This window comes from Dromiciops gliroides, chromosome 2, assembly GCF_019393635.1.
Source record: "Dromiciops gliroides isolate mDroGli1 chromosome 2, mDroGli1.pri, whole genome shotgun sequence".
NCBI lineage: Eukaryota > Metazoa > Chordata > Mammalia > Microbiotheria > Microbiotheriidae > Dromiciops > Dromiciops gliroides.
Window position 1 is genome coordinate 176,907,548 of NC_057862.1, and position 576,716 is coordinate 177,484,263.

The following is a 576,716-nucleotide window of genomic DNA, read 5'->3' on the forward strand; positions in this document are numbered from 1 at the left end:
ACATTCATAGACCATAATATATTCAGCCAATTGATGAGTATGCCCTTTGTTTGAGCTCTTTGCTATAATACTACTGGTCCAAAGTAAAAATAGTTACAACTAACATTTATATAGCACTTTAAGGTTTGCAAAGCACCACAACCTTGGGAAGTAGGTGCTGTTATTATCCTCATTTTACAGGTGAGGAAACTGAGGCAGATAGAGCTTAAGTGACTTGCCCAGGGTCATACAGCTAGTGAGTGTCTGAGACTGGATTTGAATGCAGGTCTTCTTTACTTTAGGTCCAGTGCTCTATCTACCATACCACTTTGCCATTTGTTCTTTTGTTTTTGATGTAGGAGATTAATCTGGAGGTTTAGAACTTGTGAATTTTGAAAGGTCTAGAGAATGAATCTCTGAGATTCTGAGGGTTTTGAAATCTAAGAGTCTGTATATAAGGCAAGGTTTACCTGCCAGCCAGCCTAGCATCAGTGCCCTGGGGCACAAGGAATGACCTATTAGAGTGACAAAGAAACCAGCCCATTGGCAACTGAGACAAGGATTGATCCTGCATTGATGTCCAATTTAGACTTAAAAATGGTGGTACTAATTCTATATAAAAACTGTTCTGTCTCGTGGGCAGCTAGGTGGCGCAGTAGATAAAGCACCGGCCCTAGATTCAGGAGGACCTGAGTTCAAATTTGACCTCAGACACTTGACGCTTTCTAGCTGTATGACCCTGGGCAAGTCACTTAATCCCCCACAGCCCTGCAAAAAAACAAGCAAACAAACAAAAAAACCCACCAAAAAACCTGTACTGTCTCAACTTACTTTCCCCAGAGACCAAGATAGTATAGGAGAGGGTAAATCTTTGGGATGCTGGGGAGAGAAATCTTGAAGTAAATGTCCCTTTGTAAAAACTATTTGAAAAACAAATTTAAAAACAACAACTATTCGATGTTAAGTAGTTAAATAGAATTGGGATGCTAGTTACTTTCAGGCAACAGTAGGGGGAATATAATTGGTGGGGCCCTTAAGTGATAGTATGAAATAAGACCCTCCCCCTCCCCCAAATCTTCAAGGTACTCCTAGAACCCTGAGGGGGAGATGTAGCAAGCTTCCCTCTGGGAGGGGAAGAACAGAGCAGACTTCTTACATAGTGATCCACTCCCTTCTCAGTTGATAGGGAATTTCCCCCGGGAGTCTCTACAGCACTGTGATAACAAGGCCCCAGTCATTTCACACCCTGTTTGGCTCTTGCTCTAACTCTGGAACTGAAACTTTTTTTGGTGATTAGATGTGACTAGAACTTTACTTTTGATAAAGTTTATCAAACTTGGCTAGAGGAAGAACATGGCTTGGCAACCTTGTGTCAAAACTCATACTGTAGGGGGCAGCTAGGTGGCGCAGTGGATAAAGCACCGGCCCTGGATTCAGGAGTACCTGAGTTCAAATCCGGCCTCAGACACTTGATACTTACTAGCTGTGTGACCCTGGGCAAGTCACTTAACCCCCATTGCCCCGCAAAAAAAGAAAAAAAAAACCTCATAGTGTACTATTATAGCCATAGGCTAAGTAGAGGAGCAGGATTAGCTGAATGACTGGGGGAATTTATAGAATATGAGCCAAGTTTAGCCTAAATATCTTATGATGCCATCTGTAGAAATGAAGAGAAAGAAGAGAGTCTCACCTTTCTAAGAGCTAATCTCATCTCTCTACTACCACTGCATGAGTGAAATAGGAAAAAATTAAAATAGCTCAGTTTGTCCAGAGAAGCATATACCGAGAAGCATAGCAATCAGTGGGAACAGGAAACTATTAGATGTTAAGTAGTTAAACAGAAATGGGATGCTAGTTACTTTCAGGCAACATTTTTTGGGGATATTTTGCAGGGATTTATGGTATAAAAGATAAGAATCTTTTTTGGAATAAAGGGTGAGAAGAAAAAGCTATGTGAACATTTTAACAAATTCCTAGTTTCTGAAGTAACTGACCTCCCTATTTGAATTGTATTGATTGTGTTTATCTTTACTGTTCTGATCTGAAGCTTATGACTTTAAAAAAATATGATAGCCAGTGGCCTCATTAAGAACTGATAGTACCTCAAAACAGTATTGATTAAGCCTGGCTAAGTACTGATCCCTATTAGGCAGTGACCAGTTGCATTAGTAGTAGTAGACATAATAAAGGAGAAAAGTTACTCCAGTTGAAGGCAATAGTTCATTAGCTGAATTTGTGAATTCCTTGATTTTGTCATTTGGTTGAAGAAATTTCTGTTAAACTCTAACTATGTTGGGTTGGGGGAGCAGTTAGGAGGCACAGTGGAGAAAACACCAGCCCTGGATTCAGGAGGACCTGAGTTCAAATTCGGCCTCAGACACTTGACACTTACTAGCTGTGTCACCCTGGACGAGTCACTTAACCCTCATTGCCCTGCAGAAACAAACAAAAACTATAACTATGTACCTGACTATATCTTGACCTCACTGTAAAGCCAAGAAGCTAGACGACTTCTTAGCTGACACTTGAAAATAATTTTGCCTTTCCAGGTACCCTAATCCTAAATATGACAACTCCTATTACCTTCATAATCCTAATTCTTGATGGATATATTGTGATACCTTATATTATCTCATTTGATTTTTGCAACAGTCCTAAAGGTAGGTTCTATTATTATCCCCACTTTACAGATGAAGAAACTTGCCTTCATCCCCTTTAGTTGAAAGTATGCTGACTTTCTGGACCTTTAAACCATGTAGGACCCACCTAGAATATTACCATAGATGTACAATTTTGACAATTTTTTGAAGTGTTTGTGTTTTCAAGTAGAACTAAAAGTGTTATTAAAGCCAGCAAATACTAAGCATCTATCTATGATAGGCTCAGCACTTTCCTAGGCACAATAGGGTTATGAAAGAAATGTAAGACAAAGTCTGAACCCCAAGGAGTTTACAGCTTAGTTGAGGAAATAAAACAAATATACTTAGTTAACAACTAAGCACTAAGTTGCATGGTGCTGAATGTAAGTCTAAATAATTCAAAAAAGAGAGCAACTGGTGTGGACTAGAATGGAATTAAAGAATTTTTATAGAATATCAGAGGTAGAAGAGACCTCCTTCTAATGCGTCTTATGTCTACCTCTGGGCATCCTGACATTAGTAAGTAAATTCACATGGCCTAAATGTATTTCTCATTTAAAAAACATTTTGATGCCTTTTTTGTTACCTCACAGTTATTTCGTGCCTTAGCTCCCTGAGACAAAGAAAACCAATCAAGCCAAAATGTGATAAAGACACTCTGTTTGACAATGCATATAATATTCTGTTCTAGGAGTCCTCTACCTCTCTCCAATGAGGTAGGAGTTATCCTTTATTATATCTTCTCTAGGGTTACCATTGGGGTTTTTTCCATTACTCAGAATTTAATTTCCTTTTCTTAGTGATTTCATCATCATTGTATCATTAGTGTATATATTATTCTCTTAGTTCTACTTATTTTATTCTGAATTAGCTCATAAAGATTATCTTTGAATTTTTCATGTCATTTCTTATCACACAATAATTTTCTATTACATTAATATGCCATAGTGTCTCAGTCATTTCCCAAAGGTCACCCACATTGTTTCCAGTTCTTTGCTACCACAGAGGGCTATTATGAATATTTTGGTATAGAAGGGATCTTTGTTTCTGTATTTTACTTCCTTATATTATATACCAAGTAGTGAGATTGGTGGGTCAAAGGATACAGACAGCTGAGTCACTTTTCTCATTTCATTCCAAACAAATCCAGAATGGTTGGACTACTTCATAGTTCTGCTAACAGTGAATGCATCAGTGTACCTATCTTTCCACAGGCCCTCCAAAATTGGCTTTCCCCATCTTTGCCAGCTTTGATGGTGAAAGGCAATGCCTGTGCTATTTTACTGGGAATTTCTTGCAATAGTAATGAGTTAGAGCATATTTTCATGTGGTCATTTATAGTTTGTGATTCTCCTTTTGAAACCTATCCTTTGACCTCATCTATTGTGGAATGGCTCTTGGTGTCATATGTTTATATCTAATCCCATTTAATATGGCTCTGGGTTGGATCTGAGATATAGCTTTATTACTACTGCCTCCTACCATACTGGTGCATATTATGATGGCCTCTGGAGTAGCATGGTACTCAACCCTGCACTAACAGAGAAACCCTGGAATTCTCCCCATTCATCATAATAGGGGTGAAGAGACCCATCTGCCTTACATATCTGTTGCTTTGTACCACTTTCCATAACCTCATTTAATCTTTCTGCCTACATTCATACAGTTTATTTTGTGATAATAACTAACATTTACATAGGACTCTCAGATTTTCGCAGTGCTTTATAGACACTATTTCATTTTACTCTCCCAACAACCCTGTGAGGCAGACAGTATCTCCATTTTATAGAAGAGGAAGCTCAGGCTCTTAGAGCATGTGAAATTCTTGTGATCATACAGCTTAAGTGTCAGAGGTGAAATTCAAAACTAAGTCTAGTGTTCTGACCACTACCACGTACTATATTCATAGGTTCGCCTGATTCAGTATACGCCTGTACTGTTCCCACTACTTGGCTTCCTTAAATGCTAGCAGAAGTACTGGTACAATGAGCCTCCAACCTCCAGTTGATTCATCTGTCTTCTGCAGTCCCAGGATAACAGAAAAAGCCTAGGGATGTCTCTTGCCTTCTGTCTAAGGCACCATCTGTGCCTTGGTTGGCCTCCACACTTTGCAATGCTCCATTTCCCCTATTTTCCTGAAAGGACCTTGGAGATTATCTAGTTCATCCCTTATTTTACATATGATGAAACTGAGCCCCAAAACAGGGAATTGGTCAATTAGAAAAGGTTTCTTTGAAGAGATGAGATCTGAACTGGGTTTTGAACAATGAGTGAGATTTTTTAGGTAGGAAGAAAAAGGAGCATATTGTTGCCATTGTTGTTATTCATCATCAGTTTTGAAGAGTACCAATGACATCACGGGTGATGTCTTTTGACTTGTGTGTGAACTGGATTTAAGTGAGGCAGAGTTGCACAAAGTCATCAGCCTCATTCTTTCTTCCAGAGTCATTGAAGTCACTGTAGGTCAAACATCAAGACCAATTGGCTCTGGCCTGGGACACAAGGGATGACCTTGGCATCTTCAATGTGTGACCAAACTCTAAGTACTCCATGTCATCTGTTTCAGCCACCTTCATGACTGTTGGAACAAATTGTTCTCATCTGCCCATTCTTCCAGGGAAAGTCTTCACATGCTCGAGGTAGACATCTTCCTACTCTCCCATGGGTTTGAGGCCCATCAGTTACTCTCAACCTGGTTTATCCCATCTGTGTCTGCCAAAACAGTTTTATTTGGGTGTGGCCATTTGGCATGCAATGAATGAAGAGTTTCCAGGAGAGGGAAGAGAGTGAGAAAAGATATGGTAGCATGAAGACACAAAGATTCAAAAGACAATGAACAGTCCAATTTGGTCGGAATGGAGAGTTAAGAGCATAATGTAGTCAAAAGATTCCTAAATTTGGATTTAGAGGACCTCTGCTGTTTACTTCTTGTATGACCTTGTCACTGCCTTATCCTGAAACCTCAGTTTCCTCATCTGTAAAATGAGGTGGTTGAACTAGAATAATTTTTAGCTCTACAGAACCAGGAGAACATTGCACATAGTAACAGCAAAATTATGTGACGATCAATTGTGATAGACTTGGCTCTTCTCAGCAGTGCAATGATCCAAGACAATTCCAAAGAACTCATGATGGAAAATATTTTCCACATCTAGAAAAAAGAACTGTGGATTCTAAATGCAGATTGAACCATACTGTTTCCACTTTTTTGTTTTTTTGTTTTTGAGGTATTTCCCTGGTGCTCTGATTCTTCTTTCACAACATGACTAATGCAGAAATGTGTTTAATGTGATTGTACATATATAACCTATATCAGATTGCTTTCTGTCTTGGGGAGGAGGGAGGGAAGGGAGGGAGAGAGAAAAATTTGGAACTAAAAATCTTATGAAAACAAATGTTGGGGGGGGTGCAGCTAGGTAGTACAGTGGATAAAGCACTAGCCCTGGATTCAGGAGGACCTGAGTTCAAATCCAGCCTCAGACACTTGACACTTACTAGCTTTGTGACCTTGAGCAAGTCACTTAACCCTCGTTGCCCTGCCCAAAACCAAACCAACAAACAAATGTTGAAAATATCTTTACATGTAACAGGAAAATAATAAAATACTTTTATGATTAAAAAAGTTTTTTTAGCTCTAAATATACTCTGACACTTACTACCCATGGTATCTTGGGAAAGTCACTTAAGCCCTTGGTCTGAGTTATCTCATCTGTAAAATGAGAAGGGTAGACCAAATGATTTCCAAAGTCCTCTAAGGACTTTGAGAAAAAATAAGGCTGGGTGAAGGTTATAGAGAGCATTGAATCATAGGCTAATAAATCTGGACTTCATCCTATTAGTTTTGACAGGGGCATGACTATACATACATACACACACACACACACACACACACATTTTAGGAAGATTAATCTTGTTGAGGGAATATAGAATGGATTGAAGGAGGGAAAGCCTGAAGGCAGGAAGGCAAGTTAGGAGATTTTATGATGTTGGACAATTTATTGGAATTCTGAACTGTAAAATGAAAGGAGTTAGGAGATTTTTTAGATGTTCAGTGATAAGGGAATGGAATGGAAATAAAATGACATTATTTTAAAAAATGACATTATTTCAAAGGTTCTTCACCTTTTTTGCGTCATGGACCCCTTTGGCAGCCCGATGAAGCCTATAGACCCCTTCTCAGAATAATGTTTATTGCTTACATTCATAAATTGAAGGAAATGCTAAATTTCAATTGGAGGTTAGTGAAAGTAAAGATGTAATTTTGTTTCATCATCCAAATTCATGAATCCTTGAAATCTATTTATGGACCCCAGATTATTAACCTTTAGATTAAATAAACTTTTCAAAGGAAGAATGACTCAGATTTGGTTGAAACACTATAGGTATTGTTCATCTTGGCTGATAATCTAGTCCCAGCTCTTTCTAGTATAGATACGTTTTGGACCACTATTTTAGGTAATCCCCAGGAGCATTGAACTAAGGTTTTGTGCTCAGGGACAGGTTTGTAAATTGTGCCTCTCGAGAAATCCACATTGATTAGGTCCTAGAGGTACCTTTGCTGAATCACAATAGTCTGCTTGCCTAGACTGCCTTGATCTCAGAGATGATACTGCCATTTCCTACAATCCAATCCAAGTCCGGAGCTGCTTTGTGGCCTGCCCTTCACTGTTCTCTTAGGCCAGAATGTGTCTAGGTCTAAGACCCAGAAAGCCTGAGCAGGGGAAGTCTCAATATAGAAGCCTCCTGAAGCACTGGAAGCCCCAGAATTCTGAGATCTCACAGCACAAAGAAAATAGTAGCAGCTCTAGCCAGTTGCTCCATCGGGTTCATTATCCCAGGTTGTGACATTTCCTTTCTCAGTTAGGGTAATGTGAGTATTTTGCTGCCTCAAACTTGGATTTTCTAGAGAAGAATGTAAGAAATAGGTAGAGGGCTTTCAATTCTGTGCCTAATAGTGCACTTACTAACCTGGGCAACGAGAGAGTTTTACAACAGGATATAAAGTCTCAGATAAAATGAATTTGTTTGTAAATTACATTGGGATTATGATGGAACACTCTGTTGGGGGACAAGAATAACCACAGTAAAGGCAAAGGAAGGTTTCCAAGGCTTTAATGGGAAAGATGGTTAATACATATTTTTGTAAATGGGGGATGCTTTTGATATTCAGTAGAACTGAATCAGGAAGAATTTGAGATTCTGAAGGATTTGGAATTCATGGATTCAAGGAGTAGGGTTTCTTTATTATATTTTAGGAATATGCATGGTGCTATGGTTTATCAGTCCCTGAAAGACTCTGCAATATGAGTGGGATATTATGGTTGGAGGAGGAGTAAGAGGGAAGTAGAATGATGTTGTTGTTGAGTCATTTCAGTCATGTCCAACTCTTCATGATGCCATTAGGGGTTTTCTTGGCAAAGATACTGGAGTGGTTTGCCATTTCCTTCTCCAGTTCATTTTACAGATGAGGAAACTAAGGCAAACAGGGTTAAATGATTTGCCCAGAGTCACATAGTTAATAAGTGTCTAAGGCCAGATTTGAACTGAGGAAGAAGAGTCTTCCTGACTCCAGGTAGAGCACTCTGTCCACTGTGCCACCTAGGTGCCCCAAGTAGGGTGATAACTTCAATCAGTCAATCAACAAGCGATTTTAAAGCACTCACTATGTTGCTATTATGAACTTGGATAATTCAGTCAGTAGTGCTTCAGACTTTTAATCAAAGAGTCTAGGTTTCAGGTCCCTCTCTCTTTAAGGGCTCTCTTTAGAAGTTACCATGTCCTAATGTGAATCAAGAGCTGAGCTCAGAGCAAAGAAAGCCTGTGTTCAAGTCCTCAGACACATATTGGCTGAATGACCTCAGGCAAGTAAGTCACTCAACCACTCAACTCTAGGTAACCCTCTTTAGACTTAAGTTGCTCAGAAAGTGTCTGCATTAGTAGAGGGAATTTCCTCCTTCAGAAATCCCCTATTGCAGTGAAATCATAGGTCCAGTTCTCTTCTCTATCCCTATGTGCTGGGCACCACGAAGTGAACTTGGTGGCTGTTCAATAACTTCTTTTTTTTCCTCTTTTGAACTGTAGGGTCATAGGTTTTAGGATCAGATGAAATCTTAGAAATCATCTAGCCCAGTGGTCCTCAAACTTTTTAGTCTCAAGACCCCTAACACTCTTGAAAATTATTAAGGATTCCAAAGAACTTTTGTTTATATGGATTATTTTTATCTATATTTAGCATATTAGATATTAAAATGGATACATTTAAAAATGTATATTGATTCATTATGTAATAGCAATAATCCATGACTAACATAAATGGCATATTTTTATAAAAAACAATATTTTCAAAACAAAAACAATTAGTGAGAAGAGTTGCATTGTTTTACAGATTTTTGTGAATCTCTTTAATATTTGGTCTAATAGAAGACAGATTCTCATCATTGCTTTTGCATTCAGTCTGGTGTCTTATATTGTTTTGGTTGAAGTATACGAAGAAAACCCAGCCTCACACAGACAGGTAGTTGGAAAGGAGGAGTATTTTAATAGGCAAACAACATCTTAGATTATTATGCAAACAGTTTTTATCCTGGGGACACCCAGGGATCTTTGGACCACACTTTGAAAATTGCTGATCTAGCCCAACTTTTTCATTTTAAAGTTCAGAATTCCAATAAATTGTCCAAAGTAAAAAAATGTAGTAAGCAGCAGAATCACAATTGGTAGCTAAGTCTTCAGACTCTGAGTGCAATGCCTTGTAGCTGAGGGCAAATGACAAGGACAGAGTTCCATGATCCTGTGATCCTGGGATTTTATGACAGGTGAGTGGGAAAAAGAGACTAGAAAATTGAGTATTCCCAATAGCTTGGAACTTTGGCTTACTACTTTCTATCTCCATGGCATAGTATAGAGATGAGTAGGCAACAGGAGTGGTCTAATTGGAAGAAGACTTGCAAACTGTTCTTGGACTGTCTATCATTTCTGGGCATCTGGACTTATAATCAACCTTCTCTTGACCTTTCCCCCCAAACCCCCAGCTCCCTTCCCCCTCTCCCCATTAGCTAAGGGTCAGGAAAGCCCAACAGACCTTGGTAAAACTCACTGAACTGAAACTCACACACAAGTCCTCCTTCATTCAAAGTCTTTGAGCAAAGACTTGGATGACTGTTGAGTGTTTTTGTAAAGGAGATTCTTGTAGGTATGTGTTGGACAAGGGACCTTTGAGGTCCCTTCTAATTCAGAGATTCAATGATTGTGATTTTATATGACAAACAGCAGACTCGAAGTATGTATCAAATAGTAAAGGCCCTTCTAATGTGTAGACAGTAGTGCACACATATTTTTAAGGGGCGAATTCACAATAAGAGCCAAACAATGAAGTTCCATAGAATGAACCCAAGAATTGAGCTGGGAAGAGACAGTTTGTATTTGTAAACCATCACCTCTATAAAGATGTAGAGCACTCTTTTGGAGGAGATGTGGTTTAAAATGATTTCTGTAAAAGATTAGTCATGATGGCAAATTTCTATAGAATTTCTGCAGAACCAAACTTGAGAAGTAGAACTACTAGGAAGTAACCAGAGGTAAAGAGGTTGGGAAGGTGATCCATGGATACAATTGGTCATTAGCCCCTTGGGTCACACTGTTTACACTTTTCCAGAGGTGGGAATATAAAGATCCCATCAGAGTTTATATCATTTATCAACATATTTAAAACCTTGAATCTTTTTGTTTTGTTTCTAGCTTGTATAATTCCAGAGTGGTGAATTCCCTTAATTTACTATCATAAAATAGCAATTCTTTTTTTTTTAATCCTACAACTCTTTCTTTCAAGCAATAAAAAGTGCTCTCAAATTCTAACATTTCAGGATTTGTTAACTAAATTCATCTTTACTCTGTTGATGTGATTAATCATTATAGACTGATTTCATTCTATCTCAGTCTTTTTCTTTCTTTCTTTCTCTCTCTCTCTCTTTCTTTCTTTCTTTCTTTTTGGTGAGGCAATTGGGGTTAAGTGACTTGCCTAGGGTCACACAGTAAGTGTCAAGTGTCTGAGGCCGGATTTGAACTCAAGACCTCCTGAATCCAGGGCCAGTGCTCTACCCACTGCACCACCTAGCTGCCCCAGTCTTTTTCTTTTAAACCCTGTACTAAATAGCCCCAAGAAAAGGTGCCCAAATCTCACTAGTCAGTTTCCTATTTACTAAACCCAAGTTGACTCTTCTCATGTTCCTGGCACCATTACTTTCCCCTTTGACTCTCCTATAGTATTCTCCCCCTACAATGTCCTCTGTGGTAGGTACAGTGGTAAGAAGACAAAAGTTACGTGGCTACAGTGGTGGGAGATCTCAAGGTAGAATATCTACATAAATGTAATTATAGGTACAACCATAGTATTCACAAGTTAATGGAAAAATTATACTCTTAACAGCCCTTCCTGTTTTCCCAAGTACACTCTTACTTTTAGACTCAGTCCAAACTAGAACTCTTCTTGATACAAAGGAAACCAAATTCTTTTTCTATTAGTTCTCAGTCAATTCCTTGTTTCTTGGTCAAACCTGTTGTCAAATCCCAACCTGTTTTGTTTTTCTCTTCTCATAGACCACCCCGGTCTAAACTTTCTTATCATGTAGCTTAGGGCAACTTTTTAAGAAAGGTGCCTTTGTGGGGCAGCTAGGTGGTACAGTGGATAAAGCATTGACCCTGGATTCAGGAGGACCTGAGTTCAAATCTGGCCTGAGACACTTCATACTAGCTGTGTGATCCTGGGCAAGTCACTTAACCTTCATTGCCCCACCCAAAAAAAAAGGTGCCTTTACTTTCCTTTAATCCTTTCTCATCTTCCTATTCTCCCTTCCTCTAAAATCTGCCTGGTGACACACCAAGATCATACCTCTAGCTTAGACCCTAAAAATTCTAGCATTATTTCTTAACTTGCTGGTATGTCCTTGAGTTGTGATATCCAGAATATTAACCTCTTCCCAAAAGTTTCCTTTCCTTCCCTAGTTACCTAGTGACCAGTTGTTAACTTCATCCATTCAGATCTATCCCAAAGAATGCTTTCCTATTTTCCTCAGGGGAAGAGATCCAGGATGACCTTGCCCATGAAGAATCAGACCACCACAGTGACTGAGTTTATTCTGCTTGGTTTTCCCATCAGCAGAGAGTTGGAGCTACTGTTCTTTGTGCTTCTTCTGCCCACATACCTGCTGACACTTCTGGGAAACATCCTTATCATCTGTATTGTTGTGTCCCACTCACGCCTCTATACACCCATGTACTTCTTCCTCTGCAATCTCTCCATCTTGGACATCCTCTTCACCTCTGTCATTTCCCCAAGGGTTCTGGCTAATTTGGCCATTGGGGGTAAGACCATCTCCTTTGCTGGATGTATTACCCAGTGCTATTTCTACTTCTTCCTGGGGACAGTGGAGTTTCTTCTACTGACCTCCATGTCCTATGACAGGTACGCTGCCATCTGTAACCCACTGAGGTATAGCACCATCATGAGTCCTTCTGTGTGCATTGGGCTGGTTCTTTTCTCATGGGTGGGTGGTTTCTTGTCTGTTCTTTTCCCCACCATACTCATCTCCAGATTACCTTTCTGTGGCTCTAATATCATAAACCACTTTTTCTGTGACAGTGGACCTCTATTGGCCCTGGCCTGTGCAGACACAACATCCATTGAGCTGATGGATTTTCTGCTGTCATCCACTGTCATCCTCATCTCTTTAATTCTCATTGGCTACTCCTATACGTACATCATCATGACTATCTTACGCATCCCATCAGCCAGTGGGAGGAAGAAGGCCTTTAACACCTGTGCTTCTCACTTGACCGTTGTTGGGATTGCTGGTGGGATCACAGTCTTTATCTATGTGACTCCCTCTCAGAAAGAAACTTTGGAAATCAACAAAATACCCTCGGTATTGAGCAGTGTGGTAGCACCTTTCCTCAACCCCTTCATCTATACCCTGCGCAATGACACTGTACATGGGATACTTAGGGAAGTTTGGGTTGGTGTCAGAGCTTCATTAGCCAAGAGGAGGTCACTCCTCCCCACCCACATGCTGTTCCACAAAGGTCACTGATGAGAAAGCTGGGGCCCCTTTCCTTCTACCTTAATAAAGACCATTTTCTAATCCCATGAAAATGAATGTGAGGCACCTAGAGATCCAGGATTGGGAGACACTCTGCTTTTGGCAAGAACAGGTGGTAAGAATGGCCCCTGTGGAGGTACTTGGAGGATCGTGCCATCATTGTCTCACTGTGAACTACTCCTCTCTCAGAGGCTATGCTTAAACTGGACATGCTGCTTCTTCTTTTTTTTTTTAGTGAGGCAATTGGGGTTAAGTGACTTGCCCAGGGTCACACAGCTAGTAAGTGTTAAGTGTCTGAGGCCGGATTTGAACTCAGGTACTCCTAACTCCAGGGCCGGTGCTCTATCCACTGCGCCACCTAGCTGCCCCTGGACATGCTTCTTATTGAACAAAATTAATTTGTTTTTAACATTTAAAAGGTTTTTTGTTTTTTTGTTTTTTACGATGCCAATCATAGCACTTATGGATCTAGAACTGGAAGGGACTGCAGAAGCTGTCCAATCCAACCCCTTTCCCTGTTTGTTTGGTTTTTTTTGGCAGGACAATGAGGGTTAAGTGACTTGCACAGGGTCACACAGCTAATAAGTGTCAAGTGTCTAAGGCAGGATTTGAACTCAGGTCCTTCTGAATCCAGGGCCCATGCTTTATCCACTATGCCACCTAGCTGCCCCTTCAGATCCTCTTCTGTTGTTTTTTCAGGGGAAAAGATTCTGGACCTCCAGGTCCAAAGAGTTTTGTTCACTGCAAATGTACCCTGGGAGCTTCCCACAAATCCTTAATAACTAACTCTCCCTTAGATGTTTCCAGGCCCACATGTACTGTTAAATTCCCACATTTCCCAGGGAGATATGGTTGGAACAATTTGCTTGCCTGGCAGAACTCCCAGTCTTGGCCAAGCTCAATCCTACTGCTTCTTGGCTCTGATTGTTTAGCTTTGACTCCACTATTCTGCCTCTTTGTCTCTCTGTTTGTCTGTCTCTCTCTCTCTCTCTCCCCTCCCTCCATCTTTGTGTCTGTCTCTGTTTGTCTGTCTCTGTGTCTTTGTCCCCCTTTCCCCTACACTATACAGTCCAAAAGGCACTCTTCTTGGAAAAATCACAGAATCTCAGAGAAAACAAAAGTAAAATAAAAGTTCAACATTCAGCTGTTTCACTTTCACTGTTAAGATCATCCCATTGACCCTAAGTAAGGTCCTATCTGTTCTTTAATCTTCCTTTTATCTCCAACGTAGGTTTGTTTGTTTGTTTTTGCCTTTAGCATTCATCACCAGCATAATTTCATTTTGGGATTTAGGGTTCCTGACATTCCTACAGGACTATGCTACTTACTCTTCCATATTCTATCCTGGGTTTTGTGGTGTTTTTTTCTTTCTTTTTTTTTTTCTTCTGTACATGTCCTATCAAACATCCACATTGCCTAGATGCTGTTGGAAGCAATTTTCCCCTTTTACTCAGTTGTTATGAAAATTTTATTGCTGAACTCCAACTGGTGTTCAAGGAGTTATGGGTTCTAATGAAAGGCTATAAATAGTCTTATGAGTTCTATACAGGTTCTATATGAGATCTTTATAATAATTGACCCTGGATGCAGATTGGTATGAAGCTACCCTGCTGAACCCATTCTAGGAAGGCCCCATGGATCTCATCCGGAATGTCCTTATTGATAAATATCTATCTCTCATCTTGCCTCTTCTAATCTCCTAGAGCCTCTGATTCAAAGGATTACTGAATTCTGTAAAAAAAAAATGATTTTTATTGATGTCTTCTGTTTTCACTTCACCCTTGTTTCCCCAAGTATTCTTCTATTGTGACCCAGGAGACTAGTGAAATAGGAGATGCTTGGGTTAATCCCTGTAAGATCAACTATGGCTATGGAGAAGACCTAGCATAGCTGAATTTTGCCCGAGGTGGATTGATTTGGGACGTAGCTATGGGCTGTTTGGGTAAGGAGAATATAAAAATTGTTAAGATTTGTGGCAGAGGTTCTAATATCCCAGGGAACTTCTTTGCTGACTGCTTTTAATTTCTTGCCATGGGCTTTTACTTTCCTGGACTGTTTTTTTTTACTGTCTTGTGGATTGCCTTTTACCTGGGGGTTGTTGGATGTTTTTATTAAAGGGATTGGTTTTTTTCTGAAACCTTAGAATCTGAGTGATTTATTGAACCAGATGTGAAACCATGCCAAGAATATCCCCCTATTCATTCCCAGAAAGTACTGTTTTATAACAATTTTTTTTTCTAAAAGAGGAAGAAGATCAGCAAAACCATTCAACAACAACAACAAACTCTAATATGCAATCTTCCACTATTGTGGACCCCCGACTTCTGCAAAAGGGGAAAGAAAAAGTGTCATCTTATGTCTATTCTTTAGGGCCAAGCTTGATCTTTATAATTTTGAAACTTTCACTTTTGATTATCTTATGGTTACTGTTCTTTCTATTTCTATTGTTATAATCATTTGTATATTGTTTTCCTGGCTCTGCTTAATATACCTTTTATCAGGGGGCAGCTAGGTGGCACAGTGGATAAAGCACCAGCCCTGGATTCAGGAGCACCTGAGTTCAAATCTGACCTCAGACACTTGACACTTACCAGCTGTGTGACCCTGGGCAAGTCACTTAACCCTCATTGCCCTGCAAAAAATAAACAAAAAAAAACAAATAAAGAATATGCCTTGTATCAGTTCACATGTCTTTCCATGCTTCTCTGTCTACATCAAGTTTTGATTTTATAACACAGCAACATTTATTATATTCACATGCCATAATTTTTTAGCCATTCCCTATTCAATGAGAATCTATTTTGTTTAAAGTTCTTTGCAACCACAAAAAGTGCTACTATAAATTTTTTTTGGTGAATATAGAGGCTTTCTTTTGTCATTGATTTCCTTGGGGGTACATACAAGGGTGTTCTGGTAAATGTTTAACAATCAGCTTTCCAAAAAAAAGAAAAAAAAACCCCAAACAATCAGCTTGGGGGGGGGGATTATGCAGGACACTTTAAAATTTAATTTGCATTATTAAGTTTTTCTCCATCAATTTCTTAAGTCTAGACTATCAATAAAACAATAAATCAAACCTTGATTTGTAGCATCTGCCAATTTCCAAGGAGTAATTGCTTACATTGAATATTTAACAATTTCATCTTACAAGCTGCTGTGAGCTAGCTCTAGAACAACCCTGCTATATGCTTAGCATATGTGTGTATGTGAATATAAAATCTCTTTCCCTTTAATATACATAATATATAATAGAATACATATAAGATACACACACATATGTATACAAATGTTTTTTCCCTTTAAAATAGCTATTCCAGGGGCAGCTAGGTGGTGCAGTGGATAGAGCACTGGTCCTGGAGTCAGGAGGACCTGAGTTCAAATCTGGCCTCAGACACTTGATACTTACTAGCTGTGTGACCCTGGGCAAGTCACTTAACCCCAATTGCCTCACAAAAAAGATGAAATTAAAATAGCTATTCCACATATATGGAATATATATTCCATATAGCTATTTTATATACACATTCCATATATGTATATGTATTGTGTGTATAGAATAGCTATTTTAAAGGGAAAGATGTTTTACGAATAAAATATATTTTATTCATTTTGTTTTCATAATCCCAAATGGTTGTACTGATTCAGTTTCTTTTTTCTTTTCTTTTCTTTTTGTTTTTAGCAACAAACTTTTATTTTATTTTTTCCAGTTACATGTAAGGGTAGTTTTCAACATTCATTTTCATAAGATTTAGAGTCCCAAATTTTTCTCCCTCTCTCCCTCCCTTTCTTCCCCCCTCCACAAGATCACAACCAGGTTATATATGTACAATCCACAAGTGTTCTTTTTATCAGTTCTTTCTATGGGGGTGCATAGTAAGCTTCCTCATTAGTTCCTTGGGATTGTCTTGGATCATTGCATTGCTGAGAGTAGTTAAGTCATTCACAATTGCTCATTGAACAATACTGCTGTCACTATGCACAATGTCCTCCCAGCTCTGCTCATTTCACTATACATCAATGTTCATTAGTCTTTCCAGGTTTTTCTGACATCATCCTGTTTGTCATTTCCTGTAGCACAAGACCATTCCACTACAATCATATAGCACAGCTTTTTCCATCATTCCTCAACTGATGGACATTCCCTTGATTCTTAATTCTTAGCCTCCACCAAGAGTTGCTATAAATATTTTTTGTACAATTTCCCCCCTTTTCTCTTTTTCATGATTACTATTGTTAACTGTTTCCCTTTCATCCTATTCCATTCCCCATGATATTTATTCTATTATCCCTCTTCTTCCATCCTATCACTCTTCAAAAGGGATTTGCTTCTGTCTGTCCCCTCCCCCACTCTGCCCTTCCTTCTTTTGCCCCTCTCTCTTTATCCCCTTCCCCTCCCATTTTCCTGCAGGGTTAGAGAGATTACTCCACCCAATTGAGTGTGTATATTATTCCCTCCTTGAGCCAATTTTAATGAGATTGAGGTCTTTGAGCCAATTCTGATGAGTGTTAGGCTCATTTACTGCCCAGATTAAATAGATTACTCCACCCAGTTGGATCTGTGTGTTAGTCCCTCCTTGAGGCAGCTCTGATGAGTTTAAGGTCTTTGAGCCTTTTCTGATGAGTGTAAAATCCATTTACTGCCCTGCTCCTCTCCCATCTCTTCCCCTACTCCATAAGCCTTTTCCTGTTACTTTTATGTAGGATTTCACCTCTGCCCTTCCCCCTCCCCCAGTGCATTCCCTTCACCCCTCAATTTAACCCTAAAGATGTTATCACCTAGCTAGGTGACATAGTGGACAAAGCATTACCCCTGGACCCAGGGGGATCCCAGCCAAAACCCGGCCTCAGACAGAAAACAGTTGCCCACTGTATGACCCCAGGTATGTCCCCCAGCTCCAATTTTTTATGGTTCTCTAGGGTCTTGTATTTGAAAGTCAGATTTGCCATTCAGTTCAGGTCTTTTCATCACAAGTATCTGAAAGTCTTCTTTTTCATTAAAGTCCCATTTTTTCTGCTGAAAGATTATGCTGAGTTTTGCTGGGTAGGTGATTGATTCTTGGTTGTAATCCCATTTCCTTTGCCCTCTGGAATATCATATTCCTTGCCTTCTGGTCCTTTAATGTAGAAGCTGCTAGATCTTGTGCTATCCTGACTGGGGTTCCACAGTACTTGAATTCTTTCTTTTTGGCAGCTTGCAATATTTTCTCCTTGAACTGAGAGCTCTGGAATTTGGCTATAATATTCCTAGGAGTTTTCCTTTTGGGATCTCTTTCTGGAGATGATCAGTGGATTCTTTCAATTTCTATTTTAGCTTCTTCTTCTAGAATTTCAGGGCAATTTTCCCTGAGAATATCTTGGAAGATGATGTCTAAGCTCTTTCCTTCATCATGGTTTTCAGGTAGACCAATAATTTTTCAAATTATCTTTCCTGGACCTATTTTCCAGGTCAGTAGTTTTTCCCAGAAGATATTTAACATTGCCCTCTATTTTTTTTATTCATTTGGATTTGCTTTATTGTGTCTTGGTTTCTCATAAAGTCACTGGCTTTCATTGGTTATAAATTCATTCCGTACCCATAGTTGTGAATGGTATATAATCTGCTTCTCTTTAAATTTTTTTTTTTGGTATGAAGCTTAATATTCAGGTCATGTAGTCATTTTGAATTTATTTTGTAATGTGGATGGTTGAATTCCTGACTGGGGGCCATTACTAGGGAGGTGAGGCTTCCTGTCCCACTTCATAGACCCTATTGTCATTGTAGGTCAGAGCAGCCTGACCCTGGTTCTCTTTAAATGAGAGCATGAACTCCAATCCAACCTCTGTGTTGTGACCAAGTGGAATACTCTGTGGGTGTCTTCCCTGTTAAATACCCAACTACCTTCTGGGTGAGGGAAGTTTGTTGGTCCTCTTAGAAGGAGTGGCCAACAGGGTAACCACCCTATCCTAAATCCTATCCAGATTTCCATATCTACATCTGCCTTTCATGTTCCACCTTCCAGACCAGTACATCCTCTGAGACCTTGACATTGTTTTATAATCCTCGAATCCTCAAAAGCCCTCCTCTGTCAAGTCTTTCCTGATTTCCACAACCATAAATGGGCTTTCCTTCACATTAGCTTGGATTTCTTAGGATTATACTGTGTCAAGATAATGGAATGTGATAGATGAGATTTAGCAGATACTCAGGGGCCCACCTGGAGACTGGTTTAAACTGATTGAATTGGATAAGGTGACTGACTGCTGACTGGATTACTGGTTTACTTCCATGGATGGTACTTAAGGGTACTTAAGAAAGTAATTGTTCTCAGAAGCTAAAAAATGGCACTAGCCAATCAGCTTGAAGAACCTCCCATTTCTGGGAGAGGAACAGGAAGGAGGAAGTAGATGCTGGGGAGAGAGCTCTCTTTGGCTGTGAGACATCAGTGTGGTGGCAGAGAACTTGAGAAGTGGGAGATTAGGAAGGTTAGGATTGCCAGGTTGTAGGAAATCGGTTCTCAATCTTTCTCTTTCTTTTACTATCTTTCAATAAACCCTTTAAAAACCTAAACTCGTTTATCAGTGATTTTAGTTAGTTTCCCCCAAAACTGGGGGGACAGATTAGAACCCACATTTAGAATTTTAAATTACACAATGCAATCATATATCTCGAACTGAAAGGAACAACTCCATGTACAGCATTATATTTTTCCAATAGAATAGGAGCTCCTTGAGGCCAGGGGTTAATTTTTCCCCCTTTGCATCCCTAGTATAGAGTAGGCATTCAGGCTTCTAACAAAAAGCATTTCCTAAGCACCCACTATATGCTCATCATTCTTTTAGGCACTGAGGTTATAAAGACAAAAAAGCAGAAGGTCTTACATTTCTTTTTTTCCTTTTTTTTAAAAATAAAAGTATTTTATTATTTTCCAGTTACATGTAAGGATAGTTTTCAACATTTGTTTTCATAGGATTTTTAGTTCCAAATTTTTCTCCCACCTTCCCTTCCCTCCCTCCTCCCCAAGACAAAAAGCAATCTGATATAGATTATATATATAGTGAAAGAAGAATCAGAGCACAAGGGAAAAACTTCAAAAAAAGAAGAAGAAAAAGAATGGCTCAAAAGTAGAAACAGTATGGTTCAATCTTCATTCATAATCCACAGTTCTTTTTTCTGGATGTTGAGAACATTTTCTATCATGAGTTCTTTGAAATTGTTTTGGATCTTTGCACTGCTGAGAAGAAGAGCCAAGTCTATCACCATTGTTCATCACATGATGTTGCTGTTACTATGTACAATGTTCTCCTGGTTCTGCTTCTCTCAGTCAGCATCAGTTCATGTAAAGAGCTTACATTTCTAATAAATGTTTATTAATTTGAATATAATGGTAGATTCAATCAGTTTGGGACACAATAGATCAAGAGCTTATTCATCAAATGTTTACTATTCATCCTTCTGTGGGTTGAAGGGTCATCATAATGTGTTTAACCCCTTTTGAGGTCTATGTATTTCCACCTTCATCCTACAATTTGGTAGAGTGAATTTATTTTTTCTGGCATTAAGGTAAAAGACCTTTTGGGAGAGCATCAAAACTAATTCTCTTTTGGTATTTAATCTATTTACATCTCCTCACTAATTACATCTCTTCATAAAGAAGAAGACTGCAAATTATCATTATTGTAATGTTTGTAGGACCCTTGAACCAGTTACCATTTACATTTGGTACATGTTTCCATTGATCCCCAACCTTTTTATATCATGTCTGATGAGGCTACAATTTACATAAAACTGGACCTCCAGTTAGTCCATCTCCAATAATTTGAATGAAAAACCACATTCTAAACCTGGTTTGAATACTATTAGAGTGCCAAGATGCTACCTCTATGAACCCATGGTCTTCTAGAAAGTTATGAACTATACATTTTGGTATCTAGTAGACCAATAGGATGGCATTTTCATATGTTTCTGGGACCTATAGCATCACACCAGTAACATTTAGATAGTCCTGCCATGCATGCATCAATACCAGTTAACCCTAGGTTGAAAAAAAGTGAATATGATTGTAAGCAGGTCATTTTGGGGTCATACTCTCTCCATGAAGGGAATTTGGATGGAATCCCTAAAAGTAGACAAAATTCTGAATTAGCAAGGGCCTAACACCTCCCAATTGTTTGTGGGGATTTGCATAATATTGTTGTACAGTGTAAGTGAAAGATTTCACTTGGAGTCAGAAAATATGATTTCAAATCCAGGATTTGAAACCTGCAAGTTCTATAACCTTGGATGAAATAGCCTCTGTGAACCTCAGTTTTCTCCATCTGTAAAATTATGATTACAATTCTTGTACCCTTGGGATTGATTTGAAGAAAATGCTTTATAAAGTCCAAAGTGCTATTGAACTATGAATTACTAATATTATCATACCCTCCCTTGCTCCAGGGAAATCTAGTTTGGCAAAATGGATAGAAGTCCAGCCTTGCAGTCAAAAAGACCTGAGTTCTGACACATTCTAGTTGTGTGACCATGGACAAGTCTCAACCTCTCAGTGACCCAGACTGCTTTCTATGATTAAGTTATAAATAAATTACCCATGTGCATGAGTGAACGAAGTTCTCTATAGCACTTAGATCAAGGATCCTGACCCAAAAAACCTCCCTCAAAACTCTTTGCACCCTATTTCTTCAGCTTGACTTTCCTCCTACCCCAATTTCTTGAGAAAAAAAAATTAGACCTCCCATTGCCTGTTTCAGGCTCACCAGACTTTTACCTTTTTGAAGCACTTATTATCAGTTCCAACCCTAAGGCACCCCAGTTCACACCAGTGATTCACAATGGAGAAAGATGCTCTGGGGTACCAAAGGTGGAGGGGCATGAGATGAGTAATCTCTCATTGTGGTTGGAATTCTATGCAGCCATATCTCTATACATTCTTTTCTCCCTTTTATTCACCCAGAATGGAAGGATTGGCATTTCCTAAATCATAGGCAAGGGGTGAGTGACTGAATACCCAACCCAGCTTTGCTCTTGTGGCATCAGAAGTATTACAATTGGTACTACTTGAGGAACTCTTCTCCCTCAACCTCCTCAAGCCCTGCCTCTCAGCAAGCTGATTTGATTGACCTGTCAACCACCTCCAGTAATTTCTTTCTTTTTAGAAATTGTTCCATGAACAAGAGGACTAAGGACTTAGCAAAGGTAAAAAAAAAAAGTTTATTTAGTTAGTGTCTTAGGGGAGGAATCTGTTATGTTGACATCTCTCTTCCTTCAATCCACAGTTTACTATTAAGATTCATACTTTCTGGCTCCATGGGTCCCACAAAAAGCAAGGCTGAGCTTGGAGATCACTTTATTGGCAGGTAGCCATAGCCCAACCTAGGGAAAATAACAGAACAGGCTGGACATTTCTGTACTAATCTGAGGGGAGGAGAAGGAAGGGAAGGGGTGAAAATGGGAACAAATGGGTTAGAAGCACCTCAAAAAACTCCCAATTCTGATAACTCAGTGAATCCCAAATAATAATGTTTTCTCAGTGTCCCGCACAAGACTCCAGCAATGTCCCATTGCCAATGAGATATCTCAGTACCTTCTGAAATACCAATTAGGATTCCTTTGGATTAATAAGTTCCTTCTTTCAAACAATTTTGGAAGATCTTAGAACTCTGATCAGAATACTAACCATGATTTCAAAGGATCAATTATTCATTGATACCCACAAGACATGTATATTTTGGACATGACCATTGTCAAAATTTGTTTTGTTTGGCTAGGCATATTTGTTACAAGGATTTTTTTCTTTTTAAAATAAAGATATGGGGCATGGGAGAGAAAATAATTATTCATTATTTTAAGAAATTAAAAAAGTATCCTCTCAAAGTACAGAAAACTCTGGGAAAGTTGGTCCTATTGGAGGTGGTGGGGATGGGGAGATAGTCATACCTTTGTAAATTATTTAACTTTACTGAGGGATTTGGAATAGTTATGGGGAAGAAGAAGCAGTAATTTGAGAACATGGACCATTTGGAAGAGGCAATAATGAAGGAAATAGTGCTATAGGGTACTTGGCACCTAGGCGTGGAGTTAGGGAGGTGAGGATATCAAGAAGTAGGGGAGAAAAACAGGGATGTGGAAGAGTGCCAAAAACAAATATTGCCCACTTCAAAACTTTTTTCTAGAGTTAGTCCTGTCCTCTTTGCAAAGGCCAAATGGTATGAAGATTTTCTTTTTGGAAAATAGGACCCCAGAGAGAGGGAAATCCTAATGTCCTAACTTGGAGAACCTGACGTGACGGGATGAGGAGAAGTCCTGATCATATGTTTCTAGTCCTGGGTCATGAGCCTCCTACTCATGGAGGGATCCAATTCACTTTATCTCTGATTTGCTTCTTCATCCTGTTTGGAAGCTCACCAGCCACAAAAGGTAACATTCAACATTGAATTAGGCAGGAGACTTGGAAGGGCTTCTCTTCCATGTTTTATCTGTTGAAATCTTTCCCATCCTTTTTATATTTTATTGAAGTCTTTTAAAAATATCACAATTGCTTTCTATTCTGCAACTCCCTCCCCTCCCCTTGCCCCCAACAACCTTGGAACATCTTTTGTGACAAAGAAAAATATTCAGACAAAACTGCATGATAAAGTGACCACTTCTGTCAATATATAACATATTCCAGTCCTCCCCCTCTCTACGGAGGAAATGAAAATAAGTATGTTTCATTATCTGTTCTCTAGCACCAAGATGGGTTATTGTAATTATAACTCATCATTGTAATTCATCTTAATTTCATTATTTTAGTGGTGTTTATATTTATATATTTATATTCATTATGTATATTATTTTTGTTCTGCTTTCTTTGCTCCACATTAGTTCATACAAGTCCTCTCATGTTTCTATGAATTTCTCTTATTTGACATTTCTTTTTTTAAAATAATAAACATTTTTATTTATAGTTTTGAGTTACACTTTTTATCCCTCCTTCCCTTCCTCCCCACCCACCTCCCTGAGGCAGTAAGCAATTAGATATGGGTTATACATGTGCAATTATGTAAAACATTACCATATTAGTATTTGACATTTCTTATAGTGTAAGATTATTCATATGTGCATTGTGAATATAAATGCATATGTACACATACACACATACGGTGTTTCCTGACCTGGGAGTTTCCTGTACCAATGTAATCACAGTTCCCTTCCCAACTTGTATATCACAGTTTGTTCAGCAATTCTCCAATCTATGGTCACCTATTCTGTTTCCACTTATTTTGCTGCCACACAAAGTCCTGCTGCCAATATTTTATATATGTAGGATGTTTCTATCTTTGACATCTTTGGAGTGCATGTCAGGTAATGGACGTGCTGGGTTAAAGGGTATGTACAATTTCTTGTGCAACTACATCTTGTGTTTCAGAACACGAATTGTTTCATCAGCACTAAACTAGTGTGCCTATCTTCCCATAGCTCCTTTGGCATCGACTATTTATCTTTAATCAGTTTGATAGATGTGACATGAAACCTCAGAGTTCTTTTAATTTCATTTCTCATATTACTAGCAAATTGGAGACTTTTCTATGATTGTTTATAACTTACATTTCTTTTTTTGAAAAATATTTGTTCATATCCTTTGACCCCTTATCTGTTGTTACATGACTCTTGATCATATCTCTTTGGCTGAGTTCCATATGTAGCTTTATTATTAAGTTTCTATCACATATTGAATACAAAGATTTTTCCCAACCCATATTCCTAATTCATATTCTGACTGAATTGAGTTTGTGCAAAACCTTATAAATTTCATGTAATAAAAATTGTTTGATTTATAATTTATGGGGGGCAGCTAGGTGGTACAGTGGATAAAGCACTGGCCCTGGATTCAGGAGGACCTGAGTTCAAATCTGGCCTCAGACACTTAACAGTTACTAGCTGTGTGACCCTGGGCAAGTCACTTAACCCCAATTGCCTCACCAAAAAACAAAACAAAACATAAAATTAAAAAATAATTAAAAAAAGAAACAATTAAGATATTGCAGAGCCACAGTTACGATGATACAAGATTTAACAGCTTCCATGTTAAATAAGTGGAAGGTTTAGCATATACAATTCTAGAAGACAAAGGAGCTAGGATTACAAATAAGAATAATCTACCCAGCAAAACTGAGTATAATAACTTGGGGGAAAATGGATATTTAATGAAATAGAGGACTTTCAAGCATTCTTGATGAAAAGACCAGAGCTGAATAGAAAAACTGACATTCAAACACAAGACTCAAGAGAAGCATAAAAAGGTAAATAAGAGAGTAATATATATTGAGTATAGAAACGAGTCAAATTTATAAAAATAAGAGCCATTTTCCAATTGACAAATGGTCAAAGGACATAAAACAGGCATTTTTCAGAAGGAGAAATCAAAGTTATCTATAGTCCTATGAAAAAATGTTCTCAATAACTATTGATTAGAGAAAGGCAAATGAAAACAACTCTGAGGTACCACCTTGTATCTATCAGAAATGACAAATGCTTGAGGGGATGAAGGAAAAATAGGTACATTAATGAATTGTTGGTGGAATAGTGAACTTGTCCAACCATTCTAGAGAACAATTTGGAACTATGCACAAAGGACTATAAAACTGTGTACACTCTTTGATCTAACAGCACCACTACTAATTCTGTGTTCCAAAAAGATCAAAAGAAAAGGAAAATTAACTATATGTACAAAAAGTACATATAGCAGATATTTTGGTGGTTACAACAAATTGGAAATTGAGGGGATGGTCATCCATTGGGGAATTACTGAACAAATGGTGGCATATAATTGTGATGTACTACTATTGTGCTAATAGAAATGATAAAGGGGGGGGGGGTTCAGAAAAACATGGCAAAACCTATATGAACTGATGTAAAGTGAGAAGAACTGAGTAATCAATCATTGTGTACAGTAATAGCAATGTTGCAATGATGGTCAACTGTGAAAGACTTGGCTGCTCTAATCAATACAATGATACAAGCCAATTTCAAAGAACTCATGATGAAAAATTTTATTCACCTCCAGAGAGAGAACTGATGAACTCTGAGTGCAAATTTCAATATATTTTTCTCACTTTATTTTTCTCACTTTTTAAAAACAATGACTAATATGGAAATGTTTTGCATGATTTCATATGTATAATTGATATTGCCTTCTCAGTGGACATGACAGAGTATTGGAGGAAGGGAGAGAGGGAGAGAATTTGGAACTCAACATTTAAAAATAAATGAATATTAAAAATTAATTTAAAATATTTTCAAAAGAAATAGCAACCAAGTATAAAAAAATGCACAAAAATAAAAAATTCTCACATAAAACCATAAACTCTATTAGTTACAATTTATGAAAATATGTATTTTAACTTAAACAAAATTATAAAGATCCCTTTTACTTCTGTGCATTAAATTTTTTGTTGCTGTTATTATATTTTTTCTTCTCATATTATTTGCTGGAATTTAGCTAGAAATAACCCTTGGACAAGTTGCTAGTCTATAATTTTCTTTTATGTTTAGTGTTCTTTGGATTATTGAGTAGGTGGTAAAAATGACTACTTTTTGTAATTGCATAAAAATATTGGGATGTAAGTTCTGTAGAATCACCAAAAGCATTTTAGGGACAATGTCAATAGCAGATAAAACAATTGGAATATTATGTGTTTCAGTCTTTTCCCGCATGGTTTTAATTTCTTCCACTAGGTCTCTATATTTTAAGGTTTTTGTTCCATGCAACTTGTAGGTTTTAAGTTTTCAGCATGACAGTCTCTATTGACAATGTAGTTTTTAATATTACTTGTTGCATGGCTCTTTGAGAAGAATAGGGGAGAAGAGATACTGGGAGAAACTATGGCAATGTGAAAAAACCAAAAGACATCAATAAAAACCTTACTTAAAAATAACGTGAAAAAAAATAATGTGACTTACTATGTTTATGGTTTTACTTGTGTTTAACTATCCTTACACTCCTGGTATGAATTCAACTTGGTCATATTGCATAATTTTAAAATATACTCTCATTCTCTTTGTTTATATTATATTCAAATTTTACAACAATAATCATTAGTGATATTGGTCCACAATTTTCTTTGTTGGCTTTATCTATCCTTAGCTTAAGTATAAAGACTACATTTGTTCTATAGAGGACATGTCATAAGGTTCTTTTTTTTCCTCTAATTTTATAAACAGTTCATGTTCAATAGATGCTAGTTCTTTAATTGTTTTGGTAGGATTGACTTGGAAATTTAGCTAGAGATGGTTTTTTTCTTCTTTGGGTATTTGTCTGTACATTACTAATTTCTCTTTCTGAGACTATGATGTTTAGAATCTTTACTTCCTACTCTTTTGTTCTGGATATTTTATGTTTCTGTAAACATTTATCCATTTTTACTAAAAAATTTTAGTATACTTGGTATATAATTGGGTATTATTTTTTATCATTTTCTTTATTTCTTCACTATTCATTTTGAATTCCCCTTTCTTATTTTTTATTTTGGTATTTTGATTTCCTCTCTTTTCAAAATAAAATTATTCATTGATTTTTTAAAACTTTAGTTTTATCAACTCAATATCATCTTTTTATTTCTGATTTTTTTGAAATTTATACTATTATGCTTATTTGTGCTTGTTAAATTGATTTTTAAAGATTTTTAGTTTCACTCTCAGTTACTGATATTTTTTCTCTTTTTTGGTGTAAATGTTTAACAACACAAATGTTCTTATCTCTTTTTTTTTTTGGTAAGGCAATTGGGGTTAAGTGACTTGCCCAGGGTCACACAGCTCGTAAGTTGTCAAGTGGCTGAGGTCAGATTTGAACTCAGGTCCTCCTGACTCTAGGGCTGGTTCCCTATCCACTGCACCACCTTGCTGCCCCACAAATGTTCTTATAATGATTGCTTTAACTACTCATAAACTTTGGTATGTTGTTTCATTGTTATCATTTTCTTTAATATAATTATTATTTCTTCTGTGATTTGTTCTTTGACTCATTATTTAGTTGATCAATCACAAGCATTTATTAAGTATCTGCTATGTGCCAGTTACTGAAATATCATTTACTTGCTTTTTTTTTGCTCTTAATAATATTTTTTTTTTTACAGTATACTTTCTGATCTCATGATTGACATTTCTTTTATGGATATTGTTGAAATGTAATACATTTACTCCAACTCTTTAACTGTTTATGAACCTTTATATTTTAAGCATGTTTCTTATAAGTAACAAAATTTGGGGTTTTGTTTTCTAATGCATTCTCCCACCCTCCTGACATAGGGGTTGAAACATATCAAAGAATTAAAGGGCTAAGTTTAAACTGGCCAACTAGATATCAAGAGGGACACACCTAAGAAATTAGGGGAGGGGGCAGCTAGGTGGTGCAGTGGATAAAGCACTAGCCCTGGATTCAGTAGTACCTGAGTTCAAATCTGACCTCAGACACATATGACATTTACTAGCTGTGTGACCTTGGGCAAGTCACTTAACCCTCATTACCCCACCAAAAAAAAAATAAGAAATTAGGGGAGATTGAATTCTATAGCAGTAAAGTCGGTCATGGTTAATACCTGAGATAGGAGACAGGGATAACTCCTGAGGTCAGGATTATCATTCCAAAAGAAAACTCCCCCTGATTCTCAGGAATCTTTCCCCACCCCACCCCCAAAGGGAACTTTCCATTGTCAGGTGGTCACCCCAAATATCTCTATAAAAACTTGGCCTCCAGAAGAAAGATGTCTCCCCTGAAGGGGAAGTCTTTGACTTCCCTCTTGGTTGGTCACTTTCTTTAAGCATCCAAATAAAAGACTGTTTTATTCTAATTGGACTGTGTGTGAGAGTTGTACTTTTTTTTTTAATTCTTTTTTTGCAGGGCAATGGGGATTAAGTGACTTGCCCAGGGTCACACAGCTAGTAAGTATCAAGTGTCTGAGGCCAGATTTGAACTCAGGTCTTCCTGAATCCAAGGCTGGTGCTTTATCCACTGTACCACCTAGCTGCCCCCGAGAGTTGTAATTCTTTAAAGAGGAATACCTAAGGACCCCTACCACCTATTTCCCTGTGACACTCTTCAGTTTTTTGGGTGAGTTCATAACTGTGAGTTATGATCATTGTTTTTTTCCTTCCATCAAATCAATATATTTTAAAATATTCTCTTTTCATTTGTTCCTTTTCTAGAAGAAAAAAGGAATAATCTGATTCTCCTTCCCATCTTCCCTTAGACCATTATCACAGGTTCTTAATCTTTTTATTTATTTTTTCCTTTCATAAGCAGTTTCCTGTAGTTGTAAGATAGTTTTTCCTGAAGTTATTCCCATTTCTCAGCTCCACCCTCTTTCTCAAACCCTCAGTCTCCTTATCTCAGCTTAGTTTCCTGATTACTCCATAGCATTCCTATTATCATAGTATTTTAGTTTTTAAACCTTCTCTTTGACTCATGTATATATTTTGTAATGTTCATGAGAGCCCAACTCTCTCCACCCAACCCCACTGTTTGAAAAATCTCCCCAGCTATATAATCTTCCCAGCTATACCTATGAAAGGTAAGTAGAATTAGAGAATGCTAGACTTGGAATCAGGAAGACTGGAGTTCAAATCCTGCCTCACACACTTATTGTATGTTCCTGAGAAAGCCATTTAACCTCTCTTTTAGTTTTTTCATATGTAAAATAAGATATTAATAGTATCTGCCTTACTGGGTAGTTGTGAAGATCAGATTATATAGCATATGTAAAGAACTTTGAAAACCTTAAAATACTAAGTGCTATTATTACAGAAAATAGGAAGCCTCTCCCTTATCTTCCCTTCTTCTTTTAGGGATTTCTTTCTTTTTTGTTGTTGTTTTTGAACATTCAAGCTCTTAGCATGCCTCTTTTGTTCTTTCACTGATCTTTAGAGATGGTGGGATTTTCTCTTTGTTTCAGGAAATAAATAAGAGCTCATCACTTAGCTTTTTCAAAATTTTTCAAATTTGTTTACCTTTCTTAAATTTCTTATGTCCAAACATTTCCTTTCAAATGCATTACCCACTTCTGCTTTTCTCAGAAGGAATACTTAGAAGTATAGTTATCCCTTCCACATTGAGACTTTTTCCATCTGAGTTTTGATATATAGGGATCAACACAAGAAATTAAATGGGAATTTTGGAGGAGTTTTCTGGAAGCCACAGATGACACAGAGACAATGACCAAATACTTAACCCAAATTTTACAGTAAGGTACTCTAAACACCTCATAAGAGAAAAAGAAAAAAAAATTCAGACTTCTCTGGTAAGAAGGGAGGGCCAAAAATTTTTATGTGCTTTTTTTAGATAACAGGGGGCACCATGGCCCTAGACCCTGTAATGTGGAAGGGATAACTGTAATAGAGACTGTTAAAAGTCCATTTCCCCACTATATGATTATACTCAAACTTTCAGGATAAATTATTGAATTCAAGCCCTTTTCCTTTTCCTTTTGGTTGTGGGGAAATAGGGTAGGGGGTTTAGGATAGGGGATTGGGGTTGGAGTGAGGGGCCTTAGGAATTCCTCTTCAAAGAATTACACCCTCTTGCACACAAATCCAATAGGATAAGATAATAGTTTATTTAGGGTCTGGGGAAGGGAAACCAAGAGAGAAATCCTTGGACTTCTCATGGGGAGAAGGCATGGCACAGAGCACGGCTCTGAGATACCAATCTCCTCCAGCAGGAGACAGGCAGATACATTTAAAGAGGTCTGATGGTGGTCTGATGAGGTGATTGAATGTGGTGACTAAGGGAATTGGGTGAGGGGTGGCTGTGGATCTCTCAAGCCATCTTTCTCTCCTCTTCCCACCACAAAGGCAGCAGCCACACCTAATCTTATCTCCCCAGGGGTGGGGGAGACTGGAATGAAGGGTGATGGTCCTGGAGCTAGCTCAGTCCTGATTATCTCTTTAGGTATGTCTGTCCTTTTGTTTAGTTTCTCTAGGACAAGGTTCTTTGATGTACCCCCGGAGAACTTCTGGGGTGCTAGGGTCTATAACATTTTGAAACATGATATAGTAGACACATGAATAACAAGATAGAACACTAGACATGTTCTCTGACCCTCATGACCTCTCAAAACTCTTCAAAACAATTTACAAGGGGCAGAGTCAAGATGGTGGAGGAAAGGCAGTAACCTCTTGGAGCTCCTCACACAATCTCTCCAAAAACCTCCAAATAATGGCATAAGACAATTCCTGGAGCAACAGAACCCACAAAAGGTGGGTGATGTGAGATCATTTTCCAGCCAAAGACAACTTAGAAGGTCAGCAGGAAAGGTTTATTGTACCAGGGTGAGAGCGAAACATAGCCCCACAGCCAGGTGTGCAGATCCAGCCCCAGGTTAGCCATGTCAGAGAAAGAGACCCCTGAAGCCTCTGAATCAGCTGCAGTGGCAGCTTCTTCTGGAACTAACCTCATAGTCTGGTGAGAGAGCTAAGTGGTTGGCTGGGAGGGGGAGAAATTACAGGGGTGTCTGCTGGCACTGAGGTAGAACTCAGTTGTTTTGCCTGTGCTGGGAACAAGGAAGTAGTCTTGAGTGGCAGGCCCAGGATGGGGAGGGGCACAGGCTTACCTGGAGCATAGTGAAACAGAATTGTCTTTCTGGTTAAAGAGCAAGCTGGCCTGGGGCTATTTACAGAACAGAGCACAGGCCAGGCAAGTGCAGAATGTGCCTCTCCTTAAATTGTACCACTTGGGACCCCCCTGAAGCTTGAGACAGTGTGTCATGGAAGCAGTGCCTCACTTTAAGAAGGAGTTAAAAGTCAAGGTAGAGGCTAGCAAAATGAACAGATAGAAAAAGATGTGGATCATAGAAAGTTTCTTTGGTGACAAGGAAGATCAAAATACACCCTCATAAGAAGATAAAGTCAAATCTCCTACATCCAAAGCTTCCAAGAAAAATATGAATTTGTCTCAGGCCATAGAAGTGCTAAAAAGGACTTTGAAGATAAAGTAAGAGAGGTAGAGGGAAAAGTAAGAGAGTTAGAGGAAAAAATGGAAAGAGAAATGAGAGTGGTGCAGGAAAGTCATGAAAAAAAAAACAAAACAATAGCTTGAAAAGCCAAATGGAAAAACTCTATGAAGAAAATAATTGCTTAAGAACTAGGACTGAACAAATGGAAGCTAAGACTTTGTGAGAAATCAAGACACAATAAAGCAAATCCAAATGAATGAAAAAATAGAGGGCAATGTGAAATATCTCCTTGGAAAAAGAGCTGACCTGGAAAATAAATCCAGGAGAGATGATTTGAAAATGATTGGACTACCTGAAAACCAGGATAAAAAAAAGAGCTTAGAAATCATCTTCCAAGAGATCGTCAGAGAAAATTGCCCTGATATTCTAGAAGCAGAAAGTAAAATAAAAATTGAAAGAATCCACCAATCACCTCCTGAAAGAGATCCCAAAATGAAAAATTCCTGGAATATAATAGCCAAATTCCAGAGTTCCCAGGTCAAGGAGAAAATATTGCAAGCAGCTCGAAAGAAAGAATTCAAGTACTGTGGAGCCACAAGATCTGACAGCTTCTACATTAAAGGATCAGAGGGCATGGGATATGATATTCCAGAGGGCAAAGGAATTGGGATTGCAACCAAAAATCACCTACCCAGCAAAAGTGTGTATAATCTTTCAGGGGAAAAAATGGGACTTCAATGAAAAAGAGGACTTTTAGGCATTCATGAAGAAAAGCCTGAATTGAATAGAAAATGTGACTTCCAAATACAAGACCCTAGAGAAACATAAAAAGGTAAACAGGAAAAAGAAATCATGAGGGAGGTTAAAAGGTTAAACTGTTACATTCCTACATGGGAAGATGATACTTCTAACCCATAAGAACTTTCTCAGTATTAGGGCAGCTGATGGGAATAGATTTAGACAGAGAGCACAGGTGGGAATTGATTATGAAGGGATGATATCTGTAAAGCATTTTTTGTTTATCTTTTTGTTTTGTTTTTGTGGGGCAGTCAGGGTGGGGTGGCATGGTCAGGGTTGAGCAGCTAGTGAGTGTCTTGTGTCTGAGGCCAGATTTGGGCTTGGGTCCTCCTTGGTCCAGGGCAGATGCTTTGTCCACCATGTCACCTAATTGCCCCATGATGCCATCTTTAACATAAAATTAAGGGGTGAGAGGATGGCACTGGGAGAAAGGGAGAGTGGAATAGAGTAAAATATCTCACATAAAAGAAACAAGAAAAAACTTATGGAGTAGAGGGGAAGATAGGGGAGGAGCAGGGCAGTGAAATGAGCCTTATTCTCATCAGAATTGGCTCAAAGAGGGAATAACATGTATACTCAAGAGGGTATAGTAATATTGCTTGCCCTGCAGGGAAGTGGGAGAGGAAGGAGATAAGTGGGGAGGGGTGAAGGAAGGGAGGGCAGATTGGGGTAGGGGCAGTCAGAAGCAAAATACTTTTGAGGAGGGAAAGGGTAAAAGAAAATAGAATAAATATCATGGGGAGTGAATAGGGTGAAGGGGGAAAACAGCAATAGTAACTGGCAAAAAATTTGAAGCAGAGGCAAGAGCAATGTAAGATGAGGAGGGTGGTAGTGGTGGTAGTACTTACTTTGTTGGGCTATTGTGAAGAAAATTATTTGTCAGGTATAAGGTACTATATAAATATTGGTTATTGTTGTTGCAATAATCAACCTCATGGGTGTTTTGCAAGGAAATATCCCTTTAAAGTATTATATAAATATGGTTTACTATTAAAAAAAAGATGAGCAGGATGCTATCAGAAAAACCTGGAAAGACTTACATGAGCTGATGTAAAGTGAAATGTACTGTATACAAAATAACAGTAATATTGTAAGAAGATCTGCTGTAAATGACTTATTTTGCGCAATGCAATGATCCAAGACAACTCTGAAGGACTTATGAAAAATGCAATCCATCTACAGAGAAAGAACTGATGGTACCTGAATACAGATGGAAGTATATTTTGTTGTTAATGTTATTCCTTTTTCTAAAGCTTTTTTTTTTGCCTGCTATGTTTTGCATGACTGCACATGTATAACTTATATTGAATTGCTTGAGTTCTTAAGGGGGGGATAGGGAGGAAGGAAGAGAATTTGGAAGGCATAGTTTTAAAAATCGATGTTACAATTTGTTTTTATATGTAAGGTGGGGAAAATTCTAACTAACTAACTAACTAACTAAACAAATAGTCAAAAAAAATTTTTTACCAGAGATAAAGCAACTTCAGTTGTCTCCATGGTGTATGTACCAGCACAAAAAAAGAAGGTTAAAAACTCCTTAAACTAATGCCTAATTTGTGCTCACCCCCTCCCCCAACACCTACCAAGTTCCTGGTAGCTGCCCAACCAGGTTTGCAACAAAACAAAACCCTAAACTTTGACCTCACTCCCCATTCTCTAGCATCATAGAGATCCATTCTCTAAACTGTAGAAATTTTCTAAGCCCAGGATATTCATCAAGACAAGAGTGTTCTGTGTTGCAACAAAGCTCTCCAGAAGAAGAGAGGAATAGAGGGAACAAGACAGGGTGTATATTTGGGTTTGTAATAAAACTCAACTTTTCCCCTTGACTTTTCCTTAGCTGTTAGTCCTCCCAGAGCCTTGGAAATGCATACTCCAAGTGATACAAAATCTATCCAGGCCACAGCTGTACCAAGTATTCTGTATTGTATACAGGTCCAGAGAACTAGCTGATGAATAGAGGGAACAGGAAAGAACACTGTGGATATGGGGCCATATGGTGCTCCACTAAACCTGAGGGAAAGAGCTCAGCATCCAACTGGGGCTAGGTCTATCACACTAAAAGTTACTTAGGAGCAGAGATGTACATAGGCTGGTGAACTGTGAATTACCCAGCATGAGAGGAAGCTGAAATGTTTTGAGATCTAGGCCCTCAGGGAAATAGCTAACAGAGGAGGATTTAAATGACCAAATATCTCAGAAAGAAGAGAACTCAAAGACCTTAAGCACAAACAAATAAAACAAAAGGCCTAAATGTTATCATCAGGAGGAAATATGGTTTCCAAGGCTAGTAAACTGGTTCAAGCATTTATGATATTCATGAATACTTAAATTCATATTCATAAATACTGTAAAATAAAAATGATGATTCAACACGATAAGAAAAAGGACTCTGTGGACTTTGAGAAAATGAAACCACAACCTGCTGTTTCTTAGTGGTCTAGAAGAAAAATGAGAATTGTGAGAACAGATTTCATAGCAGAAATAATTGCAAAATAGAACAACTTGAATCTGAGGAGACAAGTTTTACCAAAGAAACAAAAGAGAGGACAATTGATTAGGAATGCAAATAAATAAAGGACAATCTTGGAGAAGAGAAGCAAAAATCAATAACATTAAAAGAGATGTAATATTGCAATCCTTTTTTCCTTTCATAAATCTAATGCAAAATACTATGCATTTATGACTATAGTTTCACGGTATATAGTCCATCTCTTTCTAGCCAATTGCAATATTTATTCTTTAACCTAGGAGCTCTAGATTTGGCAATTGCATTTCTGGATTGTTATATCTATAGTTTCTGGTGGGCAATTGTAGATTTTATCAGGCTCTACAATGTCCTTTGAATTAAAAAATTCTGGGCAATTTTATTTTAAGATCTCTTAAAATATGATAGAAATGTGAAATCTAAAAGAAGGGATGGCAGAGCAGGGGAGGGGACAGTCAGAAGTAAAACACTTTTGAGGAGGAAGAGGGTAAAAGAAGATAGAAAATAAAATATCATGGGAATAGGATGGAGGGAAATAGTTATGATGATTGACTATAATGGCAAAATGTATGGTACCTACTTTGCTGGCCTATTGTGAAGAAAATTCTTTGTCAAGTTTAAGATACTATATAAAAGTTATGATGAACAGGATGCTATCAGAAAAGCCTGGAAAGACCTACATGCACTGAAGCAGAGTGAAATGTACTGTATACAAAATAAGAGCAATAGTGTAAGATGATTTGCTGGGAAGCATGTGGTTATTTTCAGCAAGGCAATGATCCAATATAACCCTGAAGGACTTATAAAAATTACAATCCGTCTACAGAGAAAGAACTGATGGTATTTGAAAACAGATTGAAACACATTTTTTTTCTTTGACAATTCCTTAATCTGAAGTCTTGTTTTTTAACTGTTTTCTCTTACAGCCTAGCTAATGTGGGGATGTTTTCCATGACTACTCAAGTATAACTCATGATGAATTGCTTGAGTTCTTAGGGGTCGGGGGTGGGAAGGGAGGGAGGAAGAGAAGTGGGAACACTAAATTTTAAAAAATTTATGTCAAAATTTGTTTTTACATATATTTTGGAAAATAAAATTCTGAACAGAAAAAAATAACATGATTGTAACATATAACCTATATCAAATTGTTTACTGGCTTCAGGAGTGGGGAGGTAAGGGAGGGTGGGAGAAAAATTTGGAACTCAATATCTTTACATGTAATTGAGAAAAATTAAAATTAAATTAAAAAAAGAAATGTGATATTTAGAGTTTCTGGTAGGACTTTTAGATTTTATCAGTCTGCACTATTCTCTTTGGATTAAAACTTCTGGGCAATTTTATTTTAAGATCTCTTCAAATATGATATTAAAATTTTTATTTTAAAAAATTTCCTCATGCTCTTCTGGCAATCATGTAATACTTGGTCTTCTGTACCATGTTTTCAAGGTTTTGGTTTTTGGTTTTTAGTTTTTAAAGTTGTTTTTGATAATAGCTACCTCACGTTTTTATCCAATTTGTCTTTTGACTTTAATATTTATTTCATTGAATTTTTTAGTTCTGTTTCCTCCATTTTCTTCAGTGTCCATTGCTTTGCTAACATTTTCCAGCTTTTTTTATAGTTTGTTTCAAGAAAGTGCTGTCCTAGACTTGAGACAAATTGCCATGGAGTCTGCAGTACAGGATCTACAGTAGAGGTCAAGGGCTGTTAGACAGTGGTGCTGATAAATGAAGGTTTGCTATTAATTTTTTTTTCATGGAAATTGTCTTGCAGGATTTTTCCTTTCTTCTCTTGATTGTTGTCCCTTTAATTCATTTGGTGCACTTTTTACTGGAAGTGGAGGTGGAGAGGGCTTTATCTAATTTGAATTATTATTTGGCCATCTTTCCATTGAATTGGACTGAATTCCTGGAAATGCTGTTTTAGAGACATCTGGTTAGATGGATTTTTTTTTCTTCTTCTTAATTTTAGAACTCCTGAACCAGACCCATATAGAGGATTCACCTCTGGAGTGTCAGCAGAACTCATATCATCTGTCTGAACCATCTTATCAGCAACAGTTCTGGGCCATGATGCTTGGCATATGGAACTTTATAAAGCAAATTAAACACTGTCTCTGCCCTCTGGTGCCTGATACTCTAAGACCTATGCAACTGAAGCAAAGCAATGTAATAAAGGACATAGAGGCTCAGGGAGTTTTTGTGAGCTTGCCATTCTATACTGGTGTGGAGGAAGAAGTGGGCATGGTTTCTTTGACAGGATTCATGGAATTCACACACACACAAACAAACAAACAAACAAAAATACAGCACTAGATAAAAGTTGGAAGACCTGAGTTCTGGACTGAACTTTGGTGCTAACTATTATATAGGAACTTGGACAAATGACATCACTCCTACGGACCTCCTTTCCCATTTCTGTAAAACAAAAGCAGGATTTAACCATTTCTATAATCCCCCATTACTCTAAAAAATCTTATTCTGTGGTTTCTGTTGTCCTTTCTCTTCACCATGTTAACTTGGGGCCTGTCTCCTTTCCTCAGAAAAGGAGAGGCCTGGCAGAAAAAGACATAGGCCAGATTGTCTCCCCAAAGCAAGACCATCCATTTCTCAGTCTATACATTCCCATCATGCCAAGCTAATAAGTAGAGTATAGGGACCAGGGCAATGTTACTGCTTTTTTCCTCAAAAAGGGATCAAGTATATGGTACTGATCAGCACTGGAGGATGGAGAGAAGGAGGCTTACTAGGTGTGTTTTTGATGATGAAGGCAACAAGATAAATGATTCTGAGGGAGGAATATTGATAACTGAACCCTCACTTTTTCTATCATGGACTAGTACAGAAGAATGAGCTGAGGAATACCTGTATAGAGGTGTCTAAAAGGCTTATAAAATGAGATGTTACCACTTTATCTAGCTGAAGATGATGGTATTGCCCTTTGTAAACAGGACAGTACTGCCCTGTTGCTATTTCTGCTGGATTTCCTCCAGAAAAAGATGTGAAAGTCTGAAGCTTTATCTGAAAAGCTAATATATCTGGTTGACCTTGGAAGGGAAGGGAAGGAAATGAAAGAAAGAAGGAATGGAAGAAATAATAGTGGAAAAAAGGCTTTTTTAAAGGATAAGATTATAGGGGGCAGCTAGATGGCACAGTGGATAGAGCACCGGCCCTGGAGTCAGGAGTATCTGAGTTCAAATCCAGCCTCAGAAACTTAACACTTACTAGCTGTGTGACTCTGGGCAAGTCACTTAACCCCAATTGCCTCACTTAAAATTTAAAAAAAAAAGGATAAAATTATATACATAGAGAGTGATATTAAGGCACACATCTGTAAATGAATAAATGGGTTCTAAACAAACTAGATTAGACATTTAGGGGCACAGGACACCAAATGGATTCTTGTCTTTATCACAAGCAAAATACCTACATGCCTAAATGAGAATTGGTGTGGTTGTGTTCATTGTCCCTATAACTCCTAAAAATCAATTTCTCAGTCTTATTTATTCTTAAGTACAATAATGCCTCTTTCATCCAGTATAATCAGGACTGAGACATTTCCCATAGGTCAATATTCTTAGCTGAAACTTAACCTCCTCTATTTCTTATATTTGTACCAGTTTGAGAAAGAACATTCTAAAATGTGTTACACAGTCTCTAGCACACTTCCACAGAATGTGTTAAATATAATTCAATTATCTTATGCATGACTGAGAGTCATAAATATATTATAGCCTTATAAGTAGTGTAATATGCTCAGGAACTATTGAGATTCCTTGTAGGGCTCTTTTCCCCTACATTAAATGGTCCTAGACTATGATGCTTTTTTAGTTCCTGGGTCTTTTGTGATCTCTCTTGAGATGATGCTGAGTGCTGCCACTTTTTTTGCTGCTGACATAGCAAGTTTGCCCCAACAGTCATCTTTTTGATTTAATAGCCAATTCTATTCTGTTGAGAGCTGGGAAATCAGTTTTTAAATTTTACCAGAATTCTTTGCAAAATAAGAGTCAATGGGAACAGTTGTGTAAATAAATTATAAGAACTTCTGGCATGAACTTTTTCTATTCAGCAGAAACCTTTTTTATTCTTCTTCTTTTTTTTGACATTGACATTATTTGACATTGCCAAATGAATGATATCCTCTAAATAAGGTGTTACTGTACTTAGATATTGGTTTGTTTCCTCATTTGGTTGATTGCGGCTCATGTTCACAAGTGCAAACAATCTTCACATTGGCATCACAAATTACCCTACTTCAAATTATGTTGACATTTCACCTGAAGATGAAAGGTTCTTAACTGGGATTCCAGGGGGTAAAATTCATTCTTTTCTTACAAGATACTGACACAGAACAAAATTATAACACTTTTGAAGTTTGTTTTTCTTTCATTTCTCCTCTCCCTCCTCCCCATTCTTGTTATCTCATCTACTTCCAGTGATTGTCAGAGGTAGACAAAGTGTTAGATAATTATAATTTACCATTACCAGAACTATTTATAGATATTAAAGGATCTTTTTGGACCAAAAAGGCTTAAAGAACCAAAAAATTAAAATTTAATGGTGGAACCTTGACCAATCAATGGGGGGAGAGATCTTTTTCTTTTCTGGGTGGAAAGTCATGGGGGTTCTCTGGTGTTGTTTCATTTAGATGGGAATAGGGGAACAGTGCATGCAAAAGTGAGGCTCTTTTCTAGTTTAGTGCTAAGGTCCCTCAGTCTGGGGCTCAGACAGTTCTCAGCTCTTGGATTGTGTTCTAGTCACAGCCAAATGAGATGCTCCAGTCCTTTTCTTCCTTCATCTCTGGTTCCAGCCTCCCCATGTGGCCAGGGAAGGCTGAGTGTATTTAAGGAATCAGACCCTGACAGCTAAGAATGCCTTATATTCACGTAGTGGTCAAAGTTCCTCAGTGCCCAGGAAGCCCTGGGCTTTATCAGCTACTCTGGAAGCAGCTCAGATTCCATCAGTATCAAAGACACCAGAGTATTCCTTATCTGGTGGTACCTGTGGTTCTCTTCCTTCTCACCCCCATCTCCAGCTTCCCATAGTTTGGAGTATGGGAGTGTAGGCACCATAGCTCCTATGGTGGGCTGACTCTGCCAGACCCTGCTCTCATTCCTGGATGGTGGTGTGTCAGGAGGCAAAGTCTCCGTGCTTGAATCCATATTCTCCTGAGAGGTCAGAGAATCGGTTTTTTTCTGGAAGAGAACATAAAGAACCAATTACTGAGGGCAATTGGCTACAGAGGAAAAGGACTGCTTTAGCACAATGGTATCAAACTCAAGGAGAAACATGGGTCACTAATCTATACATAAGGCGCTCTGCAGAGCACATATTCACTAAGTTGTAAAATGTAATATAATCTGGGGCAGCTAGGTGGCACAGTGGATAGAGCACCAGCCCTGGAGTCAGGAGTACCTGAGTTCAAATCTGGCCTCAGACACTTAAAACTTACTAGCTGTGTGACCCTGGGCAAGTCACTTAATCTCAATTGCCTCACTAAAAATAAATAAATGAATGAATGAATGAATGAATAAATAAATAAAAATGTAATATAATCTGTTTGTATTTTTATTCAATATTTTTCGAACTGTTTAAATCTAGTTCAGTAAGACAAGGAAGAATACCCCAGGTCACATCAGAAGCAGGCATAGGTTAGAAGCTATACAAAAATGAATGAGATGTTAGGAGATGCCAAAACCCATTGTTTCCTACTTATTCCTCCATCTGGAAAAAAAAAGGATCAAATGGGATGTATATATTTATCTATTTGTGTTAGTGAGAAATCAAGTCTGCACATTCTGGGCAGGGCTTGTGTTTTATGTGGCCCAATTTGAGGGATTAGAAAAAGTGTTCTCCCTCATCTTTGAGACTGAAATCCTACTGAGTTTTTTTTTTTAATTATGGCAATTTGAACCCTATCAGTGCCCTAGAAAAACTCACATCTATTACATCATGTCATTACCACAGCGACCTGTTGAGGTAGGTGTAGTAGGAATGTTAATACCCTCACTTTGCAAATGGGAAAGTTGAAGGTCTAGAGGTTAATTGACTTTAAGGTGATGTAAGGAGAGCTGGTATTTGAAGCCAGGTCCTCTGGCTCTAAACTCAGTTTTTGTTCTACTACAGCAGGCTATTTCTTGCTTTAGCTTATTTAGTTTTTTGGATTTGAAAAATTTTAAATGAACACTTTTTATTTTCTTGGTGGTGTTTTGTTTTATTTTCCAATTACATGTAAAGATTGTTTTCAAGATTCATTTTTCTAAGATTTTGAGTTCCAAATTTTTCTCCCTCTCTCCCTTCTCTCCCCACTCCCCAAGACAGCAAGCAATCAGATATAATCTGATATAAAGATAGATTATATCTTTATATACAAACATGCATACACACACACACACACACACACTCACACTCTAAATGAACACTCTTAAGTGACTTTGAGAATCAACATAGTGTAGTGGATGGAAAGCCTGACCTGAAGTCAGGAAGATCTAGATTCAAGTCTCCCATAATACAAAGCAGGCTGTGGGATTATGGAAAAATCACAACCTCCTGGTTAAATTGCCCCAGCAACTTTAAGAATCTAAGTTATAGATAAGGAGTTATTTAATCAAAGATTAGGATGTAACCCTCACCTCAAAAAAAAAAAGTATTGTTAAGAGATGTATTTTGTTGTAGGTCTAGAACCTTTGGATCACCATAGTGAGATTTATTTTCTGGGAACTCCAATCCTCCGAGGGGAGGGGAGGGTTTCTAATGCAAGAGAAGAGGGAAAAGGAAAAGGTATATAGTAAAGTGATGCTTCACAAATTTACCCAGGGCTGCTCCTGATTCTGTATATGTCTGTAGTGAGAATGACTTATAGGCCGTGGTGGTGTGCCATATGTGATCAATGTCTCCCCTTTTGATGATGTTGTTAGGTGATGGAGCTGGGGTGAGTGTTGGCAGGTGCATCCTAAGGCAGTAAAACATAGCCCCTTCCCCAATGCCCCCCTCAACACTTACAGCCTCATTTCTCCTTTGGAAGTAATAGTGGAATCTCTTTCTCCTTTTTGTCTTTTCCAATACTGGGACTTGTCCCTTGGCCTTTTGCTTTGACTTTTGGTTTCTGGAGTAGAAATTTCCCATCCTGTGCCCTGGTAACACCTTGTGATCCCCCCTGGTTTAAGGTGGCCAAGATATCTCAGGAAAGAGTAGCTGGAATGGAGTCAGAATAAGGAACTATTTGTGACCTCATTTGTATCCGTGGATACAGGAGGTAGTTAAGCCTCCTGGCTGGGCCTGATAGGGAGGTGGATTAGTGCTTTGGAGAAGCAAGAGATGTATAGTATAAGAAAAGTGGGAAATTTTTGAGATGCTCCTTTTCAGTGATGCCTTCTTGAAATGAAAGATAAGAGCTAAAAGATACTGGTCACCCTTTCCAGCCTGAAACTAAACCTATTCCTTATCTCAATTATACATTTACACCATGCCTAAAATCCAACTGCTGTTGTAAATACCTTTCCTCCATCTTTCGTGTTTAATCTGTCATTCACATGCATCCATATGATAGAATTGGAAGATCTTAGAGCTGGAGGAAGAGGACTTCTGGACTGAACCTACTGTAGCAAAACCTAAAAATTGAACTAGGCTGAATAATGATCTGGAAATCCAATGAGCAAGTACAGTAAGTCACTTTTACTATCCTAAAAGTATACAGAAAGTCAGCCAGAAGTCCATGGGCAATAGGAAAAGGTGGGGTTCTGGGAAAGGCAGTGCCAAGACAGGCAAACCTGCAACCTCAGCTCAGCCAGAAACACACGTAGCCAAAAGGAATTTCTGTATTTGGAGGAAACAAATGTGGAAGGCTCTGGTAGAGAGCCCCAGGGTGGTCAGGAGTCTATAACTGGGACCTTGAAAACCATGAGGAGCATCAGAGAGCGGTGTGGTGGTAAATGTTTCACCACCAACTCTCTGGTTCCCGTGACATGCTTTTAAGATTAATTTACATTATGAACATTTTCTCTGTCACTTTTAAGTTCAGACAAAACAACAAATCAAGCTCTGATTTGTAGTTTCTGATTTCTTGGGAAGAAATGCTCACACTGAATATTTAGCAGTCAGCTCTTTGGGAACCCCTATGAGCTCCCCCTATGGGAGTCCCTGATAGAGACCAGTGTTTGGCAGTGTTCAGACCAGGCCATGCCAGGCCTCTACCACCCTGTCCTGAGACCAATAGAGAGGGCCTTGAAGACCCAGCTGAACTTCAAAGATCCAGGACAGGTGAGGCTAAGCCTACATAAGGGAAGGGAAACTAGATGATTTATGTCAACAACAAGCAGAGCCAACCACTCCACCTAAAAGAAGAGCCAATCCCTGGTACAAAGCCCTAGTTCAGGAACTAAAGCTAGAGGGATATGTAAACCAGAGATATACCAACCACTATAAAAACTTATCATCATGGGGCAGCTAGGTGGCGCAGCTGTGTGACCCTGGGCAAGTCACTTAACCCTCATTGCCCCGCAAAACAAAACAAAACAACAAAACAACAAAAAACTTTATTGTCAATCCAGAGATGTCCCAACACAATCCAGTAGAGGACTAAACATTATAAAGAGATATTCAAAGATACTTGCCTATCACTTCTGTTCTAGGATCTTCTGGAGCAAAGCAAAATGACATGCTACATAATAATCCTTTGCACATTTGAAAGTAGTCCCCTTATAAGTTTTTGTTTTTTACATTGCTCTTTTTTGTTTGTTTTTTGTTTTTTAAATAAAAGTATTTTATTATTTTCCAGTTACCTGTAGAAATAGTTTTCAATATTTGTTTATATAAGATTTCCAATTTCCAATTTTTCTCCCTCCCTCCCCTCCCTCCCCCCCCTCCCCTAGATAGCAGGCAATCTGATATAGGTTATATATACATAATAACATTAAACATATTTCTGCATTAGTCATGTTATATGAGAAGGATCAGAGCACAAAGGAAAAATCTGAAATCATAAAACCAACAGCATCAAAAACGAAAGAAATAATATGGTCCAATGAGCATCCATATTCCACAGTTCCCTTTTTTTCTCCCCTGGATTTTGGAGAGCCTTTTCCATCATGAGTCTTTTACATTGCTCTTAAAACAATTTCTAAAACCTTCACAATTCTATTCTCATCATTCCTGATAGACTTAAGGTTTTGTTAAAATGAAAATGGAATGGAGGCTAATTAATACAGGAAATCTAATTAGCTTATCAGAGAAGCCAGAATATAAGAATGGCCCAAGAGAATGGAACATAGTAGATAAACATTTAAGTGTCTACTATGTGCTAAGTGCTGGGGATACAAAAAGAGACAAAAGACAATCTTTGGCCTTGAGGAGCTCACAATTTAATAGGGGAGACAAGAAGCAAACAAATGTATACACAAATATAGGAAATAATTTCTACAAGGAAGATACAAGACAGATAAGTTTCTTAAAATATAGGACCCAGAACTTAAGAGAATATTCCAGAAGAACTTTGTCTGACCAGCATAGAGTATATTAAGACTGTTCCTTAACTTGATCTTCCCATTTGGAGCTACCAAAAAAAAGTGCTTCAGTGACAGTTGAAGCTCTTTTTTTTTTTTTTTTGGCAGCTCTGTCGCTTGGTTGATTAATATTGAGCTTGCATCCATCTAATCTTAACCCCTGGGTCTTTTTATTTTGCACAAGAAAAAGTAAGATCTCTACCATTCTAGACTTATGAATTTGATCTTTTGAAACCATGTGCAAGAATTTACACTTGTTTCCATTAAATTTAATCTTTCTAGTTTCTCCTTATGGCAAATCCTCATTTTGTAGCTACGCTGATTAATTTGTTTAATTTTTTTTTCAGGGAAGAAAAAACCCCTTCCCCTCCTTCACATCATCTCTATCCACACTAGAAAAAAAGAAAAAAGAAAAAAACCACAACCCTTTAGCATGTGTATAGTCAAACAGAATCAACTTTTACACTATACAGTACATCCCATTTTGTAATCTGAGTCCATCAATTCTCTATTTCAGGAGATAAGTATTCGATTTTACGGATGTTCCTTTGGCATTTTTGTTGGTCTTTGTGTTGATCAGTGTTTTTTTTAGGTCTTACAAAGTTCTTTGTAGTTTTTGTTTAGTTGATTTTCTGTCATGTATGCTTTTGTGACCCCATTTTAGGGTTCTCTTGGCAAAGATACTGGAGTAGTTTGCCATTTCCTTCTCCAGATCATTTTACAGATAAGGAAACTGAGGCAAATAAGGTTAAGTGACTTGCCCAACAACAACAATCCTGGGAAGGAGGTGCTATCATTATCCCTATTTTACATTGAAAACAGTGGGGGCAAACAAAGGTTTAAGTGACTTGCCCAGGGTCACATAGCTAATAAGTATCTGAGGCCAGATTCGAACTCAGGAAGATGAGTCTTCCCGACTCCAAGCCTGGTGCTCTATCCACTGCACCACTTAACTGTCCTCTTTGTCTTTACGATGTTGTTATTATCATATAAGTTGTCCCCCTAGTTCTGCTCACTTTGTATCAATTCATATGTCTTCCCAGCTTTCTTTTCTTTCTTCAATGATCAAGAATTTTTTTTCTCCTCATCTCATCCCTAAGTAAAAAATTACAAAACTCTTATAACAAGTATACTCAAGCAAAAAAAAAAAAATCCTACATTGGCCATGGTAAGAAATGTATATTTCATTCTGCATTCTAGTTTATTACATCTGTGTCATGAGATGGGCAACATTCTCAGTCCTCTGGAATAATGGTTGATCATTGCATTGATCAAAGTTAAGTCTTTAAGGATTTTTTTTGTGGGACAATGAGGGTTAAGTGATTTGCCCAGGGTCACACAGCTATTAATAAGTATCAAGTGTCTGAGATGGAATTTGAACTCAGGTCCTCCTGAATCCAGGGCTGGTGCTTTATCCATTGTGCCACCTGCCCCCAGAGTGTTTGTTTTGATAAAATATTGATGTTATAAATTATTCTTCTGGTTTTGCTCACTTCACTTTGCATCAGTTCATATGAATCTTCCCAAGTTTCTCTGAACCTCTCTTCATTTCTTATATCACAACCATATTCCATTATTCATATACCAGACATTTTCTGATATGTACCACCTTAGTTTCCATTTATTTGCCACTACAAAGAGAATTGCTATAAGAGTTATATTGGCTTTGTTTGTTCAAACCTTTTTATATAATCAAAATTATTAATTTTTTTCTTGTGATCCTCTATCCTTTGGTCATGAATTATCACCATATCCAGGGATCAGAAAGATTATTTCTTCTTTTTTCTTCTAATTTGTTTATGATGTGACCTTTTTATTGAGGTCAGATACCCATATGGAACTTACCTTGGTATATAGTGTGAAGTGTGGGTCTAAACCACATTTCTTCCAGATTGCTATTCAGTCTTCATGGTAGGTTTTCACAAATAGTGAGTCCTTCCCTAAGTAGTTCATGTCTTTGGTCTTAGCAAACACTAGACTATGAACTTTTTGTCTGCTCTTTTATTTTGTGTACTTTTTTCTGTTCCCCTGATAGACCTCTTCATATGTTAATACCAAATTATCTTGATGATTACTACTTTGTGGTATTGTTTGTGATCTAATACTACTAGGTTCCTTTCCTTCTCTCTCTCTCTCTTTTTTTTTTTCATTATCTCCCCTAAGATTCTTGACTTTTCTTACAGATAAATTTCTGGCTACTTTTTTTCTGGTTCTATAAAGTCACCCTTTGAAGCAGTAATGGAAGGAACACTGGGCCCAGAATCAGGAAGTTCTGAGTTCATATTTGGCCTTAGACACTTATTAGCTGTGTGACCCTGGGCAAGTCACTTAAACCTTTGTCCCAGTTTTTTCAATGTAAAATGGGGATAATAATATTATCTCAGGATTGTTGTGAAGATCAAATAAGATTTCTGTAAAAAGTGCTTAGCCTAGGGGGCAGCTAGGTGGCGCAGTGGATAGAGCACGGCCCTGGAGTCAGGAGTACCTGAGTTCAAATCCGGCTTCAGACACTTAACATGTACTAGCTGTGTGACCCTGGGCAAGTCACTTAACCCCAATTGCCTCACTTAAAAAAAAAAGTGCTTAGCCTAGTGCCTGGCACATAACAGGTAAACATCAATGTTTATTCCTTTCCCTGCCTTTGCTGAATATATAAATTAATTTAGGTAGGGTTGTAATTTTGATTTTATTGCTTTGGCCTGCCTGTGAGTATTACTTCAATTATTTTGGTCTGTCTTTATTTCCATAAACAGTATCTTGTAGTTGTATTCATATAGTTCCTATAAGTTTTTTGGGAGGTAGATTCCTAAGTATATTAAACCTTCTGCAGTTATTTAAAATAGAAATTCTTTTTCTTCCTGCTGGGCTTTATTGGCAATATACAGAAGTATTGATGATTTATGTGGATTCATTTTATATTCTGCAACTTTTCTGAAGCTATTGTTTAAATTAATTTTTAGTTGACTCTCTAGAGTTAAGTACCTTATCATATCATCTGAAAAAAGGGATTTAGTTTTTTCCTTCACTTAAACTTTCTCCTTTAATTTCTTTTTCTTGTCTGGTTATAGGGAGTACTTCTAGGACTATGTTGAATGTAAATAATAACAATGAACATCTTTGCTTAATCCCTGATCTTATTAGAAAGGACTCTTAGTTTATCCCCATTATATATATTGGTGACTCTTGGAATTAGATATATACTATTTACCACATCAAGGAAAGGTCCTTTTATTCCTATTTTCTGGTGTGTGTGTGTGTGTGTGTGTGTGTGTGTGGTTTTTAAATAGAAATAGGTTTTTTATTTTGTCAAAAAGTTTTTCTGTGTTTAGTCACAGTTGTCCTTAGGTTCTAGGTCTCTCACCTTCTGGAAATCAAAACCAGAGAGACTATGATGAAGCCCTGCTCCTTATCTCAGAATCTAATCCCTGATATTCTGTCCTCTAGGGATCAATACTAGAGATCCTTTTCCTTGGTCTGGGGCTAATCCTGAAGCTCCCCCCTACCCCCCACCCCAGCCCCTTTCTAGGGAAGAGGATCAGAGTGGCAGCAAATGCCTTTGTGGTCAAAGGGTGAGTCACATGAGAGTCAGGGAATGAACTGCGTATTAGCAGGGAAGCTGGACTGCATTGCTTCTTCCAGCTTCATCATCTTGGCAAGTCTCTCCCACATCTGTTTCTTTGGCTATGTCCTTTTGTTTCTCACCTGAACTATTTGTGATTATATTTCACTTTTTGGAGCCCCCTGCACCTCTTGAGTTTCTTCTTTTTTGCAGTGCCTGGTCAGGGGACTGTGGTTATTTTTTTCCCTGAATCATTTTAAATGTGCTTCCCTCAAGTCTAGCATATATATCTGACTACCCCAGATTCCTTTCCTTCAGTTTTAGAAACTCTCTGATGCCTTAGTTGTTGTGTCAACACCACCATCATTTGTTTCTTGTGGGACAAAAGTGAATCCAAAGTAACAATGCCTTTTGCTGCTTCCTCAAATTTATAAGAAATGAAATAGTCAGAAAGGTAAGCTTTTAATAGATGCTACATTATTAGCAGATTGAGACTTTTGCAGATGTCTGGAAAATTGAAAGGTCTCTCATAATTATGTATTACCTTGGGGGCAGCTAGGTGGTGCAGTGGATAAAGTACCGGCCCTGGATTCAGGAGGACCTGAGTTCAAATCCAGTCTCAGACACTTGACACTTAACTAGCTGTGTGACCCTGGGCAAGTCACTTAACCCTCATTGCCCCGCAAAAAAAAATTATATATTACCTCTTTGATGATCTTATAATCAATATTCTGAAAACATCATTTATAGCCTTCATCTTATTTGATATTCTGTGGTACATTTCCACAATTTCATTACTTCAGATCTTTCTTTTTCCGCCAAGATTCAATGCTCAGGTGATTATAATCACAACAAAGAGTGTTTATATAGTGCTTTATGGCTTGCAAAGCACTTTGCAGATGTTATCCGATTCTTACAAAACACCCTGGGAGAGAGGGCATTATTATTACTATTTCACAGGTGAGAAAACTGAGGCACAGAAGATTAAGTGACTTGCTTAGGGTCATGCAGCTAGTGAGACTGGATTTTAAATCAGATCTTCCTGACTCCAAATTTTGTTCTATGCAGACGTATACACCTATACAGATGTATAATTTCTTGACAGAATGCTTAATCCTCAATTCCTTCCATTATAATTTGTTTCCTTTAAGCTTCTTTCTTTGACATTTGCAATCATAACTCTTCCCACCAAGTCTTAGTGATACATATGAGATCATATTGGCATCTTTATTTTAGAATTCCAAGCTCACTTTAATACCCATGCTGTATAGATTGATATAGAGACATCTGAGATCATATGCATTTTTTCTGATCCTTTTCTGAAAATTACTGGGTTTAAGTTAAACTTGTCATCCTCCAAATTATTATACAGTTTCGTATCTTTTATCTGGGGCAGCTAGGTGATACAGTTGATAGTGGGCTGAGCCTAGAGCCAGGAAGACTCATTTTTTTGGGTTCAAATCTGGCCTCAGACACTTACTAGCTGTGGGACCCTGGGCCCTCATTTGTCTGTTTCCTTATCTGTAAAATAAGCTGGAGAAGGAAATGGCAAATCACTCCTATATCTTTATCCAAAAAATCCCCCCAAACAACCCAAAAGCAAAACCCAAATGGATCACAAAGGGTTGGACATGACTTAAAAACATCTTTTATCTGGGCATTTTTAATCCTTCCCCAAAATGTTTTTGACCAAGTTAGTGAAACAGCTGCCAAACATTCTTCTCCATGTCAATAGATTTATTACATTCCTTGCCAAGAGTCTATTATTCAAGACAATATAAGGACTGTTCTATTTTTCTTTGTTTTTCCAGAAGCCATCATAGAGCTTAGTAGACACTTAATAAATGCTTATTGTTTTTGTCAATAATATAATAAACCATAGTCCAGGAAAGCCAAACCCTCCTTTTTTGGATACTAACTCTTTAACGAGCTTTTTACTTCCCCTCTCTTTTCTATCCCAAAGTCATGATCTTTAAGTAGAAAATGAGACATCTTTGTCTTAAAATCCTTTGTTTTCCTACTTAGGACTTAGAAGGCAGTAGATCTAATGAGTTTTGGTCAGCTCTCTTGTCATGTGTCCATTCTACTCTGCAGGAAGAGAGCACACCAATAGATTAACCAAGTTGGGTTAACCCTCAACAGGGAGTCACCAACCATTAGTATGTCTCTCTTCCTCTTACTGTAAATAACAGGAAACCATCACCTTTGCTAGCATCTTTAATTTCTTTTACTGTTCTGTGGCACCTAGGATGCAAAGCCTTTAGAAATCTAGACCACCTTCAATGAACTTAAGACTCATAGTTCCAGTGCTACAGAAAACTCTCCTTGTCCTTTGTGTCACCTTCTTCCTCTAATAGTGAGTTTAATTACCCTTGGGCTCCTTAGAATATTTCTTTCTGGTTTCCTTCTTGGATTATTTCTTCTTCTTTTTTTAAATCTTTTTTTCCCCTTGGTGAGGCAACTGGGGTTAAGTGACCTGCCCAGGGTCACACAGCTAGTGTCAAGTGTCCAAGGCCAGATCTGAACTCAGGTCCTCCTGACTCCAGGGCCGGTGCTCTATCCACTGCACCACCTAGCTGCCCCCTCTTCTTTTTTTATGGACCCCTTTATCCTCTCTATTAAGTTGAAGTATAGGAAGGTATTCTTCAAACCCTTTGCCTTTTCCTCTAGCTTGGAACAGAGCTTGCAATTATAGCACACAATTGGTGACCACCTCAGGCAGGAAGAAAAAATAATAGATACCCCTCCAAGTCACTGGAAACCTTTAAAGATGTCAAGTTCAACTACTATACTCTGTGACTAGCCCTGGGAATGCCTTCAAATTATTTGTCTTGATCATTAATCTTTCAACATGTCATTTGTTCTTATTGTTCCATTGTTTCAGTTGTGTTTGACTCTTAGTGATCCTATTTGGGATTTTCTTGGCAAAGATACAGGAGTGGTTTGCTATTTCCTTCTCCAGCTCATTTTACAGATGAAGAAACCAAGGCAAACAGGGTTAAGTGACTTGCCCAGGGTCCCACAGCTAGTGAGAATCTGGGGCTGGATTTGAACTCAGGAAGATAAATCTTCCTAACTCTAAGTCAGGCACTCTATCCACTGCACCACTTAACTGCCTCTGTGAGGACTTTGGGTTATATTTAATGTCATCTCCATTTCTACCTTGAGCAGGCTTTTATCCAGACAGGTGAACTATGGTGAAGAATGAACATATGGGTATTAGTATAAATTAGGTGACCTTCCTGGGAGCTGTCCCCACGTAACACCAGTGACAAGTAACTCCCATATGAAGGCAGGGGGAAGAGCCATACTGACATGTAACTCTGGAGACAGCAATATGGAGATGCCATTTCTCCACATGAGCTCCTCTAGCATAGCCTCGGAGGTTACCCTGAATCCTAGGCAGTGGAAGCAACTTCCCTCTTCTCTGTAGAATTATATTGGTGGTCAGTTGTCAACATCATTCTGGTTCCACTGAATGGACTTTGGGGGTGTAGATTTCTCTTTCCAAGACTACAGAACTGGGCATGTGAAGTGAGAGTTGGCAGAGAACAGAGTTCCAGTTCCTAGGCTGGGCCTACTTACAAGCACAGGACAATCACTTAATAAACTCTTAAAGATGGGGTTAATTTGAACTCACTGGCACAGCTCACTTCCTCTTTCTTTGTGCTCTGTAAAATAAGGGCACAGGATCCCTTTTCCAGCTCTTTGATTCCATTATTTTACCTGGCTGTTCTGTGTTTGATGAGGCAGCTAGATGGCTCAGTGGATAGAGCGCTGGGCCTGGAGTCAGGAAGACCTGAGTTCAAATCTGACTTCAGACACTTAGTAGCTGTGTGACCTGGATAAGTTACTCAACCTGTTTGCCTTAATCCACTGGAGAAGGTAATGGTAAACCACCCCAGTATCTTTGCCAAGAAAGCCTCATGGACAGTATTGGGTTGCTATGGTCCATCGGGTAATGAAAAGTCAGATATGACCAAACAACAATCTGTGATTGATATCCCCAGAGCCCTGGACAAAATACTAATTATCAATAATTTAAGCATTTTCCTCATTTCTTTATTAATATAGAAAAAGGTCCCAAGGTGTATGGGCTAGTACAAAGCACCGGGTACAAATACTGTTGAAATATCTGGTTTAAAAAATAAAATGAGTAAAGAGGGGTAGATGGAAGATGCTCTGCATTAAGTGGCTAGTCTCAATGAAACTTTCTGGTATCCCAAGGTAGAACCTATAGCAATGCCCCATTGAGACATGGGAAGTTGATAGACCAGTAGCAGGACTAAACTGGCAACAATGACAAAGGGCTGAGATTGAGGGTCACACAATGAGAGCAATCTCTCCACTGAAGATATGTTGGCATGAGGTTCCCCAATAGGACCAGGGGCTTTGGGTTGGGGCTGATAGCTGGTAACAAGATTTTGTTAATACTAGAGGAGTCCAACAACGGGAGAGGGGTTGAAGTCAATGCCCTCATCTCCCTACCAGGGATGACTCTTAATCCATGAGGGGCTTCAATGCCCAAGGCACAGGAGGAGACTCTTAAAGCCTCCTAGTAAATGGTCAGGATGGGGCAGCATAACTCTGGGCTTAGTCTGTGGTTTAATGCCAGCCCAAGTTGAGGTGGAACCAGGAAGGAGACTGCTGCCCATCAAAGGTGGGAATGGAACATTGAGACATGAATGGGCAGACAGTTCTGGAGTTAATAACCTGGATATGTCTCTATATATGGCAGCTAGGCTAGCTTCATTCTCCAAGAATACAAAATTTGGAGATTCAGCGTCACATAGAGGAGACATTGGAAGTCCCAGGAGACCCAGGACCTAGTCCCTGCTCTGCCACTGACTAACCTTATGCCCTCAAATAAGTCACTTATTTAAGGAACCCAAAGGAATAAGGATTTCAGGACTCAAGATAGGTTCAAAGTAATGAAAGTAGGTCTGTGCTACAGGGATCTGGCCCAGAGAAAAAAGGTAGGAAAATATAAGAAAAGGAGATGTTTCCACAAAGGGCCTATTCCCAGCAATAGTCATGGGAAATCCCCAATCTTCCCAATTTGGGAAAGGCCTGATAGTTCTATTTGCTCTGTTGTAGATGAAAAGAGGTAACCCCTACCCTTTGGCACATTATGTACAGGGAGAGTAGAATACATGAAAAGATCTCTAGGTTTATGCAACATTTAAAACCAACTCATTGTTAACACTTTGGCATGAGAGAATGGGATGGGATCTAGGATCCTTTATGGAAAACCCTAGGGTAGGGAGCTCCAGGCCACTACTGCCTCTCATCTCCAGGATGTGGACAGGTGGGGCTGTTCCATCCCCATTGTCCTGCCCCACCCCTATGAAGAATATGTGACTCTGCCCAGGTGACATATTAGTTGGTGAGGGTAAGGAGAGAGGAAAGCAGAGAGGGAGATGAGCCTCTGTGCTCTTTTTTCCTTCCTGAGAATGGCAGCTCAGTCGACTGACTCACAGATCTCTTCTACCACGGAATTGAAGACGTGTGGTTGGTCTGCATAGACGTGGTGTGAAGCATCCTCAATAGCCTAGAGGAGGAAGGAGAAATAATCAGGAGTGGGATGGGGGAAATCTTCTCAGAGATTACAAAGTTCTACTACATTTAAATTCTTTCTCCTTTCAATCTCCTCCTCCAATTATATTGCTCACAAGAATTTAGAGAGCTCCCACGGGGGCTACTAGGACCCAAGTCACTATATATTTCCCCAAGTTCCATTCACCAAGCCCACCTTTAGCCGGGCCCTTTAACCACAGAGGGAGCAACCTAGAGCCCACAGGGAGATTTCACCCCATTCAAAGATACTAACTTAGGTTAATGGGAAAGGTAAACAAGAGAAAAGAAAAGGTAGAATTTCAGTGACCAGTCACTATTACCTTCTCTACCACTGTCATAACCTTTGGTAAAAACTACAGTATGAAACAGTGGGGAAGTATTTAAATACCTTCTGCATGTAGTACACATATGGTACTAGTTGGGAATTACTCAGGTGCTGTTTTGGCCACATCTAGCAATAGCTTAGGCCTCTGGGTCCATCTCATTGAGCACTTGTTTCCTGGCTTCTTTGAAGTCTCATGTAAAATCTCAACTTCTACAAGAAACCCTTCTTAATCCTCCTTAATACCAGTGCATTCCCTCTGTTGATTATCTCTCACTTTATCATGCATATATCTTGTTTGTACATAATTGTTTCGTTATGTCTCCTTGAAGAGTAGGGACTATCTTTTGACTTTATGTTCTCAGCACTTAGCATTCTACAAATGCTTGTTGACTAACTAAACGTTTAACTCCAGTTAAAGGAGTTCATAGGCCACCCCCACTTATTCTACTTTCCCTCACTAGTTAAGTCATCAGACTTTTTTCCCTCTTCTACTTCACATATTTTCATCCACCTAGAGTCATATCAACGCTCTGATTTTCAGCCTACAATACTTTTTCCTCTCTATTGTCATTCCCCATGCTGCCCTAACTTACCACATCTCGGACATAGGAGCCCGGCCTCCTAAGTTTTACTTTCTCTCCAGTACTGGTATCTATCCAGGTGTTGGCTCCATAGATCATGGTGATAGGCACATCTTTCCGAACTAGGTGGATTCGCTCCAGCATGGGGCGCCGGGCCCAGCCAAAGGACTCCATCATAGCCTTGAATGCTGTCTCACCACTGGCAATAGAAAGATAGGCTTGAAACAAATTAGAGACCCAGATCTTCATCTGCCAACCAAAAAATTATGGATTAATGGTTTCTTTAGACATTAGAGACCAAGAAATGGAGAAGCTTACCTGGAACATCTTTGTATCCCTTATGATACCTGGCATAGTTCCTTACCCATAATGAGCACTCAAATGTAATTAAATTATTGAGATTCCTTGTTAAAAGAGATTAGTTTGGACACAATGATGAACTTCCTGACAGTAAAATATTTGGAGATTACTGAGAGAGGTGAAACCTTAAGATTTTTTTTTTTTAAAAGAGCCACTTATTCAACTTGAGTAGTCATTGATACTAAGTAAGAAGTGTCAAATTTATTTTACCACCTGAATGTCTCCTCAAAAGAGCTAACGGAAAACCATATCGTGTAGCTATTTGCAAGGTTGGGAAGGTGCCAATTTGGACTAGGTTAAATAAATCTGGTTTAAAGTAGGGAAAATGGATTGGATTTCTGGAGAGAAGAACTGAGCTTGGATTTCTGGAAGCTGATTTGAGTTTTCATCACCAAGACAGAATCCTAGGACTTCAAAGTTTCAAGAGAGCTTAGTGGTTATCCTGTTGTTAACAGCCCTCCACACTCCAGCTTTGATCCTCTCTAATCTTGATAGGGTTCTAGCCCTAGTGTCCTTATGGGGCTTGCTGTACCTTTGATGGGGGAGAAGCAAGAGCTCTATGAACATTCTATCTGATACTCTGAGGAATTAGTTATTCCATCAAGTTACTTAGTATCTTTGTTGCAGAAGCAAGATCTCTATGAATATTCTATCTGATACTCTGAGGGATTAGTTATTCCATGGAGTTACTTACTATCTTTGTTGCAGAAGCAAGATCTCTATGAACATTCTATCTGATACTCTGAGGAATTAGTTATTTCATGGAGTTACTTACTATCTTTGTTGCAGAAGCAAGAGCTCTATGAACATTCTATCTGATACTTCGAGGAATTAGTTATTTCATGGAATTACTTACTATCTTTGTTGTAGAAGCAAGATCTCTATGAACATTCTATCAGATACTCTGAGGAATTAGCTATTCTATGGAGTTACTTATAATCTTGTCTTAATCATATGTTCCCCTGGAAACAGGGAAAGTATTTGTAGGCTCAAAGAGGGATGTGGTATAACAGAACAATGAAAATTTGGGAGACAGAAAAGGACTTTATGGTGCATAGACTAGTCTTTCATGAGTGTTTCCCCATCTAAAACACCACCACCCTTTCTTTCCTCCACTGTGTATAAAGCTACATGGGGCTTGGGAGGGTAGCTAGCTGCACAGGGCAGGGCATGGTCAGGCAAAATGCTGATAGGACTGGGGCCTGATGAGTGAGGTCAGAAGCAGGACTGTGGGGAAAGTTGGTAGTATGAAGTCTTGGTTTTGTTTTTGTTTTTTCTGTTGAGTAGCTTGTTGCCCTTCCATTGCCTGGGCTATTCCATTCAGCTGAGTTCATGTGATGTGTGTAATAAGAGCAGACTAGATGCCTTCCAAGGTCCCTTTTAAATCTTCAGATCCCAAGGTTTACTTCAAGCCCCTCATTTCATAGACGAGCTGAGAATTTTGAAGCAGCAAAGACTACAAGTCATTTAGAGGAAAAAACCATACCTAGAAATGCATTTGCTCAGATATCAGGATTCTCAAGCAGTGTTCACCAAATTTTCCACAAGGTTAGTTAAGTTCCCTATTCATCCCAGTTTCAGCACAAGGCACTGATTGCATGTTCTAAGAATAAGTAAGTCAAACATACTACCAAATTCTGGCCTGCTGAGATGTCTGCCTGCATTGAGAAAAGGGCCAAATCTTTTTCCTGGACAGGCAGGTAACCTAGTATAGCTATTTTAAAAAATGTGTCCCAGAATAAATAATTTCTCTATGACTTTATGACATCCTTTCCTCTCAGCCCATTACTTGGGAATCTTTTAAAGAATGCTGCCATTGATCTTCATGATACCTTTTCTTTAGTAGAGAGGGAAAGGAATAAGGAATTTTTTATAGCTGAGGAAACCAAGATAGGGAGGCAGATACCACTTCCCAGGTCATAGGGCAGAGCTGGGGCTTGGGACTTCTAGCTTAACACTCTTTGCAGTTTCTACACTGGCCCAATCCCATCCATTGTTCCCAAGGGTTAACTCACCTGGGATTCTGGGCATTACAGTGGTAGATATACTCTGAAATTGTGTCATCATCAAAGAAATCAGCAAATTTTCGCTTAAAATCAGGACGAAATCGCTGTACTAGGCCAGGCCCTAGGAGGGAGGAGAAGGGGCAAAGAATCTGCTTAGTATCAGACAAAGAAATTGATTATAGATACCACAAACAATGGGCTCAGTTTATTATCAGAGCCAGTGTGGTGTAATGGAAAGGACAGTGTGGTCTGGAGTTAAAAGGTTTGAATTCAAATCCAGCTCTGATATTACTAGCTGCATGATCCTGAACAAGATACTTAACCTTATGGTGCCTCAGCCTCCTCATTTGTAAAAATAAGGATAATACTTACATACCTACCTCATAAGATAGTGAAGAAAAGTAATTTGCAAACTTTAAGGATGTGGCCATTCTAAAGAATGTCTTCGGGAGCAGCTAGGTGGCACAGTAGATAAAGCACCGGCCCTGGATTCAGGGGGACCTGAGTTCAAATCTGGCCTCAGACACTTGACACTAGCTGTGTGACCCTGGTCAAGTCACTTAACCCCTACTGCCCCACCAAAAAAAAAAAGTCTTCAATAATATCACCATGACCACTACTATAGCTCACATTCTGAGCAGCTAGGTGGAGCACTGTATAGAGCACTGGCCCTGGATTCAGGAGGACCTGAGTTCAAATCCAGACTCAGACACATGACACTTATTAGCTGTGTGACCCTGGGCAAGTCACTTAACTCTCATTGCCCCGCCAGCCCCACAAATAGCTCACATTCCAATGAGGTAAATCTGACCTCAGACACATTCTAGTTGTGTGACCCTATGCAAGTCAATTAACTTCTGCTTACCTCAGTATCCTCAACTGTAAAATGGGGATATTTGTACCTACCTCCCACAGTTGCTCTGAGTATCAAATGACATAATATTTGTAAAGCTCTTAGTACAATGTCTGACACATATAAATATGTTTTCCTCCCTCCTTCTTCCTTTTTATTTACAGATGAGGAAACTGAGGCACTTAGCACAGTACCCAGCACATAGTAGATGCTTAATAAACACTTGTTGAGTTGACTAGAGACAGAAAAATCAGGCTGTTTGCCTAAGGATAGATAATGCTACCAAGTGGCAAAGCGGGACTCAAACCCGAGTCCTCTGATTTCAGACCAAATACTTTTTCAGTTGCTCCTGTGTTTACATTGCAGAAGGGTTTAAGATTTGCAAAGTGCCTTCCATACATTATCTTATTTGAGCCTCACAACAATCCTGTGAGGTAGGTACAAAATATTATCCCCATTTTACATATGGGAAAAATTAAGCCTAGAGAGAGTTTAAGAGACTTGCCCAGATTCATGAAGGTAGTGAGTGTCTAAGGTAGCACTGACACCTCTGTCTTCCTGGCTCTGAGCCTCATCCTCCTGCCTCTTTCTCCCGTCTCGTCCTCCTGCCTCCTCCCCCACCCTTCCCCCTCTTCCCACACTGTAGCTTCTCAGTGCTCTTCCTCTAAGTTGTTCATTTTTGGCACTCAACCATAAACTTGCAGGAGATTTACACAGAAAATGTCTTTTAATTGGAACAGTGATAGTTGCCTGCCAAAGTACATGGTGTTGCCTTGATATCACTAGAGCAGCCATAGTGTATTCGGCAAAAATGCAAGGTTCCCAGGATATCATTCTTTTCCAGAGTTTTAAATCTCGACACATTCCATGCTTGAAAAATAAAGTGTTTCTCAATATTATATATTACTCTTTTCTCCTGACATAAAATCAAAGGCTGTTCAAGGACCCTTTGCCTCTTGTCTTCTAAATCAGTCAAACCACCATCTTTGCTAGAGTGTCCCTCACACTTATTTGTACCCCTAGCTGAACAGAGAAAGGCTGTCAGAGGTATGGAGGCTGGGAAAAGAAGGAAAGGAGCTTGCTTTTGTGGGAATTGTATGAACCATGCTGACTCCATCTTTTGACTCAATTCTGGAAGTTTCCAGAATTTTCAGTTTCCGTCCTATTCAATTATGGATCTAGTCTAATTTGTCTTTTAATTGTGGGAATTTTGAGAAAACTTTATTGCACTATTTGAACCTAGACCACCGCTACCTGCTCCTTAAAGACCCTTAACCAAGGACGTAGGTTTTGCTGATCAGAAACCCAGTCAGATTCAAATATTGATGCAAGGAGTTTTCTCACAATTATACATCTCAAGGAACTGGCCTTAATTTGATTGAATTCAGACACTAGGTAGGAGTGGGATACCTCTTTTTCTGAGGGAATTGTACCTGTTTGCTCTCCCCTCCCAACTCAGAAAGTTCCTAATCCTTCTTCCAATTAGAAATCAGATTATCTAATCTTATATCTTGGTTTGTATCCTGTTGTTTTCTTTGAATTAATTTGTTATTTGATCATTCCACTGTCGTACTCTGTATTCAGGGTCTTTGGACTGACTGGGGAGTTCATTGACCCATTTATCATGCCTGTTTTGCTAATAAATTGTATAGTTCGGATTGTTTCCTCAGTTATTATTAATTACCCACCACACTTCAGGGATGCCGAGGACCATCAGAATGACTTGAGTTTCTAGCTGCCCATTCTTTTCCCTGTCTTTTGCCATTCTTGGCTCCTTCAGATGCTTGAGTTCTTCTTTGAACTATCTTTTAATGGGATCCAGAACTACTTTGCTCCTTCTATTGGTAGCTTGGTCCAGTGGATAGAGAGCTGGCCTCTGAACCAGGAAGATCTAGGTTCAAGTCCTGCCTATGTGACCCTGAGCAAAATGATTACTCTTTCAGTACAATGGGCCACTGGCGTCAAACTCAAATAGAAACAGGGACTGCTAATCCATACATAAGGATCCCTACAGGCTGCATTTTGACTTAGTTTTTAAAAATGGAATAATATCTATTTTATTGTATTCTTTTTCTTTTGTTAAATATTTCCCAATTACATTTTTTCTTTTTTTTTTTCCTGATTACATTTTAATCTGATTCAAACTACAGTTGGGACAGACGGAACCTGTGGGCTGCATTTGAGGGGCATGCTCTAGGCAACTCTTAGGGAAGACACTAAATTGCTGAGAGCTGCATGTGTGAAGGGAATTTCCTCATCTGGGCTTTCCCTACATCAGTGAAATAATAGATCTAACTAGTCTCCAGCTCTAGAGAAATCTGGGAGACTTAGCTTGTCTGTTTATTCATTAACATGGAGGATAATTCACTTCTTATTTCTTCAAAGTCCAAAGATACCCAGGAGTGGAGAAGAGGGTAATGTGCTAAGAGTGCAGAAAACACTACATCTAGACTCAAATGATGGAGGCTCAAGTCCTGACTCTGTTGTGACTCCCTGTGTGACCCGGGGCAAGTCATTTAATGTCCCTGGGCCTCGGTTTCCTCATTTGTGAGGGTCGGACTAGATGGCCTTTGAGGTCACTTCCTGCAGGATGTCTATGATCCTATTAGAAATCCAGACTTTCTCCTTGAGTATACAACTGATTCTGCTTTCTCTGTTCCTTGTAGATTAAGGCCATAGGACTCTGAGACCTCAAATAAGAGATAGGAGATTCAGCTCAACACTGAAAGATTATGATGCTATGGAATCTCCAGGTTTATTCCTCTGCTTTTCAATAATAAACTAAGTGTGGTGGCATGGGGATTCCGGAATGGGATGAGATACATTTAGAAAGAAGGTGATCTCTTCTTTTGTAAGTTACTTAGGGCTAGCTAGGTGGTGCAGTGGATAAAGCACAGGCCCTGGATTCAGGAGGACCTGAGTTCAAATCCAACCTCAGATACTTGACACTTACTAGCTAGTGTGACCCTGGGCAAGTCACTTAACCCTCATTGCCCCACCAAAAAAAAAAGTACAGGATAAATGTAAGTTACTCACCCCAGGGTCCAGCCACCCTTAAGACAGCTAAAGGATTGGAACGCCCCAGGACAGAGACAACAGCTTTGACCCAGGTTGGGGGTGTTCGGATTTCACTGGGGTCAGTTGGTCGAAGGGGGAAACCCCACGGGTCCACCAAGATGAGATGTCTGACTCTACATGAAGAAAGGGAAAAGAACAGCTCAGAGGTATGACAATTCTTAAGTCTTCTCAGAAAGAAGAAAGAACTGATGGATTAAGATAATGACCATGACTGGGAAGCTCATATTAATTGTACAGTTCAGACAAACTAGACTACTTGCTGTCCCTCAGACACTGTATCCCATCTCCAGTCTCTGCCTTTGTACAGGCTGAGCCTTACTTTAAGAACTGACTCCCTTAACCTCTACCTCTCAGTTCCTCCCTTCCTCTAAAGCTCAGCTCAAATCCCACCTCCTACATAAGGCTTTGCCTCATCCCTCCCCCCAAAACAAACAAAACCAAAACAGCTTTATGTTTACTTTGTACACATGTTATACTTACTTCTATATCTCCCCCTATAGAATGTAGGGACTTTTTTTGTCTTTGTATCCCTGACGTCTGGTACATAATAGGCATTTAATAAATTTTTACTGATTTGTTGATTAGTGGAGTGTGCTTTCTGTTGAGGCAAAAGACAGAGTCCTCTCTTACCTTTCAGGATACTTGATAGAGTAAGATGTGGCGAGGAATCCTCCTAAGCTGTGCCCCAGTAGAATCATGTTGGGGATCCCCATGGTCTCCCGCCAGGTCTCTATAGAGGCCACAAACTCATCCTCAGCACCTTGGGCATCACGGGGAAATATTGGCCTTGAGCTTCTCCCAAAGCCCAGCAGGTCGAAGGTGTGCACTGTACGCCGGGTACTCAGTGAATCCATGTTTAAGATCCAGAGACCCACGCCACCCCCAAAGCCATGCACCATCACCAGGGGCGTGCGGTCCTCCAACTCTGGGCTCACTGTGACAGTCCAGATCTTGTTATGATTTGGGAGGGACACATAGCGGGCCAAGAACTTGTTCTGGAGACCTAAGGAGAGGAAGAGTCCATGGAAAATGAATAGTCTTTCCACTGATGATGCTACAGCATTGGCTACTTTCACCATAGACTCTTAACCATGTTCAATACTGAACTTTTGACATTGGTGCCTTCCTGGTATTCCTTTCTATAGGGATACCCTGTGTCCCTACACAGAAGAATTCAACAGCTTTTTATACTCAATATAAACTGAAACTTTCCCCTCATTCCAAACCCTATTTCTTTGTTTGCCCTAGTAACCAGAAAGTATAAGAGAAGAGACTCTTTATTTCAATTCCTTCTTGGAATTGACTGCTTGGTTTCCTTTGGGCTGGCTCTCTGGCCAGTGCTAATCCACATGGTTGGCTTAAAATATAGTCTAAGACATGGTATCTATCTGAAATATAATTTCTCATATTCCTCTTTTTTTATTGTAAGGTACTTGATTAGAAAATTTCAATTGCTACTGCTTTACACATAAAATGCCATGTTCCCTTATTGTGAATACAGGAAAACAGCTTTTTCGTGCTGCTTTGCTTAAATACAAATCACAGTTCTGTAATTATTCTTTTCTTTTGACAATCATTTAAAAATGTGTATTTTCTGATTATTATCACGAATTGTTAATGCTATAAAACAAAGGATAAATATCTGATATTCTATTATATAATTCCCATGACTAAAAAAAAAAAGAATATAGTCTAAGAGAGCTCAGGGTAAGTTTTCCACTGGTTGTGAGGTACAATTTTTACTTTAGTCCCCTTGTTTGCTTGCATCCTGGTGGTTGAGATTCCTGGCTACCCTAAAAACTGGGGGGGGGGGTTGCTTACTAATTCAGGAACACAGATTAACAATGAAGAAATAGCTATTTGTCATGTGTTTACTTTGAAGAAGGTATATCTGGAAGGAGGACTTGGTTTTCCTACCTTAAGAGTTGTTAAACAGAGGATAGGAGTTGGAGAGGTAGGGTTAGTGAGTGGGAACAGCCTGACCTTTAGGTTGAGGCCAGGGGTTTACAACAACATTACATTGTGATCTTGAAGTTAGGCCCTGTCTTTTGCCTCTTTATGTATCCCCATAGTAGCACATAGTAGGTGGTTAATAAATGCTTATTGACTGACTGACTGGCTTGCTTAGGGTAATAAGGACATGGAAGTCATCCTTGGGAGGTGACATCTAGCAAATGAGGAGTTGTGATTTAGAGACACAGGAAAGAGCTCAAATTGTAGAATCTGCGGTATGTGACTACATGTTGCTAACGGGGTTAAACTTTCTCCATGTGCCATTGGCCTTGGAAGCAAGTCCCCAGCAGACCAAAACAGCTGTGCTAACCAGATAAGTGCTGGTGCAGGATACAGTAGAATATAAAAAAGTGCGATGATAAATAGTCACATGTATATCTGGAAGATGAACTCTGGCCCTGATATTTAAAAAAAAAATCATCAAAGATATTTATGATCAGAACAGGGAGGGGGGGGTCAATCACATGGTAGAAGTGAGTCAGTCATGTAGTGAGAGAAGGGGAAGGGTTGGTATCCATCTAATGTTAAAGGAACCAGAAGAAAGCCTCCAGTGTATTAGGTAGATACTTGATGACAAGTTTATGGAGAGATGCACATAAAATGAGAAGACACAGAGGGCTGCCCCTTGAGGCTTTTTTTTTTTTTCATGAGCCCATATATTTATTGAAGGGTCAAAGTAAAGGGAGAAGGGAAAGGAAGAACTATTATCCAAAAGGATCTAGCCTTTCCTCAGTTCCCCTCCCTATCCTCTTGGCTTGCCCAGTGAAACTAGACCATGGGCCTGCCACATGTTCTGGTTAGGGAAAGCCCTGAGATAGGACAAGCCCATCTCATCTACTTACATTGTAGGATCCTGGCTTCCACATTCTTCAGCTGAGACATCGAAGTTGGACACCAAGTAGGTAGCCAGCTACTCAGCCAGCCTTGAGGCCTGGGATCAGGGAAAGACACAGATGCATGGTGACCATATTAGAAAGGGGAACACAGATCCACTCAGCATTGCTGACAGTCACACAATATTTATCAGGCAACAAAAGTTCTCTCCCTGCCTGCCCTCCCCACTCCTTTGTGCCAAATCCTCACAACCAGCACTCTTTTTGATGTAACTGTTAAAAACTGTTCTTCTTCTTGGGTTAGTGGCTATTTACAATAACACACACTACTAATATTACCTATTTACATGCAGAGAATGTCATTCACCTATATTCAAAGAGATCAAGAACCAACCAGACTTTTTTTTCTTTGTGATACTTGAGGATGACCTTCACTAAGCAGGCTAAATGACCATGAGGTCTGCCAGCTTTTCCAGAGTAACAGGCCTGGCTTTCTCCCTTTCTGCTCCTAAAAATATGACCCCCCCCCCCACCCAGAGGTTACCAGCAGATGTCCAGTTTCCTTCGGGGGGGGGTAGTTCAACCCTGAACAAAGCAGTGGGGGAGGGAGAGGAGCAGAGGGGAGGAATCTGGAGAACTGAACCCAATTTTTGGCCCTGACACACTGGGCACAGGCAAGTTACCCTCTGTGCCTCAGTTTCCAAATTATAAAACTGAGGAGAATAAGCCTCTATTTCTCATGGGTGCAATGGTGGTAAGTGAAATAATCAACTTTCTTTCCCCTTAATGTACAGGAGGGCAATTCTTTCTCCCTCCTGTGCTTTCTTATACTTTCTAGAACTCTGGCCTAGAGAGAAGAATTCCAGGTAGGTAAGAGGAGACCTCCTTTTTCTCAATGTAAGCCACTGGCAGGGATCTTCCCTATAGTGGGGCTACCCTAATCAGTATCTGCCAAGAAGGGAACACCTTTCACAGAATCTGAGCACCAGGAAGGATTGCCAAAGGCCATTTGATCTAACCTTCATAGACTCAGGATAGGAGCACTCAGATAATCCTCTGATGCTTGATGTGATGTGGAGATGACCCTGTGTTGTCTGTGGTTTAAGAAACAGCCTGGCAAAATCTGGCAAGATTCATCAGTAGAAGCCATCAGATGAAGATCTTTCTTTTTCACAACTCATTAACCAAGACATTATGGAGTGGCTGTAATCTGTAATAGTGGAGCCACACACCCAACACCTAAAATCATAATTCTTTTTTTTTTCTTTTTTTTCCAGTGAGGCAATTGGGGTTAAATGACAGCTAGTAAGTGTTAAGTGTCTGAGGCCGGATTTGAACTCCAGTCCTCCTGAATCCAGGGCTGGTGCTCTATCCACTGCACCACCTAGCTGCCCCCAAAATCATAATTCCTATCAAGCTATCAAGTATGGGAGAAAAAGCACTGACCAATAGCCAGGAGCTCCGCATCCTTGTCCTAGCACTTCTCCTAATTTGTTGTGTGCTGTTGGACATACTATTTCACCTCTATAGGCCTGGTTTTCTTATTTATGAATGACAGTATTGGAATAGATGATCTTGAAGGTACTTTCCAACATTCTATGATTCTAGGAGAAGGAAGATTATTTGAACTGAGAGAAGACCTGATGGTGAGGTAGAGGGAGGGACATCATACTGGTTGTATGACCCTACACAATACACTCAACCACTGAGTGCTCTGGGTCACAGAGGAGGTGCCTACCTGCATTTGGAGAGGTTTTCTTAACCTGAGAGTTCCCTGTATCAATAAAACCATAGTTCTATTCTCTATCCCCTATCCCCTGGTTTCCAGAGTACAATTAGGTCCAACAGTGGGCTGTTGCAAAGAGGCAGATTTGGGCTCAACATGTGGAAGTCACTTCCAATCATCTGACTTCCCCAAAAGTGGAATAAGTTGTCTTGAAAGCTATCATTTGGGGGTCTTCAAGTGGAATTTAGATGACCCCTTGTCAGGGACTTACAGAGGAGATTTCTGTCCAGATATGAGTCAAATCTGAGGTCCTCTGAAGTCCCTATCCACCCCTGAGATTTAGGTGCCTTGAGGACACCCCAAAGAGGGCTGTCCTCTACTTTGGTATGGCTGACATGTGGCATATCTGGTAGTTACAAAATGCTGGAGTGTTCTCTTGATCTTCTCAACAACCTTGTGAAGGCCATAATACAAATATGATCATCTCTATTTTACAGATGAAGAAACTCAAGCTCAGAGAGGTTAAATAATTTGCTTAAAGGCCCATTGTAAGTGAAGCCAGAACTAAAACCAGTACTGGGTTCAGAACTTCTGACCCTTCCAGTTCTATGCTTTTTTGGCTACTTGAGACCCACCTGGGACTAGAACATAGGTTCTTTTAATTGCACCCTTGACATCTCTTCTATGCAATCCTAATCTGTTAACCAAAGAGCAAATGTCTCTAAAACCCTTTGGGCCTGTGCTCCTCGTCTACAGAACTGAGTTCACAATCTGGCCTCAACATACTTTTCCAGCCTTGTCCCCTTCCTCTGTTACCCTGCATGTGGCCAGTCCATGCTCCAGCAAAATTGGACTAGTAGTTGTGCTGAGTTTCTTCTGTTATTCCTGGAGTTCTCCCTAACCTTCCCTCTCCTATGTCCTTCACTCATCCTTCATAGATGATCTTAGAATCATAGATCTAGGGCTGGAAGGGATGTCATTTTACAGAGGAGGAAACAAAGGGTCAGGGAGGTTAGGGACTTGCTCAGGGTTATGTGGATAACAAGCATGTGAAGTAGGATTTGTAGCTAGGACTTGTAAGCCTCCTGTGTAAACGCCCCTATCCACAGTGATTTTTTCCTCCTATGAACTCATTGTCTGTACCACTTACTGGTTATGATGTATCATTTTATGGATGCCATGTCTCCTAAACTGCCAACTCTGTCTTTTTTTGTTACTTCAGACTGGCCCATGATTAGAAGACAGGTTGTCTTTGAATCGCACCCTGGAAATCCTTGAGGCCAGGGACTGTATCTTATACTCTTTGATTCCTAATGCCTTGAACACAATAGTCAGCATTCAATAAATACTTTTAAAATCTAAAACTATTTAGTGGGGCAGCTAGATGACACAGTGGATACTGGCCCTGGAGTCAGGAGGACCTGAGTTCAAATCTGGCCTCAGACACTTGACACTTACTAGCTGTGTGACCCCTGGGCACATCACTTAACCCTCACTGCCCCGCAAAAAAACCCCACAAACAAACAAAAAACCACAAACCCCCCCACAAAAAACCCCCAACAACAACAAAAAAACCCCAACTAAAACTGTTTAAAAAGTCGCTAAAAATTATTGATCAAAATATTTTCTAGAAAGGGGAACATTTTATTAAATGGTTATGATGTGCCAGGAACTGTATGCTAAGCATTTTACAAATATTATCTCATTTGATCCTCACAACAACTCTGAAAGGTAAGTGCTACTATCCACATTTTACAGTAGAAGAAATTGAGACAGACAAGAGGTTAAATCACTTGCCCACTAACACACAGCTAGTAAGTGTGCAGGTCAGATTTGAACCCAGTTCTTCCTGACTCCAGGCCCAGTGCTCTATCCCTCTAGTTGCCTCTACTTCTAACTATCAGATCATTTAACAAAAACAAAAAACCCAAAAAACAAAGAAAAAAAGCAACAGGTGACCTCATGAGGTAGCTCTAGTGACAAGGATACCCTTGTCATTAGAAGTGGCCAAGATAACTGTTAGTGAATGGATTGGGAGGCAAGATAATGTTATGTATAGCTCTTAAGGTACACTGCTTAACCAATCTGGTTTACATGTGTAAAATTAGGGGGTTGGACGAGATAATTTTCTAAATACCATTGTTACTAGTTGACATTTGTATAAGGCTTTACAGAGCATTTCACAATGTCTCATTTGAGAAATTATCACAACAACCCTGTGCAGTAAGGAGTACAATTATTATTGCCCCCATTTTACAGGTATGGAAAGTGAGGCTCAGGGCTAAGTCACTTGTTCAGCTCATAATAAGTGGTTGAGCTGGGCCTCAAACTCAGGGCTTCTGTCTTCAGCCCAGGAGTACTATAAGTGGAGAGGCTTTCAGCTTAGAAAGTAATGCTCTTTGAGATTTCTCAGAGCTAAAGGAAGGCAATTCTTTTCCTCTCTCTCTTTTTTTAAGGCCACTTTACTTTAGGAGATGCCAGTTCAGAAGATCTGAAAAGGAGGCAACAATACCCGTCCAGCACCAGAAAGAGGCTAGGCTCTGTACCCGTGTAAGGTAGGCACAGCTGGGTGCTGAGTCATTCTTCAAAGAGCAGTTGCTACTTCATCTTAGGAAAGAAGGCTCAGGCAACAACAAAGGGACCCCAAATTTGATTGCAGATGAAGTGAAACCACTGGAACTCTAAACCCAAGATGCTATACATACATATTTTGAGGATAATTATTACCTGTTTATATGAGGTAATCAGGATCTTGCTTGGGAAAAAACTAAATGGTTTTCTATACCCTGCTTCTGACTTCCTCCAGCACAGAAAAATACTCCATTCCTTCCAAAGCTTTTTTAAAACCTCTTCAAGTGAAATATATTTTTTTTCTCCCCAGCATCCTTTGCTACAGGATTCCGGAGGTATGTTGGAGATCATTCCTGGGGCAAGTGAAAACAAGCTTCCCAGTTCTTCCTCCCAACTCCAGCCCAACCAGGATCTAACATATAGAAATCTTCTAGAAAAATACAGGCATTATTGCTGACTCCGAGAGTTTCCCAAACCCCTTAGCGCAGGAAACAACAACAGGATGGGAAGCAGGAAGAGTAAGAAATACAGGCTAATGTCAGATACGTAACTTGCAGCAAAGCTTCTCTGTCCTTACTACCCCTGTATCCCTTCCTTCTCTTAGGAGAAGAAGCCTCATCCCTCCCCCTGGAGGAAAACTGAAAAAAAAAAAAGAAGGTAGGGAATGTCTAAAACCAGGCCTCTGCATCAGAGGGGCCTAAATTTATGAGCACAGAAAGAAAGAGAAAGAGAGACAGGGAAATTAACTCACTGCTGCTCCAGATCGTCAGCCATAGTAAACAAGCCAGGCTGGGTAGAAGGGAGCCAGCCTGTCCCTCCTCCTGACGGCAGCACCAGCTGACCTCGGAAAGCATTGGCTAACAAAGTGGGGCGTGGCCAGAGGATCTTAGGAGAAAGATGGGGTAAGCAGAAAGGTGGGTGGGGCAAATGGGATTATGAATGGAATGGGAGGGGTTCAGGTGAGAGTAGGGAAGTGGTTAAGTAGAGGGCAGGGTTAAGTAGGTATGTGCTTGGTTTCTGAAACAGGTGCCAGACTCTTGGGGCAAATGCCTTAAAAAGATCCTGCACTATGCTCATTTTGAGTGGCCCTGGGACTGAGACTTTGGAAAGCTTTTGGGTGGGAGAGGTGAATGGTTAAAGTGATATGCTAAAGAAGGCCTAAGCTATTTATGTTGGTAGAGTCATCTGCACCCTACTCTCAATTGTACTAGCCCAGAGAAGTTGAGCCTTCTGCTACTCAGGACCTTTAGGCTAATCTTCTGTAGGTTCCTCGACCTGGATGCATTTAGCCTGTACAAATATTCAGTTCAGTTCAAACTAAATGACACCAAATTATTGTTTAGGGCACTAGCCTATGAAGCTGAAAAACGACGGGATTTTACAGTCTGATAGAAGTGTAGGAATAGCTCATGAACACAAATACAGTATAAGGGCAAAGAAGGTTCAATCAAAAAATTTTTTTTTGTTGTTTTTTTTTTAATTTTGTGGGGCAATGGGGGTTAAGTGACTTGCCCAAGGTCACACAGCTAGTAAGTGTCAAGTGTCTGAGGCCGGATTTGAACTCAGATACTCCTGAATCCAGGGCCGGTGCTTTATCCACTACGCCATCTAGCTGCCCCTAAAAATGTTTTAAAAAAACTGGAAAAGGGGAGAGAGCTCACTTTCAGCTGGGGAGTTCGGGAATGGCTTGTCTCCTTAAGTGAACAGAAAGCTTTCAAAAGGTTAGAGATGCGGAAGGGCTATGTTCTAAGTAAGGAGTCCAGACAGTACAGGATGTTGTTGTTGTTCAGTCATTTTCAGCCCTATCCAACTCTTTGTAACTCCATTTGGGGTTTTCTTGGCAAAGATCCTGGAGTAGTTTGCCATTTTCTTCTCTAGTTCATTTTTTTTAACAGATGAGGAAACTGAGGTAAACAGGGTTAAATGACTTGTCCAGGGTCACCCAGAAAGTAAGATTTTGAGGCCAGATTTGAACTCAGGAAGGTGTCTTCCTGGCCTAGGCCAGGCACTCTATCCACACTTATCCACTTAACTATTGAGCTTACAAGTTTGGGATTATTACAATGCTGGTGCTATTATCAGAAATAGTAAAGTTGGGAGGGAACAAAGGTTGTTTTAGACATAATGAGTTTGAGGTTCTGGCTGGACATTCAAGGATAGATATTTAGCAGGTAGTTGGATGTGAGTGCTAGAGCGCAAGGAAAAGGATTTGGGAGTTATTTGTGTAGGAGTAATAAATGAAGCTTTGGGTATGAGGTTGGCAAAGGAAAGAAAACAGCAAAAAGAGGTTTGAGGATAGAGCCTTTGGTGATCCCATGATACTTAGGCAGCAAGAGATGGAATATGAATCAAAGGAGAGCAAGGAGGAACAGTGAGAAGTAGAGTACAGAGAGAGCAGTGTCATGGATGTTGAGGGAGGAGAGACTATGAAGAAGGAAGGGGCTGATCAACAGGGGAGTCCCATCCTATAGAAGCACCCATGTGGAAACACTAACCAGAAGTCACTGGCACTGGGAAATAAGACACTATTTGGAGGGCTTTTAGGAGTTCCCAGGTTGTCAGGTTGCAGGGAGTTAGAAGGGATTTATGCTTGAGAAAGGAAACATGTAGAGATTAGGTGTCTTGGAGACTTGTGTGTGGTCCAGAGCTGGAAGGATCCTTGGATAGTAACCACTTCTGTCTTATCTAGGGGAACTAGCCCAAACCCTTGGGAGACATAGATCTTTGTGAGGCAGGGTTGAAAGAAGGCTTGGAATTGGTCTCAGGGTAGGTAGGGCAGGAGAACTTTCTACATGTTTGTGCTTGATCAGTTTTATGGCAGGTTACACCATGCAATAGGACTGGCATTTCCCCATGTGACTTCTTTCCTCCTACTAACAACTTGGGGAGGTTTTACTTGAAAGAAAACAAAGCTGGGGGCAGCTAAGTGGCGCAGTGGATAGAGCACCGGCCCTGGATCCAGGAGGACCTGAGTTCGGATCCGGCCTCAGACACTTTACACACTTACTAGCTGTGTGACCCTGGGCAAGTCACTTAACCCTTATTGCCCTGCAAAAATAAAAAGGAAAACAAAGCTGTCCTCAGGGTCTAATTGGCCTCAGTCTTTCAGATGTAGCTTCCTGATCACCTAGGGTTATAAAACATCTAGGGCCTCTCAGATTTGATGAGTTCCTAAGACCACATAAATTGCCATACCCTGATGACCTACTGACCAGATGCATTTCCAGATGAAAATAGGGGCAGGAGGAAGGGGCACAGGGATGCATCCAGAAAAGCTAAGTTTGGCTGGTATCCTTGTCAAATAATTTTGCTGTTAGGGAAAAGTACCTACTTTGTGAAATGTTCAATGGCTTTCCAGTGCCTCATTTTGTCCCAACATTGAGCCCGAACTATGAAGGTGCTAGTGTTAGAGCTGTGCTTCCAATACACCATATAAAAAAACCAACTCCCCGCCCCCCCCCCACTTCTGTAGGACTCCCTAAGACCAAGCTGACTAGAACTCTTAGGGCATTTTTGAGAGCTTGGGATACTGTAGAACTGTAATGAACATTCTGAAATCATGCCAAAGTAGAAACGACTCCTAGAGTCTGTCGAGAGAGTGAAAGACCAAGGGTTTTTTCTCTTTTCCTGATTTTTTTTTAGTCATGTTTCATGACCCCATTTGGGGTTTTCTTGGCAATGAAAATGGAGTGGTGTGCCATTTCCTTCTCCAGCTCATTATACAGATTTGATAATTTCCATCCAACACTGTTTGGAGGTTCTCAATGTTATGATCATAAAACCTTTCAAAGTCCACTTCTTTTGCCACACAACTCAACATTAATTTGCGTTTTAATTAAAGGGACAGGCCAGTTCTATAGTTGCTGGAGAGAAAGCAGCACAGGATAGTGGAAAGCACTGGACTGGAAGGCCATGGTTCACTGCCATGCTCACCAAACTCAGGGGCTCTGTACTACAGGTAACTTGACTATTCAGTGAAATATGAAAAAGCTTTGACATAAATGACACCCTACCTCCCATGCCAAGCATGCTGTTAAAAATGTCCATTTAAACTGTTGTTTGTATGAATAGCTTAAGAAGTTGCCCGTTGGAGTAATGAATGCTGTAGCACTTATAGACATGGTGCTATCTGCAGATAGGCAGCAGGCCCTCTTCTTGCTGTAGTGCTTAACGGTTCATAAAAACTTAGTAATTCAGTGTGTTGTTGTGGCCGTAAGACTCTGGAATTCATGCATTCAACAAGTCAATCTGATTTGTTTTTCTTTCATGTTTCTGGTTTTCTCTTGTATCCCTCCCATGGAGAAGCAAATAATGGTGGGTGAAAGAAATGAAAAGTAGATAAAACAAGAGGAAGACACATCAGCAAGGGGCCTGGATGAATAGTACCAATAGTAATATTACTATTTTGAGTAATCTGCCTCTATATCAGAAAAATGTCCTCTTGGAATATGCATAAAGCTTAATTTGGTGCTGAACCTATCCTTTTACTTCCTGATGGATGAGGCAGGGAGGTGGAGGAGGGTTCAAATTACCAAGGAAACTGACTGTACCACGCATAGATTTTCAAATTCTCTTAACAGCTCATAAACAAAAGTCTCAGAATAGTTATGTGTTTCCATATTTTATTGGAAGCTAGATGAGTATAATGACTACAGTCAAACGGATATTAGAAGCCACATCATCAACAAAAAATGTTCTACATGCTGAAAATGCAAAGGATATGTTTACATGGTCCTTGCCCTGAAAGGGCTGAATAAGAGAGATTACTTATTAACCTACATGTAAGTCCATTTGGGTCAGATGACTTTCATCTTCAAGCTAGAGCCCTTCCCTCAGAGATAGAAAGAAGTCACATATACAGTGATGTAGGCACAGCTAGATGATTCAGTAGATAGAGTGCTGAGCCTGGAGTCAGGAAGACCTGAGTTCAAATCAGACCTCCGACACTTATTAGCTGTGTGACCCTGGGCTAGTCACTTAACTTCTGTTTGCCTTGATTCACCTGAGAAGGAAATGGCAAAGCACTCCAGTATCTTTGCCAAGGAAACTCCACGGACAGTATAGTCCATGGGGTCATGAAGAGTTGGACACAACTGAACAACAACAATGTAGTACAGTCAGTTTACCCTGGCTGTTTAAGCTCCCTTCTATCTTTGGCTGGCACTAATGTGGTTGTGGAATGACTAAAATCAGTCAGAAGATGAGCATCAGGGAGCAGCTAGGTAGCGTAGTGGATAAAGCACTGGCCCTGGATTCAGGAGGACCTGAGTTCAAATCTAGCCTCAGACACTTGACACTTACTAGCTGTGTGACCCTGGGCAAGTCACTTAACCCTCATTGACCCACCAAAAAACCCAAACCAAACCAAACCAAAAAAACCCACCAAAAAACAAAAAAAGAAGATGAGCATCTATGGCCTGCAGATGAAAGGTGAATGGGACTGAGATTGTTTAGGCCCCAAACCCTTTTAAGGTTGCTATCATTTCCAGCATTTGACCAGAGAAGCCATTGGGTGCTGCTTTGAAAGTTTTGATGTTTTAACTTTAGAACTTGTCTGGTTATGAAATACCATACAATTAAAAACAGGTCAGGGATACCAGAAATGGGGGCTATGAGGAGATTAGGAAAAGCTAGATCCTGGCAACAACAAAAAAAATTCAACTTGGATTATAGAATTTAGAGCTGGAAGGGACCTTAGGGATCATTTAATTCGACCCCCTTATTTTATTAATATGGAAACTGAAGTCCAGAGAGGTTAAATGGTTTATCCAAAGGCATACTGTAGAAAGCAGAACCGTAATTGGAACCCAGGTCCTCGGACTACAAATACAGGGTGTCCCAAAAGGATTAGGCAATTTTACACTTTAATAACTTCAGAAGTATAAATGCTACAAACTAACAAATAACACTTAAAATTTTAAAATACGGATATGTTTCTTATTAAAATTCAACATAGCCACCATCTTGTGCTATAAATACTTCATTTGCAATTTCAGTCACAGTCTCTTCGCTTGCTCTGGGCCTCCCAGACCTAGGCTTGTCATGAATTGAGCCAGTTTCCTTGAATTTTTTCATCCAGTTGTTAATCAAATTTCTGTGGGGAGCCTCTTTCTTATAATGGGAAGCAAATTTCCTTCTTACAGCTGTTGCTGACTTGAGTTCAGCTAACCAGAGAACGCAGTTGACTTTTTCTTCAATGTTTGCCATTTTCAATCAGAGGGACTGAAACAAAAAATTAAAATTAAAAACTTATTCAATGAGCAGAACCAGGAGAACATTGTACACAGTATCAACAACATTGTGTGTTGATCAACTGAGATAGACTTGACTCTTCTCAGCAATACAATGGTCCAAGATAGTTCCAAAGGACTCATGATGGAAAATGCTCTCCAAATCCAGAAAAAAAGAACTGTGGATCTAGATGTAGATTGAACAATACTCTTTCTGCTTTTTTTGTTTTTCCCTTTTGCTCTGATTCTTCTTTCACAGCATGACTAATGCAGAAATATGTTTAATGTGATTGTACATGTATAACCTACATTGGGTTGCTTGCTGTCTTGGGAAGGGGGGGGAATGGGAGGGAGAAAAATTTGAAACTAGAAATCTTAGAAAAACAAATGCTGAAAACTATCTCTACATGTAACTAGAAAATAATAAAATACTTTTATGATAAAAAACTTATTCAAACTCACAAAACTAAATATAAAAGAAATTTAAATTTGGATGCAGTGCAATGACTGATTAGAAACCAGTGTTCAAACCCTTCTCTGTGACTTTGTATAACTACAGACTATTAAAGTTAACCTCTCTGAACCTCAGTTTCCTTTTCTTTTAAATGGGTATGATAATTTTAGTATTTAGAGGCAGCTAAGTGTCACCAGACCAGGAGTCAGGAACACCTGAGTTCAAATCCACACCAGTTTACCAGCAGTGTGACCCAGGCCAAGTCACTTAATTTCTTCCTCAGTTTCCTCATCTGTAAAATGAGGAATAATAAGCACCTAATTGCCAGGGTTGTTGTGAGGATAAAATGAGGTATTTGCAAAGTGATTTGCAAACCTTAAAGAGCTATAAAAATGCTACCTATTATTATGGATAATATCAATTTCCATATTGATACAAATAGCAATAATATCCATTATCGTTATACTGATATTATCAACAATGTTCATACTGACATGGCTAATAGCAACAATATCCATTATACTAATAACATTAACCCAGTGTTATCCATATTAATGATAAATAATATTTCCATATTATTTATATTTTTACCTCAGGACTATGAGGAGCAAAAATATGTAAATCATTTAGTAAATTTTAAAGGGCTATGCAACTGTCAACTCATATAACCCTGTAAACATCCAGTTGTGAAAATATAAATTCATATATTCATTGAACGTTAGGGCTGGCAGGGGTCCTTAGATATCATCTAAGAACTCACTCTCTCCCACCACCCTGCATTTTACAGAGGTGGCAGCTGGTGCCCAGAGGGAAGTGACTTACCCAAGACCACACACCAAGCTACTGGTCAAGCAGAAGCTTGGATGGATACTTCGATTTAAATTTGATATTAATTTAAAGGCTATTCAACGGAAATACTGTCCTCCCTCCCGCTCCTCCCTCGCCTTTTTCTTTGCTTCCTCTCTCCTTTCCCTTCTCAGCAGTCTTCCCCTCCTCCTCCTCTCTTCTCCCCCCTCCCCTCTCTTTTCCTCCTCCCCAACCCCCTCCTCTAGAGAAGACTGACTGAGGCTACGCCGGCGCTTGCGCAGTGAGGGGATAAGGCTGTCGAACTACGGTCACTTCAGCTCCGCGCGAATGTGTCAGTAACAACTAGGAACCCGACTGAGAACCGGCCCTACAAGACGCGGGATCGCAACCATTTCTCTGATTACCCCTCTGGTGCGTGCTGGGGAAGTTGGGAGGAACGAAGAGACCCGGAACTCTTAGGCTGCAGCCCAGTCCGTTTTTTTCTCGTCCCCGCTTCCTGTTATTCTCTCGCCGGAGCAACTGCTTGCGTCACCTCCCGGACTTCCAGAGATAGGACAGTAGGGACACGTCTCCCTAAGCGGGTGGCGTTCCTTTGCGCATCTCGTTCCGCCCGGAGGCGGTGGGCGGGGGACTCTACTGCGCCTGCGCCGAGCGGGAGTCACGTTTCGGAGCGGGCGGGGAGCTCTGCTGGGCTGCTGCGCAAACTCGCGGACTCGGAGTGTCGGCGTGGCGGTGTCGGTGGTCGGTAGTGCGCATGCGTGGGCACGGCACCGCTCGAATGGTGGTGGGGTCCGGGCGCGGAGCGGGCGGTGCGGGCCGCGGGCAGGACGGCGGAGCCATGCCGGCCTCGGTGGCGTCGGTGATCTCGCGCTTCCTGGAGGAGTACATGAGCACCACGCCGCAGCGCCTGAAGCTCCTGGACGCCTACCTGCTCTACATCCTGCTGACCGGGGCGCTGCAGTTCGGTTACTGCCTCCTCGTGGGGACCTTCCCCTTCAACTCCTTCCTTTCCGGCTTCATCTCCTGTGTGGGAAGCTTCATCCTGGCCGGTAAAGATGACCCCCAGCGACGGCCTGTGGCCTTTGCGGGGCTCTCGTAACATACACACTCCCATGCCCCTTCCAGGGACACCGGGCACTACCCCTTTCTACAGCTGAGGCAGGTCACGCCTCTCTGGGCCTCACTTTCCCCTTCTGTAAAATCAAGGGTCTGGACTAGGTGTGTTTACTGTAGCTTCCCCCTTCTTGGGTTGCTGGGTAAACTGAGGCACAGAGAGTGAGTGAGCCTTTGGCCGTGGAACTGGACTCTGACTCTTCCTTGAAAGTCCAGTGTCCTTCCTGCCAGACCCTAATGGTAATTAATTCTCACTCCATTCGTGACCCGCTCCCTATTCAGTCTAGTAAAGCCTTTCTCATCCTGCTTATTCGGGGCACCCCACTTAAGACCACTGACTTGGTGAAATTCTTATTCCTACAGATAGTTTCTCTTTCTCTGCAAGACTCAGAATTCATTCATTCTCCAATAAGTGGTTTTCTAAATTTTCTCCGACTCAGAATTGAACCTGCCTTAGGGCTGAACTTGGAGTCTGGAAGACTTGAATTCAAATTCAGCTTCAAGATGTTAGCTCTGTGATCCTGGGCTAGTCATATTCAGTCTACATTTATTAACCTCCTACTATGTGCTAGGAACTTTGCTAAACACTGAAGATTAAAAAAGAAAATAGCCCGTGCCCTCAAAGAATTTACAGTCTAATGGGGGAGACTACTTGCAAACAAATATATACAAAGCAAACTCGATACAGGATAAATAGGAAATAATTAACTTAATTGGAATTAAGAGGGATTGGGGAAGACCTGTAAAAGGTGGAATTTTTAGCTAGGTCTTGAAGGAAGCCAGGGAGGACTCAACTGTTTCCTCAACTGTAAAATGGGAATTAATAATGGAACCTACTTCTAAGGGGTGCTGTGAAGATCAAATGCATTATTAATTGTAAAAATGCTTGACACATAGTGTTTATTAAATGCTTGTTTCCTTCCTCCCCTAACACTGCCCCCACCCCACCTGTAGAGTTCCAAATTGAACAATACCTTCGATCTGTGAATACTTGTATCTTAACTTTTAAACCTAGTACCAGTTCTCTTTTTAGGTCTTTGAACTTCAGAATCCTGTACTTGACTTTCATAGACTCATCCTGGGGCATCCTCTTACACCTCTTAAACCATTTTTAATGGCAACCATTTGTCTCTGTATATTTCTTCTACTTTTAAAGCAGAAACTAATTTCTGCTTTTTTTGTGTAACCCACACAAGCCCAGACAGAACTTGTATGTAGTAGATAGTCAATATTTATTTCTTTCCAGACATGTTTATTTCCCACATGTACTCATAGCTAGCTGATAGTTCCAGTGATTGGGATGGCCCATAAAGGGACATCCCAGTGACTCATTAGCTAACACTGTACCGGCAAATCCAGAATTCATTAAAATTGGATTCTGGTTGAGTGATTTGAACATGGAACACTAAATCTTAGAGGCAGAAGGGACTTTATTGGTAATCTAGGGCAGTCCCATTATTCTGTGGCTGAGGAAAAAGGCCCCAAAAGAATTTATGTTATAATCAGTAATAATTTTAATATGTAATAATAATAATATAACTATTACTCATAAATATATAATGATATACTGATGGTGTAACTATTGCTTGAGGGCAGGAACTGTTTTTAAAGTTTCTTTCAGTCCCCAGTCTAAGCATTGCTTCTTACATACACATATTTAAGCACCTAGTAGGTTCCTAATAAATGCTTATTAATTGATAATATTATACTCTCTGGGACATGGGACATTTAAACATAAAAGCCAGCAACACCTATTCTAGGACCTAGAATCTTTTTATTTGGTGGGTCCATGAGGGTTAAGTGACTTGCCCAGGGTCACACAGCTAGTAAATGCAAGTGTCTGAGGCCAGATTTGAACTCAGGTACTCCTGAATCCAGGGCTGGTGCTTTTATCAACTGAGCCACCTAGCTGCTTGGACCCAGAATCTTTAACTTCATTATTATGTGTACTTCTTCCCAGGGATGCAGGTTGCAATTCATCCATAATTTGGGAGATCTTCGAGAACTTCTGTGGCTGCCTAGTTTATTACCATATGGTCACCCTGGTAATGAATGTTTTATATTTTAGCCAGACTGGCCCTTGGACCAGACACAGGTTTGAGTTTTTTAGAAACATCCAGAATAGAACTTTGCTGTCATAACTGTACATTCCAGCTTCACTTCCATGCCACAATGAAGCATTGGAAAAAGACTTTATACATTTTATTGTACTGGACCTGTAACTTCTTTCTTATAGAGGACTCCAGTGCAAAAACATGCCACCAATGCAATGTATATAATCTTAGTTACCAGGTGCACTGAGAAGTTGTCAGTGAGTCTGCAAGCATTCATTAAGCACTTACTTTCGGCCAGCCTTTGTGTTAAGGGCTTGAGGATACAAAGAAAGGAGCTCACACTCTAGTGGGGGAGACAACATGTAAACAGTTACGTACATGTGTAAGGGGCTAAAATTCTAGCTAGTCTGTCTAAAATATCTAATGAGTGGTTGCCAATAAATTATAAGCTTTAGCAAGTTTAGACTTTTAAGCATTTATTAAGGAGAATAAGAATTTGGTGAAGAGAGAGAAAGAGGCCTAGATTCAGCTATCTCAGGGAGCCCGAATTTCTGCTCCACTCTCCGTGAGAGTCCTGATGAAAGAGAGCGAACCACCCCTCCTTCATCCCACAAGCCTCCTGTGAAATTCGGAACGTCCCATCCACAAGCACCCACCGCTACAAGCTAATTGGCTGGTAGCTTTGATAGACAGTACCCACGAGCAAATGTCACTTCCTGATGCCAAGGAAAAGCCACATGGCTTGCCCTCAGACACCTCATCATGGCGGCACTTTCCTATGTTAACTCTCCAGCAGGTGGTGTCACTCCAGTCATTAGACATGACTAGATATATGTGTATATAACGTGTATATACATAGCATGTACATATATACATATATGTGTGCACATATGTCTATATTGTGTTTTTTTTAAGAATTGCTATAGATACCAGTTTTGGGTAAGCATACATTTATCAGTGTTATACCAGTAAAGGATTGACCATGTGTCTCCCTAGCTTCTCATGGTCTCAGGTCACATGGTAGAGAAAGCAGAGAAAGAGCTTCAGCATGGTAGTTAGCACTAGCAGGAGAAAAGCCACCAAAGACCTATGTTGTCTCCCAGAGGGACAGAATGTGGTGGTCTCAAGGAAACCCAAGAGAGCTTTCAAGAGAGACAGAGACTATGGGGTCTCAGAGAACCAAGAGAAATCTCAGAAGATGCCCCAGAAGCCTTTGCAAGATTTCCAAGAGTTTTTATCCTCTTTTGATAGAGGGAGGTCATACATTGATCAAAGCTAATTGGGTCATTATGTATCAAATCTAATTGGTTAGCATCATTCAACTCCATTGGTTGGCTTGACTTGAAGGTAGTCTACCTTAAAATGAACTCTAGAGAGTGAAAAGAATGTGAAAGACCTTCCTGAAGTTGCTTAAGGCAAAGTCTGTTATCTAGGTGTGGTTTATTCCCATAAGTCCTTCTGATCTAGACAAAAGAATCTATCTCCATTCCCTTTGTTCCATTGGGTTTGTCCCAGCTGAGGAGAACTGGACTTTATGGAGTAGGGGGGAGAAAGGACTGATATCTGGGTCCCCAAGAAATCCATGATTAATAATTACTTTCTCACAATATACATGTTTTTTATATATATATGTATATGTATGTATAATATGTAATAACTTGGAGGTAAAACAAGGGAGGTACTAGCAATAAGTGGTACTGGAAAGACTTTTTGCAGAATATGAAATTTTAGCTGTGACTTAAGAGGATCAAGGAGGTGAGGAGGAAAATCTTTTTTTTTACTCTCCCAAATTATGAAGGGCTAGTTTTTCTCCCCACCCAATTCATTGTTTTTAACTTTTAAAATTTTGAGTTCCAAATTCCACTGAGGACAAGCAAAATGATATCTGTTATACATAGGAAATTTTGCAAAACATTTCTATATTAGCCATATCACACACAAAAAAGCAAAAAATGAGAAAATGATGCTTGTTTTCCCTCGGTTCATCAGTTCTCTCTCTAAGAGAGGGATAGTATTTTTTTTCATCATGAGTCCTTTAGCATTGTCTTGGATCATTTTATTTATCAGAGAAGCCAAGTCTTTTACAGTTGATCATGATTGCAACATTCTTGTTACTGTGCACAGTGATCTTTCTATTTACTTTGCATCATTTCATATGTTGTTCACTTATGTCTAACTCTTCATGACCCATTTGGGGTTTTCTTGGCAAACATACTGGACTGTTACTATCTCATAGATGAGAAAACGGAGGCAAACAATTAAGTGGCTTGTGCAAGGTCACATAGCTAGTTGGTGTCTGAGGGTAGATTTCACCTCATAAAGATGAATCTTCTTGACTTCAAGCCCAGCACTCTATTTTGCCATATAGCTGCCCCATTAGTTCATATAGGTCTTGCCATGTATTTTTCCGAAACCACCCCCTCATCATTTTTTATAGCACAATAATACTCCATTACAAGCATATGCCATAACTTGTTCAGCCATTCCACAATTGATGAGCATCTCCTCAGTTCCCATTTTTTTGATCTCTTTGGGATACTAACCTAGTAGCTGGGTCAAAGGGCATGCACAGTTTTATAGCCCTTTGGGCATAGTTCCAAATTGTTCTCCAGAATATTTGGACTAGTTCACAACTTTACAGTTTATTAATGTACATATTTTCCCTCCAGCATCTGTCATTTTTTGTTTTGTTTTTGTGGGGCCATGGGGATTAAGTGACTTGCCCAGGGTCACACAGCTAGTAAGTGTCAAGTGTCTGATGCTGGATTTGAACTCAGGTGCTCCTGACTCCAGGGCTGGTGCTTTATCCACTGCACCCCCTAGTTGCCCCCTCATCTGTCATTTCTGATAGGTATGAAGTGGTACCTCAGTTATTTTCACCTGCCTTTCTCTAATTAATAGTGATTTAGAGCATTTTTTCATATGACTATAAATAGATTTGATTTCCTCTGAAAACTCTGTTTATGTCCTTTGACCATTCATCAATGGGGGAAAGGCTCCTATTTTTATGAATTTGACTCAGTTCCTTATATATTTGAGAAACGAGGCCTTCAACAGAGAAACTTTATGTAAAGATTTTTTATATTTGTGATATATTTTAGCAATATATTATTTCCCTGATTACCTCTTTAAATTAGATCTATTTTTGCTTTTACTTGTCTGAGATCATGATTCCTACTCTTGCCTTTTTTACTTCCAGTGATGCATAATAGTTTCTGCTCTAGCCTTTTATTTTAACTTTTGTGTGTTTCTTATAAACAACTATTATTAGATTGTGGTTTCTAATCCATTCTGCTATTCATTTCCATTTTATGGGTGAGTTCACCCCATTCACATTCACAGTTAAGATTACTGTGTATTTCTCTCCATCCTGTTTTCTTCTATTTATCTTTTTTTATTCTCTCTCCTCAAAAGTGTTTTGCTTCTGACCACTACTACCTCCTTTAATCTGTCTTCCCCCCTTTTTTCATTCATTCCCCTTTCCCTCTTTCATAGCTCATATCTCTTATCCCCTTCCACTCCTATTTCTCTCTTGGGTAAGAGATTTCTATACCCAATTGAGTGTGTATATATAGTCTTCCCTATTTGAACCAGTTTTGATGAGTAAAGAGTTTAACTTCATTGAATCTTTATGATTACTCCTTTTTAAAAAAAAAAATCTAATTTTATTATTTTTCTAATTGACAGGCTTTTTTTTCTCTCCTTCAAAGAGTATGTACAGTTTAATGATGGGGCGGGGGGGACAGAATAATTCAGAACCACTCCTTATTGAATAATTATAAAAAGCTCCAGGAATAAAAACATCTATCATTTGGTAGGTAACCCTCTGGTGATGAGCCACTGTGACCTTAACTAGATTGGTTACCAAAGAGGAGCTGTGTTGACCATTAATAAGGAAGTGGCTATTTCTTAGGTGAGAACCCAAAAAGTTTTACTTGTAAGTACTCATAATTTTATACTTCTGCTTATAAGTAAGCCATTTTATAGGAAACGTGGGGTTTTTTTTTGTCATCATTTGGTAAGCATTTACTGTGTACTGCACTATGTATTTAGAGCTGGTATTATATAGAAGGTAGTAATGGACTGAAGTCAGGAAGCCTCAGGCTTATTACCAGCTCTGACACTAAGAAACCATGTGCCCTTCACAAAGCACTTAACCATTTCTCAAATATATGATGATATTGTAGTCAACAGACCTTACATTGGATATATCAAAATTATAATCTGTGTAAACTCTACTAACACCATTACCTTATTGTGTTCACTGTTCTCAAAGGCTATGCTATAAAAAGATTTCAAGTTCTTCCTGAACCCACCAAGTGGGAAATGCTGTGAGTTTTGTGTTTCTCTTGTCAGAGGACCAGTACTAGGGTAGTTGCTTAACCTCTCTGTGCCTCAGTTTCCTCATGTGTAAAATGAAGGGATTAGATTTGCTGGCCTCAGGTCCCTTCTAGTTCTAAATCTATGATCCTATAATCTCAAAGATGATAACAGCAAACTTGTCACCAACCTACTTTATTTCTCTATCCACATATGGTACAAGGGGAAAAGCAACTAGGTTTGGTCAGTGGTCTTTAGTTGTCAAAATTTCTGAATTTACTTTTCATTTCCTGGAGCATCCGAGAAAAGTACCATGAAACATTTAAGATTACTCTTTCATGTTTACCTTTTTATGCTTCTCGTAAGTCTTGTGTTTGAATGTCATATTTTCTATTCAGCTCTGGGCTTTTCATCAGGAATGTTGGAAAATTCTCAGTTTTATTAAATGTCTTACTTTTTATCCTGAAAGATTATCCTCAGTTTTGCTGACTAGGTTATTCTTGGTTGCAATCCTAGGTCCTTTGCCTTCTGGATTTTCATATTCTAAACCCTGCTCCTTTAATGTAGAAGCTGCTAAATCTTGTGTGATCCTGACGATGGCTCCATGATATTTGAATTTTTTTCTTTCTGACTGCTTATAGTATTTTCTTCTTGACCTGAGAGCTCCGGGATTTGCCTACAGTATTCCTGAGAGTTTTCATTTTGGGATCTCTTTCAGGTGAATTCTTTTGATTTCTGTTTTACTCTCTGGATCTAAGATAATCAGGGCAGTTTTCTTTTATAATTTGTTGAAATATGATGTCTAGGCTCTTTTTTGGATCTTGGTTTTATGATAGTTCAATAATTCTTAAATTATTTCTCCTTGATTTGTCTTCCAGGTCAGTTTGTTTTCCAGTGAAATAATTAACATTTTTTTCTTTTTTTTCCCCCATTCTTTAGATTTTGTTTTATTGTTTTTCATGTCTGGTAGAGTCATTAGCTTTCACTTGGCCAATTCTAATTTTTAAGGAACTTTTTTTTCAGTGACCTTTTATACTTCTTTTTCCATTTGGCCAATTCTGCTTTTTAAGGAGTTCTTTTTTCTTCAGTGAATTTTTGTGCCTCTTTTACCAAGCTGTTAATTCTCTTTTCACCATTTCCTTGCATCACTATCATTTCTTTTCCCACTTTTTCTTCTATTTTTCTTATCTGTTTCTTAACTCTCAGGAATTCTCATTGGTCTTGTGTCCAAGTACCTCTTCCCTCCCTCCCCTCTCCCCACTTTGTCTGTAGTTGTTTTCACACTGTTGTCTTCTGCGTTTATGTCACACTTTGGGGTGAGGAGGCATTGTCCTAAACTTTGGGCTTTTTTTGTGCTGCTGTTTTCACGGGTAGTTCTGGGGGTCTGCAAGTTTTTGGTGCTTCCAAGGTGGTGTGATATGAGGAGAAATGTTGTCAGTGTTCTCTTCTCTGCTCCCCATCAGCCATAAGGGCTAGCCATCCTCTCTGTTTTGGAACTGTGACCCAGAACTATGGCAGCAGTAGAGTTGCCAGTCAGTTCCAGCTGCAAAAGGTCCCCTGTAATCTTTTCTTTCTGACCAGTTGTCTGACAAAATGGGAGCCCCCCTCCCCTCCATCTTTGGGCTGAGAGCCCTTAAAGGTGCTACTGCTACCGAGCAGCAGTTTCCAAGGCCTGTCAGTGCTGCTAGTGCTGTGGACCAGCCTCCACCCTAGGGTCATAGGCCTCTCATGCCAACCTCCTCAGTTGTCTTTGTATGGAAAAATTTCTCACTCTGACTTTTTGTTGGCTCTACTGTTCCAAAATTTGATTTGAGGAGTTATTTCAAAGTTGTTTGGAGGGGGCTTCTTAAAGAGTTCATTTGGGTTGCTGCCTGTATTCTGCCATCTTGGCTTCACCCCTGAGGGAGAGCATTCTTAGCAACAGTGATAGCCAGTGAAAGTGCAGAATTGGGAGGAAGAGAATCTCTTGAGAAAAGCAAGGTCACTGTCACTGTACATGAAGAGGGAGTAAAATGTAAGAAGCTTGGAAAAGTAGGAAGGACTTTTAAAAGCCAAATGGTATTTTATCATTGATTGGGAAGGTAATAGGGAAACATAAGAGTTTACTGAATAGTATAGGAAGCACACTTTGGTAGGAGAGGGTTAGATGAACTGGAGTGGGGAAACCAACCACAAGTCTCTTGTAGTAATTGCAGGTATGAGGTGACGAAGGCCTGCATGGGGGTGGTAGCAACATCAGAAGATAGAAAGGGGTTTTTAAATTACTTTTGCGGGATGTCACCACCAGTATGGATGTATGGCCAGACTTGAGCCAGGTTTTCCTGACTGAGGCCAGCTTTCTATGCCCTTGTGTCATGCTGTCACATTTATATGACTCAATTAGAGTCATTGTTCCATTCTCTAGCAGCTCTTCAAATTTCAGAGTTCCTACCATCAACTGAAGACCTTGTTTCATACTTCACTGAAAAAACTGAAGCCATTTACCTAGAGCCCCCTCTTCTCTCTTCATTTCTTATATCACTCAAGCATCTTCCTCTGTTCAGTTCTCACCTTAAGAGGTGTCCTTTTTGTTTGCCAGGACAAGCCTCTGTAAACCACTTCCATCTTCTGCAGCAGAGTCTTCTCCCCCTCTTTTCCCCACACCCCCTTCCATTTTCTCTCTAGTTTTCCCCCCAGCTGACTTAAAGTTTGTCCAAGTCTCTCCCATCTTCAGAAAAGCTTTTACTAGACCCTATAGATAATACTCAGTAAACATTTGTTAAGCATCTATATTGTACCAGGCTCTGCTGAGGGCTAAGGAAATAAGAAAATGAAAGATAATCTTGGCCCTCCAGCAATTTGCAATCTATCTAATGGGGAAAATTGCACAAAAGGAAGCTGAGTAGAGGAGACCACCATTCGGTGTCAGGGATTGAAACTTAGGTGATCAGCTAGAAGGAAATGGAGACCTATTATACTCTCAAGCTATTATCCTTTATCTCTTCCCTTTCTCAGCCAAACTCCTTGAATGTTCTTTACACTTGTTGCCTTTATTTCCTTTCCTCTCTTTTAAACCCTCTGCAGTCTGGCTTCTGATCTCATCATTCAACCCATACTGCCCTCTTCAAAGTTACTGCTGAACTCTTAAGTGCCGAATATAATGACCTTTTTTTCCCAAATCTTGATCCTCCTTGTTTTCTCTACAGCAGTGGAAACTGACAGTCACCTTCTCCTAAATAGTCTCTCCTCTCTTGGCTCTCATGACTGTTTCCTTCTGTCTTAATTTCTCTGTCCTGGCTCCCCCCAAGACGACTCAAATTTTGCCTTGTACTAGAAGCCTTTCTCAGCAACAATCCCTTCCCCCCCCCTCCCCCAAGCCAACACTGTCTCTTAGCACATGCTTTCTGATTAGATAAGAGCCGGTTCTTAAGTCTTCAGAGGCTAAAAAAAAGGATGGCAGCCAGGATTTTTTTTTCCTTGGGAGTTCCATATCTGTTGCCAGTGAAGAAGAAACTTAGTGAAAGTGAACTGGGAGTGAGCTTAATATATAAATCAGAGGTGTCAAGCCTGTAGTTCTACTAGGGGCACATGAGAACCAGATTAAAATGTTATTGAGAAATATTTGAATATTTAAATAAATATACGATAAGACAAATAATATTACGTTTTAAAACCAAGTCAGTATGCGGCTGGAGAGATCCTTATAGATGGCTGGATTAGTGACCTCTCTTTTGGAGATTGAAAGGGGATGAGGGTAATGAAGCTGGAAGCCAGACTTGCTACAGAAGGCTTCACTTGAATGAGGTCCCATTTGTTTTGCCTTTTACTTTAAAAAAAAATTGATTAATTTATTAATCTTATGTTTTTATATTAATTATATTTCCTAATATAGCCTCCACCCTAATTCTTTCCTTGAGAGGCATCCTTTGTAACAAAGAAGAAAAACAGTTTTGCAAAATTAACCAACGTAGCAAAAAAGCCTAACATTTATTTGCAGTATTTCATTTCCCATATTCTCCACTTCTAAAGAATCAGGAGGAGGTACCTTATCTCTTCTTTAAGCTCATTTTTGGTCATTATACTATTGAAGCATTCATGATTGTCATCATTGTATATAGTTTTTGTGGTTCTGTTTACTTTGCTTAGTTCATATCAGTTTGCCCATGCTTCTCTTCTTATTGTTTCTTAAAGCAGGGTAACATTCCATTATATTCTTGTGCTACTACTTGTTTAGCCATTCCCCAATTAATGGGCCCATACTTTGTTTACAGTTCTTTTCTAAGACAAAAAACACTGCTATAAATATTTTGGTGTATGGTGGCTTTTTTTATATTGACCTCCTTGAGATACATGCTTATTAAATGGAATCTTGAGTCAGAGGATACTGACATTTTAGTTACTTCTTCTTTAAATAATAGTAAAGTTCCGTTTAATTAAGCCCTGGTGTCTTCAGTTTTCTTGCCACCATAGTCATGTTGTTTTTTATACATAGTACTCCATGCCGGATCGTATGGGGCCTCAGGTGGCTGGAGCAACGATATGCAGGTCTGATACAGTGGGTAGTTTGTCATTTTCAACAAATCATAAAATTTAGAGCTAGAATGAACCTTAGAGACCATCTTGTCCAGTATTCTCATTTTATAGGTGAAGAAACTGCGGCCATTAGTAAGTGATTTGACTCAAATTCCTGAACCTATATCCTTAGTATTTCACACTGTAAGGTTTATAAGTGCTTTCCTCAAAACAGCAAGTAGTACTATTTGACAGAGAGGAAAGTGAACCTCAGAGAGGTTATGTGACTTTCCTAAGATCAGAGTCAGGACTTGAACCTAGGTCTGTTATTTTCTAGTTACATGTAGAGATAGTTTTCAACATTTGTTTTTATAAGATTTCTAGTTTCAAATTTTTCTCTTTCCCCCTTCCCCAAGACAGCAAGCAATCTGATATGGGCTATACATGTACAACCACATTAAACATATTTCTGCATTAGTCATACTGTGAAAGAAGAATCAGAGCAAAAGGGAAAAACCTCAAAAAAGAAAAAAAAAAGTAGAAACAGTATGGTTCAATCTGCATCTAGATTGCATAGGTTTATTGTTTTTTCTGAATTTGGAGAGCATTTTCCATCATGAGTCCTTTAAAACTATCTTGGACCATTGTATTGCTAAGAAGAGTCAAGTCTATCACAGTTGATCAACACACAATGTTGTTGATACTGTGTACAATATTTTCCTGGTTCTGCTCATCTCACTCAGCATTAGTTCATGTATGTCCTTCCAGGTTTCTTTGAAATCCTCCTGCTCATCGTTTCTTACAGCACAATAGTATTCCATTACATTAAAATACTACAACTTGTTCAGCCATTCCTCAGTTGATGGGCATCTCCTCAATTTCCAATTCCTTGCCACCACAAAAAGAGCAATTATAATTATTTTTGTACATGTGGGTCCTTTTCCCTTTTTTATGATCTCTTTGGGAAAAAGACCTAATAGTGGTATTGCTGGGTCAAAGGGTATGCACAGCTTTATAGCCCTTTGGGTATTGTTCCAGATTGCTCTCCAGAATGGTTGGATCAGTTCACAGCTCCACCAACAATGCATTAGTGTTTCAATTTTTCCACAGCTTCTCCAAAATTTATTATTTTCCTTTTTTGTCATATTAGCCTATCTGATAGGTGTCAGGTGATACCTCAGAGTTATTTTAATTTGCATTTCTCTAATCAATAGTGATTTAGAACATTTTAAGACTGGCACTTTTTGACTTTATCACACTTGTATTTTTTTTTTTAAATCTGTTAAGTATAAGGAGATTAGTGTCTCTGGAGCCTCATACTTCCCTTTCTCCAATTCTCTGTCCCACCAACACTTTTTTTAAAAAAATCATCTAAAATAATGCCCGTTTTTTGAAGGTGCCATGGAAGAAATAAAAATGGAAATGACAGCTTCCTTATAAACAATACAAATATAAAAATAAAATGGATAATAAAAAACAGTAGATGATAAATATTAAGTAGAGGGTACAGGTGGAATTCGGAAGTGAGAAATCACTGGATCTGTAGTCAGGGTAAGTAACTTATACAGAGGAGGTAAGATTTGAGCTGGCTCTTGAAGGATGTTTTTCGTTTTTTCATTTTTGTTTTTTTGTCAGGCAATGAGGGTTAAGTCACTTGTCCAGGGTCACACAGCTAGTGTCAAGTGTCTGAGACTGGATTTGAATTCAGGTCCTCCTGAATCCAGGGCCAGTGCTTTATCCATTGCACTAGGTAGCTTACCCCTTACCGGATGTGTAGCACATTTATTCTAAGCATTAGGGACTCCGAGATGAAAAATGGCCTACTTTGTCCTCAGTAAGTTTATAGTCATTTAAGAATGTATATAGGCAGCTAGGTGGCGCAGTGGATAGAGTGCTGAGCCTGGAGTCAGGAAGACATATCTTCTGAGTTCAAATCTGGTTCTAGACACTTTAGCTGTGTGATTCTGGGCAAGTCACTGAACCCTGTTTGCCTCTGTTTCCTCATTTGTAAAATGAACTAGAGAAGGAAATGGCAAACCACCCAGTATCCTTGTCAAGAAAACCCCAAGATGGGGTCATGAACATTTGGATACCTGAAAAAGAGCAACACAAGGAGGAGTATATATTGTGTGGGGAGGGCTACAGAATACAGGAGGCAGCATGGTATGGTTGAATGGAAGTCAATGGACTTCCTCGATGCTAATTCACCATATGACCTCAGATAAGTCACTTAACCTCAGCCTCAGTTTCCTCATGTGTAAAATGGAGTTTGAATTAGATGGCCTCTGAAGAGTTCTTAGCTTTAGATCTAAGATTTTATGTGTATAAGTATTGTGATGTGAAGTAGAATGGGGCAGAAGAGAAACAGGCAAAGTCCTATGGAAAATTGGAGGAAGAGGAGGGGATAGATCTCTTTATCAGGGTGGAGATGAGTTCAAAAGAATTCAAGAAGGAATTCATTGAAGAATTGAAATTTGAATTGGTCCTTGAGGAAATGGAGGGACTTAGAAATGGAGGAGAGTAGTCATTTTCACCTAGGAGATATAGGAGCAAAAGCATAGAGATGGTGGAAGATAGAGCAAGAATAAGGAGTGAAGAAAAATCTGATTTTGTTAAACTGTAAAAAATATGATGAGGAGTAAGTATTGTGAGGTAAGATTGGACAAGTGGAATGAGACCTGGTTATGTAGCAGGCCTTGAAAAGATTGGGAATTTATATATTATTTAATAGGCAATTGAGAACTAGTGAAGATTTTTAGTAGTGAAATGACATGATTATAGCAGTGTATTAGAAAGATTATTTGGGCAATAGTATGGAGAATATATTAGAAATGCATCTAAAATTAGAAAGAAAGCCAGTAATTTGAAAAAAATCTTTAGTAAATTTCTCTAAAAAAGATCTCATCAGAAGGAACAAATTCATAAGAACAAAAGTTATTTGCCAGTAAATAAAGGGTCAAAGGAAGAAATTCAGGCTATAAACAACCATATGAAAAAATGCTGCAAATCACTAATAGAGAAATGCAAACTAAACATCTTTGAGGTTCCACCTCGTACCCTAAGTAGATTGGCAAAATTGACCACAAAAAGAGGAAAATGATAGTTGTTGGAAGGACTTCAGGAAATTAGATATACTGTTTTCACTGTTAGTGTAGCTGTGAATTTGTCCTGGAAAGCAATCTGGGCCAGATCCAAAAAATCATTACCTTTTGACCCAATGATACCACTCTAGGCTCTACAACACAGAGATCTAAGAAAGAAGAAAAGGACTCATGTACAAAAATATTTATTGCAGCTCTTTTTGTAGTGGCAAAGAACTAGAAACTAAGGGAATGCTTATCACTGGGGAATGACTGAACAAATTATGGTATGAGTGCAATGAAATACTATACCATAAGAAATGATGAAATGGGGCAGCTAGGTGATACAGTGGATAAAGCACTGGCCCTGGATTCAGGAGGGCCTGAGTTCAAATATGACCTCAGACACTTGACACTAGCTGTGTGACCCTGGGCACGTCACTTAACCCTCATTGCCCCACCAAAAAAAAAATGAGATGAAGAAAAAAATAATAAGATGATGAAATGCATGTTTCTGAGAAAACCTGGGAAGACTTGTATAACTTGGTGCAGAGTGAAGTGAGCAGAACTAGAATGATTTATTTAATAATAACATAAAGACAACTCTGAAAGACTTAGGAATTCTGATCAGTGTAATAACTAACCATTAATTCAGAGCACCAGTGATGAAATATGCTTTTTTGTTTTTGATACAAAGATAATGGGCCTCAGATACAGAATAAGACATGTTTTTGGATATGGCCAGTATGGAAATTTGTTTTATTTCACTATGTATATAGTACAAGGGCTTTTTTTCTTGTCTCTAATTAGAGGTAGAGTAGGGGAGAGAAGAAAAGGGGTAGGATAGGATAGTCAAAAAAAGAAAAAAAGGGTTATTGAGGCATTTTTAAAAAATGCATGGAAAAAAATTGTAAAGCCAGAAAGACTCACAGATAAGTCCAGCTTTGAAAATTAAATCTTGTATTTTTTTAATAATTAAAAGGGCAGAATACAATAGAGATCCAGTTTCATGTAGAAATGTCTTCTGTTAAGCTATATATATATGGAAATGCCCGTCTTATTTGGTGTTATTTGGAGAAAAAATCAGAACAATTGAAAAATGTTTTAAAAAGAGAAAAGACGTTTTGAAAAGGAAAGAATCAAGAAAACTTAGGGCAGGAAGACCAATTAGATTATTACAGTAGTCTAGGAGGAAATGAGGTAGGGAAGAAGCAAGGATTGCTTGACTTTGACTTTGGTGACTAGGAGAATTGATGGTTTCATGAATATAAGAATATTGAAGGACAGGTTAAGGCATGGGGAAGATGTCTATTTTAGACATGTGTTTGAAAGGATTGGAATTCTTTGGAGAAACTAGGGAGGGATGATAAAGATTGGGGAATTAGTTGTATAAGGTGAAACCTCAAGGGTGGAGGAAATCTCTAAGTGAGATAGAGCAGAGTCAAAAGGACCTAAATTAGAAAGGGTGGGAGCCTTTAAGGAGAAGTAGAAGAATGAGGAGACCGGATTCAGGTTTGAAGGGAGGTGGGCATTCTTGGTTGAGAATCCAGGTAGAAACACAGAAAATACGTTTGGAGAAAGTACATCCATTTGGCTGGAATGGAGGCTTTGAAGATTTAGGATTGGAGAGGGAAATTGGAGCTGTGATGTTGAAGGTCTTTATTCCAGGGTCTAGGCAGTTTGGGCTTGATTTTATAATTGATGGGAAGTCACTGGATGTTTTTAAGTGTAGTGAAGATGTGGTAGCGATATGTTGAATGTAAGGGAATGTATAATTTTCTGTGTTCCCATTATCACCAAGTATTCTTGTTCTTTATTAACTGATTAGCATGGATATTTTGGAAATTAGTCTGCAACTTTTCTTCTGGGTAAGAGTGTGTTTGGGTCTATTGACAAAAATGTTACTTTAGAATGGATAAATACTTGCTGCTGGGTTTATTTGAACCCCCAATATGTCAGAGGCAGAGTATTTTCATAGAATGATTCCTTTGGAATGTGGTTTATTCACTTCTTTCTTTCGATCAACAGATTATCAGTGTCCAGTGTTGTTCTTGGAGCTTAAGTTTGAAGAGACCTCAGAGGTAGTTTATTCTCATGCTTCCAGACAGAACGGCAGCTAAACCATTTGGAGCAAATGAGTATTTTTCCAATTCTTCGATATCTTTAGAGGAGAGCATCCATTTCTTTTCCACAGCAACCTAGTTTAGCACTCGATAGAGTTTATAGTTTAAACATTCTTCCTTATCCAGAATTCTACTTTTCAGTTGAGTTTTATTATATAGTATCATAAATCTAGGGCTAAAGGGGATCTCTGAAGTCATCTAATGCATTCCCCTCATTTTTTATATGAAAGAAGTTAGGTCCAGAGGTTCCTTTTAGTGTGGTCTTGAAGACAGATGCAGACATTTATTATCATTTTTTTAATAAGAAGTCTGTCTTATAATAACAAGGCAGTCTGAAGCCATTTTTTATAGCTTTGGTCTTTTCTCTAGAGTAGTGGCCTTCAAATAAGGACCATGAAATAATACAAGGGGGGCATTGGAGGGTGGGAAGATAGGTTATGTTTTGCCTTACTCCCAGTCGACTTGTCTTTAACATAATGCCATCCCCTCTAATTACTTCCTCTCCCACCAGTGTCCAGAGCAGCTGAAACCTATTCCAACTCAGATACCCGAAGGAGCTGTGGCAAGCACATTTCATTTGTGGGTTCTGTTTTCTTGTACAGAGATCTGTGAGATTTAAAATTGGCTATATGAGCATTAAACTCCCCCTCTAACTTTTCCCTTATATATCTCCCAGACTACTAAGAAAAAGAAGTCTCTGAGCTTTAATCAGTGAGGGATTAGTTTTTATTGTTAGTGAATTAATTAGACAACAAAAGGTGATACTGATTAGGGAAATAGGAAAGTAGAAATACAAATGGATAATCTTAGATCTAAGCTTAGTCTATATTCCTTTATAAAACTCTCTGAATCCCCAAACTGCCTGCCAGGCCGAGAACCAGCACCGAACACCAAGCATGCGCCACCACGGCTAAGCTGAAACGCCAGAGAGAGAGAGACCAACTTCCGTTCCACCCTCAGTTTTTAAATTGCTGTCCCGGAAGTTGGTGCCCTCGGACATGGTGTGCTTGGACAGCTCTCCAGGCAGCAGCAGGTGCACGGCCATTCCTCACGGTCTCCTCCCCAAAAGGGCGGTCCTTCAAAAGCTGCTTCAGTAGCATGCACTCAACTCTCAAATGATTCAGCTAAAACTTCCATTTTTTACCACAGATCAGAGTAACTGTAGGATCAAATATTATTTCATCCATTTTTAATTTCTATTTTTTTGCTTAAGTGTTATAATGTAGTTAATTAGTGAAGTGTGGTATAAGTATAAATATTCATAAATATTTAAATATACTTAAATATTGGTACATGGTTCAAACAAGTTTGGATACCCACTGTACTTGACCAAGTAGTCTCATTCTTTTCTCTTTTTTTTCTAACTTTTGAGTATGAGAACCATTAGGCAACACTGTTTGAATCTGAAACGCTGGATGGATTGTTGAATTGTGAACTTTGTAGAGGTTCTTGTAGAATGAAGGTACAGTATGTCTTCTGGTGATATTGATGAGATTGGTGATGCCCAGCAGTGATTTTTATTGCTAAAGTGAGATTGATTAATTAATTAATTAAGTTGTGTGGTCAGATTGTGGGTATCAGACTCTTGTCGTTTTTTTCTTTTATAAAACCTTGTAGTCCCCTGACTTTTGGGTTACATGTTAGTAGGTTGCTGTTTTCTAGTTGTCAGTGAGAGTCCTTTTGGCCTTAGGCAAACTTTCTTTTTTAAGTCATTTTCCTCATTAGGATATTTTGGGGAAACATACCTTCATGATGTGGTGAAAATGCCACTTAAAGGAAGATGAAGCAATGACCTTACTGAAGATGCATAGAGTATATGCATTCTTGAATTGACATGATTTTGAAAGCAGTGAGAGATTGATTTTTAAGTATATTCAGGGGAAGACAAAAGAATGAAAAAAGTCACAGGCACTATAAATACTAGAAAAGGGCAGACAGGACAAAAAAAAGGTCAAGTCCTGACTGATATATTCTTACATTCTCGTTTCTTAAATCCTTATGAAAATACTCTATATATGTATCTAAGGGATCCTTGATCAAATTGAAAGGGAACAGACAGTCTTTTATAAACAGTATTCTACTGTTGCATCTTCACAGTCAGTTAATTGCCTGAAAGGTACAGAGAATACAAAGTCTTACTGTGATTATTGCTTGAAAAAACATTTTAGTCAGCAAAGTGTAGCCTTTAAGGCTTGCCCTCCATTCAGTTGTCTCCCACACATATAAGAGAATATATGAATTCCCCATATATATAACTGCAGAGTTAATGCTGGGTAGGCAAGCCAGTCTATATGAAGTAGCAGGACACCCTGGAGGAGAGATAAGAGGTGGCATTGTGCCTGGCAGGTCTGAGTACCACCAGCACCTCAACCACTGCCTTTCATCAGTCTTCATTGGAGACAACCCAGGACCCTGAGACCTTGGGACCTTGTTCACAAGAGCCTTGGGAACAGCAGTGCTTCCTAAACTACTGACAGTACTCTAGCTCAGTTTCTGTATCCATTAATGAAGGAAGCAGGTGCTGTAGAGAAAGGACCCACCCTTTTCACCCCCACCAACACTCAGCTGCTGACCAGTTACCAGGTAGAGCAGGTGAGCCCAAGAGCCCTCGGAGTTTGAGCAGCCTCTGGACCACTGGTCCTTTTTCCTTCCTATCCCAGCTCCCAGAGCTGTCATCCTGGAAGTCTTCTGCAGGCATTGAAGTCACAGCTACTACAGACCCAGAAAGAGAGTTCTTGAGATTAAAGTGCTTGTACTGTCAGGTCCAGCATCAGAAACAGATATGGTTTTGTTGGTGGAAGTTATATTAAAGGAGATCTATTGTCGTCTACTTTGCTGCTGTATCCTAAGAAGCATGAAACCTTTCCATCTGATTTGTAATCTCAACTTTCTAGATGTTTTGTCTTTTCTATTCATATCCCTTAGCACCTAGGACAGTGCTTTGCACATAGTAAGTGCCTTTTGATTTATCCAACACTCCTCTGTTTATTAAATATCAAATAAGTCATAAATTATAGAGGTGTATATACACTCAGTAGAGTTATTTACCACTGTCATGTGGTAAAAATGGAGGATGACCTGCACAAAATCCAAATAGAAGAGAGATTCTCTTTAGGGAGTGAAGTCCCCCAGCAGCTTCTATTTGTAGATGGCATTTTGATGATTATTACAGGTTCATCTCAGTAAGATTCATAGCCACTCAAATGATGGGGGTAGCAATTCCCACGGGGAATATCAAATGGTTGAAAAAGACTTATTTATTGCTGGGATTGTGATATATAATTAGCATTTTTAATTAGTCTTAGTACAGTCTATGTATATTTGACAAGCATTGCTGATGAGCATTAAATTAAGCTGGGTGCAGAATTGAAGAAGAGAGTTGGCTGGATTACATTTGAGAAATTGTACAACACTTTTCAGTGATCCCAGGTTATTTCCTGACACAAAAACTCATTTCATTCATGTTTATTTTCCCAGCCACTCTATATGACTGTAAATCATGAAGTATTATTATTTCCAAAGAAACAAAATTGTGAGTGACCAAAGGGCAATGGAGATAGTTGTGGTTGATTTCTGTTATCAGTGATCTCTGTTGTACAAGAAATGTAATAAGATATCATTCAGACAGTAATAAAAGAGGGGGTGGTTGAGTCACGTAGCAGTGACATGGACAGCTGAATGTTGTCCTGACACTCTTGTACTATTAGAAGGACCAGAGGAAGGTCTCTAGTGTGTTGAGTAGGCTCTTCCTAGAGATTATGTGTTGTCTGCATGAAATGAGAGGGCATGGATGTATTGCTGGCTAGGCCAGGGCTTCTTAACCTTTCTCCACTTGTGACCCCTTTTCACCTGAGGAGTTTTTGTGTGACCTCGGGTATATAGGTATATAAAATAGGTGTACGTAACCTTTTACTGTTGCCAGGTGTTTCACCACCTCTACATTCAGGGACACGACTCTCTATGGGGTCTCAGCCCACAGCTTAAGAAGCGAGGGTCTAGACTGTGAGAGAAGAATACCTTCTTCATGGAGTTTACGGTTCCATCGGAGTCTCTTATCCTGACTGATGCCTTTCATAGTTGCTGAGGCTTTTGATGCTTTGCTGATGTCAGAAGAGTCAGTGTAGAATGTGGCAGTCCAGGGCCCCCACTTCATTGAGGAAGGAAAACAGTTCCTTTTTCCTTGAGGATCAAGATAAATTGCTGTATGTGGAGGTCATCATCGTAGATGAATTTTCAGCTTAGTTCAACCAACAGATATTGAAAGATGATTAAGCTCTTAATGTTCATGTTTGTTCTCTTCAGAGGCTCATGACGGCAGAAGCTTCTGCGGCTTTTTGGCTCTAGCCTTTCTTACTGCAGATTGCATCTGCTCCGTCTTTTTCTTTTGATTTAACCCTTTGCTGGAAACTGTGACACTGTGGCTTTTGTGACACTTAGCTCTACTGTTTATTTCCCCTATTTATTCTCCTCCTATTCATCGGATAGGTTGGGGGTGTGTGTGTTTCCCTAGTTCATCATTCTCCTGTCAAAAACCTTCTGTGTTTGTTCCCTATACTTTGTCTTGGTATATAATCTCTTTTATTCCCATGATTTTAATTCTATGCAAATGACTCCCAAACCTATGAACAGCACTAGTTTCTCCCTTTAGCTTCCTGCACATCTGCAAGTGCATCCTGGACATATCTCCACTGAGATGTCCCTTGAAGACTTCAAACTCAGCATATCAATAAGCAGGTATTAAGGGCCTACTATGTGCCAGATGCTGGAATATAAGTACAAAAAATGAATTCTGCCCAGAACTGAACATATTACCTCCTTCCCTCACGAAGACTCTGCTCCTTCTCCCAGCTTCCTAATTTTTACTGTTGCTAGCACTGTCCTTCCAGGTACCTAGGCTTAAAAGTCATCCTTGACTCCTCCTTCAACTCACCACATTCAACCAATTACTTGTTCCTGGCAGTGATACTTCTTTGATATCTCTTGCCACTTAGACTCACTTATACCCTAACTCAAATTGTTCTCGCCTTTTGTCCAAACTATGTATTATAATTGCCTTACAACTGGTCTTAATTGCTTTCATTGTCTCCTTTTTTCAACCCAGCCAGCAGGCATTTTTATTTAATTATTTATTGTGAATATTTTTTTCCCAATTACATGTAAAGATAGTTTTCAGCCTTCAAATTTCATAAGATTTTTGAGTTCCAAAATTTTTGCTTGCCCTCCCTCCCCTCCCCAGGACGGCAAGTGATCTGATACAGGTTATATATGTGCAATCATGAGTAAGCATTTATTAAGTGCCTACTACATGGCAGGCACAGTTATAAGCACCAAGAAAGGGGAAAGACAGTCCCTACTTCTAAGGAGCTCACAGTTTACTGGGGGAGACAACAAATACCCTGTTACTGATACCTTATGAACAATGATCATTCCTCAGTGCTTTCAAGATTGTACAGTTTCAATATGTACTTGAAATCTGGTCCCATTACTTTTCTCAACTTAAATATATAAATTCTGTTTTTGCACCAGTCATTTCTGAATATAACTCTTCCTCCTCTTCTTCCTCACCCCCAACACCCTTCCTTGCAACAAAGAAAAAGTTTAGCAAAGGCTGCCAATACAGTAGTTGCTTCTGACGGTATATGTAATATTCTTCCCTATTGGACCCTACCCTTCTGCTGAGAGGAGGGAAGAATATTCCATAATCTGTGCTCTGGGATCAAAGTTGGTCGTTGTAGTTACTGAGTTTAACTTCTATTTAGTGTTTTTTTATTTATATTTTGTATATTGTAATTAAATTACTGTAATCATTGTGTATATTGAACTCCTGATTCTGCTTACTTCGTTCTACATTCATACAGATCTTCCCATGTTTCTCTGAATTCCTTTTATATTTTGTCTTTTTAAAAAATTATTGATATTTTTTTGTTTTTATATTGCCTCTGTTTTCAAGTATGTCCTCCCTCCCCTTTTCAGAGAGCCATCCTTTGTAACAAAGAATAAAAACTGATATTCATCACTTCTTACTGCACAATAATACTCTATTACATTCATATGCCACAGTATATTCATATTTGTAAAGTGCCATTTCAACTTCTCTGTATAGCACATCAGGGACTGAAGTGTTAGGATCCAAATGTAGTGTGGTTCCCATTGTCCTTGACAATGAAAATAGATGGTTATAGAAATGCTGATGAATTCATTTTCCATTTTCCATTTGTTTGTTGTCTTCGTGCCAGTTTCTTCCATGAATGTTCTTTTGATGATTTGTTTGGGTCTCATGCCAGTCTTTTTGTAGATTTGTTTTCACTTTCACTTTTATCCTGCTATTTTTATGAGGCAGTGTGGTTATTTTTTGCCATCATCCTCAGTAGTGAAAACACTACAAATACACATTTATATTTTAAGCTGCAGTTGCCTTTGCTTGTCATCTCTCTCTGCAAGTAGTTCAAGTGTTGGCTTCTTAAGGTGGTTTGTGTTCTCATTTACCTCCTGCTGATGGTAATTGATTAACTAACATTGGTTAAACTTTGCAGGAAATAGTTGCAATTAAGGACAAAGCCTTGCCTTTTTCAGTTTTGGAAATAATTCTTACTTTAATCTCCTTCTGAGATCATTACTTCTTGCCTTTGCATTGTGTTCTCACTGCTTGACACAGTGCTTTGTACCTAGCAGGCACTTAATACTTGCTGATTGTTTCAATCGTAATTACCTTCCAATTAGTTTCCCTGTCTCCATTCTCTCTCCATCTCATCCATTTTTTACATGGTTGATTTTATGCACAGGTGTGATCTTTGCTGTTTAAAAATCTTAAGTGATTTCCCATTGCCTATTGAATAAGATGTATACATCTGGCATATATATTCCTTTACAAAGTAGCTGTAGCTTACCTTTCCAGCCTCATACTATGGTTTGTGTACTGTGTTGCAGCTAGACAACTATACAGTAATGCTTTATCTTTCTTGACCCTTATTTCTCTGTTTCTGTGTCTCCACAAATGCCTCAGATATTCTTCCCTTTTCCCCATTCAGCTCGACCTGTCGGAATCCTTTGAGGCTTAGCTTTTACCTTAACACGAAGATAATCTGATCCCATTTTCTTATTATTTCCTCACCTCCAGTTAAGTGTCTCTGTTAAACTGTAGGTTTTTTAAAAGATAGTTTTTTCCTTCACTGTCATTTCCTTCCCAGTCCACTTAGAAGTCCTCCTTGTAACCTTCCTCACACACAAAATTCCACCCTCAGTCACAAGCTATCCCCTAAGAATGGAATGCTCTGCCTCCTTACCTTTATTCCTTATAGAATCTCTACTTTCCTCCTAAGCCTAGATTAAGTATTGCCTCCTATGTGAGGTCTTTTTCTGATCCTCCTAACTTAAGTGCCTCTCCTAAGAAATTACCTTACCTTTCTTTATTTGTTTATATTTATAGATGTGCCTCCTTGAGGACAGAGGAACTGTTTCCATTTTGATTTTGTATCCCCAGTTCTTGGCACAAAGCAGCCACTTAACATTTGGTTGCTTGGCTTTTATGAGAGGGACTTGGGATGCTAGATGGACATAGACTCAGCTTCATGAACACTGATATTTTTAGGGTTATAGATTTAGAGCTAGTCGGGGCTTTAGGAATTGTCCAGTTTAGTCTCCTCATTTTACTAAATTAAACTAAACTAAACCCAGAGAGGCTGTGACTTGCTTAAAGTCATATAATTAGCAGAACTGGGATTTGAATCCAGGTTCTCACTATGACTTTTTGTGCTGTCATCTTAGAGAGCTGGAAAATACCTTTGAGATTTAGTTCAAACTCCTGATTTCTATACATGAAGAAACTGAAGCCCAGAGAGGTCGAGTAACTTAGCCAACATCACAGAAATAGTATAATGAAAGAGACAGAACTAGAATTCAGATCTCATGATTTCTAGACAAATGTTTACCAACTGTACTATACCTCTAAAAATTTTTTTAAATTAAAGTTTTAGTTAAAATTTTAATTAAATTAATTTTTTTCAGGGAATAAAAGTTTTATTTTTTCTCTCACCTCTTTCCCCAACCCATTTAAAACAAAACTGAACCAAATTTGTACAGTCAATTCTTTCATTGGTTATGTCCAAAAATGTATGTCTCAGCCTGCACCCTAAGTCTATACCTCCATGCCAAGAGGTTGAGTAACTAGCTTCATCATTGGTCTTCTGAAATTGTTGTTGATCATTTAATGAAATGATCAGAGTTCATAAGTCTTTCTAATTTTTTTTCTTACATTGTTGTTGTTCTTGTATAAATTATTCTCCTGGGTCTGCTCACTTCACTCTGCATCAGTTCATCCAGGTTTGTTTGAAACCATCCATTTCATCATGTTTTATGTTGTAATAATACTCCATTGCATTTACATTCTGTATTTTGTTTGGCCATTCTCCAGCTGATGACTACTCTCTTAGTTTCCAGTTTGTTGTACTAAGAAAAGCTGCTATAAATATTTTTGTACATAAAGGTGCTTTTTCCTCTTTCTTTGGTCTCTTTAGGGTATAGGCCTAGTCGTGGTATCCCTGGGTTTGCGCAGTTTAACGACTGGGCAAGATTCTATATTTTTGAGAACGGTTGGATCATTTTATGGCTACACAAACCATTCATTAATGTGCTTGTTTAGTTCTAAGCCCTTCCAACATCGATCATTTTCTTTTTGTCTCTTTGACAGTCTGATGGCTATGAGGTAGAGCCTGAAGAGTTGTTTAATTTGTGTTTCTCTGATATTAGTGATTTGGATCATTTTTCATGTGGTTGCTGATAGCTTGGATTTCTTTCTGTGAAAATGCCTATATGTGTTGACCATTTATCAACTGGCAGATGGCTATTATTCTTAAGTATTTGATTCAGTTCCTTATGTACTTGGAAATAATACCTTTGTCAAAAACTTGCTTCAGCTTTTTTCTTTAGTTTACTGTTTCTCATTCAATTTTAGCTGCATTGGTTTTGTTTTATATAGATTATTTTTCTTATTTTCTTTGTCCTATCTCTGTTTTTGGAGATTTAAATTAGAAAATATCAGAATTCTACATTACTTTTCTTATGCACCCCTAACTCTATTTGGTCCAATTGTTTTTGTGTATTTTGACAGTAATGTCTTTATTTTGTTTCCTTTACAGTCTGTCTGAGGATACAGATCAACCCACAGAACAAGGGAGATTTCCAGGGCATCTCTCCAGAACGAGCTTTTGCTGACTTCCTCTTTGCTAGCACCATCCTGCATCTTGTGGTCATGAATTTTGTTGGTTGAATCCTTCCCATTCACTGAAACAAGGAGAAATAAAGAACTATGTAAGTAAGCATTTTTAGGGTTTTTCAAGTCTTGATAACTAGTTGATAAAGTATTTATCTGCAGAAATTTTCAGTGGCTTCTAAAATTCCTTGTTGGACCCCTCCTTTTTTGATATACTTGTGAAGCCTTAGGAAGTTTACTTTACCTTCACTGTAGTATGATCATATTGGACAAGATTAAATCCAAGTTCACTTCTAGCTATGAATTCTAGGATCCTACTGGTAGCCTCCATCCTTTTCCATGCTTTTTATACTATTAAGGTAATAGGAAATTATTTGCCTATAACATGTACATTTTCTATGCAAATATAATGTGAACATTTCCTTTAAATTTGGTGCCCTAGGTTCTTGACATATGACCATGTGGTATAATACTTATGAGTGATTTAGAATTTGGGTGGCAGGTGGATTTGACTAACTTGGCATCATAGAGAAACACAGCATTTTAAAGCCATAAGAGACTTAGAGATCACTAGTCTAACCCCCTTCATTTTACAGCTAGGAAACAATTCATCTCAATGGACCAGATAATTTTCCATACCTACTTACTGGCAGAAAGAGGACCTTATTCATAGTGGAAACTTAATGAATTAAACATAAAAATGACATTATGCCCAATGGGGCAAATGGGGGCCTAGGAAAATATTTCGCAAAATTATCTTAGAAAGTTAGTTCAATTTTTTCAGTATGTAGACACGGATCTTTTCTGAATACTCTCACAATGCTATAACAGAAAAGAATAACAGCATAATCTTAATTTTATTTACAAATTATTATTGTTATTTTTATTTTTCAGAAAAATAATAGTCTCTTTGTCAAGTACATAGTTGTCTTAGTTAAAAATATTATATATTTATTATATGATTTAGAATACAGGATGTCCCAAAAATCTTAGTGCAGTTTGGAGCTTTAATAGTTTTAATTTTAATAGCTTTAAATGGTACTAAACCTTTTAGGACACTGTAAAGCCTGATATTTTAGCCAACCTTCATTTAACTGAAGGAAAAAAGAATAGTTCTGAGATAAATTGGTGAGTTGACAATCTGAAAATGAACTGTGGGTATGTGATTGTTAAGTAAGATTTTGAGATGAACAAAGCCTTTTTCTTTCTTTCTTTTTTTTTTTTCTGGGCAATTGGGGTTAAGTGACTTGCCCAGGGTCACACAGCTAGTAAGTGTTAAGTGTTTGGGGCCGGATTTGAGCTCAGGTCCTCCTGTATCCAGGGCCAGTGCTCTATCCACTGCGCCACCTAGCTGACCCTCAAAGCCTTTTTCTAAGTCTAGAAGTTTTTGAGTTAGACTTCTGGGAATGCTTATATACTTTGAGAAAAATGGAGTTTTAAAGATAAATACATTCTTTAGGTAGGCAAATTAACAACTGTTTCCTTTGGAATTGTTTATTATACTTGAAGCAACTGGAGAATGAAGGAAACGGAAGATGTATAATTTTAATATGTGAATGATTGACTCTTGCTTTTCAAATTTTGTCTTAAAAACAAACTTTCTTAATACATGCTTCAATAGATTTTCTTTTTTTGTTTTCTGATTTTGCCTGAAGAGTAAAATTGGTTTACTACTATAAGTTGAAAATTAAATGTTCTGCTTTATGTAATGTGAAGGTTAGACTCTTATAAGATTGATGCTTAGAAATCATATAAATGATTTAGTTTTAAATGGCATTTCTTTCAATTTAATGTGGTGATTTTAATGCAAAATTTCTGATCTGTGAGGATTTTCCAGATTTTCCACAAGGCTTTGTAGCTTTCTAAGTCTACGGTAAATCAGTCTGCCAACTTATTGAGCACCTACTGTGTGCAAGCATAGGTAATATTGTCTTAATATGCATATCATTAACCATACTGTGGTTTATACTTTGACTTGATAGTGGCTTTACTTTGATTTATCATATGGATAAACTTCTATTAATAAAAATAGGGTATTGTCTTACTAAAAAACTTGATGCATGGTACATAGTAAGTGCTTAATAAATACTTCTTAATTTATTTGTCCATCTAATTTTGGGGAGAGCTTTTTTTCCCCCTTTTCATCTCCCTAGTGACCTAAGGGCTGTTTGAGACTTACTATTCTCCATCATAGTTCTGTACTCTTTATCTAGTATTGTTCTCCCCCCACCCCCAATCTATGTAAATTTATGTTATTCACTTATTATGTGTAACCCACAGTTGTGGGCTCTGGGCAGCATACAAGACCCTAGAGTACTATTAATTGTGGAAGACTCTTTAAAGACATTTAAAAGGGACAGAATAATATTGATATCTTTACACTAGCAAACAATCCAGACAGTTCTTAGGAGCCCTGATATAAGCTCTGCTGGACAGCACATGTTATTTGGAAATATCTGACCAGAATCAGATCCTCTTTTTTGTAGCTGTCATGGTGTTTGATCCAGACAAGGGCAGAGAAAGTATGGAAAAAATATTCTCAAAGCCCAAGGAAATACAAACTCATGGGAAATTATTTCTTAGGATGGTATGTATTGGAGGTGGCATCTGCTACAGGGAACTTAATATGTCAAAATTGGGACAACAGGAGACACAAAGGCAGGCTCAGCAGGAACTTCACACTGCCGACCAAACCAGCAACTTGGGGACACCTATTTTGTTTGAAATTGTGATACAGCAGAGGCCATCTGCTCTAGATTGGTCTATAAAATCATTCCATAGGTAGGTAAGATGTTTATCGAAAACCTTTCAGAAATTACCAAAGTGAATTTTTTTACACGGGCTTTCAATTTATTGCTCCACTTCCATTTCATTCACACTTTGACTTTTCTAATACCATAACTCAACTCTTTGTGTAAACACATCCAAAATATGATTTCCAAGTTCATGTAATTGATATCAAACTAGGAAGTAGAAGATAGAAAGCGGGGGCATTTTTCACAGATACAAATTAAATTCTGTTAATTGTGTGGGAGAAGGGTACTTAGACGCTTGTATATCTGTGACATTCTGACTTTGCCAGAATTTGTGATTACATATAAACCAGAATCTAATTTGAATGGGAAAAATCAAAAGGCAATTGTAACTGTGTAACAAAATAGTAATACTAAAAGCTTACATTTATATAGTGTTTTAAAAGTACTTTCTCTACATTATTTCATACAGCAATTAATCTCTAAGCACCTACCACTATATGTCAGGCACTTTCCTGGGTGTGAAAGATACAAATACAAAGAATGAATCAGTCCCTACCTTTAAGAAATTTACATTCTATTGAAGGGGACAGCATGTTGGCATATAAGTATAAAAAAATAAATTCAAGATGAGGAGGGAGCACACTTGCAGTTGATGAGTTCAGGAAAAACTTTCTTTTGTTTTGGTGGGGTTTTTTTGTTTGGGGTGGGGGCAATGAGGGTTAAGTGATTTGCCCAGGGTCACACAGCTAGTAAGTGTCAAGTATCTGAGGCCGGATTTGAACTCAGGTCCTCCTGAATCCAGGACCAGTCCTCTATCCACTGTGCCACCTAGCTGACCCTTCAGGAAAGACTTTGTATAGAAGTATTGAGCCATCTGTGGGGTGGGGAATCCCTTCTGTGAGAGGGATATGTGGAGAGAGCTTATTCTAGGCATAAGATAATGGCCAGTAATGGAGATGGGAGAAAGTTTTGTATGTGAGGAACAAAGATTTTATAATGGGAGTAGTATATAGTGAGCCTGGAAAGATAGTTTGGGGTCAAGTTGTGAAAGGCTTTAAAAACCAAGCAGATTATATTTTATCCTAGGTGTAATATGGAGCAACTGGAGTTTATTATGTAGGGGAATGAACTGGTCAGATATAGGCTGTGGATTCAAGGAAAATTGTTTTGGCAGTTATATGGAGGATGAATTGTAATGGAAAGAGACTTAGCAGGGAGACCAAACAGGAGGTCATTGCAATAGTCTGGGGCAAAAAGCTTGTACCAAAGCTTATTCTGTTTTGTAAAATCACTTTTCTAGTGTCTGTTTACTTTGAATTCTTTTGCCAGCTAGATAAATATCAATCTAATGGCTGCTGATTTTTGTATAATCCCATAAGATTGTGAGCTTTCTGAGGGCAAGGACCATATTTTGTTTTTCTTTCTATCTCAGCACTTAGCACAATGCCTGGCACATGGTAGCTACCTAATAAATGTTTGTTCTTTTCACTTGACTTACAGCAGGGAGGAACAATGTTTGGGTAATAGTATACAGAGATACAGAAAGAATCAGGGTTTAAACCCTGTGTGTACCAAGCTTTCTTTTGGCTGGAAGCTGGGCCAAATTGAGAGAAAGAATCTAATTGTTTTGCTTTATTAGCAATTTTTAAATGAGCTTCCCAAATGGTGTGTGTGTGGGGGGGAACCCTATACACACACACACACACACACACATGTAGGTAGGTAGGTTGGTAGGTTGGTTCTTCCCCCCATTTTGGGAAGTTCAGATAGATAGATAGATAGATGGATGGATGGATGGATGGATGGATGGATGGATGGATGGATGGATGGATGGATGGATGGATGGATGGATGGATGGATGGATGGATGGATGGATGGATGGAAGGAAGGATGGATGGAAGGAAGGAAGGAAGGAAGGAAGGAAGGAAGGAAGGAAGGAAGGAAGGAAGGAATCAAGGAATGAATCTGTCCAGACAATATTTAACATAAGAAAGATCTGAGGTTTTTGGTGGACTGTCATTTAGGCACAATAGCCAAAAAAGCCAGTGTTCTCTTAAACTACATTAAGAAAGGCAGTGTCCAAGACAAGAAACGGGGCAGTCCCAACCTTGGGGTGGACCATGCCTATGTGTAGTTTCAGCTGCCACCTTTTAGGACACCAACAAAAAGAAGAACACCCAGGAAAACCATCCAGGATGGTGCAGCCTCCCCTTCCTCCAACCCCGGGGTAGCACATAAGTTTCCCAAGGTCAAGGACTTCTTTTTGTCTTGGTATCCCCAGCACCAAGCACATAACAGGCACTTCATAGGTGTTTACTGAACTAAAATTAACTTTTGGACTTCGTCATATGAGGATCAGTTTAAGGAAGAAGAGAACAAGTAGGACATGACATATGTCTAAAAGTATTTGAAGGACTATTATGTGCAAGAAGAATTAGACTCATTTTTCTTAGCTAGGAGGGCAGAACCAGGGATAACAGAGGAAGTCTTTGCATGGGCAAATTTTGGCTGGATCTAAGAAAAAGTTAACCAGAAATGGATAGCTACACCTCAAAATTGTAAGTTCTACATCTCTAGAGGGTTGCAAGTGAATGATAGATTAACATTTGTTAGGAATGTCTTGAGAGGATTCTTTTTCAGGTACAGGTAGGACTAAATGGATTTAGAAATCCTTCTAACTCAGATTTCTAATTTTTCTAAATATCTGCATTCCCCTTTCCTTGCCTCCTTCCACTAACATATCATTGTTACATAAATTAAATAAGGCAATATAGCTAAGGCGTTTTCTAAACCTTAAATAACTAAAAATGTAATCTCCCATTGTTCTTTCAATTTTCCTTTAACTGAAAAAAAAATGCTTTTTGTTATCTACCTTGCAGAATCATTGAATTAGTATTAATATTTTAATCTACAAGAATAAATTCCATATAGATAGGGAATTCTTTTAATGAAGGGGTAAAATGTATAGCAACTGAATTCTACAATTAAATATTATTAAAATCCATTCTGGAAAAGAATCACTGTAGCTATGGTACCTAAACCCAGATATCTACTATAAGTACTGTATCTAAGTCACAGGACTGTCACTCAGTACCACCTCTACAGCTAGAAAACTCCTGCCACCCTCCCTCCACCACTTTCCCTCTGTCTTTGTATTGCTTAATTACTAGCTATTTGGGAGTCTACTATACCCAAACTCCTACTTCCAGTTATCATTCCCATCTTCCTCCTCAACGGTCTGCTATCTATATCTCACTCCAACTCTTCTGATCATTTCTGCTGTGCCCAGTGGAATGCTCTTTCCTTAATGGGGAAAAAAACCTATCTTACTTCCATTCTGGATTTTGTTGTTTTCTCCTAAGCCTTCCATCTATTTGCTCTGAGTCCTGGCTTTGCCCAGTTGACCCTGCATTCGTAGTCATTCTTTCTAGCCCCAAATGTATCTTTACTCAAACCCCATAACACATTGGCCTTGGAAAGGAAATCAGAATATTCCTTGCTTACCACTGCCACTTCCATGTTTTCCCTTTGCTGATAGCACTTAGTAGTCTCACTTCCTTTTCATTTCTAGTTCACTCTATTCCATTCTCCCCATATACAGATGGTGGTGGCTATTATCTACTCGTCCCCAAGTCATTCATTCAGCTTCACTGTGTTTCTCTCCTGACTCTCTCTTACCCTTATTTTAGGGCACTTCAATATCTTGATGCTCTTCAAACACCCTACTCTTCCAGTTCCTCAAATTCTTTAAATCCCATGACCCACTTCTCCACTCAATCACTGAAATCAGAATGATAACAACTTGGATTTCACCATTAGCCACAAGTGTTCCTTTTACTTAATCAAAAATGCTAATGTTCCTCTGACCATAACCTATCATTTCATCTCATCTTATGCCTCACCTCCTAAATCTATTCTTTGCTCTCTTGGTGACTTCCAACCTCTCCACATCACAGTAGTTTCTGTAGCCATTAGGTCTGCTTTGGCTTGTCTGTCTGTCTTCCCAGTGTGGAACTTTTACTTCTTCTTCTTTTTTTTTTTTTTGGTGTGAGGCAATTGGGGTTAAGTGACTTGCCCAGGGTCACACAGCTAGTAAGTATTAAGTGTCTGAGGCCGGATTTGAACTCAGGTCCTCCTGAATCCAGGACTGGTGCTCTATCCACTGTGCCACCTAGCTGCCCCCGGAATTTTTACTTCTAAACAATTCAACTCCATATTCCCAAATCTCTTACCCAGCTGTTCTACCACCCACTCATCCCCTGCCAAACCCTAGCCCTAATTATTCCCATATCTCCATCTCCTACTTCACATATTGTTGAATGAAGCTAGAAAAAGTCTCAACTTCAACAGGACTCTTCCTACAGTAAGGCAATCCTTTTATTTCCTTAATGGATTCCTTATTTCATTCTCCAGAGAAACTTCCAAACCTCCTCTTGTCTCCAGTCCCAGTGTTTTCCCCCCTGCCTCTATATAAGTGCTACAAAGGACTTGAAGTGGAAAAGGCCTTAGGGTTGTAGTCCTGAGGCTGTGACCTTAATGTAGGCATTTAACTTTGTTAGGCCTCAGTTTCCTCATCTCTTTAATAAGATCCTTTAGAATTCTCAGTCTATGTCCTTATGATCCTATGACTTAGTTCTGCTAGGAAGAGCCCACTCATATATTCCTATATATTTTCCCTTTTAAGTTGTGAGCACTTTAACAATAAAAATATACTAACAATCATCAATATCAGTTCGTCCGTAATTCACTCTTTACCTCCTTCTGATTTCTGTGATTGCACCTTCTCATATGTATAATTGCATATTTTTAAAAGATATTTTTAAATTTAGAGTGCTTAATTGCTGCCCAGGAGAAGGGCTGGCTGCAGAGAATGAGCTGAACCACCTACTGCTGTTGGCTTTTTTGAGTTCACCAATGAGAAAATAGCATGAGTAGGAATGGGCTGCTATTCTTTATACTCTTCTGCCATCTAGTGGCATGTTCATTTCTCATTGCTGTGAAGTGCAAGAACTTGAAGTGCGGGGCAAGAAACTAGGCATTTTGATCAACAAAACTTTGTTTCCTTCTAGTCAAGGGAGGGCAGCAGAGATGCAAGAGGCTTTGAATGAAAACAGTTGCCTTGTCCACATGTGGGCAGTGTAGAGTAAGGACCAAGAAAAGGGGTCATTTTTGAAATAACAGTTCAGCTTCATATTTCATTAAAAGTAGAATAATAGTGTGTCTGAGCCACAGAGCAGGTTTCTTAGCTTTTTTTTTTTGTATGTGTCATGGATCCTTTATAAGATTGTTTTTAAATAATAAAGCATATAGAATAAACATAGTATATATAAGCATAGTATATGTAAAGTATATAGAATAAATAGAAAAAAGTATATAGTATAGACGATTAAAAAAAAAAGAATCAAATTCCTGAACCCAGGGCCCATAGAGGCTTGGGGGGGGGGGGTTATGTGATTTGTCAAGTATCAAGTGTCAGGCTGGATTTGAAATTGGGTCCTCCTGACTCAAGGGCTGATACTCTATTCATTGCCACCTACCTGCCCTCAGAGTTTTTTTTTTTTTTTTAATTTAAATTTTTTCTCAATTACATGCAGTTATTTTTTGAGTTCCAATTTTTTCTCCTTCCCTCCCCCTTCCCAAGGCCAGCAAGCAATTTAATATAGGTGATACATTAACATCATGTTAAACCTATTTCCACATTAATCAGAACAAAAGGGAAAAAAAACTCAAGAAAAAATAAACAAGAACAATAACCAAAAAAGCAATAACAAAAATGGAAATAGTATGCTTCAGTCAGCATCCAGACTTCATAGTTTTTCTGAATGTGGAGAGCATTTTCCACCATAAGCCTTTTTGGCATTGTCTTGGATCACTGTATTGCTGAGAAGAGTTAAGTCTATCACAGTTGATTATCACAGTGTTGTTGATACTTTGTACAGTGTTCTCTTGGTTCTGCTCATTTCACTCAGCATCAATTCATGTAAGTCTCGGTTTTTCTGAAATCCATCTGCTTATCATTTCTTAGAGCACAATAGTATTCCATTACATTCATATATTACAGCTGGTTTAGCCATTCCCCAGTTGATGGGCATCTCCTCAATTTCCAATTCTTTGCCACTACAAAAAGAGCAACTATGAATATTTTTGTACATATGGGTCCTTTTCCCTTTTTTATGATCTCTTTGGGATATAGACCTAGTAGTGGTATTGCTGGGTCAAAGGGTAATGCACAGTTTTAAAGCCTTTTGGGCATGGTTCTGAATTGTTCTCCAAAATGGTTGGATCAGTTCACAGCTCTACCAACAGTGCATAATCTGTATTTTTTTGCGGGGCAATGAGGGTTAAGTGACTTGCCCAGGATCACACAGCTAGTAAGTGTCAAGTGTCTGAGGCCAGATTTGAACTCAGGTCCTCCTGAATCCAGGGCTGGTAGTTTTATCCACTGAGCCACCTATCTGCCCCTCTGCTTTCCTTCTAATCTCGTTTGCATTGATTTTGTTTGTGTAAAACCTTTTTAATTTAATGTAGTCAAAATGATCCACTCTGCATTTCATAATGTTTTCTATCTCATCTTTGGTCATAAATTCTTCCCTTTCTCATAGAGTCTTTAGAGAATTGGGTGGTGCTTCAGAGATCATCAGGTCCAGACTCTTGTAGTATAGCTCTTTCCTTTATTTCTATATTGAGATCCAAAAGTACCTTTTGTGTTCTGGACTTAATTGCCATCGATGATAACTTTTTACCACCAGTACCCATAATAATATTGATCAACAAGCATTAAGTGCCAAGTTTGTGCTAGGCACTGGTAATAGAATGTATTAGAATGAAATCACCCCTGCCTTCAGGGAGCTTAGATTCATGTTTAATCTATATAATATCAAGTAATACTCCCAATGTATAGAGTTGGCAAAACACTTTATATGTTATCTCATTTGAGATTCACAACAGTCCTGTGAAGTAGTAGGGACTATAGGTCTTATCACTATTTTTTTTAGATGAGGAGGAACTTGAGGCTTTGAGTGTAACGTGACTAGAGCATTTAGTCATATAACTAGTAAGGAACAATGGTGGGGTTTGAACCCAGTCCTTCTGTTTTAAAGTAGAATGACACTTAGGAGTATACCATAGTGTTCCTTTTCCCACATGGCTTCTACTTATTTAAGAGGTGAAGTTAATTCCTTACTTGTCTTTGTAACTAAATATTCTTGAGATAATTTAGAATAATTACTAGGAAAACATTTTCTCCTCTTTCCTACTGAAAATCCTATCCTTTGATTGTAGTTTAACATAAAACTTTTATGTTAGAGATTTGTACAAGAATTTGTCAAATATATATTTGTGTGTGTGTGTGTGTGTGTGTGTGTGTGTGTGTGTGTGTGTGTGTGTGTGTGTATGAACTTCAATGTCACTGCCTGTATGATCTTGACTTCCCTGGGCCTCAGTTTCCTTATCTTTGAAATGAAAGGGTTGAATTAGTGGCTGTGTGACCTTGAACTAGGGTCATATAATTTCTCTGGATCTCTATTTCTTCATCTGTAAAATGAGGGGGACTAGGCAGGTAATCTCCAAGTTAGCTTTAGCTATAAAAATCTTATTCTAATGTAAGTTTTACCATTGTGTTTGAGGTTTGGTTTCTCTACTGTGTTTGAAGGATGCATGCTTTTTCATACAGTCATTTAGTCTCATTCATACTTTTTACTTATATTCCTGTGTTCCAGTGATTTCCTCATTGGGATTGGACAAAAATAAGGGAGCATTTTTACAGCATAAGTAAATCAATCTAATATGTATGTAACATGTAATGCATCAACATAACAAATGATCATTGGTGATTCTTTGTGACAAATATCTGTTTCATATTAATTTTGAGCATTTTTTTTTCATCAAAGAGTAATGAAAAGCTATAATCATTCATTTTAGTCCTATGAGTTAGATGGCAAATGTTAAGCTTGTTACTCTTTTATAAATGGCAAAACTGAGGTCATAGAATCATATGATTTAGGACTGGAATGGACCTTAGATCTTGCTGCCCAACACTTTCATCTTAAATTTGAGTAAGCTAAGGCTCAGAGAGGTTAAATTACTTTTTCATATTGACCAGTTTTGCTTTTTTTTTTTTTTTTTTTGCAATTTATTTTTATTGATTGGATCCAGGTTGGATCCAGGATGAAAACCTCATTCTGACAGATTTCAAAGGAGTTTTTGGGTGAAAATTTCTTTGGTAATAACTGTCTCTCTAGAGTTCACTGTGGAAAAGAATAAAAGTTCCAAATAGAAATGAATTTGTGAAGCCTTGTATTATATTTGTGTAGAAAGTAATTCTTTATACATTGTCATAGATTGCTCTAAGCTTATTAAAATACTGATCCAATCACTGATTTTTTTTTCCTCTACAGGTAACTCTATTTTGTATTTCTCAGCATTAGAGGAGGGAAATTTTATCAGTCAGGTTCACAACTTGTCATTCATTCTTATTCTCTTGTGCTATTACACTGAGTTCATTTTTATTGGTTTAACTTTTCAGGAGTTGTCACCACCTCTGCTTTCATGGCATCACTTTGGAAAATGGTTTTTACCTCAAAAAAGGAAATGGGCAGGAGTTTTATTCATTTCTAAAAAAATTGTCATCAATGAGATTCTTTGTCCCCTGAGTCAGTTTTGCCTTTGTAGGCCGCATTGAAGCATGCCATTCAGCAAGGGACATTTCTCACCGCCTTCTATCACTGAATGTAGGATATTTTATAGAACTTCATTTTGAAGAATGACAAACTCACCATATGTTCTAAACTGTATTTTTATTCTGTTCCTCTAAATTTGTTGAGTATTTTCCCTTTGACTGAAATACCCTCATCAGTCTAGTCCTATTAATTAATTACCACTTACAAAGAAACAGGGAAATGGCCAGTGTTGGTGAATTTACATTCAATTTGGGTTCAGTTTGCATTGGACAGGATATAACTTGAATAAGTTATCATAAGTTAAATGGGCTAGTTGTTGAGATTATTGTGTATTTGTTAGGTTGTTGATAACTGGCACCAGATGGTGTAAAGGTTGTGTGGGCAGTTACCTTCATGCTACTCCCCTTCTGATTCTTCCTCCCTTTTGTCACAGGAATGTTCCACACTTGTGTATTTTAATAAAAACCATTTTTAGTGACTTGATTCAAAAGAAGCACAATCAAGAAAATGATGAAATCTTATCTCTGAGCTCTGACCCTTGTTAAGGCTAAAATTCTAGCTAGTCTGTCTAAAATATCTAATGAGTGGTTGCCAATAATTTATAAGCTTTAGCAAGAGTTAGGCTTTTAAGCATTTATTAAGGAGAATAAAAATTTGGTAAAGAGAAAGAGAAAGGCCTAGATTACTATCTATTAAAGGGAGAGTGCATTTCTAGCTCCCTTCTCCGCTGGAGTTCTCAGGAAAGAGAGCGAGTCAGAGCGCCCAGCTCTTCCTTCTTCCTCCCACTAGCAAACATCACTTCCTGACGCCAAAGAAAAGACGCATGTTCTTGCCCTCAAAGACCTTCCTTTCATGGCGGAACTTTTCTACAGTAAGTCTCCAGCAGGTGGCGTCATTCCAGTCCTTACACCCTATAGATCCCCTAACCCCATATGTAAGATCAGGTCATCTTTTCTCTTCTGTGACTTGTTTAGCTATTTACTCAGGACAGCAGAACCCTGAACTACATGTGAGATTCCAACAACCTATTAGCCTTCTGATCCCTTCTGGTCTCATCACTCCAGTAACAGTTAGCCTTTTTACTTCAGGCATATTCTCCTTTTTGCTTTTTTTTAATCCCCCTCAAACAAAACACCCTTATTAAACCCTCCCCCGACCCCTACACACACACACACACATGTCCTTTGTCCTTTCTGTATATTGACTCGTTTGTGAACTCCTCCCTTTGGTTTGAGTGCTTCACCTTACTTTGTTCACCAACCCCAAATCTAGAATGAAAGAAAAGATACTATGCTTTAGAATCTGAAAATTGTAGGGGTTGGAAGAAACTTCAGGAATTTTAAAATACTAACAGCTAGGTGGCACAGTGGATAGTGTATTGGACTTGGAGTCAGGAAGACCCGAGTTCAAATCCTGCCTCTGACAAATAGCTGTATGAACCTGATTAAGTCACCCATTCTCTCTTAGCTTCAGTTTAATCAGTAAAATGGGAATAATAGTAGCACCTAACTCACAGGGCTGTTGTAAGGATCGGATTAGATACATTTAAAGTAAATTACTTTGGACAGGGTTGCATAACTAGTTACTGGTAAGTTCAACATTGAAGCGTCTGTCTCTTGATTGGTAAACTGTGGCTTCCCCTACTGTAAGTGGGGTTTCCTTGCGTTTGGGATTCATATTTTTGGTACCTTCCTTTCCTGCAGACTGCTTCCATATACCGATGGAAACAGTTTGTACACCAGTGTTGAATTACATCTACCGCCCATAATTGAGATAATAGGGCTTGTCTTTTATCTTTTGGGATTTTGAGTTTAGAGCAGAGGATTTGGTAGATCATCTGTAGTCCCTAATAGACTTTTTAAAAATATTGGATGTCTATTTACCTACATTCTGTTACTGTTTTTCAGGTTTTCACTTCATGGTTTCCTCGGATAGAAATGACATCAGCTTGAGGACAAGCAGATTTTCATACTTCAGACTTAAAACTTGCTGCAGACATTTTATTTTGAAATTCGAGGTGGGAAACACAGGGAAGATTCTCTGCTGTCCTTTCTCTGAAATACTTTGTAATGAGCATTTAACACCATGACCTCTGCCATCCCCTTACTGTAATAACCTGTTTGCCTTCTAAATAAAGTACTTCTTGTTAGTCCTCCCTGGGCTTTGTGTTTTGACTTTATTTTGATTTGGTATTGGAATCCTTTGCTTTATATAATGCCTATAGCAAAGGCTTTTATAGGCTGACAATATGCAGTGAATATTGAGCCCGTTATAACTTCCTGGTTTTCATTAAATGAAATTGAAATTGGTAAAAGGTTGTACCAGCGTCCTTGGAAAACTGAAATCTTGTCGTCTTTGAGAAGACAGTCCCTTCTTAGAATTTGTACAGGTAGTCCCTGATTTTATGACAGAATGCATCCCAGGAAACCCTATCATAAAGCAGTCTGTCATAAATGGAACTGGCTAAATGGTAGTGTTCTTTACCCAAGGGAGTGGGTAAAAGTGGTAGGAAGTGAAATGCAGGTCTAAGTAGGCAGTGTTGAAAGAGTGTGGTGAAATGTAAATTGGAGAAAAGTATGAATTGTTTCTGTGGTGCTTTACACTTTCCAAAAGTACTTCCATATGCTAATCTGACTCTCATGATTCTGAGGTAAAAAGAGTGGTATCACATTTTGATAAATGAGGAAACTGGAGGCAGAGGGTTAAAATGACTTATCCACATTACTGAGAAGAGCCAGGACCAGAACCCAAGACTCTTGATTCTTATTTAGAGATATTACCCTTGCACCATGCAAGGGTTAAGTTAAGTTGTCAGAAAAAGCAAGACTATACTGAAGGCTCCCCTTCTAAAACTTGAATGTGTTGTGTTAGGGAGCCTATGTTGAGAATAAGATTGAGAGGCCCATGGGGTGGTTAAATAGTTTTCATATGTCTCTGGCTTGTTTATAAAGGCTAAATAGGATAAAAGTGGGTGCCTTAGAAATGGCTTTTAGTACTATTTATTTAGTACTATAGTATTCCTACTGAAACCTGAGATTAATGGGTTGAAAATTTAGGATTGACAGAAATGATATTAGGTGTGCGCGTTATTCCTAAATATGGGTATCCCTTAAGGGTTCCCTTAAGGAAGTTGTTCCCCTAAGGAACAACCTTAAGGTTGTTCTGGGCTCTTTTCTTCTCTCTTCCTTGGATTTAAGTATTTATGCAGATGACTCCCAATCTATGTATGCAGCTCTGATCTCCAAGATTTCAATACCAAAATTATCAACTGCCTTCTGTACGTAGGTTCATAGGATTTAAGGCTGAATGGGACATTTCAGGTCATCTTATTCATCTGTTTTACAGATGAGGAAACTGAGACCCAAGGAGGTAAACTCGGTGTCACACAGGTAGTTAATGGAGAGTTGGAATTAAATCTCAGTTTGATTCCAAATTCAGTGATCTTATTGTTACTACACCAAATTGCCACAGCTCTCCCCGAGTGTCCCTCCAGCATTATCAGAATCCATGTGCTCAAAACGGAACTTGTCTCCTCCCTAAATTCACCCCTTCTCTAAACTTCCCAATATCTATTGGGCACTACCATCCTAGTACCCTGTTAGTTATTGTTAATGTGGAATTGACCTACTCTGCAACATGTCTTGAATCTGTCTCCAGTCCCCTCGAAGCCCCTAATCTAGTTCAAACCATTATTCCCTCTCAGTGGGCTATTGCAATAGCCTCGTAATCCAGTCTGCCTTTTCACAGCTGCCGAGGCCCAGATGGACCTGACCATATTACTCCTTGCTCAGAAATTAATGGATCCTTATTTCCTCTGGGATAAAATGTGAACTCTTTAGCTTGCATTTAAAGCCCTCACACAATGTCTTCAACTCACCTTTCCAGACATTTCATATTCCTCCCTTTTGTTGCATTCTTTATTCTAGCTAAACTGATTGCCTCGATGTTTCTCAAACACATTTCATTTCTGTCCTTCATGCCTGAAATGCACTCTCCAACTCTACCTCTTTCTTATGACTGCTCCAGCTTCAAGGCTCAGCTCAGGTGCCACCTCTAACAAAGCCTTTCCTGATCTCCACACCTATTAGTGCTTTCTTACACCTCAGATTACCTTATATAAGGGCAGCTAGGTGGCGCAGTGGATAAAGCACTGGCCCTGGATTCAGGACTCCCTGAGTTCAAATCCAGCCTCAGACACTTGACACTTAACTAGCTGTGTGACCCTGGGCAAGTCACTTAACCCTCATTGCCCTGCAAAAACAAAAAAACAAAAACAGATTACCTTATCTACAATAGTTACTTTAATGTTATTACCATAGCATGTAAGCTCCTTGAAGGCAGGAACTATCTAGTTTCTTTGTATTCCTAGTGCCTAGTTTACTAACCATGTTACACAAGGTAAGTACTTAGATGTGTGTTGAATTGGCCTTTCATGTTTTTGCAGCAATCACTTTGGAACTGAACTGGGGGAAAACACCTTGTGGGGGATGTAAGGAGGAATGTCTTCTGAGATGCTTCAGCCCAAGGAGCAGACTGAAATAAAGTCATCTATAGATGATTGCTTTGTGAATTTACTTGGGTCTTTCTAATTAGATTAATTTCTGGAAGTAACAGCAGGTGTGTTGGGGGTGGTGTCTGATTTAGAAGGTTAACAGTGCTTTCAAAATGAAGCATGTCTTTTCCATTCCAATGGGTGGGAATTTCACCACACTTAGTTCTTTAGGTTGGGTGCACATCAACATAATACTAAAGTTCGCTTTTCTTCCTGGAGTATAGTGTCACCTTGTACTGATCTTCAAATTCAGATGCACTGGCAACCTCGTATGGTGGAAAGAGCACTGTATTTTGAGTCAGGACTGCCAAGCATAGTAGGTGCTTAAATGTTTGTAGAATTGGATTAGGTTCAAATCTTGGCTCTGCTACTACTTAGTACCTCTGTGGCATTGAAGAGTTCACTTCATCTCTCTTGGGCTTTAGGTTGCTTGTCTTTAAGTGAGAAACCAGACTAGATGCTTTCAGTTCCAAATCCTATGATCTTGGTTTTGCATTTTTATGGTGCTTTGTGCATGGGGACTCAAATATTGTATTGAATGTTGAAAGCATTGATTTTAAGAATTCTATATTGGCAGTGAGCTATGACCTTGCATTTGCTGTTTTCTTTGTTCTTTTCCAGCCCACTACCTCTATAGGGTGGGTTTATTTTTGTTTAGTGTGCTCTGTGTAGGGCCGGAAGTATTTACCACAACCCCTGTACACAACCTATTCCCTGCTATTCTCTGAAATGGCAGGAAGCCCAGCACAGAATAACTCCAGCCTACATGTTTCCTGTCCCCTATCACATGGAAACCATCTCTCTTGTTTTCCTCTTTTAACAGCTGACACCCATGGCCTCCTTGCTGATCAACCTCTTTTATTTCAAGCTTCAAAACATGTTTTTAAAATGAGTGAAAAAAACAAGGAGGTCACTAAAGCCTGTTTTCTTGCCTTCAGAAGCTTAGCAAACTTCCTCAGGCAGGTTATATCTTAGCCTAGTATCCTTCTTTCTAAAACCTAAAGTAATTTTACCCCAAGTGACCTTGTTGCTTCCCAGTCTGGATTTAATATTGCTTTAAAATGTGGGGATTGATGTCTTTGCGATTTTGTCCTGTGCGACTGCAGTCTCCTAAATGCTCAGTCACATTAAAAAAAAAAGTTCTTTCCTCATTAAGCATCAGAGGATGCTTTGGAATCCACCTGACAATTGGCTGATACTGTGAGGAGAGGGAAGAAGAAATCAGTTCCCAAATTCAAGAAATGACTAGTTCAGTTTCTCTAAACAGTATAGGTAGGTAAGAACTTGTACATACGGATCATATAGATGAAAAACAATGGAGGTATTTCTAAAATAACCAGTCATCTGATCTATTTGTGGAAATGGTTACTATATTAATAATAGCTACCATTTATATAGTGTATCATATATCTCGTTTTATTCTCGCAACAACCCTGCAAGGTAGGTAGTATTATTGTCCTCATTTTAGAGATGAAGAGGCAGACAGAAACTAAGTGCTTCACCTAAGGTCACACAGTAAGTGAAGCTAAATTCGAACTCAGGTCTTCCTGACTCCAAGACCAGTGCTCTATTCACTGTGACACCTAATTGTCTAAGAGAAATGACACTGTATACCCAACTGCACATCTAGTGCCACTGGGTTTTTTTTGTTTGTTTGGGTTTTTTTGGAGAGGCAGTTGGGGTTAAGTGACTTGCCCAGGGTCACATAGCTAGTTAAGTGTCAAGTGTCTGAGTCCGGATTTCAACTCAGGTCCTCCTGAACCCAGGGCCGGTGCTCTATCCACTGCACCACCTAGCTGCCCCTGCCACTCGTTTTTAATAAAAGGATCAGTGGAGCTATTGACAGGTCTTTTGCTTTGCTCCAGGAGAATGAGACTGACATCTGGCAGAATTGCTGAATGAGTGCTTTTCAGTTAAATAGACCAACCTTTGAACAATCTTTTGAGTCTTAAAACTATTAAAGATTTGGTAGTCTTTTGTTCAGTTCCTCTTCAGCCTTCATAGTACCTAGTTTTTGATGAGTAATAAGAGAAGGGGAACAGTTGGTGGTCCTATTTATTCTCTAATCCTTAGAACTACACTTGGAAGTGGAATATTTATTTGTAACAAGTACTGGTCCTATTACCATCATTAAAAAACCTTTATATGTGCCTATTAAAAATGTCACTGCTACTACTCTCATCCACTGATCAGGAATAGAATTCAGATGTGGAAATAGAGGCAGAGAGAAAGGAAAAGAACATCTGGCTAGGATTTGGGGGACAATCTAGTCCAGGATTTGCTATTAACTAGCTGGATTGACCTTGTGCTGCCTCCAACTCCACCCCAAAGTAGGACTACACTTAAAGCTACCTGGCTGGGGCTGCTGTACTCAGAAAAACAGGCCAGAAATATAGTCATGACTGACGTTAAATCACTGTGTGCCCTTGGGCAAATCACAAGAAGATCTTGGCTTCCATGGGTTCAAAGATCATTTTTACACAGATGATTCCAAAATCTCTATTTAACCATAATCTCTCCTGAACTCGTCAGTTATCAGTGATTTGGGTGTCTATTCTGGTTTTCCTGTAGTCTTCTCAAATTCAATTAAGTCCAAATTAAGCAAAAAATACCTCATCTTCCCTCTTTGTATTCCAACTCTCCAACCTGCCAGTCCTCCAAACTTCCCTATTTCTGTCAACAGCACCACCATCCTCCCAGTTAGAGGTTTATAACATTGGAATCATCCTTTGCTGTCTTCCCTCATAATCTACTCACCAAGGTCACCTCTACATTTTTACACCTTTCCTTTTTTTCTACTCAGCCACCACCTCTTGCCCCTGGACTTCTATAATAGCCTCCTTCTTGGTTTCCCTGCTTGGAGTCTCTACTCTCTCTATTCCATATTCCACACAGCTGCCAAAATAATTTCTCTAAGGCACAGATCTTGCCATGTCATTCTCCCATTCAAAAACTTCCAGTAGATTTTTTGGGGTTTTTTTTTTGGGGGGGGGGGTTTGGTTGGGTGTGGAGGCATCAAATACAAAGCCCAGGGCATAGCATCCAAGGCCCTCCACATTCTGGTTCCTGTGATGGAAAGAAAGAATGTGGAATTTAGTGTTAGGGTTTAGAGTTAGGATTCAAATCCTATCACTGACACTTAGATGTGTGACCTTTGGCACTTCACCCTATTGCTCATCTGTAAAATGAGATGGTTGGATTAGATGAGTTCTAAGGTCTTTTCTGTTTCATACTACTCTTCTTGAACTCTGTGTTCCAGCCAAACTCAACTATTAACTGTTCTCTGAACTTGAAAATCCATCTCTGTGTATCCCCACAAGTAGTTCTCCATTTTGCCTCACAATTCTTGTCTTTCTTCCAGTCTCCATTCAGGCACCTACCTCAGTGAAGTCTTTGCTGATTCCTGCCCTGCTTCTCCCAACACCTGGTGGTTAATGCTCCCATCCTCCATTTTCTTTGTATTATCCTCACTTGTGAATGTGGTATATCCTGCCCCGTTCGATCTTGCTCCCTGAAGGTAGCAACTCTTTTGTTTCTGTGTATTCAGTGCCTTGCACATAGGAATAGGGCCCAAATGTATGATTTCATTGGTATAAGGAATTCCGGATAAGGAAAACTCTCAGTACCAATGTAGAGTCAGCACCTTTTCTGCAATTTACAGTCTTTAAGAATAGCTGCTTAGAGCACTAAGTGAAAGTTAATATTCTAATATGTGAAGGCAGCACTTGATCTAGGCCTCCTGGCTTCCAGTCCAGTTCTATCTTATTTTCCTTCTGCTTTGTAGATAAGTAGGAGTTTAATAATATAATATTGTTATAATATATGACATGTTAATTAATATATGTTGGATTATCTTTCTCATCTCAGAAATAATTATAGTGAAATATAAAAAAGCACTTTGAAAAATGTGAAAATTTTATACAAATATGATTAGAAGCTCTTTGTATATATGGATTGCTTTATTCTTAGAATTTGTTTCCTGAGCACATAGAAACAGTGTTTATTAATTGACTAATGAAAGTTTTGCTTTTGTAATCTACTCTATTACTTCACTAACTTCACTGGAAGAAAGTTTCTTCCAAGGTTAAAACCTAATCCATCCTAGTGTGATTTCTTTCATTTAGGTATCCAACAACTAAGGGTCTACTATAATAGTTCCAAATTATTTAGGATATTAACTAAGATGTGCCTACCCTGAAGAAGCTTGGAGTATAAATAACTAGTTCCTATTTGTTCTGTCCTCAGAATGATGATTGTTTTTCACTGTTAATGTAGTAATCTTTCATGAATTTGATGTTCTCCTTTTAAATATTTGTATATTGTTCGCTTTGAATAATTTCATGCCTTTTCTTCCTTGGTCAACCTGATGTTATGGGGAAAGGTAAAATTCTCCTGGATCACCTTGTTCTTAGAGGGATTCGTGTAGGTCTTTGAAAACTAGAAGGGACTTCTTCACTGCATTTGGTTGCCTCTGGTAGAGGCAGCATTCCTCCACTTCCATAACAACATGTGATGATGTTGTCAATAACAAATTCCATCTTACTAGAGCAAAACTCCAAAGAACCCTTTATTTAAATGAGCTTTCTTGCCTTTGCCTTTGCCTATTGCAGCAAAAGTGCTATCCTGAATGGAAACCACTGGTCCCAAACAAGGCTATTAATTTGTTATCTGGTCTAATCCCATAAACACTTATGAAGCATTATCATGTGCAAGGCACTGTACTAAGTACTGGGAATACAAAGATAAAATGGAAAACAGTCCCTCCTCTTAAGGAGCTTAGATCGACTGTGGGAATGTATTTCATACTGTTAGGAGATTATCTCCTAGAGTGACCAAATATGAATTCTTGGTCTCTGTAAAGAATGTTGGGTACAGCTAGGTGGTACAGTGGATGGAGTATCTGCCCTGTAGTCAGGAAGACCTGAGTTCAAATATGACCTCAGACACTTATTAACTGTGTGAAGCTGAGCATATCACTTGATCCCAGTTGCCTTAAAAAAAAAAAAAAGGTAATGTTGATTGTACCTTTGTGCTCAGGATCTACCAAATCTATTCTTTAGGGAATTAAGAGGGTAGAATTCAGAGATCTTCCCTGAGAGGAAGAGGAAAGCAAAAAGTCCTTGTTATTCAAGATATATTGAGTTGTTATAAACACTTAGTATGGATACAAATATGCTAATGTGGGAGAATAGTTGCTCTCTCAAGTCTGAATTTGAGAAAGGTTGAATGTAAACAGAAATCAGGTGAACAATAAAAATAAGAGGAAGTTTGGAATATGAGGTATATGAGAGGTTAAAGGAATTGGGATTCATGTACCACACAGTATTCCTTTATGGACTTGGAGAGAAAGGGGAACATTTAACTTTCCTAATCTTTGAAAAACTATTATACAAAGGATGATGACCAGATGTTTTCCATCTTCACTGGAAGCAAAAAGAAATGGACTGGAACTGTAGAAAGAGGGGATTAGGTTAGTGTGAAAGAACTTTCAAATAGGGACTTTAAATTCTCAATGGTACATCAAAGGATACTGAGGTAAAAACAAAATTGAAGATTGACTGTCATTAATCTTTGATGCATTGGTTTATATTGGGAGTAGAGTGGATAGGAGGGGATGTAAGGCAGAGTTTAACCCCAGATGACCTGTTAATTGGAGGATTCCGTGGCTTTATAATTATTCTCAGAGGAAAGTTGGTGCCAAATGTCTGAAGCTTCCTCATCACTGATTCTACTCCAGGAGAACTTGTTATCCATAGCATAGGAAAGACTTCAGAAATAGAGAAAGTCTGGGTGGGAGGGAACTAGAAGAGAATTTTATGAGAAAAAGAGGATTCCTTGAAGCATTTATGGAGATATGATGGGATACACTGGAGGGGCACAGGGTGTGGTATAACACCAAAAATATTGGAACTTAAAATCAAACCAACTTAAGTTTAGAGCTAATGTGATGTATTTGAAAACATACCCTAAAACGTCATGAGTTTAGCTTAGGAAAATCTTTCTAAATTCTATCTCCCATATATACCGATGAAGAAATGGGCCTAGAGAAGTTTAAATGACTTACCCAAGATCATATGGGTGTGTGGCAGAATCAGGATTTTTGAAGAGTCCTCTGACTCTAAATATGCATTTTCCCCCCTATACTACATTTCTTTTGAAGGGAGTGTCCATGTCTGGGATCATGGATCTATTGGTATGTTGAAGCATTTCTTCACTTGAAGATTGAGGTATGTAGTTCACATATTACTATCTCTATTTTATGAGAAAACAGAAGGTAAGAAATGGGGAGTGTTTTGCTCAAGGTCACTTGGCTAATAAGTGATAGAGCCAGCAATTACAGGTCAAACTCCACTGTATTACAAAAGTACACATCCAAGCCATCCTTACACTGAAAATGATGGAGCCTCATCATAAGCAAATGACTCTTTAAAATTGTCATAGGAGGGGAAGGAATGAGAAACACCTTGAAAGAAGGTGCATCCATATTTTATCACTCAAATTCATAACTTTAGAATACTGATGTTATGGCCAAAGGAATTTTAAGCTCATAAAGGGAGAAGCCTGGGAAACTTCTATTATGGGTTTTTTGTTGTTGTTGTTTTTTAGTGAGGCAATTGGGGTTAAGTGACTTGGCCAGGGTCAAACAGCTAGTAAGTGTTAAGTGTCTGAGGCTGGATTTGAACTCAGGTACTCCTGAATCCAGGGCCGGTGCTCTATCCACTGCGCCACCTAGCTGCCCCTATTATGTTTTAATATGAAGCTTGACATAAGGAAAAGCTTGTTAACAATGAGAACTATCTAAAAGTGGTGTGAGATTCTTAGGAGATCCTTTCTGTAGTAGAGGTCTTCAAACAAAGTCTTGGTCACCACTTGTAGAGTAAGTTGTCCAGCAGTGGTGTCAAACTCAAATACAAACAGGACCACTAAACTGTACATAAGGATCCCTGCAGCTGTATATTGACTTAGAAAACCACACATAAAGATTAGATATAGTCTATTGTATTTTTGTTTTGTTAAATATTTCTCATTTGTATTTTACTCTAATTCTGGCCATAGGAGAATACTGTGGCGGTTCTATGTGGCAATATGTTTGACACCTTTTTCTTGTAGAGGTTACTATTCAGAGCAGCTGGGTGGCACAGTGGATAGAGTGTTTGGCCTGAAGTCAGGAAGTCTCATCTTCTTGAGTTCAAATCTGGCCTCAGACACATACTAACTGTGTGAACCTGGGCAAGTCACATAACCCTGTTTACTTGAGTTTTCTCATCTGTAAAATTACCTGGAGAAGAAAATGGCATACTACTCCAGCATCTTTGCCAAGGACACTCCAAAAGAGTTGGACATGACTGAAACGACTCAACATTATTATTCAGATGTACATTACCTTAAATGGCTTCTACAGTGCCAATTCTGATATTCTGGTTTTGGCAAATGTGATGGAGATGGGTATATCATGATGAAAGGAGTAAAATGGAAAGTAATATTTGCATGTCATTCCTCAGCTTAAAAACCATCATTAACATCTCCCACTCTCTCCTCCCTTCCCGAGGCTCTGAAAAAGAGGTGTGACCTTTCTCTTTGCCAAGGCCAACTCCTATATATGCAGTTGATTTCCTCCCTTCCTCTCTTCTCCAGCAGATTTCATCCTCAATCACCACTTCTACCCTTGAATCTATCTACTAGACCCATCCCTGCCTTAAAACAATACCCAAATCTCCTCCATCCTAAAAAACAAACCAAAAAACTTCAAATGACCCTACCATTCTCACAAACTATTATCTTATATTTCCTTTCCTTCTTAGATAAACTCATTGAAGAAGCTAACCACACTCATTTTTTCAACTTCCTCTTTCCTTTTGATCACTCTGAAATCCTTTGCAGTATAACTCCTAACCTCATCAAGCTTGCCAGATTTGAAGGGCTTTTCTCAGTTTTCATTCTTGCTGCATTTGACACTGTTGATCATTTTCCATTTCAATATATTTTCTCTCATCTCTGGGTTTTTATGACCACTCCTGGTTCATTTCCTACATGTCTGAATGCCTTTTCTCACTCATCAACCATATCACACCCCTTAACTATTCTCTGAGATTCTCCTCTTTCCCCCTTTGCCCCCATAGCCTCATCAGCATCCATGGGTTTAACTATCTATGACATTTACTATACAGAAGATACATATATGAAGACCATTTCAACCATGAATTTCAATTCTACTTTACTTATTCCCTAGTGAACATTCCAAATTGGATAGCCCAGACATCTCAAACTCAAGATGTTCAAAACTAAACTCACCTTTCCCCACAAACCTCCCTTCTTCCAAATGTCCCTACTTCTGTGGACAACAACCTTTCAGTCTCCCAGGTTCATAACTTTGGTATGTTTCTCAACTCCTCACTCTTTTTCTCCCCACAGCCAGTTAGTTGCCAGACCTTGGTATTTCTATCCCCATAATATCTGACATTCAGACCCTTCTCTCCACTCACACAGCTACAACCTCAGTTCAGGCTGTCATCACTTTAAAACTAGAATACTTCAAGTCTAATTCATCTCCCGGCCTCAAGTTTTTTACCTCTCCATCACACAGCTGCCAAAGTAATTTTCCTTAAAGGCAGATTTGACCCCTACTCAATCAACTCTAGTGGCTTTCTATTGCCTGCAGGATAAAATATAAACTGTTTAGCTTTTAAAGTCCTTCATAACTTGGTCCTGACCTTTTCTTTTCAGTCTCATTAGACATTATGTCCCCCTTCCTCCAAATTAGCCTCTCAGGACATTCCATGTCCAAGTACCAGGACTTTTCACTGGCTGTCCTGTATTCTTGAAATCCTCTTTCTGCCTCACAGAGATCATACCTCCTTTAAGTCAAAACTCAAGCACCACCTTTGTTTTTAAATCATAAAAGCATTTTATTATTTTCCATTTACATGCGGATATAGTTCTCAACATTTGTTTCCATAAAATTTCTAGTTTCAATTTCCCCCCTCCCTCCCTCCCCAAGACAGAAAGCAATCTGATATAGGATATATATTAAACATATTTCTGCATGAGTTATGCCATGAACGAAGAATCAGAACAAAAGGGAAAAACTCAAAAAACAAAAACAACAAAAGTAGAAACAGTATGGTTCAATCTACATCAGATTCCACAGTTCCTTTTTCTGGATGTGGAGAGCATTTTCTATCATGAGCCCTTTGGAATTATCTTGGATCATTGTATTGCTGAGAAGAGTTAAGACTATCACAGTTGATCATCAGACAATGTTGTTGATACTGTGTACAATGTTCTCCTTGTTCTGCTCATTTCACTCAGCATCAGTTCATGAAAGTTTTCCAGGTTTTTCTGAAACCTGCCTGCTCATCATTTCTTACAGCACAATAGTATTCCATTACATTCACATACCACAACTTGTTCAGCCATTCCACAACTGATGGGCATCCCCTCAATTTCCAATTCTTTGCCACCACAAAGAGCAGCTATATTTTGTACACGTGGGTCCTTTTCCCTTTTTTATGATCTCTTTGGGAAAAAGACCTAATAGTGGTATCACTGGGCCAAAGGGTATGCACAGTTTTATAGCCCTTTGGGCATAGTTCCAAATTGCTCTCCAGAATGGTTGGATCATTTCACAGCTCCACCAACAATGCATTAGTGTTTCAATTTTTCCACAGCTTCTCCAACATTTATTATTTCCTTTTTATGCCATCTTAGCCAATTGGATAGGTGTGAGGTGGCATCTCAGTTGTTAATTTGCATTTCTCTAATCAATAGTGATTTAGAGCATTTTTTTTTCATATGTAATAGATAGCTTTGATTTCTTTATCTTAAAACTTCCTGTTCATATTCTTTGACCATTTCTCAACTGGGGAATGACCTGCATTCTTATAAATCTGATTTAGTTCCCTATATATTTTAGAAATGAGACCTTTATCAGAATCACCATCTTTATCAAGTACCATCTTTTGTATGAAGTCTTTCTTGATCCCATAAATACCAGTACTGTCCCACTCAAACTACCTTGTATTTAACTGCTTGCTATAAATTTATATTCACTTCACATTTATTCTGTACTTATTTTTAAATCATAAAAGCATTTTATTATTTTCCTAACCCATTAGAATGTAAGATCCTTGTAAAGATTGTTTCGTTCTTTGTACAGTACTTGCAGCCCCAGTGCCTATCACAGTGTTTGGCATATAGGAGGCTCTTAATAAAATGCTTATTGATTCAGTGACTATTATCTAATGAAGTTAATATTTCTTTGTACATGGTAATATGTAGTGCTGCTTCCTTGTATAGCAATCACTGATATTTAATGGAGGTGCTAGAAACAGGCCTCATGTTTAGTTCAGGGCTGCAATCTAGGATGACACTTTGGGCAGATCCTAGTCCATCTCTGAGATAGGCCAACTCAGTGTGGTACATTAAGAACTGAGGAAACAATGGAGATTGGAGATTTAATCCAACATCTCTCCCCCTCTTCTTTCCATATATTAGGCTCTGTGTTGGGTATCAGGTATAGGAAGACAAAAACTAAAAAGTCCCTTCCCACTCTGAGTGCTTACATTATTTGGGCATGTGGTTTGGGGGCTTTCAGCCAATTTAACAACAAATTATATACAGCTTGGTGGCATCATATGGTTAAATCAGAGGACCTGGGTTTGAATCCTGACTCTGACACTACCCATGTGACCATGATCTTCTTGCCTTTGTGCTTTCCTCCAGGCCCAGAAATGTCCTGTCTCCTTCCTTTGTCCCTTAAAATTTCTAGTTTCCTTCAGAGCTCAATTTTAAATTTAGAAGGCCACCAAGTTATGAGTCCCTTTCTGTTGCCTGCCTCTTCAGACACTTCCCCACCATCTCCCAATTTCCCTTTGCAAGCTTTATTACACATTTATGCCCCTGCCCCTCAACCTCTTTTCCACCCCACTATCCAGCCCAAGTGGTCTTTCTTCTACTGGATGTTCAATTTCCCCCCTCTGCTTGGAGTGTTACTCCTTTCAGAATCCCTAGTTTCCTTTCAGGTTCAGCTCCAGCAGCACTTTGTACAGTAGAAGCAGCCTTTCCTGAATGTCCCAACTGCTAGTGTCCATACCCCATCCACCCGTAACCTAGTATATATTTTGTATATACCCAATACCTATATACTATCCCACTATACTGTAAACTCCTGGAGGGCAGGGACTATTTCACTTGTCTTTGCATAGTAGGTCATTAATAAATACTTGTTATTTAAATGCTTATTTTCCTCCTTCCCCTTCCCTAGCTATATAACCTTCTGCTCTTTGGCAAGTCATTTTACCTGTCTGCTCCCAGTTACTCCATCAGTAAAATGGAGATGATAATAATAGCATCTGCATCACAGGATTGTTGGGAGCAAATGAAGTGTGTGTGTGTATACACAAATACATACTTCATACATACACATACACATACTTCATATATATATACTTCATTTGCTCCCAACAATCCTGATGTAGATACTATTATTATCATCTCCATTTTACTCCATATATATGTGTATGTATATGTATATATACACACATACATATATAAACATTAATATATATGTAAAATGAACTGCTTTGCAAACCTTAAAGCACCATATATTATATATATTTATAAATATATTAAATATATTTATATATACATTATATCCTATACAGGGAGAACAAAGTATTAGTATATTTATACACACTAATACTATGCTATATACTAATATTATACTATAGTAATACTAATACTAAAACACACACACACACACATATATATAAACTAATACTATACTAATTAGTATACACACACTAATATTATAGTTTCCCTGTATAGGATGTAGCTTCCATAGGCACGGGGGCTGTCTTTGTATCCCCAGCACCTAAAGCAGAGCATGTACCTAGTAGCTACTTAATAAATCTTGTTGAATTCTAACTTGATCTTTCCTATACCTCTTCTGACAACGTTACCATCCTTCGCCAGGGCTTATCCACTGACAATTCCAGTCACTTTTCTGGTTGCTCTTCCTGCCTCTAATCTCTCCCTGCTCCAGTCCATCCTCCACCCAAACAGTCAATTTTTTTTCCTAAAGCCTAAGTGTCAGGAGCCCTTCCCGCCCCCCCCCCCCCATCCCTTCCTATTAAACTCCAGGGGCTCCCTATCCCGTCCAAGATCAAATATACAATTCTCTGTCTGGTATTCAAAACCCTTCACAACCTGGCTCTTTTCTACCTTTCTAGCATTCTCACATATGGATCCAGTGGCTAGCTTTGCCTTCTTCCTGCTCCTCCTACATTCCATTCCATCTCAGGGCTCCAGGCATTTTTACTGGCTCTCCCTCCTCCTCCTCTCTGCCTTTTGGCTTCCTTGGACAAGTCTCCCCTTCTCCAAGAAGCATTTTCTGATCCCTCTTAATTCTAATACCTTTTCTCGGAGATAATCAACCGAGTTATCCTGCCTTTATCTTGTTTATGCAGAGTTATTTGCATATTGTTTCCCCCATGAGACTGTGAACTCCTCCACACCAGGGACTACCTTTTGCCTCTTTGTATCCCCAGAATTTAGCACTGTGTTTGGCACATGGGCATTTAGGAAGTGACTATGTGAGTGCTTAGCACACAGTAGGTACTTAATAAATGCTTCTTGACTGACAAGACTGATCAAGTCACTCCACAGGGCTGCCTCCAGTTTCCTAGCGTATGAAACTGTCACTGGTTGAGATGACCTCCGGGGTCATGACCTCTGGTAGTTCATAGTCCTCACCCTCTCCTGAAGCCCGGTTTAATTAACCCCGAGCTGGCAGCGCCTCCTGCAGGCCACCCCTGCTCCGGCTTGGCGCGACCCTGGCGCCACCGGATCTCGGGTTCGCCCCGCCGTCCCTGAAGCTATGAAAAAACAGAACCCGCCGCGGTTGGGAATTTTCCGGTCTAGAGTCGCGTCCCAGAGCCGTCCTAAACCTTTCCCACACCAGCCTCGGCCTCTTGCTTCTGCCCCGCCGGCCATGGCGGCGGCAGGGGGCACTAACGGTGGAGTGCGGGCGCCCCCAGGCGGGGCCCAGCGGAAACTGCTCAGGGCCGAGGGCCTCGTGGGCGCCCCTCCCGGAACCCTCGAGGTAGAGTGGGTCGCACGGAGATGAAAGAGCCTGACTCGGGGCAGACGGGCCCCCCAATAGCTGCCCTCGCAGGGATAGCCGGGACCAGCCCTCCGGGTGGCCATGAGGCACCCCTTGGGATGGGGAGAAGAGTGGAAGGCGGTAGAGTGTGTGTGTGGGGGGGGGGCGGGGCTTCTAGGCGTCCTGTGGGCCGGACGCCTACCATGTTTCCCCTCGAGCCTCGGCCCCTTAGGTGCGGAGGCAGAGCTCGCGCTCAGGCAGGTTCCTGATCGTGACGTCACGGGCCCGGGCCAGCCTCTCCCGGCTTCTCCCTCCCCCGCCCCTCTCCAGGCGCCTCCGCGCTGGGGTGGGGTGGGTCTAGCGGCCGGGCCCCGGGGTGGGGGAGGGGGCCCTGGCGCCGCTCTCTCGCGGCCATGCACCTGCGGTCCGCGGTGTAACGGCCTAGAGCTCCTTTCCCAGACACGTGGCCTCGTGAGATGGTATCTTGCTCTTGGCCCTGTGGCGCGAGCTGCACCTAACGCCTCGGTATTTTTAACTCGGCTTTCCATAGGAAGTGGCTTCTGTGGGGGAGCTTCAAAGGATGCCCTACTTGTCCCGGCTCTACCGCAGTGACGTCACGGAAATGGGGCGAGGCCTCTCTCTGAGCCCCCCCAACGGGGGTGGGGTGTCGTGTCCTCTCCCCCACCCCCATCCTGCACCTGGGAGGAAGTGGTAGAGTTTTCCACTTCCTGCCCTACTTTGGGTTCCTGTGTCTGTGTCTGCCCCGTGTGTTAATTTAAACTCAAATAAGCTATGATGCGACGAGGAAACCCGAGTTTGTGGGGGGAGGGGGAGGTAGGGTTGAACTAGGAACCCCCTCCCTGTATTGACCCCGTGCTCAGGCGAGCGGTGTCCAAAGCTGTGCTGGGACCTTTCTTGTAACAGGCAATTCCTCCAACTGTTACCAGTCATTTATCAATAATGATGTTGGAAGTTCAGACGATGGCCCCAGGTTTCTCTAAGCACTTAGCAAGAGGTCGTGCTTCTCACACCTTCCTCATTAGGCAAGGTGGAGGAAGGGCTATAATCTCTGTAGAAAACTCAATCAATCTACCTGTGCCAGGCGCTGGGCTAAGACTTCTGACTCCCGGTCCAATGAATTTTTAAAATGAATGTTTCTCCTGTATCTATCTGGTGTAAGAATGCTGCCTTGGATTCAAGAAATTTGAGTTCAGATCTCTGCTTGGCAGTGTAATAGCTGATTTCAGCAAATCACTGAAGTTCTTATCTGTAGAACATTTCTACTCCCTGCCCCACAAGGTTATTGTTAATGCTTCAAATACCTTAAATAAATAGGAACTATAGTAGTGTTTATTTAGGTGACAGAAAATTTAAACTTGGAATGTATGTATGCCCATGATAGTATGGTGATTACCAATACATACTATACCCTTGACTCGTACTTAGATATTTTAATGTTTCCAAGCAGGACCAGGACTTTGACCTTTGGTAAAGGACCCAGTGCTGTTTGCATTTTGGGTACAAGTAGTGGTTCGAATCTTACAAATTAGAGCATTGCCTGTGGATACTGAGACACTTGTGCATAGTCTGGTTGAATTGGAAGCAGGATTTGAACCAGGTCTTCTTGATTCCAAGGCTGATTGATCATCTCTACTATGCAACACTGCCATGGATATGCCCTGCTTACCTTGGTTCAATTAAACAAACATTTATTAATGCTGTATTGCCACATATAAGTCTTAACACATAAGTTCCTGCTCTCAAGGAGCTTTCATTCAATTGAGGCATTACAACACATACAGTTTTCTGACTTTAATATTTTGATGGCTCTGTTACTTCATCAAAGTGAGTAACTCTACAGAAGGTTCACCCAATGAGATGGCTGGAAGTGATGTCTCCCTCTCTTGACATTATCTGATACAACATGTGGTCTATCTCTTTTTTCCTTCCAACTCATTAATTTTTTCAAGGATACAGCTCTAATGAGCTTACATATTGGGGAAGCAATATATACATATGTAAGCATATGTAGAATAAACATAGAATTAATACAATGTCACTAAATACTGCCTTTATGCTGTCTTTCCTATGTAATTTTCCACTGGTAGTTTATCATAATTACTCATGTCCACCATGTGCCTCTCTGTTGCCCTTTGGGTGACCTGAACCTTATTTTTTTCTAGAGACTGTGGTTTTACATGACTCTCTGCCATGTATCATGAGTAGAAGAATATTGATGTTTAAAAGATTTGTCTTTTTTTTCCAGGGAGAAGCTTAGGGTCATTAAAAATATTTCACAGTTTTCCAAAGGCAATCCAGCTCACTCTGCTTCTATTTGATTCTAGACCCAATTCATTATCCATCTACAGTGTCTGTCTAAGTTATATGTACTGATGGATCTGCTTTATGGTCCGTCTAACTGCATATGATAGAATGGGCAAAAATCATTCTTAATGTGCTTGGTTTTTACTGTGGAGTTGAATTCTTTTGAATGACTAGGGATTAGATCAAGAAGGAAACTAATAACTGGAGGTGGGGAGATAGTTTGAAAGGCTTCATGTAAAGAAGGTATCTGAACTGACTCTTGAAGGAAACTAGGATTGTAAAATGTAGAGAAGTGAGGAGGAAGTAAGTTCCAGGCATGGGAGGCAGCCTTTGCAAAGTCCTGGAGACCAGAGATGGAATGAGTTCCTAGAACTCAGTAGACCAGTTTGGCTGGAATGAAGAGTTGTGGAAAGAGGAGTAACATTGAAATGTCTTGAAAGCTAGATGGGAGGTCAGATTGTGAGAGGACTTTAAATGCCAGGTTGATTAGTTCACGTTTTTTCTCAGTGCAGAGATTCTTAACCTTTGTGTGTGTGTATGTGTGTGTGTGTGTGTGTGTGTGTGTGTGTGTATATATGTGATGAACTTCTTTGGCAGTCTGGTGAAGCCTATGGTTACCCTTTTCGAATCATGTTTTTAAATAACAGTAGGAAATGCCAAATATCAGTTAGTGGTTAGTGAAGATAAAAATGTAATTTTTTTCCATCCACGCTCACAGATCCCCTGAAATCTATTCATGAACCCCAAGTGAAGAACCTATGTTCTAGAGCAATATGGAGCCACTGACAATTTTTGAGTAGGTAAGTGACATGATCAGGTTTGCCTTAATTTGGCAGCTATGTGGAGGATGGAGCAGGGAAATACCAGAAGCAAGGGGACCAATTAGAAAGCTATTTAGTTTTATTGAGAGGTAGTGAGGAGCTTGAACTAGTGTTGTTGCTGTGTGAGTGGAGAGAGACAACTGGATTTAAGAAGTTGTCATGAAAGTTAGGCAAAATTTAGCAATTATTTGGATAAGGGTGTGAGGGAAGAAGAAGAGTTGATTTCCTACCCCCAGGCCAACTCTCAACACCTACTTTTGCCCTCCTTCTGACCATGTTGCTCTCCTACTCAGTAAACACCAGTGGCTCCCTCTTGGCTTTAGGATAACATGTCTACTCCTCTGTTTGGTTTTTAAAACCCCTCACAACCTGGCCTCAGCCTATATATCTAGCCTTACTATACATTGATTGCTCTTCTGTTTCTTCCATGTAGGACTTTATCTCCCATCTCCATACCTTTGTCCACTTGCTTGGACTGTATCCCCTCCTTATGGCTGCCTCATAGAATCTGTAACTTCCTGCAAGACACATCTCAAGCACCTTCTGCATGAAGTTTTTTTTTTTTTTTTGTCGGGGCAATGGGGGTTAAGTGACTTGCCCAGGGTCACACAGCCAGTAAGTGTCAAGTGTCTGAGGCCGGATTTGAACTCAGGAACTCCTGAATCCAGGGCCGGTTCTTTATCCACTGTGCCACCTAGCCGCCCCCCCTGCATGAAGTTTTTCATGCTCCCCACAACTTCTAGTGCTCTCTCTCCCTAACTACTTTGTATTTAATCACATTGTATTTATTTTATAGTTTGTATTGAACTACATTATATTTATTTTATATTTTGTATTTAAGGACATTGTATTACCTAATTCTATGTTTGTTCTTCATATACTTATATATGTATGTATTGCTTCCCCCAATATGTAAACTCCTTGAGGTCAGGGAATGTTTCATTTTTATATCCGTGTACCTAGAACAGTACCTGGCACATAGAATGTGCTTAATAAACAAATGCTTGTTGATTGAAAATCTATAATAGTTCACATATACATATTCACATTTACAAATGACTTTCTTTACAACAGCCCTATGAGGTAGATAGTACAAGTGTTATTATTCCCATTTTCCAAATGAAGAAACTGAAGTTCAGAGAGTTTGGTTAAATAATCTGGCCACATCCCATGGCTAAGTGAATGTCAGAATCAGATTCAAATCTATGTTTATCTACATTTCAAGTCCAGCATTTTCTCCACTTTCAAAGGTACCCTCTTTAATATCATGCTGCTTAAGGTGTTTGCTAACACAGGCTTTAATATTCAGGGCGTAATTGCATTTTTTTTTTTTTTTGCGGAGCAATGAGTGTTAAGTGACTTGCCCAGGGTCACACAGCTAGTAAGTGTGTCAAGTGTCTGAAGCCGGATTTGAACTCAGGTCCTCCTGAATCCAGGGCCGGTGCTTTATCCACTGCACCATCTAGTTGCCCCCCTGTAATTGCATTTTAATAAAGGACCAGGGGAAACTGAAAAGCCTTCAAGATTCACAAGAATACAATCGTAGTGTCAGTTGGTATATGGGGCAAGGGATTTTTTCCAGGATCTCTCAGATCATACCATGTTTGTCTTCACTTACTTATAAGGCTAATTATACCTCTTTAGTGAAAGTGACCTCACTGGATTATAGCTCTTTCTTTCTCAGACACTGTTGAACTCCTTTAAAAACTGGGTAGTAGCTTGAACAACGTGCAGGCAATGTGGAGATGACTTAAAACTGAACTGAGCCGAGTTTCAAACATCCTCAGAGTCTTCAGATTCGGATCTTGAGAGGTCATTTAGTCTGTCCCCCAACTTTTCCTTTTTTGGGTGGACTGTGCCTTAATCATTTTGCTAAAACAGAATATCCCAATCCATCAGTATTCTACCATTTCCCCATTAGGATATGCTCATTCAGTCTTCACTCTGTTTCAGCTTAAACCCATTTCCATTGAGAGTAAGACAGTGGCAATTTGGGGGAGCCATTTCTCTCCTCTGGCAATTGATCTGTTGCCTTCTTAGCCTTTTCTTCTCCAGATGAAATAATCCTAAATTCCTATGTCTAAGGCTCTCTGTTTGGAAGGATTTTGCTCCTGAGACCAAGTTCTGAACCCACAGCCTTTTCTCATGTCCTTATGATCTTCTTTTAGCAACTTAGCTCCTATCAGGCTTCGGATCTAGCTTTGGGAGAAGAAGCAATCTCCTGAGACTAGACAGCTGACAGAAGGTCCCCGCCTTCATTTTCCCACACCACTCGTTGATTGATTTCATTTGAGGGAGGATTTTCCTAACAAACCCTCTATATGTGGCAAGGTTTCTTCAAACACAGATTTCTTAAGAGGCAGTGCTGACCCATCTCTCAGGGATGCCCTTTAACTTGTCTTGATGAATCATATAGATATATTTAAGCTTAGATGCAGAGGGGCAAAAGAAGGAGATTATCCTCTGTGTGGATGTGGGGGTGGATTGAAGTAGGCCTTCCTTATTCTTTTTATACCATGTAAATCAGGGTCTTAGTACCTCTCAAAGTGCCTAGCACTTATGGGGAGCTAGAATGCAGTAAAATTTTTGGTCTTGTATTTGGTATTGGCACCCATAGGTTCTACACCGAAGACAGCCTGAATATCCCAGGCCTAGCCCTAACAGCTAAGGACAGCACTATCCATTAATTAGTAAACATTTATTAAGTGCCTACTATATGCCAGGCACTGTGCATTATACAAAGTGCTGGGCATACAAAATGAAGCGAAAAATAGTTTCTGCTCTCAAGGAGTTTACAGTGTAGGTTGTTTGTTTTTGGCTCCTTTCCATCTTCTTATTCAAATCCATTCTCCTAGTATTTCTTCCCATCATCACCAGGTACTTCTCATACAAGAGAGAAGAGCTGATGAAGGGAAGGGAAATATGGGGCCCTCTTCTTAATTGCCCCTACCTCCCATTACCCTGTCATTGTCTCACCCAGGACTAGTGAGTATCCCATGCTTTTTAGATCTGTTTCCCCAATCTCCATCTCATGAAACCTTCTGCAGTCCACATCTTACTCCTCTAGAATCCTGCTCACAGCACAAGCTATCATGCAGTGTGCTATAGTAGAAAGACTTGGAGTCAGAAGGATTGTGTTTGAATTATGGCTCTGCCACTTTTTAATTAAGTGATGCTGGGTGAATCACTTACCTTCATAAGGTCATAGATTTAAAGCTTGAAGGGACTTTAGATAGCACCTTGTTCAACCCCCTCATTATTCAGTCGAGGAGACTGTGGCTCAGTGGGATGATGGTATTGCCCAAGGTTATGCAAATAGTCAGTGGCACAGCCAGGATTTAAATTTGGAGTCATTGGGCTCCAAATCTAGTTCCCTTTCTACTATACCCTGTTGTTTTCAGTTTCTTAATTGATAAAATGGAGATAATATTTATAATACTACTTTACAGGCTTGTTCTGTCAAGTGACAATTTATATTTTAACCTGGGGTAGTTGAAAATGTAATTTCTTAACACAAAGGAATGAATCACTAATGGTTAAAATCTCAGGCAGGCTTGTGTGGCAGATATTTTTGGAGGTAGTCTGGCCTTCTTGGCTCCTTCCTAAATCACATGCCCATTTTGTATATGTTTGAGATCAGCCCAGTTGTGATGTAAGATATCCTTTCCAAGGCCTGTTCCTTTCAAAGGTGAACCTTGCTCAGTAGTTCCCATCAGCCACCTTTCTAATTTTGACTACCATGAGCCTCCCACGGTTAGATGCCTTAAGAAAGGGTGGCTCATGAATACTGGAGATGGGGGCTATAGCTTTTACATAAAAGGCAGCTGTTCAGAAAGGAATGGTTTGGACTCAGGAGAAAAGGCTGATGGCAGTTGAGAGATGGTGACTAAACTGTCTGTTTAGTGGAGGTCGTGGCCCATGGAGCTCCCATGGGGATGGACCTGTGGAGTTTTATCCCAAGGAGTGTGTGCTGAATGTCTCCAGAAGTTGCCATAGTAATTGAGTATGTGTGCTTCATGGGAGTGAACCCTCTTGTCCCCTCTCCTCTTTAATCTCTGTAGGATTATCACATAGAAAATAGAGATCTGAACTTCTGTATTTTCATGAAATATGAGATAAGAGGAAATAGGATTTAACTCTAAACTGGGTACACTTGGAAATTTCTGGCCAGTGTGATTTGGAGACTAGATTAAGTTTTGAAGAAGGAAGTGATAGAATCCTCTTTCCCTGGGAACCTGGATGTGAAAAGATTGATTTGGATTGGTTTAAATATAGAGAAGTAGGAGGATGGATAAAGTGACCTTTATGGTTTCTTCCAGATGAAGTTTTTCTGACCCCACGAAAAGATCATAAATTTGTAGGATTATGGATCTAGTATTGAAAGGGACTTCAGAAGTCACTTGTCCAACTCCCTTATTTTACAAGTGAGGAAATTGAAGCCCAGAAAGAGTAAGTGATTTGCTCAAAGTCACACCGGTAATAAGTGGCAGAGCTGGGATTTGAACTCAAGTTTTCTAACTGTAAGTTCAAAACTTTTGATTGTAGCACAGTGAGATGTTCCAAGGTAGGGTTGGGTTAGGGGCCCTTAACCTGGAGTCAGTGAACTCAAAAAACCTTTTTTTGGGGGGATAATCATATTTCACTAAAATTGCTTTCCTTTGTAATCCCATGTATTTTATTTATTTAAAAACCTTCTGAGAAAGGGCTAAAGACTTCACTAGACTGCCAAAGGGTTCCCTGGCACAAAAACAACTCCTGGGGTAGAGAGAAGACCTGCTTCAGGAACATCTTTTGGAAAGAATGAGTGTCTTAAGGCTCGAAAGCATTGGGATTGCTGCACCTATAGTCAGATTGATATCATCTTTCTTTCATCTCTTTCTGCTTTTCTCTGTGGAGAATGTAACTCCTCTGTTATGGTCCAAATCTTTGAGAAAATCCACTTTCTCCAAACCAATGGTGCCATTAGACTCTGAAGGGGTGATTTTACTTTCCCTTCCTGCATTCTCATTGGTGAGTTTACATTCAGTAGAACTTATGCTACTTGAGGGCAGGGAATATTTAATTTCTTAATATCTCAAATACCAAGCATAGTGCTCTGCACACAGTAGGTGCTTCTTAAATGTTTGTTATTTATGGGAGTGCAAAAGATTTGAGCCTCAGGTTTCTTCTGTGTATCACTGAGGGCGTGACTGACCTTGAGGCCATTCAAACCTTTGTCAAAAATCAAACAAGTAGGGGGCAGCTAGGTGGCACAATGGATAGAGCACTGGCCCTGGATTCAGGAGGACCTGAGTTCAAATCCGGCCTCAGCCACTTGATACTTACTAGTTGTGTGACCCTGGACAAGTCACTTAACCCTCATTGCCCCACCAAAAAAAAAAATCAAACAAGTATATGCTGAGGCTCACAATATATCCATCATAGTAGTAGATACCAGGAGCCTGAGAAGATATGTGTGGTAGAGGAGAATAGTGGTCTGACCTCAGTCTTGAAGCTGGGGCTCAATGGTAAAACATTTTTAGAGACCACCCAACAGATGGTATATCTGAAGGGAGAAAGGCAGGGAGATGGTGCCAGAGAGCAATGGTCTGGTATGAATGCCCTGTATTTAGTGGTTTTATTTAAAGGTGAAACTTACTATGATGCTCATGTCTGTCACCCTCTTACTTTGTCCACCATGATGTGTCTTTCTAGTCTTCCACTCTTGGAGGTTTTAGGATATGGTAGCCTAAGTTTTAGAGCACAGGGGAGCATAGCTCTTAACTGGGCTTTTAATGATACCCAGCATGACATTCTATGTATTCTATGTGGGTGCTTTCTAAACATTATTTCAAGATGAGGTAAAGTTGTAAAGCCACCATCTGTCCATTTGGCTCTATTTCAACACTCATATGGGAGAGATGCTTTCTTTTCTTCCTCCTTACCCTTTAGCTGGTGATCATCTCCATCCAGGTCAGTGTTACCAACTCAACCCAGAGACATAACAGCAGTCTTTGCTTTTCCAAAAGTACCTTTAATAAAGCCTGTCAGCATGGCTAGATGGCAAAATACAGTGCAGTTCAGATACATGATAAAGGTTGTCTTGCTCAATTATATAATCTCTTCTATTATAATAATAATAATGATAAAAGAATTGAATAGATTTTTAATGAACTCTTAAAAAATAAAAACTTCTTACAATTCATACTTATATGGGCGGGAGGAAGGGAAGGTTGAAGAAGGGAAAAAGGGTCAGAAGGCAATTTTCCCAAGGACTAAAAAGGTCTGGAGATACCAAGGCACCTTTAGGGACCTACAATGTCCTTCTCTCTTCTACTCTTATAGAAGTTTCTCAAGAGGCCTGAGGATGCAGGTATAGCATTTCTTCATGGTCAGAAGTGTCTCTGGTCATTCCTTTACCATCTCCATTAAATGACAGATGTTAAAAACATCAATGAAGGAACTGACAGGGCAGGGTTGGTATTCCAAATAAATGGTAGGATCAGGTCTATGGTATCTCCTATGGTCCTGGAGAGTAGAGGTATATACTCAGTCATCAGGGTCTTGGCAAATATTCCCATTTCATGCTAAAGATGATGAGCAGATGAGTAAAAACAGAGCTGGAAGTTTGGAGTTCATTTGTTTTCTTGTCAGACCTAGAATGAAGAGAATAGGGAAATCAGTCACAGGAATATTAAGGTCTTTGGCAGGTAGAACAACTGGAATTGTTTGGTGCTGTGATAGAAATGGTTTGGCCTGGAGTCCCCTTGGGGGCAAGGACAGTGTTATTCACACCATACCCATACCTAGGCACAGCACAAACAACTAACATTGATTAATAAGATAATATAATAATTTAATTAATAGGAATTGCAACCTTAGGCAAGATATTTAGCCTGTTTCCTCATCTCTAACATGAGGATTACTTGTTCTCTGTCCATCTTATTGGGACTTTGTAAGGCTCAAATAAAATAATGGAGATGAGAGTGAATTGAAAAAGTATAAAGGGTCATGGAAGTTTTGAGTGCTAATCTTATAAATATATGTACCTTGTAATCTGAGGTGGGAAAGTCTCATGGGTAAAATCACTTTAAGTGGGACCAAGTTTGTTGTTAGCACTTAGTAAAAATCCTAGAAAAACCCCTTCCCTCCAATCTCTGGTGCCATCTATACCAAAAGATACACTACTTACTTTAGTTTGACCACAGACGAAGTGTCATGAGCAGGTTAAATCCTACAGTCTTCAAGAAGATGACACGGAGACCAATCAGAGATAGGTTTATCAAGTTCAAATTTTTGTCTAAAAAACAAAATTGGCATAATGTTACCCATTTTGGCATAAGGTAGCCTATTTTGGGGGTCTGCACCCACACTCTGTTGAGGCCTCATTTCTCTCTAAGGAAGGCCTGAATCTACCAGGCAGTCAGCCCCGTGGTGAGGATTGGCCATGATAACTCTTGGCTTCTCTCTCCTTCTAATTGTGAACCCTACCTTTTGAATAGTCACTCATCTTCTAAACTAAACTATAGGTTGTTAGAGCTGGAAGGGACCTTATAGATCATCTATTTTTAGCCCAATTCTTATTTTACAGGTGAAGAAACTGAGGTCAAGTGATATTCATGAAATCATACAACTAGTAAGTGGAAGAGATGAAACAAACATTCAGTTTTCCAATCCAGGTTTTTTTTTTTTTCTATCATGTAGTGCCTGTCTTCCATTAACCTTCAGACCTGAAGCATTTGTAGATTTAGGAAAACCACTTTGGTTATTTAACTTATGGTAGTTAGGTTGCAAGATGGGTTGATTTAAAGAGCCAACATAACCTGAAGCCAATGCATGGTTCAGGTAGGCAATGAATGATTGAAGGACCTCTCAGTGGAAATAAGTACAGCTGCAAAAAACCAAAACAAAATAAAAACACTGCCCCTCCCTAACAAACAAACAAATAAACAAACAAAACCAAAACTAAGGAGATAATTAGGTCCTTGGTTACTGAAGGGTAATAAGTTTAGTAGTGACTCAGCTGTTCAGTGGTCTGTTATTGTTTAGATTATTCCAATCATATCATTCAAGGGTTTCTCACCTTTGCTAATAAGTAATACACTTTGGCTAACATACAAAAAAAGAGCCCTTAAGTGAATAACTGTTCTAGAAGAGAGAAGAATAAAGACTGGAAGAAGAGTGACCTTTGAAAAATTACTTAATCTCTCTAGTTCTCAGTTTAATTATCTGTAAAAGGAAGGTGTTGGGCTAGATCAGAGGTTCTTTTTGTTTTGTGTCATGGACCCCTTTGGCAGTATAGTGAAGCCTACAGATCCCTTCTCAGAATAATGTTTTTAAAAATCATAATGGAAGGAAATGCTAAATTTTGGTTAAGTGTTAGTGAAAATCAAGATGTATTTTTTTCTCCATGCAAGTTTATCAATCTTCTTTGCATAGGTCCCAGGTTAAGAATGTTTGGATTAGATGACTTCTAAGGTCCCTTCTACCTCTAAGTTTTATGTGATTAGAAAGAAAACAATAGACCACTCTGGGTATAAACTGTTGTACTTTTTCCGCTCACCCATACCTGAGATAGGTCTCTTGGTTCTAGCCCACTCCTGTCCTTCTTAGGGTTACTAGGTGTTTTTTTTTCTTCATCTCCTCCCCAAATTCTGTATTAAGGAAGTTCATAATTTCTGTTACATACCTGTTTCGAAGCTTTGGTTTACATCCTTGACGTTGCATGTGGAACCTGCAATTAGAAACAAACAGAATCACCTTCATGCATCCTCAAGTTGGGTGGTACCTCTGCCCATCCCAAATCATCTATAGAAAATATTTATGGAAAGAATATATATGTACATATGTCATATATATGAATATGCAAAATGTTATAAATATGGAAAATAAATATAGAAAATAGACATAGCACCTTTAGCTCTTGGGAGAAAGACACACATGATGGTCAAGAGCCAGTGTTCTCTATGATTTCTTATGGTTGGCTTATTTTATTTGTTGTTTTGTTTGTTTTTGTTTTTGGATTTTTGGTGGTTTGTTTTTGTTTTTTGCAGAGCAATGAGGGTTAAGTGACTTGCCCAGGGTCACACAGCTGGTGTCTGAGGCCGGATTTGAACTCAGGTCCTCCTGAATCTAGGGCTGGTGCTTTATCCACTGCGCCACCTAGCTACACAGTGGTTGGCTTATTTAATTTATTTTTATTTTTTATTTTATTATTATTATTATTATTTTGGTGAGGCAATTGGGGTTAAGTGACTTGCCCAGGGTCACATAGCTAGTGTCAAGTGTCTGAGGCTGGATTTGAACTCAGGTCCTCCTGAATCCAGAGCTGGTGCTCTATCTACTGTACCACCTAGCTGCCCCTTTTTTTCTTTTTCTTTCTTTCTTTTTTTTTTTTTTTTGGTGTTGGCTTATTTTAGATCAAGATTCCCTCCTACCACTGTACTTCATGTACTCCCCCTGCCCATGGCTCAAAAAGGATTGCCATTGGGCTGGTAGGAATGGAAAATTTACTGACAGCTTGACCTCTCAGTAATAAAGGTACAAGGTAAATGCCCTCTTTACTTGGATCTAAGGCAGAGATCTCCCATAGCAGAGATTATTGGAATGGGAATAGATTTTAGAAGCTGTTTCTCTATACTACAGCCATAGCAGAATCCTGTCAGGATAGAGAGACTCCTTTTCCTAGGGAAGGCTTTATACTGACCTGAAGGTTCAGTCAAATTGACGATGTTTTTCTGGAGGGCATGTGTGCAATTGAAGTCTGGTTTGGTACCCCAGACCACTGTTCCATAGTTCTTAGATTCCATTGTCATCATCTCTAGCACTGTTGGGTCGCTTTTATTTATAGTCGCATTTATGATGGAGTTATCAAAGTCGGTGAAGAGGCAGACTGAAGTGTCCTTTGACTTTGGGCTTTTTAGTTGGTACAAAGCTGGTTCAGGGTCCCTGACAACTGTGAACAGAAAAGACATGGAGTTTAAGAGATGCTACTTTCTCCCCACTTCGTGCACGTTCCTACCCCACATTAACTCTCCACACTGGGATGGAATTGGAATGCCAGAGTCTAAAAAAGGTGAATCTTCCCTGCTCAGAAGATAAATAATAAAGGTCCTGTGGTTAGTTAGACATTACACACTACCTCTCAAGGCTGAAGAAAGAAAGGTCCTATATACAGCAAAATATAGCAGCGCTTTTTGTGGTAACAAATAACTTCAAACAAAATAGAAGTCTATCAATTGGGATAATGTCTAAACAAATCATGGTATATAGTGACATATTCCTTCAATATGAATCAATCAACGAGCATGTATTAAGCGCCTGTTATGTTGCCAGGCAACAAGCCAGGTTCTGGAGAAAAACAATTTATATGATGAACATAGAGAAGCATGGGAAGACTCATATGAACTGCTGTGCAATAGGAAAGAAGCAAAACCAGGAAAAAGGCATCACACAATGAGGAGAACAATGTATGGAATAAAAATACACAGCTGAGTGCTGTACAGTTATAATGATAAAGCTTGACCTCAGGAAGAGATGGGGGCTGGGTTGTGGAACATTAAATATATTGTCAGATGTGTTGATTAGTTTCACTTATATAGATTATCATCCACTATATATTATTATGTAAAGATGCTTTCAAGGATAATGAGTTGGTATTGGAGTTGAAAAGGGGGACGGAAAGCATACTGGGTTGCTTTTGGGAAGTTGTGAACTTTGTTAATGACCCCAAACTCCCTGAAACAGTCCCATTTTTCATTACGAATATTTTACAGGGGTGTGTGTGTGTATGACTGTTAACCCTACAGTTAGAACTAAATGTGTGTATCACTCAGGCTTATCGTGGGTGTGAAGAGCCAACATACTGTAAACACAGAATTACAGAGAAGATCTGAAATAAAGGATGATATAAAGAACATGTTATGGTGAAAACTATGGACTGGCCATGTGCTAGGAGTGATGGATGATTGACGGATGTCCTATTTTCTCCAGAGGCATCTTTGTGATGTCACAAATGGGGTGAACTCATGAGTTATATATCAACACCAATTTGGAATGCCTGTCCTGTCACTAGGAGATTTCTATCACAGTAACTTATTATGGTATATGCCTCATGGTCTTATTATAACATTAAAAAACCTAAGTAATAAAAATAATTTTTCTTTACAATATACTTCTGTGAAATAAGATCTGGGCTCTCTCCACTTATTTCTAGAAATTCTTCAGCATTTCTTTAGATAGTTAGGGTTTTAAGAGATTCTTAACGTGTGTGCTTCACAACTTCCTATGTTTAGAAGAGGAAGTAGAAGTTTGTAGGGAAAAATTTACCCATCCAGGCCACCCAAAGAGTAGAACAGAATTAGGGTTAGATTCTCCTGTGCCCAAAGGCCTCCCACCAAGCCAGCAGCATTGCTTGCTTTTTTTCTACTCAGACCTTCTACCACATACACTAAGCCATTGTGGTCTTGGTTACATAAACATCCTGCAGGACTGAGACCTGCGGAAACCAGCCCTAGGCATAGATGAGGGAAGCTGAGTCAAATGAAAAACAAACTGGAGAATTGACCTTTATTCACAGGGCTGCCCCTACTTGGAGATAAAGTAGGTGGTGGAAAAATCTCCTCTTACAACTTAGACCATTCAGATATTGAAGAATATGTAGCCACATTCTATTACCTGCCCTGAGGATTATTGTGAGGAAAGTCTGTAAGCTTTAAGGCATTTTATATATATCCATGTGAGTTTTTATTACCATTACTCATTAAATCTGCTCTTTTCCAAGTAAACACCCCCACTTCCTGAAGTAACAGGGTTTGTTGAACTTGGAAAAGACGGTGTTAGGGGGAAACCCTCTATCTGCACTAATAAATTAAGAAGAGAATAGAAAAAAGGGGAAGATTTTGAGTTCATTAGAGAGGATTGGTAAGCATGTGAATGGATTATGAGGGGAGCCTATCTAACTACTTTCCCTTGTGGCTTTTAAATGTAGGCTGGATTCTCCTCTGTATAGCATGGTTATAGGATGTTAGTGCCCAGAGAATGGGGAATGGTCTGGATGGCTAGTCTTTCCTAAACTATGAGCAAAGGAACTTGCTCCAAACATCCTCAAGTCCTCCTGCAAATGAAGGAGACAGAGTGAGGCAGAACTCATTACAGGATTTACTTGTTGGCATCTTAATTTTCTTTAGGCCCTAGGTAGGCATGGGGTAATTTGGAAGACTTCTTTCAGCAGCTCCCTAAGCAGCCACTTAGTGTACTAAGCAATTCAGAAGCTTCTAGAGTTGTGTGGCAGCCAGCCCAGGCCCAAATCACATGGTTTAAGCCTCACCTTTTGCTCTCTGTGCTGGAGGCATGTGGGCTAATGGGCCAGCCCTTTATCTCTCTGTTCCTCCCCACATCTGCCCGCTGCTCATTTGGGCATGTGGTAAAATGAGGGCTTGGCTCAGGGCTGGGGAAATTTTAGGGTGTTCCGAGTTGTTGCTGCTCCAAAATGGTTAGTACAGTAAGTACTAACTCCTCAAACTAGTTCCCATTTTTCAGTTTACAGATTCCATTCCCCTCTTTACCTTGTTCCAGAACTCCAAATCAGTCCATCTATATGCAAGACAGTATACTAAGTGATGGTGATAGAAGGATGAGGAATGTTTATACATAATTGTTTGCATATTTTCTCTTCTGTTCTCCACCATTAGTTTATAAGCTCCTCGAGGGCAGGGGCTATAGTTGTCTTTCTTTGTATACCATTCCCCCCCCCCCCATGCCCAATGCTTAAAGTGCTTGGCACGTATTTGATGCTTAGTTAATGCTTGTCGACTTGACCTTCAAATATCTCACAACTTAAAATGGGCAATACAGAATATACTAAGCTAGATATACTATAAAGAAAGCAAGAAGAGATTCAGACTAAGGGCCCTAAGAAAACAGGGTGATGGAGAAAACACTTTCTTTTATTTATTTATTTTTGGTGAGGCAATTGGGGTTAAGTGACTTGCCCAGGGTCACACAGCTAGTACGTGTTAAGTGTCTGAGGCCAGATTTGAACTCAGGTCCTCTTGACTTCATAGCTGGTGCTCTATCCACTGGGCCACCTAGCTGCCCTGAGAAAACACTTTCAATTGGTTGAATGTGAAATCCAAACAGTTCTTTGCACTACTTAATTTTGCACAAGAGCTAAATAAACATTGTGAATACTGTAGATGTTGGCATGGCTATACATTTCTCAGCAGGGGGGTTTACCTAATCTAAGTCCCAATCTACTACCAACTACAAATGACCAAAAAGCCATAAAAGATCTTGGGCAAATAGCAGGTGTCTGAGTGTTCTATAGCTCACATAGTATTTATGGTATGTATAAATATATTTATGCAGGCCTAGGAACCCAGAAATCTGAGTTAACAACATTGGCCATGGGCCTAGACCAAGTTTGTATTCTTAGTAGAGATCTTATAGCTTACATAGGATCCTAGGATATGGAACTGTTTGGGGTTTAAATGATCAACTGGTCAAACTCCTCATTTTACAGGATTGAGAAATTGAAGCCAGGATTGGTGAAATAACTTGCTTAAAATAATACAAGCAATAAGTAAGTGGTGAAAATGGGATTTGAACTTGTCTTACAATTCCAAATCTAGAACTTTTCCTACTATATCATGCTATCTTGACTCACTCATTACAATTGTACTAATGGTCAGTAGATCCTTGGATGAGAAATGAAGATTAGCTTTCATTACAGTCATTACATTTACCACATAAAAGTTGGCTATTGGATCTCCCACCTACCACTTCCCATATCTCTATTGCAGAAACTCCCAGGTACCCACTCTATTAAATAATAGGCTAGCTTTCCAAAGAAAAGGAGATCAGTACCTGTAAATGGGCTCCACCCTAGGAGATCTCAGCTTCAGGCTGGCACTGTGTTTTTAACTCTGGCTCTGGCTGCTTCTCTTATTCCTGCCTGGAGAGTTTTGGCTTTGGACTCCCCTGTTCACATCAAGACATTGGTGCTCCTATTTTCTCCACCCTTGGGATTTCTAAGGAAGTCAGCTTCTCTGCCTAGCTTTCTAAGTCTACTATTATTTTGCTCTATTCAACATTATTTTCAATATTCTCTCTACATACTTTTTGTCCCCACCAAGAAAATCATACCATTCCCACCTCCATTTTCCATGCTTGTGCTATTTAGCCTAGAATGCTCTTCTTTCCACCACCCATCTGTCATGGCTCAGCTCAGATTCCACTGCTTCCAAGAAAGCTTCATCCTTAGCCTTCCTACTGGACTGACAAAATATTTTAACAATATATTGTAACCTTACTATTCTATGTGTATTAGTTTTGGCTCAGCTGAAAGTTCCTTGAGGGAGGGAACCATGTCTGATAATTTAAAAAAAGAATCCCCCATAGTACCTAGTATAAGGTTAGGCAAATAGTAGGTATTAAATAAATACCACTCTATTGAGGTCATTTTTGTATGCCTGAGAAAGAGTTATTTGTGGCAAATCTAGTCAGCAGTTAGCATTGCTACTAGTACTATTGGCCATTTCAAAGGTTACCCTCACAGCAGACACTTGAATTCCCTAGTCCCCTCCTTAAAACTTCCACCACTGAACACATGAATGGTCATTATACTTTAGAGCCAGGCTATCAGCATCTCATCTTTGAGAGCAGGAATTTTTTCCTTCTCTTTTTTCCCCTTCCCAGTGCTTAGTACAGTGTCTGGTATATTAGAGGTACTTAATAAATGCTTGCTGATTGATATTGACTTGTGGGTTTGGATATGCTGACAGCTTACCCAATTAGTACAGTGCATTTTGAATCGGGGCACTGGGATTCCAATCCTGACAACTATTTAATACATGCATGACCTTTGACAATTGACCAGTCAATAAGTATTAAGTGCCTATGTTTTGCCTTTCTTTGTATTTGCCATGCTAAGTAGAGTGCCTAGGATCAATTACATGCTAAATAAACTTGTTGACTGACTAGGTATCACTGTGCTAGCTGCTGGAGATACAAAAACCAAAACCAATTGATCCTTACCCTCAACCTCTCACGGCCATTTCCTAATCTAAAAAATGAGTGTACTGGACTACATAGCCTTTACAGGACATCTTTTGATCCCTTCTAGGTCTAAATCCCATAATTCCCTTGAGAAGAATAACTCACCAGATATGACAGTCAATTGGGAGCCTTTCCCAAATGTGAGCTTACTCCTCCAGTATTTACACCACCAGTGACAGCATTACAGAAAACCACTGGTCCCATATATTTCTTTCTTTCTTTTTTTTTGGTGAGGCAATTGGGGTTAAGTGACTTGCCCAGGGTCACATAGCTATTAAGTGTCAAGTGTCTGAGGCCAGATTTGAACTCAGGTCCTCCTGAATCCAGGGCCGGTGCTCTATCCACCGCACCACCTAGCTGCCCCCATATATTTCTTAACAGAGGTTAAGAAGTGGTAACTAGAGTGATTACTATTCCATTTTCAGTCTTTCCTCTCCTAGAGATGATAGCTGCTCTTCCTCTTCTCTGTCATACCACAGAAATACTTGTAAATCCATATTTTTTCTTTTTTTTAGTGAGGCAATTGGGGTTAAGTGACTTGCCCAGGGTCACACAGCTAGTAAGTGTTAAGTGTCTGAGGCCGGATTTGAACTCAGGTACTCCTGACTCCAGGGCTGGTGCTCTATCCACTGCGCCATCATAAATCTTTAATTTTGAAGGTATTTCTGGTACAAGGTAGAGCAATCCAAAATTTTCCCCCAAGGTATCCAGAGAGTGACTCTCCTTTATTTTTACCATTTATATTCCTAATATCCAGCCTGAGGATAGAGCTTCTCTACTCTCAAACACTGAATTCTACTCTAGGAAAATTTTGGGAAGAAACATACACTAAGATCTTGCAGTTGTTAGCCTCATATAATCTAGTACTATAGAAAAGAAGGAAACCCATCATCTCTGGCATAGAAGGATTGATTACCATTATTTTCCCTTGCCCCAGCCTACTCACTCACTTGGGCAGATGCTCAACCTGGTCCCCAATCCAAATACCAGAATGCCGCCACCTCCTGCTAAGTTCTCACAGTAGGGGAGGTCTTTGCAATAATCTTCACAATGATACTCACTGCTAATGGAGTTACTCTCAAGAACCACTTTCAAACACTTGGGATCCTTTATTGCCTGACTCTCTTCCTCTCTTAAGAAACATCTTCTCCTGAGAAGTTTAGTGTTAAGGAGATTGGGGATGGGGGGAAAGAGAAGAACAATAGTGGTATTATCATAGCAGTGACCAAGCCTTGAAAAGTTCATTCAGATTTAGTGTATCCTCTGTCCCTCCTCCCCAATGCTGGGATCAGAATCATCCTCATTAGAGTGTCTATAATCTAGGCTTTACTGCTTACTGTTGACCTTGGGCAGGTTACTAAAGTTTTTCAGAGATATACATTTCCCCACCTGTAAAAAGAGGGAGTTAAGCTGAAAATGACTCCTCCTCCTTCTTCTTTTTTTTTTTTTTGGCAAGGCAATGAGAGTTAAGTGACTTGCCCAGGGTCACACAGCTTGTAAGTGTCAAGTGTCTGAGGCCAGATTTGATTTGATTAGGTCCTTCTGAATCCAGGGCCAGTGCTTTATCCACTGTGCCACCTAGCTGCCCCCTGGCTTTGACTTCTAAGGTTCCTATGAACACTGTTGCAGTCAAATGATTATCACACTGAAAATAGGAATCATGTTAAACATGCTTATTAATGCCAGGGAATTTAGCTACTCTCTTGCAATGAGTGAATTTATATTTGCCCATTAACTCACCTCTTATCCCCAAAGTATTTAGATAATTTCTAGAATATTCATATTACCTGATGCTGATATCATTGACTTTATTCTAAATCACAGAACATCTGGGATCCTTTTTATATATCCATAAATCAAGGATATAATCTAGGGTCTGTGAACTTTTTAAAAAAATATTATGATTGCCATATTTCAATATAATTGGTTTCTTTTATAATATCATGTAGTTTAATTTATGTATTTAAAAACATTATTCTGAAACAGGATCTGTAAACTTCACCAGATTGCCAAAGGGGTCCATGACATATGAAAAGGTTAAGAATCCCTGACATAAATTGTCCTGTTTTCATTCCTATTTGCTTGGTTTACTACTGGTGCCTCTTAGTGAAGTCATTTAAATTGGGGAATCTCCTAAAACTGGAAAATGACTGGTTCTCATTTGTCATAAATCACTATCTGGTTTTCCTTTTAGTTCCTGCCTGGTCATTTGTATCATACTTACAGGACTGTATAGTCAGCCTGGTCCCTACTCCAAAGGTCAGTTTAGCATAGCCTTCAGGATGGGCACAGCAGGTAACAGTTTTACATGTACTCTTTTCATTTCCCTATTAGCCTAGATGGGTGTGGGAAAGGACATTCTCTGCTCCACTTTCTACCTCCAGCCTCTAGGATATCAATGGATCTCAAAAAATAATCTTCCCTTTGGCTATTGCAGCAGAGAGAATTTAGATATGATGCCAGGAAGGACTTTCAAGCTGCTAGAAACCTATAGGCCTATAAATTATTAGAGACAGAAATGACTTTTAGAGGTCATTGAATCTATTTCCCTGGAGAGGACTCTTCAAAATAAGAATAGGCATCCATCTGGAATTATATAAATCCTTGGAGGCAGGAGAATGGAGGATCAGGGTGGGATGTCTTGTGTAGTTTCTAGAATCCCTTACTGCATTTCATTTATCCATTCATATATTTATTAACCACTTGTTCAGTGTAATGCAGCATTCTACGGACCTCTCTTCACCTCACCAACTCAGAGAAATAACTAGAAAAAACATTGGACCAAGATTCAGGAGATCTGGGTTATTGTCCTTATTTAGTTACTAATTTAGTTACTGTGGCACTTTGGGCAAATTATTTAAACTCTCTAGGACTCAGTTTCCTCATCTATAAGACAAGAAAGTTTGATCAGATAACCTCTAAAGGTCTGTAATTCTAAGAAACATTAAAAAAATTATGCTTTGCGCATAGTTGAATATTTGTTGAACCAATATTTGTTGAATTGAATTGATCATCAGTGTTTCTTCCTAATCATCATGATTCTATTCAATCTATTCAATCAAATCACTGAACACTCAAGACTGCTGTGTGGCAAGTGCTCAGAGCACATCTTCAGTAATTGCTTGCAAGCAGATATTGATGCAGACAAAAATTGTTCAAAGCAGATACTGATGCAGACAATTACATGCAGCTCATGCAGAACCCAGACACTCAACTTTTCAGTCTACTTACTAGGAACAATGACCACTTTGCTGCCTTTCCCAAAAATAAGTTTGGAGTTTCCTTCAGTTTCCCACTATGGAATCATACATTGCAAAAACTATTGCTCTTAAGCTCTAACATTAAAAGGAGAAAAGGTCCATTGGTGAGATGTGAAAATATGCATGGTTTTTGAAATTCTACTAGTTAATATTCCATTTATCTTTTTGGTCTTTGGAGGAGGGATGGATGCTTACATTTGGAATTAGACCCCTTTTGGCTAAAGGGTTGTGATACCTTCTTTGCTGCCTTACTAGCATGGCCATTGGATTTCTGATGGTCAGGAATCTCCAAATTGTATCTACAATTGCTTACCTTTATTTGGTATTTTATTTTATTTTTTTGTTTTTGTTTTTGTTTTTTTAGTGAGGCAGTTGGGGTTAAGTGACTTGCCCAGGGTCACACAGCTAGTAAGTGTTAAGTGTCTGAGGCCGTATTTGAACTCAGGTACTCCTGACTCCAGGGCCGGTGCTCTATCCACTGTGCCACCTAGCTGCCCCCTTTATTTGGTATTTTAAAATTTACAAAGCACTTTCCTTTCCTCACAACAATCCTGTGATGTAGGTATTGCAAGTTATTATCCTTATTTTGTAGAAAAGGAAACTGAGGCTCAGAGAGATTAAATGACTAGCCCAGGATGATACAACTGCTAAAGGATGGAGTCAAGAATCAGATTTAGGTCTTAAGCACTCTTTTCATTACATGCCCTAAGATCCTGAAATGACATGATTGATGAGCACCACAAATCCAGAACAAGGAAAGGAAAGGGATGGTTTTTTGGACTATAAGAGTCTTACAATGAAAACAAGGTGACATGGAGAAGTGCAGAGGAAGACTACACTTTGAGAGATGGGATTCCAACCAGTTCTTTAGAATCTTAAAGGAAAAAGATTCTCTCACTGTTAGGGATTACTTTCAAAAGTTTAATGTAAGTTACTCTTGATGCAGTGAAAACTCCCATTTTGATCTTAATTTAGATGGCAGACATATGTAATGTCTTCTATATAGTTTAATGCTATGATTTCATTGCAATGAGTGTTCTTTCCACTGATACAGGTCTCAACCCTTCTATAACTATGGTATTCAACCACTGGCCAAGTTCTTGCAGATCATCACTCTGTGGCCAAAATGGTAATAAATCTCTTTGAGGGGCAGCTAGATGGCACAGTGGATAGAGCACTGGCCTTGGAGTCAGGAAGACCTGAGTTCAAATCCGGCCTCAGACACTAACCCCAATTGCCTCACCAAAAAAATAAAAAAATAAATCTCTTTGAACTTAGGCTAGTTTTGAGGCAACAGCTGTACAGCCCATCATTCAGGGACATACTCAATGTCTTTCCTCCTTGCTAAAGACCTACTAGAACTTGTGCTATGTTGGCACAGTCTTTGAGAACCCATTGTCACTTCTATACTGTAATATGACACCAGGGCAGGACTTTGGTGGAGGAATTGAGCATTACAAAATATTTCAAAAGGTGGTCCTCTGAGCTGTGAATTCACCATTATGGTTATAATATTTATAAAATGTTTAGCACAGCATATAGTAGGCACTTAATAAATGATTGTTTCCTTCCTTCCCTCTTCTGCTAATTCAGATCACAACTCCTCCACATCTTAGTCATTCATTTCATGAGTTGACATGGCCAAGCTTTCTCATGATAAGCCTTTCCAAATTTCCTTTTGAGAACTGTCTGGGTCATTTGAGAACCATTTGGATGATGCTATGGCCATCATCAGAGTAAGACTTCCATTGTAACATACGTTAGTGTAGGCCCCAATGGAAAATAACTCTCCAAGTGTTTTTGTTCAGTTTTAAAGTGCCTCCAGCCTTTTCTTCTTTAGGCTAAGAACTCATGCCACTTCTTTGTTCATATTTTCTCATAGTCCCATTTTCTAGTCTCTTTATTTAAAAAAATAAGATTTCTACATTTCTCGTTAGATATGGAATTCTAATCTAGATTTCGTGTTTTTGTGAATGTCTGAAAAAAACTCAGGAACCTTGAGGAGCTTACTTATCTCCTTTAATGACAACCAGATGGTGCCAAATAAATCTCAGATTCATAGCCCTATTTTGTCTCTGCAAAAAACCTTTTGTCTCAAATGGCCATAGATGACAAGTCATCAATATATTATCGCAATGCTGATTCCCTTCACCACAGTTTTCTCTTTCCTCTATTCTCCTCCCCTAACCATAATCACACATTACTGTTAGAAAACAGTCTTCTTAGGCATAGTGCAGTAAACAGAATCAGGAGAACAATTTGCATGATTGCTACCATTGTAAAGAGGAGAGCAACATTAAAAGATTTCAGAAACCTTGCCAACAAATTGACCTGTCATGACTTCAGGAAACTGATGGTGAAGCAGCCTTCTGCTCCTAATCATCAGAGATGTGTTGGACTGGAGTGTGGAATGAAGCACACATTTCCAGATGTGGCCAGTGTTGGTTTGGTTTATCTGACTGCTTATTCATTATAAGGGGGAGTTTCTGTTAGGGATGGGCTGAATCTGTGAGAAGTGACAGTGGCATAGAATAAGAAAAGGATATTGATAAAGCAGTAAACACAACAACAAAAGAACAGCATTTACTCTTTAAACTAGTGACTGAGTAGTCAGACCTCACCTATTCAAGTTTCATGATTAACTATAAAAAATGAGCAAATGAAGTAGAAACTTAGACTTAAGAATCTATGAGAACAAACTAGGATTCCCTAGATCTTTGACCAAAGTAGAAGATACTTACGTGGATGGATTTGGAGCCTGGTCCCACTCCCCCAAATGAGATTTCTAGCTCCAGTGTTTGCACTTTGGTTCAAAGCATTACAAAATTACCTGTACCTTATATCACAAGATGGCTTCCTAAGCCCATCTTCTAAGTTCACTATCACATCTCATATACAAACCTATTTCATGGTTGCTCTGTTCATAAAACTTTATTTTCTATGTCACTCTAATCATAACAACAAAGCCTCCTAAATCCCCTTTCCCTCATTACACCAATCTCTTCCTTAAATGACTAAAATGTAATTTTTATCCCAGATACAAAAGAGACTGTAGAAATGGTGCTATAGTCACCAGAGGCAAGGAGGCTCATTGCAGGGATAGAAAAAGGAAACCTAGATCCATTTTCCCTTGAGTCAAGGCATCTGTCTCTATAGGATTTTACAGGCATAGTCTAGGGAGATATCTACTTATAAAATGAAAAGGAAGAAAGCCGAAGGGTCTGGAGGCCACAGAGGTGTGGTGGCAAATGTTGAACTTCATTGCTTGAGGAAGTTTCTTTTTCAAAGGCTAAACCTTGGAAAATGGCCTCATTGCCTGGAGACATGCTCAGAAACCAGTAGACAAAACCCCTTCCCAATACACTCCCAATAAGTTCATTAGATCAGCTTCTCAGCATGAAAGACACAAGCAAACAGCCCCTACACTACACAAAAGTCCTTTATCGGTGGAAAGGAACTTGTCATAGATCTCAGAGGGCTCATTTCATAATCCTCTCTTTGTCTGGAGAGTTTCCTTTATCGTTTCTCTAAAATTCACATGGATAGATGAATCTAGTTTCTCCTCCACGTAGGAGAATGTAGCTTCTGTTAGATCTACATCCTAAAGGCAGTGTTTGCAATAAGCCACCTCACACCACAATATTTATTCTTTTATATTCTCTCTCCATCTTTCTGTCTCTGCCTACCTTTGCCTCTCTATCTCTTTGTCCTTCTCTCCATCCCCCCCCAATAACTTCATCCTCTAATTTCTTAATTCCCCCTTCCCTACTGCTTACAATCTGGATTGAATAAAGATGACCCACAGGGCTAGGCTTACCAACTCATCCAGATTTCAAGAGTGCCACCTAGAATTATCTCAGTTGCTCCCAACTTCATTGCAAAAGCATTTTTTCTTTCTGGGTTTTTGGGGAGCAGAGCTGGGTCGGTTGGACAGGGTACATTACTCCTCCATCCTCATTCTTCCGAGAGCAGAGGAATAAAAGGAAACACAACTCCTGAAAATATCTGGAATGTAAAATATTTAGATGGCATGCTGTCATAGAACTGAGAGACTGGGGGCCTTAGTACGCAGAGGAAACAATAATTTAGGAAAATTATCCAAGGGTCCTCAGAATGGGCTGAGAACCAATATTTGAAAGTCATAGTTTGCCAACTGAGAACGCTCAGTTTCCTGGCCCTTTGTTATCTCATTTTGATTTGTCAGATAAATAAGACAAATGGGGCTAGTGAAAACAACATTAGATTTGGAATTAGAGGACTTGGGTTTGAGCCCTGGCTCTGTTATTTACCACTGGCGTGATTTTGGGAAAGTTACTTCACCTCTTTGGGCCTCAGGGTCCTCTATAAAATGAGGATATTGGACTTGATCTGTAAGGCCCGTCTAAATCTGTTAATCCTGTGTGATTTGTCCACAGTCATTAGTGAGCGACTGGGCTGGACAGAATCCCAGGTCTTTGTTCTCTACACTACAGTGTTCTCAACATCTTGTCTGCTTCAATGGCTCTGTGAAGGTCACTACTTTCAGACTACTCCTTAGTTGCTTGGAACTCAAGAACGAAATACAGTTATTTCTTTTTCTATATTAGTGACTCTGCATCCTATTTGTAAGTCAGTGTTCAGAGAAGTCCAAGAGATTTTCTGATTTCCCAGCTTCATACTCAGATACATACAGGGTCTTAAATTGTAGTCAGTTTTTAAAGGATTACAAACCTCACATGAAAGATCAGAGATGCTGCAAAAAGATATGGGAGAGCAGGGATAGGAAAAAATAAGGGACAGGTGGCACAAAGTCTGGTATTGGTACAAGGCGTGGGGTAAATTAGAACAAGAGCTCCCATACTTACTTGGCAGCACTGTCACTTGGGTTCCCTTTCCAAAAACATTTGGGCTGTTTCCATAGCTCACACTCTGGGTTACTGTCTTACAAAAAGGCTAAGGTACCACCCACTATATGATAGGTTGGGATATGTTAAGCTGTATCAAGAGTTTTACCTCTTTGCCACACCCCAAAAGCAGGAAAAACTGATCCAGATGACAAAAGGACTGTTTTTAATGCTGGCTGCTATTTTTTCTTATTATGGTTTCTATCTGCCCATAAATGTAGTCTCTGAATATTTCCTGGAAGTCCAAAATTTTGTCAAAACACCATAGAGAAAATTCACTATGTCTTCCCAGAGATAACTTGTAAGACCATACTAACTTTCCTGGCTTCACTCCTGAGTATCTGTTATCCCTCCTATTAATTTAGAAAGTGATCTTCTCGAGTATAAGGACTGTCTCACTTTTTAAATTTTTGTGTCCAGGGCTTAGGATAGTGTCTGGTTTATAGATGCTTTTTTATTCATTCAGGGTGAGGCATATCTATATAAATATGGACAGAAATGCTGCCATTGATCTGTTTCATCTCTATCATTTTGGTGAAGAAGGCATCATTTTTTTCATTCAGACATTTCTTACTTTGCCAGGGCTGAGGCAGAGTGAGAATGTTTTCAGCATCTTAGACCAAGACATAAAATAAAAACACAAGTATAGCATGACTTGGAGACAATGTGTCCTTTCTATATCTGAATAAGATTCTTGGGTGACTCATTGGTGATTCATTCATGTACTTCTTGTTGTTTCATTTACTAAGGTGGTCCCCTACCCCCTATATTGGAAGGACATCTTAGGAGAGGATACTGGTCTTTCGGTTCTATTTAGGAAATTTAGTAAATCAAACTATTTTCATTCGGTGCCCAAGGAAGAATGGACAGGCAAGAGATAATGTACATAAAATACTTTGAAAAACTGTAAAAGTATTATGAGAATATACATCACTGTACAATATGCTATAAGGCATATATATATACATATTATATATATACATACATACATATATGTATGTATATATATATATATATATATATATATATTGCCTCTTCCATGTGGACATGACCCTTTACAAAATGATAACCTGAAACTTTGTCCAGTGACTGAATTTTTGTCACATTATAATAGTCTAGGTTAGTTAATAGATAAAATATGAAGAAAGGCAAAAAACAGGTTCTGCTTATAAGGAATTTCTAGTCTAATGGGGAAGACAACATGCAAATAACTATCTACAAACAAGATATAGACAGAATAAATTGGAGATAATCAGTAATGAAAAAGCACCATTTCTTTTTTAGTTATTACAATAATCGGACCCAATTGTTACATGTAATACTAAATCTGGAAAATAAGTCTATCTCCCAGAATGTCTGTGAAGACTTACTATATTTTACCTCGATTTAACCTGAATGCCCTGACCAATAGTATTATTGAATATATCAAATTATCAGTTCCAATTTATTTCCTCTTTTAAATAACATCTTACTCTTTATTAGGAAATATGTTCCCCCTTAAGCAAAATAAAGTCAGGTTATCTCACAGAACTTACTTGCTTCAACATTCAGCCTAGTTCCTTTTCCAAAAGAGGCTTTAAAGTTTCCTGTGCTTCCCACAGTGATTTTTACTGCAACAAAATGGGCAATTTCATCCCTTCCTTTCTACTTATACACCACAGCTAGGGAGCTGGCCCTTTTATGGGAAGTAAGGTTTGAGAGAAGAAACTATTAATAAGTAGCATCTTTTAAACATTTCCTTTGTGAGATATATTTAGTTTTTTGGTGAGGTCTGCAGTATCCTATTAACATATGTCCTTTGTTTATTCCCTTCTTGTTCCTTTCTCAGTCAGGATTTTTTGTGCTCTCTCTAGATTAGCTATCAAAGTCATATCCCTCATATCATCTACCCTCTTAATCTATATTTTTCATGGCTAGGGCTTTTTTCTTTTAAATAGCATTGTATTTTTTCCAATTACATGTAAAACAATTTTTAACATTCATTTTAAAAATAAAATTTTGAGTTCTAAATTGTCTTCCTCCCTCTCTTCCTCCCCTCCCTCTTCCCTAAGAGGCTAGAGCTTTCAATGCTGGAGGCCCCCAGTCTCCAAATAAGCCACTGCTCCACCTCAGGATGGTCAGGACCTCTGGTCTATGATTATGAATATTTTCCTTCCTTGGATCTATGCAAAGAAATGGGATGTATATGATGTACTCACTGGATGACACCAACAGACGTGTCCCTCTCCCGAAGGTCAGTCTTCCCGTGCCATCATTCTCACTGTGTCACAAGATCTTACAGAAACTCCTTCAAGGTGCAGGAGCATTTTTGGTTCCCTAGATATAGCTCTAAAGAGGGCCAGTTATTTGAGTTTCATCTTTGATTCAAGGGATGCAAATTTGAATAGAAAAATGATAAAGGCTATAACTATAGCAGTTGCACAAGCAAGTTCTACACGGCTCAAGGCATAGGAAAGACTGATTTTTGGGAGAGGGACACAGAAAAAGGGATATAGCCCTTGTTCTACAGGGGTCCTTTAGAAATACTAGAGGCACAGGACCACATTTTCAGTGATCTTATTGATGAAAAAGCTAAGGATAGATTAAAAATAATTCAGATACAGTATGTACATTCAAAATTTGCAAGATTTGCCGACAGTTTTTATCTCATTTGATTTGCCTAACAAGGTAGGTAGTGCAAGTGGTATAAGTGGAAAAAAGCACTGTTTTTGGATTCCAAGGTCTTGGGTTCAAATTCCAATTGTTTGCCTCAGTTTCTTCATTTGTAAATGTGGGCACTTGCCTAAATGGCTTCTGAGGCCTCTTATAGATCTATGATCCTATGATATATTTATTATTAAACCCATTTTACAAATGGGTAAACTAAAACCAACAGAGGCAAAATGATCACATGATTTACCCAAGGTCACACAGCTATTAATTGTCAGGGTCATAACTGGGACATAGTATGTGCCACGCATTGTGCTGGTCACTGGGGAATATAAAACCAAAAATCTTCAGTAAGATTCTTTTTAATTAGGATATTTCCTTTGCTTTGGGATATGGCACCCACTTATCTAGGAAATATCTTTCAAGTCCCTTGTCTTGAGTGATAGAAACACTGGGAAAACTTTGAGGCAAATTATTTGTTGGTTATAGACCTTAAAACCATGTCACCTGTTAGCTGCATGAGTTTGGGCAAGCCATTTATCCTCTAAGGGCCTCAATTTATTCATCTTTAAAATGTTTTTTTTTTTTTTTTAGGAAATGCTCTCTATAGCTCCTTCTAACTCTAAACTATGATTGTATGATTTATAATCCTAAAGGAGCTTTGAAATCATCTAATCTGAATTTACCCTTTATAGATTAAAAAAAGGAAGCTCAGAGAGTTTAAGTAATTTTCCTAATATCTCACAGCTTTCTAACAGTAGAACTGGGACCTCAAACTCAAGTCCAATTCCCAGTCAGTTTCCCATTCTGCAGTGTCACCACATTTCATCCTGGAGGGCTTAAGAAAATGCAACATCTCCCCCCTTCCACTCTAATTTTGCTTCTCTCACCCTTCCTTCCCAGCTTTTTTCTCATCAGAAATAGACATGATCTAATGGACGATGGCTATCACAATGATCAGCTTCTACAGTCATCTCCCCTGGGGCTCAGCTCTATTTTTATTTGCAGGTTTCTAGTTAAGGAACTTCCCTCAGAACCTCTTGAGAAAAAGCACCGCAGTTTGATAATGTCCACCTCCCAAAGAAGATAATGTCTGGAGATTTATCTTATTTTTTTCCTCATCTCATATTTTTGGTGTCACCATTCTTAGTAACTCAGTGAGGTTCAAAGGAAAACTTTCTATAAGCCTGAAAGGGCTTTATAAATGTGAGTTATTATAATGTAATTATTTCATTAAAACATAATGACAACTTTCTTCTCCCCCAAATCCCATTCTATCCATCTCACTATGATACTTACTGGGTTTCACTCTCAGTTGTGTCCCTGTCCCAAAGCTGAGTTTGGTTCCTCCTCCCCCATAAGACACACAGTGATTTATGCCATGTGATAAACCCTCTGCCTGGTACCTTATCCAGTTTCCTGATTTTGCTGCACTTTCCCCTCTCCCCTTGGAATTTAGGGAATATTAAAGACTCAAAATTGGAATTATTTGCCTGATTTGCACAGATGAAGAAAAAATGTCTTTCTCCTGACCACCCACAATCAAATAATCGATATTGCCTTTATATGCTCCCTGAATTTACTGAATAATTCAGTTATAATTTCAGCTCACACTGATAATGGAGACCTGACTTTCGTGGTTTGATTATCCTCCTCTGTGAAAGGAGACCTCGTGGCTTATATGGAACAGATCATCCCCATCTCCAGTTAACAGGAGGCCAGGAAGGGATAGAAGGAAGATAATGACTAGGGGAGGTTGTGATCCAGATAATAGACATCAAACACTCGACTTGAATTTTTCTGGCTGTTTCAGATAAAATAGTTTGATGCCTCAATTATCCTGGTTCAGGGTTTCTGACCCATTTTAACTTGGCCAAAGAGACCTGGTCCTATTGGCTTTTCTGTACCTTCACATGGCCACTTTAAAAATCTCAATGTCACATTTAAGGGAAATGGCAACCAATTCTGTCAAACTTCAAGACAAACAGAGGTCTGGATCTCACCTGGAGAGATCAAGAGTTTGGTTCCCTTTCCAAAGATGAGTGTGTTAAATCCAAAGTTCACACTGTGAATCAATACCTTACAAAATGGCCCTGGATATATGTAGCAACTGAGCGATGTGACAGGAAACCGAGGGAGTTGGATTAGATAAGTCTCTAAGGTCCCTTTCCAAATCCTAGGAACTAATTAGGCTGAAATTCCATCCCAGAGAAAGCCTTGGGACCCCATGTGATTTGAGGCATTTAGTTTGAGGGGGATAAAACTAGGAAAGGGGCTGAGAGGAAGATCTTGCTCTGGGTCTTACTTGAATAGAATTTTAGCTATGGGGTAAGCAGTATGGTGTAATAGCAAAAACATTAGACTTGGAATCAAAAGATGTGGATTAAAGTGCCCGCTCTACTAAATCATAACCCCATATCCTAAGTTAAATTATAATCTTTCTGAGCCTCAGTTTCCTCATCAATAAAATGGAAACAGTAATACTTTGATTCTTTACCTTACAAGGATGTGGCAAGGATCAAGAGATAAATGCAAAGTATTATGATTACTAGCAAGAAGCAGTTTGACATGATGGCTATGAGGTGGGCCTTGGAGTCAAGAAGAGCAGGGTTCAAGATTTGCCTCTGGAACATACCAGCTGGGTGATGGTGAACCAATAAGCTAACCTCTCACTGCCCCTGGAAAGTCTCTAAAACTATAGAATTCATATAAGTAGTCTATATTTACGGGTGGAAGTTGTTTTTATACTTGGGGGTTGCCTACCCTGATGAAATAAATTATAGGTCTACACCACGGTTTCTGAAATTTTTTCCACTTGTGACTCCTTTTTGCCTGAGAAATTTTTACACAACCCCAGGTATATAGGTATGTAAAATTGGTATGATGTAACCTTTTTCTGTTGCCAAATTTTTTGCTACCCCTACATTCAGTTATGTGACCCCATATGGGGTCACAACCCATAGTTAAGAAGCTTTGGTCTAGACCATCCCCACCAAAAATTCAAAGCAATACAAATGCTTATGCTGCAGCCAGACTTCAAACCTCCATACCAAAGATCCAAGTTAATTCACTATTACATGCACCAGGAAGGGATTCCAACCTAAATTCATCCTTCTACCCTTCCAAAGTTTAATGGTCTGACAAACAGCCTGGCCCCTTTTCCATTGACCCATAGATGGCTTCCATCACACACGCACAATGTGTTTTACACCATGACAAAAATATTCACAACACTCCACAGTCTGTTTCTCCTTGAGAGCTGGAGGCATAATCCTTCTGCCTATAGAGATGACCACAAAGGGACTTTCGTTTATCTCATGGATAACACACAGCTCATTTAGCTCAATTACAAGTTTGGAACATTCACTGAACAACATTCATACCACTGGACCACAATGCTTTCCCTCTTGGAGAGCCAGTATAATCTGTTTGGGAAAGATTAAGTCCAGTTTTACCTGGAGGTTTGGCAATGGAAGAAATGATCTCTGAAAGTTTCCCTTTCCCTTCTCAGTCCTAAAACCTATCGCTAATTAGAAATGGAAAATACCTATTAGTTGATTTCCCTCGTAGCCCTCTGCTCTTACAATTATTCCCTCTAAGGCTCAATTCAGTTCAAGTCTCTAGTGATAGACTTTCCCTTGGGACATCTTGGGAAAGGCTTTCCAGTTTGTTAATGTCTCCTTGCAAAAAAGTATGCTTATTCATTTTCTATTTAATTTTATCCCATTTAAGTGAAATTACTCTTAAAAACTTGGTAAGGTCAGAATGTACCAAAATTTAAACAGTGATATCTCTTTTCTTCTCTCTAAATCACTTAATTTCTACCTGACTCCAGTACTTACGTGTCTTCACACTGAGCTGTGTCCCTGTCCCAAAGGAAAGTCTAGATGTAGTCCCTAATTCACACAGTGATTCATGCTATATTATAAACTCCCCACCTATCTTTTCATGTTTCCTGATTAGGCCCTGTTGGTGAGTAAATATCCCTTATTTATTATGATTTTCCCCCAACTTGCCTAGAGGGAGAAAAGTATGCTCCCTACTCCTTAAAAAAGTAAGATCCACATTCTCTCTCTATTGCTGCAATAATTCAGTTATACTTCAGTTCGCTATGGCTGTGGAGACTGCTTCTATGTGGGTTTAAGTTGAATGACTTCTGATCACCTTCCTCTGTGAAAGGGGATCCTATCTGTTCATAATGAATGCCCTTTGCCTTAATCTTCTAGATCTGGCTCCCTACTCTGTTGCCTTTGCCATTCTCTTACTTTCATTGACCACTTTCCCCAAGTAAACCTAGGGAGGACTCTAAAGAAGACCAATTCAGGCAAATCTGTGGAGTGCACATTAAAAAAGTCTGGCTGACAGACAGAGAGTGGGCAGAACTTTTCTGTAGAAACTAGGAACTTGGCCTGCTTTTCAAAGATAAGTTTGTTAAGTGTTAAATTCACACAAAGGGTGGCACGATCTTTTTAAACAATGGCCCCTGGGATTTTTGCCATAATTCTCTTGAATTAATTCCCTTCCTAGCCTTGCAGCCTTGGGAAAGACATTGGACCTTTTTGAGACCCAGGTTCCTCATCTGTAAAATGAAGACTATTAATACTTTTACAATGCACCTTACAAGGATATGGTTCCTATCATGTGGTTCTTACCATGAGATCATGTGTGAGAAAGCACTTTAAAACTGTAATCTACTTTTCAAATACAAAATATAATTATTAATGACAATCAGAATAGCAACTCTTATGCTAGACTCACTCCAAATTTCCACTTAAAAGACCCCAGTAAATCCATCATCACATGTTAACAGGAATGAATTTCAGCCCAAATTACTTCGTTTCATTATTCCAAAGATATTCAGCTCACTTGGTTTGACAAACAGTCTGGTCCTATTTCCATAGACCCATACGTTTTGCTCTTATAACCCCACATTTTTACTTCCATAACCTAATCCTTCTGCCCACAGAAATGAGCAATTTGGACTTCCCTTTATCTCCTGAAAAAACACAGAGATTATTCAGTTTAGCTTCAAGTTTTGGATATTCAGTGACAACATTCTTGCTACAATATTCTTTCTTAGAGAGACCATCTTCCTCTTCCTCCCCTACCCCCTTCTCTGAATCTGTTTGGGATAGATTAAGTTCAATTTGGGAATGGATGAACTGATCTCTGACATTTTCTCTCTCTTAGCCCTAGAACCCTTTGCTAATTAGAAATGGAAAAGGCTTATTAGATGATCTCCCATATATCTGTCCATTCTTTCAGTTTTTCTTTCTAAGGTTCAGTTCAGTTCAGTTCAGAAAAGTCTCTAGTGATGGGGCTCCCATTTAGACATTGTGGAGAAATATTTTATTGTTTGATAATGTCTTCCTTTCAAGGAAAAATATTCATTGCGCTCCTACATTTGAATACTGTCTCAGGCACTTGCTAGAGTTATTCCTCTTTCCTTCCATTCAGTTTTCTCATCTGAGTAAAGAGATCATTGGACTTGATGACCTCTAAGGTCTAAAGCTGTGATCTTATATTTCCTCCTATGATTCCATTTCTCCCAGTGTTAGTATTCTTACTCAGTAAGATCATAATGTGCCCATAATTGAAGCAATGACAGAAGGGAAACAATCTACTAGGGAGACATCTTTGTATAAAAAAAAAAACAATAAAAAAACTATTCCCATTTCTCTTGTTTACTATCTTCAAAATCCCTTAGTTTCCATCTGATGCCAGCACTTACTTGGTTTCACTTTCAGCTGTGTCCCTCTCCCAAAGGTGAATTTTGTTCCTGCTCCCCCATAATATACACAGTGATTCATGCTAATATCATAACCCCCCACCCCCATCTGCTATCTCGTCCTGTTTCGTGCTTTTACCCTTTTGATTTAGGAAATTACTCAGGTGAATAAAAAGTATTCTTTCCGCCCAGTAAATAAACCACATTCCCTTCCAACATTGTCCAAATGCACTGAATAATTCAGTTATGCTTTAGTTAATAATGGCTCTGGAGACCTGGCTTCTGTAGGGATTGAGGCTGAAGGACTTCTGACTTTTTTTTTTCCTATGAAGTGGGAACCTAAAGCATAATGAATGGAACAGACCATCACATCTTCACAGAAAAAGTAGATCAGGAATGGGTAGGAAGAAGGTAATACCTGAGAGAAGGCAATAATCTAGATAATAAACGCCAAACCCACTTTTCCTGAATTTCCTGGACATTTGTAAGCTAAGGGTAGTTTGGTGCCTTAATTATGTTGCATCAGGGCTTCCCCTTCCACGTTATACCCTGGTCATAGAAACATGGTGCTATTGCCTTTTCCGTCCTTTCCATTGCTCTATACAAAATATTCCCTGTTGATATTCAGAATCATTTTCAAAGGTCAGCTGCTAATAGAGGGTGATATAGACTCATAGACATAAGTTCAGAAGAAATTTTAAAAATCCTGAAGATCTAGAGAGCAAGAGAGACAAGTCTCCTGTGGAAACTAGTAGCTAAGTCTATTGGTCACTTTTTAAAGTCTGTCTCTGTTGGTTCAGCATTACTTTTGTCGATGACCAATTTAGGTAAATCTAAGAAACTTTCAAGAGAAGAAGGGGAGGTAAAAAACTTACCTGGAGATACTAGGAGCTTGGTCCCCTTTCCAAAAATGAGTTTGTCAGAGACTCCATATACACCATGACACAACTCCCTACAAAATAGCTACCAGAAGGGTCAACTAGGTGGTTCAGTGTATAGAGTGTCAGGACTGGAGTCAGGAAGACCCAAGTTCAAATGTGACCTCAGACATTTACTAGCTGTATGACCCTGACCCAGTCACTTAATCCTTTTTGTCTAAGTTTCCTCATCTGTAAAATGAACTGGAGAAGGAAATGGCAAAACCACTTCTGTATCTTTGTCATGAAAACCCCAAATGGGGTCATGAAGAGTTAGACATAACTAAAATGATTGAACAACAACAACAACAACAACAACATACATAAAGCTCTGCATGTTAAGTAACAGGCACCTGTGTGGCTTATGATATTTAGCATTAGGATGGGTAAAATTGGAAATATATGAGAGTAGAACCCTGCCCTGATGAAAGGAAGATTTCAGCTATATTGAAATTAACACCAGTTGCTAGAGTAAGACTTTAAACCACTATGCTGAAGATCCCAGGTTTTTCACCGTTGTATAAAATAGGAAGGCATTTTAGCCTAAAATCATCCTTTTCTATCATTTTGTGTGTGTGTGTGTGTGGGGGGCATTGAGGGTTAAGTGATTTTCCCAGGGTCACATAGATAGTAAGTGTCAAGTGTCTGGGGCCAGATTTGAGCTCAGGTCCTACTGAATCCAGAGCTGGTGCTTTATCCACTCCCTTTCTATCATTTCAAGGACACCCAACTTACTTGGTCTCACAGAGAGTCTGGTCCCTTTCCCAAAAGTCCATTTATAGCCTCCATCATTCACACAATGTTTCTTAGTTTGACAAAAACACCCACAATCCCCCTATATTCTTTTACCCTTTGATGACTGGCTACAGAGGTGATCACACATTGACTTTGCTTTCCTTTCGGATAACACAAAACTCATTTGGCTTGATTGCATAGTTGGGGTATTCACCAAACAACACATTTATATTTGTTTGTATTTGCTCCTATCTCTAGACCTATCATGTTCTTTCTTACCATTAGTTCTACTATCTTCGCTTCCACTTACTTGTTAATTGCTTCTTATCATTCCTGTCTGGCCAGCCTTTGCACTATATTCTAATCCTCAGTCTCTCTTTAAGGTTCCTGCCAAATCCCCTCTTAATTTTAGCTTCAATAAATCTAAAACTGTACTATAAATTACTTCCAGATCATTGTGAGTAGTAAATCTTTTTCCTTTCAGCCAACATTTTTTGTTATACTCAGTTATAGGCTTGTGACTTACTAGTCCTTATTGATAACTGAATTTTAGTTCCCAAAATACATTTATTTTTGGCAAAAGCATTCAGCTGGTAAGACATACATGTATAAGTACATATACATACATATGTACACACATATTTAAGGAAGAAGGCAGAACTCAAAACATATTATATTTTATATCCTCTATAGTCCTTTCTACTTTTTGCCTGTTGCTCTGGAATCAGCATTAATTTTGGTTTTCTGTTCTATTTAGAGAGCACACATCTTGGACAATAAAATCCTATTGAGTCTTACAGAGAAAATAATAACAATAAGTCACATTTCTTTGGCACTCTGTAAACCTTGGAGGGCTGCCCTCACAATAACCCCGTGAAATAGGCAGCATAAATATTTTGCTTTTATCAGAGGACCTCAAACAGAGTGTTGTAGAGACACCTTTCTGGGTATGTGGTGGGCTACATGATCATTGTGTTCCCTCCCAACTCTAAGATTCTGTGATTCCATTAGGACCATTTTTTTGAGGGACAATGAGGGTTAAGTGACTTGCCCAGGGTCACATAGCTAGTAAGTGTCAAGTGTCTGAGGCTGGATTTGAACTCAGGTCCTCCTGAATCCAGGGTCGGTGCTCTATCTACTGCACCACCTAGCTGCCCCCCTTCCCCAATTAGGACCATTTTATAGAAGAAGAAACTGGGATCAGAGTTTAAGTAATTTGAATAGGCAATAATATAATGCAGTGGGAAAAGATTTCTGACATGGAGTCGGAACCTGGGGTTCAGATCCCAGCTCTGCTATACTCAATTAGTTAGGATCAGATTTGAAATTCAAACCCAAGTTCCCTAACTCTAAGCCTGGCACTATCTCTGTCTAACCTCTCTTTAGCTTTATTTCTCTCCCAAATGTCCTATAAGGGGAGGAAACAGGAGCTATTACATATTATATTCTCTCTCTCCAGATACATACACACATATAAATAAATATCAGAGTAATACTCAGGAAGTAGACTAACCTGAGATGACTTGGAGTCTTGTTCCAGTTCCAAATATGAGTTTGTTACCTGTATAAGCCACACTGTGATACAGTCTTTTACGAAATGGCTTCCCTTTCCCTGACTCTTTTAATTTGAATAACTGACTATAGCACTGACAAGGGTTTAAGAACCTCTCACTGTTATCAGTAACTTAAAGCTTTTAGGGAGGGTCCATCTAATAAAGCTCATTTGGATCAGTTATAGGTTTGGGATGTCCAATGAACAACATTTTTATTGGAATTTTTAACCCATATATCTAGTTCTGTCATTTTGCTTCTCACATTTCTACTCACAGGTGGTACATCACCTATGTGTTACAAAGGAATATTATAAGCTAGCATTTTTTTTTTTCTGATGACCAAAATTTCTTTGCCTACAAGACAGGGTGTAGGTAGAAAGGCTCTTTCTACTGCTATCTCTCTCTTCAGGGCCAAATCTTTGTTCTTTTTGATGCCCTAGGGGTCTGTTACAATCCTATTATGTTATGTAGAATCATGAGACTCTTAGAGATCACCCAGGTCAATTTTCTCATTTTATATATGAGGGGCCTGAGTCTCAGAGACTTAGATTTGCCCAAGGTCACACAATTGGTAAGTAGTAGAGTAGACATTTAGACCGAGTTAGGTGTTCTGACTTCAGAATCATTGCTCTTTCTATGATTGTTTCTCTTTACTATGGGATCTTTGCATCCTCCACTATCTACCTCTGTGAAGCTGTCAGAGTCCATATATTCACCCTCTTTCTCAAGCGATCCACAGCTACCATTTTTCTATTTCTTCTTATATCTGAATGTTTATGTCTCTACAAGCCATCAGTTTCCTGACACATGAGTCCTACAAACACGGGGCTAAATTTAGTTAGTCTAAGTAGTCATATTAATCTCTCCTACTTTGCTGACATATTGCCTGCTTATTGGGTTTTATTGATAATCTTGTGCCATAACCAAAGATGGGTCTAACATAATTCATAGTGCTGCACCTCTATTAAAAATGCTCCAGCTTTCTTAATAACAAATTAAAGTCTTTATCCTGTTCTTGTCTCCTTCCTCACTGAACCTCCTGCTGGGATTTCCCCATCCCTTCCCACCAACCCCTTACTAGAATTAGGACTAAATAGTGGGAACCAAACTGTGAGTGTCTGCTTGTTGGGGACAAAATGGTAAGGATGCCCAGGGAAACCTAGAAAATGCCAATTGGATATTCCTAATAAAATGGGGCCACTCATTGTTTCAGAAACACTTGAGAAATTCCCCAGAAAAGTCTCTCTCAGGACAACAACCTTCACATCTTGTTTTATGCAGAGATCTACACCTGTGCAGAATTTCTTCCTAGTATTATTACATGCACTAATTTGGTTGTATATGATATACACACACATATATACATATACATTCTCATATACACATATAAAAATATATTAGTGTATGCATATATTTGTGTATATAGGTGTGAATATACCTATTCTTCTGTAATAAGTTTAATGATCTATTTAAATTATTTTCTCATAATTTGATGTAGAAGGAGGGGTGCGTATGTGTGTATTTGTGTGTGTGTATTGGACTGGAAAATAGGCAATCCTTTTTTTCTTTTCCCTTTTTGTTACCTTTTACTTACGATTTAGCATCTACTACTCCTCCAGCCAAAAGAGAGAGATTTAGTTGCTTGTATGATTTCAAAGGACAAGATTAGTACTAACTATACTATAATCACTGATAACTAGAGGGTATACTTACTAGGACTCACTGACAGAGTAGTTCCTTTCCCAAAGTTGAGATTATATCCCTGAAAATTCACACAGTGACTCAAGGTACTACAAATATTTCACAGAGTACCTCATTCCCACCTGCCTTGCCTTTGAGGTTTTAATAACAATCACACTTTGTCTTCAACCTGCTCCAACAAAGCCTGAATATTTTCTATATCACATTCATATAAATGAAGGATTCTTTGCCAAAGACCAGCCTTGCTAAGTTTGGAGGAAACGTTTGTCAAGGGAAGGACAATGGTATTTTTAAATGTGACTTTGGGATGTTGATGGTGGGTAAACTTGGTGAATGTGGAACAAGTCATTTATGGCATGCTGAAGTGTAAGAAGATGCCAACTAGAAGTATTGTAAAATATGTTGGCAAGAAGGAATAATCCTCTATGATGAAGCAGGACACATTTTCCCTGAACTAAGGAGAACCCAATCTTTGCTCCTCACAAATCAGTTTCCAAACAATACCTCAACCAGCCAGTGAACTAACAAGGTTCTTTCTTATATTGGAGAGGTCCTGCTTCTTGTGAAACTAACATTATAGATTTCATGGCAAATCTTGGGTATTGTTTAAATGAATGCAGTCTAGGCTGCTTGGCTTACCAACTCTTTTACTGCTTCTTGGAGTAACTAAAGAAATTCTGAATTCAACACAATACTTACTCGGCTCAACTTTTACAAAGGTACCATGTCCAAAAATCAGCTTTCTGGCACTCATGTCCACACAGTGATTCGTAACTCAACAAAAACCAATAGCTGCCTCATTTTCAAACACAATGATTCTCCTAGGAACTCCCTAGATGATAGTATCTGATCTAAGGTTAGGCACTTATCTCTGTAGATTTCATCAAAATGTGGAATTCACAGAGATCTTGGGATGGAAGAAATGACCCACGGGTCAATTTCAATTCATCCACACTTCTGCCTCCACGTAAGACTTTTCCTAAACCAGCTTAGACAGATACATTCTTAGGAGTCTCAGGAAGAAAGATAACACAACTTCTCTTGGTTATCTGTGTTATTTCATATTCCTAGAAGTTCTTTCTTCTGTCTAACCTAGATTCTTTGTGAGGTCAAAGCCTATTTCAGCTTGCTTGTCATCTTGTTGAATAGCCTTAAAGATGACTTAAAATAAAAATAAATTTTATTTCTCTTGGATCATTGGGGACTATTCCTTTCCTTATACACTCACTTTCTATCCCATGATACTTTGAGAGATCTGTGATTGCATTGGTATGGGTACCCTCTTTGCCAATGTATGTTATAATTCTTCTATGCCTTAGTACCTGTATGTTACCATGAGCTGTCATAGAGAAAAAAGAATCACCTATTGGCCAAAGGTCTGGCTGTTTGGGCTCTCTGAACTATGCAAGAGTGGTTCTTGGACAAGTGATGCATAGTTTGTTATTAGGACCATACTTGAAGCCTTTTTAACTTGGGAGGCTCAAAGTCTTGGGCCTTATTGTGTGACTGTGATCAAGTCCCTTCTCCCTTCTGTACCAGTTTTTGTTATCTGTGAGATGAGGAGATCTCTCCCTTAATTCATTTGGATAATTTCTGGGACAATCAGAGGAAAAACTAGGAGATATGGAATCACATTTGTTCCCTAACAATGAAGGCTAGAAATAACATGTGATGGCATGTACTCCACTGTTAGTCGCCTTAAAACTAAGATAACTTGTCATATCATAATAAGGCATAAATCAGGACTTTAGTAGAAAGCATTCTCTATGTTACTATCATATTTAAAGTACAATTTATGTACACTCACACACCCATGCTGATCAAATCACCTCACATTTCCACGTCTCTCTCTCTTTCTCTCTAGAGACCTCCAGGAACTTTACCGATAGCATCTCATTAATCTTCACAATATCCCTGTGAGGCAGTGAGAAGGCAGGCAGCTACCATTGTTTCCACTGCATAAATTGGGAAAAATGAGGCCAAGGAAAGATTAACCAGGGTGATGATGACAGATGCTGCAGTTTGGCACAAAGAACATCATTTAAAAGTTAGAAAACTTGGGTCCTGCTGTGTGACTTTGATAAAGCCCCTTCACTCCTCTGTATCCATTTTTGTATCTCTGAGATGAAGAGATCCCCACCCCCGACACACACACACCTTAACTCATTCTGACACGTTCTGGGACAATCAGAGGAAAGATTAGGAGATATGGAATCATTTTTGTTCCCTAATAACAAAGACTAGAAATTACATTGGAATGTCATTAGATGGTTTTCTCATCTTTAAAATTGGGATAATAATAGTACCTACCTTACAGGGTTGATGGGAGGATCAACTGAGATAACATGTAAAATGCTTTGCAAGAGTTATATACATGCTATTACTATTATCACTACTATTGCTACTAAATTTAATAAGATTAAATGTAAAAATACTCACTAGAAATGCTACATTCAAATAATATTTGGCAATATAGCATATGTGAACACATCTTCATAAGACAACATTAAATGCCATTATTGAGGAAAGATAGTACAGAATAAACTGGATCAACAATATAGTCCTAAAATTGATCATCTGACTCCTGTTTTTATGTTAGAAAGAGAACTGTGGCTTTACCTCCATTACTTACTGGGTTTTATTATGACCCTGGTTCCCTTTCCAAAAGTCAGTCCAGTTGCCCCAGTGTTGACACAGTGATCTGTGGCCCAACAAAAACCTCAAAGAATGTATGACAGGAATAGACTTTTACAAGCAGTGAGCTGCTGTGGTACAAGAGGGGTGATTTTTAGGTTCACTACACATGTTTTAGTCCTAGTGCCCCAGCAACACCACCAAATAATCCCACAACTCCACGCCTCAGGAATGTAGGCCCTCTAATTTTCTTAGAGCCCTACCTGGGTGCGTGGCGAGAGGGAAGACAAGACTATAGGAGAATGTGGGTATAGGAAGCTTAACTGGAAAAGAAAAGAATAACCACTTCCTGGAGACCTGGGATTTAAAGAGAACACTGATAGGGGTGGCTAGGTGGCACAGTGGATAAAGCACTGGTCCTGGATTCAGGAGGACCTGAGTTCAAATCCAGCCTCAGACACTTGACCCTTACTAGCTGTGTGACCTTGGGCAAATCACTTAACCCTCATTGCCTCACAAAAAAAAAAAGAAAGAAAAAGAAAAAATAAAGAGGACACTGAGAGGCATTCCTAATAAACAAGGGATTGCTTCAAAATGTGAAACCCTTCTAGGAAAGCTGAAGCAACCGCCTGCCCAACAGCAGTAGTCCTAAGCTATGAGTTACTTGGTAAGATTATTCTCTCATGTCATTTTGCCCAGCCTTTAAAGTTGGGTTAAGGTCTACATTTTTAGTAATGGGGCCAATGTGGAAGGAAGCTTTCTACTGAACAAATTGTGATGGATAATAAGAATAGCTGGCATTTAGTTACTTCTGTAAGGTTAATGACATGCTTTGACATACATTATCTTATTTCATCTAGTTACACTGGCCTTCTTGCTGTTTCTTGCACACCACACTCCATTTCCTGACTCTAAGCCTTTTTCCTGGCTGTCCCCTATGCTTGGAATGCTTTCCCTCCTCAATTCTGCCTCCTGGTTTCCTTCAAGTCTTAGTTAAAGAACCACCTTTTTCAACAGGCTTTACCTGATCCTTCTTACTGATAGTATCTTCCTTCTGTTGATTCTTTCCAATTTATCTTGTATGTATCTTTGTACATAGCTGTTTGCATGTTGTTCCCCCCATTAGACTGTTCACTCCTTAAGACCAGGAACTAGGTTTTCCTTTCCTTTTTGCCATTCTTTGTATCCCCCGTGTATAGCACAGTGGCTGGCATATAGTAGGTGCTTAATAAATGCCAGTTGACTGACTGCTCCTCACAATGACTCTGTATGACAGGCACTCTAGGGATCATTATCCTTATATTTAAAGACGAGTGATTTGAGGCTCAGAAAGGTTAGGTTATTTGTCCAAAGTCATACAATAAGTTCCAGAAGCAGAATCCAAATTCAGGTCCCTCTTAACTCCAAGTGTAGACCTCTCTTCCCTACATACTACACTGCTTCTAGTTAGGCTTCTGAATAGTTCTTTCTCCATTCTAGAATTTCAGAGTTGAAAACAACAGAACAATAGACGTTATCTAGTTTGGCCCATAACTTGGAACCAGAATCTTCTTTATGCTATCCTCCATGAATGGTCATCTATCCTTTTGCTTGAAGACTTCCAGTAATGGAGAATTCACCATGTCTCAAGGTAACCCCCTTGACTTTGCCCTTTTCTTATTTGCTAGGAAGTTTTACAGTTTCTACCAATTAAGGCTAGTTCTATCCTCTGGAGCCAAGCAGAATAGAATAAATGTTATGCTCTAGCAGGTTTCCAGTTTACTTCCCAACCCCTCTCCTGGTTTGGGCAGAGAATGAAGCCACCTCTGTGTACTTCCTAACTATAGACCATTTCCATCAACTTCTCATGTAGATCACTTTGTCAACTTTTGTTTTCTTAACTATTCCAACTAGATATGGGGAGGGGTTCCTAGGGAAGGGAATTCTATAGATTACCATGGTTACCTGTTTCTGTATTTCACCCTCATGCCCCATCTGTAGTTAGATTGAATTAATTTAGTTCTCTTTTCAATTTCGCTGTAGTCATATGGTGTTGTTTCTGGGCTAGCACATAACTCACCTGACTGTATTACCAACTCTGTTCCTCTTCCAAAGAACAGCCTCCCAAGGGATGTCCCCCTGTCAACACAGTGCTTGGCCCCTTTACATGAACTTTGTCTTTCTTAGATCTCTCTTGCTTTGCAGTACAGGATTGAAAATTTAGCCCCTCTTTCTTGAATGCTATTCTTACCCTTTGAGACTCCAGAGGAGTCTAAGTGGGGTATTTACCAACAGATAGATTTAAGCAAGTGGTCATTGATAACAATTCACCTCTTTCCCCTTGGTCCCTGCTCTGTTCCCTGACTGTTTCTTAGCATTAGATTCTTCTCCTATCAGAAAGCTCCTTTTGAATGACTTTGGATTGAAGGTAGCTGGATGTAAGTTGGCTCCTTACAGTTATTTCCTAGTACAAAAGGCCATTCCACTTACTTGGATTTAGTTTTTGTTCCTTTTCCAAAATTGAGCTTTTGAAAGCCTGATGAATCTCTTATACAATTAGGTATATCCTTTGCAGAATCCTCTCTCTTTCCCCCATTCTATCCCAATCCCTATCTCCATTAATTCACTCCAATTCTCTCTTTTCTGACATCTCCTTTTATTTCCCCCATGCTACTGCACTGTGAAATTATTTACCGTCATCTTCTTGCATAAACACCCCATCAAGCAGGCTTTAGTTTGACAAATCCAATTTTTTTTGATGATCAAAATAGAAAACAGACTATCAGGCAGAAAAGCTAGGTTCGTGCTCATCTCTTCTATTCTCTAGGCTTGAATCATCAAAATCATTCCATTTGGAGTGGTCCTTAGAGGTCTTTTAGTTTAACCTCCCATAAAGTACAGAAATCTCATCTGTGGGCTCCCTGACAGACAGCCCATCCAACTTCTGCTTGAATACTCCTACTGATTGGGAACTGTCTCACAAGTCAGCCTATTTCATTGTCAGATAGCTCGGATTGTAAGAAAGTACTTTTTATTTTGGACTAAAATCTGTTTCCTTACAACTGTTACCCACCGGACCTAGTTTTGCCTCCGGAGTAACATTTCCTATCTGTGTTGTCTTAGGCAATTAATTTAACTTCTCAGAACCTCCCTTTCCTTACCCCATAAAATGAAGGGATTGGATGACAGTGACCTCTAGGATCCTTTTCAATAGAAAGAAGTCTATGGGTCTATGATTCATGTCTCCCCCTAGTCTAAGTAGAAGGGCTTGGTATAATGTCAAATACCAAATGGCCTTTAAAGTTCAATTTTTATCTAATCAAGAACATTTATGCCCTCAACAAACACATCACTCTGAAGGTAAAGCTGGGCAGGAAAACAATTAGGAGATGAGGGAGGGGACAAAGGGAGGCAAAGAAAGATGATTATGGCCCTGAAGGAAAAAAAAGTCACCATGAAAAATTTCTGAAATTTAGTTATTGGCCGTTTTTCATTCACTTGGTGAATTCAAGCCTCAGCAGTTTCAATCATAAATCCCCCTCTCACTTCAAAATGATTTTGGCTTCTCTTTTAATGATTACTTGGTCTTACTGTCACCCTGGTTCCTGCTCCAAAGGATAAGCTTGAAGTTGTAGAAGCCACAGTGTTGTACCTTTGTACACAAACTCAGTGAAGGATAAGAGGCGTATCTTAGTCCTCTCTATCCCTTTCATAGACAGGTCCAGGTGCCTAGTCTGGACGATTTCCCTTCCTCAAATGCCAAGGAATTTTTAGATGCTCTAATCAAGTCCTATTATGACCTCAAGCAAATAGTGATAGGGATTTGGGAATGCTCCTTTGCATGGGGCACCATACTAAGGAAGGGGTGGTAGTTTGAGGATACAACTTGGGTAAGATTTCTACAAGCTGCCATACAAGCTGTTGGTTACTTTGCTTGAGATGATATTGGTGACATGATAGCATGGAACTGCCTCTATCAAAGAGAAAGATTCTATTGAAATGAATGCAGGGAGGATAGAAGAATATGGTTGAACCAGTTAGTGACTTTTCCTTCTATACACTTACTTGGCTTCACATGGAGTTTGGTCCCAGACCCAAAGTAGAGTCTGGTATTTGTATACACCATGTTCGACACCATTACAAAAACCTCATGAAACTTCCTAAGTGAGAGGCATATCCCCCAGCTAGGACCAGGACCATGTTGTTAAGGACTTCCCAGGTCCAGACTAACCTGATCCTACCAGCTCTTTGCAGTTCCCCTGGAAAACCTCAGAACCAAAGTGAGGAATGAACTGAGAAGACACATTCATTATTACAGACAAGGGAGATAAGGGCAACTGATTTTCTTCAGTGGTTCTATTGATTTCTTTCCCTTTATTTGCTGCTTGGATTAATTCTCTTTTCTGTGCTGCATGTACTGAGTATTTGAAATGAAATACTGCATGCAAACTCATTTATGCTTTTTCCCCTTAATTGCAGATGAAAACACTCATTGGACACATTTGTGCTGGTCTGTGAGGGATAAGAAAGACCATGCTTATTTCCAGGCTATCTACAAATTCTTTCCATCGCCACTGTTGGTTCCATGTTGTATCTTGACAATTGATTTGTGACCACTGCCAATCAGTTCCATGAATTACACCCTAATATACGTTAAACGTTGGCATTCATCCTATCTTTACAAGTAGACTGCTACCTATTATTTGCCACAGCACTTGTATCATATAAGTCCATTTACTATATCCCTGTCCCTGGCCACTGACCTCAGAACAAAAGGCTGTCTCTCTGTTTGCATATTCTCTTTACACACCAAGAAGACTATGGTATCGAGGGTAATGTGCAAGTCTAGATGAAACATTATCTGTGGATGAAATAATTTGCTGACAATTTCAAGAGAAAAGAAGCAACTTCACTGTTGGCTGTCACACCACTAGGATTTAAAGGGCTCTGTACTGATGAGCAAAGTTATGAGAAAAAAAGAAGAGGTGACTTGAGTCTAAGCAAAGTAAATGCGTTTCCCTGCAATTTTGGAGGAACAGGGGCTTGTTTCCACTTGCAGAAACTATGAGCTCTGTGTTGTGGAAATATTTAGCTTGAAGGGTACCAGAAAGCTAAAGAAACCAGGCCCAGCTAATATATCACACAGACACCTTCCTGTTTAAAACACACTGGAGAATCAAGAATTGCCACATCTGGACCTTTAAGGCCAACTTTATTTCCTTATAAAACCATCTCATTTCATTTAGTGAAATTCCTTTAGAAATAGCACAAGAAGCAGAGACTTCCTCTAGGGTACTGTCATAATTATACAACAATTTTCAATTCAGGAGGTTTACTTTCTGCTCTCTATCACAACTCAGCTCAAAAGAGACCCTTTCCCTGGTATTCCTTTAAATGTTCTCTTTGTCTTTGCTAAATTATTTTCTTTCCATTTTCACTTCTCAAACACTTATTGACAATAAGTGATGCCTCCCCATGCCCTTAAAATAAAAATATTATACATTTGGAAATGTAATTCCTATAGGAGATCCTTTTAAAATTATTTTTGGTTACAGAGGCCTACCAGGTACAATAGTGATTGGAACAGGAATCTAAAGGTGAATTTCTAGCTCCAGACAGATCCTCTCTATGATAACAACAACAACAAGATCCTCCAGATCATGCAGGCTGGGTTGGCATAGCAAAAGGAGCAACGGTGGCAAACGTCCTATCATGGAGGACCATGTAGCCATATAATCCAGATACAATTCTGGTTAATTACAAGTTGGATGTCCACGAAACTCAAATTTATAGAATAATAGCTTCCCTAATACCTGAGACGTTATAGACCTGGCATTAGAATCCCTATTTCTCGTGAGCAAATCTTTTCTTCCTACCTCCTACCACTTGAGGCTGAGTCCTGCAACATGTCCATTTCATGTCTCCATGCATATAGACAGCCAGGCAGAATACTTGTTACCTTATTCAGCTGTTGAAAAGACAAAGACATGGCTGGTGGTTTATTTAAATAGGATCCCAAGAGGACCAGATGGGGAATTGTTTTCAAATGTCACTGGCATCACTTACATGGTTGGACAGTCAGCTTAGTTCCCAGCCCAAAGATCAGAATCTAAGATAAGCCAACAAGAGGCCCAGTGATTTAGTAAATTGTAGAAACTCTTCAGTCTTTTGGGCTAGGTCTGCATGACTCACAGAGAAGGATAGAGTTGGCAACTCTCTAGCTAGTTAGATTGGACTGGTTTGGTGTTGGTCAAGACAGTCATTGGTTCATCAACTCTTTGTTGAATGATTTCCAATTCTGTTTAGGTTGCACATTTCACCTAATGCCAAGGTGGTTTGGCTGCTGAGTTTTAGAATATTCAGGGAAATTAATTTATGATGGTCCCCAATGCCAGTGAACAGTAAATGTGACAAAAAGAAAGCTCCCAACTGGGAATAGCATGGGGAAAGACATCATAACATTCTGTGATCCGGGAGGACACAGGGGATTCTTTCATGGGTGGGATTCATGGTTTATGAGGGACAGACATACCACCTACAGATGTTTTGACATTTGGGTCAGAAAGAATGAATGATGAGACTCAGGATTTGGGCTTGAAGCCTCAGGGATTCACAAGCTCCCACTGTGCTTATGAATATGCTTTTATTTCGTTCCTATGTATCCTGGTCTCCTGGATGTTATTTATTTACAATGCACTATATTTGCTTCAGTCAGAGCTTGTGCCCCTGGTCAAAGGGACCTGATGACAGAGAATTTGTTATTTCCACTCCTATCACAGCCAAATATTTGGCTTAGCCCAGAACAAGGAAACCTATGCTACCCATTGGGAAGTCTGTATGAGACCCTTTTGTTTCCCAACAAATAAATTGGGAGAAATAACCAGAGAGTTCTCTGGAACACCTTTCTATGATCTATAAGATGTCAGATTCTAACCAAGAGGGACTCCAACCTCACTAAATAATGCTTGCAACTCACTCATCAAAACTAATATCCTCAGCTACAGGGTGTAATTGTGTAGGGATCAGCACTGGCATTGCTTTATCTAGGGATAAGTTTGTCTACTTACTGGGAATCACAGATAACTTGGTTCCTCCTCCGAAGACAATTGAGTTTGCTGTATTATAATTCACACCGTGCTACATGTCCTGTCAAAAACACATCCAAGCTGCCTGAATGCCTTTCTAATCTTCCACATGCAAACCCATTGTTGCTCTCCCCCACACCATCGAATGACTCATTGGCTGCACTCTTTCCTGTGGATTGATTTCTCCTTTATCCAGGGAATAAAGAGTTAGACACAGAGGGACTGACAGGGAGGAATGAGGATTCCTACTTGGGCATAGATATTACCATTGGGTCAAACAGCTTCTAAGCTAACTTGACATTTCAGTTGAGTGGCTCTGGATACCACTGCCCACATGAATGGTTGTCTTATTATCGCACCCTCATGATCTCAGCTCAAAGTACTTGTTATTTTGAGGTTAGAATCCAAGGACAGGTGATTTACCTGGAAAGATTCAAGGTTGGGTTCCCATCCCAAATAGGAACTTCCCCCAGCTTTTACACTGTGCCAAAATCCTCCCCTAAATGGCTTCTCTGGGAAGACATTTGCTAAATGAAGACAAACTGTTCAGGAGAAACAATCTTGCTGCAAAATGAGGTAACTAGGAGAGATGAAGCCTAAAAAGGTTCTCTCCCTCTGGCCCTCTCTTTCCCTCTTCCCCTGCATCCCAATTTCTCTTCTTCTGAGATTCTAGGGATGATATGAACAAAGCGAGGCAGTCCGCCAATATTAGGGCCAGTGAAACCTTTTAAGTTTATGAAGCCCATCACATCCTGGGGATGATGAAAACTCACTACCATCTAATAGTTTTTCTATTCCCAGTTCTAGGTCTGAAGATCTTTAGTAATTCACACTCATATGGTAACTGATTTATTGCTGAATTTCCATTTAAAAAGGAATTTCAGTACCTCTGGGTTCTGTCCCAGTTAGATTTTAGCTCCCTTCACTTTTCTGACTCGATTTTCCCATCTACAAGATGGAGCTAATTGTATGGGAATTTCCCTCTAACATCATTTGCTAGTTTTTTTATAAATTGGGTATCTGGCAAATCTAAACCAGTTTGGATGCTGAAATGCCAGGGAGACTTTGATCTAAGGTGGTTTCTTTGTAATATATGTATAAAACAACTCCATAGCAAACACCCTGAGGATGAATTTAGAGAGAAGTTACTTTTTCCTCCCTCTCTGATAATGCTTCTTTAAGGATTCCTAAGATAGGAGGCAAGGATCAGTGGCTGGCTCTAAATGCCTGCTCAGAGCTCCTTCCAGTCTGAGAAGTCTCTGATTCTCTGGGATCTGGGGGAGAGAGGGAGGACCATGAAAGATGCTAGTGCTGTACATACCTGGGATCATTATTATTCAGTGCACAATTCAAATTATATGCAACTTACTTGGTTTGACAAGCAGCTTTGTTCCTTTCCCAAAGGTAGAGAAGCCTTGATTTTTCACACAGTGATTATCCCCACATCAAAAACCTGCCCAGCTCCAGTTCACACAAACCCACTGACCCTCACAGAGTCACCTTCCTTGGGGAAATCTATATTTTCCCTCATGTCATTCATATGGATCAGTGAATTCCTTTCCTATACAAATACCTCTCCAAAATGCATCTTCCTTTGCCTCTAGTTCTCGATTCGTCTCACATTCTTGATTCCTGTGCTTTCTTTTCTTTGATCAGTATCTTCCCCATGTCTCCCTCCCCTGTGTTACAAAGCCTGGGCTAGTAGAGGGTCCCTTTAAGCCCCTTTCATTGCAGGCTTTTGTTAGCAGTCTAGGTAATGACCCAGGTCCCTACTCTTTTCCTCTAGGATTTAACTCTACTTACTGGGTGTCACTGACAATCTGCTTACAGGCCTGAAAATCAGCCTCCAACTACTGCCACTCACATAGTGCTTGTAAAAAACACCCCAGCGTTGCTTTCCTCAGGGCATGACTCAGAATGAGTAGTTTGGGCTTGAGGAGGAAAACTCATCCTGTCAGTTCTTGGGCATGGAACTGAAAACAAGTTGGGGACTGAGCAAAATAATAGTAATGATAAAGACCTGCAAAACAATGGAGTAAACCTCTGTGTCTCAGGGGACTTAGCCCTTTATCTCCTGAGTTAGCATCTTTTTCAGAGAAAGACTTCTGGGGCTGGAAAGAGACTTAACGTTCTCTCATTTTTCCCCCGCCTGCCTGAAGGCAGGGCTGCACTTCAGTCATCTTTGACAGATGGATGTCTGTCTTTCTAAAACTTCTAGAGAAGAAATTTCTATAGCCCTTCTACACAGCCCATTTTCATATTTAAAAATCTCTTCAGAAGGGCAAATCACTTGATTTCCTTCCTTTAGCCTGAATCCAGGTCTTTTTTTCTGAATCTCCACAAAGTTTGAGATCTGTGTCTCGAATTTCAGTATATACCCCATTCTTCTTTCTTTGTTTCCCCCTCTATGTTACTCAGAAATTCAGTTTCCTTTGGAAGGGGCTGAGAAAGCTTGGGGAGAAGTCCCTGCACAGGTCAAGCAATACAATGGGTACAAAGGTTAGCTCAATACTCTCCCTGTGGGATTGTGACTTGGGTTCCACCTCTAAAGACAAACCTGAAGCTATCGTCATAAGATCCTTTATAGAAACCTGGTGGCTTGTGATACCTGGATGATTCAGTCTCCAAATCAGCCAAAATTATACCTCTCTTCATTTAGAATTCATTCCAAATGCCATGGGAAATTTTTCATATTATAGATTGACACTAAGTATTTTTCCTCCTCCTCTTACCAACACTTTTCCTGATGTTTGATGTCATGTTCTATAAAGAACATGAGGGGGAAATCAATCAGTCAATCAATCAATCAATCACATTTATTAAATGCCTACTATGTGCCAGGCACTGTGCTAAGTACTGGGGATCTAAAAAGAGGCAAAGAACAATCCCTGTCCTCAAGAAGCTTAAAAGACCTTCTCGCTGTGGAAGAGTCTAAAGTTGTTTAGGGCCAGAACATTCCCATTTATGGAAAATTTGATTTCAGAACCCATTTAGATAATACCTTTAGAGATGGATCCAACCAACCTCTTCATTTTACAGATGAGAAAACTGAGTCCTAGAAAAGTCAGGTAACTTGCTTAGATTTATTACCTGCTAACAGAGTTAGGATTTGAACCCAGATCCTTGAATTCCAGATCTATTGTGATCTTTTGGTAAAGTAGACTTAGTATGCTGAAGTTCACATAATTACTGGGAGAAATTTGCTTCTCATCTAAATGCACAAAGTTTCCTTAGTCCTTTTAAATCAAGGAATTAAATTACCAAAGGAGAGATTACGATTAGAAGTAAGAAAGCACTTCCTGATGGGAAGGGTTGTTAAATGCTAGAATGCAATATGGAGAGAAGCATGGGAATTTCTTTCCTGGGACTACTCTTTATGAACCAGCAAGACCCTTGTTTGGTTCAGATGATTTAGTTGAAGCCTGACTACAAGGAGAGAAAGATGCAAGAAGATCCACCTCACAGGATTGTTGTAAGGAAAATGCTTTGTAAACCTTATAGCATTATACAAATATGCGATATTATTAGCCATAATGATGGTAATATATAACAAGACCTCTGGAGGTCCTTTCTAGTCTGACAATTCGGTGATTTTCCTGGTGCCTTTTTATTCCTGTCTTTCTTTGGAAGTTGTAAGTTGTGTGTACAATCCCAATGCCCCCACAAGGAGAGAGGGAGAGAGGGAGAGAGGGAGAGAGGGAGAGAGAGAAGGAAAACCACACAAGATTGGCCTTTGGAGAGAACAGTAACAAAGAACTCAAGCAGATGCACAGGATTAAAGTATTTTCAGGTGAATGCTTTGATTGATTGCCCAGACCAGCTTAGCTTAAGAACACAACTTACTTGCTTTCACGGTGAGCTTTGTTCCAGCCCCAAAGGTTAATATGTCCCCACCAGAACTACACAGTACTCAGTGCCATTGCAATAACCTTGATGGAGTCTTTTGGGGAGACAGGTAGAGGTGGAGCTGGAGGTGGGGGTGGGGTGGGGTGGGGAGGGATGGTGGGAAGGGGAGAAAATGAAAGCTGGAATGACTGCTGATGGCCAAAACAACCTCCTAGTAATTAGGTTAGAATGGGTAATGAATACTAATAACTTAACAATTTCCCAGCTTGATTATATTTGCCTCTGAAAGAATAGGACTTGGTGGAGGTTGAACCTTTCTGGAATCAGAAAGATCTGTGAAAGAAGTTACTGATCTGTTTGTGGTGCTTCATCATTAGTGCCTGCTATTTTTATCTAATTTCTATCTATTTCTACTTAATTTCTGCCTGTCTGCCTGCTCCCCCCACATCCCCCCCAATGTTGCATATATTTTCTTTGCTAGATTGCATAGATATTAAAAGCTCAACTACAATGCCCCGGGGATACGTGCATTAATAACCTTGTTTTCCAACTGGTGTCACGAACCACCCAACACAAACCAAGCAAAGAAAACACCACCTGTGTTTTGACAGCTTCTGCATGATGGAAGATGGGCTTCTTGGGAAGAATAATTAGCTGGAAAGAAGAACTTACTTGGTGTCACTGTGAGTTTGGTACCCTTTCCAAAAGAGAGTTTATCAGCTGCAGAGCCACTACCTACACTGCATTTCCTTGCTTTGCAAAAAGGGGCACTGACAACCTGGTTGCCCATACCCAAGCCAGGAGCAGAGGGAGAGTGCTCAGAGTCACCAATGCAGCAGTAATATTGCTAATGGTGCAGTGGCATGCGACAGAATATTGCAGTTAAAGGCATGATGGATTTGGAGGCTAGTGACCTCAGTTTGAATTTTGTCTCTGCTCCTTGCTACCTGTGTGATCCAGATCTCAACTTCTTCTGTAAAATTAGGGGACTGTACTAGCTGTTCTCTAATTTTCAGTTCTAAATCTATGATCCTATGATCTTATGACTGGAACATAACTTGTGAATTGCCAGCAAAGGATTAGAATGGGTCACCTCTACACTCCCAATTAATTCTCTGATTTTCACCTGAACTTCCTTCTTTACAACTTTTGGAGGTCATCTAATATCTTGCTTTTTATGCAAGAGGAGTTTTAGGGAAGTGCATGAAACTCTGAGAGGGGAAATAACTTACCCATAGTAATATGCTAATGTATGTTAAAGGTAGGATTTGAACCTTGGTTGGCCTGACTCCAAGTCCTTTTCCCTATTCTCTGCACCATGCTCCATCCCTAGGCAAGACCACACCTAAATTAAATGTCTATCCTTATTTTTTTATTTTTTATTTTTTTGGTGAGGCAATTGGGGTTAAGTGACTTGCCCAGGGTCACACAGCTAGTAAGTGTTAAGTATCTGAGGCCGGATTTGAACTCAGGTACTCCTGACTCCAGGGCTGGTGCTCTATCCACTGCACCACTTAGCTGCCCCCATCCTTATTTTTTTTTTTAAGATCTTTGGGGAACAAGAGGACAGTATCTCTTTGGAAACTTGTTTGGATGTCATTTGCCCTGCTCTGCCATACTTTCTGCCTATTTAGGAATTTTGTGTTATATTTAGTTCAAATCCTTCCATCCTTGTTGTCTGTCCTCAGTGGAGAGAGGGCCATGGATTGTCATTTCCTGCATGATGCCTTTTCACATACTTGGAGTTGGCTCTTAAATCTCCCCCAAATCCTAATGTTCCTAGGCTAATAAATAACACCAATGACTATTCCCATGGGTTAAAGGTTCTAAGTCTGATAGAATTTGGGGAAGGGACCTCCAGGATGGGATTGGCAGGCAGAGCTATAAGGGGCTATTTCAGGATTATCTCAAGACTAAAATAAAATGGAGGATCTGAGGCTGGAGTCAACATCTAACACAGTAACTCATCCACAGCAGGTACTCAATATATGTTTGTTGATTGACTTTATAATTGCTTCCAAACAACATGTTACTCTTACTGCTTGAAACAAACTATGCTATTACAACCAGAGCTTCTTGGAGGCCCGACTGCTCTTCAAAACATAAATAACTCCTTTCCATGGGATTGCCATCGGGAGGAAATGAACTGTTACAGCATTAACATTAAGGAAGGTCAGGGACACTTACTTGGAACCACAACAAGCCTTGTCCCCTTTCCAAAGATAAGTCCTTGGAAGCCTGTATTCACACAGTGGTTTTCACCACAGTAAAAACCTAGAGTGGTTGGTGATGGTGTCTTTCCCTGGTAATTGCTCAATTCCATTATTTATTTGGTCCCCAAGGCAGAACCATTAGATGACATTTTGTGAAACCCTGTGGACTCACAAATCCTGACTCAGACTGGAAAACATACTAAAGGAAGCTCATTTCTGGCCTCACACTGAACTTTGCTGAGTGTGACCTCTGAGATAAAAAGGAGAGGCTGATTTTCCAAAATGGAGAATTGGATGTGGAAAAATGGCATGAATGGATCAAGGAGGCCCAACATTAGAAGTTGTTTTTGGCTGATCTTACGGGATCTGGTATCAAGATGACCTTCCCATGATATCCCACCCAGTCAAGGAAGAGGGGAAATAAAAAGAGATTAAGGCCAGGATCCATGCAGATCTGACAGAAGTTAAATAGTGATACATGGAAACTTACTTGGGGATGTAGGATGTGGTAGTGGCCAAAGTTAGGTTGGTACCATTTCCAAAATCAGCTTAGTCAGGGCCAGAAGCTATACTGGTTTTAGAAATGTGTGAGAAAACATGGTGAGGATAGACCCCAGGGGATTAACTTTACAGATGAACTTTCTGAACAATGGATTCGGAAAGTTTTAATCTCTTCTGTGCTACATAATCAACCAAGGATACAATTTAATGAGTTAAGGAGGCTAGGGCAATGACCAAATCTCTTCCAGTTAGCCTCACAGGACAAATTTTGCCATTTGGTGAAATTTTGCCATGTTGCCAAACTGTACATGTTCTCAGAGCTGAGCACAAGAGCTGGAGGAGGGTTTCCACTAGCCTTTGGCTTTAAGCAGCCTATCCTTCTCAATAATAGCACTCAAAACTTAAGAAAGAAAAGAAAAAAAAATCAATTTAAACAGAATATAAGAAAAAAGATCAATTAAAAAAAAGCACAGCTACTTCTTAGTGGAACCAAAGGGATAAGGAATCAGTGTTAGGGGAATACATAAACAGCACTTACTGGGAGAAACTAGAAGCTGGGTTCCTTTCCCAAAGGTCCATCTGTTTGCATTATTCACACAGTGATAGGACCTACTACAAAAAATGTCAGGTGGGACCTCCCCAGGAAACCAGTATACCTTTCTGCAAAGATTTCCCCTTCATGAAGCTTAGAGATCCCCATCCACCCTGGTCTCCTCTATCATGATGCATGGGCTTCATTATCTCCCTGGCTATCTTTATCTTTCTACCTCCTGGATGTTTGGCTTGAATTTTTTGTTGCTATAGCAAATGTGCAGCAGGGAAATTGAATGACCTCATCTGACACCGGGGAATGAATAATAAAGCAACAATTCAACAAACTCTTTTCCGATACCAAACAAAATTCTATTATGTTACTGCAGACTAAAGTGACTGGGCAGACAGCCACTGAGATAGAAATCCACTTTCTCTAGAGCCAAGGTGGGAAAGGGGTGGAGATGAGAGTCATCTCCTCCAAGATATACATCTCTATTTCCTGCTAGCAGAGCTATGCAAGGTATTCTTGAACCCAAGACAATTTCATTTCTTAGTTACATGCATTCTTCTAGCACTAAGTGTATGATACTACTCCACCTACTATTAAAGTCATTGTCACCAAGGAGAACTAGCCTAAGCATAATCAACACTTAGATTCTGCATAACCCTGCCAACTACTGTTCTTCACATGCATCCTGGCTGAGAGAGGACTTTTCTCTCTCTTTTGACTGATCAATTAATATCATATCTCCAGAGCCAAGTCTGGGAACTGGCCCTGGACTCAGTGCTTACAAGGATCATCAAACACCTATAAGAAGGTAACATTGTATAGTCACCTCTGTATCTATATACTCTTCTGGGACAGTGAAAGGCCGGTGACAAAAGCCTGTACCCTGTCTCCCAATGAACCCAACTAGTCCAAAGAACACAGCTTTTCACACTGTCATTCAATAACAATTCAGCACAGGTCCAGCAGTCATTTTGATTAGACCCTCAAGGACCTTCCTAGACTTAGAGAGCCAGCTAGTATATCCTGCTCTGTCCTGGCAAAAAAATAGCTAAGTTACTCCAAACATACTAGATAGGCAATGTTATCCTGAAGGATCTATTGGGTAGGCCATTTCACAATCTCCTTTATTTTATAGAGTGAAGTAACTCAGTAAACTTGACAGTTTGCAATTCTTAGGTTTGTGCGCAATTTCCATTCTCAATCTTTGACTCCTCCACTACTACTCAGGGCACTAGCATGTGGGCAGTAGTAAAACTAGTCTGGACTTCCCTGACTTCCTACAAGTCCTAAGTAAAATCCTATTTTCTACAAGAAACCTTTTCCCAATTCTCCTTAATGCTAGGACCTTCCCTCTGTAATGATCTCCTGTCTATTAAATACACACACACACACACACACACATACTTTGTACATAGTTGTTTGCACGCGGTCTCCTCCATTAGATTGTGAGCTTCTTTGGAACAGGAACTATCTATCTTTTGCTTTCTTTGTATTCCTGTCAGTACAGTGCCTGACACAAAATAGACACTTAATAAATGCTTATTGACTGACTGGGCAAAGCCCATACTTGTTGTACCCTCCACAATGTCCTTGCCTAATTACTTAGGTGAATCTACAGTAACCACTTGTCCTAGGTGGTATTTGGATAGGACTAGCTGCCTCTGCAACAATGGCTTGGAAAAGCTGACTGGAGTCCTTGCCACTCCCAAGCACACAAATGCTGCTAAATCCTCTCTTGTCATTTTCCCCCAAGTGCCATTTATCCAGTCTCCCTCCCTTCTACCCTTTTATTCTCCCTTCCCCTTGCTGGAATAGGTTGTAAGGTAAAAAAAAAGCTTGACATCATGCTTGCACATTTCATTTCACATGAATTTCCTTTTGGATGTTTTTAAAACCATCTGGGCTCATCCATTCATGCTTCGATTGTTTTTCCCATTTTAACTGAGTGGCAAACCAGATTTTTCAGTGAAATTTTGACAAGCCACGGATAAAGTATGGCCATTTGCTAAAATTGAACAATGTCTGCACTTCTTATTGGTTCCTTTAGAATACAAAGTGTGGGCAGTAATTTGGAAGAAAAGAAGGCACCTTATAAACATGATTATTGTTTAAATGAGCCTGCTTCTTTCTACTTTGAGTGAAATAGAAGATTGGTCTTATGGGAAAAATAATCATAAATATAAACAATAGCCTCTAGTATCCTAGTTTATGGCACTATTGTCTCCTGTCATTCATATATCCAAGCTCTGAAGCCCTTTGGAAGAAGGTATAGAGTTATATCAAAGTACAATTAAAAGCACACATTGGGTTTCAGTCTTCATTGAATTCATTGTCTAGTAGACACTTGACTAGTAGTCAGGAAATATGGGTTCTAATCCTCACTCTATCCATGTGGTTTTCCCCCAGGAGAAGGTAAGTTCCCTGAGGGCAAGGACTTTTTTTTGAGGGGGGGCTCATCTTTGTATCCTCAGAACCTAGTATAAAACATTTCTTTATTTGAATTTAACTATGTAACCATGGGTGAGTCACAGTATCTCTGGACCTTATTTTCCTTTACCATAAAATCAGGAAATTAAATTATATGATCTCATGTCTATTCTGGTCTTAAAGTTTCATGAGAGAAACCAATTTCATATCTCTACTGAATTTACCAAGTTCTTATCCTTTTCTTCATATTTAAGTATTTTGTTCATATTTAAGTACTGCACACTTACTGGGTTTTACTTGCAGCTGGGTTCCACTTCCAAACACAAAGTTGTAGTTATTGTTAGACCCACAGTGTTTCTTACCCCAACTAAAACTTCGGGTTATAGGACCCATGATTCTCAGCCTTTCCCTTTCCCCCAGAGGCACAGTGTTTGGGCAAAGACACCTGTAGGCTACAGGTGCTTTTCCACTTGTCTTTGAACTTAGGGAAAAGTTGTTTCTGATTCGTAATGCTAATAGTATTTTTCTTATTCTGGAAGGTCAAATTTATGACTTTTCCCATTAACTTCTCTCAAAAAAAGAAAAGTAGCTACCAGGTCCCCTTTCATAGGATTTAGAGTTAGAACCTCAACCTCTGAGTTCACTTAGTCAAACTCTCCCTTTACAAATGAGGAAACAGGCTGAGAGGAATTAATTGAATTGCCCATCTTCACCCAGAGAATAAATGACAGAGCTGAATTTGAACGTAGGTCCTCTTCTGACTCCAGATGCAATATCTGTCCCACCCCCCAACTCTACCGTGCATTTATAGGATTTGATATGCCAAACCTAGGTAAGGTGACATGCTAGGGATTTTTGCTTTCTGTTCCAGGTTTTGCTATAGAGGCTTTGAATTCAACCTTCTAATGGGAGATAGAGTAGGTAATTCCTTTCCAGATCCAGAGGGGAGTGGTGTTCATTTCATTGTACCCAATGTCACCCAGTGCTGAGCTCTGTCAGGCAGACTTCACAAAAAATCTCCCCCCAAGATGGGGGAAATAGTCATTTAACCAGGAATAGCAGATTTTCAGGCTATCTTGAAAGAAAGAGGCAATGAGGAAAAGAGGAAAGAGTGCTAAGTCATGAGTTGGAGCCTTACCTGAGTCATTGGTGGGTAAGTGACCTAACTTCTATAAGCCTTGGTGTTTTCATCTATAAAGTAGAGATATTGCTTGTACCACCTTCCTCACAGTATTGTTGGGAAGAAAGCTCTTTCTAAACATTAAAAGACCATATATGAGCTATTAACATGTGAGCTATTATTATGAAAGAGTTACATTGGTAATAAGAGCTAGAAGGAGCAACTAACTCTCTAGGACAAGAGCATATAACTCCACAACACTGAAAGGCTGCATTTACACAAGCAAAGGGAAGTAGTAGATAATCTATATCACTTACGGAGAATGGGAAAACTTTTTCCTCAATCCTTGTCCCCATAAGGGTTATCAAGTGAATTAGCCCTGTTTTCTGCTTCTCATTCTCTTCTGCAATATACTGCCAGGATGACAATAGACTGTGAGAACCTGTCAGAGTCTGCCAGCAAATTAGGATTGAGGGAAACAGGGTCAACCCTCATTTCCACCAAGTAGTGGTCATTACCTTCCATCAGTGCCACAAACACAGAACCAACCTGACTTACTTGGCTGGACAAAAAGCCGAGTTCCAATACCAAAGACAAGCTTGTTGAAACCACTCTCTAAAGTCACCGCCCTACAGGGCTTTATAATAACCCTGGGGAGAATTGTTTTCCCTTTTCATGTAAAGCAGGCACAGGGTGGCAAAAACCTGTCATCTTTTCAAACTTATCTGAGACTCTTTGGGTTTATATCACAGTTTCTTATCCCTCTAATCTACCATGGAGTGACTTTTAAAATCTAGGGTTAGCCTTAGGGCTCTATAATACATGGCAAATAAACTAGACCAAAGGTTCTCAAGTTTTTTGTTTGCAGGAGATCTTAATACTCTAAAAATGATTGAAGGTCCTTTCTTCTCCTGACTTTAAAAAAATGTAGGTTATCTATTGATATTTTTCTGTGTTAGACATTAAAATGTCTTTGTATTATTATGAAAATAATTTTGACCTTGAGGATGGCCGAAAACATCTCAGGGGCCCCCAGGAGTCCTTGGACCACAATTTGAGAACCACTGAACTGGACAACTCTGACCTTTCATTGGCTGTAACAAAGCAGCAGCAAGGGTGATTTAAAAAAAAAAAAGGTAAATTTCTTGCTACTTTACATTTACTCTATTTCAGTGGTATCTCTTCCTTCTTAAATTTTCTCTTCAAAAGGGAAAACAGACTGGGGTCATCCTTGGGAACTGCTAAGGACCATTTGGAAGTAGATTAAATATTTCCTTCTCCATCTTCTTCCCTTCCCAGCTTCCCCAAGAAAAATTGGAGTTAATTAATTTATTTATGAGGTAATTCACACTTACACCAATAGGACCAAGTAAATGATTTTAAAGAGCCAGGAGTCAGCTATCGGACAGAACCTGCTGTTAAGAGGGGAAAACCCCATTAGCTTCCGATGCATTTTCTTTGACAGCTTGAATTGCTCTTTAAAATATGCTTGGAACCTCGTGTATTATTTAATCATACTCTCTTCCCTCCTACAACCATTTTTCCAGAGACTTACCTGGCTTTACAATTAGCCTTGTCCCTGCTCCCCAGTTCCACTGATAGTTGCTATTCCCACAGCCATGAAAACCTTAACAAAAACCACCATTGTCCTTCTAGGGAGCCCATTAGAGATAAAACTCAGATAGAGAGCCTGAAGCAGAGCACATAAAACAATGTCAGAATATTGACTATTGAAGATTATTTGCTCATTTAATTACATTTGATTCCCCTGCCTCTAATAGATTCCAGGCACAGATGATGAAATCCAATGATTAAACATCAGAAGTCAAGAGAGGTCTCTCTGCACATAGGGGGAAGCATAATTCGTAAATAATTTTTAAATTGGGGGAACTGAACTTGCTTTACCTTCCCTGTTGTTTTAAAATGGAAATGTAGAAGATAGAAACGGATCATTTGTTTAGAGTTATAAATACATGTGATGCCCTAGCCTTCCATTCTCACTGCTGATAAGATTTTAGCAGCATTACGGTCTGAACTTAGAGATTAAGACATTTTGTTTATTGAAGGCTTCTAGCTATGAGGAACATCCCAAGAAAGCCTGAGTCTTGAAAGGCAAAAGGATTTTGCACTGCTTAGGATGAGTCAACTCTCTCCTCCTTTAAAGAAAGTGCTTTTTACATGTTGGTTGTTTAAATAAAAATATCACTTAAAAACCACTTCCTTGTTTTTATCTCTTACCTGGAAAAACTTTTACTCTGGTCCCAGACCCAAAAATTAGTTTGAATCCATCATTTGCACAGTGATACAGTCAATTACAAAAAAACTAAAACAAACCCAAAGGAAAAAAAAAAACCTCATACACTATCCTCTTTGTTACTGACCCAGTGCTTTTTCCACTCAGGCTACCTTCACCTTCCAATCACCCCAACAGGTTCCAAATAACCATCAAGCTGCAGAAAATTTCTGGAAGAATTGTAAACATTTTCACAATGAAAATGTTTCAATTACATGCATTCTTGTCTTCTTCCTCTCCTAAAATACCCAGTCTTGCTTTTGTTCTGTTATCCTTCTGGGTAAGAGATAGAGAGTAGAGCATTTTACTTGTGAAAAGCCTTGGACCATATGATGAGAACTAGCTTCAAATCCCTGTTTTTTATAAGGGTTTATGGGATTTAGAGTTGGAGGGGACCATAGAATTCACTCTGTCCAACCCTGTCACTTTACAGATGAGGAAACTAAGATGAAGTGACTTGCCTAAGACTACACATGTAGTAACAGAAGCAGAATTTGAGCCCAGGTCTCATGACTCCAATTTTTTTATTTCCAATGTACCATTCTGCTTGATGTTCTGGGTATCTGTTGCAGATCGCTTAACCTCTATGAACTTCTGTCTCTTGGTAAAGTGTTGATATCTGACCATATTTACCTAACAGAGGATAAGGATATGGCCTACAGGTCTATTAAATGAAAGGGATTATCCAAACATATTTTAAGCCCCCCTGGAAGAAAAAGTTCCTTGTAAATGCAGGATGTTATTAATAAGACAAGAGATTTGTTAGCCAAGTCATGGAGTCCCCATTCTTTCAAATAGAGATAAAAAATTGTCTTTTCCTAAATTGCAAAGTTAATAGTTGAATAAACTAAATGAAATGGATAAAAATGAATAAAGATGATTCTGCTTAGTCCCCCTCTGCAGAGGGGACAGAATTGAAAAAGACCATATGAGCTGGGTGACCCCTTCTGCCTAGGAATAATGAATTCTCAAAGAATGTAACTGGGTAGGCTTTTAGGATATTCATGTAGACTACTGCTTCTACTCACCATGTTCTTAGACTTAGAGCCAAAATGAAACTCAGAGGATACTTTATCCAAACCACTTACAGATAAGGAAACTGAGGCCAAGAGAGGTCAAGCGATCTGCCTAAGGCCACAGAAGCAATGCCTGTTTCAAACCTGGGTTCTCTAACTTCAAATTCAGTACTATTTCTCATACCCCACTGCCTCCCACTATTCCACTGACTTCCAGACAAGTTTGGCACATGACTTCAGAATGTAACTGCAGCATCTTACTGACCCTCTTCTGAGAATGTCCTCCTTACTTTTCTTCTCTGCTGAATCACATCATTCATTACTTCTGCTGAGGAAATGAACAGCTATCTTTTATGCCATTTCCCTTTATGGATGTCAGTGTGCTTTTTTCTAAGTCAATTGAGACACCTTTTAGATTATCTTAATCTTCTTAACAGTCAAAGCTATGGAGTCTCACTGGTGATTAATTGGGGAGATGAAAAAAGCAGGCATGAATTAATTTCTATGTAAGTTAGAGACACATTAGCTCACAGATTTAGTGAATGTCAGACTCACCAACAAAAACACATTTCAGTCTCTGACCTATAGAAATGAGAAGACACACTTACTTGGTCTAACTATCAATTGGGTGCCAGATCCAAACTGTTGTTTGTTATAACCAGTATCTACACCCTGACTGACTTCACAACAAAAACTATGTCGACTTTGCATTCTGTAAATGTTGGCTCTTCCTCCCCTAGATGGAAGCAGAGGGTTTTGCAGGTAAAGGGAACACTCCAACCCATCAAAACAGAAAAATATAAGCATTCTGAACTGGAGGCCCACTAAAATAATTGAGAATCTGATCCCCGAGTCCATGAATTCAACAAATTCTTTGCATGATCCTTAGAAATATTCTCGGAGCTGAAGGTAGGGGAGCTGCCTAGGGTAGAAGGTGAGGGATGGGATAAAACGAAGGCACCTTTAAATATTATTTTTTAGAAAGGTATATATTTTCAAATGCCAGAAAATTCTGTTTTCTACGATCAATATTTATTTCAGGATAAATTAAGTTGCAAAGGTTATAGCAGAGGTTTGAGGCCTCCAAATGTAGAGAAACTTGAGGGTACAGTTTTCAAACCTTGTCTAGAACATGTATATACCTTGTCCAGACTCTTTTCTTTGATAACCTGATGCCTCTTCTAGTCCTAGGGCTCCATTGTAGTCATAAACAATTATTTGACCTCAAGGGCCCCTCCCCTGAAACTGGATCTCTAGAAATGCCACTGGGCAGGTCTAAGGTATATGAATGAAAGAAGTATAGGGGAAGCAGAAGAGAAGAAAGGGAGGAAGAGAAGAAAAAGGTAAATAAGCAGAAAAGGGAGAAAGGAAAGGGAAAGAGAAATAATAAAGGGAAAGAGGAAAAGGGAGATGCCAGATGGCCCTGGGCACTAGGGAGTAGCCTTGGTACCAGAACTTGACTGCTACCTTTACTCAGTCAGAAAGGAAATGTTTCCTGTGTGAGATTCAGGAGAAAGAGAATTGGGCAGAATACCCTTCTCCTCATCTTACCCTCTGTGACAATATCTTAAAAGTTGATGAGAGCCTGTGTGGTATAGAAAGAAGCCTGTAGACTGGAAGCCAAGAGACTTGAGGTTTAGAGTCTTAGATCTTCCAGTGTGTGCCTGTGTGACCTTGGACAAGTCACTTTCTTCAGATGCAAATGAAAGGATGGAACTAGATATGCCCTAAGGTTTTTTCCCCTACTCTTATGTTCTAGGATGTCATGGAATCAATCTAGAAAGGTCATAAATACAAGGCAAAGACATCCCTACCCTGTCTTATTTCTGGATCATGTAGTAATCTGGCCAAATTCTACCCAGGAGGATGGAAAAAAAAGATACATAGAATCTGTTTTTCTCTTCCTAATTAGGTTGTCAATCTGTTTGGCTAAAATGTCTTATAAAGTGTCTTAATCTCTTCCTAGGAAAAAAAGGAGTCATATAAATGCAAAATAGTCACTGCAATAATAAGTCAAATGACTTACTATGTCTCTTTCCTTTGTTCTGGGAGGTACAGTTTAAAATAAAGGAATTTTCCTTTGCAGAAAGGACATAGAACAAGTGGTATTTTTGTATTTCTTTAACTACCTCTACATAGCCCTAAGCAAAATGGAGGCTGGGCAATTATCCAGTTAATCAGATGCCAAATCTGGATCATTCAGGTGCCAATGTGGAATTTCTTTTTGTCCTTAGGGACTGGCTGTGGACCTTTATGTCACATTAACTGGATAATTGCCAGCTCTCTTTTCCATTTGGCACTTTGTCGATCAGCACAGCCACATTGAAATCGTGAATGTTCTCCGAGGCAATTGTTTATTTTAAAGGACACAGCCTTATAAATTCAAGTAATAATGATGATGATGATGATCTGAAAAAAATCTGGCCCAATATTTATGCCTGTCTTTCTTTTCATTTGGGGAGTGCAGTCAATAGTCCTAAATTATCCTTCCTCTACATTTCCAGGACCTACATCTGCAGCAATATGAGGGTGACCTTCTTCCTGGATAGTCTTATCAGGCTGCCTCGGGGAAACTCATCTAGAAATTCATTAGGTATGGTGATACAAAGGGCTAGTCATTACAGATTAAGGTTTTCTCCTCAAGTAATGAAGGGCTTATGGGGAGGAACAGGGAGTCCAGTTTCCTTACAGTGGATCAGCTTGTTAAGTGCTATCATTTGACACTGTTTCTAGCCAGTAAAAACCATCTTCCTCCCTCCCCTTTCCCCTCTCTGCCATTTTGCTAGTACAAAAAAAAAATCTTTCCCGGCCTTAATTATCCAGCAAAATTATTTGTGTGGACAATCCTGAGTTCAGTGGATTTCTGCCAGTGTTTAACTTGGCTTTGCAAGAGACAAGCCAGCTGTATACGTTTTGGAGCTCCAGGCTTGGCACAGATCTAGTAGGATATGCTGTGCTTAATATTTACTGGTGGGCCACACTGAACTTGGCATGGTACAGGCTGCACCAGAGAGAGGTTTGGGACCAGCCTGGTCCCTGGCCTCAAGGAGATCAGCATCCTTGCTGATTACTTCAACCTTCCTTTCTTTTCTCCTTACTGCTGCATTGCAGCCTTTTTTTTTTTTTTTTTTTGGTTTGTGTCTACCTCTCTGTTTCTTTGCCCAACCTGTCAGAGAAATCAATATACAGAACAGACTAACAACATCCCCTCTCCCTCCTGGGGACAATAACGAGAGGGGGAAAAACTGCACATATTTCCAGGTACCTGGATCTAATTCTTTTGACATAAAGCCCCTTCCAAGCAGAGGCCAGAATGATACTTTGGACCAAGTCCTGCAGATAACAGGGAGTCTTTGACATCAGGTCTGCAATGGAAAGGAGCAGATTCAGAGATCTCTTAACTGAGTGGGGAGAGAGACACATTTGTTATGAGTTAAACATGCAGACTTACTTGGATTGACGATCAGGTTCGATCCCAATCCCCAAATTAATTTAGTATTGCTGCCAGCGTTACACCATCACACAAAGCTTTATAGAAACCTACTAGGCCAATGTGCAGCAGGAAATCCCTTTCAATCCTTCAGTACAGCCAATGTGCCCTTTTCAGTTTGTACTCTGGCCAAAGTAGCTGCAAAAGGACTATTTGGGACTGTGGTAAATGCACAGCATCAGGATGGAAGGGGTCTTCTGAGGTCATTTAGTCTCTTCTGCTGCCCCTGGGTTGGGCTGCCCTTTAACTGGCTCAGACAGGAGCCTACGTGCCCTAATTTAAAGAGCACTGGGAAAAGAAATTCTATAACCAAAAATCTATATCCAGGCTTCCCATGGCAACTCATTCCAGCATTTTACAACAAACTGACTGAATTCTTAGTAAAATGGTTAAGGGGGGAAAAAAAAGAAAAAAAGACTAGGACTCTCTTTTCCTCTAGTTAATTATGTCTCTCTCCCCTGTGACAAGACAGCATGTGTGCCCATTTTCACATGTACATATGGTTCTGTATATAATCATTAGAGATGCTATGAAAAATCAATATGAACTAAGATTAAAAAAAAGGAACAAACCAAAGCTTAGCACTTTAGCTTCCTTTTGAAATTAGAGCCTTCATTATGGATTCAGCAAAGATACTCACGGGGTTTGACCATTAACCTTGTTCCCCCTCCAAACATTAGTTTGTAGCCGGCATTATTATTCACACAGTGATCATCAGCTCAGTAAAAACCTCCCAGAAGCTGAGCTAAAGTTTCCCCTAAAGATCTTCTGGAAGGAGTGATACTATGTGCTCTCTGAGAATATTAAACAATCGTTACAGTAATAACCTGGCACGGAACCCTGGCATCATTGGGGATATTTAGGGCTGTTTCTCTAGTAGGTAAATGAGAGATCTTTCTAAAAGCTCCTAGAATCATGTTAGAAGGGTTGCTCTCTATACAGACCTTGAAACTAACCCTGAAAGTGCTGGAATATTCTTTTATGTTTTGGTCAATTACTTCTCCAACCTGTGTCCCCTTGGAGGTATTGGAAGTCACAGCTTCATTTGGACAAAGTATAATGTCTAGTGTTCATTCTGCCTATTTAGAAATGGCTAGTGAGACTATTCCCACCAGAAGGGACTGGGGGAAGCCTCCACTGTCTAAAACATCAGAGAAATCAACCTGGCACACTCTTCAATGGGCCTCTTGCAGACCCTCTCTAACCTCAGTGACCCAGTGGCTCAGGTTCAGGCAGCTACTGTCCAGCTGCCCACATGTTTAAAAGGATTTCACTATTTTTTGATCCTAGAGAAACAGGTAATTGTAGATAATGGGCTGACCCAGAGCTCATAGTCCACTCTGGCTTAAGACCTTTGTCAAATTCTCATTTATAAATATAGACACTGTTGATGGAATTCTTAGGATCATAGAATTAGAAATATCAAGGGACCTTAGTGACCATCATCAAGTCCAATCCCTAATTTTACAGATGAGGAAACTGAAGCTGAGAAAGGTTAAATGATTTGTTCAGGGTCCCAATTTTGTTCCAGGGAAGATTTTTACAGCCTTGTTGCCCCTATTCTAAGAAAAATGTCTGGGGTTTCACTTAAATGGAAACTCGGTATCAGAAACCCCATGGCTATGTATTTCTCATTCTATGGAATAATCTCCTCCCTCTTTCCAAACCCCTTCCTACTTTCAGCACCCTGGCTATAGGAACTTTTAGCATTTTATATCCCCCGAGGAAAACTGAGAGAAATCTAGGGAGGCATGGCAGCCCAAGAATTACCTACCTGGATATACAGTCAATTTTGTTCCTTCTCCAAAGGATAGCTTCCCATAGCCACCTCCTGTATTCCCACAACAGTTACCACCTTTACAGAAACCACCCTTCACCCATTTCCTTTCCTGGTTTTGTAATCATTTGTTAAACCCCACACAGTCTAGGCCCCCTCCATTTAAAACAACAAAAACAATAAAAAACAGGCAATGAATTGATTTCCCATAGAAATAGACACAGACATTTAAACTGGGTCTATGTGATATTGATAAATTGAACCCAGTCCTGGGACTTTTAAGTCCACCACTCTCTGCTGAGCCTGTCTCAATGGCATGTGAGCAGTTGGGTCCATTATTTCTAAGTCCCTAACACGAGGTGCAGCAATATACAGCCTATTAGGCACAGTTAATTAATGTTTTGGTCCTGTCTTATTAGGCTCATAAAAATAAATATAGGGAATAAGACCAGAGAAAAGCCACTTTAGGTTCCAGAAAATAACAGGAAAGTTTTGGGTTTTCTTAATTGGATCCAAGAGTCATGATTGATATACATCTATTGAGTGACTACTGTGTCTAGGACTGTGCTCTAGACTTTTCCAATTGCCCTTAAAGCTAATGCCTTCCTTGTGAAATTATCTCCAATTTACCCTATATACATATTTTTTGTACATAGTTTTTTTTTTGCATAGTCTCTCCTGTATTCCAATATTGTCCAATATTAGACCATATTAGACACAAGTAAGCTTCTTGAAATCAGGGATTGTTTTTGCCATTCTTTGTATCCTTGGTGCTTAGCACAATGCCTGGCACATAACAGGTAACTAATAAATGCTCATTACCTTGACCTGACTTGGTTCTAGCTCTAGGGTGGCTTAGAATTCGATTGAAGCAACAGAATAAACCTTAAAAAGCAAATTATAGGGGGCAGCTAGGTGGCACAGTGGATAAAGCACCAGCCTTGGATTCAGGAGGACCTGAGTTCAAATCCAACCTCAGATACTTGACACTTACTAGCTGTGTGACCCTGGGCAAGTCACTGCCCCACAAAAAAATAATAACAAGCAAATTGCAGTATAAGGTAGCAGAGGTTAAGAGCCAAATGAGGAGAATTAATAATTCATATTTATATAGCAAATTTAAGGTTTATAAAGTGAGTTCCTTTCAGTAACTATATGAGATTAGTAGGACAAATAACATTTTCCCCATCTTATAGAGTGTGGGAATTAAGGTTCTGGGAAGTTAAGGGATTTGCTAGACCAGTGATTAGCTAGTTATCCAAAGCAATAATTCCCATGCCCCCCCCCGCCACCCCCCAGTCTCTCCTCTCTTCACTTCTACAACTCTATCTACTCTAAGCTATACTGTCTAGTGCTATAGAGTTCAGAAGAGTGAGTGATGGGAGGAAATGGGATTTGAGCTGAACCTTTCAAGAACAGTAGGATTTAGATGAGCAGAGAAAGGATATTCCAAGGGAGGAAAATAGCATGAGCAAAGTGACAGAGAGAGAAATGCATATGGTATGTCTAGGCACAATGAGTAGATGGCAGCATCTGAGGTTTTCTGCATGGGAGTAATGGAAACTTTATAAAAGAAGGTTCTTGAATTCCAGGCTAAGGGTTATCTTCAGAAGATATGTATATATATATATATATATATATATATATATATATAAACATGTACTAGTTAATGATCTTCAGAGTTTCTTTGAAAATGGTAGAAATGTTTTATTTTCTTCCCCCCCCTTATTTCTTTCTACTATATAGTATCCCAAAAGTCTTAGTGCAGCCTTAAACTTTTAAAGCATACATATATATTTTAAAGCTTATGTATATATAATATATTTTAAAGCATATATGTATGTTATGTTATATATGCTATATACTATATATACAATATATATTTTTAAGCTTATATATAAAATATATTTTAAAGCATATATATATATATATATATGAGCTTTAAAAGCTTAAGGCTGCACTAAGACTTTTGGGACACCATAGTAGGAAGAAATAAGGGGGGAAAAGAGAAAAAGAAAATAGAACATTTCTGCCATTTTCAAAGGAACTCTCAAGATCATTAACTAGTCCATGTTTTTCTTCCTTAAAGAGTTAGCACAGCTCTAATGACCAGTGGAGTGTACTCCAGCACTGTGAGTGGTCCTCATCACAGTATGTGCCATTTACAGCTTTCTTCTACTTAGTTCAAAGAGCAGTCATTTCAGCTTTAATATTTCACAATATGACTGCCCTTCACGACTCCCTCTCGCCTCTCAAGCAGGACTCATTACCTTTTAAAATGAAGCCTGCTTTTTTTTTTTGAATACTCACACGGTAGAACTGTCACTTGGGTGCCCGACCCAAAGACATACTTGTAGTTCCCAGAGGCTAGTCACAGTGTTGTGTCTCTTAACACAAACTGCTTAGGGCAGCCCTATGGCTAAAAATCCCACCTTTTACAGGAAAGCTTTCCTGATTTGCCTTAATTCTAATGTTTTCCCCTGTTATTTCCAATGAATCTTGTCTGTACCTAGTTGTTTGCATGTTGTCTCTCTATCAGATTGCGAGTTCTCTGAGGGCAGGGATAATCTTTTGCCTTTTTTTTGGTATCCCCATCACTTAGCACAGGAACTGGAGCATAGACGGCACTTAATATATGCTTACCGACTGAATGACTGGTTTTGGTCAGAGAGTAGTAGGGCTTCTGTTCAATTTTCTCAATCCAATGGCTATTTAGTGCCTATAACAGTGCCTTATCTATGTTATATAGTCAGTAAATGTCTGAACTCAATTATTAATATATTTCAAATTTCATAATACTTTTCTTTGGGTGGACATTGGATGAATGCTTTTCTTAAATTTCTGGTTTATAGAGCACCAATACAGAAAGACACAGTGACCATGATGTAGGCTAATTACATTATTTACAGAACCTTGCAAAATATATACTATCATCTCTATTTGGGATATGAGATATATAGTAACACAGCTAGTATTTAAATGCATATACCAGAGCACATTGGGCAGCTGGGTGGCACAGTGAATAGAGTGCTGAGCCTGGAGTCAGCAAGACTCATTTTCCTGAGTTCAAATCTGGCCATAGAGACTTTCTAGATGTGTGACCTTGGGCAAGTCACTAAATGCTATTTGTCTCAGTTTCCTCATCTTTAAAATGAGCAAGAGAAGGAAATGGCAAACTACTCCAATATCTTGGTAAAGAAACCTTAAATGGGGTCACAAAGAGTCAGACACGACTGAAAAATGACTGAACACCACAACCAGAACACATTCTCCCAAATAAGTATTATCTAAAAGTAGTCCCTTTGTGAAGCTGCATACTTATTCCATTCTATCTTGGCTGAAAACAATTTTTGGGGGGAGAAGCTTTTTCCTTGGGGACTGCTTTCTCAACTGACTTAGGAACCACATAGGAAAGCTAATCTTATTACTTTACACAACTCTTTTCTTTTTAACCAAAAAAAGGCTGTTGAGAATTTCATAATTTAACCTAATCCCTAGTCTTAGCTCTTTGTAACTTGACTGTTTCTGAAAAATCAAATCCCCTTTCAGAGAACATGATTTGCCATCATCTCGAAACAATTTGAAAGACCAATGGCAGAATCTGGAGGCAATTTCCAGAGAGGAGTTCTAAAGATGTTTTGGACAATGGCGATATGAAAAGGGAGGATTTTGAAGGAAACAATGTTCACCTGGATGTAAAAATCCCAAAACACTTTTTGGGAAAAAAAATAAGACTTACTCCCATATAGCCACATTAAAAGCACAGGGCATATGGCACAGAGGAGACCCAATTCTTGTCCTAAGGCAGGATAGCTGACTTGAGAGAGATTAGACTGGTAGGATCATGGATCTAGAATTGGAGGGAACTTCAGAAATCATCTAGTCTAAACTTTCATTTTACAGATGAGGAAACTGAGGCCTAGAGAAGTTAAATGACTTGTGTAAGGCCACATGAGTCAAGAGATCCAGGATCTACACTCAGATTCTGACTTTAGAGTCAGTGTCTTTCCACTGCACCACACCAAGTTATTTGTCTTGGCTTTAAAGGGTAAAATTTAGATCAATGGGTAGATTTTGGCTTAAGAAAGAAACTGCTTGACAATTAAGGCTGTCAAAAGTGGAAAGTAAGGTAGTAAGTTCCCCATTACAGCAGGTCCAAGAAAAGGCTGGATGAGCACTAGTTGTGGATGTTCCAGAATTGCTTAGACTCAATGCACTCCAAGATACCTTCCATTTCTGATTCTTTTATTATTGGAAGAATGCTGCTGAGCTATGCGATGCCTGTCATTTTTGTTAATGATATGCTGATGCAGAATGTACCATATTCCCTGTAGTACATACAAGAATACATATTCTGGTCTTGGCTAATGTAGAAAGAGCCATGACATTCTCTTTCCACTCTGGTATCTCTTTTTGACTGGCTCACACCTTTAGATAGTTCCTATTTTTAACAAATTCATTTCTCTTGAGAACAAGGGTATACTTTAGACTTTACAACACTAGCTTCTTTTTTTCCTTCCCATAGGATTAGCTAACTCAATTTGTTTAGGAACCAATATGGAAAAAAATGGTTCTTTGCTTTTCTCCCAGTCAGATATTAGGGAATTTACCTTTCCACAAGAATCAAACTTACTTGGTATTACAACAAGCTTTGTTCCACCACCAAAGGAGAGCTTATTCCCTCCACTAAAGTCACACAGCTTTTGGGCCCATTACAAAAAGCCCTGTCCCTGGGAGGGAATTTCTATGCAGGGAATATAACTTACAATTAATTCTACACTATTAGCATCCTTTTACTTTTCAATTATATTGTGAGGTTTCAAAAGGGAGCTGTACAAGGAGGTAGGAGATCTGGATTCTAATCTTGGTTCTGTCACTAACTGGCTGTGTGACCTTCTGGAAGTAGTTCATCTCTCTGATACTTGGTTTTCTCATCTACAAAATGAGTTGGTTTTACTAGATAATCTAAGTTTCCTTCTGTATCGAATGCAAAATCAAATACCTGAGATGCCATTTCTATTCATCTTTAAGGATATATACTTGCAAGTCATGCTTCTTCGGGAACACTTTAGGTTTCCCATACTCTCATTTCATTGGTTTACTGTAGAATGTATCACAAAGCTTTTCTTTCCTTAAATGACAATGTGTATCTTATATTCTGAATAACTATGCAACCCCATTAAAAAGAAAACTGGACTTCTAATAGATATTGGGCATGAAAGCCTTCTACTGATGGCTATCAGAACCTGTTCTATAGCTTATAGTCTCAGAGGGTTGCCTGGGAAAGCAAGTGCTTGGCACATAGTAAGCATTTAATAAATGCTCTATCTATCTATCTATCTATCTATCTATCTATCTATCTATCTATCTATCTATCTATCTATCTATCTATCTATCTATCTATCAGGTTAAGTGACTTGCCTGTGTGCATCCAGCCAATATGGTTTCAGAGGAGATACTAAATCCAAGACATCTTGATTTTGAAGCTGGCTCTCTTTTTGCTGTGTGATATTGCCTCTCAAATATTAGTACAATTTATCAGAATGTCCCAGACCTGATCACCCAACTCAGCCTCCAAGGAACTATGAATTCATATCTAGTTCACACATCTGACAGTGAACAACCACTGATAACAAGCAATTAAACTTCAGCTGTGTTTCAACAGATCCCATTGGATTTCTTTCCAGAAAGGATAATTAAGTAAACAAGAGAACTCACTCGGTATGATAGCCAGAGTAGTGCCTTTGCCAAAGGTAAGGGGGTTCGAGGCTCCTATGTTCACACAGTGTGCCCCCTTTAAACAAAAACCTCCCTCCCAGAGTCTGGAGTAAAAAATCCCACTCTACATCTGTTTATTATTTCTATCATGAGGAAGCCAAGTATATGGCCAACAGCTAAGCTGAGTATAACATTTCCCCTCACCTCTAAATTTCACACTTATTAAATACCTACTATGCACAAGAGACTTTGTTAGGCATTGGACATATGGAAACAAAACCAAAAAAACAGTCTTTGCCCCCAAGGAGTTTATATTCAACTGGAGGGGATACAATACATAAAAAAGAGAAGTAAACACAAAATAATTTCAGGTGGGAGAAAGCATTAACATTACAAGGGAAACATTCTACACAGGTCTTACAGGGCCATAGCTGATAGAAAATCCAAGTGTTTCTGGGGTATGGGAGGAATTCTCCAGGGTTTCCCATATCCCTTCACCACAGTGACTGTTGAAAAAACCCCTTACTCATATAGGTGGGGTGGGAGAATCATTCACAAGAAGTCACCAAAGGGGAAGGGTCCTTATTTTTCCTTTTAAATCCTGATGACCTTCTAATGACTGGTAGAGGGACAATGTAACTGAAGTGGTTTGGTAATTCTTCTATTACCCAGGACTGGAGAAATTTGGTTATTTCTATTACAGTTACCTATAAACATTCTGTAAACCCACTACTTACTTGGCATTACAGATAGTTTGGTGCCAGATCCAAAAGTGAGCTTTCCTTGGCTTCCTCCATAATTCCCACAGCCATACAGGCCCTTACAATATCAGCTGGGTGGGGGCACAGAGAGAGAGAGAGAGAGAGACAGAGAGACAGAGAGAGAGAGAGGAGGGAGGGTGCTTTCCCCCTAGTGGAATTTTTGACACATTGCTCACCTGGTACTCCTTCATAATATTAACTCATTTAGGGACGTAGAATTATAAATCTGCAAAGGACTTCGGGGATAACCTAGATCAAATCTTTCATTTTGCAGATAGGGGAGGCCCAGAGAGATTTTTATTATGAAAAATGGATTTTATTGATATATTTTGTTTTTACATTGCCTAGATATCTATTTCCCTGTCCTTCCATGGGAGCCATCACTTTTAAACGGGAAAAAACAGCAAAATTGATTAACAAACTGATAAAATTTCACCTTACGTAGACTGTCCCACACCTATGAACACTGAACTCTACAAAGGAGCAGAAGAAAGTGCATAGAGATTATTACTAAAACCAATAGCTCACATGCATATGGTACTTTATGGTTTTTACAAAGTCTTTTCATTACAGCAATCCTGTGACAGGGCAAATGTTGTCCCCTGTCTACAGAGGAAGAAAGGTTCAGAGAAGTTAAGGATCTGACTAGTAAGTCTTACAATTGGGATTCGATTCCAGGTCTCTCAAATCTCCATCCAGAATGCCTTCCATGTGGTTGTTCTGTAAGATAATTGCCCAAGGTACATACAGCTAATGTCTTTAAAGAGATCTAGACACAGACTGACTTGTGCTGAATTGTCATAGCCACTCTCGGTGCATAAAATTTTATTAGAACAACACACATCTGAGCTTTGCTTATCTGATAGCAAGGACAGCACCCATAGGGCAGCAGGTGTCATCATTAGGTCTCCAGGCCTCCCCAGAGGGGAGTTGTGCCTCAGTTGCTTCATGGATGGCTATTTAGGGGCTGTAGTCATGTTACTCTAACTGGAATGGAGAATCTACTTTAAAATCATGATTGACATCAATTTTCTTTAAAGAATAGAATACTTAACTCTGGACCAGATTGAGGTGTGTGGCTTGCTGAGGGTAGGTTAGTCTCAGGATTTGCCAAGACCTTTGACTCCTACATTATCATATTTAATGGAAATTTTTTTCAAAGCTATTTGCCATTAGCTTAATGCTTTCATTGAGTCAGAGCTAGTGCCTGACTCTTGTAGGACTCTGCTTTTGAATGAGGTACAGTTAACCCTGCCCAGACAGGCTCCTTAGCTGCAGCTATTGCTTGGACTCAGGGAGAGTCCAGGAGATTAAATAAACCTCTGCTACCTTCCAGTTGAAGATTTCTCAGCATTTAGCAAATGGGACTCCATTAGCCTACCTGAGATCAGTTCACAGAAATGCCATTTTATTCATCTTATTTAATCGAGAAAAGCTCAGGAGCCACAGCACCCTTCCCTCCTTCTAATTCGGTTTAGTTTTTTACATCTATCTTCTGACTGTGACCATCTCAGGGGCTGTACTTACTTGGATTTACTACCAATCTTGTTCCTGCTCCAAAGTGTAGCGTATTGTAGTTTTGGGCACAGCAGTGCATCCCCTAACAAAAACTGTCCTGGCTTCCCCAGGAAGCTCTTCAGAGTCCCCATTATTTGAGGGAGCAAGGAGGCCTGTCAGATAGCTTGAATAATGATCCTTCCATTCTAGTCTGGCTCATGGGGACAGGTCTCTCTCATTTATGGAGTTAAGTGGTCACCCGGTAGCCAATGAAGCAAAACTGACAAGGAATCCAAACGAGGTTCCCCAGAGACACAAAGGTCTTTGAAGCGGGTCTAGAATCCAATTGCTAAGGATAAATAGCTATACCAGGCCTTGGAGTAGGACTAATTTAATTTGGCACAGAAATAGAAACATCATTTCCCCTGGGAATACTGGGTGTGAGGTACTGCTATACGATATCAGAACACAAAGTTTAGAGGTGAAAGGGACCTTAACCTAGACCCTTTATTTCATAGATGGGAAACAGAACTAGAGAGATGGAATCACTTGCTTAAGGTCACCCAGCTAAGTAGTAGAGCTAAGATTTGAACCGAGGTCCTCTTACTCCAAGTCTGGTGGTTTTTTTTTTCTTTCTATTGCCCCCACCCTTTCTGGAGTGTATATTATTGATGTTTTTGCTATTGGTGCAAAACACTCAATCATCTCTGCAGTTGCATATCATTATGTATATGTTTCATATTTCTTGAATAATATAATGTGTTAAAGTTTTTTTTTGGGGGGGGCGGTGGGAGGAAGGGGGAATGCCAGGAAGGGCTAGTCCTATTCTTGGTGATTCTGAGGCTTTTTTATACCCCCTGGTAAAAATTAAAGATAAAAAAGTAAAAGTAAAATGATTGTTCTCACTATCTCAAGAAAAAGCTATGTGAACACAGAGTCACAACTCAAATTTATATAAACTTCAAGGTTTGTAAAATTCTTTGGTTACAACCCCCCTGCCAAGTTTTGTAGTATAAGCATCATCATAATGACCATTTTACAGATGAGGGAATTGAGGTGGGATATTTGCTCAAGGTTATATAGTTAATAATAATAATTATTATAGTTAGCATTTGTACAACACTTTAAGGTTTGCAAAGTACTTTTCATGTTATCTCATTTGATCATCACAACAACCCTATGAAATAGATATTATTATTATCTTCATTTTAAAATAAGGAAACTAAGGCAGAGATTAAGTGACTTGCCCAGGGTCAAATGGCTAGTAAATGTTTAGGGCAGGATTTGAACTCATGTTTTCCTGACTGCAAGTCTCCTACTCTAACCCTATGTCCAACCTACTTGTGCCTAGTTAAGCAGTAGAGTGGAAACTTGAACCCAGATTTCCCAATTCCAGGTCCAGTACTCTTTTCCATTATGTAACACTGCCTCCCACATGGATTCAAGTCATTCAGAGTACCCATTAAACAATCATTAGAAGATATTAATTTCTAACCCACCCAGTTACCTCCCATTCATACATTTCATAGCCTGAAAAGGTCCCAGGATTGTTAGAGCTTTCTATTCTTTAATTAAGAGGAATAGCGCATGTCAGAGTCCTCTGTACACTGGGCTTGTGGGAGAAATTCTATTGCCCAGAATTAATGTCCTGATGATAAATAAACCCAAAGGAAACACATATAATTACCAAGACTCAAGAATTCTGTAGAGAAAGTGAAAGGCTGTATTCACAGGTGGAAATGAGACCTGATAGGAATTCTCAGTCTAATAGTTGTTCTAAGATCACCTCTTGTAGGAAGGAAGGAAAGGAGAGGAAAACTTTCTACTCTATTAGATTTTCCTACTTAGCTGCATATTGCTATTTGAAAAAGATATACACTATAATTAAATTATTTATACATAGTAGGCATTTAATAAATATTACTGAATTAAACAATTATTCCTATTACCTACCAGGAGTTACTCTGAGTTTGGTTCCAGTCCCAAAGACTATTCTGTTGCCACTTCCAGTATTTACACTATGATAAACTCAACAACAAAATCTTCAGACTGGGTTTTCATCTCATCCTCATTCTTCATCTCTTTATTTAGGGGCATCCAGGTATTGGAAAGAACACTAGGGTGAGGGTCCTGTTAGGACCTGAACTAAAAACCTATGAACCATTCATTTGTAGGCATGTTGCTTAATATTTCTGAGCCTCAGTTTCCTTAGTTGCAAAATGGAGATAAAAAGCCTTGTACTATCTACCTCACAGACTAGTAAGAAGAAAGTCCTTTGTAAAATGGAGTTTTACTATATAAATAGGATTTATTGTCATGTGAGCTGTGTTATTGTGATGTCCTTTTTTTTTTTTTTAAGAACTGTTCACTCCAACCCTGAAGAGCAATAGAGAAGACACTGCAGGGTCATTATATGGGTTTGTTCTGGTTAACATGACCTACTTGGTTAGCCTACATGATGGCATCTGATGGATGGGGTAGTATGTCAGTCAACTGATTAAGATGTCAAGACTTGGGATTTGCATTATTAGGGAATTCATGCTGGAGGCCAATAGGAATTTCAGAGTGATTTGGAGGTTCTTCTGGCTGTCATAGTGAATAAAGTGGGTGACCTGGAAAGAGGAAGGTCTGAATTAAATTTCTCCCTTGATTCTTTACTAACTGTGTGACCCTGGGCAAGACAAGCTCTCTGAACCTCAGTTTCCCCGTTAGTAAAAAAAGAGATAAAAGAACCCCTTTCACTGGGTGGTTGTGAGGATGAAATGATATAATACTTGCAAATCTTGATTTGAAAACCTTGTATCACTATTAATCCTAAAGACCTGTTGGTTACTGCTATTATTACTTCCCTTTGTATAGTATATAGAATGGCCATGGGTGACAAAGGTTGAATGGATATATCATCTTATCTCACTGATTTTAGGATTCTATATTTGACTGATAAGAAATCCTAAAGACCTGTTGGTTACTGCTATTATTACTTCCCTTTGTATAGTGTATAGAATGGCCATGGGTGACAAGGGTTGAATGGATATATCATCTTATCTCACTGATTTTAGGATTCTATATTTGACTGATAAGAACAAATGAAGACAAAAACAAAGAAATGAACCAATTGCTATGGAAATCATATCCTATCTCAGCCCAGATCTTACATTGGAGCTGGTTCAGTGACCCATGTGTCTACATAACACTGCTCTACATTTTTGGCGGGTGCTTGCCTGGAATTCCTAATTAGGTCATTATAATACTCATGAGAACAATGGGGGTTTGGGAGAGCCTCTCCTAAAGTGTTGTCACATTCTCCTTTTAGCCTATAGTCAATAGGCAATTCGAACCATCTACAGATTTACAGAAGGAAAGGTGGAAAATCAGAACTGAGTTGTGAGACCCCATTTAGACCCTGTGAGACCCTGGAGTAAAAACACTTAGAGAACTCCGGGTTCAGGAGTCTGTCACTAAGTACTGCATTCACACACTGATTGCCTTTGAAAACTCTCTTTGGGAGCTGTATGTGTACATTTGAGTCCAAGTAGCCCTCTGGGAGTCCAAAATTCCACCCAGTACTTGTATTCAGATGACCATTTACAAATCTCTCATTGTTAGAATAAAAGTGAAACAGTAGTGAGGGGGAGATAGAGGCCAGGGAGTGTGGTCTGAAGGAGTGGGCTAGCCAGCCTCTAAGGTTCCTTTCAGTGACACATCTATGATTCTATGACATGACCACAAAAACCTTCCAGTCCCCTTGGCATGGGGGAGGAACCCTCAGTTTCTTTGTCTGTAAAATAATGGGTTGGACTAGAAGTTCTATAAGGCATCACCACCTCTAAATCCTATGATTTTGTGAGGAGAGGCATTGGATCAGGACTCCCATCAATTAGCATTTAAAAGGCCAAAGAAACAACCCCACCACCATAATTTATGAAATATAGCTCTGAGGAATTAGCTCAGATGATAGAATACTCAATTCACTTATGAGAGGTGGTGTCTGCTTGCCCTCATTTTCTATTTTTTTTTTTTACAGGACCTCATATGGTTGTTGCTGAATAAATATCTTATTGAATTGAATGAACATGGGACAATGGGAAATCCAATATTAAGTTAAAGAAAACAAATCTGGGTAGGATCCTTATTTACAGTATGAAGAAATATAAAGAAGATTTTAAATTCCTTTCGGACTTACTTGATTGGACAGTTAGGGATGTCCCGCTCCCGAAAAAGAGCTTTTCAGAACCACCAGTCCTCACAGTCATCAGCAACTTTACAAAAAGTGTGTTGACATTCATCACTACTCTAGTCCAGAGCTTGTGTGGGGATTTCTTTTTATTCTGAGCATAGAAAACATCCTAGAAGCCAAAGGGTCCCCTAATATGTTTATAAGGATTCTCCAAATCAGAGTTTTAGGATAAAACAATTGCTAATGACAGATAAAGCTTGCATTTTGTAACTCTCATCTTGAATACCAGAATCAGACCTTCCAAACAACTCAAGGAAGACAGAGCCCAAATTCTCAAATTCAAATTCCACTTAAAAGTTGTTAAGCAAAGCAATTACCAGGTAGAATTAACTCTTTCAAAGAGAGAGATATTCCAGCTAGTTCTTAACCTGATGAAGGTTTTAGTGGCATTACTAATTTTTTTCTCTAGAATCTAAATGAGAAAGGTTTCTTTGAGTCTGAATTGAAAGCTCAAGTTGAGTTGGCTGTTTTGTAATAAGTTTCATACTTACAGGGTCTAACCCTCAAAAGGGTTCCAGAACCAAAGATGACTTTGTTCCCTGTTTCACACAGTGACAAACTTCTCTACAAAAATAGCTTGGGGGCCCCAGTTTAATTTTCAAAATAACCCAAGCCTTAGAAAGTGAACACATGATCAGCCCATCTTGCTCATTAGAATTGGCTGATATTTTTGCTAAGAAGCACAAAACACAATGATTGTGGAAACACCCAGAAACCAGGATGGAAAAAGATCAGTTATAACCAATCTCTAATGAACATGGCAAGGTTGGACTCACAGTATATTTTCTGCCTCTGCTAGGAAAGATTTCACAACTCTTTACTGGGCAAAGTATCCCCCAAATTTGATATGCCCATTCCTTTTAGTAAATGCTTGCAGATTTCTAGCCAGACCTCTTCATCTAAATGTTCCTAACCATATATTCTTTAGGCTATTGCCTTTAACTTTTAGATCCTAGAAGAAGGCATTCACTTCCTCTCATCATCTCTTTTTAACCCATGGGAAACACAAGTCCTACATAGCCTGCTGGAAATATCATCTGGAAAAATAAGCTTGGAACAGATCGCTTCCAAATAGGTTGCATGTATTTTGACCCTGTGATTATTAATTTGAAATCACTCTCCTTTTTCTTCTTTTTATGAACTCCTTTGCATGCTGTGAATGCACTTCATACCTTGAGATGCTTAAAACAGCATGCAGAAACGTGACATTTTCCTTGCTTATGCTAAGTTTGCATGCAGACATTGTTCCCTGAAGAACATTGATGATTTTGGAGTCTGCTTTGGAAAAAAAAAATCCTGGGTATCCTTCGATCTCCTGGCCCCACAGCTCAGTTTTGCTGCTGATTTACCACATAATCAAGGGCATGTCTCTGGGATACATTTCCCCCATCTATAATCTGGGGAGAGAAATACTTTCCCCTCTGATGATTTACCCAGAGAGAGGGAAAATACCCCAATACCTAAAAGTACTTTGTACAGTTTCCCTGAAAGATGCCTTCTGGTAAGGACATCACATTACTCTTCCTGTTAAGAGATTTCAATCCTCTAAACTCACAATCCTTACCCTTCTAGTTTCGAATGGAGGGGAAAATATCCCTCTAGGTTATTATTGTGGTTGAGACAGATTTGAAATCTGAACTTGGAAAAGTTTCACACATCCCATTCTTTCCCATTTGGGCTCTGCTTTTCTTTCCATCTTATTTTGAAGCTGTCTTTAGTTACAAGAATGGTCTTGTTCAAATTTTCCACACCATTCCATTTGGGTTTATTGTGTGTGTTATGTCTGCCTCCCCATGCTTTGCATGCACTACTGTTCATTAAAACAAAACATAACCAAGATTCACTTACTCGATTTCACAGTTAACTTTGTCCCCTGCCCAAAGTGCAGTTGATAATTTCCAGATGTAGTCCCACAATGATACCCTGCCTTGCAAAAACTGCTCAAGCTTTCCAAGGGAGAATTTTTCCCCTACCAGTGAGATTGTACCATCTCCCTAGAGACAGGGAACGTTCCCCAGTCCACAGCATATATTTCCCATATTTTTGCAAATACCTTTGCCAACAGAAGATAGAAAAAGAAAACCGAACAAAGAAAACTCCAACTACCAACAACTAAGGCCTGTTTTGGGAAAGCACGCTTTTTGGATACCTCTTTATCTTCCTTGATTTCTGCCTAAAGCTTGAGATAATCCAAGGTAAATTTATCATGTAAGATGAAAATGCAGAAGCAGTCATTCCACCCTAATACTTTTCCCATTTGCAAACAATTGTAGTGGGGAAAAAAGCAACACCCATGAACATGTAGAACAATACCTTCCAATATTGTGAATCATATTTCAAGTTTTAAGTTTTAAATGTTCAAGACTGGATTTCCCCTAGAAAAAAACTTAGGCTTTTCTATTTGGCTTTCAGCCACCTTTCTAATTACCAAAGAGGAGAGATGATACATTCTTCTAGCTGTACTATATGCGGTCTGGTAACACCATGGACCATTACACAGATTACCTGGAAGTTAACTGTCTATGTGGTATGAAACAGGAATTAATAACCTGATTTCCTAACCAATGATAAAGGACTTATTGAATTTCACAGTGACTCTGGTTATCGTTCCAAAGATGAGTTTTTTTCATCAGATTACGAAGCACATTATTTTAAGTCATCACAAAAAATACTCTTTAATTTTTTTTTTTACTGAAAGTTCCCTCCCAACCTGCTCACTCCTTTCCCCCTCTGTAGTATTTCTAGAGGAACATACTTCTCCCTGCTTCCTCATCATCAAAGTTTCCAGGTGACCCTTTCGGATCATGCTCTGCTGGAGCAATGGAAAGAAACTGAGATGAAAGGCTTTAATTAGGAGATGCCAGACTTGTGTGATCTATTTTGATTCTGCCAAATACTTCTTCACGAGACAAAAGTAGGAAGAACAGAAATTCTCTCTCTTCAGGTGGTATCAGTGAGTTCCCTGGGTCTAAACACAGAGCTTCTGAAAGCACCTGTCATTGTCCTTATCATCTTTTCACACCTCAAAGTTTTTCAATTTTCTCTGAACTCACTTCATTTTCCTGCTTTGATATTTTCATCCAAAAGCTCTCCTCTCTCCACGCACATGGACACTGCTGTAGTTCAGATCCTCATTTCTTTACTGGAAGTCCCTACTGCCCATGGTCTCCCCACCTCCAATCCATCTTTCACATAGCCCCCTATACAATCTAAGGCACAGGTCTGATCCATGTCACTTTACTGCTCAACAACCTTCATTGACTCCCTATTGTCTCTGGCTTAAAATACAAACTTTTCAGTTAGCCATTTAAGGCTTTAGGACAACTAAATGTCTTGGTGGACACTGAGTTCAAATCTGACCTCAGATACTTACTAGCTGTGTGATCCTATTTGCCTCAGTTTCTTCATCTGTAAAATGAGCTGGAGAAGGAAATGGTAAACGACTCTAGTATCTTTGCTAAGAAAACCCCAAATGGTATTGCAAAGAGTTGGACAGACTGAAAAATGACTGAACAATAACAACAAATTTAACACCTTCCACATTCTGGCTTCAGCTGGCTTTTCTAGCCTTATTTCATATTACTACCCTTCACGAATTCTATATTCTAGACAAAATAGACTACTGGCTCTGTCTTGAGCTCAGTCAACACTCTTCCACCTTTATGCATTTGCCTAAGCTTCCCCCTCTGCCTAAAACACAAACCTTCTTCACCATGGCCTCTCAGAATCCTCATCCCAAGTGCTGATCCTTCTACTAAGCCCTCCCGTGTCCTTCCACTCCTTTGTGATCTCTATCTCCTCAAATTATCTTGTATTATACTTATCTATCTATTTAGAACATTCCTTTCCCTCCCCCCTCCCAGTAAGATCCTTGAGGGCAGGGCTTGTTTTATTTTTGTCTTTATATTTCAAGCAATGAGGACTCTACTGGACACGTAACTAGTAGATAATAATGTTGATTGCTTTGAATAGCCTCTCCCCTCTAATTTCTTGTGTCTAGGGTCTATGCCTGGAGTTTGCCCTTTTCTCTTAGCCTACACAAATGTTGGGGTTTAGTCCAAGGCTATATTGCAGTAGTGAATAGAGTGAAAGCCTGGAGTCAGTAATACCTGAGCTCAAAATCCAGCCTCAGAGCTTGCTAGCTAAGTAACCCTGAGCTTAACCTCTGTTTGCCCCAGTTTCCTCATCTGTAAAATAATAGTTGCATCTACACCTCAGTGTTGTTATGAGGATCAAATGAGAGAACAATTGTAAAATGCTTAGCACAGTGTCACAGAGAAAATACTGTATAAATTTTGGTACCACCACCACTTTCACCAGCCGGTTCCCCCCATTCCGCCCCCCCCCATCCCCCAGCTATTCTCAAGCAGGAAAATAGGTAAAACCAGAATCGATATTTGGTGTAATTCATTCACCCTGTGTCTGATCATTTACCACACTCTTTGCACATTAGAGGATTGAAGTAGGTGACCTACCACCTGTTCTTCTCTGGGATTTTTCTGTATCATATACAGATAAGTTGGCTTTTTTCTGGTTGACTTACTTGGATTGACAGTTAGACTTGTTCCAGTCCCCCAAAAAAGTCTCTGGTTGCCAGAGTTACACTGTGATAGGAAACTTAACAAAAACCAAGAGTTGGGGGAGGGGCGGGTCCCAGCAGCTCACTTCTTTCCTTCAGTGATGGCTCCTGCATGAGGACATCACCAGGAAGGAGCCTCAGTGATGGAAATGGCTGTGACCATAATGCTGATGTGGGGGACTGATTCCTACCCTGGAGCAGCATTAAAAGAAAAGGCATTTATTGCTTAATCAGAGCTGTAGGACCATTTGTTTTTATGGTCAGCCCGTGGTTTGTTTTTAATCCCTTTTTCTTTGAAAATTTTATTTCTCTCTTGCTGATCACATGATACTGAAATACATTTTAAACTGGCCTCTTTCTTGCATCTTTGGACCCTGGTAAAGCTTTCTCATTTCTTTGCTAAATTACTGGGGCTCTTCATTTTCCCCCAGAATCGCTCAGCTTGGGGCTCTTATTCTCTTATTAATTTCTAACTTACCCCATATCCCCGGCATGACCCTATTGTGTGAAGTTTCCAACCCCCAGTTTCCTTTTGTTCTCTGACTCTCCTTCTGCAGACACTAGGAATGTGTGTGCGTGTCACAGAGCAAGCCCTGTGCTCTGTTCTGCCTCTTAGTCTCATGTTGTTCTCAGCTTCCACCTACTTTAGCTTTTCCTTGCCTTTGTTCCCAACCTATGTTAATGAAGCCCCTCTATTCCTCTGGCTTTGGGCACCTCCACAGCAATCAGAATACTTCAGACACTCCTCTACTACCTCTAGAGGACTAGCATCATCACCACAAATAGCCTTGCAGAAGACGCCCTCGGGAGACTGACTTACTTGCAGTGACTGTTAAGCTCGTTCCTTGCCCAAATGTCAGCTGGTTATTATAGCCACACTGCCACCCAACCCTTTGCAAAAACTGGCAGTGAAATGACGCATCAGGTAGCCCCCTAGGGTCTCAAACCCCAAACTGCTCCTGACATCCCTTCTAAAACCCCCCTTTTCCCATATAGAACTACACAGAGAGAAAGTTGGGTGTCATGGAAAACATATTGCCTTTAGAAACTGGAGCATGGGCCTCTGATTCTAAGCCTGACATTTATTAGCCTTGAGATCATGAGGAAATGACTTTATTATCCTTATCTATAAAATGGGGATTACTATTACTACCACCCAGATGAATCAACCTGCATGCATTTATTTAGCACTTGTTCTGTGTCAGGCACTGTGCTAAGCAAAGAGGATAAGGAAAGGGTAAAAAAAAACCCTTCCCTACCTTCAAGGAGCCTATATTCTATTTATTTATTTAGAAATTTCCCCACCTTACATGGTAGAAACAAATTGTAACATCGATTTTTAAAATTTTGTGTTCCAAATTCCCATCCTTCCTCCCTATTCAAGGAGCCTATATTCTAAAGGGGAAAACAATATATACATTCATCAGTACTCATAAGATAAATACAGAGTGGATAGAAGGAAGCCTTGGAGGGAAGACACAATTAAGGAAGGGCAAGCCACAACCTCTCTAAACCTCCATTTACTCATCTATAAAATGAGAGGCTTGGTCCCTTCCATTTTTTTTTTTTTTTTGGTGAGGCAATTGGGGTTAAGTGACTTGCCCAGGGTCACACAGCTAGTGAGTGTTAAGTGTCTGAGGCCAAATTTGAACTCAGGTACTCCTGACTCCAGGGCCAATGCTCTATCCACTGCGCCACCTAGCTGCCCCTGGTCCCTTCCATTTTTAAATCCACAATCCTATGATTGGAAAAACCATAAAATGCTCCATTATATAAAAGTGAATTGTTGTCATTGTAGTTCCAGGGTTGAAAATGATGGAGACCATGTAGTCCAAGTCACTAATTTTACAGATGAGGAAACTGAGTCCTGGAAGTCTGTGTGACTTGTCCAGGGTCACACTGGTAATAAGTGCCAGTCAGGGTTTCAATCCATGTCCTCTGTCTCTAGAGCCAAGACTCTTTGCGCTGGATCTCATTGTCTCCTTAATATTATGAGACCAGTGAGTAAGGAGCTTATACCTATAAGCAGGTGTCCCAGGGACCTGTCTGTAATCTGTTCTGCTGAGGGACTTGGAAAAAGCATTTGGGTCTCATTATACTTCCTAGACATGCTTCAGGTTTTCAAAAACATCCTTCCGCCTCACTCTTCTCCTCCCCCCCCTTCTTAATTGTCCTCCCATGCTCACAATATCCCAATCTACATCTCATTTTCATATCCCAGCTCTCATTTTGATGGCACAGAGTCCCTCAGGCGCCATTGATCCAGCCCTCCCTGAGACAGCATATGTTCAGAGAAATGCGCCGAGATTAAAGGACTGAAAATACCAGAATCTCAAAGGCTTCGCTCTTCGGCCCCTCATTCTTTATCTCCGGTCAATATGTTGTTCTCATTTGTCTGGCTAATGAAGAGCTGACCTTTCTACAGTGGTGGATGCATTTTGCAGACATAACAAACACTAGAGACCTGGCAACAGAAGATCGGGACTGAAGGCGACTTGGTGTTTAGTCGGAAAGGTTCCCCAGACCAAATGTCAGCCCCTCATTTTCAGTTCCCAATTTATGTGGTCTTCAGAGAGAACTGTACAAAAGCCAGGGAGCACTGGGGCCAACATGCCCCAAATTCATCATCAGCAGGCATCATGTAAAGACATAGTTTGCTATGAGCTCTGGATTTTGACTCATGAGAACTGTGTGTTCGATTCCCAGCTGTTACTTATGTAGCCTGTGTGACCTTGGACAAGTCATTTACAGAATTACATATTCATAGAAATATTTGAGAGTTGGAAGGGACATCTATTTAGTCCAGCCTATATGAAGAAATGTGCTGCCTTTAGAGGCAGCTCACTTTACTTTTGCATGACTCTAATTGTTGGGTTTTTCCTGACCGAGTCTAACTAATGTTGCCTCTTTGCATCTTGCACTATCCGGTCCTTGCCCTCTGGGGCCAGACAGAGCAAGTCTAATATTTCCTGCATGTGACAGCTCTTCAGGTATTTGAAGATCCTTAATTGGTCCCTCTGAGCTTTCTCTTCTCCCAACTAAACCTCCTTGGTTCCTTTAACCACTTTTCTCATGACAAGGACTCAAGGACCTTCACCATTCTGGTTACCCTCCTTTTTAGCTTAAGCAAGTACTTCTTAAATGGTGGTATTCAGAGTTGAACACAGTACTCCAGCTGAGATCTGATAAGGACATCAGCTTTAGCTTTTTTTTGGGGGGGGGGGAATGCATCACATGGCCAACTAGTATTGAGCTTGTAGTCCACTAAAACTTCAGGATCTTTTTCAGAATTATTGCTGTGTGACCATACCTCCTCCCTATTACACTTGTGAAGATAATGTTTTGTATCCATATTCAAGATTGCATTTAGACCTATTTAATCTTATCACGTTCTGGACCAATGCTCTTTTGGATTCCAACTGTCATCCAATATGTTACCTTTCCATCTGCAAATCTGATGAGCATACCATCTATGGCTTTATCCAATTGACTGTTAAAATGTTAAACAATACAAGGCTAAGCATGTATCCCTGGGGTACTCCACTGGAGACCTCTTACCATACTAATATGAAACCATTAACAACTACTCTGATTCTAACCACTGAACTGGTTTTGAATCCATCTGATTGCATTATGGTCTAATCCATGTCTCTTCATCTTTAACCTCAATGAACTTCTGTTTCCCTTGAAGGACTTAAAAGAGATGGTCTCTGGGGTCCCAACCAGCTCTAAATCCTATGATCCTAATATACAGCCTCATAATGCTTACCAACATCTTATGGTTTAGGACCCCCCCTCCCCCAAGAAGTATATGCATGCTAACACTCAGAGGTCCATGTAAGGAAGGTACTTTCTGAAAGCCTCCCCCTTCTTACAGTATCAGCAGTGTGTCAATCTGCCTGATCAATAATTCCCTAGGAACATAGGGAGACCAGAGAGTAGGGAAGGATAATGCTTTCTAAACAATTGGGACTGAATCCCCACCCTTTGGAAGTATAGGAAGATGCCATGCCCGAAACCAAACACCTGGAAAAAGAAATGCAAAATATGCTCTGTAAATGTTTACTGGAGAACCAGCTTCAGCTCTCTTCTACTACCTACCACAATCTGACTCTGGGTCATCATTCTTCAGTGAAAGAACGATGTTTGCCTTTTTCTTCTTATAGATGGACTTTCCCCTTTCTGTCTCAGATTAATTCCATTTGTTTATTATACTCATGGGATTTCACAATTCTCCTCTAGCTCATTTCTAGCTTACCCCATTAATCCAGTGAGTGGGCTAGAAACACTTCAATAGAGGACTACAGTGAAACATTCAGAAGTGGAGAGTTTGCTTTTTTCTCTCCAACCTTCCAACTTACTTGGTTTTATGGTTAATTGCGTCCCCAATCCAAATGTCAGCTTCCCATAGTCACTCATCACACCACAGCAGGGAGCTTTACAAAAAATGGCTGAGGGGACTTGATGAATCTTAAAAGCTAGTAGTCAGCCAGCCAGAGTTTTCATCTTCTCCAAAGGAGCCATCAGCAGCAGCAGACACACCAAAGCGTAAGGAGCCCATATCTTCCTATCTGCTCTCATAATTATCTCAGAGAACTATCACCATAAGGAGAAAGGCACTATCATACCTGGGTGTCTTAAGTGAGTCACATTCCTTTGCTTGTTAGTTTCAGAAATAGGGAACAGGCTGTTACTGCCATTCATTCTTTCTCCTTAATCTTTTAAGGTCCTAATGTATGTGGTCATTTGGGCAAAAATAGGTCTCTCAGGGAGATCATGTTAGAATGGGGTGACTGAAGGAAGTTGGGGAATCTCCCTCCCTGTAAATTTCTTTTTAAAAATAGCAAGGACGGGGGCGGCTAGGTGGCACAGTAGATAAAGCACGGGCCCTGGATTTAGGAGTACCTGAGTTCAAATCCGGCCTCAGACACTTGACACTTACTAGCTGTGTGACCCTGGCCAAGTCACTTAACCCCCATTGCCCCGCCAAAAAAAAAAATAGCAAGGACATGCATGCCTCTTGTGATCTAAGGATAACTTTGCTTTGTGGCAGGGTATGGATTGGATACTTGTCAGAAAAGTAACCAGAGGTGTCTTTGAATATTGGAAATAAAGAGGCAAGGCTTTGAAGAGACCGTATTAACCCCAAATTAGATGTGAATCCTCAGTTCATAGATAATAATAATAAATAACCAATAGTAATTATTATAAAAACTATTATTAATGATATTAATAATAATAATAATTACAAAGTGCTTTAAGGCTTTCAAAGCACTTAGTATTATCTCATTTGATCATCACAGTAACCTTGGAAGGTAGGTGCTATTGTCATTTCCATTTTACAGATGGGACAGCCAGTAGTTAAGTGGCTTGTTCTGGGTCACACAGTCAGCAAGTGTCTGAGACCAGATTTGAGCGCAGGTCTTCCTTACTCCAGGTCCAGCGCTCTATGCAAAGAGCCATCTAGTTGCCCTGGTGAGCCTGGTATCATAGGCTCATAGATCTGAAGCTGGAAAGGACTTTAGAGATCAAGTCCAATGCCTTCATTTTATTGATTAGGAAACTCAGACCCAGGAAAGTGAAATTACTTGCCCAGGGTCTTCCCTCTGGATCAGAGCAGAGAGGGGGCACAGTCCTCCAAAGCCTGACTTCATAATTAATGTGGGGGTGAAATTCCAGGGTACCTGATGGGCTATCTTGGGGCACTTACTTGGCATGATTGTCAAGGTGGTCCCTGGTCCAAATTTCAGATTCCCATAACTGGAACCAGAAGTTAGCACTGCCACAGAGGCCTTTACATAAACTCCCCAGGAACTATTTGATTCTTACAGTCATTTCCCTCCTCCCACAGCTGGGGAGGAAAGCACTGAGCTAATGGGCCCTCAGATGCAGAGGACGGGATGAGTTCCACAAAAAAGGGTCACGGGGAACATTGTCACGTCTGATTGTGTGGTGCTTCCTTTTATCCCGCAGAGGAGCCTCCATCTGTTTCTATCTTCCCTCACTTCTATCTGGGGGTTTACTGAATTCACATGTTGAGCATCTCTCTCTAAAGGTCTCATTTCCATTTTACAATATCGTTTTCAGGACAATTTCTCCTGTCAGTGCAAGATGTGCCCTTCCCCCCATCCGTACCCTGAGGTGTCACCGGTTTCTGATGACAATGAATCCGTGGCAAAGAGGAGGGGGGCGGAATTTGTGGTGGCTGAACAGAATGGATGAGATTTATCCTCTCATTGCATCAGACACTCTCCTCTCCCTAATACTTGCCCCAGTGCCAGGGATAGGAGGTGTCTTGCTTTTAATGGTTCCTTTCATGCTTATATGTTTTTAGTATCCGTCTAGGTCCCAAGCTCAACTAGCGCAAGGCTCCTTTATTACACTACCATCACAGAGAACTCTACACACAGCATCCTGGGGTGCCTACTGACCTCAGATACCTTGACATCAAAAGACAAAGGCCAGCGCTTGTCTCTGCCTCCTACAAAGGTCGAATTAAAGTGACATAGCAAGAAGGCTTTAAGATTTGTTCTTTCATACTTACCTGGGGTCACTGTCACTCTGGTCCCACTACCAAACACAAGCTTCCCTACATCACCAGTATCCACAGTTACTGGAAGCTTTACAAAAACCTGAGCTCCCCCAGCAGACAGATGCCAACCAAACAAGCAATGAGTGAAAAAAAAATAGGCCGACTTGTTATTTGACATCATCTTGCCAAACAAACTCTGGGTGTTTGGGCTGAATTCAACTTTCACATTATCAGTATCATTATTGTTTCCAATTGGGTCCATTTTAACTACTTTGACTGAATTTGGGCCTGGCTTTTCTGCCCATGTCTACAAGCCTATTAACAAAGGGTCAAAGCCTCACCTCACTTATCTCCAGCTTCCATGAAGGGGAATTACACATTGTTATGTCCCAGCATTCTGTCATTTCCATAAAGCTGGAGCTCATCTTCCAGGCACTGTCCATCCACTTTAAAGTGGGACTGCAGCGATTCAAATAAGCCTCCCCACCTCTTTTCCCTTTGACGTTATTTATCGTCTGCACGGTCTCACCCTGGCACCCCCCCCCTCCACTACAGTGCTTAATTAAAGACCAAATTGCCTGCCCTCAGCTGAAGCCCTCACACAATTGTGCCCCGAACTGTTGCCGTGGCAATAATCTCAGCCTGTGTGGAAGGATGGGAGGAAAACTGAATCTAATCATGCATCAGATGGACTCTCTATTCGCCCTCCATCTCCCCCTCCCCTTGAAGCCTTTGAATATTGAAAGGAGATGATTGCATAGAAAGCCTGAAGCCTATTAGTGTCAAAAGCGATGGCTGGAATGTTGGGTGGGAGCAAATAAGTATTTTTCCTTTCATATTTAGAATGACTGCCCAAACTCCTCTCCCTTGATGTCAACTTGTAGCTATTACTTCACTCCATTATTACAGAGACCATTCAAGGGACTGGAGATGTTCTGACACCAAAGCAGGGCATTCCTGAGTAAGTCAACTGACCTCTTTCTGTCTCTATTTCTTTCCTCTGTAAAGGACAGACCCTGGTTCTTGATTCCTGGGGGCTGGCATGATCATCCCAGGGGTGAATTAATTTAGCAGAGCCCTGGAGACTGTTGAATTTATGGGTCCTAACAACATTATGTATTATTCATTGCTGCTCAGAGCTTTAATTTTTGCTGCAGACGTGTGCTGATCCTACCCCTGCTGAGAAAGACAATTGTGTGCATTATAACTTCATAGCTAATCACATGCTGCGTCCTTTAGGCCTATGCTTGCATTTCAACTACATGGATGCTCAAAACTGAAGAAGAAATGAGTAATGTTTGTGGCATCTGCTTTTGTTCGAATACTCCCAACCTTCCCTTCTCCTGGGTCCTCCCACCCCTGCTTGGAATTACAGGGTCACCCAGACCTTGGTTGGAAAGCCCTTCTCTGGGAAGCTGATTCAAAGCTGATTCTCCTCTCTGTCTAAAAATACATCTCACTCCCTCCTGATTCAAGAAAGATCTAGATCATTACAGTAGTTTACCTAGCATCCAACTGTATTGACCCCAGTCCCTGTTTTTTTTTTTTTTGGTACACTTTCCTGCTTCAGGGGGAAGGGTCTGAGGAATACTATCGATGTTTTCTAGTATCTATCTATATTTCCCCCCATTTACACCTGGATTTATCATTAGGCTTCCCCAGTATCATTTTATAACGAGCAATCCCCACTTGCAAGAACTGCTGATAATTATCACTTACATTTGTAAAATACTTATGACAATTTTCTTTTGGAAGCACTTTTACCTTTATTATCTCATTTGATGGATAAAAGGAAGAGGGGCTGAAGGTATTCACTTTCTAATACCCTCTGTTTGTATCAGAAGAGAAAATTGCATTAAGATTCAACACCTCCTCCACCTTCCTCTATCAAATGAAGCTCGGAGCCAAAGGGGAGACCAAACAGTTACCTGGGTAACTCAGGCAAAGGTAGGGTGTCTGTTTAAATTAGCCAGGTAGCTGTATCTGTGGACATCTGGTGTTGCTCAAAGTAGAGAAATTTCTCTTATTAGACACTTTTTGGTTCTGATTTGAAAAACATTCCTTCAGAGAGATATGGATGAAGGTAAAGAGAAGAGGTATATCTTCAAGACCTTCAGTGTTGGTTAATTACATCATGGCATTCCAACATTTTAGGAGATAAATTTAAGGGATTTAGTATCAATGTCAGGGAGATTTATATTTAGCCCATTGAATTTGCATATCTACAACATGCCAATTTCCTTTCTATCTTTTGGGCAAACATTTTCTAGGTTTAGTAAAATCCCTTAGGAGCCTGTGTTGAAAATTTCTTCCCTTTCCCAATAATCTTGTTTAAGACAGATGACAGGAATGTTTTCAGATGAAGTTAATTCAGACTTTGTAGCAACCAAGTTCTAATTCTGGGGGTGGGGGGGTGGGGAGGAGAGAAAAAGCAGACCCTCAAGCAAAAAAAAAGTCTTCAAATTTAGAAGCTAAACTAAGGTGTTTAGTAGGTTTCAATGTGGGGGAAGTCTTTTTTCTCTCTTTTTTTTTTCATTCTTTCAGACTTACCTGTTTTTACAGTCAGGAGAGTACCTTTTCCAAATATCAGTGCATAGCTGGAACCCCCACTATACCCACATCTACAGGAGGCTTTACAAAAATGGGAAAAGGTAGCTAGCTCTTTTCAGTATGGGGACCCCTAGAGTTCAACTTGGTCTTGAGCTCTCACCCTGGTTCTTAACTAAGGTGCTTGGCCCAGAAAAACTCAAGGGCCTAAGTGGCTGGGCTGGCTGCTGAAGAAAACTGAGTTTCTGTAGGGAACAGTACCTTGTTTTATGAGTAGCCTGCTGCCTCAGTTTGGGGAATCCATTTGTTTTTTCTTACTTCCCCTAATTGCCTTCCCCTGGCTGGCACTCACATCATTTCTACTTTATGGCACGTTGGGGGTAACTATTTCCTGGCTTTTTATTGAAATTGCTCTCATCATCTCACACGATTCTGGTTTACTGGAAACTGATTGCAAAAGGGGAGGAAAACTGGGGATTTTTATAAACCAAGGTTTAAAGAACATAGCTTGGGGGAAGGGGGTGGTTTTTTCTTGTCTTTCCTGATCTCATTCCTTGGGTCAGGAGAAAGGACTCAACAACTGTATCCCTCAACCAGAAGGTGAGGAAGAGTTAAATAGCAAGGGGAAGGTAGCATTTGTTATCTACAGATGGTTTAATCTGTTCCTACTTACTCAAATGGACAGTCAGGGTTGTCCCTTGTCCAAATACCAGCTTGCCTCCAGCAGAGCCCCATTCACACAGTCAGAAGCGACTTTACAAAAACTAGTTTGGACACCCTTCCCCCTGCTCCCCCCAAGCTGAAAATTCTCTTCCATCTCAAAATAACCTCAAGTCTTTCTGGGGAGAAGGGTCCCAATCCTACTAGTCAGAGCATTAGGAGAAAATATCTCTTTAAGGCTGCTTCCTTCTGATTAGGAGACCAGAACACCGGTTTTCTCTGTCAGTCACCTATTTAACACCTCAATTTCTCCTTCCCAGAATTTTAATGCTTCCCCCGCTCTTCCCACCATTCGCAGAATCCTTCCTGTCATGGTAACTGGTAAGCCGAAAGGATCCGTAAAGATCCTAGGTCTTCCTGGGGGAAATTGGACTCCCATTCTCCCTGAATTTAGCAGCCTGAATTCTAGGGCCAGGCCCGCTGGGGAACCCAATCCATCACAGTAAGACATAAAGATTAAAAGGCAATATGGAAAATCCAGGGGAAATCCTGCTGTGAGAGACGAGCTTGTCCTTTCACACTAACTTGGCTTTATTTTCAGGCTGCTCCCAATCCCAAATATCAGCTTATTGCCAGCACCTGTCACTGTCATGGGGTACTTTACAAAAAACAATTACAGGAGCCCACCCACCCAGATGTCCTTTGAGCCTTAAAGCTGACTTGGTTTCCTCACCTCTGTCCAGGGTGATCTGATCTAGAAACAATTTCTAATGCTATAGAGTAAAGAGGATTAGGAGAAAATCTGTTTGCCTATTCTTCCATTTCTTTCTAGCTATTTATAGAAACATCTCCTTTAGGGTTAGAGAAATGGTGCCAAGTTTCTAATCTCTTACTATTGGCTTGCTTGCAGTCACATATTTACAATCTAAATTTACATCTCATTTCCATTTGCTGAAGTTTTTAATGCATTTTGCGATTACTTCCAGAACACTTTGTATAATGATAAACTCAAATGAAATGACGATATTGCAAGGACTTTGGAGGGCTTGTGCCTAAAGTGTTCTGATTCCTTCCTACTCAAATCTGAGCAGGCTAGGGCTGTTATGGGTGTGCTTACTCTTATAGCCCCTGTGATTTCCAATGGGGCCATTTCAGTGAAACCCACCTTGAGGGGTTGATGTCAATAGCATCATGGGCATCACTATTGTTCCTGAGGATTAATTTGGATTTCTTTTTAGTCTAGTTCCCAAATGCCAGCCTCCTATCATTCTGGCTCTTTCTATTTTGCTGACAAGGAAAGCTTAAGATAAATCTCATGAATGCTTTTTTTTTGAATCTCAACTCATATTTCCTCTCCATGCCCATCTTAGGGAAAAATGCACAAAAAAAGGAATGACTATAGTACCCCCAGGAGGTACTTTTATAGAAATTCCTTTGAGGATTAAGAATAGAAACTCAGTGGTGTTTGTTTTTGCTGATTGCCACTTCTAAGACTTAGGCTCTACCAAAAGCAAATTTTTTTTTTTTTATATAGAGGCATTCTATCTTAAGCTGGGAATGGCGTCAGAATTCATTTCTATCCAACCATTTTACAGATGAGGAAACTGAGTCCCAGAGATGTAAAGAGACTTAGATTTAGAATTGAAAGGAAATTTAGAGTTCATCTTCTCCAACTTCTCAGGAGACTTTAGTTCTTATCCCAAATCTGCCTCTAATTATGTTGTGTGACTTTGGTCCAGTCATCACTTCAAGGTCCTGGGTTTCAGTTTCTATATCTATAAAATGAGGAGTTGGATAAGATGATCTCTAAATTGATTTTAGGATTATTTCCATTCCTCAAACTTTTCTCATTTTCATAAACTAGCAACCATTCAACATTCTTAGATGTTTAAAGGCATTGAGTGAGGAGCCAATGAAAAGTTATAGGTATAAGCTACCCTTGTAGGCTGCTTGACCAAGGACAGAGGGACCCATTGCAACTGAATCTTCAACAAAGATAAGAAAGGACATTTCTCTCTTCAAACTTACGTGGTCTAACAGTCAGAGTTGTACCTTTCCCGAATGTGACTTGATTGCCCATGTTATTACACCGTGCAACAGAGCTTTGCAAAAACTCCAACCCTGAACAAACTCTTTTCATCCGTATACAACCCGATCTACCGGAGGGTCTTTCTGATGCAACCAATTCTTTACTATTCAGGGGCTTACAACCCGGTTTAGGCTACTCCCTTCTTCTTACTTTGAACTCCCTGTCCTCTGAAAAAGTTATAGAATCAGTTAGAAGGATTCTTAGAGGCCATGTAGTTCAACCTGTACCTGAATGGAGTACTTGTGGCTTTTTGGAGGGGGAGCAGCATCTCTAGCTCTTTTACATCATTTTGTGAGAAAGAGAAGAAGAGAAGGAAGGAAGATGATTTATTTGAGCAAATGGGCATCCATCTTCTTCTTAAAGACCTCTAGTTATAAAGAACCCATTATATCTCAAGACAGCCCATTGCACTTTTGGACAGCTCTACTTTATGGTAAATATGTCAATAATCACTCATAGCATCCCGATTTTGGTAGATAGGAGTATGAATTAATCATCCCATTTTATAGAGGAGAGAAGATAAGAAGCCCAGTGAAATGAAATTCGCAATATAGAAAGTTGCACTGAGTAGAAAATAAGTTTTCTAATGCCTGACCTCAGTGTTCCTTTCCATGGGCTTGTAAATTGTTGGAATTAATAAAATAATCAAATCTCAGAGATCAAGGGACTTAGTGGTTATCTAGTCCAACTTCAACTGAGAAGCACAAATCTCTTTCCCAACATGCCTCTGTGATCTAGCTCCATGTTATAAAACAAAGTGGGATACTCAGACATCAGGGTTCCAGAGAGGATTTTGGAGACATGGATTGTGGAAACTTACTTGGGTTTACTATCAGTCTTGTCCCCTTTCCAAAGTTAGGCCTTTGATAGCCAGACTGAATCTACACTCCCACAAACTGCTTTACAAATACTTCCAAGACGTTGCAACCAGGTGTCATGTCTCAGATCCAAGCCAATCTTCCCCTCTGCTTTACCAGCAAAGTTACAAAGGCGGCATGTTATAGAAGCCATAAGAAATATGATTCCATGTGATGAAATGATTACCTGAGTATTCCTGCTAAGGGAAGAGTGTATTAGAAAGATTTTTTTTTGTGGCTAAGTTTTTTGCCTGGAGTCTCATTAGATGTCTGACTTTCATTTCTTTTGCAGATGTTTGCCTGAGCAGTATTTAAGGAGACACACTCACACATGCAGGCATGCATATATCCGTTGTCCTTGAAACCCTTCAGGTAAGAAACAGATGACTAAAGAAAGAGGAGATGGGAAGGCTTCATTTTCCTGAATATAACAACATAGCTTGAAATTCCAAATGTATCCCTCTCATTTACAAAAATGCAGAGTGATATTGAGAGAAAGGTGCCTCAATAGCTCTAATTGTTCATTCCTCTATCCCTTGGCAGGAGCAAATAAGAACTGTCTCAAACAGATGGAGATCCATTTTAGCTGTAAGAGTGTATTTCACACTTTGGTACTTCCAAAGATCAGCAATTTCAACAGAGTGGGTGGGACTCTGTCCACCAGTGAAGATCTCTACCCCATTCTGACTTTAGTAGATGGTTCCATGACTTCATGGCCAACCTTCTAGACGCTGAACTTAGCTAGGATGATTTCAGGTAAATTTCAGTTATAAGACCTTTCCTTAGTTTTATAAGATCTGCTAGACTGTGCCCTCTGTTGGTTCCTTCTGAAAGTCAAGGCCTTCTCCATGCTACACTGAAGCATCAGGGGACAGACTTTAATGGTCTATAAATTATCTCAAACAGAAGGAAATCCATTGTAATTATAAAAGTACATTTCACAGCCTGCCTTACGCATATTTTCATAACACCTGGCACATAGGAAGCACGTAAAATGCTTTTTCATTCATTCATTCACCCCATTTTAATATTCCCATACTTCATAAGTTTTTTCTTCTCTCTAACCTAACTCTCTTTTGCTATATTTTAAGTCCATTTCCTCTTCTTCTGTGTTCAGATGGACGCTACCTAACACCTTCCAATCATTCATTGCCTTGAAGACTGCAGAGTTCCCAATCCCTTTTTTGTCTTTTCTCAACTAAATAATTCCAGTTCCTTTACTTATGCAATCCTTACATTGCCTTCAGACAGAGAAGCTGAGAATCCCTCCCTAGCAATGAAAGCTCTTGGAGGGCAGGGACTATCTCACTTTTGGTTTTGTATCCCCAACATTTAGAATAGTGCCAGATACAAAACAGGTGCACAATCAATGCTCATTGGCTACTGAATTGGTGAGACTGGTCCCATACATCCTGATATCCCTGGTCTGGATCAAATTACTTCAAATATATTTCCCCCAGAAAGAATAGTATAGAGCAATGCACAGCCGTTGTTCCTAATTTCAAGAACAGGACTAGCTTTTACTGTCTAGTTCTTTTCTCAAAGGTGTCTCCTGCTACAGTGAGCAGTTAATTTTCAAAAGGAGCCAAGGTGAAGCTAGAGATTCCTTTGCTCATGATGCACTTTGTGTTTCCAAGTCTTGCTACAAGTGGACTTCTCCCCTCATACAGATAAACTAGCTGGGATGTATGGGGGCAATAAGCCTCATTATGGGATAGTGCTTTGGTCCTTTAGTGATTCATTGAGCTAAAAGAAATTTAGGGAAAAATTCAAACTCTCAAGCTGCAGTGTGACTACTCACTAAGAAGAACATGATGCCAGTTAGTTCCAAATTTGCTGGCATATTTTTGTCTAGGATCCACATTTAGATTCATATACATATATGTTTAAAAAAACCCTACAAAATTACATTCAAGGATGGGAGGTTATGTTTCTGATTCACTTACCAGTACTCACTGTAAGGTATGTTCCCTTCCCAAATATCAGTTTGGAGCCAGCATCATTCTTAACACTGTGCTGAGGGGCTTTGCAAAAACCAATGGTGACTTATTTCACTTAACCCAACTTTATATTCCAACCCAGGACCCAAGATTTCTCCTGACCTGTAAAAAATCTAGGAAAAGGATGTCAGGTACCTTCCCAGTGATCCAAGGTTTCAACTCTGATACACATATCCCAAACTACCATGATTCAAGATAGATTGTGTTACAATCTACCAAAGACTCAGACCACCAAATAAGAAAGGAAATGATCTCTATTACAGTATACATTTATCACTTGTAATAAAGTGCTTCTGAAAATCTGTGTGATGTCTTCATAACAATAATAGAATTTAAGGCAAAAAGGACCAATCTCTTCATTTCCTGCCCCCTGCACCCCCTTCCCCCTTTTCGGAATCTCTCTTTATTCAAGAATCAGCTTGTGTCACCTACAAGAGGCCTTTCCCAATCTTCCAATGATTAACATATTCCTCCACTGAAATTTCTTGTAGTTATATACACACACACACACATATGGATACATGCACACATATACATACACACAGAGCATGTACTTATCTGTGCATATATTATTTTTTCTCCCAAACAGATAGTAAGCCAGCCCCTTGAAGTCAGGGCCAATTTTCATATTTTGTCTGTTTCTGTAATACTTGATACACAGTAGGTGTCTAATAAAAACTTATTGAATTAGATTTGAATTTTGCTAAGGAAATACACACAAGATGTGATGACCTACTTGGCCATGACCTCCCAGCTAATGATTAGCAGTACTCTCTTTAGTCTACCACATTGCCTATTTTTATGTTGCTTTATCATTTACAAAATACTTTTATTTGCATTGTCTCATTAATGCTTCTAGTCGAGGGGCTAAGCCTATTTAACTCATTCCATACAGCCCCATGTACTTATGAAGGAATATCTAATGACCATGGTCACTACCTGGCAAGAATAGTTGTATCTTCTGATGCTTTGTGTTATTCCCTGAATCAGCCTATATTTTGCCTCTGTCCCAGATTCAAGTATACTGGGTGTTACTGAAGCAGTTAGCCTGTTCTCTCTGTCTCCCCCAACCCAATATGTGGCAAACTGTTTCTTTTCCCTTGGCATGTCAGCATTCCATATCCCAACTCTCAGCACTGAGTGGACTGTATTTGGAATGTCCCAGATCAAATTTCATTAATACTAGTCATGAGAACTAAGATGCTATCCATCTTTGACCATTAATATTGTGAGAGAAATGAATCACAGTGGACTTAAACTGCCTTGGATTTTAGGAAATCTCCCCAGTATTTAACCTATTTGTATGACCTTGGAGAGGTCACTCTTCTTGTCTGGACCCCAGTTTCCTCACTTATAAATGGACATGGTTAGAAAAGATTATTCCTAAGGTCTTTTTCAACGCCCAAAATATTCTAACTCCTTAAAAGAAATGCAATTCTAGAATATCGCCTTGTACTCCATTGTGTTGTCTCCTTCAGCCTTGGAAAGGTCTTTGTGATATTCCAGAAGAAGAGGAAGCTCAGATGTGACTCAACATCTGACCATGAAGTCAGAGCTTCTGAATCTATTACTTAGGGAGAAGTACTGATCTTTGCTTGGCCCCTTCTCCAAGATTCAAACCCCAAAATAAACAAGCTCGTCTCTCTGGTTTAAAGATAGTACTTACTAGGTTTTATTCTCACCACTGTTCCAGTTCCAAATGTAAGTTTCCTGTTTCCTTCCTTCCCACAGGAGTTAACCTTTTTACAAAAACTATAGGCTTTCCACAAACCAGAAGGAAGGTGGTTTCTTCTCATGGGTGAATGGTATTCACACCCAGATGAGAGTTCCCACCTTCATAGTTACCTAGGTCATTGGTATAACCAAGAGATGTAGTTAAAGTCATGGATTCTAGACCCAAACTCCTTACCCAGTCCCACTGTCAACTGTGTCTCCTTCCCCAAAATGAGCTTCTTGTCATTCATTCCACAGTCCCTGGGGCCTTTACCAAAACCACCATGTAAGTTAGGCCAGGTCCTTTTAACCTTGCCCCACCCCCAGGATGGTAAAGACTGTCTAATCCTCAAAATAATATTTTTAAATGAATAAATTAAAATATATAGTATTACAAAGAAAACCAATGATATTGAAAGTTATCAAAATATATAAAGGAAAGTTTATGGGCCCTAGGATAAGAATGTGAGTATCTCTTTGCAGACCTATGGGGACAACTGTATCTCTGATAGGGACACAAGAGAAATCCAGTCTGGGTGACCTAGGAGTAACCAAGGAGTCATCTGGGCTTTCCTCTATTCTGAAGGTTTCGGGCAGAGAGGACAGCAGAGCCAACCTTACCGGGTTTTACAGAGAGCCAGGTTCCTTTTCCAAATCTGGCAGCGCTGTTGCCTTGTTGCACACACTGCTCTAATCCTTTACAAGAACCTTCAGTGACTCAAGCACCAGTCCCGGGCTCTAAGTTTGGGATGTGGTCTCTGTGAAGCTGGGCTCCCCAGCCTCATTCCAATATTAGAAACATGACCCCGAGGGAACTGTCTTTCATGCCAACTGCCCAGAGAGCCCATTTCAGAAATTCATGCTTTTTAACTAACATTTGTTTTTTTTTTTCTTCCCATGGAGTCACAGGACCTGAATTCTAGTCCTGGCTCTGCTACAGATGACCTTTGACAAGTCAATTAACCTTTTTAAACCTTAGTAAAATGGAACGATCACATTATATTTTCATTCTACACCTCCAAGGGTTGCTGTGGGGATCAAATGGTTTCATGATAGCAATAGTGGTGCATGATAGCAATAGTGAGTTGCTTTTGAGATTGCGTGACAAAATGTAAGAAAAGCACCATGAAAACCATGGAGCATTAGACAAATGTCAGTTATTATTATTATTAACATTAATATAAGTTAACAAATAATAAAATAATAAATAATTATGATAAAAATTAAAACCTTTGGGGCCACAGAGAAATCAATGCAAGAAAAATACTCTTCGGAAGGTAAATGTATCTTCTTCCACCACCCCTTAAGTATTAAAATAAATGCTGAAATTAAGCAGAAATGGTTTGTGGATTGGCTATTGTTTGGGATTATTCAGACCAAAGCAGGCAAGGTCTCTGAAAATGAACTACTTGCTCAGCCTCATGGTTAACTGCATTGCCTTCCCAAAGGCAAATCTGTTTTTGTTCTAATCACTAGGCTTTTTAAAAAAACTAAAACTCCTTACCAGTTCCAAGCAGTGAAAGCTTTTCCCCAGGGGGTTGATTTCAGAAACTGACCCGAGGACACTTAGGAAAAAAGGCTGGGGCACTAGACAGACACATTCCTGCAGAACTGAATTATATTAAACTGTAATTGTGCACATATTCATTTTCCCTATTATTTGAGGAGCTGTTCTAGCCTCTCTCTGATACCTTTTGGATGAAGGAAGAATAATACTGTCAGGCACTACTTACTGAGAAGCACATATATTCTAGTCCCAGCTCCAAACGTCAGTTTCTTGTCTGCTTGATTCCCACAGGACTGAACATCTTTACAAAAACCATACACACTCACTTAGTTGAAGGGAATATGGTTTCAACTTTGTCCTCTAGGGGCAGTGTCTACTGCTAAGTCCCTCATTGTTTTCCCAAAGGGATTGCTCCTCTCTTCCATTTTAAGGTATGGAATGGGAGGAAGAGAAGAGATTTCAAGCAGGAAGGAGATCAAGCAAGTGAAATGGTGTAACACACTGTGAAGCCTTTTTTTTTCTGGGTGGGGATCAAATTGATATTTTCCCCAAAGACTTTGCCTTCACTGGATATAATGATAGCCAGTTCCCAAGTTGGCATCTGGACACAGGCCCACAAGCTCTGATGAGTGTGTATTATATATTCACTGGACCAAGAAATCATTCTGTTCTTCAAATGAAAGAGTTCTATTTCTTCCCCTTGCCAGGGATCACACAGTGAGGGAGGTAGACACTAATGATGCTCATAGATTGGATCTGTATCAAATAGTAGAATGTTAGAATGGGGGAAGGTACTTAAGAGAGCATCTCATTGAATCATCTTATTTTATAGATAAGGAAATGGAAGCCAATAAAGATAAGATAACTTCTCCAAGATCACCGAGGTCATAACAATCAAGATTCAAACCCAGCCCCTATGACTCCACATTCACTGTTCTTTCTACTACAAAACAGTCATAAACTCACCTGGTATGTGTTTAACTCCCTCCACATTAGCACAAGATGCAATTTTCAAGTTCTCCTCACTGAGTATAGGCTCATTTTTCATTGTTTCTGATTTGGTATAATAACAGTCTTGTGTTCCCAACTTTTCTTTGTCCCTAAGGAGTAAATGGTGAACTTCATGCATCCTTTCCAAGGTTCCCCATGACCTCTGGTTCCTCAACTGCAGGACAATTTCCTTCCACTTTGTTAGGGTGCTGCTCCATCACCTTAAAGGCACTGTATTCTTCATTCTTTTGCACTAGGGTCAACAGACTATGTGCCTTTGGGCCAGGCAAAGAAGCAGCTGTCAGTTGTAGACCTAAAAGGTGAAGGTAAGCAGCGAGAATAGTCTTTAACCTGAGTTGTGAACAGAGAAAATTTTCCTCCTTTTGACCTACTTTCTGTATACCAACTTACAGCTCATATGTCATCTTCTACATGAATCTATCTTGCATTTCCCCAAGAGGGTAAAACTTTTTCTTTCCTTTGAACCCTTATAGCATACTGATAAACCTAATATACTCTGCCTTGTGCTGCAGAGTCATGAAATTTAAAACTAGAAGAGACCTTAAGGAAAATCTATTCCAAGCTCTTTATTTCACAGATGAGAAAAGTGAGACCCAGAGAAATGAGGTCATGTACACAAAGTAACACTGATAATACATAACAGAGCTGGGGTTCTATCCTAGGTCTTCTGATCCCAAATTCTATTGTTGTCTCTTTGTCTTGCCTTCACCTCTTGCCCAAACCCTTTTAGATGGTAAATTCCCTGAGATCAAAAATTATGTTAGACTGATAACCCTTTATAGCCCCGATATGGTGCATTCAACAAGAATTTTTGTTGTTGTTGAGTCAATTTCAGTTGTGTCTGACTCTGTGGGGCCCCATTTAGGGTTTTCTTGGCAGAGATACTGGAGTGGTTTGACATTTCCTTCTTCAGCTCATTTTACAGATGGGGAAACTGAGGCAAACAGGGTGAAGTGACTTGCCCAGGGTCACACAGCTAATACATTTCTGAAGCCAGATTCGAAATCATGAATATGAGTCTTCCTTGTTGAAGCTTCTTTGTTGAAGTTTCCCTTTCAATAAGAATACTATTTATTAAACATCCACACTGTGTTAGCTAGTGGGGAAGATACAGCCATACATAAAATCTGGTTCTTGACCTCATTGATCTTACAGTCAAGTAGGATGATCTATACGTGAATATTTTAGATAGATAATTGGTAACTATTGAATTGAACTGAAACCCACAATATGAATTGCTTGCTGCAATGGGAGGGCTCGACCAGCAGAGGGCACTCCAGAATAGAACCCCACCACCCTCTCCACCTCAAACCAAAGTAGCACATCTGGGATCTCTAGCATCAATTCCAGTCCTGAGATTCTATAAACCTCAAATGGAACTTAGAGCCTCTCCCTATCGTATGCATGAATAGAAACCAAGACAAGAAAAGGGGCTCTATAGGGAATTTTCTAGAATCCCCTGGAAAGTGTTTGCTTCTGGCTGCCAATACTTGAGCAAGTCTTTATTGAGTTGGAACATGAAAACTCTTTTACTCAAGGGACTAGATTATAGCATTTAGCACTGGAAGGGACATCAGATGTTATCTGTAATATTGAGTTCTATTTGTTTGATCTACACCTCTCATTTCTGCCTCATCTCCCCATTAAATTGTAAACTCCCTGAGGTCAAGGAGCTTTTCTAACTCTTAGTGCTCCAAACCTTACTGTATGGAAGAGGAAACTTAGGCCCAGAAGGGTGAAATACCAAGGCCATACAACCAGCAGGTGGCAAAGCTTCCTAAGTTTTTGGACTCCTGGACTCAGGAATGTGCTGGAGCTAGCTTCTAACGGGCTTGAACCAATTTTTAGATTTTCAGTGTGAGCATTTATATGTTACAAATCAAAGCTTGATTTATTGGTTTGTGGATTGTCTAGGCTTTAAAAAGGGATAGAGAAAACATTAATAATGTAGACTAAATCTAAAAGTATTGGGGCATTTTTTCCCCTGGAGAGCTGGTTGTTAAATATTTACCAGTATACCCTTGCTTCAGGTCCAGTGTCCTTTCCATTCCACAATGATGCATCTCTGCCTCTCCCCTTAGAGAAGATTAGAACTCTTCAGTCTGGGAAGAAAGCCTTGGTTAGGGGTGGGGATTTGATTAAAAGCCATGGTACATTGAGCACAGTAGATACTCAAAAGAAGAAAAAAAATTGTAGCCTCTTAGAGTTGGAAGGGACATCATAGGCCATCTGTTCCAGTGCCTATTTGAACAAGAATCTTATTCACCACCTGATCACCAACAAGTAGTCATTCTGTTTCTACTTGAAGACTTTGAGTGAGGGAGGACCCACTCTCCTTTGGAGTTTGAAGGAAGTAGTCTTGGGACAAATAAAAGGACTATTTTGCAGACTGCTCAGCAAACATAGCACTCATTCTAATAAGTTGTTACAGAGTGAAATTATGGATAGGCTCAAGAACGTACTTGTCTTATTCTTTTCCCAATCTTTTTTTTTTTTTTTTAGTGAGGCAATTGGGGTTAAGTGACTTGCCCATGGTCACACAAATAGTAAGTGTCAAGTGTCTGAGGCTGGATTTGAACTCAGGCCCTCCTGACCCTAGGGCCAGTGCTCTATCCACTATGCCACCTAGCTGCCCCTCCTTTCCCAATCTTGAACCAATCGGTTGTTATAGGTTTGGTTCTAACTCTTTATTCTTGGCCTGCATTCAGGTCCTTCAGGAAGCAAGTGGAATGATCTGGTACTCCCATTTCTTTGAGAATTTGCCACAATTTGTTGTGGAGCACACAGTCAAAGGCTTCAGTGTAGTCAATGAAGTAGAAGTAGATATTTTTCTGGAACTCCCTTGCACTATATACTTTCTCCAAATGAAATCCAAACTATTCTCTTTCTCTTATTCTTTTTTTAAAAATTAAAAAAAAATTCTTCCTTCTTTCTCTTATTTGATTCTGGAACCAAGTCATTGTTCTACTGCAGTGCTTGTCTCATATATACACATGTGGACATATATGAAAATTAGCACACATATACACACACAAGTTCTGACTTCATGTGCTGGCTGCTTATCCAAATGCATTTCACGATTTGGCAAATAACATTTTTTCGTGTGTGGATTTTTTGACTGATCCCTTTTGAGTAATCATGGATCTCATCGAGGAGGTTCTGTAATGTTCTGGAACTTGATGCAATCATCCCAACAGCATGCATAGACAGGAGCATCTGGGTGGCCTTATGATTTATGGAGGATCTCTCTTCCATTTGAACCTTGTGTAAGAGATCTTTCATGATAGTAAGTAAACATTTTGAACAAACATATACTTTTCTCTTTTGCATTTTGATGCATATTTATAATCATTGAGCAGTTATCTCTGCTGTTGCATTGATCAAATAATCTAGCATTTTCTTAACAACATGCATGAAGGAAACCTTTTGGGCAGAGTCTTTAAGGCAGTGTTTCACTCTACTGAGTTAAACATTTTGTTTTGTAGTCAATGAACAATTAATGCGGAGGGATCTTGTATTTTTGGCTTCTTTCTGTCTACTGTGTTACTATAAAGATTTGGTATATAAAAGCCTACCTATTCCCTTTTCATATTTTCATGAAGTATACCCTTAAACATAAGTATAGATTATTTTCATAGAGATTTTATAAAGATAAGACAGTAGATATATGAATCAGGAGTTATTGCTTTTTTTCTTGATTGTCTTTTTTTTGAGGAAATAATGACATCCATTCAATCTTAGGTTCAGACTTCTTTGGTCCTCCCCCTCTTTTTTTGTATTTTTCTGGCTTCTTTCCCTGATTGAGCTATCTTTTTAAATGATCCCTAAATGCCTTCAATATTTTGTGAAGCACAGATTTTCCAAGTATATTTGGTCCCTTCACCATTCCTGACTTTATCCTAGGTGCCATTTCTGCTACCCTATATAGCATATTGGGGCCAGAGGTACTAGGATCCAAATCTGATAGTTTCTCTGTTTTTGATGATGAAATTAGATCGTTACAGAAATGTTGACAAATCCATTCCATTTCCATCTGTTTGTTGTTTTCCTGCCAGTTTAATCTATGAATGCTCTTGGGATGATGTGGCTTAGTTGGGTTTTGTGCCAAGCTTTCTAGTAGACTTGTTTTCTCTGTCCCTGCTGTTCACTCTTTCATAAAAAAGAGTATTGTTTGTAATCTTTCACCATCCTCCTACATGTTGTTTTATTTTTTATCTTAAGTAGTATTGCTCTTGTTTGCCAGATCTCTTCATTTGTCAGACTAGTAAAGTGTTTTCTAGTCTCTTTTGGCCTCCTTGCTGTGCTGACTGTTTTATGGCAGTTAAATATTAATATCTTTCCATTTTCCCATTTCCATTTTTTTTGGTGGGGGGAGCATCAATAATCCATTTGAATTGGTCAGGTTGATGCTGTTGCAACTATTTACAGTGTCTTCTTATCTTTACCCCTTCTAATTTGATGTTTGTTGATTTTGACCTTTACCCTAACCAGCTGATGGTCTGACTATACTCAGGCAGCTGATTCTGATGAATGCTGCATCAAGCAAAGTGATTTCTTGACTTTAAGATATAGTAAATTTAATTTTTTAATGATTTTGTTTGGTTCTTACCCTGCCCTATGTCTTTTGATTCTTTTGACTTTTGAAAGTATTTGTGAATATAGAGGTAAAACTTACAAATGATTGATAAGCCTTTGAACTTTTATTTCTCAAATAAAACCAATATTTTTTCAACATACTCTTTGCCATTTGCCCTATCAATGAAGTTATCAAATGCCAAGCATATTGGCACATGATTTGGTAGGGTCTTTGTCAAATTTACTGATCTTTTCATCTTTGAATGTATATTGGCATCTAATATATGATTAGTTTCATGGGGTTCTTTTTAGTTATGGTTATCATAAGTATCAAAACAAGATGACTGAATGTTCCCAGGAATAGTATTTTTTGATGCCTTTGGTAATACAATGAAACCAACTTAGTCAATTCCTCTGTTTGCCTTTTTAAGGAGATTTCAAGGGCCATTTGTTTCATCTTTTGTCTTACAGTGCCTTGCATTCAGTAGGTATGTGATACGTGATTGTTGAATTAGATTGAATCCTTCCATTTATCTGAAAAATCCTTTTGTCTTCTTGTTTTGTTTATTGGCAGGTTGTCATTATTGATGTTCTTTCAATAGACTGTCAGCCCTTTGGCCATTAAAAAGAATAGCAATAATATTCATAATAGCTAGCATTTATATAGCACTTTCAGCAAATTCACAAAGTGTTGTACATTTATTTCATTTGGTCCATTAATCAAAGGCCAAATATTTGGAGCCCATCTGGGTTCTAAATATTTCATTAGGATATGTATCCAGGTAATTTAAAAAACTTTAAAAGGTGAACTTTTATTAAATATTCAGTCATAAAAGATGTTATTTTTATTCATCAAACAAACTAGAGAAATGAAAATTAGAGAATTAACAAATTAACAATTACACTTTACTTAAAAAAGAGATCTGAAGCACCATTTTTGGGAGATCTTGGGGTGTGCTTAAGCATACCCCAACTTCCTGTATGTCTGCCTAGAATTTAGAGTAACTACAGTTAATATTTATAGACAAAATATGATGTAATTCTGAGCACCTTCTGTCCCCTTTCCTTCCATTTTACTTGATTGAGTCTAATTTTCCTATTCAAATTCCTACTCTAAGGATTCATCATGGTGTGGAGGCACCTCTGGGCTCTTGAAAGCTATGTTTGAAGGAGGGCTATAATCTCTGTTAGGTTTTTACTGTGCTGAAAGGACTTTGAGTATGGTTCCAGTGATGGAGTGAGCCAACTATCTGAGGATCAACTTTGCTAAATATAGAGAAGATCATAACTAGGATATAGGATGAGTTCTTTGGTTATGGCAATTCATAGAAAAGAAAAAAATTTAAATGATCCTTAGTCTTATGCAGCACCCATCCTTCTGTGATTGCTCTTTTTTGGGTGACAGTTCTATAATGAATTCTTTGGTATTTGGATACTTCTCTTGTAAGGTCAATACTGTGACAAACTCCAACAACCTTTTGACCCAGAATTCTGATAAATGCCATCACAAGTCACTCGTGATTAATGTGACATCCAGTGATGACACTTAGTAGATTTCTGGGCCAAAAGGAATCATTTCTTATGTTATTATGCATATGGGGAATAGTAGGGAATAACCAAGTCTCTGGGAACACAGAATTTGGGATGGCACACTCATAGCTAAGTATAGTTGGAAATATATAGGGGTCAGGAGTGTAGTAGAGTAAAAAGGGTGCTGGATTTGGATTTAAAAGACATGGGTTGTGGGGCAGCTAGGTGGCACAGTAGATAGAGCACCGGCCTTAGATTCAGAAGGACCTGAGTTCAAATCCGACCTCAGACACTTGACACTTACTAGCTGTGTGACCCTGGGCAAGTCACTTAACCCTCATTGCCCCACCAAAAAGAAAAATAAAGGACATGGGTTCAAATCTTGACTTTGCCATTTGATACCTGGGTGACTTTGGTTAAGCCATTTAACTTCCTTGCATCTCAAATTATTTATGTGTAAAATGAGGGCATTAGACTAAAATACCTGAAGTCCATTATATCTCTAAGTATATGCTTCTATGGTTCGATATACCATTTTCCAGATCTCACAGCTTTGTTTATTAGACTTACTTGGCATCTCTCCCTTGAAGAATTTGGACAAATAAAGAGTGATGGGAAGTCAGGTTGCCCAATAATAATGACTCACATTTATGTTGTACTTTCCTCACAATAATGGTGTTGTGAGCTAGTATAAATATGATCCCTAGGGAGCTTAAAGTCTAACAGGGAGATAACTTACTGTCTAGCAGACACGAACATGCACAGAATATATAATATTACATGATGACTGCCTTACAGAACAAGGTGCTCTTCCAGGTCTGAATGGGAAAGGGTATCAGTGGGGGATTTGTAGAAAATTTGAATTTTTGAATTAGGATTTAAGGCATGGACAATGAAAGAGAAGACTGTCAGGTATTGGGAAGAAAAGAAACAAGCATTTATTAAGTGCCAAATATGGTGCTAAATGCTATTATTATCCACATTTTAACAGTTGAGGTAACTGAGACAAAGGTCTAGTCATTTGCTCAAGGTCACAGAGCTAGGTAAGTGCCCAAGGCTAAATTTGAACTCACCTTTTCCTGACTCCAGACCCAGCACCTGATGCACCGTGTTGTCCAGCATATCCACTTGTGCCACCTAACTGTTTAAGTATGAAGAGAGATACAGGGAGCAGAAGAGCACGGGCTGTGCTTGGGAGATAAGAGTTTAGTGTGACTCTATGTTGAAGAGGGTCTTGAATAAGTAAATTTTAAATTCCTTAGTGTCAGAGATACACTAGATTAGGAGAAGGATTCCTAAGTCCTTCTGTAAATATTCAGCAGCATCTGCAAGCTTTGTTTAACAGAGGTAAGCCTCCAGACATTAGTAGATCAGGAAGAGTTGGCCCTCCAAAAAGCACTGACTCTCACCAGGAGGGGGCATTGTTTGACCACCCAGGGTCCATGTCAGCAGTGGTGGTCACTTTATTGATGTGGGAGTTATCAGTTCTTAGCTTGGGCGTGCAGTGTGATAAGCCCCTGGATGCATCAAGCCCTTCCCAAGGGAAAGAAAGTCATATTGGGTTGTTCATTGTGGGGCTTTTTACACAACTATGTGTTTCCTGTTTACATAATGTCTACTAATTTTTGAGAGCAATGTGTAAAATCAAAGGTTCAGAACTTGAATCAGAAGGGTGTCAGTCTTAGCTATGTGATCTTGGATGTTACCTCACCTTGGATGTTTATTCGGCTCTCAGTTTCCTCATCTGTAAAACAGAGGTTATAAAACTTGCAGTACCTTTTGAGAGGAAAACAAGGTAACATGCATAAACATTTTATAAGTCAAAGAATTATACAAATTAAAGGCTATTAATGATAAGAAAGGCAGTTTGGCATACTGGGTAGAGAACTGGGTCTAGGGATCAGGAAGTCTAGAGTTTAGCTACTATTCTGATACATATTGCTGGGTGACCCTAGGCAAAATCACTTTACCTCTCAGTGCCTAGGCAAATGTATGAGACTATGTTACCAAAAAAAAAAAAAAATACTGATTTGCATTGGTGGAGGGATTTTCCTCACACCAGCAAAATCACAGGTCTGGACAGAAAAGCATGAAGAGGCAGTATATGGCATAATGGTAAGAGAGCTGGTTCTGCCTGGAGTCAGGAAGACTTAGTTTTAAGTACTACCTCTGACATACTAGCTGTATAAGTGTGAGCAAGTCACAACTTCTTAGGATCCAAGACAACTCTTCAAGGGGACAGGTTCTATCTGTGAAAATACACATCTGAAACTGACAGCCTCCCCTCGATATTATTACATTACCTTGTCTTTGCTCTCCCGGTTGTATGACTAAGTTGAATCTTATAGCATGCCCAGCTTTCAAGTCTGGGAGCCAGCATCAGCCGAGGAGGCTGCCCCATGTTTCTGGATGAGAACTCAAACCCAAAAGAGTATGGTACCCTGTGAGGTAACTAGGTGGGTTGAGCTCCAGGGGCTTCTGAGGCAAGGGTTATATTTATATTTTAAAAATTACAAAATCAGTTTCTAGAATCCTAGAATCTAGACTTTGGATAGGGCCTTAAAGGTCATCCAGTCCAACTCACAGGTGAAGCAGAAATCCCCTCTCTCTACAGCTTCCTTGACAAAGCCTCCTTTTGTTTCACTTGAAGATGTACAGTGACATTAACTCATTGACTTTGGAGCTACATTATTTGTTTTTTGGACAGCTCCAGGACTTAAGACATTTTCTTCAGTAAGCAGAGATATCTCCCTGTAATTTCTTCCCATTGGTCTGAGTTCTGCCCTCTGGGGCCAAGTTCAACAAGTCTATTCATCATCTACATGACAATTCTGCAAATACTTGTAGTCAGCTCTCATGTACCTCCAAGTCTTCTCTTCTCCAGACTAAACCCAGACAGTTCTTCCAACTGACATTTGTATGTGAATCAAACATTCATCTTATCAAGCTCCTTCTACTGCATTGTCATCCACTGAATATCAATAAGATAAGACTATAAATAAGTGTTCGAGGGAAAAAAAAAGCATTGAAGTTCTATCATTCCATCGGATGATAGATTTAGAGCAGGGAAGGATTTTAGATTCATCTAGTTCAACCCTCTCCTTTTTGCAGATGAGGCCCAGCTAGATTAAGTGACTTGCAAAGGCCATATAGGAGGCAGCCTGGATTGAAACTGAAGTCCTCTGACTCCACATTCTTCACTCCGTTGACAGTACCATGCTTATAAAAGGTGTACCAAAAGTCTTTAAACTATACTAAGACTTTTGGGACACTCTGTATAAGAGACCGTGGGAAAGTCACTTAACTTTTCTGCATTTAACTTTTCTTAATATATAATGAGGGATAGATGATTTCTAAGATCTCTTCCTTAGTTTTGACATTCTTTCATTTTAAAAAAGGCTGAATAGGGAAAAATTCATCATTTTCTAAACTCTAGGTTTGTTCCCATCAGGATGCCAAGTCCAAAGCCTGAAGTTATTTCATTTTCCATTAGATGGCACAAATAGGTTGATCTCTCAAGTGTTTTCTATTGGCTGCTTCTTGCAGTTGACATGAGCTAGGGTAAAATGGTAGGAAATGAATAGTACGTAATTTTGAGGTGCCATAGGATTTAGATCTAGAAGGGACCTTAGAGGCCATGTAGTCCAATTCTCTCACTTTCTAGATGGAGAAAGAGAGGCCCAGTGAGATTGTGAACTCATGATCTAGTAGAGGTGATGACATGTAGATAGGCAAATATAACACTAATTAGAATAGGGTAAGCATATAAGCATATCAGTGTTTCGAAATTGAATGAAGAAGAAAGTGTCCAGCAAGGGGGAAAATCCAAGAAGGTTTTAGGAAGTAGCATTTGATCTTGGGCCTGAAGGTCATTTTTGGATGAGTAAATCAGTGAAATGTGAAGCTATAACAGCAGGACTTGACTTTGAACATATATCCTAGGTGGATACAATATATCCCCAGATAAACACAAATTGCGTGTATGTGTGTGTGTGTGTGTGTGTGTGTGTGTGTGTGTGTGTGTATTTAAAGAAGGAAGGTAAGATCATTAACAGCTAGGTTGGTGAAGATGGTAAGTAGGAATGGTTTAATATAGGAAGAGACGCTTTAGTTGTTTTGGTTTTTTTTGGTGAGGCAATTGGGGTTAAGTGACTTGCCCAAGGTCACACAGCTAGTAAGTGGCTTTGATTGTATATTGAAGGAAGTTAGGGAATTGTTGTTTGGCCTTCATTTCTTGAGGAAGCAGGGTGATATCTTGACTTGCAAGTGAATTGGATTTAAATGAGGGAGGGGTGTGCAAAGTCATCAGCCTTACTCTCTCTTCCAGGGTCATTTGGAGTCCAGTGGCAAGACATAGGTCAGGGTGACTGGTGATAGCCTCACTGCAGTGGGAGACCTTGGTCTTTTTATGCTAAGTTTGTCTGAGACAACACCCATTCAGTGATTAGTGGCTGGGTAAGAATTGAGGCAAAAGATGGCCTAGTTTGCTTTCTCAAAAGAATTTGGGAGGGGAAGACCCTCAGGGTTTTTGGCCAGAACAGAAACAATTGCTATTCACACTTACTCAGAGCCATCAAAACCCAAACAAATAGATGGTAAGGCTTGGGCTGGAGCATATTTTTGGCCAGTCAGTGAGAGTCAGAGTGATTTGGGTTGAAAGGCATAGTCAAGTAGTTCCATTCGAATCCCAATGGGCTTTATCAAAGCCTGTTTTTTCAGAGCTATATTTCAAGTTATCATAAATGAAACCTATATGAGACCAAAGAGTTAATTGTCCCAGTTTAAAAAAATAGCAATGATAGAATAAATATGTAGGAAAGAAAAAAAAATCTAGCTCCCAAACTCCAAGATAGTTTGTGGGGATAAGTGATCGAAATTTATATTCCTTTGGACAGAGTGCCTACATGTAAGGGTATGACTCCCCATGTGGACAGAGGGAGAGGAGAAAGAAGGAAGGAAGGAAGGAAGGAAGGAAGGGAGGGAGGAAGGAAAGAAATAGCTGCATTGTCTAACTGGAACTGGCCAGTTGGGTTCCCAGTGGGGCAGCTACTACTACTCACAGATTATTGTTCATCATTCTTTTTTTTTTAATTAAAACATTTTTTTTTGTGGGGCAATGAGGGTTAAGTGACTTACCCAGGTTCACACAGCTCGACACAGTAAGTGTCAAGTGTCTGAGGCCAGATTTGAATCCAGGGCCAGTGCATTCAGTGCATCCACTGAACTACCTAGCTGCCCCCATCCTTCATTCTTGAAAAGGACCAATGGCATCAGGAGGATGATGTCTTAACTTGCAAGTGAATTGAATTTTTTTTTTTTTGCAGGGCAATGAGGGTTAAGTCACTTGCCCAGGGTCACACAGCTAGTTAAGTGTCAAGTGTCTGAGGCCAGATTTGAACTCAGGTCCTCCTGAATCCAGGGCTGGTGCTTTTTCCACTGTGCCATCTAGCTGCCCCATGAATTGAATTTAAGTAAGGCAAGGTTGTGCAAAATCATTAGCCTCACTCTCTCCTCCAGGGTCATTCAGAATCCAGTAGCAAGACATGTCAGGACAACTGTTGGTGGATTTCTAGAGAATTGAAGAGGTAGATGTGAGAAAGGGGATACATTCCAGACATGGGGGAACCATCTGTGCAAAGGTGCAGAGGAAAGAGATGGAATGTTGCATATGGGGGAACAGCTATAGTAGTTAGTGGTCCAGTTGGACTGAAACAGGCAGAGCATAATAGGGAATAAGATGAAGGAAAGGCAGACAGGAGCATTTTAGAATAGGATTAAATTAGGATTTTGTATTCTATCTTTGAGTCAATAGGGTGTCATTGATGATTTTTGAGGAAGGATATAGATCTATGTTTTAGGAATATGAATGTGGCAGCTAGGTGGTAGGTGGATTAGAGATGGGAAAGACTGAAAGCAGGTAGACAAATCAAAATGTTACTGCAATATTTCTGAGGAGAGGTGAGGAGAACCTGAACTAGAGTAGAATCTGTAAGTGGAGGAAAGGATTTGGTACTGAAGAGATGCTGTAGTTATAAGATCAGTGAAATCTGGCAAGGATGACTAAGAGACATAGTTGAGATAAGGGCCTCATACTCACCCTATACCCACCCTAGTAAATGTTTTACAACTGGATCTCCCCCTCCCCCAAAATCTAAGTAGGACACACTTTTCAATTTAATCAGCATTATTAACATTTTTTCCATCACTTTCTTAAGTCTAGACAATCAAACAATAAATCAAGCCCCAATCTATAGCATTTGCTGATTTCTAAGGTATAAATGCTTATGCTGAAAATTTAACAATTGATTGAAGGTTCAGCTCCAGCACACCTTGTTCCTCCCCTTCCCCTCCCTGTACCTCCAGGCTGTTACCATAGGTGTCATTTTTTTTATAAGCATGTAGATAGTAATTTTTATTTGCAGAGCTGAATTGACCTTGAGGGATCTTCTGTTAGCACTGCCTATAGTCAAATCCTTTGCTAACCATGAACAATTTTTCTTTCATCATTGATGAGGGTCAGGGGTTGGGGAGTACTTAGGGAGTGCAGAAGGACTTGGAAGGAATATCTGGGACTATAAGTCCAGGCTCTGTCTGAAGAGTCAAATTTGATTCAAGAGGCCAGAACTAAGAACAATAGGTAGAAATTGCAAAGAAACAAATGTAGGCATAATGTAAGGAGAAACCACCCACAATGGAGAACTATCCAAAAATGGAATGGGTTAATTCAGAAGATAATAAATTTTTCATCATTCAAAGTTTTTAAGTGGATTCTGAATGAACACATGTAGGGGAATATTTTGGAGGGGAATAAACTGGATGAGGTGATCTGTAAGTATTCCCTCCTCCAACTCTGAGGTTCTCAGTTGGGATAGCTAATTAGGGGATGTATATTATAGGTATATGTTAAGAGTAGGCATGACACCTTGCTAGTTCAGATTGCAAGCTGGGATGAAATGTCATTGAACAGTTAACTCAAGGTTTACTTAGCCTAGTCATAGCAAGAATATGCAACCAGGATAGAGTAGCACTTAGTTTCTATAAATGTCCCCCCCACCCCATTTCCATATAGAAATGTATCTGTTTATCATGGCAGGATGTTGTAACTTGAGTGGTCTCCTGGCATTCACTAAATCTGAAGAGCCCTAACCTTACCTTTTCTGCATCCTAAGTGACTAGAAAGCCCTATCAAATCAGCCATGAGAAAGCTATCAAGAGAGGCAGAGTTTGGGTTTTGTTCCACTTCACAGGCCAATCAATGCCTGATTTTGTTGGATCTTAGGGAAAATCTAGCCTGATCAATGTCAGGGCAGGGAGGAGGGCACCCTGGGAGATAGATTACAACATATATAGTATGAATTCCTTGGAAGTTGGTACCTGTATGGGTATATATGATAGCTTCTATGCCAGTTACTGTGGGTAGAACTAAATGGAAGCTCTTAGAGTTGTTTAAACAATTTCATGTAATTAATATTTAATAATATAGGGTCCTGGAGGGATGACTTATTAAAGCTCTTTCCTCCCTTGTAATTGAGATGAAGGAGACTAGAGAGTTTTGCTTTACAAACTCTCCTTTATAATAACCCTATGTGACCCACAAAGATAGTAGATGGTGCCTGGTGACTAATGGTAGATTATCAGAAGCTAAATTAATTTGTTATCCCCTTTGCCATGGCCATTCCTGACTTTGCTAATGAGTTATACCAGGTTGCTCAGAATGTAGCTAAGCAATATGGGATTATTGGTGATGCCAATGCCTTTTTCTCTATTTCTATATCTAAGACCATATGGAGCAGTTTGCTTTTATGTGGGAGTTGAGTATACTTTCACCATCATCCTTCAGAGTTACTTGAATTATCCTTCACATTGACACAATTTGGTGATCAGAGACCTGAAAGAGTCTTCACTTCCCAAGGGCATTGATATCCATGACCATATTGATGATGTAATATTAACTTGGCCTGAGGAGGCCATGGTGACAGAGACCCTAGATCAGATGGTGACTTGTATGAGAGACAAATAGGTGGGGAGAGAAATCCTAAGATTTGAGATTTAGCTCACTCAATTTAATTTTTTTTTTTTTTGCAGGGCAATGAGGGTTAAGTGACTTACCCAGGGTCACACAGCTAGTTAAGTGTCAAGTGTCTGAGGCTGGATTTGAACTCAGGGAGTCCTGAATCCAGGGCCGGTGCTTTATCCACTGCGCCACCTAGCTGCCCCCTCACTCAATTTAATTTTAAGTAATACAATGTTTGGAAAGAACTCAGACAATTCTTTATGTCATCCATAATAGGCGACTTTCCCTCACCATTAAAAAAATAAGGTCGGAGGAGATTGGATTTCTCAGGTTCTGGACAACCCATATTCCTTAACTGGGTATTTCAATGGCTTGGATTTACCAAGTCACTTACAAGTCTGTCTCTTTTGAGTAGACATGTACAGGTTATAGTCTTGGGGGAAAAAAGGAATCTGAAGGGATCTTCCAAGTCCAGGGCTCTCATGAGCCTGTGGGGACTTTGTTCTTTGGAAGGTTCAATGCCTTCTCTCCTTGTTTTCCCAAGAAGTCCATATTCTTTTCCTGGTTCCATCTTCTGCTCTAGGTTCAAGCTAAACTTCTCAGGTCATTGTAGGAAATATTGGCTCTCATTTACAGCATTTACTAATTTCCAAGGTGTACATACTCACCTCTGAAATTTAACAATTGGCTCTCATGTACCAATTTTTGTTCCTTGTACACACCAAGTTGATCTGTTGGCCTACTTAGCTTGTCTTTTTAAGTGGAAGAGTCATTTGCATTTGAGGTCAGAGGACCTAGGTTAAAATAGTGACTGCTATTTGTATTCCATTCAACAAATTGTGATTAAGTGGCTCCTCTGAGCAAGGTGCTGTGCTCAGTGCTAGGAATACAAAGACAAAAATGAAATAATCCTTGTCCTCTAAGGGTTTCCATTCTCCTGTGAGGTGGGTAGGAGTAGGGTAGAAATAGGGATATACAGGAGGCAACTAGGTGGCACAATGGATAAAGCACCGGCCTGGATTCAGGAGGACCTGAGTTCAAATATGGCCTCAGATACTTGACACTTACTAGCTGTGTGACCCTGGGCAAGTCACTTAACCCTCATTGCCCTGCAAGAAACACACAAATATGGAAAACAGGAGCCAGTTTGTCTGGGATCATGAGAGCGAATTGTTAAATTTTCAGTGTGAGCAGTACACTTTTGAGAAAGTTTAGTCATGTATATTGAACTTAAAAGTGTATACTCCATACACCCCCCCCCCTTTTAAAAGAGCCAGTTGTTAAGCATTTGTAGCATACCTGGAAGAGACACTTTTCATACACACATAAATATAATTGGAATAATTTTAGACAGCAACTAACAGCAATTAACCACCTGGGGAGGGAAAGGAATCAAGGAAGGCTTCCCATAGGAGGTGACACCTGAGTTGAGCCTAGAACATAAGGATTCTAACAGTGGAGGAAGGTACTGACCATGTGTGTTTGCTAGCTATCTTATTGGCCAGGCAGGTAGGAGTTGTGAGTAAGCTCTGACTTTTATCCCCAGTAGGAAAGCTGCCATAACTGGTGGGCAAATTGACAACCAGAGGGCTTGCTGTTGAGTGAGTCATTGCCTCTCCCGAGGCCTCAATTTTCTCATCTGTGAAATGGGGAAGTTTGGCCTAGGTTACTTCTACAGTATTTTCCAATTCTAAATACCATGATAATAATACTAGCCAACATAGTATAGCACACTTTAAGTTTTGCAAATCACTTTACATTTGTTATCTCATTTGATGTTTTTAACAACCCTGTGAGCTAGGTGCTATTATTACCTTCATTTTAAAAATGAAGAAACAGAGCCAGACAGAGGTCAAGTGACTTGCCCAAGGTCACACAGCTAATAAGTATCTGAAGCAGGCTTGGGACTCAGATCCTCCTGACTCCAGGTTTAGTGCTCTAACCATTAGACCACATTGCCTTCTCTTGTTACAAACATGTATCAGTAACAGGTCTTTCTTGGTATGCTTTTGTAGAACTCTGTGGAAACCCTTCCTTTAATTTCTGTACCTTGCCTCCCTTACTGATGCTTGGCTTCTACCTTTTATTCATTGTTAAAGCTAAGGATTGACCCATGGGGAACCATTCAGTCCCTCTCGATTAAGCTTGCTTACCCATTATCAATGAACTTTTAAGAATGAGCTTGTAGGGGCAGCTAGGTGGTGCAGTGGACACTTACTAGCTGTGTGACCCTGGGCAAGTCACTTAACCCCAATTGCCTCACTAAAAAACCAAAAACAGAAACAAAACAAACAAAAAAGAATGAACTTGTAGACTTTATCTACATCTCTCTCTCTCTCTCTGTATTTTATATCTATATATATAGATATGGATATATCTCTCTCTATATATAGATAGATAGATATAAAATACAGTAATTTTCATGATAGATACATGCAAATGAGGGCTTTTTCTTCACAGAGGAAATTCAAGGAAGAGAGACACGAGTATTGGGCCAGGGAGAGTCCCTGTGTTCAGGAAAATAAAGCTTGGTACAGTGAAAAATCTTAGGATCAGAAAATCTGGGTTTTGGTCTGGTTTATGAGACAAATGATTGGTTTCTCTGAGCCTTAGTTTTCTTAGTGATAAAATGGGGAAAATATACAAATATTTTGTTAAAATGTACTGTTGGAGGTAAATTTACCTCAAAGGGTTGTTATAAGGGTGATGAGACTTAAAGCACAATGTAAATGTGAGTTACTACTACCACTATTACTACTACTACCACTACTGTTGCTGCTGCTGCTGCTATTACTACTACTACTACTGGTGAATAGATTAAGAAGGATGCTTCCCATTCTCCTTTTCCTTTCTTGTGCCTCCCTAGTCTTTCCTGAATCCAGCTGTAGTAATTTTCTAGAGTATTTTCACAGTTTATACTTAGCAAGGATATGCATCTAGCCACAGTTCTGGCCAGAGTTCATCCTCTCTATATGATATCATTTAGGTCTGAGTAGATAACCTATGGAAGAGTTCATAGTTTCATCAATTTAGAGGTGAAGAGGACCTGAGAAGTCACTTAGTACAACTATTTTACAGATGAAGAAACTGAGGCACAGAAAAATGAAGTGATTTATTCAAGGTTATCCAAGGTCAGGATTTGAACCCAGGTCCTCTGACTCTAAATTCAGCACTTTTTGGGGCGGCTAGGTGGCGCAGGGGATAAAGCACCGGCCCTGGATTCAGGAGTACCTGAGTTCAAATCCGGTCTCAGACATTTAACACTTACTAGCTGTGTGACCCTGGGCAAGTCACTTAACCCCAATTGCCTCACTAAAAAAAAAGTCAGGTAAATTCAGCACTTTCCCCATAGTACCAGGCCCCCTCAGAAACCCTTAAGGATTTCAGGATAAGAACAGTTAAAAAGCCTTGAATGTTTTGGGGTGCTTACTTTATGTCTGCATCAAGGAATGAATAATGACTGAACATTTCCCATGATGTCGTATTCTGAAGTCCATAGCCTAAGTGCAAACAGGATGTGACAAGAACACTTTGTATACTCCTATCTAAGCCTAATGAGCTTCCTTTCCTAAGTGTCTCACCAGTGCTTAGCACAGTGCTTGGCACATAGTAGGTGCTTAATATGTGATTATTGAGTGACTGGTGTGCGTCTCTTCTAGTTTTTTCTTCTTTATATATCCCAATCCCCTCCCTCTCTTTCTCCTTTAACTGGTCACAATAGGAAAATGAAGCTTATTTTTAGATAATGATTCCCATTTATCTAGTGCTTTAAGGCCTACAAAGCAATTTCCTCACAAATCCCTGTGAGGCAGGTAATAACTCATATTTATATAGTGCTTTAAATTTTATGATGCATTTTTCCTCACAATAACCCTGTAAGGTAGGTAGCTGAAAAATTTTATTAGTCCCATTTTACAGATGATCTATAGAAAAGTCTTGCCCTCAGTTACAGGGCTATTCAGGGTCTGAGATAGGATTTGAATCCAGGTCTCACCTCCAAATGTAGTCTTCTCTTTTCACTATGCCACACTACCTCTCATTTAAAACCACACCAAACAATACAGCCTGTATTTCTGTATTGAGTAACATTTTATGCCCCCTATTATTCATTTAAAAAGCATTTGAGTTACTTGCTTTATGTTGCTCTCTGAGGGGGAAAAAAACCAATAAATGAAATTGCACTTAACTTTAATTGATTTGTTTTTGTGAGTCTGTGGCCTCTGATAGGAAAAAAAAAATCTTTATTCTTGATCTATAAACACAGTTGCTGGGGTGACAAACATGTGCTTCTACTAACAGAATCTGAGAGCATAACTCTGGGGTTTTGGTGCTGATCCCCACTGAGAATGGTTGGTTAGGTTTGGGCTGGGTGGTAGTAGCAACATTAGTGCCACTGATTCAAAAAAAGGAACAGTTTGCAGGTGCCCTCCTGTTCTTTCTTAGCCCAGGCTGAGGGGCAGGGGGAGGGCTGACAAAAGTAGCTACAGGGTGCTGATTTGAACTTTCCCTTGCTTGGGAAGAAAAGGGAGCAAGCATTTATTAAGCATTTGCTGTGTGCCAGGAAGAGGCATCTAGATGGCTCAGTGAATTGGGCACTGGGACTGGAGTCAGGAAGACCTGAGTTCAAATCAGAGCTCAGGAATTTACTAGCTGTGTGACTCTGGGCAAGCTACTTAACCCTGTTTGCCTTGGAGGCAGCTGGATGGCTCAGTGCTGGAACTGAAAGAGAAACCAGATGAAGACTAGAATTCACAGCAAGGCCCCAAAGGGGCTATTAGGAGATCAGTTCTAGGGTTTAAGCTTCAAGTTCATTAATAGCCAAGTCGGGAAGATCCGAGTTCAATTCCAGCCTCAGACACTCACTAGCTGTGTGACCCTGAGCAAGTCACTTAACCCTGTTTGCTTCAGTTTCCTCAACTGTAAAATCAGGTGGAAAGGGAAATGGCAAACCACTGCAGTATCTTTGCCAAGAAAACCCATATAAGATAATGAAGAATTGGACATGACTAAATGACCCAACAATAACAACAACAATTTGCCAGACATTGTGCTGACTGTTTCACATAATATGATCTCATTTGATCCTCAGGACAATCCTGTTATTATCCCCATTTTACAGATGAAGAAACAGAGGCAGGCAGAGATTAAATGACTTTGTTTTACAGTTAGGAAGTGTTTAGGTCAGATTTGAACTCAGATCTTTTTGACTCTAGGGCCAGCACTTTATACACTGTACCACCTAGCTCTGATTTGGGGAATTGGGACTGGGTGAAGAAAGGGAAACCATTGGCAGTAGAGAAGTTTCTTTGTAGGTAGGAATCAGAATCTAGGTTGAGACAAGTTAAAAATCCCATTGAAAGGACCAGAGTAGGAGTCAGTGTTGGAAAGAGTAACCAGGTCTAGACCAGCATTCACAGTAAGGTCCAAAAGGGGCTGGTAGGAGATGAGGTCTGGGATTTAGGCAGCAAGAGTTCACGGATAGGCAGGTCACAAGAGGTCAAGGTAGACAAGAAGCGATCTCCATCTTCTATCCTCAGTTCAGTATGGGCTCATGTTTTGTGTTTCTTTGTGGGTAGGTGGGCTTGTTATTCCTGGGCTTCCTTCATGTGGAGAGCTGCTGCCCTCACTTTACTTCACCAGATGGCCAAAGGGATCCATGACACCCCCAAATATTCAGAGCTTATATAACAAGGGTGTAGGTTTGCCTCTGAGCTGTAGCTGGAATCCATCTTGTCTGTGGGATATTACTTTGGTCAGGGAGGGGCAACCCAGCAAAGAATTTGTGGGTTCATAGTTTTAAAAGTAGAAGGGACCTCAGAAGTCATCTAGTCCAAACATTTTACAAGTGAGGAAACCGAGGCCCAGAGAGGTGAGCTTCTGCAGCTGGCCTCATGTGGTACATAAGCTATAAATAAAATTGAGTGGACTCTCTCTCTCCATACCCCTCCAACTCTTTCAGCCTTCTTCCATTCTATTCTACCTTTCTATCATTCTCTTGACCTCTCTATCCCATTCTTCCCTTCATTCACCTTGCCCCCATTTCCATTTCTTTCTACTATCTCTCTGCTTTTTGACCTTCTTCTTCATCTCTATGCTTGCTTGTTTGCTTGCTTCCTTCCTTCCTTTCTTTCTTGCAGGGCAATGAGGGTTAAGTGACTTGCCCAGGGGCACACAGCTAGCAAGTGTCAAGTGTCTGAGGCCAAATTTGAACTCAGGTCCTCCTGAATCCAGGGCCAGCACTTTATCTACTGCACCACCTAGCTACCCTATGCTTTCTTTCAAAATCACCATAAGCATTTACTTTTCCTCTTTTGAGACTAGATTTATGATTTCTTTGTGGGTGGGAGCTCCCCAAGAGGAAATTCCAATTTAGATCTGTTACTTGTGCTGAAACTTATAGTCTTCTAGAGAGTTGCCTGGAGGCACCAAGGGCCTAAGTGACTTTGCCCAGGGACCCTCAACCAGTATACATCAGAACTGGACTTGAGCCCAGGTCTTCACTCCAAGGCCATCTCTCTATCTACTGTTCCTCTTCTATGCCTTCTTTTCTTTTTTTCTTTTCTTTTTTAGTGAGGCAATTGGGGTTAAGTGACTTGCCCAGGGTCACACAGCTAGTAAGTGTTAAGTGTCTGAGGCCGGATTTGAACTCAGGTACTCCTGACTCCAGGGCCGGTGCTCTATCCACTGCACCATCTAACTGCCCCCTCTTCTATGCCTTCTTTTTTTTTTTTTTTTGGTGGGGCAATGGGGGTTAAGTGACTTGCCCAAGGTCACACAGCTAGTAAGTGTCAAGTGTCTGAAGCTGGATTTGAACTCAGGTACTCCTGAATCCAGGACCAGTGATTTATCCACTGCGCCACCTAGCCGCCCCCTTCTATGCCTTCTTAATCTTCCACAATATCAGAGAGATCAAAGGACCATACATTTAGAGCTGCAAGGGACTTTAGAGGTCATCTGGTCCAGCCCTCTCAAATTTTTTGATTGTAGAAGGAACACATCCATAGAGCTTGTGACCTGCTTGAGGTCACATAGGTAGTAAAGGGCAGAGAACTGGAAGTCGAGTCCAGGTATTCTGACTTTAACCTGAACACAGGGACTCTCCCTGGCCCAGCACTCGTGTCTCTCTTCCTTGAATTTCCTCTGTGAAGAAAAAGCCCTCAGTACCATCTAGCTCAGCTCCTTTTTTTTTTTTTTTTACTGTACCACACAATATCACAGGGTAAATCTGCTATGTTTTTATACTTCTAGGGGGAAAAGTGACCACTGAATCTTTGTACTGAGGTCAGATGGTTATTTCCTTTCGTGGAGAAAGCAGCTTTCACTGGTCTGGGGCATCTTGTACACAGAGTTACCTATTGACTGTGCCAAGTGTCTGTCAGGGCTCCTAAGGTCCCACCCTCTTCCTGTCAGAGCTGACTTAGGCTCCTGGTAGTTTTTCAGGAGTTCTGCTTTGCTCTTCATCCTCGATGCTGACACAAGGAAGGGAAATGTCTCTGATCTTGGCCTTAAGTTTTATTTTACTTTGTGAGTGAATTTATTTATACACATTCCTTTTGCCTTGTTGCCTCAACTCTGCCTTTTTTCTTCTTCTCTGCTGCCTGCTTCTGACTCGGTGTTTTCTTTTTCTCTTTTTCCTCCTCCTCCTCCTCCTGCTCCTTTTCCCTTCCTCCTCCTCCGTTTTCTTCTCTATCCAGCTCTTCCTCAGCCTTGCTTGGTCCATGTGTCTTCTTCCTTTCCAGATCAATTCCTATCAGTGGGCTGTCCTCTTTCCTAATTCTCTTTTTGCTCTCCTTCCTTGAGTCCTCCTTGGAGCTACATTTGCCTTATGGTTCACCGAACTGACCTGTTCTTTACCTGGAGTAGAAAGTTTCCTGGTGCCTGGAGACTTCAGGGAATTCACCTCCCTCCCCCCAACTTTTCTCTTCTGTCAATTCACAGACAAAAGTATCAGGTGCAACAAAGTGATCCAGATGTCTCCCCATCAGGTTGTGATACTGGGCAGCAAAGTGACTCTGTCCTGCAGTTATGAGACGCGGTATACAACGCCATACTTATACTGGTATCGAGTGCAGCCTGACTCTTCCATCCAGTGTATTCTGCATGGCTATGGCTCTAAGAATACATCTTTTACTGTTGGAAAGTTTTCTGTGCAGCGTAATCCAAACCAGAAAACCTTCAACTTGGTGATCTCTAAAGTGGGTCCTGGAGATGGCATCTCTTACTACTGTGCCTTGCACACGGAGGTGCAGGTGTCCTGGGCAGCTTTACATAAACTCCTGTTGAGACAGATCAGAAACACATGGGGAATTCCCTGTCAGTCAGAGGAGAGCTCATACCTACCGTGAATGAGGAGAACTCAGTACCATCTAGCTCAGCTCCTTGAATCATAACCTTTAATCTTATAGATGAGGTAAATGAGGCCTAGAGAAGCTGAGCCACTTACCCAAGGTCACACAAATAGGAAGTGGCAGAGACATGTCTTCTGATTCCTAGCCCAGTGTTTTCCCCACTGCACCATTACCTCCTATAGCATATGGTTGCTGTTCAGTTGTCTCTATCTCTTCATGACCCCATTTAGATTTTTTTTTTTTTTTTTTGGTAAAGATACTAGAGTGGGTTGCCATTTCCTTCTCCAGATCTTTTTACAAATGATGAAACTGAGGCAAACAGGGTGAAGTGGCTTTCCTAGGGTCACATGCCTAGTAAGTATCTGAGACCAAATTTGAACTCAAGAAGATGAATCTTTGGGGGGCAGCTAGGTGGCGCAGTGGATAAAGCACCGACCTTGGATTCAGGAGGACCTGAGTTCAAATCCGGCCTCAGACACTTGACACTTACTAGCTGTGTGGCCCTGGGCAAGTCACTTAACCCTCATTGTCCTGTAAACCAAACCAAAACAAAACAAAAAAGATGAATCTTCCTGACTCCAGGCCCAGCACTCTATCCACTGTGCCACCTAGTTGGCCTCACACTACTCAGAAAGAGTCTTTTCAAGTTCCTTGGCCTCTTTTCATTTCAGTCCCATTGGCATTTTCCCTACTTTGCTATGTTGGGAGTTAGGATCTATTTTTTTTAAAGAAAAAATGAAATGGGCATGACTAGGTAGATAGATCCATAATCTCATTAGAGCGAGTACACTTTCTCTGGTGTAGAGCACAATCCTTTTTATGCCTTTTAATTCTGTATGATTTTTCTGGTGTTTCAGTTAATCCTCTACCTAAAATGCTGGAGGCTTTCCTGTGGATATTTTAATATCTTGGAAATACAAATGTAACATTTGGGTTGGATTCTTGAAAGCTATAGCAATGGATGGGAATACTGGAAAATCTTAGCAAATTGGAAAGTTTGGTTTCGCCGGTGGACTTTCTTGGCTAGCCGGGGACCAGCCTAGTCAAGCATAGAGACACTTAGCACCAGAAAAGTTGGTTGAACTTTTTTGACCTGAGGTGACTTTTGAGTCACAAGATAAACCTTTAAAAACATTTCTTTAAAAATTGTTTTATTTTTATTGATCTTTTGTTTTAACAGTATATCCATTTCCCAATAGATTCTTCTCTCCTCCCTTACCCAGTGAACCATTCATTGAAATAGATTACAAAAGCAAGAGGAGCAGTTTAGCAAAATTAACATATTGACCGTGTTTGACAGTGTATGAAATATTCCACATTCATGATCCCCTACCTATGCAGTAAAGGGAGGGAGGTTCATTTTCTCAATCATGCTCTGAGGTCAAATTTGGTATAATAGTTGCAAAGTAGTTAGTTTTTTTCTTTTTTTCAAAATTTTTGTGGGGCAATGAGGGTTAAATGACTTGCCCGAGGTCACACAGCTAGTAAATGTCAAGTGTCTGAAGTCAAATTTGAATTCAGGTCTTCCTGAATCCAGGGCTAGTGCTTTATCCACCATGCCATCTAGCTGCCCCAGCTTCTTCTTAAAAGCATTTGTTGATATTACTCTTCCTCAGTTTTAAAATCTCCGTTTCCCCCTTTTCCCATTCTTTCCCCACGAGGGGACTGAATGAATACCAGTGATTCAAGTGTTGAATTTGGAGTCAGAGGAAATATGCTCAAATTTTGATTCTACCATTGACTAATTGTTTTTCCTTGGTAAGGCATATGACCTCTTTTGTTCTCAGTTTCCATATCTACAACATGAGGTGCATGGTCCAAAGGAGGGGATAAAGAGGGTATGAAGTCAAATTATAATTGTAGTTATGCTCTGCCTCTAGGGGGCAGTGTCCTTTCATTTTTTTTTTTTTTTGACCTGAAGATCTGGTGGGGCAATAGAGAAATGTAATTATAAAATGTTAGATTGGGAATAGACCTTAGCGACCATCTAATCCAACAGCCCTCATTTGGCATATGAAGAAAATGAGACCCAGAGAGTTTAAATGACTTCTCCAAAGTCACATAGATGGAAAATGGCCAACCCAGGACTTGACCTCAGCTCCTTTGATTCCATACTCATTGACTTTGAATGATAGAAATAGGAAGGACCTTAAAGATTGTCGAGCGCATGCCTTTCACTTTGCAGCTGAGAAGACTGAGGTCCAGAGAGGTTTAAGCAGAAATAATGCATTTTTAGCCCATGGCTATCAGACTGTTGTTTGGAGAAACTGGGTTATATTCTGTCCATTGATGGAAGAGGAGGGGAGGCATGTATGGATCATGGGCAGTTGTTTATGTCATTAGCACTGATGAATATAGACTAAAGCTCTGAAATATAGGGAATCTCCATTTATACAGATATGGAGGCAAGTTATAGTGGCTCTACATCTTCCCTCTTAACAAGAGTGACTCCATCTTCAAATAAGCTTCCGTTTCAGTATAAATGAGCAGATAGGTCTTCTTTCTTAGGTTTAGAGTTTCTCCCTTCCCCCTTCTTTTGCAAGCTTGGCTCACAGAGAAAGAATAGGTTCCCTCTCTCCCAGGTCCCCAAGGCCAATGCAGATGAGCAAGTACCTGTTCTCCCTCCTTAAGCACAACAAACTGCAATTCCCAAGGCCAGTTTAAATCATTTGTGATATAGACTACTGCCTTTCATTTTTCATTGACACTCTATATATTCTGGTTAATCATAACTGGTGAGAATAGCTTACCTGGATGGCAGAGGAATGCCGTCATTCCTGCAACTTCTTCAAGTCATGTCTTTTAATATAAATAGAACTTCTCCCCCTGACATATCCAGACTTTGAGATTTTGGATCTCTTTACTATGACATTGCTTCATCAGGCAGCCTGACCCTTTCCTAAGTGTGATTATGGACCTTTTGGGAGTGCCTGCTAATAAAGTGTCTAAAAGAAGAACATGCTAGTTGGTTAATTGCTGGCTCCTCGGTATTCTCTGGTCTAAGCTGACAGCCAATTGTTCACCTTCAAGGATTCAACATTTTTATGATCTGACGTTAGAACTGACATGCTCCCTGGCCTTCATCTATCACTTATGGCCTTAGGCTAGAAGAGGAGCTCAGACACAAATGAACCTTGTAGGGAGACTGGGAGCCCCAGATCTTTCAGTGCTATAGTTGTTCATACTTCCTCTCTCCACCAAAGCCCCTCCTAGCTAAAGGTGCAGTGAGTATGCCACCAGAATTCTATGCATCATCATTCCTCTTGACATCAAAGGTGAGTTAGAAGCCTTGAGCAGAAAGGATTTTGTTGTTACACCAGCCTTCCCACTTTAGCCATTCCATTTTAGGAGGGACATTAAACAACTGGAGAACTGCCAGAGGAGGTTGATGTATCCAGTGTATCCAGGTGAATTTAGCAAGGAAACTTGTAACAGTGTCATCGAAGGACTGATTAAAGAAACTGGGAATGCTAAGCATGGAGAAATGAAAACTTGAGGTGAGCATGGTAGCTGCCTTCAAATATCTTAAAGGTTGTCTTCTGGAAGGGGATCAATCAATCAATTAGTTAATCAATAAACATTTATTAAGCACTTAGTATGTGTCAGGGACAATGCTAAGCACTGTGGATACAACAAAAGGGCCAAAGACAGCCCCTGCCCTCAAGGAGCTTACAATCTAATGGGGGAGATAACACATAGAAAGAAATGGAAAAGTGGGAGTGAGGGTGGGGAGGGCAGATTTGGCCATCAGCAGTTGGGTGAATAATGACCAAGTGGCTGCAATGGGCCCCTTCCTTAAATGAAAAATCTATGAGGAGCTATAGCACATCCACTTTTTACCCTAACCAATCAGATTTTTTTTTTGAAAGAAGCTAATTAGTATAGTTGATAAAGGACTGCATTTGGTTTCAGGAAGACCTGGGTTCTAATCTTGCCCCTGACACTTACTAGCAGTATGGTCAAAGATAAGGCACTTCATATCTCTGAGCCTCAATGTCCTCATCTGTAGCTACCTCCTAGCTCACAGGGTTGTTGCGAGGCTTAAATGAGATAATGTATGTAACAGTGCTTTGTAGATTTTTATAGTGCTATGCAAATAGCTGTTTTTATTATTTTTAGACAACAAAATTTCATGGAGGCTTAATGGAAGAACTTATTGGATTCCAGAATGGGTTATTAAGAGATATTGTAAGATTTCTTTTTGCTTGGAGGCCTTTCATACCTGGTAGGTTCTGTATCTGTAGGAACGGTACATTGCCTCAAAGTGTGGTCTGTGGATCTTTGAGAGTCCCTGAGACTTTCTATTTTCATAAGGATACAAATATATTTGACTTTTAAATACTTCTCTCCTTTCCCATTTACATAGGTATGAACCCTGATTTTCTACATATACTTCAACCCAAACAACATAAAACAGTTGAATGCAGAAGCATATATGAGCATCCAGATGTCTTCCATTAAGCAAGATATTAAGGAGATTGCCAAAATATGTAAAACTATACCCACTCTTCTCACTGAATTTTTTGAAAATATTATTATTTTTTGTAAATCATGTCATTTATGTTAATATACAAAAGATTTATTATTGTTATTTTAAAATGAATAAACATTTTAAAATGTTAATCAATTTCAATTTCTAATATAGCAAATATTAGTAACTATAACTCACCTAAACAAAAACTCTTTGGGGTCATCAATAACTTTAAAGAGTGTAAAGGAGTCCTGAGACCAAAATGTTTGAGAACCACTGGATTTGATTAGAAGGCTATCTGTTGGGGCAGCTAGGTGGCACAGTAGATAAAGCACCAGCCCTGGATTCAGGAGGACCTGAGTTCAAATCCAGCCTCAGGCACTTGACACTTACTAGCTGTGTGACCCTGGGCAAGTCACTTAACACTCATTGCCCTGCAACAACAAAAAAAGGCTTTATGTTGCCTTTCTTTACATTCCCAGTACTTGACACAGTGCCTGGCACATAGTAGGTGCTTAATAAATGCTAGCTGATTAACTGATTTTGGGGGTATGGGATAACTTATTAGACCTGGGAAGGGCCCTATTATAACTTGTAAGATACTTATAAACCCGTCATATGGGAGGGAACTTTTCTCTGAAAAATCAGAGCCAGGTCTTATAGTTGAGATGAACCACAGGTCAGTAAAATTAATTATTTGGCTTAGGACAGTTGAGATGGCCAGGCTCTATCCTCATTTTAGGGAGGGAGCTTACTCTAGTGGAAAGAACTCTGGGATAGGACTTTTGATATTTGGGTTTTAATACCCTTGCCTTACTGTGACTTCATGTAAGTTACATATCTTTTCTTCACCTCATTGTGTATCTCTTCCCTCACCCCAACCAAATGAAAATGAAGATGATACTATATACCCTGACTACCTCCTAGCACTAATGGGAAAGTGACTCTGGGCATGACACATCCTTTCTGAACCTTGGTGTCCTTATCTGTAAAGCAAGGATAATGATACCTACAGGGTCTGCCTCACATGGTTGTTGTTAAAGATCAAATGGGATAAGGTGGGTAAAGAATTTTTTTGTGGGGCAATGAGGGTTAAGTGACTTGCCCAGGGTCACACAGCTATTACGTGTCTTTTAAAAATATTTTTTGTTTTGTGGGGCAATGAGGGTTAAGTGACTTTCCAAAGGTCATACAGCTAGTACATGTCAAGTATCTGAGGCTAGATTTAAACTCAGGTCATTCTGAATCCAGAGCCAGTGCTTTATCCACTGCACCACCTAGCTGCCCCCAGGTGGGTAAAGTATTATTTATTTATTTAATTTTTTTGAGAGGCAATGGGGGTTAAGTGACTTGCCCAGGGTCACACAGCTAGTAAGTGTTAAGTGTCCGAGGCCGGCTTTGAACTCAGGGCCTCCTGAATCCAGGGTCGGTGCTTTATCCACTGCGCCACCTAGCTGTCCCCTAATGGGTAAAGTATTTATCAACATTTAGGTGCTATCTGAATGCTGGTTCTTGCTGCTATTGCTACTTTAACAATTATGTGCTCAATCATTTTCAGTTATATCTGACTCTCTGTGACCCCATTTGTGATTTTCTTGGCAAAGATAGTGGAGTGGTTTGTCATTTCCTTCTCCAGCTCATTTTACAGAGGAAGAAACTGAGGCAAACAGGGTTAAATGACTTGCCCAGGGTTACACAGCTAGTAAGTATCTGAAGCTGGATTTGAACTCAGGTCTTCCTGATTCCAGGTCCAGCACTCTATCCACTGTACCACCTACCTGCCAACAATTATAACAGATTGTAAACATATTTTATTTTGTTTGTTTAAATAATAATAAGCATTTTTATTTAAAGTTTTGTGTTCCAAATTCTATCCCTCCCTCCCTTCACTCCTCCCTCCCTGAGGCCGTAAGCAATCAGATATAGGTTTTATATGTTCATTTATGTGAAACATTATCATCTTAGTCATTTTGTTTTTGTTTTTGTTTTTTGGTCATCTTAGTCATTTTGTATAAGAAAACTTGAATAAAAGAAAAAAATGAAAGAAAGTGAAAAATAGCATGCTTCAGTATGTGTTCCATCAATATCAGTTTTCTTTGGAGGGAGAGAGCATGCTTTGTCATTGGTTCTTTGGGATTGTCTTGGATCATTGTATTGCTGGGAATAGTTGTCATTCACAATTCTTCATCAAACAATACTGCTGTCACTGTGCACAATATTCTCCTGGTTCTGCTCACTTCACTATATATCAATTCATATAAGCCTTTCTAGGCTTTTCTGAAATCATCCTGGCAAACATACTTTAGAAGAAAAGTTCTTTATGTGGGCAAGGCATAGAAGTCATAGGGTCATTGAGTTGCCTGAGCCTGAATGGTTCGTATTAGAGACAAGTTCTTTTTTGTTTTTGTTTTTGTGAGGCAATTGGGGTTAAGTGACTTGCCCAGGGTCACACAGCCAGTAAGTGTTAAGTGTCTGAGGCTGGATTTGAACTCAGGTACTCCTGACTCCAGGGCCGGTGCTCTATCCACTGCGCCATCTAACTGCCCCTAGAGACTAGTTCTTAACCATTCTTGGGCTAGAGACTTATTTGGCAGTCTGATAAAGCCTGTGGACCCCTTCTCAGAGTAATGCTTCTTTTAAATACATAAAATTAAAAATAATATGTAGGATTTCAAAATGCCAAAGGTTACTAAAATAAGGTAATTTTTCTTTCCCATTCATGTTCACAGACCTTCTGAAATGTACCCCTGGCCCTTTGTGGATCTCAGGTTTAGAACCTGTGTTCTAGTTGGTTTTGAGTTTCCCTGGTTTATTTGTTTTGCCTATATAGATCTGGTTCAGGAGTCTAGCCACTCAGTGAGAAAATGACCTTTTATGGTTACCTCTAGGTACCTGTTCTCCTACTGAGAGCCAGAAAATTCTCCTTTCTCACTGGCCTCTACTGTGGCCCCCAGTCTCTGAGACTCTGGTGTCAGAGCGGTTAAGCCCGGAAAGATCTGCAAACTTGCTGAGGCAGGGGCAACAGTAACCTGTGTGTGAGTCATATCAAGTGATCTTGCTGTTGCTGCTACCAGAAGGAAACCCGGGGGCTGGGTCTCAGGAAGCTGTGGTGTGGCCTTGGGGCACTCAGCTCCAATTCAGCCTGACTAGTGGTGAGCTGGCTAAGCTTCAAGACCCACCCGATAGTTCTGCTGTGGTCTGCAGATGACTAGAACCCCCACGGACAGGAAGCGCGAAACACCATTTAGTATATGGTAGCAGAGACAGCTTCTTAGAGAAACAGCAGGCAAAAGAATTCAGGACCCATTTTCTCCCAAATCATCCTTGTACTTGGGGTCTCTTGTTAACCTGAGTAGTAGCCACCAGGTCTTGCTATCACTGGAGCAGAGGTTGTCAGGGAGAGTGTCAGTAAAGATGCTTCTAGTGAGGGGTGCCACAGCCTGGATGCTGTGACCCTCAGCTCTCATTTCTACTCTGAATTAACTTGCCTTTGGGAAATAAGATGTGTGTATCCCCCCTGTGTATCAGTTTCTCTTGGAAAACACCAAGATAAATGTCTGCCTGATGTTTTGGGGAATCTGTAATATGTTCAGAGAGTGGCAAGGAGGAAACTTGATGTTATTTTGTCTTTGAAGAGCTAAGTAAATTTGAAAGCCCCTAGGAGAGAAGGAAGAGTTTTGGTGGGCTGTAGGCTCAATGTTATTTGACACTGTGACATGACAGCCAAACCAGTGAATACAGATTTTGGCTGCACTAATCGATACACATACAGTGTCCACAATGGGAGATTCTACTATACTCTGCCCTAGAGGGACAGAAACATGGTAGAACATTCCCAGAGGAGGGTGACCAGTAGAATGAGAATCAACAAGTCAAGTCAACAAGCATTTATTAAGTGCCTACTATATGCCAGTCACTGTACTAAACTCTTAGAATAAAAAGGCAAAAAATACAAGTGGACTATAAACCAGACCATACAAAGATGGGATGAAGGAATTGGGGATATTTAGCATAGAGAAGAAAAGACTGGGGGCAAGGGGAACTATAAGCATATTAAAATACCTGAAGAGCTTTTATATAGAAAAGAGATTCGATTCTTTACAGCCCCTTTAACAGTGTATGCAGCAGGTAAAAGTTTAAATGAGGCAGATTTCAGTTAATTATAAAGAAACCCTTCCTAATAATTATAGCTACATCAAAGTTAAATAATAATTGATAAAATAATGGATTTAGAACAGGAAGGGACCTTGGAGGTCATTGAGCCCAATCCCCTCATTTAACAGAAGAGGAAAGTGGAGCCTAGATAGGTTAAATGCCACCTTTGTCCAGGGTCACATAGCTAGTAAGTATCTGGGTCAGAATTCAAACTCAGTTCTTGATTCTAACTCCAGTGTTCAAATACACAGCTCCCTCTCCACTATTTCATGCTGCCTCTAATGAGTTGCCTCATGAGCTAATGAGTTCCTCATCACTAGATGTCTTTTGCCATTTGTCAGGGATGTTGAATTCATGCTGCAAAGTAGGGGTTGGTTGAAATGAGCTCTGGTGTCTCTTCTAGTTCCAGAGTTCTAGAAAAAAGGGAGTTTCTGACACTCACCCTCTTGGCTGCCAAGATGAGCACAGGAAAGATAGGTACATTGGGAGGAGTGGATGTGGGATTTGGGATAAATATGAACCTTCTCCTCTCTCTCCTTGGTTCAAGCTTTGGAGGTAGCAGAACTCAGAAGAATGGGGAAACGCGTTTCAAGTGTAAGCCTTCTAGCCAGTGAAACAATTCCATTTCCATTTTCAAAGTTACAGAAACACATCAGTATATAAAATCAGAAGATCAGTACATAGAGTCATTTCTTCCAAGACTGTCTTTCCATCTGGCTTTGAAATGAGTTGGGTCTAATTTTTACAAAGCAAAAGTGGTTAGGAAAAATTAAAAAAACAAACACAAAAACTGCCAGTCAAAATAGTCAACCACAGAGCCATGTGCATTACAACAAAGTGATGTCGAGGGAAAACACGTCAGTGGGTCCTTGGTTTCCTTATTCCCTGTGGCATAAACAAGCCTGTAAGTAAAAGAGAATGGCTAGTCAATAACCTGTCCTGCGGAAGCTCCTTAGTGTATGTAGCCTGATAGAAAGTTTTAAAGTAGTGGGTTAGGGCAGCCTCCCATGTAAGGAGCTTGGGGAGCTTGAGGAGCTTGAGGAGAGGACCTAGGATTAGGGAATACTTGGTCAAGTGTTTGTATGCCAACAGAAATATGAGGGAGCAAGGAATGGGAGCTTTGGAGGCAAAGAAGTAGAGGTTAGAGATGTTTGGTAGCCAATGGCTCACTGCCCCTAGCAAGTGTCATGTGAAGGCAGCAGTTAAACAGCCTTTGTCTCATGTTGCCTCTTGGGTGAAGGTCCTCAGTTTGGGTGGAAAGGGGATCGTGAGTGTGGTTGATTTTTATTCTCACCTTAGTGTAAAAAACACTTGATGGTCAAGAAAATGTTGACAGCGACACTCTTGGCGAGCAGCACACGGAGCCCCAGCATGGTGATGGACAGCAAATTCACTTTCTCAATTTGTACTACGAAGAGGAAAGTTAGTGGGGACTAGATTCCAGCCCAGAGAAAGGCACTCAGCATTGATTCTGACCTTCCTCTGCTCCAATGACTCTTTGTGTTCCCTCCCTGTAATCAAACTTATTCTTAAGCAACATTCCAGAGATCCAGATCTCTGCTGTGGTAACCCCAATCAAGAGAATCTCTGGGATTCACACTCACAGACAATCCAAGGAGCTCTGCAAGGGGTGCCAGAGGCTGTAGATTTAGAAGGGACTTCAGAGGCTGTCTGGTCCAATCCCCTAATTTTACAGATGAGGAAACTGAGGCACAGAAAGGTCTAGTGAATAGTCCAAAGTCATCCAGACAATAAGAAGATGAGATGGGATTTGAACCCATGTCATCTGATTCTAAATCCAGTGCTCTTTTCACTGTTGCCTCCTTTTTCAACAAGCATTCCTTTGATAAGCCTTTATTAAGTGCCTACTATGTGCCAGATGCCATAGTGGGTGATGGGGATATAAAGAAAAAGAAACAGACCCTGCTCTCAAGAAGCTTACATTCTGTTGTTGGAAAATAACATCCACACGGAAAATTAAATACAAGGTCTGTCTGTCTATTTATACACTTTTCTCTCTTGAGGCAGTTAGGTGGAGCAGTGGTTGGAGTACTGGACTTGGAGTCAGGAAGACCTGAATTCAAATCTGATCTCAGACACTTACTAGCTGTAATCCTGGGTAAGTCACTTAACCTTTGTCTGCCTCAGTTTCCTTATCCATAAAATGGGACTAATAATAGCACCTCCTTCCCAGGGTTGTTGTGAGGATCAAAGGTGATAATGTTTGTAAACCACTCTTTAAATACTAGCAATAATTATAATAAAATATACAAAGTAATTTCCAGGGTATTGCCAAGAGTGTGCGGGGAATCAATTGCTATAGGCTCCCATATTTTTTAGTTTCTATGTTGATCTCTAATTTTAGCTGTTTTTGGTCACCCTCTCACTCTATATGGCAGTTATGGGTTTTGATTTTAAATTTCTCTTGCCCCCATTTGGTCCCTTTACTTAAACTTACCTGTAGGTGCATGGTAGTCTTGGGAAGATGTCTTGTTGATGCATCCCTCTGGGTCTGGGAAATTTTAAAAAAGAAGCTCTGTATTATACTTCTAGCCAAGGCACTCATAGAATTACAAAGCTCCAAGACATCATCTAATCCAACCCCTTAAATTTACAGACAAGGTAAACAAGGCCTAATGAGGTTGAGTGCCCTTGACACTTCCTGTCTCCTCTGGGAACTTGTTCCATTAATCTTTTTCTCATCCATCTTCAGTTGCTCCCTCTCTGCTGGCCCTTTCATCACTTATAAATATGCTTAGATCTGTCCTAGCCTATAACATTTTCCCTCTGATCATGCTACCTTCTTATTTCTCTCCTGCACTCCTAAACTTCTAGAAAAAAGCAGTTTATATTCCTTGCCTTCCTTTACTTACCTTCCATTTCTTAGTTGACAAACATTTGATACTAGGTGGCACAGCAGGGCATCTAGGTGACACAGTGAATGTATAAAGCACTGGCTTAGAGTCAAGAGGACCTAAGTTCACATCTAGCTTCAGACACTTACTAGCTGTGTGACCTTGAGCGAGTCACTTAACTCTATTTGCCTCAGTTTCCTCATCTGTAAATTGAGTGGAAGAAGGAAATGGCAAACAGTCTAGTATCTTTACAAAGAAACCCCCAAATGGAGGGGCAGCTGGGTGGCGCAGTGGATAAAGCACCGGCCCTGGATTCAGGAGGACCTGAGTTCAAATCCGGCCTCAGACACTTGACACTCATTAGCTGTGTGACCCTGGGCAAGTCACTAAACCCTCATTGCCCTGCAAAAAACCCCATAAGACCCCTGACCCCCCCAAATGGAGATTCAGACATGACTGAAACAACTCAAAAAACTAACACTTATTAATTGCTTGATAACAGCAGCAGCAGCAATAACAAGAAGTGACATTTATAGAACACTTTGAGGTTTGCAAAGAGTTTTACATACACCCTCTCATGTGCCAGTCACTGTGCCAAACACTGAGGCTACAAAGGGAGTAAAAAACCTAGTCACTGCCCCCAAGAAGCTTACAATGCGGGACAATACATAGAGGACTAGGTATGTATGAGATATGTAGAGACTACATAGAAGGTAATCTTAGCAGGGTCGGCTAGGAGTACCATGAAAGGCCTCATATTGAAGGTGACCTTGAGTTGAGTCTTGAAGGAATTTAGGGATTTGAGGAAGTGGTGATAAGGAGGGAGAGTATTCCAGAAATGAGGGCCAGCAGTACAACATGAAGAGCTACATACAACTAAGCTTCTAATCCCACAGAAAGATTGGGAAACTACTTTTTTTTTTTTTTTTTGCGGGGCAATGAGGGTTAAGTGACTTGCCTAGGGTTACACAGCTAGTGAGTGTCAAGTGTCTGAGGCCGGATTTGAACTCAGGTCCTCCTGAATCCAGGGCCGGTGCTTTATCCACTGCACCATCTAGCTGCCTTGGAACTACTTTTTCAAAGGTCATCAGTGACTTTTTAATTGTGAAACACCAACATACTTTCCCTAAGTCCTCTACAGCCTGGCATTTAAGGCCCTACACATTTTAGCTCCAATCCAGGTGTCCAAATTTATTTCATATTGCTCCCATTCATGTTCTATACATTCCAGCCAAAATAGTGTTTTGCAGTATCATTCTGACATCTCCCTCCTTTTACATGTATGTGCACAGGCCATTCATTCTCTAAGCCTGGAATATGTTGTCTTCTCAGCTTTACTCTTCTGAAATACCCTTTTCCTTCAAGGCACAGGTGTTATCTTTTCCATGAAGCTTTCACTGATCTCTCCACCTTAAAGTGATCTCATTTCTCAAAATTTCCAGAGTACTTTGCAATTCTCATTGGACCCTATGACATTTTACCTTGAATTATATCCATTCGTGGTAGACCATAAATAAACTCCTTAAGGAGAGGGATTATGTAATTTTTCAACTTTGTACATATAGTGCCTTGCATACAATAGGTATTTAATAAATGTTTGTTGAAATGAATTACATCGAGGTGACTTGCCCACAGTCACATGGATGGTAAATTGTGGTCTACTGGTAATAGTGTTGAATTTGGAGTCAGAAGACCAGGTTTTGAATACTGGGTGGTATGTCACTTTACTCTCCGTGACTAATAATTTTACTACTTACCTTCCAGTGTTGTTGTGAGGAAGATGCTTTGTAAATCTAAAAATGTGAGTTATTAATTATTCTGACTTCTTTTTTCCTTCTTTAAAAAAATATTTATTTATTTCAAATTTTCCCCACCTTACATGTAAAAAACAAGTTGCAACATCTATTTTTATAACTTTGTGTTCCAAATTGCGTTTTTTTCATAAGTCTTTCAGAGTTGTCTTGGATCACTGCACTGCTGAAATTGACTGTCATTCACAGCATTTTGTATACAGTACATCTTAGTTTGCTTCAGAAGCTCATGTAAGTCTTTCCAGGTTTTTCTTTTTCTTTTTCTTTTTTTAATTTTTTTTTTTAGTGAGGCAATTGGGGTTAAGTGACTTGCCCAGGGTCACACAGCCAGTAAGTGTTAAGTGTCTGAGGCCGGATTTGAACTCAGGTACTCCTGACTCCAGGGCCGGTGCTCTATCCACTGCACCACCTAGCCGCCCCCTCCAGGTTTTTCTGATAGCATACTGCTCATCTTTTTTTAATAGTAAACTACATTTATGTAGCACTTTAAAGGGAGATTTCCTTACAAAACACCCATGAGCTTGATTATTGCAACAACAATAATAGCCAATATCTATATAGTACCTTATAGCTGACAAAGAATTTTCTTCACAATAGCCTAGCAAAGTAAGAACCATGCTCCTCCTCCTTCTCCTCCTCCTCATCTTACATTGTTCTTGTCTGTTTCAAAAATTTCCCCCAGTTATTATTGCTAACTATGTTTCCCTCCATCTTATTTGCTCCCCATGATATTCACTTCCATTTTCTTCCAATTGTTCCTCCCTCAATCTGCCTTCCTTTCCTTCACCCCTCCCCTTTCATCCCCTTCCCCTCTCACTTTCCCACAGGGCAAGAGACATTACTATACCCACTTGAGTGTGTATGCTATTCTATTCCCTCTTTGAGACAATTCTGATGAGTGTGAGGCTTATTTGCTCTCCTGCTCCTCCCCCAACTTTCCCTCCACTCCATAAGCTTTTTCTTGCTTATTTTGTGAGATATTTTACCCCATTTCACCTTTCCCTTTCCTTTCTCCCAGTGCAATCCTCTCACCCCTTAATTTTATTTTAAAGATGTCATCATGGTACACCTAGGTGACACAGTGGACAAAGCACTGGCCCTGGATTCAGGAGGACCTGAGTTCAAATGTGGCCTCAGACACTTGACACTTATTAGCTGTGTGACCCTGGGCAAGTCACTTAATTCTCATTGCCTCGCAAAAAAAGAACCCAGTTATTCTGACTTCTATTCCAATACTATTACATAATGATTTCAATATAAGTTGTTTGGCTGACTATAAATGCATAGCTTTTGAAGGAGTTTCCTATGGGTCTCTGAAAGTTAGGACATGCTGGGCTTCTTCCTTTTGGGGGGTCAGCACCAGCCTGGATTGGAGAGTGCCCCATAAATCATCAGTCTTGTGCAACAACAGACAGAAAAGCTATGTGGAAAGCACTGATTGGCTGGGGGAGGGTCAAAGGGGAGATGAGAATAATAACTCACATTTAGTTTACAAAGAACTTTCCTCACAATGATGTGAACATTATCTCCACCACTTTTTACAAATAGGAAGATTGAGGCTATTTGCAATGTTTATGGTCACATCAACAAAGTAAATGTCAGAACTATGACTCAAACCTGGAATCTTCATGTTCACTGTTTCCCTCCCTCCCCTCCATCTTATCAGGGTTCCCTTCCAATGTCCTAAATAGTGATATGGAAATGCATGTGATGTGAGTTTTCTGGGGCCAAGTACTTGAACTTTTCTTCTGGCTACTTACCCTTTTCACTAAGTCACAAGATGTTTGAATTAAGAGCCCTCGTCTAGCTATGACTCATTTCCAGCATGGTATCATTTCAAGCATGGAGATAAGTTCAGTATTCCCTTCTACAACTTTCCTTCTTCTCCCACCCCCAGTTTGCTTGAGATCATACCTGAAATCTTGTTGGAGGACTCTATATAAGAAGTCTCTATGGTCTTGTTGTTGTGCTGAACTGTACAGTTAATTTGTTCCAAATCTTTCTCATATTTGCCAAGCTTGACAGCGCTGAACTTCCCATTGGCAGTGGCGAAAACTTCTCTTGCATGGTTGTCTGGGGAGAGATGTATATCCACATCCTTGGGGTAGAAGTCCTTCACCAGGCATGCAACATTAGTCCCATTTTTCATGACAAAGACTGAGGGCATAGAAGGTTCTTGGACTTCTGAAAAATATAATCAACCTTCTCTGTGAGTTGACTACTTAAGGCATTGTGGTAGAAATGGTTATTTAACTCTCAATATCAACTTTCTAACAATGATTAGTTTTTAACTCTGTTGTCTACTTGCTGATTCCTGAACATTTGAGAAGATGGGCAGGGGAAGCAAAAAGAGATGCACTATATGAACGTTAGCTATTATCATCATCAATGTCATGTTTATATGGCCAATGAGGAGATAATTATGTTACTCACAGTATCCTGATTCAGCATTGTCATTCTTATTGCCACAGAATACAGGATATAGGAGTCATCCATCATACTGCCTTTGGCAGGACTAAACCTAATTATCTTTGGAGTCTTTAGTTGAGTTTTCTGTGGCAGCAGCCAATTAGCTATGGGATACTGGATAGCATGAATAAAATCTCTCTTCTGATGGTGTCATTTGGAGCCTGGACCATGACTGATAATTATGACTGAAAGTTATGGTCAGAATGGCTCAGAATCATTGGGCTGCCGAGTAGGTAGACTTTCTTTCAGAAATAAAGTCAGCCCATGGCTAAATTAGGGCCCTGGACAAGCATATCTGTGCCTATTCCCCTGCTAGCTCAGAGTTTTAGCCAAGAAAGCAGCCTGGCTAAAGAACTACAAGACCCCCCTCACTAAGACCAGGGTCTGGTTATGTGAATTTTGAAGCTACCACCACTTCAAATGCTAAAAGCCATTAGGGATGCTGAACATGGAGTTCACACTGAGAGGATCACAAAGGCAGGGCTGAGAAATGGGGCAAGATGAGGGTGACATTTTGGCTTGTAGTGGTTCTCAAGATAGGAAATTTATCTGCCAGTTCAGTGGAATGGATGCCAGAGAAGAGCCAATATGGCTGGCAGCATTTTTAATGCATTTAAATACTGAGTATACATTTTCTTCCTAAAGAACCAGCTGTTCAGAGCAGTGAGTCAGTAAAGGAGTTGCTACTGGGTGGACCTTGTATCCTGGTCTTGACTCTAGGCTCCTCACCTCCTCTGTCAGACAGGTCCTGAGATTTCCCCACTGAAAATTTTAGTGTGAAGATAGGATTCTGCTTATTTTTACTGAGCACAAGGAGGAAGGTTTCTAAAAGCCTATCTTGCTATCATCAGCTCCTCTTCATTAAAAGGCAAGGGTCCCTCCTTTTGTAATCTCCTAGCACCTGCTTTCAAACACCCCAGTACTATATGAGAAATCCCTCACCTTTCCCTGCTTTTGCTGAGCCCAACTGACAACCCCAGTATTAACGGCTAGAAACCACACATGACAAATGGCTTTCTGTTTTCCTTCCTCACTCACTCACCACCCTCTCCCATATCCTTTACTCCCTTTTACCCTTCTCAGCAGGTATACTTCAGTTTGGTTTCCCAGGTCTGATCTTGGACTAAAATATATTTCTCTGTTTTTTATGGGCAACTGAAATGAATTTTCCATTAATTTTAACAGTTTCTTGGCTTGTCCTTAATAATCTATCTTGACTAGAGTCATATCCATATGAGAGAAGTGTGGCATCCCAATTGAGGGGGGATAGATTAAATAGCTTCTGGGGTATCTTTCAGATTCAGAGCAAGGATCTCATGATGTAGGGAAGATGATCAAATTAATAAAGAAAAAGTCCTTTACCATCATAGATTTAGGTCTACACAGCTTCAATAATGCAGGTTACCATATCTGCTTTGGTTGAAGGTTGCTGGGGAATTGAAGGAACTCAGGTTCTCTATGCTGTGTAAATAAGATTGGTGAGAACATACCTGAATTTCTTTTGGCCTGGAGCTACCAAGCAAAGACCTCCCTGGGCTGAAGGTAATGGAAAGAACAACTAACTGGACACAAGGTGACCTGGGTTCTGGTCTGGTCTCTGCTACTAAATACCTTTGTGACCTTGGGAAATTTCTTTTACCTCTGTGGCACTCATTCCCCTAATCTATAAAAATGAAGTAGTTGGAATATATAAGCTTGAATGTTCTATAGCTTTAGGAAGTCAAAGGCAATTCCATTGATTTGAACTATGACATTGTGACCTGAGATTCTTGACCCTAGCTCAGGAGACAAATCACAGAATCACAGAATGGGAAAGACCCCTAGACCATCTGGCCCAGTCTGTACCTGAACAAGAATCCTCTTTATAGCAAACCCAGACTTTACTAGAAGATCTCTAATAAAAGGGAGCTCATTCCCTCCAAATGAAGCCCACCCCACTTTTGGATTGGTCTAATGGTTAGGATAATTTTCCTTATGTCAGGTTTAAATCTGCCTCTCTGCAATTTCCACCCATTGCTTTGAATTCTGCCTTTTTTGGGCCAACCCCCCCCAAAGGTAAATACTCTTATGCACAGCAGTCCTAAAATATATAAGAAGAGGCTTATGTTTTTAACTATAAACTCAGGAAATGATCATCTACTATTGAATACTGTCAACATGCTGAATTTGAGCATAGTATACTGGCTTTCCAGAATATTTTGTTATGATCTCTGTCTTGACTAGTGTCGGACTAATAAATAAATGATTAATAATTGAATTAATAGTTGAGACTAATCAATAATTTTTAACTAACCAATAATTAGTTGAAAAGTTAAAAAATTATAATTAGTTACATGACATATTGTTTATCAAGCAAAGGTTGTTTAATTGGATTAAAATAAAATAAAACTAAGATCAAATATTTTTCACATGTGTAAACACAGTGGAGGGGTTCTTAACTTTTTTGTGATGGGGCCCTTTTGGAAGTTTGTGGAAACCTCAAAATAATGGTTTTAAATGCATGAAATAAAATAAAATAAAATGCATAGGATCATCAAGGAAACCAACGACATTTAAATACAGTTATCAAACTACATTAAAGAAAAAGTTCATGAACCTCAAGAACCTCTGATAACAATACAATAGGTGACATTTCATAGTGTTCTAAAGTTTACCAAGCACTTTCTTCTTAACCTTATAAGGAAAGCAGTGCAAATATTTACCCCCATTTTACAGATTGGAAAACTTAGTCTTAGTGACTTGCTCAGGGACACATAGCTAATAATCATTGTAGTTGGGGTTTGAACACACATCTCACTTGACTTCATGTCTGATGCTCAAAAAAGAAATCGAAATCTGAAGTCACATAAAAGTTGTTTTTGGTCCCTTACCTCTAGAACATTCTACCATGCATTACATTTATTTTTGTATCCTTTTACTCCTCTTTTAAATTATAAATTATTTAAAGGTAAGGGACTATGTTGTTTTTTCACTGATAATATTGCTGACTCTTAATGGTGCCTTGCATATAGTGGGGCACATAATAAATGTTTGTTGGATTGAATTAAATTGAATTGTATTGAATTGAAATGTGCTCTGAACTAACTTGAATTTTCTGATCTTCCACCCCCACCCCCAACCCCGAATAGAATCACATTTGCTCATTTAAAAATGCAATTTGTTTTGAACTTACAGTCCTGCAACAGTCTTTCCCATTTTCATGGAAATCAATCGAGGGTTAAGATTAAACTGTCAGACAGAACACTCAAATAATCACACGCTTCACCTTGAACTTGCTTTATTCTTCTGGCAGCTTAGATATCAACATATCTGCTGTATTTCTGATGGTAGTGAGTGTACAGAAGGTGTTTTATGTAGCACTGTTCCTGAAGATTTCAAGGTTACCAAGAAGTATGGGATGTAAGTTCAACCTCAAATCCCAAATATATTGTGATGCACTGCATTTGTCAAACAACATTTTCTCAAGGAAATCTACAGCACAGTATACATTTGTAGGCTAGATCAGCATGGATGAAGTGATGTGGAAATGTGAGGCAAATCTCTGGAGCACTGGAGCTAAGGTGTGTGTGTATGTGTGTGTGTGTGTTTCCGACTTCTGTATTACAGTGCCATACTTCTTTCACTTCCTTTTGTCTATGCTTTCTGGGATTCTCTGAAAATTTCTAAAAACAAAAGGGACCTTCTTTAGTCCCCTAACCTAGTGTCCCTTGCTCTATCCTGTTTTAAATCTGCAGCTTGCCATTTCTTGTAACATTTCCCTAAGAAGTGTGACCATGGCAGTAAGGAAAATGGCACCATTGAGAGAGATGAAATTAAGCTAAGAAAGAGAAAAAAACCTGAAACTCACCGGGATCTACTGATAGCTCTGTACCAGTTCCAAAATACATCGCTCGGGTGTCCCAGGAGCACTCTGCTATACAGCCATGCATGTAACTAGCCCACTGCTGACTTAGGGCCCTGGGCAAGGACATCTGCGCCAGTTCCCCAGCTAGCTGAGAGCCTCAGTCAAGAAACCAGACAGGCTAGGGAACTACAAAGCCTCCCTTACTGAGGCCAGGGGCTGGTTGTGTGAATTCTCTTTTACCTTTGAAGCTATCACCGCTTTAAGTGCCAGAGGTCATTAGAGATGCTGAACATGGAGTTGAGAGGATCACAAAGGCAGGGCTGAGAAATGGGACAAGATGAGGGTGACATTTTGGCCTCTAGTGGCTCTCAAGATTGGAAATGTATCTTCCAGTTCAATGGGATGGATACCAGAGAAGGGATAATATAGCTGGAAGGCAGACAAAAATGGTGTTTTTTAAGGGTTGAAAAACCAAGGATGGAATGATTTAGAAGTCTGTCCTATCTTTTTTCTCTTTTGAGCAGGACTCTCCTTTGGATCATAGGAATGGCTTTCCCATCAGAAACAAATTCTCTATCCTTCCTTTCCCTCCTTTCCTTGCAAATCTCCCCTCCTGCCCCAAACTGCTCAGACACAGCCTTACCTTGGGTTTGAATCTGCTTTAGGATTCACTGGGCTTTCCATGCCTATGTGTCATGGATGCCTTGTAGAGAAAACTCCTCTTTCTAGAAAGCATTTAAAAATAATTTCCATGGCATATGGACTTGGATGCATGTCTCATGAGGTTTCAGTGAACATGGGAAATGGAACTTCAAAGGCTACTGAGGTCACATTTAATTCCATTACTGAAAAATTGGTGTCTGGGGAGGGGAGGTTGGTGGTTAAATGAGGGTTGATATGTTGCGCAAATCTCTCTGGGGTGAGAGATTTTATTAGAAATACAGACTTCACACTCCTTCAGTTTCACATTTGTTACTCCATACACCATTCCTTCAGAAAGTCTATGTCTCCACGAGTGGAAAACCAAGTGGAGAAGAAGATGGTGCCTCCGGGTAATGTGGATCAGCTCCATTGGGCAGGGCTTGAAGCCTTCATCATTTTTCTCTCTCTCCAATCCCCTGAAGGAATAGACTTAAACATTTGATGCAAGTAATTCTCATTTCCAAGAGGGAATGATTTAAACAAAAAAGCCAAATATTTACTTTTTTTCTCAGCTGCAATTTGCCAGCCCCAGTCATTCACCTAGTGACTAACTATACCTCTTTTCTGTCTCTTTCCTTCTTCCTTTGCATTGCATTTCCTCCTGTTCCTTAAGAGAGATTCACCAGATTCAGCTAATAGAGATAAAGGCAATGGAAGGGCCCTCTGATCTAAAAAGTTACCATTTACTGGGGAAGTGGAGACACTACTGGACTGCAGTCTGAATGGCTACCTCAACCTTCCCAGTCCATAGCATCAGCTGAGAAATCCAGCAGTACAGAAGGTGACTAAGATGAACTTGCTGAGCTCAGGAGATAGGCCCTGAAAACCCCTTTGGGATCTATTAATGATGAAGACAACCCCAGCCCCTTTGGTTCTGTCTTCCTGGTTATAATGTCCTGGGCCAGAAGTACCATTTCAGGAATGAGTTTTTTTTTTCCTTTAACAATTGAAAAGGATTTGTCTGCCAACACCATGCTCTGAGACAAACCTGCCAAGTCCAGTGACACTTTCTTAAGATGAATCTAATAGGTTTATCTTCAGAGTTTAATCAACTCTCTTTGCAGACAAGTAGGTATCTATCTAATGCTGTCAGTGTGAGTCTGGCCACAGAAACATACCTCGTTGTCAGTCTTCCTTTCCCCTGGGATATACGAGCTATGGATCAGTGGGGAGACCCACTTCATTGGACTCTTTATGCTCTGAAAATGACTTAGTGTTAAAGTACAATTATTTCGTGTGGACCGTTCCCAGGTCCTCAGGCAATAGATGAACCAACAGTTAGGTTATTATAAAGGATAACCTCCTGCCAAGCATTGTCTAGAACAATGAACATCAGTCCTTCCATCTCCCCCAGGTCTTTAAACTCTTCCCCTATGGTTCATGAGCCTCCAGGAATCATCGGTGCTCATTAGACTGCACAGTCAAATTGGGGTCCATTCTAAAGATAAGCTCAATAGCCGGGTGCCTGCTGCTAAACTGTTAGGCTGACTCCCCTAGGCTCATAGAGGTAACAGACTAGGTGAGAAGGGCTCTGAAGTATTGAGTGTGGCAGATGCTGCTCTTGTGTTGCTTTCTGAAATCTCAAAAGAGACTAATTAACAAGAGAGGGCTCTATGCAGGCAGATGCTCTGATCACCTAGTTTTGTGGGGTCTTTGAGTTGGAGCCTCAGTGCTTTGGTGTAAGGGCAGCATTGTGTAATGCTCAGAAAACAGCATAGGCTGGGATGTCTGGAAACCTGGGTTCTAGAATCAATTCTGCAACTAACTTGCTGTTATGATTTCAGACTAGTCACTTCCCCTTTTGGATCTCAGTTTCCTTATCTATACAATGTGAGAGCTGGACTAGATTATTTCCAATTTTTTCTTACAGTTCTCACATTCTATAGTTATATGGGTTGTTGCTAAACATAGCGATAGCAGCATGGATGGTGTTCTTCTCACCAGAAAGAGTAAACATCCTCTCTGTTTCTTTCTCTCTCTCTCTCTCATCTATCTATCTATCTATCTATCTATCTATCTATCTATCTATCTATCTATCTATCTATCTATCTATCTATCTATCCATCTGTCCATTCATCAATCTATTCTCTCTTTTTCTTTCTCTTCCTTTTTTCTTCCTTTATTCTTCTTTCCTTTTTCTTTCCTTTCTTCCTTCATTGCTTCCCAATTGAGTTCTTGACTCTTCTTTTACTAAGCAGGAAGGGAATCCTTATCACTTCTGGCATTGCCTTTCTACCAGGTCTCAAATACGATGTCCCCAGCCAGAAGCCCTAACTCAGAAACGGGTTTTATTTAAATGGATGTAAAGGGCCTATCTGCCAACACTGAACTCTGGAATAGGCTTGCCAAATACAATGACATTTCCTTCAACTACATCCAGCAGGTCAATCTATAGAATTTAATCAACTCTCTCTGCAGGGAAAGGTTTTCCTTTTAGAGTTTTTCATCTCCCCAAGGAATTCCAGCTTGTCAGGGCTGTGGGAAGCTTTCTTTCTTTTATGGAGGGATTAGTGTCTCGTGTCTACAACTAGAATAATGGAAAAGTATGACACTTACTTGGTTCCACAGTAAGCCGAGTCCCTGTTCCAAAGATGAGCTGTACAGAGTAGGCACTGTTGAAACCAGCCATGCAAAAACACCTTTGCTGTATCTCTGTTCTCCATCAATTTGCTTGCTCAACTTAAAAAGGGGAGGGCAGGGGGCTTGACTAGAGACCCACAGATCTATGGGGTTTTCTGAGATCTAAGCACATACCTTGTTTGAAGTCTGATATCATCTGGATGCTAACAATTTTATAAAATCCCCTGTGTTTCTTGGCATCTTTTCTACCTTGACATCTTTTGTTGCGTCATGAAAGGAGGCCTGCCCTTGGCTAACCCTCATGTTCCTCCCGGCCTTTGCCCTTAAACTCTTATTTGCTCTCATTGACTATTAGAGCTGGAAGGGACACTATAGCTTATCTAAACCAATCTCCCTATTTTAAACATGAAGAAAAAGTCCTATAGAGATGAAGTGACTTTAACAATACCAGACAATAACATTATGCTAGTGGAGAGGAGAATCTTTTTGACTCTGCTGGAGAATTTCCCAGTTGTCACTGCCCATTGGGATGACGAAGTATTCAATCCAGACCTCTTGTCTCCCTGACCATTATTCTTTCCACTATACATTACCACCTCATTTCAGCTACATTCAGAATCCACTTATTTGCTGCCCTTAGGGTAGGACCTCCAAAGTTTGTTAGAAAGGAAAAGAAAGAGAAGTAAAGAACATTTGGGTTAAGAGGGGTGATCATGAGGGTAGTGTTGTAGGGAGAATCTTTCAAACTAACTTGAGAAACAAACCTAGGAGAAACAAAGCCAACTTTTAGTCTCAGAAGGAACATCAAGTCACAGTCACTTACTTGGAATGCCCTCCAGTTGGGTTCCTTTCCCAAAGATCCATGGATTGGTTAAATATCAAGGACTGCCTGTGGTCTCAAGGAAAAAAATCTCTTCTTTTCTTATTAACATAGCTGCACTTGGCATCAACAACTGGGTAGATGGATTCTCATCTCTCTAGCCCCAGGTTTTTAGTCCTGTCTGATTTGACCTCTTTGACACTCAGCCTTAGGGAAAGTCTTTTAAAGAATAAGCATTGGGAAAGGAAACCTATTTTGCTTTCAAATATAATCTGGAAAGATTGTTATCCATATTTTCTAGCCTTCCTATGCTAGAGGGAATAGGATTTATGCAGAAAGGTTAATGGAACTAATAATTATTATGATGATGATAATGATAACTATATCATTCTAATTTTCTACTTCATTGATATAGGGAACTTCTGATAAAGAAATTCTCTTTATCAATGCAAATTGCCAAATACTCTTCAATTTACAGTCATAGACTTATCTGGGGCACTAAGTTATACCAAGTCATTAAGTACTTATTAAGCACCTACTATGTGTCAGACATTCATTTAGTTGGAGCAGCAGATAGAATGCTGGACTTAGAATCAGGAAGACTCATCTGTATGAGTTCAAATGCAACCTTAGACACTAGCTGTGTGACCATGAGCAAGTTACCTAAACCTGTTTGCCTCAGTTTCCTCATCTGTAAAATGAGCTAGGGAAGGAAATGGCAAGCCACTCCAGTAACTTTGCCAAGAAAACTCCAAAATGGGGTCATGGAGAGTTGGACACAACTGAAACAACTGAAGTGCAACAACAAATGTGTCAGATACTGTACTAAGTAACAGGAATACAAAGAAAGGCAAACAAAATGGTCCCTGCTCTCAAAGAGTTCACAGTTTCATTAGAGGACAATATGAAAACAACTATGAAGAATGAAGATATATCTACCTATCTATCTATCTATCTATCTATCTATCTATCTATCTATCTATCTATCTATCTATCTATCTATAGATATAGGAGAAATTGAAGATGATAAACAGAGCATTAGAATAATGGCACTAACATAAAGGGGGGTTGGGAAAGGCTTCTTGTAGAAAGTTTGATTTTAGCTGGGACTTGAAGGAGCTAAACTAGGAAAGCCAGAAGATGGAGATAAGGAGGGAGAGCATTCCTGGCATGGGGGACAGCCAGTGAAAAAGGCCAAAGTCAAGAGAAGGAGGTTAAGTATCACTGGATCATCGAGTATGTAGAAGGGAGTAAGAAGACTGAATGAAAAGGTAGAAAGGGGGCAGGTTTTAACGGGTCTTAAAAGGCAATGTGATTAAGCATTTTTATTTAGATTTTTCTGTTCCAATCTCAATCCCTCCTTCCCTGTGGGGGAGGGGTGTGCTGGGAAGGGTTCAGGAGGTATATATGTATTTATACACACACATAAATACACATGTCATGCATATATGAGTTATTTAGGTCTTATTTATATAGTAATTATATTTAAACAAATTTGTCATATATATTATTTATATAAATTGATATGTATACATTATTTATAAAACAGTTATTTAAAGATTTAAAATACTAAGATATAAGTATTAGAATATATCTATACTAGCTGTGTGACCCTGGGCAAGTAACTTAACCCTCATTGCCCCACAAAAACAACAACAACAAAAAACAACCCCAGAATATATCTAGGTATATCTAAATGTAATAATGTAGAAAATTTACCTTATATATGTCATATATGTGTGTATACATTATATATCACAAATAGAAATAAAATAAAAAAAGGCAAAGTGAGGATTTTTATTTTTAAGCCTGGAAGTGATAGGGAGCCATTGGTACTTATTGAATGGTGGGGGTGGTGTGGGGTGGGATGATGTGGTCAGATCTGTTCTTTAGGAGGATCAATTTGACAGCTGAGTGGAGGATGGATTGGAGTGGGGAGATCAACCAGGGTTATACAGTCAATATGTATAAGAGGCCATTGTCAAGTTAGCTCTTCCTGACTGAGGCTATCTCTGTCAACTATACCATACTGCCTCTTTAATACAGAGTACATTAAATTTTGTAATGAGCCTTATCCATGATCACATTTGAGCCTTGTGAGAACCCTGAGGGGTAGGTACTACAATTATTATTTGTTCCATTTTGCAGATGAGGAAATTGAGGCCCATAGTCACATAGCTAGCAAGTGCTAGAGATCAGATCTGAATCTGCCACTTCCTGACACTAAACTTGGCACTTTCTCTATAATGCCATGCTTTCTCTTAAATTTGTTTAAAGGATTTGAGTATAGTAAGGCCTGGAAGAGGAAATACTGGAAAGGAAAATTAATGGCAGTGTTTAGGTGAATCTCGAGATTTTATTGTATGGAGGGGAGCTCTTACTATCAATACTCCTTGTGGGAGTAAATTATAGGGAGGATGGTGCCCCATGTTTAGCAGATGAAAGAGGATGTGGAAGAGTAGAAGAGTGCTTACTGGTCTTGGAGTCTGAAACCCTAGGTTCAAGTCCAAAGTTGAACATTTATTAGCTACGTGATGTTGGGCAAGTCACTTAATTTCTCTGAGCTTCAGTTTCCTCAGATGTAAAATGGGGATAATTTTATTTATGTTAATTACCTCACAGGGCTACTGTGAAGAAAGCCCTATATGGATACAAACTATTATTTTTCCATTAAGTATTATTAATTGTCTATTTTTATACCCAGGATTTAGCACAGTGTCTTTGTGCATAGTAAACAATTAGTAAATACTACATTCATTCATTCATTTATATCTTCCAAAGGATAGGGTAAGAAGTAGTGGGCTTAAGTTGCTGCCGAATAGAGTTAACTAAAAGAACCTGTGGAATTGGAGAGAACTTTAGCAAACTTCATATTTTACAGATAAGGACATTGATATATAGAGATGAAATGTCCCTTACCTATTGCCCCCCAGCTAGTTAGTGGCAGAATTGGGATTAGAACTCAGGCCTCCTCTTTCCCCTTCCAGTGCCTTTTCTACTCTCCAAGCACTGCCTCATTATAGATACTTTAGCATATCTATATGATTTCTGCCAGTTGGGTTGAAATCCCAAAGCTTGACAGAGACAAAGTAAGAAGGAATAATCAGAATAAGATAGATGATCATGAGGGAGTACTGTAGGGGTGGGGGGGGGGGGAGAATGAACTGGGAGGCATGTACTTAGGAGAAACAAAATCAACTTGCTATCTTGGAAAGAACATAATGATACCATCACTTACCGGGCACGACCTCCAGGTAGGTTCCTTTCCCAAAGATCAGCGGGGCACTGCCTGTAGTACCAGTACAAAAACCTCTCTTTTTTGGTCATCCTAGCTGTGCTGGCATCTGTACCCAGGCAGCTGGGCTTGCTTATCGTTACCCCTCCCCCTCCACTTTTCTGCTTTCAGTCATATTTAAAAGAGTTGAATTTAATTAGGTTTAGAAGAGAGAAGCCTGGAAAGGAAGGTGAATGACCTTTGGTCATTTGGTCATTCACCTTTGGCAAATCCAAAGATTTTGCAATATAGAGAAGAGCTCCTACTGCCAATACTGATGATGTCTACATGTTCAGCATATAACAGCAAATCCGATGTTGTGGAAAAGTACTGTTGGAGTCAGAAAACCTGGGTTCGAGTCTTGTTCCATCACATTAGTTATATGACTCTGGACAAATCCCTTAACCTCTCTGAGTTTCAGTTTCCTTATCTATAAAATAGGGCAAATGATATATATACCACCCATTTCATAGGATTATTGGTAGGAAAGCCCTATGAAAATATGAGCTCTTATTATTATTTTCTAAAAGAGGAAGTGGTCTTAAATTGCAGCAAGAGGGAATTTTGTTAGCTGAAAAAACAACAGAATTGGAGGAAATCTTAGTGTACAACTTTCTAATTTTACAGGTGAGAGGTCACTTGCTTAAGGTCACAAAGCTAGTTATTGGCAGAATTAGGATTAGAACTCAGACCTCTTGTCTCACAGCCCAGGAGTCTTTCCTTTATATATCACTGCTTATAGGTACATTTGAATGTGCATGTTCATTGCCAACTAGGTTGGACCTCCAAAGTTTTGACAGGCAGGAAGAGGGAGAGGAATTCAGGATAAGATGGGGGTAAATGTGAGTTGTTGCAGAGAGAAATCTTTTAGTCCTTCAAAAGTAACTCAGGAAACATACCTAGAAGAAACAAAGTCAATTTCCAGTCTTGGAAAGAACCTAGAGTCATAGCTACTTGCTTGGCAGGACCTCCAGGTAGGTTCCTTTTCCAAAGATCAGTGTTGCATATGTAACACTGTCTATACTCCCCTATTCTTATTGGCCGACCTGATCTAGCATCATCAACAAGGCAGTGAGTCTCTATCATCCTTAGCTCCCCATCCCCAGATTTTTAGTCCTATCTGGCCTGACTTCTTAACTCCTCATTCTTCAAGGAGGCCTAGTTAAGAATAATCTGTGATTTGGTTATTTGACCAAAGTCCTACAGCTAGTTAGTGTAAGAATTAGAAAGAGAATACAAGTCTTTTGATTCCCAGGTTAGGGCTCCTCTATAACAATGGGGTCACATTCAAATAGAAATGAGGCCACTAAATAGTCCACAAGGATCCCCGTGGGCTACATATTGACTTAAAAACCCATATAAGAACATCCCTTGTGTTCTGTTGTATTTTTACTTATTTTGTTAAATATTTCCCAATTACATTTTAATCTGGTTCCTGCTGTACTCAGGAATGGTGGGTGCAATGTGATCTGTGAACCAGGTGTTTGATGCCTCTGTTCTACATCATGCTACTTCATTAGTGTGGCATTATAGTGTCAATTTGGTGATAAGAATCATGCAATCAAGGCCCAGCTAGTCCAATTCTCTTATTTTAGAGATGAGGAGATTGAAGTTTTGTGAGTTTAAGTGACTGGCCCACAGTCACACAACCAGTAAATACCAAAGGCAGGATTTGAATCTAGGACTCCCTGATTGTAAGTAGAAAACATTTTGTATTGTGTTCTATTGATGGCTAGGTGGCTGAGTGGAGTGGACAAAATGCTGGACCTAGAGTCAGAAAGACCTGAGTCAAATCTTTCCTGACACACTTGCTGGAAGAGCTTGTGCTCTATGACCCTGGGAAAATCATTTAACATCTGCTGCCTCAGTTTCTCATCTGTAAAATGATGATAATTATAGCTCTACCTTTCAGGGTTGTTGTAAAGATAAAATGAGATAGTATTTACAAAGCACTTTGCCAAACTTAAATAACTCTCTCTCTCTCTCTCTCTCTCTCTCTCTCTCTCTCTCTCTCTCTCTCTCTCTCTCTCTCTCTCTCTATATATATATATATATATATATATGATGCCATGCTGCATCTAATCTTTAACCTAATGGTTGGTCAGCCAAAGTTAAACACATGGAAGAGGGAGGAGGGAGGTGAATGGAGAATATTCAGGGGAAGAAGGGTGATCATGAAGGCTAGTTGTCAGTACATAATCCATATTAGATAGTTCAGGAGTTTGCGTCCTTGTCTGTCATATCTGGCCCTTTATTTGTTTCTCTGCCATCCATCTGGAAGGCTGGGGAAGGGAGCTTGTTTCATTTCTTTCAGAGTTATTTTGAAAAATATTTAGAAGGAACCTAAGTAAGTTTCTTTCTTTTTGTTTTTTTGTTTTTTTAGTGAGGCAATTGGGGTTAAGTGACTTGCCCATGGTCACACAGTTAGTAAGTGTTAAGTGTCTGAGGCTGGATTTGAACTCAGGTACTCCTGACTCCAGGGCCGGTGCTCTATCCACTGTGCCATCTAGCTGCCCCCCTAACTAAGTTTCAAATGTGGCCACCCCACATTTGAAACAAACAAAAACAAAGCCACAATTACTTACTTGGTTCAATCTCCAGATGGGTTCCTTTCCTAAGGATCATTGGAAGAGCACATAACCTGTGTTCCTAACACAAAAACTTCTCTCCCTTGGTCAGCATGAGTTTCCAGGGACTTGGTTATCTCTTCTTCAACACTGTCCTGCTCATAACCTACCTCCTTTTTCAGTTTGACCCGTATAGACAGTTTACTTGCTCAGTCTTTGGGGAGGGCCCATGTTTTGCATTCAAATTCAATCCAAAGATCTTGGAGGATTTTATTTCATATTCTGTCAGCCTCCTATTTTTATGGAGATATGACTTATATGAAATAATTAAAGGAGTTGGAGTTGGGGTTGGGCTAGTTAGGTCTGAAGATTAATGGCAGACTTGAAGTTCATAGAAGAATATTTTGTAATATATGGCACAATAAGGTTAAACTGAGGAAAAAAGTCTTAAATTGCAGTAGGAGGGATTTAAATCTAGTAAAAGCAGAACACATAGATTGATAGAGCTGTAAACAACCTTAGAGACCACCTAGTCCAGCCTACTTATTTTACAGATGAGGAAACTGAGGCTCAGAGAGTTGAATTGACTTGACCAAGGTCATCCAGATTGTGAGTGGAAGAGTTAGGACCAGAAGCCACACTGCTTCCCATAGTGAGGGACTTTAGGAACTGAAAGAGGTTGTTGAATAAGATTGTGGAAGACTCCTCTTTGAAGGTCTATAAGAAAAAATAACAGACACCTACCTACCTTTGGAATAGTTGAGATACCCTTCCTCCTGGGAATGGGGGTCAAGACTAGATGATCCCTAGAGGGCCTTTAACATCATGAAGAATCTTTGAACAGCCAAGAAACACAATCTCATATTTCTGACTCTATTCTCTTGTGATTTTTGTCATGCTCACCATTTCAGTCCTCCACACTTTTTTTTCTGATTAAAGGGCTGGTGGTAGATAAAATTTACCTCCTTTTCAATATAGCCTGAATCCTGTGCTGTGCCATGTGTTTGTTGAAGAGAATTTAAAGCAGAGAAAAGAAAGTGATTTTGACCAAAGTCCTTGAGATTGATGAAGAGTATCAAATCTATTTTGCACTGTTATTCTCTCAACAATCATTTTATGAATGTTTAGATTTATAGAAAAGTAGATTTGCTTGTAGAAGGGACTTTCATAAAACATCTATTTTCATTCTTTTTTTTTTTAAGTGAGGCAATTGGGGTTAAGTGACTTGGCCAGGGTCACACAGCTAGTAAGTGTTAAGTGTCTGAGGCCAGATTTGAACTCAGGTACTCCCGAATCCAGGGCCGGTGCTTTATCCACTGCGCCACCTAGCCACCCCAAAATGTTTTCAATCGTGTATTGCACTATGTGAAGCTGCATTTCTTTTTCTTTTCCTTTTTTTTTTGTGAGGCAATTGGGGTTAAGTGACTTGCCCAGGGTCACACAGCTAGTAAGTATTAAGTGTCTGAGGCCGGATTTGAACTCAGGTCCTCCTGACTCCAGGGCTGGTGCTCTATCCACTGAGCCACTTAGCTGCCCCTTCATTCTTGCTATAAGACAAGAATTATTTCGAGTTGGAAGGTGTCCTAGAGACTCACAGAATCTTATAAGTGGACTTTGGAGGTCATCTAGTTTAAACCTCTTATTTTACAGAAAAGGAAACTGAGATGCAGAGAACTTATGTGACTTGTTTAACATTACACCAATACCAAGTAGCAGAGTTGGTATTCAAACCCAGATTCTCTGACCCCCAGTCTAGCACTTTAACTTATGTATGTTATAGTGTTATTATATATAATCATTATCTACATTTTATAGATGAGGAAGCTCAGGCTAGAAGTTGTCACTTGTTTATATTCATATTATTAATAAATAGAAGACCTAGGCCTAAAAACCAAGCACTTGACTCCTTGGCCAGTGATCTTCCCATTGTATGATTGAATCCAGGTGACGTGTGTGTGTGTGTGTGTGTGTGTGTGTGTGTGTGTGTGTGTGTTACTAGTGGTACTCCAGAAGTGGAACTGTAACTCTCTGGGAGAGTCCCCTCATGGTGAGCACTCACTCCTCACAAAAAAATGGCTTGAGAAGACTTTGATCTATGGGATTTAAAAAAAATAACACCATAAATGAGAACTTGGAAATTGCTTCAGAGGATGGATGAAAGGGTTTGGGAGAGAGGCCTCCAGAGGAGAAGATAAAAGATCTGGGATTGTAGTATCATTAATACAACTAATATAGTTTTATGAATGAATGCATTAATGTATTGGCTAATTAATGCATGAATATTGGGTTATCCAAAAGATTACATAATTCTGAGAAATTGCCGCCTCTACCAACTGCTAAACTGTTTTTTAATTAAAATAGAATATTAGCAAAGCTTGGTTGATTCAAAGTCCGATTTGTGTAGTGCCTTTAATTTTAAATGAACAAGAATTTACTCTAAATAACCCTATTCTTAGGATAATAGAATCCCAGGGGTTGGAAGAACCCTCAGAGGGGCATCTAGAATCATAGAATTCTGAAATCATTTAGTCCACCATCTTTATTGGAGACAGACTCAAAGAAATAAAGAGGCTTTCTCATGGTCAGGTCAAAGAGCTCTTTAATTATAGAGTCTACTGAGTTCAAATCCAGCCTTAGACACTTGACACTTACTAGCTGTGTGACCCTGGGCAAGTCACTTAACCCTCATTTCCCTGCAAACAAAACAAAACAAAACAAAATTATAGAACCTAGATTGATACCCAGGCCACTGTTCTTTCCATTATACCATTTTGAGTATGTTTTGTGGTAACTGATTGACTATTTAAGGTACGAGAAGGGAAAGGTCAACAATAACACTGAGAACGGTATAGAACAAATAATTTAATGTATGGGATATCTATAGGATCATAAGATTATATGAATTTCTGAAAAATTATATTGAAAGATGTTATTTTTTTCTCTTCCAAATTCATGAACCCTCTGACATCAATCTACAAACCTATGGATCTCAAACTAAGAACCCCTTTTCTTTATGAAGTCTTTGCTAATTCCCCCAGCAGTTTCTGCATTTTAACCTCCAAATTATGAGCAGATAAATGGCAAAGGCATAGAAATTCCTTCAGCAATATCACTGATAAGTAGTTATTCAGTTTCCATCTGAAGATCTCTAGCGACAGGGAACTTACTATCTGGACTCTCTTTCTCTACCAAGGCAGCTCATTTCATATTTGGACAGCTCTAATTTTCAGGAAGTTTTTTCTACGATTGGACCCAAAGTCCACCTGCTGTATATAATTGGTCATGGGATCATAGACCTAGATTTGGAAGGGAACTTAGAGGTTATCTGGTACATTTTACATATGAAGAAACTGAGGTGTAAGGAGGCTAAATGACTTGCCCAAGTTTACAATGTAATAATAATCAAAGGTGTGATTTGAACCCAGGTCTTCTCAGTGTTTCTAATAACTTTCCTCTATAGCAACCCTTCAAGCAGGCAAAGACAGCTGTCATGTTTCCCCTAAGTTTTCCTTGTTCCCCAGGCTAAATATGCATACTTTCTTCAAGTTTTCCATACTGATTGTCTGGTAGAGCATAGTATAGAGTTCCTTTATTACCCTGTTTGCCCTTCTTTGGCCAATTATCATTCAATCAACATTTATTAAGCATCTATACTGTGCCAGCCCTGTGGTAGGTGCTGGGAATACAAAGAGGCAAAGGATAATTCCTGCTTTCAATGAGCTCGCATTCTATTGAGGCAGACAACATGTAAACAAATACATAGGAACAAGCTATGAATACAGGAGATAATTAACAGAGGAAAGGCACTAGAAGTGAGGGGTTGGGAAAGGCTTCCTGTAGAAAGTGGGATTTTAGTTGGTATTTAAAGGAAGCCCCACGAAGGGTATTAACAACAGCAACAACAATGATAACCATGTCATTTTTTTCCTCTGAAATCTTTAGTTTATGAATATCCCTTACAGAAGAATGACTGAAGGCTGGTCTCTTTCTCCTAGATATTATAGAGCTTATAAAGTACCTTATAAATAACTCTTTTTATCCTCACAGCAGCCATGGGAGGTAAACACCATTATTAACCCCATTAGAAGCCACACCTCATGATTCTTATTTAGTCCTATGCTCTAGAACATCTATGATTTTATCAGTGATTCTTTGAGCTGACAAGTAGCAGAGTTGAATGAGGAGAGTCTCTTTCCCAGTTCATTGAGCTCATGGCCAGCCTCTAAGGCTAGAGATACTTAGTCTCTGGTGCCTGATCAAATCTACCATAAAAGTTGTGCGTTTATGCCAAATAGGGAAGGGTTCCCCCCATTATTTTTGAAACAGTAAGACTTTGTTTTTATTTAAATGTCTTTCAAATGACTTCACAAGATGAACTCCTAATTAACATGGGACCTTTAGTGTTCTCTACTTTATAATCATTAATTAAAGAGCGTACTATCTATGTCCTATTGGAGAGGGAGATAAACAAAAGAAAATGACTTCTCTTGGATAGAATAGAGAAGTTTTAAAGTCAAAAGAATTAGCTTCATGGAACTTAGTCTCCCATTCAAAAATAGGAAGGTCAATTAAAGTTTTGAACATACTATATCCAAGACCTTAAACAAGTAGAAATATGTATCTATGCTCTATTTTTCTCAAGCCATCATTTTCCTCCAATAAAACATTAGTTTGATTAGAAACAAACATGACACCGAGAAGTGGGACAGACATTACTTGTTTGACATTATAAAGGATGTAAGTGAACATTGGCCCTAGTCTCTGCCTGACTTTGGATCCTGATTCAGTTCTGGGATGATTAGAGGAGTGGATTTGTCTCAGGACAGGTTCTAGGGTTGACTCAGAGCTCTATAATATCTAGGAGAAAGAGACCAGCCTTCAGTCATTCTTCTGTGAGGGATATTCATGAGCTAAAGATTTCAGAGGAAGAGGGAACTTTAGAGATAATAAATTCAAACTCTTTGTTTTTATAGATAAAGAAAATCAGGCTCAGAGATTTTGTGACTTGTCAGGGTCATAGAAACTGTAAGTGTCTAAGGTGGGATTTAAACTGAGAAAAATCCAATGCCCTATCCACTCCACCACATTGCCTCTTGTTTTGGGAGACAAGGTTCAGAAGCTAGAGTACATTAACTGGAGTGGGAGGTTCCAAAACTGAAGCCAGCCTTCTTTGACCTTTTAGATTGCTTTCAAAACTATCCTGGTCTTCCTAGAGCTTTATGTATGGGTGTGATCTTACATCAATCCTCCCCACCTGGAGCTATTGATCATCAGGTCCTTAATAGAATGGGAGTTTTATAGTTTGGAGGATTTTGGAAATCACTTAATTTAATACCTGCTTGAATAGGAATCTTTTTTCCCCCCAGGATGCCTGACAAATGATTATACAACCTTAACTTGAAAATGTTCAGCTGTGTGGAGTTCTGTTTCCAAGAATTCCCCTTTCCTTTCCTTCCTCCCTCCCAGATTCTTTTCTCTAATTTCTGTATTCATGTTACCCTCTCCCTTTTAAAATTCCCCAACATTTCCCTACCACACCTAGAATGAAAGCTTTAGGAAAAAGCCTCTTATTGATAGCAGCAAGCAGAAAGATTAAGTACTTACCTGGCTCCACAGTCACTTGGGTTCCCCATCCAAATGTCAGTTTCTCTGCACCATACACTATGGCAGAAGGGGCTCCAAAAATTCCCAAAATTTCTATTTTCCATCACTTATTGGATCTAGGCCCCAGCAAGCTTTTACTTCCAGGCTCAGCCAGAGTTGGTACTTGTTACTTACTGTGTCCTAGTTTCAATTGACTTCCAATGGCAGCACTGGCTTTAGAATTAGCTCAGGGGAAGGTTAACATTCCCTTTAACCTTTCTAAAACATTGATGTTCTATTCTGCTCTCTCCCATTTCTCTTCCTCCCCTAGCCTGTCATGATTAGTCACTGTTGTCTAGGGAAACTTGAAGAGTCACTAAGAACTTTAGATATAGAGACTTGCTTTTATCCAGCACCAAGATTTCAAAACACTGGGGATGTCAGATAATTGTACACCTTGAACAATCATGCCCGAACCCAGATTTTGCTGCTAAGGCCAATTTTAGAACAAGCTAGTAGGACAAAAAACTGTCTCCAAGACCTCCTTTCCAGAGTGAAAGCTGAGAGGATTTTTTGGGGGGTTTCCCAGAAGCAAATGTCCATTAGGCTCTATCCTGAGGTGGAATGAATATTCAGGAGTTTTGTTCTCCTATCTTAAGAGCTGTAGGCATCTTTCCAAAGACACATCTCCTTGTATTCCTTCAGGTCCTGTCACCAGAAAAGGTGCAGATATTTTCATGGATCCCTTAGCCGCCAAATCTGACAAAGAATCTCTGGGTTTAGGAAGATAGTACCTCAGTCTGGGAGAAAATATTCAACATAACTCCATTGGAACAGAGTGGAGTATGACAGGCAGGGCAATGGCGAATCCTTTTCTGTCCAAATTTTTCCTGAAGTTGCTTCCTTGGAGTTGGGAACAGGTCCACCGCTATGCCTACTTCCTGGGACATTGTGGTCAGTTTGAATATTTTCCAAGAAAATGCCACTTTCTCCAAGTTGATTTTTTGTACGGGTCTCTATGGAGGATGTAACACTGTGCGTATCCCTCCAATCACAGTGCTACAGAGCTTTACAAAAACCTCCCCGGTGGCCCTGAGAATGCCACCAAACAGTGGTTTGTCAAATCAATCTCTCAGTGAGATCAAAGGGTTTTCAATGGCAGTTGGATTCAAGGCAGATTTCCCCAGGTGTTACTGTCAAAGATGGGAGGTGGATACAAAGATATAGTCACATAGGTTTGAAGCAGCTGACCTTTCTGTCTGCCTGGCTAGGTGGATCATAGAAGCTTAAGGCTAGAAGTGACTCCAGAGATCATCAAGTTCTCTTCTCCTTGCCTGCTAGAAGGTGTATCTTTAAACCCTTCCAGAAAGTCATCTGTGTTGACCATTTTCTGTCATACTGTCAATTCTTCATTTCCCATGGACGGATTATACATGTTGTGACTTTTTTGCCTTTCTTTTCTTTTTTTTTTTGGTGAGGCAGTTGGGGTTAAGTGACTTGCCCAGAGTCACACAGCTAGTAAGTGTCAAGTGCCTGAGGTTGGATTTGAACTCAGGTTCTCCTGAATCCAAGGCTGGTGCTTTATCCACTGTGCCACATAGCTGCCCCCATGTTGTGACTTTTGGGGAGAAAATGTTCATCAGTATAATTTCTCTCTGTCCCCAAGCCTGTCACCAAAAATTTTCTCTTGATAGGTATATTCAAGGGAATGCAAAAGTGATACTAATGTTGGATAGCCAGATAAAGCATACTATGTACCAGGTTCCATGTAAAGTAAAATTCGGAAGAAGAATTTGTTGTGAAAAGTTTCTTCTCATAGAACACATTCCAAAAACAAAACAAAATGACTTTCATATCATCCAAACTTTGTATTTCCCATGGTGCCTATTGACATTGCTCTGTATAAACCAGACTCTTTATAGATATTTTTTGAGTGGATGAATTGACTTCTTTGGAATAAAAACCGTGAACTATCAAGAAATGATTCTATTTATAGGAAGAGAATCTTAAAATTTTAGAGTTGGTAAGGATTTTGGAGGTGATCTTGATTCCATATCCCATTATCCAATTCATACTTTACAGGTGAGGAAACTAAGATCCACCTAGGAAGAAGGAACTTGTCCAAGGTAATAAAAGAAGTTAGTATGAAAAAGAAGGTTTTTGGACATTATCTATGGCTCTTGCCACTGCACTGAATAAATATCAATTCTTTTCAGGAGCCCATTCCAGTGTCTAAAAGGCCTTATTTGTGATCAGAAAGTATTTCCCAATATCTCTTAAATATTCTTTCTTGTTGTAGTCCAAGAGTGCCTTTTGAATATTATATCAGTTTCCTCATCTGTAAAGAACTATTCTCCATGCTGTTCTTTATACTCCAACTATGATCTTTGTGTCTTTATTCACCCATGTCTAGAATGTTGTTTTTTTCTTTTGTTTTCAAAGAGGACCAATGACATCACGATGTTGGGGTCAGGGTTTTAGCCAGTCAGTCCAATATGAGTTTGGAAGGCTCTCCTACAAGTCAGGCACAAGTAGTCCAGTGGAACATTTGTGATTCGAGATAGTTCTGAATTTGTGAACTCATGTTTTCTTTGTGCTATTGTGATTTTGCTTTGCTCATGAAGTGCAGCTCCTTTGAAGTGAATACACCATTCTGGGTGGTCCTTCAACAGCATTAATCATGTCTCACAATTGATACTGAAGTTCTTCAGAGTCCTTGAGAGTGTCTTTGTACTGCTTCTTTTTTTCCTTAGAATTTAGAATTTTATTTTTTTCAAATTACATGAAGCAATTTTTTTTTTTTGCAGGGCAATGGGGTTAAGTGACTTGCCCAGGGTCACACAGCTAGTAAGTGTCTGAGGCTGGGTTTGAACTCAGGTCCTACAGAATCCAAGGCTGGTGCCTTATCCACTGCGCCACCTAGCTGCCCCTCAAATTACATGTAAAAACAATTCTTAACATAGATTTTAAAAAACTTTTGTCTTCCAAATTCTCTTCCTCCCTCCCTCCCCACCTCCCTTAAGAATGCAAGCAATTCGATATGTTAAACATGTATAGTCATGCAAAACATGTCCACATTAGTCAGGTTGTAAAGGCAAACAGACAAAAAAAAAACCCTTAAGAAAAAGGAACTAAAAAAATTATTCTTCAATCTGTATTCAGACACCATCAGTTCTTTCTCTGGAGATGGATTGCATTTTTCATAAGTTCTTCAGAGCTGTTTTGGATCATTGTATTGCTGAAAATAGCTAAGTCATTCACAGTTGATCTTACAATATTGCTGTTATTTGTATACAGTAAATTTTACTTTGCATCAACTTATGTAAGTCTTTCCAGGTTTTTTTTGATAGCATCCTGCTCATCATTTCTTATAGCACAATAGTGTTTTATCATAATCTCATCCCACAGTTTGTTCAGCCATTCCCCAATTGATAGGCATCTCCTCAATTTTAAATTCAACTTTTTGTTTTTTATCTTTTTTTTGGATACTGACTTAGTAGTTGTATTACTAGGTCAAAGAGTATACATGGTTTTTATAGCCCTTTGGCCACAGTTTCAAATTACTCTACAGAATGTTTGAACAGTTTACAACTTCACCAAGAGTACTTTAATGTCTCATTTCCCCCATATTCCCTACAACATCTGTCATTTTCCTTTGCTGTCCTGTTATCCAATTTAATAGGTATGAGGTAGTACCCCTGCATCTCTCCAATCAATAGTGTTAGAACATTTTTTTTCATATGGCTATAGGTAGCTTTGATTATTTCATTTGAAAACTTCTTATCTTTTGATCACCTATTAATTGTAGAATCGCTCTTATTTTATTAAATTTGACTCAGTTCCCTATGTGTTTGTGAAATGAGGCCTGTCCGACAAACTTGCTTCAAATTTTTTTCACATTTACTATTGCTAACTGTATTTCCCTCTATCCTATTTCCTCCCCATGACATTTACTCTTTTTTCTATCTTCTTTCACCCTGTTCCTCCTCAAAACTGTTTTGCTTCTGACTACCCCCTCTCCCTATCTGCCCTCCCTTCTATCACTTCCCCCCTTATCCCCTTCCCCTCCTACTTTCCTGCAGGGTAAGATAAATTACTATACCCAATTGAATGTGTATGTTATTCCCTCTTTGAGCCAATTATGATGAGAGTAAGGTTCACTTACTCCCCAGCACCTCCCCCATCTTCCCCTCCACTGTATAAGCTTTTTCTTATTTCTTTTATGTGAGATACTTTACTTCATTCCACCTCCCCCTTTCCCTTTCTCCCAGCGCATTTCCCCTCACCCCTTAATTTTATTTTTTTAAAAGATATCATCCCTTCATATTCAATTCACACCTCTGCCCTCTGTCTAAATATACTCCATCGAGCTGCCCTAATAATGAGAAAGTTCTTATGAGTTACTTACAAATATCATCTTTCCATGTAGAAATTTATGTTTTGTTTTTGTTTTTGTTTTTGCAGGGCAATGAGGGTTAAGTGAGTTGCCCAGGGTTACACAGCTAGTAAGTGTCAAGTATCTGAGGCCGGATTTGAACTCAGTTCGTCCTGAATCCAGGGCCAGTGCTTTATCCACTGAGCCACCTAGCTGCCCCCCCCCATGTAGGAATTGAAAGAGTTTAACCATTTAATATCGCTTATGATTTCTTTTTTCTGTTTACCTTTTTTATGCTTCTCTAGGGTCTTGTATTTGAAAGTCAAATTTTCTATTCAGCTCAGGTCTTTTCCTCAAGAATGCCTGAAAGTCCTCTCTTTCATTGAATTCCCATTTCCCCCCTGAAGGATTATGCTCAGTTTTGCTGGTAGGTGATTCTTGGTTGTAATCCCAGTTCCTTTGGCCTCTGGAATATCATATTCTAAGCCCTCTGATCCTTTAATGTAGAAGCTGCCTGATCTTGTGTTATCCTGACAGTGACTCCACAATACTTGAATTGTTTCTTTCTGGCTGCTTGCAATATTTTCTCCTTGACCTGAGAGCTCTGGAATTTGGCTATAATATTCATATAGTACTTTAAGGAGAGATTTCCTTATAATGAACCCATAAGGTTGATTATCACAACAACAGTAATAGATGACTTTTATATAGTACCTTAAACTTGACAAAGAATTTTCTTCACAATATCCCAGCAAAATCAGTACCATACATTTTTGCCATCATCATCATCAAGCATCAATCAAGCATCATCCATCAACCCTCATCATTATCCTTAGTCAGTTCTCATCATTGTCAATCAATCCTCCTTCTTTCAATCCTCCTCCTCATCAATCAACCAATCCTCATCAATTTTCATCTTCTTTCAATCATCATCAATCCATCAATCCATCATCAACCATCATCATCATCTTCCATTACTCTTGCCTCTGCTTCAAAAAATTTTTCACAGTTACTGTTGTTAACTGTTTCCCTCCATCCTATTCCCTTCCCATGGTATTTACTCTATCTTCTATCCGTCCTCAAAAGTGTTTTGCTTCTGAGTGCCCCCTCCCCCACTCTGCCCTCCCTTCTTTCACCCTCCCTCCTTATCCCCTTCTGGACCATTACTGTTGATAAGAAACTGCAGAGGGAGGAATGCTGGCAGCTTTCCAGTAAGACCTCAGTGGTCTTGGCTACCATGCTATGCATAAAGCACAATGCTATACAGAGATACAAAATCCTTTTTTATTTTTGCCTTCCCTTGACATTCTGCTACTAGCAATTCTTTCTTTGGTATTAAAGTCCTTTGCAACTCCATGGCTTCCTTTCTGCTTTTCCATTTTTTTTACCTCTCATACTCATTTCCAGAAAATCTATGATCCAGAAACATTAGCCTTCTTGCCATTCTTCATGTATGATGCTCCATCTCCCCCCAGGGTGTCTCTGCACTGGATGTTCCTCTTGCCTGGAATGCTCTCTCTCCTTCCTACCACCTCCTAGCTCCCTAGTTTCCTTCAGTTCAAATCCTACCTTCTATAGGAGGCCTTATTTCATTTTTCTTATTGCTAGTCCCTTCCCTCTAACATTACCTTCCATTTGCACTGTATGTCTCTTGGATGACAATAATTATTTGCATGATGTCTCCCCTATTAGAATTTGAGCACCTTGGAAGCAGGGACTGCTTTTGCCTTTTATTTGTGTCAACCTATGAGGAACTCACCCCACAAAGCAGTCTATGGCATTTTTGACAGCTGTATTAGATGATATACTCCACAAGGACTGAGTCATCTTTTTACCACCAATGCTTAGCATATTGCTTCTTACATAGAAAGAACATAAGACATTTTGTTGAAATGGGATTAAATCAATCCCTGAAACTCCTAATCTGTTGTTTTGTTGTGTGTTGGATGTCAGCCAGAGATCTTAAAGACCAGAAGGGAGTGGGCTCCAGTAGAACCCTAGTGGAGGCAAATGATGTAGAAGTTCATGAAGCCTCATGATCAGGAGTCTTATAAAGAAATGCATATTTGTGGCCACAAGAACTCACCAGGAACTGTTTAATGCTTTGATTTGTGGAATAATACTGGATTTAGTATGAGAAGGCTTGTCTCAATCATTTACCAACAGTGTGACCAGGGCCATGTCTTTTCATGTCCTTGAACTTCAAGTTTCTTTGTAAAATGAAGGTACTCATACAATTAGCCTCACAATGTTGTTGTGAATCAAATGCTTTGAGAATTGCAAAGCACTATGTAAATGTCTGATTTCTTAATACTTCAGGAATGCTTAACCTTTTTTTTTTTTTTGGTTATGCACACCTTGGAAGTCTGGTGAAACCTAGAGATCCCTTCTCAGAGAAATGCTTTTAAATAAAATGCATAGGATTACAAAGGAAACAAATTATATTAAAATAGTTATCGAAAAACCCCCCAAACAACTTAAATTCACGGACTCCTGCTCTAAGTTAGACAAATGTTGTTATCTAGACAGGAGGAAGTCATATTAGTCAAATCCTAGCATTTTTTTCTTTAAAATTTTTCTTGAGATATCTTTTAAAATTTCCAACTGACAAATGTTAATTTTTCCCTCCTTTCTACAAGTGCTTAGTACAGTGCTTGACACATAGTAAGTACTTGATAAATGCTTATTGACTGATTACTTCCTCCCAATGAAAAGAAAAAAAGAAAAACTAAACATTTGCAATAAATATGCATAGTCAAGCAAAACAAATTCCCCTAGTGACCACATCAAAAAATGTTTGTCCAATTCTATATCTTGAGTCCATTATCTTTCTGCCAGGAGATGGGTAGCAAGCTTCATCATTGGCTCTCTGAAATCATGGTTAGTCATTGTATTATTAAGTTGTTTATTGTTTTGCCTTCTCCAAATATGTCCTTTACTTGTCCCCCACCTACCCAGAGAACCTTTCTTGGGAGAGAGAGAGAGGGAGGGAGGGAGAGAGAGAAAGAGAAGCAGTTCAGCACCCCAACAACTGAGTTTGATAGTATATTCAGTTTTCTGGGGCCATGTAGCATAAATCTACTCTTTCTTCTATATGATGGTCCTTCAGGTATTTGAAGACAGTAACCATGTTCCCCTTGCCTTGTCTTTTCCAGTCTAAATTACTCTGCTTCCTTCTATAAATCCATATGTGTTATGCCTTTTAGTCCCCTTGTAATCCTGCCTGGTCCATTCTGGACACCCTTGCAAATATTCCTTCTAAAGTATAATAAAGGAGTCAGAGAGGAAATGGGTTGAACTGTCAGAGCAACAGCAAAGCATCATTCCTTGGGGAAGTCTCATGTGTTGATCCATATTGCCATACTCTGAGGCACAGAGAAGACCACAGGAATTTGGCAATGAATGTGTGGTCATCAACTATTCTACTGATAACCATGTCCCTGATGGTGCCTATAAAACATTTCCTCATAATTCCATATATTTGTATTAGAGGCTTTTTGACCCTGGTGTTTTGAGATTGTCATACTGTGAGATTTAAAATTGGATACAAGAGCATTAAACTCCCCTTTAACCTTTCCCTTATATATATCCCAGACCAGTAAGTGAAAGAAGCCTCTGAGCTTTAGTTAGAGATTTTATTGTTTGGGAATTACTTAGCCAACAAAACAAGGCGATGTTGATTAGAGAGATAGGAAAGTAGAAATACAAACAGTCTTAGATCTAAGCTTAGTCTATATTCCATATAGAACTCACCAAAAACCCAAGACCACCTCCGAGACTGAGAACCGCGTCAAGCACGTGCTGTTACGGAGGACCAGGCCGAGTTGAACCTGAGTCAGCGTCTGTGTGTGCAGAGCAAGCCAGCGGGCAAGGAGAGTGGAAAAAGACATCACTTCCGTTCTCTTCTTGCCTTTTAAGCTCGCACCCCGGAAGTGGAGTGCTTAGCAGACGGACTGGTGGTTCTTCATGGTCTCCTCCCCGAAAGGGTGGTCCTTCAAAAACTGGTGTCTTTCAGTTATCCTAACCAACTTGTTAAAAAAACTTTCACTTTTTTACCACAACACTCTGACAATATGTTTGCTTTCCAAGTAGAATGGTATAAGATTTCTGGTTTTGGAGGCAGAAAAAAGACCTGGGTTTAAGTATTTCAGTCACTAACTGGACATGTGACCTTGGGCAAATAATTTAACTTCTCTGACCCTTAGCCATCGTATCTACAAAACAAGGATAATAATATGTCTGGTAACTACCTTATAGGATTGCTGACAGAATCAACACTCTTACTGGAATGTACTTATGGAAGGATCTACTTTATTCAAAAGGAACAGAATAGAAAAAAGGGGACAATGATATAGTATTGTCTATCACAGTACAGATTCACAGGATTCATAGGAGGAAGTTCAAAATTGTTGTTGTTTGTCTTTTGTTCTTGGAAGTGTCAAACTTGAGACCCAAAGGGCAGTGCATGGGCCTCCAACACTCCTGTTACCAACCAGATTAAAGTGTAATTGGGAAATGTTTTACAAAATAAATAAAAATACAATAAAACACATATAATGTTAATTTGTGGCTTGCTGAGTCAACATGTGGCCCACAGGGATCTCTTTTTATTTGAGTTTGAGACAGCTAGTATAGAGCATCAAATGGTTAAATAACTTGTTCAGGGTCACACATACACTGTGTTAGTGGCAGACTTGAATCCAACTTGAAGGCCAGCTCTCTATTCACAGTGTCATGCTGCACTATGAAAGTGTGAGTAATTATTACTAATTATTATTATTTAATCAGACATTCTCTTCTACTACCTCTAGTCACTACTCTCCCTAGTGCACTGACATATGCAAATGAAATTTAAAAAAAAATCATAAAATTATTTTATTATTTTTCAGTTACATGTAAAGATAGTTTTCAACATTTGTTTTCATAGGATTTTTAGTTCCAAATTTTCCTCCCATCTCCCTTCCCTCCCCCTCCTCAAAATGGAAAGCAATATGATATAGCTTACATATGTACAATCACATTAAACATATTTCTACATTAGTCATATTGTGAAAGAAGAATCAGAACACAAGGGAAAAACCTCAAAAAAGAAAAAAAAGACAGCCAAAAAGTAGAAACAGTATGGTTCAATCTGCATTCCGAATCCACAGTTCTTTTTCTGGATGTGGAGGATATTTTCTATCATGAGTTCTTTGAAATTGTTTTGGATCATTGCACTATTGAGAAGAGCCAAGTCTATCACAGTTGATCATCACACAATGTTGCTGTTACTGTATACAATGTTATCCTGGATCTGCTTATCTCACTCAGCATCAGTTCATGTAAGTCCTTCCAGGTTTCTCTGAAATCTGCCTGATCATAGTTTCTTACAGCACAATAATATTTCATTACATTCATATACCACAACTTGTTTAGCCATTCCCAAATTGATGGACATTCCCTCAATTTCCAATTCTTTGCCACCACAAAGAGAGCTGCTATAAATATTTTTGTACATGTGCATCTTTTTCCCTCTTTGATCTCTTTGGGATACAGACTTAGTAGTGGCATTACTGGGTCAAAGGGTATGCATAGCCTTTTGGGCATAGTTCCAAATTGTTCTACAGAATGGCTGGATGAGTTCACAGCTCCACCAACAATGAATTAGTGTTCCAGCTTTTCCACAGCTTCTCTGACATTTATTATTTTCTTTTTTTGTCATATTAGTCAATCTGACAAGTGTGAGGTCTTACCTCAGAGTTGTTTTAATTTGCATTTCTCTAATCAATCATGATTTAGAGCATTTTTTCATATGACAATAGATAGCTTTGATTTCTTCATCTGAAAACTGCCTGTTCATGTCCTTTGACAATTTCTCATTTGGAGAATGACTTGCATTCTCATAAATTTGATTTACTTCCCAATATATTTTAGAAATGAGGCCTTTATCAGAAATATTGGCTGTAAAATTTTTTTCCCAGATTTCTGCCTCTCTTCTAATTTTGGCTGCATTGCTTCTGTTTGTACAAAAACACAAATGAAATTTAATAGTGTCTACAAATGTTTGTTGACTTGAGTCCTTTATGAATTGGATCATTACATATTTGGATCCTAGATCTAGGAGTAGAAGAGACCTCAAAGTTTAGCTGTTTTTCATTTCAAAGATGAGAAAACTGAGTGCTAGGGAGTTGGTGACTTGCTCAAGGTCACACAGGCAGTAATAATCATCAGAAGAATTTTTTTTTTTGGTGAGGCAATTGGGGTTAAGTGACTTTCCCAGGGTCACACAGCCAGTAAGTGTCAAGTGTCTGAGGCTGGATTTGAACTCAGGTCCTCCTGACTCCAGGGCCGGTGCTCTATTCACTGTGCCACCCAGCTGCCCCCATCAGAAGAATTTAAAACCAAGAATGATTATGCTTAAGGAGAATAAGATTCTTGAATATCTTCTCTGTAGTAGACATTGGAGTCCTCCCATCCTTGGAAAAGCAGTGTAGGGTAAAGATGGGAATATTTGAACATGAACTCTTCCTAGTTCAATCACTGTGGTGTAACCCACACATTGATATATAGTAATACAAAAACCATATTTCCATCTGCCATCTCTTGGCATGCTGCCACTCACCACCCTCCACTGTCTAGATCAGCTCAGAGTTTCTTTACACAGAAAATATTCTTGTGGCTAAATACTATAAAAAAATCAGAAGCACAAAAAGGTAGCTTTATTGAATGGTAGATTTAGCCTTGGATGGGTCCTTGATATAATCTAGTCCAGTGAAGAACCCAGTGCAGGAGACCTCTATTTTACAGCATATGCTCTTGGATACTTCAAGTTATGAGGAACTCACCTCACAAAGCATCCCCATTCCATTTTGAGATAGCTCTTTTAGATGATAAATTTTTTGAGGATGTAGATATTCTGGTACTTCCAGTTCCTAGTATATAGCTTAGTATATTTAGATGTGTGTGCATACATGTACATACAATATACTTGTACATATATACATACATGCATGGTCACATATGTATAAAAATATAAACATATTTAACTAGGCCTGTGGTAAGCTGAGGAGTTTGCATTTTTTCTTAGAGTCAATAGGGAGCTACTGAAGTGTCTTAGGAATCCCTTGGTTATGCTGTGTCTTGTGAATATTATTTTATCCTTTGTTTGAAGGATATGTCAGAGATAAGAGACTGGAAACTATGACTGATATGAGAGCTTGTGGTATAGTTCAGGTGAAGAGTAATGAAGGTCTATAGTTGAGGTATGAGCAGAGAAAAGAGAATAGATGAGAGACATGATGTGGAGGTAGAATTGACAAAACTGGGCAACTGATTATATATGGAGAGTGGTGAGGGAGTGGGAAGAACCAAAGATGATTCCAAGGTCATGAACCTGACTGATAAGAGGGTGGTGCCCTCATCAGAATTAGAGGAGTTTGGATAAGAGGTGGATTCAAAAGAGAAGACACTGAGTTTAATTCTGGACATGTTGAATTTGAGCTGTTGATGGGGGACATGTCCAAAAGGCAGTTGTTAATAGTTGGTGATATTGGATTAGATCTCAGGAAGGAGATTAGGGTTGGATATAGTGTTGGGAGACATCTGTGTATCTGTATCTATATATCTATGTGTGTGTATGTATTTATATATGCAGTATGTAAATAAATACAAATTATAAATTGATTATATATAATCTACATCACACTATTTATCTATCTATTTATATTGAACCCGTAGGAACTCATGACACCAAGAGAGAAAGTGTAAAGTGAGAAAAGAAGAGGGCTCTGGATAGAGTTCTAGGGTACAATTGTTATTAGGTGTTGGGATAGGGATGTCATGGGAGGATTATGGGCCCCAGTTACCCCAACAGTTCTCTGGGGAGTTCAAGGAACTTTTTCCTTGAAACTTCAGGGGTTTTCCCTTGAAATCAAGTAGGCCTCTCCTTGAACTCAATCAAGAACACACACACACCCAAAAGAGATAAATGGCACCAGATTGAACTGAGCATGATCCAGGACCACCACCCTACATTCCAGCCCTCCTGAGCACCTGGATGAGGAAATCCAGGAGAAGACCACCTGGAACCACCCACCAGCAGACTGCTTAGACCCATCAGGACAAAGTTGATGCCCACCACCAGATCGCTCACGAGGGATTCCTCCTACCCCAGAGTAATGCTGGAAGACCCCCAGCCCCTCACCCAATAACAGACTCTTACCCACCCCATCTAAACCCTATAAAAAGGCACTCCCCAAACTAGTAAGGTAAGCATTTTGTTCCTGCAAAACCTTTCTCCCAGCCAGTTTCTCTTGTACCCCAATAAACCTGTCCTTTTATTCCTAATTAGGTCTTGTGTGAGAGTGTAATTCTTTTCAGAGGAATCCTAAGGACCCACATGCTTTCCCCCCATATCAGGGATATTAATCCAGCAAAACAAAACAAAACAAAACAAAACAAAACAAAACACTTAGAAGGAAACTTATAATAGGCCCTTTAATTTCTAATAGAAAAAGGCAAAGTTGCTGGAGATTCCTGGGATGAAGTCCACCAACTCTTTCTCATCACATCGGGGTTGTTAGACTGTTGATTGACCCAGAAGTCTGGGAACGACTATGAAGCTGGTTCTCATGACTTTCTCTGGTGGCTACTTCCTGAGTAGATAGTTGGCAATCAAAATTCACATCTGTATGTGAATTGGCTTTTAAATCATCAGCTTTTGTTCTTTGAGTTGGAAAGGAAATTAAATGTGAGGTGCTTTATGGGACGGGAACCACAGGACTGTGTGTGGAATCAGGAAGCTGGTGAGAATGATGTCTCACCAACAGATGCAGACAAGTTTCCCATCACTGCCTGCCATTGTTTCTTCTACTTTCTATTGCTTTCTCTGGGAAACAGACCTGGTAGGGCAGATAGAGCGCTGTTTTTGCAGTGAGGAACCCAAATGCTCCTTCAAATCCAATATTCGTCAACTCTGAGACCATGTACAAGTTAAGTAAACTCTGTATGGTTCAGTTTCTTCATCCGTGAAATGAGGAGGTTAGCCTTGATGGTCTCTAAGGTCTGGCTATAAATCTATGACTATAACTCTGGTCTTACCAAGTGGATTCATAATTAAGCAGGGTCTTTTGCATTTCTGAGTGATGGGGATCAGTAGGAGGGTGCCGATTCTCTGGTGGGGGAAGGTGGATGGATGGATATGGGGCAAGCACAGATGATTATATACCAGAACTATATACTGTAGACCAAGGAATGCTTTCCTCAAGATCCCATTGTAGACTATAGAAATGGGACCTTGAAGTCAAAGAAACCATATATTTACTTAAATAAAATAATGCCTAAACCACTGATAGTCAAAATCTTCACACAGAGGATAAGCCCTGGGGTTGGTGGTGGCAGAGAATGCTTCCTCTGTGCTTTTCTTTTTTTTTTTTTTCCCAGTGAAGCAATTGGGGTTAAGTGACTTGCCCAGGGTCACACAGCTAGTAAGTGTTAAGTGTCTGAGGCCAGATTTGAACTCAGGTACTCCTGACTCCAGGGCCAGTACTCTATCCTCTGTGCCACCTAGGTGCCCCCTCCTCTGTGCTTTTCTAATTCAACAATTTAATAACTATTTATTAAGAGTATACTAAACTACTACTATGGATATTAAGGCTATTAAGCCAGGACGTGCAACAGCAACCACTCTATCACCCAGGCTGCAGTACTTATTTTTTAAAATACATTTTTATTGATATCTTTTGTGTTTGACAAATAACCCTTTCCTCCCTGTCAACAAGTCAAGAAGAATTTGTTAAAAGCTTATTATGTGCCAGGTATTACCCCCTCCCACTTCCCATAGAGCTGCCCTAAATAAATAATTCTTTTAAAATAAATTGGAAAACTTTTGGGTCATGTGATAATAAAATAGAGGACTAGATACTTTATCTGATTCTTACAACCTTTCAAACTTCTCCAGAATAGGAATTATATGTAAGATAAAGCAATCTCACTTGTCTCTTCTGTCTAAGACACTGTGAGTTAAAACCCTAGGGAATTAACAGCAGATCAGAAGGGCTCATCCCTAGCCTCTAACATTTTTGCTCAGCATGATTTTCCCCATCAGCCATCATGCTCTTGTCAGTGGTGTAGAAACTGACCCACAAGTTTGCAACAGAAATCAACATTCTTTCTTCTCCCTAACCCAAAGAAAACCAAAAGGCAGAAGCTTGCTCTGCAGTACAGTTGAACTTAGTGCTATCAATAGTACTTAGAGCACTAAGGAATAGAACTTCAGGAAGCTTGAAGGGAAGGATCCAACATCAAGCTGGGGTCAGTTTTTATCCCCCTAGAAGTCATCAGAGTTACAGAAGTTGGCCAATGAAATGTTAATTCCCCAGGGAGGGAGGAGATTGAAACAGCTTTGAAGTCCAACCTTCAGAGTAACCACCATCAAAGAAGAAGGAGTCAGAAAGTGAAAAATAGGGACATATAATGAAAACATCAAAATTACCTAAGATATGGGTAGGAGAAATAAATCTTAATTAAAGACTTTGAACATAAGGGGATAAGCCAACAGGGAAGATATTAATAACAGAAGGGAATATGACTTCCAGATTAACTAAATGAATTCAGATATCTATGAATAAATATTGTAAGGCAAAGGAAAATGAATCAATACCTAATGAGAAGACCCTGTATATTCCAAAGAGAGAATGAAAACCCACACAGATGTCTCTTAATCATAAGAAAAGAGAAATAAGAATCACGTAAGCAGAATTTGTAGCCTGAACAGCAGAAATAAAAACCAGAATAGAAAAACTTGAATCCATGGTGGCAAACTCATCAAGGAGACAAAAGAGAATAGGACTGACTAGGAATATGGAAACACATATGTGCTCTTTTGGAAGAAGAGAAGTGAAAAGTAACAGTATTAAAAGAAAACATGATCTCTGTATAAGCAAAACATTTATCTCAACAATAGGATGCATAGAAAAAGTTTAAGGACTATAGATTTTGAAGAAGGACACAATGAGTAAAAAACTCCCTAAAACTCATAATTCAAACAACAATAAAAGAAAACTGTCCAGAACTTCTGAACACAGAAAACAAAATTTCAGTTTAAAGAATACACAGATTACTTCTAGGAAAAACAAACAAACAAAAACAAGCAATGCTACAAACTCAAAGTCACACAGTATTTCAATTTAATTATTCTAATGACAAAGAACAGATTCTTTAAGCAACCAGGAGAAAGAACTTCAAATAAAAATGAAAGGAAATTCAAATAACACAAGACTATTCTGTACCTACCAAAACTGCAAGAAGAAAAAGAACAATGTGTTCCAAAGAAGAAAGGAGCTCAAGATACAACCCAAGACGACATACTTTGCAAACCTGAGCCTACTCATTAGTGAAAAAAGATGGACATTCAATAAAAAAAGCAATGTTCAAATCATTCCTAAAAAGAAAACCAGAACTGAACAAATTGTTTGTTTTCAAATACCTCAGACAACAGAAACACAAGGAAAGTCAATAAATAAATATAGGATCCAATGAAAAAACAGATAACAAAAATAAGCTACTAAGAAAAAAAGAACAAAAAAGTAAAAAGATAATGAACCTATGGGTTCAACAACATCATCAACAACAAAATTAACAAGAGTTAACAAGTACATGAGGATACATGGTCGAGAAACAGACTTGAAACATCACGTACTAAATCTCACCACAGCTTGTCTGTAGATCAATCAATGTTATTTTTGGTACTAAACTGAGAGTCATAGGGCACTTTTATAAAAGAGAAGAGGGGAGAAAGAAGACAGAGAAGAAAATGTAACATAATATAATCAAGCCAAAGGTTAGCAATGAAGGGAAAATAAGAGCCTACCACAGAATTGGTGAGGAGGCAAAGGGAGAGACTGGAATACAGGGAAACATTTTGTTCAGTATTTGGGAAGAGGTTCTACTGAAGAATGGTTCCATGCGGGAAAAGAGATATTCTAGAAATTGAGATGGCAACCTTATAATGGGTATAGTCTGTAGAGATTTTGCACTTAGTGATACCATGCATCCTACCTCAGAAGAAGGGGAATCAGAGCTCTTGGGGGTATCTGACACCCAGAAAGTTGGAGGAAATGGACTCACAGAGATTTCATGGAAAATAGGAAAAAAGTTATCATGGAGGAGGGCCCAGAGTAGTAACGAATGTTATAATCAGGCATATGGTAAAATTTCTACCATTGAGAAATATTTCCATCCTTTCTCTCACCAGAAGGAATTGGCATTTCTAAGAGTGAGGCAAGACAAAAAAATGAAGCCATATGACAAGATCGACATGGCAATAACAAAGGAACAATTCAGAAAAATGGGAACCTTGGAATTCCTAATTGCAGTAGGAGTATAAAGACTAAAGAAGGAATAAATAAGCATAAGGGCTGTGAACCAAAGGATAAAATCTAAAATAGACAGAAACGAAGGAGAAATAATTATGAGAATGAGGGAAAGAAATCCTTTTCAGAAAAGGACATAGAAAATGAAATTTAAAAATTAACAAACAAAATAAGTTGAAGAGGAGAGGAGGGAGGTTTTATTTGAATATTTAACTGAGTAAAAAAGGGGAATATTTAGATAATTAGATAAAAGGAAAAAAGGAAGTTGAACTAGTTCCAAATTTTTTTCCTTTCCTCCCCTCTTCTTCCCCCTCCTCAAGACAGCAAGCAATCTGATATAGGTTATACCTGTTCAATCATGTTAGACATATTTCCACATTAGTTGTGTTGTGAAAGAAGAAACAGAAGAAAAAGAAAAAAAAATGAACCCCCCCCCCCCAAAGTGAAAATAGTATGCTTCAATCTGCATTCAGACTTCATCAGTTCTTTCTCTGGATGTGGATAACATTTCCATCATTAGTCTTTTGGAAGTGAGTGAACTTGGTTTAAATTTTTTTTTGGATATAACTGCTTTTCTTTGTAATTGCTGTGGTTGTTGTATAGTCATTTCAGCCATGTCCAACTCTCCATGACCCAATTTGGCAAAGATACTGGAATAGCTTGCTATTTTCTTCTCCAGCTAATTTAAAGATGAGAATACTGAGGCAAACAAAGTTATGTGACTTGCTCAGGGTCACACAGCTAGTAAGTGTCTGAGGCCAGATTTGAACTCAGGAAGATGAGTTTCCTGACTCCAGGCCTGTTGCTCTAGCCACTGTGCCACCTAAAATATCATTCTGAGAAGGGATCCATAGGGTACACTACAAAAAACTTAAGAACCCCTGATCTACATGGAAATAATAGCATGTATCTTTCTAACACTTAAGATTTACTAACTGTTTTCTTTTGATCACACCAATTTTGTGAGGTTGGTCAGGCAAGCATTATTATCACTATTCTACAAGATGATGAAACTAAGGACATGAAGTGAGAAGTGAAATGAGATGTCTAAAGTCACACAGCTAGTAAAAATTAGAAACAGGATATGATCACAGGGGCCTCCTGACTATACACTTAGTACTCTTTCCTCCTACACTATGCTTTCTGAACCAGCTAAACAATCATTGAGAAAGGAAATTATCTTCTAAGGGTACTTAGAACTAAGTGATATATTGTTCTGGAGACAGAGAAGCCAATTGACTTGGTTTCCAATCAATCACACGATTCTTTTATTAAGTACCTAATATATACCAGGGACTGTGCTAGACACTGTGGGCTCACGAATGCCAAATAAGGCAGTCTCGATCCTCCCGAAACATATTCTACTAAAATGGCTTCCATTGGAGACAGAGACAACCTTCATTGAAGATATTGGTGGTCAGTGATAGGCTGTTGAGTTATTTGACCAAATCCACTCAAATCTAGGGAAGATTTTGGGTCTAGAGTCAGCTTTCTTCTCCTTGTTGTGGGACTCCGCAGTAGTACACAGCTGAATCTTCTTGCTCCAGGTCTTTCATTTCTAAGTAGACTAGGTTACTGAAGGAATGTGTAGAGATGAAGGTGTTCCTTTGCATTGTATCTGAGATATGTGTACTGCTTTCATCACCAAACGTAAAGCTTATGTATTCCAATGTCCTTCCCTGTGCCTGGCGGTACCAGTAAATCCAGGTATTTTCAAATATGACTCCTGTTACTTTACAGGAGAAACGCACAGACTGTCCAATTTCTTTTATCTCATTTCCACTTTGCTCCAACTTAACTTGGGCCCAAACACCTGAAAAAACAGAAACATTGAACCAGACTCTCTCCTCTCACCGACATGTGAGTTCAATTTCAAGTTGATTTGCCAAAGTAATTTTCCCTAAGTATAAGTCTGCCCATGTGATTTTCTGCTCAGTCTACCCAGGGGCTTCCTTTTGCATGTAGAATAGATGATAAATTTCCTGGTTTACTTTTTAAAGCCCTACGCAACTGGACCTCTACCACTCTTTCCCACCTCAATGGCGTTTTGTGATCCAACCAAACCGATGTGTCTATTTCTCATACACAACATTTCTTTTTTCCATTCCTTTTCACTGCCTATCTTATTTGCCTTGGATGCTTTCCCTCCTTCTCTCCACCTCTTAGAGTCTCCTTCTTTAAGATGCAGCTCAAGTACCATATTCTGGATGAAAACTTTCTTGACATTCTCAACTCCTTCCAAAGGTACCCTGTATTTTTAATAATTTGTATTTATGCTACTTATATATGGATGTATTATCTCTCCCATTAGAGCAGGGCTTCTTAAACTTTTTCCACTTGTGACCCCTCTTTGCCAGAGAAATTTTTACGTGACCCAGGGTATATAGGTATATAAAACAGATATACATAATCTTTTGTTGTTGTCAAATTTTTTTGTGATCCTCACATTTCAGTTACATGACCCCATATGGGGTCATGACCCATAGTTTAAGAATCCAGGCATTAGACCATAAACTCTGTAAGGATTGTTTCATTCTTTCTACTTGTATGCCCAGTACCTAGCACAGTGCCTTGCATATATTAAGACCCTTAATAAAGATTGATTGATCACTTAGTTTATCACAAAGTGTTGTAAATAAAAATTTAGGGAAGATTTGCTTCCTCATTGCTGGTAATTTTGGAGCATAGAATTGATGGTAGCTTTGCTGTCATCATCTAATGTCTGACAACCTTTCCCTTCCACCCACTACTCTAGGAGCAGGACACTTTGGAATCTCCCAGGTCTGAGTCAGGTCCTTCAGAGAGCCTTACCTTTGTAAAGACTCAGGATGACAATGAGAGCCAGGTGAAATCCTGTACCAATGCCCTGTGGGCAGATTGCAGGAAGGTAGGCCCACTGCAGATACATCAGTGGTGGTGTGGTGTCCCAGACTTATGGGGATATGAGTAGGAAAATGGAGTGCTATGTGACTCAAACAGGAAGTGGAAGGGGTTGGTTTGCATCACTTCATCACCTCAATGTTAAGAGGGAAATGACTCAGAGTTCAGAGACCAGCATGCTTGTAGTTGGGGGAAGTCAGGTTGATTCAATGACGAAATTTAAGTGGAAAGATAGACTAGAAAGTCTTCTATGTAAAGAGAGTAGCAAAGACTCATGAGTTTCTTTAAGGAAAAGATCAAGTCATTAGAAAAGGAGAAGTCCAAGGAAAAAGTCTCCAAATATTTAAGAAAAGAAGCCTGAGAAGAAATCAGATGAGTGATTGGATGCAAAATAGCAGTCACATTGGCAACACTTTCAGCTTGCATTATGTTTAACTAATCAAGAGTTCCCAACCCTTTTGATATTTCATCTATGAACCCCTTATAGCAGTTTAGTGTAGAGGATAGCAATGGAGGAACACTGTCCATGGAGAATCAATAGGAAACAGATTATCTGATTTGTGCATGGACACTGCAAAAGATAAAGAAAGGGTTGTCAATTCTGAAAGGGCAGGCCAGGGGGAATGGACGTATATATATATACGTATGAATAAGTCAGAAACCCTGATATATATATATACGTATGAATAAGTCAGAAACCCTGAGGGAATGGAAAGGAAATTTGTTGCCTAACAAATGGGGATACCCACCACAGAACTGGATTGAAAACTTTTAGTTAATTTCAGTTCAGTTCAATTCAATTCAATTCAATTCAATCCAGTAAGCATTTATGAAGTGCCTGCCATATACAAGCCACTATTCTGGGTGCTGAGGATAGATACAAAGACAAAAACAGTCCTTGCCTTGAAGGAGCTTTCAATCTACTGGGGGAGCTGGAAAATACACTTTTCTTTGCAATTTTTTTGTTTGTAAATTGTAAAGTGAATTAAAGTAAGTACAAAGTAATTTTGGGAGGGAGAACATTGACAACTGTGGGGGGAATCTGGAAAGATATATGAATCAAGCCTTGAAGGGAGCTAAGAATTCTAAGAGGTGGAGGTGAGGTGGGAGACAATTCCAAGCCTGAGGGATAGTATGTTAGATTGATAAACTAACATTTTAATAAAATAATAACCACTTATAATTATGGAATGCCTTATATTTATAACAACCCAGTGGGATAGCTAATGCAAATATTTTTATCCTCATTTTACAGATAAGGAAACTGAGGCTCACTGATTTGCTCAGGATTGCACAGATAGTGTTGAAACCAGGACTCAAATCCTGGTCTTTGGACTCTAAATGCCATAATGTTCTTTCCACCGTATTACACTGCTTCTCTAGGTTCAGTAAACTTAGATGCAAGATGTTACGGATCTGGGCTGAGCTGGCTAGAACCTCTTTGGAAAGATCCATCAGAAAGGTAATAGGAGATGGTTTTAGCCTGGTCTCTGATTCTGCACAGTGATACTTAGTGTTGTCTTCTATTTTCAGATTATTAATTTGCAAATGTAGCAAATTATTCATACTATTTCTGGAGACAGTCTGCCTTTGCTTCAAAATGATTGTGTATGGGGCAGCTAGGTGGCACAGTGGATAAAGCATCGGCCCTGGATTCAGGATGACCTGAGTTCAAATCTGGCCTTAGACACTTGACACTTACCTAGCTGTGTGACCCTGGGCAAGTCACTTAACCCCCATTGCCCCGAAAAACAAAAACAAAAACAACCCCCCCAAAATACCCCAAAACAAAATGATTGTGTGTGATTTAGTAGCCCCATTAGTGATGATATAGGAGACCCATTGATACAAGTCCATTTAATAATCCATGATGTTGAATCCCAAAGCCTATATAGGAGTGCTTTTAGAGGCTCCTATTTACTTTTTAGCCTTCCCTCCATATTCCGAATACTGGACTTTTATTTGGATACCTGATAATTAAAAACATAAGAAAAGAATCAAAATGATGGAAACCTACTATAACCCAGCATTTCACTGGAATGCTCTAATGTAGTGGTGTCAAAGTCAAATAGAAACAGATCCCTGCAGCTGCATTTCGACTTAGAAAACCACAAGTGAATGTTATCTATATTGTACTGTATTTTTATTTGTTTTGTCAAACATTTCCCAGTTATATCTTAATCTGGCTTAGGCCACACTTGATAGGGAGCAGTTTGCTGACTTGCATAGAGCCCACCAGGGGTGAATTTGACATTTCTGCTGTAAAAGATAAAATGCAATTAAGTGCAGGCCTGGAGTCAGGAAGACTTTTCTTCATGAGTTCAATTCTAGCCTCAGGCACTTGCTAGCTGTGTGACCCTGGGCAAGTCACTTAACCCTGTCTGCTTCAGTTCCTCATCTGTAAAATGATCTGGAGAAGAAAATGACAAACCACTTCAGTATCTTTGCCAAGAAAACCCTAAATAAGATCATAAAAAGTTGGATACAATTGAAAAATGACTCAACAACAATAAAGGTCCATGAGGGCAGAGGTTGCTTCATTTCTTTGTATCCCAATCAGGACAATGGGGGTTAAGTGACTTGCCCAAGGTCACAGAGCTAGTAAGTGTCAAGTGTCTGAGGTTGGATTTGAACTCAGGTCCTTTTGAATCCAGGGCCGGTGCTTTATCCACTGTGCCACCTAGCTGCTCCCTATAGTATGTTCTTAATAAGTGTGTCTATATCAATCCATACAAAATAATTACCTAGGAAAAGAGTTAGAATAAAGATGAGCCTTACCCCTAAGAGCATGTTGATGACATGAAGTTATGCTTGAGACTGGGAATGTGAATGGCTGAGAAGTGTGGTTTCTTTTTCCCCTCCTACAACTGCCAGGCAAAGATCTTGGCAGAAGCTCAACAGGAAGCAGAGGTGCTCTATTTGCATATCCTTTTGTAAAAATCTTCAGTTTTGAGCTTCAGAGACTCAGGATTAAGCTGGATAAAGGAGGAGGAGGAGGAGGAGGAGGATCCTGGAGAGGAAAGTCAGTGAGAAGTTAGGGTTTAGGACAGGTGTTGAATCCCAGATTCCACTTGATTGGCCATGAACGTATTTGATTTGGTTTATTTTCTATGTGCAACCTCTGTCCAAAGGACATGCCCTTGGAAAAAGTGAGGTCTCTTCTATGGATCAAGTTGTCAATGGAGTCAGCCAGGTAGGGATCCACTCTTTCAAGAGCTGCTAAGCTGAATTCCTTTACCCAGAAGATGTTTCTGCCTCTTCCTTGCTGGGCATGGCTTCTTTGGTTATTAATTTCCTTTCTTTGTCTAGGGATTCTTTTTTCTTTTTGGGGCAGGGCAGTGGGGGTTAAGTGACTTGCCCAGGGTCACACAGCTAGTAAGTGTCAAGTGTCTGAGGCTGGATTTGAACTCAGGTTCTTCTGAAACCAGGTCTGGTGCTTTATCCACTGCGCCACCTAGCTGCCCCTGTGTCTAGGGATTCTTGAAGCAGGGTCCATGAATTTGTTTTTAATATTTTGACAACTATATTTAGATATAATTGGTTTTCTTTGTCATCTTAAGTATTTTATTTTATGCATTTAAAAACATCATTGTGATAAGGGCTCCATACACTTCACCTGTATATAAAAGGGATTCATGAAACTAAAAAGACTAAGAACCCATGGTGCAGAAAGGATGCGTCATTCTGTGATTTGCTACTATCAGTAGGTGAGGACCTACTCATCTCCAAAGTCAGAAGCTTTCTATCTTCTCTACCTTATGTCTCTATCTTATGATTTGACCACAGGGACATCCTCCACTGTATCATTGTCTATTAGCTTCATTTATTTCCAAAGGCATGGGCACAGTCAGGACTGAATCCAACAAGATGAGCTTGCCCTTCACACCTTGTATCTAGCAAAGCACCATCTGGAATCCTTCTGAGCACGAGGCAGCCATATTTCTTTAATACTTCTAGGACTGCTGATTTCATCCAGAATGTGTTTTATGAGCTTGAAGGCACTATAGAAGTGTGAGTTATTATTATTTATCCATATGGGAACTCCCCCAGCAATGCAGATTGCAGTTCTTTGGCAACTTTGTAGATAGATGATCTTCATGAGTTATTATGACTGATGATGAGTCCTTCCAAAAAATAGGTAGGCTGGTCCTTCAATTACAGGCATGAAATTGTCCCTGGGTTGATACCTGAAGCTTTTCCAATTTGGTAGGACCCGGAAAAGCTTGTTCTCATCTGGAATAGCCAGAAAGGATCAACTCCATGCCATTATGAAGGATCAGAGTAAGACTTTAGAAGGGGAAGTAGCTCCAACCAGTAAAAAAGATAGAACACTAGCATTATGATGTCTTGACATTACCTAATTAGGGTCGTAAAGATGGAAGAAGCCTCTAAAGACATTTAGTTCAATACCTTTTATTTTTTACAGATGAGGAAACTGAGGCCAGGCCCAGAGGGAGTTAAATGATTTATCTAACGTCACACAGGTAGGAAGAAGCAGAATCAGGGTTTGAGCCCAGGTCCTCTGATTTCAGAGCTTGGAGTCCACTGCATTGCACTGCCTCCAGTAAGAACAAGCAGCTTGAAAGAGGATCGACTCAGCTTTGCCAGCTTTCTTTTCTCACCTCTGCTTGGAATTAGGCTATCAGACCTGTGTCTTGACAATGGAGGACCCTGGTGAGGCTGGAGGGTGAGTTCATGGAGTTCTTATTACCCTGTCTGGTTTAGGGAGGTCCTTATTTCCTTGGAGAAAGATGAGAATGAAGACACAATTCAAATTTATGGACAATGTGGGATCTGATTTACTTAGATACAAGGCTAGGGGCCTTCTCTCCCAGATGAACAGAGGCAGATATCTCAGAGGTTCATTACCTAACTTTGCAGGTTTTCTTATAAAATAGAGAAGAGATCATTCTATCCCTGAAAGGTCAAAGTACTTGAATATAGGTTGGTGTTTAGAAAACCTTGGGGCCAAAGCTGAATCTGGAGAGGGGAATCTTATTGGCCAAAACCTGTCTCAGGTATATCTAAGTCTAGCCAGATGGAAAAATGTGGGGCTTGGGGGAAAAATCCTCTCCTTATCAGCACTGGTAGAAAGTGTACATTAGAGATCAAGATGGCTGAATATCACTGAGGAAGAAGCACTGACCTTGGAGCTAGGAGGCCTGAGGTTAAATGGCTGGTTCTTATGCTTACTAGCCATGTGTCCATGGGCAATCCTATAATCTTTATGAATCTTAATGCTCTTGTCTGTAAAATGGGGATAATATTGTACTATCTGTTTCACGTATTTGTTATGGGAAAATGCTTTGCAACTTTTAAAGTGCTTTATAAGTTATTGGGGAGCAAAAAATATTATGAAGGTGTTTTGTCTATACACACGTTTTTTACTGTATTCTGAAAAAAGGAAAGAATGAAGACAGTCTGGGTAGTAAGAACATTCTTGATATTTTGAAGTATATTCCAGTAAAAAGGTGCTGACAAAACCTCTTGGTTTTCAGAAATGTCATGATAGACGACACTGTGTAGTCAAAAGAGACAGATATCAGAGGACCTTGCTTCAAATACCACAGTTGATATTTTCTTTTTTTTTTTCTTTCTTTCTTTTTTTTTTTTTAGTGAGGCAATTGGGGTTAAGTGACTTGCCCAGGGTCACACAGCTAGTAAGTGTTAAGTGTCTGAGGCCAGATTTGAACTCAGGTACTCCTGAATCCAGGGCCGGTGCTCTATCCACTGCGCCACCTAGCTGCCCCTCACAGTTGATATTTTCTAACAGTGCAACCATAGACAAGTCATTTCACCTCTATCAACCTGAGTTTTCCTATCTGTAAAATGAGGATAATAATATATGTAGTACTTAGTTCATAGGGTTGTTGTGAGGTTCAACTGTAAAGTACTATATAGATATATCTTCATCACCACCACCATTATGTGCATCATCATCAACATGATCATTGTCCTTTGGACTCAGTACTGGCTTAAGACCCTGGCCAATCAGGTGGTAGCTCAAGACTCCATGTACTAAAAGGAGTCCAAAAATGATATCTCTTAAAGAAATGCTATATCTGGATATCTATAGCTATGTGTATCTAGAATATATGCTATAAATATGCCACTGTTATAGCTTTATTTATATCTCCAAGATGCAAATGTTTATTTGTATCTCAGGGCTCCAATATCTCCAGAGTTGGCCCTGGGTAGTAAAAGTAGCTCAGTTCTCTTCAGGTTAAAGACTAGATAACACTAACAACAACACAAAGATGATTACCACCTGTCTGACCATGGGCAAATTTCTTGACCTCACTGGACCTCAGTTTCCTCATGTGTAAAATGAAAAGAGTTGCTATCAGGTGGCCTCTGAGGCCCCTTCCAATTTCAGATCTATGATCCCAGTATAAACATATGTGTTTGAGTATATAATCACTTAAATAGGTGACGGCACATACAGAGGTGAATGCAAATGTATGACTGTATATAAGCATAGGAAGTTATGGTCCACCTTCCCATTTGAACATAGGTATACCTTTCTGGGAATGGTTAGGTGGGCTCATCCTAAATGCAGCATTTAGGGACATTTGCAGTTAGGGGCTTCACTCTTCACATGACAAGGTTTCAGGCTATGAATTGTAATATCCACACGTTTACATACATCACTGGTATGCATATGTATTATCACTTGTATAAGTGAGCCTAATATATGCCTATGAGTTCTCTTTACTAGCATTACATCATCTTGTTCATGGCTTTGTGTCTGGATCCAGGGAGGTGGGAAGGTCCTGGACTAGAAGTCCAAAGAGATGGATTTGATTCTTAGCCCTCCCTCTTACTAGAATTGTGTTGAATGGCAAATCCTTTCTCCTTTAATTGTGTTAAGTGGGATGATTCTTGATTCATCTAATTCACAGCATTGTTTGTGAGAAAGCTGCTTTGTCAGACTTAATTTGCTTTCAAAACATGACATTATTATGTTTACTCTTTAGGAGCAGCACTGCCACATTTTTGACTTTGCTATATTTTGAAGGAAGGGGTGCTTTGATTTTGATTGGAGAATTGGAGGCTGCCTGACAAGATACCCCATGGATCCATTTCCAAAGGCAGGGATCATAGGCACAGTGCTAGTTGAGGGAGGGCAGCATAAGAGCAGATGAGGTCCATATGAGGAGAAGGATCCAGAATGAGGAATGAGCAAAGATGAGAATTTTTTTATTCATTCATTCATTCAACAAAAACTACCTGCCTTGTGTTAGGAGCTGCTATGGACCTTGTCATCAGGGGGAGCAAACAAAGGATGGTGGTGTTAGAAAGGGGCAGCTAGGTGGCACAGTAGATAGAGTTCTGGCCTGGAGTCAGGAATACTCATCTTCCTGAGTTCAAATCTGGCCTCCAACATTAACAATGTGATCCTAGGCAAGTCATTTAACCCTGTTTGCCTTAGTTCCTCATCTGAAAAATGAGCTGGAGAAGGAAATGGCAAACCACTCCAGAATCTTTGCCAAGAAGACCCCCAAATGGGGTCATGAAAAGTAAGACACAATGAAACACTTGAATGAACATAGACTCTGTTCCCCAGGAACAAACTCCAGGCATTCCATAATGCCTCTTTTGTGAAATCCAGTCTCTTCTGCTGACATTTAAAGCCCTTATTATTTGATTTCAGCCTACTATTCCAGGTTTATCATAACTTACTCTTTGTGTGATTTTCTTCAAAGCTGATTTCAAGCATCACCTCCTACGACATAAGAGTTTCCTTGATCCCCCAGCTCTTAGTATCCCCTTCCTAAAACTATTTTCTATTCGTTTTTTATATATCTTATATTTACTTAGCTATGCATGTGTTGTCTCCTCTGGTCAGAATTTAAGCTCCCTGAGGGCAGAAAATGTTTCACTTTTGCTTTTGTATCCTGAGTATTTACTTGGCACAGTGTCTGGTGCTTAATAAATGCTTGTTGATTAATTCAGAAAACAGATGGAGCTATTAGAACATCGTGTTTCAAACAAGAGTTCTTAACCTTTTTTGCATCATAGGCCTCATTGGCAATCTGGTGAAGTGTATGGACCCCTTAGAATAATGTTTCTAAGCACATAAAACAAAATACATAAGATTATAAAATAAACCAATATTTTGACATGTGATTATCTAAGTATGAAAAAAATAAGTTGACAGATCCCACGTTAAGAACCACTGGTTTAGAGTTCATATACCCAGGATATAGTAATGCAATTCCTGCTTGAGTGTGGTTTTCTTTCTAGTGTGGTGCTGACCCTGGGTTTTTGAAGGCAAAGTCAGCCAAGTAGAAAATAGAATAGCTTCAGGTACAGGGTCAGTGATAGATTAGTTCAAAGACCAAACTAATTGAGTTTGGAGAAGCCCATCCTCAGATGAATGGCCTTCAGATGATACCTTCTTTTGGCCAAAATAACTCATGAAGACTAAGGTGGGCAGTTGTAATCTGTACTGGTGGGAGAAATGCCCATACTGATAAAGTCATAGATCATTGAATTAACTATGTATGTTCCTATAAATATATAAGCTCCCTGAGGGCAGGCACCATGTCTTACCTAAATTTTTAAATTTTCCCACAGCACATAGCCCATGTTTGTTGAATTCAATTGCAAATTAATAGAGTTGGATGAGATGATATCTAAGGCTTCACAGCTCAACTAGTCTATGAGACTTGTAGACCTTATTATAATCTTATGGAACTGAATAATAAACTATGAATTCAGTTCTCCTTCCTGAGCCTAAGAGGACATCAGGAATATGTGTAGTAGATGGGGTAAAGAGTCTGTATTCTCACTACTAATAACAATTACCTGTTGATTGGAGAAGAGGCTAGCCTATTAGTCTCAGCTTCATTTAGGTTGTGTGGCTGCCAGGAGGGAAGTATTGTCTTATTGCCTCCCAGATGAGTATAGCCATATTCCTCCTTTAGAAAAATCCCCCTCTTATGCCATTTTAGTGCTCCTACCTCCTTCTTGCTCTGCCTGGGCCATAACCATTTTAATGGAAAGTAGACCTGGAAAATAAATACCTACACTATGGGGAAGTCACTTCATCTCCCTTGGGATATTGATGATAAGAGATGGGCTGAATTTTGTATAATTTTCAGTTTGACTTTCCAAAAAGAGGCTGATTATTAGTCAGAAATCATCCAATTACATGCTAATAGGATCTCTGAATTGGAAGGGACCTTAGAGGTCATCTAGTTCAATATGCACCCAATAAGAAACTCCTTCTATAACAACCTCAAGAAGCAGTCAGTCATACTCTACTTTAATACCTCCAGGGATTATGAATTTGCTACATCTGGATGCAGTCTATTTTCCTTTTAGACAGATTTTGTTAGAATTTTTTTTTTTACACATATCAAAGTATGCCTCTCTTCAACTTCCATTCATCATTCCTAGTTCTCCTCTCAGGAACCAACTAGAATGAGTCTAATTCTTTAAGGGTTAAGCTGGTATAATAGAAAGAGTGCTGGACTTGGAGGCCAGAGGAGAATGAACTTTAATCTAACCTCTACAAATAGTTGTGTGATCATGAGAAAGTCACTTATTTAACCTCTCTGAGCCCAAGTTTTCTCATCTGTAAAATGTAGATAGTTTTTCTAGCAGTGTCCTCTTCACAGGGATGTTGTTATGAGAATCAAATGAAATGATACATGTGAAGTGATTTGCAAATATTCAGAAGGTGGCACCTGAACTAAATCTTGAAGGGAGATAAATGTTTCAACATGCAGAGGTAAGAGGGGGAACCCATCTGTATATCAGGGCACAGTCAACATGCATGATTAGAGGCAAGAAGAGAAAGAATTCAAATAATGGATACCAATGCATTTTTCTAGAATGTGGTGTTTAAATGGAGATGAGGTGGGGTATATAATGTGAAATAAGAATGGAAAGGCAGAATAGAGTTGGTTGTGGCTGGCCATAAGTGCTACACTGAGAAGTTTGTATTTTATCCAATAGGTAATAAGTAGCCACTGAGAGTTTTTGAGTTGGAAGTAAGATGGTTGGCCATATGCCTTTGGAAGATTATGGGGGAAAGAAAAGTTCAGTTTTGGACATGTTGAATTTGAGATGCTAGCAAAATATCCAAGTGGAGATATTCAGTGGCAGCTGGAAACGTGGGACTGGAGTTTAGGGGAAAGATTGGAACTGGTGGTGTCAATATATTTGAGGGACATCTGTGTAGAGATGATAGAGAGTAGATGAGCTCACTGAGGGAGAGAATGTATAAATGGAGAGAAAGAAGCCATGTGCAGGGACATGGGGGCCACTCAAACTTTTGGGGAAGAAGGATAATGAACCATTTAGGGTGATGAACAAGAAGAAATCAATGAGTAGAAAGAGGATTAGGAGATAGCAGCCTAGTGGAAGCCAAAAATGGAGACAGAATATAGTAAGAGAGAGTTATCAATAGTATAAATGCTGTGGAATGTTTGGAGAGGATGAGAACCAAGAAAGTATCATTGAATTTATCAATTAGTAGGTCATTAGTGACTCTGGAGAAAGAAATTTCAGCAGGGTGTTGGGGTCAAAAGCCAGATTATAAGAGACTGAACAGTAAATGGGTAAACTATTCCTTTTTAGAAGTTTGTCAACAAAGGGAAGGATAGATATAGGGCAATAACTTGAGAGATTGGTGAGTCAAGGGAGGTTTTTTATTTAGGAAGGGGAGCTCTGACTATGCAGCAGGGAAAGAGTCATGAGATAGGAAGAAATTAAAGATGAATGAGAAAGAGAGAGAAGAGAGAAGAGAGAGAGAGAGAGAGAGAGAGAGAGAGAGAGAGAGAGAGAGAGAGAGAGAGAGAGAGAGAGAGAGAGAGAATGATTAATGAAGCAAGTACCTAGAGGAAACTGGAGAGAATGGAATCAAGAGCATACATTTTACTTTAGCCAGGGGAGTGACCACTTTGTCCTTTGAGAAGGGAGTAAAGGAAGGGAAGGCATGAAGATGCAAAGAGATCTTAAAATGTGGAAAGAGGAGAGAGGATGAAAGAACTGATGATATATGGCCTGAATTTTCTCCATAAATATCAGATGAGGCCATCTACTTTGAAGGTGAATTGTAGAGAGCATACCATGTCCAAGTAATTAAGCTTCTCCCCTTGCTTTCCGTAGAATATTCTCTGTCCCCTTGACAAGGAGAGCAGGTTTCTGTCTGGACCTAGATAGCCTTCTGATGTTAAAGAAGTACCATGGCATTGATTGTGGTGAAGCTGAAAGTTTGGGGTTGATTCATCAATGAAGTGGTAAAACAATGACAATTTGGCTATATTTTGCTACCATTATGACAGTGTGAGGAGGGGGCAGATTACAGGGGATATTTGAGAAAGAGGAAGGATTAATAGCAGGGTCAGTAGATAAAACTATATTGGCTCACTTTTGTCCTTTTTGTTTTTGCTCTGGAGTATTCATAGAATAAGACCTTGGTGAATTTCTAGGTGCCAATGTCTGGAAGGGGCTTTAGTATTGTGAGTATTCACCTCATTGCCCAATTTGTGATTAGAAAGTCTTTCAGAGACAAATTAGTTGGCATCTCTGACATAGTTCTAGTTCAGAGACCATCCCATCGATCTAAGGGTGCATTTGGGAGTTCAATCATAATACTTTGGGACTTTTCCTACTTCATTATAGAGGTTGCTGTTATCTTAAGTCAGTCTATTCATTCCTAAACTCAGCAGTCCATTGGCATTTATTTTCCCAATGAGTGTTAAATATCTTTCTTAATAACTTTGAGTATTATTTTCTATTTCCATCAGCACTGATGTAGGAAACATATTTTGGTGTTTGTTCCAGAGCTTGATGGTATCAGTGCTTCTTGAATTCCTTGAGGCTGAATCCAGAAATAATGATAGTGATTATCAAAGACTCTCCAGCTTCATTAATACTTCCCCCAATACTTCTCCAGTTGTATCCAAAGAGAAGACACTGAAAATTACAATGAGGTAAGTACATAATCATTTCAACTTGGACTCTTGCCCCATCTTGTATAAGGGATAATTCAGGGAGGGAAAAGGATGGGATAGAAGGAAGTTACATATGTAGGTGAAGATCTTGTTTCTCTTCTAAAGTTTGTCGGGGTGGAATCATCCTGGAGACTAAACAGGAAACTGAACCTCTCAATTTGCATAGACTCCTTCAGTAGTCAAAAAGGCAGTCATGATTTTAGAAAGGCAATGTAGTATAGAGGAAAGAACATGGGCTTTGGAACCAGCAGACCTCAATTGGAGCTCCAGGCCAGTCATTTACTATCTGTGATCTTGAGCATGTCAATTAATTTCTGTGAACTACAGTTCCTTCATTTACAAAATATGGAGAATGACATTCTCACTCCCTGCTTTACAGGGTTGCTATGGCTATCAAAAAGCATGATACCATATATATATATATGAATGATGACTAAATATTAACACTTGGGAATGAAGACTCCTGATCCTATAGATTTGGTCAGGAAAATGGATAGGGGAGACTCGGGCAGAAGCTTCAGTTTCCAGCAGATTGTGTTTTGCCATGGAGGTCTTTTTCATAGAATTGTAGTGAAGGTTGTTTCCAGAGATCACCCCTTCTCCCCTACCCCACTAAAATCACAGAGCACACATGTTAGTATTACAGGTTAATGGACACTTTATGTGTATTGCTCACTTAAGCTTCATGATAATCTTGTGAGGAAAGTAAACTCCTTTCACCACAGGGTCTCACAGAGAAGTGATATGACCTGCCCAAGGTCACACAGTTAATTGGTGCCAGAGCCAAGATTTAAACCTACTTTTGCTGACTTCTTCCATTTGCACCCCACTTTACTACCTTTTACATGACATGCCCATGCAGAGGGCAAGCCAAGATGATAGGATGTTCTTCAGATCCTTGGCCACCTTGGGATAGTCTGAGATCATTCATTCATTTGACTCTTTTTTTTTTTTGTGGGGCAATGAGGGTTAAGTGACTTGCCCAAGATCACACAGCTAGTAACAAGTGTCTGAGGCCAGATTTGAACTCAGGTCCTCCTGAATTCAGGGCTGGTGCTCTATCCACTGCACCACCTAGCTGCCCCTCATTTGACTCTTTATATATGATAATAATAATAATTGTTATTATTTATCCTTCTAAGTGTCCTGCTTTCCCAACTAGACTGTAGGCCCTTTCAGAGCAGAGAACAACTCCAAAGACTACAGTATGGCATAATGGAAAGAGTACTGAGCTTGGAGTCAGAATACGTGGGTTAAAATGCAGGCTCTACTATTTCTTTAGCAGATCCTTAAGCAGAAGGTCTAAGCTTCTTTGGATTGTGGGTCTTAAGGCCCCTTCTGGCTGATTCTGAATAACCTTGATGCTTGGCACAGAAGCAGAACCATAACTAGCAATTTTGTTGTTGGGTCAAGCAATGCAAAATATACTTGGAGTAGATAACATGAAATAGTCTTCAAGTCAGATTTTTAAGGTGAAGGAGAGTGGGACATAATAGGAATAAACCCATCTAAGAAACATCTTTTGGAAGTGGAGAAGGAAGGGGGCAGAAAATGGGTCATCTGATTACTTCGTATTTGAAGTAATTAGCTTGATGACATAGGTTTTAAGCTGTTTCCAGCTGTTGAAGGAATATAAGGGCTGTTAGTATTCTCTACATTTTGGTGCTCTAGGGCAAAGGTTTTGCCACACTGCTTTTATTAGAGCTTGACATAGATGGCATACAATAAATATGTGTTGATGTTGATTATATTTATATAAAAAACTTGGCACTTGTAAAACCTAATGGGTGATAGGATATGGGAAGGGGTGAGGGGCGTTTTGGGGTAGAAAAGGGAGGGCGAAAGAAGGTGGAGGAAGAATATAGTCCTACCTTTTAAAAAACTCTTTAGAAACAAATTACTGGGGGTGGCTAGGTGGCGCAGTGGATAAAGCACCAGCCCTGGATTCAGGAGTACCTGAGTTCAAATCCAGCCTCAGACACTTGACACTTACCAGCTGTGTGACCCTGGGCAAGTCACTTAACCCCCACTGCCCTGAAAAAGAAAAGAAACAAATTACTGACAATAAGTATGCCTTGGCACCAAGCCTACAAAGGAATGTTGCTTTCCTCTTAAGAGCTTTCCTACTCTCTGGACAGCCTTGCAGAACTCCAGCCTTTGTCTTTCAATTCAATAATATAGGTAGGTGTTACCTTGCTTCAGTCTATTCATTCCTAAACTCAGTATCCCATTAATTAGCACTTTATTAATGAATGTTAAAAATCCCAATTTAATAAAAATTTGTTAAACATCTACTATTAAGCACATTCTGATGCTGGGGATATAGACAAAATCAAAACAATGCTTGCCCTCAAGGAGATTGAATTCTACTTGTACTTAACAGTTCTATTTGGTCTTTAGAATGTATAGTGGGGGTAGAGAGGTCAAGAAAAGAGGGAGAAGTTGGCAGGGTTGGTTATATAGAATAGAAGATGGACAATGAGGTGATCCAAAGACCAACTTCCATTGCCTGAAATTTGAGGGATTCATTTCTTTGGGTTAAGATACTATTCTTAGACACTTTATTAAAATGTAAATGCTTCTAGAAGAGAGTAGCCTATTGAGTCATTACTGGGTCAAAAAAGCTATACACAAGCAGTCATGCAAAAGATTTCTACATTAGCCAGGTTGTGAAAGAAAACAGACAAAAACAAAACTTCAGATAAAGGAACTAACAAAAAAATATGCCTCCATTTATATTCAGATACCATCAGCTCTCTCTTTGCATATGGATTGCATTTTTCATAAGACATTCAGAGTAGTCTTGGATCATTACATTGCTGAAAATAACCAAGTCATTCACAGCAGATCGTCTCACAATATTGCTGTTATTTTGTGTACAGTACATTTCACTTTGCATCAGCTCATGCAGGTCCTTGCAGGTCTTTCTGATAGCATCCTGCTCATCATATTTTTTTTTATAGTAAACTACATTTTTATGATTAATTTAAAGAGAGATTTCCTTACAATACACCCATGAAGTTGATTATTGCAATAACAGTAATAGTACCTTATACCTGACAAAGAATTTTCTTCACAATAGCCTAAGAAAGTAGTAGATTGACTTTTTTTTTTTTTTTTTTTTTGCGGGGCAATGAGGGTTAAGTGACTTGCTCAGGGTCTGTGTCTGAGGCCAGATTTGAACTCAGGTTCTCCTGAATCCAGGGCCAGTGCTTTATCCACTGCACCACCTAGCTGCCCCCATAGATTGACTTTCAATGGGAAGAAGGGCTGAAGAAAAATGCTTCATGTATTGTATACCCAAACTTATATGTTCATGATCTCCTCCCACTTTTTGGGGATCATTACCATACCCCCATTTTCACACTTGTGTTTTCTGTCTTTTTCTGATAAAGGCCCACTATTTGTCCCACTATCTGTGATAGAGTAGTGACTTTCCCTGGGTACATATGGGCTTCTTTATAAAAATAGGGAATCAGAATCATAGGATTTAGAGCTGGAAGGGAAATTAGAAAGCATAGTCCAACCAGATCATTTTGCAAATGAGGAAACTGAGGCACAGAAAAGTGAAATTAGTGGCTCAAGGTCACAAGGCAGTTAAGTGTTAGAGTTGGGATTCAAACCTAGGACCCTTAACTTCAAATGTTATTGTTTATTCCACTACACTACTTTTATATTTTGCAGAGGGGATTCCTGATCAGTCCCAAACTATATTAGATGACATGTAAAGTCCCTTCCAGCAAAATTCAGCTGCCAACACCCAGGCCTGTGGAACAGAAGCCCAATCATAGTGAGTTTGTGATGGCCAGGGACTCATAGAAGGAGAGGCTCTTGTCTGTGTGGTCTTGAGCAAGTCACAAGCTCACTCTCTGAGCTTCATTTTTTTTTTCATCTACAAATTGAAGGTGTTGGCAGGGGAGATCTCTGGGATTCCTTCTCACTGAAAAGCTACAATCCAATGACCTTAAGCATAAAGTAGGAGAAAGAGGCAATATGAAAAAAATCAGAAGAAAGGAGCCTTATGCCCATTCAGTGATCTGAGAAAGATTTTACCAACAGTCCCTAGGGTAGTCAGAAGAGCAGAGGCTGTTTAAGAAATAGGCTCAATGGGGCCATTTACTAGGTTTCTCTTTACCTGAGGAGGGTAGGTTTTGGTTAGAGCCTAGATCCTCTTTTTCACATTGTGCCCCTAGCACAGTAATACATTGCTGTGTCTTCTAGTGTCAGCTTGTTCATTTGTAAGTACGCAGACTTGGTGGTGCCATTTATAAAAGTGATGAATCTCCCTTTCACTGTTTCAGAGTAAGATACTACTGGGCCAGGGTAAATGTAAGAGATAAATGTGGGTGCTTCCCGAAGAGTGTTACAGTACCAGTATATCCAACTTTCACTTATTTTGAAACCATTTGCCTTGCAGGAGATCTGTAGAGTTTCTCCGGCTCTCCTTACACCCAACTCTGATTCCTGGAGCTGAGCCTCTGTGCCCATCCCTGTGAAACACAGAAATAGTAACTCCATGGTCTCATGAAACCATTTTTTTTTTTACCTCCAGAGTCTCCAAGGGAGCCCAGAAAGAAAATTACCTTTGAAAAACATCAGAAGGAAGAGGGGCTCCCTACTGAATCTCATGCCGGTGACCTGGGATAAAAAGCAAATGATGTAGGAATGGAGTTGAAAGAAGTGATATGAGATACTGGAACCATAACTGCTCTCCCCATGCTTAGGGAGAATGACCTCTCCAGAGAAGGTCTAGGAAGCCAGGCTCTCATTTGATTGCTTTGGACATGAGGGAATCAGGCTCCACCCATACTAGGTGTTAAAGAGAACTACACCCCACATAAAAATGTTCAAAGCACCAAATGGCCTCTGAGATGGCCAGAATTAACCAGAAATTGACCTTAAGAACTTTGTTCTTTGGTATATTATTTCTTCAGACTAGGAAATAACTAAGCAGATATTGCAAAGGATTTTAGAAGAGTCTTGGAGATGAATACTAATTTATGATACTGGGATCTTCTCACATATGGGTCACCTTATGTCTGAGGCACATTGTGGGGCAATATTACTCAAGATCAAACTCTACCAATGAACAATATAGCAAAATAAGCAACAATAAAGATTCCCCCCCACCCCACACAGGGACATTCTCTCCTAAAGATTTATCATACCATTAGTGGGCAGTACAACAGAGAGATAATATAAGGCTGGGGAAACTCACTACTCTAATGCTGTTGCTTATTCCACTACAGGGCCAGTGATGTCTTCTGGTGATGTCATCAGGTGAACTTTCATTTCCTCTGAGCCGGGATCCTCTGTCATATCCTCTTTCTATTGTGCTGCTCTCTGCTGGGTGTCTTCATTGGGCTGCTCTTTGCTGGTTTCTTTATCTTCTGCTTCCTCCTACCATCTGCTGTTCTTTTGTTGCTAAAAGTCTTCTTTCTACATAGTGGGTCTTTCAGTTATAATTCCAATTCTTTTGTGATGTAGACTTCAGTTGCCTACAACCAATCAGCTAACTGGAGAAGCCCTTAGTCATTCAAATTTGCTTTTCAAACTGACTTGGCTTCTGTTTCACTGGCTACTTTATTTGGGGTTAGGCAATTCCTTGCAGTGACAATTGTGGTCTAAGCAAATGTCACCTAATACTGAAAAGGGCTAGTTAGAGCTGGAAACCTTTGTCAATTTTCCTTGAAGATTATGAAGTTACTGTACTTTTTGTGTTAGAATTATATGATCATAGAGCTGGAAGTCACCCAGTCCAACTTCTTAACTAATAAAGGAGTATCACACACACACACACATGTATGTGTGTGTGTGTATATGTATGTGCATATATTTGTATATGTATACACACATATATAAAATTTTATACTCTATTATACTCTCTCTACTCTATATAATACAAATATATCTATACTATCTTTCACATATGGTCATCAAATCTCTGCTTACCCACTTTCAGACCACTGTTTTATGAGGATGCTTACTTCATTGATGGACAGCTATAAAAATTAGAAAGTTTTAACATGTTGAGTTCAAGTCACTTATTGGAACTTCCTCTCATTGGTCTTAGAGCTTAACTAGGAATGTCAATTTTACTCCCCTCCCCCCCTCTACTCACCTGGCCACCATTCTAATTAAGACCTTCATTATCTAACCCCTGGGAAATGATGATGTTAATTTCTTTATTGGGCTCTGAGTTTGAAGGCACTCTTCTCTCCAATCTATCTTCTACTCTGCTACTGAAATAATCCTCATAAAGAACAAGTCTGACCATGTTTATTGAATAGATCATGATCTATTCAATAAACCCCAGGGCTTCCTATTACTTAAAAAATCAAACATGAACTCTGTCATTTAAGGTCCTTAACAATATGACTCCAACTTACCTTTCCAGCCTATTATACTTCATTCTCCCCCTTCATTCAATCCAATGCTACCAAATTGTTCTACTTGCTTTTACCCACATTTAACACTATCTTTTGTATTGACTGTCCCCTGTGCCTAGAATGCACTTTCTCCTGACCTCTACCTCTTTAGATGCCTTAAAAACTCAGCTCATGTGCTACCTCCTTAATAAGTCCTCCCCTGACTCCCCCAGCTCCTGGCCACAACTCAATTGCTTTGTACACTTTGGGGGACATTTATTTAGTTTGTATATACTTGTGCATGTTATCCCCCTACTACAGAATATAACCTCTTTGAGGACAGAGAATGTGTCATTTTTATTGTTGTCTACTTAACAGCTAGTAATGCTTAGCACAGCAAGGAGATGAACAAATTTTTGTTGATATATTGATTGTTCTGGACACTTTTTGTTGATATAGCCTAAAATCACATTTGCTTTTTTGGCTCGTACATCCCAATGCGAATGCACTATACCTTATGTCTTTTCCACATGAGTTACTCTTCAGCCATGCCTCCTTCATTATGGTTGAATTTTTGAGCCCAGATGCAAGACTTTTCATTTATCCTTATTAAATTTCATGTTGGTTTTAAATCCAGTGATGCTTTTTTGAATTGATAAAACTGATGAATATTCCTTTTCCATTTTCATCCACTTCACTGAAATAAATATCACCTAAGGAGGGATTAGGTTGATATAGATACATTAACCAACATTTTTGGGGTATAGTGGTTTTCCTAGCTATAAATCCATGTAATTGCAATAATCATTGAGATGATGTTTCTCCATTTTGTCTGTGAGGATATTATGAGATTTCCTTTGCTGAAATCAATATGCACTCCCATGTAGCCTTTTAGGTCTACTACATCCCATTGTTTGGATAGTTTCAGCTCCCTACAAACCTCAGGATTTGACTTGCTGGTGCCCCCTTCTGTTGTTCTGATGCCATAAGTTCTGCTTCTGGAATCTGACTCGCTACCACCCCAACTTTGTTCAGAGAGAAGACACAGTCTTCTTGACTACAATAAATTACTGATTTAAAGAGGTGTTTTAAAGATTCTATTTAGCAACCTCATGAAGAAACATACAAAAGTTTAAAATACTTTTTTTTTTTTTAGTGAGGCAATTGGGGTTAAGTGACTTGCCCAGGGTCACACAGCTAGTAAGTGTTAAGTGTCTGAGGCCAGATTTGAACTCAGGTACTCCTGACTCCAGGGCTGGTGCTCTTTCCACTGCTCCATCTAGCTGCCCCTAAAATACTTTTAAAAATAGAAAATGTAGATGTTTGAATTCTTAATAGTCCTAGTTCTGTATGTTACTGTAACCAGAACCTGACCATAACCTTTCTGAGTTCACCACTTTTCTTGTCTGACTGAACTCATCCTCCATGATCTTGGCTTTTGAGTCAGTCAGCTTATCCACTCTTGCCTGATCTGGGTGCTGGGTCAAGTTCTAGATTTCTATCCAATATAACATATATACTCTATCTATCTATCTATCTATCTATCTATCTATCTATCTATCTATCTATCTATCTATCTATCTATCTATCATCCATTTACCTACCTACCTATCTATCTACCTACCGATCTATCTACCTAGTTATCTATTTCTTCAGGGCTGCAGTTGGATATTTCTGTCTTTTAAGAATCTGCTTCCTTATTCTAAACTATGGGTTTGAGAGCTCTCCACCAACCCACCTATTCTGTGGTCCTGCCAACACATCTTTCTTTTTGGCTTCAAGTCTATAAAAGGCTTACGGTCACCTTCTCCATTTTAAACTCATTGGTTGTAGTCTCCTGTGTTCTTTCTTCCTGGCACCCAGGGTCACAAAGTCCTTTCTCTGGTTAGTCTTTGAAATTAGGTCATAGATTGGACTTATGGAACTATCTGTTTACTTGGAGGTATGACCTGGAAAGGTCTCTGGTAGACAGTAAGATTGGACATGAGTCTTGAAGGAATCTAGGGAAGCCAATAGTAAGGAGGGAGAGACTTCCAGGCTTGGCCCATTCTCTATCATAAGGTCTGTCTTGTCTTCAGAGTTCTAAATTGCATCTTTATTGCTTTATAAAACATTACTGGGATGTCCTTCCAGTGTTTTAAACTCAATGTCTCAAATTCAATATATTATTGTTCCCACCCCATTCACTCTATTTTTCATATTCACAATCTTGGTGTTGACATGAACATCTCTTTTCATAGCCAGGCACTTAGGTCTATTGACTTCATCTCCACAATACCACTCACATACATCCCTTCCTCTGTATTCTCATTGCTACTTCTCTAGTATAGACTTGCCTGGATTATTACAATATTTTACTTATTATTAATCAATCAATCAATTAGTTATTATTAATGAATTATTAGAATAGCCTCTTTAGGGATCTCTCTTCCTCTACAGTATCCTCCCCACCTCCCAATCCATTTTGTATACTATAGTCAGAATAATCTGAGATCTGCCTTTGTTGCTTTTCTATGGAAAAAGTGTTCAGTGATTCCCTACTGCACACCAAGCAAAGTTCACATTTTTGTGTATATTGGCACAACAGTGGGCCTACTTAATTAAACCCTTCCAATTTCAGTAACAAGTCTTCCTCTTCCTTAAATATCCTTGGGAATAGGACCCCTGTACAGTGTCTCAGTGCTGATGCAGAGCTGCTCAATTATTAATGGCCTAGAACTGTCCTCTGTTTCAGTCACAAACTAGCTAGCTACTTCCAGCTTTGCCTCAATCACTGTCAGCAGTTAAAACATATGCTGTGGCCCATTTAAATATATACAAGCTTTACCAGATACTTCTCTATCATTTGTAGCCTGTTTGGCACCTTGACAGCTCAGAGAGCAGGGATCAGAAACCAAGGGGAAGGAAAGAGTCAGTGTCAAAGAAGCAGGACACAGGGAAAAGGAAGGATCACTTTTAAAAATTTATAGGTATTAAGCTTTGTTAGTAAGAATTTTGGGGACTAGTTAAAATTTGCTGTCACCAAGTGCTAGTCTATAGACTCATAGAAACGGTAGTCTAATATATGGATATAATGATATCCAACATTTCCCTTTGGAGGCACAAACTCCAGGGATATGTTACTTTCCCCAAGATTCCTACCATTTCTACATGACCAGCCTATGCTAACTTGTGGGTCAGAATTAATTTCAGAGATTCTTATCAGAGTAAGTTCTCTTCATTGCTTTCTATACTTTCTGAAAAAAAATTGTCAGAAAAAATCAAGGAATTTATTAGATACAATGAAACTTCCATCATATGTTCAGATAGTTGGAAGTTCCCCAATCACTATTGAATCTTGTCTTTGAGAACATTTAAAAAATTTATATTGGAAAGCCATATTGTCTCTTTATCCAACTGATCAATATATCTTCTGTTTCACTTTATTTCTTATATTTACTCAAATACTCTCCATTGTAATTATATTCTTAGATTTATAGATATGTTTCTTAGTGTGCAAAAGTACCTTTTCAAATCCCCCTTTTTATTATTTTTGTTTCTTTTGAAAAAGGCATACCCCACCAGTATGTTAGTTTAGTCATAGATTCCACCCTACTAAAGTTTGGTGTTACCTATGAAATCTAATAATTGCATAGTTCTGTTAAAGTTTTGAGTTTACATTTTTTATTACTCATACTTTATGCATTCAATAGCTATGGAAGTGATATGGCTCTTTCTCCTTTTACCTCTTATTCTGTCCAGAGAATTATTATATACATCCTCCATTGCAGTTGGTTGAGATTAAATGGAGGGACGACTTACAGGCTCTCCTTGGAGAGGCACATTAAAAACTGGGAAGAGTTGGTTTTATTATATCTAAAAGCAAGAAGAAACCTAACTTCATGGGGCACTTGATTCTTTCATATTGAAATGGTCATGATGAAAATGTATAAATAGTGAATCATGAAGATTATTTTGGCTTACACACCAACTTCTCTTGCAGAAGTTGACATAGTAACTAAACTGTGACAAACTTAAAAGAGCCTTCAAATTAAATCAACATATACTTTGCTATTTGATTGCAATTGTAATATTTGAATGCAAAGGTGGGAGTAGGGGACAGCTAGGTGGCACAGTGGATAAAGCACCGGCCCTGGATTCAGGGGGACCTGAGTTCAAATCTGACCTCAGACACTTGACACTAATTTTGTGACCCTGGGCAAGTCATTTAACCTTCATTGACTTTCAAAAAAAAGGTGGGGATAGGCAATGGAAAATGTTGACAAATATGACTCACTAGTAAGAAATGAAAGAGTATAGAGCCTTGAAGACTACACAGTAGTTTTGTTTCTGTATATCATGACTACTTTGTCTTAGAAGCAAGTCAGGAAATAGTAGACCTGGCACAGAAGCTTACTTCCAGATTCTCTGAAAGAAGGTTGTAGGAGAAAGACTAGGACAAGAGATAGAGATTTTATCTGAATAAGAAGAAGGAAGTTGTAAAGGTTGTCTGGAGACATTTGAACTTATGAAGGAGGCAAGAGCTTGACTTTTGGGAGGACATATATTGGAGAACCTGAGGAAAAGCTGAAGAACTTGAGCTGAAGGAAAAGGACTCAAACTGATTTGATATAAAAGAACAAAAGCATTGAAGATAAAAACTTGAAGAAGAGAGCTCAAAGAAAAGGAAATAAAGAAGGTAGTTGGCAATGAAAGGTAAATAAGAAAAAATAAATGAAACACTTTGGCATATTAAGTTGGCAAAACAAATGAAAGGTTAGTGAGAGCTGGAAAGGAAGGAGGGGTATGACTTTCATATTATTAAGGAAGTAGATAAAGGGTTCTAAAGTTCTCAATGAGGAACTTAGGAGATGATGTGTAGATACCCACAAACAGATTGAAAAAGAAGACCAGGACTCAGTATGGAGAACAGGTAAAACTTTTGCAGTAATTTTCACTGAGTGGGTTGATATTTTTGCCATAGCTAAGTGACTATTATGTTTGTTTTAAGGGTAGGCTTCTCTTTATACAAACTTCTATATATTCCAGGTTATCAAGTATAATGGAATGTTCCTAATAAACGACAACCACCTAGAAGTGAGATTTCAAAAGGGGAAAAAGGATCTTAAGTATCAGAGGGAAAATCTTACTTTTTCAATAATGTCATACAGAGGTAGGGAAAGAAAGGGTCAACTCTACATTTGGAGCTAAAAAAGTTGTGGCTCTTCCTAAAGATGAGGAAATTGTATGTTTTGAGGGGGGATCATTGCACAATGTTGCTGTTTCATATACCCCAACTTGTTTAGCCATTCCCTAATTAATGGGCATCCCCTCAGTTTCCAATTCTCTGCCACCACAAAAAGAGCTGCTGTAAATATTTTTGAACACATGGGTATTTTCTCCTTTTTTATGATCTCTTTGGGATATAGACCTAAAAGTGCTATTTCCAGGTCAAAGGATATTCAGAGTTTGTTGCCCACTGGGTACTGTTCCAAATTGTTCTCCAGAATGGTTGGATCAGTTCACAACTTCACCAGTGGTGAATTAATGTCCCAGTTTTCTGACATCCCCTCCAGCATTCATCACCTTTTCTGTCATATTAGCCAATCTTTTAGGTATGAGGTGGTGCTTCAGAGTTGTTTTAATTTGCATTTCTCTAATCAATTGTGATTTAGGTCACAAAATACTGCCTTTAAAGTACTTTCTTGACAATGGCTATGCTCAGCTTTTATTAAAATTATACAAGCCCTCTTAAAAGATGTAACAAAAATATAACTTTCTTCAACAGCACTCTGAGTATAAATATTAAGCAAGGCATGAAATAGGGAAACATGCTTGCCAAAGGTGATTGCCTCCTTTGTGGAGGATGTAATGCACAGAATCCAAATCAAGGACAGTGAGGTCCTTCAGATGTTCTTGTTTCTAGATGCTATTTTATAGATTGTACTAAGCCCTGAAACATCACATAATCATGCAAAGATCCCCATATGCGAAAAACCAAATGGATGAAGAATGTCTCTTGTTCACCCAGGATATTCATGGTGATCTATCAGAACATTCTTCAGATGGATAATGGATTTATTCCAGAGTTGGATAGTAGGAGAATAAACTAGATTGCTTTGGGGAAATTGTAGTGCTTTTAATTATCTTAAGCTTCTCTTTGAAACAAAGACTCATCTTTCTCTTTCTTTTTTAGCACCAATATTCTTCCAATGATGCTATATGCTTCAGAAGTATGGAAGACCATTCTCCAAATAATTGAAATTGTAGGTCACTTAGAGGACAATGGAGAAATATGCAGTTATCATGAGCAAGCATATCACCAACATAGAACTGCAAAGAAGAATCAGCACCAAAAATATTATAAAAGATATGTATGATTAGAAAAGTAGAAAGGCCAGTCACATAGTGAAAGAAAAGGGTGGCTGTTATTTGGCCTGTGTGATCCACTGATACCCACATAATATCAAGAGATTTAGTGTAACTCTTCCAACACTACTAGATACAAAGGGAAAAAGGGAATTTTCTTTGCTCCACTTTCCTAAAAGGTGGGCTTTTAGAGAAGGAATAACTAGCTGTTGTCTATAGCCTCACTTGACCACGTGTAGCAAAAACTTTTATAGGAGACCTAGGGAGCTTATGAATGCATCTGGGGAGACAATGTAAGGGTGACTACTGATATTTCTTCCCCCTCCCCACAGGTCTCACTTGCCCTTATACTAGGCTCCATCCTCTTTGGGATTTATCTAAATGTCTCTGTAGTGCATTGTTCAAGTCATGATTAACTGGGTAGGAGACAGCATAGGGCAGATGAAAGCACATTAACTATGGAGACAGAAGATATGGTTTCCAATCCCAAATCTGAGACTTACTTGTAAGCCATTTAACTGGACCTCAGTGTTCTCATTTATAAAACAAAAGGATTAGATTTGATACCCTCTGAGGTCCCTTTCAGCTCTAGCTCTATAAACATATGTTCCAAAGCAGGGAGATCTCAGTTGGCTCTGAGATTCAAACTTTCCCTGTTCCCATTTTCCTTTTAGTTCATTCAGGAGGAAGCAGGGATCCTCATTGACTGTGGTTTCTGAATCACTCAGAAGTGGAGCTGAAGCACTGTGGTGCTCAGCAGCGCAGTAGTAGATTCCTTTGTCTCTCACTGATGCCTTGACAATTTTAAGTGTGAACTTATTGTTGGCCTGATCAATCTCACCCTGGAAATTCCCTTGGAAACCAGAGCCATAGTAGTTGCCTTCTCTGTATATAAATATCAGAGTGTTGTCCTGGTTCTTTCTGTACCAGTACATGTAATAGCTATTCATACGTCCTCCTGTCATGCTACACTTGAAGGTGCTGGCCCCTCCAACCAGGACAGTCACAGCCTTTTCTTGCTGTTCTAATGCAATCTGTGGTATGACTCCTGAAAGGAAAAGAGAGGTCAGTGGGGGAGCTTCAGCTATCCTGGGATGGAATCATTGACCAAGCTTCATTGGAAATCTCCATCTTCCCCTCCAAAGTGAGAATTTCAGGACACAGATCTTAGGAAACATCGGTCTTTGTGCCTCTAATTATTTAGACTATTTTTGTTCCGAAGTCCTTAATACTGAGGACTAGTTAAAAAGGACTAGTTCTTACCTTCACCAAAAAGCATGAGGCAGATGAGGGGGCAGATCCACTGCATGGCTTCACTGTAGGAGTGACTCTACTTTTGAACCAGTTAGGCAGTTTCCTTCTCTTCCAAGCCATCACGTGTTCAGTTGACATCCTTTCATTTGAAGAAACCAGCCCTTGTCAGCAGATGGTCCAATCTCAGGAGAAGTGTTTTGTCAGTCATAGAAAGAACAAAGTGCCGGTTACCTTTTCATGTGGAATAACCAGGGCCAGGTAAACGAGTCTAAGGAGAGAATTGGGTCAATAGCAGATTTAAAATTTTTTTTTTTTATGTATTCACCAATAACCATGTCTCTCTCTGATGATATAATTAGAATTAATCATTTTCATGTTAGACATTTCTGCTGAATGCTTGGTTGGGCACTTTGACAAAGCTAATGATGAGCAGGGGAATTATTGTCGATCTCAAATATTCTCAAATATCCTAGCTGACATGATCATTGTATTTAGTGTATTTAGATCACTTTATTTTGCCTTTTAGGCAAAGTTGGAGGAGGTGATTTATTTTAGTACAATTAAACTCCATATTGTTTAATTTTGACTGAGTTTCAGTTCAGTAAGTATTTGAGTGGACAGGTGTGATAGCACTGTATGTCGTAGCAGAGTGCTGGGCAAATATTAGGTGTTTAATAAATGCTAGTTGAGTGACTTGACTGACTAATCCATGCTATGGGAGAAACATGATGGTGGATATATTGAGCCTGGGAGTTCTCAGCTGCAGTAGGGCTAAAGTGTCATCAAGTGTCTACACTGTCTTATACCAATATGATAAGCAAGATGCCACCAGGAAGCCTAAGGAAGAATAAACTGGCCTAGGCTGGAAATGGAGAAGGTAAAATCTTTTGTTCTGATCAGCAGCGGGATGGGGTTTGTGAGTGAATGTTGCACTTCCAGTCTGGGAGAGTCTTAAAAAACAAACAAATATAACCAACAAAACTCAATAATAATAATAATAAACCCTAACACATTTGTTAAATCTCTAGAACATGTTATAGGCATTTGGGAAAAAGATTAAAAAAGTGGAAAAATAGTTCTTGCCCTCAAGGAACTTACATTCTATAGAGCATGAGTCAGAATTTCCTGACTTTTACTATACTTGCTTTTTCTCTATTTTCAAAAGTCATCTTTGTGAGACTATACAAGGTAAAGAAATAAAAACACAGAAATATACCATTTACATCTCAATCTCTATCAGCTTTGTTTCACACTCTGAATTTATTTGATCTTCGGAATAGAAATGTCAAATTCTTGTGATCTCCTTGTTTATTTATTTATTTTTTGAATCAACAAGTATTTTCCTTTCATCTCACTCTTCCTTCCTTTTCTTCATTCCACTAAAAAAGAAAAAAAAAACCCAAATCCTTTTTACAGATATGTGAAGTTAAGCAAAAACAATACTACTCTTTTGAAATTCTTAAAATAGGTGAGTGAATAATGAAACATGGGAAATGAGGAAGCAGAGGCTGAAAGGAGAGGGCCAATTATGTTGCCAAAGATGAATGAAGACCACTGTTGACTATGGCCAAAATACTTCCTTCCCTCCCCCGCCCCTCCCCCCCACCCCCACCCTTGTATATAACTACAACCATGGAATCTCAGCACTGGGAGGGATCTCAGGGATCATATTAGGTTAATGATCATTAGTTGAATTTGTCCAACTCAACTCTTACGTTGTTTGAAACAGGAACCCCCTCTGAATTTCTCTGACAAGAGATTAACCTCCACTTAAAGGCCTAATGTCAGTGAGCAGGCACTTATTAAACACTTATTCTATGCCACAAACTGTGCAAAAGGAAGACAAAATCTTTCTCCTTTTCCTCAAACTTACATTCTAATGGGGAAAAAATAACACATTTATTAGATTTTCTTATGTGTAATGATATTTTCTATAGCATTTTCCCTTGAATTGCCGAATTGTTCTTAGCATATGGATTATAGCTATTTTTTTGGGGAGATAATTTCTTTTGGGGGTAAAAGCAGGATTTGGAATGCAAGACCTCAAGTTTCCCCCAACTTAGATTTGATTATTTTCTGAAAACAAAATTGCCTCCCTGGCCCCACTGGGGGGCCGGGACAGATGGCTCTGGGTCCTTTTTGGAACAAAAGAGCAATAAGGTAGGCAGAAGCCAGTTAGAAAAAGAGGAAATAAAGGTGAATTGGTTCAGGAGGACCAGAAAGGATGTGCTGCTCATAGAGCCTGTGGAGCTAGGAAAGAAAGGTCTAGTAGGGATTGGAAATAAGAAGTTGAGGACCAAAAGAGAGCTCTACCACTTTCTCCAGTGATTTGAGGAGCTCAGGGATAGTTTTGTTTAACTTAGGGGAAAGGGGAGGATAAAACTGTAAAAAATTTATAGATAGAGATGTTTTCAGAGTTAGTCTTGTATTTCCTCAAAGAGATTACACTAAATAACTACATAGAGATTCTTAGAATTGAGAGCTCTCTAAGATGAGTATAATTGTTTGGTTGGATCATGCTGGACTCTGTTCCTCCAAGTCACTTTCCCTCTCTATGCCTCAGTGTCCTCATATGTAAAATTAGAGGATCAGGCTGGATGATCTTGAAGGCTCCTCCGGATTCTGATATCCTGTGCATTTGTAACTGCCGTTATGTCCTGCCTCCTCATATGGACCAATAGCTCCTGTTTAGTAAAGTATTTGAAATATATCCTATTCCACCTTATCTTAAGTGGCCCCTTCCTCAATGAAACATGGACTCCAGTCCATGTTGATTTCTCCCTCCTCCAAATTCCTATTGTGCCGAACTATATGTGTGACCATTTAAAATCACATATTTTTGCATTATATTTCACTCTTTATATGTGTGTAGATATGTGTATGAGTGTGTGACTTGTATACTTAATTAGCTTGCAAACTCCTTAGAGGTGGGGATTATAAACACATGATGGATACTCCTTTGGGAATGTTGAATTAAACTAATATGATTTTGTTGCATTTGAGACCACTGGCTAAAGGGTGAGGTGCTGCTGGTTTTGCCATTGGTCACTCTCTGTATAGAAGAACCCAGGAAACAAAGGGGAAAGGGCTTTAGTCCCAAGGCCACAGGCAAGGAAGAGCCTCAGTCCTTCCTGAAATGGCAGCTAAACAGGGAGCTTGGCTGAGTTGCCAGAGATAATATTGGGCCACCTACCCCTTTGACTGCACCAGACCAATTCTGGTTTTGGTTATTGTTTGTCCTTTGTTCTTGGAGAGGACCATGATATCACCCTGATGTCATGACTTGCACTGAATTGGATTTAAGTAAAAGGGGCTGTGCAAAGCCCCCACCCTCACTCTCTCCTCCAGAGCCAACTGAGTTCAGTGTCAAGATATAGATCAGGATGACTGGAGATGGCCCTAGATGTTTAAGGCAACTGGGTTTAAGTGACTTGCCCAAAGTCACACAGCTAGGAAGTGTCTGAGCTGAGATGCGAACTCAGGTCCTCTTGACTCCAGGGCCAGGGCTCTATCTACAGCACCACCTAGCTGCCCACCAGACTGATGATGGTATCCAAAGTAGAGGAATGAGCTTGCAAACATCAGCTCCTTTCCTGGGGATTATTGATACAACTTTCTTTTCTTCATAGGTAGGGGAAGGTTAATGCTGGCTGCAAGGCTGATTTAGTTAATGATTCATTTTTAAGGCCAAGGCATATGTCTGGTGTCCCAGCATACAGAGTGACAGAGAGGGATTTGTTGCTTGGCATGACTTGAGACAGAGAGAAGAAAGGATTCTAGAGATACAGGAGACCTTATGTTATCAAAAGGTTTCAGTGTTCTAAGCCTAGGATCCACAGGTTGATTTTAGGCAGTCTGAGAACCTGGAAGGGAAAAATGACACCTTTATTTTCACTAACCTCTAACTGAAATTTAGCAATTAAAGTTAAAGTTTCCTGAAATTATTTAAAAATATTGTTCTGAAAGAGAAACAAAAATGACCTGATTCAGTTTGTCTCTCATGCTCTACTTTTCCATAAACTCACATATATACTAATAACTAATATTTATTAATGCTTCAAAATTTGCAAAACATATTACATATATAATCTCATTTAAGTCTCGTGACAAACTGGGAGGTAGTTAGCTCAGGTCTGATTATCCTTTTTTACAGGTAAGGAAGCCCTTCAGAGAAGCTAAATGATTTGCCCATAGTTGTACAACTAGTAAGTGTCAGAGATGAGATTTTAACTCAGGTCTTTTAAATTACAAATCCGGATCTATCTAGTATGTTACGATCTCCTCCTCCTCCTCCTCCTCCTTCTTCTCCTTCTTCTTCTTCTTCTTCTTCTTCTTCTTCTTCTTCTTCTTCTTCATAATTCATTCAGTGTCACCTATTAATTCTTCCAAGCTTTCATAAGCTGGTGAAGGGTAAGTCAGGGTAAAGTTTGACCTTGAACTTGGTCTGGTCTTGACTTCACACAAATTTCAGACTATTTTTTCTCTCCAATTGGTATGGAAAATGTCTCATGTTTCTGGGGAAAATATTCCTAATTCCCAGTTTGAATTCTCAAATTGATACCAAAGTGCTGGATTTGGATCTGCTCAGAACTAGGGCTACAGCAACTATGACCCATTCTGCCCTGTAAAAAAAAATTCCATCTCTTAGTGATGCATTGAGAATTTCAAGTATGAGCTGGTTGTTTGAACTTTCAACATTGCCCCCAAAGTGGTCCTGAAATCAAGACCCAAAGTGGCCCCTTTCTCTATCTATAAACATCAGAGTTATCTTGATTCTCTTTGTACCAGTACATGCTATAATCAACCATCCTTCTTCCTGTCATATGACACTGAAAAGTCTTCTTTTCAGAGACAGGGACAGTCATAGTTTGTTGTTCTTATTTTAACATGATGTCTGGCATGAATTCTGAAAAAAGTTAAAGTCAGAAAAATATATTAAAGAAACATGGCAAAGTACCAAGGAACTGGAGATATTGGAAAAATGTTATGGGAGAGGTCTGTCATTTGAACTCTTTTCTGAGATAGGACAATGTACTTGGGAGAACCATTCATTCAATAAAAAAATGATTAAATATGAACTAATTTATATATCACTTACAGCTTAGAAAGTATTTTGTCCACAACAAACCAGTAAGGTAAGTAATGCCAGTTTAATTGTCCCTATTTTTTAAAAAAAATATTAATTTACTTAAAATTTTTTATTTCTTGGGGGCAGCTTGGTGGCGCAGTGGATAAAACACTGGCCCTGGATTCAGGAGGACCTGAGTTCAAATCCAGCATCAGACACTTGACACTTACTAGCTGTGTGACCCTGGGCAAGTCACTTAACCCTCATTGCCCTGCAAAAAAAATTTATTAATTTTCTTTTTAGTTTATGGAATAAAACAAACATTTTCATAACATAGTATAATAAAAAGATGATTGCATATGAAACTGCAAATTATGTATAACTTTTAAATATATAATAAAATTACCATGTAAATTTCTTTATTTCCTTTTTCATCCTTTCCCCTGCCCTAAAGATGGCCACCATTAGATACAAATATATGTGTGTATGTGTGTGTATGTAAAATCATTCTTTACATGCTTCTATTTATCAGTTCTTTCTCTGGATGCAGATAACTTCTTCCTTTGTATGTCCTTTGTAGTTAATTTGGGTGAGGTAACTTAAATTGCTTGCTGAAGGTCTCATGGCTAATAAGTGGCCAAACTAAGACTAGAATTCTGTTCCCCTACTTTTCCTGGTCTAGTGTTCTTTCCAATATACCAACCACCTCTCTTGTTATGAACCAGATCCTAGACTAGAAACTGAGAGAAGGGGTAGGTGCAGGGATGTGCTGATAATAATTAACTCTCCTATATACATACACACCTATAAAACTTTTAACTTTTAATTTACATTATTAACATTTTCTCCATCACTTTCTTAAGTCTAGACAACTAATAAAACAATAAATCAAATCTTGATTTATAGTGGTTGCCTATTTCCAAAGTGTAAATGCTCATGCTGAAAATTTAATAATTGACTCCCAACAAGTTGATTTTTTTTTTGGTGAGGCAATGAGGGTGTAGAAATATTTTGATGAATGGGACTAATTTTGGGGGCTAAAGTTGACTGGAGGACTAATCTGGGGACTGTTGGCTGTTTGGCTATCTGACTGCTATTAATTTAATGTGGGCTGTTTATAAAATTCCACCACACTGCTCCACTCCCAAATTGATAAGCAAAATACTAAGAAGCCTCTTAACTAAATAATCAAAGCAGAATTTATTTATGAGATACTATTTAAAATGAAGAATACAGAGAAATAAAATGTACAACCTGACTGCTTTCCTGCGGTCTCTTTCCACTGCATCTCTTTCCCACCTGCTGCCCTTCGAACTTTTTTAATATAATAAGGGCCTTAGCCACCTCTCACCTCAGGGTATTTTCACTTGTTCAGCTACTTTCACTAACTCCGCCCTGTACCCTTTCACTTTGTAAATCCCCCTGCTTCTAACTTTTCTCTCCTTACTGCCACCGCTGAACCCCTGTGTTTCTCTCTCACTGACCTTCTGTCTGTCTGTCTGTTTCGTCAGTCTGTCCTTCGGCCTCTCTTTTCCCTGCTCCTAGTACTTCTTGTCTTCTGTCTAAACCCCCTGCTGTCTAACTCCCAGGTCTATATATACCTTTTCTTCTCTCTACTCAAATCTTGGGGCTTCCTGTGCCCCCACAGATCAAGCTAATCCTCCAGCCAGGGCTGTGGCTACTGGTGGTGGTGGGGTGCGCTCCAGCCTCATGTGCCTCAGCACAGGCTATCCAGGATCTTTTGGATAGCTCTGCTCAGGTTGGAGAGAGCTGGGGCTTTTTTTCCCCCAGCTGTCTGACCTGGGGTCTTTTTACAGCCCACAGGGCTTTCTGGCTCAGCTGAAGCAGAGGGGGAAGGGCACCAGCACCTCCCACACAGAAGAGACCCTGAGGGCCAAAGGCTTTCTAATCTCAGCCTAAAGGTAGGGTCCCCAAATCAAAATAAATTTCCACAAGGGCTAAGTGACTTGCCCAGGGTCACACAGCTAGTAAGTGTCAAGTGTCTGAGGCCAAATTTCAACTCAGGTCCTCCTGAATCCAGGGCCGCTGCTTTATCCACTGCACCACCTAGCTGCCCCACAACAAGCTGGTTTGAGTTGGCTCCAGAACACTGGATGGGTGAGGTAAGGCACAAAGATGAGTAATTCAGGAAGCTTTGGTGCCTCTTTAGGATGGGCCTTTCTTGTTTTAAGGTCCACAAGATTGCTCTTGCACACACAGAAGAACATAGACCAGATGAAGAGACAGGTCCACTGCATAGTTGAACTGGGAGAATGATTCTCCCTTTGAGCCTGTCCCCAGACAGTCTCCTTCCTTTCTCAACCACCAAGCTTCCAGTGATGTATTTGTGTACTCTTGACCTCAATTGTACACCGAGGAACTATGCCTCAACTAGCACTTCAGGAAATATCTTGTTGGCTATGTGTAGAGAGAGTTTGGTGCCTTTTCTTTCTTTTGGAACAGACTGGGCACATTGCTTAACCTCTCCAATTCTACACTTCTGTCTTTTATAATATCAGGGGGTTGGATTAAATGACCTTTGAGACCTCTTCCAGCTCTAGATGGATGATCATCTGACAGTTCCCTAGCCAGAGCCAGGTTAAAGTTTGGACAGCAAAGGTTTGCTATTTAACTCTTGACTGCTCCCAATGGATCTCTCTCTCCCCACATTTATGGATGTGACTGCTGGTTTTGCTACAATTTATTCATACAGAAGGGAGATACTTATGAGCAAGGGACTTATTGAGTTGTCAAATCCCCAACCTTCTGCAGCACTGAAATCACATGACTATAGCACAGAGTATAATGGAAGGCATTAATATATCTGATGTTATTTTTAGTAGAAGCTAAGTGCCTGATACAGTCCTCTGCCCATGGTGGGCACTCAATACATGTTGATGGCTGACTGAAAGCAAATAAACACCCAGACAAAATGGGAAGAGGGATTTGAGTGGAATAGAGAATTTCAAGTAAACAAAAGAAGACAGTAAAAATATGAAAAAATAAAAGGTTCACGTCCCACTGTGTTATCAAATTCTTTGCCAGAAGGATATAATAGGATCAGCTCTTCAAATAGAAAACAGATAAATAAAATAGTGTGAAGGAAATGAAATATGAAGACAAACAACATGTAAGAAGAGATGAGGACAAACAAACTGGAGAAAGTTAGGAAGGCAAAAGAGGGAAGAAATTACAGTGCCATGTAATCCTGGTCAGGGGTGAGGACAATGCCCTTTTTCTTTGTTATAATGAAAGAGATGGATACCAGAGACTTGCCTTAGAATAGATGTTTATCCCTGAATAGCCCATATGCACCTTCATTCCTCTTGGAACCCCTACCTCCCTTCACAGTACCATGTTCTTCATTTCTAGATTTTCCCAGTTATTGGTCAACCCCTCTCTACCCTATCTCATTTGAAATCACTTTGCATGCATTATATAATTCTATAATCATGCATTTATATAATCACACATTTGCTTAGTGTCTATAGACTCAGTACTGAAAGAAATCTTAAAGGGAGAGGCAGTCTGGTATAGAAAAATGAACAGAGAGCATCTAGAGTAGGAGGATCTGGGTTCAAATCCTTCCTCTAATGCTTTGTTGTTATTCAGTCACTATCTGTATTGTCTGATTCTTTACTCCATTTGGGGTTTTCTTGGAAAAGATAACTGGAGTCCTTTGCCATTTGCTTCTCCAGGTCATTTTATAGATGAGGAAACTGAGGCAAATGGGGTGAAGTGACTTTCTCAGGGTCACACAGCTAGCAAGTGTCTGAGGCCATATTTGAACTCATCAAGATGAGTCTTCTTGATTACAGGCCTGGCCCTCTATCCTCTAGTTGATTCTAATGTTTACTACCTTTTCACACCTGGCCAAGACACTTAGCTTCCCCTTGCCATAGTTCCCTCATGGAGTAGGTTAAAGGACTGGACTAGATGACCTCTGATGCACCTTTTAGAACTATGAACTATGACTATCTAGTCTCCCATTTTATGTTGGAGGAAATTGAAGCCCAGAGAGTTTAATGAAGTAGTCAAGATCATATAGATAATAAAAAGTCTGATTTGACCCTAAGATCCTTGACTACTTTCTCTAGCCAGTTTTCTATTTTTTACCCCACTTCACTAAATTGTGAGCATATTATATGCCCGTCTTTTCAGCAGAAATTAAGGTCAGGGACATTTTCTCCTTTGTATTTGATAGCAGAGCGTTTGTCACATAGTAGGCACTTCATACATGCTTTTCCACAGATGGATTTCAGTCTTGACAACACCCTTTGACTGTTCCATGATTGGCCAGCATTTATCGCTTGAAGAGACAGAGAAGGGAGTGAAGCACGAGCCATCTATTACTTTTATTACCTATAGTGCCTTGTACATTCATTATAGGCACTCATTAAATATTTGTTGAATGAATGAATAAATGATTCCCGTCTTCCTGACCCATGTCTGGTATCACTGTTACGAGTTAATTTTAGTTAACTGTAAATCGGCTGGTTCTTGGCCTTGGCCATAGAGACTGGTTCCTGATCGTTGGCTCACCTTGGTCTCTTCTCCCGTGTCCTACCCTATGCTTAGAAGAGGGAATGCATTAAGAGGAACCTGATAACCTTGAATCTTGACAATACATTATGATTTTATTGCTATGAGTAGAGGTGGGGGTGGAACTACTCAATTTACAGTGTTACTGAGTCTGAGGGAGCTAAACTAAGGCACTGTAAATAATGTGATGCTTTAGAAAAAACATATTTCAACTCAGCTCTCTACTTTTTGTGCTGTCTGTCCTCTTTTATTTTCTTTTTGGAGTGGGGAACAAGTGTTTCCTTTTAAGGGGTGGCAGTCTCAGCCTACACTTTTGGGAGAATGTAAGGGAATCAGGGAATTTAAAGAATGTTTCATTTTGGAGGTTTGGTGGTTGAATGACTCACTGGTGGCATATATCTCTCTTCCTGGGTTTGACTTACTCTTCCCTCAAGGGTTTATCTCCAGTAGGTCAAGAGTGAGTGAGTATGTGTATATATATATATGCTTAGATATATAATATATTAATTATATAATATATAACATACAATTAAACATAATGCATAAATTATGTTTGCATAATTAAATAATTAAACAGCAATACACAGTTAAATATATAATTATATAATAAACAATATTTGTATATTTCATGTTTTGTTTATAGGCTTTTCTATTTCTGGAAACATGCTATTACAGTTATCATCAGGACTCCACTGATTTTGGAACTTTCAACTGGAATCAGTGTCTACTTTTCCTTCTCTTGTCATCACCTGAAGTCTCATCCTAATAATTGACAACTTGGTCAATCTCCACAACAAGCCAACAAATTTTTATTAAGGGAGTTGTATATTAAAGCATAGCCCCAGCTGGGGAAGGGTGCCATTTCTTCTAGTCCCTCTGGTCCTGCCTCCTTCCTATCCCCTCCCTTCTGGGTGGAGCTAAAGTGCATCCTCTCTGAGCATGCTTCATCCCACAATGCATCTGGTTTGTCCACTGGGGACAGGGTGGGGCTAACCTGCAATGTAAATTAGTTGTAATTATGTGCTAAGAAGAAAAGGTTATTAAGGGACAGCTCCAGGTAAGTAAGAGTACATACTTAGAGCTCTGGAATTTTCTTTAACCACAAAGCCTCCAGGGATTGGGGGGCTTCCCTAAATAATATTACCTTAGGGGACACTATTCTCTAAACCATGTTACCCTAAGGGATGCTATCCCCCCACCAAGAGCCCAACTTCATCACTTGCCCCTCTTAATTTTCCCTGTGAAAAGGAGTGTGGAAGGTCTTTCATTAGCTGAGGAGGGGTGAAGATTGGGGGACCTTGGGGAGTGAAGAAGGTTGATACTTTATTGAGAGTTCTTGGGTGGGCAGCTTCAGGTAGAGAAATCCTCTGGAGGTGGGATTTTTGTAGTCTCTTGGGCACAGAGAGACAGTTTAGAAACAGGAGGCCAAATAGGAGACCAAGAACACATAGGAGGGGAACAATCAAGGTGGTCAATAGGGTGAATAACCAAGAGTGCCAAGGGGGTCTCAGTTCTGAGGGGGTTGAACTCTTGCTCATGGTGTCTAACGGAGTGTTGATGACCCTCATCAGGAATTTTCTGGATCTTCTGGTTGCTGTTGATGTAAAAACAGCACTCTTCACCCTTGAAGGCACCTTGTGCAGCTAGGAGGGAACCAAGGGCTCTCTGGAGGACTACAGAGGCATGGGAATCAGTTTGTTCCCCTAGGACTTTGAGGCCTGGGAGAAGGTGGTCACCGATGGTGGCCAATTCGTGGGAGAGAGAGGTGTAGGCTTTGGTGGTGGTCTCTAGGCCACTTGTCCCTGTCTAGATCCCATCTGCTCTTCTACCTGTAATGAGAAGAGGGACAAAAGGGAGAGTCCAGCACCCTTGGGGAGTCAGGGTGACAGGTTCTCTGACCAAAAGAGGAACTGGGTAGGTCCTGGGAAGACTGCCCTCTTTGGGGCAGCATAGGACACACCACTTCAAGTGTGCCTGGGACTGGAGCCTGGGGTCAGGGGACTCAGACTAGGATGGGTGAGGAAGGAGAAGGAGTCAGAGCAAAAAAAGAGGAGTTTAAAAGGAGGTCGCCCCACAGACAAGAGTTTGGACCCTGGAGCAATAGCACATCCTGAATTGCTCTCTAAGCTTGTGGTCTTGTGCCAAGGCCATGAAGATGTTTCATTTTCAAGTCACATGAATCAAATCTACCCCAGTTGGCCAAGAGGTAACCCAAGGTGCATGGGGGTGGGGGGGAGGGCTCATGGAATGAAAGGAGCTTGTCCCATAGTGGCTAGGGAAGGGAGGCAGAAGGGAAGTGGAAGCAAGATGAGATACAGGGCACAGAAGCCTTCTAGCATAGCAGCATCCTCCTGCTGTGGGCCAGGGCTCCAGTGGGGCATCCCCTGTCTAATGGAGCTCACCTGACTGTGAAGGCCACCCCTGTCCCTTGGCTTGGCCAGCTTCTGAGGGAAGGTCAGAGAGGGAAGGGAGGGTAGCCAGTTACTTTGGAATGGAGACAGTCCGAGTTGAGCATGATTCCCATAGGGTCACCAAAAATGCTGTCATTGCCTGAAGTCTCATCCAAAGAATTGACAATCTCCATAACAAGTGAACAAATTTTATTAAGGGAGTTGTATATTAAAAGCATGGCCCAGTGGTAGAATGACCCCTAGTAGGGGAAGGGTCCTGGTTCTTATAGTCCTTCTAAGTGACAACAAGGAGGTCCCACCTCCTTCCTATCCTCTCGCCTCTGGGTGGAGCTAAAGCACATCATCTCTGAGCATACTCCATCCCACAGTGCATTTGGTTTTCCCATTGGGGGTGTGTGTGTGGTAAACCGCAATGTAAAATTAGATATAAATTTCATGCTAAGAAGAAAAAGTTACTAGGGGATAGCTTTAGTAAGTAGAGTGCATGCTCAGAGCTCTGGGGTTGTCTGGGGATTGGAAGGTTTCATTAAACAATGTTACCTTAGGGGACACTATTCCCCTAGTTATGTTACCCTAAGGGATGCTTTTCCCTGCATGGGCAGAACCCAACCTAATCACGCTGATGCATCAGCCACACTGAAGAAAGCATGTGTCTTCTTTCACTTCTCTATGGTCATACTAGCATGCTTCATCAGTTTCTGTCTAGTGTGCAGAAGAAAGGTTTCCTCTTTAGTTTCAAATTTCTATCACCTACAACAGGAGATCAGAAAAAGGCATGAAAACCAGACCCAAAGACTGAGTACCTATCTTGATCTTGCCCTTGATGTCTTCCATGCAGTGGGGAACTAATGTGTCTGTCCTAGCTGCTGGCTTATTTCTCCCAGAAACTTCCAAAAATAGTTAAAAATCAAGTTTCAAAGATGTTACCAACTGGTGAACTCTTTGATAGTGTATGATTGAGGGATCATCGCCATACCAAAAATATCAGGGCAGCTAGGTGGCACAATGGATAGAGCTCTGGCCCTGGATTCAGGAGGACCTGAGTTCAAATCTTACCTCAGACACTTACTAGCTCTATGACTATGACTTAACCCTAATTGCCTTAAACACACAGGGCCATCTCCAGTCATCCTGATACACACACACACACACACACACACACACACACACACACACACACACACATATATATATATATATATATATACATATACATACATACATACATACATATATATCTTGCCACTGGATCCAGATGGCTCTGGAGGAGAGAGTAAGGTTGGTGACCTTGCACAGCCCTCTCTCACTTAAATCCAATTTACTGCGAGTCATGACATCACCCAATGTCATGGTCCTCTTTGGGAATGAAGGACAAGCAACAACTTCAAAGTTGAAATCCTAGGAACCCAGGGCTACAGAAGAAACTTTGAAAAATGTCTCCTGAATCCAAACTGTTATAGAACCTTGGGGACAATCATCTTTGTTAACCTTTGTTATTCAGTTGTTTCAGTCATGTCTGACTATGTGACCCTATTTGGGATTCTCTTGGCAAAGATACTAGAATGATTTACCATTTCCTTCTCATGCTTATTTTATAGATAAAGAACTGAGACAAACAGAGTTAAGTGATTTCCCATGGGTCACACAACTAACTAGTAAATTTTCTGAAGTCAGATTTGAACTCAAGAAGATGTCTTCCTGATTCAGTGCTCTATCCACTGTGCTACCTAGCTGCCCTTCATTAACTTACCCAATGGATTAATCTATGAACATCATCCATTGCTTAGTCATAACACCATGGTCATTTACCCTTCTACAGATGAAACTTAAGCTCTCTTTCACTATCTACCAATTACACCTTTGTATAGTTATAGCCTTTCCCTGATTATGAGAATAGGATTGACTTTATTTTGTTTTTCAAATTTGTATTGATATTCTTTGTTCTTACTTTCTCTTTATTTCTGAATATATATTTTCTCCCCCTCCTCCCCAGTGAGTCATTCTTTGTAACAAAGGAAAAAAAGAAATAAAGCTGTTCAGCAAAACTCCCCAACATATCAACCAAGTCTGACAGTAATTGCAATGTTCTATACCCACTTTGTGCCACCTTTGCAAAGAAGGGAGGAAAATACATTTTTAAAAATCTCTTCTCTGAGGTCAAACTTAACCACCAATAATTACACAGTATTCAGTTTCATTTCTTTGGTCTTTTAATTTACATTATTGAAATGATTGTGTTAATTATTTTCCTGGTTTTGCTTTACTCTGTATTTGTTCTTTACAAGTCTTGTCATTCTTTTCTGACTTGTTCATATTCAGTCAGTGAACATGTATTAAGGACCAACTATACATTAGGCAATGCATTGAGCACTATTTTTTATGCCATAGTAACATGCCAATAAATTAATGCACCACAATTTGTTTAGCCATTCCCCAAACAATGGTCATCAACTTTGTTTTCAGTTCTTTGCTACCACAAAAGTACTGCTATGACTATTTGGTTTTGTAGGGGGACTTGGTTGACAGAAATATATTTGTTATAGGCTTAATGTTGAACATAAGCAAAACTACTCAAAATTTCTCTTTGACTATTTTTATTTAAATGAATACTTTTAATATATGAAATGGTTTAACTTTTCAATCACTTTTTCAAAGTCTCCATGAGGATTTTTTATTTGTCTGTTCATTCTCATTCACTTTGGCTTTTTGATGGTGGTAATTAATATGTATTCTGCTTCTGCTTTTTTCACTTTGCATTATTTCATAAAGGTCTTTACAGATTAAAAAAATTCCTGATACTTGTCAATGTTAACTATATCACAGTGCTCCATTATGCTAGTAAATCTTGATTGAACAGTTCTATTACTATTGAACATTGAGATTATGTCCTAGTGGGGTTTTTTTGCAATCACAAGTAATACTGCTATAAAATTTTTTGAATTGATAGTTCTTTCTTTTTTTTGTTTTTGTTTTATTCTTGATACTACTTTCAGAATATATTCCCCACAATGGAATTATTAGGTCAAAGGGTATGGATGGTTTTTTTTTGTAATGTTTACAGTTTGGCTTAGTCTGCTTCTAATTGGAAGAGAAAAGAGGAAGAAGATCATAGACACAACAACAGGTTTGCCCTGCTATATATGCTTCTTCTCTTGAGGTTTTTGTCTGATCTAGGATCCAATTCCTTTTATGTGTACCAGACACACGATAATACCTGGTAGCATGTGTCTGCCTAAAGTAGCTCACTTGTAAATATAGTTGATAGTTGTTTTATCTGTATATAACAAGGTACTGGCCATCTCTCATTCTGAGCTATCGCATAACCAAGTATGCAAGTTAGTAATAATGAAGAACTGGCCAACAAGCCCACTTCTTAAGAACATATACAGAATGCTTGCCTGATGCACTTCCTTTCCCCCATGTGGAAGAGACTGAGGAGCTTGTTTTTGGAGAAGTTGGATACAGAAGCTGCACAGCAGAAGCCCTTTTACTTCCTTTATGCATCCATTGGATTTCTTCATTTGAATATAAAGGAATGAAGGATCAAAGAACATTATACTTTGTCCATTCCCTCATGTTCCCTGTGTATCAATGGTTAGAGAATGAAGATAGTTCACCTTTAGTAAGGGTTATAATAAAAAACAATGTTAGTTGGAATGCCATATTAATGATTCAACTTGTTACTGGGGCTGAGGTATAGAGCAATATTACCTAAGTTAATTTGCTTATTCAGTACCTTACCAATCAAACTATGAAAAGATTATTTTATAGAACTAGAAAAAGGAAGCCGGCTCAGTATGTCAAACTACATGTCAAACTATTCTTCAAAGCCATAATCATCAAAATAATTTGGTACTGGGCAAAAAATAGAGAGGCTAATCATTGGAATAGATTAGGTACAAAATATATGGAAGCAAACAAGCACAGCAACTTAGTATTTCATAAATCCAAAGATCCCAGCTATTGGGGCAAGAACTCACATTTGACAGAAATAACTGGGAAAACTGGAAAGTAATCTGGCAGAAATTAGACATAATTCTTCTCACACTGTATGCCAAGGCAGGCTCCAAATGGGTACATGATTTAGATAAAAGAGTGATATTATAAACAAATTAAAGAAGTAAGGAAGAAATTACCTGTCAGCTCCATGGGTAGGGAAAGAGTTCATGATCAAAGAAAAGATAGGTTCACAGGAAGTAAAATACATAATTTTGATTACATAAGAAAATTTAAAAGTCTTTGCTCAAACAAAATAAAACAAAATTAGAAGACAAGCAGAAAATTCTTTGCATCAAATTTTTCTAAGAAAGGGTTTATTTCTAAGATATATAAGAAACCAAATTAAATTTACATGAAAAAATGGTCAAAGGATGTAAATAGGTAACTATTAGAGGAAAAAATCCAAGCTATCAACAGCCATATAAAAAATTCTCTAAATCACTAATAATGAAAAGCATATTAAAACAACTCTAACATACCATCTCATATCCATCAGATTGGCAAAGCTGACAAAAATGGAAAATGATAAATGTTGGAGAGGCTATGGGAAAACTGGTACATTAATGAGCTGTCGGGGGAGCTATGAATTGGTCCAAATATTGTGGAAAGCAATTTTAAACTATGCCTCTCAAACTGTCAAATTGTGCATACTCTTTGACCCAGTGATAACACTAATAGGTTTATACCCAAAGAGATTAATGAAAGGAAAAATGGTCCATACGTACAAAAGTATTTACAGAAGCTCTTTTCATAGTTGTAAAGAATTGGAAACAGAATGAGTGTCTTTCAATTGGGGAATGGCTGAGCAAATTATGGTATATGCATGTGATGGGACACTATTGTGCCATAAAAAATGATGAAGGGGATGATTTCAGGGAAGCCTGGGAAGACTTGTATAAACCGATGCAAAGAAAGTCATCAGAATCAGTAAAATAATCTATACAATATCAACAATATTATAAAGACAAGCAGTTTTGAAGGACTTAGGAACTTTAATCAAAACAATGATCAGTCATGATTCCAGAGGACTCATGAGGAAACATGCTAACCATCTTCAGAGAGAGACAAAGGTGATGGACTCAGAGTACAGTCTGAAGGATTTTTTTTTTTTGGACGTAGATAATGCTGGAATTTATTTTCCTTGATCATACATATTTGTGATGGGTTTTGTTTTTCTTGCTTTCTCGAAGGATGAGTTAGAGCAAATCAGAGGGAGGTAACTTGGAACTTAAAATAAAATTTAATTTAAAAATTCATAGGGGCTTCATTAGTGTGTCAAGTCATCAGAGCTATCATGCATTCATTCATCCACTCATTCAAGTGGAGCATTATGCCAGGGGTTGGAGTAGATACAAAGTCTAGATATGACAGAATCAGTGACTTAATTGATCTTACAGTTTAGTAGGGTGATATAACATAGAGACAAATATAAAATTTAAGATAAGTTAATAAGAGAGTATACCAAATCAAATCAAAGGAGAAAGGCTATTACCAATCAGGATGAGAAAAAGCTTCACAAAGGAGGTGGCATTATACAGATGAGACTCAAGAAGTTTGTCAAAGAGACAAGATTCAATTGATTTCAACAAATATTTAAGTGCCTACTATGTACAAGGCACTGTCCCAGGTATTGGTAGTACATGAATGAAAACAAAATAGTCCTTTCTCTCCTGGAGCTTACATTCTATAAATGGATAGATGGTGGTGGTGGTATACAATACGTATGAAGATAAGAAAATACAAGTTAATATATATATTTTTGGTTTTGGTGGGATAATAAGGGTTAAGTGACTTTCCCAGGGTCACACAGCTAGTAGTGTCAAGGGTCTGAGGCCAGATTTGAACTCAGGTCCTCTTGAATCCAGGGTTGGTGCTTTATCCACTGGGCTACCTAGCTGCCCCCAATACAAGTCAATGTGAAGAGTGTGAGAGCACTACCAGTTGAGTACACCAGGAAAAACTCCACATGAGAGTTTGCCCTTGAGCTTTAAATTGAAACAAGATAAGGATTCTGAGAGGAAAAGACTCTGGAGGGGGGTGTTAGTGTATTTCAGATATGAGGGACAACTTGTGTGAATGGACAGAGATGAAAATTGGATGTCTCATATGGGATACAAATTTAGTTTGGTTGGAACACAGAAAGTAATGTGAAGTAAGGCTATAAAGATGGACTGGATGAAGATTGTATAGAGACTTAAAATCCAGGTTGATTTTGCCTTTTTTTTTTAAGAAGCAATAGGGAGCTACTTATAGTATTTGAGCAGAGGAATAATGTGGCCAGACCTGTGCTTTAGAAAGGTTATTTTGGCAGCTATATGGAAGGGAGATAGAAAGGAGAGAGACTGGAGACAGGGATATCTATTGGCAAGCTATTACAATAGTCTTAGTGAGAATGAATTAGAGAGATGGGTTTGGTAGGGTGAATAGTAAAAAAAAGGATGGAAGTGAGAGATATGATATAGGTAGAATCAATAGGATGTGGAAACTGATGAAAGAGAGGAAAGTACCATGGATGATTCCAATGTTATGAACCTGGGTGACTAGGAGGACAGTGGTACCCTCAGCAGAAATAGGGGAATTGCAAGAAGTGGAAACTAATAACTGATAATCTTTTTCATTTTTAACCTTCACAGTAATCATTTGACTTGATTCTTACAACACCCCTGTGAGGTAGTGTTTTGGGAGGTATTGAGAATCTAGTTAATCGAGTGTGGGATATAGGCAAATCATTTGTATGGCTCTGTTAAGATGAGTGGGTGATCAGTCTTTTTACCTTTGAGATATGCACCCACATACTCATGTATATGTTATTCAATTTTTATTCAGTGATTAGCATAAAGAGACATTTAACACTTGGCCAGTCCTAATATAGCTAATAAATGGCAAGCCTAGAACCCTCATATTTTCCACTTAAGTTCTTCAGGGGACATGCTTTCTGGGCCAGTATAAATTTCACACCATTGTCAACAATAATAGGATCATAGATTGAAAACTGGACAGTTCCTTACAGGCCATTTAGTCTGTAGCACTTCTTTTTTTTTTCTTTTTTAACAGATGAGAAACTAACGCCCAGTGAGGTTAAATAGGTTATGCAAAGCCACACAGGTAGTAAGAAGACAACTCACAATTTAAACCTGGGTCTGTTGACTCCAAGTTCAGCATGCTTTCACTGTATCGCACTGTCTTGTGGTAACAGTGACAGTCCATGTTTAATTATGCATTTCTGTTCTGTATTTCTTTTGGGACTGCTATCTTTGTCCCTCACTTCTGGAGCTAAGTTTTGATGTGTTCTGACTTTTAAATTGATCATAACCTTATCTTTTCTTTTCTTTTTTGGTGAGGCAATTGGGGTTAAGTGACTTGCTCAGGGTCACACAGCTAGTAAGTGTCAAGTGTCTGAGGCTGGATTTAAACTCAGGTCCTCCTGACTCTAGGGCTGGTGCTCTATCCACTGCACCACCTAGCTGCCCCATCATAACCTTTTCTTATGGAATGGTCTCTTGGCATATGGACTGACTCAGATGGTCTTGTTGAGATTCCTTATCTTATATAGGATGTAGATCTTTCAAAATATGTCAGGTATATTTCCAAGTGAATAAAAGCATTACAGATATAGACACATTATTTTTTATTACATTTGCAGGGGGGTCCTGTCATGTATGTTTTTGCCTTTTGATTATGTCAGCAACAACAAAACTTTCTTAAATTGCAGGGTAGAGTGGAGTATTTATATAGTAAGTGTTTTTACAGGAGCCATAAAGTGAATTTCTTAACTATTGGTACTCAGTTATTTACAGGCAAGTTATTTAAGCCTTTTCTATAGGGGCTGATCTAAATGTTTCTTTTATGCAGGTGTTATAGGCTTTGTGCAGGTATTATAGTAAACGATGATGAGCTCCATTTTGGAAATGGATTTAGAGCTGTAAGGGACCTTTAGACATCATTGAATCCAATCCCTTTATTTTACAGATGAGGTAACCAAGACCCAGACAGGTTCCTTGACTTGATCAGGGTCATACAAGTAGTAAGTAGCAGAGTTGGTAACTGAACCCACATCTAGTGGTTCTACTGCATCATTTATGTTGCCTCCTTATATGTCTAGTTTGAGGTGATGAGGAGGAGTTATATAGAAGACAGTTGGAAAAATTGGTCTAAAGTTCAGAAGAGAAATAAGAGATGTCTATTTATATTTGAGGATCATATATAGAAAAGGTGATATAGTCCAAATGAAATCACCAAGAGAGAGAGATTGCAGAGAGAAAAGGAAAACAGTCTAAGTGTGAGACTTGGAATGTTGTTGTTCAGTCATTTTAGTTGTATCTGACTATCACTGCATTTGCATTTTTTTTTGGTAAAGATATTGGAGTGGTTTGCCATTTCCTTCTCCAGCTCATTTTACAGATGAGGAAACTAAGGCAAATAGGGCTAAATGCCTTGCCCATGGTTGCAGTGCTAGTGTCTGAGGCAGAATTTGAACTCATGAAGAGGAGTCCTGATTCTAAGTCCAGTGCTCCATCCACTCTGTCACCTACCTGCTCCTTGGCAGACCTGGCATACATTTGCACAATAGGTAGGAGATAATCTATGAATCATCAAAGTGACTGAGAAAGATTATTCGAACAGGAGAAAAAACAAGAGAAAGATGTATCATGGAAGTCAAAGGAATAAAGACTAATCATTGAGAGAAGTATAGGTAACAGTGTCAAATTCTACAGAGAAGATCAAGGAGATGGAGACCTAAAAGAAGACCACTGAATTTAGTGACTAGGAACTCCTCTGAGAAATCAATTTCTACTGGGGATAGAAACCAAATTGTAAGGGTTTGAGGAATAAAGATCTAAAGAGGGGGCAGCTAGGTGTCACAGTGGATAGAACACTGGCCCTGGATTCAGGAGGACCTGGGTTCAAATTCAGCCTCAGACACTTGACACTTACTAGCTGTGTGACCCTGGGCAAGTCACTTAACCCCAATTGCCTAGCCAAAAAAAGATCTAAAGAGAAAGTAGAGGTATTAGCCAAAGAGAACTTTTAAAAGTCTGTCCCTTATAGCTCTAGTGTTTTCATGAATCTCTAGGACCTAATTCAGTAACACTCTTAGAACTGTCTATGACCTCAGAAATATTCATATCCAGCTCTCAGTTTTCATATAAATAAGTTGTTATTCTTTTTCTTCCCATTTTATAAGTAAACCTGTGGTGACCTCCCAAATGGTATCCCATGACGCTTCTTCAGTCATCTTCTAAAAGCAGAGGGGAGACTTATTTTCTTCTAAAAGTAGAAGGAAGCTTAACCCAAGATGTAACGCATGGCCCAGAGGACCATTGGGTTTATACAAACAGAGTTCAACATTGGGGAGGGTATCTCTCAATCACTCTCTTTGTTTCATGTTCCCACCCAGGATTTCTGCTGTATACATCAGAATTTAATTCCTGTTTAGTTCTCTACAGAAGAAAAACTAAATAGGCTCTCAGTTCCCACATGAGGATTCAGGTTAATGAATATTAGACCACCTTTAATTGTTGTTTTGTCCTTTCTCAAAGAGGACCATGACATTGGGTGATGTCATGACTTGCAGTGAATTGGATTTAAGTGAGGGAGGGCTGTGCAATGTCACCAACCTCATTCTCTCTTCCAGAGCCATCTGGGTCCAGTGGCAAGATATCGATCAGGATGACTGGAGATAGACCTGAATGTTCAAGGCAATTGGGGTTAAGTGAATTGCCTAGTCACACAGCTAGTAAGTTTCTGAGGTGAGATTTGAACTCAGGTCCTTCCAAATTCAGGGCCAGTACTCTATCCACTGCTCCACCTAGCTGCCCCTATCCAGCTTCAATTACTCTTCTCCTAAAAGCTACGAAACACAAAGTATTCACTACGATATTCATAGTCATATTTAAATAAATATGTGCTCTATAGTCATAAATGGTGCCCTTTCCCTCTGTATTAGGCTTCCTTATCCCCATCCTAGAGTTGGCACCTTCCCTTTTCTTCCCTTCCTCCTACCCCTCTTTAAGGTAAAAGTATTTTGTGTTGCTAAAGAGCTGACATTTTGAGAGATTATATCAGGGTTCCACTTAGAATCAGGATGACTTGGATTCAGATACTGTCTCAGATGTATTAGTTACACAACTCAAGGGCAAATCACTGACTCTCCTTGAGCTTCAGTTTCCTAATATGAAAAATGGGAATATTACCTGCAAATGACTATTTCAGAAGATTGTCATTAGGCTTAATTTACATTTATATGCATATACACATATAGATTTACATCTATGTATATATACATATATACACATATATGCATATAGCTTCACAGTCTTTGAAGAGCTGCATAAATATAACACCATCATCTCCATCATTGTTGTTGTTATCATTGTTAGGTTTTTTTGTTATTGAAAGAGAAAATAAAGAGGTACTCAGATAAAAAGTCAGAAGGACAAATATCACTTGCCACTGGTAAGAAGTACTGGTTCAAGGATGTCTTCAGAGCCTGAGGAACCTTCCTCATTCAACACCTCACTCAAGTCTGAGCTCAGGACCATATGTTCTGCATTGACTAATCTCTAGAATAGGAAAAAAAGTGGTCAGACTACAGGCCGACATGCTGAATTCTAATGTTCACTGACTGGAGCAAGAGTTTAAATTAAAAACCACAAAGTTTCTTCTTGCTTATTTTCTCATTTATATGAGAGAGCGAAACTCAGTGGGGGATATTTTGTGAAATAACTCATTAGTGGTTGTAACATGCCCAGAATGCCAGATGTGCTGTGTGGAAACCTGACAAATAGACCTTTGCTGTTGCATCTGTGACCAAAGGGCTTATCCTGGCCTGACTAAACACATTTTCCTTTTAGTATCTAGCTCATGCAACAATTTGTTTCAGCACTCTCCCAGCTGGGGTAGTGTCTTTTAAATGCAATAGGTTTTGGGTATTGATCCCCCAAATGGAGATGCTCCGTCTCTCTCTCTCTGTAGCTTTGTGACTTATTAATGTTCCATTGATTCCAAAAAGGGAATGCCATTTGTTTTCCTGTTCTAGAGTTTAGTTATAGCAGAAATACTGGAATTATTGACAGTGAATCTAGAGGCATTATGGAAGATCTATAGAGGCTCACTAATTTTTATCATATCTTTTCCAAATTTCATTAGCTGAACCTAGGCCCATATTCTCAGAGAGGAGAATACAGAGAAAATCAGGTGGTGTAGTGGATGATAGACTCCTGCACCTGGAATCAGGAAGACATGAGTTTAAATCTGGCCTCAGACACCTACTAGCTCTGTGACCCTGGGCAAGTCATTTAACTTCTGTTTACCTCAATTTCTTCATCTGTAAATCGGAAATAATAATAGCACTTACCTCCCAGCATTGTTGTGAGGATCAAATGAAATAATTATTGTAAAGCATTTACACAGTGCCTGTCATTTAGTAAGCTCTATGTAAATGTTAGCTATTATTATTATTAATTACTGATGCCTTCTTTGAGTAATACTATTCATGAAGTTAACAAAGCCTCTTGACATGAATAAGAGCAATGCCAGGGTCTGTGACTCTATTCGATATAAAATCACTCAGGTCTGATATATTCAACTCTCCAGTGCATACATCTCTTCTTATATGTCTCTGAACTGATAGGGTTGAGTATGGTTATTGGATCTTTATGTAAGGGAGAGGAAAACAAGAGCCTGATTATATGCAAACATATATGTAACATGCACACTTGCCAACATATAAACAAAATGCAAAGGTATGTGTGTAAGCATGCACATACACATGTGAACAAGGCCATACACATGCACATACATATATGTATATACATACAAACCTGTTTCCTTCCTACCTTTTTCCTTTTCTTTCTTTCTTTCTTTTTTTGCGGGGCAATGAAGGTTAAGTGATTTGCCCAGGGTCACACAGGTAGTAAGTGTCAAGTGTCCTAGACTGGATTTGAACTCAGGTCCTCCTGAATCCAGGGTCGGTGCTTTATACACTGTGTCACCTAGCTGCCCCCTTCCTACCTTTTTCTATAGAGATTCAACAACTCGGCAAAAGCTGATTAGCTCAGAGGCTCATTGAAAGAGCCTTCTATAATTGGGATCTTTGAATATACCCGACCTGTACAATTTTATACAACATGAAACAGGAAGCCCTGGCATTATTCCAATTATTACATGAAGGCCTATGTATAGATTTTATTCTGATTTACAACCTTAGCATTATTCTATGTGACTTCCTTTAGGAGGAACTTTGTGTATAAGGTGGTAATTGAGAAGAGTTTTGAAGGAGATTGGAAAGTCTCACCTGTTGTAGGGAGATCCAAGGCTGACCCACTAGGATCATTAATTTCCAAGTTGCTCATAGTTTGTGGCTGTTATTATAGCTGACCTTTTCACGGCTTCTATCCCAAGTTCTCAAGCACACTCATAAAAATTATTTTATTTCATACAAATTTGTATCTAATTCTCATGCCAACAATTTAGCTAGACTAGATCTCAGACGTAAAAAATACAGTCCATTACCCTAAAACCCTTCTGACTTGGTTTGACCTTATTAATGTCTTCCTAAAATGGAACACTCAGAATTGAACACAACTCCCAATGTGGATAGACAAAGTAGAGCTTAAACTCTGTTGGTGGCAGCTAGTGACACAGTGGATGGAGTGCTGGGCTTGAAATGAGGAAGACTCATCTTCCTAAGTTCAAATCTGGCCTCAGACACTTATTAGCTGTGTGACCCTGGGCAAGTCACTTAATCCAATTTGCTTCAGTTTCCTCCTCTATAAAATGAGCTGGAGAAGGAAATGACAAACCACTCCAATATTTTTGCCAATAAAACCCCAAATGGAGTCATGAAGAGTTGGACACAACTGAAAATGACTGCACAATAGCAACAAACTCTGTTGACATTATCTTTGAGAGTTCAGGGTCACCTCCATGTTACAATGAGCCACTGAGTGCCCTTGGCTACCCATAGTACTGGGAATAGACTCTTTTCACTTTTTCCTCTTAAAAATCCCTAATTTCCTTCAAAATTCAACTCAATTGCCATCTTAAACATGAACTGCCCCCTATGCCCCCACCCCTAATGTTTTTCCCCTTATTGGAATCCTAGCTCAGCTTTGTGGTACAATGGGAAAAAAAGAGATATCTTGGAGTTAGAAGATGGCTTCAAATCCTACCTCTCACTTCACTACTTGTGTTACCTCAATTAAAATCTTTAACTTCGGGGGCAGCTAGGTGGCGCAGTGGATAGAGCACCAGCCCTGGAGTCAGGAGTACCTGAGTTCAAATCTGGCCTCAGACACTTAACACTTACTAGCTGTGTGAACCTGGGCAAGTCACTTAACCCCAATTGCCTCACTAAAAAAAACCAAAAAAAAAAAACCTTTAACTTCTCTGGGTCTCAGTTTCCTCTTCCATAAAACAGGGAAATTATACTAAATAGCTTCTAGAGGCTCTGTCCAGCTCTGGATCTATGGTCTTACCTGTGTGACCTTGGGCAAAACATTTGAATTCTTTGAGACACAGGGATAACTAGAGTCTAACCTGAAGGAGAGAAGTGGGCTAGATTACCCCTTATCTCTTTTAACCCTCATAATCTATATTCTACCAATTTCTAGCCTGTATTTATTTTCCTCATCTACAAGGTTATCATGACAGACTTCATTAAATGCATTGCTGAAATTAAAATGTTAGAACTCTGATTTTCCAATATTTTACCTTGTAATAGTCTAATAATGCTACCAAAAAAGTAAATAAGTTTAGTTTATCATGACTTTTTTTTTTTTACAAGTGCTTTCTTACTGCCATTTCTTAGAATCTCTGGTTTCTTTTAATAGTCAGCTCAAAGGTCACCTTTCAGAGGAGGCTTTTCTGGCCCCCAAATGCTAGTGTTTTTCCCTCCAAGGCTACCTTCCATTTTCTGTATGTATTCTGTACATACCCATTTCTGTATATGTTGTCTTCTCTCATTAGAATATAAGTGCTTTGAGGGCAGGGATTTTAAAAAGCACACATGAGAAAAGTATAAGAATGGCTTTTTGATCAAGTCCATGATGATTCTTAATAATTTTTCTATTTTTCTAAGAGATTATAAACCATCTATTTAGTGCTCCTTTTGATAATTTGGCTAGGAATTGAACTAAAAGCTACTTGACTATTTTTTTTTAATGAGGCAATTGGGGTTAAGTGACTTGCCCAGGGTCACACAGCTAGTAAGTGTTGAGTGTCTGAGGCCGGATTTGAACTCAGGTACTCCTGACTCCAGGGCTGGTGCTCTATCCACTGCGCCACCTAGCTGCCCCATTCGATTATTTTCTAACATAATTTATGTCTTTCATTTTTTTGGAACTTGGGATATTTTTCTTATTTCACGTCTTCTGGAACCTCTTCTCTTGTCCATGATTGCCCACGTGCTTTTTGATCAACTTCTCATTTTTCTTGAAAGGGAAGGTGGAAAGAAATAAAAGTTGAGTAGTTCTGTCTTCTTACTGTCATTTGTTAATACTACACCATCTACTTCAAGCAGTGGAACTATTCCTTTCTTCTTTATTTTTTAGCTACTAACTTTAAAGTTCCAAACTTTAAAGATTCTTTTCTTTTTTCTTTTTGCTTCTGTACCGTTTTTAATGACTTAGCTCACTTGGATATTTGACCTTCCTTTTACTATTTTTATAGGTTCATGCCACACATTCTTGGTTATGTTCCCTTCTTTCCATGAGGTTTATTCCTGGACTCCTAGACTCTCTTTTGGCCTTTTACTATGTGATTTATTCGGAGATCTCCTTGTAAAGCCACAGTGGATTCTTTAGCCTTCTCTTGTCTTAATTATCTATTGGGACTATTGGTGACTGTATAAGTCGGAATTTTATTTTCAAAAACCTTCCATTCCTCTTCTTCCTTCGAGTCTTTGACTACAAGATCATATCTACTTTTTCTGACTTTTTTTTGATATTTGTTTTTCTAACATCGATAATACATTTCTTTCACGTGTGTGTGTATGTGTGTGTGTGTGTGTGTGTGTGTGTGTGTGAGAATGAGGGTTAAGTGACTATCCCAGGGTCACACAGCTAGTAAGTGTCAAGTGTCTGAGGTGGGATTTGAACTCAGGGCCTCCTGAATCCAGGGCTGGTCTTTATCCACTGCGCCACCTAGCTGCCCCAACAATACATTTCTGATTGTGCTTAGTGTTCCCTTCTTTTCATATTATGAATTCTGGTGTCACAGTTGCTTCCATAGCATGAACCTTCCTTGCTGGTTGAAGATCTGGAGTAGTATTTTGTGATTATTTCTCTTCCTGGATCATAGACTTTAGAGTTGAAAGGGATGTTAGAAATCATTTAGTTTAATCCCTTCATTTTGCAGAAGAGAAAATTGAGGCCCAGAGAATGACTTTGCCCAGGGTCACAGAGTTAGTGTCAGAACCAGGTAGAACTGGGTGAGTTTACACTTATTTGAATAACTTTACCTAAAAATTATTGATTAATGGCTCAATGTCAACTTGGAAAGAAATCTCCAGAGAAAAAAAGAACCATAATGTTCCATTCTTGTCCTTGTTCTGTTAAATCTTTTAAATCAGTGACTTGGATGAAATCATAGGAAGCATGCACAAGAATTTTGTAGTTGACACAAAGCTGGGAGGAATAGCTAATATATTGGATGACAGAATCAGGATCCAAAAATATCTCAATAGGCTGGGTCAAAGCCAACAAATGAAATTTAACAAGAATACATTTAAAGTCCTCTATTGTTTCCCAAAGAACCCCTCAACTGCACAAATACAGACCTGACTTGACTGTAGTTTATGATAAAAAAGATCTAGGGGGTTGACACATAGCTCAATATGAGCTGACAGTGTGACAAAGTTGCTAAGAAAAAAAAAGTGGCTTCAATTGGAGGCTCCATTAATAGAAAACACAGTGTCCAGAGCACAGGAGGTAATGGTCCTGCTCAATTCTGTGCTCATCAGACCACATCTGGAATAATGTGTCCATCCCTGGGTAGTAATCTTTATGTCAGCCACTGACAGGTTAAGTATTCCTGAGGAGGACAACCAGGATGGTGACAGGTCTGGAAATCATGTCTTCTAGGATGGGGTGAGTCATTTGCATATCTTTGGCAAGGTTTGAAAATTGCTCCTCTTGTGTGTCCCCTGGAGTCTTTGAACTTTCGCTTTATCACACTCATCAAAAAGTAAATACGTTTTTGTTATGGAGAGAAGAATGTTCTGGCATTAAGATATGAATGTTTATAAAAAGGTTCCTTATTGTGTTACTTTGTACATTCTCACCCTAGGTAGCTACCCATCTTAAATGTAAGGAACTGTTAAGTGAACTAGAGATATTTTGCCTGGAAGATGAAAAAAAACCTCAAGGGATTGTGACAGTATTTGAAGGACTGTCATGTGTAAGAGTAAGGAGAGTTGTTGTTTCAGAGGGCAGAGCCAGAACCAAAAGGTGAAAGTTTTTGGGGAAAGATTTTGGCTCTATACAAGGAAGAATTTCTAACAGTTAGGATTGTCTAACTAAGTGGAATGGATTTACCTATGAAGTTGTTTATTCCTCATTACTGGAGATGCTTAAGCAAAAGACAAATGACCATTTGTCCCACCTAGAGCAGAGGGATTCTTATATTTAGACACAGGTTGGACTAGTTGCCTGTATTGGTTCTTTCAAACTCTTATGCTAACTCCTGAATCCCAGAAAGTTTCTTGGCCAGAATAATCTCTACTTGACTTCTCCTTACATGTTTCCATATTTGTATAATTGTGACTAGAGCACAGCAGCTGTTCTCCCCAGTCACAGCAGGATGTGATATGCTTAGAGTACATAATATATTGTGTCATATTAAATAAGGAAACTCTCCCCTTGGCAGATTCTGCCTCTGGTGTGTAAGTAGATGGAAAGATTATTCTTGCATGATTTTCAATTCTTTTCTTTTCATTAAGCCTCTCACACTATCATAAAACATAGTTTTTTTTCCCCCACTCTGATGTTATTCATTTGTCAGTCCAGTTAATCAGTGAACCCTCTGAAGAGGGTTAAAAATCCTTCTTGTTAAGTCTGTGTGAAGTTTGTCTCTCCCATTTTCTGTCCATTCAGGAAATTAATTTCAAATCCTGCTGAGGAGCCAGGCTGAACTGACATGTTGTGCAGTCATATAAGTCAATAAGCATCCAGCCAAACAATAAGCATTTATTAAGCACCTACTATGTGCTAGGCACTGTGGTAAGTGGGGTGGGGATACAAAGAAAGGCAAAAGGGTCCCCGCTCTTGAGGAGTTCAGAGTCTAATATGGAAAACAACATGCAAAGAACTTTGTACAAACAAAATATATTGGTGGGAGATCTTGAGTGTAGAAAATGTTGATCATAATGAGGAGGAAGCTCACCAGCTCTAGTCTGGAGAGGAAGTTACCTAACCTCATGTTGGCCTTCTGAGGAAATGCTCTGTTTGTTCCCTACTAGTTACATTTCATGTGTTATCTGATCACATAATGGATTTGCTTTGAGTTTTCTTGTATCTAGTTGAGTATGGTTGAGACAAGATTGCTTTTTCCAACCACTGATCAGCAGCAAAGTTTGAGTGTCCTGCAATTTTTTTATTACCAAAGACATTTACTTTTTAAAACATGTACATTTAAAAAAATGCCTTGCTTTCTTCTCCTTTTTTTCCTAGGTCCCACCATATTGAGGTTATGGAGGGCTAGTCCAAGGTAGGGAATTTAGGTATTTTACTGTTCTTCAGGATAGGAAGAGGAATTGGGTTAGATTGTCTTTACTGTATCTCTTTGCTCCAAGATTCTGGTTATAATAAGCTCCCTTCTAAGTGTTAGGAGAGGGATGGGATAGGAATCAGGGACATCCATGAAAAGGTCTGGAAAAGGAAAAGTACCCATGACTCAGCTTCATGGATGGGATAGGGTGAGGAAGCAGGCACTAGGACAGAGACCCAGGCAGTGGCACAAACAGTTGAACTAACAGAACTGATGAGATGAAAGTTAACCACTTTTAATGGCTTATTCAATATCTCACTTTCTTAAGGAACACATTTATTTGTTTGAGACTAAGCCTCTGGAAAATGACACCATTTATCTTTTCTTACAGAGGTAAGCACTAAGAAATGCCAGTAGCTGGGGAAAGTTTGATTAGAATAGTAATGGGAATCCAACCCTTTTTCTTTTATCTGGTTTGTACACACTGTTGCCTCTGGACCAAGTGGTGGCAGTCAGGATATTAGAAGTTCTCTTCGTCCCAGGCACTTTGTCATCCCCAAGAGCAGGAGTGAGGAGTCTCAGGCAGTATTACAGGCTGTTGTTTTAAGCCCTTCTACAGTGGGCTTAGAGACAGGCAGGTGCAGAGGCCCCTCAATAACCCCAATAAGTCTTAAACTGCCTCCTATGTCATGGACATCCCTAGCTGAGGAAAGAAAAAAAAAAGCAACAACCCACAAAACCAATTATGAAGATAAGGACATCACTCCCCACTCTTCTCTGGGCTTCATGTCAGATATTTCCTGGGCTTCTGTTGAGATATCAGGTGACATCATCTCAGGTCTAGCACATTATAGACAGAGATATGCTCTGATTGAGGCTGTCACCTACTCTTTAGATCCCCTGGGTTTATGAATGACTCAGAAATGGAGCTGCCACACTGTGGATAACCGAGCCACAGTAATAAGTCCCAGTGTCCTTTACTGCTGCCTTGAAAATTTTAAGTGTGAAGAAGTTGTTGACAGAATCTATTTTCCCTAAGAAATATCCCTGGAAACCAGGACCATATTTGTCACTGTCCTGATATATGAAAGTCAAGGAGTTATCCCAGTTTTTCTTGTACCAGCTCATTTGATTGCTCTTCAAGTCCCCTCCTTTCAGGGTGCACCGTAAGGTGATGGCCCTTCCAACATGGACTGTCAGGGTCTGGTCTGGTTGCTCCAGCTTGATATCTGATATGACTTCTGAAAGGAAAAGACCTAAGTTATAGAGACTTCAAGGAATCTCTGCTTAAAGGAGAGGCTGGATGTACTGAACCAGCACCACAGGGAGGGATAGCTCCCACATCACCTTCCCCTGCAGAGTATCCCAGTCAGTAGAACATTCCCCAGGAGAACAGGAGTCCTGGGAGGCTTTGGTGCCTCCTTGCTGTTGGAACTCTCCTATGTTATTACCTGCATAAAAGAAGGTGAAGAAGGCTAAGGACCAGACCCACTTCATGGCTTCAGTCCAGAGGAGAATGAATCAGCAATGTGAGGCTCTTTCTTGGTCTCACCTGAAGAAGCCAGCCTGGATTAACAGGTGTTCTGACTGACCCTTGAGAACTGACTTGTCAGTTACAGAGCGGGTATGGTGCCTGCCACTTCCTCTGGAGGTAGCTGATGAGAATATTTCCTGGGCAGCTCTAGAGTACAGGTATAAAAAGAGAGGTCAGCAGATTTAGATCAGAAATAGCTGTAGCATTTTCTATGCGCCACAGCGTGGTGTATTGGAAATAAGTCAAAAGGATCTACTATCATGCAAAGGGCACTGGATTTAGAGTCAAGAGCACCCAGGTATGAATCCAGACATCTGCTACTTACTCCTTGGCTCAAAAAAGTGAAGCTGGCTAAAATGCTGCTTCAGGTGTGACTTTGAGCCTCAATTTTCTCATCTCTAAAATCAGGGGGTTGGCCTTCATGGTCTTTTAACATCTCTTTTAGCTTTTAATGCTGTGACACAGAAACCTCATTTCCCCACGCTAGATTTTGGAAGTTGATTTAATTCCCATTCTATTGTTTCAGTTCTTTTTAGGGGAAAAAGTAATGGACCAGAAATCAGAAGCTCTAGGTATGTGACTTTGGACAAATCACTTGTGGGAGCCATGCTTTGTTTCCTTATCTTTAAAATGGGGATAACAATGCCTGCCCGACATAACTGTTATTCTGAAGATAAAATGCAATTATGTATGTAGTGGTGCTTTGAAAAAATATAAAATGCTCTATAAAAGCAATACATCTGTTTGTCTTTTAAACCCTTCATGGTCTGGCTCCTACTTACCTTTCTAGGCTTATTATTCTTTATCATAGATTCTATTTTCTTTTCTTTTTCTTTCTTTCTTTCTTTCTTTTTTGGTGAGGCATTTAGGGTTAAGTGACTTGCCCAGGGTCACACAGCTAGTAAGTGTCAAGTGTCTGAGTCTGGATTTGAACTCAGGTCCTCCTGAATCTAGGACTGGTGTTCTATCTACTGCCCCATGGATTCTATTTTCTAGTCAACTTGCTGCAGTTTTATGTACATAGCATTCTCTCTCCTATCTCCATGCCTTTGAACAGGCTGACCCCTGGACTGGGATACACTCATTTTTTCATTTCTACATTATAGAATCTCTAGCTTTCTTCAAAGCTCAACTCAGAACCCACCTCCTATAGGAAGACAGTTCTAATTCTCTTTCATTGTTAGTGCTCTCCAATAGAAATTACTTGACATGCATTTTATATATTTTTTTCTATGTACATATTTCCTCCAATTGAATATAAGCTCTTTGAGGTCAGGGACTATTTCATTGTTATCTTAGTATTTAACACAGTGATTGGTACATAGTACTTAATAAATGCTTGTTAAATGGATGAATTACCATTCTATGTTAATATTTAATTTGCCATGATTGTTGGATTCACCTGAGGAGCTCCTTAGAGGGAAAGAAGTTATTGACATGCATAATTACTGAACAGTCCTGAACAAGTCAGCAAATATTTATGAAAAAATGAATCATTTGAGAATATCTTTTTCCTTCACTCCTCATAATTTCTTTTCTTTTCTTTTTTTGAGCAGGGATTCAACCAGATATCAGAGGAATATGCCTTTCACTTTCCAACCTCTGTGCCTTTGTTCATAATGTTCTTTATGCCTGGAATGTCCTCCTTTGTCACTTCTGTAAGCTGAAATACTACTTATCTTCTAACACTTCTTATTCAACCCTTCCCCATTAACACCTTATTCTGCATCCTTTAGCACTCATAGGAAGGAAGGAAGAAATGAAGGAAATGAGTACCTACTATGTTCCAGACACTATACCAAGTGCTTTACAAATATTATCTCATTTGATCCTGACAATAGCCCTAGGAAGTAAGTGCTATTATTATTCCCATTTTATAGATGAGGAAATTGAGACAGAGTTTAGGTGACTTGCCCATTGTCACACAGCTAGTATCTGAGGCCAGATTTCAACTTAGATCTTCTTGACTGCAGGCTCAGCAATCCATCCACTGTGCCCAGTGGTGATCTATCTTTACAGGGCAGTAGGATCTTGCTCACAGGGTCATAGTGAGGAAAGGGCTTTGCCAATCTTAGGTTCCTATATAAATGTGAGTTAGTATTCTATTGCTTGGAGTTGTCCATGTGGAAGTTGTCTTCCCAATTAGAATTCAACCTTTTGAAAGAAGATTCTCTCAAAAAAATTAAAAAATTAAAAATAAAAGAAAGAAGATTCTTAAAGGTCTAATTCTTTTGTCATTTTCTGCCTCCTTTTGTACCCTTCCAATATTGCATAATACAATATATGATATTAGCAAGTTCTAAATTAATTATTTGCTGAATAACCAGTAAGTCAATAAATATGATAGCAAGTTCTAAATTAATTATTTGCTGAATAACCAGTAAGTCAATAAACATTTATTAAGCACCTACTGTGTACTAGGTACTTATGCTAAGTGCTGATAATAGAAAAAGAGGCAAATTACAGTCCCTGCCCTCAGTAAGCTTACAATCTAATGAGGGAGACTGCACACACAAGTATATGTATATGTATATGTATATGTATATGTATATGTATATGTATATGTATATGTATATGTATATGTATATGTGTATGTGTATGTGTATGTGTATGTGTATGTGTATGTGTATGTGTATGTGTATGCGTATGTGTATGCGTATATATATGTGTATGTGTGTGTATGTACTTACATATGCATATGCATATGCACACACATTTATATACACATATGTGTATCTATCTATTTATATCAAGCTGTATAAAGGATAAATAGGAAATAATTATTATAGAGAAGGTACTAGAATTAAAAGGGATTGGGGAAACCTTCCAGTAAAAGCTGGGATTTTAATTGGAATTTAATGGAGGCCAGGGAAGTCAGCAGGTGGAACTGAGGAAGGAATCATTCCAGGTATGGGGGACAGTTTGAGAAAGATACTTGGAGTCAAGAGATGAAGTACCTTGTTTGTGGAACAGCCAGGAGGTTAGTGTCACTGGATTGAAGAGTATGTGTTGGTGCATAAAGTGTAAGAATACTAGAAAGGTAGATGATAAAGGGTTTTGAATGCCAAACAATATTTAATATTTAATCCTGGAGGCAATAGTGAACCACAGGAGTTTATTGAGTGTGTGCATACATGTGTGTGCATGCATGTGTGTGTGTGTGTAATATGATTAAACCTGTGCTTTAAGAAAACCAGTTTAGTGGTCTATAATAACTTACATTCATATGGTTGAAACATATAACCACCCTTTGAGGTAGGTAGTACAGGTATCACCATACGTAGATGAGGAAATGGAAGCTCAGAGAGCTAAAGTGAATCCAAATTCTGCCTCTTGCACTAATAACCTCAAAAAGTTCTCAGAATTGTAGACAAGCTCATATCTGGCATTGCAGAGCACAGTCATTTAGTCTGTGTTAGTGGCATCAAGAATATATATAAAGGATCGGCACAACCAGTCCCTTGATGCTGACTCATTTGGGTTCTGTGATGAATGCCACAGACATTCTGGGGGGAATGATTTTATTTTGTCAGCCTGGACCATTCCTATGGTTAGAGGGATTGTGAGTATTTCCATAAGTATTTTCTATTCTGTGAAGTAGGAGTAGCTCACAAATAATTGAATTTTAGAGTTGTATGGGGCCTTGGAAACCATCTCATCCAAATGATCTGGAGTTCACCTTAATCCAAATGATATCTCAGGGTAGGGACACTTAAAGGACAATAGTTTTCAAAGAGCATAGATTGAAATCTGAAAGCAGTCTCAGAGCCCATGTAGTCCAACCCCTTCAGTTAACAGGTATGGAGACTGAGGCCCAGAGAGGCTGAGTGACTTGCCTAAGGTCCTTCAGGTAATAAAGGGGAGAAACTCTGAGCAAATTCCCAACACCAGGGAGCCTTGAGGTCTATACAGGCCAAGAAGCCTTGATCAAGAAACAGGGCCTGGCACCCACCACTAGCAATGAAACAGTCCTTACTTCCTGGGATTATATGCTTTGGAAATATAGAGAGAAGAAAAATGAACCTGTCCTGTTCCCATAGCAACAGTGAGACTTAGTGGGTTTGCTATGTTTTCTACTTTGCCTAGATAAAGTAAAGGAAGTGAATGCCTTGAGGCAGTTCTCTGTCTGAGGTCCAGTAACCAGGGGTGTGCAGAAGAGTATGATTTTGAAGGCCTAGACTAGACCATCCCTCTTAGGGAAGTCCTAGTGAGCTGAAGTTTCGAGTATGTCTGGGAATGATTCTCTGACAGAGAAATCTATGAACTGAGTCCAATCAGCTTCATGTGAGGTCAGCAGCAGGTATTAACAACAAGTGAGAAGGACACTTTTTGCCCTTCAGTAAAGGATTGTCTTTGACATCACGGCATAGAATGACAGTTATGTTTCCTCTTGGTATACTTGGGGTATAGACAAAAATATACAGAAAGAAAGAAGTGAACAGTGATGGAGTCAAATCATTACGTATTCTTTTGGAGAACTGTAAACGTTAGCCAGTATTTACCATATGCTGAGATGAAATTTGCCTTCCTGTAACTTCAATGTATTTTTTTTGGGGGGTGGGGCGAGGCAATGAGGGTCAAGTGACTTGCCCAGGGTCACAGAGCTAGTAAGTGTCAAGTGAGTGAGGCTGGATTTGAACTTAGGTCCTCTTGAATCCAGGGCTGTTGCTTTATCCACTGCGCCACCTAGCTGCCCCCTGCACATATTCTTTGGCCCCTTGCTTTCGACTGTTACTGTGCTGCTCCTATCTAATAGAATCTGCTGTCCTGAGAAATTCATCATCAGTTATATATGTCAGTTACCCATCAAGCATTTAGTAAACACTTACTGTGTGCCAGGCACAATGTTTAACGATGGGGTTACAAAGAAAGACAAAAACACACACAGTGTCTTCAAGAAACTCATGTTCTAACAGAGGCGAGGCAATATGTGAACTACTACATATGAGGTACATAGAGAGTAGATTAAAGGCATGTAAACAAGGTGTAGGAGCTATGATGTGAGTAGTAGTTTGGTGGAGGCTTCTTTCTGATTGGCAACTTGAGAGTCTGTTGCACTTTTGGTTATAAGAATATATCTGAAACCCCAACTTTCTGCTCGCTGTTATTTGGGAAATATGTCTGCATTTATAAAAGAAAAATATTTGAATTGCTTTATCTATTACTTGAACATCTTAGGATGCTAGGTCTGACTTAGACGTGTGCTCAGGATGAATCTTGTTCTATCAACTAATGTATTTCTTTCCCCCTTGCCCCATTTCTGATTTCTTGTCTGCTCTCAGTTTTGGTCCCTGGTTCTTTGGGAAACATAAAGAAGGATCAAGACCCATAAGCACATGTAGGTTGTACCAGTCACTGAGGAGTGCTGATAGATCGTGATGAAGGAAAAAAGAAGCTGTGCTTAACTTCCTGCCACTTTGGAGAGATATCTTTAGTTACAGCATCAGTTGCTGGGTGTACAAGACATCCTTTTGATAAGTATGTGGTTTGTTCTCTCCCACCAGACTGGCTTGTGCTTGGAATACTTAGGCAAGTAAGAGTACTCTTCTGTTCCTCAGGAGTTTCTGGACCTAAATGGATGTTTTAAAGTAAACACTATGCAATTTTGGAAATCAATGAGGAAGGTTAATAGGCGCCAAGGAAAATTATAGTGCATTTATCTCTAAATCATCCCAGTGGTTGGCATGCCAGCTGCAACATACATACAGCTGTCTGAAACAAGGAAGAGGCTCCTGAAGAAAACTGGAAAAGGGCTCTGCTAGAATTTCTTGGATTCTGATCCTGCTGATGTCAGTTTTTTGGGCACTTGGATGCAGAAATTTGTAAGGTGTCCCATATTTTTATCACAATTCAAAGCTCTATTGGAAACTCTCCCTGGTTATCCCCAAAACTCATGTAATTCAGCACCTCAAACTCTTAACCACACCTTCCACTCAGTAGCCCTTCTGGATTAATTGCCATTATAGAGGGTGTCCCAAAAAGTCTTAGTTCCATTTTAAGTGCTCAGAGCTGAAATATTAACGCTTCAAAATTTAATACTAAAAAATTAAAAGTTTAATAGTACTTTACTTTAAAATAGCACTAAGACTTTTGAGAGACAGTGTATTTCTGTTGACCCCATGTGTTTCTGTCTTGTTTTTTTTTTAATTACAAGCTTCTTGGAAAGGAGTTATTTAATATATAACGTAGCAGCTTTATACATTGCCATGAATCTTGTAGATGGGCAAAGGAAATTTCTATTGATTTTTCCCTTGAGAGGCAGAATTATGGAGTAGAAAGAGCTCTGTACTTGAAGCTCTTTCTAGTTCTCAGAGACAAGAAACCTGGGTTCAAATCCTGGCTGTGATACTAACTATATGATCCTGGTCAAGCCCCTAAGCTTTACTGAGCCTCAGTTTCCCAATTAATAAAATGGAGATAATATTTTTATTAATTCACATGGTTATAAACCATACAGTGCTAAGAAATATGACTTACTATTTCCCTTTCTTTCATCCCATGTTATCCTATGATATGGAGATGACTGCTATGCTTGAGGGAGGTTTTTAAGGGCTCACCTATAAAAGGGCTGAATGATGTCTAAGGTTCCTTTCAATAATTCTGTGGAGGAATTGGAGAAATTACTAGGAAAATATTTCCTCCATAAAGATTTCACTGATCTCCTAGTTTTAAACGATCTATCTACCTTCTGACCCCATATAGCATTTTGTAACTTCTCTTGTACTCTTATTACACTGTATTTTGGTCTGCATATGGCTGTTGTAGAGTGGTGCACATATGTGCATGCAAGGGCATTCTGGTAAATGTTTAACAACCAAATCTCAGGGCAAAAAAATGCATGCATGATACCCCTTTAAGTTTAACCTGTATTATTAACATTTTCTCCATCTTTTTATTAAGTCTAGAAATCAACAAAATAATAAAACAATCCCTAATTTATCACATCTGTTGATTTCCAAGGTATAAATGCTCACATTGAAAATTTGACAGTTGGATTTCCAGAGTCAGTCAAAGCTTGCTCCTGCATACCCCTGAATGTCTATGTGTCCTATCAGCTTTCATGGAGGAGACTGAGATCAAGTCTTTTTTGTATCTTTCTTCGTTTTGTAGCCTAATGTTTTGAACATGGTAGAATCTTTTTTTTTCTTTCAACAAACATTTATTTTATTTTCCATTTACTTGTAAGGGTAGTTTTCAACATTCATTTTCATAAGATTTAGAGTTCTAAATTTTTCTCCCTCTCTCCCTCCCTCCCTCCCTTTCCTCCCCCCTCCACAAGATCGCAATCAGGTTATATATGTACAATCCATAAGTGTTCTTTTTATCAGTTCTTTCTATAGGGATGCATAGTAAGCTTCCTCATTAGTTCCTTGGGATTGTCTTGGATCATTGCACTGCTGAGAGTAGTTAAGTCATTCACAATTACTCATTGAACAATACTGCTGTCACTACACACAATGTCGTCTCAGCTCTGCTCACTTCACTATACATCGATGTTCATTAGTCTTTCAAGGTTTTTCTGACATCATCCTGTTTGTCATTTCCTGTAGCACAAGTCCATTCCACTACAATCATATAACACAGCTTTTTCCATCATTCCTCTATTGATGGACATTCCCTTGATTCTCAATTCTTAGCCTCCACCAAGAGTTGCTATAAATATTTTTTGTACAATTTTTCCCCCTTTTCTCTTTTTCATGATTACTATTTTTAACTGTTTCCCTTCCATCCTATTCCCTTCCCCATGATATTTATTCTATTATCCATCTTCTTTCATCCTATCCCTCTTCAAAAGGGATTTGCTTCTGTCTGTCCCCTCTCCCACTCTGCCCTTCCCTCTTTTGCCCTTCTCTCTTTATCCCTTTCCCCTCCTATTTTCCTGCAGGGTTATAGAGATTACTCCACCTTATTGAGTGTGTACATTATTCCCTCCTTGAACCAATTCTAATGAGATTGAGGTCTTTGAGCCAATTTTGATGAGTGTTAGGCTCATTTACTGCCCAGATTAAATAGATTACTCCACCGATTTGGGTGTGTCTATTAGTCCCTCCTTGAGGCAGCTCTGATGAGTTTAAGATCTTTGAGCCTTTTCTGATGAGTGTAAAATTCATTTACTGCCCTGCTCCTCTCCCATCACTTCCCCCACTCCATAAACCTTTTCCTGTTACTTTCATGTAGGATTTTGCTTCTGCCCTTCCCCCTCCCCCAATGAATTCCCTTCACCCCTCAATTTAACCCTAAAGATATTATCATCTAGCTAAGTGACACAGTGGACAAATCATCACCCCTAGACCCAGGGGGATCCCAGCCAAAACCTGGGCTCAGACACAAGACAGTCACCCACTGTACCACCCCAGGAATGTCCCCCAGCTCCAATTTTTTTAAATGGTTCTCTAGGGTCTTATATTTGAAAGTCAAATTTGCCATTCAGTTTAGGTCTTTTCATCACAAATATCTGAAAGTCTTCTTTTTCATTAAAGTCCCATTTTTTCTGCTGAAAGATAATGCTGAGTTTTGCTGGGTAGGTGATTCTTGGTTGTAATCCCATTTCCTTTGCCCTTTGGAATATCATATTCCATGCCCTCCAGTACTTTAATGTAGAAGCTGCTAGATCTTGTGCTATCCTGACTGGGGCTCCACAGTACTCGAATTCTTTCTTTTTGGCAGCTTGCAATATTTTCTCCTTGATCTGAGAGCTCTGGAATTTGGCTATAATATTTCTAGGAGTTTTCCTTTTGGGATCTCTTTCTGGAGGTGATCTGTGGATTCTTTCAATTTCTATTTTAGCTTCTTCTTCTAGAATTTCAGGGCAATTTCCCCTGAGAATATCTTGGAAGATGGTGTCTAAGCTCTTTCCTTGATCATGGTTTTCAGGTAGACCAATAATTTTCAAATTATCTCTCCTGGACCTATTTTCCAGGTCAGCAGTTTTTCCCAAAAGATATTTCACATTGCCCTCTATTTTTTTATTCATTTGGATTTGCTTTATTGTGTCTTGGTTTCTCATAAAGCCACTGGCTTCCATTTGTTCAATCCTCATTCTTAGGCAATTATTTTCATCAGAGAGCTTTTGTACCTCCTTTTCCATTTGACTTTTCAAGCTGTTGACTTTTTTCTCATGTCTTTCCTGTATCACCCTCATTTCTCTTTCCATTTTTTCCTCTACTTCTCTAATTTTATCTTCAAAGTCCTTTTTGTGCACTTCTATGGCCTGAGACTAATTCGTATTTTTCTTGGAAGCTTTAGATATAGGGGCCCTGATGTTGACATCTTCCTCTGAGGGTGCCCCTTGGTCTTCCTTGTTACTGAAGAAACTTTCTATGGTCCTTACCTTTCTCTGTCAGCTCATCTTGCCTTCCTTTTACTAGACTTTTAGCTCCTTAAAGTGGGGCACTGTTTCCAGGCTGCAGTATCCCAAGCTTAAGAAGTCCCAGGTGGTATGATTTAAGGAGAATCAGGTTCTTCCCTCACCTGTTTCCTGGTCCTAGATGACCCCAGACCAACTTGCCAATCAACCAGCTTTGTGTGTTGTGGTTGTTAGCTCTGACGAGCCTGTGCCCCTCCTCCACCTGGGCCACTTCTACTCCAGCCTACCACCTGGTTCTCAGTAGGGGTGTAAAATCCAAGTTCTGCCTTAGCACCAGCATAGACCCCTGTAGTCTCTCCCCTTCCCAGGGCTCAGCCCACTCACCAGACTGTGAGCTTAGTTCCACATGACACTAGTGCTTCAGCTGATTCAGAGCCTCTGGGGGTCTCATTCTCTGGTGAGGACTTCCTGAGACTGGATCTGTGTCAGAGTGACTGTGGGGTTGGGCCTGACTCCTATATCAGCACAGCAACTCCCTCCTTCTGACCTTCCAAGCTGTTCTTGGTTAGCAGATGATTTCAGCACATTCTTCTGTGAGTTTTGCTGCTCCAGGCATTTTCCTATGACCTTATTTGGATTTTTTTTTAGCAATCATGTCATGAGTTCGGGAGCTCACTGCCTTTCCTCTGCCATCTTGGCTCCGCCCCCAAACATGGTAGAATCTTAATTAGTGGTTGCTGGATAAAAGGATTAATGCATATTTTAAAATAAGAGCAAGCAAAGAATCTTGTCCTGTTGAACAAAGATCCACATATTTGTATCTCTCAGAGGAGACTGTTCTCTCTGCCAACTTTACCTAGGCTTTTAAATGAGGGAGATTTTATGAAATACAAACAATCATTTCATTCACTATGTCTGCCAACATACAGTAATAGGTGGCAAACATGGGTCTTCAAAATAGGTGACATGGGCTTCAGAGAGCATTAAGTAGACTGTTTTGTTTCCTGTGTTGTTTGTGCCATGGAACCTTTAAACTTGGGCTTTTCTGAGGTCTTGCTAAGGTGAAACTTCAGTGGAAGTTTGTTGGTACCAGAACAGAGCCTAGTGACTGGAGTTGTAGGTTGAATGCCAAGGCAACTGAGTCACCCATTTGTACTATTACTTCCCTCTGGAGCTGTGTCACAGACTGACCCTGGAGGTGCCCTTTGGGAGAATAAAATAAAGGGAAGTGCCAGTAGATGACTGCAGAATAGCAAATATAAATGTTCTGTGGTCCCATTAGTTCAAATTCTTAAATTCCAAGCCCTTCAATCAATTAAGGCCCATCACCTTTCTTCATCAGTCAAGCCTTTTCAGAACTCCCAACTACCATAGGTGGTTGCTTAGGTGGAACCAACCTCAGTAGATCCCAGAATTTATTGATATATAAGAAAGCTTGTGGGGCTGCAGGGATGCCGAAGTTTCTTTTGAACTCTTCAGATCAGGTCAGGCAGGAGAAGGGAAGACATAGTACCAGAAAGAAGGGAGGGGGTCCTCACTTGTCCTCAGCTGACTCCAACAGTTCACAGCAATGGTTGGTTCTTTTGAGTTTTCTTGAATGAAGGGAGGCTGATATAAATATTTTTTAAAGGGCCTGCACCTACTTTTTCATGGCTTGTTACCAGCTCTGTGCTCAATGGTGCCATAGCATGACGAATGAAAAGTTTGAGGAACATAGTTTCTGGGTAATTTATTAATTATGGCTTGCAAATAATCAATAAATTTAGGTCAGTGGTTCACTCAGAAACCAAAGACCTCCTCTGGAGAATATTGAATTAAAAAGATTTGGAAAAGAGGGTTGTTCCAGACAGGTAGAAATTGACTCTGGTTAACAATTAATGAGAGAATGAAAATTATAATGAGAGGTGATCTTATGCTAATGAGGGCTTGGGGGACTCTGTTCAAGTTACTTCTCTTAGATCATTCAATCTATACAAAAGAATCTATTTTCCACCCAGTCCTACTAGGGTAGAACAATGGGACATAATTCACCTAAATTAGATTCTCTTTCTCTTTTAATCAGAATTAAACTCTCCCAGTTGGGTGGGGTTCTGCTCATGATTGAGAACATCTCATTGTCAGCCTTGTCCTTCACAAGAAAGTAAAAAGGAAAAAAATCCCTTTGGGGCCCCACACATAAAATTGGTTATTAATATAATCAGAAAATAATCAGTTTTCTCAATAGAAAGCTCTGAAATTGGGATTTGTTTATGTGTTTATGAGTTGATGCTTAACTTTCATCATAATCTCTTTAACACCAGGACTTTCTTTAGGTTGCATATGATATTGCGCTAACTATGCCCTTTTAAAAATCATATCTCTTATTTCATTAGTTTAGGGAATTCCCTGGCTGGCACCTCCCCCTAACCATGCAGGTCAACATCTACTCTGCAATGTCTGAGAGAATTACCTGGGGGCTATGATGTTAAGTGGTTCACCCAAGGGCACAGAAGAGGCATATAGAGAAGGCAAGACTTGAATCCAAGTCTCCCTGGGTCTCAGGCCAGGTCTCTATCCACCAGACCATGTGGACTGTAATCTATACATTTATTATTCTGTTAATGAACAAAAGTCACCACCGGGAAACGCAACAGTAATCCAGAAACAGTTGCAGTTGACTTCAGGTCATTTCTAAGTGCCCTGTTAGAATTTATTTCATTAGTTTCCCCATTTACAGCCGGAGACCCAGAGGAATCCTATTTCAGCACTTCACAAACGTACTCTGTTTATGACAGGCCCTTAGAAAATCATTCCCTCTATTTTTTTCTTCTTCATGCCTTGAGTCACTGGCAGCCAGTGGAAAAAACCTCTAGTTAATGTTGAATTTCCTTCCTACCCCTCCCTCAGTTTTAGCTGAGATTTGAATCATGAGCAGAAGAGTTTGCATTCTTTCCAATTTAATCCAGTTCAGACAAATATTTATTAGTTTAGCACAGTGTCTGGCACATGGTAGGCACTTAATAAATGCTTGTTGATTTGGCTTATTCAGCACTTACTATGTGCCAGAGCCTGGAGATATGTAGAAAATATGGGGAAAAAATCCTTAAAGAGCTTACATTCTACAGAGAAGGATTGGTGGGAGATACAATCAATAAACACCATCAAATCTTCCTCAAAGCAGCTAGGTGATACAGTGCATAGGGAATCAGTCAGGATTGGAGTCAGGAAGACCTGGGTTCAAATCCAGCCTCAGATACTCACTTGTTGTGTAACCTTGGGCAAGTCAGTTAATTTATATTTACTTCAGTTTCCTTATCTATAAAATGGGTGACATACCTTAAAGGGTGGGTGGGTGGATCAAATAAGATAATAAAGTGCTTGGCACAATGCCTGGCATTGAGTGATTATGAGCTATTATTAGCTATTAATGGACAGAGAACAGGGACTGGAGTTAGCAAGCCGCAAGTGTCTGAATTGAGCATTTACTAGCTCTGTGCTGGTCAAGTCACTTAACTTCTGTTTGCCTCTTTTTTTCTCAACTGTAAAATGGGAATAATGATAGCATCTACCTTCCAGGTCTGTTGTGAGGATCAGATGAGTTAATATTTCTAAAATTGTGCATGGCATACAGTAGGTGCTTAATAAATACTTGTTTCCTTCCTCAAGGCTCACCCAGAGCTCAGAGTAGGGATATTTACATAAATCACTGAATTTTTGGTTTCCACATTTTGATGTGATTAATGGACCTTTTTAGGCCCTCTTCAATAAGGACCCAACTCACTTCTCTCTAATTTGTATGTATGACCTTTTCTTCTGTTACACTGTGGGACCAGAATGACATTTCCATCTATCAGATCTCTGGCTAACTTTAGAGACTAAGGTGAGAGATTTGAGTGTTTCAACCACAATTTTTAAACTTCTGATGGCTTAAAGGTATCAATGTTAGGAAGTATAACTAGCTGACTGACATTTGTATAGATTAAAATATTCCGTAAGAGAAACTTTAAGCTTTAAGGTGAATTCTATTTAACTGAATTCAGCAGGCTCTTATTAAGCACCTACAATGTGCAATGTACCGTGCTAGGCTCTGGGGATTAACCACATGAACAAATAACACTTTTTTGGGAAGTACTCTTTAATTTGCATCATTATATCTCCACATTACCTGGTACATACATAGTGACCACTTAGTAAATGCCAGAGCCTCTCAAAGTTGGTAGAGACCTCAGAGATCATCTAGTCCAATGACTCTCAAACTTTCTGGTCTTGGGATCCCTTTATACTCTTAAAAATAACTGAGGATCCCAAAGAGCATTTGTTTATGTGGGTTGTCTATTGATAATTACTATATTATTATAAATGAAAACATTTTAGTATTATGATGAAAATAATTTTGACCTCATGGACCCCTGAAGGATTTTGGTGACCCCTAGGGGGCCCTTGAACTCTACTCTGAGACCACTGATCTTGTCTAAAATGTACCTGGCTGTGAATTCTGACTCTTGACACCTACTAGTTGTGGGAAAGTTATTTAATTTATCTGAGTTTTAGTTTTCTCATATGTAAAATGGTTCTAACAACTCTACTATCAACTTAATAGGACTCTTGTGAGGAATTTTTTAACCCTTAAAGTGCTATGTAAATGCAAGTTGTTGTTGCTGTTGCTGTTAGCCAAGTCCTCTGCTATAACTTCTCTGATGAGAGATCATAAGGTCTCTTTTTCTTAAGACTTCCAGTGATGGGCAGTTTTCTACTTCCTAAGGCAGACCAATTGTTAGCAAATTTTTTTCCTAAATTAAACCCAAGTTTGCCTCTGCAATCAATGCTCAACTATTGCTTGTAGTTATTCCCTATTGGATGAAGCACAATCAATTGAATGCCATTTTACGAATTGAATGCTCTCCCCTCTCCTATCACCACTCCAATAGATCGTAAGCTCTGTAATGTCAGGGACCATTTCATTTTTGTCATTGCATCTTCAGCACATAGCACTGGGTCTAGCAAACAGTAAGTGCTTCAGAAACGTTTATTCAGCTAAACTGAGTGAATTTTATTTTGTAAGATAGTCCTTTAAATACTTGAAGATAGTTCTCATATTCTTTTTAAGTATTTTCCAGCCTAACTACCTATTGTTTCTTTAACTTTCTAAAGCATGGTGCAGTCTACAGGACACTGGACTTGGAGTCAGGAAAAGATGGGTTAAAATCCTGCCTCAGATATTTACTGACTCTGGGAAAGTTATGAAACTTTTTCTGCCTCAGTTTCCCCATTTGAAAAATGAGATTAGACTCAATAGTTTTAAAGTCACACCTTTCTTTCTCCATCTTCACATCTATGATACTGTTTTTGAGTTTCCTCTTCATCTCCACTGTCTACCTCTGCACATGCTTTAGCTTGTCAATGTTCCTTTTTTTTGTCAGTGTTCCTAAAAGGTAACACTTAGCACTGAAAACAAAATGACTCCAAATGCAATCTGGCAATGACAGAACACAGGTTGTTTTCAATTTATGACAAAATTATGGAATATATTATAAAAAGGATGGGTTGTGAGCATTTAGAAATAGAAGCAATAATCACTATAGCCTCAGAGAACAACTCATTGTCAATTTCAATGAAAAATCCTCTTAATCAGATTCTCTACTCTCCAGGTGTAGATATTCTATATTCTTCTCATTTTAGTCTTTGCCAAGAGTTCTCATTTCTAAGCACTGGTCTAGAAGTCCAGATCTCATTTTTCTGATGCCATCTTCATAACCAGCTGTTCATTTCTTCAAATAGTTGTTGGATGAAAGGGAAAGTTTGAAAGAACACCGTCCCCTTTGGTTTGCGTTGGTTCATTCTCTGAGTTGCTGGGTTTTCTTTGTTTTGTATCAGATTTGAAACATGCAGTTTTTGTTTGGTGCTGTGCATGGCTTGAATCACAGTGTCCTTGTAAAGCACAATAATATACAGCCATGTCACTTAGATGCACATTCCTGATGATTAATTTACTGGAACACTCTTTCCGATCTACATTTATCTGGTAACGCCCAACTTCTGTGATGTCTTGAAATCCATGATGGACATAAGTGAACTTCTGATTGGCCTTCTGGAGGTACCAGTAGACGGAGTCATAATTTCCACCAGGAATGTTATGTTGACATTGTAATTCCACTTCTGCTCCTTCTTTGGTCACCTTGTCAGAGAATTGTGTGAATTTGGCCCTGCAGATATGGCCTGGGGAAGGAAAGTGGAAAGATACTCTTATAGGGAGAGAACACAACATTGAGGCTTGTGGGAAATCTCCTGTACTTTGTGCCCTCCAGCTGAACAGGTACCTACCCACCAGGGGGACACTTACAGAGGATAGGCAGGAGGCAGTAGCTGAGCCAGTTCATGGTGTACTTGCCAAAGGCTTCAGTTCCCCTCTTGTTGGACACCCACCCAACCATATCCTGCTCACTCTCTCTGCTGTTTCCAGTAAAGTCTATTCTGCATGCACAGTGCACACAAAACTGCCTTATCTGTAACAACCGCTCAGCTGCTTTATCACGGAAGCAATAAAGGAAATAGGTCTATGGGGTGGTTGGCATTTTACACTATCACAAGACACACTCCTGATTGTTCAAAAGCAGCAATTGAATGGGGTCCTTTATGCGAGTCTCTTGTGCATCTCAACCCTTTGGGTCCTATGTTTTCAGCAGATGGTGAGGTTTCCTTATCAGCCTCAAGAGGTTTCTTCTCTGAGAGGAAATTGGAGTGGAGGACGAGCTGGAGGGGAGGGCATGGATACTCTTTGCTGAATGACAGCTGGTGGGTCATGTCCTGCCAGGTTCTTGTTGCTGGATCTTGGGATCCTCAGTCTTGCAGTTGTATGAGGAACTGCTTTTTTTCTCCTGTTGTCTTCCCTTTGGTCCATCAAGCAAGGTGAAATTTAATTTTCCTGTATGTAAGGGAAGGACATTGCTAATATGAGAATGAGAAGGGATGCTATCAAGGCTGTGGCTTCTGTAACCTTGTATTCACCGTGCTGGACTTCTCCTTTCCTAATACAATAACAATAGCACCAGCAACAACAATAATAGCTAGCGTTTATATAGTAGTTTAAGGTTTGCAAAGCACTTTACGAACATTATCTCTTTTGATCCTCATAAGAACCATGGGAGGTAAGTGATATTATGATCTCCTATTCACAGATGAGGAGATGGAAGCAGATCAAGGTGAAATTGACTCCCTCAGAAACTTGAAACTGTAACATTCACAAGAACATAGCTTTAGTGCTGGAAGGGACCTTAGAGATCATTGACTCCAACTTCTTCATTTTATAGATGAGGAAACTGAAGCTCATATAAGTGAAGTGAACAAGCAGTTCATAGACACAGAGCTAGGAAGTGTCCAAGGTAGAATTTGAACCTAGATCTTCCTAACTCTAAACCCAAAATTTTCTTGAAAAGGCAGGGTATACTGGAAAGGGTGCAGGACTTGGGTTCAAGAGATCTGAATTTGAATGTCTAATTCAATAGTTACTTTCTGTGTGACCCAAAACATATCACTTTACTTCTCGGAATCTGAAGATTCCTCACCTGTAAAAAGGGTATATAAAACCTGTACCCCCTACCTCCTACGGTTGGGAGTGAGGAGAATGCTCTGTGATCATTGGAGTGCTATTTAAATGTGAGTGAGTAGCAGGAGTCTGTTGGAACCAGCTTGAACCAGCTTATGAGAGAGAATTATTAAATTTTCATTGTGAGCATTTACATCTTGGAAATTGGTAAACACTACAAATCAGGCTTGATTTATTGCTTCATTGATTGTTTAGACTTAAGAGAGTGATGGAGGGGAATGTTAATAACACAGACTAAACTTTAAAGTGTGTCATAGGTACATCTTTCCACCAGAGATCCGAATGTTAAATATTTACTAGGATATTCCTGGTTATGAGCATTATGTGAGAGAATCCTCATGGGTGACCCTTGGCAAAATTGACATAAGACTACATAGTACAAAATAGGCTCTCTCTGATGATATCACTGTTAATGAAGTCCTAACTTCAGACATTCTGTTTAAAGCTGGTTGGGGTTGCTGGGGTGCACTATTGTGTATAAGGAGTGGTCAGTCAATTGGGTGATGTGATTTCGATGATACTGGGAAGATCTCTACTCAGCTCTTGTGATGCCTGAAATTTCATTATTAGGGATCTGTTTCTCTTCTTCCTGGAGGTCCTTTTATTAAGATACAAATATCCCCAGGAAGGAAAATACTTTATGTCTTTATCAACTAATACAATCCTAGTAATTTTACTTCTGAAATCCAGATTGTGTGTAGACCCTTTGAGGAAAGTAGTAGTAAGCCTTCAATAAGTCACTTAATCTCTCAGGGTCTGAATTTCCCCACATGTTCAAGAGAGAAGAATCCAGTAGAACTTAAGGTCCTTGAAGGCAGGGGTTGCTTTTTGTTTGCTTCTATATTCCTACATATTAATATTATGTTTTCTGCATAGTAAATCCTTAGTAAGTGTTTGTTGAATGAATCCCAACTACCTCCCCTGCCACCTGAGGCAGCTAGGTGGTGCAGTGCATGGAACACTGGGCCTGGATTTCAAATCCAGTCTCAAGTACTTCCTACCTGTGTGACCCAGGGCAAGTCATTTAAACTGCCTGCCTCAGTTTCCTCAACTGTATAATGGTGATAATGATAGCACCTGCCTCTTAGAATCATGGAAAGGGTCAAATTTTGACCCTTTTTGAAAGCACTGAATACAGTGTCTAGCACATAGTAGGTACTTGTTTTCTTCCTTCATGAGGTGGGATGAAATTTAATTTCTGCTTTGAATTCTTTCTTTTTTTTAGTGAGGCAATTGGGGTTAAGTGACTTGCCCAGGGTCACACAGCTAGTAAGTGTTAAGTGTCTGAGGCCGGATTTGAACTCAGGTACTCCTGACTCCAGGGCTGGTGCTCTATCCACTGCGCCACCTAGCTGCCCCTCTGCTTTGAATTCTTTTTGCCAATAGATGCTTGAAGTGTTTAGGGGTTATTTTTATGAGTATGCCACCTACCCCTTCCATTTCAGGCCTTGTTTGGAATTCATCCTAAAGACAGCCAATGACATCTTTCTGGAAACAAGATCAGTGCTCTCTTTTGGCCCACCTCCATTTCCTGCCTTGCTACCTCTTTAGCCTGTGGGCTAGAGGCAAACACATTGCTGTCTACAGGGATAGCACACCTGTATCTACATATGTATGACTTTTCACTCCTCTGTGTAAGCTTGTGGTATCTTTGGATCAACACATGTTTACATATTTCCAACTCCCTTAAGGTGGAAGGAAGCAAAGAGAATAAATCGGATAATTCCCCTACTTTATAATCCATTAATTCTCCTCTTTCTATTTCTTTCAGGTAGTTCCCTCAGCTACTGCACATACACACATACCTCCTGTTCCATCACTGCTCATAAGTAGGGCACCCAGGCAGGAAGCAAAGGCAGGCTCTCATACAGCTAGTTGGGGTGATGTTCTCAGTGTGCTTTCTACAAGAAACAGTCAGTTGTATGCTGCAGTACTGATCCTAGGGCTCTAATGGATAACCTGGCAGAGGCCAAATGGGCCTTGGAAGGGAACCCTTCCTGGAGAATGGTACATGTCACTGATGGGGAGTCCATTAGTTTCTAACTAGGGAATGTATTCTGGGAACCGCCTCTTTCGCAGATGATGACTGGGGAGACAGCTTTCTTGATGTCCCTGGCGTTAATATCATAGTGGCTGAAAGTCACTGTCTCTCTGGGGGTAACCTAATGGGGATATTCAGGAAGGCTGGACCCAATCTTCCTGCACAGCCTCTGCAACACAAAAGAGAAAATTCAACAGATAATGAACGGCTGGACCTAACTTAAACTAGCAGGAGAAGGTATAGGATGGGATTGTGCTTAAAGGAAAAACAAATTTCCCATTTATGTAGTGTCTCATAATATTCAGAGTGCTTCCTTTAATCAATCCTGAAAGTTAGATGGTGCAAGTGCACGAACCCCATTTTATATATGAAGAAAAAGAGATGTAAGAGAGAAAGTGATTCCCCTAAAGAATATTAGAACTAATGTCTCTCACCCAGGCTCAAAGTGAATAACAGTATGCTGAACACTCAGAAATGGCCTCATTTCTAGAGGCCCATGTGGCTAAGGGTATGAAGGGTACATTCAGCATCAAGTCAGGGCTGAGGAAGCTGCTGGTGGGGAGATCTCCAAGGTGATCCACCTCCCTGGTCCTAGACCTGGAGATTCTTGGGTGGAAGTTGGGTGTGCAGCTGGTTCTCAGCCCAATGCATTGAGATATTCCCCATATTTCCCATTTCATTGTATTGGATGTCACTCTTGTCTATTGGCTAAATTTAATGACAATGTTATGTGAATGAAGCCCGGTGATTCTCTTTTAGGATCTTCATAGTCATATCCTTAAGGCATCTGGAGCAAGAACAAGGTTTAAAATCATTCAGCGGATGCTTAACTCTGTCCCAATGGACAGTGCCAGAGAAATGAAATCTTTGACAGTATAAAATGCTTTCAGTTTCTCATCAGAAAAAGGGTGATTTATGCACCAATGGAGCATCTAATTTGACTTTGAGGGTTTTACGTGAAGGATGTAGATTGGCCGTGTTCCATACTTGCTGAACACAGGACAGGAGGGAATGGGCTTCAGCTATAGCAGAAGAGTTGAGTATAGCAGTAATGGACAAACTGCTGGACTTGGGGCCAAAGGAGCCGAGTTCATCTCTCTCTCTCTCTCTTTTTTGTTTGTTCATTTTTTTGTTTTGCAGGGCAATGGGGGTTAAGTGACTTGCCCAGGGTCACACAGCTAGTAAGTATCAAGTGTCCGAGGCCGGATTTGAACTCAGGTACTCCTGAATCCAGGGCCAGTGCTTTATCCACTGCGCCACCTAGCTGCCCCCCCATATCTCTCTTTTGATGTGTACTACCTGTGTGTCCTCGAGTAAGTTACTTAACCTCTCTTGGTTTCAGTATCCTAATCTGGAAAATGGGTTCCTTTTAGCACAAAATCTCTGATTCTGTGTTCAGATGGGCTTTCAAGTTAGACACATCTGAAAATGGCCAGATGACCCATCATTTGAGTCAGTATTATTCATTGTAAAAAAACCAAATCCTCAGATGTCTCATTGTGGAATGGTGATGACTTTGAGTTCTAGAAGGTCATCTTTAGAGGTATCTAAGACTAAAACAGTCTTTCAGACTGAGTCTCATTGCTTAAGCCCCAAGTATTATTTTGTCAGAGGCAGCTAAATGGTTCAGTGGTTAGAGTGCTGGGCCTGGAGTCAAGAAGACCTGAATTAAAATCTGGCTTTAGATACTGACTAGCTGTGTGGCCCTGGGCAAGTCACTCAACCATGGTTGCATTAATCCACTGAAAAAGGAAATGGCAAACTGCTCCAGTATCTTTGTTAAGAAAACCCCATGGACAGTATGGGCGTGCTATGATCCACAGTGTCCCTAATAACAGTGTCACTGAACAACAATTATTTGTCAGTGGTCTATGATTTTGTCGCTGTGGGAACTCCTTCCACCAATAGAGGTAGGAGATTTTAACCTATTATTTAACACATAATCTTGGAGAATTAACCAAGTTTCAGAGGGATTAAGAGACTTGTCTATGATTACACATTTAGTAATTGTGAGAGGCAGAATTTGAATCCAGGTCTTTCTGACTCAGAGTCCAACACTTTTTCCATTATGCCACTTCTCCTCTGCAAGTGTTAATATGATGGGAAAAAAATTAAATCTGAAAAGGGTTAAATTTGTGGCATCTCATTGTACAGCCATGACAATAGCTTCCTCCTGGTGAATGTCACTGAAGCCTTTTTTGGTATCCTTCTTCCCCCTCCCTGGTATAAGCTGCTACCTACTGAGGCATATGCCTGTTTGTTAATGAAACATCCTTTATTCCTGCAAAGCTCTGTATCACTAGATATTATTAGTACAGGACTATTGGGGCTGCTGCTGGCTTAGGGGTGATGCTCTCTGGTTTCCAATTGTCCTTGGTCTTGACTCTGAATGAGAGGGGGTTTCACTGACTATGAAAGGTGAATGGAGGAGGATGCAGAACCTGGGTAAAGATTGGGACTGAGAATGTATGATTAATGCCCAGAAAAGTTTGACTGGTCGAGCATTGCCCTCAAGTGGCCAAATGTAGGGATGTGGGAGAACAATTATTTTCTGCAGAGATATTTCTGGAAGGTGTTTTTTTCCTACTGATGAAGGCTTTCATGAGTGGGTTCCCTCAGACCTAAAGCTATTGCTTGAGATTGAGAAGAGGGGTATTGAGGTAGAAGGATGGGGAATTAGGTATGTTGTCTGTACTGGAGAAGCCTACTCCATCTAATCTCCCCCTAGAGTTCAGCATCTGTTGTTTGGTAAAAGAAATAATAAGCCAAGCACCAAATGACCAGGCTTCCTGGGGTGAGAAGGCAATGGGAAGCTGGTTAGTGAATGAGTTACTTAGGATCATCTGGCTTTAATAATGGGATTAGTTTTAGGATTCCTGACACTGCTGTAGTCAGCCCAATTTCCTATGTTTATAGCAGGTATTCAATACCTGTTTCTTGAATCAAAAAGGGCGACCTGATCATTAATTTCCTTTGATCCCTTATAGCTTTCCTTATGCCAGACATGTGAATGCCTTCAGCCCTTCAATGAGGGCTCTTGGCTTTCTAAGCTGAGATGGGAGGAGAGTTACTCTCGGTAGCAGATCCAAAGAACACTGTGACCTTGGAATCAGAAGGCCTACATTCAAGTCCCAGCCCAGCCATTAACTAACTATATGGCCCTGGACAAATCACTTCACCTTATTTGGACTCAAGTGGAGAAGGATGGGCACTGGATACAAGATTTCCAAGGACTCTTCCAAGTCTAACACTCTGTTTTCTACTCATCTATGTATCACTTCCTTCTCTAGAGTGGGTTGGGTGGGTGGGTGACTGACATGGTGCTAGTGTCAGACCATGGTACTTCTATCCCTCTGCCTTCACCACCCAGACCTAAGTCTGAGGTGTCTTGGTCCATGGATGCTGAACAAATAAACAAAAGGCATTTTTGGTTCCTTTTCCTCTGAGGAATGTACATTGTCACCCCAGTCTGATACTCCCTTAGTCATCTTTTCTGTGGTCACTCCCAGAAGAGGTCTTTGAATCGTGATCATGTTCCACTAAAGCATATCAGGCTTTGATGAAAACTTCCCTGTCAACCACATTAGGTGGGTGATTGGGGCTTTTTGAACCCAGGGTTGGTTAGTTTGCCACATTGCTCATCTTCAAAGCAACTAGGTTGCATAGTGGATAGAGCACTGGGTCTGGAGTCAGGAAGGCAAGAATTCCAACCTAAATTTGGACATTTACTAGCTATATCACCTTGGGCTAATCACTTAACCTCTGTTTGCTGCATTTTCTTCAGTTGTAAAATGAGGATAATAATAACACCCATCTCCCAGGGCTGTCATGAGGATCAAATGAGATAGTATTTGTAAGATTCTCAGCATGATGCCAACACATAGTAGGTGCTCTATACATGTTAGCTGTTATTATTATTATCCTGCACCTTCCATTCCCATTGCCTACTTTGACCTCCAGTTAGAAGGAAATACTAGGGTATAGATTAAGGTTATATGACTCTGGAATTGGAAAAGAAAGAAGGAAAGAAAGCAAAAGAAAGGAAGAACAAGAAAGAAATCAAATGAAAATGTTCAGTGTTGGTGTACACTTAACATTTCCTCCACTTTCTTTTTCAGGCTTGACAATCTAGTAGAGCTCAATAAAGACAGATTTGTTCCCAACAGTTGTGCTTTTCAGTTAGGCAGCCTGCTGTAGCACAAAAGAAAACCAGCCTTTAGTGTATGAACAATTGGCCAACAGTAAGTCAAAGAATGCAGAGGAAGGATTAATGAAGAGGGAAGGAAGGGTGGGTCTGGCTCCTGGAAGAGCTTTGGACCTTGAATCCAGAGACCCAGTTTGAACCTTGGCTCTGACATTTAGCAGCTACACAATTCTTAAAGTCATTTGATTGTGCTTTAATTTCCTCATCTATTGATTGGGGATAATGATTTCTGCAATACTTCCTTCATAGGACTGTGGTGAGCAAAGTGCTTTGTGAAACTTAAATGCCTTTATATAAATTGTGAATTATGGTTACAAGTCACCTGGTCTAGTTATACCATCCCCATTTCTCCTCTGGAGTCACATACCTTAAATGAACCACGGTGTTAGAAAGAATACATCACAAAGATATAAGCTATTTTATGTGTGTATACAAGCATACATGCATACATATATGTATACACATCCATCCATATATATCTATGTATCTATGCATGCACATATGTATGTATGTGCGTGTATGTATGTATGTATCTGTCTATGTATGTATCTGTCTGTCTATCTATCTATCATCTGTTTTTTTTAAAATGTCAACATCCAGCATCATGGGATTATAGATGGAAGCTAGAAGGGACCTCGAAGGCTTTCTACTTCATTACCCTTGTGACTACATGAGGTAGGTTAAGTGACTCACACAAGGTAGTTATACTAGAAATGGTCAGAGATAGAATTTGAACCCAGGTCCTCAGATTCTAGAGAGTCATATTTTTTATTATTTTAATACCTTTGACCTTTAAAAAGATAGACAGATCTTTAAAACAAATGCACACAAAGAGGAAAAAAATATAGCCATGAAGGCTAGCATTCTTCTTTTCCTTTAATACCTTTTCTCAGCCTTTCCTAGGGAGGAAGGAATTTTGCATAAGGCATTAGGGACTAACATGTTTTGGAAGAAGCTAAAAGGAGAGAAAAACTCTACATGAAATGAAAAAGCATGTAAACAATCTCTACCCACTCTCCAGGCCCGTGAGGTAGCTTATGGTTCTTTTCATACCTACCACATCCTCAGCAAAGCTCTGTTTCTGGTCTAATGATTCATGACCCATTGATTCTGAGACTGTCAGAGACTGAAGAGATCATCTAGCCCAATGCCATTATTTTATAGGTGGGGAAACTGAAGTCTGCAGAGGTACTTTGACTTATCCTGGGTCAGTTAGGGGTCTCCTGACACCTGATCCAGTGTCCTTCCTATTATATCATGTGATGCTGATGTTAGTTCATATTGATATGGTGATTGAGTTTACAAATCACTTTCCTCACTCTAGCCAGGTGAAGGAGGTAGGTCATGAAAGGTGGTATTGTGGGAAGAATGCTGGATTTAGAGTCAGAGGTGCTGGATTCAAATCCTGGCTTTTGTACTTGCTACTTGTGTGATCTTGGACAAGTGACAACCTTTCTGGACCTCCATCTCACCAGACATCCAACTGTAAAGTGAGGAGGGTGTTCTTGATGACCTTGAACTTCCCTTCTATCTCTCAGTTAAGGATCCTATAATCCTAAATATTTCTATGTCCCTTTTATGGATGAGTAAACTGAAGCTATGTGAATGATAAAAATAGTGAACATTTCTATAGAGCTCTAAGGTTTGCAAAGCATGCATCATCATCATCTTCTTCATTGGAGCAGGCAATAATATTAGCCTCATTTTATAGAAGACATCTTCCTTAGCTTAAATCTGGCCTCACATACTTTCTAGCAGTGTCATCTTGGGCAAGTCACTCAACCCTGTTTGCCTCAGTTTCCTCATCTGTAAAATGAGCTGGAGAAGGGAATGGCAAACCACTCCAGTATCTTTGCTAAGAAAACCACAAATGACATCACAAAGAGACAGATATGACTGAAAAATGACTGAACAACCACAAAACATTTTATAGAAGACAAAAATGAGGCTGAGAGTTTAAGTTACTTGTCTGGAGTCAAACATCTATTAAGGTATCTGAGGCAGGGTTTGAAATCAGGTCTTCCTGTCTCCCGGTCTAGCCATCTGTCTACAGTGAGTTGCCTTAAGTCATAAAACTTGGTAGTCACAGAGCTGCAACTTGAACTCAGTTCCTTAGTAGTCTTTTCCTGGGACTGTGGCTTCTATGGGAATCATCCATAAAGCAGATGCTATGAGAAGTTTCTGTAGTGACATTATAATGACCATTACAAAGAAAAATTCTCAGTATTAAGTGAGCAGATCTGGGCTCACCTATCTGTCTAGATTCCTAAGTGAGGATCTTCCTTATTTCTTTGCTCGATTGAATCATTGATTTTAGGTGAGCTACTATCCCTTTGGGGAGGGTGAGGGAAGAGGGACAGATGGACATTTCTGGATGAGTTCCATTTCCTGGAAACTGGGCTATCACACTCACACACAGACACATACACATATACATACACATGCAAACATCTATATCTCTATCTATCATCTCTATCTCTATCTAAACACGTAGAGACACAAACAGACATGTGCAAGACACACATGGACACAGAGGAGAGCCTCAATCTTCTGGGAAAGTGCTGGGCTGAGCATGGACCATAGCATCTGCATCTTCCAGAGGCAGCCCCTCAGGCTTTGAGATGGGGTCAGATGTTGTGTTTCACTGAGCTCCACTCCAGAGATATTGGCCAGGTTCCCCCTTCCCCTCACCATAGCTGCTCTTCCTGCTTAGAATCTAACAAAATATGTTTGATTTTTGTAACTGCTGCAATTGCAGTGACTCATTTCAATGCCAGGCAGCAGGAAGCTGCCTGTACCACTCACTGCAAGGTGCACTCATTCAGTCCTGTTGTAAAGGCAGTTGAGTTGAGCTGATCCTTTCTGCTGAGTACAGCAGCTTCCCCAAGGAGACCTGGGCTCTGATCTGATCCCCTGATACCTGGGCACAATAAAATATACATTTTGATGGAGAACTGGTTATTAAAAGGCCCTCCAGCTTTTTCTGTGAATCCCCACTACTCCTAGGGGCAGTTCCATAGGGCCGCACATGGACTATGGGAGGCTCAGATATTGCCAGTACTTGCTGCTGTTGTCAAGCTTATTGTCCACACTTCTGAGGACACAGGGCAATATCAGACGTACCAGCAAGTGCTCTTGAGTTCTTCCAAGCTGAATGAGGAAATAGTCTGAATTCTGTTTCACCAAGATAGAAACAGGTATGGGAATAATAAAAACACATTTCTGTTATGCTCTAGGATTTAGTAAGGACTTTTTTCCCCAGCATCCTGATGAGAATGAATGATTCAACCATAGGCAATTCCATAGGAGTAAAAATCAGAAGAAATTTTATTCTCCAATCTCCTCATTTTATAGATTAGGAAACTGAGACCCAAGATTAGGTAAGTGACTTTCTTCAGGGTCATCTGAGTAGTGTTCGGAGCTAGGATTCAAACCCATGTCCTCCGATTTCTATCATATCACCCTCCCTTTGAGGAGGTTTGATTATTATGAGAAATGGCACAGAGTGTGCCAATACTCAAAGTGGGTGGGAGGAGGGGGAAGGCTCTGTGGGATAGCAATAGGTTCTCATCAAGTCATTGTGTGATGAAGAGGGGGGGAAATGAAAGAAGGTTGACTCTGACTAATATTCTCAACAAATGAGAACAACATGGAATAGCTTGTAGAAGGACTGTCTTGGAGTGACTTGGGTTCCAATCCTGCCTCTGATACACACTGAGTGACCACGGACAAATCACCCAAGGTCTCAGTGTCTCGGGGAGTCTAAGGCTATGAGTTACTCTCCAAGGCTGTAAATTATTGAGCAGTTGCTGATCTGCATTGGTGTGATGGATTCCCATGGTTCTCTACAATGATGAAATCACAGATACACATCCCACTACTGTTTCTCTGCTCCCCACCTCAGGGGGCAGTTAGGTGGCGCAGTAGACAAAGCACGAACCCTAAATTCAAGAGGACCTGAGTTCAAATTTGGCCTCAGACACTTGACACTGACTAGCTGTGTGACCCTGGGCAAGTCACTTGACCCTCATTGCCCTGCCCCCTCCCCAAAGAATCTCTGTTCCCCACCTTCAACAAACAAACAAGTAGCACATCTCTCGAGGGCACTCCTGTGGATCAGACCTACAAGGAACCATCAAGAACAAGTTGGAAGAGTTTGAGATGGAGAGGTGGAGGGGTGGGCCCTAGCTAGGATTCTACCACCAACCTAAAAAGGGACCTTCTATATTTTCATTTTCCCACAAGTAAAATGGGGATAATGATGTCAAACTTAATTTCTTCCAAGGACTGTTGTGGGGGGGTTTATCATGATAACTCTCCTTTCTTCTACATACTCTATGATCCAGTGACACTAGCCTACCTTCCCCTTACATCATGTTGTCTCGACCATTAGAACATAATTGGGCAAGGGGCAAGGACTGTGTTTTTGCCTTTTTTTTTTAGCATTGCCAGAGCTTAGCATAGTGCCTGGCACATAATAATTGCTTAATGTTGCTTATTGACTGACCAAATGACCTGAAGTTCCTTAGTAGTGAGATTTTGCTATATACCTACAAACCCTACACATATCATTCATAAAGTCCCCCTCTTGTGTTACGGAAAATGGAAGCTAAGCACAGGGTAGGTGCTTTCTTCTGTTTCCCAGGTCATTAGCAAGGCCACTAGGAAACTCATAGAATTTGGGAGAGTTTGGAAGAGGTAAGTTGGGTGTGACTAGATCTAGGTGGTGGGGTGGGGGAAGGATGTGGGAATGGTGGGTGGTGGTAAAAAAAATGTATTGTAATGGGACTTAAATGTATCAATCTACTTTCAGTACTAGTAACTAGGTTGTCACAGAAAATCTGTACCCTAGAAAGGAAATTTCTCTACCTGCCCCTATGAGAGAATTCCTTAGATTCAAGGGGGCTGCACTGAGAAATATACATCTCCCAGTCCCCACCAATCCTTCGACATTTATTGCATTTTGATTATAGAGACTCTCATGACTTCAGTCAGGAAAAATCAGAGGTATAGGAATTCTCTGGCAGCCCTCTTACTGACCCCCTCAATGTCCAAATAAGCATTTCCCAAATTACAGATCACAGAATCATAGACTTAAGAGTCAGAATGGACCTCATGAGGCTCAGAGGAATCAAGGGACAGAATAAAAATTACCAGAGCTTGAAGAAATCTTCCAATCAGACCCCCCCATTTTACAGATGAGGCGATTGAGGCCCAAAGAGATAAATTCAATTGCTCAGGGTTGTACAGATAGAGCCCACATATTCCAACTGGCTTGTGGTATGATGTAGGGGGAAGAGTACCTCTTTAGGAGATTGAGGACATGGGTTCAAATCCCATTTTCTGACCTTTTCTACCTGTTAGACCTTGGGCAAGTCGCTTAAGCCCTTTGGACCTCAATTTCCTCATCTGTGAAATGAGAGGATAGGACCAGATTGCCTCTAAGGTCTTTTGTAGCTCTAGCTCTCAGAAAGGTATCAGGGTATTATAGAGTTGTCTGATGCTGCAAAGGACTTAAAGGGATGAAGCCCAGAAGAGCTGTAAGAGGATGAGGGTGAGGGAGTCCAGGGGAACAAAACCCTGAAGCTGTTCTGAATCAATCGTCTTGATGTTTGGATCTCTGCAGCAAAGACAGCTGATAGTCAGTTGGTGTGGCAACATCTGCTTTGCTGCTTATCATTTAATTATCCACCCGACAGAACCGGCGTCACATTGCCACCGGAGTGAGGAGAGCTCTGTCCCAACATTAGTCTTTTCAACCACTTTCCCAGGCTTGGAGCATGATTACCTTGTCAACAGCAGAATCTCAAGGCACAAAGGACAACTCTATGTGAAAGCATAGTGGAATGACTGGTTTGGTGCCTCCCGTTTAATAACCAGAGAAATATCGCTGTGCAGCATCTCTCCATATGCTGCGGCATCTGGGTCTGATGGGTAAGGGACTCATTTCTTCACATATCTCATTAAAGATGGAAAGCAAGAAGGAAATGCTGTTAGCCCGGCTCTCCTGCACCCAGGTCCCCAGCTCACTTTCGTTACTATCTGCTGCCATCTGGTGGTCATTTGTCTCATTTTCAAAGGTGGTTTCCAAAAACTAGGACTGCGGTCTTTAGCCCTCATTGATGCAGTTAGGGGGTGCCGAGAATAGAACATGGGGACTGGAGTCAGGAAGACCTAAGTTCAAATCTGGCCTCGGATCCTTACTAGCTGTGTGAGTAAGTCACTTAACCCCGGTTGCCTCCGTTTTCTCATCTGTAAAATGAACTGGAGAAGGAAATGGCAAACCACTTCAGTATCTTTGCTGAGAAAACCCCAAATGGTATCTCTTCCCCAACCCAAGGTAATTCTTAGTAAGTGGGTTTAAATCCAGTTTCTCGCTTTTCACTGAATGAATCATGATAAACTGTAACTCATTCCGTGTCTTCTCTGAAAGGACATGTCACTAGAGCAGACCAGAATAGAAGACCCAAAGATTCTTATCGAGGGTTCCAGGCTTAGAGTGGAAACATCTGCCTTTGCGTCTGTGCTCCTTCTGCAATTTACTTTTATGTCATCTTTGGGATTAGGAAGAGGAGATGACAGACTTCAGGCATGTCATAGAATCACAAGAAGCAAACAGAAGAGACTTTAGAGATTATTCAACTCAACACAAAATTCATTAAATGCTTACTGTGTGCAGAGCACTGTGCTGGAGGAGATGCAAAGTTTGGATAAGACACAGTCCCCACCCTTTTAGTGCTTACAATCTGGCAGAGGTGTCATCTAATTCAGTCCACCCATTTTACTGATGAGGAAACTGAGTCACAGAATGGTTAAAGTCACACATATTAAGTTAGTAATAGAATCTCATTTCCTGATTTTTGCTATATGCTGCTTGGCCTGCCATCTCCAGTAACTCCTCTTTAGTAGTTTTTTTAGTGACATCTTTAAGACATTGCAATTTCACAATCTGACATTTAGTTTAACTGCAGCTAACAAGGTGTGTATGTGAGAGAGAGGCAGAGAGACAGAGACAGAGAAGAGAGAGACAGAGAGAAGCAGACAGATAGACATTCTCTTGGTTTAAATCCCACCTCAGACACTTACTATGAACTATATGACCCGAGGCAAGTCACTTAATATCTACTAGGCTCAGTTTCAGCACCTGAAAAATGGGGAAAATAATTACACCTATGTCACAAGGTTGTTATAAGGATCAAATGAGAACATGTGAAGTATTTTGTAGGCTTTAAAACACTATAGAAATGTCAGTCATTATTATCATCATAATCAGCATCCTTCCTTATACTTCCAACTTTTCCCACTCCCAACCCATTTCTGTTCATCAGTTGAGAGCTTCCACCTTATGACTGAGAAAGAAATAGTTCTTTATTCAAAGGGGGGATGAGTACACCACCACTCTTCATGCTGAGAGCAGAAGCAGGAAGGTAATGAGAAGCAGAAAGATATAGTCAGCGTTCCTGGAGTCTCAGCTGCAGAGTTTTTGTACAGGGTGCAGGTGACTGACAAACACTGTGTCTCCCCAGCCCTGAAATAGGAGGTCGAGGTTCTGGGCTGGGAAGTTGATATGTGTATAGAGTGCAGTGCTACCTCTTTATTATAAAGAAAGGGCAGTTAATTTCACCTGGATTGTGAAGATCCATGACCATCCATTCTTTCATATATAAAAAAGAATTTAAATGGGAGCTGCTATTTATTATTTACACTGTTTTATATATGACAAGGGGAGGAGGAAAAGAATTGAAATCTAGGCCATGATCTTTGCCTATTAGATATTCACAATCTTCCCTTTACACTTTCCTAGAGGTCAATGGAGCACCCATAGTTTGTAGTTGTTCATACTCTTCGTTAATCTCTGAGATTGATTCCATCTGATATGGGGATTCTCCTAAAGTCATGGAGGTGTGGGGGTTTAGAATTCCTAGCTTCTGGCTCTGCAGTGAGAGGACCTGAGATTGGAATCTTGCCTTCAATGCTTATAGCACTTTTTGTGGGGCAATGAGGGTTAAGTGACTTGCCCAGGGTCACACAGCTAGTAAGTGTCAAGTGGCTGAGGCTAGATTTGAACGCAGGTCCTCCTGAATCCAGGGCCACTCCTTTATCCACTGTGCCACCTAGCTGCCCCCATAGCAGTTTCTTTGTGACTCAGGCAAGGCACTTCACTTTCCTCATTTGTAAAATGAAGATGTTGGACTAGATGAGCTCTAGCCCTTACAGCTTTGGCTAGATGGTTCCATGTATAGAGCACTGGATCTGGAGTCAAGGAGACCTGAGTTCAAATCCAGTCTCAGACTCCTCTTATCTATGTGACCACTGGGAAAGTCACTCAACCTCCATCTGCCTCAGTTCTTGAATGTAAAATGGAGAGAACCAGGATTATTTTGAGTATTTGTATAATGCTTTACAAATCTTAAAGTGCTACATAAATGCAGTTATTATCATTATTAACATAATTTGTTGTTGTAATCATCTTTTGATTCTTCTAAGGAGGAAGAAGGTTGAGAGGGTGGAATGTAGCTGACATGGAGTTGTAGTTCATCTGTTTCTTATTCTCATTCTTCCAACTTCCATATGCTCATTGGTGGTTTGCCAGGTCATGTGTTAAAAAATGTTCCATCAGGGACCTTACTTAGGTCAGAAACAAGGTTCTTGAAACAATATTACAAATGGTTTTGAACACCATTTCAGAATGGAATCATTAGAATCAAAGGGACAAGAGTGATAGCCAATGGAATCCACTCCAGTCCCTGACCTTGGTGGGGTGGTGGGGTGGGGCCCTCTGCTGTTGGATCCAGAAAGACAGCAGGAGACTTAGGAAGTAAAGCATCAGGAAGAGATGACTTAACAAGCCAGTGTTTAAATAGCATAGAACCAAATGAAATCCAACTGAGGCCAATATGGATGCAATTAGCTTATATGCTTCTCCACCTGCATTTTCCACTTTGATGCCTTCTTCCTCTTTTCAAGGCTGTCCTTGATGCTCATTTTAACTGAATTTCCCCAGTATGAAATGATAGGAGTGAGTGTGAGACAAGAAATACAACATGATTTGCTCTAGTGTGAACTTTTCTGAGGATGGACTTGGATTGCAGAGATGTCTCAGAGCGGGTATGGACACTGGCAATTCAAAAAGATATCTTCTTTGGCCCAAGTAATCCCAGGATGCCCTTTCCCACCTCAAAACTCTGGCTTCAACATTATGACATGGATTTATTCTACACACACACAAAGATGCTGCTGTGCTGGGACCATGCAGAGCACATAGGAAAGATAAAGACCTTGCCTTCCAGGGACTTTCAATCAAAGACAAAAAAACCCCCAGTAAAGAGGAGTATGTCATATTTTAAGGAATATAGATATGCAGAACATCAAGACATCAGGCAGAACGTCCCATTGAATAAAGTAAAGAAATCAGTGACCTTAGGTGATAGCATCTGAGAGATCATTTGAGGAACAAGCAAGAGACCTGTGAATCACACAGCTAGCTCATAGGCAGAGCTAAATGTGACTTAGTGACATACCTACTAAGAGTGTATCTTTAATCCCTGCAGTTTATAATAGGAAAAAAGGAGAAATGGATAATCAATTAGACAGTTCCAGTGCCTGGGTCCCTTAAACCCAGATAGCCAAAGTCCTATGCATTTGGAATGGGCACACCTGAAAGGCTATGACATGGCTTATGACACTGATTCATCACTGCCATTCATCACTGAGATCTCAGAAATAAAGCTTATGGTATGGCCCAACACAGAAGATTTTCCCATGGACACACACGCATGCACACACACACACACACACACACACACACACACACTCCAGAGGAGAAGACAGAGATATACAAGGCTTCCACTTTGGCTTCTCTTCTTCTCATTCATTGTCTACCCTTGACCCCAGGCTATGGCAAGCATATATTAGCAAAGTGCAGTGGAAAGAGAAATGGACATGGATTCATAAGATCTGAGCTTCAGATGGGGCTCTACCACTTAATAGTTATGGGACACAAGGCATATCATATCATCCACTTCTCTGAACCTCAGGTTCTTTGAAGGTAAAAGTGAAGAGAATGGAACATGACGGGTGAGGATAGGATAGAGTAGAACAGAGTATGATAGGATTGAATAGGCTAGACTAGAATAGGATCATTTGGAATGGAATATGGAATAGGATAGAATGGAATGGAAATGAATGGAGTAGAACAGAATAAGAACAGAATAGTCATTACTAATTTCATAGGATCAAAATTATGGAAAGCAAATGAGATAACAAGAGGCAGTATAGTATAATGGAAAGTAGACTTGGATTTCAAGTCTGACTTGGCTCCACACTACTTATGTGACCTTGAACAATTCACTTTTCCTATTTGGACCTCCTTTTTCTCCTCTGTAAAATGTGGGTAGTTGAATTAGATGATCTCTTAGGATTTTTTCAGGTCTAACACACATTGTGTATGTGAAAGAAGTTAAAGTGCCACATAAATATAAGCTTTTATCATGCTCTGTACCTTTCTGACTTTGTGCCTCATCAAGTCTTACCCATCCCATGGAGTTAATTGGATAAGTTGATGAGTTCCAGGGCAAATAAACAGGTTAATGGCTTTACTTGTTTCTCAACCAAACTGACACATTTGTGTTTTAACAGGGATCTTTGATAATCCAGAGGACTGTTGGTAGGTAAATCTGGTACCACAATGGTCTAACATAAGATTATTTTAGGAAGGAGCTCCATACCATATAGGTTACTTCTCTACCTGAGAATAAGCCAAGTCTTATCTTATGGATAACAAGAGGTATGAAAAATCAAGGACTGGTTATTAGTTTAGCTCATAGGGTTGGAGACAATGTTGACTGGCCCCAAAGTATCCCTCTATGGTCACATATGGAAACCACACAGGACAATTTCTTATATCTCAAAAGATCACTGGATCATAGAATTAGAGATGGAAGGGACATTAGAGGAAATCTAGCCCAATCCTATTTTGCAGTTTGTTTTAGAGACAAGGAAACTGAGGCTCAGAGGTTAAGTGACTTGCCATGCTCACACAGATAGTCAGTGGCAAAGCTGGGTCTTGAACCTGGATTCTAGGATGCTAAACCCAGCACTATTTTCACTGTACTACACTGCTTCCCAGGGGGTTATTTTTAGGCCTCTAATGGTCCCAAACATTGTGTTATGGCAAGCACACAAGCACACAGCCAAATCACTCCCTTGGTTGGAGGGTTTTTTAAGTGGGAAGAGATTTTACTCTTGTTGAATTCAGTTTGAAAATCTTTTCTGCTGCAGAGAGTCAGGCTATTCTCTGTTAAGTATTCCAGGAGAAGCTGGAGCCCTTTGATGAGGAGTACTTTATGTACCAGAGGAGAGAAAGATTCCCAGAATATGAATAGGTGCATTTCAACCCTAGTAGGGCTACTTCAGAGAAAGCAGCACAGTCTCCAGGCTGAGTCACTGATTATGGTCTTGTAATGGCTATAAACCAAGGCACTCACACAGATATTGGTGCAGACTCATCTGGGAAAAGAACACATTTTTATAAAACATATTCCAAATAGAATTAGGGGGATACAATGAAATGTTATTCAATAAGGGTAGTGTCACAAAAACTGAAAGGAACATAGAGACTGTGGCTTATAGGGAAGAAACTGGCTTGCTTTCCTCTCTTCATATGAGGGTCAGTTGAAAGAATTGAACATATTTATCCTACAAAGAGAGAAGACTTAGGTTGGACACAATAGAGTTATTCAGGTGTTGAAGGGCTGTCATGGGGAGGAAAGATTTATTTTGTTTGACCCAGAACCAGGAGCAATGCAACCAGGAAACTGCAAAGAAGTCAATTTAGACTAGATACCAGGAAAACCTTCCTAATAATTAGCACTATTCCAAAGTGGAATGGAATGGGCTTCCTCAAGAGGCGGTGGCTTCCCCCTCAGGGGAAGTTTTCAGGACAAGGTTGGGTGACTACTTATTGGGTATATTATAGTGGAAATTCCTATCATGGGTTGGATTGGATGACTGCTGAGGTGCCTTCCTACTCTTAAATTCCATGGTTCAGGTGATTTCACCTGGAAGCAGGGGTTAAGCTCAGCCCTGCAGTTCCCTGGATTACCATAATGAAATAGTCATTTGGAAGAATCTCTTTCTTATTAAATTGTTCCTGTTTCTGATTTTCCTGAGCATTATTGTGTCAAGTTTTCAGTCTAGGTCTCTGAGTGAGCTGGTGGGAGCAGGGTTTGTACCCAAAATAGGTATAGGGAATGACAGTTCTAGACATCACTTATGTGCTATTGGCCCCGCTGGAGGCCCCAAATGAGTAGCACCTGTGCCACATATTAATCCCACTTACTACTTAAAAAAAGCAATACCCACTTTTACTTAGCAAAATTCTCCCCATGGGCCCATGTGTCTTCTGTGCTCACGAACCATAGCAAAATAACCTGTGATGGGAATGGTGCTATTCTGCTGATCTACCAATGTTATTGCAAGCAAAGTTTTAATTCATTTTAGTTACCAAAAACACAGACATCATCATATTATCAACCAATTAATACCTGTTAATTAAGTGCCTGCCATGGTACCAAGCCCTGTGCTAGATGTAGGGGATACAATCCCAAAAGTAAAATAATTTCTACCCTCAAAGAACTTAACTGGGGGAATCATCTTGTAAGAGAGACCTTGACTGGTCCACAGGTACTCCAAGCATCTTCTCTGAAACTCTATTTCTTAGGTTGGCCAAAAGGTGAAATTGACTTCATGGCTGAAATGAGTAAGGTGTGCCCGGGAAAGAATAATATGAGATCAAATGACATAATGTATAAAGTACTACATAAAAGTCAGGTAATATTATTAGGCACATGACCCTTTACATTTTTCAAGGCACTTTACCTACATTCTTTCATTTGAACCTTACAATGACCGTTGAAGAAGGTATTATAGATCTCTCCAATCCCCATTTTACAGATGTGAAAAGTGAGGGTCAGAAAGTTTAAATGGTTTGGCCATGGTCACAGAGTTGATAAGGATCAGACATAGGATTCAAACCCACTTCTCTCTTGACTCTTAAATCCCACTCTTTTTTTTTGGGTGGGGGCAGGGCAATGAGTGTTAAGTGACTTGCCCAGGGTCACACTGCTAGTAAGTGTCAAGTGTCTGAAGCTAGATTTGAACTCAGGTACTCCTGAATCCAGGGCCAGTGCTTTATCCACTGCACCACCTAGCTGCCCCCTAAATTCCACTCTTAAGATCACTCTTGACTGTTAAATCACTTCCCACTATATCACTATCATTTAGCTCTAACGACATGAAATTAGATTACAGTTAATGGTTTAAAAGAAGTAGTGAGAGGGGCAGCTAGGTGGCGCAGTGGATAGAGCACCAGCCCTGGTGTCAGGAGTACCTGAGTTCAAATCCGGCCTCAGACACTTAACACTTACTAGCCATGTGACCCTGGGTAAGTCACTTAACCCCAATTACCTCACTAAAAAAAAAAAATAAAGTAAATAAAAGTAGTGAGAATATCTTTCCTCCCAGTACAAGTGGGAAACTATGGATCCAGAACATATTAATAAACATATTAATACATATTAATCCAATCCAATCCATCTTTTAGGCTGCTTTGGTCAATTATTTTTCTTTGTTACAAGGTAGGGTTGATGAGGACTTCTATGTAAAGAAATAACTTCTGTAAAATAACCCTCAAGTTGATGCCCCATCCCTCCCCAGCCTGTGCTTGGTAGGGAATATAGCAACATTTTGAGGATTGAATACTGGTTATCTGGGGCTAGCGCACACTATCACTGTGGTAAAGGGAAAAATCAGAAGTTTTGGTCCAAGAGAATCATGAAAGGTTATATCTACTAGTAAGATATAAAGAGAAGCAAAATCCCCCTAAAGACTCCTACAGCATCTGTTCCCATAAGCAAAATAACCTCACTGGTAGAAATGACAATGGTTTGCTGAGCAACTGATGACAGCTATCACAAGTCATCCAGAGGGAGGAAAGAATAACTGCAAAATAGGTGATAGTAACCTTAAGGCTTGATGCACCTGGGTACAAAAGGAGCATCCTTACATGAGGGCAGGTGCCATGGAGATTTTGGGGGATGGGATAGAAAGATGGTAGGGGGGATAGGCAAGATGAGATGATGCCTGTGTGCATCATAGAAAAAGAAGGGTTAGAGAGGAATTGGAAGCCTTCTTTCTGCTTTTACAAGGTTTTATTTTGTGTGTGTGTGTGTGTGTGGTGCTTCTGTTGGAGCTTCAGTTGCTGCTGTTTGTATACTGTAGCTAACATGGTAGAGCCTGCTAGTCATGGTTATGAGTAGAGTGGGAATGACCAATAAAATTTGGGTTTTATTAACTGAGTCCAGTAGTCTGCCTTTGCCTCAGTAGCTGTGATAGTCTTGACCACATTGGTGGTCAGCTACAGTTCAAATACTTTATTATTATTATTTTGCAGGGCAATGAGGGTTAAGTGACTTGCCCAGGGTCACACAGCTAGTAAGTATCAAGTGTCTGAGGCCAGATTTGACCTCAGGTCTTCCTGAATCCAGGGTTGGTGCTTTATCTGCTGTGCCACCTAGCTGCCCCCTCAAAGACTTCCTAAGACCAAGGCTTCCAGGTATTTCCCGGGGGTCTATTAGAACCTGAGACCCTTATCAACAAGAACCTCAAAGCAATAACAATTTGTACAATTTTCATTCTGGCCTTATCCTCAGGGAGACAATCTTGCTGTATCTTCCAGTGTGTCTTTTCTGGGTCCCGTGGGCAAAAAGAAGACAAGACCAGCCCAACCAGATAGTTTGTGTAAGCTTTCTAGTTCTTGCATCTTTTACCAGTAGCCTTGGGCAGCTGGGAGACACAGTGGATAGAGTTCTGGGCCTAAAGTCAGGAAGACTCATTTCCCTGAATTCAAATCTGGGTTCAGACACTTCTAGCTGTGTGACCCTGGGCAAGTCAATCACACTGTTTGCCTCAGTTTTCTCATCTTTCAAAAGAGCTGGAGAAGGAAATGGGAAGCTACTCCAGTATCTTTGCCAAGAAAACCACAAATGGGGTCATGAAGAGTTGGACACAACTGAACACAACTCGTTGTGCCTACAGACTTCTGGTTATGAGAATTCCAGGGCTACATCCCCTTCTTTGTTTCAAACCATTCTTTCAAGCTAATTTTCTTTTTCGAAATGGTTACTGTTTCACCGGGGGAAGACCCTGGGATTCACTGTACACCAACGGTTCCCTAAAGTGCTTAGCCCAACGTGTTGGTGTGATCCATAAAGCCTACTCCCCTCCTCTACAAATGTCAGACATAATGAGCAGCAGATGGAGGGAATCAAAAGCCACACAGACAGGATGATCCCATTCTTTTACAAAACCACCATTCAGCAGACCTAAAGTACAACATGGTGTTCAGGTTGGTGCACTGCAAAGAAAGAGGAAGGAGTTTCAAGAAGATCCAGGAAAGGGCAACAGAGGGCAGAGGAATGGACAACAATTAATGAGCAGAAGTTAATAGGAGGTGAATGTTGGTTCTATATAGCTATAGTGGTCTGAGCTAGAAGAGCTGGCAGGCATATTGTATGAGCTTAACAGAGCTTTACTGAAGATGAGAAGATCAGATGTAGCAAGATGGTGGAGTGGAAACAGACATGGCCCTGGCATCAAAGGACTTGGGCTGAAATTTAGCCTCTTATTCTTACTATCTGTGTGACCTTGGGGAAGTCACTTAAGGTTCCTAAACCTCAGTTTCTCCGTCTTTAAAATATAAGGGGTTGGGGGCAGCTAGGTGGCGTAGTGAATAGAGCACCAGCTCTGGAATCAGGAGTACCTGAGTTCAAATCCGGCTTCAGACACTTAACACTTACTAGCTGTGTGACCCTGCGCAAGTCACTTAACCCCAATTGCCTCACTAAATTAAAAAAAAATTTAAAAAAAATATAAGGGGTTGGTCTAGATGACCCCCATGTTCCTTTCTAGACAATAGAACTATGGTCGATCTTGCTTACAGGGAACAACACGAACAAGGTGGGATCGGGGTCCCTCTCTCCTTTATGTCGGATTCTGTTCCTTAAACAGATGCATAGTTTTTCTATAATCACCCTTTTTGTTTATAGCAGACACAGAGAGAAACAGAACAGAGACTGTCTCTAGACCAATAGTCAAACAAATTAGAAGTTAAGGCAAGTGTGAATTAGAGTCTTGTAAATGATAGAAATATTGGGATTTTTTTTTAAACAAAAGTAGGCAGGAACGGAGAGAGAAAGAAATATGCACAGGATCAGGAGTATGGGAAAAACCAGAGAGAAACAAAAACAGAGACCACATATGTCCTTGCCTTGAAAATGTCAGAGTGCCAATTTGTGATGTACTGCAGTTTAGAAAAGGCATTTAAGTTGCTTGTAGCCTTTAACCTTTGCTCAACCAAGCCTGAGTCAATGAATAAAGGGAATGATAATAAAGAAGTCTACTACACACTATCAATGACTCAGGACTTAATCTGGGCAATTCTTTAACCAAGGCGAGGAAGTTTCCTGTGCAAAGTTGTAAATAGGGTAGGGTGATCAGGGCTTTGACCAAGGGCACAGCAGAAATAGACAGTGCTTATTTATTAAGACTAATTAGTTAGGGGGCAGCTAGGTGGTGCAGTGGATAAAGCACTGGCCTTGGATTCAGGACTTGAGTTCAAATCCAGCCTCAGACACTTGACACTAGCTGTGTGACCCTGGGCAAGTCACTTAGCCTTCATTGCCCTGCAAAACAAAAACAAAACAAAAACAAAAAAAACAAAAGACTAATTAGTTAAAATAAAAAAAATAGAAGATGAAATTTTATCCTCCTTAATGGCTGTACCTTAGCTCCTCCCCAGCCTGGTCCCATCCTCTCCCTTTTCCTATTCCCATTTTCTAACCCCTAGAGTGATCTTGTGAAATCATTGTGTCCCTTCCTGCTCTGTCGTTTCTTTAGCCTTTCCCCAAATTAATTTGTCTTACATTGATTTGAGGGCAGCTGTATTTCATACTGCTTGCTATGGCAAGCAAATATAACTAGTTAGGGCTTTGTGTTTATCATTTGGGATGAAGGTGTGACTCTTTTAAAGCCTGTTGAATCAGGCTGAGGTATTAAAGGCAGGATAAATGCTAGAAAAAAAGCTGACAGAAAGCATCTTTTTCTCTTTCTCTCAGTGACTGGACTCCCAGGATTAATCCTAGATGAAGAATAACTACTAATATCCAGGCTATGATTTATCAAAAGACATATGTGGTATTTTGCCCCTTATAAACTTTGAGATTAGTAGACAGATTGTATCTCTGGGATTTTAGCTCTCCTACCCTTCTTCACCAGAGGGAGCTCACAGTGTTTTATGCCCAGTACTTTCTTTCCTCTGGAGAAAGGGAAATGTGGTCAAAGACCCCATAACAGGTTTTTCTAGACCCAATGAAGAAGACCTTCTTAATAACTAGAGCTGTATATATGTACAAGAATATTTATAGTAGCTCTTTTTGTGCTGGCAAAGAATTGGAAATTGAAGGGACACCCATTAATTGGGGAATGGCTGACCAAGATATGATATATGATTGGTTGAATACTATTGTGCTATAAGAAATGACAAGAAGGATGTTTTCAGAAAAACCCGGGAAAATTTGCATGAACTGATGCAAAGGGAAATGAGTAGAATCAGAATATTGTACACAATAACAGGGCAGCTAGGTGGCACAGTGGATAGAGCACTGGTCCTGAAGTTGGCAGGGCCTGAGTTAAAATCTCACCTCAGATGCTTACTAGCTGTGTGACTCTGGGAAAGTCACTTGACCCCAATTGCCTTAAATATCTGGGGCCATCTCCAGTCATCCTGAACTATATCTTGCCACTGGACCCAGATGGCTCTGGAGGCGAGAGTGAGGTTGGTGACCTTGCACAGCCCTCCCTCCCTTACATCCAATTCAGTGCAATTCATGAAATCACCCTGATGTCATGGTCCTCTTCAGGAATGAAAGACAAACAACGACAACACAATAACAGCAATATTGTATGACAGCCATTCTCAGAAATACAACTATCCAAAACAAATCTCAAGGACTTATGATGTAAAATGCTATCTGCCTCCAGAGAAAGAAGTACTAGAGTCTGAATACAGATTGAAGTCTCCTTTTTTGCCTTCTTTATTAATCCTGGGTTTTTGTTTGTTTGCATTTTCTTTTGTAACATGGATAATATGGGAACATTTTACATGGCTACATGTGTATAATCTGTATCAAATTGCTTGCCTTCTTAAGGGAAGGGAAGAGAAGGAGAAAATTCGGAACTCAAAATTTAAAAATGTTAAAAATTTTTTGTTTCAATGTAATTGAGAAAAAAATTAATAAGCAAAATAAATAATCAATAAAATTAGTAATTAAAATAAAAATTAAATGTAAAAAATAATGAGAACAATTTAATAGACTTTTGAGTTAGTGACTTCCCCATTCTTGGAGGTATTCACACAAAGTCTCCATGACCCTTTGCTGAGGATATTATAGAAGGGATTTATACTAGCACAGTGCCTTACATATAATAGGCAATAAATGTTTAATAAATGTTTGTTGAACTCAATTGATTTTAGGTTGGAGTTAGACTAGAAAACTGCTAAGATCTCTTCCAACTCTACGATTCTTTAAGATTAGGGCTCTTAAGAGGATTGGGTGTGGGATTGGAGACTGATGAGCTGATAGCAAACTAAAGTATTAGGGCTTTTTTATTGGAAAAGAAGTAAAAAAAAAGAGTCAGTCAGACAAAAAGGATTTATTAAATACCTACTATGTATGCCAGGCACTGTGCTGTAGAATCATGGATTGTTGGGTGGGAAATGGATAAGTAAATACGGACTTGTTCAATAATCTCCAAATGTTGGCAGTAGAGGGCATCCTTTGGGGTTTGATAGAGTTAAATTTGTAATAAATAAAAAAAATATTACACTATGGGCATAATAGACAGAAATGTATGGTCAAGAAGGGTTCAGATACATTCATTGAGATTAAATTTATGATAGTTTTTACTAATGGAATATGGATCCAATAGGATCCTAAGATCTTAAGGATTATAGCTGGAAAAGGACATTAACAGGCACCAAGTTAATGCTTTCATTTTTATAGATGAAGAAACCAAGGCCCAGAGAGGTTAAGCATATTGTTTCAGGTCACACAGGGACAGAGTGACAGGGTCAGCATTTGAATCCAGGTCCTCTGTCTTCTAATCCAGCTATTTTCCCATTGAATTTGAGGAGAATAGATAGGAGGCTTTAAAATTGCCTTTTGTCCCATTGTCAGAAATAGAAACCTGGGCTGGATATGACTCAGGATGACAGCAATTATTGTTCAGACGTTTGGTCTCTAATTAAAATGGAAGATGTGTGTATGTTCAAAAACATTACATAAAAAAGCTTCTTTATATTTTTGTTCAAATCATCAGCAATTTCTAGTGTCTTGAGCCAGAGAAAAAAATTGGCAGATGTTTATGACAGAGAAATAGGTCCAAACAAGTCTTTCCATTTCTAGGGCCCACAACAGGAAATATGCCTGGAGCTGTGGGTGCCTAGGGAACACTTCATCTCTGCAGGACAGAGATAGGTGGCCCAGCCTCCAGACTGGGAGGCTCTGATGGGAGGGAAGCTGTATGGTGGCATTATGGATTAGAGCCCTGAATATTTATTTCTCTCATTATGTCTCTGAATTTGGAATATGCAGTAAAATGGAACTGTCTCCTTTTTCAGATTCTTAGGAAAGGAGGTCTCTGGTTTATCATACTTGGATCTCTTAGACATCTCAGTTCTATGGTTCTAAAACTACATAGAAGTACTGTCCCATTTTGAGATACCCCAATCCCCACTTTTTCCTCTTCTCCAAATTTAAAACTCTAAACTTTCCCAAGTTTATAACTACTTCTGATCTACCTATTCTTTAGTGCAAAATTATAGCATACGACCTTGCTGTTTGTTCACAGAATCTAGGTAGTAGAAAGAACTTCAGCAGCCTTAACAAGAATCCCTTCTAGAACAAACCCCTTAAGTTATCTAGCCTTTACTTGAAGAATTCCAGTAAGGGCAACCAATTTGCCTCACGAGGCAGCCCATACTTCTTATGGCTAGCTCTAATTTTTAAATTTGTTCTCACAACAAAGCCTAAGGGTAGGCTCTCAGTCACTTCCACCCACTGCTTCTTGATCTGTCCTCTGGGGAAAAGCAGAACAAGTTGAGTCCTTCCTTCCCATGATATCTTTTCAAACGCTTGAAGAAAGTGATCATGTGCTACTTATGTCATTACTTCTCCTGGTTAAAGATCCCTAGGTTCTTCAAATGACCATTGCACGGTACAATCACTCTCTAATAACTCTTTACCATTCTGGTTGCTCTCCTCTAGACAGCTGATAGGCCTCTAGTATCTTTCCTAAAATATGGCATCCAGAACTGAACACAACACGCCAGTATCATTTGATCAGGGTAGATTTTAGCAGGGTCAGCATCTCTCTTTCTTTAGCCACTAACCTTTCTTGATGTAGCCAGAGATCAGATTAGCTTCCCTCCCCCTGCCCCAGGGACAATGAGGGTTTATAACCATGAACAGAGCCGGGAAGAGCTGACTTATCAAGAAAAACTTTGGAATGGGGGAAGTTAGGACTGAATCTCCAAGATAGTATTTTCTCATAATAACTGGTTGGTTAAAAAAAATCATTTTTTACAATATCTCAATTAATTTGTTTTTGATGGGGCAATGAGGGTTAAGTGACTTGCCCAGGGTCACACAGCTAGTAAGTGTCAAGTGTTTGAGCCCAGATTTGAACTCAGGTCCTCCTGAATCCAGGGCTGGTGCTTTATCCACTGTGCCACCTAGCTGCCCCGACATGAGTTTTTCTATTGACTCCCATATCACATTATTGGTTCGTGAGAGCCTGCAATCCACTTAAACCCTCATGTCTTTTTCAGATAAGCACCTAGGCCACATGCTAGCCATGTTATGCTTATATAGAGTTGACTTTTTTTGATAGAAGACTTTATGTTTAGCTCTTTTAAATTTGATCTTATAAGATTCATCCCAGCATTTTAACAGTTGACATCCTTTTGGGTCCTAACTCTTTAATCCAACACATTAGCTCTCTCTCTGAGCATTGTGACATCTGAAGGTAAACATGTCATCTATTCCTTCATTTAAGTCATTCCCACAAATGTTAAACAGGACAGGACCAAGCACAGACCTCAAGATATCCCATTACCAACCTTCCTAGTTGTTAAAAAATTATAATGGGTGTAGCCATTGGAAGGGTTTTGAATTTACCTAATTATACTATTATTGTCTACCCTATACTTCTTCACCTTTTCTACAAGTATAGCATGAGAGAATTTGTTAAATGCCGTCCTAAAATCTAGGTTAGCCATATCATCAGTAATCATTATGATACATCAATCTAATAACTATCAAAAATAAAATAATAATAATAGCTAGCATTGATATGGTATTTTAAGATTTGTAAGGCACTATCTGCCTGTATATCTATCATCTATCCATTTGTCCATCCATCCATCCATTCATCATCCATCCACCTATCATCTATCTATCTATCTATCTATCTATCTATCTATCTATCTATCTATCTATCTATCTATCTATCTATCTATCTCTATCAATTTTAGCCCACAACAACTCTGTGGAATAGTTGCTATTTTTAGCTCTATTTTATAGATGGGGAAACTGAGTCTGTAAGATATTAAATGAGTTGCCTGTGGTGACATGGCTAGTCAGCATCCCAGGTAGTATTTGAGTCCAATACTGCCTGACTCTAAGCCTAGTACTCCAATTCTTGCTAAAGCCTTTCAAGGTCTTCATTATCACCTCTTCCTTTTCTAGTTGTTTACTAACTATCTTTTTATGAATATAGTCTAGAATCTACCCAGGAATTAAAGCTGAACTCCCTGAATTATAGTTTAGAAACTTTCTTTTCTCTTGGTTTTTTTTTTTGAAAGTTGGAACATTTGCCCTTCTGTTTTCTTCCCTTCTCCACAGTCTGTTAAACATCATTGATAGTGGCTCAGCTATCATGAGAGATAAATGCAAAACGGAAATATTATTTCACTCCCTTGCCTTGTAGTTCATTTTGACCTGGTGACCTGAACTCAAGGATAGCTGGGTGTTCTCTTATTTAGCTTCGATTTCAACTCTTTATTAGCCCGTTTTTTTTTTCTTTCTTTCCAGGCTAGTGATCATTCTTCTTGGAAGACAAAACAAAAATGAAATTAGGAATTGAATAGATGTGCTTTCCCCCATTGTCTATAATCATTGTGGTAACCAGTCTGAGCAATGGTCCTATTCTCTCTTTGTTCCTCCTATTTTTCTTTTTTTTTCTTTTTTTTTTTATGGGGCAATGGGGGTTAAGTGACTTGCCCAGGGTCACACAGCTAGTAAGTGTCAAGTGTCTGAGGCCGGATTTGAACTCAGGTACTCCTGAATCCAGGGCCAGTGCTTTATCCACTGCACTACCTAGCCGCCCCGTCTCCTATTTTTCTTAATGTAGCTATTCCCTCTTTTTTTGTTATATTAAGTTTTCCTCTGCAGTCCCAGCTAATTTTGAGCTTTAGCACTTCTGACACCATTTTTACAGCACCACGACATGTTTTTTCTTCCACCCTTCATTACCTTCCCTTGTTTTGATTTTCTATACATATCTTAAAAACGTATGTTGCTTAATGAGTTCTGTGTGCATCCACATCAGTCTCCTTAGACAATTCTCCTTTTCCTGTTCATTGGAATTGTATCTCTTTGTTTCTTCCAAATTTCATTCTTGAGAGCTCCCCATCCTTCCCTTCTGTCTTCCTCTGTAGAATTTTACTCCAAGGAATCTGATCTAGCTTTTCTCAGAACCCTTTGAAATCTACTCTCCCCAAATCAAGTCAATATTAGACTATAGCAGAGACTGATTATTGAGTCACCTCTTCAGAATTTTTTTTTCTTCTCATATTCTTCATAGAGAACTCCAAATGAGGCATACTGAGTGCCTCCTTTAAGCTATATGAAGCATGTTTTTTGGGTCTCTCTTCTTATCTTCAGACAATCTCAACCAATACTCATGACAGCAGTGAAGATGGGATCATTAATAAAGTTTTTGAGGACTTCTCAATTATCCCCCTTGTCCAGTCTTACTGAGGACATAAATTTTGAAGGGGAATCTTCAGCCCCCTGAAGCAGACTTTTCTAGCTGTTTTATTTTAAAGAATGGGATTCTCATTATGGTTGCCTAAGACAATAGAAGCAAACTGTGTTTCTTATAAATATACATATGCAAATTCAACTGCAAGGAACCATCTATGGTTTAAGAAAAATGTAAACAGAAATGTCTTGGGGCCAGATTGCTAAAGTAATGTTCCAAATATGCTTATCTCTTGTCCAATATTCACAAGGAAGATGACATTATTGCTTGTTCTTCCCAAATGTAGGAATCAGTTACAAAAACCTTCTTTTTCATCCAAGAAGCTCTAGAGTATTTGGGGGCTTTTAACAACCAGGATAATGTAATCCATTCATAAGGGTCCCTCACCACCTCTAGGACATCCTTTTTCAACTTGGACTTTACACTGGATCTCTGCCATTACAGAAGCAAATGCTTTTGGTGAACATACCCCTATCCTTGCTTTTTGCCTTGTCTGTTATTAGTGATCAGGGGATTGTTGAACAAGTTTGTCTCTGTTGTTTTATCTTTCAAATAATTTTACATAATTTCGATGTATGTGTAGGAGACATCTTATTGTAAGAGAATCTTTAAGATGCCATTTTCTTCTATCAAAATGGAGCCATGTTGTAAGATCATGGATTTGAAAGGGACCTTGAGCCCAACTCTGTTAATTCAACAAGCAAAGAAACTACGGTATAGAGAGAGTTTTCTATTGTCTACAATTTTCTCTACAATTGTGTGATGATAAAGATGTGATCTATTGGGGAAATATCAGTCGCAAAAGCCTACCTATTTGCTACTACTACTACCATTAACAAGAATGTCCTTGTTGAATGTGCACATTATTCTAATTAAGATTGTATATGACATGGAATAGGCATATAGTTTATACCTGCAACTGTTTTGTCATTCACCTTTTTTTGGGTATGAATGATGTTTAAATTATTTTCCACACCTTTAGTATTTATTCCCCTTCAGATACCTTGTAAATTGATGCCTCAGTACTCTCAGAATGATGTCACTTTCAGCACAGATCTCTTCCATCTACACTTTGAAAAAACTATTGGCATCTTTGTTTTTTGTTCTTTTGAATACTTTTTTTACTTCCTCTTTAAGAACATCTAGAACTGTGATGTTAAAGCTTGAGTGGTAGTTCCATTTTCCTTATGATGAAAAGAGTTTATTATAATAATCTTTGCATATCTTTCCCATCTTTTGCTTGTTTGTTGTCCTCTTAGAGCTCATCCATCAGAATAAATACCTCGGACAGATACTGCAAATGTACAATGAATCTGGCCCTGAATTAAACAGGAGGAGGAGATAGACTGGATCAAGGATGGGAAATCACTGAGCTCCTTTAATGACCCTGCACTTCTCCCTGAAACAATAGCTCATCTTTTAAATTCTAATGTTCAACCACTGTTATTGTATGGCTATGGGCTGTGGGCCACTACAATCTCTAAAAAATAAAACTGAGTATCACTAAGGGGGCAATAGAGGGACATATGATAGGTGTGAGCAGACTGTAAAACATGAACAAGGAACTTCAAAGAGCTAAGAAAATATTATCTTAAAAGAAAGGTATGATTGAAAAAAGCAGATCATCTGGCTATATGATGACAGTTACTGGAAGCCTATGACTGACTTGTGTGTCCCTCTGGCATCCTCACAATGTTAAAAGAAAATGAGGAAGACCTCTGGTTCATTTGGTGGATATCCTATGGTGAACTCATGAGAAGACATGAACAGTGGAGGCCCAATATGGCCAGGTATGAATGAGCTGTTATGTGTCTTAGTTGGGGAAATCTATACTGATGGGAACCTAGATCCATTAGAGTAACTGGGGTTGCTATTAAATCACAAAGAACTTCATAATGTTAGCTTAGGCTGCATTCTTTTTTTTTGTTTTGGGTTTTTTTTTTTTAGTGAGGTAATTGGGGTTAAGCGACTTGCCCAGGGTCACACAGCTAGTAAGTGTTAAGTGTCTGAGGCCGGATTTGAACTCAGGTCCTCCTGACTCCAGGGCCGGTGCTCTATCCACTGTGCCACCTAGCTGCCCCTAGGCTGCACTCTTGATGAAAGTTTGGAAATAGTATTTTTTTGTTTGTTTGTTTTTTAGCTATTGTGGTGTTAATTTTAATATGTTGATAGATCTGTAATGTCATTGATATGGGTACTCCCAGCCTTCAATGGTAGAGATTGCAATCTTTCTATGTAGTGGATAGAATGCTAGGCCTGGAGTCAGGAAGATCTGAGCTCAAATCCATTCTCAGATATTTCCTAGCTATGTGATTCTGAGCAAGTTACTTAACCTCTATCTACTTACGTTTCCCTAACTACTTAACGGGGATAATAATAACAGCACCTACCTCCAAGAATTGTGAAAATCAAATGAAATATTATTTGCAAAACACTTAGCACAGTGTCTTCCCTTGTCTTCCTTTCTATTCCCTTGCCTTGCCGTCCATTGTCTTCCCTTATTTTCCCTTCTCTTCCCTTCCTTTCTCTTCCTGTGTTATTTTTATCAATATCTTCCTATTAATCCCCTATGAGGATCTACCCATCAAGCAGGAAAACTTCCTTTATATCTCTCACAATTGTGTGGAAAGCAATGTAGCATATTGTCCATAGGCTAAAGCAGTGATCTCTAAGGTAAGGTATGCACAATATGATCCATTGAGGTGTGAGAAGAAACTGTTAAAACTTCAATGTTGATTTATTTCTACATAAAAATAAGAAACTAAGTTTCATTTATATTTTATTTATGGATTGGTCCATTTGTCAGATGATCATGTCACCTACACAGTATTGTTGTCCCTCCTCACAAACATGATTCCATCACCAGAGGCTATAAAAGGGAAGACAACACCATATTTTTGCTCCCTGAAGTAAGAATAGGGTACTGAGGGCTTGACAGTGATACCCTTATTCATTGCCTTTTAGCATATTGTGACATATTATAGTCACAGTTAAGTTAAGTTAAGTGGATTAATGTATTATGGAATCTAGTTCTCAATGGTTTAAAAGGTTATCTAAAGGGTCAGGTAGTGCAGTGGATAGAGCACTGGCCTTGGAGTCAGAAGGACCTGAGTTCAAATCCGATCTCAGACACTTGACACTTACTAGCTGTGTGACCCTGGGCAAGTCACTTAACCCCAATTGCCTCAACAACAAAAAAAGTTATCCGAAAAGAAGCTGCAGATTGAAGATAATACTAAAAATATGAATAAAAACAAATTAGAAAGGTCAGTGAAGAGATCATAGAAAGGATAATCAGGCTATAGTATATTGTCAGAGATGACTGAATATGCAAAATTACATTAAAATATCCTAAAAGTATATAATTAAAAGAGAATATGGCCTGGTTATATAGATATAAAGAAGCATATAGCAGAGTTATGTTGCTACCCATGAAATATTTTTCAAAGTAAAATTTTATTGATCACTTTTTCTTAACATCTCTAACATTTCCTAATATATTCTTTTCTCTTCTCTCTCCCAGAGAGCCACTCCTTGTAACAAAGAATAAAAAGAGAGGGACAATTCAGCAAAATTAATCATCGTCTGATTTTATATGTAGTGCTCATAGTTTCTTATTCTTCAAAGAAGTGGGGGAGGTTGAGGGGAAGTATTTATTCATATCTCCTCTGTAGGGCCAAGGTTGGCCCTTATACTTTCATTCCAAGATAGCTTTCTTGTTCTTTCTGCTTACCTTGTTGTAGCTATTGGGTATTTTCTTTTCCAGGTTTTACTTAACTTTATTTTGTATCTGTTCACTTAAGTCTCCTCCTGCTTCTCTGTATTCATCATATTCATCATCCCATAAAAATATATATATTTTTTATTTTTTTATTTTTTGTGGGGCAATGAGAGTTAAGTGATTTGCCACGGGTCACACAGCTAGTAAGTGTCAAGTGTCAGATGATCACATGTCACCTACACAGTATTGTTGTCCCTCCTCACAAACATGATTCCATCACCAGAGGCTATAAAAGGGAAGACAACACCATATTTTTGCTCCCTGAAGTAAGGTCAGATTTGAACTCAGGTCCTCCTGAATCCAGGGCTGGTACTTTATCCACTGAGCCACCTAGCTGCTCCCCCATCCCATAAAATATAAAAGACAGATGAATGTCTTTTCATGTAAGGTGGATCTTTTATAAAGGATTTATGGGAAGATATTCACAAAACTTGTACATGATGAGGAGCAGATAGGTTTCTATTTAATGTCATTTTTAAGCAACAAGAGTGATCACTACTTCCCTTTCTAAATGTTTAACAACACTGAGAACATCCAGATGCAGTGGATAGAATGGTGAATTTGGATCCAAATGACCTGAGTTTAAATCCTTGCTCTGCTATTCCAATTCACCAAACTTTTTTTTTTTTCCTCAGAGCAATAAAGGTTAAGCGACTTGCCCAGGGGTCACAGCTAGTAATTGCCAAGTATCTGAGGCCAGATTTGAACTCAGGTCCTCCTGAATCCAGGGCTGGTGCTTTATCCACTGCGCCACCTAACTGCCCCCACCACCAAACTTTTATTAAATGGCTACCATACACAGGGTGCTGTACATGGAGGATACAAAGGTCAACATGAAATGAAGAATAAGCCAGAGGAGTTTACCCAGATGCTGGATCCAAAGAGAGAGAAATGAGGCAGAAATAGGGTTTGGAATAGTGTCTCCTGTATGGGAAGTCAGCATAGACTCAAAGAGAATGTTCTGCATATGCAAGCAATAGTTGACCACAAATTGATGGTTTGCCACACGCAATTTTCTTTCCCAAGGTGACATTCCTTTATGTAGGTGATGAGCTAGCCACATTCCCACCCCTATTTGTTGCATGCTGATAGACTGGCATATTAGCCATACTCATTCCATATTTTGCTATATTGGTATTTCTTCCTTTGTTACCTTGGGACATAATCTCCTCTGGAAACTAGGCATTATTTTACTAATTTTTCAACTAACTTGGACTTTTCCTCTTAGCCATGCCTTTGTTCTATGTTTTCCAGACTAAAGATAATTTTCTTTGAGAGAAGTTTGAAGCAAAATAGGAGTTGAGTAATTTCTACTTCCTCTCTGTCTTGTACTCGCATTACACCATCACCCCTAAGTGGTGAGCCTATTTCAGCTGCCTTATTCATTTTTTAACTTTGTTTAAAAATTAACTTGTTTTCCTCATTAATGAAAACAATGTTTTCCTCTTCTTCCCAACTTTCGCTACTGAAAAAAGCAAAACACAATGAAACCCTTGTAACAAATAAGTATAGTCAAGTAAAATAAATTTCTGTTGGTCACATCCAAGAAATATGTTTCATTCTCTCCCTGATTCTTTTTGTTCTGAATATATCCTCAAAAGTCCTTTGTAAGGTCCTGAGCATGTTCCAGCAAGTCTCAGTTCATTCTGGTCTTTAGCCTCCCTGATATTATTCTTCATCTCTCTGTTATATTTTCCTTGGTTATATATCTCTCCTTCCATCTTTGTATAAAAGCTTTTTTTAAAAAAGTTTCAGCTCTTTGGAATAATGTACTGTCACATTATTGGAGCTTGTTTTCTTTTTTTTTTTTAATTCCATCCTCTTTTCTTGCCCATTCGTATCATTCTCAATTGCACAGACAGAATTTAATTTTTGGAGAGCCTCTTATCCCTCTGGTACTGCCTTTCCTGTTAGAGTCTCTGGTGATTCTTTTTATGAAGAAGAACAACATTATATAGGAATAGGAGAGGTACATGGTGTGCCCAGGAACCCACAGCCTGTACACAAACCTCTTCAGCTAAGGCTAAGTCATTGTGCTATGGTGGCATGAGTAATGGACTAGGCGATCTGAATTCAAAACTTTGGCATGTCCTAGCTGTGTGGACATGTTACTATCCTTCCTTTGAACCTGATTATCCCCATTTAAAAACTGAGAAAACCTGTATTATCTAGTGAGTCATAGGGTCATCTTTTAATATTTGTTCTTTATCCTCCCTGCATCTATCATACTTTTTTTTTTTACATTTTTTTTTGGTGAGGCAATTGGGGTTAAGTGACTTGCCCAGGCTCACACAGCTAGTAAGTGTTACATGTCTGAGGCCAGAATTGAACTCAGGTCCTCCTGACTCCAGGGCCGGTGCTCTATCCACTGCGCCACCTGGCTGCCCCTCTTTCATACTCTTTTTAAGAATCAGTGTTGTGCAATGGAAAGAACACTTGAAAGCCAAATACCTGGGTATGAATCTGACTGTGTTCTTTTCTAGCTATGCAGAACCAGGCAAGCCACTTTAATTCTCTGGGTCACAGTTTTCTCAGCTGTAAAATAAGATAATAAGCCTGCAGTTCCTTCTAGCCTGAAATCTTATGACCCTGCAGTGCTATGGAACTGTTAACTATTTTTGTTCTTTTTGAACTTTTTGAAATTCTCTTTCCTAAAGAAGAAGACCTCATTAATCCTTCCAAGTTCTACTTTGATTGCAAAATGATGGTAGCAACAAGGGATGTCCTTAAAATCAGATTTTTCTGTTCTTCTTCCATAACTGTGTGAATTTCCCCTTGCAGATGGATAAGCCATATGCTCTGTGTCTCTGCACCCTGATGGATTCCCCTGACTGGGAGGGAGGCTGGAGCCTTGGCTTCAGGGTTTGTGCACAGTCTGCAGGTGCCTGGGGCACACTGTGTTCCTGCTGCACAGAAGCCGGTAGCTAAGTCCCAGGGCCCCCAAGTCGTGATATGCAAGGAGAAATATCCACTGCTTTTATAATAAGTTTGTGAATCATCCATGAAATTTCTCGTCTTCATTTAAATGAATTAATGTAAAAAAGACAAGACCTTTCCTAGGATCCTGCCTGAGCCACTGGAGCCATTGCAAAGAACTGTATTTATAACTTAAGTTCGGAGTGGAGACCACTCCTGGTTGATTAGGGCCTGGGGACCCTGTTCCACTTTGTCTTGTTTATAAAGATAATGCCAGACAGAAGGACTGACTATCAAGGCATCATAATTTCCCTGTGATTTCCATACTATTAGATATGAGAATCAGAGAAGGTTGCCTCTTTTATCAAAGGATGAATCAGTTTTCAACCAAGGGAATCCTGCCCTATTTGCAACAGAAAGCCATTACCACTTTATTTTCACCCTTCCCTGGTGCCATAGATACATGTTCTTCTGCCTGCTCCCTCCCAGAACTACCTAGGTTTTAGATCCCCCTGCAGTTACCTCTATTTTCTTGGTCTTGGTGGTTCCAAGGGCTCAATTCCTGCTATCATTCCATTCCTTATTTCTGTACCTTGAAGCTATCTGCCTCGAGTGCAGCCACATTTATCTGGGCTACAATGTCATTCAGGGACCTGTCCAAGCTGGAATGAATTGAGCTTAATTTAATCCTTGCTTTTACCTTTGAACACTCCCAGTGAGATAATAGATTCTCTTTCTTAAATGTTAACTTCATCACCAAATATATATATATATATATATCCATTCGGATTTAAAGAAAAGAATTACAGCTCATACAAGGTACTTAATTTTAACTCATTGCTATTAAACATCATTCTTATACCAGCTTCTTGTATCATCTAGGTTTCTTTTGTCCTGATTTAGATCATAGACGTAGAGCTAAAAAGGACCTTAGAGTTCTTTACTCTTTCATTTAACAGATGAGAAAACTGAGGCCCAGAGAGTTGAGGTGATTTATTAAGGTCATATGGTAGTAAGGGGTACATCCAGGATTTGAACCTTGACCCTCTGATTCTAAATCAGGTCAAGGTTATCCACTGTACTACATGTGACATACATAACAGGTCCAACTAGGTTGTCTGTGCTGGGGTTTCAGACTGATTGAATGATCTCCAAACCTTGGAGCTTATACTGGCTTGTTGTTGTGGTTCAGTTGTTTCAGTCATGTCGGACTCTTCATAATCCCATTTGGTGTTTTCTTGGTAAAGTTACTGTAGTGGTTTGACATTTCCTTCTTCAGCTTATTTTAATGGATGAGGTAACTGAGGCAAACAAGGTTAAGTGACTTGCTCGGAGTCACACAATGAGGAAACTTCTATATTATTATTATTATTATTATTTTTGGTGAGGCAATTGGGATTAAGTGACTTGCCCAGGGTCACACAGCTAGTAAGTGTTAAGTGTCTGAGGCCGGAATTGAACTCAGGTCCTCCTGACTCCAGGGTCGGTGCTATACAATGAGGAAACTGAGGCAAACAAGGTTAAATGATGTGTCCACTGTCACACAGCAAGTAAGTGTCTGAGGCCATATTTGAACTTAAGAAGATGAGTTCCTGACTTCACGCCCAGCACTCTATCCACTGCACCACCTAGCTGCCCATACTGGTTTATTCTCAAGATCAAAGAAAGGGAGTTTCACAAATGTAGCAGTGAAGGGCAAGCAGGTCTCAGGAACCTTTTAATTGAATAATCAGAGGTGACTTTGGTATAACTGTTCAACAAAGATAACTTGTTTTTGGTATTCAATAGTTATGCCCAGAGACTAGTCAGTCACCCTAGCCTTTTCTCCACACAAATTTCACCTCCTCTGTTTAGGGGTGAGGGGATATCTCTGAGCAGCCTCATAGCTGCCAGAGTGATTTTTCTAAAACAAAAGCCTGGCCACATCACCCCTGCTCCCACAGCCACCCAGTGACTCCAAATTAACTCCAGGATCAAATATGAAATCCTCTGTTTAGCATTTAAACTCCTTTACAACTTATTCCCTTCCTACTTTTCCAGTTTTTTCAGACTTTACTTCTCTCTACTCACTCTTTGATCTGACTGCACTGGTTTATTTGCTGTTGCTCAAACTCCATCTCCCAGCTTTCCATCTCCCTATGGCTTTGCACTAGTCATCTACCATGCCTGAAACGCATTTCCTCCTCACTTCCACTTCCTTTCTTCCCTGGATTCCTTTAAGACTAAGCTCAATCCCATTTCTGCAGGAGGCCTTTCTTGACTCCCCCCCCTCCTTTTTGCTCCCTGACCCTTACCTTTGATATTACCTTCTGCTTATACTACATATATACGTAGATACTATATATGTGCATAAATACACGGATTATATGTATACAACAGAGACCATGTTTTTTCTCTCTCTGTATCCACAGTATTTGATAAAGTGCGTGACACATTTTAAGGGTCTAACAAATGCTTGTTGACTGACAAGGGACTTGAGGGATGGTTAAAAGCAGGAATCTAATAACTAAATTGTAGCCAGGGTAATAGTGTTTCCAGCATGAGTCAGTATAAATTCTTTTGGTATGCATCATGGACCTCCTACCCAAGACATACGTCTGGGGATCCAACTACAGGGTTTGTGCACAGGCTGCAGGTGCCTGGGGATCACTGTGCATCCACAGCACACAGGTAGGTGGCTGAGTCTCCAGTCTGGGAGGCAGTGATGTCTAGGGTGCTATGACTTTCCTTCAAGTTGGATGAAGATCCGATTCTTCCTCTTTGCTTCCTCCCTGAAGTTATGTAAAATAGGAGGGCGAGGCCTTTCCCAGGATCCTGCCTGTACCACTGAAAGTTCCTAGGACTTGTCTCTGAATAAGTACAATTGATAGTGCTGTTCTCTCCTTCCTGGACACTCAGGGATGGAGGACTCTGTGTCAACTTCTGTTGGCAGCTCACACCTATGTAGAAAAACAATGTCAAACATGAGAGTTTCATCATAAAGCCCTCATCTCCTTCAATATTATTTTTATTTCTATAAAAGAACCAGGAAACCCCATCACAATTTCCCTCCTCCCAGCTTCAGAAACCCCCAACTCACAGTCCAAGTGAAGACAAAGCATCAGTAATGGGGCCAGCCAGGATTTTTCCATTCTTCTTTTTGCCAGGGTTCTGTGGCCTGGGATATGAACTGGGACTCTCCAAGTCCAAAGGCCTTTCCTAATTCTAAATGTTTGTAGTTTTTTTTTGTTTGTTTTTTTTTGGTTGCAGCAAAAACAGAGCATGCTCAGATTGACACTTTATACCATTACACAGTCCTATTTAGAGAAAATAAACTGGGGCTTTCAGTTGGAGGCACCTCTATTTAAGGTAAAACTGCCCCCTTCAGGCCATAGATAAAATTGCTAGGGCAATGTGGGACATGGTCCTGAATTCTTCCAAAGAGATTCCTTTGTCACCATGCTTTCTTTTCCTTCCTTCCTTCCTTCCTTCCTTCCTTCCTTCCTTCCTTCCTTCCTTCCTTCCTTCCTTCCTTCCTTCCTTCCTTCCTTCCTTCCTTCCTTCCTTCCTTCCTTCCTTTCTTCTTTCCCTCCTCCTCCTCTTCCAACTCCTTTTAAAAAGACTATCTTTCCCAGGCTGGAAATTCAGGAGCTACTTATGGGCTTGATCCCACTTTGATCAACATGCGAGTTTTGACCCTCTCTGTTTCTGATATTATCTGGTTCTGCCCTTTTTAGGCAGTCTGGTGTCCCTATTCTCCTTAGGGCTTACCATATTAATTATGAGCTTTTTGTGCCCTCCCAATTGACACAGCCCACTGCAGATCAGATCTCTGGAGTACAAGAGATCCACCAGCCTCAGCCTCTCTGCTCTCTGAGATTATAAATGTGCACCACTGTGCCTGGCCATCACTATTCTTTCTGTCATTGAATATTTAGATTCCAAAGTTTGTGTTCTCTGGGTTCTTCCATTCTAGCATGTCACTTCACTTCTTAATAACTGCCTTATTTGTAAACCACGAGACTCAGCACTAGATGTTCTCTTGAGTCTCCTTTAGCCTTAAATCTGTAATCCCATGAGCCCATTGGGTCAGTTTGGTTCCATATGTGAAGGGCAGACTTAAGGACATAGGATTGGAGATTTTATATTCCCTGGACACAGTGGACTTGGGGTGATTTTAGTTGCCTGTGCATAAAGGTCATCTATGGTCTTGGAAAGGTTTTGCCTTAGTACTGGAGGCAAGATTGTACGAACTTTCCCTGTACCCACATCTACCCCGTAAATGTAATTGATTTTTTGTGGGAAAGAAAGTTTTTTATAGTTTCTACCTGGTAAGAAGGTAGAACTTAAAAGGGCCAGAACCATCTACATGTCCAGAAAGGACAGTGGAACAAGTGGGAAACACATTTATAGATCAAAAAGAACTATAAACTTTTCTTTTGGTCAATCCTTAGAGTTTGTTTTGCTTAAGATTGATCTCTCTCTCTTAATCTACCCTAACTCTGACTTCAGACACTTACTAGCTATGTGAACCTAGTCAAGTCACTTAACATCTGTTTGTTTTGGTTTCCTCAGCTATAAAATGAGGATTATAACAGCACCCATCTTAAACCTTTAGTACTTCCAAAGTGGTCTGATCCAGGGCACTGTCTGATTGGTGCCTCTCTGGTCGGAGCTCTGCATGTTCCTGATCTAAATTTGGGTCTAGGTAATAGCTGATAGCTACGGGACTTAGCTCCTTTCTGGTACTTGGGAAACCTTGCTGGTTCAGTGATAGAACTGATTTCACCTTTGACATGGGATGCTTGCCCTGGTTATCCCTCTTTTGGGATTCAGACTGGACTGTAGGCTGGAACTGAGAGCCCTTCTTCTCTTAGGGTCTAAGCCATACCACTCCTCCTTGCTTCTGAATTTGCTTCTTGTTTAATATACAGCTTCAGGGCTGCAACTACTCCTTACTCTGGAATACCACCCACTCCTGGGCACAGGTTGGTGGGGAACACTGTGTTTTCACTGCAAAGAAGTAGGGGGTTGAATCTCCCCACTGAGAGCTAGTAATATGCAAGGAATAAGAGATCATGGGTTCAAGTCATCCTCTCTAATTCCCCTCTGATAACCATGTAAAAAAGAGGATGAATGAGTGAAGCTTTTACTAAGCACTTATTGCATGCGAAGTGCTGCAAATACAAGTAGAAAAGTAAGACAGTCTGGGCTCTGAGGAGGATGAAGTCTTTGCAGGGATCCTGCCTGCTGCCCTTGGGAAAAGCTTTCTGAGTCAAGCACAGTTGATAGTGATGCATCTTCTTCCTGGACCCTCAGACACTAAAGACCTTCCTCTGCCTTGTGTTGGCAGCTCATCCCTGTGCAGAAAGTAGATGCCAGACATGGGAGCTTGGTCATCAATTCTGTATCTTTTCTTTTTTTTTCTTGTATGTGTGTTTGTGTAGTGAGGCAATTGGGGTTAAGTGACTTGCCCAGGGTCACATAGCTAGTAAGTGTTAAGTGTCTGAGGCCAGATTTGAACTCAGGTCCCCCTGAATCCAAGGCCAGTGCTCTATCCACTGCGCCACCTAGCTGCCCCAATTCTGTATCTTTTCTAAACTTTTTTACCCAGCATCTGTCTCTCCCCCTTAGCATTTTGGGGAATGTGGTCTTTTTTACACTTCCCCCACCCTCTTCTCTACCACCTTACAACTCACAACCTAGCTGAAGACAGGGCCCTCTTCCTCTTTCTTTTCCATCACTGAGCAGTTAGATCTGGGACCTCAGATATAAATCAGTGCTTTCCAACAAAAGGGTTCTTTCTCACATCTAAATGTTTCTAATTTCCCATATGGTCCAGCAAACATCAGATTCTTAGCTTGGCTGGTCAGCCAATCAGAACTGACTTTATCACTTTATACCCTATGCAAAGGCCCATAAACAGATCCCCAGAGTCTATTGTGGCCAGGGGTTTTCCTGACTTCTTCTCACTTAATGAAGCCAAAATGACTTTGTCATGGTAGAAAGGAATCTTTTTTTTTTTTTTTGGCGGGACAATGGGGGTTAAGTGACTTGCCAGGATCACACAGCTAGTAAGTGTCAAGTGTCTGAGGCCAGATTTGAATTCAGGTCCTCCTTTATCCACTGTGCCATCTAGCGGCCCCCAGAAAGGAATCTTCTTAAAGTTAGGGACATGTCTTTTCTATATCCAGATCTCATGCCCAATACATCATGTGGAATCTCGATAAATACTTAGTAATGTGAGTTTCTTATAGTTGCAAGGATACTGTATTGGAACTCATAAGATCTTGGCGTCATAAGTGAGAGGAAGCCTGGAAAGTCCCTGGCCACAATGAGCTGGATGCCTTATAATTCTAAGAGGAGGACATTAGTCCCAGGTCATGAGAGGTCTTCTTTCCACTGGGGGTAAATTTCTAGGGACATTTTTGAAAAATTGAAGTTGAATGTTTCTATGGCAATTTAAAAAAAATGTAGACCTTCTTCTCTCTTCTCCCCTTCTCTTCTCCTCCAGGCCTTGAATTCCAGGGTTAATGAGAATATATTCAGAGTGAGATTCTTTTATCACTGTTTTTAGAATTTAGAAATTGAAGGAACCTTGGAGGACATATTATCCAATCTCCTCATTTTACAAATGAGGAAATGAATCCTAGATCAGGTGTTTGATAAGGCCAGGTTCTTAGTCATGACATCACACAGCGGGTGAGGGGGCCAGGATTTGATGCAATGTTATCTGATTAGAATTCAGGCCTGCTGGGTACTTCTATTGTGCAGTTTTTATTCTGAGGCAGCGCAGCATACACCACGTACCAGACCTTAGTGGGGAAGATGGAGAAGTAATATTCATCTAATGAACACGTTTCCTTTTTAGCATGAAGATGTCAGTTTGGTTTCATACATGGGAGGAGGCCTGGGAGCAAGAACTTTTGTACTTGGCCATGAGTCTATTTTAGTTCTGTTAGACCAAGGATTCTTAATGTGTGTGTGTGTGTGTATGTGTGTGTATATGTGTGAGATGGCTTCCTTGGCAGTCTGATGAAGCCTATTGACTCCTTAGAATAATATATTCAAATTCATAAGATAAAATACAGTGGATTACAAAGGAAACCAAAGGTTAATGGAAATAAAGATATAATGTTTTTTTCCTGTCCAAATTTAAAGACTTCCTGGAATCTAGTGAGAGAAATGATTATTTCTCTTTGTAGAAGTGCCCCTGAGATTAATATGTCTGTTTTATATGAGTTACCTTACCAGGCAGATTCACTGGATACAGAGTAAAGCCTGTTTGCTGAAAGGAGCCTGCAGTGAGCCAGTCTTGCTTACTCCTGGATGCCTTTGCTGATGTTCGCTGATTGACCTTGCTAGGCTGTGCCTCTGCTCCCAACCCCTGAAACTGGCCCAAACAAGTCTTGCAGTCAATTGTTTCTGCAACACATCCTTCTTCTATGTCCACCTGTTTCTGGGAAAGATTGTCCATTCTTTTTCCCAACCCTTCCTGAACCTCCCCTTTGTGGTTTTCAAGCATAAATATCCCTTGCCTCTCCTGGGCTATGGGATCCTTTGTACCTTGTATGGGGGGGGGGGTTGGCATTAGTATCTGATTTTCCTCCTAATAAAACTTTTCTGCTTTCAACTCAGATTGGACTCTCCTGCATTTTGAGGGGTGGGCTTCACCCAGTTGACACTCATATTGATAATCAATTATTGAATTAGGACCAGGATTTTTTTCCCTTCCTATTTCCTCATTCAGAAACCTGAAACCTGTAGGTTATTCAGTCTCCAAAGGACATTGTTGCTGGATGAGATTGTCCAAATTCCTGGGGGTACGTGCTTTTCTGTCCTGGGTGAGAGACCCTAGCCAAATAGAAAACCTCATAAAGAATTTAATTTAGGGTGAATTCTAGCCCACTGTGTTGTATTCTGGAAGGTTTGGGTGGGGAGAAGGGTAGATCCCTTTTCTAGATAGCCCAAGGCTGGGGGTGTTCTGGGAGCAAGAGTGATCCCTGTCCCCAAGCTCCTCATTAGAATAGGTCCACTCTCATTATTTGTTAGCCAGTCAGAGTTGATTACTGCCTCTGGTCAGGAACACCCACTTTTCCAAGGTCATGTAAGCATCACGAAGCTGCCATTTTTGGAATCTGAGAGTGCCACTGACCCCTTTCATTAATTATCTACTAACAATAATTTATAAAATGATGAATTACCCAGAAACTGTCTTTCAAACTTTTTATACATCACACTAGCCATGGACTCTCTAGGGATCCACAGGCCTAGATTAAGGACCCTTGTAGTAAATGGAGACTATAGGAATGGACTATCATCCCTTTCCTAATGAGGAACAGAACTATAGAAACTTAGTTTTAAAGGTAACTGAAATTATTTATGGAAAGGAACTTATTTTATAGTTTTATGTAACCTGCAAAGTAGAGGGCTTTCAAGCATTTGTGTGTGTGTGTGTGTTTGGGGTGGGGTGGAGTGAGTATGGGATCTAAATACCCAAGGCAGTAATGACAGGTGATTTTTTGGAGGGGTGGGGGAAGAAAGGCAAATAGCATAATACCTTCTTTTTTTTCTTTCTTCTTTTTTTTTTTTTTTAGTGAGGCAGTTGGGGTTAAGTGACTTGCCCAGGGTCACACAGCTAGTAAGTGTCAAGTGTCTGAGGCTGGATTTGAACTCAGGTACTCCTGACTCCAGGGCCGGCGCTCTATCCATTGCGCCATCTAGCTGCCCCTTAATACCTTCTTATTATAAGATTATGAATTTAGAAATGGAAGGGCCCTTAGAGGCAATAAAATGGAATTCCTTCATTTGACAGATAAGGAAACCGAGGCACAGAGAGCTTAAGGGACTTGCCCAGGCCCACAGAGATTGTAAGGATTCAAATACAGGTCTTCCTGACTCCATTTCAAGTGCTCTATCTATAGTATCACCTAGCTGTCCCTCAGTATCCTTCCTACTCAGTGTGGGATGTAAGATCTAGAACTAGGTAAAGAAAGCCAGTAGATTTAAATCTGTCTTGGATAAGAAACCTGAAACCTTGGTCTAGGATCAAATTCAAACCTGACTGGGGTAGACTTTGGGGGCAATGATCTAAAAATGAGCGAGCTTTTGATTAGGAAGAATTAAAAAAATTCCAAGGCTGAGCTCAATTCATATTTACATAGAAGTCTAGGACTTTCTACTCCCAAAAGGTTAGAAAATGCATCGTGTGTTTGTAAATTGTCTCCCTTAGTTTGTTATTTTAAACACCTGTATAGTTTTCTCTTGTTCCTTACAAGAAAACCCTTTGAGGAAGCAGGCAAGGTTTAGGATTTAAGATACCAGGCAGTATGTGGGGCCTGGAGGTGATAATGGGAAGAGCCAGAAACAGGTATACAATGGTTAGGAAAGGGACCGGGCAGGCCAAGCTGAGGGAGCTCACATGAGTAGGGCACAAGGAGCTAGCCCAGAACAAAGAAATGTCTCCCTAGATTTAGCATTGAGAGGAGAGCCAATGGTATGTCGCCCTCATCAATGATGAATGCCTCCTTGTGCCACTGAATTGAGGACCTGGGACCTCTCCCAGACCTCTGGGCATGCATCAATCTGACCTGGCTTGGTTCTAAAGCTTTGGATTGAAGGGTACAGAGAGTCAAGTAAGCAGTGTTAGCCAGATCTCTGGTTCTTCAGAATAAAGGTTCCTTGAGGGCAGGGCCTATTTTTTGCTTTTTCTTGGTTTCTCTCTCATTTAACACAATGCCTGGCACATAGAATAAATACTTGCAGATTGATTGATGTCAGAATCTTAAGCTGTAGCTGGAATAAGAAAGTTTGTAATGTGAAGCTGGAAAGATGAGTACATAAAGATGCATTCAGGGTTGGATCATGTGCTCCCTGCCCAAGACTGTGACTGTTGTCTCAGCTCTAGGGTTCATGCACAGCCTGCAGGTGCCAGGGGATCACTGTGCCTCCACAGCACAGAGGTAGGTGGCTGAGTCTTCAGGCTGAGCTTCAGTGAGGTGCAGAGAGCTATGGCGCTCCGTCCTGCTGTACATGCATCTGAATCTTCCATTCTGCTTCTCCCCTGAAGTTATGTAAAATAGAGAGGTGAGGCCTTCCTCAGGATCCTGCCTGAACCAATGCAGCGCTTGATTAGTAGCCTCTGTGTAACTGCAGTTGATCATGGTCCTCTCTCCCTGCTGGATCTTCAGAGACTGAGGACTCTGCTCCACCTGCTGTAGGCAGCTCACCCCTGGGCAGAAAGACAATGTCAGACACAGGTCATTGGTCACCGGGTCAGCATCTCCCATCATTTTACATCTATCGCTTCTACAACATAACCAGGAAACCCCATTTGAATAGACCCTGACTGCCTCTCAGTCCTTTGAGAAATGCCCTCTGAATTTACTCTGTTTCCTCCTACAGAAATCCCTCCACTCACAGGCCAGGTGAAGACACAGGATCAGCACTGAGGCTCTATGGGGTATTTCCATTCTTCTCCTGCTAAGGTCAATGAAAAACCAGTTTGGGGATCTGGAAAATGGGCTCTCAAGACAATTTTAAATGTTTTGACTGTTTTTGCTCTATGAAACAGGGGGAAGGATTGTCAGCCCGACTGCTCAGCCAATCACAGCCTGGTCTATCATCTCACACACTATAAGCAGTCACATTTATGGATGCTCAGCCAGGTCACTCCGCCAAAGGTATGAAAGACCATAGTAACATTGCCCCCCTCAGGTCATGAATAGAATATTTGTGGAGTGATGAGAAAATGCTTCTATTTAGAATTCATGAACATTTCAGACAGAGAGATCGTCGTATTTCTGTTCTTTCTTTCAATAACCAAATGTTTTATAAGTATTATGTGCAAAGCATTGTGCCAGGCTGACGTGCTCAATAAGCCATGTATCTACTGGGGGTGTGGTGAATATGAGACGAAAATAAATGAATATAATGCAGGGTGGAATGTCATAGGGAAAGTAAATATAGCACCTACTGTGTGCCAGGAACCATACTGTGCTTTTTATAGATATCTTATTTGATCTTCATGGTAACACTGTGAAGTAGGTGCTGTTATTCTTCTCATTTTACATTTAAGGAAACTGAGGCAAACAATTTTTTTTTTAAAGTGACTTGCCTAGGGTCACACAGCTAGCGTCTGAGACCAGATTAGAACTCAGTTCTTCCTGATTCGAGGCCTAGCACTATACCCACTATTTCACAAGCTGCCAAAGGAGCAAATGAAAGACAACCCCCCAAAACAAAAACAAAACAAAAAACATTGCTAAGAGAAATTTGAGAAGAGAAAGATAATAATTAGATTAGGTAAGTCAGGACAGGTATTGTGAAGATAGGGCCCTTGAAAGTAGGGAGGGACATCATCATGTGGAGATGGATGGAAAATTGAAGGGAGCTTCTATATGCATGGGGGCCATGGTATGAGCAAAGCATTGAAATGGGAATCTATGGGAGGAGAATGGGAGGGGGAACATAGAGTAGCCTGGTTTAGTAGATCATGAATACATGAAGGGGAGTAAAGTGACAATAGTAAAGACCAATAGGTTAGGACTTGTTTGTAGAAGACCTTGAATGCCAATGTCAGGAGTTTAAGTTTTACTTAGCGGGCAATGGGGAGCCACTGAAGGTATTTGAGGAGAGTTGTGACATCATCATGGTGGTACATTAGAAGGAGCTCACAGGTAATAGTATCAAAAGCATATTGCAGAAGGGATAGTCTGGAGGTAGGACAATGTTTAAAAGGTCATTAGAATAGTTTAGATAAAAAGAGATAAATATCTAATTGAGGGAAGTAGACCTTGCAAGGAATTGTGTATGTGGAGCAAGGGACAGGGAAAAGTCAGAAGTGATTGTATCACTGAGCATTTAGCATGCATCAGGTGCCAGACCTACATGGCAGAACTAGAAGGTACTCTGACGTCACGATGCTTCAGGTCTAGCATGAGGAAGTCTATTTTGCTTAAATGTGAAATGAGTCCAATGGGCAATCAGGGGTAAAGAGTTTATGTCAGTAAAGAAAGGAATTCTGGGCACTTATTGTGTTCCTGTTCCAAATGATATTTTCATGGTATTGTGGAAACCTTCATCAAAACAATGCCCAATAAATTTATTAAGGTAATTGGAATAGTTTCTGGAAAAGAACATTTGGTGTTCCTAAGCTGTGTACAGTGGACTTTCCAAGAATTTGGAGTCCTATAACCATGCCGGTCAAGGTACCATGTGATTTCTGGTTTCCAAGTTGGAAGCTCCATATCTGGAGATCAGATTAGGATGCTGATTCCTTTTTGTTTGTTTGTTTTTACAGGGCAATGAGGGTTAAGTGACTTGCCCAGGATCACACAGCTAGTAAGTATCAAGTGTCCGAGGCCAGATTTGAACTCAGGTCTTCCTGAATCCATGGCCAATGCTTTATCCACTGCACTACCTACCTGCCCCAACTGATGCTGATTCTTGAAGGAAAACTAAGAAAGCTAGTAGCCTTGCTCAGCTATAAGCATAATGCCCATCACATAGTAGGTACTTCATAAAAACTTATTGATTGACTTTAAGAGTGGTAGATCTTTTCTGAACTAGTGCTGAGTGAAGTATGCTGAAACAGGGGAAAAATTAATGTACATGGAAAGACCAAAAATTGAAAGGGGACACTGAATAATTATGACCAAACTTGGCTCTGGAGAATATGGGAAAATGTAGCTTCCTTTGGTCCTTGCACTCCTTTGCAGAGACACGTGTGGAAGGAGTGGGAGCACTATGGACATGTAGCATTACATGTCCTGTCAGACTAGGTTGTTGTGTTGTTAAATGAATTTTTTTCCCACTCTTAAAATTCTTTGTTCCAAGGGCTGTCTCTCTGGGTATTATTGTCCAGTCATTTTCAATTGTGTCTGACTCTATGGTTCCATTTGAGGTTTTCTTGACAAAGATACTGGAGTGATATGCCATTTCCTTCTGCAGTTCGTTTTACAGATGAGGAAACTGAGACAAGCAGATTTAAGTGACTTACCAAGGTCACATGGACACCAGTAAATGTTTGAGGCTATATTTGAATTCAGGAAGATGAGTCTTCCAGACTCCAGTCCCAGCACTTTATCCACTGTACCACCTAACTGCCTAGTCTCTTTAGACAGGGGAGGGGAAAAAAGACATACAATTATTCCTTCCATATAATGGGGTTTAAGGGTATGATACCCCCATCTAGAAAATCCATGTAAAATTTTTGGCCCTCCCTTCACAGACCACAGCAGTCTGATTTTTTTTCTTTTTCTTTTATGGGGTATTTGTAGTACCTTATTGTAAAATTTGGGTTAAGTATTTGCTCATAAGCTCTGTGTCATCTGCTGGCCTTTCCGTGTCGTCTATGGTTTTCACAAAACTCACAAAAAATTACCATTTAGTTTCTTATGCCAACTTGCGATCTTTTGAAACCATGACTGGGAAAGTTGTGATGTGGAAGGGTTTATTCACAGGCAGCAGGTCCCTGGGGATCACTGTGCTTCCACACTACAGAAGTAGGAGGCTGAATCTCCAGGCTGGGAGTCGGTGATGTATAGGGAGCTGTGATGGTACATCCTGCTAATCATGGATCTTAACCTTCCTTTCTTCTTCATCCCTGAAGTCACATAAAGTGGGAAGATCAGGCCTGTCCCAGGAACCACTGAACACCTTGGGAAGTACTGTCTGAATAAATGCAATTGATAGTGATGTTTTCTCCTTCCTGGACACTCAAGGACTGAGGATTCTGCTCTACTCTCTGTTGGCAGCTCACCCCTGTGCAGAAAGACAGTGTCAGACCCTGGAGACTGGTAATTGGGTAGAATCCCACTTAAAGTTCTTTTCCAGTTGGCCCCTCACAATATAGCTATGAAACTCCATGTGATTTTAATTGAGATTTTGCCTCTTCCATATGACATTTGGAGGTAATACCTCCTTCTATGCTCCCAATAGCAATTGGAGGAATGTCCCCTTTTAGACTCCCACATTTGTGGGGGGAATGATAGGTCTCCTTGTTTCTTTTTCCAAAAAATAAACAACCCAAAAAACTCAAAACCAACTCACAGTTTAGCAGGAGCCACACAATCACTAATGAGGCCTCCAGGAACTTCTCCATTTTTCTCTCTTGCCTTGATTAAAAAACACTTAAATGTAAGATGAAGTACAGACCAACACTCTCTAATAAATAATTTGTTCTCAAATCTAAACCTTTTTAGTTCTCTTATTTTAGCAGGAAAAACTAATGGTGTTCAGCCTGGCTGCCCAGCCAATCAGAGCTACCTCTGTTATACATCACACATTCCTATTTACAGACACACAGATCCCCAACTGAAGGCATTTTTTGCTCATGGCAGTCCTGCCCCACTTATACCAACTATAGAATTTCTAGTGTAACAGGAAAAGATTTACCAAGAATGATTCCTGCCTATTTCGGGTAAAGAGTAATCGTTTCAGCGCTATTCTTAGGATAGACAATCTGTTGGAGCTTTTGAGGACATCTCAGGATAATAAGATCATAGATTTGGAGCTGAAAAGGACCTCAAAAGTCATCTATTCTATTCTTATCTTACAGATGAGGAAAACAAGTCCTAGAAGGGCTTAGCCACAAACACCAAAATTGTGTATTGACATCTCAGAGATGGGATTTTTGTCCAGTATCCCATGACTCCATATCCATGGTTATATCCACTAAATTGATATTTTTGTGATGGTAAACTAGGCCATCTTTTGTCTCAATTCTTATTTAGCCCTTAGTCATTGAATGGGCAAACAGAGGCCTGGGAAGTACCTTAATTTAGAAATAAGGCAGGGCAGCTAGGTGGCACAGTGGTTGTCAGAGACCTAGGAGAAGACAGGACCAGACTAGCAGTTGCTTTTTAAACACCTAGCCAGAGGGAGAGTCATTGAGAGGTTATGCTCAGGTCTTGGCCTTCTCCCCTGTTTTTTCTTAGTATTTGCCCAACTTATCTCTGTGGGTTCTAAAATGTGTTTAATCAGATCTATAGTCCTTTCTTAATTCTGCCATCCCTCCAACACCAAACCACCCCACATCTAACCAACTGAGGTTTTATGGAGAAAGGAGAATTTATTAGATGAAGAAGTTCAATTCAACTTGCTACTGAAAGATTTTTTTAATTATAATTTTATTTTGTTGTGCTACAGTTTTGTAGTTATCTTACTGTTATACAATAAATCACACATTGATTACAAAACAAATTGTGTAAATATGATTAATAAAGCCAGTAGGTTGTAGAGACCCCTCCCCTAAATTTAAGGATGGGACCTTTAGAACAGGGGTTCTCTTAAGAACAGAGAGACTTTTCCTATTATACAATTTTATCACAATTAAAATTAAATTCTTCACTTTTAAGTATTCAGAGCACTCTCTGGTGGCAAATATATGTGTATATATAAATGTATCCATTTACATATCCATAATTATTTTTGTATATGTGTATCTATCTAAATACATATATATACACATACATACACACATACATATGTACATATGTACACACATACACACTATAAGCCCACACTAGGTCAACACTCAATCAACTGACAATGTGTTTCATGTTATATGAAAGGAGAGAAGGTTAGCTAGCACTCCCCTAGATAAGGATGGAAGAGGTCCTAGTGGCCTTTACAACACATATACGGTTAAGGCATTGTCACCTACTCTGTGGCATCTAACCATTTTTTTGGGGGGGGCAGCTAGGTGGTGCAGTGGATAAAGAACTGTCCCTGGATTCAGGAGGACCTGAGGTCAAATCCGGCCTCAGACACTTGACACTTACTAGCTGTGTGACCTTGAGCAAGTCACTTAACCCTCATTGCCCTGCAAGAAAAAAAAGAAGACAATGTGTTTCTTTGGAGGTTGCAAAAAGCATGGGGATGAGCCACATGTGGGCAGGCATGACTTCAGTAGGAAGTATATACCTATTTGTCACAGATGTTATTCTATACTCCCTTGGAAGAGGACATTTTGGTGTGCTATGGTGCATGGGTCATGAAGTGTCAGACAAAAGTGAATGACTGAACAACAGAAAGGGCATGTTTGCTGACTGTCCAAGTTCTATTTTGGGGTTTCCTCCTAAGTAGTTGGACAGGAAAAGGCTCTAAGTGTGGTGGGAACAGAAATGAATGGAGTATTGGTGGTCACCGGAGGAGATCAGGAATGTCATGGACTTGGAGCAGTTGAGAACAGATGGAGTGAATAAAGACCAGAATGGAGAGCGTTTGAGTCTGGCAAGATGAGCCTTGAAAAATAGCCAAAGTGAGAGCAAGTGGAGCCTATTCTAGGGCTTCTTCCTCTCTTGGTTCCTTCAAAGTACTTATTGAGGAAATCCTGGTGACTCCTACAACTTGCCAAATCTGTTCCTTTTCTCCTTCTCCAAGGTAGGAAGGGACATGAAGGAAAGGGGAGTTCATTCAAGGTGCATCAGATCCTGCATCTTGCTATTTGAAAGCCTTTTCCATTGTTGCCCAAGTGTTGCTATGCTATTTTATTTACCTAATTGGGGTTTTTTTTTGGTGAGGCAATCGGGGTTAAGTGACTTGCCCAGGGTCACACAGCTAGTAAGTGTCAAGTGTCTGAGGCCAAATTTGAATTCAGGTCCTCCTGACTCCATGGCTGGTGCTTTATCCACTGAGCCACCTAGCTGCCCCTACCTAATTGTTTTAATAAATCAGAAGATCATTAACAAAGTCAATTAGCTGTCAGATCCTATGGTTGAAAGATTATGAATGAGGAGGGAAGAGTAGAGGGTTGGGATAGAAGCTCAGAGAACACACATGAGGCATTTCCTGTTTTTAGTTATTTGGGATGTATTTGAGGTGAGATATTTATTGATAAAGAACATGAGGACCAGCTGCAGCCCATGGAATTGGGAGAGAAAGCTCACATGGGATAGAAGGTATAGTCCAGAGCTATATCCAGAACAAAGAAAGGTCTCCGTGACTAGCATTAGTAGGCCAATCACATTGTATGCTGCTGTCCTCAGTAATGAATTCTAACATATTATATGAGTCTAGACCGCATAATTAAGAGGTGTGACCTCTACCAGGACATCAGGTGCTTCACTGCTTGACCTGGTCCTATTCTATAACATGGTTTTATCAGTAGGTGCTGAGGACAGGGCAGGAGACATTAGAGAAATGTCTGATCCCAGAATCATAAGATGGAGCTGAAATAAGAATGCTTCTGTCTACTGAGAGAATGAGCCTATCAATATGCTTTTTTTTTTAAAGTGAGGCAATTGGGGTTAAGTGACTTGCCCAGGGTCACACAGCTAGTTAAGTATTAAGTGTCTGAGGCCGGATTTGAACTCAGGTACTCCTGACTCCAGGGCTAGTGCTCTATCCACTGTGCCATCTAGCTGCCCCTCAATATGCTTTTAGGGTGTCATAATGTGCTCTCTGGAAGGCTCTGTGTCTCAACTACAGGTTTGTGCACAGCCTGCAGGTGCCTGGGCATCACTGTGCCTCCACAGCACAGAGGTAGGTGGCTGAGTCTTCAGGCTGGGCCTCAGTGAGGTGCAGAGAGCTACGACGCTCTGTCCTGCTGTACATGCATCTGAATCTTCCATTCTGCTTCTCCCCTGAAGTTATGTAAAATAGGGAAATGAGACCTTTCCCAAGATCCTGCCTGAACCACTGCAGCCCTTGGGTACCACTTTCAGTGTAAGTGCAGTTGATTGTGGTGTTCTCTCCCTGCTGGATCTTCAGGGACTGAGGACTCTGCTCCACCAGCTGTAGGCAGCTCACCCCTGGGCAGAAAGACAATGTCAGACACAGGTCATTGGTCATCAGGTCAGCATCTCCCATCATTTTATATCTATCACTTCCATAGCCCAGTAAGAAAGCCTCATTTGATTGGTCCCTAACTGCCTCTCAGTTCTTTGAGGAATGGCATCTGGTTTTTCCTGTTCTCATTCAAAAAAACCCCTCCACTCACAGGCCAGGTGAAGACCCAGGATCACTAGGGAGGCTCTATGGAATGACTCCATCTTCCAATACCAAGGTCAGTGAACAGCTGGATCTGGGAAATGGATTCTTGTGTCAAAGGAAATCTTGTCAATTCTAAATGTATCTAGTTTTCTTTCACTCTGTCAAATAAGGTAGGGTTTATCAGCCTGACTGTTTAGCCAATCAGCTTGGTCTATTATTTCACACACTGTAAGCAGTCACATTCATAGATGCTCAGCCTGAGCAGTCAGCTGAAGGGATGTCAGACAATGGCAATGTTGCCCCCCTCAGGTGATGGATGTTACATTTCTAGGGCAATAAGAAAACAATCCCTATGAAGAATTCATGAACACTTTGGGCAGAGAGATCATCATATTTCTATTCTTTCTCCCCACAAATTGCCTACTATGTGCAAACCACTGTTCTGCATTGAAATGTACAACAAGACATGTGTCTATTGGGAATGTGATGAACATGAGATGTACAGAAATTAATTGGGCACGACATTGTGACAGGCAAAAGAAAGACATAAAAATTGATTTAAAAAAATAAATTTTGGAATAGAAAAGATTAACTGGGATGAGAGAGTCATGGCAAGTGCATGGAAGAGGTGGGCCTTGAAATTCAGAAGGGACATCCATAGCTGGAGGTGTGTGAAAATTGAAGGGGGCTGTTGAATGCATGGGAGATGATGAGTGGAGTAATTGAAAAGGGGACCCCGAGGATGAGAATAGGAGGGAGGGCATAGAGTAGTCTAGTTTATGTAGACCATGAATTCACGAAGGGAAGGGAAGTGACATAAGGTTAGATCGATAGGTTAGGGTTTACTTGTGGAGGACCTTGAATGCCAGGATCAAGAACTTAAGCTTTACTCAGGAGGCAGTGGGGAGCCACAGAAGGGTTTTGAGAAGAGTTGTGACATCATCATGGCAGACCATTATGAAGACCTCACAGTCTGTGACATTGTAGGCAGATTGCACAAAGGATTGACTGGAGGCAAGACAAGTATTCAGAAGGCTATTATAATAGTTTAGATAAGAGATAAAGACCTGACTGAATGAAGCAAGGATTGCAAGTCATAGTATGTGTTGGACAAGGGATAGGGAAGAGTCAGTAGTGATTCTTCCTATCACTGAATATTTAGCCTGAATAGGGTGCTAGATCTACATGGCAGAAGTAGAGGGTATTTCCCTATCGTCAAGATACTTTAGGTCTAGTGAGAGGAAGTCAGTTTGACTTAAATGTGAAATGAGTCCTGGCAGGAATCAGACATGAAGAGATTGTGTTGGGCAGCTAGGTGGTATAGCAGATAGAATGCAGGGCCTAGAGTCACAGAGATTTGAGTTCAGATCCCTGCTCAGACACTTCCTAACTGTCTGAACTTTGGTAAATCACTCAATCTCTCTTTTCCTCATCTGTAGAATGAGGATAATCATAACACCTACCTCCCAGGGTTATTGTGAGGGTCAAATTAAAAGGAAAATTGGACAATGCTTAGCACAGTTCTGGGAATATAGGAAGCAATCTATAAATGCTAGCTGTGTGTTGTTTCTGCTGCAAGAAAGGGGTTCTAGGCATATGTTAAATTCTTCCAAATACATATCCTTGTGGTACAGGAAAAAAAGGATCCTTCTTCTCCTGAGAGAAGTACTATGGAAGTCTTCTTCATCACAATGTCTATTAAATTTATTAAAGTAATTTTAATCATTTCTGCAAAGAAAAGTTTGTTGTTGGTTCTCAGCTGTGCTACTTGGAACTTTCGAAAATTTGGAGTCTTAGAACCACGCAGGTCAAGGAGATTGGCCATTTCAAGGGCCATGAGAAAAATGTCTTCCTTCATTGTGTGTTCAATGTCCAGAGATAAGATCAGGATGCTGGTTCTGTAAGGAGACTAAGAAAACCAGTAGCTTTGCCAACTGGAATCTCTCTTGGGCAAAGAAGCTGGCACTTTGGTCTAGCTTCCCTCCCAAATAGGTTTGGAATGGGGTAAGGAATAATTAGAAATGACTTTGGGGCAACAACAAATTGGATTTCTAAGAATAGCAGGAGCTAAGAAAGTCCAAAGCTTAGTTCTAATGATGTTTTCACTGAAGTGTAGGGGTTTCTATATTCAGAAGCAAAAAAAAAATATTATAATTTTGGCTTTTGTTATTGAAATGACTTAATGTTTTCCTCTAGGTATTTTTTGTTCTGTTCTTTAGTTGTTATTCAGTCCTTTAATTTCATTGGTATGAGGAACACGGATATACTAATGAAGATTGGCAAATATCTGTAACTTTTAGTCTTAGAGATTCTTTGGGAGGTTCTGAAAGGTTAAGAGAACTGCTGATGTTCACATAGATGATATTTGTCAGAGGAAAGACTTTCACCCAAGTCTTCCTGATTCTGAGGATAGCCTTGGAATCAGGAAGATCTGAGTTCAAGTGCTCCTTGAGATGCTTACTATGTGAATCACTTCACATCTCTTAATCTCAGCTTCCCCATATATAAAATGGGGATAATAATTCCTTTATAGAGTAATAATGAAGATCTAATGAGATAATATATGAAAAACACTTTGAAATCTTAAAACATTCGAGACATGCTAGTGATGATGATGGTGGTGCTTAGGTCAGATTCCCTCTTTTATTATTCTTTTTAGAATTCTTATTAGAATTAAGGAAGGATTAATAATTTAAGAGATATGGGGGCAGCTAGGTGGTGCAGTGGATAAAGCACCGGCCCTGGATTCAGGAGGACCTGGGTTCAAATTCGGCCTCAGACACTTGACACTTACTAGCTGCGTGACCCTATGTAAGTCACTTAACCCTCATTGCCTAATAATAATAATAATAATTTAAGAGATAGAAAAGATGGGAGGGCAGCTAAATGGCACAGTGGATAAAGCACCAACCCTGGATTCGGGAGGACCTGAATTCAAATCTGGTCTCAGACACTTGACACTAGCTGTGTGGCCTTGGGCAAGTCACTCAACCCTCATTGTCCCGCCAAAAAAAAAAAAGAAAATAAAAGAAAAGATAGGTGGACAACTGGAAATCTGTATAGTACTTGATATAAAATAATTGATACAGAAGAATGCAAGAGCTAAGTGTTGATGGAGGGACAGGTGAGGATGGGGAAGTGTGTCAAGCCTTACTATCTCACCTGAGGAAAAAGGGGACGGTGGAGCAAGGAACTGTCCAAGTTTTTGGAAGACTTCAGAGACATGGCCTTAACAGGAGAATCCTGTTGCTATTTCCCTATCTTCTGTGCTGATGCTCCTTTATAAGCCTAGGTTGAGACTTGTGATCTCTGAGAAATGGCTAAACATATGATGGGATATTAATGTCACTTAATATTTCTGTGTTAATGATGATAAGGAATTCAGAGAATTCTGGAGGACATTCAAAGCCCTTTATCACCTGTTTCCTCCTTCCTTTCTAGGCTTTCTTATACCTTCCTCCCACCCAGGTACACTGAAATGAAGTGACACCAGCTCCCTGGAAACAAGTAGATGGCACAGTGAGGAACGTATTGAGTTTGGAGCCATGGAAACCTGAGTTCCAATGTGACCCCAGACATTTACTAGCTGTGTGACCCTGGGCAGGTCACTCTTTCTTAGTTTCCTAAACTTTGTACAGTGAGGATCATAATAGTGCCTACCTCCCGGGGTTCTTGTGAGGATTAAATCATATAATATTTGGAAAGGCAAGTTAGCATATAGTAAATAGGAGGGGAGAGCCAAGGCAAACATTTGTTAAGCACCTCCCGTGTACCAGATCCTATGCTAAGCCCGTACAAATATTGTATGAATTAATTCTCACAATAGTACTGAGAGGTAATAAGTACTTAATAAATGCTTATTGACTGACTGACAGAGAAATATGCTAAATCTTATATGAAGTATACCAGAATGAAGTGGGATGAATCAAAGTGAGAAAAGGAGATTTTAACAATGTATATGCTAAGACCCAAAACTTAAAGGGGACATTGCTTAATTAAAAAGATCAAGCTAGCTTTTGAGAAGATGAGAAAATGTAGCTGCTCTTGTCCCCTTCCATTTCTTTATAGGCATGCATAGATGGGTGTGGGACTAGAATATATATGGAATATTGCATATCCTGTTAGACCTGATTACTGTTGTACATTGTGTTTTCTCCCCTCTTAGATTCATCATCCTTTGCATAGAGATGGGTATAAAGAGATATTAAGACCTTATGATGAAAAATACCAATGCAATTTAAAAAAGAGGAGTGTGCTCTTCACCAGGCCTCCACAAGCATCCTCAGACTGCCCTGGCTTTCTGCTGCTTCTCTGTGGTAGAGATGGGCATCTGGGGATGGTCAGAAAGTGAGGCAAAAACTCCTGATCTTGGAATTATATGGTGGAGCTGTAATTAAAAGGCTCCCGGGGCAGCTAGGTGGCGTGGTGGATAAAGCATTGGCCTTGGATTCAGGAGGACCTGAGTTCAAATCCGGCCTCAGACACTTGACACTTACTAGCTGTGTGACCTTGGGCAAGTCACTTAACCCTCATTGCCCCACAAAAAAAGGCTCCCAGTGGGAATCTAGAAAAAAAGATGAGGCTGGGAGAAAAAATAAGGAGCTCTGAGGTTGTCATTCCATCATACTCTACGCGGGAATATGACTAGGGCTCCAGTCACAGGGTTTGTGCACAGGCTACAGATGCCTGGGGATCATTGTGCATACACAGCACACAGATAGGTGGCTGAGTCTCCAGGCTGGGAGGCAGTGATGTACAGAGAACTGTGACGATCCTTTCTGCTGATCGTGGATTTGAACCTTCCTGCCTCCTTTGTCCCTGAAGCCAGGTAAAATAGTAAGGTAAGTCCTTTCCCAGGATCCTGCCTGAACCACTGTAGACTTTGAGAACTTTGGTCTGCATAAGTGCAGTTTATGGTGATATTCTCTCCCTCTTGGACACTCAAAACCTGAGGATTCTGTTCCACCTTCTGTTGGCAGCTCACCCCTGTGCAAAAAGACAGTTTTAGACACTGGAAACTGGTCACCAGGTCCCCATCCCCTTTAACATTGCTTCCCTTACCCTCTGCCCCCCACAATGCATCCATGGAAACACCATTGTGACTTTAGCTGAAGTCCTGCCACTCCCACATAGCATTTTGGGGAATGTCCCTTTTTAAGGTCCCATGTAATATTTTGGAGGAATGGCAAGTCTCCCTTTTCCCCATCTCTGCAAACCACAACTTACATTTTAGCAGAAACCACATGATCACTAATGAAATCCTTAAAGGCTTCTCCATTCTCTCCCTTGACTTGAACAATAAGTACTGAAGTCTGAAACCTGGAATATACCCAAGTACTCTCTAATTGAGGTGTCTTTCTGAAATCTAAATGTTTGTAGTTCTCTCATTATACAAGAAAACCACAGTGATGTTTCAGCCTGACTGCCCAGCCAATCAGAGCTGCATCAGTTATACGTCACACAAGATCCCATTCAGACACATAGACCCCTACACTGAAGGCTTTTTTGCCCTTGGTAGACCTGCATCCTTTAGGTCAACCATAGAATTTTTAATGCAGTGAGAAAAAATTCACTAGGAATGATTCCTGGCCACTTTGGGTGCAGTAAGATACTTTCAGTGCTATTCTTAGGATAGAAAATCTGTTGGTACTTTTGAAGACATTGTAGGACGGTAAGATCATAACTTTGGAACTGGGAAGAACCTAAAAAAACATCTTTTCTAATTTTATTTTCCGGATGAGGAAACTGAATCCTGGAATGGTTGTATGACAAACACTGGAAGTTCTCTTACTGATATCTCAGCGATGGGATTTCCTACAATATCCTGTGACTCTAAATCCAAGCCACTTCTTTCTAGTCAATAAGCTTTTATTAAGCACCTACTATGTGACAGACACCATACTAAGAGCTGAAGATGAAAAGAAAGACAAAACAAAATCCCAGCTCATGAGGGGAGTCCTAGCCTGATTGGGGAGATAATATGTAAACAACTTTATATGAACCATATATACACATGTATATGAAATAATCAGCAAACAGAAATCATTAGAATCAAGGGAGAACAGGAATGGCTTCTGTTAGAAGGCTGGATTTAGCTAAGACAAAGAAAGGTGGTTAATTCTGAAGATAGAGATGAAGAAGATGGAAATTCAAGAGGAAGTGGAAATGCCAGTAAAAATCCCCAGATTTAAGAGATGGAGTCTTTTGGAACAGGTGCAGCAAGGCGGCCAGTGTCAATGGAATACACAAGGGGTGGCTGGGAGTGTGATGGTGAGCTGGATGAAGACTGGAAAATTTAGTGGGGAGGCATATTATGAAAGTCTTTAAAAGTCAGACTGCAGATTCAATCCTGGTGTTGATCAGGAGCCACAAGAGTTCATGTGGTAGGAGGATGACATTGTGAGATGGATTTTTTTTTTGTTTTTAGTTAATTTTTTTGGTGAGGCAACTGGGGCTAAGTGACTTGCCCAGGGTCACACAGCTAGTAATTGTTAAGTGTCTGAGACCAGATTTGAACTCAGGTCCTCCTGAATCCAGGGCTGGTGCTCTATCCACTGCACCACCTAGCTGCCCTGTGAGATGTTTTTTAGAAGGATGACTTTGATAACTGAATACAGGAGGGACTTGTAGTGTGAAGAGGCTGCTGCTGGTAGCAGACTCCCAGCAGGCTATTGCAATAGTCCAGACATGAGGTAATCAGTGCCTGCACCAGAGTGCTGGGGAGTAATGGGGGCATATGTAAGAGATATTAGAGATGTAAAATTGAGAGGCCTTCTATTTATTTGTATTGAGGTATCACGGCATATTCCTCATCTGTAAAAATGAGCTACAGTAGGAAAAGGTAAACCACTCTAGTATCTTTGTTAAGAAACCCCCCCCCAAAAGGGTCATGAAGAGCCAGACATGACTGAACAATAACTCACAGCATGTTCTGGGCCCTAGAAATGGGGAGGGGACTTAGAGACAATAAATCCATGACTTTGAGATGCTTCTTTGCTATCTTGAAGAAGTCACTGGGTCTTCATATATGGGGGAAAATGGGGGATCCCAGGAGTAAAGTTTCTGTCCCTGGCCACACTGGACTCTGGCTGAATTTAATTGGCTATAAAGGAGGAAGTAGCCTCAAATTCAAGAAAGGGCTGTTCTTCCTATTTTTATTAGGAGAATAATTCACTTTAGGAAACCTGTGGCAGTTGCCAGAGAGCTAGAGAGGACAAGACCAGATGAGCAGTTTTCTTTAAACTCCAGAGACAGGGAGAACCAATGAAAGATGGTGCCAAATCCCTGGACCTCTTGTCTCTTTCCTCTGTTTGCTCAGCTCACCTTGGTAGGAGATCTCTGGTCTAATAGTCCTTCCATTATTCTCTCCCCCGCATCTCTACATACCAACTATTGGAGAAGACTTCATTAGGTGAAATCATTTCATTTCAAGTTGCTTATTGGAAAGCTTTTCCTCTTTAGATCACAATTTTGTTATTGTGCTGAGCCAGAGTTTTATGATGACCTTACTGTTTTAAATACATCATACTGATAATTTAAAAAAAAACATTCAATACTTTTAATAAGGCAGGTAGTTTGTGAATCAGAGAGATCCCTTCTCTAAATCAAAGCTTCTTAAACTGGGGATTTTGACCCATATGGGGTCATGTGGAGATCATGAAAAATTTTTCAGTAAATGTTTGATTTGTATACCTATTTCACATACCTATATGCCCAGGGCCTCATAAAAATTTCTCCAGAGAAAAGGGATTGTAAGTGGAAAAAGTTTAAGAAGGCCTATTCTAAATCAAGAATGTGGCTCTCATAACAGAGATGAGAGTCTTTCACATAATTTAATTTCTGCACAAAGTTCAGATTGTAACTCTAAATTTACACAGGACTAGGTCTGGAGATCTCTAGTCAGTATAGGGAGACATTCCCCTGCCTCCAAATAATTTATTTATGTGTAGTAAGAGCACCATCCAGTGACCAAAATGAGAACCAGGAAACTAAGCTGTGGATATGCTTTTAGGGTGTCATAATGCACTTTTTGGAAGGGTCTGTGTCTCAGCTCCAGGGTTTGTGCACAGCCTGAAGGTGCCTGGGCATCACTGTGCATCCACAGCACAGAGGTAGGTGGCTGGGTCTTCAGGTTGGGCCTCAGTGAGGTGCAGAGAGATATGGCGCTCCTTTCTGTTGATCATGGATCTGAACCTTCCATTCTGCTTCTCCATAGAACTCAAGTAAAATAGGGAGGTGAGGCCTTTCCCAGGATCCTGCCTGAACCACCGCAGCCCTTGGTTAATAGTTTCAGTGTAAGTGCAGTTGATTGTGGTGTTCTCTCCCTGCTGGATCTTCAGGGACTGAGGACTCTGCTCCACCTGCTGTAGGCAGCTCACCCCTGGGCAGAAAGACAATGTCAGACACAGGTCATTGGTCACCGGGTCAGCATCTCCCATCATTTTATATCCATCACTTCTACAACATAACCAGGAAACCCCATTTGATCAATTGCTGACTGCCTCTCAGTCTTTTGAGGAATGACCAGTGTTACTTCCTGTTCCCATCTCCATAAACCCCTTCACTCACAGGCCAGGTGAAGACCCAGGATCACTAGTGAGACTCTATGTGATGGCTCCATCTTCCAATACCAGGGTCAGTGAACAGCTCGTTCTGGGAAATAGATTTTTTAGGCAAAGGAGACTTTCTCAATTCTAAATGTATCTAGTTTTCTTTCATCCTGTCAAAAAGGGTTGGGCTTACCAGCCTGACTGCTTAACCAATCAGCTTAGTCTATCACTTCACACAGTGTAAGCAGTCACATTCATAGATACTAGCTTGAACACTCAGCTGAAGGGATGTCAGACAATGGCAATATTGCCACCCTCAGGCCATGGATATTATATTTATGTGGCAATGAGAAAATGATTGCTATTTAGAATTCATGAATGCTTTGGGCAGATAGATCATCATATTTCTCTTTTTTTTCTCTCTCAAAAGTAAAATCTTTTGTTAGTGCTTATTATGTGCAAATTAGTGTTCTAGACTGAAATACACAATAGGCCAAGGGTCTTTTGGGAACATTATGAGTATGGGATGCACATAAATTAATGGGGCACAGGATAGAATGTGATAAACACAAAGAAAATACATAAAATTGATAAAAGGAAATGTGGGAGTAGAAAAGATACTAACTGGGTTGAGAGAGTCATGGCAAGTGTCATGGAAGAGGTGGGCCTTGAAATTCAGAAGTGATATCCATAGCTGGAGGTGTGTGGAAATTGAAGGGTGCTATTGAATGCATGGGGGATGATATGAGTGGAGTAACTGAAATGGGGATGCAGAGGATGAGAATAGGAGGGAGGGGCATGGAGTAGTCTAGTTTATGTAGACCATGAGTCCATGGAGGGAAGTGAAGTGACATAAGATTAGATCAGTAGGTTGTGGAGAACCTTGAATGCCAAGACAAGGAGTCTGAGCTTTACTCAGTAGGCAGTGCAGAGCCATTGAAGGGTTTTGAGAAGAGTTGTGACATCATCATGGTGGAGCATTATTAAGACCCCACAGACTATGGCATTGAAGGAAGATTGCATAAATGATTGACTGGGGGCAGGACAAGTATTTATATGTCTATTCCAATAGTTTAGACAAGAGGAGATTGGATGAAATAGGCCTTGCAAGTAATCTTATGTGTTGGACAAGGGGTGGGCACAAGAGTCAGAAGTGACTCTTCCTATCGCTGAATATTTAGCCTGAATGGGGTGCTAGACCTACATGGCAGAAGTAGAGGGTACTTCCTTGTCCTCAAGATACTTCATGTCTAGCTTGAGGAAATCAGTTTGACTTAAATGTGAAATGAGTACTGGGACAGTGATGAAGAGGTTTTGTTGGTTAGCTAGGTGGTGCAATGAATAGAGCTCAGGGTCTAGAGTCGTGATTTGAGTTCAAATGCCACCTCAAATACTTACTAGCTGTCTGACCCTTGGTAAGTCACTTAATCTCTCCTTTCCGTAGGTTCCTCATCTGTAGAATGGGGATAATAACATCTTCTACCTTCCAGGGTTGTTATGAGAATTATGCAAAGAAATCGTTTGTTGTTGGTTCTCAACTGTGCTAGTTGGAACTTTCAAGAATTTGGAGACCTGGAACTACTCAGGTCAAGGAGATTTTCAGTATCAAGGGTCATGAGGAAAATGCCTTCCTGAGTTGGATGCTGCATACCCATAGATAAAATCAAGATGCTAGTTCTGTAAGAAGACTAAGAAAGCCAGTAGCTTTACCAACTGGAATGTCTCTTGGGCAAGGAAGCTGGCATTTTGGTCTAGCATCCCCTCTAGATAGGTTTGGAATTGGGTAGGGAATAATTGGAAATGACTCTGGGGGCAACAACAAATTGGGTTTCTAAGAATAGTAGGACCTAAGAAAGTTCAAAGCTTAGGCCTAATTATGTTTTCACTGAAGTATTGGGGTTTCCATTCTCAGAAGCAAAAAAAAAGTTTTGACAATTTTAGCTTTTGTTATTGAAATGGCTTCATGTTTTCCTCCAGGTATCTTTTGTTCTGTGTTGTTTAGTTGTTATTCAGTTCTTTAATTTCATTGCTATGAGGAGAATAGATGTCCTAATAAAGTTTAGCAAATATCCATAGTTTTACCCTTAGGGAGTTGTTTGGAGGTTCTGAAAGGTTAAGAGGACAGCTAATATTCACATAGGTGATATTTTTAAGACAAAAGACTTTCACCCAAGTCTTCCTCACTCTGAGAACTGCACTGGAATCAGAAAGACTTGAGTTCAAGTGCTATTTGAGATGCTTAATGTGTAAATCACTTAACATCTCCCAGCCTCAGTTTCCCCATATGTAAAATGGTGATAATAATTGCTTCTTAGAATAATCATGAAGATCTAATGAGGTCATATATGAAAAACACTTTGAAATCTTAAAACATTAGAGATATGCTTGCGATGATGATGGTGGTGCTTAGGTCAGATTCCCCCTTTCTTCTATTATTCTTTTAGAATTATTATTAGAATTAAGGATGGATTAATAATTTCAGAGATAGAAAAGATAAGTGGGCAACCAGAAATCTGCAGTACTTGATACAAAGTAATTGATAGAGAAGAATACAAGAGAGAAGTGTTGATTGAGGGAGAGGGAAAGATGGGGAAGTCTGTCAGACCTCAGGGGCTTACTTGAGGACAAAGGGGAGGGTGGAGCAAGGAACTGTCTCAGTTTTTGGATTACACTGCATTGACATAGTCTTAACAGGAGAATTCTGGTACTGTGACCCTCTTGTCAGTGTTGATGATCAGGGTTGAGAATTGTGATCTTTGGGGAATAGCTAAACATATGATGGTATATTAATGTCATTTAATATTTCTATGTTGATGATGAGGAATTCAGAGAATTCTGAAGGACATTCAAGCCCTTCATCACCTGGCTTCTCCTACCTTTCTGATCTTTATACCTTCCTCCCATCCAGGTACACTGAAATGCAGTGACACCAGCTTCCTTCAAGCAAGTAGGTGGCACAGTGAATAAAGTTTGGAGCCAGGAAGCCCTGAGTTCCAATCTGACCTCAGACATTTACCAGCTGTGTGACCCTGGGCAAGTCACTTCACTTCTATCCATCTCAGTTTCCTAAACTATACATTAAGGATCAGAATAGCACCTACCTCCCAGTGTTCCTGTGAGGATTAAATGAAAAAATGTTTGGAAAACTAAGTTAGCAGAGTGCCTAGTACATAGTTGGTAAGAGAGAAGGCAAACATTTGTGTTTTTTTCTTTTTTTTCTCAAGTTATTTATTTATTTTTCAATCTTAAGAGTATTTTTTTCAGTTACATATAAAGATAGTTGTCAACATTTGTTTTTATAAAATTTTGAGGTTAAAAATTTTCTTTCTTCTTTCTTTCCCTCCCCCTTCACCAAGACAGCAAACCATCTAATATAGGTTATATATGTACGATCACATTAAACACATTTCCACATTAGTCATGTTGTGAAGGAGGAATAAGAACAAAAGGGAAATATCTCAAGAAAGAAAAAGAGCAAAAAAGTAAAAATAGTGGGGTTCAATCTGCATTCAGATAACACAGTTCTTTTTCTGGATGTGGAGAGCATTTCCCATCATGAATCCTTTGGAATTTTCTGGAATCATTGTATTGCTGAGAAGAGCTAAGTCTTTCAATGCTGATCATTACACAATATTCCTGTTACTGTGTACAATGTTCTGTTCTTCTCCCTTCACTCAGCATCAGTCCACTTAAGTCTTTCCAGATATTTTCTGAAATCTGCCTGCTCATCATTTCTTAAAGCACAATGGTATTCCATTACATTCATATTCCACAATTTGTTCAGACATTCTCCAATTGATGGGCAGCCCATCAATTTTCAATTTTTTGCCACCACAAGAAGAGTTGCTATAAATATTTTTGTGCATGTGGGTCCTTTTCCATATTTTATGATCTCTTTGGGATACAGACCTAGTGGTGGTATTCCTGGGTCAAAGGCTATGCACAGCCTCATAGCCCGTTGGGCATAGTTCCAAATTGCTCTCCAGAATGGTTGGATCAGTTTATAACTCCAATTTTTCCACACCTTCTCCAACAGTTATCATTTTTCTTTTTTTGTTGTATTAGCCAATCTGATAGGTGTGAGGTGGTACCTCAGTTCTTTTAATTTGCATTTCTTTAATCAATAGTGATTTAGAGCATTTTTTAAAAATATGGCAATAGATAGTTTTGATTTTTTCTTCTGAAAACTGCCTGTTCATATCCTTTCACCATTTCTAAATTGGGGAATGTACCTTCCTAATATTTCTTGCATATCCTTCTCTCTTCTCTGACACTGTCACCACCCTTTTCAAGCTTCTCCTATTCAAGGAAAAATGCATTAGTGAAAGGGCATTTGTAAATTTAGAGAACTATGTTAATTTACTATTGTGGATCTATTAATTGGTTCAAATATTCTGTATTTTGGAATCAGTTAAATAAAGATTAGAAAATTGTAAGGTTGAACTAATTGTAAAGTAACCCAAAGATTCTACCTTTGTCACTATAAGTATTTATATATTTTAGGAATGAGGCCTTTATCAGAAACACTGGCTGTAAAAATTGTTTCCCAGCTTTCTGAATTCCTTCTAATTTTGTTTACACTGATTTTGTTTGTACAAAACCCTTTTAATTTAATGTAATAAAAATGATCCATTTTGCATTTCATAATATTCTCTATCTCTTGTTTGGTCATAAATTCTTCTCCTCTCCATAGATCTGAGGGGTAAACTACTCCTTCCTCTCCTAATTTGCCTATGTTATCACCCTTTATGTCTAAATCATGTACCCATTTTGGCCTTATTTTGGTATATAAGATGTTGGTCTATGCCTAGTTTCTGACATACTGTCTTCAGTTTTCCCAGCAGTTTTTGTCAAATAGTGACTTCTTATCCCAGGAGCTGGAGTCTTTGGGTTTATCAAACAGTAGATTACTATAGTCGTCGTTTACTACTATGTCTCCTCTGCCTATCCTATTCCATTGGTCTACAACTCTATTTTTTTTGCCAGGACCACATAGTTTTTTGTTTTTGTTTTTGTTTTTTTTTTTTTAGTGAGGCAATTGGGGTTAAGTGACTTGCCCAGGGTCACACAGCTAGCAAGTGTTAATTGTCTGAGGCCGGATTTGAACTCAGGTACTCCTGACTCCAGGGCCGGTTCTCTATCCACTGAGCCACCTAGCTGCCCCAGGACCACATAGTTTTGATGACTGCCATTTTATAGTATAGTTTTAGATTTTGTACAGCTAGCCCACCTTCCTATGCATTTTTATCAGTTTCCTTGATATTCTCGATCTTTTGTTCTTCCAGATGAATTTTGTTATTATTTTTTCTAGCTCTATAAAATAATTTTAGGTAGTTTGATTGGTATAGCACTGAATAAGTAAATTAATTAAGTAGAATTATTATTTTTATTATATTAGCTTGGCCTATTCATGAGCAATTGATATTTCCCCAATTATTTAGATCAGATTTTATTTGTGCGAAAAGAATTTTATAATTGTGTTCATATAGTTCCTGGGGTTGTCTTGTTAGGTAGACTTCCAAATATTTTATATTGCCTACAGTTATTTTAAATGGAATTTCTCTTTATATCTCTTGCTCCTGGGTTTTCTTGGTCACATATAGAAATACTGATGATTTATGTGGATTTATTTTATATCCTGCAACTAAAGTTGCTGATTATTTCAAGTAGTTGTTTTTTTACTTGATTCTCTATGGTTCTCTAAGTATACCATCATATCATCTGCAAAGAGTAATAGTTTTGTTTCTTCCTTGTCTATCTTAATTCCTTTTTCTTCTCTTACTGCTTAAGCTAACATTTTAGTACAATATTGAATGATAGAGGTGATAATGGACATCCCTGTCTAACCCCTGATCTTATTGGGAATGCCTCTAATTTATCTCTATTACATATAATGCTTGTGGATGGTTTTAAGTAGATACTGCTTATCATTATAAGGGAAACTTCATTTATTCCTATACTCTCTAATGTTTTTGATAGGAATGAGTGCTGTTTTTTGTCAAAAGCTTTTTCTGCACCTATTGATATAATCATATGATTTCAGTTAGTTTTGTTATTGATGTAGTCAATTATGTGGATATTTTTCTTAATGTTGAACCAGCACTGCATTCTTGGTATAAATACCACCTGGCCATAGTGTAGTATCCTGGTGATAAATTGCTGGAATCTCTTTGCTAATATTTATTTTAAAATTTTGAATGAATATCTATTAGGGAAATTGTTCTATAATTTTCTTTCTTTGCTTTGGCTCTTCTTGGTTTTGGTATCAACACCATATTTGTGTCATAAAAGGAATCTGGTAGAACTCTTTTACCCCTTTTCCCAAATAATTTATATAGTATTAGAATGAATTGTTCTTTATATATTTGGTAGAATTCACTTGTAAATCCATCTGCCCCTGGAGATTTTTTCTTAGGGAGTTCATTGATGGCTTGTTTAATTTCTTTTTCTAAAATGGGACCATTTAAGTCTTTTATTTCCTCTTCTGTTAATTTGGGCAATTTATATTTTTGTATGTATTCATCCATTTCCTTTAGATTGTCACATTTATTGGCATACAGTTGGGCAAAATATCTCCTAATTATTGCTTTAATTTCCACTTCATTATTGGTGAATTCACCCCTTTAATTTTTGATATGGGAAATTTGGTTTTCTTCTTTCTTTTTCAAAATTAAATTAACAAAAGGTTTATTTATTTTATTGATTTTTCCATAAAACCAGCTCTTAGTTTTATTTATCAATTCTACAGTTTATTTACTTTCAATTTTGTTATTCTTTCCTTTGATTTTCAGAATTTTTAATTCACTATTTAACTGGGGATTTTAATTTGTTCTTTTTCTATCTTTTTTAGTTGCACACCCAATTCATTGATTTCCTCTTTCTCTATTTTATTCATGTAAGCATTTAGAGATATAAAATACCCCCTAAGAACTGCTTTGGCTGCATCCCATATGTTTTGGTATGTTGTCTCATTGCTGTCATTCTCTTTGATGAAATTATTGATTGTTATTATGATTAGTTGTTTGACCCACTCATTCTTTAGGATGATATTATTTAATTTCCAATTAATTTTTAGCCTATCTTTCCATGGCATTTTGTTACATGTAATTTTATTGCATTATGTTCTGAAAAGGATGCATTTACTATTTTTGTCTTTCAGCATTTGACTGTGCCCTAATACATGGTCATTTTTGTAGGTGTCACTTATTTCTGAGAAAAAGGTATATTCCTTGCTATCCCCATTCAATTTTATCCAGAGATCTGTCATATCTAACTTTTCTAAAATTTTATTTACCTCCTTAATTTCTTTCTTATTTATTTTGTGGAATGGATTCCTCTGCTAGTATAGTTTTGCTATTTTCTCTTGTAACTCATTTAACTTCTCCTCTAAGAGTTTGGATGCTATACCACTTGGTGCATATATGTTTAGTATTGATATTACTTAATTGTCTATTGTACCTTTTAGCAACATATATTTTCCTCCCTTTTCTCTTTTAAGTTGATATATTTTAGCTTTTGCTTTGTCTGAGATCAGGATTGCTGACTGCTTCTTTTTTTTCTTTTTAACTTCAGCTGAAGCATAATATAGTCTTCTCCAACCTTTTACCTTTACTCTGTGAATCAGCCCTCAATGTGCCAAAGGGCCTTTCTTTTCCTCTTCTGCCCTCCCTTCTATCTGAGACCCCCCGCCTTTTCCGCTTACCCTTCTACTTTCATAAAGGGTAAGATAAATTTCTTTATCCAAATGAGAGAGAGAGAGAGAGAGAGAGAGAGAGAGAGAGAGAGTGTGTGTGTATGTGTGTATGTGTGATTCCTTCTTTGAGCCAAATCCAATGAGAATAAAGTTGAAACAATGCTCACCCCTCCCTTCTTTCCTTCTATTTGTAATAGGTTTTATTGTGTCTCTTCATGTGATGTAATTTACCCCATTCTACCTCCCCTCTCCTCCCCTCTCCGTATAATCCTTTTTTCATCCCTTAATTTTAAAAATATTTTCACGTTAAAGTCAACTTATAAACTATACCCTCTATGTATATACCTTCTAACTGTCCTAATAGAGATACAGCTCTCAAGAGTTACAAGTATTATCTTTCCATGGAGAGACGTAAACAGTTTAACCTTATTGAATAATGCAATGTTTTTTTCTGTTTACTTTTTTATACTTCTCTTGTGTTTTCTTTTTGAAGATTGAATTTTCTGTTCAGTTCTGGTCTTTTCATCAGGAAAGCTTGAAAATCCTCTATTTCACTAAATGTCCATCTTTTCTCCTAAAATATAATGCACAATATTGCTGAGTCGTTGATTCTTGGTTGCAATGCAAGGTCCTTTGCCTTCCAGAATATCATATCCCAAATCCTCTGATACTTTAATGTTGAAGCCACCAGATCCTATGTAATCCTGACTGTGGCTCCATGATATTTAAATTGTTTATTTCTGACTGCTTGCAATATTTTCTCCTTCACTTGATAATTCTGGGATTTGGCTAAAATATTCCTTGGAGTTTTCATTTTGGGATCTCTTTTGGGAGGTGATTGTTGGATTCTTCCAATGACTAATTTATCCTGTGGTTCTAGGATATCAGGGCAGTTCTCCCAGATAATTTTCTGGAATAAGATGTCTAGACTTTTTTTTTATCATGGCTTTCAGGTAGTCCAACAATTCTTAAATTATCTCTCCTGGATGTATTTATTGTGTCAGTTGTCTTTCCAATGAGATATTTCACATTTTCTTCTATTTTTTCATGCTTTTGATTCCGTTTGACTAATAGAGTCTCATAGAATCATTAGCTTCCACCTGCCCAATTCTAATTTTTAAGGCATTATTTTCCTCAGCATGCCTTTGTACCTCCTTTTCCATTTGGCCATTTCTACTTTTTAAGGAGTTGTTTTCTTCAGTGGATTTTCCTCCCATTTTTCTAATTGTAGTTTTGTTTTGTTTCGTATTTTTGTGGGGCAATGAGGGTTAAGTGACTTCCTCAGGGTCACACAGCTAGTGTCAAGTGTTTGAGGCCAGATTTGAACTCGGGTCCTCATGAATCCAGGGCCAGTGCTTTATCCACTATGCCACATAGCTGCCCACTAATTGTACTTTTTAAGGAATTGTTTCCTTCAGTCAATTTTTGAGCTTCTTTTTTCAAGCTATTGACTCCTTTTTTTTCTCCAGAATTTTCTTGTATAACTCTCATTTCTCTCATTTCATTTCTCATTTTTCTTCTATCTCTCTTATTTGATTTTTTAAGTCCTATTTGAGCTCTTTTGAGAAGGTTTTTTCGTCTCAAGACCAATTCACCTTCTCCTTTGAGGGCCCCCTATGTGGGCATTTTGACAGTGTTGTCCTCATCTTTCTTTGTGTTTGGTCTTCCCTGTTGCCATAGGAGCTCTCTATGGTAAGGGTTCTTTTCTGTTTCTTACTCATATTTTAGTTTATTTTATGACTTTTAAAGCTGAGCTCTGCTCCTGGAACACAGGGGTCACTGTTGCAAAATTCTTGTGCTGGGTGTCAGGGGCCTGATCCCTGGCTTTCTGTTCTGAGGCCTCTAGGGCTCTCAGATTCCTCACTGATATGGGATTACTCTCTGTGCTGGGATTGTTGGCCTAGTCATGCCTGTCCTGTGGGTGGCTCTCTAGCTAACAGTTTACTCTCTCAGCCAGAGCTGGGGAGGCTCTCAAAACTGGCCTGATTTGCCACCAGCCTGATAAGCCAGGACCAAAAAGGGCCTCAGCTGCTGATCTATGCTGTGGCCATGAGTCTCCCACTGACTTGCCCAGACACTCTCCACACTGCACTGCACTGCAATTCCCTTTTGCCCAAGTAAGACAGACCTTCCCTGAAGTCTTCCTAAATTATTTCAAGGTGGAAGATTGTTTGTCTCTGACTTCTTGTAGGTTCTATAGCTCCAGAATCCATTTAGAGGCTTGATTTATTTTCTGAGGGAAACTTGGGAGAGCTCAGGAAACTTCCTGGCTTCTCTTCACCATCTTGACTCTGTCCCCAAGGCAAGCATTTGTTAAGCACCTACTATGTGATAGGCATGATGCTAAGCCCCTCCCAAATGTCATATCATTTAATGTCCAAAACAATATTGAGAGGTAATAAGTACTTAATTTATTGACTGACAGAGAAGTGTGGTAAGTCTTATATGAAGTATAGCAAAGTGAATTGGAATTACTCAAGGAAAAAAAAAGATTACAACAGCATACATGCTAAGACCAGAAATTGGAAGAAGACATTGCCTAATTAAAAAGGTGAAGTTGGTTCTGGAGAAGTGAGAAAATGAACTCTTCCACTTCTTTATAGAGATGAGTTGGTGGGGGTGGAGTTGGTGTGAGAGTTGTGAGAGTTGTGAGAGTTGTGAGAGAATAATGGGATTTGCCAACACCCAACTCCCCAACCAGAGGAGATTGATTTAGATTGATTGAATTAAGTGAGACTGACTGAGAGTGATTGAATTAGCTGATTAACCCACTTAAAGTTAATTAAATTGAAACCAAACCTGGCTAGCCCTCAAGAGGGTATTGTTCTCAGAAGCTAAGGACTTTGAATTCAACAGGAGACCACCCTCAAGTCCAGTGAACCAGTGGATTTGAGTGACACTAACCAATCAGCTTGAAACAGTGTGTAAGGATGGCCTCTTCTGGGGGAGGCCGGAAGTGCTGCTTCCTCTCTCACTTTGGTTCCTGAACAGACTGTTGGTGGGTAAAGCTGAGGATGCTAGGTTAGATAGATCTTTTCCTGGCTTTTTGCCCCAGGTGTTGTCTTTTTCACTAATAAATGCTTAATGCCAAACTTGGTGCTAAAACTTCTAATTTATAAGTAAACTCTAGCTAGTTTTCTTTACACTTGAGACAAGAATAAGGCAACTACACATTAGATTTTACTCATCATAAAATAGAATGTATTTGGAATATTATGTATCCTGTCACTCTTGATTACTATCATAGAGGGTGGACCAAAAGTCACAAAGGGATCCAATGTTTTAATAACTTCTTGAAAATTATTTTTTCTTTATTTTTGCCATTTACTAGAGTTGATTTTTCACATGTAAATTAATTTCCTATAAATTCTGTATATGATGCTATGGTGTTGTTAATTTTAAAAAATAAAGGAGGGGCAGCTATGTGGCACAGTGGATAAAGCACTGTCCCTAGATTCAGGAGGACCTGAGTTCAAATCTGGCCTCAGACACTTGACACTTACTAGCTGTGCGACCTTGGGCAAGTCACTTTATCCTCGTTGCCCTGCAAAAACAAACAAACAAACAAACAAACAAACAAACAAACAAACAAACAAACAAACAAAGGAACGGACAGACTGACAGATAGATAGATAGATAGATAGATAGATAGATAGATAGATAGATAGATAGATAGATAGATAAAAGGGTTATTAAATACTCATGACTTTGGCCCAACCTGTATATAGTGCCTTTTCCCCTCTTCTTTGATTCTTTTTCACAGGAGATGGTGCTCTTCATAGAGGTTGGCATAAAGAGGTATTAAAAACATAAGATGATAAAATAGGCTGTCAATGAAAAAAAGGAGTGTGTCCTCCATCAGGCCTCCACATACATCCTCAGATTGCCCTATTTTCTGTAACATCTCTGTAGTAGGAATGGCAGCTAGGGATGGTCAGAAAACAAGGGACAAATTCCTGATCTTGGAATCATAAGGTAGAGATGAAATTAAAGGGTGCCCTGTATGGCTCCAGAAAGATGGGAGAAAGGCAAGGAGACAAAATAAAGAGATCTGAGGTTTTCAGTCTATTGCACTCTTTGAGGGAATACAACTGGGGCTGCAGTCACAGGGTTTTTGCACAGGCTACAGATGCCTGGGGATCATTGTGCATCTACAGCACACAGGTAGGTGGCTGAGTCTCCAGGCTGGGAGGCAGTTATGTACAGAGAACTCTGACGATCCTTTCTGCTGATCATGGATTTGAACCTTCCTCCCTCCTTTGTCCCTGAAGCCAGGTAAAATAGTAAGGTGGGGCCTTTCCCAGGATCCTGCCTGAACCACTGTAGACTTTGAGAACTTTGGTCTGCATAAGTGCAGTTGATGGTGATATTCTCTCCCTCTTGGACACTCAAAACCTGAGGATTCTGTTCCACCTTCTGTTGGCAGCTCACCCCTGTGCAAAAAAAGACAATTTCAGACACTGGAAACTGGTCATCAGGTCCCCATCCCCTTTAACATTGCTTCCCTTACCCTCTACCCCATCCCCCATGTATCCATGGAAACCCCATGTGATTTAAGCTCAAGTCCAGTCACTCCTACTTAGCCTTTTGGGGAATGTCCCCTTTATAAGGTCCCATATAATATTTGAGGCAATGGTGAATCTCCCTTTTCCCATATCCCGAAACCTCAACTCACATTTTAGCAGAAGCCACATGATCATTAATGAATTCCTTAGGGGCTTCTCCATGCTCTCCCTTGACTTGATCAATAAGCACTCAGGTCTGAGATACACCCCAGTACTCTCTACTCAAGTTGTCTTTCTCACATCTAAATATTTGTTGTTCTCTCATTGTACCAAGAAACCCCAGTGATGTTTCAGCCTGTCTTCCCAGCCAGTCAGAGCTGCATCAGTTATACATCACCCAAGAGCCCATTCACAGACACATAGACCGTATACTGAAGGCATTTTTGCCCATGGCAGTCCTGCCTCCCTTAGGTCAACCATAGAATTTTTAGGGCAGTGAGAAAAAGTTCATTAGGAAAGATTCTTGGCTACTTGGGTACAGTACAATACTTTCAGTACTATTCTTAGGATAGAAAATCTGCAACTTTTGCAAGTTTCTTAAGATGATAAGATCATCCTAAGATTTAGATTTATAGCTGGGAAGGACCTCAAAAACCATCTATTCTAATCTTCTTTTCTTTCTGAGGAAACTGAATCCTGGATTGGTTGTATGACAAACACTAGAAGTTCTTATTGACATCTCAGAGATGTGATTTCATACAATACCTTGTGACTCCAAATCTCAGGCTCTTTTTTCTAGTCAATAAATTTTTATTGGTGCTAGGCACCATACTAAGAAAGGGGAAGCAAAAAAAAAAAGTAAAAGAAAGTTCATTCTTTAAGGGCAGTCATAATCTAATGTGGGGGACAATATGCAAACAGATATAAATGAACCATATCAAAATTATGTAATATATATGATCGATTTGAATTAATCAGCAAACATCAGTAGAATTAAGGGAGAACAAGAAAGATTTCTCATAGAAAGTAGGATTTTCAGAGGACAAAATGACCCAAATGACTCATAGAGAAACAAAAATTAAAGCAATCCTGAAATTATACCTCATATCCATCAGAATGGAAAAGATGAAAAGGAAAATGACATAACTTGTCAGGACTGTGGGAAAACAGGCAAACTGATGCCCTATTGGTAGACCTGTGAATGGACAAGCATTTTGCTTTTAGAAGCCAAAGCAAATTGGAATTATACACAAAAAGCTATTAAGCAGTTGCATGACCCAATAATAGCACTGCTAGTCTTATACCCAAAAGAGATCAAAGAAAGAAGGAAATGTCCTAAATATACAACAATATTTATTGCAGCTCTTTTCTGGTAGCCAAACAAAATAAAACTTGAAACTAAGTTGATGCTCCTCCATTGGGAAATAGCTGAAGAGATTGGAATATGAATGTGATGGAACATTATTGCACTGTAAGAAATGAGGACATAGATGATGTCAAAGAGAAAAAAAGGGGATTTTACCTGTGACTTAAAGCTAGGCAAACTTGGAGGCAGAGATGAGGAAGGAATTCAAGAGGAAGTGGAAATGCTAGTAATAATTCCCAGACTCAGGAGATGGGAGTCTGTTGTAAAAGGTGCAGCAAGGCAGGAAATGTCACTAGAATACACTAGGGGTAACTGGGAGTTTGTGGTAAGGGATATGAAGAGTGGAAAATTAGGCGGTGGGGAGGCACATTATGAAGGTTTTTGAAAGGCAGGCAATGGCTACAATACTGGTGGTGATAGGGAGCCAAAGACTTGATTTAGTAAGGGATAATGACATGGCTAGATCTGCATTTTAGGAAGATGACTTTGATAGCTGAATAGAGGAGGGACTTGGAGTGGGGAGTGACTTGAGTCCTCTTAATGAATCCCATAGTTTGTGAATCAGAGGGAATACTTCTCCAAATCAAGAATGTGGCTTTTATAACATGGATGAGAGTTTTTCATGTAATTTAATTCCAGCACAAAATTCAAATCATAACTGTACATCTATACAGGAGAGCACTAGTCAGAATAGGGGGACCCCTTTCCCTCAGTAGTTCATTTATATGTAGTCAGAGTACCCTCCAGTGGCCAAAATATATACCTCAACCACTGCCTGTTTAATAATTAATTAATTGATCAATTAATTGACAACCTTTTGTTTGACGTGGGAATGAGCCAGATGTGAGTGAGCAGGACTTCAAGTAGCACTAGCAAGTGTACATCAGCACCTTGTCATCAGTGTTATTTTGTGCTCCCTGATGGAGTGACTGTGTTTATTTCATTGTCCAGATTCTATTATGGCTTTTCCTTCTCAATGATTAGAGGGAGGCTGGTTCTAAGTGGGGTGGAATTAAGTGGGACAAGAGATCCATGGAGTGCTGGGGGCCACTGGAAGATACCAGAAAATCTCTAGACTTGGAGGAGATGGGAATTGGTTGACTTGATAAAAATTAGAATGGAGAGGGTTTGAGCCTGTCAAAGTGAGCAGATATTAAAGATAGCAACAGTGAGAGCAAGTGGAGACAAATCTAGGACAAATAAGAACCAGGAACCTAAGCTGTGGATATGCTTTTATGGTGTCATAATGCACTTTCTGGAAGGGTCTGTGTCTTAGCTCCAGGGTTTGTGCACAGCCTGCAGGTGCCTGGGCATCACTGTGCATCCACAGCACAGAGGTAGGTGGCTGAGTCTTCAGGCTGGGCTTCAGTGAGGTGCAGAGAGCTATGGCGCTCCTTCCTGTTGATCATGGATCCAAACCTTCCATTCTGCTTCTCCATAGAACTCAAGTAAAATAGGGTGGTGAGGCCTTTCCCAGGATCCTGCCTGAACCACCACAGCCCTTGGTTAATAGTTTCAGTGTAAGTGCAGTTGATTGTGGTGTTCTCTCCCTGCTGGATCTTCAGGGACTGAGGACTCTGTTCCACCTGCTGTAAGCAGCTCACCCCTGGGCAGAAAGACAATGTCAGACACAGGTTATTGATTATTAGGTCAGCATCTCCCATCATTTTAAATCTATTACCACCACAACAGAGCCAAGAAGCCCCATTTGATCAGTCCCTGACTGCCTCTCAGTCCTTTGAGGAGTGGCTTCTGGCTTTTTCTGTTCCCATCCAAAGAAATTCCTCCACTCACAGACCAGGTGAAGACTTAGGATCACTAATGAGGCTTTAGGGCGTGTCTCCATCTTCTAATCCCTAGGTCAGTGAACAGCTAGTGCTGTGTTCTAGGAAATGGATTCTTTAGTCAAAGGAGAATTTGTCAATTCTTAATGTATCTAGTTTTCTTTTACCCTGTCAAATAGGGTAGGGCTTACCAGCCTGACTGCTTAGCCAATCATTTCACACATTGTAAGCAGTCATATGCATAGTTGCTCAGTCTTAACACTCAGTTGGAGGTATATCTGATAATGGCAATATTGCCCCCCTCAGGCCATGGTTATTATAATTCTGGGGCAATGAGAAAACGATCCCTTTGTAGAATTCATGAATGCTTTGGACAGAAAGATCATCATATTTCTGTTTTTTTTTTCCTAACAGACAAATCTTTTATAAGTGCCTACTATGTGCAAATCAGTGTTCTGGATGGAAATGCACAACAAGCCAAGTGTCTTCTGGGAATGTGATGAATATGAAATGCACAGAAATGAATAGGGCAAAGGAAGGACATAAAATTTGTTAAAAAGAAATGTGGGAATAGAAAAGATACTAACTTGGCTGAGATTCATTGAAAGTGTCATGGAGTGGGGCAGCTAGGTGACGTAGTGGATAAAGCACCGGCCTTGGATTCAGGATTACCTGAGTTCAAATATGGCCTCAGACACTTGACACTTACTAGCTGTGTTACCCTGGGCAAGTCACTTAACCCTCATTGCCCTGAAAACAAACAAACAAACAAACAAAAACAACAACAAGAAAGTGTCATGGAAGAGGTGGGCTTTCAAATTCAGAAGTGATATCTACAGCTGGAGTTGTGTGGAAATTGAAGGGTGCTATTGAATGCATGGGGGATAATATGAGCAGAGCAATTGAAATGGGGACCCAGAGGATGAGAATAGGAGGGAGGGCATAGAGTAGTCTAGTTTATGTAGACCATGAATTCATGAAAGGAAGGGAAGTGACATAAGGTTAGATTGATAGGTTAGGGTTTACTTGTGGAAGACCTTGAATGCCAGGATCAAGAACTTAAGCTTTAATCAGGAGGCAGTGGGGAGCCACAGAAGGGTTTTGAGAAGAGTTGTGACATCATCATGGTGGGCTGTTATGAAGACCCCACAGCTGTCACTGGGATGGTCGAGCATCCATCCCACATAGATTTGGAATTGGGTAGGGAATAATCAGGAATTACTCTGGGACAACAACAAATTGGATTTCTGATAACAGTGGGAACTAAGAAAGTTCAAAGCTTTGTTCTGATCACGTTCTCACTGAAGTGTAGGGGTTTCTATACTCAGAAGCAAAAATAATTCTGAAAATTTTAGCTTTTGTTATTTAAAAGAGTTCATGTTTTTCTCTAGGCATTTTTCATTCTGTTTTGTTCAGCTGTTTTTATTCAGTCCTTTAATTTCATTCATATAAGGAACATGGATATACTAATAAAAATTAGCAAATACCCATAATTTTTAATCTTAGAGAATTGCTTGGAGGTTCTGAAAGGTTAAGAGAACAACTGATATTCACATAGGTGATATTTGTCAGACAAAAGACTTTCACCCAAGTCTTCCTCCCTCTGAGAACAGCACTGGAATCAGGAAGACCTGAGTTCAAGTGCTGAGATGTTTACTGTGTGAATCACTTAACATCTCTCAGCCTCAGCTTCCCTGTACGTAAAATGGCGATAATAATAGCTTTTATAGTTATTATGAGGCTCTAAAGCACTTTGAAATATTAAGACACTACAGGAATGTTAGAGATGATGACGATGCTTATGTCATAGGCCCTCTTCTATTCTTATTAGAATTCTTATTAGAATTAAGGAAGGATTAATAATTTCAGAGAAAGAAAAGATAGGTGGGCAACTGGAAATCTGCTGTACTCAATATAAAATAATTGAGACAGAGGAATAAAAGAGAGAAGTGCTGATGGAAGGAAAGGTGAGAATGGGGAAGTCTGACAAGCCTTAGGGGCCCACCTAAGGAAAAAGGGGAAATTTCAATTATAGGGAAAGACTCCAAAATCATGGCTTTAACAGGAAAATTCTGATGGTATGACTATCTCTTCAGTGCTGAAATTCTTCTATAAGCCTGGGTTGAGATTTGTGATCTCTGCTAAACATATGATGGCATATTAATGTAACTTAATATTTTTGTGTTGGTGATGATGAGAAATTCAGAGAATTCTGAAGGACATACAAGCCCTTCATCGCATGACTCCTCCTACCTTTCTGACCTTGATACCTTCCTCCCATCCAGGTACACTGAAATGTGGTGACACCAGCTTCCTAGAAGCAAGTAGGTACCAGAGTGAACAAAGTGCTGATTGTGGAGCCAGGAAGACTTGAGTTCTAATCTGACCTCAGACTTTCAGCTGTGTGACCCTGGGCAAGTCACTTCACTTCTATTAGTCTCAGTTACCTGAACTGCACAGTGAGGATAATAATACCACCTACCTCCCAGGGTTCTTATTAGGATTGAATGAAATAATACTTGTAAAGCTAAGTTAGCAGAGTGCCTAGTACTTTGTAGGGAAGGGAGGCAGGAAACATTTATTAGGCACCTACTGTGTGCCAGGCACTATTCTAAACCCCTTCCAAATATCATATTATTTAATGTCCAAAACAATACTGAGATATAATAAGTACTTATTAAACGCTTATTGACTGACTTACAGAGAAGTGTGGTAAGTTTTATATGAAGTAATGCTGGGTGAAGTAGCATGAATCAAGGGGAAAAAGATTACAATGATATACATGGTAAGACAAAAAATTGAAAGGGGACGCTGCCTAATTAAAAAGATTAAGTTGGCTCCAGAGATGATGATAAATCTTAGTTTCTCCTGTCCCCTCCCACTTCTTTACAGACTTGGGTGGGCTGTGGTGGGAGTACAATGTAAATGGAATATTATATATCTCGTCAGACTTGATTACTATTGTATATAATGTTCTTCTCTTATTCTTTTCAAATAAACATTTTTATTTAAAGTTTTGATTTCCAGATTCTGTTCCTCCTTTTCTCCCTTCCTTCCTCCCTCCATGAGGTAGTAAGCAATCAGATATAGGTTATACATATGCACTTATATAAAACATTACCATATTACCATAAAAGATAAAATGATAGAATGAAAGTTAAAAAAACAGTATGCTTCAGTCTCTGTTCAATCAATGTTAGTTATTTCTTTGGAGGAGGATAGTATGCTTCATCATTGGTCCTTTGGGATTGTCTTGGATCCTTGTATTTCTGAGAATAGTTGTCATTCACAGTTCATTAAACAATATTGCTGTCATTGTGCACATCATTCTCCTGGTTCTGTTTACTTCACAATATATTAGTTCATATAAGTCCTTCCTGGCCTTTCTGAAATTGTCCTGCTTGTCATTTCTTATAGCAAAATAATGTTCCATCACCATCATATACCACATCTTGTTTAGCCATTCCCCAATTGATAGGCATTCCTTTGATTTCTAATTCTTAGCACAACAAAAAGAGCTGCTATAAATATTTTTGTACAAATAGGTCTTTTTCTCATTTTGGGATGTCTTTGGGGTATTGCAGTGGTATTGCTGGATCAAAGGGTATGCTCTGTTTTATAGCGCTTTGGACATAGTTCCAAATTACTCTCCAGAATGGTTGGATCAATTTACAACTCCACCAACATTGAATTAGCACCTCAGTTTTCCCACATCCCCTCCACCATCCAGCATTTTCCTTTTTTGTTATATTTGTCACTCTGGTAGTTGTGAAGTGATACCTCGGAGTTGTTTTAATTTGCATTTCTCTGATCAATAGTGATTTGGAGCATTTTTATATGATAATATATAATTTTTATTTCTTTGACTGAAAAATGCCTGTTCATATCCTTTGACCATTTCTCAACTGGGGAATGACATATTTTATAGATTTGACTCAGTTCTCTATATAGTTGAGTAATGAGGCCTTTATCAGAGATACTTGTTGCAAAAATTCTTTCCTAGTTTTCTGCTTTCCTTTCCCCCCTCTTCTTAGATTCCTTGTAACAGGGGATGACCCCATTCATAGTATCGGCTATAAAGAGATTTTAAGACATTACAGTGATAAAATGGTCATTCAGTGGGAAAAAAGTGTGAGCTCCACCTGCATGCTCAGACCACCATGTTTTCTGTTACTGCTTTGTAGTAGGGATGGGCATGTGGGGAAGGTGAGAAAAGAAGGGATAAACTGCGGATCTTCAAATCATGAGGTACAGCTGTAATTAAAAGGCATTCTGTTTTGCTCCAGAAAGATAGGAGAAAGGTGGGGAGAAAAAATAAAAAGCTCAGAAGTTGTCACTCTATTGCACTCCTCGAGGGAATATGACTAGGGCTCCAGTCATAGGGTTTGTGCACAGGCTGCAGGTGCCTGGGGATCACTGTGTGTCCACAGCACACAGGTAGGTGGCTGAGTCTCCAGGCTGGGAGGCAGTGATGTTCAGAGAGCTGTGACGATCTTTTATGCTGATCATGGATTTGAACCTTCCTGCCTCTTTTGTCCCTGAGGCCAGGTAAAATAGTAAGGTGAGGCCTTTTCCAGGATCTTGCCTGAACCACTGCAGGTTTCCAGAACCTTGGTATGAAAAAGTACAGTTGATAGTAATATTCTCTCCCTCCTGGACACTTACAAACTGTGGGTTTTGTTCCACTTTCTGTTGGCAGCTCACCCCTGTGAAAAAAGACAATTTCTGACACTGGAAACTAGTCATCAGGTATCCATCCCCTTTAACATTGTTTCCCTTACCCTCTGCCCCCCACAATGCAACCAGGGAAACCCTATATCATTCTAGTTGAAGTTCTGCCTCTCCCACTTAGCATTTTGAGGAATGTTCCCTTTATAAGGTCCCATATCATATTTGGGGCAATGGTGAGTCTCCCTTTTCCCATCTCCCCAAACCCCAACTCACATTTTAGCATAAGCCACATGATCACTAATGAAGTCCTTAGGGGCTTCTCCATGCTCTCCCTTGTCTTGAGCAATAAATACTGAGGTCTGAAACCTGGAATACACCCCAGTACTCTCTAATTGAGATGTCTTTCTCAAATCTAAATGTTTGTAGTTCTCTCATTGTACCAGGAAATCCAGTGATGCTTCAGCCTGGCTGTCCAGCCAATCAGAGCAGAATCAGTTATACATCACACAAGATCCTATTCACTGACATATAAATTCACCCACTGAAGACATTTTTGTACATGGTGGTTCTGCCTCCTTAGGTCAAACATAGAAATTTTAGGGCAATGAGAAAAAGTTCACTAGGAAAGATTCCTGGCTCCTTAGGTTACAGTAAGATGCCTTCAGTACTATTCTTAAGGTATAGAATCTGTGAGAACTTTTGAGAACATCTTAGGATGATAAGATCATAGATTTAGAGCTGAAAACAACCTCAGAAGCCATCTGTTCCAGTCTTCTTTTCTAGATGAGGAAACTGAATCCTGGATTGGTTGTGTGACAAACACTAGAAGTCCTTAGTGATGTCTCAGAGATGGGATTTCATACAATACCCTGCGATGCCAAATCCAAGACCCTTTCTTCTAATCAACAAACTTTTATTAAGTACTTACTATGTGCCAGGCAGCATACTAAGAGCTGGGGAAGCAAAGAAAGGTAAAAGAAACAATATGCAAACTGATATAAATGAACCATATAGAAATTATGTAATATATATGATAAATTTGAAATAATCAGCAGATGGAAGTCAGGAAACTTAAGGGAGAACAAGAAAGGTTTTTCATAGAAAGTGGGATTTTACTCAGATTTTAAGCTAGGCAAACCAGGAGGCAGAGATGAAGAAGGGGGGCATTCAAGAGGAAGTGGAAATATCAGTAAAAATTCCCAGATTTAGGAGATGGAGTGTGTTGTAAAAGGAGCAGCAAGGCAGCCAGTGTGACTGGAATATATTGGGGATGCTTGGGAGTGGGGTGGTAAGATGTATGAAATGTGTAAAATTATGAAGTTCTTTGAAAGCCAGACAGCAGATTCAGTCCCGGTGGTCATAGGGAGCCAAAGAGTTGAGTTAGTAGGGGGAATGACATGATCTGACCTGTGTTTTAGGAAGATGACTTTGATAGCTGAATAGAGGAGACACTTGTAGTGGGGAGTGACTTGAATCCTCTTAATGAAGCCCATAGTTTGTGAATCAAAAAGGGAGAATCCTTTTCCAAATCAAGAATGTGGCTTTTATAACCAGATGAAATTTTTTCAGCACAAAATTCCAATCATATCTCTATATATCCATAGGACCAAGTGAGGAGAGCTCTAGTCAGAAAAGGGGCAATCCGCCTTCCCCCAATAGTTCCTTTATATGTAGTCAGAGCACACTCCAGTGGCCAAAGTATATACATCAACCACTGACTAGTTAATTAATTAATTAAACAATAAATCAATTAATTGACACGCTGTTTCATTGGTGATTATAGAATTCATGGGAATGAGTCAGATGTGCCTGAGTATGGCTTCAGGAGTACTAGGTGGTATACAACAGTATTCATTCCACTTGTCAGATGTTGTTTTGTACTCCCTAATGGAGTGGCTGTGTTTGTTTCATTATGCAAACTCCATTTTAGATTTTCCTTCTGAACAGTTGGAGTGGGGATATCTCTAAGTGGGGTGGAATGTAATGGGAACAGAGATACATGGAGAACTATGGGCCACTGGAAGGTACCAGAAACACTGTGGACTTGGAGGAGATGGGAACTGGTGAAGTGGATAAAGACCAGAATGGAGAGGGATTGAGCCTGTCAGCATGAGCGAACCCCACAGTGAGAGTAAGTGGAGGCAAATCTAGGGCTTTCCCGTCCCTCTGTTCCCTGAAAGCATTTGCTGAGGAAATCCTAGTGACTCCAATGATTTGCCAAATCTATTCTTTCCCTCCTTTCTGCAAGTTAGTAAGGGATGTGAGGAAAAGGGAAGTCCTTTCAGGTTGCAACAGATGCTGCAGCTTGCTATTTGAAAGTATTTTACATCATAGTCTAAGTGTGGCTGTGCTATTTTATTTACCTAATTGTTTGAATAAATCAAAACATAATTAACAAAATCAATTAATTGTCAAATCCTATGCCGGCATGATCATGAATGATGAGGGAGGAGTCTAAATATGCAATAGGGGTTCAGAGAACAGCCAGGAGAATTATTTCCTGTTTTTAGTAATTTGGGACTTAGTTGAGGTCAGATATAAACTGATATAGAAATTGAGTTCAGCTGCAGCCCATGGAATCAGAAGAGAAATTTCACGTTGGAAAGATAGTGGAATATGGGGCCTCATCCCAGAACAAAGAAATGCCTCCATGAAGTTAGCATTAGCAGGCCAATCTCTTGTTCTAAAACTCTCCTCAGTGCTGATACCTAACATATTCAGTGAGGCTAGACTGAGTAATTAAGAGCTGAGACCCTACCAGTCACTGGCTACAACCCAATTTGATTTAGTTCTCTTCTATAAGGTTGCATTACCAATGGGTACACAGACCAAGGCAGGAGACGTTGGGTAAGTGACTGATTCCAGAACCAAATGAGAACTAGGAAACTTAAGCTGTGGATATGCTTTGAGGGTGGAAAAATGTGCTCTCTGGAAGGCTCTGTGTCTCAACTACAGGTTTGTGCACAGCCTGCAGGTGCCTGGGCATCACTGTGCCTCCACAGCACAGAGGTAGGTGGCTGAGTCTTCAGGTTGGGCCTCAGTGAGGTGCAGAGAGATACGGCGCTCCTTTCTGTTGATCATGGATCTGAACCTTCCATTCTGCTTCTCCGTAGAACTCAAGTAAAATAGGGAGGTAAGGCCTTTCTCAGGATCCTGCCTGTACCACTGCAGCCCTTGGTTACCACTTTCAGTGTAAGTGCAGTTGATTGTGGTGTTCTCTCCCTGCTGGATCTTCAGGGACTGAGGACTCTGCTCCAACTGCTGTAGGCAGCTCACCCCTGGGCAGAAAGACAATGTCAGAAACAGGTTATTGGTCATCAGCTCATCATCTCCCATCAATTTATATGTATGACTTCTACAACATAATCAGGAAACCCCATTTGATCAATTGCTGACTGCCTCTCAGTCTTTTGAGGAATGACCAGTGTTACTTCCTGTCCCCATCTCCATAAACCCCTCCACTCACAGGCCAAGCAAAGACCCAGGATCACTAATGAGGCTCTATGAGATTTCTCCATCTTCCAATACCAGGGTCAGTGGACAGCTGGTTCTGGGTTCTGGGAAATAGAATCTTTAGTCAAAGGAGACTTTGTTGATTTTAAATTTTTCTTTCACCCTGTCAAAAAGGGTTGGGCTTACCAGTCTGACTGCTTAACCAATCAACTTGGTCTATCACTTCACACATTGTAAGCAGTCACGTTCATAGATGCTCAGCCTGAACACTTAGCTGAAGGGATGTAAGACAATGACAATATTGCCCCCCTCAGGTGATGGATATTATATATATTGGGCAATGAGAAAATGATCCTATGCAGAATTCATGAACATTTTAGATAGAGGCTATCATATTTCCATTTTTTTTCTCCCAACAGACAAATCTTTTGTAAGCATCTACTATGTGCAAATTAGTGTTCTGTTTTGAGATGCACAACAAGCCATGCATCTCTTGGGAGTCTGATGAGTATCAGATTTAGAGAAATGAGTTGGCCACAAAGTAGAATGTGATAGGGGCAAAGGAAGGACGTGAAAATTGATAAAAAGAAATTTGGAAATAGAAAAGATACTAATTGGTTAAGAGAGTCATGGCAGGTGTCCTGAAAGCAGTGGATTTTCAAATCTAGAAGAGACATTCTCAACTGGAGATGTGTGGAAACTGAAGGGGGCTACTGAATTCATGGAGGAATGATATGAGCAGAGCAATTGAAATGGGAGCCTCGAGGATGAGAATAAGAGGGAGGGCATAGTTTATGTAGACCATGAGTCCATGAAGGAAGGTAAAGTGACAGATGGTTAGAGCAATAGGTTGTGGAGAACCTTGAATGCCAGGATCGGGAGTTTGAGCTTTACTCAACAGTCAATAAGGATTCACTGAAGGTTTTGGAGAAGAGTTCTGACATCATCATGGTGGAGCATTATGAAGTAATCTTATGTGTTGGACAAGGGACAGGGAAGAATGAGAAGTGGCTCTTTCTATCATTGATTATTTAGCGTAAATGTGATGCTATCCCTATTTAACAGAATTAGGGGGTACTATCCTCAAGATGTTTCAGATCTTGCTTGATGAAATCAGTTTGATTTAAATGTGAAATGAGTTCTGGGGGCATTCCATCATTAAGAGGTTATGTTGGCCAGCTAGGCATTGCAGTGAATAGAATGCATGGCCTAGAGTCATGAATATTGATGTTCATATCCCATCTCAGACACTTTCAAGCTGCCTGACTCTTGGCACATTATTTAATCTCTTTTTTCCTTAGTTTCCTCATCTGCTGAATGAGGATAATAACATAACCTATCTACTAGGGTTGTTGTGAGAATCAAATGAGAAAAAAAATCGTACAATGTTTAGCACTGTGATGGACGCATAAGAAAGGGAAGTTACATGGCACAGTGAATAGAGCACTGGCCCTGGAGTCAAGAGGACCTGAATTCAAATCTCACTACAGACACTTACTAGCTATGTGACCCTGCATAAGTCACTTAACCCCAATTGCCTTAAACATCAGGGATCATCTCCAGTTGTCCTGATATATATCTTGCCACTGGACCCAGATAACTCTGGAGGAGAGAGTGAGGTTGGTGACCTTGCACAGGCCTCCCTCACTTAAATCCAATTCAGTGTAATTCATGACATTACCCAGATATCATGGTCCTCTTTGAGAATGAAGGACAAACAGCAACAACAGGGCACATAGGAAGCACTCTATAAATTTCTGCTGTTTATTGCTGTTGCTGTTGCTGCAAGAAATGGATTCTAAGCACATTTTAAATTCCTGTTCCAAATGCATATCCTCATGGTCTAGAAAAAGGATCCTCCTCCTCCTGAGGGGGAGAAGTGCTTTGGAAACTGTTATCTTCACTATATCTATTAATTTTTTAAAAGTAATTGAAATAATTTCTGCAAAGAAATTCAGTTTGTTAGTAGTTCTCAGCTGTGCTAGTTGGAACTTTCAAGAATTTGGAGACCTGAAACCATGCAGGTCAAGGAGATTATCAAGGGCCATGAGGAAAATGTCTTCCTCGGTCATGTGTTCCATACCCAGAGATAAAAATTGGGATGCTGGTTTAGGAAGGAGACTAAGAAAACCAGTAGCTTTGCCAACTAGAATCTCTCTTGGGTAAGGAAACTGGCACCTTGGTCTAAGCTCCCTCCCAGATAGGTTTGGAATTGTGTAGGAAATAATTAGAAATGACTTTGGGGCAATAACAAATTGGATTTCTAAGAATAGTGGGAGATAAGAAAGTTCAAAGCCCAGTTCTAATCATGTTTTCACTGAAGTATTGGGGTTTCTATTCTCAGAAGCAAAAAAAATTCTGATAATTTTAACTTTTGTTATCAAAATGACTTCATATTTCCCTCTAGGTACTTTTTGTTCTGTGTTTAGGTGTTATTCAGTCCTTTAATTTCACTGGTATGAAGAACATGTATGTGCTAATAAAAATTGGAAAATATCCATAATTTTTAATCTTGGAGAGTTGTTTGTGTGTTCTGAAAGGTTAAGAGAACAACTGATATTTATATAGGTGATATTTGTCATAGAAAAGCCTTCCATCCAAGTCTTCCTGACTCTGAGGATACCCTTGGAAACAGGAAGACCTGAGTTCAAGTGCTGCCTGAGATGCATATTGTGTGAATCACTTAATATCTCTCAGTCTTTGCCTCCCCATATGTAAAATGGGGATAATAATATTTTCTTAGCATTATTGTGAGGATCATATGAGATAATATATGAAACATACTTTGAAATCTTAAAAAGGGGAGGGTGGAGCCAACATAGTAGAGCAAAGCCAGGAAGTTACCTGAGCTTTCCCATGTTTCCCTTGAAAACAGCATTAAATTAAGCTGTTAAATGGATTCTGGAGTGACAGAACCCACAAAAAGATGGAGAAAAAAAAATTTTCAGCTCAAGATAACTTGGAGGGAGTTCAGTAAAAGTCTATTTCACTTGGGCATTAGGGGAGTGCAGCCCAGCATAGCCAGTGTCTGGGCTAGCTAGGGGAGGCACTTCGCCACAGCACAGATCAGCAGCTTGTGATAAAATAATGGGACTTGGCAGATGCCCAGGAGCCCCCACCTGCAGTTTGATTTGGAATTGATTGAATTGGGTGAGACTGAGAGACTAAGTACCTACTTGTGATGATTAAATGGGAGCACACCTAGTCGGCCCTGAGTAGGGTGTTGTTCTCAGAAGTTGAACCTAATTAAGGTTGATTAAATTGTGATCAAATGTGGCCAACCTGAGGCGAGTGTGTTCTCAGAGGCTATAGACTGTGACATCAACAGGAGACCGCTCTCGACCAATCAACTTGAAGAACCTCCCATTTTGGGGAGGAGGACAGGAAGTAGGAAGCAGGAGGCTGGCAGACTGGAGCTGGCTCTTTTGGTTCGAGACATTGGCTTGGTGGCAGGACTTCACGCGGGCTGCTAGGAAAGCTAGGATTTCCATGCTATAAGGAATCTGTTCTCAATCTTTCTCTCTCTTTGCTATCTTATAATATATCTTTTAATAAACCCTTAAAAGCCTAAACTCTTGCTGAATTTATCAGAGATTTTAGCCAGTTTCCCCCCAAAACTGGGGGGACAGATTAGAATCCACATTTAGATTTTTAAATAACACAAGCTGAGGCCCCTTGGTTTTCCCTTAGAAGGCTATTGGCACAACCAGCCATCTGTGAGGCCTCCAGCCCCAATGAAGAAGGCAAATCACCAGCCCTGGAACTGGATACAACAGACTCAAGTAGGCCAGGCCAAGCCAGAGCAGTGGGCAAGTTGTGAGCCTAGAGGCTGCAGTACAGTGAGCAGACCCCTAGCCCCCAGTGCAAGAAGCTTAGGATAGTACACCCTGTGTCCTCAGAAGCAGAGCTCAACTTTATAGTCACAGGATTGGCTAAAATGAGCAAAAACAGGAAAAATCCTGGGACTATAGAAAGTTACTATGGCAACAGGGAAGATCGAAACATAAACTCAAAAGAGGACAATGTCAAAATGACTACCTGTGAAGCCTCAAGGGGGAATATGAATTTGTCTCAAGCCAATAATGCTTTCTTGGAAGAGTTCAAAAAGGATTTTAGGATTTCTGGGATGGAGCCAAGATGGCAGAGGAAAGGCAGTAAGCTCTCAAAACTCACATGATCGCTCCAAAACATCTTCAAATAATGCCATAGGACAGTTCCTGGAGCAGCAAACTCCACAAAAGAACAGGCTGAGATCATTTTCCAGCCAAAGATGGCTTAGAAGGTTGGCAGGAGGGGGCTGCTGTGCCAGGGCAGGAGTAGAGCCCAACCCCATGGTCACACTGACACAGATCCAATCCCAGGCAGGCCAAGCCAGGGAAAGAGACCCCTGGAGTCTCTGAATCAGCTGCAGTGCCAGTGTCATCTGGAACTAAGTTCACAGTTTGGTGAGAGAGCTGAGTGGTTGGCACGGGGAGTTTACAGGGGTCTCTGCTGGTGCTGAGACATAACTTGGGTTTTTCATCCCTGCTGGGAATCAGGAAGTAGTCTTGAGCGGTTGTGGCCCAGGTAGGGGAGGGAAGCAGGTTCATTGGAGCTAACAACCACAGTATACAAAGTTTTGCTATCCGGTTAATTAGCAAGTTGGCCCGGGTTATCTATGGACCAGGGAACAGGCCAGGTGAGTGAAGAATCTGCCCCTCCTTAAATCATATAACCTGGCACCTACTGAAGCTTGGGACAGTGCAGTATGGAAATGGTGCCCCATTATAAGGATTTAACAGTCAAGTAAAGACAAACAAGATGAGCATAAAGAGAAAGGTGAAGACCATAGAAAGTTTCTTTAGTGACAAGGAAGATGGAGGTGCACCCTCAGAAGAGGATAGCAATGTCAGGGCTCCTACATCCAAAACCTCCAAGAAAAATGTGAATTGCTCTCAGGTCATAGAAGTGCTCAAAAAGGACTTTGAAGATAAAGTAAGAGGGATAGAGGAAAAAATGGAAAGAGAAATGAGAGTGATGCAGGAGGTTCATGAAAAAAAAAAGTCAACAGCTTGAAAAGCCAAATTGGCCAAATGGAAAAGGATGTACAAAAGCTCTTTGAAGAAAAGCATTATTTAAAAATTAGGACTGAGCAAATAGAAGCTAATGACTTTATGAGAAATCAAGATGCAATAAAACAAATCCAAATGAATTAAAAAAAAATGGAGGGCAATGTGAAATATCTCCTTGGAAAAACAGCTAACCTGGAAAATAGATCCAGGAGAGATAATTTGAAAATTATTGGACTACCTGAAAACTATGATCAAGAAAAGAGCTTAGACATCATCTTCCAGAAAATTGTCAGGGAAAATTGTCCTGATATTCTAGAAGCAGAAAGTAAAATAGAAATTGAAAGAATCCACCAATAACATCCTGAAAGAGATCCCAAAGTGAAAACTCCCAGGAATATTATAGCCAAATTCCAGAGCTCCCAGATCAAAGAGAAAATATTGCAAGCAACCAAAAGGAAACAATTCGAGTACTGTGGAGCCATAGTCAGGATAGCACAAGATCTAGCACCTTCTACATTAAAGGACCAGAGGGCAAGGAATATGATATTCCAGAGGACAATGGAATTGGGATTACAATCACATATCCAGCAAAACTGAGTGTAATCTTTCGGGGGAAACAATGGGACTTCAATGAAAAAGAGGACTTTCAGGTATTCGTGATGAAAACACCTGAACTGAATAGAAAATTTGACTTTCAAATACAAGACCCTAGAGAAGCATAAAAAGGTAAACAGGAAAAAGAGGGATGTTAAAAGGTTAAACTGTTTACATTCTTACATGGGAAGATGATATGTCTAATTCATAAGAACTATCTCAGTAATAGGGCAGAGGATAGAAATAAATTTAGAGGGACAGCTAGGTGGTGCAATGGATAGAGCACTAGCCCTGGAGTCAGGAGTACCTGAGTTCAAATATGGCCTCAGACACTTGACACTTACTAGCTGTGTGACCCTGGGCAAGTCACTTAACCCCAATTGCCTCACCAAGATAAAAAAAGAAAGAAATTTAGAGGGCATAGGTGGTAATTGATTGTGAAGGGATGATATCTGTAAAGTATTAATTTTTTGTTTATCTTTTTTGTGGGGTGAGTGTCTTGTGTCTGAGGATAGATTTGGGCTTGGGTCCTCCTGGGTTCAGGGTGGGTTCTTTGTCCACTGTGTCAACTAGCTGCCCCATGATGAAATCTTTAGGGTAAAATTGAGGGGTGAGAGGAATGCACTGTGGGAGGGAGAAGGGGAGAGGCAGAATAGGGTAAATTCCACATGAAAGAAACAGGAAAGAGCTTATGGAGTGTGTGTGTGTGTGGGGGAGATGAGGGAGGAGTGGAAAAGTGAATGAGCCTAACACTCATCAGAATTAGCTCAAAGACCTTAATCTCATCAGAGTTTGTTCAAGAAGGGATTAACATACACAACCAATTGGGTGGAGTAATCTATCTAACCCTGCAGGAAAGTAATAGTAGAAGGGGATAAGAAAGGAGTGACAGAGGGTAACTAGGTGGTACAGTGGATAAAGCACTGGCCTTGGATTCAGGAGTACCTGAGTTCAAATCCGGCCTCAGACACTTGACATTTACTAGCTGTGTGACCATGGGCAAGTCACTTAACCCCATTACCCTGAAAACAAATAACAAAAACAAACAAAAAAAAAAGAAAGGAGGGGCAAAAGAAGGGAGGGCAGAATGGGGGAGGGGACAGTCAGAAGCAAATCCCTTTTGAGGAGGGATAGGGTGAATAAAGAGAAAATAGTGTAAATATTATGGGGATGGGAATAGGATGGAGGGAAACAGTTAACAGTAGTAACTGTGAAAAAGAGAAAAGGAAAAAAAATGTACAAAAAATATTTATAGCAACTCTTTGTGGTTGCTAAGAATTGTTAATTGAAGGAATGTCCATCAATTGGGGAATGACTGAACAAGCTGTGGTATATGATTGTAATGGAATATAATTGTGCTATAAGAAATGACAAGTAGGATGATTTCAGAAAAACCCGGAAAGACTCCTATGAACTGTTATGAAGTGAGAACCAGGAGAACATTGTGCACAGTGACAGCATTATTGCTCTATGAACAACTGTGAATGACTTAACTACTCTCAGCAATACAATGATCCAAGACAATCACAAAGGATTAATGAAGAAGTATCCTGTCCACTTCCAGAGAAGGAACTGATATTGATTGAACACAGACATGCTATTTTGCCCTTTCTCTCTTTTTTTTACTTGAGTTTTTCTATGTAAAATGACTAACGTGGTAATGTTTTCACAATTGCACATGTATAACCTAGACTGATTGCTTGCAACCTTGGGGAGCTGAGAGGGGAGGGAATGAGAGAGGGATAGAATTTGGAACTCAAAACTTTAAATAGATAAATAAATAATTTTTAAAAAAGGATTTAAAAAATCAAATAAGAGAGGCAGAAGAAAAATTGGGAAAAGAAATGAGAGGTATGCAAGAGAGTCAATAGCTTGGAAAAGGAAAGCAGTTCCTTTAAAAATATAATTGGCTAAATGGAAAAAAATTCAGCAAAGAAAACAACTTCTTTAAAAGTAGAATTGGCCAATGAAGAGGAAATTAAAGCAATAAAACTGCTTAAAATAATTAACAACTTTAGCAAAGTTTCAGGAAATAAAATAAATCCACATACATTTTCAGCATTTCTATATATTTCCAACAAAGCCCAGCAGCAAGAGATAAAAAGAAAAGCTCCATTTAAAATAATTGTAGACAATATAAAATATTTGGGAATCTATGTGACGAGGCAAAGCTAGGAACTATATGAATACAATTACAAAACACTTTTTTACACAAATAAAGTCAGATCTAAACAATTGAAAAAATATCAATTGCTCATGGATAGGCCAAGCTAATATAATTAAAATGACAATTCTACCTAAATTAATTTACTTATTCAGTGCCATACCAATCAAATTACCAAAAAATATTTTATAGAGCTAGACAAAATAATAACATAATTCATCTGGAAGAACAAATCAAGAATAACAAGGGAATTAATGAAAACATTCAAAGGAAGATGGCCTAGCCATCCTACATCTGAAACTATATTGTAAAGCAGCAATCATCAGAACTATTTGGTACTGGCTAAGAAATGGAGTGGTAGATCAGTAGAATAGGTTAGGTACATAAGACACAGTAGTAAATGATTATAGTAATCTACTTTTTGTTAAACCCAAAGACTCCACATTCTGGGATAAGAACACACTATTTGAAAAAAGCTGCTGGGCAAACTGGAATATAGTATGGGCATGGACCAAGATCTCACACAATATAACAAGATAAGGTCAAAATGGGGACATGGTTTAAACATAAAAGGTTGATACCATATGTAAATTAGGAGATATAGGAATAGTTTACCTGTCAGATCTATGGAGAAGGGGGAAGGGAAGGGAGAGTGGGAGAAAAGTTTGGGACTCAAAAAGCATTCTTTACATGTGATTGGAAAAAAATTCTAAACACAAAGAGAATGTTAAAAGTTATATTTACATGCAATTAGGAAAATACTATTAAGATGGGAAAAATCAATAACGTTCATGGTAAAAAAAGAAATCTTAAAATTTGAGAGAAATGCTAGCAATGATGACGATGTTCAGGTCATAGTCACTCTTCTATTATTCTTCTTAGAATTCTTCTTAGAATTATGAAATGATTAATAATTTCAGAGATAGAAAAAATAGGTGGGAAACTGGATATCTGCAGTACTTGATATAAAATAATTGAGAAAGAAGGATACAATAAAGAAGTGTTGATAGAGGGAGAGATAAGGATGGGGAAGTCTGTCAAGACTTTGGGGTACATTTAAGGTAAAAGGGGTGGGTGGAGCAAGGAACTCTCAATTTTTGGAAAAGACTCCAGAGACATGGCCTTAACAGGAGAATCCTGGTGCTATGATCATCTCTTCAGTGATAATGCTCTTCTATATGCCTGGGTTGAGACTTGGGATATCTGGGGAGTAGTTAACATATGATGGTCTATTAATGTTCCAATATTTCTATGTCAATGATGATGAGGAATTCAAAGAGTTATGGTGGACATTCAAAGTCCTTCATCACCTGGCTCTTCCTACCTTTCTAGGCTTTCTTATGCCTTCCTCTCATCCAGGTACCCTGAGATGCAGTGACACAAGGTCCCTTGAAGCAAGTAGGTGCCACAATGAATAAACTGCTGAGGTTGGAGCTAGGAATCCCTTAGCAACAATCTTACCTCAGACATTTACGACCTGTGTGACCCTGGGCAAGTCACTTCACTTCTGTCTATCTCAGTTTCTTGAACTGCACACTGAGGATCATAATAGTGCCTACCTCCCAGGGTTCTTGTGAGAATTAAATGAGATAACCTTTGTAAAACTATATTAGCAGAGTACTTAGGAGTTAAGAGAGAATGCAAACGTTTGTTAAGCACCTACCATTTAGCAGGCTCTATGCTAAGCCCTTTCCAAATATCACATCATTTAATGTCCAAAACAATATTGAGAAGTAATAAGCGCTTAATAAATGCTTACTGACTGACTGAAAGAAAAGTGTGGCAAGCCTTATATGCAGTATAGCAGAGTGAAGTGTGATGAATTAAAGGAAAAATTACAACAGTGTACATAATAAGACCAAAAATAGAAAGGGGACATTGTGTAATTAAAAAGACCAAGTTGGTTCTGGAGAAGATGAGAAAATGTAGCTTTTCTTTTCTTTTCCCCTTCCCCTTCTTTACAGAGATGGATGGGTGGATATAGAGGTGAGTGTGAAAGTACAATGCATATGGAATATTATATATTCTGTTAGGCTTTATTATTGTTGTATTATAGTGTTTTTCCTTCTTCGATTTTGTGTGACAGAGGATGTCCATCTGCATAGAGGTTGGCATAAAGAGATGGTAAGAACTTAAGATGATAAAATAGTCATTCAATCAAAAAGGAGTGTGCCCTCTACTAGGCTTCTCCCTGCATCCTCAGACTGTCTTGTTTTCTGTCACTTCTCTGTAGTAGAGATGGGAACCTGGGGATGGTCAGAAAGCAAGGGACAAACTTCTCATCTGCAAATCATTAGGTAGAGCTGCACTTAAAAGGTGCTCTGTGTGGTTCCAGAAAGATGGGAGAAAGACAGGGAAAAAAAATAAAAAGCTCTGGGGTTGTCATCCTATCATCCTATCATCCTATCTGGGGCTCCAGGGTTTGTGTATAGGCTGCAGGTGTCTGGGGATCACTGTGCCTCCACAGCACACAGGTAGGTGGCTGAGTCTCCAGACTGGGAGGCAGTGATGTACAGAGAGATGTGACGATCCTGTCTTCTGATCATGGATTTGAATCTTCCTGCCTCTTTTGTCTCTGAGGCCAGGTAAAATAGTAAGGTGAGGCCTTTCCCAGGATCCTGCCTGAACCACTGTATGCCTCGAGAACTTGAGTCTGAATATGTGCAGTTGATAGTGATATTCTCTCCCTCCTGGACACTCAAAACCTGCGGATTCTGTTCCACCCTCTGTTGGCAGCTCACCCCTGTGCAAAAAGACAATTTCAGACACTGGAAACTGGTCATCAAGTCCACATCCCCTTTAACAATGCTTCCCTTACCTTCTGCCTCCTCCAATGTATACATGGAAAGACCCATGTGCTTTTAGCTGAAGTCCTGCCACTCCCACTTAGTCTTTTGGGGAATGTTCCCTTTATAAGGTCCCATATAATTTTGGGGGGAAAGATGAGTCTCCCTTTTCCCAACTCCCCAATCCCCAACTTACATTTTAGCAGAATCCACATGATTACTAATGAAGTCCTTAGGGGCTTCTCCATTTTCTCCCTTGACTTGATCAATAAGCACTTAGTTCTGAAACCTAGGCTACACTTCAGTACTGTCTCTTCAAGGTGTCTTTCTCAAATCTAAATGTTTGTGGTACTCTCACTGTACCAGGAAATCCTAGTGCTGCTTCAACTTGGCTGCCCAGCCAATCAGAGCTGCATATCACCCAAGATCCCATTCACAGACACATAGATCCCCAACTGAAGGCCTTTTTGCCCTTGACAGACTGGCCCCTTAGGTCAACCACAGGATTTTTAGGGCAGTGAGAAAAAGTTCACTAGGAATGATTTCTGGACACTTTGGGTACAGTAAGATGCTTTCAGTACTGTTTTTAGGATAGAATATCTGTTGGACTTTTGAGGACATCTTACAATATGATCATAGATTTATACCTGGAAAGGACCTTAAAAACCATCTATTCCAATCTTTTTTAGATGAGGAAACTTAATCCTGGCCTGGTTGTGGGACAAACACCAGAAGTCCTTAGTGATAACTCAGAGACTCCAAATCCAAGCCTCTTTCTTCCAGTCAATAAACATTTATTAAGCACCTACTATGTGACAGACACCATACTAATTCCTGGGGAAGCAAAGAAAGGTAAAGTAAACTCCTTGTTTTTAAAGGGAGTCATAGTGTAATGAGGGAGACTATATGCAAACAACTATATATGAACCGTATATATATATATATATATATATATATATATGTATATATATATATATATATATAGTAATATATGATCAATTTGAAATAATCAGCCAACAGAAGTCAGTAGATGTAAGGAAGAACAAGAAAGGTTTCTCATAGAAAGCAGGTTTTTTACCTTGGACTTGAAGCTAGACAAACCAGGAGGCAGAGATGAAGTGAAGTAAAGAGGAAGTGAAAATGCCAGTAAAAATTCCCAGATTCAGGAGCTGGAGGGTGTTGTAAAAGGTGCAGCAAGGCAGCCAGTGTGACTGGAATCCACTGGGGGTGCTTGGGAGTGGAGTGGTAAGGTATATGAAGATTGCAGAATTTAAGGGGGAGGCACACTATGAAGGTCTTTGAAATGCAGACAACATCTTCAATCCTGCTGGTGTTAGGGAGCCAAAGAGCTGATTCAGTCGGAGGATGACCTGGTCAGACCTGTGTTTTAGGAAGATTCTGATACAGGAGGGACTTGGAGTGGGCAGTGACTATTGATGAAGCCAAAAGTTTGCGAATTAGAAAGGGACAGTCCTCCAATCAAGAATATAGTTTTTATAACAAGAAAGATAACCTTTCATGCAATTTAATTCCAGTACAACATTCAGATCATAACTCTATCATAACTCTATATCTACACAGGATTAGGTCAGGAGAGCTCTGGTCAGTGTACGGGGACACCCTTCCCCCAGTAGTTCATTTCTATGTAGTCAGAGTACCCTCTAGTGAGCAAAATGTATACCTACACCACTGACTTATTAATTAATTAATTAGTTAATTAATCAATCAACGAATTAAGTGACAAACTGTTTCTTTTATGATTGCAGAGTGTATGGGAATGAGTCAGATATGGGTGAACATCGCTTAAGTAGCACTAGCAAGTTTACAACAGCACCCATGTTTTCAAAGTTCATTATGGCTTTTCCTTCTGAATGGTTAGAGTGGGGATCATTGTCACTGGGGTAGAATGTAGTGGAAGCAGAGCTCCATGGAGTGTTGTGGGTCACTGGAAGATATTAGAGATGCTGTGGACCTAGAGGAGATGAGAACTGGTGGAATGGATAAAGACCAGAATGGAGAGGGTTGGAGCCTGGTGAGATGAGCAAACCCTGAAAATAGCTCCAGTGAGAGCTAGTGGAGGGAACTCTAAGGCTTTTCCTTCATCTGTTCTCTCAAAGCATTTGATGAAGAAATACTGGTGACTGCAATAACTTGAGAAATCTATTCCTTTCTCTATTTTGACCATGGAGTAAGGGATGTGAGGGAAAGGGGTGTGTGTATCAATTCAAGGTGCAAGAGATCCTGCAGCTTGCTATTTGAAAGTCTTTTAAATTGTTGTCTAAGTGTTGCTCTGATATTTTATTCACCTATTTATTTTTATAAATCAAAAGATAATTAACAAAATCAATTACTTGTCAAATCCTATGCCTGGAGGATCAGGAATGTAGAAGGAAGAGTTTTAAGCATGACAGAGGGACTCAGAGAACAGACATGAGAGACATTTCCTGTTTTTAGTCATTTGGGAAATATTTGAGGTCAGAGATAGATTGATATAGAAACTGGGGGCGAGCTGGAGCCCATGGAATCAGGAGAGAAATTTCACATTGGAAAGAGAGTGGGGCATGGGCCTATATACCAGAACAAAGAAATGTCTCCATGAAGTTAGCATTAGTAGTCCAATCTCATGTTCCAACACTCTCCTTATTGCTGACTCCTAACATATTCAGTGAGGCTAGATTAAGTAATTAAGATGTGTGGCCTCTACCAGTCCACTGGCTACTACCCAATTTGATGGAGTTCTCTTCTATAATCTTGTATTACCAGTGGATACACAGGCCAAGGCAGGAGACATTAGGTGAGTGACTGATTGAAGAATCAAATGAGGGAGTATAAATGAGAACCAGAAATAGAAGCTGTGTATATGCTTTCAGGGTGTCATAATGTGCTTTCTGGAAGCCCCTGTGTCTCAGCTACAGGTTTGTGCACAGGCTTCAGATGACCGAGGATCACTGTGCCCCCACACTGCAGAGGTAGGTGGCTGAGTCTTTAGGTTGGGCCTCAGTGATGTGCAGAGAGATATGTTGCTCCTTTCTGCTGACTGTGGCTCTGAACCTTTCTTTCTGCTTCTCCCCCGAAGTTATGTAAAATAGGGAAGTGAGGCCTTTCTCAGGATCCTGCCTGAACCTTGGCTAGTAATTTCAGTGTAATTGCAGTTGATCATGGTCCTCTCTCCCTGCTGGATCTTCAAGGTCTGAGGACTCTGCTCCACCTGCTGTAGGCAGCTCACCCCTGGGCAGAAAGACAATGTCAGACACAGGTCATTGGTCATCAGGTCAGCATCTCCCATCATTTTATATCTATCACTTCCACAACTCAGTCAGCAAGCCCAATTTGATGAGTCCCTGACTGCATCTCAGTCTTTTGAAGAATGACTTCTGGCTTTTCCTGTTCCCATCCAAAAAATCCCTCCACTCACAGGCCAGGTGAAGACTCAGGATCACTAGTGAGGCTCTATGGAATGACTCCATCTTCCAATACCAAGGTCAGTGAAGAGTTAGTTCTGTGTTTTTGGAAATGGAGTTCTTATTCCAAGAAGTCCTTTTTTATTCTAAGTGTATCTAGTTTTCTTTCACCTTGTGAAACAGGGTTGGGCTTCTCAGCCTGACTGCTTAGCCAATCAGTGTGGTCTATCATTTCACACAGTATAAAAAGTCACATTTATAGAAACTCAGCCTGAGCACTCAGTTGAAGGGATGGAATCAGAAGTGATGCTTCCTATCACTGAATATTTAGCCTGAATGGGGTGCTAGATCTACATGGCAGAACTAGAGGGTCCTTCCTTGTCCTCAAGATGCTTCAGATCCAGTGTGAGGAAGTCAGTTTGATTTAAATGTGAAATGTGAAATAAATGGGAGCAATCAGTCATGAAGAGGTGGTGGCCTTGGGCAGCTAAGTGGTACAATGGATAGAGTGCAGTGCCTGGAGTCACAAAGATTTGAATTCAAATCCTACCTCAGACACTTCCTAGCTATCTGACCTTTTGACAAATCACTTAATCTCTCTCTTCCTCAGTTTCCTTGTCTGTATAATGGGAATAATAATGGTACCTACCTTCTAGGTTTGTTTTGAGGATCAAAAAAGATAAAAATTGGAAAAGGCTTTGTACAGTGCTGGGCATATAGGAAGCATTTTATAAATATAAGCTGTTTGTTATTGCTGTGGGGTTTTTTTTGCAAGAAAGGGATTCTAGGCACATGATAGGATCCTGTTCCAAATGCATACCCTCATGGTCTAGAGAATTAAAAATTTAAATGTAATTGCAATAATTTCTTCAAAGAAATTCAGTTTGTTGTTGGTTCTTAGCTGTGCTAGTTGGAACTTTATAGAATTTGGAGCCCTGGAACCATGCAGGTCAAGGAGATTGACCGTTTCAAAGGCCCTGAGTAAAATGTCTCCCTGTGTTGGGTTTCCATACTCATAGATAAGATCAGGATGCTGGTTCAGGAAGGAAACTAAGAAAACCAGTAGCTTTGCCAACTGCAATCTCTTTTAGGCAAGAGAGCTGGCACTGGAGTGGTTGAGCATCCATCCCACATAGGTTTGGAATTGGGAATAATCAGAAATGACTCTGGGGCAACAACAAGTTTGATTTCTAAGAATTGTAGGAGCTAAGAAATTTCAAAGTCTAGTTCGAATTATGTTTCTACTGAAATATAGGGGTTTCTATTCTCAGAATTAAAAAAAAAGGAATTCTGATAATTTTAGCTTTTGTTATTTAAATGACTGTATTTTCCTATAGTTTTTTTTTGTTTCATTGTTATTTAGTCCTTTAATTTCATTCATATAAGGAACATGGAGAAAGTCTTGTAATAATGAAGATACAACAAATGTCCATCATTTTTAACTTTAGAGAATTGTTTGGAGGTTCAGAAAGGTTAAAAGAACTACTGATGTTCACATAGATGATATTTGGCAGAGGAACGACTTTCACCCAAGTCTTCCTGATTCTGAATATAGCCTTGGACAAAGAACTGGAAACCGAGGGAACACCCATCAATTGGGGAACGGCTGAATAAGTTGTGGTATATAATATAATGAAATACTATTGTGCTGTAAGAAATGATGAACAGGCAGATTTCAGAAAAACCTGGAAAGACTTAAGTGGACTGATACTGAGTGAAGTGAGCAGAACCAGGACAACATTGTACACAGTGATAGCAACTTTGTGTGATGATCAACTGTGATAGACTTAGCTTTTCTCAGCAATACAATAACCCAGAAAAAAGAACTGTGGATTCTGAATGCAGATTGAACCATACTGTTTCTACTTTTGTTATTGTTATTGTTTTTTCTTTTTTCAGGTTTTTTCCTTTTGTTCTGATTCTTCTTTCACAACATACTAATGCAGAAATATGTGTAATATGATTGTACATATATAATCTATATCAGATTGCTTTCTGTCTTGGGGAGGGGGAAGGGAAGGGAGGGAGGGAGAAAAATTTGGAACTAAAATCTTATGAAAACAAATGTTGAAAACTGTCTTTCCATGTAAATAGAAAATAATAAAATACTTTTATAATTTAAAAAATAAATAATAAAAAGAATAAGAAATGAAGATAGCCTTGGAATCAGGAAGACTTGAGTTCAAGTTCTTTTTGTGTGTGTGTGTGTGTGGGGGCAATGTGGGTTAAGTAACTTGCCTGGGGTCACACAGCTATTAAGTGTTAAGTGTCTGGGTCTGGATTAAAACTCAGGTCCTCCTGAATCCACTGTGCCACCTATCTGCCCCCAGATTTCAAGTTCTAACTGAGATATTTACTGTGTGAATCACTTAGCATATCTCAGCCTCAGATTCCCCATATGTAAAATTGAAATAATAATAGCTTCTTAGAGTTATTGTAAGGATCAAATAAGATGATATGTGAAAAACAATTTGAAATCTTTTTTTGGGGGGGTGGCGTGAGGCAATTGGGGTTAAGTGAATTGCCCAGGGTCACACAGCTTATGAGTATCAAGTATCTGAGGTTGGATTTGAACTCAGATCCTCCTGACTACAGAGCTAGTACTCTATCCACTATGCTACCTAGCTACCCCAACACTTTGAAATCTTAAAACACTGCAGAAATGCTAGTGATGTTGATGATGATGCTAAGGGCATACTTCCTCTTTCTTTAATATTCTTACTAGAATTCTTATTAAAATTATGAATTAATTTCAGAGATATAAAAGATAGGTAGGCAGCTGGAAATCTGTAGCGCTTAGTATAAAATAATTGAGACAAGAATACAAGAGAGAAGTGTTGATGGAGGGAGAGATGAGGATGGGGAAATCTGTCAAGCCTTACTGCTTCACCTGAGGAAAAAGAGGAGGGTGAAGCAAGGAGCTGTCTTAGGTTCTGGAAAAGAATCCAGGGACATGGCCTTAACAGGAGAATCCTGCTGCTATGACCCTATCTTCTGTGCTGATGCTCCTTTATGAGCCTAGGTTGAGACTTTTGATTTCTGGGAAATGGCTAAATAAGTGATGGGATATTACTGTATCTTAATATTTTTATGTCAATGATGATGAGAAATTCAGAGATTTCTGGAGGACATTCAAAGCTCTTCATCACCTGACTCCTACATTTTCAGCCTTTCTTATACCTTTCTCCCATCCAGGTACCCTGAGTTGCAGTGACACCAGCTTCCTTGAAGTAAACAGGTGGCACAGTGAATAAAGTGCTGAGTTTGTAGCTTGACCACAGACATTTACCAGCTGTGTGACCATGAGAAAGTCACTTCTTCTTTGTCTTTTGCAGTTTCTTGAGCTATACAGTGAGGATCATAATAGCACCTACCTCCCTAGGGTTTCTGTGAGCATTAAATGAGATAATATTTGTAAAGCTAAATTAGGAGATTGCCTAGTACTTAGTTGGGAAGGAATGGAGCAAACATTTGTTAGGCACCTACTATGTGCTAATCATGATATTAAGCTCCTTCTAAATCTCACATCATTGAATGTCCAAAACAATACAGCAAGGTAATAAGCACTTAATAAATATCTTTTTACTGACTGACAGAGAACTGTGGTAAATCTCATATGAAATATTGCTGAGTGAAGTAGGATGAATCAAGGGGAAAAATGATTACAACAATATACATGTTAAGAACAAAAATTGTAAGGGGGGATTGACTAATTAAAAAGATACAGTTGTGGGGCAGCTAGGTGGGACAGTGGATAAAGCACAAGTCCTGGATTCAGGAGAACCTGAGTTTAAATCTGGGCTCAGACATGTTACACTTACTAGCTGTGTGACCTTGGGCAAGTCACTTAACATTGCTCCCTGCCAACAACCAAACAAAAACATACAGTTGGATCTTGCAAAGATGAGAAAATGTAGTTTCTCCTGTCCCTGTACACTTCTTTAGAGGTGGTTGGGTGGGGGGCACAGGTGGGAGTAGGAATAAAATGTAAATGGAATATTTCATATATGGTCAGATTTGATTACTTTTGTATATTGTGTCTTTTTCTCCTCTTTGATTCTTTTTCTTTTTTTCTCTTTTCTTTTTTTTTTGAGGGGCAATGGGGGTTAAGTGACTTGCCCAGGGTCACACAGCCAGTAAGTATCAAGTGTCTGAGGCCGGATTTGAACTCAGGAACTCCTGAATCCAGGGCCGGTGTTCTATCCACTGCACCACCTAGCCACCCCTTGATTCTTTTTCACAGGGGATGGTCCTCTGAATAGAGATTGGCAAAAAGTAATATTAAGATATTAAGATGATAAAATAGGCATTTAATGAAAAAAAAAGCAGTGTGTCCTCCACCAGGCCTCCACCTGCATCCTCAGACTGCCTTGTTTTCTGTAATTTCTTTGTAGTAGAGATTGGCACCTGGGGATGGTCAAAGAGCAAGGGACAAACTCCTGAATCCTAAGGTAAAGCCATAAGTAAAAGGCACTCTGTTTTGCTCCAGAAAAATAGGAGAAAGGTGGGGAGAAAAATAAAAAGATCAGAAGTTGTCATTCTATTGCACTCCTCAAGAGAATATGACTGGGCCTCCAGCCACAGGGTTTGTGCACAGGCTACAGGTGCCTGGGGATCACTGTGCCTCCACAGCACACAGGTAGGTGGCTGAGTCTCCAGGCTGGGAGGCAGTGATGTTCAGAGAGCTGTGACGATCTTTTATGCTCATCATGGATTTGAACCTTCCTGCCTCTTTTGTCCCTGAGGCCAGGTAAAATAGTAAGGTGAGGCCTTTCCCAGGATCCTGCCTGAACCACTGTATGCCTCGAGAACTTGAGTCTGAATATGTGCAGTTGATAGTGATATTCTCTCCCTCCTGGACACTTACAAACTGTGGGGTTTGTTCCACCTTCTGTTGGCAGCTCACCCCTGTGAAAAAAGACAGTTTCTGACACTGGAAACTGGTCATCAGGTATCCATCCCCTTTAACATTGTTTCCCCTACCCTCTGCCCCCCACAATGCAACCAGGGAAACCCTATATCATTCTAGTTGAAGTCCTGCCTCTCCCACTTAGCCTTTTGGGGAATGTTCCCTTTATAAGGTCCCATATCATATTTGGGGCAATGGTGAGTCTCCCTTTTCCCATCTCCCCAAATCCCAACTCACATTTTAGCAGAAACCACATGATCACTAATGAAGTCCTTAGGGGCTTCTCCATGTTCTCCCTTGAGTTGATCAATAAACACTCAGGTCTGAAACCTAAAGTACACCCCAGTACTCTCTACTCAAGGTGTCTTACTCGAATCTAAATGTTTGTGGTTCTCTCATTGTACCAGGAAACCCCAGTGATGCTTTAGCCTGGCTGTGCAGCCAATCAGAGGTGCATCAGTTATACATCACACAAGAGCCCACTCACAGACACATAGACACTGAAGGCATTTTTGCTCATGGTAGTCCTGCTCCCCTTAGGCCAACCATAGAATTTTTAGGGCAGTGAGAAAAGGTTCATTAGGAAAGATTCCTGTCCATGGTAAGATGCTTTCAGTACTATTCCCAGGATAGAAAATCTATTGGAACTTTGGAGGATGAGATAATTATAGATTTATAGCTGGAAAGGATCTCAACAACCATCTAATGTAACCTTTTTGGGATGAGGAAACTGAATCAGAGATTAGTTTTTTGGACAAATACTGGAATTCCTTAGTGACATCTCAGAGATGGAATTTCATATAATACCCTGTGATTACAAATCCAAGTCTCTTTTTTCTAGTCAATAAGCTTTTACTAAATACCTACTGTATACCAAGCACCATAGTAAAAGCTAGGCATGCAAAGGAAGGTAAATGGATATCCTTGCTTCAACAGGATTCATAAATGGGGAGACCATATGCAACCAATTCTATATGATCCCTATATACACATATCTCTATACAAACACGCATACATATTATATATAATATATAAATACATACATACATATACATATACATACATACATACATACATATATATACATATATATACACACACACACACACACATATATATATACACACACACAACTCGAAATAATCAGAAGCCATACGTCAGTGAAATTAAGGGAGAACAAGAAAGGTTTCTCATAGAATGTGGAATTCCAGGTGAGATGTAAGGAAAGCTGAACAAAGCAGAGGCAGAGATGAAGAGGGGTGACATTCAAGAGGAAGTGGAGGGGGCAGCTAGGTGGCACAATGGATAAAGCACCAGCCCTGGATTCAGGAAGACCTGAGTTCAAATCTGACCTCAGACACTTGACACTTACTAGCTGTGTGACCCTGGGCAAGTCACTTAACCCTCATTGCCCCACAAAACAAAACAAACAAACAAAAAAAAACAAGTAAAGAGAAAGTAGAAATTCAAGTAAAATTTCCCAGATTCAAGAGATGAAGTCTTTTGGAAAAGGTGCAGCAATGTGGCCAGTGTCACTGGAGTACACAGGGTGTGGTTGGGAGTGTGGTGGTAAGATGGTTGAAGACTGGAAAATTTAGTGGGGAGGCACATTATGAAGTTCTTTGAAAGCCAGACAGCAGATTCAATACTGGTAGTGATAGGGAGCCACAAGACTTGATGTAGTAAGGGTAATGACATGGTCAGGCTTCTGTTTTTGGAAGATCACTTTGCTAGCTGAGTAGAAGAGAGATATGGAGTGGGGAGAGACTTGTGGCAGGCTGATGCCCCAGCAGGCTTTTGAAATTGTCCAGGCATGAGGTAATGAGGTCCTACACCAGAGTGCTGACACTGTCAGAGGAGTAATGGGGGCATATGTCAGCAATATTACAGAGGTAAAATTGAGAGGTCTTCTATTTATTTATTTGAGGTGTCACAGCATGTTCCTCATCTGTAAAAATGAGCTGCAGTAGGCAAAGGTAAACCACTCCAGTATCTTTGACAAGAAACTCCCCCCAAAAAGGGTCATGAAGAGCCAGATACTACCGAATAATAACTCACATCATGTCCTGGGCCCTAGAACTGTGTAGGAGACTTAGAGACAACAAACTCATGAATTTAAAATACTTCTTTTCTATCTTGAAGAAGTCATTCCACATGTGAAGACATGTGGGAAGGAAGCCTGGGGAGTCCAGGAGTAAAAGATTCCATCCCTGGCCACACTGGATTCTGGCTGAATTTAATTGGTATAAAGGAGAAAGTAGCCTCAAGTTCAAGAAAGGGCTATTCTTACTATTTCCATTGGGATAATTCACTTAAATTTTTTTTTTTTTGTGGGGCAATGAGGGTTAAGTGACTTGCGCAGGGTCACACAGCTAGTAAGTGTCAAGTGTCTGAGGCCAGATTTGAACTCAGCTCCTCCTGAATCCAGGGCCAGTGCCATAGTGAGAGCAAGGGGAGACAAATCTAGCATTTCTCCCTCCCTATGCATTGTTCCTTCAAAGAATTTGCTGAGGAAATCCTAGTGAGTCCTACAATTTGCCAAATCTATTCCTTTCCTTCTTTCTCCTAGGTAGGAAGGAGTCTGAGGGAAAGGGGAGTGTAATCAAGGTACAACAGATTCTTCAGCTTGGTATTTGAAAGACTTTTACATTGTTATCTAAATGTTGTTCTGTTCATTGATTTACCTAATTATTTTTAATAAATCAAAAGATCATAAATAAAATCAATTAACTGTCAAATTCTATGACTGAAGTATCATGAATGAGGAAGGAAGGGTTTTAAGGATGGGATAGTGGTTCAGAGAATAGACATGAGAAATATTTCCTGTTTTCAGTAATTTGGGACATATTTGAGGTCACATATAGACTACTATAGAACCTGGGGACCAGCTGGAGCCTATGGAATCAGGAGGGAAATTTCACATTAGAAAGAAAGTGGGGCATGGGGCTATATCCCAGAACAAAGAAATGTCTTCATGAAGTTAGCATTAGCAGGCCAATCTCATGTTCTAACTATCTTCAGTGCTAAACCATAACATATTCAGTGAGTCTAGACTGATTAATTAAGAGCTAGGAACTCTACTACTCCACTGGCTACCACCGGAGTTGATCTAATTCTCTTCTATAACATTGTAATACCCATGGGTACAACAGGTCAGGGCAGAAGGCATTAGATAAGTGACTGATCTCAGAATCAAATGATGGAGAACCAGGAAACTAAGCTGTGGATATGCTTTTAGGGTGTCATAATGCACTTTCTGGAAGGGCCTGTGTCTCAGCTCCAGGGTTTATGCATAGCCTGCAGGTGCCTGGGCATCACTGTGCATCCACAGCACAGAGGTAGGTGGCTGAGTCTTCAGGCTGGGCCTCAGTGAGGTGCAGAGAGCTACGGCGCTCCTTTCTGCTGACCATGCATGTGAATCTTCCATTCTGCTTCTCCCCTGAAGTTATGTAAAATAGAGAGGTGAGGCCTTTCCTAGGATCCTGCCTGAACCACTGCAGCCTTTGGTTAGCAGTTTCAGTATAACTGCAGTTGATTGTGGTGTTCTCTCCCTGCTGGATCTTCAGGGACTGAGGACTTTGCTCCACCTGCTGTAGGCAGCTCACCCCTGGGCAGAAAGACAATGTCAGACACAGGTCATTGGTCACCGGGTCAGCATCTCCCATCATTTTATATCTATCCCTTCCATAGCTCAGTCAGGAAACCCCATTTGATCAGTCCATTCCTTTGAGGAATAGCTTCTAACTTTTCCTGTTCTCATCCAAAGAAACCCCTCAACTCACAGGCCAGGTAAAGACCCAGGATCACTAGGGAGGCTCTATGGAATAGTTCCATCTTCCAACAGCAAGGTCAGTGAACAGTTAGTTCTGGGTCCTGGGAAATGGATTCTTTAGTCAAGGGAGACCTTGTCAATTCTCAATTTATCTAGTTTTCTTTCACTGTCCAATAAGGTAGGGTTTAGCCTGAATGTTTAGCCAATCAGCTTGGTCCATCATTTCACACAATATCCAGTCACATTCATAGATACTCAGGGCCTGAACACCCAGCTGAAGGGATGTCACACAATGGCAATATTGCCCCCCACAGGCCATGGATATTATATTTTTGGGGCAATGAGAAAATGATCCCTATGTAGAATTCATGAACATTTTGGGCAGAGAGATCATCATATTTCTGTTATTTCTCCCCACAAACTCATCTTTTGTAAGTGCATACTATGTGCAAACCACTGTTCTGTATTGAAATGCACAACAAGCCAATTGTCTACTGGAAATATGATGAATATGAGATGCACAGAGATGAATAGGGCCCAGGGTAGAATGTGATGAGGCAAAGGAAAGACATAAAAATTATTAAAAAGAAATTTGGCAAGAGAGAAGACACTAACTGGATTAAGAGAGTCATGGCAAGTGTCATGGTAGAGTCAGGCCTTCAAATTCAGCAGGGACATCCTCAACTAGATATGTGTGGAAATTGAAGAAGTTTATTTACTACATGGAAGATGATATGAGTGGAGCAATTGAAATGGGACCCAGAGGATGAGAATAGGAGGGAGGACATAGAATAGTCTAGTTTATCTTGACCCTGAGTCCATGAAGGGAAGTGAAGAGACATAAGGTTAGATTAATGGATTAGGGCTTATTTGTGGAGGACCTTGAATGCCAGGATCAAGAGCTTAAGCTTTACTCAGCAGGCAGTGGGAGCCACTGAAAGGTTTTGAGAAGTGTTGTGACATCATCATGGCGGGGCATTATGAAGACCCCACAGATATTGACATTGGAGACACATTGCACAAAAGATTGATTGGAGGCAGGATAACTATTCAGAAGGCTATTATAATAATTTAGATAAGAAGAGATAAACATCTGACTGAATGAAGCAGGGCTTGCGAGCAATGGTATGTGTTGGACAATGGACAGGGAAGAGTCAGAAGTGACTCTTCCTATCACTGAATATTTAGCCTGAATGGGGTGCTAGATCTACATGGCAGAAGTAAAGGGCACTTCCCTGTCCTAAAGTTGCTTCAGGTCTAGCATGAGGAAGTCAGTTTGACTTAAATACAAACTGAGTCTTGGAGGCAATAAGAGATGAAGAGTTGGCGTTGGGCAGTGAGGTGGTGCGATGGATGCAGTGCAGTGCCTGGAGTCACAAAGATTTGAGTTCAAATCCCACCTCAGACACTTTCTGGTTGTCTGACCATTGAAAACTTAATCTCTTTTTCTTCAGTTTCCTCATCTGTAGAATGAGAATAATAATAGCATCTAACTTTCACTGTTGTGAGGATCATAACAAGATAAAAATTGGAAAATGCTTAGTATAGTGTTAGACACATAGTAAGTGCTCAATACACATTAACTCTGTTGTTTCAAGAAAGGGATTTTAGGCACCTGGTAGATTTCTATTCCAAATATATATCCTCATGGACTAGAAAAAAGGATCCTCCTTCTGAGTGGGAAAAGTGCTGTGGAAGCCTTCATCATCACAATGTCAATTAATTTTTTTTAAAGAAATTGAAATCATTCTGCAAATAAATTCACTTTGTTGTTGGTTCTCAGCTGTGCTAGTTGAAACTTTCAAATATTTGGAGTCTTGGAACCACACAGGTCAAGGAGATTGACCATTTCCAGGGTTGTGAGGAAATTATCTTCCTTAGTTGGGTGTTCCATAACCAGAGATAAAATCAGGATGCTGGTTCTGTAAGGAGACTAAGAAAATCAGTAGCTTTGCCAACTGGAATCTCTCTTGGGCAAGGAAGCTGCCACTTTGGTCTAGCATCCCTCTCAGATAGGTTTGGAAGTGGGTAGGGAATTGGAAATGACTCTGGGGCAACGACAAATTGAATTTCTAAGAATAGTAGGAGCTAAGAAATTTCAAAGCCTAGTTCTAATGCTGTTTTCACTGAAGTATTGGGGTTTCTATTCTCAAGCAAAAAAGAAAATTCTAGTAATTTTAGCTTCTGTGATTTAATTTACTTTGTGTTTTACTCTATTTTCTGTTTGTTTGTTTGTTTAGTTGTTATTAGTCCTTTATCAGTCCTTTAATTTCATTGGCATGAGGAACATGGAGAAAGCCTTGTAATAATGTGGATTGACAAACGTCCATCTTTTTTAATTTTAGAGAATTGTTGGGAGGTTCTGAATGAGTTAAGAGAACTGCTCATATTTACATAGGTGATATTTGTCAGAGGAAGGACTTTCACCCAAGTCTTCCTCCCACTGAGAATAGCCTTAAGTTCAATTGTTATCTGAGATGCTTATTGTTTGATTCACTTAACATCTCTCAGCCTCAGCTTCCCCATATGTAAAACAGTGATAGCAATAGCTTCTTAGAGTTATCATGAGGACCTAGTGAGATAATATAGGAAAAACATTTTGGAAACTTAAAACAGAGAAGTGCTAGCGATGATGATGATGCATAGAGCATACTTCCCTTTTTTACTATTATTCTTATTTGAATTTTGAATTAATAATTTCAGAGATAGAAAATAGAGGCGGGCAACTGGAAATCTGAAGTACTTGATATAAAATAATTGATAAAGAAGAATAGAAGAGAGAAACATTGATGGAGGGACAGGTGAGGATGGGTAAGTCTGTCAAGCCTTACTGTCTCACCTGAGGAAAAAGGGGAGGGTGGAGAAAAAAACTGTACCAGTTTTTGGAAGACTCCAGAGACATGTCCTTAACAAGAGAATCTGGCTGCTATGTCCTTCTCTTCTGTGCTGATGCTTCTTTATAAGCCTAGGTTGAGACTTGTGATCTCTGAGAAATGACTAACCATATGATGGGATATTAATGTCACTTAGTATTCCTGTGCTAATGATGATGAGGAATTCAGAGAATTCTGGAGGACATTCAAAGCCCTTCATCACCCAGGCCCTCCTACTTTTTCAGGCTTTCTTACACATCCAGGTACCTGCGGTGCAGTGACACCAGCTCCCTTGTAGCAAGTAGGTGGCACAGTGAATAAACTGCTGAGTTCGGAGCCAGGAAGCCCTGAGTTCCAATCTGACCTCAGACATTTACCAGCTGTGTGAGCCTGGGCAAGTCACTTCACTTCTGTCTGTCTCAATTTCTTTAACTGTAAGCTACAGCTCATAATAGCACCTACCTGCCAGGGTTCCTATGAAAAATAAATGAGATAATATTTGTAAAACTAGATTAGCATAGAGGGCAGCTAGGTGGTGTAGTGAATAAAGCACTGGCCTTGGATTTAGTTCAAATTTATGTTAGTTCAAATCTGGCCTCAGACACTTGACACATAGTAGCTGTGTGACCCTGGGCAAGTCACTTAACCCTCATTGCCCTGCAAAAAAAGCTAGATTAGCAGAGTGGCTAGTATTTAGGAGGGTAGGGAGGGAGCAAATATTTGTTAAGTACCTACCATGTACCGGGCTCTATGCTAAGCCCACTCCAAATATCACATCATTTACTGTCCAAAATAATACTGAGATATAAAAAGCACTTAAGAAATGCTTTTGACTTACAGAGAAGTGTGGTAAGTGTTATGAACTATTAAGTGAAGTAGCATGAATCAAGGGGAAAATGCTAAGGTACATGCTAAGACCAGAAACTGAAAGGGGGCAAGTTGCTTCTTTGTCATGGGGGATATCCCTCTTCACAGGGGTGGCTATAAAGATATTTTAAGAAATTAAGATAATAAAATAGCCATCCAATGAAAAATATCCTCAGACTGCCCTGGCTTTCTGTTACTGCTCTGTAATAGGGATGGGCACCTAGGGATGAGCAGAAAGCAAGAGGCAAACCCTTAATCTTGGAACCTGGTTTCCTTGGATTAATCCTTGGATTAGTTGGGCTGCAATTAAATGGTGCCATGTATGGATCCAGAAAGATGGGACAAAGGCAGTGAGGAAAAAACCAAAAAGCTCTGAGGTTGTTACCCCATGCTGGATCCTGAGGAACTGAGGACTCTGCTCCACCTGCTGTAGGCAGCTCACCCCTAGGCAGAAAGATAATGTCAGAGAAAGGTTATTGGTCATCAGCTCACCATCTCCCATCATTTTATATCTATCACTTCCATAACAGAGCCAGGAAGCCCCATTTGATCAGTCCCTGACTGCCTTGCAGTCCTTTGAAGAGTGGCTTCTGACTTTTTCTGTTCTCATCCAAAGAAACCCCTCAACTCACAGGCCAGGTGAAGAACCAGGATCACCAGTGAGGCTCTAGGGCATGTCTTCATCTTCCAATACCAGGGTCAGTGAACAGCTAGTTCTGGGTTCTGGGAAATAGATTCTTTACTCAAAGGAGACTTGGTCCACTCTAAATGTATCTAGTTTTTATTTGTTACCCCATCACACTCTTCGAGGGAATATGACTGGGGCTCCAGTCATAGGGTTTGTGCACAGGCTGCAGGTGCCTGGGGATCACTGTGTGTCCACAGCACACAGGTAGGTGGCTGAGTCTCCAGGCTGAGAGTCGGTGATGTTCAGAGAGCTGTGACGATCTTTTATGCTGATCATGGATTTGAACCTTCCTGCCTCCTTTGTCCCTGAGGCCAGGTAAAATAGTAAGGTGAGGCCTTTCCCAGGATCCTGCCTGAACCACCGTAGGCTTTGAGAACTTGAGTCTGAATAAGTGCAGTCAATAGCAATATTCTCTCCCTCCTGGACACTTGCAAACTGTGGGTTTTGTTCCACCCTCTGTTGGCAGTTCACCCCTGTGCAAAAAGACAATTTCAGACACTGGAAACTGGTCACCAGGTCCCCATCCCCTTTAACATTGCTTCCCTTACCCTCTGTTCCCCACAATGCATCCATGGACACCCCATGTGATTTTAGCTGAAGTCCTGCCATTCCTACTTAGCCTTTTGGGGAATGTCCCCTTTTTAAGGTCCTATATAATATTTTTGGGAAGTCTTCCTTTTCACATCTCCCCAAACCCCAACTCACATTTTAGCAGAAGCCATATGATCATTAATGAAGTCCTTAGGGGCTTCTCCATGCTCTCCCTTGACTTGATCAATAAGCACTCAGGTCTGAAAACTTGAATACACCCCAGTACTCTCTACTCAAAGTCTCTTTGTCAAATCTAAATGTTTGTGGTTCTCTCCTTGTGCCAGAAAACCCAGTGATGCTTCAGCCTGGTTTCCCAGCCAATCAGAGCAGTTATCCATCACACAAGATCCCATTCACAGACACATAGGCACTTAGTTGCAGACATATTTGCCCATAGTTGTTCTGCCCCCTTAGATCAACTACAGTATTTTTAGTGCAGTGAGAAAAGTTCACTAGGAAAAAGATTCCTGGCTACTTTGGGTATAGTAATATGCTTTCAGTACTATTCTTTTTCTTTCTTTCTTTCTTTCTTTCTTTCTTTCTTTCTTTCTTTCTTTCTTTCTTTCTTTCTTTCTTTCTTTCTTTCTTTCTTTCTTTCTTTCTTTCTTCTTTCTTTCTTTTTGGCGGGGGAATGAGGGTTAAGTGACTTGTCCAGGGTCACACAGATAGTCAGTACTATTCTTAGGATAGAAAATCTATTGGAATTTTTGAGAACTTCTTAGGACGATATGATTATATATTTAGAGCTGGAAGGAACATCAAAACCCATCTATTCTAACCTTCTTTTCCAGATGAAGGAACTGAATCCGGGATTGTCTGTGTGACAAACCCTGGAAATCCTTAGCGACTGACATCTCAGAGATGAAATTTGATACGATACCCTGGAATTTCAAATCCAAGGCTCTTTCTTCTAATCAATAAGCATTTATTAATGACCTACTAAGGGACCACTCCTACCTTGCTTTTCTCTGAATGACCTACAAATCCTGTCTTGGATCCTTGTCCTTTATTTTCTCTGCCTCCATCCAGTATAGCCTTTGTGGATTGAGAGAAGACTTGGTGAAAACAATGTGATAGGGGAAAGTCACCACAAACTTTCATCTCTACCTGGGGGAAGAGTGTGTGTATGTGTGTGTGTGTGTGTGTGTGTGTGTGTGTGATTGTGTAAAAGGAGTGGTGGGGGGAAGGGGGGTTAAAAATAAAAAGGAAGGACACATTTTATGATTATCAGATTTAAAACTTAAGGGAACTTTTAGAAATCTTCTAACTCAATTTCTTCATTGTGCAGGTGAAGAGACCCATAGAGTTGAGAAGATTGCCTCAGTTTGTGCAGACAGTTAAATAGCAGTTAGCACCCAAACCTAAGTCCTCTGACTCCAGAGTTTGTCTTCCTATGGGATTTGGTATCAAATCAAGGTTCCAAGAAGAACCTCACAAATCTAACCCTCCTCTAACTATAATTCTACCTCTATCTTTCTGCCTCTCCTCTACCTGTTACCTATCTCAGCCTAATGTTTATACCCCAAATGATCTCAGTTTATTTTCTAGCATGCACTCTTGAGTATTTAACACAAGGAGTAATCAACACACCCCCAGGGAAGTAATAAAGACTTGATTTGATGAGAATAAGGTCTTAATTATTTTTCCAAGGGAACTCTGGTTTTCTCTGTACCATGATTCACTGACACCAGTTCCAAAGTGATAATTTCAATTATTTCCTATTTATCCTCTTCTATCTCTATCTCAATCTCTATCTAGTACAAGATAAATAAGAAATAATTGAAATACACACACACACACACACACACACACACACATATATATATATATATATATATATATATATATATATATATATATTTCTTTACATGTTGTCTTCTCCATTAGATTGTAAGCTCTTTGAAGGCAGGGACTGTTTTTTGCTTCTTTTTGTATCCCCAATGCATAGCACAATGCCTGGAACATAATAGGCACTTAATAAATGTTTACTGAATTGAATTGGAAGAAAGCACGTACTATGTGCCAGGCATCATTCTAAGATCTGAAGAAGCAAAGAAAGGTAAAAGAAAGTCCATGCTTATAACAGGAGTCATAATCTAATAGGGGAGAGAATATGCAAACAGCTATACATGAGCCATATCTCTATCTCTATCTATCTATATACATGTGTATGTATATATATATAATCAATTTGAAATAATCAGCAGGCAGAAGTCAGTATAATTAAGGAAGAACAAGAAAGACTTCTCATAGAAGGTGGGATTTTAGTTAGGACTTAAAGAAAGCTAGGCAAACCAGGAGAAAGAGATGAGGAAGGAGGACAGTCAAGAGGAAACCAGTACAAATACCTAGATTCAGGAGATGGATTCTTTTGTATAAAAGGTGAAGCAAGATGGCCAGTGTCAATGGAATACACAGGGGGTAGCTGGGAGGCAGGTGGTAAGGTGTATGAAGACTGGGAAATTTATGGGGGAGTCACATTATGAAGGTCTTTGAAAGCCAGAGAGAAGATTCCTGGGGACAGACTTGAATCCTATTAATGAAGCTGGTAGGTTGTGAATCAGAACGTGAAACTCCTTCAAATCAAGAATGTGGTTTTTATAGCAGAGATGAGAAGCTTTCATATAACTTAATTTCAGTACAAAGTTCAGATCGTAACTCTAAATCTACACATGACTAGGTCAGGAGGGCTCTTGTCAGTATATGGGGACCCTGGCCCAATACTTCATTTATATATAGTCAGAGCACCCTCAAGTGGCCAAAATGTATGTATACCTCAACCACTGATTTAATCAATAATTAATCAATTAATCAACAAGCTGTTTCTTTGGTGATTGCAGAGTGCATGGTAAAGAGCCAGATGTGGGTGAACATGGCTTAAGTAGCACTAGGAAGTATATAGCAGCATCCATGCCACTTGTCATAGATGTTATCTTGTGTTCCCTGATAGAGTGGCTGTGTTTGTTTCACTGTCCAAACTTCATACTGGCTTTTCCTAATTAATGGTTGGAGTGGAGATGGCTCTAAGTGGGGTGGAATGTAATGGGATCAGAGCTCCATGGAGTGTTGTGGGTCACTGGAGGATACCAGAGATGCTATGTTTCTAGAGGAGATGGGAATTGGTGGAATGGATAAAGACTAGAATGGAGAGGGTTGGAGTCTGTCACTCTGAGCATACCCTGAAAATAACCACAGAGTGAGGAAGTGGAGACAACTGTAGGGCTTCCCCCTTCATCTGTTCTCTCAAAGAACTTGATGGGGAAATCTTGGAAAGGTATATGTTTCAGCTACAGGTTTGTGCACAGCCTGCAGGTGCCTGGGCATCACTGTGCCTCCACAGCACAGAGGTAGGTGGCTGAGTCTTCAGGCTGGGCCTCAGTGAGGTCCAGAGAGCTACGGCGCTCCGTCCTGCTGTACATGCATCTAAATCTTCCATTCTGCTTCTCCCCTGAAGTTATGTAAAATAGGGAGATGAGACCTTTCCCAGGATCCTGCCTGAACCACTGCAGACCTTGGTTAGTAATTTCGGTATAATTGCAGTTAATTATGGTGCTCTCTCCATGCTGGATCCTGAGGAACTGAGGACTCTGCTCCACCTGCTGTAGGCAGCTCACCCCTAGGCAGAAAGATAATGTCAGAGAAAGGTTATTGGTCATCAGCTCACCATCTCCCATCATTTTATATCTATCACTTCCATAACAGAGCCAGGAAGCCCCATTTGATCAGTCCCTGACTGCCTTGCAGTCCTTTGAAGAGTGGCTTCTGACTTTTTCTGTTCTCATCCAAAGAAACCCCTCAACTCACAGGCCAGGTGAAGAACCAGGATCACCAGTGAGGCTCTAGGGCATGTCTTCATCTTCCAATACCAGGGTCAGTGAACAGCTAGTTCTGGGTTCTGGGAAATAGATTCTTTACTCAAAGGAGACTTGGTCCACTCTAAATGTATCTAGTTTTTATTTTTTATTGTTTTCTCTCTCTGAAATAGGGGAAGGGATTTTCTGCCTGACTGCTCAACCAATCATAGACAGGTCTATGTTTTCACATACAGAAAGTAGTCTCATTCATAGTGGCTCAGGAGGAAATACAGGGGATATGAAAGTGGAAATACTGCCTCCTGTAGGCCAGGGATAGAATATTACTGGGGCAATTAGAAAACATTCCTCATTGGGAATTCCTAAATATTTTGAGGATAATTGTTGAATATATATTGTTGCATTTTATTTCTGTCTTTACCCCAACGGGTAAGAAAAACCTTTTGTAAGCATCTGCTATGTGCAAAGCAGTGTTTCCAGACTCAGATGAAACATGAAACACCTATTCTATACAAGCAAAGAGAAATGTGAGGTGAGTGAAATGTGCATAAATGAGTGTAGAATGTGATGGGGACAAAGGAAAGCTGTTAATACTATTAAAACAAATAATGTTCATTTGGGTTGGGAGAGTCAGGGCAAGTATCAAGGAAGAGTTGCACCTTGAAGCAAGGAAAGGACGTCCTTCAATGTGCCTATGTTCCAGGTATGCTAAGCTCTTTACGAATATCATCTCACTTGATCTTTGCAAAAAGTCTGTGAGGTAGGAGTTCTTGTTATCTCCATTTTACAGTTGAAGAAACTGAGGCAAACAGAGGAGGTTAAATGACTTTCCTAGGGTCACATGCTAAGTAACTGTCAAAGGTGTGATTTGAACTAAGATCTTTGCAATTTCTTTTTCTTTCTTTTGCAGGGCTATGGGGGTTAAGTGACTTGCCCAGGGTCACACAGCCAGTAAGGGTCAAGTATTTGAGGCTGGATTTGAACTCAGGCCCTCCTGAATCCAGGGCCAGTGCTTTATCCATTGCATCACCTAGCTGCCCCCAATCTTTGCAATTTCAGACACTGAATTGTATCCACTGTACCACTAAGCTGCCTGTCATCCATAAGGGTAATGTTTTTCTCAGAGGGTTCTATACGCAGAAACTGCAGGGTCTGTGTGTATCTTGCTAGTGTCTTGAGAACATTGTGCCTGCATACCCCACAAAGAGATGATTGAGGCCAATGATGTTCAGGGCCCTGCGATGGTCCTTCCTGATAATCATGGAACAGAATCTTCCTTTCTACTTCCCCTCTGAAGCCAAGTAAAATAGGGAGATCTACTCCCAAGTGAAATAAGGAGGTCTCCCCCAGGATCCTGTGTGAACCACCGCAAGCCTTTGAAATCACCTCTGTGTAACTGAAGTTGATAGTGGAGCTCTTTCCCTCTAAGATTTTAGGAAATCAGCATCTCTTACAATTTTGTTTTTACTTCCAGATCATTGCCAGGAAACCCCATATTTCTCTTCTTCAGAACTGTGAGTAATCTCCAGGCTCTCTCTTTTCCCAATTCCAGAAGTTTCCTAACCCACAGGCCAGCTGAAGACATGCTGTTACTAAGGAGGCATCTCTTTTCTTTTTCTTGCTATAGAGTGAACATTCCATTGAGTTCTGGGATGTGGGCTGCCTAATCATTGGTTCATTTGCTTCAGGGAACCTGGGGTTTCTGAGCCTGCATGTTCAACCAATCCTAGCCTAGCTGTCATCTCGTAACCTACACATAGTCCCATGCAAGGGTATAGAGCTATTATTGCAAACCATTTTTGACAATGATCACGCTGCCCCCCTTAGGCCCTTGATATAATTGCTGGGGCAATGAATGAGTATAGACCTTGTAAACAAAAAGATTCACTGTTCTTTCAATAAATAAAGTCAGCTCTATGCTTGATACTGGCAATATAGATATGAGTGGTGAAGGTTCCCATCCTTCAGGTAGTTACAGTCTAATGTGGTTGGGGGAGGTTATATATGATATTACAATCAAATCACATAGTATTTTCTTTTGTATAGATTCTAGAGTTACTTATCTATTAACAGATTGGGAATGTAAGCTCCTTATATTTGCATCTCTGGGACCTCACAAAATGCCAGGTACTTAGGAACTGATTGAAAATGTTTGTTGATTGCTGGTGCTAGATACAATCTGAAAGGGCAAAGGAAAATAAGGACAATTGCAATGGGATATTTATATTTGAAGAAATTGATCTGTTGGGTTGGACAGAATGAGGAAGGCTTCATGAAGGAGATGGCATCTGAATTGATGGCCTTGAAGGAAGGGAGGAATGAATATCTACAGAAAAAATAAGTGGGACAGTTTATTCTAAGCTTGAGGGATGACATACACAAAGGAATGGAGAGGGGTGCTTGCAGGATGAGAATGGGGCATAGAGAGGAGTGTTAGATGCCAGAAATATGAATACTTGAAGAAGAAGAGATGATGTTGGCCAAAGCCTGTTTACAGAAGGCTTTAAAATGCAACTTTGATCTTGTTATGTCTCTATTCAAATACCTTCAGTGGCCCCCCAGTAGACAATAGAAATCATTGAAGGTATTTGAATAGAGGCATAATAAGATCAAAGTGGTGCATTATGAAGACTAACCAGGTAGTTAGAGAAAGGAAAGGCTGAAGGTTGATGGCTGCTTAGAAGTCTATTATAATCAGTGAGGCAATTAGAAATGAAGACCTGAATGAAGGCAGTAGACTTTGCAAGAGATTAGATGTCTGAACAAAGAACAAAGAGTGAAAGTACCTACACCATTTAGAATGGACAAAGGCTTCTGTGATTAGGGAGCCCAAATGGTATCTCAGATGCCAAAATGCAGTTCATTTGTTGTATCAGGAAGGATGGAGATGCCCTCTAGAACTTTCTATTTATCAAGTTCTCATTGTATTCATGGAGATCTAGACACAAGTGCAGGAGTAACAGGAGGAATAATGGTCTCTATTCCCTGCATGGGGCAGTTGATTTGGCTCAATATACTAAAGAATCCTTAAGGGAGATAAGGGATGTAGGCAGCACTGGAGTAAAAAGAACACTGTCAAAAAGCCTAGGGTCAACTCCAGCTCCTTTTGCTTAATAATACCTTTGTGATGGGGTGGGGGTGGGGTAATCACATGACCTTCTTAAACCTTTGGTTCCTCTTCTGTAATATGAAGGGGTTGGGCTAAATGATCTCTGAAGCTCTTCCTAGCTCTAATTCTAGGATCTTCATCTCGATATCCTATAGACACATTTTAGTTTCTTATGCAGATGAATAAGATCCCCAGGATCAATAAATGGATGATTTTTCCTGGAACGGGATCTTAGAAACATTTTTTTTTTCCCTGAAGGTAACTTTATGGAAAGAAACTCTCTGTATGGCTGCTTCTAAACTACAAAGAATAGAACTTTTAAGGATTGGAACCATGGGAATGTAAAGGAGGAGTTTTTTGTGGGGCAATGAGGGTTAAGTGACTTGACCAGGGTCACACAGCCAGTAAGTGCCAAGTGTCTGAGGTCGGATTTGAACTCAGGTCCTCCTGAATCCAGGACCAGTGCTTTATCCACAATGCCACCTAGCTACCCAAAGGGGGGGGTAATTGATTTTGGGACCCAGATAGGGAATTGTCTTCTAAGAGTGAGGAGGCTTCACATCCAGAAACAACATTAGTGAGATAGTCCCAAAAAAGGGCCAGTGTCTTTGCCAGCCTGACCCTGGCTTAGACAAGGGAACAAACATTTTGATGTAGCATCCATCCCAGACATGATTGGAGCTGAGATAATTCTGAGCACAAGTACTGAAAGAAAGGATCTGTGAACAAAGTTGGCTAATGGTGTTCATGGAAGGAAGGAAGGAAACAAGCATTCGTTAAGAGTTTGCCATGTGCCAGGCACTATATTAAAGGCCTAGATTCATTCACTTTTCCATTGAAGTCTAGGGCTATCTAGACCTTGGATAACTAGAGCTAGACAACCCCTTTCTGCTTAAAATAAATTTTTAAAAAGTTCTTATACATTTAAAATATTTCATTGTCTTTTTTAAATAAATCATATTTCACAGGAAATATGGAAATATGTTTTTCATGACCTCATGTATAATAGATATAGTTTGTTTTTATAATGATGGGGGGAGGCACAGGAGGGAGAGAACTGAAAATAAAAATTATGGATGTTTAAAAAATCATTTCATGTTTCCCTGTTGCTTGTAGTAAGAACTCCTATTAAAACTAAGTGTAACACTTCCTTTACCCTGTCACATTGTATGAGAGACTTTGAGCCAGACATTGTGCTATGTGTTGTGGACACAATGTACATCAATGAAAGAAATCTTGTCTTTAAGGAACTTACATTCTATTGGGGTTACAATAAATAAACAAAGGGGGCGGCTAGGTGGTGCAGTGGATAAAGCACCGGCCCTGGATTCAGGAGTACCTGAGTTCAAATCCGGCCTCAGACACTTGACACTTACTAGCTGTGTGACCCTGGCTAAGTCACTTAACCCCAATTGCCCCACAAAAAAACCCACAAAAAAATAAATAAACAAAGAAGTAAAAGCAATTTCAGCTCCTGACCTGGAAGGAGACACTTGTACTTATGAGTACCATCTCTAACGGCCCTTTCCTGAGTCTGGTCCCAAATTCTGTAGACCCATAAGTGGTGGTGGGAAACTAAAGCTTAACTCCACTATTTTAGCTTTTCTCTGGTACCCAGGATGGCAGGAAAACAAATACTTAAAGGAAAAAAAATTGATGAAGTCAAGGCTTTAGTAACAATTAGAGCTATCCAATTTTGAGAGCATTGTCTCTCTGCCAGCTAGAAGGGCATTAAAAATTCTCAGAAGGAATAAATATTTCCCTCATTGAGTTCTTTATGCAAAGGCTAGATGTTCATTTGTTGGGTATATTGTATCAGGATTCTTTTTTCAGGTATGAGTTTTACTTAGATGACTACTGAAATCTCTTCCCAACATTGGAAATCTGTGATTCAGTGACTGAAAATTTATTGGCAGTCCTGATTTAGATGAATTTGTCAGACTTTTGTACCTTTTTGGTGAATGTTGCGGGGTTAGAAGACTCAAGGCAGTTAATAATAGCATTATATATCTAGAACTGAAAGGGACCTCTGAGGCCATTTAATACAACCTCTTTATTTTATAATTAAAGAAACTGATATCAGGGGATGTTAAATGATGTTTTTCAAGGTCTGACAGAGTTAAGTCAGAGTATAGTAGGGGCTTAACAGAAACAGAATGACAGGTCAATTTCACATAACTCTCATTCCCCCCCCCCCCCAATTTTCCTTCTACTTCAATTTGCTTTAAAATAATTTTTAAGCTCTTCTTAAAGGTCTTCTGGAAATTCTTCTTGGGCTTTTGGCCAATCTGCATTTTTCTTTGAGGCCTTATTTGTAGATATTTTCACATGTTGTCTTCTTCTGAGTGTCTTGAACTTCCTTGTCACCACAGTAGCTTTTTATGGTTAGGTTCCTATTTTGTACGTTGCTCATTTTCCCAGGTTATTTCTTCATTTTGGACTTTATGTTGGAGTTGAATTCTGTTTACCTCTTGGAGGGGACAAAGTTACTACCCCAAACTTTATGTTATTTGCTGTTTTCATAGCAAGTTATGGGGTATTATAAACTTTGAAGGTACTATGATCTGGAGAAAGGTGTGTTCATTGCTTTCTCGGTCTTCACTTTGGTCCTTACCTATGTAGGGTCACCATTCCCTTGCTACCACAAATACTACTCTCTGACCTATAACTGTGATGCAAAACTTGGTAGTGGGCAATGGAGTTGCCAAATGGCACCCAATTCTTGCCCAGTGCTAGCATAGGACTTTCTTCTAATCTTTTTCCGACAAGTTTTTATCCCTTTATCATCTCTGAGTGGTGAGTTCTTTTTGTATAGCTACTACTGCTGCTATTGCTGTTGCCATCCCCACGGCATCTAAGGCTCACAGCTGGTGTCACTAGCTCTCCTTCTGTCCTTTTAGGTTGTCCTGGGATGGAAAAATATCTCATCCTGATCTTTTGTAGGTTATGCCACTTTAGAATTTGATGCATTATTTTAGTTGTTTAGAGTGGGGTGTTGGGAGGGCTCCAACAGAGTTCTCCCTTCACTATGCCATCTTGGCTCATCTCCCAGGTCAATCTCCACATGCGTCTCTGGCCATGGCTGAGTGTCTTTGCTTGTACCAAGTCTCCCATTGTCATTCATGATCCAGTCAAGCCAAGCATCCACCTGAGGATAATAGCATTCATAAAATCATGGAATCATACATTTATGGCTAGAAGATACCTTATATTAAGTTCACCCCCTTCATTTTACATATGAGAAATTTCAGGTCCAGAGAGGTTAAGTTATTTCCTCAGGTCACAGAGCTACTAAGTGATACAGGATTTGAACCCAGGTCTTCCTCATTTACAAGTTTAGCACCCCATCTATTATACTATTCTGCTTCTTTATGAATTATTCTATATCTTAGAGAGAGAAGAAAAAAGCAAATGGTTCAGATTTTCTAATGAAGGAAAAGCTTATTTCAGTTCCTGTAGGGTTAGAAGTTCAAAATATGCATCCTTTGATTTAGTTCTGAGTGAGAAGAATCTAAGAATGGAGAGCTAGGTCAACAGGCAAGAACATCAACAGGTCAAGTCCCCATGAAGGCTGGGGAAGGCCTATACCTCCTTCACCTCATTGAAACTGACTCCTTTTCCTCCTCAGACACTCTCCTACTCCCTCTCCTTTTCCTTACTTTTTCATATTTTGAACTTCTAACCCTACAGGAACTGAAATAAGCTTTTCCTTCATTAGAGTGAAAGTACCTACATCATGAAAACAGAGGGGCATGGAAAAACTTACATGAATTAATCTAAAGAGAAGTAATGAGAGCCAAAAACAGCATATAAAACAACTATAGAATGTCCATATTCTCTGATCCAGAGATTCAAATATGTGATCCAGATTATAGACCCTAAAAGGTCATTGATAAGGAGATCCCCATATACACAAAAACATTTATTTATAGCAGTGCTTTCTGTGACAGCAAAGAATTGGAAAAAACCAGAATGCCTATCAGTTGGAAAATGGCTAAACAAATGGTAGTATCAAAACATATTTACTATGCTGTAAGAAATGATGAATATCATGAATACAGAGGAGCATGGAAAAACTTACATGAATTAATCTAAAGAGAAGTAATGAGAGCCAAAAACAGCATATAAAACAACTATAGAAATACAATTGAAAAAACAACAATCACAAAATAAATGAAAATGAATATTGCAAAAGTACAAAGAACAACCATGACCTCAAAGAAGAGATATGAAAAGACACCTCCTCCCACTTCTTTAGAGAAGCCAGCAGGGAGAGTCCATGGATATGGAACATTGTACAGATTGTCAATTTTTTTTGACAGATTGACTAGTTTTGTTGACTATTTTCTTTTCTTTCTCTTTAAAAATGTTATGTGGGATAACTCTTTGGTTTTGGGAGAGAGCAGGGGTGCAGGAGCAAATTTAGGTGATATAGAAAAAATAGCAATAGAAATTCATTTTTTAAAAAAATGACAAAAAAATAAAAAAGAAATGAAAGATAAAATCCAGAGTCTGAAACTGGAGCTGGAATAAACATATTCCCATTGTGAACCTGCAAAAATGAACCTACATAAACACTCTCGATGTACACTCATATGCTACTTGGCAGGGAGTGTAGAAGGAGTTTCCATTGCAGGGTTTGTGCACAGGCTACAGGTGCCTGGGGATCACTGTGCCTCCACACCACAGAGGTAGGTGCCTGAATCTCCTGGCTGGGAGCCTCTGATGTACAGGGTGCTGAAACGTTCCTTCCTGTTGATTGTGGATCTTAACCTTCCTCTCTCCTTCCCCTCAGAAGACATGAAAAATAGGGAGGTGAGGCCTTTCCCAAGATTTTGCTTAAACCACTGAAGTCCTTTGGAAGCACTGTATGAGTAACTGCAATTGAAAGCAGTATTCTTTCCCTCCTGGACCTTCAGGGTCAGAGGACTCTGCTCCACCGTCTGTTGGCCGCTCAACCCTTGGCAAAAAGACAATATCAGACACAATATCAAATCAGCAGCACCCATAATTTTCTCTTAATTCCACAACACACCTATTAAGTCCCATGTGAGGAAGATTGCACCCTATTATCTCCCCCTTGGTCCTATGGAAAATGTTTCCTGGGTCTCCCTGTACCCATTTCCATTCCTTTCTCCCTCTTCCACCTCTATTCTCCTCAACTCACAGCTCACATGAAGACACAGCATCACAAATGAGGCTCTCAGGGGCTTCTCCATCCTTTCACTTGTCAGAGACTAGGAAAACTCAGTTCTGGGATCTTGGATATGGACCTGGGTTGTCTAGTCAAAGGAAGCTTTTTCACTTCTAATTGCATGTAGTTCTTTCTCTTCTCTAGAAAACACATGGGGTTCTCAGACCAATTGATCAACCAATCACAACTTGATCTGTCGCCTCAGACTTTCTACCTTGTCCCTTTTGCAGTCACACAGACAGAATCCTCAGAGAGAGGCATTCAAAGAAAAATCATGGCAGCACTGCCTCCTTCAGGCCTAAAGAGAATTGCTGGGACAGTAAAGGAAATATTTAATGGAAGAGATTTATCAATATTTTGGAAATAGAAAAATGTTCACTTTTATTTCCATTGTAATGAAATACAAGTATTTAAAGGATAGATAGGAAATCAACAGCCAATGCAGGGGTAAGGAGAATGTTTTAGGAATCAGAAATGATGTGAACAAAGAAATAGAGGTGACCAGAATAGTTTTTTCTTCAGAGTATAGAATAGTAGTAGTGATGATGGTAGTAAACATTTATACAATGCTTCAAGGTTTACAAAATGGTTTATACCATTCAGTTTAATCCTCAAAATACTGTGAGGTATGTACTACAGATGCTGTTTTCCAAATATTCAGGTTGTCTGGAGCACAGAATATATGGAGCAGAATCATTCAGTCACTCAATATTTATTACATGCCAGATGCATGTCAAAGATATTAAAAAACCCAATCCTGCCTCACCCCTTCCTGCAATTGAGAAGCTTTATTTTAATGGGAGACAACATGAAAATAATTATCTGTATCCAAGGTACATGCAATATAAATGGAATAGAATCTTGGAGAGGAGTGATTAGTAACAGAGAGATCCAGGAAGGACTTCATGGAGAGGAAGGATTTGAACTCAGTCTTGAAGGAAGTCTTGTACCAGATTGCGGAAGGTCTTGAATGCCAGTGAAAATGATTTCAACTTCCCTTGAAGGGCAGTAGGAACCACTAAAGAGGCTGGAGTGGAGAGATGACATAACTGGATTCACTTTTTGTCATTGCTATGATATTATCTTGGCTGTGGTATGAAGACTAGATTTGAGGGCAACAGGAGCAGATTCAAGACTATATATCAGGAATCTATCCCAATAGTCCAGGGGAACAGTATTGAGGTCCTGTGCTAGGGTGTGTTGGCAGGAATAAAGAAGACGGAATGGATGGGAGAGATACAATGGAGTTAGAAATGGCAAATTTTACTTACTGATAGGAAATAAAAGGTTGGAATAGTGGGAAGTTCCAAGAATCATGCCACAATGATTATGCTTTGTGGTATCACCAATATAATTAACACAGTCAGAAGGGATGCATGTTGGGGGAGGATTTGTAAACTTAATTTGGACTTGTTGAATTTAAAGCAGTGCTGGGACATCTGCTTAAAGATGTAGACTTGGGGTCATCTATATAGATGAAGCAATGGGAACAAATATTATTATGACTGAGAATTCAGAGGCCTTTAAGGAGCCATCCTATTATCAGATACATAAGAGGTGAGAAACCTATTCAAAACCCTGGAGTTATCTCCCTCAACCACTGTATCCAATCAGTTGTCAAGTTTTGTTGGCTCTACCTCTACGTCTTTCATTTTTATCCCCTTCTCTCAACCCATAATCCTAGTTAGGCTCTTATTAACTCTCATCTGGACTATTGTAATACTACCCCCAACAAATGCTCTCTTTGCTTGTAGTATCTCTCTTATTCAATCTATTCTCTGTACAGATGCCAAAATAATCTTCCCAAGGCATTGGTCTAACCACAGAACTACCTAGTTAAAAATGGCTGATGATTCCACATTGCCTAGAGTAAAAAATGCATATGCTTCAGTCTGGCATATAAGCACTTCTACAATATGTCTCAGGTTTGCTTTTACATACTTATTTCATAACAGGTTTTGAACATTGGCTTTGCCACCTGTGTGACTGTGATCTTGGCTAAGTCATGGAATCTCTGGGCTTCAGGTTTGTTGTTGTTGTTGTTTTTACCTATAAATGGTGAGAGTTGAACCAGATGACCTTTAAGATTCCTTTTTGCTCTAACTCTATGATCCCAGGATCCTATGAACTCTGCATTCCAGCTGAACTGAACTACTAGCTATTTATTGAATTGAATTGCCAAACTAGACAATCCATTTCCTGCCTGTCTGCATTTGAATAGGTCGTCCCCTATGCCTGGGGTGTACTAGTGCCCTCTTCATTTCGGTTTCTCAGGATCCTTGTCTTCCTTCAGGTTTGGCACCATTTCCTTTATGAAGCATCCCTTCACCCCACTTCATCCGCTATTATTAGTGCCCTTCTCTTCCTCAAATGTCTCATATTTGTTTGAGTCCAGGATAGTGCCCCTTCCCCCACCTCTATTATAATTCTATTATGTTTTTGCTTTGTATTCCCAGTGCCTATCACGGTATTCTCACAAGTAGGAGGTACTTAATAAATACATGTTTATGGAATTTGTTTTGCTTAAGTTGAGACTTAGGAGTGGTTAGAGAGGCAGGAAGAGAGCAAGGAGTCCATAGTATTTCTGAAAGGGAGGAGAAATACACCCTTGATGAGAGTATATTTAATTCAGTGTTCCTTAACATTTTTTTTTATGTATGACATGGACCCCTTTGGTTGTTGGATGAAACCTATGGACTCCTCAGAACAATGTTTTTAAGTACATAAAATTAAACAATACTATTATGAAGTAAACCAATGATGTTGAAATATGGTAATCAAAATATTAAAAAAATTTTTCCACAAAAATCTGTCCAATGATCCCTTAGGGGTCTGGTAATCACAGGTTAATAACCCTGATTTTCATTTAACTTAATAGTCATTTATTAAATTATGACTATGTGCCAGGCAAAATGCTAGATGCTAAATAAAAAGATAATAAAATAAAAAGATAGAAATAATAAAAAGACCAACAATAACATATTCTTGGTTCTCAGAGATCTCACATTCTATGATAGAAGATGTAATATGTGATGGTGATGATAATAATAATAACAACAACTAGCATTTAACTGACACCTACTATGTGCTAGACACTGTAACTAAGAACTTTACAAATATTATCTCGATTAGCTCACTTATTGAGGCTGTTTCACTGCTGGACAGCTCTAATAATGAAAAGTTCTTTGCTCATGTCCAAGGGAAAGAAACAAAAACAAACATTATCTCATTAGAACCTCACAAAAACTTTGTGAGATAGGTACGATTATTGTCATGTCACAGATGAAGAAACAGGCAAACAGAGGTTAAATGACTTGCCAGGGTCACACAGCTACTAAGTCAACGTCTGAGGCTGTATTTATACTCAGTTCTTCCTGAGTCTAGGCCCAGCACTCTATCCTCTCCATCATCTAGCTTCTCCTTGCCACCTAACTGAAGATATGCACAGATAAAGAAGATAAAGTTTAAAATTTGAGTTTTTCAACTCCCTTTTATGTGTTGCCTTCCCTCATTACAATGTAAGGTTTTTGAGGATAGGGACTGTCTTAATTTTTGCTTGTATTTGGGGGCAGGGTGATAGTGCAAAGAAGAATGTAATTGGGAAGGTGGGCTAGCTCATATCCATGTCTTCAATCTCCTCAAGAAAGTAGGAGGTTAGTCCATCTGCTGTGGGGAATGTGGGAGTGTCTTGACAGGGAAAGAACAGAAGATTGAGTTTGGCTTAGTTACTTTGAGCAAAGGAAATCAGAAGTCAGTAACGCTTCATGACCTAGCTCCTGGACCTATAATGATGCATGACAATGCCAATATGTTTAGAAGATTTATCTTTGTAAACTATTATTTTTGATAATTATTTTAATTTCTTCAAGATTCCCTCCAGTTATTAAAATACTCTTGAAAATTACAAAGGGCTCATTTGAAAAATGTCAGGGAAAGGGAGGGAGGAAAGAAAGAACTCTAAATGTTTGTTGGCAGGAGAACTCTTTCAGAGGGACCAGAGAAGGAGAAAGGATTGTGAATAGCAAGAAGAAGACTTCAGGTTTTCTCATAGAGACAGATGCAAGTTTGTGAATTAGAATAAAAATGACCTCAATGTGAACCAGGCAAGATGAGGCTATGGGACCGGTCCTGAGGTGTCGTCATAGGCTCTTTTGCCAGGGAATGTGGCTGGAGCCCCAGGTGCAAGGTTTGTGCACAGCCTGCAGGTGCCTGGGGATCACTGTGGCTCCATACCACAGAAGTAGGTGCCCGAGTCTCCAGGATGGGCTTCATCGATGTGCAGGGAACTGTGACGTTCTTTCCTGTTAATCGTGGATCTTAATCTTCCATTCTGCTTTCCCTCCAAGGACAAGTAAAATAGGAAGATGAAGCCCTTCCCAGGATCCTGCCTGAACCACTGCAGGTTTCTAGAAGCACTGTTTGAATAATTGCAGTTGAGGGCTGTGCTCTCTCCCTCCTGGACCCTCAGGGTCTGAGGATTCTGCTCCACCTCCTGTTGGCAGCTCACCCCTGGGCAGAAAAGACAATGTCAGACACTAGACACTGGTCCTTAAGGCAGCATCTCCCCAATTTTCCTTTTTAATTATCTTCTGTGAACCCGGCTGAGCCCTTCTCTTTCTCGCTCAGCCTGGTGGGGCATGCCACCTGGGTCACCCTTCTCCCATTTCCAGAAAGTCCCTAACTCACAGCCAGGGTAAAGAAGTAACAAGATCAGGAATGAGGCACCCAGGGACTTTCCCATCTTTTGTTTTCCAGGGTCAGCAAGAATTCACTTCTGGGATTTGTGACAAGGATCTGGACTCTAAGCTAAAGGAACTTTCTCAGTTCTAAATGTTTTTTGCTGTGCTTCAGGAAGTACATTGCCTAGCCAATCAGAGCCTGATGTCACACCTTTTCCAGCACCAGCATCCTTCTTCATCTTACACATGGTCAGGGCCCCTGAAGGAAGCACTGTTGCTTGTGGTGCTGCTGCCCCCTTTGGGTCAGACAAAATCATGCTGGGACTGCAAGTAAATTTTCACCATGGCCCATTCCTGAATGACTTGGCAACAGAGAAATCTTTACACTCGATATTATTTCTGCTGCTGAATATTTGAGATCTCATAGCAAATGCGGGATTCCAGAGCTGAGTAGAGGGCATATCTTTGCCCTCAAAGAAATTCTATTCTAGCAGAAGGTCTTCAATTTGGTTGTATATGTGAGATGAATCCTAAAGGAATCCTAAATTTCACAATGATGAGCTTGTAAGAGTGATATTAATGATCTCTGGGAAGCTTTCAGTTTGCTTTGCAATATCATGAGGTCCAAGTCCCTTTCGACTGAAGGGAAATCATGGAATACCATTAAACAGGAGAAAAGTCATAGAAACCCTTTATGTAAAATAAGTTCTAATGATATATTTTGTTTTTATGTCTCCTATGTTTCTTGTGGTATTGCTTTTCTCCTTTCAAACCCATCCCAGAGAGCTATCCCTTATAGTAAAATATGAAGAAATGAAAGAAAAAAAATCATAGAACAAAAAAAAGTTTGCTTTTTAAAAGTCTGACACTAAATGCAGTACGCCATACTCATGGTTCTTTATTTCTTCAAGGCAGCAGAGGGAGATGTCTTTTTAAATCTCTTCTTCAGGGTTAAACTTAGTTGTTATAATTCCACCAAATTAATTTCTGATTATTTTGTTCTTGCTATTCCTCCTCTTTGTATTGTCATACCCATTGAACATATTGTTTTCTTAGTTCTGCCTATTTTGCTCTGCTTTAGTTCATATAATTCTTTTCATACTTCTCAGCATTTCTCATGTTCATTACTTCTTATAATGCAGTAATATTTCATTACTTTTGTGTGCCGTGATTTATTTAGCCAATCTCCAATCAGAGGACATCTACTTTGTTTTCAATTCTTTGCTATCACAAAAAGTGTTGTCTTAAATATTGCAGCATATATAGGACCTTTCTTTATGTCATTCATCTACTTAGGGCATGTCCCTTGGCAGCTGGTGGCAAAATGGATAGATTACTGGGCATGAAATCATGAAGACCTGAGTTCAAATATGTCTTCAGACACTTAGTAGTTGTGGTATTCTGGGCAAATGATTTAACCTCCAATTGCCTCAGTTTTCTGAATTGAAAAATGAGGGTAATAACAGCACAAACCTCTCAGTGTTGTTGTAAGGATCAAATGAGATAATATTTATAAAAGTACTTAGTACAATGCCTGGCACATGGTAGGTAATACACAGATGTTTATTCCCTTCTCAGTAGAATCTCTGGATCAAGGGGTATGGGAATTTTGGTAATTTTATTTAAATAATTCCATATTGCTTTGCAGAATGGTTTGCCAATTTACAGTTCTCCCAAGATTGCATTAGTATGCCCATCTTTCCATGTTCTCTCCAACACTCACTATCCTTATTGTCATCTTTACCAAACTGTTGGATGTGAGATGAAACTTCTGAGAGTACTCTTTCATATATGGTTGTTTATAATTTATAATTCTTTCCAGAAGTATCTGTTCATATTTTTGACTATTTATCAAAGGAATAACTTTTTCTTTTATAAATTTTTGTTGCCTTACATATCTTGAATATTAGATACATTCAATACAAAGATTGACCCCCCCATATTACTCCTCAGTAAAACTGGAGCAGCTAGTGGATAGAGCACTGGGCTTAGATTCAGGAAGACTCATGTTCATGAATTTAAATCCAGCTTCAGACACTTCCTAGCTGAAGGATGCTGGGCAAGTCACTTAATTATGTTTGCCTCAGTTTCCTCATCTGTAAAATGAGCTGGAGAAGGAAATGGCAAACCATTCCAGACTCTGCCAAGAAACCCCAAATGGGGTCATGAAGAGTCAGATGTGATTTAAACGACTGAACAACAATAACGAGGGGGTTAAATTAGAGGCCTTCTTCTACCTTTAGATCTGTGATGTTATAATCCTTAGAAAATCTAAGGAATTTCAGAAGTGACTGGAAGAAGCAGGAACCAGTACTTATTCTGATGCTTGTGGACCTGGTTTCAAATTCTGCCTCTCCAGTTTCAGGTCTATGCACCTACAGTCTTAGGAAGAAAGTTCAAAATGTTTACCATCTTCTTCAGGCTATAAGAGTCTTATATTAGGAGGGTTAGCAGTAAATGCAAAAAGAAATGAAAAAGCCAAGCCAGTTGGGCACTGGTGGCAGAAAGAATACAGGGAGCTGTCCTAGGACCAAATAATTTCTTCAAGGTTGTCATAAAAGCCAGCTTGGCACACACACCTTCCTCAGTGAAGGGTCTTATGTGAGCCTAGACTGAGAAGTTAAAGTATATCCTCTTTCAGGTTCTGTTCTATAACCTGGAATTGGACTTGGGTGTACTTAAGGCCTGAAAGCAAGAAACAAATATTCAATGTTGAGCCCCAAGTTGGGGTTGGAATAAACGTGTTTGTTAATATAAATCAGGAAAGATGACACTGAACAAAGCCTTTTTTAGGGCAATGAGGGTTAAGTGACTTGGTCAGGGTCACACAGCTAGTAAGTGTCAAGTGTATGAGGCTGGATTTGAACTCAGGTACTCCTGAATCCAGGGCTGGTGCTTTATCCACTGTGCTGCCCCCTGCACAAAGGCTTTTTGGTGTGACTTTGTGGACTCCTCTGGCAGGGAGTGTGGCTAGATGCAGGGTTTGTGCACAGGCTGCAGGTGCCTGGAAATCACTGTGCCCTCACACCACAATGGTAGGTGGCTGAGTCTCCAGGCTGGGAGGAAGTGATGTGCAGAGAACTGTGACGTTCTTTTGAGTTGATCATGGACCTGAATCTGCCTTCCTCCTTCATCCCTGAAGCCAGGTAAAATAGTAAGGTGAGGCCTTGCCCGGCATCCTGCCTGAACCACTGGAGGTTTTGAGCATTTTCTGTGAAACTGCAGTTGATAGTGACATTCTCTCCTTCTTGGATTCTCAAGGACTGAGGACTCTGTTCCACCTTCAGGAGGCAGCTCACCCCTGTGCAGAAAGGCAATGTCAGACCCAGGATGCTGACTGGTCATCAAGTCAGCATGTCCCCAATTTTCCTTTTCTTTTCATAACTCAAACAGTAATTTCTACATAAGCCAGGATGAGCCCTATCTTTCCCCATTGGACCTCTAGGGAATGCCCCCTCTTCCCATTTCCCAAAATATCTCAACTTACATCCCAGCTGAAGACAAAATATCAGTAATGAGGTTCCCAGGAGCTTTTCCATCCTTCCTTCCAGGGTCTGGGAATCCTTGGTATTGGGCCTGAGATCTGGGCTTTCTATGTTGTTGAAAGAAGATCTCTCAAAGCTAAATGTTTCTTATTCTTCTGCCCCAGAGAACAGAGGAGATTCTCAGCCTGACTGTTCAGCCAATCAGAGTCCTGTCTGTTATCTCACACATTGTACTCAGTCCCATTCACAGATGAACACATTCTTGACTGAAGCCACTTCTGGCAATGACAGAGGCTCCTCTGCCTCCCTGTTTTTTTGTTTTTTTGTTTTTTTTTTTTACCTTGCTCTTCTTCCCTCCTCTCCCTCTCCCAGGCCACATAAAGAAACTTTGGGACAAAAAGGAACTGAGACTCCCGAATTCTTTGCCCTTAAAGCTCTATACAAATGCTAGTGGTGATGATTTCTTTCATGACTGTTCTTAGTATTTAGAGTCAGAAGGGATTTTGAGGTCCTGTCCAAAGCATTCATTTTGCAGATGAGAGTACTGAGTTTAGTGGCATGCTAGACACCATACATGTAGAAAGTAGTAGAGATGGAAACTTAGCCCAGAACCTTTTGACAGTAAATTCTGTGCTCTTTCTACCACATTAAACTTGTATCACTGTATACTTATTGGGGGTCCTTTCGATGTGGTGGAAGCCATACAGACTTGTCTCTGCCCTGCAAATGTTTGCATTTTGGCTGTGGCCCATGGGACATCTTTGCCTCTTTATGTCTTTGAATTATTGACTCCTCTTGGCCCCCTGGGGATTATTCATGGAGAGACTGGAGATGTTTTTTGATGATTCTAACTCAGGAAGGAGGTTACCTCTCTCCCCTCATCTGGAGCCTCAGTATTCCTTTGTAACAAGGCATCATTATCACCACCACCACCACCATCATCACAGCTAGCATTTGTATAGAGCTTTAAGGTTTGCGAAGCACTTCAGATAAATTAGCTCATTTCATCCCCACAATACCCCTATGGGGTAGGTGTTATTATTATCCTTATTTCAAGGTGGGGAAATTGAAAAATAGAAGTTAAGTGACTTGGACCACTCAACTAAATAGTGACTGAAGCAATATTCAAATTTAGGTTTTCCTGACTCTAATGCCACACTCACTCCACTGCGCCACCTAGATGTAGAAATCATGCAAAAATGAGAACAGGATTCTAAATTGAAGCAACCTTTTTGTTTCTCCCTTTCTTTCCTCTAGATTAACATTTCGAATTTTGGGAGAGAGAATGAGAGAGCGAGAGAGAGATGAGGGCATGAGGGGGTGGAGAATGGTTAGGGATGATGGGTCCAGTAAAGAGGTTAATCAGGACAAGTGCTACTGTGATACCTGGGTATCATGAGAGCAAGGCAACCTGAAGCCATTGCACTGGAGATGTTGTTTGGAGCAGAGATGACAACTGGCAAGGAGAAAAAAAATCCAGTTATCTAAACTACCAGCTATTGTGAATCCCATTAGGCCAATGAGCTATCAAAATAACTCCTGTCTTCTCTGCTTCTTCCCCCACCCCAACCTTGGTAACTCCCACCCCACGATCCTAAGATGAGGAGTGGATTTTCTGACCAATTTTTGTTGTTATTGTTGTTGAACTCTGGTGTGTGAGATGAAGATTCTTGCCCTCTATAACAAAGACCCTGGAGGGAAAGTGAAGTAGGTAGTGGTTGGAGGTTAATGTTTCTATACAGAAATGTTTAGTCTAATTTCTTTTGGGGAGTAGACCTACGTGGCTTTGACCTATAGAAGATTTCAGTCTAATATTCTAAAAACTTGACTTCACATATGAAAGAAGGCCTGTGGGAACCTGGGGTGGATGACTTGTGTGCCTGGCTCTAATAGATTCTGTGCATTTTAGTACCTAGTAAAAGAGAATGTGTTTCCCAGGGCCAGGGACAGGATAACCTTTTCTTCACTGGGGACAGCAATGTATAAATCTTTTTCCTGTAGGCAACTGAAAATTGTTTTTGGAAAGAAACTCCCTTTATACGTGATTGTGAGCTTCCTGAGCCATTGTACATGCTTTATCTGATATTAAATGAACCAGAGCACAGACCTCTCACTTCCTTTTATTCAGAATTGAAGCTGCTATTGGAGAGAGCTTGCTTTATTTCTTTTCTTTTTTTCTTTCTTTTTTTTTTTTCAGGGCAATGGGGGTTAAGTGACTTGCCCAGGGTCACACAGCTAGTAAGTGTTAAGTGTCTGAGGTTGGATTTGAACTCAGGTCCTCCTGACTCCAGGGCTGGTGCTTTATCCACTGCGCTACCTAGCTGCCCCAGAGCTTGCTTTATCTATATGAACATTGTCACTCTTTTGAAATCTCTTTCCCCAAACTCAACTCCAACTCTTTTCACTCCCATCCAATCTTCTTGCTCCCATTCTATCTCTTATATAAAAGTCCTTCTCTTGTTCTTGGTAGGAACTGCGTGCTTTAAGAGAGTAGAGAATTTTTTTTTTTCCTATAGTAAATTACAATGATAACTAAGTAGGAGGTTATTTTCATCAGTGGGCCTCAAGGAGTATGTCTTCAAGGTGTAATGATCAACAACTAACACCAGAGGGCACTGTATCAACCAAACCAAACTGCCTCATCAGCAGTCAACGCATATTAAGTTTACTGCTAAATCTTCTAGCTTAACATTTTTTCATTAGTTCCTTTGATATTCTTGACTTTTGTTCTTCCAAATGATTTTTGTTATTGTCTTTTCTAATTCAGTAAAACAATTTTTGGGGGGCAATTTAATTGGGATGGCATTGTGCCAGTCACTATGATAAGCTATGGCAACACAAAGAAAGGCAAAAAATACAGGCTCTCCCTAAAGGAGCTCACATTCTAATGGAGGAGACAATAAGCAAACAGCTATGAATGTACAAAATATAAACAGAGTAGATGGAAGATCTTCTCAGAGAGAAGACACTAGCAGTGAGGAATGTGGCAGACAAAATGGGTGGAGCAAAGGGAAATGAATCCTGCAAAAGATGTGAATTGAACTTAGTCTTCAAAAAAAAGCCAAGAAGTGAGTAGATAGAAATGAGGAAAGAAACCATTCAAATCAAGAGTAATATAGTCAATCAAAATGCTTAGAATTGGGAGATTGAGGATTGATTGGAGTGTGGAGAGAGCCGAATTAGGGAGACCAACTAGGAGGTAATTACAATAGTCCAGGTGTGCAGCAACAAGGGTCTTCACCAGGGTGGCAACTTTTTGAGTGGCTAGATCAGGTTATATATGAGAGATGTTTTGAAGATAGAATCAAGAAGACTTGGCAACAGATTGGCTATTGAAGTGATCTCAGGACAACAGTGTGCCATTCTTTCCAGCTTCTCCCATGTATAGGTGTTTCCAGGTTCCTCCTCTGAGAAAGGGTGTTTGTATTTAAATTCTCATGGTACCTCAACTCAATTATATTATTCATCCAAGCAGCACCTTGTCGAATTGCTTCCAACCAAGATATTTATTAAATATGCTTTAATCAAAGAGGTAGTTTTTTTTTTCTCGACAGACTTATGATTTTATGGGTATATGGAACTATCAGTGCAGAAGCTCCCTGGCTACAAGTCAGCAACTTTTTTGCAACTTAAAGTCAAAGAGAGTTGTTGGCTTCACTGAGAAATTATGGCTTGTTTAGAGTCACTTGGCCAGTATAGGTTAAGGAAAAGACTTGAACCCAGGTTTCTAGGCTTTGCTGATCCTGAGGTTAGTTTTCTATTCACTGTAGCTCATTGCCTTTCATAAAACAATAAGATATATTAATATCAAGGCAACGACTTCTCAATGTTCAGACCACAACCCTTATCCAATTCTTATTATACACCATCCTCCCCTCCCCATCAACAAAGATGTTTTCATAAAATTCAAGAGATTCAATCTGATGGTGTGTTCCAGCAGAGAAATGAACAAAAGTATTCCACTTATGACTTGGACTATTGCTTTGACTGTGCTAATGAATGCAAAATATAAATACAGGGTGTTTGGCTTTTCCTATCAAGTGGGGAGGGCATTGGGGTTGATTTCACTTTCTATGGAACTTTCAGGAGTTTCACCTTCACCAATCCTACATCTGTCATCTCCTTTGATGAGATCAAGTATTGTATCTGTAAGAAATGATTATTAATAACCAATATCTGGGGGAGATTCAGAGCTCTCCCCTTCTTCCAACTTTCTGATTTTAGAAAGTTCAGTCTCTGATAATGAGATTGAATGAATTCTCTCCAATCTTGGTTAGACCCCACCCAAGCTTACAAAGATTTTAATCTAAGGTGGGAAAGACCATTATATTCTTTTTTTTTTTTTTTTGAGGGGCAATGGAGGTTAAGTGACTTGCCCAGGATCACACAGCTAGTAAGTGTCAAGTGTCTGAGGCCGGATTTGAACTCAGGTACTCCTGAATCCATGGCTGGTGCTTTATCCACTGCACTACCTAGCTGCCCCCGAAGCCCATTATATTCTATTCAAGCTTGGGTGATGACAGATCTTTCTCTCTAGTTAGTCCAAGGCTGCTAGTGGTCTGAGTATATTTTCAACATGATGTCACTCTCACCCCTTCATTGAACACCTACTTTTCAGGAAGGGTATATAAACTGTGAGCTTCCCCTGCCATGATTATCATTGGTCTAAGAGGGATGACCAAATGACCATCCTTTTATTAATAACCTGCCGACCTTATTAATAAAATGATTAAATTGGGCAGCTAGGTGGTGCAGTGGATAGAACACTAGCCCTGGATTCAGGAGGACCTGAATTCAAATCCAGACTCAGACACTTGACACTTACTAGCTGTGTGACCCTGGGCAAGTCACTAAACCCCAATTGCCTCACTAAAAATAAAAAAAAATAAAATAAAATGACTAAATCACCCAGAAACTTGGTATTTTAAAGCTTTTCAATCATCACCCATCAATGAGTAGTTCTGTTCTTTTAGCATTGGAGGGCTTCTGTACTGAGACATAGTGTTGCTTGGGTAACAGGCCCTCTGAAAGCAAATTATATGAAGGGAATGAGTAGACTGACTCAAACTCAATGAATCTTCATGAATCTTAATACTGTCTACCAATATTCTTCCCCTAATCCCCACTTTATCTCTTTTAAATGTCTCAGATCTATGTCATCTCTCACAGACACGTACGTGTGCTCCCTGAAGTCATCATCAATAACTAGTGCACATCGGCTTTAAAAGTAAAACTGGGAGGTGGCAGCTAGGTGGTGCAGTGGATAAAGCACCGGCCCTGGATTCAGGAGTACCTGAGTTCAAATCTGGCCTCAGACACTTGACACTTTCTAGCTGTGTGACCCTGGGCAAGTTACTTAACCCTCATTGCCCCATAAAAAAAAAAAAGTAAAACTGGGGAAGTGTCTTTTTAGGAAAGACATTTAGTCATTTCAATCTGGTTGAAATAAAAGGTAGAAGAGTCGTTCTAAGAGGAAATGAGAATGTAGTAGAAATGCAAACAATAAGTAGAGATTTGGAGAGGGAAAGGAAGATAATCTGTTCTGGCCCTTGCTGGAAGCTGTTATGAAGATTGGTTCTAGGAAGTGTTGGCCCAATACTGAGGCATGCAATCCTCCAAGGCAAAAGTCCTTAACTTTTATTGCATCATGATCCCTTGGGAAGTGTAGAGAAGTCTATGGTTCCCTTCTCAGAACATTTTAAATATATGAAATAAAATACTTAGAACTACAAAGGAGATCACTTATATTGAAATAGTTATCAAAATATTTAGGGGGAAAACCATATTTATGGATCCTGGGTTAGAAACCCTTGCTCCAGGGCAGCACTTCTCAAAATGTGATCTGTAGAGCCTTAGTGGTCCCTGAGATCCTTAAAGGGGGTCCATGGGGTCAGTATTATTTTCATGGCACATGATCCCAAAGGACTAATGATAAAGCATGCTATCCACCTCCAGAGAAAGAACTGATATTGATTGAACACAGACTGAAGCATGCTATTTTTCTTTTTTACTTGAGTCTTTTTATATAAAATGACTACTATGGTAATGTTTTACATAATTGCACATGTATAACCTATATCTGATTGCTTACAACCTCAGGGGAGGGGAGGGAGGGAGGGAATGAGAGATGGATATAATTTGGACCTCAAAACTTTAAATAAACAACCAAACAACCAAATAAATAAATAAATAGATTGCCCAAGGCTGAGGGTAACTTAAGAAGTAAATGACATAATCAAGTTCAGGCCCAGCCCTTCCTTGTAATAGTTATTCTCTCATGAATTGTTAACCAATCAAGTTGATTATCACCTTCAGGAACACTCCTCTTCCAATGGGCATATAACCATAAACCTTCTGCCATGATTGTTTTTGGTCTAAGAGAGAGAGAGGTCCAAATGACCATCATTTTATTAGAACACTGGCATTATTAATAAAATGATTAAGTCATATTTTCATAGCACTAAGATTTCTAAAAGGTAAATATTACTCACATAAAGAAAAGTTCTTTGGGGTCCTCAATAATTCAAAGGAGTCCTAAGATTAAAAAGTTTGAGAGTTGCTTATTTAAGGGAACTGGGTATAACTGTTAGTTTAAGATATTAGGTAGGCAACTGAGTTTCAATATAAAACATAAGAGGGAAATTATAATAAGAGAAACAGATATCGAATTGTGTCAGGGAAATAAAATAATATAGAAAGAATTGGGTCAGGGGGAGATAGGACTTTTAAGGGCTAGATTGATTATAAGATTAGGTAAAATAGTCTGATGCCCATTTAAGGAATCAGTGGCTAGGTGAGAAATGCTGGAATATAAGCTATATTGAGAGCACAAATTGTTCCTTCTTTTTTTAAAAAACAATCTTTCTATCTTTTGTGCCTAGCACAGTGCCTGACACATAGTAGGTGCTAAATAAGTGCTTATTAATTTATTCTTATACAGAAATGTAGGTTAGAGTTGTAACTGAAAAGGTCTGGACTCATAAGTGTTGAGAGGATAAGCAAAAGTGGTGACTTTAGAGCCAAATTTAGGAACAGCCTTCTTTAGTTGTGGGGTCCACATTTATGAGTCCAAGAAAACTAGTAGCCTAATCAATATGGACCTCAAGCTAATTGTTCGAGAGTTTGGTTGAGTAGCCATCTCCCAGAATGGACTAACTTCGGAGATAAGATTGAAAACAAATTATCCATCAAGAGGGGGGAGTCAAGAAAGTCTAAAACCTACACTTCTTGAGTTTGTGCATTTTCATTGGCTGTTCCTCCTGCTTGGAATTTTCTCCTTTCAAATCTCTGCTTCCTGGCATCACAGGGGAAATAGGTGGTGGGGGTCCTTAGTTATTCCTCTTTAAAGAATTACACCCTCTCGAACACAAATCCAATTAGAATAAAATAGTCTTATATTTGGGTGCTAGAGAAAGGGACCAAAGGACTTCTTTCAAGAGGAGAAAATGGCTTAGAGATCATATGATTCTCTGAGGCACATTTTTCCTTGAACAGAAGAATGGCAAAAGCTTTTAGAAACCATAAATGGAGTGACCACCACATCACAATGGAAAGTTCCCTTTGGGGGTGGGGAAAGCTTGAGTGAAGCAGTGGTCCTGCCTTCCAAATATGAGAATGAGAGTGCCACCCCCCTGCTGAGAAAGACATTGTGAAGAACCAGGGCAGCTCCACCCTGAGGAGAAAGCATGTGATTAGCATCTGGAAGTTATATCTATTCATAGCACCTTACATCTACTCATAGAACCGCCTGTAAGTCATGTCATTCAATCCTACCAGTCAATTAGCTTGGAGCTGTGTGTGGGGACCGCCCCCTCTTACGGTCCCATAGAGAGCTTCCACTCACTGGAGAGAATGGGGATCCCTCTTTCCCTTGGAGATGGCAGTTGGAATAGTAGGTTCAGGGAGCTAGTGTCTTTCCTTCTGAACTCCACGTGTTCTCTTTACTAACCCCTATTATACTTTAATAAATGCTTAATGCCCCAAAGACTGGTGCTATGAGTTTCTAATTTAAGGTGACCACACATTAGATTTTTAGACATCACAGTTAGATTTTAAACTTCCCATGAAGTTATCTCTGTCCCCTGGTGTAGATCAGGCAGCAGCCACACCTAGTAGGCTTATCTCCCTTACTTCCCAAGGCATGTCTGTCCTTTAGTTTAGCTGTTCAGTTTAAACTTTGATAGTCCTAAATTCCTTGAAATGTCCCAATCCATATCATGGTTCCCTGGTTTCCTTCAACGATTAGCTAATATCTCCAGTTTTGTAAAATCCTTTCTTGGTCCCACTTAATGTTAGTGCCTTCCCTCTGGCATTGCCTCCAATTGTTCCTGCACATGTATATATATATATATATATATATATATACATATATATATATATATATATATATATATATATATATATATATATATATATATATATATATACATATATATATACACACACACACACACACACACACACACACACACACACACACACACACACACACACATATATATATATATATATATATATATACACATTTTTTGGGGGAGGTATATAATGGCTGCGTATTGTCTCCTCCCTCAGACTGTGAATTCTCTGGAGAATCATCATCTTATTTTTCACTTTGTATCCCCAGAGCTTAGCCCAGTGCTTAATAGGTGCTTAATAAATGTTTGTTGACAAAACTTGTTACTTTTCTATTTGTTATTTAAATATATTTTATAAATATTACGTTTTAAAGGGGCAGCTAGGTGGCTCAGTGGATAGAGCACCGGCCCTGGAGTCAGGAGTACCTGAGTTCAAATCCGGCCTTAGACACTTAACACTTACTAGCTGTGTGACCCTGGGCAAGTCACTTAACCCCAATTGTCTCACTAAAAAAAATATAAAAAAATATTACATTTTAAATAGAATTTATTTAGTAGCAATTTGTGGGGACAGCTAGGTGGTGCAGTGACCCTGGATTCAGGAGGACCTGAGTTCAAATCCGGCCTCAGATACTTGACACTTACTAGTTGTGTGACCCTGGACAAGTCACTTAACCCTCACTGCCCTGGAAAAAAAAAGTAGCAATTTGTTATTGTTTGTCTTTCATTCTCAAAGAGGATCAATGACACCAGGAGGGTGTCTTGACTTGCAAGTGAATTAGACTTAAATGGGGCAGAGTGGTGCAAAGTCATCAGCCCCACTCTTTTCTCCATAGGCATCAGAGTCCAGTGGCAAGACATAGGTCAGGATGACTGGTGATGGCCCCTGGATGCAGTGGGTGACTTTGGTCTTTTTAAGCTCAGGTCTTTCCCAGGTCTCAGTTTGTCTGAGACAACACCCATTGAGTAATTAAAGGCTATGTAAGAATTGAGGCAAAAGATGGATTAATTTACATTCACAAAAGAATGGATCTAGGAGAAAGTATTCATTTCAGAGAAAGCCAGGTAGGAGGAATTGGAAGCTTGCATTATCTTCTGTAGAATAATAGAATGAGAGTAACCAAACTCAGAATAAATGATTATCCCAATGAATAACAAAGAACAACAGGGTTGATGTCTCTTGGCTGAGAAATGTCTTCAGGGAGTTTAACATTGTAAGATGGTTTCCAATGGCATATCATCTTTCTCAAACCTGTCCACTCTCTGAAAGTCTGTATTGAGTTATTAAACCATCTCTCCCAGGTGCTTCCTGATGCTTCTCTGGCTCTGCCTTGACCCACAACTTGGCATCTAGAGAAGGGTAAAAGCTATGGCCAAACATCCAATCCCATAGTTTTGAGTGAGAACAGGGATAGAAATGCTACCATATGAGCCAGAACAAAGGGAGATGGAAGATAAGGTTGGTGTCTCCATGGACAAGGAGTGAGGCTGAAGGCTCAGGTGCAGAGTTTGCACACAGGCTGAAGGTGACTAAGACTTGATAGACAGATTCTCATGTATACAGGGCTATGATGTTCTATCATATTGATCATGAGTCATAGCTTTCTTCTTCATCTCTGAAGTCTGGTAAAATATGGAAACCAGACCTTCTCCAAGATTCTGTTTGAACCACTGTAAATTATTCACTGGTGATGAATGTATTTCATAACATAGCCCTCCCCCTCCAGAAAGCATAGGACCCAGTGATTCAGCTTCATCTTCTCCAGTCTTCTCATTCATTGCTCAAAAAGAAAAGATACAGGTGATGGTCAGTGGAACATCATGTGGTCATCTTCAAAACCATGAACTTATTAGCAGCAAATGCCCAAACAACCTGTGAACCTTTCCAACCTCTTTAAGGAGAAATCTTCTTAATCTACCTGTCAAACACTCCTAGATCCCTGTATATGAATAATCTCAAAATAAAAAAAACCTACATCTCCAGCATCCCAAGGTAAGGAACTCCATGTTGTTTTAAAAATGATACACAGGGCAGTTAGGTGGTAGAGTGGATAAAGCACTGGCCCTGGATTCAGGAAGACCTGAGTTCAAATCCGACCTCAGACACTTGATACTTACTAGCTGTGTGATCTTGGGCAAGTCACTTAAGCCTCATTGCCCCACAAAAAAAGATACACATTCACACCCTAATACCTTTATATATCCATATCTATATCTATGTCTATCTATATAATTTGTACCTCTCCTCAAAACCTTAAAGATGGAATACATATGTGTGTATATCATCTGCGTGTGTATATATACATGCATACAACATGCATACACATACATGTATATATGCTCATACATTTATATAAACACATGTAGATATGCATGGACACACACGTATATGCTTGTTCATGCACATATACATATGCACACCCATATGCATACACATGATATCCATACATATCCAGGGATGTACTGGGAAATATTTGACACAGGTGTCTACAAAAAAACTTAGCACACTTTTAACTTTAAATTGTTTTAACATTTTTCCATCACTTTCTTAAATCTAGACAATTAATAAAAAAATCAATCAAGCTCTGATTTGTAGCATTTACCAAAATGTAAATACTTGCACTAAATATTGAACAATCAATTTTTAGAGCCTGTTTGAGATGGTTTCAGCACACCCTAAATACACACACGTGTGTATATATATATATAATGCACATATGTATGTATAATTATGTACATATGTGTATGCTGCTACTAATATTTTGCTGTGTATTTAACCTCTCTTTTTAATCACTGATTTTCTTGGGGTATATAACTAGTTATCTTTGGGAAAATGGGTGCTGCTAGATAGTACAGTGAATAGAGTACTAGATCTGGCATTAGGGAAGACCGAAGTTCAAACAGGACCTCAGATACTTTTCAGCTGTGTAACCTTGGGCAAGTAACTTCATCTCAATTTCCTCATCTGTAAAATGGGGATAATAATAGCATCTATCTCCCAGGATCAAATAAGAGAATGATTGTAAAGTACTTGGCATAGTGCTTGGTTCATAATAAGTGCTATTTAAATCTTAGCTATTATAATAGTGTTATGGAAATTTTTGTCACTTTCTTAACATAATACCAAATTGCTTTCTCAAATGACCGAACAAATCCATAGCTCCGTGAACAATATATTAGTGTGTTTGTCTTTCTTCAACCCCTCCAACAATGGCTGTTGGTGTATTTTGTCATCTTTCCTAGTTTTCTGAGTGTGGAATAAAATTTCAGAGCTGTTTTTATTTGTATTTCACATATTAGTGATTTGGAGTGATTTTTCATATAGCTTTATCTAAATAATTTGCAATCCTTTTGAGAATTGTTTGTTCATATCACTTGGACACTTCCATTCAGGAATTCATCAAGCAAACAACCATTTATTAAATATCTGCCATGTGCCAGACATAGCTAGGTATGAGGGATACATATACAAGAAATGAAATAATCCCTCCTCATATGGTGCTTACATTCTAATGGAGAGGAAAACAAGCACATAAATATGCATATGAAGAATAAATATAAAGAGAACAGATACAAATAAATCTAAAGTAGTTAAGTTCAAAGTGGCTGATTTGTAGTGACCAAGAAAGGCTTCATGTAAAAAGTGGTGCTTAAGTTAGATCTTAAAGGAAGAGAGGGATTCTATGAGGCAATGGTGAGGAAGAAGCATGTTCCTTGCATGGAAGAAGATCAGTACAAAGGCATGGAGATGGGAGATAAAATATCATGTGTAAGGAGCATTGAGAAAGACAGTTTGGATCACAGAGTTTGGGGGGCGGGGAGGAAGTAATGTCTAAGGAGGCTGGAAAGAAAGGCTGGGCTGACTTATGAAGACCTTTAAAGCCTAAATATTGAAATTTAAATTTTATTCCAAAGGCAATAGGAAGCTAGTAGAGTTTATTGAGTGGGGGCCAAATCTGTACTTAAGGAGGCAGTGTGGAAGATAGACTGGAGTGGAGAAAGAATTGAGGCAGGGAAGTCAGTGTGGAGGCTGTTATAATTCTGGTAAGAGGAAATGAGGGCCTGAATTAAGGTGGTAGCTGTCGGAGAAGAGAGAGGGGTCAGATGCAAAAGATATGGAGGTGAAAACCACAAAATTTGGCAACTAACTTGAGTTACAGAGATTAGGTAGAGTGAGGAACCCAGGATAATTGCAAACCTGGGAAACTGGAAAGATGGTGCTACCTTTGACAGTAAAGGGAAGCTTGGAAGAGGAAAGAGATTTTGGGATGAGATTATGAGTTCAATTTTTGACATGTAAAGTTTGAAATGTGATGTAGGCAATTGGTGGTGGGGTGACTAAAGCTCAGGGGAGACCTTAGGGCTGGAAATGTAAATATCTCTGTCATCAGAATAGAGATGATACTTAAACTCATTGGGACTGATGAAGTTGCTGAGAGAAGAGAGAAAGAATAGGACATAGGAAGTGTAGCTATTTTGCACCAGACTCTCTGCTAACTTCCAATCTTGCATCTTCAACTGCCTTTGAGGCATCTTGAATGGAATGTCCAGTGGACATCTTAAATTCAATATGTCCAAACCAGAACCCATTATCTTTCTCCCCACTTCCTACCTTTCCTATTTTTGCAGAGGACAACACTATCCTCCTAGTCCCTCAGTCTTGCAACCCAGGAGTCATCCTGAACTCTTTACTCTCTCTCATCCCCTGTATCCAAGTTGTGGCCAAGACTTGTCAACTTCACCTTTGAAACATCTCTTGAATGTGCCCTTTTCTCTTCTGACACTGCCATCACTCTGAGACAGGCCCTTATCACCTCATCCTGGTGGGTCTGCCTCCTTCAAGTCTTTTTCCACTTCAATACATCCTCCATTCAACTACCAAAGTGATTTCCTTAAAGCATACAGGTCTGATTATGACACCCCCCTATTCAATAAACTCTGATGGCTCCCTATCGCCTCCAGGATAAAACACAAAATGCTCTGGTTGGCATTCAAAGCCCTTCCTAACTTAGTACCCTCCTACCTTTCCAGTCTTATTATGCCTTATGTCCTCCCTGCTCTGCCTCCATACACTCTTCAATCCAGTGACACTGGCCTCCTTGCTATTCTCGGAAGAAAATACTACATCTCTCTGCTTTGGCCATTTTCTCTGTCCATCACCATCCATCCTCCATGCCTGGAATACTCTCCCTCCTTACCCCTACCTACTGCCTTCCCTGACTTCCTTTAAGTTCCAACTAAAACCTTTTATTCTACAAGAAGCCTTTCCCAACTCCTCTTAATTCTAGTGCCCTCCTTCTGTTTATTAGTTCCTGTTTATCTGGTGTGTCGCTTGTTTGTACATATTTGTTCGTTTGTTGTGTCCCCCATTAGATAGTTCATTCTGTGAGCACAAGGACTGGATTTTACCTCTTTTTGTATCCCCAGAGCTTAGCACAGTGCCTAGCTCATAGTAGGTATTTAATCAATATTTATTGGCTGAATGACTGATAGACACTTAGAGACGACTTGCATTTAGGAGAGGAGGGTTACATGTTTAATGAACCAGCAAAGGAGACAGAGGAGTAGTCAAAGAGGTAGAAGAACCAGGAGAAAACTGCTATGAAAATTCAGAAAGGTGAGGATATTCAGCAAAGTGTTGTCAATAGTGTGAGTGAACAGATAGACTGAGAATGTGGACTGAAAATAGATAGATTTGGCAATTAGGAGGAATAATTTTTGCTCTTATACATTTGTATTCGTTCCCTTTGAATCTTTAATTTCAAACCCTTATTGATGCAAAGATTTTGTTTTTCTAGCTGACTGATTATCTTTTTTTAAATCTTGGATTCATCAACGTTTTTTGTGCAAAAGCTGTTCAATTTTATTGAACTCAAATGACCTATTTTGTATTCTTCCTTGTTTGGTTTTTAGAATTCTTTCCCTAGCCATGGTTGTGAATGGTACCTGATTTGTTCTCTTCTAAATGTTTTGTGATATGACCATTAACATTCAAGTTTTGTTTCCATTATGATCTTATTGTGATAGACTGTATAAGATGTTGATCCAAGTGTAATTTTGACCAACCGATGCCTCTGTGTTCTTCCCGCCCTCAGATGAGGCCACTTTCATCCTTCTACCACAGTTAAAAAATTCCTAGTGAAGATTACGAATGTATGATTAAGAAAATCTGTCAAGAATGTGCAGTATAGATTGGAATAGGAAGAATCTAAAGTGAAACACACACACAATCCCAAGCAACACAATTTGAAACTATTATAGAAATGAGTGAGGATAATTGCTTACCTGGTTATGAAACTCATTCTACCTTCTTGATAAACAGGGTGATATCACAGCATCATAAAATCACAGAATTTTAAAATGAAAAAGATCTTAAGGGCCATTCAGTCTATACTACACCTCTGCTTGAGGACCCCCATAGGAAGACCTCCAATGTTGAAGAACCCACCACCTTCCAATGCAACCCAAATTACTTTTGGGAAGCTCTAAAATTTCCCTGATATCTAAGCTTAAATATCCTCTTTGCAACTTCTCCCAATTTTTCTTGGATTTGCCCTCTGGGATCAGATAGAAAAAGAGGTATTGATCTTTCACACAACCTTTCAGAGATCTGAAGACATGTGCCTTCTCCCCCGAATCATCTTTTCTCCAGACTAAACCTTTCCAGTTCTTTCAACCTATTCTTATCTGCTATGATCTCAAGAACTTCACCATCCTCATTGCTCTCCTTAGGACACTCTTCAGGTTATTAAAGTCCTTCCTAAACTGAATATGATTTAAACTCACTTAAAACAATATACCAGTGGTAATCTGGCCAGAGTATGGTGGAATTATCTTTCTTTTCCCTGTAATCTATGTCTTTCCTTCCTTCCTTCCTTCCTTCCTTCCTTCCTTCCTTCCTTCCTTCCTTCCTTCCTTCCTTCCTTCCTTCCTTCCTTCCTTCCTTCCTTCCTTCCTTCCTTCCTTCCTTCCTCCCTCCTGCTCTTTCTTTCTTTTTTGGCAGGGCAATGAGGGCTAAGTGACTTGCCCAGGGTGTTAAGGGTTAAAATTCTAGCTAGTCTGTCTAAAATATCTAATGAGTGGTCGCCAATAAATTATAAGCTTTAGCAAGAGTTAGACTTTTAAGCATTTATTAAGGAGAATAAGAGTTTGGTAAAGAGAGAGAAAAAGGCCTAGATTCCTATCTATTAAAGGGAGAGCACATTTCTAGCTCCCTTCTCCGCCAGCGTCCTCAGGAAAAAGCGCCAGTCTCCTCCTTCCTCCTCCCACTACTCCGCGTCACTTCCTGATACCAAAGAAAAGACTCCTGGTCTTGCCCTCAAAGACCTTCGCTTCATGGGCAGAACTCTTCTACAGTAAGTATCCAGCAGGTGGCGTTATTCCAATCGTTACAGTCCCCCCTGTTGTTCCTCAAGAAACAAAATGTTTCCTTGACGGAACAGTAAAAACAATATAATAACTATTGCTAACTAATAATATGTGAACAACAATATAGAAAAGGAAGAGAGGAAAGTTTTGTCCAGAGGGGCGATTTTTTTTTTTGTCCTCATGAACCGACGCTTTGACATTGGTCTTGCAAAGGGAGGGCCTCTGCAGAGAATACATATTACAGATGGTGTATATTATAACAGAAAAAGAAAAGAGAAAAAACCAAAACAAAACTGTTCATTTAAAGTCTCTGAAAGTCTTTTCTCAGATGTCCTCTAGGTGTAGTCGTGGAATGGAAGTCTTTTCAGGGGTTGATGTGTGGATACTGGTAATCAGCCAGGAAATTTCCTACAAAATTGAGCTTAACACAACTTTAAAATAGCTTTGTCAATAATCAAATCAAACAATGAAAGTTCTCAAAAACATGTCTAAGGGAATTCAGAATCTTAGTTGTTACACATGAAACATATAATAAAACAAAAATTGAACCATTCTTTAAAATTATAATATTACTATAGTCCCCCCTTATGGAGGGTATTTGAGAAGACAATTGCTGCGATATTAATTTTTAAAAATAATTTTTATCTTTGTTTCATCACTTTTTGCATCATCTGCCTAATTATCCTCATGCCATTATGAGAAATTAGAAAATCTAATATAATTAGTAACAGATGTCAAGGCCAAATTCAACACTGTATTTATCATGACACCTGAGATAATTATGGGGGTTACCATAAAAGAACAGAGAAATGATGGGATATGAGCATTCCCACACTTGAGCAATATATACTGCCCATGCAGTATGCCAGGCTTAAAATAGGTGGATGGAATATATGTCCATGCCACCGAACATATTGGAGGAAACTGAGTCAGACTTAATCAGATGCATGGGATTGAGATGGTCCATGGCATCAGGCATATAGGAGGGAGCATAGAAGCCAGGTGTAGAAGTGAGATGGGTGGGATCAATACTTCCAGCCATCTGTACAATATTGTGGGGAAAAATAAAATAAAATATTAAACCAAGAGAATCCAACCTCAACATTTGTCAAAAGCCGTTCCCTCGGCCATACCTTGACTTCATGCATGTCTCCCCTCATGTGACAGTTCAGTGTCTGCTCTTGCATGTATTCCTCTTGTGATTGGATGGCATCTTGGCCAACTGGCATCTGATAACTCAGAATAAAGGCAATTAATGTCTTAAATGATAAGTTCCCATAATCCAAGTCTCATATGGATTTAAAAATTGAGGATAATAAATGATTGCAAAAAATGTGAATACATCTTGACTCAGAACACAATATATAATTATGCAACAATTTCAAATAATACCCCTTTTTTTTAACTTAGTATACAATTACTTTTTCGAAAAATCTGAACATATTTAAATACAAGTTAAAGCACAACACAATCTCAAAGACAACTTTTACAAATGTTCCCCTCTTTTTTTTTTTTGAATATGCTTATCAAAAATAATACTTCTAGAATCAATTTACACTTGCCATGGCAAACAATTTGCTAGGGAAATGCTTTAAAGAGTTTGATCAAATAATCAGTTGAGAAAAAAAAAATAACAAAAACAAATAACTCAGAATATGGGAACACAATACTCCTAGAATTAACATTGTATAATAAAATCAAAACCATCTTGCAATGTTTCAAAATTAGACAAATGAATAGAAGAAAATACACATGGAACAATAAAAGAATGAAATTCAAACTAAGGAAATCTAAATGAATATGAACTTAATATTAACAAGAGTATTATAAAATATAAACCTGATCACATGACTATAAAAAGCTTTTACAAATATTCTCCTTGTTTTAAAAACTAAGTATAAAACACAATCTCAAAAGCAGGAAAATCTCTACGAAAATAAACCCATACCATTAATTTCAAAATGTATATGTAATAGCATAGAAATCCTATGTAACCTCTGAACTGACATTAATACTCTGAATGAATTCAGAACACTTTTGATTCCGGTATCTAAAATCCCCAATACTCATATCAATACCTTGCTGCTTACTTCTACATTTCTGTACAATATATACCCTTCCATGGCAAAAGAAGCGGAGTCTTGAACTATGGTGATGATTGTCATTCTTATTCAGCTTAAGTTTTTCTTCTTTAACCCCTCTATATTGTCTGTCAGTCTTTTCACCATACAAATGCTTTATAAGATTACTAATTAAAGACAAAAGCAGGTTAGCAAAATTATGAACAAAACGAGCATATCTGGAATTTAAAGGGCTTTCTAAGGTTGTCTCAGAAGCACAGCCAGGCTGGGGAAGGGCTGAGCCTGAAGCTGCAAATGTAGTTAGAGAAAGTTGCGCATGAGCATCAGATCTCTGGACTTCCCAGGCAGGGGAAGCTATGGGCTTGGCCATAGGAGGAGTAGAGGGTGGGGTCTGGAGAGGAGGGGAGGGACCAGAGCAATTTGAATCAGACTTGATTTTGAACTCAGGCCTGGATTCCTCTTCCCCCACTTTGCCTCCAGGTGCTAGGGGATTAAAAGCTTCTAGAGGGTGGGTCATTGCCTCCAGGAATGCAAAATTAAAGCAACAATTACTGTTAGAACTGGGAAAAGCTGCGGGAATCTCTTCAGGTTTCTCTGAAAAAGCATGGTTGGGAGAGGGAGAGATATTTCCTTGTGTGAGTAAGTTGCTGGCTCTTTTAACAAAAATAAAAAGAAAAATAGAAAGTCCACAAAAACAAAGCATTAACATGATCTTATCTCCCATTTGTCTGGTTAAACAGACTAAAATCAAAAATAGGGTAATTAGGGAGTTTAAAAGGTCCATTCGAAAAAATTTAAAGGAAAACACAGCCAGTACGCCAGTACTTAGCAGTTAAAGGGAGAGGGAGGGGAAATTTCTTACCCAACCAGAAGATCAGAAGACTGAGGGTTAGCTTTCCTCTTCGTGGTCAGCCATCTGTTAAGGGTTAAAATTCTAGCTAGTCTGTCTAAAATATCTAATGAGTGGTCGCCAATAAATTATAAGCTTTAGCAAGAGTTAGACTTTTAAGCATTTATTAAGGAGAATAAGAGTTTGGTAAAGAGAGAGAAAAAGGCCTAGATTCCTATCTATTAAAGGGAGAGCACATTTCTAGCTCCCTTCTCCGCCAGCGTCCTCAGGAAAAAGCGCCAGTCTCCTCCTTCCTCCTCCCACTACTCCGCGTCACTTCCTGATACCAAAGAAAAGACTCCTGGTCTTGCCCTCAAAGACCTTCGCTTCATGGGCAGAACTCTTCTACAGTAAGTATCCAGCAGGTGGCGTTATTCCAATCGTTACAAGGGTCACACAGCTAGTAAGCATCAAGTGTCTGAGGCCAGATTTGAACTCAGGTTCTCCTGAATCCAGGGCCAGTACTTTATCCCCTGCACCACCTAGCTGCCCTGCTGGATCTTTTTCAAACTGCTTCTGACCACTTTAAGACTATGTATTTCTCATTATTGAATTTCATCTATATAGGTAATAGAAGGTGAAAGAGATATGATCACAGTGCCTTTGGATAGATCTGAAGTCATTCCCGTAGAAGTAGCTAGAAGAATCTGCTTTGTTCTCTTGTACCTGCAACAAACCAAAACATTTGGACCCACTCCCTATAGACCATATGCATTTGGTTTGTTTTGAAGATTTTACTAAATGTCATCTTTCTCTGTCATATGATCATCTTCAGGTTAGAGATAACTGTGGGAGAGTGTCTCTTGGAATTTTATCTACAGTATTCTTTTCAGAGTCTCCTATTACACCACCTACAGTCATCTCTTATTCATTTACTTCCCTACTTTCCTTCAGGGACATAATTGTGGGTATCCATTGAGCTGCTGAAGTAGGAGGGGGAGAGTAGTGTCTCATGTGCTTTGTTGTTTTTTTTTTTATTGCTATTTCTATAAGTTTATTTCCTGTGAGTTTCGAAGATACTACAGAAAGAGATCCCCATATCTTTTGGCTCAGAAGACAAGATGGCTAAGTTGATTATTTTGGCTTCTTTTTGGAAATTAAAAAAAACTTCATCTGCATTTCCACTCTCATATTCAGATGACAGTTCAATAAAATAAGCCATCTCCCCACTGAAAAGCTATTTGTACCAGAACAAAAAAAAATAATATGGCACTGGTATTATATACACAATCCAGCATCATTCTTTTGCCGACCTGGATAGATCCTGCTAGTTGGCTCTGACTGATTATTTGCCAAGTTCCATCCTGTGTAAGAGAAAAAACAAACCCAAAACAGAACTCATCCTCTGATGTGGCTCATGGGGGAAATTGTCAGGAATAGATGAGGCTTAGGTTTAGGATATAGCAAATGAACAGAAGGAATTGGTTTCCCATCCTCTTAATAGTCCCAAAGCCTTTAATATACACAAGCTGCTGTTCATCTCCTTAGTCTCTGGAGCCCCTAAGAAGTAGCTCACTTCTCAGTTCTGAGACTGTCCCTATCCGGGCAGATGGAGGTTGTGATTCTTGTCAGTAGACTGGAGAGCTGAATGCTGGAAGCTTTCCCTGTGTGAAATGTCTCTTCTGCTGTTCTGAAGCTCAGGACTGAGCCACATTCTATGTGTTTGACAAGTCCTGGCACAGTCTCATTAGGAACATGTGATGTTGCTGCTCTAGAACAGGATATGTGGTTTCTGTATGGGACAGGTTGGAAGCTGATCATCTCCCTCTCCTGCCAGGTTTTCTAATGCTTCCTCTATTCCCTCTACTCATCAAGGAAAAAAGAAGATTCATTGATGCCTTTTGATTTTACATTATATTAATTTCAATATGTATGTCTACCACTCCATGCCCAGCTAGAGAAGCACCTGGGTGGCACAGTAGATAGAACTCTGGGTTTGGAGTCAGAAAGATCTGAATTCTAATTTGTCCTCAGATACATGATGATGGTGACAGTGATAACTAGCATTTATGTAATTCCTACTATGTGCCAAGCACTGTGCTAAGTGCTTTACAAATATCTCATTTGATCCTCACAACAACCCTGGGAGGTAGGTGCTATTACAATCTCCATTTCATAATTGAGGAAACTGAAGGAAAACAGAGGTTAAGTGATGCCCAAGGCTACATACACAGCTATTGAGTCTCTGAAGCCAGATTTAAATTCTAGGTTTCCTGAGTCTAGACCCAAAGTTCCATTTATTGTGACATCTAGGCACCTTTAATATGTGTTTGACCCTTTGCAAGTCACTTGATCTCTGCTTAAATTTCCTTAATCATAAAATGGGGATGATAATAGCATTTATCTCACTGGGTTTTTGTGAGGATCTAATATTTGGAACATGCTTAGTGAAGTGCCTGGAACATAGTAGGTGCTTAATAAATTCTTGTTCACTCCCTTCTCCCCTCCTCAGGTAGTTGTATCAATGATGTAAAGAAAACTAAGCAGTTCAGCAAACTCAACCAAAACATTGATCAAATCTGACAGGATATGCAATATTCCATACCCTTAGTCCAACCTCAGTGGAAGGAAGGAGGTACATTTTCTAATCCCTTCTTTAGGGACAAGCTTAGTCATTATAATATCACTGGGTTCAGTTTCATTTTATTGTTCTTTCCATTTACCCTGATGTAGACATAGTGTACATTATTTTTCTCATTCTGCATTTATTTTTTTCTTATTTTTGTTTTAAATTTTTTATGAATAATGAAAGCTATTCAAATTTATTTTTTAAAATTTTATTTTCCAAATTGCATGTAAAAGCAAATTTTGACATCAATTTAAAAAAAACTTTATGTTCCAACTTCTCTTCCTCCCTCCCTTCCCACCCCCCACCCCAAAAACTTAAGCAATTCAATATAAATTTTATATGAGTAGTCATAGAAAACATCTCTACATTGGCTAGGTTGTGAGGGAAAACAGATAAAAACAAAACTTCAGATTAAGGAAATGTAAAAAAAAATGTGTTTCAGTCTGTTTTAAGATGCCATCAGTTCTTTCTCTGTAGATGGATTGCAATTTTCATAAGTTCTTCAGAGTTATATTGGATCATTGCCTTGCTGAAAATAACCACGCCCTTCCCAGCAGATCATCTTACACTAATGCTGTTATTTTGTATACAGTACATTTCTCTCCGCTTCAGTTCATGTGGGTCTTTCCAGGTTTTTCTGATAGAATCCTGTTCATCTTGTTAAACTTGACAAAGAATTTTCTTCACAATAGGCCAGCAGAGTAGGTACTATAGGTTTTGACATTGTAGTTAATAATCATAACTATTTCCCACCATCCTATGATATTTACTCTATTGTCTATCTTATTTTGAGTTAATCTTCCTCAAAAGTGTTTTGCTACTGACTGTCCCCTCCCCCGATCTACCCTCCCTTCATTCACCCTTCCCTCCTTATCCTCTTTCCCTCCTACTTTCCTGTAGGGTTAAATAGATTATTCCTCCCAATTGGGTGTGTATATTATTCCCCCCTTGAGCCTCCTCTGATGAGGTTAAGGTCTTTGAGCTAATTATGTTTTCTAAATTTTTCATCCTCCCTCCCTCCACAACTGTCCCTATGAAATCAAACAATTCAATATATGTCATACACGTGCTGCTGTGCAGAACATCTTCACCTTCCTTGAAAGTGTTTTGCTTTTTACAGCTCCCTCCCCCAAACTTCCCTTCCCTCCTTCCCTTCTTCTCCCCCTCCCATCTTCTTTCCCTCCCACTTTTCCTCAGGGAAAAATATATAACTATACCCAGTTGAGTATGTATGTTATTGCCTCTTTGAGCCAATTCGGATGAGAGTAAGGTTCACTCACTACCCCATTCCTTCCCCCTCTTCCCCTCCCCTTCATAAGCTTTTTTCTTGTTTCCTTCATGTGAGCCACCTCTCCCCAATCCACCTCTCCCCTTCCCCATCCCCCAGTCTATTCCTCCTACCCCTCAACCCTATTTTAAAGAAGTCATCATGGGTTAGCTAGGTGGCACAGTGGACAAAGTACCAGCCCTGGGCCCAGGAGGCCCAGAGCCCAAATCTGGCCCCAGACATAAGACACCCCACCCTGTTTGCTCCACAAAGAACAAGAACTCACAAAAAATAAATGCTTTACAAGTACCATCCCTTCATATTCAGTTCAAACCTGTGTCCTCTGTGTATTCCTTACTGAAAAAGTTCTTATGAGTTGGAAGTATTATTTTCTCATATATAAATGTAAACAGTTTAACCTTTTAATGTCCCTCATGATTTCTTTTCCCTGTTTACCTTTTTATGATTCTCCAGGGTCTTGTATTTAAAAGTCAAATTTTCTATTCAGTTCAGGTCATTTCATCACAAATGCCCCAAAGTCCTCTTTTTCATTGAAGTCTCATTTTTTCTCTGAAAGATTATAATCAGTTTTGCTGGGTACATGATTCTTGGCTGTAGTCCCAGTTCCTTTGCCCTATGGAATATCATATTCCATGCCCTCTGGTCCTTTAATGTAAAGGCTGCTAGATCTTGTTTTATCCTTATTGTAGCTCCACAACATTTGATTCATTTTTTCTAGCTGCTTGCAATATTTTCTCCTTGACCTGGGAGTTCTGGAATTTGGCTATAATATTCCTGGAGGTTTTCCTTTTGGGATCTCTTTCAGGTGATGATCAGTGGATTCTTTCAATTTCTATTTTAGCTTCTGCTTCTAGAATATCAGGGCAATTTCCCTGACAATCTCTTGGAGGATGGTGTCTAAGTGCTTATTTTGGTCATGGTTTTCAAGTAGTCCAATGATTTTCAAATGATCTCTCTTGGATTTATTTTCCAGGTCAGCTACTTTTCCAAGGAGATATTTTACATTGCCCTCTATTTTTCCATTCAATTGGATTTGCTTTACTGTTTCTTGGTTTCTCATAAGGCCACTAGCTTTTATTTGTTCAATTCTAATTCTTAGGCAATTATTTTCATCAGATAGCTTTTTTATCTCCTTTTCCATTTAATTTTTCAAACTGTTGACTTTTTTCTCATGACTTTCCTGCATCACTCTCATTTCTCTTTCCATTCTTACCTCTCTCTCTAAATCTTTGTTCTATCTCTCCTACTTCCTCTTCAAAGTTCCTTTTGAGAGATTCCGTGGCCTGAGGCCAGTTCATATTTTTCTTGGAAGCTTTGGATTTGGGGCCCTGAGATTGTTTTCCTCTTCTGAGGGTGTACCTTGATCTTCCTTGTTGCTCAAGAAACTTTCTATAATTCTGAACATTCTTTGCTTGCTCTTCTTTTACTTGACTTTTAACTTCCTTTTGGGGGGCCCTGCTTCTAGGCTCCACTACTGTCCCCAGCTTCAGAGGGTCTCAGGTGTTGTGGTTTGAGGGAGGAGCAGGTTTTTCTCTCACCTGGCCTGTTCTCTGGTCCGAAGATAACCTCAAGCCAACTTGCTAGTTAAGCAGTCAGCAGAGCACTGTCATGGTTCTTAGCCTGTGCCACTCCCCCACGTGTGCCTCCTGCCACTCAGGATTTCTTCCTGGTTCCCTGCTGGGGTGGGACAGCCTAATTCCTCTCTAGGCCCCGCTGACACCCCTGAATTCCCTCCCCCCACCCCACCAGCCGTTCAGCCCTCTCACCTGACCGCAAGCTCAGTTTCAGAAGATGCTGGTGCTGCAGCTGATTCAGAGGCTCGGGGGTTAAGTTCTCTGGTGTGGTGTGCCTGGGGTCTCTGTTGGCGTGATCATAGCATTGGACTTTACTCGAAGCACAGCACAGCCCCCTTTAATCTGTCTATGGCTGGAAAATAATCTCAGCCTGTATTTTTGTGGGTTTTTCTGCTCCAGGGGTTTTTGCATTTCTTTTAATATTAGTGATTTATAGCCATATTTTTAATATTTAGTAGAAGTTTGGAATTCTTTAGAAGATTGTTTATTTATATCCCTTGATCACTTAGCTTTTAGAGAATAAGCTCTTGGTCTTTTGTTTGCATGAATGTTAATTCCCTTAGATATAAGAACTTTATCTGATATATTTAGTGCAAAAATTTTTCTCCCAAAAGACAGCTCAGTTTTTATCCTATATGCATTAAATCAAGAACCATTTAATTAAAGATGTCCTGGGGGCAGCTAGGTGGCTCAGTGGATAAAGCACCAGCCCTGGATTCAGGAGGACCGGAGTTCAAATCTGGCCTCAGATACTTGACGCTTACTAGCCATGTGACCCTGGACAAGTAACTTAACCCTCATTGACCCCCCCACACACACACACACAAAGAAAAGAAGATGTGCCAGGCATTGTGCTAAGGACTGGATATACAAAGACAAGAAAAACCATAATCTTACCCTAAAGGAGGTTACATCCTTTTGGGGAAGTCAATGTGTGTAGCTTTCTGTCTCAATCTCCCCCCCCCCCCCCCCCGCCATGTGTGTGTCGTGTGTCGTGTGTGTGTGTGTGTGTGTGTGTGTGTGTGCGCGCGCGTGCGCGCGCTCGCCTAGACATTATATGGGTAGATCAGGAAAGATCTCACATAGAAGGTGGTGCTTGAGCTGAAACTTTAAGAAAACTAAGTCTAAGAGACAGAAGATAGGAAGGACTAGACTCTGGGGATGGGGGAAAGTCTTTGCTAAAGCACAGAGATGGGAGAAATAGTGTAGTAATATGAGAATAGAAAGAATGTCAGATTGGCCAGACTGTATGAAGTGGAGTATTGTAGAATAAGGTTGGAGAGGTAGGTCTGAAGCCAGGGTATGAAAGCCCTTAAATACCAGACAGTGGAATTTGTAATGGCTCCTAGAATCAATTAGGAGTCACTCCAGTCTATTGAATAGAGGAGTGACAGTAAGAATCTGTACTTTTGGAAAATTACTTTGTCAGCTTTGCAAAGGATGGATCAGAGAGAGAAGAACCTAGAAGCAGGGAAACCAATTAGGAAGCCATTGCAATAGTCTAGGTGAGAGGTGATAGGGTCATAAACTTGAGTGGTGGCTATTTCAAAGGAAAGGAAATGGAAAAAAGAAATACTGTGGAGGGAGCAATGAGAAGACATGGTAAGTGATTAGATAAGTGAGTGGAGGGAAAATGTGGAGGTGAAGATGACTTTAAATTTGCAAGCCTGCTTTACTGGAAGTATGGAAGGAAGAGAAATTCAGAAGAATGGTGGTTTGGGGGGGAAGAGGTACTGATTTGTGATTTGGGTTTGTTGAGGTTGAGATGCTGACACCTCCAGTTTGAAATGCCCACTAATCAATTAGTGCAGAACTTAACCCCAATAGGATTGGATACATAGACTTGGACATCATCTACATAGAGATATTATTTAAATCCATGGGAGATAATAAGTTCATTAAAAGAATATATAGGGGCAGCTAGGTGGCACAGTGGATAGAGCACCGGCCCTGGATTCAGGAAGACCTGAGTTCAAATCTGACCTCAGACCCGTGTGTGACCCTGGGCAAGTCACTTAACCCCAATTGCTTCACCAAAAAAAAAAAAAAAAAAAGAATATATAAAAAGGGAGTAGAAGTGGACTCTATAGAGCTTTAAGGGTTTTACTGGATGATGACCTAAGAAAGAGACTAAGAAAGAATGGTCAGATAATTAGGAGAAGAAAGTAAAAAAAGTGTTAGAAATACCTAAAGAGGAGAGAATATTCAGGAGGACAGCATAGTCAACATATCAAATGCAGAAGAAACATCAAGAAGGATGAAAATTGAAAACACGTCATTTGATTGGGTTACTAAGAGGTAACTGGAAACTTTTTGGGCTGGAAGGGAGAGATGATTTTTTTTTTTGTGTGGGGGAGTAAGTCAGTGGATAGAACACACGAACTGATTTCAAATTTTGCCTCAGCCATTTACTAGTTGTGTGACCCTGGACAAACCTCTCTCTTAACCTCTCTCTACCCCAGTTTCCTCATCTATAAAATGGGAATGATAATAGCACCTACCTCACAGGGGTTATTGTGAAGGTGAAATGAGATAACATTTGTAAAGCTCTTTGCAAACCATAACATTCTATATGAATAGTACCTATTATTATTAGATAGCAGGGAAGGAAGCAATAGTCAGAGAGAGATTGAAATTTGTAAATAATTAATTGTTATTTGAGATTTTTATGCCTCGGGCATGCACTGGCCTGGGGCTCCGTAAACCGCATGGTGCTCCACCCACTGGTTGTAGCCATTGCCATGGCACTGGCACCTCATGTCATCACCACTCACTGACGCCTACATGGGCCTGACAAAATTATAATGATTGGAAGCCTAGTGAGGGCAGTCATGTGACTGTCAGAGTGGCCAGACAATTGGTTGGGGGCTGTGTGGGGTTTCTGGGAACGGGGAGAATTCGGTATTCTGGCTAGAAGCTGGAAGGTGACAGGAGCTCTGCTGTGTATTCTTAGCTGATTCCTGGGTGGTGGTATTTTTCAGGTTGTATAATTTCCCTTTCCCCATTTTATTTCCTTTCCCTTGGTCCTACTGATCCTGTTTGTGTTTTTTTTTTTAAAGTTCGTTCTTGTTAAAATAAATCCTGTTCTGTTTTGAGGGAGGCTGTTGGTCTCCTTCCTTGCCCCAATATTGTGGTGAGCCACATAGATAACACTCCCCAATTAAAAATTGGTCCCCACAAGTTCTATTAATTATTTAAAAATCTACTTTTATTTTAAAATCTTTGTCTATTTAAAAATTCTCCATGGCCTTGAAATTTTAATTATATCCATTTTCTTCTATTTAAAATAAAAAAGTGATCCTTGATATTTAGGTTCCATCATTTTGGAACTCTCTTCCAAACACACACAGTACAGCAATACAAATTAGATATATGGTTTTAAAATATACATTTTTAGTCATTTCATTTGTTCTTACATCATTTACATTTCTCGCTCTGCAAAAAAAAAATTCTTTCTCCTTCCTCTTGAAGATGGCCACATTAAAATACAAAATAAAAAAGGAAAAAAAATAAAACGGGGCAGCTAGATGGTGCACTGGCCCTGGAGTCAGGAGTACCTGAGTTCAAATCCGGCCTCAGACACTTAATACTTACTAGCTGTGTGACCCTGGGCAAGTCACTTAACCCCAATTGCCTCACTGAAAAAAAAAATAAAACACCTCACCATAAATAAGCAGGGTATCAAAATAAAGTCTGATATTACGTGCAGTGGTCCAGAACCATAATTCTCCGCCTCTGAAAAGAAAAGGGGGAAGTTCTTTCTCATATTGATTTTTTTGAACCTAAGTTGGTCATTCTAATTTCACAGTTTTCATTATTGATTGTTTTGTTGTCATTCTTTCCATTTACATTGCTGTAGTCATTGTATACATGATTTTCCTGTTCTTCCTTACTTCACTTTGCATTAATTCATGGTTTTTTATGTTTCTCCATCTTCATCCTATTTATCATATATAAATATTACACAGTAATATCTGATCATATCCATGTACCACAATTTGTTAATCCGTACTCCAAGCAATGGGCAGCCACTAGGTGGTTTCTGAGATACATTCTGTCTTTAAATTTATGAACTTAAGATAATTAAGATTCTTCAGGAGTTTTAACAGTAAATACAGAGGAGAATGAGGCCACTGAGCTATGTTGGCCCATATAGCAGAATGAATGCAGGGAAATATCCCAGGGCTGAAGTGTTTTCATGATTGGCATGAAAGACCAGATTTCATGAAGACCAGCAGGGCTCACATTCTCCTCAATGATGAATCTCAGGCTGCCCTGATATTACAACCTGGAGTAGGGCTTGGAGGTGTACTGAAAGATGGAAAGAAAGAAGCAAATGCCCAAATGCTAGATTCCCAAGCTAGAATTGGAATAAAAAAGGTTGTTAATGTAAATAATGAAATATGTATGATCCCACAGATATACTCTTGAGGGAGCCATCATGAGCTCCCTCTGCAGGAATTGTGTCTTAATACTCAGGTGCAGGGTTTGTGTACAGCCTTCATAGCCTGGGGAAACACTGTGCACTTGTAGCACAAAGGTAGATTCCTGAGTCTTCAGCCCTGGAGCTGATGATGTGGAAGAAGCTATGTCGGTCTTTGGTGTTGATAGATACTGTTAGTCTTCCTTTTTTCTTCATTCCTAAAGTCACTGTAAACAAGGAGACAAGACCACCCCTAGAATCCTGTAGGAACCACTTTAAGCCATTGGAAGTATTTTCAGTATAGCTACAGTTGATAGTGATGTTGTCTCCCTCCTGGACACGCAAGGACTGAGGACTCTGATCCACCTTCTGGAGGCAGCTCACCCCTGTGTGGAAAGACAACGTCAAACAAAAGATTAGTCATCTAGTCAGTATTCCAAATTTTCCTTTTCTTTCCATAAAACAACCAGGAAATTCCTTGGGAACCAGACTAAGCCCTTTCTCTCCCCTTAATTCTATGAGGAATGTCTCCTGTTCCCTTTTCTGGAAGTTTCCTAACTCACATCTGATCTGATGCCACAGGATTAAAAATATGGCTCCCCAAAGCTTCTCCATTCTTCTCCCTGACAGGGTCTAGGAATCCAACTCAATTCTTGAGCCCGGGATCCAGGTTCTCTATTCAAATGTGTCTTTCTTAATTCTTAATGTTTCTAGTTCTTTTGCTCCAGGGAACAGAAAGAATTTTCAGCGTAACTGTTCAGCCAACCAGAACCTGGGCTTTCATTTCACACAGTCTCATTTATAGACACAGAACTAGGGTCTTCCACTGGAAGTATTTCCCACAATAATGATGCTGCCCCCCTCAGGTCATAAAGAGAATTTTTGAGACAATGAGAGAATATTCAGTACAAAAGATTCCTGAATACTTTAAGAATAGAAAGATACCTTCATGACTATCTTTAGCATCTTGAGCAGGAAGGGAACTTGGAAGTCATGGTCTGATCTTTTCATTTCACAGATGGAGAAACTGGGGTCAAGAGCATCTGTGACTTGCCAGATCTCATATATGTAGTAAGTAGTAGAGCTGGAAACTGAGCCCTTGTCCTTTGACTGCAAAGTCTGATCCTTTTCCCTACATTGCACTTGTATTACTAAGTATTTACTGAAGCCCTCTACTGCATAATGGTTACTAGACATTGATAGAGGGCATACAGACTTGTCTGAGCCTTCCAGATACTTACATTCCTATTGTCTGTAATCAGAGAGAATTTCCCTTTAGCTTTTTATGATTTTGAAATACTGTTTTCCTTTGCACTCATGGGGATAATTTATGAAGAGACTGGACGAACAGTTTAGGATTATCCTGAAAGGAAGGTGGCTGGCTTGTCCTTCACCTGGAGTCTCAGTGAGTTTTCATTCACATATGTTCAGAGGTCATGTAGTAGGATGAAAGGATTGTATTTGTAAATTATAGCTACCTCTTTTTGCCTTTTCTATTACTTAATCTAGTCTTGATATTCAGACATTTTAGAGAGACACAATAGTGGCTGGGGTGGAGGGGAGATAAGACACAGACAAATGCAGAAAGCATGTTGGTTCTATTCTATTCTAAATCACCGTGAGAATGAGGTCACTGGAAGCAGGAGCAGCTAATCATTTTTCTAGTTGGGAAGATATAGATAGAGATTAAGAGGGGAGTGAAGGGAAAAGATCCAGAATTACTGAGCTTGCCAGCAATTATTAATCCCATTTGGCTGTTGAGTTGGAGAAGCTAATTTCCCTATTAATCTATGAGTCTAATATATGAAGTGAAAGTCCCATGTTGTCTTCCCTGTTATTCTTTGCTCCCTAATCTCTTTTAAAGTTTATTATCCTGAGTCTAGGAGTGAAAAACTCTTTCCCTAGTAGTCTACCACAAATCATGCCATGGCTGTGCATAGGTTGGATTCTTTTCCTTCACATCTAAATATCTGGAAGGGAAAGGAGAGGGGGACCGTGAAGAAGTTGTAGGGAAATTTCTTTCAAGCTCTCAGAAATTTCACTTTCCCCTGGCTCTACATTGGACATCTTCCTACATCATAGATTTAGAGATGGAAGAGATTTTAGAAGCTATCTACTCCAACCTCATCATTTTTACATGTAATCCAGGGCTTGAACTTGACATTTGTATACAACAATTGGTGTCCACATTTCTCATTGGTGGGGAAAACAATTCATGGATGCTCTAAGCCTATGTGAGGAGTGGAACTGATGCAAGTTTGGGAAAGGAGAGATTTTGGTCTTTGAGAGAGGTTTTAGGAGCTCTTGATGGAGTGGTCCCTGAAAAGAGAAAATGACATCAGGGAGAAGACCAATGTGGACATATACATAGCCTAAATGGACAACACCCATACCTTGCATACGTAAGACTAAATTGGGGTATGATGAAATTAAGTGACTTTCCCAGGGTTATCTACTTAAAATTTTTTTGAGATGGGATTTGAATCCAGGTTTTCCTAACTCCAAGTACACTGCTTTATTCACTATGCCATGTTCCCTCTTAGATGAGAACATCTTTGTGTATTCATCTATGTCTTCCTCTTGAGTATTTGACAAATGTCTGTTGGGCTTCTCCACAGGGAGGCAGTGTTACCTGGCTATGAGTTTCTTTGTAGGCAAATGGCATGAGAGGTATGAGTATGAATTTGCTTAAGTGCAACCACTATTGCTATTTTCAACATCCTCCACCATTGCTCATTTCCCAATATCTGATTTCTCTTTCAAATCTCCTAGCTCTAGGCCATCACACCATACCCCATCAACTATTGAGTCCAAAGTGTGTTTTTATCCAACAGCTCCAGTTCTTACTTCTCTGTATCAGTTTATAGAAGTGTTCTCAATGTCTTCTGAAATTGACCATTTCATAATTTTTTAAGGTACAATAATATAACATTACATCTATATACCAAAATTTGATCAGTCACTCCCTAAAAGGTAGGTACTCTCTTAGTTTCTAGTTTTTAACTACTATAAAAAGAATTGCTGTGAACATTTTTAATACAAGGGATTTCTTTTCCTTTTTGGGGTAAGTCTAGTAGTAGAATGGCTGGGTCAGAGAGTATACAAAGTTTGATAACTTTCTGTGCATAGTTCCAAATTTCTTTCCAGAATGGCTGGACCAATTCACAGTTCTATCAACAGTGCATCAGTGTGCTTGTTTTCTTGTGACCCTTCCAACATTGCTCATGTTCTTCTTTTTTCATCTTCTGCCAGTATGCCAGGAGTGAGGGAAAACCTTAGAGTTGCTTTAATTTGTATTTCTCTAAGTATTAATGATTTGGATTTGGTTTTTGAAAGCTTGGATGTCTTCTTCTGAAAATTGCCTGTTCATATTCTTTGACCATTTATCTATTGGGGGAATAGCTTTTGGTTTTATATCCTTTTATCCTTACATATCTTGGAAATTAGATTTTTATCAGAGAAACTTGCTGTGAAGATTTCCCCCAGTTACCTATTTCTCTTCTGATTTTAACTGTATTAGATTTCTTTGTGCAAAAACTTTTATATTTCATGTCATCAAAATTGTCCTTTATGTCTCAAATCATTCTCTCAATCCTTTGTTTACTTAGAAACTCTTCCCTTATCTGTAGATCTGAAAGGTGATTTCTTATTATTCATCTAATTTGCTTATGCTGACATTTTTTTATGCCAAAGTCATGTATCCACTTGGAGTTTAATTTGTGTGATATGTGATTCTGTGCCTAATGTTTGCAACACTATTGTCCTCTTTTTCCAGCAGTTTTTGTCAGGTAGTGAGGTCTTTCTCTAGTAACTGGAGTCTTTGGCTTTACAGAACACCATGCTGTTCCATTTATTTGCCTCTGTGTGTTGTATGTGTAATCTGTTCCATTAACAGCACTTTCTATTTTTTTAACCAATACTAAATCATTTTAATGATTATTGCTTTGTAGGATAGTTTGAGGTTGTGTACTGAGAGATCCCTTTTATGACTTTTTTTTCATTATTTCCCTTGAGATTCTTGACCTTTTGTTTCTCGACATGAATTTCAATATTATTTTTCCTAGCTCAATAAAGGAATCCTTTCAAAATTTGATTGGTATGACACTGTATAAATAAATTAATTGAGGTAGTATTATAATTTTAATTATTTTGGCTCAATCTAAGCATGAATAATTAATATCTCTCCAACAGTTTAGGTCTGTATATTTTTTTCAAATGCCATTTTATAATGATATTAATATAGTTATTAGGTTTGTCTCAGTATATAGACTCCTAGGTATTTTATACCTTTTGTAGTAATTTTGAATGGAATTTCCCTTTTTAGCTCTTACTGCTGGATTTTCTTGGTAAAATACTGATACAGAAATGCTGATGATTTATGAATATATTTATTTTTAGTTGACTATGGGATTTTCAAAGTAAATCATTATATAATCTTCAAAAAACTGTTTCTTTTTTAACCTCTGCTTTTCCCTTCAATTTCATTTTTTTTTCTTATTCCTACAGATAGCGGCTCTATGACTATGTTAAGTAGTAGTGATGATAATGGGCAATCTTGCTTTATTGCTAATCCTATTGGAAAGGACTCACTTTTCCCTATTGCATATAATATTTACTCTTGGATTTAGATAGGTATTATTTACTATAGTAAAGACAATTCTACTTATCTGTATGATTTCTGATTTTTTAAAAAACAGAAATGCAACCTCTTTATTTTGGAGATGAGCAAACTGAGACCCAAGGAGGTTATGTCATTTGCCTGAGGTCACATAGCTATTAAGTATCTGAGATGGGATTCGAACTCAGATCTCTTGACTCTATTTAATTCCAGTTCTCTATTCACAATATTATGCAGAGTGGTGAATGTAATGACTTTGGGGCCACATCAAATAAAAACCTTTCTTAGGGATTTCAATGTCTGAAAAAGAATGAAGAAGTGTATCATATAAGTATATTATTTAATAATTACATTTTATGTTAGAAATATGTTATTATAAGTAATCTTGAATAAAATGTGAATGTACTTTGAACTAATAGTTTGAAAGCCTGGTCTACCATCAATAGCTTGGTATATCATCAAAAGCACTGAGTAGAGACTGATTCTGAGGATAAGAACTAAAAGAAATTTGTCAGTGAACAGAAGTTAAGAAAGCCTAAGATTCAGGTCTACTCACATTTTCACTGAAAGCCAAAGTTATCTTTTCATATGTTTTAAAGGGTTTGGTTTTTTAACTGCTATTTTCTTCTTTGTTATTTAAACACATTTTATATTTCCCTTTACTTGTAGAAAAAATACTGTAGAAAATCTAATGAAAGTGTTATTTCAGAGATAGCCCTGGAAGGGAGAGAATGAAGAACTTCTACAGGGAGAAAAACTGTATTAGAGTAAACAAGGATAAAATAAGGGGTCCTTGAAAGGAATATGAAGAAAAGTAGGAAAGCCAAGCTCTGCAGCTTCACATGTGAAAAAAAGTGGGAGACAGGCCTTACTCTGGCTACCATTGAATTTGCTGGATATTTTGTGGAAAGAAAAGGAAAAGTCAAGTCATACAAACTTGATCACCAATCTTCTGTATCAGCCTGATCTCTTACAGGTGTAAGCTACCTTAAAGAATTTGGGATGGTGTCCTCCATCCTTGAGTGTCCAAAATGAAGAGAGAACATGGAGTTGTCTCAGAACTGAGAGGTATTTAGGTGTTCACCCTGATAAGGATTCTCAATTCTCTTCACTCTTGGAAAGTCAACATTGGGGACAGCTAGGTGGAGCAGTGGATAAAGCACTGGCCCTGGATTCAGGATGACCTGAGTTCAAATCCAGCCTTAGACACTTGACACTTACTACCTGTGTGACCCTGGGCAAGTCCCATAAAAAAAAAAAAGTAAAGTCAACATTGAGTTGTTAAAGGGTGTGGTCTCTCCCAGATGCTTCCTTAGGTTTCCCTCATTCTGTTATAAATCCTTAAACAAGGCTTGCAGCCTGAGAAAGGATAAAATCTGTAGCCAATCATGCAATCCCATAGTTGAAAGTGGAAGAAGGGATATAAATGCCCATTGAACCAGATACAGGGGAGGTTGGTTAAATGATGTTGATCTCCACATAGATAAGGCATGTAGCTAAAGCCTCAACTGCAAGGTTTATGCACAGGCTGATGGTGCTTGATGATTATCTTTTGCTAGGGAAGGGCCTGACTTAGAATGACACCGGATGTGTTTAAGTTTGATGCTGGGACAAACTGAGGAACTCAGAAGTCATTTAAGAGTTTTTTCTTTTGTTTTTTAAACAAGGTTTACTTATCCATGGTGTATGAAAGATGTTCAACAAGGACATTCAAGTACTTAGTCTGGTAGGTCCACTTCATCTCCATAGGAGAAGGTGTCTGGTCAGCAAAGCAGAGGATAGTAACTTTTCTTCCCACTAACTGAGGAGGTCTTGCGATATCTGCCAAATCTGAAGGGCTCTAACTATATGCAGGTAGGCCTTTTTGTGCCTTTATGTGACAAGAAAGTCACTTTAATGAACACAGAATACCAGGGAGCCTTGCCAGAGAGACAGCTTGAGGCTTGCTGCACTACCCTCTCATTGCTCAATCAATAATATCCTGGGGACTTTAGAGGGAATTTAGCCTGGTGTGTGTGTGTGTGTGTGTGTGTGTGTGTGTGTGTGTGTGTGTGTGTGTGTGTGTAGGGATCATAAAATAATTACTATTGCTATATCAGTTTTGGGTAAGCATATATTAATTTACACAATATTATATACCAGTGAAGGTTTGACCATGTCTTCCTAACTTCTCATGGTCTCAGGCTTCGTGGTAGAGAAAGCAGGGAGAAAGCTTCACCATGCCAGTTAACATGAACAGGAGAAAAGCCCCCAAAGACCAATGCTCTTGGGTCTTAAGGAGACCCATGCACTTTCACGAAAATTTCTAAGTCTTACGAAAGAAAAGAAACAGCAAAGTCTCCAAGCCATAGCAAATAGGTTTATTGAGAGAGGGCCTATCTTACAATAAGGCCGGTCAGTCAGAGGTAGGACCTGAAAGACTCCAAGTAGTGTCACTCAGCTGCTCTTATATCCCAACATGGCTGTAAAGTATTTATACAATACTAATTTTAGACATACAACAAGGCTTAAGGGTATCACAATGTGGCATCTCAGTCAGACGAACATACTCAAACTCAAAGCAATGCATATCAGCACATAATTAAAGGAATACAACCAAAAAACATAAGAGAAGTGGGGGACTTCTACAACTAAACTAGGTGAGTCATAGTAGATGATCAGTCCTGATTGGTCTATCTAGCTCAGGAGTTACTATTCTTGATAGTTGACCTTTTAAGTTTGTGGATTTGACTAATATATTCTGTATGGATTTAGCTGACAGCTTGTGTTTGAAAAGCAACTTCAATATACTATGTGGATAGCCTTACTAAAATCTATCTTACCTAATCCATTATTATTAACAATCTAATAAAATAAAATATCTAGATATATTAAATGACATTTGTAGTTAATATAACGATTATTACAATTATTAAATCACGTATAACTAAGGGGTGGGGAAAATCTTACTCACAGCACATGGTCTTAAGGAGACCCAAGAGAGTTTGGAAGATGTACAAGCCAGAGAGCCAAGCCAGCCAAGAGAACTCCTGGCCGCTTCCCAGGATTTTTATCCTTTTTCAATACAGGCCTGTCATTATACACTGGTCAAAGCTAATTGGTTAGCATCATTCAATTCCATTGGTTGACATGATTTGAAGGTGGTCCATATTAAAATGAATGCTACAGATGACACCAGGGAAAAGAACCTTGCTCAAGTTGTTTAAGGCAAAGTCCATTATCTAGGTGTGGTTTGATCCCATCAGTCCTTCCCTGAGCTAGACAAAAGAGTCTGTCTATTTCTTCTGTTCCCTTGGGTTTGTCCCAAATAAGATTTGCTGAAGTTTCTTAAGAACTAGACTTTCTGCAGCTGGGGTGAGGGGGAAGCACTGAGAAACTGATCTCTGGGTCCCCCCAAGAAATCCATTATTAATAATCATTTTCTCACACAGGCAAGTTGTGCTGGGCATGGAGCAATATCATTCTTTTATATTGATCATGGATATGAACTTTTCTTTGTGTTTCATCTCTAAAGTCATATAAAATAAAGAAACCGGACCTTCCCCAAGATTCTATTTGAACCACTGTAAATCATTCCCAGGCCATGATATCTGTACTTTAGAGAGAATCTCTCTCCCTCTAGGAGGTTTAGGACCTTGTTGCATCTTCTTTTGTCCTCTCAGTATGTGCTTAAAAAGAACCCACAAAGGTGATGGTTGATGGACAATCACATCAGCCATCTCTAAAGCTGGGAACATATTTGCACCAAGTGATCTAACAGCCTGTGAGTCCTTCTGAATTCTTTAGGAAGTGCAAGGGCAGGGCTTCTCAATTCAGGCTTGCCAGCTGAGGCTGGACTAAGAACAACCCCAGTATGACTAGGTAAGGAGAGTCTGTGGAAATGGTCTTGAACTGTTATCATAGCCCCTTTAGCAGATGGTATGGCTGGGTTTGGGTAAAGGCTGCAGGTGCCTCCATATCACAGACATAGGTAGGTGCTTGAGTCTTCAGGCTGGGTGTCAGTGACGTGCGGGGAACCATGATGTTCTTTCCTGTTAATTGTGGATCTTTACCTTCCTTTCTGCTTTCCTCTGAGGCAACATAAAAGAGGAAGGGAAAGACTTTCCCAGGATGCTGCCTGAACCACTGCAGACTTGTGGAATCAATGTTTGAATAATTGCATTTGATAGTGGCACTCTCCCCCTTCTGGACCATCAGGGTCTGAGCACTCTTTCATCTCCAGTTGGCAGCTCATCCCTGTGCAGAAAGACAATGTCAGACTGGCTCTTTTTTATGAGACAATTGGGGTTAAGTGACTTGCCCAGGGTCACACAGCTAGTAAGTGTCAAGTGTCTGAGGCCAGATTTGAACTCAGGTCCTCCTGAATCCAGGGCCAGTACTTTATCCCCTGCACCACCTAGCTGCCCCTCAGACTGGCTCTTAAGGTAGCATCTCTCCAATTTTCCTTTAAATATCAGGAATTAATACATCAAGCAAATCCCATGTCATCCCAACTGAACATTCTTTCCCCTGCCCCAGTACTATGGTCCTGAGTTCAGTAATCAAAAGTGGACTTCTCATTTCTAAATGTTTCTAATTTTTGTTCAGGAAACATAGGATGCTCAGCTGGGCTAGCTAGCCAGTTTAATGTGGCCTGTGACCTCTCACAGTCTATATATTGGTATTCATATATAGAATGCCAAGGCCCTTTGGTAGAGGTATTTCTGCTGAAGGTATCACTGCCCTCCTTGGGTTATATAGAATATTGTTGGGGCCCTTCTAAAAAATCTTTTGAAATGAAAATTTGATAATCAACAAACACAAACATTTAGTTATACAAAAAAAATGAGAAAGAGGATTGTATTAGAAACTGTAAACTATTAGATTTGGTTTGTTTTAAAGAAGTGTTTACAATATAGAGTTAAGAAAATAACAAAACTTTGTTCCATTTCTGCCCCCTCTGATTCTTTTTTTGTTTTCAGCAGTGCATTAAAAATGTTTCGCTGGTGATTTTATTTTGGAGTATTTATCTCATCCCAATCTCTGACTTTCTGAGTAGAAGACCTTTCATATAATAAATATGTAATGTTCAGTAAAATAAATCAATATTCCTGAATACTTTGGCAATGCAGAGAGGCTTTCCCCCTCTTTTTTAGATGTTTATTGATTTTTTTTTACCTCCACTAGATTTCCCCATGTCTGTCTCTCCTTCCCTCCTCCCAGGGAACCATCCCTTACAAGTTTTTTTTTTCTTTCACTAAAAAGAAGAACAATAATCAGTAGAACCATTCAGTCCTTTGGAAAAAATATATTATATATAATGTTCTATACCCATGTACACCAAACTTTGCAAAGGACCTGAGGGAGGTGCCTTCTTATATCTCTTATTTGGGGCAAAGTCACTAAGTCTTTTGGGATACCCTGTACATTCACAACAGTCAGTTTTGATTGTTTTGTGGTTGTTCTTTCCATTTATATAATTGTAGTCATTGTGTCCATTGCTCTCCTGGCTCTGCTTACTTCACTCTTTGCCAGTTCATGTGGATCTTTCAATGATTCATCAAATTCATTGTTTCTTATAATGTAGTAACATTCTATTGTGTTCATGTACCAGAATTTGTTCGGTCATTCTTCGGTCAATGGTAATCTATTTTGTTTTCAAATCTTTGCTACATAAAAATGTTATTATTAAAATTTTGGTGTATACTGCAACCTTTTTCTTTCTTTTTCATTGAGGTATATGCTTAGTGTTGAAAACTCTGGGTCAAAGGGTATGGACATTTCAACCACTTGATTTGCATAATTCTAAATTGCTTTCCATAATGGTTGTACCAATTTACAATTCTACAAAATCATACATTAGTGTGCTTCTCTCTCTAAAACTCCTTCAACATTGATTATTCCTGTTTTTTGTCAATTTTGCCAATCTTCTTAATGTAAGGTGAAACCTCAGGGTAATTTTGTTTTGCTTTTCTTTTATTAGTGATCTGGAGAATTCTTCAACATTGTTTTTAATAGTCTAATTCTTCTTTTGAGAATTATTTGTTCATATTCTCTGACCTCTTATCTGTTGGAAAATGGATGTTGTGCTACACAACTCTACGTGTCAACCATGAAAACTTCCTCCTATCCAGGCATCCTTCAACCTGCAGTACTGAAGCCTGGGAGGTTGTGATTTGTGAAATATCGCACAGGTGATATTGGAGATAAGATTTGAACATAGGTGTTCTGACTCCAGAGTATACCTGAATTATACTTGCTAATAAATAAACAAACAAACAAACAAACAAACAAATAAATACATAAATAAATAAAAGTGACAGCTAATAAATGTCTGAGGTCAGATTTGAACTCAGGAAGAAGAGACTTCCTGACTCCAAGCATGGCACTCTATACCATGTATCACTTAGCTGACCATCAGGCCCTAGGTCCACACTATATATTCCCTTGTTTGAGATTTTTTGCATCTCTGTATTTTTATTTATGTTCACTATTTAAAATTTGTTTATTTTTCTTTCTAGTTACTTGCATTAAGAAATGCTTAAAGAATGGTTAATTTCTGAGGAAGCTAGGTAAGAGGCAACACAGTATAATTCAGACAGACTCTGGAGTCAGAACAGCTATGTTCAAATCTTGTTTCCAATATCACCTGTGTGATATTTGACAAATCACAACCTCTCAGGCCTCAGTTTTCTCATTGCTAAAATGGGAAATTCTTGAGGTCCCTTTCAGCTACAGATCTATGATCCTAGGAGGGAAACTAGAAATCTGTATCTGCTACTGCAGGTTGAAGGATGCCTGGATAGGAGGAAGGTTCATAGTAGGTAAACAAAGAAAAGATGCAACAAAACCACAGAGGGATATATTAAAAAAGGATTCAGGGAGCTGCCTCGGGACTGACGAGCATTTTCATGGTTGACACGTAGAGTTGTGTAGCACGACATCCTCCTCAATACTGGCTCCACTCTGAGTTTTGGGGTTGTTATTAAATAGAATGGTCTCCAGGCTTACAGATGCTCTCTCAGGCTATCTTGGTTTAGTGCTCCAATTTGGGCTAGGGATAGGAATAAGATGAAGACCTGAAAGTAAGAGCTAAATTCAGTTATATCTTCCCAAGTTAGGGTTGGAATAAAACTGTGGTTAGTGTAAGCATGTAGTCAGTCAGTCAGTCAGTCATCAATAAACATTTATAAAGCTCTTCCCAAATGCCCGGCACTGTGTTGAGGGCTGGGGAGACAAAGAAAAGGTAAAAGCAATGCTTGTTCTCAAAGAGCTGATGTTTTCATAGGGGAAACCACATGTAAATGACTACATACATAGAAGATATAACTTAATAGATAGAAGGTAATCTCAGAGGGAAGAAGGTACTAGCATTAAAAGGAGCCAGAAAAAGGTTTCTTGTGGAAGGGATACCAAGGAAGATTCAATAATCAAGAAAGTCAACCTTGCACAAAGGCTCTCGGTATGCCTTCATGGGGCCCCCTGGCAGAGTATGGCTGGAGCCCCAGATGCAGGGTTTGTGCCCAGGCTGCAGGTGTCAGGGGATCACTGTGCCTCCACAGCACAGAGATAGGTGCTTGAATCATCAGGCTGGGTGTCAGTGATGTATAGGGAACTGCGACGTTCCTTCACATTGATTGTGGATCTGAATCTGCCTTCCTCCTTCATCCCTGAAGCCAGGTGAAATAGTAAGGTGAGGCCTTGCCCAGCATCCTGCCTGAGCCACTGCAGGCGTTGGGTACTTTGTGTGAAACTGCAGTTGATTGTGATATTTTCTCCCTCCAGGACTCTCAAGGACTGAGGACTCTGTTCCACCTTCTGTTGGCAGCTCACCCCTGTGCAGAAAGGCAATGTCAGAGTCAGGGTGGTCACTGGTCATCAAGTCAGTATGTACCCAATTTTCCTTTTCTTTCCATGACATACATAGGAAGTCCTGTGGGAGCCAGAATGAACCCTGTCTCTTTCTATTGGTGCTGTGGGAAAAGTCCCCTCTTCCCATTTCCCCAAATCCCCCAACTCACAGCCCAGCTGAAGACACAGTATCAATAATGAGGTTTCTAGGAGCTTTTCCATCCTTCTTCCTTCTAGAGTCTTGGAACACTTTGTTCTGAGGTCTGGGATATGGTTTCTCTTAAGTCCAAGGATGCCTTTCTTTTTCACTTCTAAATGTTTCTAGCTTTTCTGCCCCAGGGGAAACAAAGAATTCTCAGCCTGGCTGCTGAGCCAATAGGAGGCTGGACTGTTATCTCACTTACTTTACATAGTTCCATTCACAGACTCACCAGTTAAGTCCCCCACAGGAAGCATTTCTGGAAATGATAGTACTGCCTCCCTCAGGCCATAAAGAGAATTTCTATTGTTAAGGAATTTATTTTATTTTTTTCCAGAAGTGATTTCCTGGTCCTTTCATTACTGTTCTTAGCATTTAGAGCTAGAAGGGGCTTCTAATGTCATCAAATCCAAACCTCTCATTTTTTGGCCATGGAAAGTTTAAGTAACTTGCTCCAAAATCACACATATAGTAAGGAGTAGAGTTGTAAACTGAGCCCAGGTCCTCTGATGGCAAGTTTATATTTTCACTACATCACTCTTGTGATCACTGCATGTGTATTGAGCTCCTCTACCAAACATCAGTGATTAGACTCAGGTAAAGATTATACAAAATACTCGTCTCTGTCTTCCAGATCCTTGCAGTCTTGCAAAATTGCTTCATGCATGATGAAGCCCAGGAATGAAGAATTTATGTCTCTTGCCCTGAAAGAATCTCTATTCATTTTATTTCCCTGTAACTCACATTGTGGCCCCATCCATGATCAATAAAATACTGTCTTTCTTGTTGTAAATTAATTTAAAATGTAGTAAGTTAAATATTTTGGGTGTTGAAACTTATTCTACACCTGCTTGTAAACTATATAGGGTGGGATGTCTATTCATCTGAAATCATGGAAACATACCAGAGAAGGAAGATTTTTAAAAGTGATTTTGGGGGCTAGATAGAGAAATGCTTTCCTGAGTCTTGGGCCCCTACACTCAGAGATAAGACTGGAAAGCAAGTTAGAGGATGAGGACAAGACAACCTAAATCTGGCTGAACAAGCTGTGGTATGTGATCATAATGAAATACTACTGTGCTAAAGAAATGATGAGCTCAATGATCTTAGAAAAACATGGATAGACTTGCATGGTATTGAAGAACGAAATGAGTAGAAACAAGAGAATGTGGTATACAGTAACAGCAACATTGTTTTAAGAACAACTTTGAGAGACTAAGTCATTTTGATTATTACAAATACCCAAATTAACTACAAAGAACCTATGAAGGAAGATGCTATCTGCATCGAGGGAAAGAACTGATAAATAGAAGCATGTATAGAATGATTTCTATATATATCGATATAAATATAGATAAAGATTTGTAGATATATAGATATTGTCTCTCTGTCTGTCTGTCTGTCTGTCTCTCTCTCTCTCTCACACACACACACACACACACACACACACACACACACACAGAGTGCCCTGCTGTTTTGGCTAGGTTGGCTTGCCTGCCCCATAGGAGGCAGATGCTCAGCAGTTGGTGGGGATGGGTATCCCCTTCTCCATAGAAATTGCTTCCATGACTCATGGTTTTGGAGGCTGGAGTGGAAGCAGGACAGGTAGTCTGGGTTAGGTAGGCTTTGGGGGTTAGGGTTCTGGGCTGTTTCCACCCAGTCCTCACAGAAATGAGTGATGGTGGTAGTCTGACTCTTCATACAGAAGCTGCTCTCTATTCTTCCTCAGTGTGCCTTCCAAATAAAGGGAACTTTTCATGAATTAGAGGAGCTATACCCCTGGGCAAAAAGACAATGTCTGATGCTGGAGACTGATCATCAAGCCAGAATCTCCCAAATGTCTCTTTTAATTCTAGGAATTAAATTGTAGAGAAGGGACTGATGGGGATCAGTAGAGGGAGTTTCCACTGGGAACTCTCTATATTAACAAAATTGATGAGAATCCCTTTCCTTGTCCCAGTCACTCATCCTGTTCTAGTTCCTATCCCTAACTCTAGGAATTCGCATACCCAAGAAATCCCACAAAAACAAAACTGAACTCTTGTTTCTCTACCTCAGCCTTGTGGGAAAGGTCCCCTGAGTTCTTTGAGTATCTTTGTTTCCATGTTCAATCCTCCAACCCCACCATCTTAACTCACAGCTCAGAGGCTGACACAGAACCATTATTGAGCTTTTGAGAAGCTTCTTCACTCTTCTCAGAAGAACTCATCTAATAGTCAGATCTGGATGCTAGGGCCCCAATCAAAGGAGTCTTTCACAGCTTAGAATTTTTCCAGTTCTTTTCTTGCTCCAGTAAGTGCAGAAATTTCTGTTTGTCTTTACAGTCATTCATACCCTGGTCTATCATCTCATATATCATACAAAGCTGGTACCTTGCACTGAAAGATACAAAACCAGGGCCCTGAACTGAAGGCATTATTATTATTTTTTAGCAATGATGACCCTTTATCCTCCACCCTCAAACCCCCAAGTCCCATAATAATTTCTGAGTCAATAAGTAAATGCTTACCTGGAAGAAACTCTGAATATCTGACAACACATTAATAAGAACCTAGGATCTCAAAATTGAAAGTGTCATATAATTGAATCCCAACCTAAACATGAATTTTCTCTATAATATTTTGTAGTCATCCAGTCTCTCCTTGAACAATTTCAGTAATGGGGAATTCACTCCTTCCTGAGGCAGTCTATCATAACTTTGGGTAACTTAAATTATTTTTTAAAAAAGCCTTTCTTTGTAGCATGCTGAAATTCACTTTTCTGAATTGCTCCTAGTTCTTTCTATCCAGTTAGGTGGCACAGTGGTTAGAGTGCTGGGTTTGAAGTCAGAAAGACTCATCTTCCTGAGTCAAATCTGGCTTCAGACACTTAGTAGCTGTGTGGCCCTGAGAAAATCACTTAACCCACTTTGCCTCAGTTTCCTCATCTGTAAAATGAGCTGGAGAAGAAAATGGCAAAGCACTCCAGTATCTTTGCCAAGAAAACCCCAAATGGGGTCACAGTCAGACACAACTGAACAGCAGCAACAAAACCCAAGAAAACCATCTTGTTCTCTGTTGGTGAATAGTTACTTAGGTTCTCAGGAATGTGTCCTAAACACTAGACCAATATGTAGGGCATTAAGAAAACATGGTTTTTGTCCTGGAGATGTTATTCTCTAGCTGGCTCCACATATGAGAGGAAGCCCATAGGAACCCCTGGCCCTGATTGACTATGTATCTTAGTTCATAGTAAATGATCTATGTCCCAAGGTCAGGAAAGGAATATTCTCTTTTCCTTCTCTGGAAACAGTTTGACATAAGTCTTTTTCTGAAAGGGAACTGAAATTGTTTTTGGAAAGAAACTTACTGTTTTTCTGATTCAAAGCTTCCTGAGTCAGCAGGAAGCCTATTTCATGATCTGACATGAAATAAATAAGAAATGAAGAGTAGCTCAGAAATTCCATCTTCTTTTACACTAGGGGTTCTTAACCTTTTTGTGTGCCATGGACCCCTTTGGCAGCCTGAAGAAGCCTAGGCACCCACTTTTCAGATGAATGTTTCTAAGTGCATAAAATAAAATATCTAGGATTATAAAGGAAAACTAATTATATTAGAATACAGTTATGGAAATGTTTAAAAATAGTTCATGGACTCCATGCTTTACATTATTTTACATTGACTCAGAAAATACAGTCTTTGGAGTAGTATGCTGAATTTGTATGAACACAATTATCATCTTGAGTTTTGCTCAAAGGAAAAAAAGACAGTTAATTTCTATTCTTTCTTATTCCTGTATTTGGTCCATATTCATTCTCTGGGAAAAATAACCCCACCTTAATATTGCTAAATTTTTTCTATATTATGGTGTAAGAAATTATTTTTTTCTATGATAAATTATCATGATAGGATTCTAAGAGAGAAATACCAGAGCTGGTGGAATTGGGGAAGAGAACCTGTCATCAAAATGTAATGACCATACTCTAATGCCAGGGGGCACTACCTCAGGTAAACCAAACATTTCTCTTGGTTAGGATCTCAGGACAATAGAATGGCAACCAGCCCTTAGCTCTTCCTCTGCATTGGTGGTTCCAGGTCCTGCCTCTGTCTAAGGGTACTTTCTTTCTTCACCAATTAATTAATAGAATAATAGGTTGATGGATTTAAAATTGGAAGGGACCTTCAACATCATGTAATTCAGCTGCCTCATTTTAGAGATGAGAAAACTGAGAGGCCCAGAAAGATGGAGTGTCTCGTCCAAGGTCATATAGTGGTAGACCTGGGATGTGAACCTTTTGACATTAAAGTGAACATGATTTCACTGCACCACTTGACTTCTGCCTTCTCCCTTCCTCCCCTCACTTAGCCATTCTTATCTATCCCTTATGTTCTGACTCACTGAATCACCTCTAAAAAGGTGCTTTTATAAGAAGCAATGTTTCTCTCTACAGAATTATATTATGAATTCTACTTTTATCAAATTCTACTTTTATACTTTTATAATTATGAATTATACTTTTATCAAAGTGAAAAAGATAGGATAACTGAGGGCATCACTAGGTATGTGCAAAACTGTCCTTTCATCTAGCCAATTCCTGTTTGTGACTCAGCACTGATGAGGTTTGCTGCTTTGAGATAATGAAACAATCCCCTCTTCTTCACTATTGACCAGGGAGAGCTGATGACTCATTGATTGTTTAAAAGGAAGTAACTCTCAGTGCTCTCTGGTTGTGGATCATGTTGGGACTATTATGAATTGCTTCCAGTAAAGAATAGGGAGGAGTGTCTTGCCTTATCCCTCACTCCAGTTGACTTGAAAAAAACAAACAAAACTACATCTTGGTCCAGCAACCCTGAGCTTGGGCTATTTTTTGTCTGTTTTTTTCCTAACCTTAGATGAATGAATATCTGCCCTGAGATGAATGTATCTAGGATTAGAGTTGACCTTGTTAATTAGAGAGTTCTAGAGGTACAGAATATTTTGGTTGAATCTGATTGGTAGCAAAAAGAAGAATCCCCAGCAACCACTCCATAACTTTTGGAGAAGATGATGTCAAGCAAGAGGATTCGTACAAGCCTGCCTTATTTTGCCAGAAGTGGACCAGGAGTTGTTTGGACAGTGCAAAATTGAGTTGAAATCTAATAGTACCTATTTGGCAATGCCCCAAATGGTTTAATGTTTTGTTGAGGTTTAAGGATTTCCATCCCATAGGAGAGAAAAGCTGCTAATTATGTGTTGTTACTGAATTATTTTTAAGTTTTATTAATGTGACCTTGTGAGTATTTTGTGGTTAATATTTCTTTTGTGTGTAGGAACTAATATCTGCCTCATTCCTACACTCTACACTAAGTATCTTTCTGCTTCCTCTGTTTGGGGAGATCCTAGACATGAGAACAAACCTAAGACATAAGTACTTTTCACCTTAGAGAATCTGGGTTAGGGTTTAATGATCCAAAGAATATGAGAAAAGGAAGCCTAACCCCTCTAATTAGAATCCAGGCTCTCTCAGAACTGAATTTATTCTAGACTATATACCAGGGTCAAGAACAAATAGGCCCCTTAGTGGAAAGGGAATGAGGTCAGTTTCTAATCCCACTGGATTCAGTTTGAACCATATAATGGAAAACCCAGGCTTAGGGGGCAGCTAGATGGCACAGCAGATAAAAGCACTGGCCCTGAATTCAGGAGGACCTGAGTTCAAATCCTGCCTCAGACATTTGACACTTACTAGCTACATGACTTTGGGCAAGTCACTTAATCCCCATTGCCCCACAAAAAACAAACAAAACAAAAACAAAAACAAAAACAAAAAACCCAGGCTTAAATCCTGCCTCTTAAACATCCTGTCTGTGAGACAGCAACTCTCTAAGATGCAGAGCAGGATCTGTATTGGCAACTCAATAAGAACTTTATTGAGAGTTCCCTTTACCACATGTACTCTCTAATATTGAGCCCACTTTTCCCTGGAGAACATGTCCTATAAATTATTATTACTATTGAATTATTTTTCAATTTTTTGACCAGTTTTGAACTAGTTATTACTATTGATATAAATATTCCTAAAAACTGAGGAATTCTGTCTATTTAATAATCAATGTGGAGCATACCATATGGGGGACTCATAACCAACAACACTGGAAAAATCCCAGCCCCTCAAGGTTATCCTTAGAAACCTGAGAGGAGAACTATTTAGTCACTTTCTATGGACCTAATCTGCCCCTGTGAGTAGGGGTTGGAAGAGTAAATTCAGACTGCTACACACATACACGTATGTGTGAGACACATACAAAGCAAATAGCTAGCTTTAGATGATAAGGTTTTAGCATCTGAAAGGACCACAAAGGCATCCTGGAGAAGGTAGCAGGTGAGCTGAGTATTGAAGGAAACTAGGGCTTCCAGACATCTAATTCCTTCCAGTTTTTAAATTGTATGTATGCAATAGATAAAAACAAGAGAGTCCAAGTCTCTGGATTAGTGTTCCTTAAACATTCCCTAACATTGTAGTTAGAGACCTGAGTATGTTGGCAGGAGAGAGGGGCAGTTGATACCTAATTCTAGTAAAGTATTATTATTTGATTACTTGGGCGACTTCTCTTCATGAGTGTGTTTGTGTTTCCCTGTGCTGTATGTCCTTGAGGAAAGTCTTGTGCATTAGGCTATTTTTTAAAGCTGCTTGAGGGCTTTGTTATGGAGAACACAGAATAGTTATGATGTTGACTGAGTCACAAGATCATTGAAAGTTGCATTCTTGACAACACCTTCTCAGTCTTCCTCTGCTTCTCAGACATTTCTGTGTCAGGGAGAGGACATTGAGAGAGAAGAGAAGAGGGCTCAAAATAGAGCCTGGGGGGGGGGCTCGGGGAATCCACAGTTAAGGGGAATGATAAAGATGATTATCTATAAATGGAGATCTAGAAGGAATAAATGGTCAAACCAGTGAAGATTAATCCAGGAAGAAAAATCTCCTCTTGTTATTTGGATTTGATAGTCTTTGCTGTTATTCTTTTGGTCTTCTGTTAGTTATCATTGTGAAAGAGTTGAGGTTCTCAATCAGAACACTGGATGTGCCAGAAGAAAATGGAGAAGGAACACTCATTACAATCAGAGTTTTGCTAGAGTCAGGGTCTTTCTCAACAAGTTTTCATTTTTTATCTAATTCAATGAGTCTCTATCTCTCCCTCCTTAAGAACTATGAACATAACTGTTTCCACCACAGAACATTGACATTTATGGTCAAAGGAAAAGCCTTCTAACTTTGAGTGAAATTTTACTCTGAGAATAGCAGTGGGACCACAATATCTGATAGGGATAGAAATCCTCGTCAGAGCATTTTTGGTCCTGTGTTCTCAGTGCCAGGAGGGAAGAGAAGGTGTGATTAGGAAACAGTAACTGCAAAGACACTATGGATAGACATCGTGGGTGATAAAAAACACCATCCTTTTGTGGGCAACTGGAGGTCGATGTTTGCTTTAAGTTCATGTCTTTCCTATATACAACTTCAACAGAAGACTAGAAGTGAAAGACTTCGGTGATATACCCCAGATCTGAAGAATTAACCCAATACAAACAGATGGAATCTGACTTGTTTCTAAGTACCTACCATAAACAAAACCATTTGGGCTGCACTGCCACAGACTACAGGCACTTGGTTTGTTTAAACATTTTAATAAATGAGACCACAGAAATATATCCGTGAGACTTTGCTATAAGTATGAGATAATGAAGCTGATGGATTTGATTAATTTTCAGAAATTCACAGAATATGGATCCCTTCTTTTGCTTCTGGGTAAAGTGGTTTTTGCTTCAAGAGAAAGAATTCTGAAAAAACAAGGTAAATTACCTCCCCACTGGGAGAATTCATATCAGAACAAATCATAATATGTAGTTCTAGTCTCATTCACACAGTCCAGGGTCACAGCTTCCCCTTCTTGAACAGATGCTGCTGGTTGTCTCTTAGTGACTGTTCAGGTCATGTTCCATCTTGTGCAAAAGAAAGATAACAGGATTGTTTGCCTAATGTGGCTCCTGGGATACTAATAGCCCTGGTTTGGGTTTGTGACATAGCAAATGAGCAGAAGGAATCACAATTTGGTTCCTGTCCTTCTAACCACTTACTAACCCAACTCATTGGACCTACCGAAGCAGTTCTTCATTTCTGTATGCCTAGATCCCTAAGGGTAGTTCAGTTCCCATGTCTGAGGCTGTCCCTACCCCAGCAGATGGAAGTTGTGACCAGCCACAACAGGCTGTTTAGCAGCATGCTGGCAGCTCTTCCCCCATGGGAAATGTTTCCTGATCTGCTCTGAAGCTTGGGCCTCAGCCGTGTTCCATGTGTGTGACAAATCCTGGTACAGACTCACTGGGAACAATTGATGTGACTGGCCCAGAACAGGATGTGCCGTTTTTGTGCGAGATAGGTTGGCAGCTGATCCTATCCCATTCCTGAAAGGTTTTCTAATATTTCTTCTGTTCCTTGCTGTTCCCCTTGCCCATTTTGAAAAGGATGAGAAACTCACATTATCCAATAGACCACAGACCAGTGTTCAAATGCCCCTGGGACAGAGAAAACCTGAATCTTTGATCAGGAATGAGGGAGTCATTAATGTGCCTGGGGTCTGTGCCACCTTTTCTCATCAAATTAGTTGTTTATTTCCCTTAAATTTTCACTTAGCCAATTTATGTCTTTAAAGAGACAAGTTTCTGAAGCCTTCTGTCTGTCCATTGTATGTTGTTTCAATGTTTGAAAAGGTGCAGTAAAAACAGACTGAAGGATTGAGGACTCTTGTCGAGTTATTGCATGCCCCCTTTTGAGGAAGACAAAAGACATGAGGGGAATCTCATCAAACCCTACTTGTGAGTGGAGAGATATTCTTCTCTTTGTCTCTGCTGAGTCTCCTCTTTCATTAATGTATTAATCATGGATATTCCAGGTTTCCACACATGAAGAAGCATCTCAACATATGGAACAAACAGAAGGCATGACACCTGTCCTCAGAGTTTCCATCCCAACAGGAATCTCTGTTACTGAATCAGAAAATCCTCCAAATTCATCCACAAGATTCCTAGTCCTGATTCCTAATTTCTATCCCTTGGAATCTCATCTAAGTTTGGTAGTTTCTGGATAGATGAAAGTCGTTTTTAGAGGTACCTTTTGACCCAGAGTTATATTTAACATCTTTGATTTTTTAAAAATCGTAAACACACACTGGCACCAGATTCTGAAATGTTGAATAGGTAGGTGGTCCATTTCTCTCTCATTTTCTCCAATTCTCTAAGAAATTTGATTTTCCTCTAAATTATGTAGGCTGAGAATATGTCAGGATATTCCCAAGTAAGTGGTTTGTGATTTAGTCAGGAGATGGATTTCCTTTCTTTTTTATAGTGATGACTTTGCTTCAGCTGAAGGCACTCTGGGAGAATGAAAAGGCTCTCTTCTCATCTTCAACAAATATGTATGTGAATAGGCTTCAATCAAAGGCTTGTAAACTAAAAAGAGAAAAATAGCCATCTATGTGTTAAACACCACTAATTTGGATCCCAATATTTGGAAGTTTATATGAATATGGTACATATGTAATATATTTTTTGGCAGCTGATCTCAAGTTCAATTTAATTCAACAAACATTTTAAAAGTGATTTTCTGTGTGCATAGCAGCATGTCAGGTCCCAGGAGAGATTCAAAATGTGACACTGATTTTTCTCCTCATAGGATTTAGAATCTAATAAGAGGATATTATTTTATACTTGAATCATTATAATATAAAATAATATATGACAAGCTTGTAAGAGGGATGCAAACACAAGTCTGTCTAAAATCTCCATAATCCCTGGGATTATTAGTGATTGAGTGATCAGAGATGAATCTTTTGCTAAAGACTCAGAAAATAAGCTGGAATTTAAAGAACATGTAGGAATGCAGTAGATGACATTGTATTGGAAAAAGGAGGGCATTCTATCAAGTTTGGGTTTTTTGGTAAAGCAATTGGAGTTAAGTGACTTGCCCAGGGTCACACAGCTAGTAAGTGTTAAGTGTCCAAGGCCAGATTTGAACTCAGGTCCTTTTGACTCCAGGGCCAGTGCTCTATCCACTGTACCACCTGGCTGCCCCTAAGGAGAACACTCTAGTCATGGGACATAACATTGTCAAAGGTACAAAGGTAGGCAAGAGAAGGGAATGTGAAGGGAGTGGCAAACATTCTTCTTTAGCTGTAGTGTTGACTATGGGCATGGGAGCCATATAATATAAAACTGAAAAGGCAAGATGGTGACATTTTGTGAAGACCCTTTAATGCAAAGGAAAGGGGAATGGATTTAATTCAAGAGGCAAAAAAGGGAGTCACTGAAGAGTTTTGAGCAGGAGTGACATGACCAGATCTATGCACAAGGAAGAAAAGTTGATAGCAGTATAAAGGATTAGTTATAAGGATTAGATGAAGGCAATCAAAGGTACGAAAGCTGGTGAGGATATTGCAACTATTTGAGCAAGAGATAATTAGGGCCTGCCCTAGGATGGTGGCTGAGGAAATAGGGAGGAAAAAGATAGTTGGGAGAGATATTAATTAGAATTAAGAAGACTTGGTAAATGAATCGATATGAGAGATGAGAAGGAAAGGCCAGAAGGAGAGAGGGAAACAGACAACAGATCCTGAAGTGACAAGATAACTGATAGGAGATATTAATGGAAAGCAGCTCAGGAAGCCCAAAGACTAGATGAGATGTCCAATGTACATCATGCATCCAGTCATTTCTGGCATAAAGCAGTATGATGTCATCACTGGAGGCCATTAGCAGCTCAGTCAAAAAAGATGTGAAATTCTCCACAGATGCTTGTGCACTAGACACGTGTTTCCTTTTTATAAATGTCCCTTGAATATAAGTTCTTGTCACCAGTGGTATGAAAATACATGGGAGAATGTAATCATTTTATTCATGGGCAGAGGAGGAGAATCTTTAACTGTCACTGTATTTGTTTTGTTGTCTAATTCATTGTCTATTGCTTTGAATTAATGTGTCCCCTGATCGGCTTGTAAAGGGAAATATATTGGTAGAACTATGGTGTTGACTCATAGAGTACCTAGGATAGTTTTCTGGGGCCCCAGATATGAGAAGATACCTTGGGTTCTCTGCATGAATTCATATTAGAAACCATAAGGAATTTTTCCTCCAGTTTAGCTAGAACTAGAAAGGACCTTAGATATCATCTACTTCAGATGCACCATTTTACAAATGAGGAAATTAAGGCCAAGAGGCCTAAAGATCAAAAGCTATAACTATCAATTTTAGCACTTGGGTCTAACAAGTAGCATAATGTGGTGTTGGGGGCAAGCTGTGTTATACATGCCTTTAAATTGACTACAGTCGGGAGAGGTCCCAATACTGACCCCATGGTGAGGAGATAGAGACCCTGTGATACCAGAGTCCATGGGGAAAGGCCCTGGAAAAAACCTCAGGCAAGAGTTAAAGAAGGTATGGAAACTAACTTGACATAAATTTTTATATCCATGGGCAAAATCATAGTTTCCCCACCTAATTAGGGTTCTGCCCACAGAGGTAAAGTGAATGGCCCAGATTCACACATGAATAAGGACAGAGATGGGATTCAAACTTGAGGTCTTGGCTCTTTATTCCTTTTTTCTCCATATAATGCATGTTATGGGGAAATTGGTGAAGGCTTTGGAGTAGGGGTTCTTAGGAATTCCTCTTTAAGGAATTATACTCTCTTGCACACAAATCCAATTAGAATAAGATAATATTTTATTTGGGTGCTAGAGAAAGAAAACCAAGAGAGAAGTCCTTGGACTTCTCATGGGGAGAAAGAAAACATGGCCCAGAGGCATGGTTCTCTGACATACCTATCTCCTCAAGCAGGAGACAGGCAAATATTTTTATAGAGAACCGATGGTGGTCCAATGGGGTGATCATCTGACTGTGGAAAGTTCCCTTATTGGGGGAGGACCATCCTCCACTGGTGATGGCTGTGGGAAGTTGGGTAAGAGGAGGCTCCAATATCTCGAGCCATCTCTGTCCCCCTCATGCCACAAAGGCAGCAGCCACACCTAATCTTATTTCTCCAAGGGGTGGGGGATACTGGAATGAAGGGTGGTGGTCTTGGAGCTAACTCAGTCCAGATCAGGTGCTGCTTATCTCTTTAGGTGTGTCTGTCCTTTGATTTAGCTTCTTAAGGAGAAGGTTCCTTGATTTCCCCCAGAAAAGTTCTGAGGTACCCCAGATCCATAACAATGCATTTATGAGCCTTGCCATAAGAAGTTATTCTCTATTGTTGTGGGTAATTGAGGGAAATATATCAATAATCAACCAATAATATGATTTTAGTAAATAATTCTAACTTCTCCCACTGAACTTTTAGCAGTGTTATAAATAATGATCCCCATTGTCTCATCTGATTTTTAGCTCATTTCATTTCTCTGATTCTCCAGGGATATATTAAGAATAGAGGATAAAAGAATCACAAAGACCCCTCTCCAATTTAGTCTAATCTAATATGAGTTTATAGAATAATGAATTGTTCAATAGGGACTTAATTTTTGTTGTTAATAATAAAATATGGTTTTAAAAATATATTCTCGTATATGGTTAAAATATCCATTATTCAAAATTTAATTTGCCTTGACGATATGATAATCAGCATCTTGAACAAAGCATATTGATTTTAACAGAATGAAGAAAAATATGAAATAAAAATCCCTAGGAGAATACTGGTCAATACTAATAGCAATGTTTTCAAAGAGGAAGAAAAGTGCACAAATTGGAGCATCTCAGCAGCAGAATCAGCTTTTCTCTGTTAGAAAAAGGAAGCATAGAGTGATTAGCAGGAGCCTGAAGCTTAAAAGGACAGTATTTTGAGTGCTGGAATGAGTAAGACTACAGCATTATTAGGGGCGTACTATTAGAAAGACACCTGAAATCATAAGGATGTTTAACACATCTAAAATACTTTGAACATGCTAACAGTTAGAATGAAGAATTTACATACTTAGTGTTAATGCAGCAGCCTGGTTTTATACCTTATACCTTATTTTGTTATAACTTTGCCTAAATTTGACCTGGTTCCTAAATCAGTCTTTATATTTGATTAGTGTTAATTGGTAGCGCTTTGGTAAACTAGGAGCAAGTTGCAGAGAGGTAGATTTATGTTTGGTGTAAGGAACAACTTCTACTCTGGGAAGAGGCTAAATGTGAATGTAATAGATTTCCCCTCACTGAAGGTCTTCAAGTAAAGGCTCTATGACCACTAGTCACAGTTGTTGGAGAGGGGATAATTGCTTAAGGGAAATAGACAAAATGGTTTCTGAGGTCCATTTCAACTCTGGATTCTGTGAAATTCGGTAATAATGTCTATGTACCAGACTTATCTAATAAAAACTGTTATGTTATAATTAATGTATTTATGCTTCAAATGTATTCATGCTTGTTATTACTTGGAATGAATTAATTTATGAATAAAAATGAGGAGCTTTGGGGTTTCAGGGACAACTTCTGCACTGCCAATATGTTAATGTCATGACATGAGAGATAAGCAGGTTTGGACAGTTACAGGGGAAGACAGAAGAATGGGTGAAGTCACTTCCTTCTTTCTTTCCTCAGATAGGCATGCTTTCAGGAACTGGAGACCCTTTTTTTTTTTTTTTTTTTTGGTTATTCAGGAAGCTGTTCTCACCTCTGTGGAGACAGCTTATCTTCAACACTTACTGAGAGCACAATGTAATAGCACAATCCCACCATATAGCTCAAGTACTACAAGAAAATTTTGCTCATTTTCTAATTCTCAGTGCTGCTCTCCCAAGTTATTTAGTATTTAATCTGTATATATATTGTATTTAATTTTATACATACATGTTGTCCCCTCTCTCTATAAGTAAGCTCATTGAGGGCAGGGACTTTAATTTTTTGTCTCTATATGTCCAACACCTAGCATTGTGTCGAATACATAGCAGGCACTTAATAAATGGGTCCAGTGTAACCTGTAGTCTTCTTGTTTTGTCTCTCTCCAGGCTTATGCCCCAACCAAATTTAAGGAGATACTGCATACAATCCTTTTCTGGCACACTGAATGCCCTGCAAAGTGCATATCTATATCTATATCTATATCTATATCTATATCTATATCTATATCTATATCTATATCTATATCTATATCTATATCTATATCTATATCTATATCTATATCTATATCTATATCTATATCTATATCTATATCTATATCTACATCTACATCTACATCTACATCTACATCTACATCTACATCTACATCTACATCTACATCTACATCTACATCTACATCTATCTATCTATCTCTGTGTGTATATACATACACAAACTACACATATGTGTGTATATGTATATATACATATGCATTTATACACACACATATAAAATATATTTTGCATGGCATGCACATTTATGTATGTGTACATATACATATATAAATAAACATATATCTACATATATATTCTGTTAGAGAGATGAATAGAAATGCTATACCATTGATCACATTGATTTTATAGATTGAATCAGAAAGTGTCGTCTTGATTGATTGTTAAATAAGAATATCAGGAGGGGCTGAGGAGCTACATTGTGAATAATAGAAGTATACCTTGAGAGTCAAGAGTGAAGAAAGGGGGTCAAGACTATTCCAAAGTTGCACTACATAAATATATACAAGATAAATACAAAGTAGACACAACATAACCTTGGATGGGAAGGTACTAGCAGATAGGGTATTGAGGAGTGGGGTAATAAAAATCTCATGCAGAAGGTGGCAATTGAGTTGAGTCTTGAAAGGAAACAGGCACTCCAAGAGACTCAGGTGGGGGGCGGGGAGAGGGACCATCAATAAAAAAGCATATTAGTGGGAGTTAGAGTAATGCATTTCAAGAACAGCAAGTAGGCCAATGTGGCCAGATTGTAGAGTATGTAATGTGTCAAGGAGACTGGAAAGTTAGGAAGGGGCCAAGCTGTGAAGAATTTTAAATTGCAAATAGAGGAGTTTATATTTGATCTTAGAAGTAATAAAGAGTAAATCAAGTTTTTTGAGGGAGTGTTGGTGACATGATTAGAACTGTGTTTAGGAAAATCACTTTGTTAGCTTCATGGAGGATGAATTGGGGATAGGGATATGTTTGTAG

The 576,716-nt window shown here is 39.6% G+C and overlaps 4 protein-coding genes, 1 non-coding gene and 13 gene segments (V, D, J or C); 3 read left to right on the forward strand and 15 right to left on the reverse strand.

The window, feature by feature from the left end:
- The first annotated feature begins 11,692 nt into the window (after positions 1-11,692).
- Positions 11,693-12,703, forward strand: LOC122739818 (olfactory receptor 6J1-like). The gene has a single exon (XM_043981520.1). The coding sequence runs from the start codon at positions 11,705-11,707 to the stop codon at positions 12,701-12,703; it is 999 nt and encodes a 332-aa protein (XP_043837455.1). The 5' UTR covers positions 11,693-11,704.
- Positions 12,704-52,010: 39,307 nt separating this feature from the next.
- On the reverse strand, positions 52,011-75,910 carry ABHD4 (abhydrolase domain containing 4, N-acyl phospholipase B). Of its 3 annotated transcripts, none has more exons than XM_043983386.1 (7): positions 75,776-75,910; positions 63,593-63,681; positions 61,368-61,740; positions 60,696-60,850; positions 56,816-56,927; positions 54,453-54,639; positions 52,011-53,508 (listed from the first exon to the last, which is right to left on the reverse strand). In XM_043983386.1, exons 2-7 carry the CDS (start codon positions 63,630-63,632, stop codon positions 53,419-53,421), a joined length of 957 nt encoding a protein of 318 aa, XP_043839321.1. In that variant the 5' UTR covers positions 63,633-63,681; positions 75,776-75,910; the 3' UTR covers positions 52,011-53,418. The 3 variants fall into 3 exon arrangements, with proteins under 3 accessions (XP_043839321.1, XP_043839319.1, XP_043839322.1); XM_043983384.1 differs by lacking the exon at positions 75,776-75,910 and adding an exon at positions 68,632-68,716; XM_043983387.1 differs by lacking the exon at positions 75,776-75,910 and adding an exon at positions 64,603-64,752.
- Positions 75,911-75,986: 76 nt separating this feature from the next.
- Positions 75,987-115,349, forward strand: DAD1 (defender against cell death 1). Its single transcript, XM_043983388.1, has 3 exons — positions 75,987-76,420; positions 101,687-101,858; positions 115,102-115,349. The coding sequence occupies exons 1-2, from the start codon at positions 76,126-76,128 to the stop codon at positions 101,815-101,817; spliced, it is 426 nt and encodes a 141-aa protein (XP_043839323.1). The 5' UTR covers positions 75,987-76,125; the 3' UTR covers positions 101,818-101,858; positions 115,102-115,349.
- Positions 115,350-140,011: 24,662 nt separating this feature from the next.
- LOC122738458 lies at positions 140,012-425,617 on the reverse strand. The segment is given in 8 exon segments: positions 140,012-140,629; positions 141,166-141,273; positions 142,663-142,707; positions 143,680-143,928; positions 222,718-222,762; positions 258,078-258,087; positions 425,142-425,425; positions 425,566-425,617. Coding segments are annotated over 7 exon segments (792 nt in total).
- On the reverse strand, positions 265,900-338,296 carry LOC122740374 (T cell receptor alpha chain MC.7.G5-like). The gene is made up of 8 exons (XM_043982481.1): positions 338,241-338,296; positions 337,739-338,025; positions 306,874-306,889; positions 277,165-277,227; positions 272,763-273,032; positions 268,641-268,694; positions 267,477-267,590; positions 265,900-267,084 (listed from the first exon to the last, which is right to left on the reverse strand). The coding sequence occupies exons 1-7, from the start codon at positions 338,284-338,286 to the stop codon at positions 267,478-267,480; spliced, it is 849 nt and encodes a 282-aa protein (XP_043838416.1). The 5' UTR covers positions 338,287-338,296; the 3' UTR covers positions 265,900-267,084; position 267,477.
- Positions 425,618-432,403: 6,786 nt separating the features above from the next.
- Positions 432,404-432,754, reverse strand: LOC122738459. The segment is given in 1 exon segment: positions 432,404-432,754. A coding segment is annotated over 1 exon segment (351 nt).
- Positions 432,755-438,026: 5,272 nt separating this feature from the next.
- On the forward strand, positions 438,027-438,156 carry LOC122745135. The gene has a single exon (XR_006355420.1). It is a non-coding gene; the product is annotated as a U6atac minor spliceosomal RNA (small nuclear RNA).
- A 1,772-nt stretch (positions 438,157-439,928) lies between these two features.
- Positions 439,929-440,279, reverse strand: LOC122738460. The segment is given in 1 exon segment: positions 439,929-440,279. A coding segment is annotated over 1 exon segment (351 nt).
- An 8,210-nt stretch (positions 440,280-448,489) lies between these two features.
- Positions 448,490-448,840, reverse strand: LOC122738461. The segment is given in 1 exon segment: positions 448,490-448,840. A coding segment is annotated over 1 exon segment (351 nt).
- Positions 448,841-460,784: 11,944 nt separating this feature from the next.
- On the reverse strand, positions 460,785-461,462 carry LOC122738462. The segment is given in 2 exon segments: positions 460,785-461,077; positions 461,320-461,462. Coding segments are annotated over 2 exon segments (345 nt in total).
- Positions 461,463-463,828: 2,366 nt separating this feature from the next.
- On the reverse strand, positions 463,829-464,179 carry LOC122738463. The segment is given in 1 exon segment: positions 463,829-464,179. A coding segment is annotated over 1 exon segment (351 nt).
- A 7,776-nt stretch (positions 464,180-471,955) lies between these two features.
- On the reverse strand, positions 471,956-472,306 carry LOC122738464. The segment is given in 1 exon segment: positions 471,956-472,306. A coding segment is annotated over 1 exon segment (351 nt).
- A 10,376-nt stretch (positions 472,307-482,682) lies between these two features.
- LOC122738465 lies at positions 482,683-483,087 on the reverse strand. The segment is given in 1 exon segment: positions 482,683-483,087. A coding segment is annotated over 1 exon segment (405 nt).
- Positions 483,088-494,642: 11,555 nt separating this feature from the next.
- Positions 494,643-494,993, reverse strand: LOC122738466. The segment is given in 1 exon segment: positions 494,643-494,993. A coding segment is annotated over 1 exon segment (351 nt).
- Positions 494,994-499,708: 4,715 nt separating this feature from the next.
- Positions 499,709-500,137, reverse strand: LOC122738467. The segment is given in 1 exon segment: positions 499,709-500,137. A coding segment is annotated over 1 exon segment (429 nt).
- Positions 500,138-503,442: 3,305 nt separating this feature from the next.
- LOC122738468 lies at positions 503,443-503,793 on the reverse strand. The segment is given in 1 exon segment: positions 503,443-503,793. A coding segment is annotated over 1 exon segment (351 nt).
- Positions 503,794-511,707: 7,914 nt separating this feature from the next.
- On the reverse strand, positions 511,708-512,341 carry LOC122740375. The segment is given in 2 exon segments: positions 511,708-512,000; positions 512,208-512,341. Coding segments are annotated over 2 exon segments (345 nt in total).
- A 4,109-nt stretch (positions 512,342-516,450) lies between these two features.
- LOC122738469 lies at positions 516,451-517,230 on the reverse strand. The segment is given in 2 exon segments: positions 516,451-516,743; positions 517,125-517,230. Coding segments are annotated over 2 exon segments (399 nt in total).
- Between the last annotated feature and the right edge of the window lie 59,486 nt (positions 517,231-576,716).

Coding starts and splice junctions, on each gene's coding strand:
- LOC122739818 (XM_043981520.1), top strand. CDS start 11,705: ATGACCTTGCCCATGAAGAATCAGACCACCACAGTGACTGAGTTTATT.
- ABHD4 (XM_043983384.1), bottom strand. CDS start 68,654: ATGGCTGACGATCTGGAGCAGCA. Junction 61,741..63,592: donor GGAAGCCAGGATCCTACAAT/GTAAGTAGATGA, acceptor TCCTCTCCTTAG/GTCTCCAGAACAAGTTCTTG. Junction 56,928..60,695: donor AAGGGTGGCTGGACCCTGGG/GTGAGTAACTTA, acceptor CCTCCCTCCTAG/GGCCTGGCCTAGTACAGCGA.
- DAD1 (XM_043983388.1), top strand. CDS start 76,126: ATGCGTGGGCACGGCACCGCTCGAATGGTGGTGGGGTCCGGGCGCGGA. Junction 76,421..101,686: donor GGGAAGCTTCATCCTGGCCG/GTAAAGATGACC, acceptor TTTCCTTTACAG/TCTGTCTGAGGATACAGATC.
- LOC122740374 (XM_043982481.1), bottom strand. CDS start 338,286: ATGCAGTGGATCTGCCCCCTCATCTGCCTCATGCTTTTTGGTGAAG. Junction 338,026..338,240: donor CCTCATGCTTTTTGGTGAAG/GTAAGAACTAGT, acceptor TTTTCCTTTCAG/GAGTCATACCACAGATTGCA. Junction 268,695..272,762: donor GTCCTCCAACAAGATTTCAG/GTATGATCTCAA, acceptor AAAATTTCCCAG/ACCCAGAGGGATGCATCAAC.